At 42.5% G+C, this 404,674-nt stretch overlaps 2 protein-coding genes and 1 long non-coding RNA gene across 24 annotated transcripts; 1 reads left to right on the forward strand and 2 right to left on the reverse strand.

Moving 5' to 3' along the window:
• Positions 1–73,215: 73,215 nt before the first annotated feature.
• Positions 73,216–308,052, forward strand: LNX1 (ligand of numb-protein X 1). Of its 7 annotated transcripts, none has more exons than XM_039542575.1 (13): positions 73,216–73,550; positions 140,723–140,822; positions 226,579–226,978; positions 261,353–261,594; positions 263,194–263,349; positions 271,130–271,288; positions 275,236–275,438; positions 279,238–279,609; positions 284,993–285,127; positions 293,820–293,997; positions 298,068–298,296; positions 306,357–306,515; positions 307,328–308,052. In XM_039542575.1, exons 1-13 carry the CDS (start codon positions 73,470–73,472, stop codon positions 307,461–307,463), a joined length of 2,550 nt encoding a protein of 849 aa, XP_039398509.1. In that variant the 5' UTR covers positions 73,216–73,469; the 3' UTR covers positions 307,464–308,052. The 7 variants fall into 7 exon arrangements, with proteins under 7 accessions (XP_039398509.1, XP_039398510.1, XP_039398516.1 ...); XM_039542577.1 differs by lacking the exon at positions 73,216–73,550 and adding an exon at positions 138,426–138,443 and having other exon boundaries at positions 226,500–226,978; XM_039542576.1 differs by lacking the exon at positions 271,130–271,288.
• On the reverse strand, positions 206,619–213,762 carry LOC120407153. The gene is made up of 3 exons (XR_005599816.1): positions 213,646–213,762; positions 208,459–208,632; positions 206,619–208,358 (listed from the first exon to the last, which is right to left on the reverse strand). It is a non-coding gene; the product is annotated as an uncharacterized LOC120407153 (long non-coding RNA).
• Positions 308,053–309,013: 961 nt separating the features above from the next.
• FIP1L1 (factor interacting with PAPOLA and CPSF1) lies at positions 309,014–390,984 on the reverse strand. Of its 16 annotated transcripts, none has more exons than XM_039542586.1 (19): positions 390,773–390,984; positions 389,950–389,989; positions 384,220–384,277; positions 382,864–382,967; positions 376,064–376,125; positions 374,264–374,371; positions 373,163–373,293; positions 372,790–372,858; positions 368,939–369,048; positions 368,139–368,276; positions 366,228–366,335; positions 347,360–347,453; positions 346,096–346,249; positions 340,383–340,409; positions 339,785–339,839; positions 336,374–336,461; positions 325,229–325,448; positions 311,781–311,918; positions 309,014–309,339 (listed from the first exon to the last, which is right to left on the reverse strand). In XM_039542586.1, exons 1-19 carry the CDS (start codon positions 390,852–390,854, stop codon positions 309,182–309,184), a joined length of 1,944 nt encoding a protein of 647 aa, XP_039398520.1. In that variant the 5' UTR covers positions 390,855–390,984; the 3' UTR covers positions 309,014–309,181. The 16 variants fall into 16 exon arrangements, with proteins under 16 accessions (XP_039398520.1, XP_039398521.1, XP_039398525.1 ...); XM_039542587.1 differs by having other exon boundaries at positions 325,229–325,427; positions 382,864–382,970; positions 390,773–390,983; XM_039542591.1 differs by having other exon boundaries at positions 309,023–309,339; positions 325,229–325,427; positions 336,374–336,420; positions 382,864–382,970; positions 390,773–390,982.
• Between the last annotated feature and the right edge of the window lie 13,690 nt (positions 390,985–404,674).

Genomic DNA, 404,674 nt, shown 5'->3' on the forward strand with positions numbered 1-404,674 from the left:
AGGAACTTGATTTATTTATGTTTTGTACAACTCTGAGTGCACTGTCAGCCCTTAACAAATGATCAAAATTATAGCAATTTCCTCATGTGAGAGGTTTGACGTGTGTGCTAAATATTATTATTGTTCTATGTTAGCTTGAGGCATCATATATCTTTGGCTTTTGATTTGCTATGATCCACACCCTTCCCTTGTGTTTGTAGTAATCTGTTACATATGTAGGTTTGTTTTTGTATGTGTCCTGACCTCAAATAGGAACAGCAAAGATTCTCTTTGGGAATACTGGCGATGAGGTACATATCCTTTCTATCCATGTTGGTTTCTTTCCCCCCTCCCCTCCTCCTTGCTGACATGGTCTTCCCCAGGCTTTGGATGATTTTTTTTTAAATTTTATTTTTCTGTTTTTCAACCTACTCTTTTGTTGGCTTTTTCTTTGTCCATGTGTTTGGGTGTTTCCACATGCTGATGTGTCAAAATAACACAGGTTCTTTCACTAAAGGAATGCATTTAGAGAAAGTGACCTAAAGAAGAGCTCTGTGTAAGCTCAAAAGCTTGTCTCTTTCACCAACAGAAGTTGGTCCAATAAAAGATATTACCTTACCCACCTTGTCTCTCCTCCTCTTTCAATAGTCCAACAGGGAAAACGTGATGCCCTATCAAGGAGAGAACCTGGAACATTATAAAGACTGGGATGAGTGATATGTTAGTTGAGTGAAAACTCATTACATTTTCCCCTAAACCTTGAATATTTTAAAATGTATATCTTTCTCTTTCCCTTTTGCCCTGGTGCCCCCATTTTAATCCCTCTCCTTCATGCCCACATACCTCTACTCTATCTTCCCTCCGCCCCAAAGAAAATAATGACCCTAATTGCAATGGGTCATTAGCCTGATTGGCCTGATGACACAAAAATAAATATTCCCCTCACCCTGTCCCAGCCCTTAGATAAGAGTTCTGCTTGAGCAATGACTGAAGATCAGACTCTAGTAGAAGAAGGGAATAATACAAGCATCCATATGTTGTTTTGGGATAGCCTTACTCTGGCTTTTCACAGCTTAAAAACTGAGCTGCCAAGTTGCAGTCAGAGGCTGCAGGGAAGTTAATATTTACAGGGTCAGAGGGATATCTGATAGCATAGGAAGAGGAACTGATTAGATTATTGTTACTAATCCACTTTGTAGCATGAAAAGAGCAAGATTTTGATTCAAATAAAAATCTGACTATGTTGTCTTCCGTAAAATAGAGAGGAAGGGATAGTCCTGTGATTAGGGCACTAGCCTAGGACTTGGATTCAAGTCCCTGTAGTGCCACATACTTTCTTGTGAACTTGGGCAAGTCATTTAACCCCTTCTGTGCCTCAGTTTTCCTATCTGTAAAATGGGACTATGCTACTTCTCTACCTCACAGGCTTGTTGTGAGGATAAATACATTAAAGACTATGAGACACTTAGCTTCAATGGTGATGGGGGGAGGTTGTATATGTCCCTAAAGTAGATAGAATATAGCATCAAAACTTTTGTATTGGTTTATTTTTGTAGGATGTGGGGTTTTTTAAAACTAAACTGTGCACGGAGAGCTCATTGGCACATTTTAAAGAACACAAATAAAAGAACAAATGAATACAAATAAAACTTACCTACAGATAGATCCCTAGAGATATGTAGTCCAGGCAAAAATGCTGCTTCAGGGTCTTGCTTTCTCTATGTGTGGTAGTTTTTGAGGATAGTAGGAGAAGGCTGTTGGGGGGAGGGGCAGCTGCTATATTCTGCATGAAGTGTTTTTCCTGCTGCTTTCAAAATTCATGTTCTCTGTCAGGCCCTGAATTAGCAGTCCATCCCTGTAAACCAAGCATCTAGACATGTGCTTAAGCATGTGCTCAACATTAAGTTTTTACGGTTAAGTGCTTTGTGGAATAAGAGTGGATTTAAGAAGGCGGTTAAATCTGACTCTTTAAAACTCCAGTCTTGCACACACTGCAATCAAAGGCAAAAATTCCTTTGTCCTCAATGGTGCAGGACTGGGCCCTATATTTTCAAACCCACAGTGTGCATACTGGTGATAATGCATCTTGTGTGCACAGATGTCAACATGTGGAAAATCTAGTGTGTCATCAGCTGGACTTCCATTGGCTTTCTCCACATCCGTCCTTTCAGATGTCTGCTCATTCATTTTCTAACTCTCACCATTTATTTGTCACAAGAAGAACTTATTCATTGGCTGTTCATTTGTTTGATTTATTTTTTCACCAATTTGAAAAACCTGGAAAGTCACCGTTCCTGGGCTTCTCTCTGTCAGGCAAATCCAACTGCCAGCTGTGGTGTTGTGGCCCCCTCAGACTATCCTGGCATAGTAGCAGAGAGTTAGTCAGGAAAAACATGGCTTTACAAGGGTGTAGCATGCCACGTACTGTGTGTTCTCTGTCTGCCCCCAATTTCTGCTGTAAACCCACCTCACAACAGCACTCTTGTGGAAATGTTGCATGTGTCTTTTGCTGGGCTGTACTGCAGCATATCCATGAATAGGAACATACTACTTAGGCTGGTTACACCCATGCAATGTGTATGTGGTCAGTTTTAGGTATAAATAAACACAAGTAGCTCCCCATATGGCATATAAAGCCTGTGCTTCCCTATGTAATCGGGTTGTTAAAAATGTAGATATAGGGGGCCAAATTGTGCAGTTCTTACCTAGACCTTATTCAGGCAATATATTCTCTGGCCTGAGTAAAGATGGGATAATGACTACATAGTTACTTATGGCCAGATGTTCCAGCTGTACACGAATTAATTCCAGTGGATGAGTTCCCCTTACATACAATTGGGAAAGAATGTTGCCCTAAGTATTTCTTTTCTTCTGATAATGAACAGAGAACTATAAAAAGGTGAAGAATTTTTAATGTGTATAATTAGTGAAAGAGAAAATCTTCAACTATATTAGTACGAAAAGGGAAGGATTTTTTTAGATTTTTTTTACGTCCTCTTTTGGATTTTTTGTTTTGTTTTTTTGGTAACAGCAGAGCTCAATATCTAATCTTTTACAGTCTACATAATCGCTATTTCCTGTATTATGAAATGCTGGAAGCAGCTCTGAACTGCAACTGCACTGTAGTGGAAACAAAGCTGCCTTCCGTGAGATAAGATGTAGCAAAACAGCGCCCTCTTTTGTCCATTATATGTTGTTCTGCTGCCTGTCCCAACCATAAGAGTATTTGGGTTAAAAAATTGAACAAAATTGACATTAAGTTGCATCAGATTGAAGTTTATAGTGTTCTGCTTTGACTCAGTTTGATTTAAATGTCTGAAACCCTGATAAATAGTTTTATGAACATGAATATTATGCATACATTTTAAGACAAGGCAACTATTTGTTTGTTAAAGCACTAAAATATTGATTCTGAAACCTATTCTTTAATGATAGCGATAAACTATTAAGGAAAACATATCATCAATTTGGGTTACCAGAAAGACTAATATATATATTAGTCTCTCTCTCTCTAAATAAAATAAAATTGTAAAAATGAAAATCTTACTAATCTTCACTTTCCAAAGGCAAACTGGGCTAAATGTCTTCTGGTGTAACTCCATAGATGTCAAGAAGTTTTACTGAAGATGAATTGAGACCTATATGTTTTCATAGAATCATAGAAATGTAGGGATGGATGGGAACTTAAGAAGTCATCAAGTCTGGTTCCCTGCACTGTGGCACGACCAGGTAACTGTAGACCATCCCTGACAGGTATTTGTCCAAACTGTTTTTGAAAACTTCCAGTGATGGGGATTCAACAACCTCCCTTGGAAGTCTATTCCAGAGTTTAAGTACCCTTATAGTTATAAAGTTTCCCCCCTCCCCCCAATATCTAACTTAAGTCTCCCTTGCTGCATATTAAGCCCCTTACTTCTTGTCCTAACTTCAGTGGACATGAAGAACAATTGATCAGTCCTCTTTAATAACAGCCCTTAACATATTTGAAGATTATCAGATTCTCCCCCCTTCCACCCCTTTTCTCCAGACTAAACATGCCCAGTTTTTTTAGCCTTTCCTCATAGGTCAGTTTTTCTAAATCTTTGATTTTTTTTTATTGCACTTCTCTAGACTCTGTCCTGTTTGTCCACATCTTTCCTAAAGTGTGGTGCCGAGAATTGGACACAGTACTCCAACTGAGGCTCCACAAGTGTTGAGCAGAGTGGGACAATTACCTCTCTTGTCTTACATATGACACCCGTTAGTACACCCCAGGGTGATATTAGCCTTTTTCACTACTGCATCACATTGCTGACTCTCGTACAATTGGTGATCCACCATAACCCCCAGATTGTTTTCAGCAGTACTATCACCTAGCCAGTTAGTCCCTATTTTATAATTATGCCTTTGATTTTTTTCTTTGTAAATGACTACTTTCACTTTCTTGATTGAATTTCATCTTGTTGAATTCAACCAATTCTTTGATTTGTCAATGTCTTTTTTTAATTCTAATCTTGTACTCCATAGTGCTTGCAGAGGATACCAGCTGGGAGGGTTTGCAAATTTTATAAGCATACTCTCTATTCCATTATCTAAGTCATTAATGAAAATATTGAATAACACCAGACTCAAGACTGAATCCTGTGGGACCCGACTAGATACACCCTCCCAGTTTGACAGTGAACCATTGAGTACGGCCTTTCAACCAGTTGTGCACCCACCTTATAGTAATTTCATCATTCTAGACCACATTTCCCTAGTTTGTTTATGAGAACGTTGTGGGTGATTTGTCAAAAGCCTTACTAAAATCAAGATGTATCACATCTACTGCTTCTTCCCCCTCCCCCACCCAGGGCCAGCTTTAGGAAGTGCGGGGCCCAATTCAAACAGTTTCGACGGGGCCCCGGCAGGGATGACTTAAAAAAAAAATGTAAAAAAACACGTGGGGCTTGTACTCACCGGGTGGTGCTCCGAGTCTTTGGCGGCACTTCAGCGGCGGGTCCTTCACTCGCTCCAGGTCTTCAGCGGCACTGAAGGACCCGCCGCCGAAGTGCCACCGAAGACCCGGAGCGAGCGAAGGACCTACCGCCAAAGTTCCACTGGAGCAGGGCCGGCTCCAGGCACCAGCACGCCAAGCACATGCTTGGGGCGGCAAGCCACGGGGGTGCTCTGCCGGTCGCCGCGAGGGCGGCAGGCAGGTTGCCTTTGGCGGCATGCCTGCGGAGGGTCTGCTGGTCCCACGGCTTCGGCAGACCTCCCGCAGGCATGCCGCCAAATTCGCGGGACCGGGGACCTCCCGCAGGCAAGCCGCCGAAGGCAGCTTGGGGCGGCAAAATGCAGCCTGGTAACTTCAGTCCTGTTGTACACAGATGTTGATAAGCAGTGTTATGTTGGCATGTATCACTGTCATATGTCAAAGTACAAGGGTCAATTTATCACTAAAATGTCTTTAAAAAAATCCATGTGGTGCTGTCCTAGCATTCCCTGTAGGGTTTTCTCTGATTTCCTTCTCTTGAGTATGCGGTTACACTTGTGATGGCATTGGCAGATTTCAGCCAGATCTCAGATTGTTAAATCTTATCAATGGTGGGGGTACAGCCCTTGCGAAAGAATTGGATAATTGTGAAGACCATTAACTGGGTATCTAGTACTCAAGATAAATGATGTTGCCTTTGAGGTCTGAGATCGGGATTAATTAAAGAAGGAAAACAGAACTGTCTCACAGTTTGTGTTTGGTTGTTTTTGTTAAGTTTTTCTCAGGCAACAATATTTAGCTTAAATCTTAAGGTAAAATCTCAAACCACACTTATTTAAATACATAACATTTCCAGCAATTTCAAATCCCCCATTAACTAAATAATGAGACCATATGTGTGTGTGTGTGTGTGTGTGTGTGTGTACACGCTTCATTTATCAGCTTCAATGTATAATCATAGCTTCTGGAAGGGTATCTACATTGGCTGTTTAAAAGTTATATGGTAAATTATATTGCCTTTTCTAAAATTCCTGTTATGGAAGCTGGGACAGAACTAAAAGCTCTTCCATTAATAAATGTATTCTTGTACCCAGTGGCCAACTGTACACCTTATAAGGAACCCACCTTCTTATATGTCAGTCAGAGTTAGCAAAACAGACACTCCTAGATCTCTCTAGTCACATTAAAAAGGAAAGCTACTCTAATCTTAAAATGAAAAGGAGTGGAGTTTTAAAACTTCTTAGTAGTCATCCCACTGCTATAGGTTCCCAGATGCTTAATTTGATCTTTACTTATTAAACCTTAAAACTGTCTACTCTTAAATATGGGCCATAGATGTACAGCATAATAAGCAATAAAGGAGAGAAAACAGTCAAGTAGTTAACTGCGTTAGCCCCTATAAGGATGACCAGAGACTTCAATTGAAATGGGACGTTTTCCCTTCCCGTGGTGATAGTCCGCGCTGCTGCAAATTGTCACAGACACCGGGGTAGTTAGGTAAGACACAAGCTTTTTGATTGAAGATTTCTGTCTCCTCCTTTCATCCCCTGCCATCCTCCGTTGGCCATTGTTCGACCACATTTCAATCACCAGCAGTCCCAGCAGGGCATGGCTGCCACATGGCTGCTAATAGTCTCCCAAATGCAGCGTCCCAGGAGAGTGGGGGGTTTCATCCAGGAAGCTCAATTTTACTTCAACAAATTACCGTATTTATCTTGAAACTGACACCTAGCACATTTGGGTCTTCCCTGCTGGACGGCAGGCTACTGTTTTGTACCAGCTTTAACACTCTTGTGTCCTGCTGATAAATAAAGTCAAAATTAATAAAACTAAAACAGATGCCTATTTTTTAAAAAGGACACTTGTTTAGCTGACCTTCCCACAGAAATACAAGAATCTGCCAGACTTAACTGCTGATTCTTAGCTGGCATCTGAATACTTATACTCCTGAGTTCTGAATGTTTCTTTATTCATTGCAATATCCATGAACTGCTATAGATGCAAATGAAAGGTACAAAGTTGTAGTGTCCCTGTAAAACAGCCTTACACACTGCAAAATTTTACTTTCTAACTCACTGGACACCTTTCTGAATAACTAACAGCTATTCACTCTATCTGACAAACCAGATTTTCTAGTCTGGCTTCGAACATGTCAGCATACAGAAAAGTGAGAAAATGATTACATAAGGTGTGACTCCAAATCCACTCAGGACCTGGCTCATGTATTTTCCTCAATGCCTCACCAGTCTCTGTTTTCAGCATTTAAAGTTTCCAAAGCATTGCACGTGTAACAATTATGGTGTTGGGTTCGGATTGTTTGTCTTTCATCTTAAATAATTTAAACTAAAGAAACAGAGGGGACTGTGGTCAAAGCTGTTGGGTTTTGTACTAGTGGTGAGCCAGACTGAAAACAATCCATGAGATGATGGTTGTGAAATCTGAGGAAAGCCAGTCCGAGACTTTGAAGGCTATAATCCATATCATAAAACACATTACATATTAGGCAAACTCAGTTGTCTCTGATGAAAAGCCAGTCAGAATGCTGGTACAATAATGGGCAATGGCACACAGCAAGATTAGTCAGTGAACACTAAGTAACTGGGCCATATGCTTTACAAGGAATGTTGATAGGTCTGTCTTAACTCTGTTTGTCATCACCTCCATCCTTCATTTCACTTACAAAAAACAACCTCTGAAATGTTTCGTATCTTCTTTTGAGCCACTATAGTTTCTTGTTTCATCCTGTTCTTGTCTGCCTGAAACTCCCTGGTCACAATTCTCCAATGCTTTCCTGTTGGTTTCATATAATGTTGAGAAAAGGACCATTTTTAACTTTCTACAGCATTGCACTGTGGTGCACTGTCCTTAATAATCAGTCAGCAAGCAAGTCACCTGCTGCTGACATCTGAAGCTAGAAGCTTAGAAATGATGGTACAATAAAGCATGCAAGCCAATAAACCAACACTTGATTTGTCTTGCCCCTCTGCTTCCTGCTACATCCAACCCCATTTTCATTCCCAGACTGAAAGCAACCTTAATTTCCTCAAGCATTTCCACAACAATGTCACATTAGTTCCAGGTATAAACTAGGTTCTGCGGTAGTTGCCATTCCACAGCTGTCCAACGGAATTGAGGAGCAAAGAGCTTTGTATATTTCAGGGAACTCCTGGATACATGGTTGAAAATATATTTTAAGGTAGCAAAGAATCCTGTGGCACCTTATAGACTAACTGACGTTTTGCAGCATGAGCTTTCGTGGGTGAATACCCACTTCTTCGGATGCAAGTAGTGGAAAATTTTAAGATGACTTGTCTCCTGGGCTGTGTCTGCACTGGCAAAAATGGTACATATTTCACCATCCATGCAGCTCCAGCCATGAAACTGTGTGAAGACAGGACTCTGACAAGCTCAGGTGTTTTTTACAATCCCATCATCTACTGTTTGGCAATGATTATCTTATTGCTGATAAAATCACTTTTCCAAAGAAAAAGTCATGAAGTCGACCATGGGGTGATTATTTTATGTGGCTATGAGGGAAAATAGGGAATTCACAAAATTCTTTAAGCTCTGTAAAAGAATGTTTATACTCTCCACTAACAGCGAGCTATGTTGCCTTCCTTCCCATTGCCAGCCTGGCAGGGTAAGAAGTTGGTTCTGCCCAGTGTTAGCTATCATACTCTCAGAGGTTGATATAGACTGCAGCGGCTCAGATTCTTTGCTGCACTGCACCTATTTTGTGCCTGTTTACCACCACTTTGTGCAGCTCAACCTGGCACATCTGCAGTTTGAAGGATTCCTTTGTTCAGGGGAGTCCTTCAGTGGTGTAGAGCCATCCTAGCAGCTCCTACACTGTTTTCCCCTGTCCCACTCACCCCAGTTTCCAGAGTATAGGTGTGGCCATGGGAAGGGGAGTGTAATTGTGGCATTGCTGCTATTGGAATAACCTTTTAAAGGTTATTGTTAGCAAGTCCTCAGGCTGCTCCACTTAACACTGGAGACTGGATTGGTGCCTAAACAGACCTGGGGTTTAAAGCCATCTTTTCTCCTTTTTGTGCTGTCAGCCATGTGAAGTGCATGGCCCAGGATCTGGCCCAGTATGCTCATCCACTGCTCAGGATTTATTTTCCCACCCGTTCCTTCTAAGATCATGCATTCCAAGGTATTATCTTACTTTGTAGAGTTGTGTAAAGCAATACAGATCTGTGTATGAGCTCTTTAAGAGCTGTGTCGTGCCTTCTTAGCACAAGGCAATGACAGCTCTTATGAAATATTTGAATGTACTAATGGAAAATATAATCCTGCCAGAAGCTGGGAATGGGCAACAGGGGATGGATCATTTGATGATTATCTGTTCTGTTCATTCCCTCTGGGGCACCTGGCATTGGCCACTGTCGGAAGATAGGATACTGGGCTAGATGGACCCTCGGTCTGACCCAGTATGGCCTTTCTTATGTTCTTATGATGCTTTCATCTTTAAAGATGCTCAAGTCTCCGAATCTGTTTCCACTTTTTCCTGTTCTCTTCCTAACCCAAACACATGTACTTGGTTTGACATACAGTATAGTCATTTGTGACCATAGTAACACTGTATAAAAGGCAAATAACTATTGGTCTGGTGGGTTACATGGAAAGTTGATAAAACTGTGGTAATAGTTATGAGAAATAACCTGTGTATAGAGTTAGAATAGTACTAGAGCATTAGGGAAGAACTGTGCCCAGTCTTGAGTGACTGCCCTGACTGTGCCTTAAAGGCATACATTTGCATGATTCACAAGGTGTATTTAAATAATGGATCTGTGAATATTGAAGTTACATTATTTATTTATTTAATTGTGCAACTTAAAATGTGTATTCATAGCTGTGCAATGATTACTTACAAACAGAGCATTAAATCTGTATTTGAAATTGTAATATTATCTTACTAGTCTTGGGGAAAATACTCTGCTATTGGGCCAGAACAGCACAGGGATTATATTAAAAATACTCTTTTTATACTGTTGCAAAACTTCCACATTCATAAAATGCACTCATTTTGTGGAATAAGATTTTTTTTTCCTTCTGTGACATTTCATGACTGTAATATTATAACTTAGATAGTTTTGTAATTGTCAAGAGTCACATGTCAGCACTATATGATGTCTGATATGTAAGAGCAGAGTCACAGCTAGATCAATTGCTTTGACATAACAGTTAGCCTTCTCTGACATGTGCTTCTGGGAGCACTGAAAATATAATCTGCTTTATCACATCAAGGTTCAGAGGCTCTGCACTTCAATGCATCCATTTTCTGGAGTGACTTTGTAAAGTGAGGCTTTGCTAGGCTACTGAAAGCAAGCTGATAAACATGCACGAGCCTGATCTTAGTTCCAGAACATACAGAGAGGGGCAGGTGTAGTCTGAGAGTGGCAATTGGGGTGGGGAGAGAGAGAGAGAAACCTGTCCAAGTGGAAGAAACGGCCTGTGAGGAAAATGGACAATAAAATAGCCGAAGAAACAAAGTCCTTTCCTGGAAAAAGTGGAACTGAGTTTATACACTGGGTGGGTCAGGGCTGCCCAGAGGATTGAGGGGGCCTGGGGCAAAGCAATTTTGGGGGCCCCTTCCATAAAAAAAAGTTGCAATACTATAGAATACTATATTCTTGTGGGGGCCCCTGCGGGGCTCGGGGCCTGGGGCAAATTGCCCCACTTGCGCCCCACCCCCCCGGGCGGCCCTGGAGGGGGGCCTGAAGCATCAGAAGAAAGGAGAAAAGAGACATAGGCCACATCTTATGCTCAGCATAGAGTTTGATTTATTGAAACAAAAAACTGTATATCATGAGGTAAATCTTTAGATTCTGTATGTGCATAAAATTGCATGCTTTGCAGGAGCAGCCATTGAACATATGCTTTTAATAGTCCAGCACATACCTGATTATAAACATTAGCGTTTGCACCAGCATGGAAGTGCAGGCACATACAAGCATGAGCTGAACTTTGTGCACACACAAGTAGAGTCCTCAAAGAGGCTCTTGAAAATTTACTCCTCTATATTTTTATCTTGGCACTAGAGGTGTGGGGGGGAGCATTAAATCTATAAGCACCATTACCATTCTGTTGCAATAGGGATATATTCTTTATGAACACGTATAATAGGTATGATATATGCTTTGTTTTTATTGCAGCTATTTGTTTGCTGGCATTTTAGTAATTCTGTGAAACAAGCCACTTTAAACCTTCAAACTTCAGCAGATAAGCTTCCTGCTGATTGCTGGCTGAGCTCACACTATAGCACTTATTTGGTGTCAGCAATGTACATTTTATACCTCTATTTGTCACAGAGGGAGACAGCAAGCATCAGTAGGGAATGAGTGGGACTGGCTGGGAAATAGGTGGCAGGACTGCTGCAGCTACTAAATCTGGGGATCCTGATGGCTCAGTTTCCATTAACCGAAACCTTTTGCCCCCACAAACTTTGTTGCCGTTGTCCCTGCATGGTGCTGAAACAAGGGATAAGGAGAACAATCTGGCTCTTCACGTGCCAAGATTCAGATACCTTAGCCTGGACCAATAAGGAATTGTACTACTGTTCAGAATGAGCAACAATGCAACTAGTGTTTCTCAGCAACAATGATGCCATCCAGAAACGTTTAAAAATAAGACAAACGTGAAGTGAGACTACATTCCACCATACCACGAAATACTTTGGGTCAGTAAGTTCCAAACTTTTTCAGGAAAATGAATCGAATCATGCCCTCCTTCAGCCTTACCATGCGTTTTTAAAGATCTGCCTATCTTAATTTATACATCTTCTCCCCATGCTCCCTGGCTGCTCCTGTGTCCCTCCCCACTTTGGGAAATGTTGCTGTAGGTGAACTGTCAGTGGAGCTGAGGACTAAAGGAGAGTGCCTGGGTACAGAGAAATAAAGGAGTGTCACATTGCCAAAACTGCACTGAAAGGAGATTCCCAGCAGTGAGTGAACTGGCCTGTAACGGCCTCAACCCCTAGGGCTATATGGATTCTTTTTTCTCTTCCATGTTGACTTAACTTTGAAAGAATCCCATCTTGACCACAGTTGAGCATCCCTGTGGAGTTTTCTCATCATTAGCGTTGTCTTACCAATTAAAGAGCTTTGACAAGCTTAATTCCTTTTGCTGCATTCGTTAAGGGTCGTTTTACCGATTGGGAATGGTTCCTATCCGTACCAGTCCATTGTTTGGCGAACCGATCGTGATGATTTGGGGGTTTTAGGTGTATGTGGAAAGTTGTCTCTTCCTAATCCAGAGCCTCCATGTGACAGTGTATAGATTCTGAGAGTGAGGTGAGAAGCAAATTAGCTCTAATTGCACCTTCACCATTGAAGAACTACAGATTATTACTTTGTAATCATCTTGACTTGCATCAGAAATGACAGCCATGGGCTTGCTTTCTTCACATTGTCGTTAACATTCTGTCAGGGTGTGCTGCGTGGAAACAAGGCTTCCTAAATAGTAGGCAAACTATGACAAGGAGCAACTAATTCCTCTTAATTTCTGTGAGGGAAAGCACTTGGCTTGGCATGCTGATTGGAGGTCACTTTCAACATATATCTAATTCAGTTTGTTTGTATGTGACAAATGTAGCTTTGCTTTAATTTTAGCCTGTTTACTTGACAAAGAAGTGGGCTCTGGATTTTACAGAAGAAAGAAAACTCTCCTTCTCTTGAGAACTGATGTTTGTTCATCTCTGCCCCTTAAATACATTTTTCTGATTACACCCTCAGCTTGTAACATACCACATCTCATCCCCAGTCCAGGCCTCAGCAAACCGTCTCCCACCATCAGCCTTGCACCCCAGTTATTCTCCCTGTCTGACCTCTGCCCTGTATCCTGGTAAGTTTCCAAGTCATGGGTGGAGAGAGGGAGGGATGATACAGAAGTCGTTCTTCCTTCTGATTTTGCCCAAAATCTGCAAAGGCTGCTATGCAGGCCTTACGCAGCAGGAGCAACATATACACAAAGATTTGTGCTTCCTGAAAGAATAACCTAGTTAAGATTTTGAGGCAAGAATAGTAGTATAAATTAAGGCTGCTTTTACACTGTTCCATGTATCAGTTTGTATAGCAGGTGATGTAATATCAATTTTTGGCATATAAACTAGAAATCAAAGGAGAAGATAAAGGATTTGGGAACTGAGAGACAGCAAGTCTGTGTGTACCTGAGACCTTCAATTATGTTGTAATCTAAACCATAGCTTTTGTCAATCACCTTACTGCTTTCAGTGTGTATTGAGCGCTTTATTCCTGCTTGGCTGTAAATCAGCCCTATGCAATAACTAACTGCAAGAAAGTTTTTACCCAAAAGGAAACTGACCACTCTGAAGTGGACTGCAAATAGCAATCAGAGAAGGCTTGATACTAAAACATTAGTAATGGAATTTGACATGTTTGAGCTATCTGGATGCATTGACCTGTTTGTGATGTTGAGAGTCCAGAAGACTGGAAAAGGGCAAATATAGTGCCCATCTATAAAAAGGGAAATAAAAACAACCCAGGAAACTACAGACCAGTTCATTTAACTTCTGTGGCAGGGAAGATAATGGAGCAAGTAATTAAGGAAATAATCTGCAAACACTTGGAAGGTGGTAAGGTGATAGGGAATAGCCAGCATGGAACAAATCATGTCAGACCAATCTGTTAGCTTTCTTTGATAGGATAACGAGTCTTGTGGATAAGGGAGAAGCGGTGGATGTGGTATACCTAGACTTTAGTAAGGCATTTGATACGGTCTCACATGATATTCTTATCAATAAACTAGGCAAATGCAACTTAGATGGGACTACTATAAGGTGGGTGCATAACTGGCTGGATAACCATACTCAGAGAGTAGTTATTAATGGTTCCCAATCCTGCTGGAAAGGTATAACAAGTGGGGTTCCTCAGGGGTCTGTTTTGGGACCGGTTCTGTTCAATATCTTCATCAACGACTTAGATATTGGCATAGAAAGTAAGCTTATTAAGTTTGCAGATGATACCAAACTGGGAGGGATTGCAATTGCTTTGGAGGATAGGGTCATAATTCAAAATGATCTGGACAAATTGGAGAAATGGTCTGAGGTAAACAGGATGAAGTTTATTAAAGACAAATGCAAAGTGCTCCACTTAGGAAGGAACAATCAATTTCACACATACAGAATGGGAAGAGACTGTCTAGGAAGGAGTATGGCAGAAAGGGATCTAGGGGTTATAGTGGACTGTAGTGAGCCGGTGTGACTCCCCGCCACCCCGGAGGGGGAAGAGCCCATCCGGAGGCCGGAGTGGGCGGAGCTAGGGAGCTCTGAGCCCACCCCTCAGAGGGTCAGGCGACAACCCGGAAGTATAAAGGCTCGCCCTCAGAGCTCAGTAAGGCCAGCCGCTGGAGAGACCAGACATCTCCGGCCTGGCCTGCGACTGAGAAAACCCCGCAGCCCAAGACAGCCGCCAGGACTGTCTGGGCCTGCCCTGCGCCCGCTACCCGGAGGAGTTGCTGGACCTGCCCTGCGCTCGCTACCCGGAGGAGCTGCCAGGCCTGCCGACCGCCCACTGCCCCGAAGAACCCATGGTCCTGGACCCCCCAGAGGACAACACCTGGACCCAGGTACGACCAGAGGGGGAGTCTGGAAGTAGCCCGGGGGGAGCCGACCCTAGTCTGGCTGCAGCACTGCCAGAGCCCATGTCGGTGTGTTGCGGCCAGGATCCCCACTGACTAAGCAACGGGTCTTCTGCCGCTGCTAGTGCCCCGGGCTGGGACGCAGTGCAGTGGGAGGGCCTGCATCCCCATTGCCACCCAATTCGTGGGTGGCAGTCTCCTCCTCCCCCAGGCCTGAGGAGGCCTGGCCCTATTGTTACTGCTCAGCCCTACCTGAAGGCCTGAGCCCTGACTCATTGTTGCCCCGCCCTGACCCAGGACCTGGGCTCCTCACTGTTTGTACTGCTACCACTCAGCCCTGCCTGACGGCCTGAGCCCTGACTGTTTGTACTGCTACCACTCAGCCCTGAGCCTGGGCTCACAGTGTTTGTTCCAGTTACCACAAGGGCTGCCGAGGGAGACCCCGTGGACAGACTAATTCCCCCCGAACAACAACTGTGTGTAGTGAGCTGATGTGGCTCCCTGCCGCCTGGAGGGGGTTGATCTCCTGATAAACCTTGTACATGGACCACAAGCTAAATATGAGTCAACAGTGTGATGCTGTTGCAAAAAAAGCAAATGTGATTCTGGGATGCATTAACAGGTGTGTTGTGAGCAAGACACGAGAAGTCATTTTTCCATTCTACTCTGCGCTGGTTAGGCCTCAACTGGAATATTGTGTCCAGTTCTGGGCACTGCATTTCAAGAACGATGTGGAGAAATTAGAGAGGGTCCAGAGAAGAGCAATAAGAATGATTAAAGGTCTAGAGAACATGACCTATGAAGGAAGGCTGAGAGAACTGAGTTTGTTTAGTTTGGAAAAGAGAAGACTGAGAGGGGACATGATAGCAGTTTTCAGGTATCTAAAAGGGTGTCATAAGGAGGAGGGAGAAAACTTGTTCATCTTAGCCTCTAAGGATAGAACAAGAAGCAATGGGCTTAAACTGCACCAAGGGAGGTTTAGGTTGGACATTAGGAAAAAGTTCCTGTCAGAGTGGTTAAACACTGGAATAAACTGCCTAGGGAGGTTGCGGAATCTCCATCTCTGGAGATATTTAAGAGTAGGTTAGATAAATGTCTATCAGGGATGGTCTAGACAGTATTTGGTCCTGCCATGAGGGCAGGGGACTGGACTCGATGACCTCTCGAGGTCCCTTCCAGCCCTACAATCTATGAATCTATGAATCTCTTAGGCCTGGTCCACACTAGGACTTTAATTCAAATTTAGAAGCATTAATTCGAATTAACCGTGCACCCGTCCACACCACGAAGCTATTTAATTCGACATAGAGGGCTCTTTAGTTCGACTTCTGTACTTCTCCCCGACGAGGGGAGTAGCGCTAAATTCGACATGGCCATGTCGAATTAGGCTAGGTGTGGACGGAAATCGACCTTAGTAGCTCCGGGAGCTATCCCACACTGCACCACTCTGTTGACGCTCTGGACAGCAGTCCGAGCTTGGATGTTCTGATCAGGCACACAGGAAAAGCCCCGGGAAAATTTGAATTCCTTTTCCTGTCTGGCCAGTTTGAATCTCATTTCCTGGTTGGACATCGGGGCGAGCTCAGCAGCACCGGCAACGATGCAGAGCTCTCCAGCAGAGGAGTCCATGCAATCTCTGAATAGAAAGAGGGCCCCAGCATAGACTGACCGGGAAGTCTTGGATCTGATCGGTGTGTGGAGAGAGGAGTCTGTGCTTTCGGAGCTGCGCTCCAAAAAACAAAATGCAAAGACTTACGAGAAGGTCTCCAAAGCCATGAGAGACAGAGGATACAGCCGGGATGCAACGCAGTGCCGCGTGAAAATCAAGGACCTGAGACAAGGCTACCAGAAGACCAAAGCGGCAAACGGACAATCCGGAGCCTGCCACCACTGCCCCACCAGTGACCGTGGACTCTGACGATGGGATAGTGTCGACGGCCAGTTCCTCGGCGATGTTCGCGGACGGGGAAGATGAGGAAGGGTTTGTGGAGGACGAGGCAGGTGACAGCGCTTACAACGCTGGTTTCCCCGACAGCCAGGATCTCTTCATCACCCTCACGGAGATCCCCTACCAATCCTCCCCGGCCGTTAACCCGGACCCTGAATCAGGGAAAGGATCAGTCGGTAAGTGCTTTAAACATGTAAACTTTTATTATTAATGGAACAGGAATCTGAACTATGTGAAAAGGAGGTCTATATATATGGGGATAGAACAGAAATCCTCCTGGGAGATCTCCACGAAGCTCTCCTGGAGGTAATCGAAAAGCCTCCGCAGGAGGTTCCTGGGGAGAGCTGCCTTATTGGGTGCTCCATGGTAGCACACTTTTCCGCGCCAGGCTTTCATGAGGTACTCAGGGAGCATTGCCTCCCCGAGCATGGCTGCATAGGCCCCTGGTTTGTGCTGGCTTTCACACAGCATGCGCTCTCTATCTCCTTCAGTGACCGTCCTCAGGGTGATCTCGCTCGGAGACTCCTGCATCTAATTAGGGGAATTACTGTAATGTTACGCCTGGTCCAAAGTATTTTTAAAAAATCTCCAGACAGACGACGTAGCAGAGACTCAGCACGCTGCTGCGTGACAAGCGTAACTGAAAGCCAAAGAATCAAATGGACGCTCATGGAGGGAGGGGGGACTGAGGACGCAAGCTATCCCACAGTTCCTGCAGTCTCCGAAAAGCATTTGCATTCTTGGCTGAGCTCCCAATACCCGTACGGTCAAACACATTGTCCGCGGCAGTTCAGGGCATAGCTCGTCAATGTACCCCCCTCCCCCACCCCCAGAAGGAAAAGGAAAAAAAATCGTCTCTTGACTCTTTTAAATGTCACCCTATGTGTACTGAATGCTGTTGGTAGACGCGATGCTGCGGCACTGTACTATAGCATCCTCCCCCGCCGCCTCATGGGTGGCTGACGGTGCAATATGACTGATATCCATCGTCATCATCAGCCTTGCGGTAGATGGTGTAGTGCAGTAGGACTGCTACCCGTCCTCGTCATCAGCCCATAAGTAGATGCCTGCTAACCATCTTCATCATAGCAACAGGGGGCTGAGCTCCATCAGCCCCCGCCCTTCATGTGTAAAGAAAAGATTCTGTTCTGCCTGGACTATCATAGCAGCAGGATGCTGGTCTCCTCTCCCCCACACTGCTTAATGTCCTGTCTGGACTATCATAGCAGCTGGAGGCTGCCTTCCCCTCATTTCATTTCACTAACAAGTCACTGTTTCTTATTCCTGCATTCTTTATTACTTCAGCATACAAATGGGGGGACACTACAACGGTAGCCCAGGAAGGCTGGGGGAGGAGGGAAGCAACAGGTGGGGTTGTTGCAGGGGCACCCCCTGTGAATGGCATGCAGCTCGTCATTCCTGCGGGATCTGACACGGAGCAGCTGTGCTCTCTAGTTCTCTGATACACTGCAACCCTAGTACAGTTGCCCCATATTCTAGGCAGGACTGATTCTATTTTTAGATACCATAAAGGAGGGATTGACTCGGGGAGTCATTCCCAGTTTTGTCTTTTGCGCCCCCGGCTAATCTCGGCCAGGGGCACCTATGACAGCAGCAGAAGGTATAGTGCAGTAGGACTGGTAACCGTCATCACATTGCCAATTTACAATGGCATGGTAGATGGTACAGTATGGCTGATAACCATCTCTGCTGTCATGCAAAAGCAAATGACTGCTGCTGTGTAGCGCCGCTGAATCGCCTCTGTCCGCGGCATCTATTACACATACGGTGACAGTGACAAAATGAAAAACGGGCTCCATGGTTGCCACGCTATGGCGTCTGCCAGGGTAATCCAGGGAAAACGGGCTCGAAATGATTGTCTGCCGTTGCTTTCCCGGAGGAAGGAATGACTGACGACATTTACCCAGAACCACCCGCGACAATGATTTTTGCCACATCAGGCACTGGGATCTCAACCCAGAATGCCAAGGGTCGGGGGAGACTGTGATGGGGTGGAACAGGGGCAGAGTTTATGCTTTCCGGATTGCCTGCAGCAGGAGTGCGCACGAGATAAGTGCTGTGCATGGTCTTGTTCACAGAGACAGACTTGACTGTGTTCATTGTTCGCAGAAATGTATCTTTGCAAGGAATTCACTCGCTTTTTCCCATCACACAGCTTTGACTGTCTCCCGACCTGCCACAGCATCCCCCTCACAGAGGCTGGCAAAGATTAGGCGGCGAAAGAAAAAGACACGGGACGAGATGTTCGCTGAACTTCTCGGCTACTCCCGAGCCGAGGAGGACCAGCAGAGCCAGTGGAGGGAGACCCTCTCTCTGTACCAGCGCTCACACAGTGAACGGGAGGACAGGTGGCGTGAGGAAGACAAGCAGGCGACTCAAACGCTGCTTGGACTAACGAGGGAGCAAACGGACACGCTTCGGCGCCTTGTGGATGTTCTGCAGGACCGCAGGCAGGAGGACAGAGCCCCCCCGCAGTGTATCTGCAACCGCCCTCCCCCGCCACAAAGTCCCATACCCCCCTCACCCAAAATAACCAGAAGGAGGGGCGCCAGGGGCCATGAAAACTGTCACTGCACCCCAGCAGAGTGCTCAAGTACCCAAAAGCTCTCAGACCCTCAATTTTGAGAAGTCCTTCCCTTCCTGACTCACCCAAGCCCCAATCCAAGTTTCATCCCCTAACTGTCTAGTTAATTATTAAAAATACTTTGCTGTTAATTACTGTTTCCGTCATGTTTTTTTACAGAAGACTGTGTTTGAAGGGGGGGGGAAGGGGGTTGGTAATTGTATAGGGCAGTCACCTTTACCAGGGTACAGACACGGGGGCAGGATCAGCAGCAGGTCACACACACAGTGCAGTCAGTAGGCACCCTGGTCGGTATGGGAGGTAGTTTCCAGGTTCTGTGTGGGTGGGGGGGTATGTGACTTTGTAGCGGGGGAGGGCGGTTACAGATCTTATGCAGCGGTCCTTGTCCTGGACCACAGGGCCACGCAGCAGGGGAATCTGTAACCGTCCTCCCCCGCCGCAAGGTCACATAGCCCCCGCACACAGAGTCCCAAAAAGGAGGGATGGCAGGCTCCGTTGAAACAACCAGTCCGGCACTGCGGACCGCTCTAGGAGCAGGAGCCTGTCATTCCTCGAGTTTAGAGGCAGTCTTTACATCACTGCACACCCTACCCAGCACAGTCTGCGTCCCAGTTTCAACCCTTTAACGCAAAGTCATTAATAAAGAAACCTTTGTTAAGTAACAATGGAACATGTATTTTATTTTTACACGTGTGTTGGAAGTGGGGGAAACGGGGTGAACGGGGTATGTAACTGCAGAGGATAGTCAACAATAACTGGGTAAAGAAACGGGCAGGTTCAGCTTCTCTGTAAAGAAACTGAACAGTCACAGGTCACGCTGCTCGCTGGTACTTGAAGAGCTCCTTGTCGCTGTCCAAGGCGCCTGTATAGGGCTTCATGAGCCAGGGCATTAGCGGGTAGGCTGGGTCCCCGAGGATCACTATAGGCATCTCCACATCCCCAACAGTTATTTTGTGGTCCGGGAAGAAACTACCTTCCTGCAGGCGTCTAAACAGACCAGAGTTCCTGAAAACACATGCGTCATGAACCTTGCCCGGCCACCCGAACGTTGATGTTGGTAAAACGTCCCCTATGGTCCACCTGTGCTTGCAGCACCATTGAAAAGTAGCCCGATTTCTCAGCAGCTGACTGTGGAAGAGGTGGAAGAGGTGGACGATAAGGTGCGAGGAGGTGAAAACGGCCATAACTGCAGCGGGCTCCATGCTCGCAGTGCTGTGGCGTCCGCGCTGTCACTGACCAGAAAAGTGCACGAACAGATTGCCCGCAGGCGCTTTCAGGGAGGGAGGGCGTGATTGACGGTTCAATGATGACAGTTACCCAAAAGCACCCTCGACACATTTTTTCCCCCAGCAGGCATTGGGGGCTCTACCCAGCATTCCAATGGGCAGCGGGGACTGCGGGAACTGTGGGATAGCTTCCTACAGTGCACCGCTTCCAAAGTCGACGCTTGCCCCATTAGTGTGGACTCACAAAGTCGAATTAGTGTCCTTAGTGTGGATACACAAATTCGACTTCGTACGGTCAATTCCACAAATTCGACTTAAGTTGAATTGAACTACTCTTGTAGTGTAGACATACCCTTAGTAATTCTAATTGACAGGCTGCTGCATTATTAACAGTTTGTTCATCTAGAGGAAAGTCTTCAAATATATATTAATTTTGTAATATGGTCCTATGCTGCCATAATAGCTTTGATGTACACACCTTTCTCCCCAAGAAGTCAATTTTATCTTTATAGACATCATGCGCAGAATGAAACAGTACATTGAAAATGTTTTTAATAGGGCTGTCGATTAATCGCAGTTAACTCACACGAGATTTACTCAAAAAAATGAATCGCCATTAAAAATATTAATCTTGATTAATCACAGTTTTAATCACACTGTTAAACAATAGAATACCAATTGAAATGTATTAAATATTTTGGATGTTTTTCTGCATTTTCATTAATATTGATTTCAATTACAAAACAGAATACAAAGTGTATATTATTTTTGATTACACATATTTGCACTGTAAAAATGATAAACAAAACAAATATTTTTTAATTTGCCTCATACTAGTTACTGTAGTGCAATCTTTGTTGTGAAAGTGCAACTTACAAATATAGATTTTTTGTTGTTGTTACATAACTGCACTCAAAAACAATGTCACCAGAAAGTGAGAACAGGCATTTGCATGGCACTCTTGTAGCCGGCATTGCAAGGTATTTACATGCCAGATATGCTAAAAATTCATATGCCCCTTCATGCTTCAGGCATCATTCCAGAGGACATGCTTCCTTGCTGATGACACTTGTTTAAAAAAAAAAGCGTTAATTAAATTTGTGACAGAACTCCTTGGGGGAGAATTGTATGTTCCCTGCTCTGTTTTACATACATTCTGCTGTATATTTCATGTTATAGCAGTCTCAGATGATGACCCAGCACATGTTCATTTTAAGAACACTTTCACTGCAGATTTCACAAAACGCAAAGAAGGTACTGTGATGGGTTGGATCACAGAAACCCCCTTGGGGCTGCCAACTTATGTGCCAAGACTACTTCTGCCCTAGCTTTCCTGCCCTGGTAGCTTGGGACTTCAGTGCCCTGCCTGGTTTGAGCCAGACCCACTAGCCTTCTGCAAACTCAGACCCAGGTCTGAACCACATCCCCTAACAGCTGTAGGCTTAATTGAAAGCAGCTTAAGAAGCATTCCTGTGTTTAACACTCAGATGCCCAACTCACAATGGGATCCAAACCCTCTATAACACTGATAGAGAGAGATGCACAGCTGGTCCCCCCCCCCTCTCCGCCCAGGTATTAACAGATACTCTGGGTTAATTAATAAGTAAAAAACAATTTTATTAAATACAGAAAGTAGGATTTAAGTGGTTTCAAGTAGTGACAGACAGAACAAAGTGAATGACCAAGTAAAATAAAATAAAACATGCAAGTCTAAGCCTAATGCAGTAATAAAACTGAATACAGATAAAATCTCACACTCAGAGATGTTTCAATAAGTTTCTTTCACAGACGGGATGCCTTCCTAGTCTTGGCACAATCCTTTCCCCTAGTACAACCCTTGTTCCAGCTCAGGTGGTAGCTAGGGGATTTCTTTTGACTGCAGCCCCCTTTGTTCTGTTCCATCCCCTTATATGGCATTGACACAAGGCGGGAATGTTTTGTCTCTCTGGGTCCCCCCACCCCTAAATGGAAAAGCCCCAGGTTTAAGATGGATTTCAGTACCAGGTGACATGGTCACATGTCCTGTGAGACCCCAAGCCTTCATTCCTCCCAGCCTGACTCACAGGAAGGCCTGCCTGCAAACAGAGCCATCCACAGTCAATTGTCCTGGTTGATGGGAGCCATCAAGATTCCAAACCACCATTAACAGCCCACACTTTGCATAATTACAATAGGCCCTCAGAGTTATATTTTATATTTCTAGTTTCAGATACAAGAGTGATACATTTATACAAATAGCATAACCACACTCAGTAGATTATAAGCTTTGTAATGATTCCTTACAAGAGACCTTTTGGTGAAGCATATTTTAGTTGCATTAGCATACTTTAGTTGCATTAGCATAACTCATCAGCATACTTTCATAAAATAATATAGAGTGCAACGTCACAGGTACCAATGTGAGATTTCTAAAGATAGCTATAGCACTCGACCCAAGGTTTAAGAACTTGAAGTGCCTTCCAAAATCTGAGAGGGGCAGGATGTGGAGCATGCTTTCAGAAGTCTTAAATGAGCAATACTTCAATGCAGAAACTACAGAACCCAAACTACCAAAAAAGAAAATTAACCTTCAGTTGGTGGCATCTGACTCAGATGATAAAAATGAACATGCATCTGGGTGCATTGCTTTGGATTATTATCAATCTAAACCTGCCATTTGCATGGACGCATGTCCTCTGGAATGGTGGTTGAAGCATGAAGGGACATATGAATCCTTAGTGCATCTGGCACGTAAATATCTTGTGACACCGACTACAATAGTGCCATGCAAATGCCTGTTCTCACTTTTCAGGTGACATTGTAAACAAGAAGCAGGGAGCATTATCTCTGCAAATGTAAACAGACTTGTTTGTCTGAGTGATTGGGTGAACAAGAAGTAAGACTGAGTGGACTTGTAGGCGCTAAAGTTTTACATTGTTTTGTTTTTGAGTGCAGTCATGTAACAAAAAAACCTACATTTGTAAGTTGTAATTTCATAATAAAGAGATTGCACTACAGTACTTGTATTGGGTGAATTGAAAAATACTATTTCTTTTGATTTTTACAGTGCAAATACTTGTAATCAAAAATAAATATGTGAGCACGTACACTTTGTATTCTGTGTTGTAATTGAAATCAATATATTTGAAAACATTCAAATATTTAAATAAATGGTATTTTATTCCTGTTTAACAGTGTGATTAATCACGTGATTAATCCAGATTATTTTTTTAATCGCTTGACAGCCCTAGTTTTTAAGGATCTAAAAGATTTACAACAAAAGTATAGTGACCTACAATAGAGCTGGTAATTCTTACTGCTGGACTAGCTTATCTGCTCATCTTGGCCTTAGACAATGGTTGATCTGAGATGGGACTGGCCACTTCTATACCTCACTTCTCTTGTGGACCCTGCAGTTTCTGAAAAACTTCAGTTTTCATTTTCAAACTGACAGATGTTTCTCACTCTGATTGTGAAACAAGCTTCAGAGTATGAATGGATACAGTGTTATTTCCAACTGACTGTTGACAGGTAGCCTGAAAGAGTAATTCTGAGATGTAGGAACCACCACCATCACCTGAATGGTGTGGTAACATTGCAGCCTAACTAAACATCAACATTATAAGTTGTTTCTCTGTTTATAATTTTAAACATTCATGTTTAGCTACACTGGTATTGTGAACAGCTTGATTCTGTGGGTGGAGCTTGAGCAGTCCACCACTCTTCCCTCCACCTGACCCTTGGTTTTAGGAAAAAGTAAACTTCCACTGTAGATAAATTACTTCCAGAATGCTGATATTAACAATAACATCATGGGTCAGATTTTGAAAGTTAGGTGCAGTTGTGGTCATACATTTGTGTACTTCTAACTTATTAGTTGATCAGTGTATGTAAATCAGGCATTTGCACATGCACTTAGCCATTTAGGTGTCTAATTGGCCACATTTGTTCACAAATACCAAATATGCACATGTAGGTTAATAAATAACAAGTTAGTAATGTGCAAATGTGTATCTACAGTTATGCACAACTCACTTAAAAATTCTGCCCTATATTTCTTTTTCTTCCTAATTACAGTTAAAAGAGCATCAAAGCATAATGTTCCTTATGCAAAATTGTGCTTGATCAGAATACCTTTGAATGCTTTGAGACTGGTTTTCACAAGTGTATTCCAAACTGAGTTCATTTGGAAAGGTCATATCACATGGCAGTACAGTAGTAGCTGAGTGCCTCACAGTCTTTAGTGTATTTATTGTCCCAAGAGGAAGTAGTAATATCCCCATTTTACAGATGAGTAACTGAGGCACAAAAAGACCAAGTGATTTGCCGAAGGTCTCACAGGAAGTCTGCTGTGGAGCAGGGACTTGAACCCACATCTCTCAAGTCCTAGATTAGTGCCCTGATCACTGGACCAGTCTTTCTATTATCATGAAACCTCTCCGAACTCTATGTGAAGGTGTGTGAAACTGAATCTTACCTGTGAGTTTGCAAAGAGATTTGACCATGGGAATACCAGTACCATTCTGTCTATGAATTCTTCCAAGGTTTGGGGCCTGCAGCTCATTGTGAACAGTTGCTGTCCAAATATATATGAAGACATTTTTAAAAAGTCACTCTTTCAAGCCAAACTCAGACGGGATTGTATAGCTATAAGAAAAAGAACCTATGTAGGAATACAACTATCAGTGATCAGAGAGTGATCTCTGTCCTTACTCTAGCCAATTGAACAATAAGATATAAACATTGATTTTGGGCTTCAGCAATAATTAGTACTCCAAATATTTAATCTCAGTGGAAGGTCTATTTGTCTCCTCTGTTAAGCATTATTTTATGCACGGAGATAGAGCCTTGCACAAATCTGCCAGTAGTCCCAGAAGGTGTTCTGTGCTTGGTATGAATGCTGAATTAAGCTCTGAGTTTGTCTAGTAATTTTGTGAAAGATTCTTTGTCCTACAAGATATGTTTTGCTTCTATAACCCACCTGCAGTATAGTGGAGTATTGTATTTTGGCATCGGTTTCTTCGCTCATGAATGCTCTCTTAAATTCTGCCAAGTTTTGCTGGCCATTTTGCATAGTTAGTCTCAAATTTGGAGAAATAGCAGTTCTGAATTCTAGTAGAGCGTGTTTCCTGTCTTCCTGGCTGCAATAAGCACTACTGTTGTCCCAGATGTCTGCAAAAGAGACAACCACATTATTACCTTGCTAGAGTCATTGTGAAGTCTTCTCATTGACTCAGGGAACTCTGGCCCTGTCAACAGAAAACGTTTTTAGTATTTAGTTACAATGTCTCTGTAATAAATTCTCCATCAATTCAACTGGGTCTGTCTATCCTTTTCCTGGAGGGGTTCCTAGCACTAATATTTCTGGTGCACATTTGGTTTTCCAACATTTCTAACTGGGAATCAACCATCTGGGAGTTTCTCATTACCATATTCACTGCTTTCATTCCTTTTGCTACTAGTTTTCTTCAGTGTTAGTGTACTCTGTTATTTGTCTAACCTCTTCACCAGCCCTCCCCCAGAAGTCTCCTTTCTCTTCACTAATTCATAACTTTGACATTACTAGCAAAGAAAAGTATTTTTCTTATTACCAATTTTCCATTAATTTTCAACAACAATTCTCCTTGCTTAGCACTTGCAGGAAGGGCTGTACGCAGGCCTGCCAACAGGCGGGGGGTGGAGGGGGACAAAGGGGGCATTTGCCGAGGGACCTGGGGGCCCCTGGCCACTGCTGCCGGCAACACAGCAGAGCTAAGGCAGGCTTCCAGCTTGCCCTCACTCCACGCCATTCCTGGAAGTGGCCAGAATGGCCCTACAGCCCCAGGGGAGGGGCAGGGGGTCTCTGCACACTGCCCCCACCCTGAGCGCCAACTCTGCAATGGGAGCTGCAGGGGCGGTGCCTGCGGGCAGCAGCAAGCGAAGACCCCCTGGGCCTCCGTCTAGGAGCCGCTGCCAGATGGGTGTGCCGGTTGCTTTTGGGAACTGCCTGAGGTAAGCGCCGACCCCCTGACTCCCTCCTGCAACCCAACCCCTGCCCCAGCCTAGACCCCGCACTCCCTCCTGTACCCAAACTCCCTCCCAGAGCCCGATCCCGCACCCCCTCCCGCACCCAAACTTCCTCCTAGAGTCCGTCCCCTCACCTTCTCCAAACTCCCTCCCAGATCCTGTACCCAGGGGCGGCTCTATGTTTTTTGCTGCCCCAAGCACAGCAGTCAGTTGGCTTTCAGCGGGGCGCCCGCGAGTGGTCAGCTGGTCACGCGGATTCGGCGGCATGCCTGTGGGAGGTCCACCGGTGCCACACCATCGGCGTGCCCACCGCCGAATTGCTGGGACCAGGGGACCTCCCACAGGAGTGCCTCCGAAAGCCCCCTGCCTCCCGCCCTCACAGCGACCAGCAGGCTGCCCCCCGCGGCTTGCCGCCCCAGGCATGCGCTTACTGCGCTGGTGCCTGGAGCCGCCCCTGCCTGTGTCCTCCTCATGCACCCCAACCCCCTGCCCCAGCCTGGTAAAAGTGAGCGAGAGTGGGGGAGAGCAAGCGACAGAGGGAGCGGGGATGGAGTTAGCAGAGGTGGGGGTCTCAGAAGGGGAAGGACAGGGATGTGGCCTCAGGGAAGGGGCGGGGCAGGGGCAGGGCAAGGGCCTCTGGGTTTGCGCAATTAGACAGTTGGCAATTCTATTGGGCGGGCATGTGGGAGCCCTGGCCATGCCGGAAGAGCTCACCCAGCAGCACAGCTGGCAGGTCGCTGAGGCACCAGCCAGAGCAGGGGCAGCACCACCCAAATGTCAGGTGAACCGTGCCCGCATGGGCGCGGCTTGTGTGCGCGTGGGGGCCCATTGACTGTTCTACCCTGGGGCCCAGAATTGCTGTCAGTGGGCCTGCAACAGCTCCAATCAAGAAAGGGGAATTGGAGCTGGCTGAGTAGGCCTGATAGGCAAGTAGGGAACAGCTGCGGCCTCATTAGCCAAGGGCTACATAAAGGCTGGCAGGAAAGAAGGGAGGGGGGGATTAGAGTGAATGGGAGCTTGTCTTTGCTGGCTGCAGGAGCTAGCAGTCCTTGAGGCTGTAATATTGAAGCTGTTTGTAGCTAGAAGGTGATGGTAATGGATACTGTAAATAAAGAGTATAGGTGATTGCACCAGTGCAGAGGTCTCCGGCTGGTCTGTGGGTGCGGCAGGGACAGAATCGAGGAGGGCCTAGCAACACCCCATTACAATCTGAAATAATTTAAAAGCAGTGACTGTAGCCTGCCTAGTTCTTGTTTGTTTAAGCTTTGTTTCAAATTATCCAAAGCTATCTGTGCAGAAGGAAAATGTTAGAGATGTAATTAATTCAGTGCATTTGGGGTTTAATGTCAAGATGTTTGGCACTGATGATAAATGTGGTGACTATTGTTCAGTCCACTCAAAAAGCTAGTGCTAAAAAATTTTTCCTGACACCTCATTCTGACCAAGTTATACATCTCTTCACTTTGGATTCCTCCACTGGCTTCCTCTCAACTTTTATATCATGTTCCTCATGCAGATCTTTGAGGTCACCCACAACGCCACTCCTGTCTACATCTCTTACTACTCTTCATGCCACCCCATGGCTGCTCTAACTTGTCCTGCTACTCACGGCCTCAAGAGGAGCAGTTCTACTATCACTGACATGAAGTGATGTATGTAAACAGATGATAGGATGGGGAGGTGGCATAGGAACTGCTACAGTGGCTCTACACCACTGGCAGGTCCCCAGGCAGCTGCAGCAAAAAAAAATAGGAGCAATGAGAAACTGAGGGAAAAGAAATTTGGGGGACAATAGGGTACTGAATCCTGATAGGGAAAGAGCTGAAGGTACTTAGGCGTTGTTTTGTTCATTTGCATTGCAATGCCTAAGCCCTAGATAGCCTGGTGCAAAGTGGAAATTTCAGCACCAAGATAGGGTCCCAGATCCCCAGCCAGTGCTTGGGGAGAGTTAAGTGCCTAAAGAAGGGATTTTCAGAAGCTAGCCAGCTAAAGGGGGAGTTGCCTAAACTAGCCAGGAGTGAAATGCCAAAGAGATGAATAGGAAGAGGAGAGGGACTTAGGACCCAAGTGGCTGACCAGGTGCACCTGGCTGATGGGACAGATATGGGCACCTCCCTCTGCTCTGCATCCTCCTTTGAGAATCCTCTCCTGGATTTAGACACCTAAGCCAGGTAAGTCACACCGGGTATGTCGACACAGCCCCCGGCAACGAGCCTCCCAGCCCGGTGCTTCTGTGCGAAAAATAGCCGTGTAGATATTGTGGCTCGGGCTCTGAAGCCCGCCTCCACCCCTAGGCTTCAGAGCCCAAGCTGCAGCATCTACACAACTATTTTTAGTGCAGCAGCCTGAGATCTGCAAGTCCAAGTCCATCAACCTTGGCTGGGAGACTCACTGCTGTGGGCTGTGTAGATATACCCTGAGGGTAACCCACGCCCTAGCAGCTGAAGCCATCTCTCTCCTGCTTGATACCTCTCTCATGCTCACCCTCTGTATCTCGGTGCTCCTGGCTGTGTTAGGCAGAATGACAGCAGAGCACCCATACATATCTGTGGCCTGCCTCTGGCCCTACTGACACAGGGGCTGTCAGATGACAGGAGTTAGGTGTGCTCTGAGCATGCGTCAGTATCTGGTTCCACTGCCAAGATAGACATGGCCCCACGTAGTTTGAGAATCCCATTTCGGGGGCTTTGGAAAGTGCTCTAAGCAGCTCGCCAGCTGGGGGCAGTATCAGCACTTGCTGACCAGCAGATACTTAGGTGCCTAGGGGTTGTAGGTGCCTACAGGATTAGGTGGCAGCTGAGTGGTGGCTTTGAAAATGTCAATGCACCCATGGGCTGCATGTGAACACAGCACTAGATGTCCGTTCAGACTTATATACAGCAGTAACAAATAGGTCCAATTCTCTTCTCACACAGGTCTTGTGCTAGTGTAACGTGCCTCATTTCAATAGAGTTACTCCTGATTTACATTGATGCAGAGGTGGAAACCTTTATTTTCATAGATGTTCTGGGTAGACTCAATTGGGCCTTACCTAGCCTATCCCCAAGTCTTTCCAGATTTGTATTTGTAATGTCTGCAGTTCAGCTATCATAGGATTGCAATTGTTGTTTTAGCTACCGAGAGAGAGAGGAAAAATACCTGAAAATTCAAAGATGTGATTTGTCACAAGAAGAAAACAAATACCACATTCGCTCCCACTCATTCCTCATAGTGGTTTTGGGATTCTCTCTCCATACAGAAAAATGATACTCAGATCTATGGTAACAAGAACCATCTGTAGTTAGTTATAACTAGATAGAAGGTTTAGTCTCTCATCAGGACTCAGTTTCTTACACTCCATCCCACACAAGAGGAAGAAAGTTGTACTTCAAATTCTAATTCATGGAGTGATAGGAAATCAGCATTTATATGCCATGTTCCAAATTTGTGGTGTACTGTATAATTGTACAGCTGCAACACCAGGTACCAGGGCTTTAATGGTACGTTCTTAATTTTATTTTCTTAATGAATGAGAGTGGTTGATGGTCTGTGTAACTAAACTAAATGTTTTCCCCAGAAGGTAATATGTTAGGACCTGTAAGAAGGGTCTGGATGAGTTCTGCCCTGACATCTAATGACAAACTGGGGGGAAGACTTCAAGAGCAGACCGTATTTGCATGGACACACTCTGCCTTGGTGCTCAGCAAATGGAGCTGCTTTGCCAAAGTGATCAGTTTTGGCTAGTTTGGGGTTTATTTTCAGCAAACTATGGCTCACTTCCAAATTGTATTTTCCAAAGCATTTTTGTCCAAATTTTCTTCCCAACTACAATTTACAATCTAAAGAACACCTTTTCTCCACACCAGAATCCATCTCCCTCTCTCTAGATCAGGGGTCGGCAACCTTTCAGAAGTGGTGTAGCCAAGCATTCATTCATTCACTTTTATTTAAGGTTTCACATGCCACTAATACATTTTAATGTTTTTAGAAGGTCTTTTTCTATAAGTCTATAATATATAACTAAACTATTGTTGTTGTATGTAAAGTAAATAAGGTTTTTTAAATGTTTAAGAAGCTCCATTTAAAATTAAATTAAAATGCAGAGCCCCCCAGACCAGTGGCCAGGACCAGGGCGGTGTGAGTGCCACTGAAAATCAGCTCACGTACCGCCTTTGGCATGTGTGCCATAAGTTGCCTACATCTGCTCTTGATGAATTATTTAACTTCTCAGCAACACATTTGGAGACATAACTCAAAGACAAGTTGAGAAACAAACAGAAATATATGTTCAGGGCTTATTTTCAAGAAGTTCAACACTAAACAATGGCTTTAGGGTACTTTTTTTTTTTTTAAGTTTGTATTGGTTTAAATATAAATCCAAGAAACCCTGGGATCATCTGGTCTAAATAGGCATAGCTCTATTTTCTTCATGGGGCTATTCTGGTTTAAGCTAGCCCGTGGCCCTTATGTATACTATAGTACACTGTATGTGTATATTTGTGTGTATAGATACATACACTATATTAGAAATAGTGTGTGTGGTAACTAACCTTATCCAATAAATGCATCTTACTCATGAAAGTACATGAAAGTAACTTTTTTGCTTTGTAAAACAAGATAACGCAGGCAAAAAAAAATTAAAATCTAGGTAAAATTTACAAAGCATAGATTTAAACATCAACACTTTCTTGTGGATAATCTTAAAAACAGCCTTGTTTGAAGGGTGTAGCTACTAGCTTGCGATGTACTTAGTGTCTTATGAAATAGACATTCTTCAGTCTTCCCAACTGCATTAATGCACTCAAATATCATTTTTACTTGAAGCTGGTAGTATCTTAATGGACTTTAAGTGGTTCCAGAAGTTCCATTAGAAAAGTATGGAATAAGTGAGTGGACAGTTTGCCAAAGACAGGGAAGCCACAGTTTTGAAGCCAACTAGTGTTTTATGTCAAGCACAGTCATTTTAAAAAAGAGAGTGGTGAATTGAAGTAAAAATGACTTAAAGGCTCGGTACTCTACAGAATGTTGCTCTAAATGAAGATAGTGGTATGATCATCAACGTCTGGATAAAATAAAACTCATTTTGAGAACTAAAATAACATTGCTTATTTAAACAATTTCAGTCTTGATAACCAAATCTAAAACTAAAAATTAGAGACTCCAGGGAGGTTTGGAAGAGGGACAAAAGGTTGACAATTTGACAGGAATTTTTCAGCAGATTATTGTGTAAAACTGGCTGTTGAGAGAACAAGAGGTGACACAACACTTAATTGCAAATGTATTGAATGATGATCCCTCTACTGCCTTCAGTGGAGCTATGTGAGGGCTGAGTCTCCGTGTGTATTTGCAAGAAAAATCTAAATCTAGTTTTTCATTTTGGCAGGTGTTTTTCCCTTAAACTAGTTTCAGACATTACTGAAGATCATAATAATACCAACATGTTTTGGCTCTCATAAAATCTGTTCTCTTGCATGTAATACTTTCTACTATTGGCCACCTTCCTATTCATTAACCTAGTAGTGAATTATATACACTAGAGTTTATTTAGATAATTGAGTAAGCTTCCTGTTTATAGGGTAACAAACCAATTACCAGGCCAAACAAAAGCAGAGGCCAGAGGATGAGGTACTGAGGTTACTGTATAATTATTAATCAGCTAACAGGAAGCACTCTCAAGTAGGTGGTAGTGATTCTCTGAACTGTTTAATAACTACATTTTTGTGTGGGGAGGGATACAACTGGTCTTGAAATGGTTGTTTAGAAACAGCAGTGTTTCTTCTGTTGGCAGGATGAAGCTAAAGCGGAAATGGGCCACGTTTGTTGCGCAAGTCATTAGGGTGAGTTCTGATGACAGCAGTGAATCAGAGTGCAGAGACTTGCATTGTGTATAGTTACAGAAATGAGCATGTATTTGTGAGTCAGTAAACATAAACTTCTTTGTTCTGATTGGCTAAAACCATTTCACTTAAATATAATTTACTGTTGACAATGGGCACAACAACCATTAGTAAGAATGAATTCCAAAGTGTGCATTGAGAGAATAGATTCCCAAAACATAGAAGGAAACCCACAATGTGACTTACTAAGATGTCAGTTATTCTAGATTCCTTACTAAATTAGGTGTTTTATATTCCAACTTTTATGATATTTGTGGCACTATGTAAATATATACATTGAAAATACCACTCTGAAGTCTGCTCTACTGTCATGCTACATTCTGTTTTGAAAATAGAAGAGAAGTAGTTTTTATAAATACTTGTCAAACAAAAGGCTAAAGACATATTTCCTGTTAATTAGAATTAAGTAATTTTTTTGAAATAAACAAGCAGCTTGACATTAAACTTTGATTCCAAAATAAAGCTCAGAGTTTCAGGAAATCCTTTGAAAACTGCTTTCAAAATGGACAGCCTCTGAGATGGCTCTTGGTGGTCCCTCACTAAAGCTAGAGCTGTCTGAGACCCCCTGTGGATCTATGTGTGCATATGGTGCACTGATCTTACCAGATAACAAAGATGATCTAGGAGCTCCTTAGTGAACAAAATTAAACACTGCAGGTCAAATGGAAATCAATTACAAGCTGTGCTGAGGACCATGGAAGTCAACACAGGCTCTCACCCATGAACTGGGATGTAGGCAATCAAATGTTAGGTCAGTTGAGGTCAAGCCTATGGCTTTGTATATCCATTTTTCACTCAGTATAGGGTAGGAAACTATAAACATATGAGACAGTGGGTGCAGCTAATTAATTACTCAGAAATGGGAACAGAGCCAGTGCTGATCATATTGTGCCAGGAACCCCCCTCCCTCTCCCCACCCCCCCCAAAAAAATCTAGAAAGCAAAATACCGCTGCTTAAAATGAAAACAAACTTAGTCATATCTGGAAGAACAAAAATAATACTGTGATGCTGCATTTTACACTGTGTAGTGCATTTTGTGCTTGGCACACTTTTGTACTGAAATATTTGCATCTGTTTTCTATGTGAAGTTGTGCACCGAACTCCGTTAATGCATCTCTGAACATTGTAGTCTACATCAATACATACAGTGCTTTATGTTAAAAAGGAAGCATTTCTTCCATCGTGACAATAACCATGGGTAGGATTGTCAAAAATGCCTAACTGAATTAGAAGCACAAGACCCATTGACTTAATGGCATTTATGGTCCTAAACCACTTAGGTGCTTTTGAAAATCCCATTCCGTATCTTCAAAAGTTGTGATATTTTTATTATCCCTAGAGGGCAGTTTTGAGGGAAGGCAGTATTAATGCAATAAAAGTCATGTTTCATTTTAAAGTATAAACTGTGGTTATGTCTAGTAGTTTTCTATTACACACATATGTTGTGTACCAAAACATCCAGCCTGAAGGATTATATTATTAGTTTAGACTTTGGTTATCCCAGGCTTCACGGCTGTGTGTATAAATCTGTTGCACAAAAGCATATGTATACTCTCTCCTGTTTAGATTGCAATCTCCTAGGGGCATGGAATTTGTATTTTGTGCCTAGTACCACCCTGAGATGCAATTGACTTTTAACAAATAAATAATAAGCAGTAATGCTTTAAACAGAAAGCACATTAGAGGTGATTTTGTATGATCTGATGCCGCTGAACTTTGTTCTGAAGTCTTACAGCAGGTTTTTATCCTTAATGCAACATGGAATTAAAACAATAATACCAGTGCAGCCTCTCTACTTAAGTTTCATTTATAGATATATTCATGTCGTGTTGAAACATACACTTTTTTGGCTAAAATTTTCTATGCTTGGGTTCTTCCTGAAGGTGTGAGACTTCCTTGGAAAGGTCAGCAATAATGTGAAAAGTCTGCTTAAACCAAAAAAAGAGAGGAAATTTAATTTTTAGAGTTAAATTCTCCTCAAAATCACTTCATCTGATTTTCACTTCACCCAGGATGGAAAAAATGCACTTTTCTCATCTTTAAAAAAAAAAATGCTAACCAAACTCTTCAAAACACAGCAAGTGCAAAACATGGCTGTAGTTTGAAAGGGGAAACCGGGAGTAGATTTGTAGATGTCTTCAATGAGGACTACCATCTTTATTTGGTTTGGACAGAAATGAGGCTCTCATTTAATAAGATATACCTGTATCATTTGAGATTGAGCTTGCATAGAAGGCTCAGGTTAAGGAAATGCTCTATCTTAAAGACAGAAGCCAATTGCAGAATCTAGATTTGGATGTACTCCATACATGCTTGGTCTGAAATAACCCAGATCTGTTAATCTTCAGGGCTTGCATCAAAGCCCACTGTTTTTTTCCTAGATTTTGAGAAGGAAGGGATATGCTGAGGGTGCAGATTTGTGCCTCGAGAGCTGTGATTTGTGGATGGAGTAGGTTTTCTTTCTTTTCTGGGCTTGTTTTGTACATTTATTTTTGTTGGAGTGGAGTGGTTGTATTTTTCATATATGGTAATCGTGCCTGGAGTCTTTTATGTCTTGTTTAAATCTATATAAACAATTACCATTTCCCCCTACCCAAAATTAATGAATATGCTGATCTGAAGTTCTGGTTCTGAGCTCTCTTTCTATTGAAAAAGCTTATTTTCTTGAAGGACAAGAATATGTTTTTTTAAATACCACACATTTTATCTTGATTAAATAAAAAACGTGCATCAGCTTGCTGCAGGATTTGGCACCAAATACATTTTTATGATCCATCCACAGACAATAAATTAAAGGTTATTTCTAAGGTCACCTTTTCTATAAGGTTATTGAGGTTTCTGCAAGATCACTGAGAACATTGGCTATTTGTAATGTTTGTACTAAACTTGCACAATCAGCCTGGGGAAAAATTAGAAGCTATGTCAACATATTTGGTATGAACACCTCAAAGAAATCAAATAATAAAACAAGAAATAACTTTTGAGGCCACTAAGCAGTCCCAAAGGCCTTCCAGCTTGTCTGCTGACACCTTGTGTTTGACCTGCTAAATCAAATTTTCTTTAAAGGACAAAAGTTTACAGTTTGCTTTTAATAAAATTTGCTCCTCTTGTCAATCTGCAGGATTCTTGATTCCCACTAGACTTTAACCTTCATGTGTTACAATAATGCAATGGCCAACAGGAAAAGAAGTTCCAGAAATAAATGCAGGGCTGCCCGGGGGTGGGGTGGGGGCAAGTGTGGCAATTTGCCCCGGGCCCCACAGGGGCCCCCACGAGAGTTTTTCAGGGCCCCTGGAGTGGGGTCCTTCACTCGCTCCAGGGGCCCCAAAAAACTCTTGCGGGGCCCGGGCTCCCGGAGCTTCTTCCGCTCCGGGTCTTCGGCGGCAAAGCAGGACCCGCCGCTGAATTACCGCTGAAGCGGGGGCCCCCCACCACTGAAGACCCCAGGCCCTCTGAATCCTCTGGGCGGCCCTGAATAAATGCACCTGATGCATACTTCAAAGAAATGAAATGGGATTTTAAAATAAATGCACAGTTGTGTGGGTAAAAGTGTAAGCAATGTCTGCTCTGTGTGGCACTCTATCCCTCTCTAGTGGTGGCTAGGCCAGCTAGAAATTGATGAGCCTGCTACAGCCTTGGTTAGTAGAGCTCAGGCAGTTGAGGCGTGTACATGAGCTCAAGAGGTCCCAGATTTGATCCCTGCTGCCCATGATCAACCAAGGAAGCATCCGCATTACACAAGGAAAATGGATTTTAAGGATAGAATCTATGTTAAGTTAGTTACGTTTCTATTTGGGGGGGTGGAACGATAAATAACATTATTACCTCTGACACACTGTAATATAAAAAGGGGCCAGATTTTGCTTTTAGAGGCTCTTGCAGGGTTTACACTGAGTTCTGTAGTAGCCCTGTACAAGTACATGCATGTAGACTGGACCCTGGGATATGCCTTGAAAGGGAAGGGGGTGTAAGGAGGTGAATTGAAATCTTTTCTGGAAAGGTGGTGACAGGGTGCAGGGGTGTGGAGGTTTTTGGAGGCCTATGAAGTGTTAAGGAAGAAGAAAGAGACTAACAGCATAGTCAGGGAGTAACAGGAACAGAATTGTGCTGGAAGCCTCCGGGGACGGGCTTGGAGAAGGAGAAAGCCAAGGGTCTGGCTGAGATGGTATGTGAATAGTCTCTGCTACAGAGTCACCTCTTCAGACCCACCTCTGAGATCTCTTTATTTTAGCTGGTCTGTGACCTTGGGTGTCCCAGCTCCCATTAAACCTCATTAAGTCTCACTTTGGTTCAAAGACAGGACTAAGGTCTGTCCAACGCTGTTCTTCTTGTGAAATCTGACGAGTATCCTCATTTGCCCAGCTCATGTCTGTTCGTCAGTCAAATCCTTCCTTATACCAAAATATATGGACCTGACACAGTGGAGCTCTGATACTCTCAGTGGTCCTGGCTGCCATGTATGGCATTAACTCCATGTGTTAAAAACTGTCAGCTTTGTTTGATTATAAATTCAGTTCTAAAACCTCACTTCTTGATTAGATTAAATTTGTTCCAGAATATAAAAATCTTTCACTATATTATAGACTAATCTCTTCCAAAACAGGTTTTTTTTTAAATCAGACTTTTTATATAAACAGACTTAGCCCAGCATCTTAAACCAGCTGCTGTTTACACTCATTATTTTAAAATGTCAGAAGTGATGTTTCTAAAATGTTAAAAATAGAAGAATTGCTTCCCAGGTGGAATTGAGGCCTGTGGGTCAAGTTCCAGCTCAGAACATCATTCTATGGTTGGAATATAAATCCCTGAAACTAGAGCATTTTAAATATATGCTGTATGAAACAGCAATGTCTGAAACCATGACTTACAACCTAGAAAGGGTTAGCACAGCTCTTGTTGTCTTAAACTATGTTTGCCTCCTGGTTATCTCCTCCCAGGGGAGTCCTAGGTCATGAATCCAATTGTAAATGCTGTTGGAATGGGGTCTCATTAACCAGTTACGGTTGTAGTGAAGATGGGGCTTTAGATGACATAGATGTACATTCTCTTCCCCCACCCCCATGACTGTGATAGAAACTTTTGAATGGTAAATTTTGCACACTAGAATTTTTGTTTATTTAATGGAGAGAATCTATAATTATTTACTGGTATATTGTTAAACACTTTTTTTCTTTGTAGGGAGCTATATGGCAAAACCGAAATAACATTTTCTGGTCTTGGTGGTTTTGTCAGACAAGAGACTCGGGCCTCTACAGTACCATATAGTATCCAGTTGTTCAAAATATATATTTGAGGTGACTTCTGGTGGGTCAAAGCTTTTGTGGGGAGGTGTTCAAAGCAGTCCAAGTGTTTTAACCTCATTTTAACCAGGAAAGGGACAACAGGGCCCCTTGAGGTTTTAGTAGCTTATTCATTATATTTGTAGTGTAAATGGGTTATCATAGAATCTCAGGGTTGGAAGGGACCTCAGGAGGTCATCTAGTCCAACCCCCTGCTCAAAGCAGGACCAAACCCAACTAAATCATCCCAGCCAGGGCTTTGTCAAGCCTGACCTTAAAAACCTCTAAGGAAGGAGATTCCACTACCTCCCTAGGTAACCCATTCCAGTTCTTCACCACCCTACTAGTGAAAAAGTTTTTCCTAATGTCCAACTTAAACCTCCCCCTCTGCAACTTGAGACCATTACTCCTTGTTCTGTCATCTTCTACCACTGAGAACAGTCTAGATCCATCCTCTTTGGAACCCCCTTTCAGGTAGTTGAAAGCAGCTATCAAATCCCCCCTCATTCTTCTCTTCTGCAGACTAAACAATCCCAGTTCCCTCAGCCTCTCCTCATAAGTCATGTGCTCCAGCCCCCTAATCATTTTTGTTGCCCTCCGCTGGACTCTCTCCAATTTATCCACATCCTTCTTGTAGTGTGGGGCCCAAAACTGGACACAGTATTCCAAATGAGGCCTCACCAGTGCTGAGTAGAGGGGAATGATCACATCCCTCGATCTGCTGGAAATGCCCCTACTTATACAGCCCAAAATGCCATTAGCCTTCTTGGCAACAAGGGCACACTTTTGACTCATATTCAGCTTTTCGTCCACCGTAACCCCTAGGTCCTTTTCTGCAGAACTGCTGCCCAGCCATTCGGTCCCTAGTCTGTAACAGTGCATGGGATTCTTCCGTCCTAAGTGCAGGACTCTGCACTTATCCTTGTTGTCCTTGTGAGGCCTGGCACCCAACTCTGAATAGGTGGGTGAGGTGATGTGCTAGGTAAAGAGCTTGTGCTCAAACAGTAGCTAGTGTGATAGACTCAGGCCAGTTGGGTACAGCAGAATAGCTGAAGGCAGATATACTGGCCACTGGATTAACAGTTTTCTGTTCCCTGACTGACCAGAGCAGGGGCTGCTCCAGGTTAATGAGAACACCTGACTCTAATTAAGGCCCTGCTGTTACTATAAAAAGGGCTCACTCCAGTCAGGCAGAAGAGCCAGGGAGCCAGAGGAGAGGAAGTGCGGCTGAAGGGCTGGTTACTGAAGACACCCTAAAACATCGTTAAAGGAGCCCTAAGGTAAGGGTGAAGAAGGGAGAAGCAGGAGAGCTGTGGGGAAGTGGCCCAGGGAAATGTAGCAACTCTGGCAGTGAAAGGTTGGCTGCCAACAACTGCTACCATTAGGGTCCCTGGGCTGGAACCCGGAGTAGAGGGCGGTTCCCCCCAACCCACCACTACAGGAACAGCTCCTGGAAGGGGAAGTCAGGTCCCTGTCAGGACAGGAGGCTGAACAGAGACTGTGGGAGTTCTCTCACCAACCTCCTTGAAGCCTTTGATGAAAAGGGCTCAGTAGACTGTAACCCTGGCCCTAGAGAGAGAAGGGCTACGTGGAGGGTCACAGTGAGCCACTTAGGCTAAGCATAAACCGCCTAGAAGCGCAGGACCCACAGGAGCAAGGTCAGAGCTCTGCCACACTAGTCAATCAGTGTTTATCCACATTTAGTTCAGTGCCCACTTGAGTTAGCAAAAACATCTGACTTTAAAGTAGTTAAAGAAGTTGGAGTGTGGGATGATGATATTTTATTTGTAAAGTAGGCACAGTCTGTTAAATTGATTAAGGTCCCTGCAGTGGTGTGGACCCAGCAGTTCCCAGAAAGGTAGAGAAATGTGTTACTCAGAATTGTCTAAGGCTGACCTTCACCAATCTCCTCTTTCACTGTGGCTTGAACACAGATTTTGATGGGGTTTTTTTTTTGGTAAACATAGCTTCAAAATGTAGCTCTTTATACAGAGTACATAAGCAACTAGCTTCCTCTTAAACAGCAAGCTGGGGATTTCCAGGTGACAAAAGCTATTTTTTAGCCAGCCCTATGCCACTCCTCTTCCAACTCATAGTGTAGAGATTGTATTGGTGTGGGGTGTATAGCCAAAGCATGTGGTGTTCAGCAGTCCCCTGCCGGTGAATGTCCCCTTAGAGCCACTGTAGCCAAAGCAGAGTTAAGACCTAGCAATTCAGGGCTGCTCTAAACTATGCCTGGACTCAAACCAGGACCCTATAGCTTCCAGGATTGCAGTTCCCCCATATTTCCTATGCCTAGTTTCCATTGGGTGCAGCAGATTATTGAGCAGCCATATATTTTAACTGGTAGCAGAATGAGGCCCTCTAAAACAACCCCCCAGACAAGTTAGGAGACTTGATTTCAACATGGTTGAAAACATTTTGGCCTTGAAATGTAGATGGAACTAACCTTTGTTTTTAGCCATGCCCCTGAATCATACTAATATTTTATTCTACAGTACATATGATCATTTCTGTCTGCTGATGGTTATGTGTAAGAGTATATTATAGCCTTTTACTGTATAGTGATATAAAGAATATTGCTGGCAGGGTGGATGACTGGGGTTTATTTTAAAACCAATTTCTATTTTAATATTAGATACATTGTTTTTTTATAGTCACTGCATTCTACTTTAGGCTAAGAAGCCTCTGCTACAACCACATTATTTTGGTCAACCGCCAAATCATTTAAGTTCTTGTTTTTCCTATAGCCCTTATCTTGGATCGTTATTCAATATGTGATGCTGAGGCAAAAGTTTTAACAGGACACTGAACCAGCTATCCCTTGGTGGAAATTCCACTGAGCTCTGCCTTCATTTATTTAATTCATTGCAACTACTTATCAGTTAATTGACCATTTATAATCCAATGGAACCGTAACAATGACCTATGCATTAAAATGAAAGTAATGGAGTATCAGCCTGACATGGAGCTAGCCCACCTTGAGAGCACTGACATAACGACTACCCCACTGGATTAGAGAAGATATGGTTTATATTAGTGACCTGAAGAAAGTTCATACCCTCTGGGAAAAGTTTGTTCCATGGAATGGCAGTGTGATTAATGGCTTATTTACAGCACTGACATCCAGGCTGTCAGAACTCTTCATCAGCCTTTGATGTAAAACACACTAAGAGGCCCTAGGTCATTCTTATCAGCTTAGACGAGAGAAATCAGAAATGAAGAATGGTTGAGTATGGTTAACATATTGGCACTAACACTCTCCACTAAGGAAACAATGCGAGAGAGCTACAAGGTCACTTACTTCACTGGCCTGAATGGTGAAACCATACGGCTGAAGTAGGTAATATTTCATTCCACTTTTATGCATGATCTAGCAAAGGAACAGCATAACAAGGCACATGGTCAAGGAACAGATGGATGCTTGCATCAAGTACACTGAGAGGTATGAATCTTAAGGCCAGATGCACCAAGCACTGAAGAAGTGCATGTTCCTCAGTACAATATGAATGCATGTCCTGATGTGAGTTTATTCTAATGTGTGTTTATGGGCATTTCCATAGTATTCAGCACCATGACGCTTATATATGAAAAGACTTCCCCCTCATCATCGGTTCAGTATAGTCTGCTGGCCGAGTTTACTGAGGGATAATAGGATTTTCTGAAAGCCTCCTTAGAGAAAGCTGCCACGTGCGCAAGAACTCACTTATTCCATTGTTCTAGTGGACCATGAGGTTAGTGGGCTAGTGCTGAAATAGCTTCAATCATTCCTTTCAGAGGAGTATGGATGGGAATCTGCTCCTTGGCCTCCAGAACAATTGCCACAGGGATCCATCCTTTCCCCTGTACCACTGCATAGCTAATGAATATGAATCCTCTAGGAGAAATGTTAATACAATGTGGACAGAAATGTCAGAAATGTGCAGATGATATCCCCGGCTCTATATCACCTTCACAAGGGATGTGAACATGGCTAAGATATCAGCAATACGCATGATTTCCCAGCTCTTGAGGATCCTGGTCAAAATAGTATCTGGATGAAGAGCAGCTGGATGAAGCTGAATCCAGAGAAGAATGAGAGTAATGCTACTTATTGGATTTAGACGTAATCATGGTGATCCATGTACTCATGACTTGCAGACTTGATTATTGTAATGGAATGTTCACAGGAATGAAACTATTGACTTTAAAAAGCTCCTCCAGCTGGTTCAAAATACAGTAGCTTGCTTACTTGCAACACAGACTTCCAAGAGCATATTATGCTGAGGTCCCACTCTTTCACGGCTTAATGTAGAATACAGAGTAAAATTCAAAGCTTTGTTCCTCTTCTGAGCCCTCAAAGACATTGACCCAATCAGCTATCTAAAACAATACCTCATCCTATGTGATCATGACTTTCTGGAACAGTTATAGTCTCCTACAACTATGGCAGTGTTAGTGTTAACCTCAAGAGTGAGACTTTGTGTGTTCAAGACCCAAAGATTTCTTAACAATAGGTCCACAACCATGGAACAATGTGGAATAGCTATGAACCTCAGTACTTTCAGAATGAAACCTAAAACTCATCACTTTGACCAGCTTTAACTCAGTAACCCTCCAGAATAACACACAAAACCTAGCAGCATCAACAGAGAGAGAAAAATAAAACAACACCACAATAAAACGTCAAACAAATACCCAATTAAATCAAAGTCCACACAATGAAAAGGGAGAGAAATATACTATGCCCTATATGTACTCACTTTAATAATTTGAAAGGTATTCAGACACTGCAGTAATGCGTGTGGTAGAAGAATGTAGCTGGATGGGTTCTAGACCAGGCACAAGATCCTATCTAGAGTTGGGCAAATAATTTTTAATTAGCAATTTGATTAATTTTACCTCCTTTTTCTGCTTGAAAATTGTTCATGAACCAATTGCAAAATCCTCAAATTTATTCTTTATTTAAAATTTCTTTGCAAAGTTCTTAAATAATCTATTGGCTACAGACCATTTGTAAATTGTTAACATTTGAAATTTTTGCTGTGTTGGTTTGGTTTGTTCAATAAATTGCATGGTATTTCTTTTTCCTGAGTGGATGACTTCTTAAATAACCAGCAGCACATATTTCAAATTGCATATTTGAGTGCAAAATTCTAAATGGAGTGTTGGTTAACTATACAATTTGAATATGCATCGAGAGGGAATTTCAATCTCTTTCTTTAGAGTACTCGCAGGAAGCAAAGACAACAGGTGTGAATACAGTCCAAGAGAACTTTTGACGATTCAATTGAACATTTTGCAGAATAATATGGCAATTTTTGCCCAGCTTCAGTTTTAAAACCTTTTATGTATGTGCATTAAATTAAAGTGAAATACTGTGCATAGAACTAAAAGTGAAAAGACTGAAAAAAGCAAAAGAGCACAACGAAAAATGTTTCCGTGTGTGTGCTTTCCACCCCACTCCTTTCCTAATCTTTCATGAAACCATCTATGTAACAGAGGGTAATGTGGCTAATGAGTCATGATCTGCAATGAAATACTGTATTCAGTGTATATGTGGGTTGGAATTCTCAGCCTTCTAGAGCAAGTTTTTTCATTTTCTTCATTTTAAATCTTTCCCAGACCATCATCCTGTTAAAAGATTGTTGAATTTTTCAGGACTGTTAAGTGTTCTGTGGTTAGGACCCTGTATCCTAAGCAGCATGTGAAGCTGAAATTATGTTGCAGGAACCTCAAAACAAAGTAGGCTGCCCATCAGTCCTCCCCTCCATCCTACCCCACAAGCACTCGTGCAGTATCCCCAGCTAATTGTAATGTACAATGCCCCAATCTTTTAAGTGTTCAATATGCTTCAGATTTTTGTATAGACAATGAGTAATTGCAATGTAAAAAGTGTGAGGGGAAAAGTGGAGTTTTTGGCATCTAGTTTGCGCACACAGAATGCTCACAGTGCGATCTGCTCCCTCACTCCACTCTTGCTGGAGCTACATGGGGCTTATTAGAACTCGAAGGTTGCAAGGATTCTGCCTTCCCCTTCTCAGGTAGAGAGAGAGAGAGAGAGAGGAGAAAGATTACTGTAGGACTGCTAAAGGCCGAGGTGAGGTCATGCTAATTAGCTCCCTGTTCCCACCAAGCCTATCATGGCTGAAACATGTGCTATCTTCAGAACTAGCTGGCCTGGTATTCAGTAGTTTCACATGGCCATATGTGGCTACCATATTCCTTACTGTAATGCAAACCCAGAACTAGGATTTGGCTCATAGAGAACAAAAAGATCATTCACAAGCTCTTTATTGTACCTGTGAATTTTACAGAGAGTCGGCAAAGGGCTAAATGTGGCTTTCTGAGCAGTTTGTGACTGTCACATCTGCTTCTTAGTGCCCCTCCTGATCTTATGGGGGAGACGGGAGAGGAAATGCACTCTATGCCAGCCCTGCACATAGCACAGAGTATGTCCCCTGGTGTGCTGGGCAGCTGTGCTTTCTGGAGCCTTGGGGACAGGTTGGAGCCAAACTTCCACCAATCTGTATTAGAGGAAGAGGGGCAGCTTTGCAGAGGCTGCTTCCCCCCACTCTCTTGCCTTCGTTCTGCTACCAGCAAGGGTGCCTGTAGTGAGGCGGCCTGGCTCCCGACGGCCTCTGAGAGAGAGGAACCAGAACAGCCACCTCAGTGGGCGGAGCCACCTCAGTGGGCGGAGCCACCGACGCCTGTTCCCGCCCCCCGGAAGTCAAGGGGCGGGACAGGAGCCCGGCCTCAACCCTCAGTTAGAGCCCAGCGGCCGGAGAGGACGGACGCTCCTGTTCAGGCTCCTGACTGGCCGAGCCTGCCCAGGCACGGTACCGGACGCGGATGGACCAAGCCTCCACAGACCGAGCCTCCTCGAGCCAGGTACCCGAGGTGGACTGGCCGAGCCTGCCGAGGAGCTGCCCGAGCGTTCCTGTGACCCAAGTCCAGAGGAGCAGCCAGCTCACCGAGGAGCCCATGGTATGGGACCCGCTGCCGAGCCCAGCGACGAGCAGGTACCCGAGGAGGGGAGATGGAATGCAGGAACCCTGTCGGCTGAGGGCACTGACGTGCCCATGTCAGTGTGTTGCGGCCAGGATCCCCACTGACTGCAGCGGATCCACGCCGCTGTTAGGGCCCCGGGCTGGGACACAGAGGAGTGGGTGGGCCTGTGTCCCCCCTGCCACCCCACTCACGGGTGGCAGCCTCCCCCTCCTACCAGCAGGCAGGCAGAGAAGCCTGCACTTACCTGGGCTTCTTGAACTGCTGCCACAGCTCAGTTCCTGTTACAAGGCCCTGAGCCTTGAGCTATTGTTTGTTGCCCTGCCCTGACTGAGGGCCTGGGCCTCCTGAGACTGATGCCGCTGCTCTGCTCCTGCTACAAGGACCTGAGCCTTGAACTATAGTTTATTGCCCCACCCTGGGGCTTACTGACTCTTGTGGCTCAGCTCCTGAGACAAGGACCTGAGCCCCTGGGACTATTGGTTGTTGCTCCACCCTGACCTAGGGCTGGGGATTACTGAACTATTGTTATTACTCAGCTCCTGATGCAAGGACCTGAGCCCTGAACTGTTATTGATACTCAGCTCCTGCTACAAGGACCTGAGCCTTGAACTATTGTGTATTGCCCCGCCCTGATTAAGGGCCTGGGCTTCCTAAGACTATTATTGTTGCTCAGTTCCTGAGCCAAGGACCTGAGCCCCTGGGACTATTGGTTGTTGCTCCACCCTGACCTAGGACTGGGGCTTACTGACCATTGTTGCTCAGCCCTGCTGTGAGGAGCTGAGCTAGAACTGCTGTGTTGCTGCCCCGCCCTGACTGAGGGCTTGGGCTTAAACTAGTGACTTTGTTGCTCAGCCCTGCTGTGAGGAGCTGAGCTAGAACTGCTGTGTTGCTGCCCTGCCCTGACTGAGGGCTTGGGCTTAAACTAGTGACTTTGTGTGCTCAGCCCCTGCCTGAGGGTCTGAGCTAGAACTGCTGTGTTGCTGCCCCGCCCTGACTGAGGGCCTGGGCTAGACTGCTGCTCAGCCCTGTAGTGGGATCTGAGCTCCTGGATTCTGGTGTGCTGCCCCGCCCCGACCTAGGGCTTGGGGCTTACTGACTGGGTAACTGCTCAGCTCCGGCTGCCAGGACCGGAGCCTAGACCTAGTGTCTGCTGTCCCGCCCTGACTGAGGGCTGGGGCTCATAGCAGGAACTGTGTGCCTTCTGTTCTGCCCCTGCTTGAGGGGCAGAACCCCAAAACCCTTCAGAACCCGGAGACTGATAGGGCCGTGTAGTGAGGCGGCCTGGCTTACCTCGGACTATTACACGTGGTGCCTTCTCTGAGGACCTTTTGCCCAGAATGTGGGCACGAACTCTGAACACCCGGTGAAAGGGGGGCGGGAGAGAGATCTCCGCAGAGAGATGGACCTATCCCAGCTCCTGACCCTCATCACTGAGAGCCAGGAACGACAGCAGGCGGCCCAGGCGCGACACCAACAGGAGCACCAGGCCGCCCACCAGCTGCAGCAGCAGCAATCGTAGAGCAGCTGGGGTCCAACAACGGCAGCTGATTGCGGACCTGGTTACCCAACACCAGGACTTCCAGCAGAAATGTGTTCAGCAGCTTGCAGCGGCTCTAGCCCGGCGACCCAACCCCACCCGGGTTGACGAAGATGGGGCCCGAGGATGATCCGGAGGCTTTCACCTTTGAGAGGGTGGCTGGCTGGAACCAGGAACAGTGGGCCACCATCCTGGCCCCATACTTAACGGGACTGCCCAGACGATCTACCGAGGTCTGTCGGTGGAAGCGCCCAGGACTACAACTTAGTGAAGGCCGCTATTCTGGACGCACTAGACGTGAGCCCGAGACCTACCGACAACGCTTTAGGAGCCTGTCCTATCCCGGGGCCCGGCCGAGGATGGTGGCTCAGGAATTACGGAGACCTGCAAAAGTGGCTACAGCCCGAACGCCGGACACGGAAGAGCTGATGGAACAAATTGTATTGGAACAATTTGCCCATGTACCCGCCGAGGGGAAGATCCTGGGCCACCACAGGCGGCGGCGGTGTCCGCGGCCGTTGCCTTAATGGAGGACTTCTGAGACCGTCAACTGGCGGGCTGTCCCGGTCCGGACGGAGCGCCCAACCCGAAAGAGGGGCCGCCCACGGGCAGCCATAAGTGTTCCCTCCGCGCCCACAGCCAGAGAGTACAGCCGAAACCCCGGTGGTGACCAGCGAGCCACCTTGGGGCCCTGCTTCTCCTGCGGAAACTACGGCCATTTGCAGCGGGATTGCCCTGAAATGGAGTGTGCATTTGGCCAAGTCTACTCAGGGAAGGCCGCCCCGGCGTCCGCAAGTGGCCAAGATCACCGTGCCTGTGGTCATTGAGGGACGCCAGGTGGTGGCCCTCCTTGACTCAGGCTGTGGCCAAACGCTGGTCTGCCAGGACTTAGGCCCGCCAGCGGACGGTCACCTCGAGAAGATTCCACTGCAGTGTATCCACGGAAATATACGAGCCTACCCCAGCGCCCAGACCCAACTGACCATTGATGGGATCACCCGGCGGATGAAAGTGGGGCTTGCACCCTGCCGGTGATCCTGGGGACGGACAGGCCCGACTTCACCACTGTATTACGCCGCCACCTCGAGGGTAGCCCGCAGGCCACGCCGGCATTAGAAGGGGAGACCCCCGTCCCTACCAGTTCCATGGGAGGACGTGAAGACCCTCCCCGAGGGGGAAGAGGGGATCCCTCGACACCCACAGACTTTGCGGGACCAACGGGCAAACAGATCTACGAGCAGCTAGCCTCCGTAGATGGGACTATTCTCGACCCCAGCGATTTTGAGCTACGACAAGAGCGCCTTTACCGTAGAGAAAGACCCCGCACCGGGAGATCCGGACACAGCTTGTGTCACCGCGGGCGGTCATGAAGCTGGCCCACGATGTCGCAGCGGCTGGGCACCTCGCACGACAAGACGCTGGCCCGGATCCTGGGGCGTTTCTTCTGGTGTACCAAGAAGTAAAGGACTATTGCAATTCGTGTCCGGACTGCCAGTTGGCCGCCCTGCCGGACCCCTAAGGCACCATTGATACCGATGCCTTTAATGGAAACCCTTTGAACGCGTGGCCGTGGACCTGGTGGGGCCCCTCCCGAAGAGCAGCGGGGTTCCAGTATATTTTGGTGATGATGGACTATGCCACCAGGTTCCCGAGGCCATTCCTCTTCGGAACATCTCAGCCCGCACCATTGCCATGGAACTGGTGAAGGTTCTCCGCCGGTCGGCCTACCCCGGGAGCTCCTCACGGACCAAGGGACCAATTTCACGTCCCGGCTGCTCAAACAAGTTTGCGAAATCCTGGGGGTCAAGCAACTCCGCACCTCTGTCTACCATCCCCAGACTGATGGATTAGTGGAGAGGTTTAACCGGACGCTGAAAGGGATGCTGCGTCGGTTTCCCCAAGAGGACCTTCGCCGGTGGGACCAGCTCCTTCCGCCCCTGCTCCTAGCCATACGAGAAGTCCCCCAGGCGTCGAAGTTCTCCCCTTGAATTATTGTAGGGGCCTCTTGGATCTCATGAGAGAAACCTGGGAACAGGCTCCCTCCCCGGCCCAGGGTCTCTTACAGTATGTGCTTCAACTTCAGGAGCGACTAAAGCAGGCGGGGGATCTGGCACGAGAAAACTTGAAAGCCGCCCAGGACACGCAAGCCCAGACCTATAACCGAGGCGCCCAGACTCGGGACTTCCAACCCGGGGACCGGGTATTACTCCTCCTCCCGTCCAGTGAATCAAAAATCCTGTCAAGTTGGCAAGGGCCATATGAGGTGGTCAGAAAGGTGGGCCCGGTCACGTATGAAATCAATCAGCCGGACCGGAAGAAGAAGATCCAACGCTACCACATCAACCTCCTCAAACCCTGGAAGGAGCGAGAAGGGCTGTTGATTAACCCCTACCCGCCAGAGCCGGAACTGGGGCCCCAGGTTCCCCAACCCGGAGACACCGAGGAACCCCAGCTCGGGGAGACCTTAACCGAGGAACAGCTCCGACAGACCCGGTGCCTCCTCCAAGCTTTTTCCCACACCTACACACCTCCCTGGTATACCATCGGATCCAGACAGAGCCGGGGTGGTGATCCGGGACGACCCTGCCCTACCATAGGAAGCAGGTCGAGAGAAGGAGGTACGAGCAATGTTGGATTTGGGGTGATAGAGCCGGAGTGGCGCAGCCCGGTAGTGTTGGTACCCAAACCCGACGGCTCGCAGCGCTTCTGTATCGACTTCCGACGCGTTAACGCCATCTCCAAATTCGACGCCTATCCCATGCCCCGGATAGATGAGCTGTTGGCCCGCCTGGGGAGTGCCCACTACATCACCACCCTAGACCTAAGTAAGGGATATTGGCAGATCCCTCTGGAGCCCGCCTCCCGCGAGAAAACTGCCTTTGCCACTCCCTCCGGTCTCTACCACTTCACCAGGATGCCCTTCGGCCTCCACGGGGCCCCGGCCACCTTTCAGCGCCTAATGGACCGCCTCCTCCAGCCCTATCAGGACTATGCCGCCGACCTCGACGACGTTGTAATCTACAGTCCACAGTGGGAGCATCACCTGGAGAGAGTCGCCGCTGTCCTGAGGTCCCTGAGGAAGGCCGGCTTAACCGCCAACCCGAAAAAATGTCGCATCGGTTGGCAAGAGACTAAGTACTTGGGGTATGCTATCGGGCATGGGCAGGTAAAACCCCTGATCGGCAAGGTCCAGGCCATCGCAAACTGCCCCCCGCCGACCACGAAGCGCCAGGTGCGGCAGTTTCTAGGCTTGTCAGTATATTATAAGCGGTTCATTCCCCAATTAACGGGGCTCCTAACAAAGGACAGCCCACGGCAGGTGAACTGGACTACTGAGTGCGACAGGGCCTTTCGGACTCTTAAGACGTGCCTCTGCAGCGAGCCGGTCTTGTATAGCCCCGACTTTAACCAGCCGTTTATCTTACAGACCGACGCCTCAGAAGTGGGACTCGGGGCTGTCTTGTCCCAAGACGTAGGGGGTGAGGAGCATCCGGTTCTGTACATTAGCCGGAAGCTGTTTCTGCGGTGGGAAGGTAGCCCTCGCCGTGAAGTGGGCTTGTGAAGCGCTCCGATACTACATCCTGGGAGTCCCCTTCACCTTGGTCACCGACCATTCCGCCCTTCAGTGGTTGGCCCGGATGAAGGACCACAACATGCGGGTGCAGCGCTGGTACCTGGCCCTCCAGCCATTTGCCTTCACGGTCCAACATAGAGCCGGTAAGGACCATGCGACTTCCTCTCGGCTGGGGATGGAATGGGCTGGTCCCGCTGCTCGGGAACCAGCCTTGAGGGGGCCGTAGTGAGGCGGCCTGGCTCCCGACGGCCTCTGAGAGAGAGGAACCAGAACAGCCACCTCAGTGGGCGGAGCCACCTCAGTGGGCGGAGCCACCCGCCTGTTCCCGCCCCGGAAGTCAAGGGGCGGGGCAGGAAGTATAAAGCCCGGCCTCAACCTCAGTTAGAGCCCAGCGGCCGGAGAGGACCTCCTGTTCAGGCTCCTGACTGGCCGAGCCTGCCCAGGGCAAGGTACCCGACGCGGATGGACCAAGCCTCCCGGACGGACAGACCGAGCCTCCTCGAGCCAGGTACCCGAGGTGGACTGGCCGAGCCTGCCCGAGCCCGAGGAGCTGCCCGAGCGTTCCTGTGACCCAAGTCCAGAGGAGCAGCCCGACGTAGACCGCTTTCAGCTCACCGAGGAGCCCATGGTATGGGACCCCGCTGCCGAGCCCAGCGACGAGCAGGTACCCGAGGAGGGGGAGATGGAATGCAGCCCGGGGGTAGCCGAACCCTGTCCGGCTGAGGGCACTGACGTGCCCATGTCAGTGTGTTGCGGCCAGGATCCCCACTGACTGCAGCGGATCCACGCCGCTGTTAGGGCCCCGGGCTGGGACACAGAGGAGTGGGTGGGCCTGTGTCCCCCCTGCCACCCCACTCACGGGTGGCAGCCTCCCCCTCCTACCAGCAGGCAGGCAGAGAAGCCTGCACTTACCTGGGCTTCTTGAACTGCTGCCACAGCTCAGTTCCTGTTACAAGGCCCTGAGCCTTGAGCTATTGTTTGTTGCCCTGCCCTGACTGAGGGCCTGGGCCTCCTGAGACTGATGCCGCTGCTCTGCTCCTGCTACAAGGACCTGAGCCTTGAACTATAGTTTATTGCCCCACCCTGGGGCTTACTGACTCTTGTGGCTCAGCTCCTGAGACAAGGACCTGAGCCCCTGGGACTATTGGTTGTTGCTCCACCCTGACCTAGGGCTGGGGATTACTGAACTATTGTTATTACTCAGCTCCTGATGCAAGGACCTGAGCCCTGAACTGTTATTGATACTCAGCTCCTGCTACAAGGACCTGAGCCTTGAACTATTGTGTATTGCCCCGCCCTGATTAAGGGCCTGGGCTTCCTAAGACTATTATTGTTGCTCAGTTCCTGAGCCAAGGACCTGAGCCCCTGGGACTATTGGTTGTTGCTCCACCCTGACCTAGGGCTGGGGCTTACTGACCATTGTTGCTCAGCCCTGCTGTGAGGAGCTGAGCTAGAACTGCTGTGTTGCTGCCCCGCCCTGACTGAGGGCTTGGGCTTAAACTAGTGACTTTGTGTGCTCAGCCCCTGCCTGAGGGTCTGAGCTAGAACTGCTGTGTTGCTGCCCCGCCCTGACTGAGGGCCTGGGCTTTACAGACGTAGACTGCTGCTCAGCCCTGTAGTGGGATCTGAGCTCCCTGGATTCTGGTGTGCTGCCCCGCCCCGACCCTTCGGCTGCCAGGACCGGAGCCTAGACCTAGTGTCTGCTGTCCCGCCTGACTGAGGGCTGGGGCTCAGCAGGAACTGTGTCTGCCCCTGCTTGAGGGGCAGAACCCCAAAACCCTTCAGAACCCGGAGACTGATAGGGTGAGGCACGGCCCCTACCTCGGACTATTACAGTGCCTTATGCCACCTTTCTCTTCTGCATGGATGTGCAATGATGGGCCATGGTTTCGGTCCAAAAACATATCTCCTGCCAGAAGTCTGGTTTGAGCAAGTCACTTTGTCAGTTTTCCTGGAGCATCCATTTAAATAGCATATCAAATTATATAGTCTATGTAGCATATCCTGTATTTGACATAGTTTATAGCGTCAGAGATTCCAAGGCAAGAAGGAACATTGTGATCATCTTGTCTGACCTCCTTATATAACACATACCATAGAACTCCCCCAAAATAATTCCTAGAGCAGATCTTTTAGAAATACATCCAATCTTGATTTGAAATTTGTTAGTGAGGGAGACTCCAACATGACCCTTGATAAATTGTTCAAGTAGTTAATGAACCTCACTGTTAAAAATATATACCTTATTTCCAGTCTGAATTTGTCCAGCTTCAACTTCCAGCCATTGGATCAGGTTATATCTTTCTCTGCTAGATTGAAGAGCCTATTATCAAATATTTGTTCCTCATGTAGGTACTTATAAACTGTAATCGAGTCACCCCTTAACCGTCTCTTTGTTTAAGCTAAATAGAAAGACTCAAGAAATTCAATCACTACAAGTCAGACTTCTACATATTAACTTACATGATTCCTGCAGTGGAATAAAGTATAGTGTCTGACCATCGTTGCATTGTATGTGGCATTTCAAGTGTCAGACTTCAAGAATAGCATGTAGCAGATATGTTTGCTGTCTCTTCAGCCTGTTTTCTAAAATGGCTAAACAGTCAATCTACTTTCAAAGCAAGCAGACTGACTAACAAATACATCCTGGCTTGAGAGTGAGTATTTTTATAACTAACCCCAAGAATAATTTTTCAGTAATTCATTTATGAAGCATTTTCATTAATGACTATTTAGATCCATTGACAAACTAATTTGTTGCCCTGAAAGGGTCTTTATAAGTTTCTATTCCAGCTGGAAAAGGCACTGTGGTTAATAGTCAAGCTTGACAAATACACTGATTCATCTTTGTTACAAGGTATTGCTGCTTTGTCATTCTCAATTTAACAAATGCCCATGGGCTTTGGATGGGGTGTCTAAGGAAAAGCTAAAATAAAACCTAACTGGATATATGATGCTGTCAGACTGAGAAACAGAACAGCAAGAATTCTCCAGGCATAATATTCTGTATGAGTCATAATGGATTTCTCCTGAAAAGTACAAATACAGAATGGGCATAATCCTGCTGCCATTCAGGTTGACGAAACTCCCATTGACTTCAATGGGAACAACACCAAGCCCAAGTATAGTGAAGTGAATCAACAAAGCTATTGTCCTAGCAGGATCAAGAAATGTGGTGTCTTTTGTGCTTTTTTGTTTGTTTGAAATGTATTGAGTATGATTTCAGATTTGCTTCCCTAGTTCTTAACCACGCTGTACCAAATAAAAAAGCAGTGGTGGCACAGGAATATTTGCCATGCTTAGGACCTGATCCTGATCCAGTCTGAACTGGGATTAGGACCTGACATTAACTTTGATAACATTATCTCATACATTGGATTCCCTAAGCATATACACACAGTGTATTGAGGAAAGTTTGTCCCATGCTTAAGGCACTGAGTGCGGGCTCAGGAGCACACTGACATTCTGTGTGACCTTATTTGTTTTACTGTGGGGCCTAGAGTCTGTAACTGATATTGGGCCCATTGTACTAGGTGCTGTACAAACACACAGGAAGAGTTGACAGTTTTGTGCAAGTCATTTAATCTCTCTATGTCTCTGTTCCCCATTTATAAAACGGACGTGATGATGATGTCTTGTCTGTTTAGTTTACCGGTTCTTTGGAGCAGGGACTGTCTCTTGCTATCTCCTTGTACAGTGCCAAGGGAGCCCCTATCTAGGTGGGGGCGCAATGGACATACTAATAATAGTTGTACTTTAGTGTATAGTACGAAAGGTAGAGAGCTCTGACTACAACCCCCCCGATGCTTTCATCATCATAAACTGCAGTTGATGATGGTGTCCACCTTAATTCTCAATTTTCTGTCATTTAGGGGCTTAAAAAAGTAGATCAAGTCCTTGTTTTGTTTTTAATTGCTTCAAATTAGTTTTACCAGTGAAGGGCTTGATCCTGCAGTCGTTACTCAAGTGAAACCGCCATTGTTGTCAATGGGAAATGTGCCAAGTAAAACTGAAAGAACTATCCCTCAACCTCATGTGTTAGCAAGCACTGAGTCAGCACAGATGCAGTTTGTGCATACTCTAATCAAGCATATTACATACTTACTTCAGTGTGATTGATATCAATCATCTGTTCCTCATTGAGGATTTCCTGTCTATTTACATTTGGGTGTTGGTGTTGATGTGATGGAGCAAGTAAGACCCAAGTCAGATGAGTGAAATGTTCAGGTCCTTCATAATAAGGAAATTCCTGAACACTTATTTGAAAATCTGTCAAACTCTCAAGAATTTACCCGGCAACTTGACTTTTTTTTTTTTCCCTCCTTGCGTGGTGTCGTTGGGAGCTTCTGTATCAGGGTGGCAAGCAACTAAGTTGACCTTAGTCTAGAGGCACTTGACCTTTAGGAAATCTAATGGAAGAATCTGAACAGGCCTTGGAAACTGATTAGTTTTAATTCAGCCCAGACTCTCACATAGTGCCAGGCATTGGATAATGTAGTCACAGAGAAACTAACAGGAGACGTTCCAGTTATGTTATACCTGGGAAAGAGCCTCAGCATGCTTGGACTGGGATCTCTTGGTTGCTGAACTCATCCTGCCTCTTGAAACCCAGTGCATATTGAAAGACCAGTGGATTAAACATGGTTCTAGTTAAGCCTATTCAAGTATTTTAATCCTTTACAGGCTATTGATTTTAATCACCAGAAAAAATAAGCCTTGGTCTTAGAACCACAAAAAGTTAAAAAACATACCTGAAGTAGCCATGTTAAAGGAATATATATAAATCAACATATGTGGTATTATCTGAATACCAAAACACAGAATAGTTAACATAACCTAACTGTAGTGAATATAAAGACCAGATTATGAGCCATTTCTCCTATTGGTGAATGGCCCCTTGCACTTTGAGCTTTGATGTGAGAGAAACTGCTCACCAGATCGGGTTCACAATCTGGTCCTTAAAAGACAGCAACAATGTAATATTCAGTGATTATCTGTTTAAGAGTTTTTAATGGAGGTTTGAGATAGTAAATAAATAAGATTTCTTGGTACAACATTCTGGAAAAATACTTACCTGATGTTCCTACTATAAGGGCTTCCTTAAGGTATTCACCACAAAATAATAATTTACATAGTGCTCAGATTTTTTTTAACTCCATAAACCTTGATCATCAAATGTGATCATTTCACCACAGACCTGCAGCATTCTTTAATTTAAACTTATTTTTTAATTTATAATTTTTATTTTATTAGAAGTGGGGAAGGAAGGGCAGGGGAGGAAGAGAGAGAGAGAACACAAGAACATTGCCAGAAAACAAGGCATTTGGTAGGGGAACAAAGTACTATACTGAGTAAAGATACAGGGATATAACAGATGCTGACTGAGGCCCCTGGTTGCCAGAACATATTACACCTTACAAAACTTGTATCCACATAATAAACTATGTGCACAAACCAGAGTAGTCACCTCTTTAATTAATGGGTCAGATTCTTATTTGCTCTAAGTAGCACTGGACTCCAGAAGTATTCCATTGAAATCAATGGGATTGTGTGTAGCATTAAGGTGCTACTCAGTGTGAGTAAGGGTGTCAGAATTTGGCTCTATTTAATTTACATCTGCAACAAGTTAGGTAAAGCTACAACTACTAGGATTTGTGTCTGCAGATTAATTTCTAGTGAAAATAAATTACATCTAGAAACTGGCCACTTTCGGAAAATTTGCCCCATAATGTGGTATCTCACCAACAATCAGCCCAGTCCTGCAGGCCTGGCTCTGATAAAACTTCCATTGACCTCAGAACTCAGGATTAGGGCCAATAACTCCAGATATCATATAAGTAATGGGAGTTGACTTTATAACTCAGTGCCTATTAATGGATACAAATTGAAGCAGCAAGATAAAGGAGAGTATGAGACTTAAAACAAATATGTAATTCCCTTGGCACTACACTCAAGGCACTCCAAAAGGCTATACTGTTACAATGCGTTCATCCGAATGTAGGGATACAAGTTCCTGTAAAGCTTTCACTTTATGTTGGCTGCAAAGTCCTTTGACCACAGGAAAACAGATAGATTAGCTGCAAGTAAGATACAGCTCAAGATGCAGTTTTGTCAGGAAAACCACTTGGGTGTCCAAGTCAAATTAAAAGGCCCCCATTGTTTTCCTTAGCTCATTTGGTTCTTTAGTCCTGGGGAACCATGCCAGGATCACTGGCATAAAGAATATTTTGTAAAGATTTAGTTGCATACTGGGCAGTCTTGGACCAAGATTTTTAGAGTGATTCACTTTTTGGTGCCTCAATTTCTAGTTGCCCAATCTGAGATAACTTTAAAGGAGCTTGATTTCCAAAGGACTGGGTCTTTGGTGCTTTCTGAAAATCAGGTCTCTTTCAGGCATTTCAAGTGGGAAAACCCAAACCAGTGAAGCACCCAAAATTACTAGTTACTTCTTAAAATGCTGGCCTCCATTCTCTGACCTATCTTAAAATTAGACAGAAGCTCCTCACAGATGATTTTTCCAGAGTTGAGAATGTAGCTATTTAACATAGATTCATATTAAAAAATCAAAATAACCTTGCTCTTTTGGACAGTATTTACATTGGACAGATTTGACTGATGAACTAGTTTGAGTGATGGTAGAAAAATGCTCACCATATGTCCTTTCTCTTTATTCCAGACGAGTGGATAAATGTACGTTTTCTTAAAATGAAAAGACTTTGTAGGAGCTATGGACAGAAAATATATTCTCCTGTGAATAAAGGAATCTGGTCAACTCAGATATTTCCATCCTTAAAAAGCACTACATTTTCCTGATTTTAGTTAATCATAGAAATTTAGGGTTGGCAGGGACCTCGAGACTTCATCTAGTTCAGTCCCCTGTGCTGAGGCAGGACCCTTAGACCATCCCTGGCAGGTGTTTGTCTAACCTGTTCTTAAACACCTCCAGTGATGGGGATTCCACAACCTCCCTTGGAAGTCTATTCCAGTGCTTCACTGTCCTTATAATTAGAAAGTTTTAATGGTGTATCGACTATTTATATTTACTCCACTTTATTTATTTGCCTATACATTCATAAAGAAGCATGCAGCTTTCTTCTTGCTTCATGTGTTGTTTGCTTCTGTGTTTTTTGGGTTTTTTTTGTTTGTTTGCATATGTAGCTGCAAGGTATAGTTCACACTGACAATTTTTAATCAATGCAAAAAGCAAATTTGTGTCATATTGTGGTAGGAGTGTGAACGCTTCGACAGTGGCAGTACCATGCTGGGGATTGACAGGTTTTTTTTTTTTTAAATCCATTCTCTTTTTTTATTTCAAAATCCCACTGGAATGTCATGAGCATTTGGAAATTGCTGCTTTTTGCCTTCAAGGTATGTTGAATCTTTGCTATGGAGGAGAATGAACACAATGCCTTAAAATCTGAACTGCCCATCAACATTTCCAGATGTGCAACCAGGACTCAATGCATCTTTCTCAAAGCTCCTTTTCAACACACAGAACAGCCAGCAACACTGTTCAGAACATATGGAAAAGGCACCAAATGTCTGACCTTCTGCTGGAAGAGACCTTTACTTGGGATCTGCCCAGTATGTATCTTACATAGAAACCAACGCTAAGTATACAAAGCAAAACCACATTTTTGGCTGCACTGAAACAAATTGCAGCCCCTGACACTCCAAAAGAATGAGGAGTACAAGAAAAGGAAGAGAAAATGAAAGCATATAAAGCAGAACAAATCCAACGGGCTTCAATCCAAACTATCCAAAATGTTTTGTTTAAATGAAAATATCAAGAGAGTAATTTGGTTCAGTAGACATGATTTTTTTTTTCAAGAGGTCCTATGGAAAGCATCAATCTGTTCTTTTTGCACATATATCTACTCAAATATTCATTTTAATGAATTGTTGTTTTTGCTTTATATTAAAGAACTCGCAACAGAAAAGAGAAGTGTTTGTTGCTGAGAATAGAAAACCATTATAAGAAGTCAATAATATACAGATCAGCAAGGGCTCAGAATCTGGCCCAATACATTCAGTGTTTTCCTCTAGTATTAATTAATTTTTTAAATTATTAATAATTGGAGATATACCAATCTCCTAGAAGTGGAAGGGACCTTGAAAGGTCATTGAGTCTGGCCCCCTGCCTTCACTAGCAGGACCAAGTACTGATTTTGCCCCAGATCCCTAAGTGGCCCCCTCAAGGATTGAACTCACAACCCTGGGTTTAGCAGGCCAATGCTCAAACCACTGAGCTATCCCTCCCCCCAAATAGCCTCTACATGGCTTAAATTTAGAGGAAGAGTGGCTAAAATTAAAGTAAATAAAAATACTTCTTACTCTCAGACTGCAAAGCACCATGAAATCACATCAAAATGAACAGTAAACACAATAAATGGGTGTCATTGGCCAGCGATCTTCCTCCACATTACATAAGAATATGTCAGTGTAAATAAAGATTGTACATATATTAATTACATTCCTCTCCTCCACATTTCATATATTGAATGTCTAAGATTCTAATCTGTTGTGCACAATGTTGCTCAGTATTTGAGTAGACAGTGCCTATCACCTTTGTGAGTGCTACATGACTACAAGTCATTAATACCTATACAGAATTCTGTTGTTGATGCTGTTGAGTTCGGAAATCTGAGGGAAAGACCATAGCAGTTAGGTGATTAATATCAACTTTGGGGGAAAAAACTTTCTGGGATTTATATGGGAAATATAATTATATCTGATATCATACTCCGGTACCAGTTGCAGATTAAACAGCTGCCCTAGGACACAAGCTATATTGTTTTTTATGAACTGTCAAAAGTCAATATTTTACTTGCCTGTATATTGTCTGTGTAATAATGCATGGAGTTCAGTTTCCCACATCGCTCTGGAGAGTGATTGTTTGGCTGTTTGGCTCTAATCTTTCTTGTCAAAATCACTTGTGCTGATGTATTTGTCCTTCACTCTGGCTGATCAGTAGGACTTTTCAGGATTAGGTTAGAAACTATCATTGTGATGCTTTCTACAGGCAATAAAGAATATTTACATTCTGAAGTTACACTTCTAACAAGGGAGATTTAGGGTTTGTCTGCATGGAAAGTTGCACAGGTATAACCTAAGATGTGAATTTAAATCAATATAGTTAAAGTTGTGCAAACTTCTGTGTGAACACTCTGATTTTAGTTTGAGTGTCTTATTTTGGTTTAACTTAAGGTGATTAGAACAGGTTTAACTAAACTATTATAAACTATTCTGATATTAAAATAAGAGTGTCCACAGAGTTTTGTACTCCAATTTAACAAAACCAGTTTAAAAGCCAATTCAGGTTGTATAGGTGAAACTTTCTTGTGTATTAAATTTTAGCTTGATATTAAATCCTTCCAATATGGAGATTTTGCTGTTGTATCATTTGAAGTTTACCATTTAGTGGACCAACAAATAGTGATCATATAAGTGATTTAAAGATGACTTATCTAAATTGATACCTGGATTTCCATTATAATATTTATCAGCATCTTTCCAAACCACTGTGCATCATCAATACCACTCTCAGATATTTTAGGTAATTATTATTACACACCTTTCCAAAGCCTTTTAATATTAGCTTGTAGATTGGTGTAGGGAAAACTCCGCAGAAGCTTGCCCTGTTTTGTATAGAACTGAACACATGGTTAGTGCTTAATAATAATCGTACAGTGTCTGATACATGGTAAATAATCAATCATAACTGAATTGTGAAGGCAACTGATGAGAGAACACAGCAATAGCCAAGGGGCACATTGTGGAACTAGTGAAGCATGAAGAGACAGTAGAATAGGAGATGTGAAAGCAAAGTGGCACTAAAAATCCAAAGGAATCTGAACTGCTGCAAGCAACAAAGGAGAGTTGGGAGGGATTCAAAGTAACCAAGGAAGAGGGGATAAGGAGAGACCCTGAGTAAATACAGTGTGTTCTGGCAGAGTCCAGTCATAGCCAATGACGTGAGATAGAAGGATCCAGTCCAGGCAGCCTTCTACAGTACCAGAAAAGTTGCATAATACCTTGTGGAAAGCTTTGCCCATGTATGTTTATAGGTGGCTCTCAGGAGGCAAAGTAAATATTTAATGCCAGGTCTTTATATTTCTCATACTGTAAAAGTCTGTCAAACGAATCCTTCAATCACTGGCATGGGTTACCTAGGGAGGTGGTGGAATCTCCTTCCTTAGAGGTTTTTAAGGTCAGACTCGACAAAGCCCTGGCTGGGATAATTTAGTTGGATTGGTCCTGCTTTGAGCAGGGGGTTGGACTAGATGACCTCCTAAGGTCCCTTCCAACCCTGATATTCTATGCTCACCCATCAGAGGTTACTCTCAGAGGCTTTCTCATTGCTCCTTGGAAATAAAGAGGACATGAACAGAAACATGCCACAGCAATCAATGGGAACCACTTCTGTGCATCCAAGAATAAAATACAGCCTCTGGAATCTTTATATATGTGGATAAGAAGACAGGTTGGCATTGCTGCAGAGGAAAAATGCTCTAGGAGAGGGGCAGGGGTTTATGTTGCTCAGCAGTGATGCCCTGAGCAGATTAACAGGCAGCATTTCTGGGATCTGCAGGGAGTTCTAGCCAGTTGTTTTTGTTTAGAGAGATGATGGCTATGACATTGGGCCTGGTTGGAGTCACTGTACTTGGAGTAGTGCCATGTTCCTTGTCAATGTTGCTATATAGTCTGTCTACTAGAAATACTTATTTGTTGGTGCTATAATGGCATGTTGGAAGGAACCCCTGAGATGAAATAAAAACCACACACAGGGAGAAGTGGATACAGCAGATATAGATGTATATAAATCTTTGCCAGGGTCTATTTATTGGAAACCCCTTGTCCTTCCTCTCCCTATAAGATTGTTTATTTCTTACAGTAATAGGAGAACGTAATGTAAGTACATAAGAATTGCTAGTGATCTAGTTTCGAACAGACCAATGGCCCATCTAGCCGGGTATGCACTTTCTGCGAGTAGCAGATGCTTCAGAGGAAGTTTCTCTACAGGCAAACAGCAGAGGGACCCAAGAGTTCAATTAATGGAGAAGTTTGTTGGATTTTCTGTCCCCTCACCCCTTGAAGTCAGGAGAGTGGGAGATCACCCTGCCAAGGAGTTGGATCAAGTCCTGTTCTTTACCAGTGTTCAGGAAAGGGAACAGGACTGGTCAGCAGAGTAATCTTCATCTCCCTAAATCTAGCGAGAGTGAACAGAGCCAGCCAGGATCCTTACCATGTCCCCTTCCCCAGCAACAAAGCAAGGCAAGCAGGGATGGGTGTCTGCTGCTTTTCTCCTCCTCTTAGGGTTCTGAGAGGAGGGAGAGTGGGCCCATCAGCTCAGGCCAGCAAAGGGAGGAAGAACCAGTGATTGCTACTCCTGTAGCTCTCCTTTGCTTGATAAATATTCTACTGTCATTCATATTTTTCAGCATATGTATTCTCACCTACACCAATTTACTTCATAGAAACATCTGTAATCTTGTTTTTTTTAAAAAGTACTAAGCCATTTGCTTCAGTAATATCCCAGAGTCTCTGCTCCAGCCTCCTCATAGTCTCCTTGCCCAGCCAGTCCCAGTCTCCCCAGCTCTGATCTCAGTTTCCCCACCCCCCCAACCGGCTCCCAGGTCCCCTATAGCTCTTCCAGAGTCCCAGTCTCTTCATCCCAATTTGCTCCCTCTACCACTCCATTCCTTCCTTCCCCCCCAGGTCTGAATCTTCTTTCTTCCTCCATGCTGCCTTGGGAGCAGGGGGAGCATTGAGAGCACTAGGGAGACCGTCAACATGCTCTGACAGAGCAGAGAGCACAAGAGGCGACAGGAATCTTCACAAGGGAGGGACAAGTAGCTTAAATTTGATATTCTATACCTTCTTTCACATCATGCACAGGTTTCTCTAGAATAGCTAGGGGAATACACAAGGCACATGTAGTATAGATTGTGTTGGTACCAAAAAGAGGCAGAACCTTGAAAATCCAGGAGAGCCTTTACTCATGCATACACTTGCACACAAGTGCACCCATGCACCATCTGAACAGGAGGGCCTCAACTCCAGATTAAGTTACAAAGATGCACGTTTAAAAAATACAGACTATTGCAAAGTTCCCTCTAACTCCATAACAAATACCAGAGCTTTGCCAAGGCCTGAAGGGGTTCAGGTGGCTGGGTGGGCCAATTAACCACCTAGAATGCACCTGGAGGAGGAACTAGGGAATAATGAGGATTAATTAAAGAGGAAGTGCAGCTGAACAGGAGTGGCCTGTATAAAGCCCAGTAGCTGAGAGGAGAAGGGGGCTGCAGAGAGAGAGCATGAGCAGGCAGGTGGGTGCATGTGCCACAGTCACTGTCAGGTGAGAAGGCAAGGGAGAAAATAGCCTGTGGACACAGCAGTAAGGTTTAGGATTGTGCAGATCTTGACTAATAGTTGGAGGGTCCCTGGGCTGGAACCCTGAGTAGATGGTGGGCCTGGGTTTCCCTAACTAGTCAGTGGAGAAGTAGCACTGTTAAGGGGACAGTGACAGAGAAGACTGCCTGGGACAGTCGGTCTGGAAGCACTTTAGATGCATGTGATTTCCCCAGAAGGGGAAAACCACAGTGACCTGGCCAGAAGGCCAAGCCATGAAGCAGGAGCAAGTTGAATCCCAAGAGAGCGAGCCAGAGAGTGGTGGAGTGCAATCGCAGGAAGAGGCACCAGCCTGGAAGAGATAATCCCCAGAAGGAGGTTCTCCAGCAGTGAGTAGTGCACCCCATGACAGGTCTATGAATAACTCCTAAGACAATTATTCCATTTACATCTCTAAACCGATTTATGCTTTTTATCGCCTATTATTTAAACTCCCTTTTTGTGAAATCGCGTTTTCCTCTTTCTTCTCAGTCTCTTTGTTCTGTCTAATCTTTGTCAATATCTCTAATCTCTGAGATTAATCTCACAGATAACCGAAATCGCGACTCGATAACTCCGCTCGACTGATAAATGGGCACTCTGCTGCCTGGCTCCTGCCTCTGCCTCCCCCCCCCTCGCCTCCCTGCCCCTCCCCTCCGCCGCTCCCCCCCCGGCCCCCCCCCCCCCGCCCCCTCCCCCCCCCCCCCCGTGTCCCCAGCGCCCCCCCCCGCCCCCCCCCGCCCAGCCCCCGGCGCCCCCCTTCGCCCCTCCCCCCCCCCCCCCCCCCCCGCCCCTCCACCCCCCTCCCCCAGCCCGCCCCCCCCCCCCCCCCGGCCCCCCCACCCCCCGCCCTCCGCCCCGCCCGGCCCGCCCGCCCCGCCGCCCCCCCGCCCGCCCGCCCCGCCGCGCCGCCGCCGCCCGCGCGCGCCCGCCCCCCCCCCCCCGCCCGCCCCGCCCCCCCCGCCGCCCCCGCCCCCGCCCCGCCCCCGCCGCGCCCGCCCCGCCCGCCCCGCCCCCCCCCCCCGCCGCCTGCCGCCCGGCCCTGCTTACCCGTCCCTGCCACCTGCCGCCCGGCGCCGCTACGCGGGTCGCCCGCTGCCTGCCTCCTCCCCCCCCCCCGCCGGCCGCCCCGCCGCCCCCCCCCCCGCCCCCGCGGATCAGCCACACGCGGGCAGGGCAGGAGGGCAGAGGGGGGGAGGGAGAAGGGCAGGAGTTCAGGGGGGGGGGTGGATTGGGGTTTATCTCGATCATCGGTTATCTCGATGCTTTTTGGCAAACCCCTAGGCCAGCGACATAACAGGGTTCAACTGTACTGAGATATTGCTTTCAACAAATACATAATTTATTGTTTTCCATTGAGAACTGGTATAAGGTAGCTGATACTTTCAGCACTTGGCAATGAGCGGTGGGGGTGGGGGAGAGGAGGGAAATCAGGCTTGTCATGACCTATCTGCTTGCTTATTTATGGGTGTAATCCTGATTTCTTTACTCTCTGAAATTAATGGCAAAACTCCCATTGACTTCAATGGGGCCAGGATTTCCCCTGACAAATTTAATTGATTAGATATATCTTCTGTATTTCCAGAGTTCTCATCTCCATAGTATTTATTAACTGTGAAGGATTTATTGCTAATTCCAAATAAGAGTTTAACTTATTAAGGAAAATATTTTAAGATTTTCAGAGAAGCAACACATAGTAATAGATAGCTTTGTAGAAGACTTATGGTGGAATTAAAAAAAAAAAAAAAAAGACTGCCTAAAGTTAGTTCCGAAATGTGTAGGTTTCTAAATTCTAATGTAGGTATCTAAATATGAATTTAGGAGTCTAAGATTAGCCATCTAACCTTGAAAATGTTTGTTTGCCCCGAGTTTCAATGCAAATTGATCTCTGGCATACTCCGGGGTGCACAGCTTGCTTCCAGAAAATGTGGCTGTGCATGGTCGGTCTGGTCAGAAGATGTACCATATGTTATGACAACCTGGCACTGCAAATGCACTTAGGAAGAAAGGCCTTATATGTATAGAGGATGTGGCTATATAATGCCATGATTTAATGCCATTTTAAGTAGCTATAAGTACAAGTGTTCTTAAGAGGATAGTGCCCTGATTAGCTATTGAAAAGTGGCAAGAAACTCACAAGTGGTCCACTAAAAATGCTTAGAAAACTGGAACTTTCTACAGTCACTTACAACCTTCCTGTGAGCACCCACTTCACTGGCTGTGTCAGAGTATTCAGGTTAAAGAAACAGAGCATTAACAGCCTAGAGATGGTATTTACAGGGAGGCAGTGTGGTCTAGTGGATAAAGCACTGGAGCATGACTCTGAAGTAGCAGCTTCTCTTCCTAGCCCTGCCACTGGCCTGCTGGGTTATCTCCTTTCTGTGCCTCAGAATCCTCATAGGTAAGGCCCAACTTGAATCGCAGGATTCTTGTCACATACTTGTCGCTGAGTTATGAACAAGACATGGAAAAGTAATAATGGACCTTTTCATTAATTGCAGTAATTTGGAAAAGCCAAAAGACCCATTTGTTTAAGAAAAATTTGCTGGCACAATATGAACACTCAAGTATTATATTGTTACTGCTAATTTTTTTGATAACCAGACATTGTGCTGCAACTCTATTACACTAATCTGTGTGTGGGACCAACAGCCCGGGCCCTGTGGCGCACAGGGACCGACGGCCCGAGCTCAGCTGTGGTCAGTTTGGATAAATGGAGTTCTACTGTACTAATGGCTGGGGTGGGGAGTGTGTGTTGCAAACCCCAAAATGTGTGGGGGGAAAATGTGACTGTGTAAAATAAGCTGATTAAAATAAAAATTGTGGTAGAAACCAAATATTGCGGGATCTGCAATTTCCACAGTATCGCCAGTTAAGTAGGGTCTTGCCCATATGCAATATGGGGATAGTGATACTTACCTCCTTTTGTGAAGCACTTTGAGATCTGCTGCTGGTAAGTGCAAGAGATTGTACTGAGCCACAAAGTTAATTTCAGGGATTGGTGCCAAACATACCCGTAGGTTAGCCATGTTCAGAACCACCAAGCTCTGAGCTCATCTGAATTTTCCCAAAACTCAGGGGTATTTCAGTCTTGCTGTTGGCTGGGGCACATCTCTAATGTAGACACACTGTTCCTTTGCTCGGTGCGGTGTGACAGTAAGGCTGCAATGGATAATGGATAATGCATGGATAATGCAAATTACATGTTAACTTTAAAAAAAATCTGAGTTTTGGGGCTTTGTTGTGTGAGCAAGTAGATGCAGTGGTAGACAGCTGGACTAGCTCCACAAAGAACCTTGAGGGTTGCCCGAGGGGCATTCTGGGAGGCTGAGGGAGAGCCAAGGCTTTCATAATTAGGACTAGTGCTGTAATGTGATTTCATCTTCATCCACTACTACTAATTGTTGGAGTGCACTGGAGGAATCACTGAGCTTTTATAACTAACTTAACACGCATTTTTACCGGAGGAGGCTGCGTCAGTACTGTCCCACTTTCTTCTTGATTTTTGGCTTTCTGTACTGCTGCGGCAGTGAGGCTGCCCTGGCAGCACCAGTCGGAGCTGTTTAAAATATTTTAGAACTGTTAATTTCCTTTGTTGTGCAACAAACATTTAACTTTGATTAAAACAATGTGACCTGTGAGACTTTTTTATTATAAATTCATGATTTTTTAAATATTTTTCTTTCCATGACCAGACCATGACTCATTATGTAGCTTGCTGTGATAAACCACTTGCCCTAGTCATAAGACTTAAACAATTTGAGACTTTGGGTACAAATTTTAAAAGCATCTAAGTGGTGCTCTACTGTTCAAGCTGTTCCACTGGGTAGAAATCAATAGTCACTGGGTCACAGAGACTGAATGAAAAATGACTCTCTAGCCCAGGGATCTGGTCTCTCACTTCAGTGGTGGATGCCCTAAGTTCAAGTCTTTGTTCCAATAACTAACTATTTATACAAAGTGGAAGAGTTTGAACAGGAAAGAATAAGCTAGATGTACCCCATTGCCCAATGGTTAGGGCATGATCCTGAAAAGTGGAAAATGTTGATCCTTACTCCAAATCAGGCAGAGGTGGGGATTTGAACCTGGATCCCCAACATCTTGGGTGAGTACTGACAATTGGGCTAACAGTTATGGGGGTTACTTCCTCTTCCTCCTATGTGAGAGCTTGGGAGCCCAACTCCGGGAGAGGGTTCATGGCTATGGATCCCAAAGGGAGCTAGGCATCTTCCTTCAACCCAGACTTAGCACCTGAGGGTATGTCTACACTGCAGTTAGATGCTCACGGCTGGCCTGTACCAGCTGACTCAGGGTCGCAGGCCTTGGGCTGAGGGTCTGTTTAATTGGAGGTGTATATGTTTGGGCTCCAGCCCGAGCCCAGGCTGTAGGACTCTGCAAGCTGGGAGGGTCCCATAGCTTGGGCTCCAGCCAGAGCCCACATATCTACACTGCAGTTAAACAGCCCCTTAGCCTGAGCCCTGCAAGCCCAACTCAGCTGGCATGGGCCAGCCACAGGTTTTTAATAGGGTATGTCTGCAATGCAAAGTCCCTTTGAGGGTCAGGGGTTTCGGTCACACTCCTCTCCTATTGGCAAGTTTAGGCAGCTCCCTGCTCAGCTTGTCGGCTCTTGTGAATCCCATTCTCGGACATCTAATTCTCCCCAGGCATTGGATAGGGAGCCTTTGTGCCTTACCCAGGGCTGTGGATTCCATCTGACAGCAGGGTGCCTAAAGTTGGTGTTACAATGCTGAGCCCAGTCCCCTTTGTGGATTCAGCCCCCAGGCACTTTTGAAAGTTTTACCCTTTGTCAATATGAAAACTTGGAAGTTTCAAAACATGGCAGAAGTAAGGGTCTCCTTCTGCCAAGTGCTAAATGCCCTCAATCCAGTGACTTGAGAGGGTGAGTTGAGGGTACTCAGCATATTGGAGGATCAGAATTTAAATTAACTATTGCATACATATGGTGCATGGAATATTGTATCACAAGTTGGTTGCAAAATACGGACAGCACAAGGTATAACAAGCCAGACAAACTATTACATGAAATAATAATTGACTCTTCGCCCCTGTTACTATATAAGGAAGTAATGAAATCTTTGGGTATTTCTTCAGATTAATTTTCCTTAACCTATGAAACCGGAAATGATTCAAAGGACCAAGGAAAAATACAAATATTCTTTTTCCTCTTGTATATTTAACCAACAAACACATTAGTAAGCTGTTGCCAAATTTGATTGTATATATTTTTGCCTTCTAAAGAGATAATCTAATATAAGCAATTTTTTCAAACCTGGCAATTCCTTAAAGTGTATTACATCACTGATCAGTATTTGAAGTTGTTGTGTGGTCTTTCACAGACTAAGAATTAGGCTTTGTGTTGTTAGCATGCCTCTGAAGACCTGTATTTCACCCTGGAACTGTTTCCTAGTTGGTTGTCACTGTACAACAGTTTGCGAATCTTTCATACAACACAAAATTGATGCTATTGACAATGTTCATGCAGAAAGGCAGGAGTTGTGCATTCCCAGATTATGTCTGACAGGAGATTGGCCCTGCCCTGTCACCAATATGGAGGAGTACATCTCTTGGATCTAGTTTTTGTATATAATTTCCTATGGCTTTTTAAAAAAAGCAAACTGAAAAAACAGAAATTTCTTCATGTGGCATCATATCGATATCCACATGGCTTATCAAGAGGGTTGAAACCGTTAAATCCATCACACAGACCTTTGCTACTTGAGCTAACAGACTGATACCAACAGTAGGTTGCCTGTTCCGTGGACCAGCACTAGAGTGGTATGTGACACTTGCCCAGTGGGTTTCACAGATATCTGCTAAGAGCAGAGGAATGGTAAGACTGGGGCATGTTCAATTCCATTCCAGACTTGGGAGGGGAGTGCTGCAGTGGGCACAGATTTTTCTTCCCACTCCCCCAAACCACACCGTGACCCCTTCTGCTCCAACCTATCCCAATCCTGTCTTTTCCCCACCTGCAGCTCCTCCTCCTAATCCCATTCTCCTCTCCTAGACAGTCCCAACATCCTTGCCCAGCCAGTCCTAGTCTCCTCTTTTGGTCTCCTCAGCCCAGCCATTCCCATTCCCCCAGGCTCCTTTCCCCCCAGTCTTTGAGGCAGTCCCAGCTTCCCTTCTCTCAGCTCCTTGTCTGATCCGTCTCTTCCCCCTTTTCTTGAGTCACCCCTCAGCGCACATTGCACATCCCCACTGGCTCCTAGTCTCCCACCCCCGGGTTCCTGTACAATCTCAGTGGCCCAACAGGCTCCTTGTCCCAGTCTCTTTGCCCAGCCAATCCCAGTTCTCCCCCTGCACTGAGACTCCTTGTCAGGTCTGTCTCCCACCCCTTTCCCCTACTCCATTGTTTCCTAGTCCCTGTTTCCCCTCATCCCCCAAGCCAGCCTCCAGTCCCACCTCTGGCTCCTTGTCCCAGTCTACTGCCCCCTCCATCCACAGGTCTGCCACTTCTTCTTCTTTGCATTTGAATTAAGCAGCTTACTCCTTCATACTGCCTGAGCCCAGCTGGGAGTGTATTGAGAGCACAGGAGAGACAGTATCCCTGCTCTGGTGACCAGTTGAGAGATGCAGTTGTACCTCAAGTCCCATTCAGCCCTGGGCTGAAGGATGCTGAGTGCAGAAGGAATACTTGGGGAATCTAGCTGCAAAGCTCCAGCAAGTCTCCACCGAGCATGTGCAAACTGTAATTTTTCAAAGGCTTCTAACTTGGGTAGATTTTCACAGGAAAATGCAGAGGCCACCCCCTGCCAAATTTCAAGTCCCTTTGCCAAAATGTTGGGGTGCTAGAGTTTCTCAAAAGTTTGCCAGAATTTTTTAACATGGGCAAAACAGTGTATTGTCCCCTAGGCATTTTCTGGGAAACCGCTCAGCCATTTTGGCTGATATCATCCAAAAAAATTCACCCTGAGGGAGACACTCAGCAGGGAGAATTTCAGTGCAAACAGTTGAAATTTGGCAAATTTACAAGAAACTGAAAACAGGGTCTTATAATTGGAAGTGCTGGGCAACCTTAATACTAAGGCAGGGCTGGTAGGTGATGCTATCATACATATACACAGTGAACTAAAAGAGCATTTATATTTCCTAAAGCAATGCTCAACAAAGCAAAATGGCTTGTAGCTAACTCATATCTGTAGAACTGTATGTGCTGTTTAGTGGGGGTAGCATTTTCACAGGTTTTATTACTATCACAAAGTATTTTTGTTTATAACTTAATGAAAACAGGGATATTGATCAATAAATCACTAAGTGTTAAGATGAACTCTGTTATAGTGTCTTTATGTCTTAAGCTTATGAGAGTAATGGCACTGCATTCACTTTGATAGTGGTTACAGTGAGTAATTTTGTATGTGTATATAGTCATCTGAGTTCTGAGGGTCCAGTAACGTATGACTTCTGCTCTCCCCTGCATAGCCACTAATTTTTTAGGTCCCAAGCTGTTACTTGTGATGCCTCCTAGATTTGAAATCTTTTTTTTTTTTTTTCGGGCCAAAATGAAAATATTCGTTTTCTGGTTTGAAGGCTAGACAGACATTAGTCAATTTTTCAAGCAATATTCCATGAGCCATGGTAACAAATGCTTTACTAAAGTTTAGATATAGCATGTCTACACTCTTCATTTTGTCCAATGATTTTGCAATTCAGTCAACAGAATGTTTCATTTAGTGGCTATTGTGTATCACTTGCATGAAAGAGCAGTTCCTATTGTTTTGTTTCAAATATGGAAGCAAATACCTAACCTGTTGTGTTAATGGCAAAAAGGCGTGGATAGTAAACAACTAAATAGCTCTTTAGGTAGCAGGACATAATATAGATAAAACATTTCCCCCCTTATACCTTAACATACTAAGCATGGGCAGGGGGGAACTGATCTTTCTCATTTGCTGGAAGCACAGTTGCATTAATATTGTGTGTGTTCTCTCAGGCTGTATCAGTCACATTGTGTGACGTGTCAAATAACATAACGTGACATGACTGGCACAGTGTGACTGGATGCTCAGGGAAAGCCTCAGAGCTGAAATGTCTCCTCTAATTCATGTATGGTCATTCTAGCCTGTATTTTGTTTACCCTTGCTGTTCTCTATAACTAGTTTGCTAGATCATGCAAATATTCCAACGCTACTATGACACTTCTTCTTTGGCTGTCCACAATGTAGCACGACTCTCCTGATTCAGAAAGTCCAAAAGGAAAACAGGTTCTGAAGCTGTTTCAATTCATACAGTGTAGATCAACTTGTTTTAATATCTGGTAACCTTAATTACTGAAAAAGAAGGATCAGTTGTTGCCTTCTAAGTATGGCTTAAAAACGTATGTGTGTGCGTGCGTTTGTGTTTTATCCTAATCTGTTCAGGTCCTTCCTGCTGGCTGTGTTTGACTTCAGTGATTTAGGGACAAAGCCTGCCTGGCTGTTCAGGGTTTGTGAAGTGGGGTGTTGCCAACTCTTGCAATTTTATCACAGGTCTTGTGATATTCAGTGTGTTCCTTAAAGCTCCAGCTCCTGGAATCATGTGAAACTCTCGTCCTCTTATTTTATTTTTTTTCCAGTGCAAGTTCTGGCCTTTCATGGTTGTGGGTGTTGGTGTCACTAGGCATAAATCTAGGTAACTCGGGAGGGTGGAAGACCACAAGTGTCAATTAAGCCTTTCTGCACTAGGCCTGAATGAACCAAAGTTATTCCATGTCTAATCAAAGCCCGTCCATGTTTGAACTTTAATCGACCTAACAGGCCAGCAACAGAGAATGGTTATCAGTTGCAACACCTGTACCAAAAGGTAATAATGAGGCCTGCTATAATGAGGCCTGCTTGCTCCTGGCTAAGGGGCAAAATAACAGATCAAAGAAAGTAAGACAAGATAACGGTTCAGAGAAGAGTTACTAATGAGCTAAATTGTTAGATGCCAAGTATGACTTAACTGCTTAATGTAATTGCTATTGCAAAGTGTATCTGCTACATGGGAATGAAAGGTGGGGAGAGAGGGGGAGTGGGGGGGATAGAAGAGGCTTAGTTAAAATTATGTATAAAACGAGAAAAAGCTGCTTGTAGCTGTGTGCTTGATTTGAGACGTGTCTGTCTCCGAGCATCCCGCTTTGAGATCTCAAATAAACTTTGTCTGCTTCTCCACCTTGGTGTGTTTATTGGAGCAAAGCACACCGGGCAACAAACCACTGTTGCTATCCTCGGGCACTCTGTGCCGGCAACATGGGGAAAAAAGCTTGAAAAATCTGACCCCTAAAAAGTCAAAATCAGAAGGCAAATAAAAAGAACTCAGTTTATTATTTAAAATGTCATGATTTTAGAGGTCTGACGCATGGTCTTTGAATGCTGGGGTCTGGCAATACTGGGAAGAGGGGGAGTTGCATGGAGCTCCCCTCCTTCCTCTTGCAGATGGAGTAAGGGACATGCACAATACCAGTGAGCATAGGTACTTCTCCCCTCAGTACTTCCCCACCCCCAGGCCAGTACATGGAACTGAATAGGCATGGTGTGAGGGAAGGAAGCTGCATCCCTTGAATGGAGCACTGAAGTGGACAGATGGAATCTGTGCACTGGGAACTCTATGGCAGGATTCAGTGGAATGGTTTTGCACCACTCCTTACTATGGGCTGTGCCTACAAAGCATACATGAGCCCTTAATATTTTAAAATCTGTTTATTCTTCCATATCGTGCAGTGCCCAAAGATTTATTGCAAAAAGAAACCACAGTCTGTGCTTGAGGGTGCATTCTCCAGGCACTGGAGAATTATTGATCCATGGCCTTTTTGTAAACAGATCCTGTGTGTGACCCAGGAATTGTATGTCTCTTGTGTGTGTTGAAGCTTTGTTTCTGTCTGTCAGAGTTACAATAACACTCTTTTCCTTGTCTGTATCAAAAGACCAATCCAATGAGCCAAAGCACTTTTGCTTCCTTACAGGACAACAAATCTTCTCCATTCCAAATGGAAAAAGACAAATATTATTAAACAGGAACATACATTCAGCTCCTGGAAGAGCTATGGCAAAAAGCCCAAGATTAAAGACATAACAGGCTGCAGGTTTGCTAAACCTGCCAACAGCCCTCCTGAACAGGAAGAAAATACTTAGAGCTGCCAAAGTACTACAAGGTACAGTCCTGGCCCTTTAAAATTTCACCTGCTCTGCAGGGGGAACTTCTGAAAATCAGTGAATTCCTGTGAAAAAGGAACCCCTTTCCCACAGGGCAGATAGCGTTTTAAAGAATCAAGATTGTAGTCTGGTTTAATTATCAGAGCAGGAAATTGGAAGTCTGGAAATCTGAGTTCTCTTCTCAACTCTGCCATTGACTTTCTATTTACTCTTGGTCAACTCACTTACCTTCCCTATCCTTAGTCACATCACCTGTAAAATGGGGGTAAAACCCACATTTGTAAGGTGCATTGAGACCCTCCTATACTAATTCTGAATTTTGTAATAAGCAGAGAGAGTACTTATTTTCAGCACTGAACATGGCCCAGGATTTGGCCTGAGATTTCTATAATTGAAGGAGATCAAAGAAACATTTTTACACTATTTTTTTTAAAAGGTTGTTTATTTTGTGCATTTGGAAACACTCTGATTGAAATGCTGGCTCCACTGAAGTTAATGGGAGCTTTGAATTTTTTAGGTGGCCCAGGATTTCACCCTGTGTGTATAGGCAGCATTACTGTTTTCCCAAATAGTCACTCTGTTAGTAAGTTTTCCTTACTTGTGTGTGTCTTTCACACACAACAGAGGAGAGAGTTTCTTTTTAAAAAAATATGAAGATGTGGTTGTACAACCACAGAACTTGGCAGGGAACTCAGAAGCAGGTATACTACCTGAAACTGCTCAACTCATTTTTTACATATTGATTGATTTTCAGATTAATCTGTATCCCTTGTAAGTCTTTTTCAGAGTTTTTGCTACTTTGCAGAGGTAATTTACTATCTTTTTTTAATATATATCATTGCTGGTTACTGGCATATTTGTACTTGAGAGGTGTGTATAATATCTGTGGACTGAAAGACTTCTATTCTTAATTCATACACTTAATAGTGTTGCCAAACTTCAGATTTTTGAATTGCTGCAGCTAATACATCAGCTAATGCTCTTAAATCTATTCTGACTGTTTGAGTTGGACTCCCAACACTAGCCCCGCAAGAGCTGAATTAGACCAGGTGGGCCCAATCTGCTAATTAGGCTGCAAGCAGGGGAGATTTAGAATGGAGGCAGCTAATTAAGGACTGTCTCACCTGTGCAGGAATAGGTAGTTGGTTGCAGAGAGAGTAACCCTACTGCTGCAGGGAAGTAGGTTGCAGTCACTGCCTGAGCTGGAACCCAATGTAGAGGGTGGGCCTGTGTGCCCCTACCAGCCACTGGGAAGTAGCAAGGGAGTTAGAGGCACCAGCCAGTGGGTCTGGAAAGACTTTGAATTTCTCAGAAGTGGAGGACTTTAGTGTCCTGGCTCAGAGAGGAAGCTGTAGGCCCAGTATGAGCAGGGCAGTAGAGTGAGACAAGATGGGAGAAGCCAACACCAGAGGGAGAGTGCAAGCTGGAAGAACTAATCCCCAGGATGGCCAGCAGGAAGTGCTACTCATGGTGAGTGGACCCTGTGATACTATTGCATTGCATATGTTTGAGGGTAGCTGTAGTGGCACATCAAGATAATACTTTTAATCCCACTGAAGAAATGCAACTAAAGCTACTATTTTGCAGTAAAATTCTTCTTAAAATAGCTATGCTACAGGTATCCTGTCTGAAGGCTTAGGTCTCCATTTGAAGATTCCAACACAACAGTATGTTGGTAGGTTTCTCCAACATAATAGTACATCATTTACTTTGGATACTTAATTTTTTTTTCTTTATACTGTGCTAATGTTAACTTATTACAATGTACCCTGTTATGTGACCTATTGAGATCAACAAAAATTGGTTACTTAATAGAGGTGGTCATCTTACAAAGAGAGCAGAACTGTACTTGGTGGGTCAGGTCCAGGCCTACCATACAGGTCGTTGTGCCACTGTGCTGGCACAACCAAACTATAAACTTCCCCTAATTGGGCAGCTGGGGAAAATTTCCAAGTGGTGTAGCGCTAATGTAGCTGACTCAATGCTGCCCTTGGATTCCTAGTGTGGGTGGCCAGAGTAGTCCCCAGCTTCCCCAGGGATGTGGGTGGGGGGAAGAAACATGGTTTATAGCCAACTTTTATCATGCTCTTTGTGTCCTCTGCTAAGTGGAACTTGACCAGGCCCAAGGATCGGGGCCAATGTGGCTGGGGATTTTGGTGGCGAGGTCTCTTCAGCCAAGAAGCTATGTCACAAGGCAGGTTTCATTAAGTTTCACTTTTATTGCTGCACTCTATTGCCCACAGACTGATCTGAAGGCACCACAGATTCTCCTGTTAAATGTTTGAGACACATCACCATTGCAAAATACCATCTGCATTTTCCATCCCCGGGGGTAGGAGAGAGTGAAAGGAAACCATCATCTGAGTTATTTCACTGTTTTAAGAGCAACTTAAAATGACTTTAGAAGAATCTGTAGCTTTGACAGGATTAGTCCTATCTTTCAAAAAGTGAGGTTTTTAAATTTAATAAACCAGTAATTTAAGATTGGAGTGAAATATTCCAATAGAGGTATTCATAAAGGGGAATACTGAATCAGAGATGGTTTCCACTGATTGCTCTCCACCTTCAGGAGTTACTCAGCACCATCTGCCTGACTTCCTGCTGAAAAAGTAATGAAGCCTTAAACTGTCACACCCACTTTTCTAGGAAGTGAGAAGTAGCAATCATAGAATATCAGGGTTGGAAGGGACCTCAGGAGGTCATCTAGACAAATCCCCAGACAGATTTTTGCCCCAGATCCCTAAATAGCCTCCACAAGGATTGAACTCTCAACCCTGGGTTTAGCAGGTTTACTCAAGTATCAGAGGGGTAGCCGTGTTAGTCTGGTTCTGTAGAAGCAGCAAAGAATCCTGTGGCACCTTATAGACTAACAGACGTTTTGCAGCATGAGCTTTCGTGGGTGAATACCCACTACTTCGGATGCAAGCAGTGGAAATTTCCAGGGGCAGGTATGTATATATAAGCAAGCTAGAGATAACTAGGTTAGATCAATCAGGGAGGATGAGGACCTGTTCCAGCAGCTGAGGTGTGAAAACCAAGGGAGGAGAAACTGGTTCTGTAATTGGCAAGTCATGTCCCTGCCTGCAGGTATATGGGATCTTGGGGAGCAATTACCACATGGGTGGGGTGCAAATTAATTTCTTTATTAAAGGAAAAAGGGAGTGGTGAGAATTTAACAATGAAATACGATGGGATGGGGGTGTATAGGGTGTTTACAATAGACAATGATGGTGCGGGGGGGGGTTCTTATTGAACAGTGTAGGGAGTTCTAACAGTGGGGTACAGTAAGTGGGGTTTAGCACAATGGGATACAGTACAGTTAATAAGCAACTCAACTTTATATAGGAACAGCTCTAGATACAATGTGGAATGTAAAACATACCAAAAGGAAATGCAAAATAAAATAGTAGCTTCTATATAGAATGGTTGCCAATGGCTTGCCAATTACAGAACCAGTTTCTCCTCCCTTGGTTTTCACACCTCAGCTGCTGGAACAGGGCCTCATCCTCCCTGATTGATCTAACCTTGTTATCTCTAGCTTGCTTCTTGCTTGCTTATATATACACCTGCCCCTGGAAATGTCCACTGCTTGCATCCGAAGAAGTGGGTATTCACCCACGAAAGCTCATGCTGCAAAACGTCTGTTAGTCTATAAGGTGCCACAGGATTCTTTGCTGCTTCTACAGGTTTACTCAATGGCCAATGCCTGGGGTAGGCATAAATCTCTCTCCACCTGAGGCATTACTACTCCATTATTATTTTATCTCAAGCTACATTAGACTGCCCGTGAACTCTTGCTCCAGTTGGGACCAAAATCTCCATGTCATCTCAGTAGTCAAAAGATGCTGAGTTTAACCTTTTAATGTTGGCTGTAGGGTGAAATCATTCAAGTGACAGAGAGTAGCCTCCATCCTGATGTGCTCTAGTTAAAGAAATGCTCAGTGTTTGTTTGCTGCTACTTGTGCCAGGCACAAATATGTTGTTCTTTATCACGAAATACACTTTTGTGGCCCTGTAGGAGTCAGCCTCTGTAACACAGCTATGTACACAGTCTGCCCATGAGGTCTTGCAGTAAAACCTTCTTGGTACTATACTTCACACAGACACAAGTTCCTACTCAAGCCTTCAAGGGAACAAAGTGACATGGGAGGACAGAAGGAACTCAGTAATCTAGCAAAAGGAAAAATAAAATGACATCATTCTCTAACATTGGCATGATTAGGCCTTAAGGCCAGTCATTGACTTGAACTGCATATCCATGCAGGGTTATAAGGAGAGAGTAAGGAAACTTACCCTCCTGCTCGTCCCCTCAACCCCCTCACTGGGGGAATACTGGCACTTTGGGTCCAGCTGTGCAGGATTGACAGGATGCTGTGCACCTCCTACTCCCTCCCTGGATCAAGTGGGTTGGGAGTGGGCAGAGCACTGGCTTTGCTCCACCCCTCTCCTCCTTCATGTTGCATTGGCCAGCACAGCTGAGCACGTGTGGGGAGTAGTTTATTTGCTACTGGTATAATCCAGCAACAAATACTATTCTCCTGCCTTGGAGAGAAGTGTGTGTCTTAGGCAAAATGCCTCCCTGGGTTACTCCTGGAATCATGCAGTTTGAGTCTTTCCTTGCCTAACAGCACAATCAAAGAGGGGTAAAGGGTGTGGGGAGAATGCAGAATGTTGCAGAAGAGACAGCACTGCAATTTGACTTGAGTTCTAGGTTCAATTGCCACTGCTTTGGCAAGTCACTTGAACTTTTTTCACCTTAGTTTCCTTATCTGTAAAATAGGAATAATGTCCATCTTTATAAAAGCACTCTGAGGTCTCTGGATGAAAAATGCTATTAAAATAAAATTTTACACTCATTACTAAACATACACCTGCAGTTCTGTTCTATTTATGCAGAATATGCAGTTGCATGCACAATTGCTTGTTTACATTCACTTCCTGCATTTTGTGTGCAATTTATGGTCCCCTTTACATATACTCCCAAAATAGCAAATTTGAAGCTCGAAAGTTCAAATATTTGCCAAAAAGCACTATTTGAATTGTATTGCTTGTAATATTTTACATTTAAATTTAGCACTGTATTGGCTAGTTAAACAAATCACTCAGGGCACTGATACAATACCATGTAACATGTATAGCTAACCAATATCCTGCAAATCTTGATTCTAGAATATTCACAATAAACTGTTCACATGCTAATCATATAGAGTAGTGAATTGCTTGGATAAATAAGCAAACAATTTTAAATGAATAATTTAAAGAATTTCACCCACCTATTGCAAATGTTTTCCTAACAGAAAAGGAGAAAATTGACAACTAATTCTTTATGAATTATTTACTTACCCTATTTTTGGAAATAATGCAAGAGGTAAAAGCTATTTCTTGTATGGGTGAATCTTGCCCTTTTTGCTCCTGGCATACCTCTTCAGCTCACCTGTACTGAATCAGTTTGAGTGATGCAGTATATGGGCCATGGTTTCAGCGGTGCTACATGCAGGGCTCTCCAGTTTCTTCTGTGAAGTTAAGTGACATAATTGCTATCTGCTAGTGAAGATCAAAGCCACTGCAAGACAAGGGAGTGTACATTGGACCTGACAGAAGGTGAAGAAGTGACACTGTAAACAGACATTTTGTCAGTGCTTTGGCGTGTCACTTGCTAGGGAATGTTTTAGAATATGACATTTTGCATTTGTCATCCACACCATCGGAGAATATTTGTCAGGGATGTCCAGTGCTAATAAAGGGAGAAAAACATAAGTGTAGAAGGCATTTCTCAATGGACCTAGCAGAATTGTTCTCATCCGACAAGATGAAAATAAGTGTTTTCCATGTTTAAATCAGATGCATCCTGTAAATGACTGCTCACTCTAGGCTTCTACGTGCACTGCTGTACTATAAGAAATCCTTTACAACTCCTACAACCAGACTTGCTAATCAAAGTCCTGCACTGACTGTTGGTAAAGTATACTTGTAATAGGCACTAGGGCCCTTCAGGACTCCTGTGAGCTTTGAGGGGTTCTGTCACTACCTGCCTTGAAACCTCAGGTGCCTGTAGGCTGTGCAGCTTTGGCTCAGAGCCCTGACACCAGCAGCATGCTCACAGCCCAATAGTCTCACCTGCTTTCTGCCAGCCCAGTTACTTCTTGCAGAGTGACCCCCAACAACCCTTCCATTCCTGAGTCTCCCTTGCAGTGGTCCAGTCCCTCTTACTGGAGACTCACAGAAGTAACAACAAGTTTGCTGCTTCCTAAGAGCCGGTACACACAACAGCTTCTTAGCTCAGCTGGCATGATGCACTCCACTCTACAAACCATCTCAGAGCTGTGTATTAGTGAAACTAAACAAGCTTATTAAAAAAGAACATAGACTTACTGGCAAGTGATTTCAAGCAAGGATGAAAGAGGTATGGAAGGGCTATAAACAAATGAGAAACAACACACTTGCTAGTGTATCAAACTTATTTCTAATAAGAGAGCTTTGCCTGACATAGTTTCTTACTCACACCAAGTTGTCAGCATTCTCCAGCCTGTTGTAGCAGGAGGACCCATCATTTATAGGTACAGAGTGCTGTCTTTATTTTTCTCAAGCGATGGATGCTCCAAAGTCTTCCAGCAGTTTTTTTTTATTCCCAGACTGTGTCTTTGTCTTCAAAATCAGGAAGCCCTCCTGTGGGCTCAGGTTTCTGTGTCTACCAGGGAGCTAACACCCAGCTAGTTTTTTCTGTAATCTGTGATTTACAATACAAATTATATTCTGGAAATCTCTGATGCAAATGAGTAGTCCATTGTCCCAGACTGTCACACCTGGCTCAATCTGCAGTTGAGCCGAAGAGGTGTTTGCCTTCCTCCTTTTTCTGGGGAAAAACACCCTGTTTTGCCTCCTTGGTCTGTAAACAGACCCCCAAACATATCAGAGTATGCATAATCTCACATACTGCATTGTTAAATTCATTTTACAGTGCTATTAATAACCGTGTTCTTAGTTTTCAAATTATATATTTCAAAGACACCTTTTAAATGAACATCATGACAATGGTGCGTGAGGTGTTTTTGAGCTGGTCAGGCCAGCTCATACTGACTTCTTTTTTTACATATGAAGGAGCCCATTGCTATCTGGCATTGGGGTGTTTTGAGGGTCACAACTCCTCACTGTTGCTGGATACTTTATAGCTATTGTTACTAAAAACACATTCCCTCATCTGTGGCTGGCTAGGATGGAGTGCAGCTTTCTATCAGTCCGATGCTGAATTGGCCACTGTGGTCCATATTGCTGAGACCTCCAGGCTAGATTATAGCAACTCATGATACCAAGGAATGAGTCCTCAAGCCATAAATAAGCTTCAACTTGTTTAGAATGCAGCATTTGGCCTCCAGCATCCTGGTGGTTGAGAAGCAGAGATCTATGGTGATGTTATTGCACTGGCTCCCCAAAGAGTATCAGGTCACATTGGTCTCCTTATTAAAGTGCTATAAGGAATTAGGACCGTTCTGGGTGATAGGTTGGGCCTTCTCCATGATCCCATTGGAATAGCTTTGTTCCTCAGGAACCATGAAACAGTTAACCTGGACTCGGGGGCGGGGGGGAGTGACACGTGTGTGGGGGGGCAGGGATAAAGCTTTCTCAACAGCTGTAGTATGGCTGCGGAACCGTGAGTAGTAGACGCATGCTGGCTCAGTGTGTGGGAGGAAGGATAGAAGCTAGACAGGATCTTTTTTATATACAAGATAGCGCTTTCTACTTAGAGTCATAAAATATAAATGGAATCACCACACAAGTTCTGCTTTTAGTATCTGCAGTTCTTAGTTCTTAATTAAATTAAATATTACCACATTTAATAAGATTAATAAAAACTAAAGCTAAGAATTACAAGCTCTGGTCCTTACCTGGCCTAACCCGAGTCCTGATTTGCCTCAGCCCTGGACACCAGTTTTATGGTCCCTCTACCTTGGTGCCACCTTCCTTTTGGCTTCAGTCAGATTTGTCCATCAAACCAATAACACAATGTGCCCTTTTATTCTCCAACAGCCATGAGGAAACTGGGGGTTTTCCACACCCAAAAAGAGAGAATAAAGTTGGGGGAGAGGAGGGAAAAAAAGTAAGTTGATAGTTGCATTTTCCCCCTGGGAGACTGAAATTCTGCATTTCTGTTGCCATGTGGGCTGAGAGAGACTGACAGCTGTACTCCCAGGCACTCCTGCTCATGAGTCCAAAATGTCATCTCCTAGATCATGGGAACTGCTGGTCTCTCTTGAGACTCTGAACTTAGAGGGGACCCAAAAAGTTGGTGAAAAGTTTCCCTAACTTGAGAGTGTTGAGACTTGTATTTCTGTGGCTGCAGTGGCAGGAGGAGGCCAGCTGTTTAGTGCTTATCCTCTTCCCCAGTTCTCCATATTAAGCTCCATTAAAGGGGGTTGAGATGATTAAGATTGGCCAAACACAGTTGGATACAATGGGACATGATTCATGTTTTGTCCTTGAATCCACTGAGCGGTTAGAGGCTGCTGAATAAAGTATAGCAAAGCTCTCCTTTACTGTACTTTCAGTCCATGTTAAAGTGTAAACTACTAGAGGCTAATACACATTCATGTCTTTCTGAATTTGAGGATAATTGGTTACCCTCCAGCCAACACATCCAACCTATTGACTAGAACATCTAATGTGGGAACTTCAATAGGATACTTAAATCAGCAGACATGATATCCATTTTTTTTTTGACACACTAAGTCACACTACACTGAAAATTGAACTCTGTGTGACAACAGACTCGGATAATCATAGCAGGGCTCTGAATGTTCCTCTGACATTTCCCTAGATTATGTTCTATTAATGTTGGCTGGGTTTGACAGGGAACTTTGGCATTAATTTGCTTGGTTTTCCTGTAACATCTATGACTTTTGTTTCAAGCTCAAATTCTTTGTTAGATTTTGTTTTGTTTTTCAAATATGTATTTTTTTTCTTTCATATGGAAAGAGTGCTTAAAAAATCCTTTTATGGTACATTATGACCATTCCAGCTGAAACTACATACTTGTAAATATATATAAAAGTTACCAGTGTTGGTAACTGGTTTTTAATCAGCTTTATTTATTATAGGCAGTGCTATTCATTTGCAAGATTAAAAAAAATATAGTAGCAGAGTGCTGCCAACTTTTTAATAGAACAAAATATTTTATAAACTGACATGTAATAATCAATACATATTTGTTTTCCTACCTACATAAATAGTGGATTTTAAAAATAAAAATCCTAATCTACAAAAGTGTTCATTTATGATAGAAAAACAAACAATGTTAGATGTAGTAATCCTCCAAGAAGCACCCCCTCATCTCTGTTCTGAAGACAATTAAATACAGAAATTATGAAACTAACTTTTCATTCCTTTTTTTTTTAAACTGAGGGTCTGATGCTACCCCTCCTCCCAAAAAAGTCTGCTGGTCTCCTCTCCTCTTGATGACTTTTTATAAGGGACATCTTTGTTAATCTCACTGCCTGCACTGTGTGTAATTGTTTAAATCAACCCATCAGTATAACATATTATTGAAATACATTCAGTATGTTCGGTAGTAGATTTGAGGGCTCTTCTTTGGCCAAGATAAGAATTGACCTGTACTTCTTCCCATCTCTTCAAACTGAACCAAAATGAGGCCTTTTCTGAACTTGATCTAACTTTGGTTAACCAATTACTTTTTCTCAAATCTACAGAAGAATATATCCCACTGCAGATCCAACCAACGGTCTATCAAATCTTGTGTTCTGCCTTTGATTCATTTTGCATGATCAGTGTGACCAGTCATTAACAGACCTGTAGGGCTGTTGATCCAGTAAGTTTTGATACTTAAAGAAGAAACTGGCCCCCAAGAGTGCAAAAGGCACAACAAAATAACTGGTCAGTACCACTCTCAGCAGTGGAACTAATCTTTGGAACAGTCTGTGAGAGTACTAGGAAAAATTCAGCATGGGAGTATCAGTGTGAATCTTCAAATAGCAAGACCTGTGTAGCAGAAGCTGTAATGAAAAATTTCCTCTTGCTGTTCTGCCACATATATTCTGCCTGAATCCCACTTGTCCCTGTGCAAACAATATCCACTCATCCTCAGTGCTTTTTACATCCATGGGAGATCTCTGCGGGATACATTCAACATTGTTGTTGTTTGTGAACTCTTTACAACATGCCTGAAACTCAGTCCAAATTGGAAAGCCTGAGTAGAGTTTCATATGAATGCCCTTATCCCTCAAATCCAGGGTCAGGATTTCTGGTTTCAATAAATAACTGTGTGAAACTTGGAGGTTTAGACAGTGTGTGGTGGTTTTTTCTTTTTTTTTGGTTTTTTTTGGTGTGCGCGCTTTTTTTGGTTTTTTTTTGTTTTGTTTTGGGTTTGTTGAACGCGGATCTTGTATGGTGGGTACCTATGCAAATGAAACAACAGCTTGCTTAAACTTCTTCTGAATTTTGCACAACTGTAATCAGACCTGTACAATCACTCTGTGGGAGATAAGTCATCAGATGATGATGACTGATCTTTATTTTCCAACCTTGTTGCAGTTGAGAGAGCACAGCACAGTTTCTGTGCTTGGCATCAGCACTGCCATCATTACCCCTCGCTAAGCAGAAACTCCAGCAGGAACAGAGACGATAACAATAGCTGTGTTTCAAGGTGCACATTTCCTGCAAATGTACGTAGCTGAGAACATTTAAAACCAGCTGGAATTCTTGGTTTATGTCTGGATCACCTCAGTGGGTCTTGCAAAAGCCTTCTTCATTTTAGAGTGTGATAGCAAGGGAACAGAAAAAGTTGGGGTTCACTCACATCTGCTCCAACTGTCAGCTTTTTTTTTAACTGCAGGAAATGACCATATTGGGTTCAGTACAAAGAGCAGAAGTTTCACTAGCTTTAATCCTTGAATATATGTTCATGAGACTCTTGTCCTTATCCAGCAAAGTCAAACAATACCCAGTGCCAAAGACCATTTAGAGTATACAAACTGAATGGAATTCTAACAACTCTGTTATTGATGGTATTCGTGATCAGAAAGGAGCAATTGCAGTGTACACCATTTAAAAAGACATGTTGGAGGATGCCATCCGGACATATATTAGCTGTTTGAAGAATCTCTCTATTTCATATCCTGAAATACTTTGTTTGCCTCTAAATGAATCAGCGCTGCCATGCTTATGGGCCCCACTCATCCAAATTTTGGGATTAGGGGCAAGAGAACAGAATAAGGGAAAGCCTGGATGAGGCCTAGTATCTGCCTTCTTTCTTTCCTATTGACCACTGCTGCTGATTTAAAAAACAAAAATACTGTTGTGGTAAGTATGGCACAAAAGCATACATGGGTAGAGAAGCTGCTAGCCCTGCAGTGAATAAGCCACACACACTGGCTTCTCACTCAGGGCTTGGCTACACTTGCAGCTGTGCAGCACTGGGAGTTAAAGCTGTCTTCATACAGCTGTGTAGGGAAAGCGCTGGAGTGTGGCCACACTGACAGCTACCAGCGCTGCAGTGTGGCCGCATTTGCAGCGGTGTTGGGAGTGGTGCATTATGGGCAGCTATCCCAGTGTTCAAGTGGCTGCAACATGCTTTTCAAAAGAGGGAGGTGGGGTGGAGTGTGACAGGGAGCGTGGGGGAGAGAGAGTGAGTGGATTTTTGGAGCCGACACTGTCAGCTCCCTGCCATGCAAATTCCGACCACTTCCCTGACCCCTCATTCACTCTTAAATGCAAATAGCCTTCAGACCAGATAAGCAGCTGCTCCGGCGGACTCCCTTCTCCCCCTCCCCCCCGGCCATGCTGTTTCTCTCCTCAAGCAAACACTAGCTGTGGACATTCATCCCCCTGCCTGCATCATTCACAGCAAACAGTAGCTGTGCTTGTTTTTTAGATAAGCAGCTCCGGGAGCCCCAAGTTCACAACAAAACAAAGAGGCATCCTAACAAAACAGAGTTCTTTAGTTAAAAGCATTATGGGAAAATTCAGTTACAGCGTAGTAAGATTAATCACTGTTTACACTGGTACTGCAGCGCTGCAGTCGTTATTCCCCAGGCAGAGGTGGAGTACATGCAGCAGTGTAGCCAGGGAGATACAGCGCTGTATGTGCCTTGCAAGTGTGGACGGTGAGTGAGTTGCAGCGCTGTAAAGCCACCACCAGCGCTGCAACTCTCTCCAGTGTAGCCAAGCCCTTAGTGGCATGTTTACAAGAGTGGCAGCTCCCAGTTGAAAATACAGACCTAGAAGAAAGAAGATTGCAGGCACCATTTAACTGAAACACTATGCAGAGAAACTGATGTTTCTATGCTGCAAAGATCTTTTTCTAATTGCACTCCTGCAGTTTCAGCAAAATGGTGCCCTGTCCCTTGGTACCACACTAACCAAGTTCAGATCTGGACCAAGCCCCTTTCAAGATTTGTGGATGTTTAATTCTAGTGGTTTAGACTGAGTTGTCATAAAGATGTTGGCCAGATGCGTAATTTGGATCAAATCCTGAACTTCTGCAGTTTGGGCCTGTTTAGAGACTAGGTTTTAGTTTGGGACTATTTCCAACTAGCATATTTTCTGCAGCATTGGCCATTCCTGTAAATTGGCCAACAAACTTTCTGAGGAAAGTGTTTAGTGGGTCTGGAACCACTGAACTGAAATATCAAAAGGGGTAAATGTGTATTGCTGCTATTCAGCTTCCACAATGATAGGAGACAGTATAATTACTAGCATAAAGGAAGATTCTTTGCACTACTTTTTATTCAAAGAAAGCTATTTGTCCTGCACTTGAGGCAATACAGCTGTGCCTACTAAATATCTTGGCTGCTCCTCTCCAGTATCTGTTGTGAAAGACTTCATTTCCACAGGGAATGTGGTCAGAAACAAATCTAAAAATGTTAAACTCACTATGTAAAGTTAATGTATTTTCAGCTACAAAATATGCTAGCCCTAAGATTCAGTGGGTGTTCAGTGTTTAAGATGAATTCTTGCTTGTACAAAGCAATCAGAAAATTTGGCTAAAATTAGGGCAGAATCAGGACTTTTTGGGGCATTCTTTCACATATAATAGTCTCCAAACCTCTAAGTTCACTCATCATAGATCCAGTATACAGGGGACTGGACTCGATGACCTCTCGAGGTTCCTGCCAGTCCTAGAGTCTATGAATCTATGCAAACCCTCAAGCCCAGATTTTTCAAACTGAATTTCTGAACCTCTGTTTAATTCAGAGTGGGTGAGAGCCTCTCAGTGAGGAGGCTATTCTATTTTCCTCCAATTTTATGAAAGGTTTAAGTTTCCCTAAATCTTCATAAAATGCAGGTGTCTCTGTAATGGAATTCATAGGATAGAACAAATTGTCTACTTAACATTGTTCCTTATCTGTAGGTCTAGTCTGGCTACAAACATGAAGCAATGAACAAAGCATGAATCTGCAGTAACTGTGTAGTTGGAAGAGAAGAGATAGTAGGGAAGTAAGCAATGCTGTCTGCTGCACATGCGTGGTGCTTGAATAGCTCTTGATCTATGTGAAGATTGGGTCCCAGAAACTAACGAACCAATCACTGTGTGTGATGGAATAAAAGGCATGTGCAGCAGTCTATTTTAGAATGTGTATATAAGCTGATTAATGACTTTGTATTTTGGATGTATGGTATGCCCTAAACCATTCCCTTCATGTGAGTCTGGTGAGCTCTGTGTAGTTTGTATGCCAGTAAAGAAACCTCACTGATGAGTTTGGAGTCAAGCTGAGTTCTTGGGACGTGAGTGGATAAGGTCTTGGAAGCCATCCCAACATAGGTCTCAGAGGATACTCCAACAATATCAATAACAAACTGATATTGAAATATGACTGCACCATCCTGGTATTATAATAATAGTAATCTGTCATGCCAATTGCTTGCCTTACACTGCTTGCCTCAAGAGAGGAACGTACTGTGATGGAGCAACTGTGGGACCATGTTTCCAAGTGGTGGAAGGAAAGGGCTGGAAAACTATGACATGGCAACGGTAACCTTCTGGTCCCTATTCCTTTGACTTTTTTTTTTTTTTTTCCTCCTGGCTTTAACCATGATTTTGGTCTCCTTTCCTCTAAGTAGCAGAAGAGAGAATTTGAGCAAAAGTTACTTAATCAGAACTGAAGAATAAAAATACAGTAACATGTTCATTAGTGACTGTTTCCAATGTACTGTATGGGAAATTAACCTAAATTGCTCTCTGTAAACCTTCCTTGCGGGCACCTATGTGACAGATGTTCACACAGTGACAGACACTAAGACTGAGCTCTTAAGAGAGAGAACCTCTTTCTTAGGCAACAGGAAATAGTTCATACTGCCTCTTCATTCCAAACAAAATGATCTAGTTAAGGTAGGATGTTCCCCTGCAGGATATTACAGCACCGTAGCCTTTAAAAATGTGTGGCTAAAATGTTGTCCTTAGAATACCTTTTCAATTCACGTAGCTTACATAAATATTTGACTTATACTGATGCTACTATTAATCTGTTTAGAAAGCTGCTGTACTATTTACATATAGAGGAAAGCCATAAGCCTACTTGTCCAAATAGTTTAAAGCAAGAGAGATGCTGCTTTTTAGCACCTTGCATAAATATTTGTAAAACCTATAAATCCTAGATAACCTTGTCTCCCTTTAAAGATATTTACTACTTCCTAAAACCTTTCTCCAAAATGTCCTTTGTTTTGTCTCATTAGAAGAGCTTGACCTTCACTGTGAAATGTATTTGCATGTCCTTGATGACTCTGGGCAGTACTGGGATTTATTAATCCTTACAATTTCTGTCCACCTGATGCTATGCAGGCGACCCAGTCTAAGATCTGTTCTCAAAACCCCCTACTGTATGAAACAAAGCCAACACTCGACCAGCAAATCACAGCAACTCAGGACAAATGAATAAATTGTCCTCAATCTACACATAATCTGTGGTCTACCTTACAATAATATATATATACTTTTGTTTTTTTGCTGTGTATTTATATAACATTTAAAAATCTAGTATTTCTACAGTATAGTGGAGACTTATTCTGGCTGAAATATTTAAAGTTGTTGCATTTTATTTAGCTGAGCTATATATGAAACAGGTTAGTTTTTTAGAATGAAATGTCTTGATTTTACTTGTCACATGTTGTCTACAGGGTGACGTATACAATTTCATAACAATCTATAGCAAGTTTCTGTTTTTGCTAGCCAGGTGCCAAAAGGAATTTTGCTAGGTTGTTCTAGTAAACTGCATAGCTCAGTGCACCCAGGGTAAAAGGCAAAATTCCTAAAGAGACTTTAATGATGCCTAGTTCTATTAAGAAAACATTAGTACCAACTCCATAGTTCAAGTTTTGTCAGTGAAAACAAAGTTTAAATCCCATTGTTAGACACACACTAATTCTGAACACCATCAAAAGTACACTGCTTATTCCTAGGGTGGAGATTACTGAGGTCAGATTCTCTGCTAGCATAACTCTGACCTCAGTAGAGTTATACAGGTAGATAAGATTAAGTTTAGGGCAGGTCTGTAATGTATTTGGGGATCCCTCTCACTTACAAATGACTTGGTTTCAACAACTCAAGCTTCCAGCAGAGAGATTGTAGGTCTAAACAAATTTTAACCCATCAGGTAGTTTTTTTTCTTTTTCAACCGTGTGTATATTTAAGTTATTAGCACTGTTCTTTATTAATGTGTCTCTGTCACAGACACTGACAGCAAAAACATTAGCCAGAATGGAAGCTGATGTAGAAAATGAGACAAAACATAGGCTCTTTTTCCAGTCTGGGGCAGCTCTCGAGAAGAGTTCCAGAAAAAGGCGCCTGCCCAACAAAGCTCCAAGTTCCTCAGAATCAGGAGGTGAAATCCTGGCCCCACTGAAGTGGGAGTTTTGCCATTGACTTCAGTGGGTCCAGAATGTCACTTAAGTTCTCGACTCCACAGGGCAGGCACTTTTCCCAGCAACACATTGGTGTACAAGAGGGGAACCTTGTTGCTGTGGAGCTCCTCAAATCCACTGTTCACCCTAGGAGAGGCATAGGAGTGGAGAGCCTAATGCCACACAACAAAAATTATGTGCCCGGTGCATAAAGTTTTTCTAGGAAAACTACTACTAGCCTGACATAGCAGAAAACATTCTTTGCCAAGCACATAGTTTGCTGTGCCAACTTGACTTACACTTTGTGGGCTCCTTGTATTCTTATTTATTAAAAAAGAAAAAGGTAACTCTTGCACACAAGCTTTGCTAATTTAAAGTTAAGGTGGCTAAAATAATTAAGGTGATTGTTATGTGAGGTTCTGACTGGAACAGTCTCCTAACATGAGTTGTGGTGGTAAACAATTTAGTTTGAAGAGAGAACTGGACAAATTTGAGTAGGATTATAGGGATTACAGTGGATGCAAAACCGAGTGAGTAATGATGTGACCCCTGTAACTCTGGTTTTGCCCTATGGCCTCTCTGAGGCCAAACCTGAGCAGCAGTGTGACCCCATGCATCAGGTCACAATGCTATTCACTCAGTTTTGGCCCTGTTGTGATGGAGGGCTGGCAGGGCCAAACCTGAGTGGCCAGTGGGGAGGCCAGCATTGCTGCTCCTCACTGCTGCCAGGAGTATGCACTGTGCCTAATGCATGTGTGGTTGAGTGCTAGAGGTCCTTTCTGGCCTTAAACACGGACTCTGTTGGGTGCTCAGGATTTGGTCCAACAGGTGAATATGGCTGAACCACTTGGTAATAGTGACCATAATGTAATTAAATTAACATACTTGGGGGTGGGGCGCGGGGGAGGAATTAAGAGAATACCAAAGAAACTCACCACCGTAGCATTTCACTTCAAAAAGGGGAACTACACTAAAAAGAGGAGGCTAGTTGAACAGAAATTTAAAAGGAACAGTTAGAGTAAAATAGCTGCAAGCTGCATGGTGTTTTTTAAAAAGTTTCCATAATAGAGGCTTAAATTAACTGTATATCCTAAGTGTGTTTAAACACACACACACACACACACACACATATACACACACACACACACACACACACACACACAAATTGAGGACCAATAAAAGCCCAACTCTGCCTAAACAGAGAAGGGGGGGGTTAGAGGTAAAAAGGCATCCTTTAAAAATTGGAAGTCCAATCCTAGCGAGGAAAATAGAAAGGAACTTGCCAGAGCTTATGCTAAGTGTAAAAGTATAATGAGAAATCAAAAAAGAATTTGAAAAGCATCTAGCAAAAGACACAAACTAGTAACAAAAATTTGTAAGGTACATCAGAAGCAAGAATACTGCCAAACAATCAGTAGGGCCAGTGGACAATCAAGGTGCTAAAGAAGCATTTGAGGAAGATCAAGCTGTTGCAGAAAAACTAAATGAATTATTTGCATTGGTCTTCACTACAGAGGGAGGTTCCCACACCTGAGCCATTCTTTTCAGTCCCACACTGAGATGTCAGTAGACATTTTTGGAATAAATTCATAAATTAAACAGTAATAAGTCACCAGAACCAGATGGTATTCACCCAAGAGATTTGAAGGAACTCAAATATGAAATTGCAGAACTCCGAACTGTGGTATGTGGCTTAAATCAGCCTCTGTACCAGATGACAATTACAGCCAGTAAGCCTAACTTCAGAACAAGGCAAATTGACTGTTCTGGTTCTTTACTATAGTTTTAACCAAGCCTATAGATAAGACCCTACCAAATTCATGGTTCATCTTCATAAATTTCACATCATAACATTTTAAAAAATACTGAATTTCAGTTTCAGATATTTAATCTTTAATTATATGGTTTGTTATAACAAAATATATGTATTTTAAAATGGCAAAATATAAACATTTCTCAAACAGGGGGTCAAATCTATTTTAGGGGGAGTCACGGTATTGTGACCCTTCTTCCGCACTGCCTTCAAGCAGGGTGTCCAGAGAACAGTGGCTGCTGGTCTGGTACCCAGTTCTGAAGGCAGCACCACTGCTGCCAGCAGCACCGAAGTAAGGGTGGCAATACCATGACCCTCCCCCCTACAATAGTCTTGCAACCCCCTTTTGGGGTGGGACCCCCAATTTGAGAAATGCTGCATACTTTTACCCTATAGTATAGAGTTAAAGTACAGAGCAGACCAGATTTCAGTCTGTGACATGTCTTTAACGGCTGTGAATTTGGTAGTGCCCTACATATAGATTACCACTATGTTGTGGAAGAGTCCATGTGGCTTTTGTAGAGTGAAATCATGACTCACCAATATATTAAAATTCTTTGAGGGAGTTGTCAGAGTTTACCCTCACTTGAAACTGGGGGGTTTCAAAGTGGGGGGTTTCAAAGTGAGGACCCGCATGTCTTCCCCACCCCAAAATCCTAGGGTAGGTCTCCCCTTTGCTGCCACCATGTCATAGGTCTCACCCCCACTTGGAACTGTTGGGCTCCAATGTGGGGACCTGACTTGGTTTCCCTCTAAACTAAAATCCTAGTTTAGATCTAGTAAAGCTGCCACCACTCAATCAGGAAATGTGGATTGAGACACAGTCCTTCCCCAAAATCCTAGGGGATTCCAAGAGCCCCAAATCCATGGAGTTCTTACACCCAGGAGAAATAAACCATTCCCCCTGCTTCCTCCCCCCTCCCTTTTCCTAGGAGAGATACCGGGATCTAACTACAGAGGGAAACCTCCCCCTTCTCTTTTCCTGAGAATCCACCCAAGGAAAGACCAAACAAGTCCTTAATAGAAAAGAATTTATTAAAGAATAAAAAGAAAGTAACTTGTCTCTCTAATTCAAGATAGAACAATACAGGGTCTCTGAGGCCAAGCTGGACACTCATAGGGTATAACCTTATCAATCTCTGGAGAGAATCCCCCCTCCCCTTTCTTTCTCAGTGAAAGCAAAGTAACAGCAAACAGGAATAAAGAATTTCCTTTAGCAAACACACAATTGCAAATACAGAAAGCAACTCAAAAGACTAATTCGCCTTTCTAATTAATACTCACTATTAAATAGTAGAAACTACTCCAGGAGAACTTGGAGACATGACTGGTCTCCTTTAGATCCAAAAAGAGAACTGAGACAAAGAAACACAGACAAAAGCTTCCCTCCACAGAGATTTGAAAAAATCTTGTCTCTGATTGGTCCTCTGGTCAGGTGTCCACAGGTACTGCTTGTTAACCCTTTACAGGTAAAAGAGACCTTAACCCTTAACTATCTGTTTGACAGGAGTTTACAAACATGTGGACAAGAGGGATCCAGTGGATATAGTGTACTGGAACTTTTAGAAAGCTTTTGACAAGGTCCAAAGGCTCTTAAGCAAAGTAAGGAGTCCCAGGATAAGAGGAAAGGTCCTCTCATGGATCAGTAACTGATTTAAAAGATAGGAAACAAAGGGTAGGACAAAATAATCAGTTTTCACAGTGGAGAGAGGTAAATAATGTGGTCCTTCAAGGGTCTGTACTGGGACCAGTGTTGTTCAACATATATCTTTTTTCCAGATCATTTAGGAAAACAGTGAGGTGATGAAGTTTGCAGATGATACTAAATTACTCAAGATAGTTAAGTCCAAAGCAGACTGCAAAGAGTTACAAAGGGATCTCATAAAACTGGGTGACTAGGCAAGAAAATGGCAGATGAACTTCAGGATTGATTGACTGATGTATAGTGGGGGAGGGGGGGAAATCCTAACTGTACATAATAAATGATGTTGTCTGAATTAGCTGTTACCACTCAAAGTGATCCTGAAGTCTTTGTGGATAGTTCTTTGAAAACATCTGCTCAATGTGCAATCGCAGTTTAAAAAAAAAAAGCTATCACTGTTAGGAACCATTAGGAAAGAGAGAGAAAATAAGACAGGCAATATAATGCCACTATATAAATGCATATTATGCACATACCTTGAATACTGCATGCGGTTCTGGTTGCCTCATCTGAAAAAAAGATGTATTAGAATTGGAAAAAGTATAGAGAAGGACAACAAACATGATTGGGGCTATGAAATAGTTTCCATATGAGGAAAGATGAGAGAGATTGGAACTGTTCAGCTTGGAAAAGAGATGACTAAAGGGGATATGATAGAGGTCTATAAAATCATGAATGGAATGGAGTAAGTGAATAGGGAAATGTTGTTTACACCTTCACATAACACATGAATCAGGAGTCACCCAATGAAAGCAATAGGCAGCAAGTTTAAACAAACCTAAGGAAGTACTACTTCACAAGCTGCACAGTCAACCTGTGGAACTCATTGCCCAGGGATGTTGTAAAGGCCAGAAGTATAACTGGATTAAAAAAAAGTTTATGGGGTGGATAGCTCATCAACATCTATTAGCCAAGCTGATCAGGAATGCAGTCCTGTGCTCTAGCTGTCCATCAGTCTCTGACTGCCGGAAGCTAGGACTGGATGATGGCGATGGATCACTTGATAAATTGCCCTGTTCTGTTTGCTTCCTCTGAAGCATCTGGCACCAGCTGCGATTGAAAGATGGACCATTGGTTGGACCCAGTGTGGCCATTCTTATGTTCTCAGCACATCTGAAAATCAGGCAGGTGCCTAAGTATGGATTTAGGAGTGTAACTTTTAGGCTACTATGTTTTAAAATCCTGGCTTACAGTATCACCATTACAAAGCCCTAAGCGCTAAAAAAAACTCAAGGTAATTTACATAAATACTGTATTAGCCTTTCAGTTCATACATTCAGCTGACATTACTGACGTGCAAACTTGCCTTATACATTTCAATAACCTTAACCATGTCCCTGTATTTGTGAACTTCTTGAACAAACGGGAGGAGTAGCAGATGGAAATTAGGTTATCTGCATCAGAGGCAGAAGGCTCGTGGAGGGTGAGGCACTTATCAGGAAGGAAGGGTAGGGATAAAGGTGGGGCCTGGATTAAGGGAAATGTCACCAGCACTGAAGAGTAGGAAGTTGGGGATGAGTGAGATTTATGGAAGTGATGGAGAAGGGGGAGGAGCAGGGGAATCTGTGGGTGAGCAAAATATGATAGAGCTCCAGGGAGGGAGATGTAAGAAGATAAGCCACAAAGAGGTTTATACCCAGTGGAAGAGCATGGAGAGGTAGGAGGCTGAGGGGAAGATTGCCATGTTCTTAACTCTGAGGAAAATTTTCTTTTGGAGGAACTAATCCAATCACATTACACCATAAACCTAGCTAGCAGATTTCTATTGTGATCAGATATAAAAATCAGAGAGAGTGATGTTAACTCCAAAGGTGATCTAGACTGGTTCAAAGTAATTTCCAGACTACACAGGTCTACTCTGGAAATCCCAATACCTTCCCCAAAATCTGTGCACCTACCTTTTTTTTTTTTTAGGAGGAATTATTCCTAAGTGCCATGTGTCCAGTGAATTAATCCTTATACAGAGAGGAGAGAAGATGAAAGGTCTGGTTTTCCTTATGAGATATGATCTGACATGAGAGAGAAGAGGAAACAATGAAGCATGAAATTCAGTTCTACATAGCTAGCAAGTCTGTTAAACATGCATGTATTTATATGCTGTAAATAGTCCTGTCCATATAAATACATTAATAATTTCTTTCCAGTCTACTCTTTCATGCACAGAAGCTCTGCTTAACTTTCAGAGCTGTTTAATTACAGTACAAGGATTAAAAAGTGATTTGTTCTGTAGCTGTTGCTCTGTAAAGTAAATGTTCACAAAATATCTATAAATCCTACTGAATATAAAGCAGAACCAGTTGTAGACCTGCTCCAGGAAGCCTGCCAGATCCTTCTCTCTTCTGCGTTTTCTCTGAAGCAGGAAAGCTAAACATGTATTCTAGTTTGTCAAACTTCCCAAAGTGCTGCTATGTATTTTGTTGCATAATAATATCATGTTTAAACCAGTCTCAGCCACTGGTGTGTGAGGAGGGGAAAGGAAAAAAGTTCTGGGTAAGAGTAATGGAGAAATAATACTTTCTATGGGGAACATATACCCAGACTTTTAGTATACATGCCACGATGTTTAAACTTGGGTGCCTACAGTTAGTTAAATAAAAATGGCCTAATTTTCAGAGGGATTGTGAGTATCTACACTACGCTTAGTGGGAGCACTGAAGTTAATGGAAGGTAGAGATACTCATTGCCTCTAAAATTCAGGTGGTTCTTCGAGTGCTTGCTCATATCGATTCCAATTAGGTGTGTGTGCGCTGCGTGCACGTTCATCGAAAGATTTTTACCCTAGCAATACCCGTTGGGTCAGCTGGGCGCCCCCTGGAGTGGCACCGCCATGGCACCGGATATATACCCCTGCCGACCCAACCGCCCCTCTAGTCTGGTCTACACTACGCATTTAAACCGGTTTTAGGAGCGTAAAACCGATTTAATGCCACAACCGTCCACACTAAGAGGCCCTTTATATCGGTATAAAGGGCTCTTTAAACCGGTTTCTGTACTCAGCCCTACTCCTCTCATTAGGGAGAATATCGGTATTACCATATCGGATTGGGGTTAGTGTGGCCGCAGATCGACAGTATTGGCCTCCGGGCGGTATCCCACAGTGCACCACTGACTGCTCTGGACAGCAATCTGAACTCAGATGCAGTGGCCAGGTAGACAGGAAAAGCCCCGCGAACTTTTGCATATCGTGGAGCTCTGATCAGCATGGGTGGTGATGCAGTTAAAAATCAAAATAAAGAAAGAGCTCCCGCATGGACGATGCGGACGTGATCGCTGTAAGGGCAGGCAAATCTGTTCTATCAGTGCTCTGTTACAGAAGGCTAAATTCAAAATCATTTTTTAAATATCTCCAGACAGAGGCCACAGCAGGGACTCAGCGCACTGCTGCGTGACAAGCGTAACGGAAAGCCAAAGAATCAAATGGACGCTCATGGACTGGAGGACTCAAGCTATCCCACAGTTCCTGCAGTCTCTGAAAAGCATTTGCATTCTTGGCTGAGCTCCAAATGCTTCTAGGGTCAAAAACAGTATCCGCGGTGGGTCAGGGCATAGCTCGGCAATTTACGCACCCCCCCCCACCCACCCCCAGAAGTGAAAGGGAAAACAATCCTGTCTTGACTCTTTTACATGTCACCCTATCTTTACTGAATGCTGCAGATAGACGCGATGGTGCAGCACTCAACACCAACATCCTTGCTCCCCCCACGCTATGGCTGGCTGATGGTACAATACGACTGGTATCCGTCTTTGTCATCAGCCTATTGCCACATGGGGCAGTGCAAAAGGACTAGTAACCATGCTGACTAGCATCTGTTAGGTCGATCAAGGGCGCCTGGTCCTAATTTTTCCTGGTAGATGGTACAATATGGCTGATAACCATCGTCGTCATAGCAACAGGGGGCTGAGCTCCATCAGCCCCCACCCTTCATGTGTAAAGAAAAGATTCAAGTGCCCCTGAACTAGCAGAGGGATGCTGGGCTCCTCTCCTACACACTCCTTACTGTCCTGTCTGGACTATCATAGCAGCTAGAGGCTGCCTTCCACTCATTTCTCACTAACAAGTCACTGTGTCTTATTCCTGCATTCTTTATTACTTCATCACACAAGTGGGGTGACAATGCTACGGTAGCCCAGGAAGGCTGAGGGAAGAACGGAATCAACAGGTGGGGTTGTTGCAGGAGCACCCCCTGTGAATAGAATACAGCTCATAATTTCTGCAGGATCTGACACAGAGCAGCTGTGCTCTCTGGTTCTCTGATACAGTGGTTCTCTAGTACACTTGCCCATATTCTAGGCAGGACTGATTCTATTTTTAGATACCAAAAAGGAGGGATTGACTCAGGGAGTCATTCCCAATTTTGGCTTTTGCGCCCCTGGCTAAGAGCAGCCAGGGGCACTTATGACAGCAGCAAATGGAACAGTGCAAAAGGACTGGTAGCCACGATCATCTTATTACCAATTTATGGTATGGTAGATGGTACAATATGGCTGATAGCAGAGATGGTTATCATGCAAAAGCATGCTGCTGTGTAGCGCTGCTGAATCGCCTCTGTGAGCGGCATCTAGTACACATACGGTGACAGTCACAAAAGGCGAAACAGGCTCCATGATTGCCATGCTATGGCATCTTCCAGGGCAATCCAGGGAAAAAAGGCATGAAATGCTTGTCTGCCGTTGCTTTCCCAGCGGAAGGAGTGACTGACGACATTTACCCAGAACCACCCGCGACAATGATTTTTGCCGCATCAGGCACTGGGATCTCAACCCGGAAATTCAAAGGGGCGGGGGAGGCTGCAGGAACTATGGGATAGCTACGGAGTAGCTACCCACAGTGCAATGCTCCAGAAATCTACGCTAGCCTCGGACCGTGGATGCACACCACCGATTTAATGTGTTTAGTGTGGCCGCGCACACTCGATTTTATACAATCTGTTTTGTTAAACCGGTTTATGTAAATTCGGAATAATCCCGTAGTGTAGACGTACCCTCAGTTCCTTCTTACCGTCCGTGTCAGTCGTTGGAACAGTGGAGTGCGGTTTATTGACCTCCACTTCCCTAGCTACTCATAGTTTCTCAAGTTTTTTTTGTGTATAGTTATAGTGTAGTTAATGTAGTTCATAGTTAGTTTATATAGCTAAGAGAGCTTCAGGGATTAGCCCCTTCCCCGCACCCGGTGCTGGGGCCCATGCCCAGTTCACCAGGTTTCAAACTGTGCTCGGCCTGCCGCAAGCCGATGCCGACAGGAGATCCACACGACTCCTGTCTTAAGTGCCTCGGGGAATCTCACCTGACAGATAAGTGTCGCATTTGCAAGGCCTTTAAGCCTCGAACAAAAAAGGAGCAGGACTCTCAGCTAAAACAGCTCCTTATGGAGGCGGCTCTTACCCTCCCCATCTTCGGCACCAAGTGCTGGACAATCGGCGGGCAGAAGCGCCTCCTCGGTACTGGACCGCCCCGGTACGGCCAAGACCTCTCGGCACCGGCCATCGCTGGCACCAAAGTCGACTAGACACCGCTCCCTCTCCCCGAGGTCGAGGAAGCCTAAGACTCCTGCTGCTTCCATGCCACCTGCACCGCAGCCAGAGAGCTCGTCTAAGTCGGATCGCCCGGCACAGACACCTGCCGCGGCACCCACGATGTCTGCACCGTTGATTCCAGTCCCACAAGGGCCATCGAGTCCGGCGCCTGTCAGCTCCCTGGCGCGGGCCGTGGTTGAGCTTACGATTCCATCCACGCCGGAGACATTCTCAATGGCGCGCAATTTGATTGCCATGACAGAGTTGACGCTGCCTCGTCCCCCGGCGCCGCTGGTGCGGGTAATTCAGTCGATCGGCAAGCCTGCCTTGATACGACCATCCTTTGTTGGCACACCAGAGCGGCACCGTTCCCGATCACGGTCCCGCAGACGTTCTCGGTTGCACCAGCGCTCCCGCTCCCGACGCCGCTCGCGGTCCCGGCACAGTTTCCTCTCATCGGTACCGGTCGCACTTGCATCGTCATTCATTGTCCCGTTCGCCGGCCTGCCACTCTCAGCACCGCTCCAGGCACCATGACTCCCGTAGCCGCTCCCGACGCCAAGCCTTGAGATCTCGGTTGACCTCCCGGCACCGCTCCGGTCGCAGGTCCCGATCTCGTTCCCGGTACCAGTATGCCTCCTGGTACCGGTCCCCGATGCCGAGTGGAGCAAGGTCTGCTAGAGACAGAGACTCTGCCCAGGGCTTCTCAGCTCCTCCAGGGCTGTCCAGAGACACATCAGGGTCTTCCCACGCGGACAGCTCTTATGCGCAGGACCATGACTCTGAGGTACCCACCAGAGTCTTCCAAGAGACCCAGGCTCAGGACCAAGGCACCCAGCAGTGGTCTTTCTGGACACCCTGGGCTTACCACCAGGCCCAGGGTGTACCAGTAGTGCCGTCCTGCTCTGTCCCATCAGAGCACAGAGTGCCAGAGGCGATGGTTAGCCGTCCCCCTCCGAGTGCTCCGGAGGACGCCCCAGTTCACCCACCAGGCTCCCAGGTTCCACTGGAGCAGGAGCTTGCCCAAGAGCAAGAGGCCGCACAGGACCCGCTCGTCCCCGGCATCTCCTCTTCTCCAGATGAGGCGGTGGCAGGAACATCCTCCTTGGGCCCTCCTCCAATAGACCTGAGAGCCCATCAGGACCTCCTCAGGAGGGTAGCACTTAACATGAACCTCCAGGTGGAGGAGGTCCCAGAGGTAGAGGACCCGGTAGTGGACATACTGTTGGCGGATGCCCCCACTAGAGTGGCTCTACCGTTTATTAGGACCATCCAGGCCAATGCAGACACTATATGGCAGTCTCCAGCCTCTATCCCTCCTGCGGACAGGGGAGTCGAGCGTAAATATATGGTGCCCTCTAAAGGGTATGAGTACTTATCCATCCTCATCCCTGCTCACTGGTCGTCCAGTCTGTTAATGAGAGGGAACGCCATGGCCAGCAGGCGCCAGCCCCGAAATCAAAGGAGGCTAGGTGGATGGACTTACTCAGCCGCAAAGTTTACTCTGCAGGTGCCCTACAGCTCCGGGTGTCAAATCAACAAGCCCTGTTTAGCCGCTATAATTATAACACCTGGGTGGGTGTGGGTAAGTTTACGGAGCTTCTCCCTCAAGACTCCCACCAAGAGTTCACTGCCCTCTTGGAGGAAGGGAAAAAGGTGGCCAGGACTTCCCTCCAGGCTTCGTTGGACGCCGCCGACACAGCAGCCAGGACTCTGGCCTCGGGTGTTGCCATGAAGCGCAACTCATGGCTTCAGGCCTCAAGCCTCCCACCGGAGCTGCAGTACACCATCCAGGACTTGCCTTTTGATGGTAAAGACCTTTTCTCCGAAAAGACTGACCCCAGGCTGCAAAGCCTGTAAGACAACAGGGTCATAATGCGTTCTCTGGGCATGCATACGCCAGTGACCCAACGCCGGCCTTTCCGTCCCCAGCCTCACCGTCCATTCTCTGCACCTAGACAGACAGGACTTTAGCAGGCGGCACGGCCAAGGTGGTCGCAGGCGACCTTCAGGATCCCAAGCGGGCCAAAATCAAGGTCCCTCGAAACCACCACCGGGACCAAAGGCGAACTTTTGAAGGCGCACCTGAGAGCGGCATACCAGTCACAGGCCAGGATCCCTCTCCTCCCTTCTCCAACTGTCTCTCCTACTTCCTCCCAGCGTGGTCCCAGTTGACTTCGGATGGCTGGGTCCTACGCACGGTAGAGTATGGGTACCACCTCCAATTTATTCCAACCCCGTCCCTCTTCAGGGACCCCTCTCACGAGCAATTCCTCTCGCAAGAGGTGCGGACGCTCCTCGCCATGGGAGCTATAGAGGAGGTGCCAATGGACAAAAGGGGCAAGGGGTTTTACTCCCGTTTTTATTTCCTAATCCCCAAGTCAAAGGGAGGTCTTAGACCTATCCTAGACCTGCGAGGCCTCAACCATTTTATGGTAAAGTTGAAGTTCCGTATGGTATCTCTGGGGACCTTTATCCCGTCCTTGGAGACTGGTATGCCGCTCTCAATATGAAGGACGCATACTTTCACATCACTGTTTTTTCCCCCGCACAGGAGATTCCTTCACTTCGTAGCCAGCCGTCAGCACTTCCAGTTTACGGTCCTGCCGTCTGGCCTTTCTACAGCCCCAAGGTTCTTTACAAAGTGTATGGCCGTAGTCGCCGCCTACCTCCGCTGACGTCGGATACACGTTTTTCCATATCTGGATGATTGGCTCATCCGAGGACCCTCTGAGACACAAGTTACTCAGTGTGTGGGCATTGTCAAGGACCTATTCACCCGCCTAGGCCTGATGATCAATGTGGAAAAATCCACTCTGGTTCCAACGCAGAGGCTGGAATTCATAGGAGCTATCCTGGACTCCAAACTAGCCAGAGCCTGCTTGCCACAGCCACGCTTTCAGGCGATGGCGCCAATCATCCGAGGTCTACAGACTTTCCCAACAACCTCGGCTCTCACGGGTCTCGGTCTCCTGGGTCATATGGCTGCCTGCACCTTTGTAACCAAATATGCCCGGCTCCACCTCTGCCCTCTCCAAGTTTGGCTCAACTCGGTATACCGTCCAGGCAGGGACCCAATAAACACGATAGCCACCATTCCACCGAGCACCCTAGGCTCCCTAGACTGGTGGCTAATTCCCACCCTGGTGTGTGCAGGGCTGCCGTTCCATCTGCCCCAGCCCTCAATGTCCCTGACGATGGATGCGTCCTCTCTCTCAGCTGGGGTGCTCACCTCAGACACATTCGTACTCAAGGCCTCTGGTCACCTCAGGAGATGGCATTACACATAAATGTCTGAGAACTGAGAGCAGTCCGCCTGGCGTGCCAGGCGTTCCAGCGTCACTTACAGGGCCATTGTGTCTCAGTGTTTACAGACAACACAATGGCCATGTACTACATAAACAAACAGGGAGGGACACGATTCTCCCCCCCTTTGTCAGGAGGCCATCCACCTTTGGGACTTTTGCATAGCCCACTCGATAGACCTGGTAGTGTCCTTTCTCCCGGGAGTTCGGAACACTCTCTGGCGGATTGACTTAGCAGGTCCTTCCTCTCTCATAAATGGTCGATCCGCCCAGACGTTATTCGTTCCATTTTCCAGAACTGGGGATTTCCCCATGTAGACCTGTTCGCTTCCCGTGAGAACAGGAAATGCCAGATGTTCTCCTCCTTCCAAGGTCTCTCCCTGGGATCGATCTCGGACGCTTTCCTGATGCTGTGGAAGGGCCAGCTCCTTTATGCCTTCCCACTGTTCCCGCTGGTTCACAGGGTCCTGCTAAAACTCCGCAGGGTCAGAGCGCACCTCCTCATGATCACTCCAGTGTGGCCCAGGCAGCACTGGTTCACCACATTGCTCGACCTGTCAATAGCCAACCCAGTTACCCTGCCACTCCACCCAGACCTCATAACTCAGGACCACGGCAGACTTCACCACCCGGACCTGCAGGCCCTTCACCTCACGGCGTGGCTGCTGCGTGGCTAAACCAGTCAGAGTTGCATTGCTCTGCATCAGTACGACAAGTTCTCCTGCTGAAAACCTTCCACCCGGTCAACGTATCTGGCCAAGTGGAAGCGTTTCTCCTGCTGGTGCAAAACGCGTAATCTTACTCCCACTGAGGTCTCGATCCCCTCTATTTTGGACTACCTCTAGTCTCTCAAGCAGCAGGGCCTAGCAGTATCATCATTGAGGGTACACCTGGCAGCCATCTCTACCTTCCACCCAGGGGAAGGTGGCCGTTCCGTGTTTTCACACCCTATTGTTTCGAGGTTCCTCAAGGGCTTGGAGTGCTTATACCCCCAAGTATGCCGCCTAGCCCCAACCTGGGACCTCAATCTGGTCTTCACCAGACTTATGTCTCCCCCATTTGAGCCGTTAGGTAGAGTAGCGAGCAGGTTGTTATCTTGGAAGACAGCTTTCCTTGTAGCCATTACATCGGCCAGACAAGTCTCCAAGCTTAGGGCTCTTACGGTAGACCCGCCGTACACTGTGTTCCACAAGGTGCAGTTGCGACCACACCTGGCATTCCTCCCTAAGGTGGTTTCAGCCTTTCATGTTAACCAGGACATCTTTCTCCCGGTCTTCTTCCCGAAGCCACACTCAACGTGACGGGAGCAGCAATTGCACTCCCTGGACATCCGTAGAGCGCTCACTTTTTATATTGAGCGGACTAAATCCTTTCAGAAAACGCCCCAACACTTTGTCGCGATAGCAGACTGAATGAAAGGCCTACCTGTTTCCTCTCAGAGGATCTCATCTTGGGTGACGGCGTGCATCCGCACTTGCTATGATTTGGCTCATATTTCTCCAAGCCACATCACCGCGCATTCTACCAGGGCTCAGGCTTCATCTGCTGCCTTCCTGGCTCGTGTACCTATCCAGGAGATATGTTGCGCAGCTACCTGGTCTTCGGTCCACACCTTTGCCTCACATTATGCTCTCGTTCAACAGTCCAGAGATGATGCAGCCTTTGGCTCAGTGGTTTTACATTCTGCAACATCTCACTCCAACCCCACCGCCTAGGTAAGGCTTGGGAATCACCTAATTGGAATCAATATGAGCAAGCATTTGAAGAAGAAAAGACAGTTACTCACCTTTGTAACTGTTGTTCTTCAAGATGTGTTGCTCATATCCATTCCAAACCTGCCCTTCTTCCCCACTGTCGGAGTAACCGGCAAGAAGGAACTGAGGGGCGGTTGGGTCAGCAGGAGTATATATCCAGCGCCACTCCAGGGGGCGCCCAGCCGACCCACCGAGTATTGCTAGGGTAAAAATCTTCCGATGCACGTGGCGCGCACAAACCTAATTGGAATGGATATGAACAACACATCTCAAAGAACAACAGTTACAAAGGTGAGTAACCGTCTTTTTCCTTATGCAGTTACCTCAATTTGGATGCCTAACTTTAGGCAGCCAGGTGTGAAAATGTTCGACTTAGTCTACCAGCAATGGAAGCATTCGCTGTGCCTCTCTTGAATTGCTCCTACTTTCCTTATAAAGTATCCGTACCCAGTTACTGCAGTGATGAGAGTCCATACAAAACCTTAAGTTAGTTGAAAAGTTAAAAATTACTTTGTACAGCAGCCTTCAGTACTTCACTTGTGATCATGGCTACCAGATAGTTTAATGAGATGCTGTCAAGATAAAAAACAATATTTTAAAATACTTTCATCCAAGACCAGAAGGAGACCGTTGCAATCATCCAAAATGATTCCTTTTGAATTGGAGTATATCTGGGGGATGGGAGGAAAGGAATCTAATCTTGATTTTAAAATTGCTAGTGTTGGACACTCCACCTCAACCCTTGTAGTTGTTAGTTCCAGTGGTTAATTACCCTCACCTTATTTCCAGTCTGAATTTGTCTAGCTTCACCTTCCCTGAGTTGGATTGTGATTAACTTTCTCTGATAGATTGAAGAGCCCATTATCAAATATTTGCTCCCCCTGTAGATACTTATAGACTGGGATCAGATCATTTCTTAGCCTTCTCTTTGTTAGACTTAAACTAAGTAGATTGAGCTGTTTATCACTATATAAGTCATGTTTTCTAATCCTTTAATCACTCTCCTGTCTTTCTCTCTAAACTTTCTCTAATTTATTAACATCCTTCTGGAATCATGGGCATCTGAATTGGACACAACATTCCAGCAGTTGTCACACCAGGGCCAAATACAGAGAGTAAAATATAACCAGGGCCGGCTTTAGCAAGTGCGGGGCCCGATTCGAACAGTTTTGATGGGGCCCCGGTAGGGATGACTTAAAAAAAAAAACCACATAAAAAAACATGTGGGGCTTGTACTCACCGGGCGGCGCTCCTAGTTTTCGGCGGCGGGTCCTTCACTCGCTCTGGGTCTTCAGCGGCACTGAAGGACCCGCCCCCAAAGTGCCACCGAAGACCCGGAGCAGCGCCGGGTGAGTAAAAATTAAAAAGGATCCTCTAGCCAGGGAAGGGATACTCGACCACTTGCCCCCCCCCGCCGCCCGGCGGCCCTGCCACTGGGCACAGGCCCCTCTTAGGCGCGGAGCCCAATTTGGGAGAATTGGTGGAATTGGCCTAAAGCCAGCCCTGAATATAACCCCTACTTCTCCTCAAGATTTCCCTCTTTATGCATCTAAGGAACACCGCAGCCTTTTTGGCTATAGTGTCAAACTGAAAGCTCGTGTTCAGCTGATTATCCACCACAAACTCTAAACTTCTTTGTCACTGGTTCCCAGAACACAGCCCCCTTATCCTGTAAATATGGCTTACATTCTTTGTTCCTAGATGTATATATTTACATTTAGCCATATTAAAAGGCATATTGTTTGCTTGCACCCTTCTTTCCAAGCAATCCAGATTGCCCTATATCTGTAGGGTGAGCAGATAGCAAGTGTAAAAAATTGGGACTGAGGTGGGGGATAATAGGTGCCTATATAAGAAAAAGGCCCCCAAATCAGGACTGTCCCTATAAAATCAGGATGTCTGGTCACCCTATGTATCTGTGACTTGTCCTCATCATTATTTATCACTCTCCTAATCTTTGTGTCTTCTGCAATCTTTCTTCTGGGCCACTGATAAAAATGGTAAATAGCACAGGGCCAAGAACAGCTCCTTGTGGGACACCACTAAAATTATACCCACTCAATGATGAATCTCATTCACAATTACATTTTGAGACCTATAGTTTTTAATCTATTTAATGTGGGACATGTTCATTTTGTAGGTCTAGATTTTTTTAATCCAAATGTCTTGTGGTACCAAGTTGAATGCCTTACAGAAGTCTTAAGTATATTACATCAAAACTATTACCTTTACCAAACTTGTAATCTCATTTAAAAAAAAAATCAAGTTAAACAGGGTCTATTTGCTATCAACCCAGGTTGATTGTCCTTAATTATATTACTCTTCTTTAGTTCTTTATTAACTGAGTCCCATATCAGCAGCTCCCTTATGTTGCCTGGGATCAATGTCAGACTGATAGGCCTATAATTACCTGGGTGGTCTCATTTACCTTTTTTTAAGTATTAGCACAACATTTAAAAAGTCTTTCAATTTTAACAATATTAAAAAAATCTACCTTAACTTTCACCCTTGAGGATATGAATTTTGCATTAGATTAACATGGATAGGAAAATGAACCCGCTTTGTCCTGCAATGCTGCAAACCCAAACACACAGCAGCACTGTGCTAGTAAAGGCATTTGAAGGAAGTGAAACTAATCAAACTGAAAACAAAACAATGTATAAATTACAAATGTTTTAACTGAAATATTTTTTTAAAACATGAAATTATCTTAGTCTGCTCAGTAAAACCTGCTTTCCCTATCCTCAGAAAATAAGAAGAGGTTAATAGTTCATTTTACACTTTGGTAATGTATTTGTATGCAAGTTTCAGGTTGGGAGAAACTTTACCACCAACCTATAAACAGGGTTCATTAGGAAGTTTTAGGACTAGATTATGACTGGGACTACATACCCATGTAAATGAATAGGAGGGAGTCAGGACTCATCCTTTTACCCCTCAGGCAAGCTATTTGGACCTTGGGTCCAAGATGTAGAACAGGGGTCTCAAACTCAAATGACCCCAAGGGCCGCATGAGGACTAGTGCATTGGCCCGAGGTCCGCATCACTGACACGCCCCCTTGCTGTCCCTGGCCCCACCCCCAATCCACCCCTTCCATGAGGCCCCGCCCCTGCCCTGTCTCTGTCTCAGGACTAGGGCAGAAGGGCAGGGAAAGGGCAGCCTGCCCTGGCCCTAGTGAAGGGGGGCTCTAGGACCCTGCGGCAGCAGGTGATGCCGGAAGCTGGCATAGCAGAGGAGTGGAGTCAGCGTGAGCTCCCGGGCAGGCTCCCGGGCGGTGAGGGGGCAGCAAGTGGGGGCCGGGAGACACTGGGGGGAGGTGCGTGGGGGGGGCAGGTGGGGCCAGGGGAGAGACCCGGCCCCAAACATTGGGGAGCAGCGCGCGGGGAGCTTAGGCACAGAAAATAACTCGGGGAGGGGGGCGGGGGTGAGGGGAGTTTGGCGGTGACAGGAAGTAACTGGGGGAGCTCCAGGGCCGCCCAGAGGATTCCGGGGGCCCGGGGTCTTCGGCGGCGGGGCCTTCCGTTCGGGACGCGCCGCCAAAGTGCCAAGACCTGCAGCGCGGGGGTCCCGCTGCAGGTCTTTGGGGCACTTAGGCGGCGGGTCCCGGAACGGAAGGGGCCCCCTGCCGCCGAAGACCGGGCTGCGCTGCGGCGGCGGCGGGTCCCTCTTTTCCCCACCCCGGCGGGTCCCGCTTCCCTCCCCCGGCCCGGCCCCGGCGGGTCCCGCTTCCCACCCCGGCCCGGCCCGGCCCCGGCGGCTCCCGCTTTCCCCCTTATCCGAGCGCGTCTCCGGCGAGGCCTGAGCTTCGTCCCGCTCAGAGCCGTGTGGTGTGGGGGCGGGGCTGTGAGCTCCACGCCGAGCGCAGCGCTCAGCCCAGAGCTCCCAGCCCCGCCCCCTCCCCACGCAGCTCGGATCGGGGCGGGGCTCAGGCGCTCGGACGGAGACTCGGCGCTCTATGCGCCGAGGCTCCAGGAGAGGGGCGGAGGCGGGAGCCTCCGCTTTTCTCTTGGGGGGGCCCTTGCGGGGCCCGGGGCAAATTGCCCCCTTTGCCCCCCCCTCTGGGCAGCCCTGGGGAGTTCCGCGGGCCGCAGGGAAGAGCTCCGCGGGCCGCATGTTTGAGACCCCTGATGTAGAAGTTGCACCTTCCCTATAGCATGTGAGCAGAGAGTTGCAAAGAATAGGCTGAGTGTTGCCACCTCTGCCCCAGTGCACTGGCCAGTGGTGGCCAGCGAGCAACATATTATTGCGCGCGCGCGCGCTTGCACTCTCTCTCTCTCTCTCAGCGTGTCAAAGCAAGAAAGAATTGGGGGAACTGTGCCTGAGATGGCTATATCTGAGTCCCAGTGCCTCCCGGTGCTTAGATTGCGCCTTTGGGTATGGCCTTATCTTTTAACTATAGCAGCATGAACCAAACCAGTGTAATTAAGATGAGTAAGAAAGTCCCATTAGCAAAAATGTTACCTTGATGCATCAAATTGTACAAACCCATTTTAATAGCCTGTTGCGGGAGCCAACCTGACCCTGTAGTATCCTAAAACTGAATAGAAAGATGTTGTATTGAACTCAGCATATGATCAAATCAGCTATGTGCTGATCAACCATAGTGTAAGGAATCACAGATACTATCAGCTGGCCATTATTGGATGTGTCAATTAGTTAACTGTATGCTGCTATTGAACTGCAAAAGGACAGTCTGTACTAGGGTCCATAAACCCAAGATGAGAAGTATAGACTAAGATGATATACAACCACAAGGGGATGAGTCCATCAATGATGTGTTAGAAGTAGGTAAAATTTTCAAAGAGATGCAGGTATGATTTTAGCTTCTTGCCATATGTTATCTGTCCAGTGATGAATGTGTAATGAGAGACCTGACAGTCCCAAAAGGGGAGGAGAGAAGATGACAGTAAGAGAGAAATTAGGGATGGGTGAATATTGTGGAACTGAAGGTTTTCCAGATGATGTGAACTGTTTCTGGATTTGCAACACTCATTAGAGTTTGCAACGCCTTTTCCTTGTAATTTTAAACCCACGGGTTTTTTTTTTCATGGATTATTCAATTTAAGAAGTGGCTTTCTAGCTAAAGGGAAGTGTGTGCTGTGTCTTAAGAGTAGAACTAAAGAATATATAGGTGAGCATATTGCATCTATTTTTTTAGATTTTTTTTTCTTTGTTTAAACAGTTTCTCTGAATTGGGGCATGATGCTCCTAATATTTTAATTAGGACTTAATCTCAAACCCATGGTGGTTTGGGTGGGATGATTAGGCAAACAAAGTGGCCTTTTTTCCTATCAAGAGCATCAGTGAGCTTACTTGTGTGGGATGTAGTGCAATTCTGAGCTTCATGAAAGCACAGGAAGGAACCATGTATGGAAACAGATCTTCAAAGATGAGCGAGTATTTTTAAATAAAATAAGAATTTCTGAGCCATTTTCTGGGTATGACTTTCTGGTCAAAAATTATGCAATTATGTCAGAACCCAAGAGAAGAGAAAATGAAATCTAACCTGTGTCAATGGGTTGAGGAGCCTGAAGAAAAAAAATGAGTGTTTAGAATTTTATAATGAAAATATTTTATTTAAGAGTTCCTTTTATGATGGTTAAACCATTATTAAAGCAGGAAGAGAAGACTATTTTACACTCTTTTCCCCCACTGAACTCTCGTATTGTCGCTATGGCCGATCACATTGGGTTTTTTGTTTGGCAAGATGGCTGCCCTCATCTCACCCAGATGCTGAGAAATGCCATTTTAATTTTAAAATGTATTCATGGTGACAAGTGCTGTGAACTTTCATACTGCGTGGCAGAGCACTGGGCAGTCTTCCTTCCACCAGAACAAATAAATCTGCTGGTTTGACAAAATAACTTAAGGCCAACACCACTGGCGTGAAAACAACCATCTGCAACTGATCTGAAGCCAGTTTGTAAGGAAATTGACCCAAAATGGCTGGTTAGCAGCCTTAGAGCAAGAAGGAAAAGGTGGTGAAAATTTGTTAGAAGAGGAGGAAAAAAATAGGACCTTGAGATACAAGGCTTGAAATCCAACTAGTGGTGTTTTTTTGATCCCTTCATAGGGTAGCAAGATCTATTCAGTTTGCTTTCAGTGAAACATGTTTGTTTGAATTTCCACTTCTTAGTATTTTCCAGTTGTTACTTCTGGTAACCAGATTCCTTACTAAGTGCCATTTAGACTCCCTTTGTATTTTCTGCACTAGTTCTACTTCCTCTTCCTTTATTTTCCTAAGCACTTCCAGAAATTAGCCACCAGGTGTCGCACGTACTCATGCAGTGCCAATATCCCACTACTGAAAAGAGAATTCCATAGAATTTGCTCTCTATAGTGTCAGATTGTGTTTGCCATTAAATGATTTTGTAACCCACCTTCTTTACATGCAGCATTTGACTTTGTTTCTCCAGGAGAGGGAAGAGAAGCAGTGGGGAGGAGATGTCTGTGTCTTTGCACATGTGCAGACAGCAGGGTGGAGGTACTCAGACACACAAACCACCAGATATTGTCAGTACTTGTTCTGAGGCAGTGTAGCAAGTTTTCATTGTGGGGGAACCCCAACTGGTAGGTCTTCATATCCTAGTCACCCTCTGAGAGCTGAGCTAATCCGAGAACAAGGCAGTGTAGGAGGATATAAATAAAGGCATTAAACAGCTCTGTGCGCTCACTGGCCGATTGATGCAGGACCAAGCATTGTGTTTGCTGTGAAGGGTGGGTCCCAATCCCTGAACCAACCTGGATACAGGTTACAGATGTCTGTTTCATCAGTAGCTGAGAGGACCACTCAGTTAACTGTGGAGATGCCCAGACAATGTGTTTGCTGACATCTGAAATGTGTGGGTTTTTTTTTTTTTAAGGGATGGGGATGCTGCCATTTCTCAAGCTCTGAAGAGTCCAGGTGTTACCCTTTCCATAGTATGCTCACACTATAAAGACTCAGAAATCATCTCTGAGAGAAGATCAGGGGAGAATGTGTATGTGCTGAAGTATAGAACTTTTTATGCTGAAACCTTATATTTGAATGTCTGTAACAGAAACAAAAGGGCAAGTTTGTATAAGAACACCAGTAAATTTACTATCTGAGAGCTTCTATTTAAAAGAGATTCATCACTTTCCAGGCACAATTTACAATATTTTATACTATTGACAATGTGTTCATTAAACATTTGTTTTTACCAAGAAAGTGTATGTTGCTCCCTCTTTGAAATAGACCTGGGAAGATTAACGTCTATTAGGGTTTTACATACAATAACCCTGATTTTAACTGTGCGCTCCTTCCTGAAGAGTCCTGCAGAGGCAGAACTCTGGCTTGTGCTTCCGCAAAGAGTTAAGCTGAGGTGCTGGAAAAAAGGGGGAGTAATGCATTGCTGTCAAAAAAATATTCTGCATATTCTCCCTCCTGCCCACCCCCACCCCCCACTTACATATGCATTATAGTGAGAGTGGATGTAAGGAGCCTTCATCACTCCTGCATGGGAGCTACACTTCTTCCCAGCCCCTCATAGTTTCTAAGGCAGAATGGCTCCCAGTGTTTCCACAAGGACAGTGTGGTTCTGTACCATCTGAACTATGGGTTGGGCCTAAATGGCACAAAACTATCCATAAAGAGTAGGAGGAAGAGAGGTAGAAAATAATAAGCCATCATAGCTCTAGTGAGGAATAAAAGTTCTCTTACTATCTAGGTTATCTCTTACTCAGCATTTTTCACAAATAGCTTTGGGTGAACCTTTGAAGTGGTCTCAGGTATAAAGCATCCTTCCTAAGCAGTGCTGGTCACTGAGGCCTCTTGTTTTTGAAACTTTCTCCAGGGTCAATGGAAACTACTGAATGCACTGGAGAAACTGAAGCTAAGAGTTAAAATATTTGTGTTACCTCTTGAAATGCACCGTGTGCCATAAATCACCAATAAATGAAAAAAAATTGGCTTCTGCTTGGTCCTCTTCAGGCTACACTGATGACCAGCCCATTAGGATAATCCAGGATGTGTTTCTCAGCCATAGTTATGCATACATATAAACAGCCTAGTAAAAGAATGTTAGGGTCTCAAAGCCAAGCACTCGAAAGTTAGGAAATACCGGAATCAAGGTTGTCCGTGCATCCTTACATTTACCCTTTTGTGCATGTATACTATGACTATTAAAGTCTTGTCCTACATTGCATTGGAACTCTGCATCAGAAATAGAATCCAGCTCTCTTGGTCCCAGTGCATTACCACAGAGAACACTGCAGCTGTTACAACCCTGTCTCGTTTGTTGCCCTCCCTGTGCACTGAATGAAGGGGGTATTCCGTAGAAATAATGTCATCATGTAACAAGACTCTATCAGGAGGCATATGCACAAAGGGACAAAATTAAGATTGGAGTGGGTAACACTAATTCTGGTCTTCCCTGGTTTTGAGTGCTTGACTTTTGGCAACCTTAACATTCTTTTAATGTAGTTTTTGTACATGGCTTCTTAGAAAATGGAAAAAATTAGTGTTTTCCATGTAATCATATTGATCCCTGTGTGAATCATCATTGGTGTTTGAACCCAGCACTCTTAGATCTGCAGCGCACACTCCTATCACTTGAATTAAAGGAGTAGCTGATAATTATTACAACAGACACCCATATGTTCTATCTAAAGCATCTACTGCTGTGGTATCTAAATGCATATCTAGGGGAAATCAGTCGCTAAAAGGCCATACCATAGTTAGACAATGATCTGAAAGGATTTTAAGATGCAAGCAAAGTCTCTCTTTTATAGGGCACTAGGAAATAGCTAATACTACTAGCTCTCTTACAGTATTTTTGAATGTTTCAAACCTACTGAAAATTTATGTTAGAAACTTTGATTTTTGCATGCACATTCTTATTTCAGAGGGGTAGCCGTGTTAGTCTGGATCTGTAAAAGCAGCAAAGAGTCTTGTGGCATCTTATAGACTAACAGACGTTTTGGAGCATGAGCTTTCGTGGGTGAATGCATCCGACGAAGTGGGTATTCACCCACGAAAGCTCATGCTCCAAAACGTCTTTTAGTCTAAGATGCCACAAGACTCTTTGCTGCTTTTACACATTCTTATTGTGTAGTTATCAAATGCAGGTTACTATACTTCACTTTAGTGTCTCTCAGAATGGTTTTACTGTTGCTCAGGGTTACCGTTCCAGGCAAGGAAGAATTTAGATGTTCTGCTTTTACAGCCATAGTTTCTGAAATACAGTCATATGTGGAACTCTGGTAGATGGCTGGCATCTAGCTTCAAGCTGGCTGACTCTAAATAGGGACTCAATGTCTTGAAATTGTTGCCTGTTAGATATGATCTATGGTACGTTAGTGAAACTCAATTAGGGTCAAATCAGTGAGTGTAACAGTAATGACTGGACACAGCAGCTATTGACCCATTAATGTAACAGCGGTGTTTGGCTTCAAAGCCCTGATCCAGTCTTGTGTTTCTGCCAGCAAATAATAAAATTCAGTTTTCTTGTCAGCATTCCTGTGTGTCATACTTATTATGGTGAGACTGGAGTCTCATTACACATATAGTGTCTAGCTCATCCAGTGTGTGTTGTAGTGCAGAGGAGGGATAACTAATTTTTGTTCATGTCTGTCCATTTCAGGTGTCAGTTTCAGTAGTTTCTACACTGTATTTGTACCTTAAATTATTCTTCTTTTGCCTCAAGTATGCCTTTCTTCATTTAAAGAATAATTTCAATTCATCTCCCTCACTCTCTTGAGTCATAGTTTTTGGTTCTTTTCAAACAAGTAATTTATTGTCCTCTCTTACTAGTCACAAAGCCATCAGATTTAGGCTTTGATACTTTATTTTCAGATCAAAAGTTCTCTAACTGGAATCAGGGTTAGGCTATGTGTTTGTAAGGTTTCTTTCATCAGCTGTCATCTTATCTAACTTATCTCCTTTGAGTACTATCACCAGTAGTATTGTCTCCATCCACGGTGAGTGAAAATTAAGTCTGTAGGTTCCTGCAAGAGAAAGGAGGGAAGGTGATGTTTGAAGAGGGGATGGATAAGAAATGTTGTGAGATTTGGAACAGCACATGATTTGATTAAATATTTGAATGTCTGGTTTTATTTGGGTTTTTCCAGCAGGAACATTCTTTTTTTTTTTTTTCTGATAAATATCTCATCTGGATAGAATCTCAGAGTAATTCTCTTCCAACTGATGATATCCTGAATCCCATATTGAAAGGCTGTCTGGTGAACACTGCTTCCTCTAGAGATTCAGCTAAAAAATTTCATTATTCTGAATGGATTATATGAGAATCCACTTCAGAGGCTGCAATCTCTGTTTCCCAGTGCATTGATGGGTGATTTTCTTAGATATTTTTTTTTTCACAAGATGTGTGTCAAGTTCTTCAGGTGTTGTGGATTTCTGTTTTCTGTACTTCTGGGCAAATGGACTTGTTAGGAACCATTTACCTAATGTGGATGCAGGCAGACACCAGCGCATGAAGCAGAGCTTGGGGGCGGCCGGCAGGGGGCGGGTTTGCTCCGGTTGAGCTCGCTCCCTTGCCCTGCGCCGGCAGGCCCACGGGCCGGGGCGACCGGGGACTCCGGTGGCGCTGCGGCATGCAACCCAACGCCGAGCGGAGAGGGGGAGACCCGCGGGCGGGACGGGGCGCGGCGCAGCGCGCTGCTGCTTGGGGCAGCCTACTATCTAGAGCCGCCCCTGTGTGGATGTTACAGTATAATGAAGGATTCTTTTCTATAAATATAGTTTTCCACCAACAAAGTCCATTAGCAGCAGATTTTTCTAAACAAATATTCATTTCCATTTTTAATTTGGCTGATTTCCACATTGCATCTGTTCTCTGCTTTTATGGCTAAAGCACAGCTTTAAGCTCGTGTGATAAAGATCTGTCTGAACTAATTTAATCAAGCCTTCACCTAGGACAAACTGTCGATCCCTCTGTCCTATGTGACCAACTGTCTTTATAAACACATAGAGTTCAAGACACTTAGTGGGTTTTATTTATCGTTTAACTTTATCATTTCCTACTACCCAGAAATCCAGAGACCCTACTAAAGATTCTGGTAGCTTTTTCCCAGATCTGGTCTTATGTGGCTGAAATATGCCATTGCTTTTAGTCCATAGTTCTGAATCTGTTTTAATGCACAGTGGTTTACATAGTATGTAGTTTCATGGTTCTGATCTGATCTTTTATTCACTTCTGCATATTACTGTTACCCGCTGTATTTAGAAAAGTAATTTTAGCTTTTATTTCCAGTCAGATTAACATCCAATCCAATTTACCATCTCTGTCAAGAGGTATTGGTGCCAAAATGTTTTGAGCTGTAATATAAATAGGTTCTGCAAATGTATTTATATAAACCCTTCTTTCTGCACAGATTATAGAAAAGAACCATAGTGGCTTTTCAAAAAAGAAAAGTCTCAGTTTAGTCTGCTGCTTACCTGTTACATTTAAAATGTATTTGGAGTGTGTACTAGATGCATGGTTGAATAGGGCTCACCTAGCGCAAGGCCCAATAAAGAAGCACTAGGGGTCAGATTCTGCATGGTTCTTGCATGAGTGCACAGCTGGAGAAGAAGAAACAAAACTTTTCCCCTCCCATATGCAGCCTGTAAGGGCCAGGCCAGGCAGAGTTCCAGTCCCCATACAGGAATTGCTCATGTCCTATTCCCCTTGGAGTGTGAGAGCCAAAAAGGGGAAGGAGAAGAGATGCAGTAAGGACTACACCCTTCTGACGCACTGGGCAGAAGAACTGGCTGGCCCCGAGAAGCAGAGAGCATGATCCTGTATGGAGATTCCTGTGGGATTTTTGTTGTGTTAAAAGAACCCCAATGTTGTTTAAATTTCCAGGCCTCCACCATTAAGGGCAAGATGGTTTACAGGTGATCTCTGACAATGACGTGAGAGAGAGAATGGCTAGAGAGCTGCTGGTGGAAATTTCCTCTTGCCTCATGTAATATTGCCACAGCTGTGCTTAGTGGAGACATCAGAGCTGGAGCCCTGTTGATACTGTATAAAGAGAGAAGGCTGCTGGCAAGACATTCTCTCTGCTAGGCTCCCATGTCTTCGTAATTCATTTCTTGCCCTGGGCTGTAATAGCCCAAGATTTGCATGTTGCAAAGGCCATCTTTTCTCTTTGACCTGTAAGGAGAAAGGCATGGATGAGACGTGGGACAGGTGGTGGTCTTTCAGGGGAAGGGGTTATTACATTTTTGCTGTTTATGTTGCAGCCAGACTATTGTGATCTGGGGGAAATTGTTGAAACCTATTTTATTGGAAGTCTATTGGAAATTAATAGACTTTCAAGGGCAACTAGGAATTCCTTTCTTTAGTGTAGCAAAAGTCTGAATGAATTTTAAAAAAAATAAATTAAAGTGGACGATGGCTTTTGGTACAGCCCTGTGTAAGGGGATGCATGGAGTTGTACTGCCCCAGGAGGAAGGAATTGTACGTGCAGAGTCACTATTCTTCACCTGCTCTCCAGTTTCTCCCAGGGGAGGAAGAAATCTGCTGCTTCCCCTGACCAATAGCAGATCCCCTCCCCACCCCACCCAACATACATGCTCAGTTGCACTTGCTAGAACATTGGAGGGGCAGAGCTTGTGCTCCAACCATTCCTGGCTCCCCCATCTATTCCTTGCCCACCTGTGGAGAAGGTAAGGGAAGTACTAGACACACAGCCCCTGCTTTGCCATACCCACTGACAAGTTACAGGGAGTCCATGCAAGGCAGGGGACGAGGTGGTGTCACTTCACCTTCTAGCCATGTAAGACTGAGTCACAATCTGTCCCTCACTGTTTTTGAATAAATACAGATGTCCTACGTTTAGAAAGGATATAAAAAATCTGAATGAAAATCAACCTTTATGTCCACTGAACTTTTTCAGATTGCTTCATAGATTTGAGAGGTTTAAGATATTACATTGGATCTATGGGTAAAAATAGAGTGCTTATAACCCTGTTATAGATTTACCCCCTTGGCAACATTAAATATGTCTTAGTAAGGTGAGGTCAGGGTAGTGTTTTCAGCATTTTTCCTTTTAACCTGCATTATGCATGGCTTCTTAGTGACAAAAGACTGTGGTTGGAAGTAGTTCTTTGTTTTCATGTGCATGTATTTTTTTTAAAATAAAAATATAGAAGTAGTAAAATTAAATATCTGCTTTTTTGAAAGCAGAATTTTGTGGAAGTACAAAGCTGTCCATCTCCTTCAAAACTTGAAAAATTAAGAACTTCCACATGTTGACTGTCTCCCTGATTTTGTGTATACTACCCAGGGATGACAGGGTACAGTGTTTCCAGCATCAAGTACAGCAATTTTCAAACTTTTTGAGCTGTCCCCCCACCCCTTTTGAGTCACAACTTTTAACTGTGCATCCCAGACAAAAAGAGGTGAGTCCAGAGGTGGAGGAGGTGCTCCCTTCCCAAGCCCCACTGCTTCCTCCACCCCTCCAAATGTTCCTTTGCGGTGTGCCCTACAATTTGAAAACCTCTGATCTACTGAATGGAAAGGATTGAGATTGTCTATGTACATTCAATATATGAATGATTGCTCGATTAAACTGGAATTCTATTAAAAATATTCTATGTAGATTTTAATTAGGGCTATCAATCAGTTAACTCATGCAATTAACTATAAAAATTGCAATTTAAAAAAAATCGTGATTAATTGCAGTTCTAATCGCACTGTTAAATAGAATACCAATTGAAATGTATTAAATATTTGGATGTTTTTTCTACATTTTCATATATATTGTGTTGTAATTGAAATCAAAGTGCATATTTTTATTACAAATATTTGCACTGCAAATATGATAAAAGAAATAATATTTTTCAACTCACCTCATACAAGTACTGTAGTGCAATCTTTGTTGTGAAAGTGCAACTTATAAACGTAGATTTTTTTTTGTTACATAACTACATTCAAAAACAAAACAATGTAAAATTTTAGAGCTTACTAGTCCACTCAGTCCTACTTCATGTTCAGCCAATCGCTAAGACAAACAGGTTTGTTTACATTTAAGGAGATAATGCTGCCCGCTTATTATTTAAAATGTCACCTGAAAGTGACAACAGACTTTCGCATGGCACTTTTGTAGCCGGCATTACAAGGTATTTACATGCCAGATATGCTAAACATTCACATTTCCCCTTCATGCTTTGGCCACCATTCCAGAAGACATGCTGATGACACTTCTTAACACTCTTTTATTTTATTTTTTAATTAAATGTATAACTGAACTCCTTGGGGGGAGAACTGTATGTCCCCTTCTGTTTTATCCATATTCTGCCATATATTCATGGTATAGCAGTCTCGGATGATGACCCAGCACATGTTGTTCATTTTAAGAACACTTTTTAATTGCAGATTTGACAAAACACAGAACCCCTCCTTAGGAGCTGGCACCTGATGTACCAAGACTATCTCTGCTCCTGCTTTCCCTGCCAGCTCGGGACTCCAGCACCCTGTCTTGCTGAGCCAGACACGCTCATCTGCTCCAGCACAGACCCAGGGTCTGAATTACTTGCCTCAAAGCTGCAGACTTAATAGAAAGCAGCTTACAGAAGTGTTCTCGTCTCTAACACTCAGATGCCCAACTCCTAATGGGATCTTAAATCCGTTTTACCCTGTATAAGCTTTATACTCACAAATTGTTTGCCCTCTATAACATTGATAGAGAGGTTTGCACAGCTGTTTGCCCCCTCCCTCCCCAGGTATTAATACATACTCTGGGATAATTAATAAGTAAAAAGTGATTTTATTAAATACAGAAAGTAGGATTTAAGTGGTTCCAAGTAGTAACAGACAGAACAAAGTAAACTACCGAGTAAAATATATCACACACAAGTCTGTCTAATACAGTAAGAAACTGAATGCAGGTAAGATCCTCACCAGTTCCAGAATGCTTCCTTTTACAGACCAATCTCCTTTTACTCTGGGTCCAACAATCACTCACACCCCTTGCAGCCACTGTCCTTTGTTCCAGTTTCTTTCAGGTATCTTCGGTGGAGAGGCCTTCTCTTTAGCCAGCTGAAGACAAAATGGAGGGGTCTCCCACGGGCTTAAATAGACTTTCTCTCATGGGTGGAGACACCCTCCTCTCTCCTATGCAAAATCCAGCTACAAAATGGAGTTTTGGAGTCACCTGGGCAAGTCACATGTCCATGCATGAGTGAGTTCCTTACCAGCTAAGCCACATTCCTGGTAAAGCCCAGATGTGGACTGGTGTCTCCAAGTTCCTTGTTGGCTTAAGTGTTCCTTGATTGGGCACTTACTGAGAATAGCCTTTTCTCAGGAAGCTAACCAGCTGCTTCACTACAGCCTACTTTGAATCAAACAAATATGCAGCCAATATTCATAGCATTGAATACAAAAATGATGCATGCATACAAATAGGATTAACAGATTAAGTAGATCATAACCTTTACAGAGATGTTACATGGCATATGTAACAAAACACATTCTAGTTATGTTATGTTATATACACATACATAAGCATATTTCCATAAAGCATTATGGGGGGCACCGACCATCACAAGTGTGTTTTTTGTTTTTTTGACTAAATAAATTTTTTCACAAGTGTTTGCTTTTCACAGAAAATTTCAGTTTTTCATCAAAATCCAACTTTTGTTTGTCAACTGAAAACAGAAATATTTTGGCCAAAACACATCCGCTGAAAACCAAACTATTTAGTCTGAAATGCTGCTACAAAGCCTCATGGGAATTGAAGTGTTGGTGCCTCATACTCCCCCTTTTCCTCTGTAGGCCAGGCTCCCAAACCAGATATCCTCTCACCAGATGCACCATGGCTATATGACTGCCATGGTGCATTGCCTCTCCTTATGAAGAGGAGAAGCTGGAGTGCATCATGGGAGGCGTACTCTGACAAGAGGGGGCCCAGCCTATACAGGCGATCGGGAGGCACTCGAACTACAACTACCATGAAGCATGTCAGAATTGAAATATTTTAGTATTTTGGTTTGATTTTTGGTTTTGGCAAAAACTAGACATTTTTAATGAGAGATGGCAGGAGGGACTTTTCTACCAGCTCTATTATGAACCGCTGAGAAGTATTTAATTTAGGACACCTTTATTGTTGTTTAGTGCCAGCCTGGAGTAGATGTCCTACCTGATTCATGGATTTCTTCTTAGACTTTCCAAATCATTAGACAACTACCTTATCCTGTTCATCTCTCCTCAAACTTCTTCTCAAACTTCCTCTGCTCCTGTTAGTTTCTCCCAAATAGTATTTGCAGTATTACCATTTGTAATCTATGTAATCGAACCTAGACCATTTTCAAGTCTCTCAGCCACTACTTTCTGAGCAAACTTTTTTTTAATTCAGTAAGTATGGTTAATGTTTGTTTTTAAAACCGGTTTGCAGTTTAAATTCTGGTAGCCAAGAGCCCTCCTCAGGCAGTGGAAGGTATCCTGAATGGAATGAGGCAAATTAACCTAAAATGGCCAGTTACATTCCTTGGTTTTAAAAGATCAGCTTGAGGGGATCTAATTTGTTCAGGATCATGTGACCTTTATATGCCTGCTTTTTCTAAATTTTGACTAATCTTTGGGGGTTTTTTTCCCCTTTAATTTATGAGTTTGAAGGTTATCTTGAGGTCAAGTCTTCCTTGGCTAGGGAGTGGATTAAGATCAACTCTGATCAAAACCATGCAGCATTCCCCTACCTTTCTTCTCTTTAATTTTATGGTCTTTTTGGAACAGGCTACTAAAATGAGCCAAAAAAAAGAACAAAAAGAAACCCACCCTGTTGAATTGGATCTGTGGTGGTGCTGGTGAGATTTTTGGTTTTGTTGGTTTTTGTTTTAAAGAAGATGGAATGTACTGTGGAGAAATATTTTGATAACTCTAACAAGGCCATACTGGGTGGTAAAACATAAGATAGTTAAGTCCTGATCCAGGATGCAGATGAATAATTTGGGTTATCTATGTGAGTACAGTCAAGTTGAGCAAAGCAAAACCCTTTGCACAATGGAATTTCTTTGTCTGTATGTAACATAACTTTTGAAAACTGCATCTGATAAATACCAAATTTTCAGGGAATGTTCTAGATATCGGTGAGTAGAACTCTATCATGGGCTGTAGCTTACTAGAGGGTTGCATGTTTCATTGCTTATGTAGGTTGGGCTGTACACCAAGCCAGGCCCTCCTACCCCCAGCCAGGCCACTAGTTCCCCCACTCCAGCCAGCTCTCATGGCCAGGCTGTCACCCTCTTCCCTACTCTGGCCAGTCCGCCCAGCAGGGCTGGAGTAATTTGGGTTACCCATACGAGGAAAATTCTATGTGAATTAAGTTTTATGTAAATGCTTCAAGATGACTATATCTCTAACATTTAGAGGGACATCAATTCTATATTTTTAATACCCTTGCTCATGTTACTAATAATTCAGATTGTCTATTAGATTTTTTTTAATTGTTTTAGTTTTAACAATGTTTATGATGTTTATACAGTTTGCTCATCACAAACAGTGAAAGTAGACATGAGTTAAGTTTTTTTCATTTTCTGTTAACTTGATGTAGTCACTTTCACTTAATATCATGGCCTGCTATAGTACTGTAATTGGGTTTCCGAGCGAAAATGAAGAGAAATGGTTAAATTTTAAAAACTGGTTTCATTTAAATTTATAAAAACCAATCATAAAGGCATGCTCTTTCTTTTTTGGAAAGAGTGAGAATCAAAGAGCATGAATATCAGGCAAAAGCTATAAATCTAGAATTACTTTTTTACACCATATGGCCTACAAACATCCATATTTCTAAAGATAAGTGAAACAAATATCTTGACGTTTTAGTCTATGGGCAAATTCATCCCTTGTGTAAATCCATATATGTGAGGGGATGAATTTGAACTAATATGTTCGCTTCCTTTTACCCAGAGCCAGTGGGCCTGATTCTGATCTCACATCTGATTTACACTGCTGTAGTAACTCCACTAGCATCAGTGAGGATATCAATGTCATTTGAATTAACTTAGGGTTACACTGATGTAAGATTACTGTGTGTGAAACCAGAATCTGACTCAGTCTTATTTGTAAACTGATATGCTCTGTCTACACGTAAATTAGCTATGGGATCAAACAAAGAAAAGTATCTGAAAAATTCTTTGCTGATCTGGACTGTGTACTAATGACAAAAACTGGTGATCTGCAAAAAGGGTACTGGCTGCTGAAATAAGCAGTGTGGTAAACATCTCTGGAAACTTTGACAGTTTTACCACCAGCAGTGTTTACAGGTAGGCATTTTGGAGAACTGTTGGTTGCATTACAATGCATTGATCATGATCTCACGTCATTTAACTGATAAGTCTCCAGAGCACTGTACGGATTTTAAACTAAATGAGTCATCAGCCAAACAGACTTCATTTAAAGATTTCTAGTATCCGAATTAATACTGCATATGATAGAGAAGGCTCATTTTTTATTTGGGCATCTTTCCTTTTTTGAGGAAACAGAACTCAGGAAGAATGTTAGCTACAATGTGCAGACTTGTAGGGATCTGTTATTTATTTACAGTTAGACTACTTGTCTGGAAACCTCTTTCAGTTCTGTATTGGATCCCATGCCCAGCTCATTGTAGCAATCTGTACTAATAAAAGCTCATTTCTTCGTGACTTCAGACCCATTCCTCTCCATTAATGCTGTTAATCTTCTGTTCTTATTTGCACTTACCTTTTGAAACTGACAAATCACCTACACCTCATTGTTACACAACTGCATCATGCTGCTGTTACTTACTCATCCATTTTGAATAGCTAAGCACTCCCAAGGTTCACAAGCAGCAGGTCAAAAGTGCACAACATCCATCTCAGGATTTAAAAATGCGTAAGTCAGATTCTGAAGAGCCCGAGAAGGGAAAATCTTCATTTGAACACCCAAAATTCTCCTGCTGGTGGGATATTCAGAACACCATGTATTTAAAGTGGATCATCTTCTTGTGAGTCCACTGTTGTTGCTTAATGGATAATAAATAAGTACTGATGATGTGAATTTTGTTGAATGCAATATGCATGAGGCTTGCTCTTATTGGGGGTAGGAACAACTCAGCGGATTGAGCATTGGCCTGCTCAACCCGGGGTTGTGAGCAGGGGCGGCTCTAGGAAATCCTGCTGCCCCAAGCACGGCGGCATGCCGCAGGGGGCGCGCTGCCGGTTGCCGGTCCCGTGGCTCCGGGGGACCTCTTGCAGACGTGCCTGCGGAGGGTCCCCTGGTCCCGCGGCTCCGGTGGAGCATCCGCAGCCATGCTTGCAGGAGGTCCACACGAACCGCGAGACCAGCCATGCCTGCGGGAGGTCTGCTGGTCTCGCGGCTCCGGTGGACCTCCCGCAGGCATGACTGCGGAAGGTTCGCCGGAGCCGCCTGCCGCCCTCCCGGCAAAAGGCCGCCCCAAGCGCGCGCTTGGTGCGCTGGGGTCTGGAGCTGGCCCTGGTTGTGAGTTCAATCCTTGAGGCAGCCATTTAGGGATCTGGGGCAAAAATCTGTCTGGGGATTGGTACTGCTTTGAGCAGAGGGTTGGACTAGATGACCTCTGGGGGTCCCTTCTAACCCTGATATTCTATGATTAATGATCCCTTCAGGGCCAGTGAAATGCTGCAAAGATCTCAGATACCATAAAAATATGACACTGTTAAGGACAAAAACAGAAAAATCTCTCATTCTCCAATTTTTTCCTCTTTCCTATGGATACATTTTGCATGTAACTCCACTGCTGTGTAAGGGACCAAATTGGTACATGAAGCCATAGATATTCTAAAGGATCAATGATCTCAAGAATCAGGTCACTGTGTTGATTTGGAGGGAGAGGGGGAATTCTGCCATAGCATACTAGCCAGTTAAGAGTCAGCTATACACACCTTTTATTTTTGAAAAAAGGTTAAAAGTTAGTTTTGCGTAGCCAGGCTCTCTAAGTGGGGAGGGGACATAACAATCATTAATTTAGCACAAAATTTATTATTTGGGGTGTTGCCCAGGAGTGATCTGATGAGAGACAGTCTTCTCCTAACAGTCAAATATAATGTAAGCTCAGTGAAATGGGGAATAGTCCCCTCAGGAGAAGTGGTGTAAGTCCTCAATGCCACTCACATGTAAAACTAGATCTATCCTGGAAAAAATACGTCAGGGAATGGTCCTGCATTAGCAGAGGAATGGACTGGATGAGCTAAGAGATCATTTTCATTTCTAATTGTTGTGATCACATAATGAAAGATAATGCATTTTATGTGCTGTACTAATCTTGCCTATGTGATGTACCACACACAGACACAGGAGGTGCAGAATGGAGCTAAATGAGAAAGTATGATATGCAGCCAACAGATTGTATTCCACATGGCTTTCGTATCACACTAAGCATAGCATCAAACACCATTTACGCAAGGGTATACAGTGTTCTGCCCTAGCAGGTATTATGCAATCACCATAATTAAGGAGTGTTCTCACCAGACAGGTATTAATATGATTCACCTTAGATCTGTTAGGCTGCTCATAGGCTCAATTATATGCTGTCATAGAGCAAAGTAGTGTACTTGCTGTGCCTTTTGCAGCTACGCAACAAAGAATGCTTAAGGCATGATGTGGTATGCCACAGCAGTGTGATGACTGTATCCATTAAAAGAATATTTGTCAGTCACATATATGAACACATGAGAAGTATGTGCTAGTATGCAAGTGGATATCAGTCTGACATCTCATTGCATTAACACAATCTCTCTGTCACTGGTCTCAGCATGTTGTTTTTCAGTACAAATGTTGCCCCTGAAAGATGTGAGCATGGATGTGATGACATATACTAACACCCTGAAGCTGGATTTGTGTTATGGAAAGATCTGATCGATACTTCCACTGAAGTCAATGATAGTCTTACCTTTTAACTCTACTGGGAGTGTTTTTAATATTACAAATGTAGATAACTGAGTAGTGGTTTAATGGCAGAACCCCCTCGGCCCAAGGGTGAAATAAGTGAAGCGCCAGTGTAGAGAGGATGGCTGGCCCAGTGGTTTAAGTACTAGCCTCAGACTTGGGAGACCCTGGTTCAGTTTCCTGCTCTGCCATAGACTGCCTACGGGGCCTAGATCAACAAAGGTATTTAGGCTTTGAAATCTCAGTTGTAGGTGCCACTGTGATCCACCAAATTCCCACTTAGTTGCCACTTAACCCCAAAGTAGACACCTAAACTCACTGCCTCTGGGCACATACACAGCACAGGCACACCTGGATACCTATCGCCTGTCTATGCTTGAGTGACTTGGGGGAAGATAGGTGTTCATCTGTAACTCAAAGGTGGGGCTTGAACTGGTAGGCATGCTCCGTGGCCACTTACCAGGTAGGCACCATTCAAAATCTGGCCAGAGAAGAAGGCACCGATGCCCAACTTTTAGCTCAGTGGTTAGAGGACTCACCTGCACTATGGGAGATTTTCTGCCTGAGGGGGAGAAAAGGCACCCACTGGTTCAAATCCTAACCAGCAGGCTACAGAGTTATTCTCACTGGATTTCACTGTTTATCCACAGAGGAACAGCTTCAGAAGGAAAGATTGAGGGAACCCCAATTTCAAACTATTCCATAGCCCAGTGATTAGAGCACTCTCCTAAGAACTATGGGAGATCCCCTCCCGCACCCTCATTCAAATCCTTTCTCCCCCTGGGTCTCCCACATATAGGGCAAGTGGTCTAACCACTGGGCTAACAGCTATCAAGGCACCACTTCCTCCTTCAGCCATTTTGTGTGGAGTGAGGCTGGTACTTAACTCATTCTCACAAGAAACAACTTAAGTACCCAAGCCTTCTGATTCCAGGAGAGGAGTTCCTGGCTGTGGATTGCTGTTTTGTCCCCCTGCAGTCCAGACATAGGTGCCTAACTCCTTGAGAAAGCCAGGGCTTAGGACACCTCTCTCTCTCTCTCTCTCTCATTGAATGTTCCATAGGCTAACTGAGGCAGTTCCCCACCTAGCATGCTGGCTTTTGTGGATTGCATTATTGGGGCTTAGTTCTCCTCGTTCATTGTATAGGGAGTCTAGGCATCTAGCTCAGGCTTTGTGCATCATATGGTTGTTTCTGTGATTGATTTTTAGGTGCCTAAAAGTTAGGTGATGCAATACTGAGCTAAGTCCCTTTATGGATCTGGACCTTGGTCTTTCTGTGCCTCAGTTTCCCATGTGTCCAATAGGATAATAGCACTTTCCTACCTCAGATGGATATTGTGAGGATAAACACATTAAAGATAGTGGGGTGCTCAGATACTACAGTAATGGGAGCAAGACAAGTACCTAAGATATCTAGATACCTTGGACTGTAAAGTACATAGTGGAGATGATGGTGGAACACAACTACTAAATCCTCAAATGAGCTCTGCCCTACATGTAAGTTGGGGACAGTGTACCTACTGTATGAGGCCACATCTCAGTAAACTGGCTAAGAGGATGTTGCTTAATGATGTTGTTTCAAGGCTCTTAAGAGTACTGGATCTATAGGGAATTCACCACAGAGCTCAGCTCACCAGCAGTAAACAATTTTTTTTCATGCTTCAGAGCTCTAAATCATGCAGCTGCCATTCTCCTGTTTGGAGCAATGTCTTATCTTAAGCCTGGTCTACACTAGGCGTTTAAACCGGTTTTAGGAGCGTAAAACCGATTTAATGCCACAACCGTCCACACTAGGAGGCACCTTATATCGATTTTAATGGCTCTTTAAACCGGTTTCTGTACTCCTCCCTAACGAGAGGAGTAACGCTAGTATCGGTATTAACATATCGGATTAGGGTTAGTGTGGACGCTGATCAACGGCATTGGCCTCCGGGAGCTATCCCACAGTGCACCAGTGACCGCTCTGGACCGCAATCTGAACTCGGATGCAGTGGTCAGGTAGACAGGAAAAGCCCCGCGAACTTTTGAATATTTCCTGTTTGCCCAGTGTGGAGCTCCGATCAGCACGGGTGGCGATGCAGTCCGAAATCAAAATAAAAAAAGAGCTCCAGCACGGACCATGCGGATGTGATCGCTGTAAGGGCAGGCAAATCCGTTCTATCAGCGCTCCGTTACAGAAGATGAAATTCAGAATCCTTTTTTAAAAATCTCCAGACAGACGCCATAGCAGGGACTCAGCGCACTGCAGCGTGACAAGCGTAACGGAAAGCCAAAGAATCAAATGGACGCTCATGGACTGGAGGACTGAAGCTATCCCACAGTTCCTGCAGCCTCCGAAAAGTATTTGCATTCTTGGCTGAGCTCCAAATGCTTCTAGGGTCAAACACAGTGTCCGTGGTGGGTCAGGGCATAGCTTGGCAATCTACTCACCCCCCACACACACCCCCAGAAGCGAAAGGGAAAACAATCCTCTGACTCTTTTACATGTCACCCTATCTTTACTGAATGCTGCAGATAGACACGATGCTGCAGCCGTCAACACCAACATCATCACTCCCCCCCTGCCATGGGTGGCTGATGGTACAAAAGGACTGGTAACCGTCCTCGTCATCAGCCTATTGGCACATGGGGCAGTAACCATGCTGACTAGCATCCGTCAGGTCGATCAAGGGCGCCTGGCCCTAATTTTTTCTGGTGGTGGATGGTGCAATATGGCTGGTAACCATCATCGTCATAGCAACAGGGGGCTGAGCTCCATCAGCCCCCACCCTTCATGTGTAAAGAAAAGATTCAGTTGCCCCTGGACTAGCAGAGGGATGCTGGGCTTCTCTCCTACACACTGCTTAATGTCCTGTCTGGACTATCATAGCAGCTGGAGGCTGCCTTCCACTCATTTCTCACTAACAAGTCACCATGTCTTATTCCTGCATTCTTTATTACTTCATCACACAAGTGGGGGGACAATGGTATGGTAGCCCAGGAAGGCTGGGGTAAGAATGGAATGAACAGGTGGTGTTGTTACAGGAGCACCCCCTGTGAATAGCATACAGATCATAATTTCTGCAGGATCTGACACAGAGCAGCTGTGCTCTCTGGTTCTATGATACAGTGGTTATCTAGTACACTTGCCTATATTCTAGGCAGGACTGATTCTATTTTTAGATACCGAAAAGGAGGGATTGACTCAGGGAGTCATTCCCAATTTTGGCTTTTGCACCCCTGGCTAAGAGCAGCCAGGGGCACTTATGACAGCAGCAAATGGTACAAAAGGACTGGTAGCCAGGATCATCTTAGCTCCAATTTATGGAAGGGTTTGGATGGTGCAATATGGCTGGTAACCATCTCTGCTGTCATGCAAAAGCATGCTTCTGTTTAGCGCTGCTGAATCGCCTCTGTGAGCGGCATCTAGTACACATACGGTGAGAGTCACAAAAGGCAAAACAAGCTCCATGATTGCCATGCTATGGCATCTGCCAGGGCAATCCAGGGGAAAAAGGCGCAAAATGCTTGTCTGCCATTGCTTTCCCAGAGGAAGGAGTGACTAACGACATTTACCCAGAACCACCCGCGACAATGATTTTTGCCCCATCAGGCACTGGGATCTCAACCCGGAAGTTCCAAGGGGCGGCGGGGGAGGCTGCGGGAACTATGGGATAGCTAGGGAATAGCTACCCACAGTGCAACGCTCCAGAAGCCGACGCTAGCCTCGGACCGCGGACGCACACCACCGAATTAATGTGCTTAGTGTGGCCGCACGCAATCGATTTTATAAAATCTGTTTTACAAAACCGGTTTATGCAAATTCGGAATAGTCCCGTAGTGTAGACGTACCCTTATTGATAGGCTTGCTGGGCAAAAGCTTGGAGACTCTGTAGTGGTTCAGAGATGGGCTGCATGCAATCCAGTCTCCTTTATCACTGCAGCAGGATAAGAGCACAGGATGCAACATGATGACAGTAGAAAGTGCTAGTGTAGATGCCAGAAAAAGTACTGGTTTGGTACATTGGCATTCATATATTAGTCTGAGCCCTGGTGGGGAGAGCATGAGCAATAAGATATTGAGCACATTAGGATCACGTTCCTCCCAAGCACATATGAGGGAGACAGAACAAACTTAGAATCTGAATGACTGTCAGATACGAATGCACATCATGTAATGTCTTTAGAATGTGTGGAATGAACTAAGTACTGGTCTGTGGTAAAGAGGAAACTGATGTATTGCAGCTGACTTTTGAGTGTAGGCAAAGAGCCCAGTTTTATTACACATTTGTGGTATAGAGCAGTAAACAGAAAATACACAGAATGAATTAATACTAATGGCTATAATAATAGATGATGCATACCTATATCACAAGGCTTTTGTGAGGATTAATGTTTATAAAGTGCTTTAAAAATGAAAAGCATGATAATGCTAAGTATTAACATTAGCATTCTTGGTATTATATAACTAATAGCTCCATGGACTGAGAAACCTGAAGGGCTGATTAGCTGATCTAATGTTGATGCACATGTTGCACAGACAATACTGCATTCAAGTAATGCACCATCAGATAATGTTCCAAACCAAAGCATGAATTAGTATTGTGTCATGTTGGGTTGGAGCATAGAGTCCACTGGGTAATCTATAAGTTCCTACAAGCTTGTGTATTCTGAATAGAATACATGTGTTGTCATGTGACTGTACAGATTGTAACATGTATATTGCTAGTGGCATCGAGAAACTTCAACAGAGATTGGGGCCCATTGTGCTAGGTGTTATGTATACGAATATTAAGAAATCATCTCTGCCTCCAAAAAAATTACCCCCTCTATAGAAAAGACAAAGTATGGGAGGGAGTAAGTATTCTTTTCTCTATTTTACAGATGGGTGATTGAGACAGGAAGATTAAATGACATGCCCAAGGTCACTCAGCAAGTCTGGGATAGGGCTGGGGATTGAACCCAGATCTCTTATGCCCAGTAAAGTGCCTTAGAAGAAGTATGGCCTTCTGTTTGATAGTGTCACAATTGCATTTCTTTACAGTTTGGTCTGGTAATAATTGTTTTTCATTCATGGACTGAATGGGCCAGAAGTGGGACTCTTGATTTAGGATAAAACCCAATTTATGAGAAGCATCTCTAGTTATTGACATAGTAGGTGATGTTTTTCATTAGGTGTTCCTAGTGACCACTGAAGACATCTGAGACTATTGACTTCTCATAAGGTTTAGGTCACAAAAGTGCCATGTGTTTTCTGAAAATCCATGGGGTGTTGCCCTAGGGTCCTGAATTGCTAGATTATCTCTGAAGGGCAAACCAGAAAAATCTTCTGTAAGATTGACATATTGGGATAAGAATGCAGGCATCCTGCTTGTCAATGCCAGATGTTATCCAGTCACCCTGCTAGACAGCTGAAATCCTGAACACTACATATATAGTTTACTTAATCATTTAATTGACAAAGATGTAAATTAAAATTAACCCTGAGCCTACTGAGTTAAAATCCATCTTCCTTCTCCTGCTATGCTCCTGGGGCTCCTGTAAGTTTTGTATCTATTTCTGCATTTGAGGAACCCTATGGAACATGGGTGAAAATTAGTCCTTGGAAATGGAGCAGAGAAAGAAACAGGACAGAGGGATACAGGAGGTAAATACATAAAGAACTGTTCCTTAATAGAAGTGGAGCTATATGGTTTGATCCATATAATTGGTCATTTGTGTGGTGGTGATGATGATCGTGGGCTAGATTCTCAGCTGGTATAAGTTGGTTCTGCTAAAGGAAGGTAAGTATCCCTATCCCTTTTTTATAAATGGGGAAATTCAGGCACAAAGGAAAGCAGTAACTTGGCCAAATAATACAGTAGATCATTGGCAGAGTTGGAAATAACTCTTCTCCGATCTCCTCCTTATTGCCAAGTCAGTATGTTATCCACTGGGCCACATTGCCTACCTGTGCTCCTCTGTGCACACTGCCTCCTAAGCATGACAGGAGGTGGGCTATTACACAACCCGAGAGGGTATTTCATAGTAAGTATCAAATTGGGCCCTGTCGCAGATTAGAATGGAAATAAGGGATAGACCCTTTTCTTTCTTGTTATTCCTAACTAATATATTTACTGATAAATGTTTTCCAGAATAAAAAAGAGGATCTTCAGTATTTACGTTACTTGTTTCTGTGATAATTCTGTGTAGAGAAATATTTAACTATCCAAAAGCTGCATAATCTTAGTTTCTCTGAAGTACAATTAAATCTCCTGCGTCTCTATTAATCAAAAGCATGTTTTAGATATAAAGTTCAGATTCTTAACAGAAATCACCAAAAGTTCTTTGTATTTTGGACAGGATTCATAGATTGCAAGACACACTTGATTCATTTTATCACACCAGATGCGTTCAGGAAAGAATATACTGCATGTAGTTGTTTTGTGATTAGGATGTATAGTAACTTTGCTTCAGACAGTACTCAGTGTCAAATTCCATCTTACATCTCTGCAGTGTCGTCCACAGAAAGGAAAATCAGAAACCTCTGTCTTCTCCTCACCCTATCTCTTCCTCCCCCACCCTGAAAAGAAATGTTACAAACAGGAAACTGGCATAAGTAGTAGAAGTTAATGCACAAAAATAGAATAATACAGAGCCAAATGGATGCATATTCTGCACACTTTTTAAAAAAGACAAATCACTTGTCACTTACTTATTAGCAACTTATTAGATGCTCTTTGGGCAATGATTATTCCCAATCTTGTGTAGTAATGCCAAGAGTACACAGCTGTGGCATTTTAGGAACAACCATTATCAGTGTGCCCTTTATTGTGATGAGACAGCATGTTCAGATCTGTGGCTGGGAGACCAAATGATGATGGAAAAGAAACCGAGGGTAACAAATACTTTTCCCTTTCTGCAGTACATCTGTCAGCCAGCATTTTTTTTCTCTGAAGGATAATAAAATGGTCCCTTAAGTGTTTTGATACGATTTTTATATTTGAGCAACCCAAAGTATGGTAGGTCTTTCCCAGAAACAAATACAGATGTGGCTTTGTCCTGCGGGGCTTACAACATGGAAAACAAATGGAGGGCATAGCTGAGAAATAGGGAAGGCAGGGAGGAGGAGAACAAGAGTAAATATAATGACATGGTTATTCATTAAGGCCTTATCCAGAGCCCATGGGAGACAATAGACAACTTGTCATTTACTGCAGTAGGTTTTGGATCAAGCCAAAGGCAAGTGATGGCTCTGTTTAATCAGTTTTTCTATTTTCTAGCTCATTTCTCATTATCGACACAGTAGAAATGAGCGAGATGAATGTTGAGAGGGAATTAGCTGTTCAGACAAGTTTTTAAGGAGAGCATTCCATGCAAAGGGGTCATAGACATTAAAATTAGGAGGAGAATGCCAGGTTAGCCAAATAACTGCTTCCTTTGTCCTTAGTAATGACTTTATTGACATGTAGAGAAAAATGTTTCCATGCATAAAGGAGAAAACAAACTATAGATAACTAAATTATAGTCTGTCATGTTAAAGTCTTCCAAACATTTTGGGCAATTTCTAGAAGGACATAGTAGCATTAAGCTACTTTTTTTTTTTTTTAAAGGCACTATCATTTTAAGGCACTGAAATACTGCTGAATGTTGGTACTGGGAAATCCCTCCATTTTCATTTATGATAACTATATTACACTTAGGGCTGAAAGAGCATAGAATTCTACCTCCTGACTATTGACTAAGGTCCTGATTTAACTCCCTTAGAAACCAATGCAGTCTTTCCACTGACTTCAGTTCAGTTGGATCAGGCCCAGAGGAAACTACTATAAGGCCTAGTCTACACCTGTTACTTAGGTTGATCGAGCTATGTCACTCAGGGCTCTGAAAAATTTTGCACCCAGAGCACGGTAAGTAGGTCAACCTAACTCCCAGTGTAGATGCAGCTAGGTTGGTCGAAAGAGTCACCTCAAAGGTGGATTACACTACATCAAGAGAGAAACTGAATGTTGATTTTAAGAAGCATCTACACTACAGTGCTACTGCAGCATCTTAGCTGTGCTGCTGTAGAATAGACATAGCCTTAGAAAGGGCTAATCAGAACGTGTATAACATTGGTCAAAGCGCAGTTTTACTAACATTGATCAAAGTTGAAGAGCAACTAACGACACAAAAACTAACACAGTTTTTTTTTATTAAGTACACCAGAAGCAGGAATCCTTCCAAACAATCAGCGGGGCCACTGGATGATTGAGGTGCTAAAGAAGCACTCGAAGTCAAGGCCGTTGTGGAGATCCTAGTCGATTCTTTAAATTAGTCTTCACTGCAGAGGATGAGAGAGATGCCCACACCTGAGCCGTTCTTTTTAGGTGACAGATCTGAGGAGATGTCCCAGATTGAGGTGTCATTAGAGGAGGTACTGGAACAAACTGATAAACAGTAATATCACCAGGACAAGACAGTATGCACTGAAGAGTTCTGAAGGAATTCATATGTAGTTGCAGAACTGCTAAATGTGGCATGTAACCTATCACTTAAATCAGACTCTGTGCCAGATGAATGGAGGATAGATAATGTAACACCAATTTAAAAAAAAAAAAAAAAAAAAGCCCTAGAGATCAATGTGGCAATTACAGGCCAGTAAGCCTAACTTCAGTGTAAAACAACGTGGTTTAAACTATAGTAAAAAACAGAATTCTCAGATGCACAGATAAACACAATATATTGTGGAAAAGTCAACATGGCTTTTGTAAAGGGAAATCATGTCTCTCCGATCTATTAGAATTCTTTGAGGGTGTCAGAAACCCTTTGACAGGGTCCCCCTCCAAAGGCTGTAAAGTGAAGTAAGGAGTCCTGGGATAAGCGGGAAGGTCCTCTGCTGGATCAGTAACTTGTTAAAAGATGGGAAACAAAGGGTAGGGAAAAATAGTCAGTTTTCAGAATGGTGAGAGGCACATAGTAGGGTCCCCCAAGGTTCTTTATGGGGACCCGTGCTATTCAACATATTAATAAATGATCTGGAAAAAAGGGTAAGCAGTGAAGTGTCAAAGTTTGCAGATGGTACAAAATTACTCAAGTTAGTCCAAAGCTGTCAACAAAGAGTTACAACGGGATCTCACAAAAATGGGTGACTGGGCAAGAAAATACCAGATGAAATTCAGTGTTAAGTGTAAAGTAATGTACGTTTGGAAAAATAATCATAACAGTATATACAAAATGATGGGGTCTAAATTAGCTGTTGCCATTCAAGAAAGAGATCTTGGGGGGTCATCGTGAATAGTTCTCTGAAAACATCTGCTCAGTGTGTAAGACCGGTCAAAAAAGCTAACTGTTAGAAACCATTCGGAAAAGGATAGAAAATAAGACACAAAATATCATAATGCTACTATATAAATGCATGCTATGCTCACCCCTTGAATACTCCCTGCAAGCCTCAAACCCCATCTCAAAAAAGGTAGATTAAACTTGGAAAAAGTACCAAGAAGGGCAACAAAAATTATGAGGGGTATGGAACAGCTTCTATATGAGAAGAAATTTAAAAGACTGGACTTTTCAGTTTAGAAAAGAGATGACTAAGAGGGGATATGATGGCAGCATATAAAATAATGAATGGTGTGGAGAAAGTGAATGAGGAAGTGTTATTTATCCTTTCACATACCACAAGACCCAGGGGTCAACTAATTGAAATCAAGAGGCAGCAGATTTAAAATAAAAGGAAGTATTTCTTCACACAATGCACAGTCAACCTGTGGAATTCAATGCCATGGGATGTTGTGAAGGCCAAAAGTATAATTGGATTAAAAAAAAATTGGCTAAATTCATAGAGGATAGGTCCATCAGGGGTTATTAGCCAAGATGGTCAGGGAGGCAACCTCTGTTCTGGATGTCCCTAAGCCTCTGATTGCCAGAAGCTGAGACTGGATGATGGGGGATGGATCACTCAATATTTGCCCTGCTCTGTTCATTACCTCTAAATCATCTGGCATTGGTCACTGTTAGAAGACAGGATATTGGGCCAGATGGACTATTGGTCTGACCCAGTACGCTGTTCTTATGTTCCTATGTCTCCAATCTTAATTTCTAATAAAAGTTCTGCAATATTCTGGGTTTTGGTTTACTCTACTTTTTTATTTAATTTTTTTCTAAACAGTCAAACATTTCTAAAAGAACCTTAATACTGATGTAGAGAGCCCTAGAAACACGACTGGTTAGGAAAAAAGTGTTTCTATTTCAGCCAGGAAAGCAAACTTTTTTTCCACCAATTTTGGTAATACAATGGGCCAAATCCTACTCACCTAGCTCACTCAAGTAGGCCCAATGTAAGTCACCATATTGTGTCAGGGTCTCTTTGATATTATAGTTAGGACTCGGCAACTCTGAGTACTTCCAGAAATTGCCAATACTAATATATTTAAAGCATTTCTTTTTCACATTAGTGTGAGGTTAAGGTGGTATAAAATGACTGGATACATAATACCATTTTAAAAATCTTCCATAAATTAGAGGCCATATAGCCATAAAATGAGAAGAAGGTGGAACCTTTAGAAAAAATTTGAAGCTTCTGTTTGCGCAACTAATTTATCCTTTGTACATGATAAAGAAGTTAATTGAATTTAAATTGGGATCTCTTCCATTCAGGTGGGTTTTATATCCATCATCACAGAATTGTGTACAAACAGAAACCCATCTAATTTATAAATATAGAGATAATGCTTACTTGTGTTTAGACTTGGCTTTTAGTCAAGATTCAGGTCTATAATTAGAAGAGCAGCTGGGTAGTTGAAAACCATCAAAATGCCTTAAAGGCAGGAGGGGAAAAGAAATTATTTTAAAATAATGTACTAATGTAACTATAGAAAATCTTGTAAAAATTCTTTATACGATTAAAAAAAAGTGGCTCTGATAATTTCAGGACAGTGTTTTACTGGATCTGATGTCAGGTAAAACTCAGCCAGTATCTTTAATTTATCACATAAACACTAACTAATCTTTATGTATATTTGTGAAGATCACAACAGGCATGAAACAATATTGTGCTTAATAACCAGATATTTCTGTGTTTGTTTTATTTAAAGATAAAATGAACCTTTTAGTCCCGGTTCGAATAATAATAAAATACAAGTTTGTCATTCCCATGCATATCCCATATCTTGCAAAATACAGACAAAGCATAAATATAAAGGTCCAAGTTCTCTGCTGGCACAATTCTGTTGACTTCAGTGGAATTACACTAGCAGAGAACTTGGCTCTAAGACTTGTTTTGGGGGAAGGTGCTCAGGTTCTGGCCTGTTCGAGCAAGAACTTTCATAGACTGCAGATAGATACTGATAAGTGGGTTAGAAATTAGTGGAAAGAATATTCTTGTGAATGAAAATGTTTTGACCTTTTCTTTGTATGTAAAGGGAATGCTACATATTTATAATCAGTGACACCAGAACTAAGGCCATGAGCCAGGATTCAAGGCTCATTTATACCAGCTTTAAACCAACCTAATTTCAGTCACTTAACAGAGTCCCTTGTTTTAAACCAGTATACAGCTTGATCCTGCATCATTTCAGTCAATGGGAGTTTTCCCGTTGACGTCAGTGGACGTAGGATTGATGAGTTCAAAATCAGACCCATGTGTCTTTAAGAGCTCAATCCTGCATATTATGAAATGCCTCATTGAAGGTGAGGATGTTCATTAACTCTAAGGAGGCACTCAGAGCTTCATCTTGTGAGGTACTAAATACAGTAGATGAAATCCTGGCTCCTTTAAAGTAAATGGGAGCACTGACATTGATTTGAATGTGGCCAGGATTTCACCCAGTGAATCACAAAAGAAACACAATAGATGCATGTGTTGTATTGTCACACTTCAGAGCAACTGTACCTGTATTCCCAGTCCATGGTACCTCCACGGCACCTGCTCTAGGTCCTAGGTCTTCAGCTGTCACCTCTCTTGGGCAGAGACGTGTATGTGTGTGTGTCAGGGATTTTTCAGGCTGCACAGTTCCTTGCCTATAATGTGATACTGCCAGCAAGCCAGATTGCCAAAACAGGCCAGCGTCTGTGCTTTGCTTCCTCTTCGAAGGCTGTGAACAATATAATTACCAATAGATACTATTTACCACACTGCCCTTTCTAAGCAAGCACATTTATTCTTAAGGTGAAAGCCTTCCAGAGAAAACATTTAAAACAATAAAAGTTCCTATATACATGCTAAAAGCTTACCAGAGGTCACCCATCAGACTTACGGAGCCTCCATAGGCCATAGTCCTTCAATCTCTTCTCAGGAAGGATTGGTGTCCTCCTTGGACGGAGGGTTCTGGTCCATTTGCTGAATCAGAAGGAAGGCTGAGTCCATTTAAACTAAGGCTATTTGTCCAAAAGTCCTATCTTTGGCTTTTGGCCTCTGGAGAATCCAGTTTGAGCCAATATATGTGAGCCTCTGCGGGTACCTCTTGGGAGGTGTTACAATCTGAGTGAATTTGCCTAATCACCCCCTACAATTCTTAGTTCCAGGAGAACTATGGTCACCTTTCTTCATAGAATTACATGGCCCACAATGATATGCAAACTTAATATGACAAGATCTTTCAAAGATATTGCAGGAAATTGCCATATCTGTCACAGTACATACTTATGAAAATAAGGAAATCTTACATTCTCTGTTCTCTCTGGCTTGGTGTTAATTTGTTTGCCTGGCCCTTTGAGTACTGTACAAGCACTTTGATTTGTGTTTTTTCATTTGTACAATGAAATGTAATCCAGATAACTCTTATTTCTGGTTAGTGTCAAAGAACTGTAGCAACTCCCCAAATGTGTGCCTAATAAAGATAGGGGAGGATCACAGTGCACAAATCTGGTGCAATTTCTTCTCTAATGTAAATAGAGGACTTGCATTCAGCTTGTCAGGCTCAGCAGCAGCTCCTCCTCCACTACATGGGAATGCATAGGAACGGCAATTTATTTGAAAATTGTATTATTTGAATAATGGGTTTTGTATTACACAGAGTATAGACTCTCTTGATCCCATACTTACAGCTGTAACAAAGTAAAAGCGTGGGTGTGGTTGCCTGATGGCCGGCCAGGAGGATAGAGTACAAGGAGGGAGATGAAATAACATTTACACTTACAGTAACTTCAAAAATGTAACTGAGTTCTGCCTAATCCTCAGAAGTCCAATTTGGGAATCCAAATTGTTAGCATTGCGAACAACTCAACTTTTCTCACCCTGCTTATGCAGTTATCATTTCCTGCCGGACAAATGTAATCACCGAGTCAAGGTGTGTGAAGTAACATTTTTTTATTAGGCCAACTTCTGTTGGTGACAGACAAGCTTTTGAGCTTATACAGCGCTCTTGTAAGAATAATGGGTTCTCTTAACAGTTTTGTGTTAGCACAAAAGCTTGTCTCTGTCACCAACAGAAATTGGTCCAATAGAAGAAATTACCTCACCCACCTTCTCTCTCTTGTATCCTGGGACCAACAAGGCTATAACAACAGTGCAAACAAACTTAACTACAGTCATTCTTATCATGACGGGGAGAGAGGACGAAGGTTCCACCACTCTTACTTATATTTGGTAGTACCTTTCTTGGCAAATAATTGCATGGATTTCAGTGGGATTGCACATAAGGGACTGCATAGCATGAGGAATGAGTGACAGAATCAGGCCCATCGTGTTCAATAGGAGAAATGAATGCAAATCTAAAGGAAAGTGTTCTAGTTGCAACTCTAATGCCATGTGCTGTAACCCCAGTAAACATCCACAAGCTAAGCAAGATCAGGCTTGCATTGGAGAACTTCACAGAGAACACAGGTACTGCATGAGGAGGTGACAGTGATTCCAAAGCTGGTGTTCTTCTCTCTGAGTCAGTACTGAAACTGTACCCTGCACCACTTGAGTGGGACACTGTGCTGCTAGAGCTGCAGTCTGGATGATGAGATATAAAACGCAGGTCTTGAACCCATGCAGTCTTCCAAATACTACTTATAAGAGTATTGGGTGTTAACCCCTGTATCCTATTAATTCCAGCTCAGGTAATTATTACATTCTGCCTACCTAAATTCCTCCTACAATATCAAGTGGCTATGATCATATTCTTCATTTCATTCACTAAACTGCAGTGTAGTGCTGTTATGCATGGCTGAACAGCTGATACAGTCCACCACAGATGTGGCTTTATTTTGGTTGTGGGTGAAGTCGCTATCATATATCCCTTACCTATGTTACAAGAGTGTTGTGCAGCTTAGTTACTTGTAAAGTGCTAAAGATGTGCCATGTATTATTTTACTAGGAATAACTATCCTCTTAAATGTCAGTCTAAATACTTTGCTTGGCTACTTAGATTGATTCACCATAGATTATTATATGAAGAACAGATGATTGACACTGAACCCAAGTAAGGCAGCAGTGGTTATGCTGTTGGGACAGATGGAAACACTTTGAAGACTGCAGCCATGGTGCGGTCTCCTTTGCTTGAAGGTACACACCCTTAGTTGGTCAGTTCAGTCTATTGTTTAGGAGTGCTCCTGGATTCCTGGTGGCAATGATCTCTCGCATAGCAGCATCTGCAATTAATGCTTTCTACCATCTCTGTTCCATGCTGGTAGATGATTCATAGAGTTTAAGGCCAGAAGGGACTATTAGATCATGTAGTCTGACCACCTGTATATGACAGGCTATTAAATTTCACTCAGTTATCCCTGTACTGTACTGAGCCCAATAACTTGTATTGGCTAAAGCATATCTTCCAGAAAGACATCCAGTCTTGATTTGAGAATCCACCACTTTCTCTTAGTAGTTCATTCCTATGGTTAATCACCTGACCTGCATGATTAAAAATGTGTGCCTTATTTCTTATTTGAATTTGTCTGGCCTCAGCTTCCAGCCACTGGTTCCTGTTATGCCTTTCTCCACTAGATTAAAGAGCCCATTCGTACCCAGTGTTATATCCCTGAAAAAGTACTTGTACATTATAACCAAGTCACCTCTCAATTTTCTTTTTGGTATACTCAACAAACTGATCTCTTGAAGTATCTCAGGATAAGGTATTTTCTCCATTCCCTCAGAGTTTTTGTAGCTCTTTTCTGCATACTCTCTAATTTAGAAACGCCCTCTTTAGAATGTGTACCCCAGAACTCTGTGCAATATTCCAGTAACAATCTCACCAATCCCATATACAGGGGTAAAATCACCTCCCGATTGCTGCTACTCCTGTTTATACATCCAAGGATCTCATTAGCCTTTTTTGCCATGACATAGCACTGGGAACTCATCATCATGTTCTATCGCTTGTCCACTGTGACCCCTAAATCCTTTTCAGAGTCACTGCTTTCCAGAATAAGCTCCCTATTCTCTAGTTCAAGCCTGCTTTCCTTGTTCCTAGATGGATATCCTTGCATTTGGTGGTATTTAAATATACTGTATTTTGTTTATTAAGTCTAGTTTACGAAGCTATCCGGATTACTCTGTGTGACTGCCTGGTATGACAGCTACATTCCACTGGCCCAGTGGAGCTCTCTACAATAAGAATAAATCTTGTCTGAGACAGAGCTTTCTCAGGGGCCAGTTTAAGACTGTGGAATGAAATTTCACAGGAATGAAGGACTACCACAAACCTCACCACCTTCTGCTCTGTAAGTGCAAGGCGCGCAATTTTCAACTGCCTCCTCTAATGGGGAAACAGAGCAACATACATATTTTAAAAAAATCAAAACAAAAAACCCCCCAACAAACCATACCAAGCACACACAATTCTCCCTCTGGGAAGAGGATGAGAGGAAAAAATAAACCACATGTGACAGATGTCAGTCCACATCACTAATGCACTACGGGAAGCTGCTTACATACTATGGTGATGAGGGCCGTATAAGAATCTATATAAAATAGAAGGCAGTTCAACTTCTCCAACGCACTGTTACATTTTCCCCATTTTGGGATCACTGGAAATTGTTTATCTGAGACCCTAATGAGGCAATGTCACCAGATGTTCACTATTGTATTTCTTGGAAGTATTGTGTGAGAGGATACAAGGCCCTGTGGTCTACATATACTTTACCTTAAATATCAGTTTTATATTGTAAAAGCATGTACCAGTGTGTTTTGTTTGCCTTTTCAGTGAGATTATGTGCTTCTATTATTATGAAAATATTCTGATCAAGCATAAGTTTATACAACTGAAGTGTACTAGTGTTGTTTGGATAAGAAAATCCCCTTGGAGAGAGTATAGATTGTATTTACTTTAAACTCTCCTAAAGACTATATTTTCTTTTTGTAATTCAGCATGCAATTTGAAAAGAATTTTCTGATTAAAAATCTGGCATGTTCCTTGATGCCTTTTAACTAGGGCATGAATGGTTTCTTTTCTTCACAAGCTGTTAGAAAGAGCATTGGCTGAGTTTAAATGAACCAAACAGTAAACCTTCCATGGAACATCAGCATGGCGTTTACAGTATCAAACAGTCAGAAATCTGGAAGTGATTCAGTAAACCGGGCAGCAACCTTTGATTTTTTTATTTTTTTGAGGGGGAGGGTTAGGTACATTTAATCATGTTAGTAAAGAAAACTGTTTGGACACTCAAATCAGTGCATGTTAATTATTAGGAAAACGTCCTATCTTTATTCACTAAATAAATCCTATCCATCAACTGTGCTGACAGCATCATCCAAAATGAATGTTTAGAAGTGTATTGTTTTAATTATCAGATGGCAGCTTTAAAAGTGCAGTGTAATTCTGAAACTGATCTGTTCCAAGATCAGCAACGTACACAGAATAGTTCCAAAACACACTTTTAAACATTTTAGCTCAAAATCTTCTCTTAATGACTAGTTTCACAAGATATTCTAGCCTGAAGCATATAGTCAAATCAAGACCCTTGTGGGTTTTTCCCATTATCTCCTGCCCCATGCCAGACATATCATCTGCCCACTTGTAATATCAGAATTTGTCCATCTGTACTGAAGTGTGTGTTCTCAGGATAGCAATACTGTCACAGTTTGGGGTCACTCAGGCCAGTAAGGGGTTCAGTCAACATCTGCCTTGTAACCCTGGGTGTCTTCTGGCCAGGGGCGGCTCTAGGTATTTTGCTGCCCCAAGCACAGCAGGCAGGCTGCCTTTGGTGGCTTGCCTGCAGGAGGTCTCCGGTCCCGCAGATTGGGCGGCAAGCCTACGGGAGGTCCGCCAAAGCCGCGGGACCAGCAGACCCTCCGCAGGCATGCCGCTGAAGGCAACCTGCCTGCCGCCCTCACGGCGACCGGCAGAGCGCCCCCCGTGGCTTGCCGCCCTAGGCACGCGCTTGGCGTGCTGGTGCCTGGAGCTGCCCCTGCTCCTGGCCGTGCAGTTTTGGTTCAGAGCTCTGACCCGAAAAGCTTATTAGCAGCCCACAAGTCTCACCATGGTTTTGCCCATCTTGGATGCTCCTTGCAGAGTGACCTTAGTTTTATGATTATGAATCCTGGTTGGGACTGAAAGGATACTATGAGCAGGACACCCACCCCAGAGTGCGTGGGGCAGTGTCTTCTGCCTCATGTTCCTGAGTTCTACAACCAACAGTTCCTTTTCTGTGCCCCTCTCTACTCCCTCACCATACCCCACTCACAGTGGTGGTAACTACTAAGGGAACTGGAAACCCTAATTAAGCCCAAACTCCCACACTGCAAACCCGTCCCCCTGCCGCATCTATCCTCAGTTAATGATTTATTCCCAAGAACCAAAGAGGCAGGATCAGGTACAAAATAAAAACAGTTTATTAAAGGACCAACAACTACTATACCCAATGAGGAAACAGGAAAACCACTTGGATGTTAACAATACAAACAGGCTTTAAGCCAAGAACCCAAAACCATACACCACCGGGAGGGGGTAAGACAAAATAAAGGCGTTAACACATCACCATTCTTCTTGTTGTTTACACAGGATCCTGGACACACTGGAACTAAGGACACCACCAGGACCACAGGACATCAAAGAACAGGAACCACAAACATGAACACCGGGATACTCAGGACAGGATCAGGTAAGCTATCTTCTTCCTTCTCAACTTGCCACGTCGTCTCAGCAAGGTATAGATCTTGGCACTGGGCTGCCTCTATGATGGACAGCAGCTGTCACAAGGCGCTGTAATCTTCTATCACCGTTAGTTGCCAGGCAGGATTCTCTAGGTCATTTCATCCTTTCCTGCCCAAATGTACAAAAGGTACCAATACTTCCTGCCAAAGTGCTGTTGCTAGGCAGATTATAGACAAGGGGGAACAAGAAGAGGGAATACAATATGGAGGGTGAAGTACAACTCAAGGAAACCAACATGGCGAACTGAAATTTCCTTACAGTGGTTGTCCTTGATCAGTGATGACCCAGGGTTTAGAGGTGCATCTGTGTGAATTCACCTCCCACCCAGGGAAGAAGGCACTTTGCTTGCTTTGCCATTTTAGCACTTGCTCTGACTGGCCATCCTGTCAGCCACAGTTCCTTTCCTCCGAGCTGCTCATTGCCTTGCCAGGTGCTCATTCGCCGGCCAACCGTCAGTCACCTTCAGCTGCCACTTGCCTCTCTGCTGTGACCTCTGCACATCAGTCTCTTAGTGATTTTCAGCTCTTTTCAGGCTGGGCAGAAACACTGCCCCACCACAAGTGATTTCAGCTCTCATTTGACCACTTTAACATAACAAAAAGGCTCCTAATGAAGCCTCTTTTAGTTCTATCTTTGAACAGTGGGGAGGAACAGGTTAAACCAGATCGGGGACCCTTAGGGAGAGTCCACACTCCTGGCTGAGGGCTTGGCTACACTTACAAATTTGCAGCGCTGCAGCAGGGTGTGAAAACACACCCTCTGCAGCGCTGCAAATTGCGGCGCTACAAAGCGCCAGTGTAGTCAAAGCCCCAGTGCTGGGAGCCGCGCTCCCAGCGCTGTCCGTTATTCCCCACAGGGAGGTGGAGTACGGACAGCGCTGGGAGAGTTTTCTCCCAGCGCTGGCGCTTTGACTACACTTAGCGGTTCAAAGCGCTGCCGCGGCAGCGCTTTGAAATGCAAGTGTAGCCACAGCCTAAGACACCTGTCCCCACCCTTCTTACTTTCAGAGAGGTCTGTCATTGGATCCCCTGTCTTAACAAATTCCTTTCAGCTGAGGGTGACCCTTCAGTCAGGACAAACTCAGCACAGTTCTGCTCTCCTTTAGTCATACAATGAAGATAACATTTCACTACCCCTGCATTTAATTAATGTTTAAAATTAAATAGACACAAGTTAAGAGGGAAGGTACTGTACATCTGGGATCAGGCTTGAGTTCTGAGGGATTACAGGTATTGGTTGCAAGGGTGAAGGGATACATACATATTGCATGACCGGCATAAACCCGGATTGGAGTGCAAGAGTTTTTAAAGTGTCAGTGGATAAGTGGGCTCGGGTATGCCACCCATGGAATGTATAAGGAGTCCAAGTCAGTATCGGTGTGGCAAATGAGTACATGGGTGGGGTGCGTCCCTTGGTTTGTCTGGGAAGGAAGTGGGTTATTTGTAATCCCAATATCCGCCACAGCTGATCACTTGGAGCTACACAACTCCTGTCTGCTAGATAGTGCCGTAACAAGGACGAGGCGAATGAGGCACTTGCCTCGGGCACGCAAAGTGGAGGGGCGCAGCTCTACCACGATCGGCGGTGCTTCAGAAGCAGCTCTACCACCACCACTTCTTTGGTGATGGGTCCCTGAGTCCCTCTTGGAGGGAAGGATCTGCAGTCAAATTGCCACCGCCACTTCATTCTTCAGCAGCAATTCGGCGGGTCCTTCATTCCGAGAGGGACTCAGGGACTGCTGCCGGAGAGCCTGGAGACAGCCCTTGCCTTGGGCACAAAAATTCCTTGTTACGGCTCTGCTGCTAGATACCTACACAGAGTAGTGTGTTCATGTAAATACAGTTTACTCCTGAAAGTGTCTCCCTCTTCCGAACTAGGTGTCAGGGGAGAGTTCATTCAGACCCTGCTTACATCAGCATGGTCTAATAATACAATATAGAGGGAATTTGGAATTTCACATATAAGGTGAACACATGCATTTTACAATGATATTAATAACCAGCATGTTATTAACTCTCACATAATACCTCTCAAGGCATATTTTGTGCACACAGTATTGCAGTAGTGTGCAGGTATGAATACAGGAATGCCTAGGGCAGTGTTTCTCAAATGCGGCCACTGTGGCCGCATGCAGCCACCAGGGGCTTTTCTTGCGGCCACAGCCTTCTGGGCAGTGATTGGGGATCTGGGGGGAAAACAGCGGCCCCTCTGCTGGGACCACCAAGATGGGTTGGGCCCTGCCCCCATCTGTAGGCACAAATGCGGAAGGAGCAGACAGCTGGTGTGAGTTTCCTGCCTTCCCGGGGGCAGTGGGGCTCTGGCTTCAGCCCTGGGGTGGCAGGCAGCAGGCTCCAGCTGTGTAGCAGGAGGCTCCAGCCACAGGCTCTGGCCCCCCAACTGCAGGGCCTGGCAAACTCCATCCCCTGACCCATCACCCCAGGCCCCCACTGCCTCCCTATCCACCTCCCCACCCAAGGCTTAATTATCCCCCAGCTTGCCAGGGCTGAGAAGCCTGCTGTGAAAAGTGATATTAACAAATGTACAAATATCATTTTTCACAGAAGCAAACTTACTAGCTACCAAGTTCTAAAACAAAAAGGCAACCAAAAAAGCAAAAGAAACAAGAACACAATAACATGCAAAGCACCTTATCTGTGTTTCTGTCCTGTTGAAGTCTTGTAAAGAACAGAGACAACTGAACATTATTTTTATTATTCAGTCTGCAAAAAAGCCCTTACATAAATAAATTACTATGATTTGGATGTGTGTATGTTCATATTTTGTTTTTCCTACAGTTAAGTATTTTAGGAAAAATTGTCATAGTGGCAACCAGCAAGAGCCCACCAACAAATTTGTTGTGAGAACCCCTGGCCTATGGTCACAACTGTACAATATAGTAATCTCATATGGACATGTAAAGATTTGTGTGTGTAACCTACCGCATTAACACTAAAGTGAGTATGTATGAATCACTCTTACCAGGACTTTAGAGGAGCATAAGCCCCTGAGGGTATATTTTCATAGCAGCATGTAGTGTTTTTTATAAATGACTCCCATTGAGTTTAATGAGGACGGAGTGGCACTGAAGGCCTGTGAGGTGCTTAGTAAAGATGCATTTGATTTATGTCCAGAATACAGATGTGGCTTTTTATCTCCTCAGTATAGAACACCTGCACAGGTAACAGCAAAATATATTAAATGTCGAGTATATGACACAATTAATCCATTTACAAAACATGACTATAAATATATGATTAGTATAATTTCAGCATATCCCCATAGAGCTTCATTATTCTCAAAAGCTGACATTCATGGTATTTATCATAATTTGTTTCATAGACTGAAAGTATATTTTCAGAAATATCTTTATTTCTTCCAGATGAGTCACTTTCCTCTCTGTGTGTGCTAGGATCCCACACTTAAGATTCATGGGTAACTGAGTACTGGGGTATTTTGACCTAACCTAATGCTGGAACATCCTGCAATGGTTTATGTGGGGATTTTTTATTTTTTTTTTTGGGGGGGGGGGGGTTGCCTGGGTGTGTTTTTTTTGTTTTTTTTTTTTTAATTTTTCAATATTGTTGTTCTACCTGTGCTCTTTACTCTAGCCATGCCCTGATATTTGCCACCTAGATACTCCACATTTATTATTGCTATAAACCATAATGAAAATGTCCTTCAAGGAAACCAAACAGGGAAGGATAGTCTTAGATTTTGAGGGGTCACGTGCTTGATAAGCCACACAGAGACTTTTAATACTGAGTGGCTGGAGGATTTCCTTAGTTGAGGCCAGGACCATAGGCGTGAACAAGCAGACACAGAATGTATTTCTTTGAAGCTCCATCCACAAACTTCACCCTAAATAAGGCACCTGCACCTTCCCTCTTGGGACACCAGATCTTCCTCCTCTAGTTCTGTAGGCTGGAGCGCTTGTCCTTCCTGCTTTTCCTCACACATAACCTTGAAAAATATCTTTCTGGCCCAACAGTGTCTGTGTTGAATCCTATTGTGTTATCCCTCCATGTGGATGATCTCCTTCTCTTCCTACTGGATCCAGGAATCTTGGGAGATATGGTCTCTGACCCCTGGTCTCTTCCGCCCCCCCCGCCCCCGGCTATAACTGACTGTCTCCAAATTAGAGGACTTTGCTAGCTGGGCCTGTGCCAATACTTCTTTCAGCCTTATCTATAAGAGAAGACAAGTAGTTTATTTCTTTGTATTGGCCCCTAGTACAGGACAAACTACCAATTACTTAAGCATCCAAAAAACTATAAAAACCTGCCTAAACCCTCACTCATTCATAAAGCAGATAGACATTGACATATGAAAGCAACATAGTAGCCTAGACCACTGCAGGGCAGCTATTCTCTCTGAGTCCTTGCTCCAGCCGTTAATACTATGCATGAATCAAACAAATTAAAAGTAGATGGAGCAGGAGATGGGCTGGATCTTGGGGGGGAAAAGTAATTATTTTTTAGGAAAGTTGAGTAGAGCAGCTGCAAGTGCATACTCAGTATATGCTTACTGTTGGCTCTGAGACTAGAGTTGGTTATTCTTCCTTTACTGGGGAATGGAAGCATTCAGCATTTTAAACTTACCATAGGAAGGGCAGAGTATGGAAGTGATATGAAAGGAAGAGTAGATTATGAAAGCTAGAGCAACTGTCTCTCTCCTAAAAGGTATTTGTGTTTGGGGAAAGGTAGTAAGGTCCAGAAACAAATTAGAAAAAAAAAATGACCTGAGCCATATTAAAAGCTGGATGTTCAAGATAGACTCACCTTTTAGCTTCAGAAAGACTTCCACTCCCCATAGAAAAGTAGACAACAGTTGTCCCATGAAACACAAGACAGAGAGATTGCATCAATAGAACAAAACCTTATTGACTAATCATTGATTCACAGGGCAGAAGAAACTTCTGATGAATCTCATTCAAGGTGTCAGGTACACCACAGTACTTATGATCACCATATAGCCAGCACAGTAAATCTATATAAGGAGTATAGAATTTTCATCTCTTATTGCTAGTTTTTCTTTACTTTTTATTGGTTACATACAATGTGAAACAGTTTTAGAGAAATATTTTAGAAAGATTCCAGCCATAAGGAAGGCATCTTCCCTTGTTTGCTAGTTCAGTGCAATGCTACCAGTCTGGTTGCTGCATAAAGTCTTTTTAAGAGCTATTTAAGTCCTCAACTGACTGAAAGTGAAAAAATCTGTTTCATATTTTTCCACACAGTATATTATGTTTATCCTTTAGTATAATAAAAAAAACTTGCTTATAATGTGGATTGATTCAAATAAGGGAATTCTTCAAGTTTCCAGATTCACAAATAGTCCTTCCTGAGTGGTTAACTGTTCCTATGTTTATAGAAAAGAGAGAGAGAGGGAATTACAGAAGAGATTTTGAATATTATCCTAGACATTAATAGCTTTTAATTCTAATAAAGGATTTCTCGAGTCATGCTGTATTCTGCAGTTCTCTTCTAATTGTCTGCATGGGAAATAAGAATTACATTGGATCAGTTGTGTGGAAAGAGGATTTAATCTTTAAGCTCCAATGTGGTTTGTTTGCTTTTGCCTTGTAAATCACTGAAGTTGTATCACTAACCTTGGGACTGGATCCTCGGCTATGCCATTTAACATAAAAGACCCAGAAACTTAGCTGATGTAAACTGGCATGGTGTCATTGGTTTAATTGGAACTGCACTGATGTGTATCAAATACATATAGTGCCCTTTATGTTTAAGGGTATGTATATATGGCAGTGTAAGCTCAGGGTCTCTGGAACTCAAGCCCACAGGGCTGGTGTTTGTAAGCCTGGGCTTGAGCATCCACACTGAATATTGACAGTAGGTTTAGCGTTTCTGAACATGGGTCGCTGTCACCCGCACTTACGCGTCTACACTGCACTATGCAAGCCCAAGTCAAGCCATCTCATCCCAGGCTTCCTAGTTCTTTCCCCAGCTTTAGCTGCTCATAATGCACTGTGAGAGAACTTGACAGTCCATCCTGCTGCAATTTACAGGAGGTTGTCACTGCCTGCCAACACATCCAGCTGAGCTGTCTTTTAGGCCCACCTGCTCCTAGCAACCGGAGTCAGTGGTTTGTTTGAAGAACTTGTCTTGCCCAGGCTTTCGCTCCAATTTCAAGAAATGGGCAGAACATCCATAAGAACATAAGAATGGCTGTGCTGGGTCAGACCAGGGGTCCATCTAGCCAAGTATTCTGTCTTCCAACAATGCCTGATATCAGATACTTCAAAATAATCCATCACCTGTCATCCAGTCCCAGTTTCTGGCAGTCAGAGGTTTAGGAACATGAAGAGCAGGGGGTTGCATCCCTGATCATCTTGGCTAATAGCCAATGATAGATAAATTCATGGAGGATAGGTCCAGTTCTTTTTTTGAACCCAATTATAGTTTTGGCCTTCACAACATCCCCTGGCAATGAGTTCCACGTGTTGACTGTGCATTGTATGAAGAAGTACTTCTTCATGTTTGTTTTTAAATCAGCTGCCTATTAATTCCATTGGCTGACTCCTAGTTGTTGTGTTATAGGAAGTGGTAAATTACACTTCCTTGTTCACTTTCCCCACATCATTCATGATTTTATAAACCTCTGTCATCAACCCTTAGTAGTCTCTTTTCTATGATGTGCAATCCCAGTCTTTTTAATCTCTCCTCAGATGGAAGCTGTTCTATATCTCTAATCATTTTTGCTGCCCTTCTCTGTACTTTTTCCAATTCTAACATCTTTATTGAGATGAGGTGACCAGAACTCTTCACGGTATTCAAGAGGTGGGCATACCATGGATTTTTATAGTAGCGTTATATTTTCTGTTCTGTTTTCCTAATAGTTTCTAATATTCTGTTATCTGTTTTGAATGCTGCTGGAAGTTGAGCTGACACTTTCAGAGAACTGTCCACAAAGATTCCAAGATCTCTTTTTGAGTGGTAACAGATAATTTAGACCCCATCATTTTGTGTGTATAGTTGGGATTATGTTTTCCAATGTGCATTACTTTGCACTTATCAACATTGAATTTCATCTGCCATTTTGTTGCTCAGTGACCCAGTTTTGAGAGATCCCTTTGTAACTCTTTACATTCAGCTTTGGACGTAATGATCTTGAATAATTTTGTACCATCTGCAAACTTTGCCATTTCACTGTTTACCTCACTTTCATTTATCCATATGTTGAACAACAGAAGTCCCAGTACACATCCTTAGGGAACCCCATTATTTACCTCTCCATTGTGAAAACCAACCATTTATTCCTACCCTTTGTTTCCTATCTTTTAACTAGTTACTTATCAATGAGAAGATCTCCTCTCTTATTCCATGACTGCTTATTTTGCTTAAAAGCCTTCAGTGTGGGACGTTGTCAAAAACTTTCTGAAAATTGAAATGCACTATATCCACTGGTTTACCCTTCTCCACATTTGTTGACACTCTCAAAGAATTCTAATAGATTGGTGAGGCATGATTTCCCTTTACAAAAGCTATGTTGACTCTTCCCCAATGTATTGTGATTATTTACGTGTCTGATCATTCTGTACTTTACTGTACTTTCAACCAATTTACCTGGTACTGATGTTAGACTGAGTGGCCTGTAATTGCTGGGATTGCCTCTGGAGTATTTTTAAAATATCAGTGTTACATTAGGTGTCCTCCATTCAGCTTATACAGAGGATGATTTAAGCAATAGATGACATACCATAGTGAGGAGTTCTGCAGTTTCATATCTGAGTTCCTTCAGTATTCATCACTGAATACCATCTGGTCCTGGTGACTTATTACTGTTTAATTTATCAATTTGTTCCTTAACCACCTGTATTGACACCTCCATCTGGAATAGTTCCTCAGATTTGTCACCTAAAAAGAATAACTTAGCTGTGGGAATCTCCCTCACATTCTCTGTAACAAAGACTGATGCAAATAATTTATTTTGCTTCTCTGCAATGTCTTTGTCTTCCTTGAATACTCCTTTAGCACTTTGATTATACAGTGGCTCCACAGATTGTTTGGCAGCATTCCTGCTTCTGATGTACTTACAAAAATTAATAGCAATTTTTTTAGTCTTTTGCTAGATGCTCTTCAAATTGTTTTTGACCTCTCTTATTATACTTTTACACTTGGCTTGCCAAAGTTTATGCTCCTTTTTATTTTCCTCGCTAGGATTTGACTTCCAATTTTTAAAGGATGCCTTTTTGCCTCTAGCCACTTATACTCTGTTTAGCCATGGTGGTGGTTTTTTGGTCCTCCTTGCTTTTGTTATTTGTTGTTTCGGTTATGCATATAGTTTGAGCTTCTAGTGATTTTTTTTTTTTAAGTTTCCATGCAGCTTTCAGGCATTTCACTCTTATGATGGGTCCTTTCAATTTCTATTTAACTAGCTTCCTCACTTTTGTGTAGTTCCCCCTTTTCAAGTTAAATGCTACCGTGGCGAGTTTCTTTGGTATTTTACCCCTACAAGCATGTTACATTAAATTACATTATAGTTGTAAATGATTATTCCCTCTATTCAGCAGTGGTGAGGCCACATCTGAGGTATTTCATCCAGTTTTGGGGCCCCCAGTACAGAAAGGATGTGGACAAATTAGAGGGAGTCCAGTGGAGGGCAACAAAAATGATTAGGGGGCTGGGGCACATGACTTATGAGGAGAGACTGAGGGAACTGGGCTTATTTAGCTTGCAGAAGAGAAGAATTGAGGGGGAATTTGATAGCAGCCTTCAACTACCTGAAGTGGGGGTTCTAAAGAGGATGGAGCTCGGCTGTTCTCACTGGTGGCAGATGACAGAAAAAGGAGCAATGGATTCAAGTTGCAGTGGGGGAGGTCTAGGTTGGATATTAGGAAAAACTATTTCACTAGGAGGGTAGTGAAGTACTTAATTGAGTTACCTAGGGAGGTGGTGGAATCTCCATCCTTAGAGGTTTTTAAGGTCAGGCTTGACAAAGCCCTGGCTGGGATGATTTAGTTGGCGTTGGCCCTGCTTTGATCAGGGGGTTGGACTAGATGACCTGAGGTCTCTTCCAACCCTAATCTTCTATGATTCTATTATTCTAACACAGTATAAAGTTCTCTCTCTGACTAATTTGCCTGTGTGGTTGAGTTTTATTTATAAACTAAGTTAAATATCTGCTTATGGACTTCATCTGCAATTTAATCTTAACTTAAACCTTTATGTGCAGTAAAACACAGGTTATAAGGTGGTTTGCTGACTTTTCTTTTTGTGCTTTTTGAAATTGTGTCCAGCACCAGTCTTCCTCCTCCCTTCCCCCTTCTGCTGTTCTGGCCCCCAGAATTATACCTGCGCAGCTCCTAGAGTCTCTCTGGCTGCAGGTATTCTCACTGGGTATAGAAGAGATTGTTTATACATGGTCCAAGCACCAGAGATTCTTGAATGACCTGCATGGTACAGTGGTGCTTGGTCAGCTGAATTTTCTCTCTCTCTCTCTCTCACCACTACTAAAGGATACACTTATGCCTTTCTATTGAGGTGGGAAAGCCCATATGACTGACTATAGTAGCCACTCTGTTTAACCAAAACCAAAGTGTGCTGACAGTAGCAGGATCTTAGAACCCACAAAAAGGAGGCTGCCAACTTGTAAAAACTCTTCACTAGTAAACGCTAATTTGTAAGTTTATACCAACCAGCTATGTTAACAAAATGATATCCAAAAATAAATGAAGGGCCACACTAGAGGCCAAGTGGAAGTACTCTGCATTGCCCTGTGGGGAGACTGGCTTGATTCCAATTCCCGTTGTCTTGCTCCCTGAACTGACACTGAAGACCAAATTGTTAAAGATATTCAGATGCAGATAGGCATTAGGAGAATGGGGCTGGAGAGAAGGGTTTCAAAAGCCTAAGGTGCCAAGGCAATTTTAGGTACCTAAATATATTTAAAAATGTGGCCTGGAGTCCCCATAGAGAGGGGGAGGGATCATCTTGGTTTCCCTCAACAGCAACCTTTATGACTGACTAAGGAGCTGAACGGGCCGGTCCTAATGGAAGCCCTGTTCAAGCCCTGCCATTGAAAGGATTTGGCTACCTTGCAGGACCCCAAAGTAAGGTTCCTCCTCTCTCTTGCCCTTCATTGGAGAAGAAAAGAAAAACACAAGCTATAAGTAGTTCTTCAAAACAAGGTAAGCAAACCGTGAAGTGGGGCTGTCGGCACTCAGCCAGGTAAGACCTTTGGTCTCGGCACATGACTCCCATTGACATCATTGGGAGCTCTGGAGCAAGGGCGGTATCGAGCCCGTAGACAGGATGAGGCCAAAAAAAAATGCCCGTATGTTCCTATTCTATGATTATTCTACTACATGGCTGGGGAATTTTGTACATCTTAATTTAAATAATTTATGGTCAGAAGCAACACTCCACAGACTTGCGCTTAAATGTCTTACTGTCCAGCTGAGACTTTTTGCTCCTTACTGCAAGAGGAACATGTGCTAGAGGGTCTATGTATAGCGTAAGTACTAAGTATGGCTGCAGAACAAGTCATTTCTGATTTGTGTAATTTTGTAATGAAAGCAAAAAGTGTCTTGTTTAAGATCTGGAGGAGTAACTGGGTTATCCTGGGACATCAAAGATCCATACACGTATGGTCAAAAAGGTGAAGCAGCCTAGCTTCTGTTACAGTCAGTGCAAAGTGCAAACACAGGAACCCCACACTCAACAGAAAATCTCCTAAGCTCTGCCAGGCTATGAACTCGTTCCAAGACAGGGTTTTTTTTGTTGTTGTTGTTTTTTAATGTAACCTCTGTAGAAGGCACTGGAGAACATATAACCCCACATTACAGGGATATGGTTGCTGCAGTATGTGTGTGGATCTGTTGTTTTTTCCTGTTCTTGACTTGTAGACTAACATTATTGTGATCTGTTTTTTCGTCAAAGCTTGACTCCTCCCTCATTCCTTCTCCCACCTACATAGTGAGGCTGGGGGAGACAGGGCTAAAAATGGAGACCACTTTTCATTCCGAGCTCTCAAGCTGTCTTAAAGCAGCAGTCCACATAGTATCTGTTCTCTCTGACATTCCAAAGATCTGCCAACATAGGTGGCAACACAGATCTGACTGGTCTGGTCACTGCTCCACTTGCTGCAACTCTGTGTTGTTCAGTTCAGTGATCCCTCCATCGCTGAGCTGACTAGACTACAGCCTTTAATTGTTAAGGGTTTGGGGTTGGGGAGGTGTTTGAAAACTATCCTTGTATGTTCTTCAAATTCACCAGTTGTTAAGAAGGGTAGCAGAGATCCAGTGGATTGAGCACGAGGATAATAGTCAAATGACCAGGGCTCTACTCTCAACTGTAACATGACTTAAATGTCCACAAGCCTTTCTGTTTCATTTACCCCATCTGGAGATAAGAGGATTAATTCACAGATACATATATGCTAAGCATGTGTTTAAACCAGCATATTATATAATAAATAGTAATACTTAAGTCTCATATAGGGCTTTCCATATTTTTGGTGATATTTTTAAGTTGTATTGATTTCTTTTATACATTTCAATAGCTCACTTTTAAAAATCAGTCCAAATAAGGAACTGGTTTAAAAGCTAACAGGAATCTATTTGTAATCGATGCACGGAGTTGAAATGGGTGATTTTTTTTTCTTTTCTTTTCTTATGCTGAGCTCCTCCAGATCAGCAGATCATTTTGTTTTGTTTTTTTAAATCATTTAAATAAGTAACCAAAATAAGATATTTTAAAATAAAGCCTGTGTAAGAGGATTTTCAGGGAAGATCATTCTTTTTACTTTCAATTAGTCTTATGGGTTTTACAGCAAAAGTGTCACTTCTCATGTAGAGTATAATACATGTTGGCATAAATCACCCAGAGAACTGCTCAATATATATACTAACAAAATAGCACCTTCTTCACTTTAAGTAAAAGTCTATGAAAAATTAGGAGTCTGTGTACAAGAATAGACCATTCTCAGAGTCTGAGCACAGGTTGGGGATCCAGGAACAATAAGCTTCTGATTCTGATCCCTGAAACCTCTCTGGCCTTCAGAAGTAATTTAGCTGTTTTGTTCCACTGTTGATAATCATGTATAGCTGTTTCTAGTTATTCACTAAAATCTACTAATTTTCTCAATTTATCTTCTTTTCCTGAATAAGGAATGTCTTAATGGAATTTTTGTTTCTCTCTGAGCTTTTCCCCCTCTCTGTGATTGATCATGAACAGTTTGTGAATGTTACACACACCATATCTGAAATTCAAGCTGCGTTAGTTGGTTGTGATGGGCCGCGAATATACTCATTATCCCCATTATTGGAGGTTTTTAAGAACAGGGTAGATGAACATCCATCAGGGATGATCTAGGTTTACTTTAACTATGCCAGCAAAAATTCTGAGTGTAGACAAGGCCTAAGAAGTGTAATTCTGACTGCAAAAGTTGTCAGATTCTTGTCTAGTTCATTTAATTGCGTCTGTGCCAGAACTCTGGCAAGGGGTTTTGGTCTTGTTGTGTCAAGCAACAGCTCATCCTATATAAAATACAGTATTTGCTTGTATAAGTTTAAAATCTGCCATCCACAAACACTTGCATAGTTTGTGATTTATTATTCTGATTTATTATTAGAGCTAGATGAATAATTCTGTATATTCAGTTTTCGTTTTTCTCTTTGTGAATTGTCAGTAAACAGACTGAAATTCTCAATATTTATTCATTAATCTTTCTTCAGCAAATAATTCTCGGTCTGCCGATTACAACAAACAGATAAGTAATCTGGAAGGTATGCTGTGTTGATTAGTTACACAAATCATCTAATCAAGGAACAGAAACAATACCATATGACTTAGGTCAGGGGTTCTCAACCCTTTTCTTTCTGAACATCCCAGCCCCGCTATAAAAACTCCACAGCCCACCTGTGCCACAACTAGTTTTCTGCATATAAAAGCCTGGGCCGGCATTAGTGGGTAGCAAGCAGGGCAATTGCGTGGGGCAGCCCACCACAGGCGCCCCCAGAAAGCTAAGTTGCTCAGGCTTTGGCTTCAGCCCCGAGTGGCCAGGCTCAGAGACCCAGGCTTCAGCCCCATGCGGTGGGGCTTCAGCTTTCTGCTCTGGGCCCCAGGGAGTCTAACACTGGCCCTGCTTGGCAGCCCCACTGAAACCTGCTCGTGGTCCCCCAGGGTGCCCCGGGCTGAAAATCACTGCCTTAGTAACTAACCCAGTCACTGAATTGTATATTTGATTGTTAATCTTGCAATTTGCAATGCATCCTGCATTGATTAATGTTAATTGTGAATCATGAATTTGACAATGATGCTTGCAATCAAAATCCATTTTGATAAATTTTCGAGCATCTGAGATAAGTTTGCCATTAACCAATATTTGTAATAGTAACCTTGAACATTTAGATCTTCACAAAAAGCAAAGATAAAATGGGACATGATCATGCCTGATCAAAATTCTCTTCAAATGTCAAAGTATAACTGAAAAAATTAACTCTTGTCTCAGCTCTGAGTATTAGTAATTTCAGATTTCAGTTTAACAATCAAAAAAATGTTATCCCCAAAATTATTGCAAAGGTAAATTTCAAGTCCTCACCCCACCCTGACATTTCATTTAACAGTTCAAGCCCTAAATAAAAAGTGACTAACTTGAATATTTTAAAGCGGATACCTACACACAATTCTGCTCGGTCAGAAAGGTGGTCTCCTCCCTGAAGAAGACCTTTAGAAAGGTTGTGGAAAGCTACAATGGTTAGCTCTGTCGCTAATGGCATCTGTTGCTCATCTAACCACTGAAATACTAATCAGTCCCATTTATTACGTATGCTGGAAGTTCACCAGTCATGTTGTAAATGTCATTGAACTGATACCACTAGTAGTCAATTCAATTAAAACACTTTCTAATGTCCAAGGAACCACCTATGTACAAAGGAAGGGTAAATGTTGCTGTTTTGTTTTGCCAATAATTACAGTCTGGGCTCAGTCATAAGCAGTGACCAGCAATTCTAATTTGCATGTATACCCTGAGGTTTTCTCTTAACAAAGGTGCTATAGCTCAGGGCTGTCAGATCTGCAGTAGCATTAATTGACAGGCTGCTTTGGAGTAAGGAACTTGCATATATCCAAGCTATTATGGAGAATATTTACTTTACTCATTAAACAAGTTCTTTATTTACCAGTTGAGGCTTTAGAATAATCCTTTTGCTTCAATAATAGTTTCGCTCCTGTTTTCACTGGTTGACTATCACACTGTTATTTCATTTGCGTGTTTGTGAAAGATTACTGAATATGAGCAGGAAGTAGCCTCGTTTGGACCATCTGCATAAGCTTCCTGCAGAGGTGAGAACAATGCAGTTTTATTAGTTTAAACTTTTAAATACTCAGATTGCAGATTCCAGTATCAAATTGTGCTTTGCATTTGTGCTTTTGATGGTAGGTCAAGGAGCACAAATAATAAATATTTCCTGAATTTTTAAAAAAATGTTTATTGCTGTTTTTTAATAATGAATAATTAACCATATGACAGCATCTTTGTGTGAGAGGATGAGTGCAGTTAGGCTACGTAGTCAAGCACAATACAGTAGTAACTTACAGTAGATGTCTCATCTTTTTAAAAGATGAGCATTCTGTCCCATCTCTCTTCCTACCTACCCAGCTCCCCATCATGGAGGGAATATAGTCCATAGTGTGCAGTACCAAAAAGGGAGTCCTGTTCATTTACTCAGTCAACACTTAGCAGACATATGTAGGTCAATACACTGTTAGACAGACCTGTTATTGGATACATTATACATAGTAATCAGGAATAGAAAATGGTGCTCAGATGCCAGAAGGATCTTGTGGCCACAATGGTTGAGTCACTGGATAAGGGATCAGATGATTAGGCTTCAAATCCTGTATCTGCTGCAGATTTCCAGTTTGACTTTGGGCAAATCACTTAATCTCTGTGTGTGTCAGTTCCCCATCTTGAAATGTAGGAGGATAAGATTTCCTGTTCCCATCCCTGTGCCTTGCACAATAGGGTGCTACTGTTAATACAAATAATAAATCATGATTATATGCATAACTGTCTAGACTGCAGGTTTTCTGGGACACTTTTTAAGGGGGGGAGGGGAAGGAGCATAAAATTCAGATTTTTCTCATTTAAAAAAAGTCTCATTTCTGGCAGTAGAGATTCTGATCTGCGCAAGGAATATAAGTGTTGTTTATACAATTTAGCAGTTGGATTTTGGTCATGTTGGCACACATGCAAACACCCACTTCTCCATCACTGGAATGTGACTCAGAAGTAGTAAGATAGCGGGAGAATTGAACCAAAACTTGTTTACTGAAACATAAAAAACTGTGTCTAAGAGAGAATTTGGTGGTTTGCATCAGTTGAATTATCCTTGATTCTTTAGCGTAGATCTGTTACTTCTAAGCTAAAATATTACATACTATGGCAGGAGCCGGGGGTTGAGTGGGTGGAAAAATGGCCACACTGGGTCAAACTAGTATCTAGCCCAGTATAATGTCTTCCAACAGTGGCCAGTAGCAGGAGCTTCAGAGGGAAATTACAAAGTGATCCAACCCCTGTCATCCAATCCCAACTTCTGGCAGTCAGAGGCTTAGGAACCCTGATAGCATGGGGTTGTGTCCCTTACCATCTTGGCTAATAGACATTGGTGAAAGTCTCCTCCATGAACGTATCTAATTCTTTCTTTTTTGAACCCAGTTATACTTTTAGCCTACACAACATCCCCTGGCAATGTGTTCTACAGGTTGACTGAGCATTTTGTGAAGAAATTTGTGAAAAGTTTGTTTAAACCTGCTGCCTATTAATTTCATTAGGTGACTGTGGTTCTTTTGTGTTATGTGCGGGGGTAAACAAGACTTCTTTATTCACTTTCTCCACACCATTCATGATTGTATAGACCATAAGAACATAAAGGCCATACTAGATCAGACCAATGGTCCATCTAGCCCAGTATCCGGTCTTCTGACAGTAGCCAATGCCAGGTGCTTCAGAGGGAATGAATAGAACAGGCAATCATCAAGTGATCCATCCCCTGTAGTCCACTCCTGGCAAACAGAGTCTAGGGACACTCGGAGCATGGTGTTGCATCCCTGCCCCTCATGGCTAATAGCCATTGATGGACCAATACTCCACGAACGTACCTAGTTCTTTTTTTGAACCCTGTTATAATGTTGACCTCCACAACATCCCCTGGCAAAGAGTTCCACAGGTTGGTTGTGTTGTGTGAAGAAATACTTCCTTTTGTTTGTTTTAAACCTGTGATATTAATTTCATTGGTTGAGCCCTAGTTCTTATGTGAAGGAGTAAATAATTTTTTTAATTCATTTTCTCCACACCAGTCAAGGTTTTATAGACCTCTATCATATCTCCCCTTAGTCATCTCTTTTCCAAGCTGAAAAGTCAGTCGTCTTTATCTCTCCTCATATGAAAACTGTTCCATATCCCTAATCATTTTTGTTGCCCTTCTCTGTACCTTTCCAATTACAATATATCTTTTTTGAGATGACGCTACCAGATCTGCATAAAGTATTCAAGATGTGGGCATACCGTGGATTTATATAGACATATTATATTCTAATATTTTCTGTCTTCTTATCTCTCTCTTCCCTAATGGTTCCTAACATTTTTGTTAGCTTTCTTGATGCCACTGCACATTGAGTGGATGTTTTCAGAAAACTATCCACAATGACTCCAAGATCCCTTTCTCGAGTGGTAACAGCTAATTTAGACCCCATCATTTTATATGTATAGTTGGGGATTGTTTTCCAATGTACTTTACTTGGCAGATGAAATTCAGTGTTGATAAATGAAATTTTGTTGCCCAGTCACTCAGTTTTGAGATCCCTTTGTAACTCTTCACAGTCTGCTTTGGACTTAATTATCGTGAGTAATTTAGTATCGTCTGCATATTTTGCCACCTCATAAATGATCTGGAAAAAGTGAATATGTTGAACAGCACTGGTCCCAGTACAGACCTTGGGGGACACGACTATTTACCTCTCTCCATTTTGAAAACTGATAATTTATTCCTACCTTTTGGCCTGGTCTACACTGGGGTGGGGGGAGTAGGGAGATCAATCTAAGATACGTAACTCAGCTACAAGAATAGCATAGATGAAGTCGACGTATCTTAGATCGAATTAAAATTACTAATTTCGCGTCCTCATGGCGCTGGATCGACAACCACAGCTCCCCCATTAACTTTGCTTCCACCTCTCGCACTGCTGAAGTTCAGCAGTCGACGGGAGAGCGATCGGGGATTGATTTATCATGTCTACACTACACGCAATAAATCGATCCCTGATAGATCGATCGCTACCCACTGATCCAGCGGGTAGTGTAGACGAACCTTTTGTTTCCTATCTTTGAACTAGTTACTGATCCATGAGAGAACCCTCCCTCTTATCCCATGACTGCTTACTTTGCTTAAGAGCCTTTGGTGAGGGACTTCATCAAAGGCTTTCTGAAAATCTAGGTAACTTATTTCCACTGGATCACCCTTGTCCATGTGCATGTTGACACCCTCAAAGAATTCTAATAGATTGGTGAGGCATGATTTCTCTTTACAAAAGCCATGTTGACTCTTCCCCAACAAATCGTGTTCCTCTGTGTCTGATAATTCTGTTTTTACTTTGGTTTCAGCCAGTTTGTCCAGTGCTGAAGTTAGGCTTACCAGCCTGTAATTGCTGGAATCGCCGCTGGAGCCTTTTTAAAAAATGGTGTCACGTTAGCTGTCCTCCAGTCATTTGGTACAGAAGATTATTTAAATGATACGTTACATACCACAGTTAGTAGTTCTGCGACTTCATATTTGAGTTCCTTCAGAACTCTTTGGTGAATACCATCTGGTCCTGGTGACTTACTGTTTAATTTATCCCAAAACCTCCTCCAATGACACCTCAATTTAGACAGTTCTTCAGATTTGTCACCTAAAAAGAATGACTCAGATGTGGGAATCTCCCTCAGATCCTCTGCAGTGAAGACTGATGCAAAGAATTCATTTAGTTTCTCCACAATTGCCTTATCTTCCCTGAATGTTCCTTTAGCACCTCGATCGTCCAGTGAATTGTGAAATGTTCTCTTTATTTTATGGAGTTATAAAAATGTTGAGTTATATGAAATTTACTCCGAGGAGGAAGAGGCGATATTAATCCAGTGGTATCACTGGTTCTTTAGCAGGCTTCCTGTTTCTCATGTTTTTTTTTTTTTTAATGCTGTTACTTTTTTAGTCTTTGGATAGTTGCTCTTCAAATTCTTTTTTGACCTGCCTAATTATATTTTTACACTTGAATTGCCAGAGTGTGCGCTCCTTTCTATTTTCTTCAGTAGGATTTAACTTCCAATATGACCTCTATCATATCTCCCTTCAGTTGTCTCTTTTCCAAGCTGAACAGTTCCCGTCTTTTTAATCTCTCCTCAAGCTGTTCCATGCATCTAATCATTTTTTTTTGCCCTTCTCTGTACTTTTTCCACTTTAATACATCATCTTTTTTGAGATGGGTGTACCACAACAGCACACAGTATTCCTCACTAGGATTTGACTTCCAGTTTTAAAGGATTTTTTTGTCTCTAACTGCCTCATTTAGCCATGGTAGCACTTTGGGGGGGTCCTATTGCTGTATTTTTTATTTAGATTATACATCTAGCTTGAGGCTCCATTAGGCTGTTTTTTAAATGTTTCCATGCAGCTTGCAGGCATTTCACTCTTGTTGACTATTCCTTTTAATTTCTAATAACTAACTTCATTTTTGAATAGTTCCCATTTTTTAAGTTAAATGCTACTGTGGTGGGTTTCCTTGATATTTTCCCCACTACAAGGATGTTTACATTTAACTACATTATGGTCGTATTCCTGAGAAGTTCAGCTATGTATACCTCTTGAACCATTACTGTGCACCACTTATGACTAAATCAAGAATTACCTCTCCCTGTGTGCTTTCCAGGACTAACTTCTCCAAGAAGCAGTCATTCTGGTGACTCAACATTTTATCTCCGCATCCTGTCCTGAGGTGACATGTATCTAGTCAATATGGGTTGTAATCCCCCATTATTATTGGGTTTTCTGTTTTTGTAGCCCTTTTAATTTCTCTTTAGCTCCTACCTGTGCTTTATCAACTTTTATCTTCTCCTCCTTGCTAGGATTAGTGTAACCTTTTTAATAAATCCTCCCATAAGGGATGTCTCAGTCCAATCTGTGTGCTCCTCCACACTTGTTGGCTTTCACCCAACTCTTAGTTTCAAAACTCCTCTATGACCTTTTTACTTTTACATACCTGCAATCTGGTTCCATTTTGGTTTAGGTGGAACCCATCCTTCCTCCCTTCCCAAAAGATTCCTCTGTTCCTGATAAACCTAAATCCCTTCTCAAAAATCATCATCTTATGCACCAACTGAGACTCTGCAGTTCTGCCTGTCTAACTGACCCTGCGCATGTAACTGGAAGCATTTCAGAGAATGCTACCATGGAGGTCCTGGTCTTTAATCTCTTACCTAGCAGCCTAAATTTGGCCTCCAGCACCCCTCTGCTACCTTTTCTTAGGTCATTGGTACCTACATGTACCACGACCACTGCACATACATCTATCTAGATGTTTCCAGAGGTCCATGCCTGGCAGGCAATTCACCCTGTGTTTCTCCCAGTCATGACAAACTCACTATTTATAATTCTAACAATCAAATCTGCCACTACTGTTATCTGTCTCTTCCTAATAAATAGGCGTCCCCTTCCCCGAAGGGGTAGTCTCAGGATGAGAGGATACCATCACATCATCTGGAAGAAAGGGATTACAACCTTCTGCTCCAGCCTGGTGTTCTCCTTCCCTGAGACTTTCCTCCTCCTCAACAGCACAGAGGCTGTTGCACTGGAGGTGGGACTGCTGTACTCTGTCCCGGAAAGTCTCATCTATGTATCTCTCTCTCTCCCTTAGCTCCTCTAGTTCAGCCACTTTAATCTCAAGAACCTGTACTTGGTCACTGAGGACCATGAGTTGCTTGCACTGAATGAGCACATATATCACCTGCCCAAAAGGCAGGTAATCAGACAAACTGAATCCAGTGCAATAAATGGGATGACTCTCACTGTGCTGCTGGACTTCTGCCTGTGTTATTTTTACTCTTGCTGAGGGGTTTGGTTTTGGGGTTTTTTTGGTTTGGGGGGGAGGATTTTGGGGTGGGGGTGGGGGAGGGGGCTGTTGGCCTAAGTTTAGAGAATGTTTGTTAGCTGCATCTGGCTCTCACATTCCCTCTCTAAGCTTCCTCACAAAACTCTCCTGTTTGCTAGCTCCTCTAGTCACTTGCAAGCTGGCTTTTTAAACCCCTGTTCTCCCACCGATTTTACATACATAAACCTTTTATTTTAATTCGGTTTCATTAAAACCATCGAACGCTTTATATCAGAGAGTATTTTAATACAGTTTATTTAAATTAATAATCGGTTCGGTATTCCTGGTGGCCGCTGCCGACCCACTGTATATATTTATGTATAAGCTTTAATAGCTCTTTAAATCGGTTTCGCTATCGCACAGTGCTGAGTACCCAGCCTACAGGAAAATCCCGATCGAATTTTGAACATCATTCGAGCCGACACGCCAGGGCCACTCATCCAGCCGACAGAGCACACAGATTCATTTCATCACAACAGCACAAAAAGAGCCCTCATCAAAAGCAGCTTGGCACAATTCACCAGCAGAAAACAAGATCCCAGCATGAGAGCAGGGGGAGAGCAATCAAGCATGGGGCCCAGGGGTGTAGGAAAAAATGCCATATAAAAGAAGTTTCCAAAAGAGACAGCGAAAAATCCCCAAAGAAGGCTGCAGGCAGAGCAGCAGGTGCAGAGAGAAGGAGCTCAGAAAAAGAAACAGCAAAAAGAAATGAAAAAAAGTGAAAGAAAAGAAAAAAAAAAGACATGAGCAATGAAATGGAAAGCATGCAAGCTGAAAAGCAGGCATGAAAAAAATATTGATGCAGATATACTGCAGGGGGTGTAGGGGAAAAGCTCTGGGGAAGAGGAGTGTGGAAGACTGATCAGGGAGCTCTGAAGAAGAACCAGAAAGAAGAAGAAGAGCAGAACAGCAGACAGGGGCAGCCAAGAGAGAGGAGCAGAGAGACCTGAGCAAGAGCTGCCCCCCTCACCAGCCCCAGCAGCCAGGAAGCTGAGAGGCCACCCTAGCAGACCCTGCTCCCAGAGACTCCTGCAGGCAGCTCTTTGGCAGAAGCAAGGAAGGGAGCTCTGTGAGTGTTTTTTAGCACTATTGAACCCCCTTTTGCAATATTTTTTTTTTTTTTTATTTGATTGAGATTATGGATGGAGTAGAAATACTCCAGTAAATTAGTTTTAGAAAGTTTGGGGCATGAGAGGGGATCCTCTTGAGAAGACAGGACAAGGCTGGCAAAGGTCCCTGCATCCTTTTTGCCTTGAGCATCCTTGGCCGCAGGGCATCAGTCCAGCAATCATTAGGACACTAAGCATGGTAATGCAGGTTGGTAGCAAGGTATCAGGAGCATATGGCAGAAGCAGCAGCTCCGCATCATCATGGCCACTGCCAGGTGTCATTATCATTGGCATGATATCGTTCTCTTTTATCAGGCAAAATTTCAAAGTGATGGGGTTCAGGATACTGGGTCAGGGGTTTAGGAATTTTTTAAAAATGGGTTCAGCAGCACATGCAGAAGCTTAAAAGAAAAAAGGAGGGTTGGCGATCTTTCCTGGAGGGGGGAATTGCATTTTCTTCCTGGTTTGGTCTTGGGCTTTGGGTCTGGGGGAGGGGGGAAGCGATCTGTTGGGGAGGTGGGAGGGGGAGGAGGGTGCTAGGGGGGAGCAGGGGGGATTAGTGTGCTTGGGGAGGGGGCTGGTGATGGACTCTGGCTGCAGCTGAGCTGCAGTGCCTGAGCAGTGAGACTTGGCACCTGATGCTGTGAGAGATCACTAAGATGTAACAGCATGAATTAAGATGAAAATGTCTGGTGAAGTGTATGTGCTGTGAATGAAGGTGAGTGTATGTATTACTGTCTGTAAAATTGTAATAAATTAGTATGTAAAACCATGAAAAATGTATCTTTCTTGCTGCTCCTCTCTGTGAGTCTCAGCCCTTTTCCTCCCTCGGAAAGAAAAAAGAGGAAAAGAAGGAGGAAAGAATGAGAGAGAATGGAAGTTCGAGATGATGGAGGAAAAGAAGAAGAGCTGAAAAAGGAGAGAAAAAGGGTCAGGAAGGAGGAGATTGACGTGAGGACAGGAGGGATGGAAGAGGTGAGAGGAGGGTGAGTGGAGGGAGGAGGGGAAGGAGTGAGGAGAGGAGGAGAGGAGAAGATGAGGGGGGCGGCAGGAGAGGTGCTGGGGCGGGATGCTGAGGAAGGGCTGCTGGATGAGGTGAGATGGATCTGCGGCAGCGGCATCATCAGCAGCAGGAACGGCAGCAGCCTCACAGACCCCAGCTCCCAGCCCCTGCCTCCCCTCCTCTCCTCCACTCCCTCAGCCCCCTGCCCAGTCGCCCCAGCCCACCCCCCCCCTATACCCACCACCAGCCCCCACTCCCCCCCCCACGTTTTTCCAAATTTTTTGGAATTACTTCTTATTTTTTTTTTGGCCCCCTCCATCCCTCCTTTCCTCCTCCTTCCTCCTCTCCTCCTTAAATCTTTTTTTTTTAATTCTAAAACCTTTTATGCTTTTTTTTTTGACTACTGAAATTTCTTTATAGTAAAAAGGGAGGCTTCATGCTTACAGGGACTGAGTCAATCAAACAAACAGGGCAGTCACACTGTACCCTGGCCATTGGCAAGGCCTGGCCATTTCTGAAGCTCGTTTGATGCTCTTCTGGTGCCCTCTGTCTCTTGCCTGCTGTCTGGTCTGCTCTCTGCGCGCTCAGCTCTTTTGTGTGTGCTCCCTCAGCCCTCCCCCCCTCCTCCCCTTCTCCCGCCCAGAGATTGTACCGAATACAGCAAGCAGCAATAGCAATAAATAACATATTGTGGAGGATTTCTGGAGAGGTCTGGAGTGAGTAACACGAGCCTAGACATGCGTTTGGAGGTTTGGCCAATGCCCACCACCATTCACCACTCAGCACTTGCTCAGCCTGTAACTGAACAGATCCTGCCCACTGTCCTGGCTGCCTGTGTCCATGCCATGGAGCCATGGCATCAAGGGGCTGCCCAGGAACAGGCATCATGGCATCATCCCAGGCACAACTCTTCATTTCAGGGTCCCCAAGTAAGAGTTTCTCCTGCTGCAGTTCTTTTGAGAACCTTCCCTTAATGGCATCATGAACCCTCCCAAAACTCCACCTCATCACCTTGTGAAACCTCCCTCCCATCCCCTCCATCCACCATCCGCCTTACCACCCCCCGTTTGTGTAGTGCTGTGCCCTGGTGCTGCGCTGCTGAGATATGCAGGGTGGGTGGTTCCATCTATGGGTTCCACAGTTAGGGAATCCCATTGCTGCACAGCCATCCCATCCATCCCACTGCGCCCACACGTAGGGAATCCCAACCTTAGCAGCAGCAGCCGTAGCATTGCTTTAGTGCCTTAGCATCCACTTGATTCACAGTTTCCCTTTTGATTCCTTTCCCCCATTGTGATTCCTGGACTGACAAGTCTGGCTGCGGCTGACGCCAGCTACTTCTCGCTTCTCTACTGTCTACTCGCTTGGCTGCTCAGGCTTATCTCATTTCAGGGCAGGGCAGTGCAGCAGCAAAGCAAGAAAGAAGTGTTATGCAGTCACTGGTCTGGCAGAAGCATCACAATCAATCCACACACACACAACACACGGTCCCACCAGTCAGCCCTCCATTCCGTGCCCAAAATCGGCAATCAATCAATAGAATCTGCCCCATTACCATCAGGAGATCTCAAAGCGCCCGGCAGCGGTGTTTGAGATAATTCTGTGTCATCGTCTGTGTCTCATCGCATCATCGCCTATCCGCGTCCGCCTCGCCTCCGCCTCGTACTGTTCAGCTGGTTCTGTCGAGCTGCGAAGTGCGAGGTGTTTAAAACATCACGATTGCGGGGGTTGGAGCTGAGCAGGGTCCATGCTTGCTGTGCTATGCGCCTGCCGTTCACCTGCCAAAAAAGGCAAGCAAAAGTTGTCTGCGCTGTCAGGAGGGAGGAGGAGGGAGCTGTACCCCAGAACCACCAAAATGATTTTTTTTGGCCCATCAGGCACTGGGATCTCAACAAATGCCAAGGGGGGCGGGAGGGCGGGGGAACTATGGATAGGAACGGATAAGCAGCCCACACCCACACTCTCAGAAACGATCGACTCGGACCGTGGATGGACACACACCACCGATTTAATGTGTTGTGTGTGTGCACTACACATTTTTTATAAAATCTGTTTTACAAAACCGGTTTATGCAAATTCGGAATAGTCCCGTAGTGTAGACGTACCCTGAGTTAGCCGTATCCGCTTGTCAAGGGATCCTAAAGGGAATAGGGATCAAAGGATGACAGGCCAGAGCCTTGTTAGGAAGCTCTTAGCCTTGCCTAGCTGGCCACTAGGCTCAGCACATAGCTGCCCAAACAGACCACACTATAAACGTCAATCAAGCAGGCACATGGCAAGCAAGCACACAACAACACACAAACAACAACATCACCCCAATGATCATGCAGTTGCTCTTCCTTCACCTGGAGAACTTGCTTGCAAAACTCCCCCGTTGCTGCTCCTGGTTGCTAGGAGAGATTAACTCACCTTTCATTTAACATAGAAAATAAAAGAACAGCAGCAAGACAAAGAAAACCATATTATGAAACAAAGCAAACATTATTAGGATAGTCATTAACTCCTTGATGTGAACACAACCAATGTCCACTTCAGGCAGTTTTTCATATTTTTTTTTCCCCATAAAGGATATATTTGTTAAAAGCAGGATGTTGGGGTTCTTACATTTTTCTCAATGCCACATGGTAGCCTGTTAAAAACTATCAACTTTTTCAAGTATCAAATGGATGGTCTGACTAACAATGGCCTTGGTTGCCTATTCTCTTGGAATGTCAGAATTATTTTTCCATCAGGCATTTCCAAACTCTAGTGGTAGTATAAGTGTGTGTGTGTATCCCCTAAGTTAAAGGTGTGGTTTCACATTAAAAAAAAAATTTCTTTCACCATATTTTCCATAACATTTTACCACTCTTAAAAAAAATAATTGAAGGTGTAGGGAGATTTGAAATTTGAATTAAAGTGGAATTATTTATCAGTACTGTTTAATATCTTGAAATCAGAGAACACATGTAGCAGCATACTTGAGATGATTAGTATTTCATTATTAGAAATTGTGAAACTTGCTCATCCAAGAGAGGAAAGATGGTGAGTCCAGTGTTTAAAGTGCTAGCCCAGGACTTGAGAGACCAAGGTTTGATCCCTCATGTGAGACTCCAATCAAATCATCTAGACTCTCTGTGGCTCTGCTACTCATAGCACTTCCCTATCGCACACAGGTATCGTGAAGATAAGTACATTCAAGATTGTGAAGCACTCAGTTACTATGGTTATCAGAATCAGAGAGATCTATTATTTTCTGCCATCTTGATCATAGAAATACATAAATACAAATTCTCAGATCTCTCGCATCACTTCTGCGTGTTCTTTCTGTTCCTTAAGTTTCAGGTAGTATTTTGACTTTTATAAGGGCATAGTACAATAGCCACACAGAGGGAAAAGAACAAGTTCTCCTCCTTGGAATTTTAAAGTGGATATAAAATGTAGGTTGAATTCTGAGCCTGCCAACCTCAGGGCCACCCAGAGGATTCCAGGGGCCTGGGGTCTTCGGCGACGGGGGGGCCCTCGCTTTGGCGGTAAGTCAGCGGTGGGGGGGTCCTTCTGCTCCGGGACCCGCCACTGAAGTGCCCCAAAGACCCACGGCGGGGACTCCCACCACCGATTTACCGCCAAAGCGGGACCTGCAGCCGAAGTGCAGCCGGGTCTTCGGTGGTAATTCGGCGACGGGGGGCTCCCGCCGCGGATCTTCGGGGCACTTCGGTGGTGGGTCCCGGAACGGAAGGGCCCCCCGGGCGGCCCTGGCCAACCTTAAAAGTCTAGATTAGCATCATCAGTACAGGTAGAGGCCATGCCTCAACATTGGGACCCCACTATGGACAGACGAAATGAGAGTAGGATGTTCATTACTCATTCTCCAGGACCAGCTGGTGTGGAGCAAACTGCTTTGTGTTGGCAGAGCTTTGTGGAGATAATGTGCTCCTAGGCAAAAATACACAAACCAGTTTCTGGTGACCTTGACTACTGGCCATAACCCCTAGAACTAAAGCCTCCACCCCTCCCACCTTTCCCATTATCAGGCATGATAAAATTGTTTGAGGTGAGAAGGTGCTAAATTGAATGTTGGCCTTTGCAGATGGGCTGCATAGGGGTCCCCGCATATTTTGTAATGAGCCCTGATGTTTGGATCTAAAGTTTTGGTTGAGTTCTATGTAGAGATAGGGGCTGGCTCTGAAGTTAGAGTTAGATATGGGTCCAGACTTCCCCTGACTATTGGGAGTGTTCACAATGGAATTGTGCTTTGGGTCCATCTCTTCTAGTTGCCATATATATCTTTTTTTCTTTGCTACTGTTTCAGGTCCCAGCCCTCTGTTTCAAGCCCCTTTTCTTTAGGAAGGTGATCAGATGGTGGGAGTGGCTGCGAATAACACTAATTTTCAAAGACAGATCCTGCTTTATTCTCTGATCAACTGAATGGCAAATATCTCCTTGAAATCCACTGCCTGTGCTGCAGGAATGTTCTGTTCTATATAGGTTCTTATACTGCACTCATGACTATAGTATCTGACTCATCTGAGTGCCTTCCGGTAGCACATTGCACAATTTGACTGTATTGTGTCGGGTTTCAGAGTGGTAGCTGTGCTAGTCTGTATCAGCAGAAAGAATGAGGAATACTTGTGGCAACTTAGAGACTAACAAACGTATTTGGACGTAAGCTTTTGTGGGCTAAAACCCACTTCATCGGATGCATGCTGTAGAAAATACAGTAAGAAGATGTATATACACAGAGAACATGAAAAAATGGGTGTTGCCATACCAACTATAACAAGACTAATCAATTAAGGTGGGTTATCATCAGCAGGAGGAAAAACAACTTTTGTAGTGATAATCAGGATGGCCCATTTCCAATAGTTGACAAGAAGGTGTGAATAACAGTAGGGGGAAAATTAGCATGGGGAAATAGTTTTACTTTGTGTAATGACCCATCCACTCCCAGTCTTTATTCAAGCCTATTTTAATGGTGTCCAGTTTGCAAATTAATTCCAATTCAGCAGTTTCACATTGGAGTGTGTTTCTGAAGTTTTTTTGTTGGAGTATTCCGACTTTTAGGTCTGTAATTGAGTGACCAGGGAGGTTGAAGTGCTCTCCGACTGGTTTTTGAATGTTATAATTCTTGAAGTCTGATTTGTGTCCATTTACTCTTTTGCGTAGAGACTGTCCAGTTTGGCCAATGTACATGGCAGAGGAGCATTGCTCTATATGCCATATATCACATTGGTAGAAGATGTGCAGGTGAACGAGCCCCTGATGGTGTGGCTGATGTGATCAGTGTCTTAACTCCAGTCTCAGCCAGAGTTGGATAAGAATTTAAAAGCAAATGGTTTGATTTTACTTTAAGAAGTTTGGAGGTTGCCATTCAAGTCAATGACCCATCATTCCAGGAAAGCTCAAGAATAAATTAAATGCAACTGCTATCAAACACTTTCCATTGTATTTCACTTTAAATTAACATCCCCTCCCCGGAGTAAATTTCATACAGCTGTCAGCATTTTCATAACTCCATAAAATAAAGAGAAAACACATTTCACAATATTATGGCATGCACGTCATTCTGGTTTTTTTGCAAGATTAAAGTCAATTAAGGATCTATTTTTGCATCAAAAGCACGTCAGTGGTTGGAGAGTGAGAGAAACAACCCCTTCTAAAGGGAGAAAATGTCTCAATGACACATGTGTTAAGATAGTTTTGGAAATATCTGATATGTTAGATCTAGCAGTAGCAAATTGCACTGACATACAGGAGCCCTTCATTCCTAGACCAGAAATGCAAGATAAGCAGCACAAACAGCCCCGGGATCTCAATTGTCTTGCTTTTGGAAGCATGTCCCATTTTCAACTGGTTTCCTGGACATATTGTTGGTATGTCCTGCAATGTGAGAGCAGACTGCTAGATCTGCTCCACTCCCTGTGATCAGAACTCTGCTGCTCTAGGGAATGGGAAAGGGAGCTTCATGAGCAGCTACTGGTGAAAGGGGAAGAGGAGGAGAGTGGAGGTAAGCTCATAGGAGAGAGGCAGAGAGAGCGTGTGATAGAAGTAAAGGAAGTGGAGGTGCAGGAGCAAGAGGAGAAATGAGACCGCATGAGGGAATAAACTATGTCCTGCAATGAGCTCCACATCTTGGAGGTCACTGCCTGTCATGTTTACGGTGATTACATGCCACTCTGCAGCTGTGGGGTTATTTCAGGAACAACACTGATAGACTCTGGAGGAAGACGCAGCCCTCTGTGCTCAACTGGGGAGACAATCATTATGACATGACAGAAGAGCCTTGAGGATTGGGGCAGTAAAGAGCAAACATGGGAGACTCCTCAGGGCTCATATTGTTGGCAGGCCTTGATAGGATACTAAGGAAACTGTCATTATTCTGGGAAGCTGTAATGACTTTAGCAGTTGACTTCTGAGTAACCTTGAAATTTTATCCAAACAGTACTAACTCTAATTGCAGCTTTGCTGGGAAATCATTAATACGTTGAATGTAGCCTGAAATGAGGCAGTGGGCCTCATTCTGATCTCACACCCGATTATTGTCTTCACTGAAATTACTCCTGATGTACACATCTATAATTAAGATGAATACCTGTCCCACTGGAGATATTAGAAGAAATAGAGCCTTACTGTACTGAATTATTGATAAACTGGGGTTCTACAGGCAGCTCTTGCAGATTTGTAGGATCAGCTCCAATAGTCAGGTAGACCAGTGATGATCGTTTTGTCTTAGCTCTACAACATTTTAGGTCCAAAGGTTACTCTAAAAACAAGAAATCCCCAAAGCAGAATGGTTCAGATGCTGGTCCAGATTGTGCCAACCAGCTCTACAAGGGGCACAAGAGCTGGGGAGGATTCAGAGAGTTGTCCTGGCTGACACCCTGCTCAGCAATCAGGCACATCTGTAATCCCTATCATAGGCAATGACTATGACAAATGTAAGGGAACAGAAATGCATTTTTATAGGAGATAAATGAGCCCACAGCATGCTTCTACCTGGGGGGTTTCCTTCTGTTAAAGTGTCTCCTCCCCTTCCATGGCTGTTAACTCATTCTTGCTGCCTGTTTTCTTGATTTGATTCTTTTTCCCCCAAGGCTAGCAGCAGGACATTCCACAGAGAGAGCCTGTCCTTGTGGAACTTGCTTCTTCTGACAGTCTGCAGAGCAATCAGCAAGGCCTGGTGTGAGGCTCTCCTGTTTACTCTGCCCTTTTAATTATCAGAGTGAGGCATGATCTGTATTTAATTTTCCTGAGTCATCCATTTGGGTGATTCATGTAGTCCTCTTTGTTGAATTTTAAATTGAATGTGAGGCACCCAGATGACATTGCGCATCTCGGTGAAGAAAGAACAAAACAGGAAGCAATTATTTCTGAATCTTTTGATCTTTACCTGCAAAGAGTCAGCATGGTGTAGTGGAGGGAGCACAGGGAACCCCTGAGTTATAATCCTAGCTATTCATTCATTCATTCATTCATGCCCGTCACCCCAACCGGGGTATTTACACAAAGTAAAACAATTTCCCCATGCTTATTTCCCCTCCCCCGCCTCTACAGTTCCTCACATCTCCTTGTCAATTGCTGGAAATGGGCTGTTTTCATTACCACTACAAACGGTTCTTTTTCTCTCCTGCTGATAATAGCTCATCTTAACTGATCACTCTCCTTATAGTGTGTATGGTAACACCCATTGTTTCATGTTCTGTGTGTGTGTGTGTCTTCCTATTGTATTTTCCACTCCATGCATCCGATGGATGAAGTGGTCTGTAGCCCATGAAAGCTTATGCTCAAATAAATTTGTTAGCCTCTAAGGTGCCACAAGTACTCCTGTTCTTTTTGCGGATACAGACTAACACAGCTGCTACTCTGAATCCTAGCTATGTCAGTCATTCACTTTGTGGCCTTAGGCAAATCATTACCCTTTATCTGCGCCTGATTACACAAGGTGCGGGGCAGTGCATAGTCATTTGCATTTCTGCGAATGGGCCAGATTCTCAGTTGCAGTCTGGCTCCTTTAAATGTCTCTGACTGCATAAAGAAACTAGAAAGCCAATGGTAATGGCCCCAGGAAATACACCCAGTGTGAGGTGTATTCTCCAGGCTGAGTAGAGCTACTGGAATAGCTTTATGCGAGCTCTGGCATCCTCCTCAGTCGAGGGGATGGGGAGGGAATCCAACCAAAGCACACTATGCTGCCCTCTAGCTATTCTCAGCAGCAGAATGGCCTTTTGGGGGTGTTGCAGCTGAGCATAATTAAAGCATCCTTGTGGGTGCGCTGATTTTTGCCACAGCCAGGTAGGCCTTAGGGAAGGCAAAGGATACAGGATGCAAAGGTGGATTAAAGCCACCTTTACCCCTACCCTCCTATCCCATGCATCTTGGGAGAATAGAAAATTGGTCCATTGAGTATAAAGTGGATTTAAAATGCAACCAGATCAAAATGGTAGGTTTGTACACCTACTTGGCATGCTGTGTGCAAGTATAAATGGCAACCCAAGGGGCAAAACACTGGAGAATCAGGCCAAATATCTGTTTCTCCATATGTAATAAAGGCCCAATGATAGGCTGGCAGTGTTTGTCTTAAACAACCTACCCTGTTAGCAAGTATTGATCCCTATGCTACCAGCACTCCCAGCTATCTTCGAGACACCACTGACTTCCTGAGGAAACTACAATCCATCAGTGATCTTCCAGAAAACACCATTCTGGCCACTATGGATGTGGAAGCCCTCTACACTAACATTCCACACAAAGATGGACTACAAGCCATCAGGAACAGTATCCCCGATAATATCACGGTTAACCTGGTGGCTGAACTTTGGGATTTTGTCCTCACCCACAACTATTTCACATTTGGGGACAATATATATCTTCAAGTCAGTGGCACTGCTATGGGTACCCGCATGGCCCCGCAGTATGCCAACATCTTTATGGCTGACTTAGAACAACGCTTCCTTAACTCTCGTTCCCTAACGCCACTACTCTACTTGCGCTACATTGATGACATCTTCATCATCTGGACTCATGGAAAAGAAGCCCTCGAGGAATTCCACCGAGATTTTAACAATTTCCATCCCACCATCAACCTCAGCCTAGACCAATCCACACAAGCGGTCCATTTCCTAGACACTACTGTGCTAATAAACGATGGTCACATAAATACCACCCTATACCGGAAACCCACTGACCGCTATACTTACTTACATGCCTCCAGCTTCCATCCTGGACACACCAAACGATCCATTGTCTACAGCCAAGCTCTAAGATACAACCGTATTTGCTCCAATCCCTCAGACAGAGATAAACACCTACAAGATCTCTATCAAGCATTCTTAAACCTACAATACCCACCTGCTGAAGTGAAAAAACAGATTGACAGAGCCAGAAGAGTACCCAGAAGCCACCTACTACAGGACAGGCCTAAAAAAGAAAATAACAGAACACCACTAGCCATCACCTACAGCCCCAACTAAAACCTCTCCAGCGCATCATCAAAGATTTACAACCTATCAATGATCCCTCACTCTCACAGATCTTGGGAGACAGGCCAGTCCTCGCTTATAGACAGCCTCCCAACCTGAAGCAAATACTCACCAGCAACCGCACACCATACAACATAAACACTAACCCAGGAACCTATCCTTGCAACAAAGCTCGATGCCAGCTCTGTCCACATATCCATTCAAGTGACACCATCATAGGACCTAATCACATCAGACACGCCATCAGGGGCTCGTACACCTGCACATCTACCAACGTGATATATGCCATCATGTGCCAGCAATGCCCCTCTGCCATATACATTGGCCAAACCGGACAGTCTCTACGCAAAAGAATAAATGGACACAAATCTGACATCAGGAATCATAACATTCAAAAACCAGTGGGAGAACACTTCAACCTCTCTAACCACTCAGTGACAGACTTGAAGGTGGCAATTTTGCAACAAAAAAACTTCAAAAACAGACTCCAAAGAGAAACTGCTGAACTTGAATTAATATGCAAACTAGATACTATTAACTGTGGCCTAAACAAAGACTGGGAATGGTTGGGTCATTACACCAATTGAATCTATTTCCCTATGTTAAGTTCTCCTCACACCTTCTATGGGCCATCTTAATTATCACTTCAAAAAGGTTTTTTCCTCCTGCTAACGATAGCTCATCTCAATTGATTAGACTCTGCCTGTTGGTATGCATACTTCCACCTTTTCATGTTCTCTGTATGTATAAATATCCCCTGTCTGTGTGTTCCATTCTGTGCATCCGAAGAAGTGAGCTGCAGCTCATGAAAGCTCATGCTAAAATAAATTTGTTAGTCTTTAAGGTGCCACAAATACTCTTGTTGTTTTTTTTTTGCAGATACAGACTAACACGGCTGCTACTCTGAAACCTGTGGAGAAAGGGTTAATGTACAATGTAGACCAGTTTTAACACTTTTAAAAACTAGGCTAGGACTGACCACGAGCAGCTAACATGTTTATAAAGGTGTTAAAATATGTCTGCACTGGACTCTAGCATGTTCTTAAACAGCAGGAAATTAAAACGTGTTTGCTAACACACCTAAAATACACCATTTTCCCTAGTGTAGACAAGGCTGGCCAGGTAGCTAGCAAGCCCAGCTGCATATAAGGGAGGCAGATGTGATCCCCCTAGAGAGATCTAGAAAAGGGCTGAAAGTTATAAGCTAGTAACCCTAGGAGCAGCCAAGCCGGGGAGAAAGTCTGAGCTGAACTTTATGCTTTGTTGTTGTTAATTTCTGCGCTAATAAAACCAAATCCCTGGAAAGGTTTGGATTGTGCTAGAGGGTAGCTTGGGAAAGGTGCCTGCTCACAAATACCTACCTCTCATGGGTATTAGTGAAGATTAATGAGTACTTGCACAGCACTTTGAAGTGGTTGAATTATATTAGAAGTGCTGTTGTCAGCAGTGCGTATAGAAGTCCAACTGCATCTGTGAGGGATCCAGTCAGTTTACATGGCTCTGAATGGAAGTACGTAAACTGTGCAGTTTAAATCAGGCTGAGTGCTGGGAAGAATTGTGGGGAGCCAAGATAGAAAGACTTCTCTACGTCAGACCATCAAGTGTCTTTGGAGCTGCTCTGCAGCCACTTATGCAGCCTCAGGGCTGCAATAGCCTCTAAAGCTTTTTGCTCTCCCTTGATGGATCCACACAGTTCCAGACCCACTGGCCCTGACCCCATTATCATAGCACCTAGTGTCCCTTCCCACCTAATGGTGGCAACTGTAGATGATGAACATTACAGCAGTTTCAGAAACTTTTCACATCATTTCTACAAATGAACATTTCTCAGTGTCAGGGTCTCCTGTGTTGGGAAGATGGATGCAGTACTGTCAATATAATCTTGTTTCCTAGTCTCCATTTAAAGGGGTGAATGAAATCAACCCAGTTCTCTGGATGATAGTGAAATGGAAGATGGAAGGAAAAGAAGGTGGTGTGTCTTTACTGGATGTGGATAAAAGACAGATAGGGGGTTGTGCCGTCATGACCTGGAGAAGGGTCAGTGGCTTCTCTAAGGTGGGTAGCAGATGATTGTTAGCTCAGTGTGCACAGTATGTGAGCTGCAGGTCTCGTTATGAATGGAAATGCAGAGGAGGAATCGTGCAGGAGAGGGTCATGTCCCTTCTGTGGCCTTTCACTTTTCCTCACTCACCCCAAGCCTTCTATTTGCTCTGCCTCCTGCCAACTTAAGCTACGTCTGCATAATGGGCATTACCACAGCATTGCTGTGGTGGCGCCGTAGTGATGCTGCTGTAATCCCATAGCAGAAAGGCAGACTAGGATGATGGAAAGGGTTTTTCTGTCACTGTAGGACTCCAGCTCCTCGAGCAGCAGTAGCTAGGTTGATGGAAGAATTCTTCTGTCAGCCTAGCTGCACTCTACACTGGGAGTTAGGTTGGCATAGCTGTGGTGCTGAGGAGTTTGGATTTTTCACACCTCTGAGCACTGTAGCTATGTCGACAGAAGTTTTAAGTGTCAACCAGGCTTTATTCTCCTCTTCAACCAGCCTTTCTGCTTTGGAAGACCTCTGTCATCTACTGGCTCTCTTGTGAGATTGCCATATGGGCTAACACTTATCACAGGAAATGTACATGAGACAGTGGTAGAAATACCAGTGGCAACTGGCTCCTAGTCTACACAAGAACTCCCACTTTTGCAACCACCAGTAAGTTGCATTGACACCAGAGAGCCATTAAACCATTCTGTGTTGGGAGAACTCAGCCACAGGAGAACAAGTATATGCCATGACCACAACAAAGTCTAGCAAAAAGCTATAATATTCTAAACAATGCATATCAAGACAATGGTTAATATATTGCATACACGTAAGCAGCCTGCCAGTTGAAGAGACGCTGTGATAAATGATGGTGTGGAGGAGCTCCCTTTTATGGACACCTAGCCAGCCAGTAGCGATAAAATCCCTCTTAGTAGCTGTTCTCTAATTGCTCTACCTGTAAAGGGTTAAAAAGTCTCACTGATACACATAGGTAAAAGGAAGTGAGTGGGAACCTGGCCAAAAGAGCCAATGGGAAGGCTAGAACTTTTTAAAATTGAGAAAAGACTCCCCTTTGATCTGTCTGTCTGTCTGTTCTCCTAGGAAGAGATGGTTAGGGCAGCAGCTATGATGTAAGAAGCTTGGGCCAGGTATGAAAAAATCATCAGTATCATACCTAGAAACTACTCATTTAAAACCCCAGATATATAAATAGATCAGGAAATGTTTAGGAAGATGCGATTAGGTTTATCCCTTTTATTTCTTTATGGCTTGTGGATTCCTCTATGCTAACTCCAAGTGCTTTTGTTTTGCTTGTAACCTTTAAACTGGACCTCAAGAAAGCTATTCTTGGTGCTTTATCCTTGTTGTTCTTTTAAAATCTAGCAGTAGCCTGAGTTCCCAGATGTATTTTCTTTTTTTATTAATAAAATTTACCTTTTTAAAGAACAGAATTCGATTTTTGTGTTTTAAGACATGTTTGTGCACGTTGTTTAATTAGCTGGTGGCAACAGCTGATTTCCTTTTTTTTTCTTTTTTCTCCCCCCCCCCACCCCCTTAGCTCTTCCCTGGGGGAGGTGGGGCCGTGAAAAGGGCTTGAGGGTAACCCACAGGAAGGAATTCCCAAGTGCGCCTTTCTGAGCTCTCAAAGGGGTTCTGCACTTGAGTGGTGGCAGCATCTACCCATCCAAGATCAGAGAAAAGCTGTAACCTTGGGAGTGTAATACAAGCCTGGAGTGGCCAGTGTGTTTAATTTTTAGAGTCCTTGCAGGCCCCCACCTTCTGCACTCGAAGTGTGAGAGTGGGGAATTAGCCTTGACAGATGCCTCCTATCCAATTCCAAATGTGCACAACATAGTCTGATGCCAGTATGGACAATTGCCTCTTATGCCATTTTAGTTAATTGTTTTTATTCATGTTGGTAAAGTGAGGTTTCTCTGAGAATTACTGTCCAACATCCAGGTTTCAGAGGGGTAGCCGTGTTAGTCTGTATCAGCAAAAACAACGAGGAGTCCTTGTGGCACCTTAGAGACTAACACATTTATTTGGGCATAAGCTTTCATGGGCTAGAACCCACTTCATCAGATGCATGGAGTGCAAAATACAGGAGCAGGTATAAATACATGAGAAGATGTGAGTTGCCTTACCAAGTGTGAGGTCAGTCTAATGAGACAATTCAATTAACAGCAGGATACCAAGGGAGGAAAAATAACTTTTGAAAAGGTAATGAGTGGTCCATTTCAGACAGTTGACAAGAAGCTGTGAGTAACAGTAGGGGAAAATTAGTATTGGGGAAATTAGGTTTAGGTTTTGTAATGACCCAACCACTTCCCAGCCTTTATTCAGGCCTAATTTGATGGTGTCCAGTTTGCAAATTAATTCCAGTTCTGTAGTCTCACATTGGAGTCTGTTTTTGAATTATTTTTTATTGAAGAATTGCCACTTTTAGGTCTGTTATTGAGTGACCAGGGAGATTGACGTGTTCTCCTACTGGTTTTTGAATGTTATGATTCCTGATATCAGATTTGAGTCTCTACGCAAAAGAATAGATGGACAATCTGGTTTGGCCAATGTACATGGCAGAGGGGTATTGCTGGCACGTGATGCCATATCATATTGGTAGAAGATGTGTAGGTGAACGAGCCCCTGATAGTTGGCTGATGTGGTTAGGTCCTATAATGGAGACCCTTGAATAGATATGTGGATGGAGTTGGCCCCGGGGTTTGTTGCAGGGTTTGGTTCCTGGGTTAGCATTTCTGTTGTGTGGCGTGTAGTTGCTGGTGAGTATTTGCTTCAGGTTGTGGGGCTGTCTGTAAGCGAGGATTGGCTTGTCCCCTAGGGTCTGTGAGAGTAAAGGATTGTCTTTCAGGATAGGTTGTAGATACCTGATGATGCGCTGGAAAGGTTTTAGTTGGGGGCTGAAGGTGACGGCTAGTGGCATTCTGTTACTTTCTTTGTTGGACCTGTCCTCTAGTAGGTGACATCTGGGTACCCTTCTGGCTCTGTCAGTCTGTTTCTTCACTTCACCAGGTAGGTATTGTAGTTTTAAGAACACTTGATAGGTGTAGTTTTAAGAACACCTGTAGGTGTTAGTCTCTGTCTGAGGGATTGGAGCAAATGCGGTTGTATCTTAGAGCTTGGCTGTAGACAATGGATCGTGTGATGCGGTCTGGATGAAAGCTGGAGGCCTGTAGGTAGGTATAGCGGTCAGTAGGTTTCCGGTATAGGGTGGTGGTTATTTGACCATCGCTTATTAGCACTGTAGTGTGTAGGAAGTGGATCTCTTGTGTGGACTGGTCCAGGCTGAGGTTGATGGTGGGGTGGAAATTGTTGACATCTTGGTGGAATTCCTCAAGGGCCTCCTCCCCAGATGATGAAGATGTAATCCAATGTAGCGCAAGTAGAGTAGGGTCTCATTATTCATAATGTAGTGTCATAAATTTTCACCTTGCTTTACAAACTTAGAGTAAGATATGGTCCCTGCTGCTTCATATGCACGGCTTTGGATATTTATTCTGATTCTAGACTCCTCACAGGTGATCTCAGTCTTTTCCATGCACGGACAATTACCTTCTTAAAATGCTTGTCTTGTCTGGATTTATTTCTACTGTGTAGTTCCACTTCCTGTCTGTCTGGACAATGGCCTCCTTATAGGAGACTTCCTAGCATAGCAGAGTACAGTTCTTATTACTGCAGCTGGCTTCCTTTTATATCAAGAAGCATTTGTTACCACTTTCTAAGATGCAGAGGTACAAAATAGATTCAGGCAACCCTGTGGAAGAGCAGTCAGGGCTAAATTATGCATGCTAGGGAGAGGAAGCTTGTAGAATGCAAGTGGGTGGGAGACATGCCTGTCTAAGGCACAGTACCTCATAGGAACTGGGGGAATTGCGATGAGCTGGAAGACTTACTTCACCTTCAGAAAGGTGTAGCCAGCGCTCCTCCCAAAACTGTCTTGATGCCATCTGTCTGGGTGCCAGGACAGCATGATCGTACTGTTTCCACACCCAGACACACACTCCTTCTCTGGGAGGTATTCAAGCAAATTGCCCTGCTTGTCAGACACCATTTTGAGTTATTTTTTGGTAAAGGTGCCTCGAGCATTGGGTGCCTCTGAATTGGAAGCTACTGATAATAAAAGTAATTAGGTCTCGTTTAGCCCCACTGATTGTGAAGAGAACTTTCCCTAAATGTGCCAATACAATGCTTCCTCAAAGTCTGCTGTAGCTAGGCAGAGTGAAATGATGCTGCTTTAGCTCACAACTGAGAAAGTATGCTGGAAATGTATATGGGTTATGTAGCCACCACTAGAAGTGTCTATTTCTTCAATCTTCTTAATGGGGCGTCAACTTCAAAACTAATCATTGACAATTTCATTAGGTAAATCTATGTTGCATTAACTCAGTGGTCATATTTTCACTAACCAAAGGACAGCATTTCAAAGCCATATGAAACATTGTTCAAATGTAGGCACTGCAAATCTGTTTCTAACACAATTTGGCTGACTTTTGTGGACAAAGGCCAAACATGGGTAATGTCACTGAAATGGGTTAGAAACAGGAGTAACACAACTTGTGTCCATTTGACCTGCCAGCATGTGTTAGAACTAGTTTTACTGCAAGCTATGTTTAAACACAGTGTTAAAGCATGTTTCTTTGGGCAGGCTGTTTGAGGTCACTGGGGATGTGTCTATGCTACAACTAGACACCTGTGGCTGGCCTGTGCCAGCTGACTCAGGCTCACGGGGCTCTGGCTAAGGGGCTGATTAATTGCAGTACAGATATTCAGGCTCAGGCTGCAGCCCAAGCTCTAAGACCCTCCTACCGCATAGGATCCTAGAGTCCAGGCTCCAGCACATGCCCAAATGTCTACACCGCAATTAAACAGCCCCTTAGCCAGAGCCCTGTGAGCCTGAGTCAGCTGGCACAGGCCAGCTGTGGGTTTTTAATTGCAGAGGAGACATACTCTGAGTCTGGAGCTTCAGGTTTTGAACTATATTCCATGGTGCCTTCCACCTGCCCTCTAGAAACCCTGCACAACTCCCTGTCTTTAAAGCAGGTGGATGAATTTCTTGCCTCCATTGCTGCTACTTCAAGTGACAACCTACTGGAGATGTCTACTGCTTTATGTTGTAATTAATTTTTTTACTGTAACCCATAAACACTATTGGTCATAGTTGATCCATAGGCCATTTCTCAAAATGAACAGATCAAAAAGATTATTGGTGATTGGATGACTAGCATAGCGAACATCAGTGTAAATATGAGGTAGGATATGAGGCTAAAATAGGGAAAGAACAAATTAAGAATTACTTTGCCAGTTCATAGGTCTTCAAGTCAGCAGTTCCTGATTAAATATGTCCTCGAATACTTAAGGAACTGGCTGAAGAGATCTCTGAGCCATACATGATTCTCTTTGAGCATTCCTGGAGGACAGGGGAGATCCCAGAGGACCCGAAAAGGGCAAACATAGTACCGGTCTATAAAAATGGGAATAAGGACAACCCAGGGAATTATGAACCAGTCAGCTTAACTTTGGTACCCAGAAAGATAATGGAGCAAATAATCAAACAATCACTTTGTAGGTATCTAGAAGAAAATAAGCTGATAAGTTATAGTCAATGTGGATTTATCAAGAACAAATCATGTCAAACCAACAGGGTAACAAAGCTTGTGGATGCGGGAGAGCAGTACATATGCTATATCTTGACTTTAAGGCTTTTGTTACTGTCTCACGTGATCTTATAAACTAACTAGTGAAATATAGCCTAGACAAGGGGTAGCCAATTTTTTTTTTTCAAGGTCCAAATTTCTTGATCAAGGTATAGTCAAAGTCTAGACTCCAGAGGAGAAAATAATAATAAATAAATAAATAAAAAGATTTAGGGGCATTAAAAAGTGTCTGGTGGTCCGGATTTGGCGTATGGTCCACCTATTGACTATCCCTGACCTAGACGAACCTACTACTTTAAGGGAGAGTGCACAACTGGTTGGAAAACCACACTGAGAATAGTTAAGTGGTTCACAGTCAAGCTGGAAAGTGGGTCCCGCAGAGATCTGTCCTGGGTCTAGTTCTAGTCAATATCTTCATAAATGACTTGGATAATGGCATAGAGAGTATACTTACAAAGTTTGTGGACAATACCAACCTGGGAGGCATTGCAAGCAGTGTGGAGGACAAGTCAAAGTGATTTTGACAAAATGGTCTGAAATAAATAGGGTGAAATTCAGTAAGGACAAGTGGGAAGTACTACATTTAGGAAGGAATAATCAACTGCACAAATACCAAATGAGAAATGACTGCCTAGGAAGGAGTTCTGCAGAAAAGGATCTGGGGTTTATAGAGGATCACAAACTAAATGAGTCAACAACAATGTAATACTGTTGTAAAAAAAGTGAACATTCTGGGATGTATTAGCAGGAGCCTTAACTGGAGTAGCGTGTCCAGTTCTGGGCACCACACTCATGTAAAGATGTGATCAAATTGGAGAGAGTTCAGAGGAGAGCAACAAATGATTTAAAGGTCTAGAAATCATGACCTAAGAGGAAATATTGAAAAAACTGGGTTTGTTTAGTCTAGCAAAGAGAAGACTGAGGGAGTACATAAGTCTTCAAGTATGTAAAAGGTTGTTATAAAGAGGAGGGTGATACATTGTTCTTATTCACTGAGGACAGGATAAGAAGTAGTGAGTCTAAATTGCAGCAAGGAAGGTTTAGGTTAGACATTAAGAAAATCTTAACTGAAAGGGTAGCTAAGCGCTGGAACAAATTACCTGGGGTAGGGGGTATTGTGGAATCTCTGTCATTGGGGACGGGGGGTTAGAACAGTTTGACAAAGCTGTCAGGGGTGGGCTAGATAATACTTAGTCCTGCCTCAGTGCAGGGGACTGGACTAGATGACCTGTTGAGGTCCCTTCCAGTCCTACATTTCTATGATTCTATGGCAATTGGAATGATGATACAATTTCATGTCCTCCAGAATTATGACTTCCCCTTTGGGAGTTAACTTAGAAGTCAAATTGTAGCTCCTTCAATGGGTAAATAAATCAGTGCACTGCTTCCTTGTGCAGTATACTATATCCAGTCAGCCTGAAATGATACTACCACCAGGGTATAGGGTGTTAACATAAAAGCCAAACTGGGCAGATTTTTAAAAGCTGACATGATAAACAAGTATGCCAAACCCAAACACCCACCTTAAGTAATTGAAATGTGATTATAAAGGTCTATCTGTGACTACTTTTGACTCTGAGAACTGGGGGGGGGGGGAGGGGTTGAAATGCACCCAGCTTTTGGCACCAATTCAGAGGACCCAAGTTGAAATATTACATGCATGTTTCCCAACTGCTTCTAGCCTGTTATCTAGTCTCAGAAATATATGCTGGGTTTTTTAATTAATACACTTGTCAAATAGCAGAAAGTTAGTATTTTTCTTGCAGAAATTAGAGAGAAATGTTCTCCAGATTATTTCCCCTCTGAAGTAATTTCTTTTTTTTCCCCCACAATTTGGACTGTCCTTAGACATTTTCCTTTGGTCTATTACTATTATCATTAGTTCATATCTTTTCTTCTTTGCTAACATCTGAGTTTTTCTAAGATTATGGCGGCAGTTCCATCAGTACTTTCCTTTGGAACTCGGTGACTTGTTTTCAAAGGGCAAACTATCTTTATCTAGCCAAAATATTTTGCTGAAGATTGGTACTTTTCTGAGATTGATAGTAATATGCATGCAAAAAAGGAGTCTTTTAAACTAATCAAAGGTTTTTGGAGAAAAATAAAACTTAATGTGAGATTTTAATTCCCCATGTTTCCTTTGGTTAGCTAAATTTAAAAGCTTTATTAACTGATTTTTCTTAACATAACAAGTAATTGTCACAATCAATCAGTACTTCTGTACTGCCAATTATTTAATATTTCAAAGTGGCATTGGTTGATTAGAATGCGTGTAAGGGCTTTAGACAGGGTACGGTATGAAAAGAGCCCTAGTAGCACTAAAAATGAGCTCTTCATGGAGACTAATAGAAGCTGTTATCACAGCACTCATCCTCCTCAGTCTCTCTCCAGTGTTTGAAACAGTTGACCATGAGGTGTGGCTGATCTGCTTAATGACATAGCTGCAGTAGACGGTGCAGCAATACAGTGGCTTTGATCATTACTCTCAAACAAGGCCTCAGGTTGTGAAGGGCAACTTGTGCCTCTTCCACAAGAGCTCTCACTTCTGGTGTCCTAGAGGAATCTAATTTGTCCCACTTCCTCTTCAATGTGTAGATGAATCTATTAAAAGCTTGTGAGACAACATGGGCTCCCCAATGAGCAGAATGCCTATAATCTCCAGCCATGTATATAATATTCCACCACCGATGCAATCAGTCCTATCACAGCGATGTCCCAATGCCTACAGGAAGTCAGCACCTGAAAGAACAGCTGGCTGCATGTAAACCTGGACAAGACCAAAGCAATGCTTATAGGGAGAGGGAAATAACTGACTGAAACATTGACCTCCCCTTCTAGTACCGGTATGTACCCAGGTTTTTCAAAGTATGATCTTCAGAGTCCTATTTCACTCTTCACTTATCCTAGATAAACAGGTACCATCTATGCTGAAAAATGTTTCCATGTTCAACTTCCTAGGAAACTTTTCCCCTACCTCACAAATGAAGATCTGGCGTATTCATCATTTTCCCACTGGATTACCACAATTTGCTGTGTCTGTGTCTCAAGGTGGAGGCAAGGCAGAAGACCCTAGGTTGTGCAAAATGCCGCAGCCCTCCTTCTCAACAGGATGTGCTGGCTGGGAGCACATCACTTCTGTGCTCCAGTCCCTTGACTGGATCCCAATCTGCTTCCACTGCCAGTCCAAGACCCTGGTCCTGATTTTCATCATGGTGGTGGGGGGGGGGACCCAGCTGCATCGTGACCATATTCACATCCAGAACCCACCAACACAGCTGTACTTTCTCTGAAACGATGCAGTTTATAAACCCCCAAGCAAAATGTGGGGTTAATAGAGTTGTGGAAATAGACTGGTGGGAATAGAGTTGTGGAAAAAACCTCCAGAAGAGATTAGAGCAGTCTAAAATTTTAGTGCATACTGCAAGACTCTCCAACGCCATAACTGGGATATTAAAAAAAAAAAAAAAAAAGGAAAGAAAAGCTTGTGTATCTACCCCAAACACAATTTCCTATGACCAGTGAAAAGAGAAGAGCAAATGACTCAATGAAATCCATTAGGGACATTGCCATGCAGATGTTAAGGTAGCTGGGAAGTGCTTGGGTACTACAGTGGATCCATACTATAGAAAACCCTAAAACAGGCAGAAAGACAGGATTTTAACTCCATTGGCTAGCATTAGAGCAAAGAAAGCATTTTTTTATGGACACTAACACACTTCCTCAGGGACTGTTTTGCAGGAATGTGCAGATAATCATGAAAAAGGCAGAAATGTTTAGTTTTCAACAAACATCCATTATTTCATTATGAAAGAAGTATAAAGATAATGACCCAAAGAAACTGAAGTAAGTGTAGAGAGTAAAATGAATCTCATACTGCATAAAAATAGATACATGTACCAAAAATCTCAAATGTACCATTTACATAAAACAGGATCCTCCACAAAAAAATAAGAACTAGAATATTTTTTTAAACTAGAAGAGATACTTTTAGACTGATTTAATTGGAACAACATTTATTTTCTGCTGCTACGCGCTTTCCTTTTCCATGACTGTTGTGATTATATCGTATAATTACATTATAATGGCATTTCAGCTTGGTTTCTGAATCTCTGGCCCTACTGGAACTTCCCACCCATGGTGAGAATGACACTCTAAAGTCATAGAACTTGCTTTTGCTGGATACTATCTAGAGATGCTTACTGCCAGTGAATGAGTAATTTTGGCTTTGGAAAGGAGACTTGTGAAATCAGACTGAGGTCAGTTCTCATTCATAACTCCTCTGTATGCTTTTAAGGAAGCCATTTAGAGCTGTCTTTCCCTTGTTTCCCATTTACATCTTTTACTGGGAGAATATCAACTGTGTGATGTCTATCCCCTTCTGCTCTGAATTCTCTTAAATAAGCAGGAACAGGCATTGTCATTCCAGCTGGCCAGCAAATGGAGTGTGAAGAGGTTTTACTTTTCTATTTTAAAATAAAACAGAACTTTAAACCACTCTAAACATAGAGATTATAAGCATTGAAAAAAATCACATAAGCATGCCTGTACATATAGTGCAGCAGATGGTGAAAGAGAAAAATCTCAATCTTTCAGTTTTTCCTATTTTTCTTTGTGTGTTTCATATGGCTCTATCAAGACAACTTAATGGTTATGAATCACCTCTCCTCAACAAAGATCTCCAAGAAGCATGCCTATCTGTAAAAAGAGCTAAATACATCACTCAATAAATCATTAATAAGAAAGCAAAGGGCTCATCTGTAAAACAAAGCACCTCTTTTCATTCAGACTTTCTATAGTTACATCAACGTGTTTGTAGACCAGGAATAAAAATAATGAAGGTAGAATAAGCAGATTTTAGACTTTGTCTTCCACATCTTCTATGTCCTTGGGAGTCAGAAATTCTACAGACTGATGTGCATCTGCTGAAGTAAAGTGAAAAATATCTATAGGCCCAGTTTGCCCAGAGAAGATCTGACTCAGCAGGAGAAAGTACAGTCCAACCGCAGAGGAGGGTAAGAGCTACAACTAGTTGTACTTGAAGGCAGAGAGTTCTAAAGAGCATGTTATTTTAGTAATTCAAATTAGTGCTTTGGCTCTCTCTTGACAAACTGCCAACAGGCCTGCGGTAATAACAGTGGCATAAAGAACTAATTGTTGAGAACGTCCAATAAAGATGAAAGAAAGAAAGAAAAACGAAGATAGAGAACATATGTTCTGGCTTCCTTTTTACGTTCAGACTAAGTTCCTACAGTTTGTCATATTCAGCCTCATTTGCCTCATCAGAGTCAATGAAGAAGCCTGCAGCTATCAAACCCCTGAAACAATGAGAGTGAGCTGCCCTCCTCCCATCCCAACCATGCAGAGGAATGTCAGGGAATGGGATGTTTCACCTCCTTTTCTCCACCTCAGTTTCCTAGCTGGGAAGAAGGCTTATTAGTTAGCAGCTGCTGCTGCAGACTTAGCAGCATGATCACATCAGCCTAAAATATGGTTTGGGGGAAATTTCCCCAAGATGAGTTGCTACTGGAGTTAGCAGAGAGGAGGTTTGTTTAACTTCTCAGGGATGGACTTATGGGAGACTGTGGTTTTTTAAAAATAAAAATAAAGCATTGTTAATTGGCATCCAGGTTCCTCACTAGATTCTGGAGATTTTATGGAGATCAAATTTAGAGCCTCTTAAGAATCCAATCTAAATCCTATTAAAGTTCATAAGAAGACTTCCATTAGCTTTAGTGGGAGTTGGCCCTAAATGAGAAGTGAACAAATTGATATTTATTTCTCAGGCATACAGAAAATGCTATTCCCAAACCACCTATTTTTGTTTTGTTTTCAATAGGCAGAAGGTTACTTTTCAATGCTATCTGGAACCCAACCAGAAAGTTGCAGCCTGTAATGTATTAATAGGTTTCCGTTTGGCAGGACAAACCACTAAGGTTAACAAAGGAACATAACTAATAGGTGTGCGTGACAAGAAATTAAGGTGGGGAAGAGTAGTGTCAGGAAAGATCTGAAGTACTGGCCCAACTAGCCATGTAGCAATTAGTCATTGACTCTAAAGAGGAGCTGTCTACTTAACTTTTCATCTGGAGTAAAGATGCCACAATATCAGCCAATGTTTGGAGGATGTTAAGGCGAAGGAATTGTGACTGGAGACAGTAGCATACATCATCAAATGACAGGGGTGCTGGAACAATTTGTATAGTGGAGATACTGAGAGACATTGAACCAAACTGTAAACCCTGTATCTGATGGAAACCACTTCAAGCTAAGGCATGCAGCAGAACCCCCAGAACTTAGTTCCAGCACCAATGTCAAATGATTATAAATGTAAATCCAATCTGAAATATACATGGCTTCCCAAAACATCTAGTTACTTAACAAGCAAAATCAGGGATTCACTTAGCTTAAATTTGTGGAAAATCAGACACTAACCATAAGAACGCCATTTGGCTTTTATATCCCCCACTTCCTACTTTTAAAAACCTACTCCTCCTACAAGCCAGATGGATTTTTGTTTATAATAGTGCAATTCACTCTACTGCTACCATAGATCATACTTAAGTTTTAATATGTCCAGGAAAAAACCTGTAGTGTCTTAGTTTCTCGTTGTTCTGTCTCAATTCCCCATTGTCAATGTTTTTCAGTTGTTTATAGCTTATGATTTTACAGAATGTCCTAGTCTTCCTTTCTGGCACACGCGGTAGCTTTGCTAAATTGCAATGAAGAGAGGTTTTTCTATGTAAAAGTGGTTAAACCTGTATTTCTATAACTTTTGTTATAAAGCCACTGTGACCCTAGAACCTCTTAATGCCAACTGGCAAGGGGGTCTAGACAGGTGGCAGAGCCTTCCCAAAAGTGGGGTGGGGCAGGGACCCCTATCCCCCAAGGCCCTGCCTCTTTCTGAGGCCCCACCCCCACCTCTCCTCTTCCTCTGGAGGCTCCGGCCAAGCTGGAAACCAGAGTGGGGCTGGGGCACCTGACCCCCCTTGCCTGGGGTAGTGGGTGGGGCTCCTCCTCAGCTGTCTGCGTGGCTCTTACCCCAACTCTCCTCTAGCTGGGGGGCAAGGCCTCAGAGCCGCAGCCCAGCCATGGTAAGAGCTGCAGCGGCAGCTGTGGGGGGCCACAGCAAGGACCTGCCACGGGCCCTGGGTGGGGGGTTCCGGGGGGGGGACATGAGTGCCCCACACCACAGGCAGGTGGAGGGTCCTTGCTGTGGCTCCCCACAGCTACCTGTGTGACCCTTACTATGGCTGGGATGTGGTTCCGAGGCCCCGCCCCGCCCCTCTGCCGAGCAGGTGTGGGGAGCTAGCGCGGACCTTCTACCTCCACCTACCCTGGGCTGGGCAGAGACCCTGGGGGGGCGGGGACATGGGCCGGGGGCTGCTTTAGGGCCCCCTGCACCGCATGAAGGTGGAGGGTCCATGTGGCTCTCACAACTGCCCGGGCTCCCCAGCCAGGCTCCAACACTTGCTGGCCTGGCTGGGGGGTGTGGCCTCCAGGGGAAGGGGGCAGGGTCCACCATGGTGAAAAGTGGACAGGACAGGCCCATCTATTCCAGCGCCACTAGATCCAGAGGGGGTTACCGGTATCTCCTGATTCTGGGATATACATTTTGGTTACCCAAATAATGTCATGTGAGGGCTCAAATGAAAGCCAGTGTCACACTGGTCATCTATACCATTTTGAAATGTATGTACAAATGCTATGTAAGAAGTTATGTGTACATAACTGCAAATATGTTCTTAAAGGCTGTAACAAGGTATTAGTCACCAGCAAATGTGAAAAGCAGGTTTGTCAGATGTGAAATGTCCATCCTTCTATCTGTTCAAATGTAAATTGAATATTGTGTCATTCACAATGTGTCCCCTATGACCAGTCTGAACTGAATGCAAATGGAGGATTATAAGAGAGAACTTCAGAAACAAACTAACAGGAAGAGAGAAATAGTGCGGGGAAGAGAAACACAGTGCAGGGAAAGAACTTATCTTTAGGTCCTATCATAAGTTTGCTTGAGTATAGCTGGGGGGACAAAGAGGACACCCAACCACCCTTCACTGAGGGAGAAAAGGACAGTGCTTTTGCTTCATGAAAAAGGGGTCTCAACCAGGCTTGTTTGAAAATGCTGGAGAGAACTTTAGGTAAGAGAACCTTCTTTAGACAAGAGTTCAGTTGTCAAGTTTAGTTTCTAGAATACATGTTATGATTTTGTTTTACATGTAACCATTTGTTTCCGATATTCTTACTCACTATTACTTAAATCTTTATGCTTTGATAATAATTCTTGTTTTCACTGTAAATATAGCTAAGTGCTGTGGGGTTAAACAAAGTGCTGGTCCTGAGTTGACTCTTACAAGCTTTGGTAACAGGAGACCTGGTAACTCTGTGACGTTCAGTGATTAAGAGGCTGGACGCTGCAGGGAATGCTCCGAGAATGCAGAGGTGGGTGCATGCCTATCACTACCTGCACTCAGAGAGTCAGGCCTGTTGAAGCCTGGAAGTGTGTGCTTGTGCTGCCAGAAGCTGGTGGTTTCAGGGAGCTGATCCACAGCAGGCAGAGACAAAACCCCTTCACACTAAGGGCAGATGGTGGTGAGGTGTCTCTCAACCCTGGGAACTTCTGGGGAGCATCACAACCGCTATAGCAGCTATTCAGTGACATCTATGTGCTGGTTACTCCTTTCAGGCCTCGTGAATGTAGAATCTCTACTTTACGCTGTCATGTGTCACAATTAGAAATATTTGGCACTTTCAACAGGAGAAGTTGCATGTTCATAGAAGCATAGCGTTAGAAGAGACCACGAGTCATCTAGTCTATCCCCTGCCAAGATGCAAAACCATGTCCAAACCATCCAAGACAGATGGCTATCCAGCCTCCTTTTGAAAACCTCCAGTGAAGGAGCTTCCAGAACCTCCCGAGGCAGTCTGTTCCATTGTCCTACTGTTCTTACAGTTAGGACATTTTCCCTGAGATTTAATCTAAATCATTGCAGGAGGCAAAATTGGGAAGGTGGGGGAGAGGGGGAAGCCTCTTCCTCATACTCCCTATGAGGAAGTATGCATACTATGCATACTATGCATACATACTATGCACCGATCTATGCAAATAAGCAGCAGGGCAGGAACGTTCCACTGTGTATAGGAGTGCCCTAGGAAGCAGGCCTTTCTAATGTGTCTGTACATGAGCTATTCTGAGGGAGACATGGACAGCTAGTGTTGACAGCAGCATAACAACTAGTCCTAGTTGGCAGACAGAGGGGATGGCTGTTGCTCAAGCTGAGAGGTACAGCAGCAGGCACAGGACAGTCCAGTGCTGTAGACCACCTGATAGAATCTTGCCCTGGGCAGTGCACGTACCAAGGCTCTCTCCCTCTCTTCTCTGGTAGCATGCACCCTTTGCATGTCAGTCATGTTCTGAGGGGACAACCAAGTTCAAAGCTTTTTTCTTTCAAAATGTCTCCTCCTGTATGTGGAAACCAATAAACACACATGTAGACAAGGAACTACAGAGTGCATGAAACTACTTGAATGGACTATAGTCTCTGTGGGTAGAGAATTAGGTTCAGGTATCAAAACACCTGCTTTGTTTTTGTTTTGTTTTTTTAGGATACCACTGTAGGCATGTAATTACCTGCAGATAGTGTTAATAAATACCAAGCAGCACAGACTGAGACAGGTATTATTTTAGCATTTTAACCATCCCTCTCATCTTCAGCAAAGAAAAGAAATTAGTTTATTTTATTCTGAATCCTGTAATCTGGTTCTAAAAATTGGCATCTGGGTATAAAGATAACTTATGAGCTTTCTTAGCAGGCTGCCACAGACCACCTTAGCACAGAAGAGAAATCCAAAAGGTTGCAGAAGACGGCTCCTTCTACAAGACAGTGTTTTGGAAGAATATGAAAAGCAAGTTTTTTGACTAGTTGACTTGCAAAACTCTCTCTCCATTCCAGGCTATTTTAAAGGTTCAGTCTTCTGCTTGCATTTCTACTTGTCCCCTAAGGGGATGCCCATTCGGTTTCTGCTGGGAAAGATGGATGGTTCTGGCCCTCCATCAGTCACTTAAAGACTGAACAAACAAGCAGAATCAATAGCCTCTTTCATGCATTTTATCTCTTAAGGACCAAGACCACTCTTTGCAACCTCTCCTATTTCTGTTTCGCCATCACCTCCTGTCTTCATAAATATGACAAATGGCACTGCGCTATACAAACTTGTCTGCCGCAGTAGAGACATCTGTAGTACTGAATAGCCTTTGCAGAAATGCCACTTGAGGGAATAGCTCTTCTTTTTATGAGAGGTTTCATTTTCAAGCCCTTGGAGGGGAACCATGCTCCCTTTGACACTATTTCTGTATAGTTCGTCAGGGATTTTGTTGAAGAATGTTGTGTGTGTGTGTGTGTGTGATCTAGTGGGTTGTCAAAATGAATACAGATGGCAGTGGATTAACTATAATAAACACCATAACTTTATTGTCCTTGTTCTATACTTAACTCTAACTAGAGCAGTTTTCTCTTGTCTACCCTCTTATCTGTTGCATGCCACCTGATGATCTAGCAAAGAATTGCAGCATGTTGTAGGAGAACTGCAACTTAAATGAAAAATTAATAGTCTTATATTTATTGCATGGACACCTTAATAGGAAGCTATATGCTTATGTAACCTACACACCTCTTGGGTGTGATGTTCTGTCCCCATTCTGCACCGAGACCATTTAGATATTAATGAATCATCTCTACAGCCTTAGCTAAGTGCCATATGGCTTTTAGCTCATGCAGTAGAGGCTCATGTATTTACCTCCAGAGGTCCCAGGTTTGATCCCACCCACTGATGACCAGGGTCTATCGGTGTTACACTTCCTTACCTTTTTTATCCTTTGATCATTAAGAATTGATTTGCTATATATTGATTGTGCAAAACAATTAGTTCATAAAGTTTGTATATCCTATATGGTCTGCTTTCTTACTTCAGAAATATAAAAGTAATTAGGAAGGATGTGAATTTTACCTTGTGAGACTTACATAGCCTTTTCTGGACCTTTCATTAAAAGAAAAGAGACAACTGAATTTGCTCCACAGCTGGAAAATTTAACGTTGTCCTCCTAGTGTTTCTTTTCCTGGATGTATCTTTTGTTACATTCAGGCTGTTTAGCATTTACACAGCTAACAGAGAGCTTCTCATTAGGACTATGTAGTGTCACTGCTCTTGTATCGCAGACTTAGAGTTCAGTGGGACTTAGCCCCGTTCTGTGAAGGCATACCCACGATTTGCATTGTGGTTGTCCCCTTCAGATCACATGATTACTGCTAATCATATCTCTAATACCTACCATATAATTTACTGTATCTAACCATTCACTGTAAACTCAGTTCAAACCAACAAGACCTGAGCCTCAACAAATCTGCATTTCTCCATGTAGATCAACAAATGTCAATTCCAATTTTGTCACATTTTTGAGCCTGAAAAAAAGTTCAGACAAAAACCTACTGGTTCAATAATTGAGTGCCAATTACAAACTAGGGAACTTCTGCCGTGGACCTTTGGCATAGCTCTATTTCTAATCCTGTCTTCTAAGATTTTGCCAATAACTGTAAAAGCTTGATTTAAAGTGATCTGCTGTGTTCCATAATTATAAGGAGTTTCACTATTCCCCTTTGCCAAGCCATCGGTCTCTCCATATTCAAGTCCTTCCCTACGACTCACTTCTTCCATGATACTTTCAAGATGTTAACAAAGACAAACAAAAGTTTGTATAACACAAGGTTTCTCTGTTTCCTTGTGCAATCCTATCTTTTCTATTTTGTTTCTTAGCTTGTTAACTCTTGGATGCATAGGCTTTTTGTGTCTTGTACAGCACTGAACAGATTGTCTGTGCTTAAATAAATGCTGGGATTTTGGAATTAGACAAATTCAAAATCTAAACTTTTATTTTCCACGTTACTTTTGCTATTGCATTAGATCAGGGGTCTCAAACATGCAGCCCGCGGGCCACATGCAGCCCACGGAGTTATTTCCTGCAGCCTGCCATAGGTGCCGACTCCATCAGTAGCCAAGCTCCCCTCACCACTGGCCCCCCTGAGTGTGCCGCGTCCCTGCTCCTCCATCTACCTCCCAGTGCCTCCCACCACCAAACAGCTGTTTGGCAGCACTTAAGACTTTCCAGGAGGGAGGGGGGGAGGAGCAGGGATGCAGCGCACTCGGGAAGAGGCGGGACCAGGGCAGGGCCTCATGGAAGGGGTGGAGTGGGGGCGGGGCTGGGGGCAGGGTGGGGCTTTTGTATCTTTTGTATAAAAGGGTTTCAGTGATACGGCCCTCGGGCCAAAGTACTAGTTCTCATGTGGCCCTTGTGGTGATTTGAGTTTGAGATCCCTGCATTAGATCATATTGTGCTATGGAATATTGATACATATTATGCAAATCACTACCACAAAGTGTAATAACTTGTGATTATTTTTGTCGGGACCAGATATAATTGAGCAGTTCCACACCTGGACTTCTCATCTGCAGTTTATTGGGTAACATTACTTTTTTTTTTTCTTCTAGTTTTTCAAGAAGTGTTCAGGGTATGGGAGGGAATCCCTTCAAAGATTTCTGAATTCTAGTACACAGGATATAACCTATCCATTTCCACCAATATGTTGGTGGCCTAGAGGGAATAGCCCAACACTGATTATAAATATACCTCCACATTTCTTGTACTAGAAGGTACAAATTAGCTATACTTAAGAATTCCACCAATGTGCTCAAAGTCTATTTTAAGTAGTTAACATACTAATAATATATTTTTCATTAGGCAAAAGTAGTTCTGCTGTGTTTGGTGTGTTTTTGTTTTTTCTCAGAAGTATTTTTCATTTACAGTGTGAACCTCTCCCCTTCAAATCCTTCCCGTTTGCCTTTACTGTATCCTGTTTTAATATTCCCTTTGGAAGGTCTTTTATAGAGTATTTTTATACAGATTCTGAAAACTTCCTTCCTGGTGTTTGGATCCTCTCTTCAGATGTCAAAATCAAAGATAATGGTCCATTGCTAAACTTTTTGGGAGGGGAGGGAATTTGTAGTCTCCACATACTTGACAAGTCAACATATTTTGTGTGGTGTGAGGGACCTAGTGTATTCCAACAGTAGTTCACTGTTAGCTATTACAAGGAGGCGGCATTGAAATTCAAGGCAAGCATTGAAAATTGTCAGTATTTTCTGATCCATGTCCCCAAATGAAAAGCAAACAGAGCTTTTATATTATCAGGAGCATTGTGAATATGACACAATGTCTGAATGTAAATGGCAATTTCCCTTGTAATACATTAATGTAAAGTTATTCTGTCAGCTGTAGGAACACATTTCTATAGTCAGTTAAATGATTGCTACTGCTGAAACCTTTGACAGTTAAAAATAAGGTATGTTCTTTAAATACACAGGAAGAGTTATGCTCTGATCACAAACACATGAGTTAGTTAGCAGGGGACGTGTAGGTGTAAGATTAATGCATCAGCCTTAAACTGGAGACCTCAGTTCATCTCCTGTCTTGGGTTATGTATAAAAACTAGTTTGGGAGTCTTAGTACTAATTTCTTTGTGGCTATTGCAAAATGCAGGATATTTCTTTCTCTGCTCCAGAGAAGCCTAAGACTAAGAGAGCAAAATTGTGTGTTGCAGGCCAGGACTGAGGTTCACTGGCAGAGCTGTGTAAAGAAATTTACATGTCACATATGTGGCTTAAGTCCCTGCCTTTTACCATTTGTAATGTATTTATAAAATGCTCCTATCACATTCTTTAGGTGCACATATGTCACTGATCTAAACCCACACATGAAATTATATCAGAATTAGCACAATGTTAACTGCAGAATTCATCAAGCACAGAAGACCTCAAACAAAGATCTGAATGTTTTTTTGAATTTTTTTAATTGTCATTAAGTCTAATTTACTTAAAGCCTTTTTGATGTGTTAGAGCTTGTTCATGGTGAGCTGCGCTATAATGGGGATTGTGTCCCTAGCCTCTGTTTGCCAGAAGCTGGGAATGGGCGACGGGATGAATCACTTGATGATTATCTGTTCTGTTTATTCCCTCTGGGGCACCTGGCATTGGCCACTGTCAGAAGACACGATACTGGGCTAGGTGGACCCTTGGTCTGACCCAATATGGTTGTTCTTATGTTGCCTGAAGGAGAAGAGCACTGAATTTTGGGCTGATCTTCACAAATTCATTTGTAAATGGATTAAGTTAAATACTGTGCACAGAGGACCATTGATGCCTGCAGACAAAGCATTCACTCTTCTTTACAAATTCCTCCTGCCTCAGACCTGACAAACTCACTGCACCTAATACAGCACTTCTGGTATTACCCATGAAGGGTAGCATGTGAGGTCTCTATGAAAGCTTGTAATTTACCAATGCTCACAATCATTGCAAAATGTGTGTATGGAAAATATTTAAGGAATAATGTAACTATATAGAAAATTATGCCCTTATGGACTTGGAGTAAAAGTGAGCCAGGACTCAGTGATGGCCTATTCAAGAAGTTGAGAGTTGTCACCCCTTCCTGGCTAGCCAATTAAATAATGTATTGCTCAACTGTCCGCCATTTCAACAACCACACAAAAGCCAATGGAAAACCATCAAAGACAAACTGTAAGCACCAGAAACAGTTGGAGGTAAAAAGGAACATTGTAACAGACAGGGGATCACCCTGTCTGCCAATAAACACAAAAGACTGATTCAGTATAGCATAGGGTGGAGAAAGATGCTTGGCATGCATTTTCTGAGGAGACATCTTGCTGAGCCAGGGGTGTTTCCCTCTTTTAGGTTTTGTGTTGGTGTCATTCAACTACCTTTCCACTCATTATAGTTTTCTACAATAGACAAGGTCTGAATTTGTAACGGAGAAGATTTAAACAAACAAAACAAAAATTAGGCCTTTGCTAGACAGCATAAAGAAACAAAAAGAGGCACAAGTCCTCAGGCACAAGCATTACCAAACAGATAGGCCTTGTACTATGCAGTGTAGGTCAGCAAACCAAGGGCTTTTTCTTTTTAACCTTTGGGTTTGCAAGTAGGTCTTTTAGAATAAAGCAGCACTTATTCATCTGAGCTTTTGGGGGTTATCTGAACCAAACTGAGAAGTATTTATAGGTTCACCTAATCCTGTTTTCTAACTTGCAATGGATATTGTTAAAAGGAGAGCCCTTTTTGTATATATATCTTCAGGGCTCTTTTTTTTTTTCTTCAGTTTTTCCCGTATGCGCTGTACTCCTCCTGCATAAATGAACAGCCAGAGCAAACTTTTAATTTGCATAGAAATGGTGAAAAGAACAGGAGTACTTGTGGCACCTTAAAGACTAACAAATTTATTTTAGCAAATTTATTGAATTAAATTTGTTAGTCTTTAAGGTACCACAAGTACTCCTGTTCTTTTTGCGGATACAGACTAACACGGCTGCTACTCTGAAACCTGTCATTATAGAAATGGTGCTCTGCCTAGCTATGTGTTACTTGACCTCACTTAGCAAAACAAAAGTTAATTGAAAGATATGTCCCCCCGTAGGTTTTCTGAGGTAGCTAGGCTAGGAACGTTGACTGCTTCAGTGGCCAAGCATCCTACTTGAAATGGACTTGACAACTGAACAAAATCTGTGTGTATTGGAAACATTTTATCTATTTAGAAGGAAATGATGCTTCTAAGAGGATGGTGTTTAATGAAAGGTCAATAGGTATCTCGGGTTATTGTTCCTCCTTCCTGCCCTTACCTATCTTATAGGTGGGTATGTTTGGTTTTTTCCATGTTTAAACTACAACTGAAGTGGGGAAAAGGGAAGACTCCTCTTCCCAGGAAAAAGACACCACAGTGTGTGTGGTCAAAAGTTCAGCAGTTGCATGGCACACTGCTTTCAAGCATGGTTTGAAATAAGTGACATACTATAAATGAGCTTAAGCTGCAGAATCTTTCAGTGCACTCCCCCTCCCTGCCTTACTACTTACTCAAGCCAAGTTCATATTATTATTACATCTTTGCTTAGAGCCTCAAATCAGCTAGGTTCTGTACAGAGCACATAGCAAAGAGAGTCTCCCAAAGAGCTGACAATCTCAATTGAAATTGATGGAAATGTTGCCTCAGTGAATACTGTAGAACAAGGCCCCGAGTGAGCATTTTTTTCCTTTGAGTTACTACAAGCTGACTTTGTACAACATTCTTAGCCTGCCACTAATAACTTTCCTACCCACACTCTCTGCTTGAGCCTCATACCTATCAACAGACTTGATCCTGCAAACAAATGAATCAGCGCAGACCCTTGCACTTGCATGAAGTCCCTTTGGCTTAATTGGGATGCCATTAGGGTGTAACACTCTACACTGATACATCTCTTTGAACTATTGAGGATTTATTTTGTCTGTTCTGGACCACAAAATCCTAACTTGAATTTGCACCTTTGAAAACTCCTCATTTGTGTATGTGGGCTTAACACACTACAGACCCTGGCCACAGCTGGGGCAAATGCTGCTGGATGCTTTTATGTTTGAAATGGGAGTCGATCAAAGCAATAGTGTTGCTGTATCTAGTATTGTATGCCGGGAGTAGTAGTCTTTGATTTAAGAAAAAACAACAGGAAGCAGAAAATATAAGTGGGTGCATGTCACAGCTGGGTCAGGGGCTGCTGCAAGTGCTTCTGGAGCTACAATACTGTTGTCTTTAATAAGAAACCTTGTTGGATTTCATTCTTTCGGTGTCTCTCTCCACTACTATGCCACAACTAGGGAACTTTTAACGTGCACCAGCAGGGTCTACACGGCCAGGGAGTGAGTGGCAGGCTAGTGCGCTGCAGCTTTACACCCTGGGTTGCTATGCACTAACTCTCCATATAGACAATTCCTAGAGAAAACTGCCTTGTCGTCTTAGAGAGATGGGTAGCACAGTGGTGTCAATGATACCTGTGTAATAGTCATGCACACTGAGATGGCTGCCATCTCTGCTCTAGGGATGGGCTTCAGAAGACTTGGTGCTATGTACAGAAGGGCAGATTACCTGTAGGTAACAGATACTGTCGCAGATGAGTACAAGATGATGTTGTCTCACATAATAGCAATCCATTTCTTCTTCTTGTGTGAAATGTAATTGTCTCTTCAGAGACATTTCAACACTATTTTTTGGCTAGGTGTGGAGCTGAATACTGTGGCTTTATATTAGAAGTTTGTAGACAGTGTTTCTTTGAAGCTGTGTCATTAAGCCTGACTGCATGACGTAAATAGAATTGTTACACTGACATTTACAATTTTATTTGTTGAATTAATGTACAAAGCCACCTGCAAAAACAGAATGTTTCTATGTAAAAGAAGAACGCTGAATGCCGTTATTTAAGCTGTAGTGCAAATAAAATATTCCATCCAGTTTGTGTCAGCATCCCGCATGTCAACAAAAATATCCTCAGTGTTTGTTGTTTGTTCCAAAAACGATATAGGGCTAAATTCTCTGTGGACTTACAACACATGCAATACTACTGAAGTTAATGGGATTGTAGCAGAGGGCAGAAATTTTCGTTTTGCATGACTGCGAGGTTGGAGAATAGCTTGAGCCTCCGTGAGGGCATTAAACTAACAACGCAGGGGGCATTGCTAAGGAGGCATATGTGATACAAACTCAAGTGCACCTGGGCAGAAACAAATTGAATAGATGTGGCAAGGAATGTGAAGAGAAGAATTTTTTCAGTTGCTTAAATACCACTGCTAGGAGCCAGGGTAACAAGGAAGAGGAATTGGAAATTCTTATTTCTAGAAGAAACTGGATACAATTGACATTATGGAAACCTGGTGGGACCGTTCCCATGATTGGAATGTTAAAATTACTGATTATATTCATTGGGCCAGAGAGAGAATGCGAGTTGACTCTACAGCCCTGCAGTGAGAGCACTCACCTGGGAGACCTGGGTTCCTGCCCTTGCTCCAATGAATATTTCAGTATTTTATACAAAGTGCAACAGCTTAAACAGGAGAGATGGAAAGAGAGAAACCCACCCACCCGCAGAATGCCCAATAGCCCAGGGGTTAGGGCACTCAGCTGGGAAGTGGGAGACTCAAGTTCAGCTCCCTCCTGATTCAGTGCAGGGTATTTGAACCTGGGTATCACACATTCTGGGTGAGTGCTCTGACCACTGGGCTACAGGGTGACAGCAGCAGTGTTTTGTATGAGACCCAGTCCGGTAGGTGTGCACTTCAGTGATCTCTGAGAATGCCTGTCAGATTGGGCACCACAGGCAAGAAAGGTAGAGGAACACCTAGTTTGTGAATCCCACCAGGGCTTACCCATGAGTTAGGTGCTGAGCTGCTCAGTGCTGTCAGGACTTAGGTGGCTTTGCACATGCCTGCGCCAAATTTAGACACCTAAGGGACTGAACCAGTGGGTGCCTAGGGAATTTAGGGAGCTGCTGAGGGATGGCTTTGTGAATGCCAGTGACATCTAAATGTTGGATTTAGGTACCTAAAGTGGCAGTTTGGTGCCAAAGTCCCCCTTGTCAATACCTAGCCCAGGGAATGCAGGCCATACCCGTAGAATGGGGACTGTATCCTGGAAAGCACTGATGCTGAAAGGGATTTAGGGGTCTTAGTGATCAAGCAACTGAACATGAGTTCCAGTGCGATTCTGTTGCAAAAGGCTAATTCGTTCCATGAATGTATAAACAAGGAAGTACTAAGCAGGAGTAGGGAAGTGAGTGTAACACTGTATACGGCATTGGTAAGCCCAGTGCAAGAACACTGCATCTCATTCTGGTGTCCATGCTTTAAAAAGCGTGTTGAAAAATTTGAGAAGGTGCAGAAAAGAGCCACATACATGATTTGAGAGTGGAGAAAATGCTTTACAGTGAGAGACTGAGTTCAGTCCATTTAGTTTAAAAGAAGATTGAGAGGCAATTCTATTACAGTGTGTAAGCACCTTTACATGGGGAAAATACCAGGTACTAAGAGCAACAAAGATGTTGTTGTCGGATGCAAGAAGTGGGTATTCACCCACGAAAGCTCATGCTGCAAAACGTCTGTTAGTCTATAAGGTGCCACAGGATTCTTTGTTGCTTTTACAGATCCAGACTAACACGGCTACCCCTCTGATACCAGGTACTAAGAGGCTCTTTAGTCTACCACAACAAGGCATTATGAAAACCAATGATTAGAAGCAGAAACCCAATAAATTCAGATGAGGCACATTTTTTTTTAACTGCGAGGGTGATTAACCATTGGAATAAACTACCAAGGGAAGTGGTGAATTCTCTGTCTTTGGGTGCATTTTTGGAAGATATGTTTTAGTCAAATACCAGTTATTGGGCTCAGTAGAGGCATAACTGAGTAAAATGTAATGGCCTGTGATACATAGGAGGTCAGACTAGATAACTGGATGTTTCCTTCTGGCCTTCAACTATGAATCTATTAAATTGATTCTAAAAATAAAACTGAATGTAAAAGTTAATCTGAGGATAGCTTGTGTATTTGGTGCATGTCTGTATGTGCTAATTTGAACAAATGGTTGTGACAGATCCTTTACTGGCCTCTCACTAGGACTGCTGAGAGGAGAATCCAAGCACCTGTGCTCTAGGTTCCCAGGGTGTTTCAAGCCCCTGGAGCCTGCACCAAGTCCAGCCATTGCCCCAGTCTCAGGGTTCCTAGGTATGCTGTTATGGGGCAGATCTTCTGCCTGGCACACTCCCTCACCCTCAGATGTTGGGACCTGCTGTCCTAGCCCCTCTGGATACAATGCTGATTTTTCAGACTCCCCAGTATTCAATACACCTCTCCCCCAGATCTCAACCCTGAGTGATGCAATTAGCCCCTAGTGTAGACCAGGGCTGCCCAGAGGATTCAGGGGGCCTGGGGTTTTTGGCGGCGGTGGGGGGGCCTGCCTCCGAATTGCTGCCGAAGACCCGGCACTTTGGTGGCGGGTCCCGGTGCAGAAGGACCTCCCTACTGTGGATCTTCGGAGTACTTCAGCAGCGGGTCCCGGAGCAGAAGGACCCCCCGCCGCTGAATTGCCACCGAAGACCCGGAGCAGAAGACGATCCGGGGGCCTGGGCTCTGAGAGAGTTTTCCAGGGCCCCCAGAGTGAGTGAAGGACTCTGCTCCAGGGGCCCTGAAAAACTCTCAGGGGGGGCCCCTGCAGGGCCCAGGGCAAATTGGCCCACTCCCCCTCCCCCCCCAGCAGCCCTGGTGTAGACAGCACTATGTCAACAGAGCTACTGCCTCTTCTGGAGGTGGACTACCTATGCCAATGGAAAAACTCCTCCATCAGCAGAGGTAGCGACTTCAATTAAGCACTACAGTGGCGCAGCTGCAGCATTTTAAATATAGACCTGCCCTAACTCTTTGTTATGAAGTCATCAGCACACTCACACATTGCCCAGTCTAACATCTTTATGCTCTTTTATCCTTAATCATGTAAAGCACAGGAGAGTAATAGATCGTACAAAACAATGCGACAGCGTAAATGCAATGTCCCTTACTAGCTCACCCTTCCATTGGGAGTCCTTGGGGGATCATCTGTGTGCCATCAGGCATGCAGGCAGTCAGAGTCCTCTACCTCCTTTCCTCTCTGTCCCTGCAACAGCCTCCCTCATCTTAATCTGGTGCAAAATGGGCAGGTCCGGCTCCAGGGGTTTTGCTGCCCCAAGCAGCCCCCCCCCCCCAAAAAAAAGCCGTGATCATGATCTGCGGCAATTCAGCGGGAGGTCCTTCACTCCGAGTGGGAGTGAGGGACCCTCCACTGAATACCTAAAAGTGCCGCCCCGCTCCAGAGTGGCCACTCCAAGCACCTGCTTGATAAGCTGGTGCCTAGAGCCGGCCCTGAAAATGGGGATCACCTCCTTCTTTTGTTTTCCTCCTGGTAATTTTCCATTACTTCCAGCCCACCCCCATTCAGACAAGAGGAGGGAGCGTCTTCTCCCAGCTACAGCAAACCCATTGTCCCAAGCTATTTACTTTCAATATGATCAGTCATTGAGTGCTGATGACTCACCATTGTCTCTGGCCTGGCAAAAACACAACACAGCCCTGCTGCTAACTCAGAATGGATCCACATACATGTAGGCTTTCCATGACACAGTAACTTCATGATACAATTTCATAAAATCTACAATTCAGAGGTGGTACAGACAAGACCCACAAATTGTCACAATGTTGTAGTAGACAAGTGTTGTTTATAATTATAAAGACAGAAGGGACCACTGTGATCATCCATTCTGACCTGTAAATGAAGCAAAGAGGCCTGCCAGTGCCTGGGATCGTTTAGATTTTCAGTCAAATGTTCTCCCAACTGAGCTACTGTGGAATCTGCTAAACTATGGGATCTTTACCCAGAGTAAATAATTCTGCCTTTTTACATATAATCAATAGGAAGAAGATGGCTTCTTGGTTAAAGCTTAGGAGTGACCGTCACGAGCTCTATCTAGATCTTACTTCTGCCACAGACTACTTATATAATTGTGAGCAAGTCACTTCACCTCTGTGCCTCAACTTTCCCATCTGTAAGACAGGAACAGTATTTGGAAACTGTAAAGCAAAATTCATTAATGTTGAAGTGCTTTGAGATCTTTGGGAGGTGTTATGTAAGTGCAAAGTATTATTGTGGGGGGGGAAGGTTAATTTGAAAATTGCTGCAGTGCATCAAAGCACTTTCATTTCCATGGATGCAGTCCCTTCATTTTGGTTAGAAATCCACTCTGAACTTTGAGGAGATAGATATAATTGTCATAGGATTGGTTATGTAACAAGCTTTTCAATTTAACTAATGAATGTGCTGAAAGCCGAGATTAATCCTTTAACTTAACTTTTCTCCTGAGAGAGAACATATAGAACATGTTATTTGTAGTATTATCATCTCATAGGAGCCAAAGAGAATTGGTAATTTTATTAGGTGCCCACTCAACATAGGGTGACCATATGTCCCGTTTTGGCTGCGACAGTCCCCTTTTTAAGCCCTGCCCCAGACATCCCAACTTTTTTGGCAAACTGGGTATTTGTCCCATTTGTTCTTGCCAACTGATCATCAGTTGACAGAGCCATCCCATCCATAGGACAACCCAGGGCAACTGCCCCAGGCTCTGCACTTTTGGGGGCCCCACACTTTGGTACATAGGGTCCAGGATGGCCTGGGGGGTTAGCGGAGAGCCTGGTACTGGCCCCATCCTGCCCTGCCCCATCCCACGTTGGGAGGAGGAGGAGGAAGCTGGAAAGAGTTGAGATGGGGGCTTGGGAGAAGGGGTGGAATGGGGGCAGAGCAGGGCAGGAAGAGGTGGGGAGGGGGTTTGGGGAAAGGGATGGGATGGGGTCTGGGGCAGAGTGAGGGGACTGTGGGTTGAGGCAGGGGTTTGGGGTGTCGGAGGGGGTACGGGCTCTGGGGCAGAGCTGGGGATGAGGGGCTTGGAGTGCAGGAGGGGGCTCCACACTGGGGGGGGTGGGCCGAGGGATTTGGAGTGTGGGAGGGGGCTGTGGGTTCAGGCAGGGGATTGGGTAGGGGAGGGCTCTGGGGTGGAGGTGCTGGTTCTGGGATGGGGCCAGGGATGAGGGGTTTGTGGGGGCTCAGGGCTGGGAGCTCAGGGTTGGGGAGTGTGCCACGGGGCTCCATGCACCGCTGTCACCCACAGGCACTGCTCCCATGAGTCGGGAATGCAGAGCTGATGCTTGGTGTTGGGACAATGCGTGGAGCCCCATGGCCTCTTCCCTGCACCTAGGAGCTGGACCTACTGGCCACTTCTGGGGCACAACGCGGTGCCAGCCAGTATAGGTAGGGACTAGCCTGCATTAGCACCACAGCACCGCTGACCAGACTTAACGGTCTAGTCTGCGGTGCTAACTGGAGCTGGCAGGTTCCCTTTTCGACCGGGTGTTCCAGTCAAGAACTGGACACCTGGTCATCTTAACAGATACACAGCAATTTTACAGCCACAGCCCTGTGAGCCCAAGTCAGCTGTCCCCAGCCAGCTCTGGGTGTTCAATTGCTGTGTAGACATATTGTATAGTGCCAATTGTGAGGGCCCTTCATACAGCTTCACAGTATAAGGTGTTTTCAGTCTGACATCACTTGACTAGTGGTTAAAAGAGAGTCCATAGGCCTGTCTCCTAGCAGACTGGTACACAGTGCTCAGTGGTTATGCGACAGTCCATAGTAAACTCCCTTTCCAATGTGGTACAATCCACCAGAAGACTATATTTCCAGGTTTTGTAATTTGATTTTAAATGTTCATTCCCCAAAGGGAGGGATGGGTGGGGGAGACTAGAAACAAAGAGAATTGCTTTAAACCTAAAGCAATTACTAAACTGAATGCTTAGGGGCCATTTCCCCTAACTCTGCCCTTCCAAACTCAATGGGCTAAATTCAGACCTGGCGTGAGTGGAAGCAACTCCATTGAAATAAAGGAATTTTTACCCACTCATGCCCAGATCTGAATCTGGCCCACTGGTTTCCTTAGGGCTGAATATGGTTATAACCAGAGCCAGATTAAGGTAATCTGAAGATCTAGGCACATCATGAGACAGCATTTCACAGTGGCTCTGCCCCAGCAGCCCAGCACTACTTGGAGTGGCTGTCTGGGACAGCAACATGGGGCCCCACTTCTTTCCCACAGGAGCAGCAGCAATAGCAGGGGTCTCTTCCCTTCAGAAGCAGCAGAAGTGCTCTCACCCTGGCATGGCAGGGGTGGCAGCTGGGTCCCCTCCACCCCCAGCTCTCATTTCAGCAGCAGCCAAGGTATGTCTGCACAGGTGGGCGCATAGGCCAGGTCTGCTGCACTCTTTCCCTTCCATCCCTCACAGAATCCTCTGCTGGGGTGATGCAGGCTCCTCACTCAGCAGTGTGTTAACCTATTGAGAGGAATCGGAAAGTTCACCCCCTCTGAGTTATTGTTCCAGCCTGTCTTCAGACCCAGACAGATGTCTCTGCGTGGGTTACACTTGGGTCACATTTTCAATGTTTTTTTTTTTGTTTTTAATGAACGTTTAGAGTCTGATGTAATCACATGTCTCCAGGAACTGGGGCCCTAACTGCAGGCCTTTAGTATCCCTGCCTTAATATGGCCTTCAGGGTGTAAATGAAAGCAAATTTTGGCCCTCAGGAAAATTTATCCTGAGGATTGGACTTGCAGATGGCATCCAACATCGCAGAAGACCAGAGAAGGGGACTGCAGAAGTGATTATTCAAGGGACTCTGCATCTTCTGCATATTGCACAGCTTGGCTCCACGCCATCTCCATATAGCCCAGCATGCAGGGTATTATTGGGATTGGTGTAGCCACTGGCACCAAAGTTACACATATCTACTGGCCACACATCCTCTGTTGGAAGGACTAAAACGGGCTGTAATAGAGACCATCAGCAAGCTGTACAGATGACCACAGACTGGTGTCAATTCTGGCCATAGCCTCCATAGAGTTCCCTGCAGAAAGTTCTGGTATTTGTGAGGAAGAGCAACTTCACCCTTTGGGAAAAACTTCAGTTGAGGCTGCATGGACAGTATGTTTATAAAAAAAGACTAATGTTCTTATCAGAGCTTCACACAGATGGCACCTATAACATTTTGATTATTACAATTTTTAGTAATTTGACTCTACTAATCTACTCATTTGTATTATACTGAGCCCACACCATGTGCCAATGAATACACTAGAACAGGGATCGCCTACCTTTCAGCAATGGTGTGCCGAGTCTTCATGTATACACTCTAATTTAAGGCTTCACGTGCCGGTAATACATTTTAATGTTTTTAGAAGGTCTCTTTCTATAAGTCTATAATATATAACCAAACTACTGTTATATGTAAAGTAAACAAAATGTTTCAGAAGCTTTATTTAAAATTAAATTAAAATGCAGATCTTATCAGTTTAGTCGGATCCTTGACCTTGCTTTTCCTTGTTGACTTTTCCAATATCTGGTGGCACATACTTGGATACTTTAAGCTGCACACAGGCTTCTGAGTGATCAGTTGTTAACCAGCTGGAACCCCAGATCGGCGGTTGAGGTGAGTGGAGCTGGCAGCTGGTAGAGCTGAGCAGGGCCAGAGGCCTGGATCCTGTCTGGCAGGGGGCCTGCGCTGGAACTCCAACCAGAAGCAAGGTGAGTGGGGCTGCGGTGGGGACCCCGGCTGGCAAGGGGCCAGCAGCCAGAACCCCAGAGCAGCAGCGGGCTGAGTGGGTCAGCCCGCCCAGCTCTGGGGTTTCGGGGTGGACTGAGTGTCTCAGCCCGCCCCACTCTGGGGTTTCGGCCGCCGGCTCCTGTCAGCCGGGGTCTCAGCCCGCTGCCAGCCTGGGGTTCCTTCCCCCAGGCCAGCAGCAGGTGCTGAGTGAGACCGGCGGTGGGACCCCGGCTGGCAAGGGGCCAGCAGCAGGAACCCCAGAGCGGTGGCGGGCTGAGCAGCTCAGCCCGCCCCACATGCCATCAAAAATCGGCTCGCGTGCCGTAGGTTGCCGAACCCTGCACTAGAAGCTGAAGTAACTTTACTGAAGAAAATGAATAACTGAATAAGCCCGGTATATGAGAATGTACACTATGCTGTCCTGATGTAAATATTTTCAGCAGTTTGGAAGGATAAAATGCCTTCAATTAGAAAGGCCTCCCATTAAAATCAGATGGGATATACCAGTATTTGTTGTAGTGTTCAATCAATTGAGGCAAACTGTATAATGTGTTATAATTAAAGACAGCAAACTGTAATGAACCATTTTTTTGGTTTTGCATACCACAAGTAAACTTCTAAATCATGAGGTTCAATTTCATTAACTGGTGCATCTCCAGCTTTAGACCTTCCAGTCTTTGTTCTCATTCCAGTGGGGTAGAATGAATCCCAACTGGAAAATATTCCCACTTTTTATTTTATGGTTTTGCTGAAGAAAATCTAAAAACTCCTCAAACCATTCAAAAGAATCATCTGAATGAGTCTGTTAACTGTGCAGCACCAGGCATTAGTTCAAAGAAGCATCTAGTGTACTCAACCTGGGTAGATAAGAGGCAGATTTAACATAGGACCTCACATAAAGAGACACTTCACCATCCCTATGGCCCTGATTCTACAAAGCACTCAATGTGCTTAATTCTTATGGAAATCAAAGCATGTGTTTAAGTCCCATTGCTGAATATGGATGGACTTAAGCACTTGCTCACAGTTAAGCATGTGTAGCTTAAATACTATTTTAAAACTCCATTGTATATAATGATGACATTTCATTAGTAATGATTTAGTTTAGATTTTATATTGATTCACTGCAATTCAGTTTTTAGCATACAGCATTTTGAAGGATAAACAAAACAAATTATAGCATGAATCAAAGGATATAAGCAAAGATCCATTAGCCACATACATCTGCATTAGTGACTGCTGAATTTTTTATTTTGTTTTTAACATGAAATAGGATTGCTACAGGATCGGTGTTATATAATGAGTACATCTTCAGAACTGGCCTTCCTTCCTTTGAAAATAATGTTTGAACTGAATAATGCTTCCTTTCTTAGTGGAAAATTATCATTATGGTAATTGAAGGCACTGTATTTTTAGTGATTCATGTAATCACTAGATTAGTTTTCCTCCAATGAAAATATTCTTTCAGACAAAAAAGATGTTTTTGTTATTGTAAACATTCATGCTCAGTCACTTTATTGCAATGCTGTATTACCTGTATGGCTTTTTATCTCTTAGATGTTTATGGCCTGGTACTTTCTTTTTTTATTCTTATCTATAAAAGGTAAGATTTTTGTAATGTTTAGCTTGCCTGTTCTAAAATAGTCAAACTTGAAATCAAGATTACAGAGTATTGACCTTAATTTTTAAAAGGCTAGTCATTCTAGTACTGATTCTTCAGCTGCTGACTCCTAAGAAATTGACTTTTTTAAAATAAATGTGGGTTTGGATTATTTTCTTTTTGCATGGCTCTAAACTGAGCTATTTAAACCACTCTACTTGCAGGCTATAATTGGTCAGTAGCATCTGACCGAATATGCTACGTTCGGAGTAGATAACTTGTTTTTTAGTTTGAAGTATGAATTTAAAAGTAAAGAGAGATTTTTTTTAACTTACTTACAACTATCCTATTTTAGGGAAGGTGCTGTGATGGACTTACAGAAAGGAATATATAAATTTATTTTAATTGTGTTTTTGCTTTACAAAAACAGTGTTGTAAATAATATTTAGCACTTCCATAGTACTTTTCATCTGTAGCTATTGAAAAAACACTAGAAGGATTAAAAAACAGTGAAACAGGTAAAGATAGATAGATAAACTGAGACAGTTAGGATAAAGGAGACCTGCAAGATGGAGGAATGGGGCAGAGGAGGGAGAGGAATAAGCTGTGGTCTTTTTTGTTGCTGTATATTATATAAAAAAGGCTTGAAAGGTCTCTTTAAAAAAGGCTTCTTTTTCATACTAAAAATATTCTAGGCCTGAAACTCTGTGACTATTGGAAAATTAGTGAAATGGTGACATCTCAAGAGCCAAGAAAGTGAAAGTTGAACAATTGAGGGGGAAAGTGATTTCTCGTTAAACTGGTTTTAAAAGTCTGGTTTTAGTTGTTTTTGCTAACACCTATATAATTCCAATGACTGACTAACATTATGGATAAAGGAATTTTTTTTAAATTCAGCACCTTTGTCTTTTCAATGAAGGTGTTAGATCTTACAATAAACATTCTCTGATTCCTCCCAGAGGTCCTTTAGCAAAAGTAAGGAAAACCAAACCTGATATTTTGACTGCTTTTAAAAATAAAGTCAATCAGAAAAAATTGCTCAGGCCTCATTTATGCACCATAAAAAAGCAAAAAAGGGATAAGTGATATTTAAGTGATTTGCCTGAGGTCTCAGCAAGTCAATGGCAGAACCAGGAATAGAACCTAGGATCCTTGAAGCCAGAGTCTGTGGTTAGAGACCTAGGGCTGTGTTCAAAGTCCATCTTCTTAAGAAACAATGAAGCTTAAATTTCAAAAGTTCTAAAGCAGAAAAGGGTTATTCAGTCTTTTCTAGCTGCCTCTTCCTCCTTCAGGGGAAAACAACCACAAATCTTTGTCTTGAACCAGTCCTTAGGTTTTCATTCAGCTCTTTAAACCTGTACTAAATGTTGATAAGCTGCAAGAGAATAGACATACTAAGGAAAAGCATAAATGCAAATAGAATTTATGTGCATGTTTTAAAAATAAAACCAAAAACTACAAATGATTTTTGTTACCTGAGAAGTCTGAACATGCAGGCTTGTGCAGCCCTTCCTCTGTGCTAAGTAACCAGTAGGGTGTGGTCTGCTGAAACTTTAAATCACTTAGGAGTATGCTGTGAAGCTTGTCTTTTCTACCTTTTGTGATGTCATGCATTTCCTTGTGTGGTACAACCAATAAGAGCTTTCTTCCTACAGAGATCAGACTGAAAGGTAAAACACTGTTGTTCGGCAGACATCTGCCAAAGTTCATTAATTTACACCTGCAGGAATCTAGCAGCGGTATACAATTCTGTATATGAATCAAAGACAAAGTAAGACAGAAAGGTGAGTTTAAACCATTTTGTTCTGACTTTTATTCTTCAGTTGGCCACACATTTGTCTAAAAAACAAATGTGAAAGGAACTGATCATGTGAACAAAACACTGTACTTTATTAGAAGAAAAGACCATTTAAGGGTTGATTAGTATTTCAGCTTTTATAATTATGAAGTGACACTCTAACATGGCCGCAGCAGTGAATTTTTACTACTACATATACGTAGGGTTCAGTCTCTCCATAACCTAATACACTGATCATTTTCATATTCCAGAAGAGAAGACTTGTAACTTTTTTGCAGTGTAACAGTATTTCTTCCTAACTGCTTTTAAAATACTAATCTAGCTGATAAAGATAGTGGCAACTTTCATCCACTAAATCTATATGCTAATTTTGTTTTATTTTATATTTGTATTTTTCTAAGTAAACTTTCATCTGTGGTAAAGTATGTTAAAATCAAAATGATACACCTTCAGATCAGAACGTTGAACTACATTTGAAAAGAGAAACTTTAATTCAATTTGTGTTAATTTGCTTTTGGCACGTATTGTCTTTCCCTAGCTTAATCTTGCAGTGACATTTCAATTTAAAGCAACTAAAGTTTTTAATAATACACCTGCAGACTATGACCTTGATCTTTTAGACAGTTACATTTATGAATAATTTATGCATATGTTAATAGTCCCATTAACCTCTATGGGTCATCTGACCTATGTAAAATTAAGCTTGTGCAAAAGTTCACAGGACTGGACCCTGTATTGGCACATAGATGCTAAGGCCCAAATTTCAGCAAAATGTTTAAGAATGTTCTTAAGTCCATCCCATCCCTGCAAAGCACTTACGCACATGTAGTCAAAGGGACTTTATCAGGTGCTGATGTTAAGCAGGTACTTAAGTGTTTTGTAGGGCTGGGAGGATGGACTGCTGAATTGAGGTCTTGTATACATAGATAGCTCAGAAATATCATAAATAGAATATACAGAACACAGCTGCAGTAATTCACTCTTTCCTTTTATTGGCAAGCAAATTGGTAACAAATTGTTCAGCCAGCAATAAAAAGAGCAAGACTGGCCTTAAAAGTTCTCACTGGGGAGCTACATTAGGTGATTGATTTTTATTTATTTATTTACACTAAACTGCCCTGTGGAATCCTATGTAAAAATTGAGGGCCTGGTTCTGCCCTAGGATCTATTTGTATTTGCTCAGTCAGATTCCTGCAGTACAATACCAATAGCAAGGCAGTTGTTCCAGTGAAATAAAAACAGCTTTATCTGCTATTGTTAGAACAACAAAAGCACTAATCTATAAATGGAATGCTAGGATTCACCATTGGGTTATATAAGGCATTTGAAAAGATGCTTTCTTTGAGGAGTTCTACAGTAAATACTCTAATCCACTTCTTTCCTGAGATGAAATTAGAAAATTCTTCTTAAGGAAGTAATCTGTTAGTAATTTACTATCCTATACTCTTCCACCCAAAAACTAAGAGCGTATATTTTCCAAAAATATAAATTGGAACAAGCTGTCTGTTAGTCTTCTCTTGCCACCTGAAAATATTTCTGCCGCTGCTGTCAATTCCTTTTACTCGCTTGGGACCTGTCTTGTTCTCGGTTCCACTAACATTAGTGCTATTTAGAGGATTGTTCTTTGCCTGTGTGTTTGGGCGTTAACTGCTGCAGTGCTTTATTGTAGCACTGAGTTGGAAAAAGGGAGGTCTCTGACTCAATATAGTGCTTGTTTATCAGAGGAGAAAATTAAAATATCCTATGTGAGAATTCTGAAGTGTCCAGTATCTCCCCTAGAATAACATTTTTGTGCAAAATGCCAATAAAGCGTGCACATAGGAAGAGATGATAGATAAGCTTCATTTCATTGTAGAACATTCAGTTACTGTGTTGCATGTAAAAATATCCAATAACTCAAGCAATTCTTTTTCAAGCAAGAAAGCAAACAATAAGGGGATTCTCAAAGTGAGAGAGCTATCCAAATTGTCTGTTAAAGGGATACTGTCTGGACTGACAACTCCAAAATGTGACCTATTTTAATATGGCCCCAGTCCTGCAGACTGATCTGCCTGGGCAGACCACTGTGCCCAGGCACAGGTTCATTGACTTCAGTAGAACAGACTTTTTTATAGTGTAAATAAAGTCAGTTTTTCTAGTGCAAATGGCTATACACTGAAGACATGCAGAAAATCAATATTTTCCCAAGATTGAAATGCAGAAATAATAGCTTCACTGAAATTTCACCCAAAGAAATCAGGGCATGTGAAGCTGTACATCTTTTTCTATTAAACTTCTGAAAACACACATTTTGATTTTTTGCACGTTTGGCTTAAAAAAACACACCTGAAATCAGAATAAAATGTGACATGAGGCTATCAAATGTGCAAATGGAAACTTTCACCTTAAATAAATCTCAGAGCAGCATCTGCACTTACATGGCTATGATGTGGCCATGGTGGCACATAGAATGGACTTTCATCCTGCATGCTTCCTTCAGCAAAAGTCAGTATGGGAGGACTTACAATTTTGAAGGATTTAAGAAACCTGTCTTCCAACCTTGTTTGTAGTTGACCTTATGCTCTACTTCCTTCGACCTTGGCTCTATAATCCTTCTGTAAAAGCATACCTTCTTTTTCATGTTGGACATGACCTCACTGTTGCAGGTGTCTTGTTCTCAACCTGATGCAAGAATGTAACTTGCCAGGATAATACTGCCAACAACAAATGGGTGTGCACGGGTTTGGCTGAACCAGATTCTGCATCCCCTAAATCCTTATGTCTAAATACACACTGGATGCTGCTTGGCAGGAAACTTCATGAAATGAACCCACTGCAGCTTTCCGGTACCTATGACTGCCTCCTACAGATTTGTCTCTGACAGAGGATGGTTTGTTTGGCCAAAAACACAGTGAAAGGTGGGATCTCATCCCTTCCCTAACCCATTTGCTTCAGTGATGTGAACATCAAAGCCTATGAGGTAGTATTTAAATACTACTATTATAAAATACAGGTAATTGCTGCTTTTTCTTTGGAGTTCACCTTTAAGGCTGATTTTTGAGTGCAGACATTCATAACACCAAAAATGTACTACACAGCTTCAGGACTACAGCAGTATTTTGCAAATAGAATTTAATGCTGGGAAATGTGTACCACATCCCTGTTTCTTGTAGTTCCATTGCAATGAGGTCGTCTAATTGCTCTACAGCTACTTAGCAGGATATCAAGCTATAGTCTCTGAGAGGCCTTACTGAGCAGGATGGGTCTGAGGTTACTGCAAATGGCTAAGCTTCATAGGAGGAAAAATAAAAATAAAAAATCCAAATAAAAGACTTTGATCCATGCAGCCACTTTCACCTGATCTTGTGGCATGTGCCCATATTATGAATTCACACTAATTGGTCTCCTCCCATCAGATTAAGTTGCACCAAATTGGTGTCCACACCCACAAAACCAGTTCCCAGAAGAAGACATTAATTCAGCCACAGTATCCACAATCTTCTTTAGCCATAAATTACCAGCATGTCCTGGCTGACAAGACAGAACTCTATGAAGCCTCTTCATTTTGAGAAGAATGTTCCGAATGCATTAATAGTGGGCTAACAAAGCATGAATGTTAATTAGTACTGTGCTTTAAAGGGTGATTTAATGGAGTTACACTTGCATGAAACAGGTGTAAAGCAGTGGTGAATCAAGTCCAGTGAGTAGTATCTGACTCAGTGGCACTATTCACAGAATACAGTGCTCCTCAACATGAGTAAATGTGGCAGAATCTGGCCCTGAGCAAAGTTTATGTGCACAAGTATTTTCAGGACAGAGCCTTTAGTCAGTAGCCTGCTGAATATAGTGGTTTAGAATGGAAACACTTATGCAAAACTTAACCATAGCAATTGTTTCTACTTCCACTATGATGCTTAGTGCTCTTACAGGCAAAATAGGCAGTGTGCACTGTTACTGTGTTTTACAGATGAGATGCACTGAATAAGAAATGGGGGGTTGTGTATCCAAGGCCCTGTAGGGATTAGAGGCAATGTTAGAACTCAAAGCATGTTGTTTGGGCCACTAGGCCACACTTTTGTCTCACCATTTATTCTCTTATTTTAAATGACATCTTACTTTTGACACAGTAATTAACATTCAGCCTAGCAGTAAGGTTCAGTTTTTAGAAAAATATCTAGAGTTCATTCAGACTTTTTAAGCCATGACTCCTAAGACCATCTGAAGGCCTGCTCCCACCCTCGTATTGACTTTTTTAGGAGGGCCTGATCCCCCCCAGCATATTCAGGCAGTGATAAGCTGCCTAACAATCGGTTCCCTACCGGGTCTTTGGCGGCACTTCGGCAGCGGGTCCTTCAGTGCCGCTGAAGACCCGGAGCGAGTGAAGGACCCACCGCCAATGTGCCGCCGAAGACCTGGAGCGCCACCCAGTGAGTACAAGGCCCGTGTGTTTCTTTACGTGTGTTTTTTATTTTTTTTATTTTTTTTTTTTAGTCATCCCTGCCGGGGCCCTGTCAAAACTGTTCGAATCGGGCCCCACACTTCCTAAAGCTGGCCCTGCACATTGGGGTTGCAAAATTGTATCGGGCTGGATAGGGAAGGACAGTCCCGCAGGCCGGATGTGGCCCATGGATTGGAGTTGTTTGCCTACCCGTCTGCCCCTTTAACAGCCAGGTCTACACTAGCTTCTAAATTTAACAACCGGTTCTTGTGAACCAGTGGGTATCGGCTCCAGCTCACCACTGTATTCAGGGGGCTGCCCACTGGCCTACTTCACCCTCCTGTTTCACCCCATCCTTCCTCCTGACAGACTTAGGATTTGACTCAGTGATCCCTGGGGTATCTCAGTCCCAGAATGCTAATGGACTGTGTAATGGTGATGACTCACCCTGCAGCATCTCCTGCTGGTCGTCCAGGGAATTAGTCAGCCAGCCTCCAGAAGCACCCTCTGCAGGTCGGTGTCTCACTTGCCACTGGCCCTGGTGTCCCTCCTGGACCCCGGTGCCCCTTCTCTTGGGGTTCTGCCCCCTGCAGTATCCTGTAGTCTTGCTCGGTCTCCCCTCCCTGGGGAACCCCCAACCCCCTATCCTCACCTCAGTTTGGCTGCTGCCAGTCACCATCTAGTCCCCCACTCACTGGGGTGAACTGCAGTATAATTGCCACTCATCAGCGAGGAGGGTTTGGACCTGCTGCCTCTGCCTACTCTTGGGCTGCCCTCTGCAACCCCAGTACCTTTTACAGCCTTTACCAAGGCCTGCAGCCTTGCGGTTTTCCAGGCCGGAGCTCCCCAGCTCCTCTGGCCTTTCCCCAGCTCTGCTCCAGTCTAGGTACCCTGCTCAGCTCCCAGCAGCTAGGCCCATCCCTCTCAACGTCTAGAGAGAGACTGACTTAGCACCAGCCTAGCAGCCCCTTTATAGGCCAACTGTGGCCTGATTGAGGCATGGCCCCAGCTGAGGCTACTTCCCCAATCAGCCTAGGTTTTTCTCTCAGCCTCAGCCCTCTCCAAGGCTGCTTTTACCCCTCCAGGCAGAAGCAGGGTGACCACCCTGCTACACACTGCCAGGAGCAGCAGACACATCAGGACTCAGGGGACTGCCCTCACCCTAACCTCTGAAAACTTGTCTCCACCTTGAGTTGGGTTGCATGAGTAAAATCATTCTCTCCTTATTCAATACTAACGCCTTCTAGTGTTACTGCAGTTAGTTGCTTATGCTGGAGAGCCAATCCCTGTATTTGAATTGGGAACAGAATACTATCCTGATCAGCAGAATCAGAGCTGGAGCTCTCAAGTAGTGTTGAGGTACAGATGGTGAAATCTTGGTTCCATTGAATTCATTCGGCGTTCTGCCATTGATGTCAGTGGGGTCAGGATTTCACCCAGAATGTTCTCTGCTCAGGCAAGTCAACAATGAGGGTCAGAGTCTTAGCTGGTGTGAATCAGTGTAGTTCCATTGCGGTCACCAATCTATCTCAGCTGAGGATCAGGCCCTGAAAGTAAACAACATGTGCTTTTTCCCAGATCCAGGATGCAACAGTGTTTCTACAGTTATAACACAATGTGTGGTCTAGTGTGCATGGATTGGGAATCGGGACTCCTGGGTTCTATCCCTGACTGCTAAGAATTCATTGTGGGATGCTGGAATTCAGTTAACCTCTCTGCAGCTCACCTGATCAATCTATGAAATGGGCATTAAAAAACCCAAGGTCACATGGGCTGTTGTGAAAATGGATTAAATACTATGTAAAGCATTTTAAGATCTATAGAGGAAAGGAGTTATGTAAGTGTACAGTACAATTAATGCAGCATACTCACTGCTACAGTATTAATGCAGCTACCAATTACATGTACTGTGTTTTATAGTTAAGCTATTACTATTATCTGATGGACATGTCATGGTACTGTTAAACATCCTATTTGTTGCCAACAAACGTAATAATAGCTGGCGTTTGTGAACGTTTAACCCTAGAGCTAAGTCTCCTTTTCAGAGGACATGGGCACCTCAGAGCCCGTGTACCACTATCTTTCAATGCACTTCAGGGCTCCTAAATGCCTGTGTCATTTTTGAAAATGAGAGTAGAGCCTCTCCAGTCACTTCAAAGGTTATCCCTTGTTGAAATAGCAGTTTCAAGAAAATTATGGGAGCAAATTTAACATCTGAAACTAGAAAAAAACATCAGTTGACAGCATTAAGCTTCCAAGTCACCAATGGAAGACCCAGGATTGAGGGGGTATGGGGAGAATGTGATTGTTCACCTCTCAAACCTAGCTCGCCCTGTGCCCACTCACCCTTCTTCCCTTTCATGGTATCTTCCTCCCGTTTAACACTCTTGCTGGAACCCTTCTTCTCTCTTTCTTTCCTTCCTTCCCCTCCTCATTCTACATCCTGGGAGTAATCATCCTGCAGTCCTGCCGTGTATTTTTGTTTCTAGAAACACCACTCCTTTACGCAGCATGAGGAGCTCCCCACACCTCCAGTTCTACTTTAGTGGCACCTCTGATCAGTGCTCCCCTCTCCTCTGGAGCTGGCAGAGAGAGCGCCAGTCGAAGGACTCACTACTGCAGAACCTGACAGAAGGTGCAGGAGCCAGATGAGGATGTTCAGCAAAGCTGTACGGGGAGAATGGATTGGAATAGTTTCCTTTAAAACCAGGAATGAGTGCCATGGTGCAGCATGCCCTTGGGTGCTGGTTGTATAGGCTCAGTCCAGGAGGTAAATCTAATACCGACAATACGCTCTGCTAACCCGGTCTGAGAGAGGAATGTAAAGAGAGATTAAGACTATTGGTAAATCTGTATTAAGATTAAGACTTTCAAATTTCCATACATTTCCATTTCTTTTTAAACTATTGTAGCTTTCTAGTATATAGCTGTGGTAAGTAGGGTATGGGAACACAGTGTACAGTATGTATACAGGATACACAGCGATTGAGGGAATGTTCCATTGTTAGTGTCCAGGTTTATTAGGGTTAGTGGTTTGTATGGCATGTAAACATACAGTAGACCCTGGCTACCTGGATCCTGCTAACTGAAACTCTATTATCAGAAGGTTAGTTATATGTCCTGGGTGTTGCTGCAGTTTTCACAGCAGTTTGGTTCCAGGAATCTGGAGCACAGTGAGCAGGAAGCCAGCTGGCTTCCCTACGGCCAGTCAAATGAGGACCAAAGCAGAGTGAAGCTGTCCACCCACCAGCTTTCCCTAGGCTTGCCAGCTGAACTTACTAAAACCTTCAATTATCCAAAGGTTTTAACATTTATTAGTTTCTGTAAGAGGGACCACAATCCATGAAAAATATTAATATGGGTAGATATTTCATCCCATTTTAGATATGTGTGATGGATATGTTTATCTATAAACTATATCTATTATAGTGGTATTGGGTCATCTGTAGTATTTTCTCTATATAGAGTGTATAGTTAGTAGCGTGGCATAAAGTTATTATTGGGATGATTAAGTTGGTGGCATTACCCCCAACTCACAAAGCTATGAGTGAGTCAGGCAGGTCATTCTAAACCAGTGCCAACACAAATATACTGCACAAACACAAAATATATTTATGCCACATTTTAGAATAAAGCTACTTAGACCTTTTAAGAGGGTTATTTTGTTTGCCTGTTTCAGCTTTATTAGTTTTTGGTATTCCATAAATTGGATAGTCTGCTTGGCTGAGTTACCCTGTTGCCTAACTAAGGCTACCTGGTTTTTAGAATATAAGAACAGCCAGACGGGATTAGACCAACTGTCCATCTAGCCCAGTATCCTGTCTTCTGAGAGTGGTCAGTGCCAGAAACTTCAGAGGGAATAAACAGAACAGGGCAATTTATTGAGTGATCCATCTCTGGTCGTCCACTCCCAGCTTCTGGCAGTCAGAGATTTAGGAACACCCAGAACATGCAGTTGCATCCCTGAGCATCTTGGCTAATAGCCATTGAGGGACCTATCCTCCATGAAATTAGCTAAATCTTTTTTAACCCAGTTATACTTTTGGCTTTCCAAACCCTTGGCAACAGATTCCACAGGTTGGCTGTGCATTGTATGAAGAATTACTTCCTTATGTTTGTTTTAAACCTGCTTCCTATTAATTTAATTGGGTGACCCCTGGTTCTTGTTATGAGAAGGAGTAAATAACACTTCCTTATTTACTTTCTCCACACCAGTCATGATTTTATAGACCTCTATCATATTGCCCCTTAGGTACCTCTTTTCCAAGCTGCAAAGTCCCAGTCTTAATCTCGCCTCATATGGAAGCTGTTCCATACCCCTACACATTTTTGTTGCTCTTTTCTGAACCTTTTCCAATTCCAATATATTTTTTGAGATGGGATGACCAAAACAGCACGCAATATTCAAGTTGTGGATATGGATTTAGATGGTGGCCTGATGATATTTTCTGTTTTATTATCTATCCCTTAATGGTTCCTAATGTTAGCTTTTTTGACTTCTGCTACACATTGAGCAGATGTTTTCAGAGAACTATCCACAATGATTCCAAGATCTTTCTTGAGTGGTAACAGTTAATTTAGACCTCATCATTTTGTAGTCAGACTTGTATTTTCCAATATCAGCACTGAATTTCATCTGCCATTTTGTTGTCTGGTCACCCAGTTTTGTGCAACCTCTTTTTCCAGATCATTTATGAATATGTTGAACAATACTGGGCCCAATACAGATTCTACGGGGAGCTAGCTCTGAACACTGTGAAAACTGACCATTAATTCCTACCCATTGTTTCCTATCTTTTAATCAGTTACTGATCCATGAAATGACCTTCCCCTTATCCTATGACTGCCTGCTTTGCTTAAGTGCCTTTGGTGATGGACCTTGTCAAAGGCTTTCTGAAAGTCCAAGTACATTATATCCACTGGATTATCCTTATCCATGTTTGTTGACCCCCACCCAAAGAATTCCTATAGTTTGATTTAGGCATGATTTCCCTTTACAAAAGCCATGTTGACTCTTCCCCGATATATTGTGTTCATCTGTGTGTCTGATAATTCTTTTCTTTACTATTGTTTCAGCGAGTTTGCCTGGTACTGAAGTTAGGTTTACTGGACTGTAATTGCCTCTGTAACCTTTTTTAAAGATCAGCATTACATTAGCTATCCTCCAGTCCTCTGATACAGAGGCTGATTTAAGTAATAGGTTACACACTGCAGTTAGGAATTCTGTAGTTTCATTTCTGAGTTCCTTCCGAGCTCTTGGGTGAATACCATCTGGTCCTGGTGAATTATTACTGTTAAATTTATCAATTTGTTCCAAAACCTCCTCTAATGACACGTCAATCTGGGACAGTTCCTCAGATTTGTCACCTAAAAAGAATGGCTCAGGTGTGGGAATCTCTCTCTCATCCTCTGCAGTGAAGGCCGTGGGATGCAGAATAGTTTAGTTAGAACAAGCAGAACGTTTTCTAAGTCAAAGTGGGGTTAAGAACCTGCTGGTAACTCCTTCCAACACCATTCTAGCTATACTTTTCCTGTCCTCGCCCAGCTGCCTCGCCATCTGCCTTTTTCACTTCATTCTCCCACCCAGTCTCTTACTTTTCCCCCTATTTAGCCACTGAAGGCAGCCTGGGAGTATCCTGTGGGCCCATTTCATAGGCACTGACTTTTTCCTTTGCCAAAGGGTGCTCAATTGTCACTCCGCCCCCAGCCCAACCCTCACTCCACCCTTTCCTCTAAGCCCCTGCCTCTTTCCGCCCCCTCCCCCAAGCGTTCCCTATCCACACTCCTCCTCCTCCCTCCCAGTGCCTCCTGCATGCTCAGGAAAGCTGATTATGGCAGCTGGGAGGGAGGGGGAGCAGTTGATCCATGGGGCCACCAGTCTACAGGAGGCTCTGGATGGGAGGGGGGAGCTGGCTACCAGTGGGTGCTAAGCACCTGCTAACTTTTTTCCATGGGTGCCCCAACCCTGGAGCACCCAAGGAGTTGGCACCTATGGCCCATTTCCCTATTTGGGAAGAACAGTAGAGCTTCTCTTTGCAGCTAGATGAAAAGAGCTGAGGAGCAGCTTGACGATCTGCTCCCCAGTGTGCAGGCGAGGGCCAGCCTGTTTCTTTAAAGGAGAATAGGGAACAGGACTTTGGAATATAGAGAGAGGCAGATTTCCTTCCTGATCCCTGGTCAGCTGGAAACCAGTGTAGTGGCTGGGGAACACATTCTGCCCTGATAGGTAACTCCCTGGGAAATATGGGCATTTACCAGTTTCAGGCCCCCATAGATGGGGGAGGGGGAGGAAATAAAATTTGCTTTTAGCATTGATGTCCTGGGTATAAAATGCTGGAATAAAGCACTCTCGGTGGAGTTAAATTAATGAGCTGAGTGTATGTGAGACATCCAGAGGAATAAAACAAATGCAGTTTATTCCAAGCTATTCTATAGCTGCTGAAATACAGAATGGGTTCTTGTTACTACACAGTGTATGCAGGGGTTCTGTAGCCATCTGTATTCTGTCACACCAAAGTAACCATGGGTCTTAATCAGTGGGAGTTGGGTAAGGCCATCAAGTGATACTGTCAAACCAGCAATTCTACCAAATAAAGAAAACCATCATTTGGTCAGATGGCTTTAAATATGGTCATGTTACTAAAGAGGTTACCTGTCTGGGAAAAGTATTTTAGGGGTATCAACCAAACTACAGAGTAATGCAATTTATATTACATAACTATTAATGCCTATTATGCAGTGCAATTTAGTGCATGAATGTTGATGGCATTTATTATGCAATTAGGTGGAGCACATGTTTAGGAAGCATTTCAGGAGCTAATCATGATTGCTCACATGATCTGGCTTGAACCATATGATGGACTTCCTCTGTATAGATAGAGCATGCATTTGTGAAGTAGTTAGCCTCTGTCTGTTGATTTTGCCACAACTCATCCTTGTACTTGTAATCTTAGCTTGTGGTTTACTCATGGTACTGTCTGTCAAACGTTGATTTTATTGAACCATATAAGAAATAGGAACTTTGAATTATTTCTTATACCAGTGGTGGAATATTTTCAAATTATTGACCATTTAAATTGTGCAAGCAACACCACTAAATCTCATCAGAAGTACTACATATTGTCAAGGTAAGTCCATTTATATTTATATTTATCATACTGTGAGTAACAACTATAGTAAAAGATGAACTGCAACTTTTATTTTCTCATATTTCTCTTCGTTCTGTACCTTTCCTCCTTTTCCCTTCCTTCACCCCACATGTCTTGTTCAGGTGCTCCTAATATTCTTAAATAATTTATTTTGGGGCTGAAATTTTCCATCCAGGGTCTCAGAAGTTTAATTTTATATTTGTGAAAATGTCAGTAAAATCAGTTCAGGCATTTTGAGAAGGGTGTGTGCACTCATGAGAAAGAGAATGTTTCCGTATGTTCTGATCAGAAATTTTGTGTACAAAACTCAACAAACCAATTTCTCCAACTTTGTTTATTTTCTACCTTTCAATGAGATCCATAGAATAAGCCATGTTTCAAGGAAATTGATTCAGTGCTATTTAAGTTACTTCCAGGCACAGTATGGATTTTGTCAGGTTTCATAGCTTGATCTAAAGCTTAAAAACTTGCAGGTAGTAACTTGCAGTACTGTGCTATTAGGATTTTTTTGCTCAGTGTAAAGTGGCTTCAGTCACTGGGGGCACTGTGGAGATCCATGTTTATTGATATTCATGTTTGATTCCTGATGTGGAACAAAAAACAAAATTTCAAAATTCTCCAAGAAAAGGAATGGAGCTCTGGCTTTAGAGCAGTCTGCCTGGTTGATTGCCCTTGAGCCACGGACCCTGGAAGCCCTGGGATCCCTACCTCAGAGGCAGTCCACCAGGCAGACAGCCAAGGAGCCTGGCAGGCAAGCTGCCAGAAAACCAGGCAGGTTTCTGATGTATTCCGGCAGTTAGGGTTTCATTGGATTCCTGCCAGAGTCGTGTCAGAACTTTGTTGAAATTGAAAAATCTCTACTAAATGTTTTGATTTTTATGAATGGGCAAAACTTACAACAAAAATTTGTTGGAGTTTTGCTGAGCAGCCCTAGTATGCATACTAGGAATTGCGCTTTAAAGATCTGAATGAGAGAAAAATTTATTGGTCTAAACATCAGGGTTGAAATATTTTGTTGCCCTTGGAGCAATGGTTCAGATCTAGGGAGGGTTGACTCAGCCCTTCAGCCTATAGGTAGATAAATTGAATTCTATGCAATTTACTGTGTGAATTTTCCAATCAAGAGCTTAAAAATGAAAGCACCCCTCTGTTCTTTGTAGATATTAAAGAGTGTGTGGTGCATATTGTAAGAGCAGGGGTCAATGTCTGATGGTTTTCTACCACGGTTGTACAGTACCCCAAATTCCAGTTGGCTGCTTCTATCCATGCCTGAGGTACTGAGGTTGGGTGACTGAATATGCAAAGTATGTCAATATGAAAGGTGTTGTTTAAATGCAAAGGAGCATTACAGGATATGTTACTGTAAAATGCTGAATTAGGATGGCCACTCACAGGAAAATGCTTTGTTTCATAATGAATGTTGCTTAATTAGAGCAATATTAGAATCAAATTAACTAGTGTCAGACAGTTATTCTGGTATTCAGCCAGATGTCCAGTAAGCATGAAATTCTTAGTTGTGGTGTTTTTATACATAAGTTACAAAATAACCGTTAAGAGGTATGTTTTCTTGTGTACTTAATTAATTTGACCCTCTTTGGACTGACAGTGGGGTTTGAATCCTGGAACTACAGTGCAAAATGCATGAGTCACTACAATTTGAGCTAAATGAGTAACTCTGCGTTATCTGGCAGCTGTAATAAACTTGCACTCTCTTATGGGGACCAGCCACTAGTTAGGGACAAAGATCCACATTCCCCTGGTGTTGGTTGTACTTGTTTAGTCAAGGGCAGCTGGGTTCAGGAGTCATGAAACCAACTGAATCTGAATGATGGAGTTTACAAACGCAACTAGCAATTATTACCCCCCTTTGCTCCTTCATTTAATAGAACAAACATTCAAAATACCCAACAGCAGCTACAAAAAATAAAAATAAAGGAAATTTCCATTTCAATGGAATCTAAAAAAAACAGCTCAGTATTAAGACTATCTGCAATGACTAAAGTCAGAAAGCTGATGTTTTCATTCAGCATTTTAGAACCATTCTCAGTTAGGGTGACTCTTTCAACTTTAAATATTAGTGTGGTGTAAAGTTGTATAAAACTTCAAAAACAGAATAAGAAAAAAGAATCTCTTCTTCTGCAAAGCTTTCCAGCGTTAATCTCCTGGATGATACTGTCCTATCTTCATCTGCTGTTTATATCATTTTCCAGAGTATCACCTCAGTGTGTCTGATATGTTTCTGTTTAATTGCATATGATTTTTCTATGTTTATTATTTATCTCAGCAAAGTTCAGGCTCTGTTGTGCTAGGTGCTGTACAGACATACTAAAGGACAATCCATGAGCTGCAACATCTACACGGCTATATTTAGCATGCTAGCTGGAGCCCTGCTAGCGCAAATCTGTGTACCTGTGCTTGATGACTCTCTCCCAGCTGGAATATAGATGTGCCCTCTACAAGTTGAGTCCTGCAAACACTCTCTCATGCAACTAGTCCTGTTAACTAGGTACAGGAATAAGGTTTTATATGATCAGGCCATTGGGGCCCAGGCCTGCTCCCATGTTGAAGACAATAGCAGAATTCTCTGGGGGGAAATACTAGCCCATTGTAGTCAACAGGTATTTCCCTATTGACTTCAGTGGGGCCAGGATTGCACCCTCATTATTTTCAGTGATGGAAGATCTGTAAAGTCCTTGAGCAAGAAATCTTGGGCCTGATTATAATCTCACAAATGAGATCAGAACGAAGCCCGCTGTCTTTTAGCATGATTGTGAAGCATCGTCAGTGCTTCTTAATCATGTATTGTTTATTCATTGCAATTAATGAAAAATCACCCAATATTTGAGTCATTGTTTCAGAGTAATTTAAAATAACATTTTTCATTTAAACTTATTGGTTAATTTTCACACATATTTAAAGAGAAAATCAGTGACACTAGCTTAAAATCATGCCAGTAAAAAAGACATGAAGTGAATTATGGAGGTTATGACAACACAATACTATAAATACAAACTACTGTAAACATCACAGACTAATTCCTCCCTCTCCTGGAGTCTTTTAGGCAAATGTTTTCCATACCTGAAATACCAAAATAGGTGATAAAACAATCACAATGTGGCCTTTAATAAGAGATTATATTATCACATGAGCAGACCCAATGATTTAACAGGCCTGCTTGTGTATATAAAGTGATCACAGGTAAGCCATACAAGTTTAATTTAGTGTTCTGATTTTTTGCACAGTAGCAAGTACTTGCACTTATATATACTTTCGACATTCAGGTATAATAGCCACACACTTATTAATAATTGTAAACCAGATGAAGGAAAAGTGTACTGCATAACTATGGAAAATACATATGATGGGCCCAGTGGAATCTAGGGATGTGTGGGGTGTAAATTAGGACAGATTTTTGTCTCATGTTCTCCGTTTATTTTAACCATTTCCATAGTATCCATACCATTGTCTAATATAGCAAGAGATCAAGTCATTTCAGTCAGCACAATACTGTGTACTGAATCTGCTTACAAAGGGTACGCTAAAGAAATACAGCCAGTAGCACTTCCCCTAAATTTGACACAGGTCATGTAATTTCCATGGTATACCGCTGCCTTCAGTCTCTACCACAGGAGTCTGCCAGTGTATCTTAACACACTGCCACTTTAGAGGACTGTGTCAACTAGACTTCTTTGCAGTGGGTCTTGTTGATCTGTCTTACTGCACCAGGATGTGGCCTTAGGGAAGCAATGTCTCTCTCTCTGTTGTCACTGTGAAAATAATCTCAGTCACTTAGAAATATAATACCATTTCCAGCTGAACCTAATATGAACTGGATAACCCTTTTGCAGGGGAGAGAGAGAGCATGTTCTGGGGATTAGAGTAATAAATTGAGAGTCTGGAGTGCTGAATACTATTCCTTGCTCTAACACTTAACTTGCTGTGTGCCTTTCAAAAAAGAGTGCTGGGAAAGTCACAGTGTAAGGCAGGGAGCCTTAAAAACCCCCATCACAAGAGAATGGGACAAGGGTCCCTGCCCAGAGACAGGTGATGGCTGGATACCTGAGGCCTGACTGGGCACTCCTCGGGTGGACCACAGAGTGGTGGAACATACAGGTGCAGTTATCCTGAAACTGAGAGAGTCAGAATTTCTGAAAATAGAGCCTATTTATTAAGGGGCCTGAATATGAATTTGCGTGCCGAACTCTAGGCATCCAAGTTTGAAAATCTTCCTCTCCACACTCCCTTGACCCTTGGATGTTGCAGTTCTTTAAATCTTTCCTCATAGTCAATCCCTCCAGATCTTAAATTCCTTCAAATATATCTAAACTTTTTGGTAACGCAGTGTTCAGAATTAAGGCCCCTATTCAGCACAGCACTTAAGCATGTGCTTAAGTGCATTGATTTCAGTGGGACTTAAGAGCATGCCCAAGGGTTGTTCTGAATTGGGGCCTATATGCAGTAGGCCATGGGGAAGTCTCACCAGAGTCTTAGACTGTTACCTCTATGCTCTGTGATGTGATACCTCAGAATATGGAACCCAAAAGAGCTTTGACTCTTTTGGAGGGATGATTGAAGGTGGGATAGAGGAGTTTAAAAATAGAAACACAAAATTAAAAGTTACATTTATGTTTTTTCTTAATCAGTCCTGCAGCAGCTAGCTAGTGCAGCATTTATGGTAGGTAAAAGGTACTCTTATGTAGAGAGAGAATATCTGTAAAATCTTCATATAATTGGAGAAGTAAAAAATTGAATTTCATGTTTGTTGGGTTTGGTCAATAAGCAAGACTCCTGATGGTGGTGCTTGGCTGTAAGATATTTATATGTGCATTTCTCTGTAGTATATACTCATGCATCCGACGAAGTGGGTATTCACCCACGAAAGCTCATGCTCCAATAGGTCTGTTAGTCTATAAGGTGCCACAGGACTCTTTGCTGTAGTATATAGTGTTATACTTCCCTTTGGACCAATATATGTTTTGCATTTTTGTAAAAGTAAATGTATAGTTTGTGAAAGGGGCTGGACTGACAGCCCTGAAGACTGAAATTGTCTGGTTTATTCACAGAACAGGTGTAGCATGGGCAGTGGCAGCAGTATGCAACCCTTCCTCAAACCACTCTAGTAATGTGCCTGAGACAACCATGATTTAGAGGCTTCATCTCTAGGGGTTGGAGGGTAATTAATTCTTCATGTTCAATCCCTGTTGCTTCTGGGACTGCAAATAGGGTGTCCAGATTTGGTGATGACACGTTGCCACTAGAAACTGGACTGAGACTGACAGCTATTAAATAAAAATACAAAGGACCTATTCTCATCTCATGCTGGTGTAGATCAGAAGTAATTTTTCTGAAGACAGTGGAAGTACACACATGTAAATCCAGTGAAGGCAGATCATAATTTAATCCCTACAAATATTTTCTGCCCCAAAGATCTATCCTTCAGATCTCTATAAGGAGATAGTCTTACTCACTAGTTGTTTGAATTATAATGTTTTATGTCTATTGTTCTTTTCTTCTATAGCTGAGGCAATGTTTAGAAGAAGGGTCCTAAAAGTTTATTAGTGCAGAAAAGTGCAGCATATGATATGAGCATAGTGCTAATTCAGAACATAACTATTTTCCTTTAAATCTACTTTACAAGTGGCTTCCCATTCTGTGTTGGATTGTGCAGGGTGGGATAACCCTTATTCTTAATGATATTTCTACATGCAGTGTCACGCTGCTCTGCCTTCACATGCTGCTGCTTTATCACTGCCAAGTTTTCCTGTAGGGAAAAAATAATCAGCTGACTTGCCTGCTTTAAACTCAGGTGCCTTAGAGAAGTTAAAGTTCTCAGACTCTGATTTTATGTTGTTGTTTTTTTTAAATATTTTTAAGCCTTTCGTTCTTGCAACCTTCTCCCCTCTCCTCCCTATTCCCCCCCCCCTTGCAGGAATACCTTTTTTGGAGGGGGGATGGTAAAGAACAGCAAGAAAAAAATAAGTTATAGGGTTAACTCATTTTCTTATTTTCCTGCCCTAATTGTGCATTCTTTCTGTAAAAATCACTAAAGCATTTTCTTACAAGGCACAGCACATCCAGATAAATCATAAATGATGTTTTAAAACAGCCACCCCAGAATGTAATTCTTTGTAATTCTTTGGCTTTTTCCTACAGGTTTGCTGTCTTGCAGAACTTGCTGATATTCTTCCAAATAGAGAGCAGTTTTGATTTGCTCTGTTTTGCATCACATCAGATCTTATCATGAGTCAAAAAGATTTGTCAGAAGAAGCTGAGGAGAGCCCTCAACCCTTATGTATCACCTGTGGCCAACCACATTTACCAGAAGAGAACCACCTGTACAGCTACACAGAAGAAGTGGATGATGATCTAATATGCCACATCTGCCTGCAAGCTTTGATCCAGCCACTGGACACTCCTTGTGGTCACACCTACTGCACAGTCTGCCTTACAAACTTCCTAGTGGAAAAAGACTTCTGCCCTGTGGATCGCAAAAATTTGATTCTACAGTCTTGCAGAAAGTCCAACATACTAGTAAATAAACTCCTCGATAAGCTAATGGTTAGCTGCCCTTTCACAGAACACTGCTCAGAGGTTTTGCAACGTTGTGACCTTGAACAGCATTTTCAAACCGGGTAAGTCCCACCCCAACTTGTTTTTTGCTTGCTTGCTTGTTTGTTTGTCTGAGAAGGGACTGAAAGCAACAGTAACCTGAAAGGAGTCCAACACACTCTGCTTATAATGGACAGTTAATTTAAACACAGATTTCTCAAATTCAGCCCTGATATACAGCTCACTGTATTCAAAGGAGTTAAGTTAGGGCTAAATTTGGCCCATTCTTTTTAGTATATTCTTCTTCTCCTCACTACAACAAACAAACTCAAATACACTAAGTTCTTTTGGGCAGTATCCTGGGGCTGATCAAGGAGGATATCTCCATGGTAAGTTGTACAGTAAAAGTTTGTATTTAATAATCCAAAATGATCTTTGAGTTATTAGGAGTAGGGATATCTTAAATATTTTGTAGTTGCTATATGGGGGGTATAAATTGCCTTCTCTTTCTTTAAAAGTTACCTATATATGAAACTGAGAAGAACTTATCAAGTAAAATGTTCAAAAGCACTTCAGGCCCAATTTCAGAAATGACTTAAAACACTTAGAAGCCTAAATCCCATTGAAAGTCAGTGGCACTTAGGCTCCTAAGTCACTTTTGAAAATGATACTTAAGCTCCTAAATTATATAGGTACTTTTGAGCCCTTTACCTGTGACCTTCAGTGATGCTATCCTGCTCTATACCACCCGAGGATCTGGCCAACTTTGTATTGTCAAAAGTGAAAGACATTTTAAAATGTGGGCCCCCAACATGCATGTGCTTGTTCCTTGGTGTTTATGCAACCATAATTTGTGGCTACATATTGGTCACATGTACTTCTGAAATTAGATTTCATTTCTCACTGTGATGGTGTCTTAAAACTCATGATTTAATCACCTCCTTTTTTAAATTTCCTGGTTCTGATTGTTTTTTTGATCAGCTGTGGTGTGTTCTATGTTGTTTTTTAGCTTTCTCTCTCTTTCAAGAGGGATGGGTTAGCAATGTCACATCAAGTTTTAACCTTTGGCCAATACTCTTATCTGAGGCATGAAAAAAGTATTAATAGTTATAGCAGTGAACTAACCATGGTACTCCGGCTGTATAATACTATTGCGCAACTTTGCTGCTCCTCTACAGTAAGTGTATTTGATTCAAGACTCTGTTAGTTGGAAAACTCTAGTTTAGGGGTCGGCAACCTTTCAGAAGTGGTGTGCTGAGTCTTCATTTATTCACTCTAATTTAAGGTTTCGCGTGCCAGTAATACATTTTAACGTTTTTAGAAGGTCTCTTTCTATAAGTCTATAATATATAACTAAACTGTTGTTGTATGTAAAGTAAATAAGGTTTTAAAAATGTTTAAGAAGCTTCATTTAAAATTAAATTAAAATGCAGAGCCCCCTGGACCGGTGGCCAGGACCTGGGCAGTGTGAGTGCCACTGAAAATCAGTTTGTGTGCCGCCTTCGGCACCTGTGCCATAGGTTGCGTACCCCTGCTCTAGTTCCACCAGCCTCTCTCTTCTCCACAAGTCATGCAATTTGTGTATGTATTTTGGATACCTCTCAACTAGATCTCAGTAGAACTGCTGATTGTATAACTATTGTAGGCTTCTCTGCAGAGGAGCCCTGTCAATAAACCTAGCAAAGACCAAACACACACCCAGTAACTTGGTCACTACAGATGCCCGAAAAAGCATCTACTAACATGTCATAGTGGGTCAGAGACCTAAGAGGTAGAGGGTAGATACAGTTTTCATTTTCCATAAGATAATTAAAACATGGTGTTTCCTAGTCATTATTTATTTTTGAATTTTAATGAACAGTTTTTACATAGAGGCAGAATGAGCTCTATTCTATGGAGTAAGTATAGGGCCAGAATTTAGGATCTCATGATTCCTAATATCCACTCTGATACTGTTACACAGTGTGGTGTGGGACAAGTTACTTGATTTTTCTATTTATCTCCATTTCCCCATTTGTAAAATGGGAATAATGATACTACCCAACTTGCAGGAGATGTGTGTTGTGCATGGTGATTTGACATTATAAAATACTAGCAAATATTATTGCAATGATAATTACCAAATGTCAGTGGCACACTCAGGGGGCGGGGGGGACAGATTAGATAGATAGATAGCTCAGTGGTTTGAGCATTGGCCTGCTAAACCCAGGGTTGTGAGTTCAATCCTTGAGGGGGCCACTTAAGGATCTGGGGCAAAAATTGGTCCTGCTGGTGAAGGCAGGGGGCTGGACTCGATGACCTTTCAAGGTCCCTTCCAGTTCTAGGAGATTGGTATATCTCCAATTATTACCTTACCTTTAGCTTCTTCATAGAACATAAGCCTCTGGCCCACCTGACCTGGATCCATCAGAAAAGAGAAGAACTGGCTCAACAGCATGTGCCTACTTCCTTTCTCCTGCCCTGCCTGGCCAAGTAGACAACTTCTACAGGTGCTCCCCGAGGTTCCAGCTTGGCAGATCTGGAGAGAGTGGGCCTGTGGGGAGACAGTATTGGCCAATCTAGTGCTATCTTTCCCTGACCCCTGAAATCTGTGGGCCAACCCAGTACAACTTAATGCTGAACAAGTCATTGAACTGGTTCCCCCTCTGCATGTGGAACCCACTCTCCTCCCTGAGGATGGTTCTATGGGCTGAGTTAGAATAGAGCCAGGGGCTAGATAAAAGGTAGGAAGAAATGCAGAGAGAGCAGGGCCTCTTTGTGGATGACACTTGGGTGATCTGCAGTTTTTGAGGGACAAACCCATTGCACTTTCCATGAGGTCATGAGGCAACCCACAAAAGCACGCCCCTCCCCAAAGTAAGAGTTAAGAGGAAACTTCATGAGTACCAGCTGGCTGAGTTTCCTTGCCCCTACACCAGAATGACCTACCTAGGGGACTTTCAAACCCTGTATTTGTAGATAAAGCATATTAAGTGTTTAGATACAACCATTTGGTAATTATCACTACCACTCTTTGTTGCTTGTGACTACTTTAGCCCAGTGAGGTGCAGAAACCCCACTTGCAGTCTGAATTCCAATCCATAATAGTACAGGAGACAAGAAGGGCTGTGTGTGCTTCAAGCAAGGAATCTGTCTCATCTAGGCACAATGCAGATTGAAATGACAGTGTTCTGTTTAGCACTGGCAAATCAATGGCGGGGGGGGGGGGAGGTGTGTGATTCCGCTAATAAAGTAGTCTGATGCTTGTGGAAGGAACAACTCAAACCCAGACTGAAATCTCCACTAAATGTGACTGTTGTTCTCAGTGAATAAATCAAAGTGGATTCTATTAGAGTCATCTGTGTAGCCAGCTTTTGCCACATTCTTTTATAAATCAGTCTCTGGCCAATTCTTTTTCTCGGGGAGAAAATGAAAGTTCCCTCCTTTTCACAGATGAGATCATTGATAGGACAAGGTGAGTTTCCTGCGCATTTATGCTTGTGCTTAATAAGAGAACTTTAATTGCTTATAACTGGAATCCGCACAAACATGCATTAAAAACATTCTCATTTAAAATTGGTTATTTGTATTATTTAAAAAAGACAGAGAAGATGTGTGCTGGGTTCATATTTAAATTACCTTTGCACAAAAACATTTAGCTGAATATTGAGAATTTAGATTGGTTATTGATTCCAGTTCAATCAGTTAAGCTCCTTTGTGGCATTTTACTTTAAAAAGGTGTGGTCATCCTACATTGCTTGCTTTGGAGCTGCAGGGGGCGGGAGGGAGGTTCATTTGCCATGTTGAGACTACTACACCCTTCTCTGATGCAGTTTAGCTCATAACCCATCTGCTTCTAGCCAGTGATGTAAATGTACCAGCTGCTTCTGAAGAACCACTCTGAATACTGCAGGAGGCAGGTCTCTTTCCTGTGCATCAGCCTGCTCTGCAGCATAAGTCACTATCTCGCCAACCATGCTGTGCTGTCCCTAAACCCTCACATCTACCCATCTGAGAATCCGATCAAGTAATCCTCTTACAGGTCAATGATTTTTCAGCATAGCTTTGTTTAAGGGATTTAAATTTGATTCATAATGTGCTACCAATTGCGTTGAAATGGAAAGGCTCATTTAGAAAGGGTTTGGCTGACAAGCTTGAAGTTCTGTGTCCCATCAGCAGGCAGAGAAAAAGTGGGAAGGAGGAAACCTAGCAGCAGTGCCAGCCCTACGCTGAAAATGAAGGCTCTTCTGTTACTGGTCCTACCTTGGCTAAGTCCTGCAAACTACATAGACAATGTGGGCAATCTGCACTTCCTGTACTCAGAGCTGTGAGTACTCACAGTCATGCTGTTGTTGTGGTCTCTGTGTGTGTCTATGTATTGTCTTTTAAATGGAGACATTCTCGGTATGCAATACCTGTGTGTGTGTGTGTGTAAACTACAAAGCATCTTGCCAAGGGCTTAAAACAATGCCACACACAGCCTGCATCTGATTGGAAGGACTAATAATAGCAATACTTCTCTAGTGCTTTCCACTTTTGAAATATGGAAGCAGCTGAGACAAGCTGAGTGAAGCAGTCTTTCTGTCTCCTTGTCAACTTTGCTTTTCTGGACTGGTGTTTCTGATTGTTGGGTTTTTTTTTTCCCCTTTGTGTCTCCTTTTCTGTTCATAAATAGACTCAAACAGAAGATGAGAGTAGAGCATGGGATCACAGATACAAATCATTTGTAAATCACTGTGTGTGTGTGTGTGTGTGTGTTCTCTGTGTAAATCGGCACATCTTTGGTAAAACACCCCATCGCTGAGAACACTTTCCCATATATAAATCACTTATGAGAGAAAAGAAATCCCCCATGTTTGTGGTTTTTGCCTATAGCAGAATGTTATTTTCTCTATAATATTGCCTATTTTAAATGTAATGATCCACATTTATATCATCTGGTGTGTTAAAAACATAACTGACCTTGCCAAAGCTTACAATAAATAGTCTGTCACTTCATGCGTGGTCAATAAATGATGCTAGTTTAATTAAAGCTTAGACGCAATGGTAATAGGCGCTGTTTAAATGCAGATAAATATAGCAATGCATTATAAGAATATTAGCAAATATGGTCTCAAGTAAAATAAGTTTTATTAATTTCAACATGTTGCTTGAGATGAATGAATGAAGTAACTTATTTTGCTAAAGAATGATAAGGTAATTACCCTTTGAAGAGGAATTGATAAGAACAGTTTTAATTCACAGGGTGTGTTTGTGGTTGTATTGTCTCTGCTCTCATACTAAACTCATAGCGTTTGAGATAACAAAAAGTCCGCTTTTGAAATTCTTGTTTGATGTGCATGACAGCAATTAATAATTCAGTAATTCTTTATGGTGCTACTCAGGATTTCTATCTGCCATACAGTCTTTTTTTAAATATTAAAAAGAATGTGACTTAGACAACCCTAGCCAAAATGCTAAATTAAAATCAGGATTGTGCTAAGAATGTTCATTTAAAAAAAAATAAATCACTTAAGCAAAGCAAGCCTAGAGAAAATCTAGCAGAAACCGGAGCAGATGAACATTTATAATGGAAACAATGGCATCTGGGGCATCCAGTTTCCAGGAAAGCAAACTGATGAGATTAATCAGAGCTTGTGTACACACACACATACACACACGTACACACACACACGTACACACACACACACACACTTTTCTTGGGGAATTCTGGTTCATTGGCTTTACAGGGATAAAGGGCTACTATATACAGTAGTTATTCATCTCCAATTTACATTAACCTTCCAGCCCACAAATATGTTAGTCACCCTATTTAGCTGTTCTTGTAGAGAGACACGGTCTTTGCCCAGTGGCTCTGGAATTGGACGTGCATCTCCAGTTATGAGTAATGGGAGATGTTCATCTATTCCCCTGGGAACTGGACTGAAACACAACCCAGCCACAAAAGAGTAGTTTAAATAACTGAGGATAGGGTATGGATTGTGTGACTGGAGACTACCGGTATTTCTTTAACATACAGGAGCATTGGTCGGTATCTTCTCTCTTTGACACAATTCAAAAGGACATCGGGCAGTTTGTGCTAGTTTTAGAATTGGCTGCTGTAATTTTTCCTCTTTGTTTTTCCGTGTTGGCTACTGATGGATACTGCACAGTCAGTGACATACTCTGTTAACATACAGGTTGGATTCGAGGCCCATTGTAACATCAGTAGTTGAAAGAGAGAAATGCTGTTTTCAGTCCTGTTTAATCAGATTGCATGAATTTTTTAAGCCTGCTGGTTGCTTTTAGGGTTACTTGGACACATTGTCCAGTGTGTGTTTCTGTATTCTTAAAGATTTGTCTGTTTGACAAATTGAGTATCAGTACCCTAGACAGTCTACAGGCTGTGTGGGCAAGTTTTTAACCCCCTGCCCTTTAGTGGGCTAGGCTGGGGGAAGGCAATATTTTTAATCCCTGACACAGACAACAGAAAGAGTTAGTCCATCACTGCATGCAACAGATCAACTTGTGGGTGTCACTGGGAATTAGATTGCAATAAGTGGAAATATTATTTACCACCACCTACACTTTTGGGTGCAGGCCAATGTAAGTATTGAACTTGTTCAGAACTCACTTTATTGGCATGCACCAAAAAGGCATCATCTGAGGGGGCAAGATTGGACAGGAGTGGCTGCCAAGGGAAGAAATTAGTGCACTCTGAGCATGAGTTGCTATTGGTGTGAGGCTAGATGAAGGTCTTGTGAATGTCCACATTAGACAAGAGCTAAGGAATGAAGCAGTCAGGAGACTCCCTCTTCCTCCCTGTCTCCTCTTTTGTATATCACCCTGTACTACCATAATTTACTAAGTACTAAACTGCAAGAAAGCCGCAACAGCAGAATGGATGATCTTTTGGGGGTGGAGATCGTGATACAGCCCTGATTCTCTTCTGGCCTCTAGAGAGAGATGTTCTTGAGCTATGGAGAGGGATTGGCTGTCCTCTTTCAGCAGAGTAGAGGAGGAGCAAAGATGGGGAGAAGGTTATTGTAGAGCACAGAGCAGAGAAGCCTTAGAGCTCTCCTTTCTGGGATAGATGAAGGAGGGGATATTGGCGAGAGGAGTGTCAAAGGGGCTTGGGATCCTTCATCTGGGACCATGTAGGTGGGAAGATAATGGTGCAGGTGTTGGGGAAGGGGAAGGGGGGTCCCTAAAGCCCATGAGACGCATCCTCTCTGGGATTTCCCTGGGGTAGAGTGGGGAATATTGTCATTTTTAGCTCTCTACTTTTTTGCAGTTTGTTCAAATTAGGCAAAAAATAATATTTGGTAGTTACAGGTATTCTCAGTGAGCAAATGTCGATCTCCTGTTAAAGTCACAACCACTGAAACCACTTCCCCAGAGAGGATGTCCCCTCCCCTTAGGACACATAATACATATTGCTCTAATTTTCCAGAATATTTGACAGATGTTCAATATTATTGGGATTTATTATTAGATCAGATTGCTCCATCCTGCAAAGAAGCCCTTGGGATAGTGCCAGAAGGGCAAGCCATGAAGTTTCCCTTGCCAAGTCTCCTTTCCATGTTCAGAGGAGGGAGCTTGTTTATCCCAGCAGTGTGGGTAAGGGGTTCAGACACACAAGCCCACACAACCCCTGACATCCATGCAGGGGGAGCCATAGGAGACCCAGGCCAGCTGCATTGTTTTGCGGATCCACTCCCTCTCCTCTACTTCCTGGCAAAGCAACTCAATGGAAAACTTTTTTGCATTTAGATAAAACATAGTAGCACTGTTTTAAAAATGGGTCCAAGAAGTTCTTCTGAATGAGGATGGATTTCTTATTCATTTGGAAACAAAATATGTGTACATCAGTGTAAATCATGTAATAACATGAAGCCATTTTACAAGAGCATTCCTTAAGTAAAAACCATAAACTACTTGTGGAGCCAATGTAAAGGCATCAAAAAATCTGGCCATGACTAAACCTGCTAGAAATAAAATAAGGGGAAGGACGGTCCAGTTGGTGGGAATTGCTTGACATTTACCTCTGAGGAACTGCTTTCAGCCATGCAAAGAATTTGTTGGTTTTAGCCTAACTTGACCATTTAGTTCGGCTGGTTTGGCAGTCTGTGTGTTCAGTAGAGATCCAAGACTGGAATAACTGTTGTCAGGATTGAGTGCTGTGTGGTAAAGTTTACACAGCATCTGGTTTTACCCAATGCCATTAATTGACCAACTTCAGAGCATCAGTTAATTTGAACCCAAATATTCTTTAAATCTTAAATCTTCAGTTTTATAGCTGAAGTCATGGTTTTTGACCTGTTTCTTGTGTAGTGCTGAAAGTTAATTTGCATTCTTTTCTGCCTTTGCATTAGAAAGTCAAGAATAACCTCACCAAATTAACTGGCTTGGGTTTCCCATTTCATTTTTTTCGGATAACTATTTTCTTAACATTTAAAACAACACTCTGAGCTTTATGGGTTCTCCATTAAAATTAGTCCTCCAAAAGTTTCTCTTTCATCAAATTGAAAAACAAACACAGCTGTCTTCTAGTTTCCTTGGATACATTTCATGTATCGTAAGCACAGTTTGGATCAAGCTACTAAGAGAAGGAGGACTTCCTTGCATAGTGAGAGATGACCGTTAAAAATCATTGCACAACTGATTTTCACGTTTTCAATAAAGATCTTGTATTTGTGCATGCACAACTTGCCAATGCAATGGATAGGCTCTGATCCTACAAAACTTTACACATGTGGGCAACTTTGCACCTCTGAGTAACCCCAACATGAATGAACTTACTCTTGATCCTAAAGGTTTGCAGGCTCGAGGCCTAACTGTTGCACTGGTTAATTTCTGCATTGTACATTTTCAGTGTAAGTCTTTGTAGCATTGGCGTTTTGGGGCTTAGTTCTGCAAGATGCAGAGTACTCTGGCCCCATTCAGCACAGCACTTAACCCCAGATTTAACTTTAAGACCGTGAGTGCCCCCATTGAATTGGGACTACTCACATGCTTAAATATAAGCGCACATGTGCGTTACAGGATGGAGCTCTGCGGGGCAGGAGTAACGCGCCCATAGTGCAGTACATATTGCATTCACTGTGACAGAATTTATAAACTCAAATCCCATTCGTACATGGGTGCTAGTGCATCAAAAAATTGTGAATGCCACTGACATAAATGGCCTGGTTCAGGAAAATTTGTCCCAGAATTAAGATTTTTGTTTTTTTAAAGAACAGAAATATAATGCAGGCACAGGTTCAAAAGAAAATCATTCTTGAACAGAAAACACAAGAACCTTTAAATTGAATTAATAGCCCAAAACAAATTCAAATAACCCTATTTCCAGTGTACTAGAATTGGATGGATCACAAGAAAAACAAAACTGAGGAGCAATAAAGAGGAAATAGCTAATTTTTTGGACTGTGTTTGTTACCCTCAGATGTACTCTACAGCCTTGCAAAAGGGGCTGTGCTGGAAAGTTGGTGACTTTGGTAAAAAAAAGCTCTCCAGTCTGTTTGGTCCTGTAGACTTCCTGTCTCTGATATCTTCTTTGGGCCCCCGCTGATCTGGATATTATCTTCTGGCTCTAAGCCCTCCACTTAGTCTAAGCAGCTACTGCAGGATGGATGAGTAACAGGGGCTGGAAATGTTCAGCCTCCCTTTTTATTTCTCCCCAACCCCTTCACTAGAGCAGTACACCCTCCCATTAGTTATTGTTCCACCAAACTCCTGGGATCTCTTACAGTTTCCAGCAGCTGTTGTTGTCACTTCCCCCAGCTTGAGGGTGATGACCCCTACCTGGTGTCTGGCCCTACTCTCACTCTCCCTTTCATTCACCGCGGTGTGTCTTTCCAGTCCTGGTCTCTGCTTAGTATCTGTTCTGCCTCCTTAACTTGATTTACCCGCTCCTCCCTTGTGACTTACCCTTCCATCTCTACCAACACTACTCTTCAACTGCTTTTCTTTTTTCTTGGACTTGCTCCTTTTCTCCCATCAGCAGCTCTCTCCTGCTGAGGGTGGAGACCAACAAGGGCAGATGCAAAAGTACAAAGAAGAGGCCGGACTGTGCAACCCTCACTCACATTGGTAAGCATTTATTCACACAAGGAGGCCCATTGAAACCACTGGTGCTACTTGCATGGAATAAAATGCTCACTAACCCAAATAAAGGTTGCAAAATCTGGTCCAAAATGTTCCAAATGCTGTAACTTTATTTAATTGGACTTAAAAAGATTAACATATCAGAGCAATGGGTCAGAACTGCATGGGTCAGAACAGCCATGCAATTCTATTATTGCATCCTCCTCTTCCCCATGCAGTGGTACTAATACTATGGAGTATCTAACCTATGCAAGGCCTAAACAGGCTGGCAGACCCATCCATGCTGCATTAGTGGGAAATCACAACAATCATAACATTGTGCTGTGAGAAAACTGCCATTTAGGACACAAGCAGTGCTCTCTTAAATTATACCTGGCTTAGACACCTGAGTTCCAACCACCTTAGAAAGTCCTCAGAAAGACAGACCGTGCATAAGTGGATCCAGCTTCCAACAACATGTCTTGTTGTATAGTTGCCTTATCAAGAGAAAAGATATAACATTTGTGGGGTTGAGCGAGCTGACCCCAAACTCTGTGTTAAGTATCAGAGGGGTAGCCGTGTTAGTCTGGATCTGTAAAAGCAACAAAGAATCCTGTGGCAAGTCTCTTGCATCCGAAGAAGTGGGTATTCACCCACGAAAGCTCATGCTGCAAAACGTCTGTTAGTCTATAAGGTGCCACAGGATTCTTTGTTGCTTTTACAAACTCTGTGTTGCCAACTTTAGTGATATTTGATGTTTTACTTAAAGCCCCAGCTCCTGGACTAAATTGATTATGGGAGAATCTCTCCCCCCCTCCCTTTTTTTTTCTTCTTCTTTTTTAAAAGTAAATTGCTGTTCGTCATGGTTGCAGGACAAAAGTTTGAGAATGTGACCTCAAAGCACCATGAAGGCTCAAAAAGCATAAGGAAAATGGAAAGAACCCCACTTTTTTTTTTTTTTTTTGTAATGATGTTGAAGTCAATCTCATGGTTTGGAGGCACAGGGGCTAACTCACGATTTTTGAACATTTGGGGTCAGCAGTGCTGTGCTACTAACTCGCCAAGACACATTGTTACAGACAATGCTACAGGGTAGGAGGTAGAACAGAAAGGAGTGGCTTCCACCTGACACTACCTTTTATAGGCAACAGCAAGCCAGTCCCAGTGACTGACCAATGGCAGTCGTCCTACCAGGAAGGGAGTGCTCTCCATTGGTGGATGGTGTGATGCCACCCAGTCATTAGGCTGCTCTTCAGGCCCTCCCCTGACAGTCCAACACTGGTTCATATTGCCGGTGCCACTTTCTGCATTCATACCCCTGTGTCCTTTTAAACATTTGACTATACAATGCTTTGAAAATCTAGAGTGCTATATAATGGCTAAATATTGTTAGTAACACAGGTAAAGGCCATTTAAAAAAAAAACAATGTATTGGGCTACATTTATTTCTAGGGTATATTGCTGTTAACTTCGGGAGGTTACACTATGGACAACAACACTTATCCTTTATAGGTTCCTGTAAATCTCTACCAGGGAATTTTGCATAGGAGGCAGGCTGTAGTATCTAGAATAGTTGAGAAGAAAATGATCAAACCACGTTCTATCAACTGGTACCTGTGTGAAACTCCCTTTTACCTCACTGGTAGCTGCAGACTACCATCTGGAGGCAGAATCTGATCTGCAGTGATGCAGTGTATATTTTCTCTGAGAGTTTCAGGGAAGGCTGATGTTAGGTTATGTAAAGTAATATACTCAATTTGCTCTTCATGAGACTCAGACCCAGTGGTTTTACTTTTGTGCCAGTTTTTGAGATGAGCATGTAGTACACTCAGCAGTTTGTAAGACCGGGCCATAAAACAGAACTCCACAAGTAAATATGGTAAAGTCTTTAAATAGTGGCGAACAAATGGAAATCATGTAAGTTGTAACCTATAGTCCTTATGATCATTTTTTTTTAAGAAAAATCTTTGAGATAATTGCTACCAGGCAAACAACTTCAGTTACTAATAAGAGAAACATATGGAAATGTGTTGGCTCATTTAGTAAAGCAGCAAAAGTTAGTGATCTCTGAAACAGGTGATCATTTTAATTTACATTAAACTCTCAGCATGATAGAGAGGGTTGTAAACCCAGGGTTGTAAATTCAATCCTTGAGGAGGGCGTGTAGGGGTCTGGGGATTGGTCCTGCTTTGAGCAGGGGGTTGGACTAGATGACCTCCTGAGGTCCCTTCCAACCCTGACATTCTATGATCTTAAAAAAGGTGTGCTTCTGTTCCCTGAGCTGCTTCCTACCGCAAGCCCTCTTGTGCAGCTTCCCTGAAACCTGTGCTTAATACCACCTCCCTTTGGTTCTCAGGCCTCTGCTTTCCCCCTAGATCCTCCCAGTTTCTTCTTTGCTGAACTCACCCCTCTTGGGTTGAGCTGCTCTCTGTGGGTTTCTCTTCCCAGGAGAGTCCAGCCTCCCCACTGTTGAGTTCCCTCAGTTTCCTTATAAGGCTAGAATGACCAGATGTCCTGATTTTATAGGGACAGTCTCGATATTTGAGGCTTTTTCTTGTATAGAAGCCTATTACCCCCCACCCCGTCCCAATTTTTCACACTTGCTGTTTGGTCACCCTATATAAGGCCCAGATACCTAATGATCCTTACCTAGCTCAGCCTCTCCCCGCCCAGGCCAGGAGGCACTAGGGTTTCTATATAGCAAGTGTAAAAAATCAGGACGGGGTGGAGGGTAATAGGTGCTTATATAAGAAAAAGCCCCCAAAATCGGGACATCTGGTCACCCTAGGAGGCACTCAGTCAGTCACAGGTGCACTAATAGGCTCTTACCCCCCTGGGAGGCCCCCTCCCAGACAACATCAATTAGGGTAAATACTTCTATAGCAACTAGCGCAGGTTTTACTTTTGGCTAAAGTTAAACCACACCAAGCTGAAAAGGTAATGCCATAACTGCAGTTGGCACAAAGCTCTCTTTTCATGAATTAGTTATGCCTCAGTTATGTTGGATTTTTGTGTAAGTTGCCTGAAAAGACTGCATTGCACACCCCTCTTATATAACCTATGCACAAACGAAACCTAGGTTCCGCCCATCAGAGGCTAGTTCCATCATCTCCTGAGCAGGTCACCTGTTGGGGAGGGGACTGGAGAAAGAGTTTGAGCATTGAAATGGGGCAGGAAATGAAGGGGAAAAGGTGCAGGGTGGGTATTGCCAAGCAACCCCTGTTCATTACCCTAGCTTTCCTTGCGCTAATTTGCATTGGTGTGGTACACAGGCAGGCCTAACTTGTGCAGCTTTGCTTTACTACAATTAACCCAGTTTATCACTGACCTTGGCAGCATGACAAGGATGATATTTTAATCTCGAGATCTTTCTCTGATGAACTGGGCAGAATTCTGCTATCCTGCAACACTAGGGATCAACATTCTGTCCCCAATATTTATGTCTCAATATAAGGTAAATCCTACTCAATAAATATTTCCGGTTCCCTACAGGTATGTCCCTCTTACAGTAGTGAAACAGAGTGGGGAGGGATGGACGTGTGTGTGGGGACACCCATGACCTTTTTGTAGAATCTGCCTTCAAGCTTGTAGCGCAGCAGAACAGCTGGTTCTGTTTAGTGACCTTCTCTGTGAGTAGTTCTATCTTTCAGGGTTTAGAATTGATTTTCAGCATCTTGACGTGTGACTGAGTATCCAAACTGTTCCCCTTGAGCTACAGGCTGACTGTATGTGCAAAGACACCAACAGCACCAGATACAGAGGCGGAGACTTTATACCAACATAAGTAGCAACATCAAGATAATAAAGTAGAAAGTATGTTTGGGGTTCATTAGAGATTCACTTTTGTAAATGAGGCATAATTTGGCCCCTTCTGCTGAATCAGCACTGTGGTGGAAATATTCTGTATCACTAGGTTTGCCAGGGTTAAATTTTTTTGTAATAATTTTGATGGATAATATTGCTGTTTATTTTAAAGTATTTTAGATTTTTATCAATTTAAATGTACACAGTTGAGAGAAATTATGGAGCAGCCAATGTCACGACAATATACAAAGTAAATATCCTTAAATCAAATGCTAATAAGGGTCCAAACAGCATTTTTCTTACTTTACCTATCTGTAAATTTCGATTGTTATCGATGGAAATATTTTTTTGACAGTTTGCATATGTATGGTGAAATTGACACTTACTGATAAAAATCTAATCCTTCCAAGCCTAAGTATTCGTAAAGAAGGTGTAATATGGTGATTCGTGTATTTTAATCACAAAAGGATTTGAGTCCTGTAGCTGCATTTTGTTCTAGATGATAGATCAAAGAATATGAAATCAGTTTTTTGAATCACTGAGCCAAATTCATCCCTGCACCTCGGTGGAGTTATATCAAGGATGAATTTGGCTTATCATAGAATTTGCTTTTCATAAAATGAATTTGCTTTTCATAGAAATGTAGGGCTGGAAAGGACCTCAGTAGGTAATCTAGTCTAGCCCTCTGCTCTGCGACTATGCCTAGAATGTACTGTCTGAGTCATTGGCTGTTTTGACAACTGATGCAAAATGTAGAAAAAAACATTCAGGAACATCCTGCTGGAATGGCGTGAGATTAAAAAGTACTACTATACAGAAGGAGCATCATTAAGATACCATAAACTCATCTGTTATAACCGATCATCCTATGACAAAGTGTATGGAACCCACTGTAGCTAAGTTAGATTTAAGGGACTTGTTATCCAAATATTTATCTTTCCTCTATGTTGCATAAAGTTGGGTTTTTGGATTATTTTTGTAATACCTTAAACCTCACTGACAGATTATGTCCTGCCTTCCCCAAGATCGTAGGCAGTCAGGCACTTTACCTATCATCAGGGAGAGTATTGCCTTTAACCACTGTAGCCAGGAGGCATATGTTCTCTTCTTCCTGTGCCAAGCCTGAGCCACTGGGCTTGACATGAGGGAGGTCTGTGGGGTCAAGATGGGAGAGGAGGAAATCAGTCCTTTTTTCTCCCAGGTTCTAGAGAAGCAGTAGTGTTGCTGTATGACTGCCACTGCTGTCAGAGCATGGAAGTAGCATTCCCAGTCAGAGTAGAATCATAGAATATCAGGGTTGGAAAGGACCTCAAGAGGTCATCTAGTCCAACCACCTGCTCAAAGCAGGACAAGCCCCAGACAGATTTTTTCCCCAGATCCCTAAATGGCCCCCTCAAGGATTGAACTCTCAACCCTGGGTTTAGCAGGCCAATGCTCAAACCACTGAGTTATCCTTCACCTCATAAGTAAGTAGTCTTTGTCCATCGGGTGCAATGGGCAGTGGATCCATGCACTATCCTGTTCCAACCCTGCCTTGGTCCACTTTCCAGTATGTCTTATGACTTACTGTATATGAGTAGCTGAAAGGCCATCCTGTTGCATGAGTGTGGCAGGTGGGCCAAGTAATCCACCAGCTGTGCAGTCTCCCTCATACAATCAATAAAATTGCTGCTTGCAAACTAGCTGTAGCGCAAGAGTGGTGATGACTGTCTTGAGTTACCTCTGATATCACAGTGATCTAGGATTCTTGGCATGGCATAGAGACATGTCTTACTGTAGCTGTACAGCACATGAGTGTAATTTGTGAAGTCAAAACAGCTAGGAACTCAAAAACTGGATGGTAACAGACCACAAAACCTAGTGGTGATTCAACCTGGTGATACTCTGAACAAAAAGAGCTCTCTCAACCATGCTTGTAGCTGTTTCCATCGCTTCACATTATTTTAACCGCTTAGTTAATGTCCCAAGGGGAGTGGTGGAGGCTTCCTCACTTGGGACTTTTTAAACTAGGCTATATGAAATGCTACAAACTTTACCCTATTGAACAATCTTATATGGAAGGGAGATGGCCTGGATGATCTAATAGGTCTTTTTCATTGGTAACTTCTGTAATTCACAGGCGGCCCATTGAAGGCAATGAGTACACTGTGCTTCTATTAGGTGGTGGTGAATATTTGGGCTGAAACTTATGAGTAAGAAGTAAGATTCTTCCGCTTAATATTCTTAATAGATGCCAGAGCTCTTAGCGATGAGTTAAATTACATGCAGAAAAGCACACATACTGTGTACAGCACGTGTTGTAATGTAACAGTTCACAGAATTGGTTCTGCAGTAGCGTTCTGTGAAACAGGAATCTCAAGAGGTAGTTGTGATTTGCGTTGGCCAATACCCAAGAAGGGATCACCAGTAATGTTGGTTTAAACTCTTGGCAAGTATCTCACTGGTATACTAATATCCAATTAATAGTTACAACAACAACCATTAAGATTGCACTACTAGAGTCTTCATGAAAAAGAGAGTACAATTATCTTCCCCATGGATGGCATGAGTGCAGTGTTTAATTATCTTGCTATTGGCACTACTGTGGTAATTTTATCATTGGAACCCATTTGGCGAGGGAGGGAGATTGGACGTGCAATCCACTTTACATTTAATTGTTTGCATAAATACCTGGGGAGCGATTGTATTAATATGTGTAGCTGGTTCAAATTAGGAGGGGCCATTCTGGGTGCCCCAGGATTGCCGGTACACAGCAGCTTTCTGGCCAGGCCCTCTTCATGAAGGGCTATAGGAGATAGCTATGCCAGCTCTACATCACCTGCTAACCCTCTGTTCTGCTGGTTTTTCAGCTACTATTGCATTGTCATGAGCCAAAGATCTGTCCCTAGGAATCTATAAGTATTTCCTTTGGTGCTGTGTTTTAATTGTCTGCAGTCCCCCATTTGATGTAGTCTCTATGAACATTATACTTATCTTGGTCATTTCCAGGGGCTTTGAGCGCACATAGTTTCTAAGGGAGATTTTCTGCTTCCAATTTCTCTCCATAGAAGAGATTGAATTCCAGTGCATTCTTATTTTATCCTTCCAAGGCATGAGCTTAATGAGATCAGACAGTAATGGTTGCTGCATTTCACATTTTTGTGCTGTGTCCCCAGTGGTCTAAGCATCTGTAGGTTTGAAGACACTTACAGTCATAGTCTTTGAATGCAGAATAAATCAGATGAGAACAGAGCTAAACAGGACAGAGCATTTAATAAGATATATAGCGCCCATCTAAACATGCATTTAATACATAGAGCTGACAGAGCAAATAAATGTAAAGCCTCATGGATCTGGCTTTTTCAGACTTGAAGCCTGACTAATAGTAATGTGACCTGAATGAAGAAAGGAAGTTTATAAAGGGAGGTTTAGACCAAATGACTTTTTTGTACAGATGATGAACCATAATCCATACTAGACACTCTTGGAAAGCTTCCCCCCGGCTCCTCCCCTCCCCCATCCAATGTTCTGTCTGTCAGCTAACACTGCGTTTCATCCCTTGTGCTCATTTTGCAGCAGTATTATGGAGTGCTTGTCCTAGCAGCTATTAAAAAAATGCTTTTTAAAGATTTGTGATAGTCTCTTTGCTTATTGTTAAAGTCAACTAATGGTTATGCAAATTTTGTTCTGTACTTGATGTCACCTCAGTTATTTCAAATTCTCAATAAATACAAACAATTTAAAAAAATCCTAGCGTGATTCTGGGCCTAGTGGTGCTTTCAGGCACGGATAGCTGGTAGTCAACAGACCAAAGATTTCTGCTTTACTGATAGAGCCTGATTTGTATGCATGCTGTTTAAGGACAACAGGGTTAAATAATATTTAGCAGTTTACTTAGGTCTCTACCTCTTCAAAGTGTTTACAAACATTAATTAAACCTCTCAATCCCACTCTCAGGTAGGTAACTTTACCTAAACCTGGTATAGGTAAGTAGCAGCTTATTCCTTAAAGATGTTTTGAGTTAGAGAGAACATGCACATGTGAAATAAACTGAGAGGAAAAATTTCCCTTTAATATCCTCAGATATGTCTTGTAATCTCCCCACCCCTTGTCCACCCCACAGTCATATCTTGCTTTGATTAGTTTAACCACTGTCTGTTTGGCTTTCACTCCTTATCCTGTCTATCTAAAATGCTTCTGCCAAAATCTTCTTCCTCTTGTCCTTGCTTCAACTAAATTTCTGCTCCTCTTGAAGCTCTCCTTTGCGTCCTGTCCCTGTCTCATACCTCGTCACATTAAATCTCCTTGTCCTCTCTTACAAGACAGTTAATGAAGGGTTTCCAAACTGCCCACAACTGGTGGTAGTATGACTACTGGGTAACAGGGAATGCCCCAAAAGAGTACACTGCACTTTGGCCATATGATGGAGGAGAGAGATACAAGGACCCTGGACAAATAATAAGACTCTTTTTAAAATAAAAGGCCAAATTCTGCTCTCACTGACACTGGTGTAAATCTGGAATAATTCCATTTTACTCAGTGCAGTTACATTGGCTAAAATCAGGAGTGACGAGTGAGGGGAGAATTTGGCCCTTGATAATAGTTATTTGTTTGCTGTGAGAAGCTGAGGATGGGAGAACTTGAAATTTGTGAGTTCAGAAGTGTGGCTCTGATGCTTTTGAGTTTGTGCTTCCCTTAGAAGAGACTGTTTTTTCTGGGGAGGGAAATCTAGTGAAAAAAGTGTGAGAATGGAGCAGGGAGTGGGTAGAGTGAAACTCAAACACAGACTGAAAAATGGAACAGGGAGCGGGAGAAAGGCATATCCGTTGGCTTGATTCTTCTCTCACTTACACTAGTTTTGTACTGGTGTTACTCCATTGATTTTGGTGAGATGACTCTTGATTTACACCAGAGTAAATGAGAGGAGAAACAGGCTTTGTGTATGCGGTTGGTTGTATATGTATGAACACACGCACACACTCTCTTTAAACGGGGAATGCAAGCTTTATTTTAGAGCAGGGTGCCTCTATCTCCCTTTTAGTTTGAACAACGTTAACTTTTAAAAACCGAATCGCCCTTGGAGGTGCAGGAATGAATGAGTTTAAATTACATAAATAAAATGTCACAAACTCCTGTTTCTGCAAATCCTATGTACTCAAAAAAATAGCCATTTGTGAGCTTCCCAGACCTCAAACTCCATGAGCTTTTCCTTTCTCTAGTGAGGATGGCAGGAGTTAAAGCAGTTCCTAAGTAGCTGTGAGTTCTTGCATGTTTCTGTTGATATTTATCTTTCCCTGTTAGAAACCCACACCATATCTTTCTGACTTCAGACAATTCTTTGTTACAACTTAAGAAAAGTCCCTTTTAAATTTGATATTCCTGATAAAGTAGTACAGCTGACTAAGAGTGGCAGAAAATGAGACTTCCCAATGCAGATCTAAGCTTCAGCCAAGAAGTACTCAGCACAATGGTGAAAGAGGTGCTAAAATGCTGTCTCTCCTAGGCTGCTTTTTTTTTTTTAAATGGGATTATCTCCCCACATACACACACTGCAAATTAAGGAAGTTTGACAGTGGTTTAGATCAGGCTACTCCTGCCTGTGCTATTTGCCAGTGACTCTAAGGGACTATAATGGAAGCTGGAGGTTGCTGAGACCCAGGGTTGTGCTGGTCACGAAGGCAAAGCTGGTCCTAAGAGATTTGATGATGAATGGTTATGACTCACCTATGGAATAAAACTTGTTTTTAAAACTCCCTTCATTACACACAAAGTTTGTCATACCCAGACCTTCTTGAGATGCATTTTAAAGAAAAGAATCTCAGTATATAAAACATCAACTTGGAAACCTCTACTGTGGTGTCTGCTAATGACCTCCCGTGACACTTTTTTTTTTCTTTTAATGCTTCCAAAAAAGAACAGCTGTTCCATCCAGGGTCCCTTGTGCCAGTGAAGCTCTTGTTGTTCTCATCCTCCTCTCCTCTGGCACCCTTCACGAAGAACGCTATTTCCAGGTCTTTTAAAATATTCAGATAGGAGAAAAATTGTTTGTTTTAGTTTTTTAGCAGACCTTTCAAACCAATGACACTTCATTAATACTTGGAATGAGCAAACTAGTTCAGATGAGCAATGATCCGGAAGTAGAACCTCAGATTCAAGCACCCTTGAACTTTTGGCAACATTTGGATGTAGATCCAGACAATGTGTCAGGTCCCCAGCTCAGCTAGCTTTCAAATAAAATAAATCAACCAAAGCCTTAAGCTAATTACAAATTCTAAAAGACATGGATTATATTTTCACTGCCCTCTGTTCTTCCTGGTAGAAGTGCTGAAATAGCATGACAATGCTCTCTGTACAGTTAGGGGTCTAGGAGAGTTTTCCCCTCACTATTAGTATTTGTACTACAGTAGTACATAGAAGCCCCACTGAGATCAGTGCAAGACTCTCTATACAAACACATAGTAAGAAACAGTCCCTGCCCCAAATGGCTTTCAGTCATAATAGATAAAACAGGCGGCCTGCGGGGAGAGAGCCACAGGTAGGTAAAATGACTTTCCCAGAGTAACACAGCAGGTTAGTGGCAGAGCCAGCAATATAATCTGGGTCTGCTGAGTCTCATGCAATCTATTCAAACTGCCTCTCCTGGGCCAAATTCTGACTCTGTTCCGTAAGTGCAACCCTGCATATAAGGCATCTGATATTAATCTCTGATCCTTTGACCACTTACGAATGGATTTAACTTCACATACACTAATAGTGCCATTCGTTTCAACGGGGCTACTCGTGTACATACACTTAAGCAGGTATTTAAGTGTTTGAAGGATCAGAACCTTAGAGGCTACTTCTGAAAATTTTGAGACCAAGTGACCTTCCCATAGTCACACAGCAAGCCAGTGGCAGAGTGAGAAACAGAGCCCCTCTTCCCTGAATCCCAGTGCCTTGCTCTGAATGGAAGACGAGATCGCCTGCTCATTGACACTGAATCATAGCTACCATGGTGACTGGATTTACCTTTTTGTACAGGATTATTAAGTAAATTCTTTAGTACAGGATGTTGACCAAGAAAAGTGTCTTCTAATTTAAGATTTTTTTTCCAGATCAGGCAAAACACTTATGTTAGTGATATTTCTCAAGATTAATCAACTGAGAGAAGATTGCAAAGGAAAAAAAGAGAATAACCCCAAATTACCCCCATCAGAATGACCTGCTGAGTCACTGTATTGTGGTGTTCACATGCAATCCATACTCAGGTATACAGGACCCTGGGTAGGCCAGAGTAAGGAGATAAATACTTTCGCTGACTTACCAGTAGAAGTAACTTACATTAGAGTAATCTTTTTTAAAATCAAATTTAAAGAGTTTCTGGTTTGAGATCACTGCTCTCAGGGTCTCTCCTATGTGATGGAGTTGGAACAAGTCTGACATTTAAAAGCACGTATTGGAAAACACATTCTGATTCTTGCACAACGGAGATATCGGTGCAGATATTGCAACTGTGAGACGCACACAAGCAATAGTAGGTTCTGCATTCAAAGAAGCATATCCTACCCTTCATCTGGAACACTAGATCCTTTTGCATCAAAGTCAGTGCACTTCCAGTGCCTAAATTGGGGGAGCAGAATTTGGGGAGATTGTGCCTTGGTGGGATGCCTCTATATGTGAAACCTACTCACCAGTGGCTCCTTGCCTGGCTGTATGCAAGGGCAGGTAGGGAGGACAGAGTGCCCCACCTTTTTGTAGATGTTATGGTCTTACCCTGCCTTGCCCTATTATGGGAACAAGTGGTGGTAGAACCTGGAACAGTAGCTGTGGAAGGGCCTAGGGAAGACTCCACCCCATCTTTCCCCCAAGGATTTCCCCAGTTCCTTGTCAGTGCCCAGGGTCTTGTGAGGGACGACTTGCGCTTGTCTACACAGGGAAGTTATTCTGGAATAAGGTAGTGTGTGAATTTAAAATGCTTATAGCTAGTCTGGAAAAACAGTGCCTTTTTTCTGGTTTAATTTAATTGACTGTGATTAAGCTAAACTAAAGAAAGACACTCTTATTTCCAGAGTAAGTGTGTCCACATGGGGAGCTATTCTGGAATAGCTCTTGTAGAATACCTTATTCCGTAATAGAGAGACAAGGTGGGCGAGGGAGTATCTTTTTATTGGACCAACTTCTGTTGATGAAAGAGACATGTTTCTGAGCTACACAGAACTCTTCTTCAGGTCTGTGTAGCTCAGTAGTGAGTCTCTTTCACCAACAGAAGTTGGTCCAATATAAAATATTACTTCATCTACCTTTTCACTTTACTATCCTGGGACCAACATGGCTACAACAACACTGCAAACAACAATGAAAATTATTCCATAATAACTCTTCTGGTCAATTTCCCCCTGTAGACAAGTCCTTAGTAAATAATACCATGTACTGAACACTGTAAACTGAAGTCGTAACTTTGGTAGAACTATTCGAGTTCCTTTTTGAAAGGTTTACTGTAATGCAAAGATCTAAGTCCACAGCTGTCCTTGTTGCATGATGTTGTAACATCCCCATTAAGCTTGGTTTTTTTTGTTTTTTTTTAAAAAGCAGAAAATAGTTTCCTGTGAGTCCCTTGTTATGTTTACAGCTATTAAGATGTTAGGTATTTCTTCCCTTTTCCTCCTCCTCCCCCATATATCTGCCCTGGTAAACAAAAAGTGATGACTGCTGAGAATCTTCTCTCTGCCTTCCAGGAAGAGAACTCATTCCACTAGCAATTTAATACCTCCTAAACCACAAAAGGTACAGTCAGATGAAACTAGATTAAACCAAGGACCAAAGGTACAGGGCACTGCAAACAACCACAAAGATAGAACCCAATGACCAAGTCATTAATATAAATATTTGAACTCATCTATGAATTTGTTTAGTCTGTTCCCTGTGGTTAAAAACTTTTTATCCACCGGATTTGTTTCAGGGATGGGGGTTTTTTTGGAACTGAAGAAAATTTCGTATTGTAGCTGTAGGAGTATTACATATTGAAAAGCTGGTCAGTTTGGGTGGATTAGCCATCTGCATTGACAGGCTGTTACAGTAATATTTACAGAAAGCAAGCAAGATTTATTTTAAATATCTCTGGATTCAGTCTGTCAGCACATCCAATACCCACCATGTGTTGCAGTCTGCTGGTCGATGTCCCACTGGAGCTCTTAATTGTCGCTGCAGCCAATGGCCTTGGATCACTTTGTGCTTACATGATGTGGCTAGTACCTCCACTGTGTAAATTTTAGCAGGAGGTGAGCCAGGCAGTGAATGTGCTGTTAGAGTTTATTTTCTGAGTTGCTTACTCACTTCTGAAGGAGTAGGGTCATTGCAATTTTAGGGAGGTAGAGTGTAATTGTTCTATTTTCTGAGTCAGTACTGAACCAGCATCATTTCCTACATCACCTTGGTTTTCCTTGAGGGTCTGCCATCACTGCTAACTAGACTCAAACCAGTTTAACTTGTGATGCTAACGAAATCACGGCCTGATGTGGTATGACCGCAGGCTGATAGACTGACTGAGTCACCGAGATGTCAGAACCTGTCAGAAACAATACACACTTTGAAATAATTTCAAAAGTGTCTCACTGCTTTGTTTTAAAAAATAATCCAGATCCATTTTATAGCAGCAACAAGGTAAAGCAGGATGTGAATTGCTAGGTAGTGTGACTGTGAGGGATCAGTGTACACCCAGAGTCTAATTTTGAAGCACTGATACCTAAGTTTGGGTACTTAGTTCTGCCACTGGATATTTTGGAGCTCAGCTGCCCATTTTAGTTGCATGTTTGAGTTTCCAGATTCGGAACAAAGCACCCAAACTTAGGTACTGAAAACTGGACTCCCCATTTGGACATAGTGCTATATTGTGTTAACAAGAATCTTTTAAAATATTTCCCTCTTTCTATTTTTCTTTTCTATACACTGTATTTTAATTGGAGAGAGAGTAAATGGGCTAGTACAATTTGTACTGAGCTGGTATGGTGTCAGTCACTTACCTTGGAATCTTTGTTAACTAAATGGGTGTAATTTAAAAAAAGACTAGTGAAAATTTTTTTTGTTTTGTTTTTTTATTTATAATCATATGTAAAGGGGCCATCATATGTCTAACAGGCCTGAAGTGACTAAAGGAAAGGTGTGTGTGTGTAAAATATATATTCCCCGGAAAATCCTCAGTGTATGGAGGTGTAGAGTGGTTTCCAGGAGTAACTTTGATCAAAGTGTAATCGACATAGTGTTAGAGACTTTTATTTTCTAAAATTGCTGTTTAACATTTCTATAACATTAGCACCAAGAGCTCCAGACCAGAAACTGGCCCCCATTGTGCTAGGTGCTGTACAATAGACAGTTCTAAAGAATCAGTAACTATTTTTTATCCATTACTTAATTTACAGTTTAACTGTAACTTTTATTCTAGGAAGCATGAAAGAAAACATGCATTGCCAATAAGATTAGGAATGTAAAGGGAAACCATCTGGGCAATTTAGGCTCAAAATTTAAATGTGTCACAAACAAATATTATGAATCCTAACTTCAATAGATGTGTTTCCATGACTTTTTAATTTCAATAGTGAAGGAATTTTCTTTGATTAAACTTTACTTAGCATGGTACAGTGTGTTGGGCACTGGACTAGAAATCAGGAGACCTATATTTTATTCCAAGCTCTGTCACTACTTTTCTCTGCAACTCTGGGAAAGTCATTTCATTGTCACATGCCTCAGTTTCCCCATCTATAAAAGAGAGGTACATATACTTACCATTCTTTCTAAAGTGCTTTGTTCTATAGATAAAAAACATAACTTATGAGCTATACCATCTGCTCTGATATTCACTTTTCTCCCATATCTCATGCCCTCCCTTATGGCCTGATTCTATTCACATTAAAGTCAATGGCTGTTTGACAGGATTGTGCTCTCACTTCTTAGGTAAGTAAATACCTTATATTACCAACAATTCTGTTATGAAAAAAAATAGAAATTTAAAAGGAGAATGCATTTTGTAATTTCTACAGAGTAATCTATGTTACTTACCATGTAAGCTTTCAGTGGACTATAATTGATATATCGGTACCTGTGATATTTGTACAAAGACTGAACAAGGAATTCTCAAACCTTTATATTTGGTTTTGTCCTGTGTGCATTTTAACGGATTATCAGAATACCTCACCAAAATGCCACACTATTTCTTCTTTGTTGTTGTTATTTTAGCATATTCCAGGGGATGTTTTTAATCCCATTAAACCATCACCAAAGGAGATTTTGCCTACCCAATAGGCATGAGAATAAAGGAAAGTTGTAATTCTGAAAATCAGCAGCTCACAATATCGCACCTAACCAAATCCTCTTCCAGTGATAATCATAGCAAGAGCCCTGGGCAGTTGTTAGGACCAGATACCAACATGGGGCTTTACTACAGTTAGATGAGCAAGGTCTGCTGCTGGATCTGTTAGGTCCACAGAACCTCCAGTGGAATGAGAAGTTTATTCAGTAATGTGACTTAATCTACTTTTTATTCCAGTGTCAATACTCATTTATGTTGAAAGCAATGAAACTAAAGCTGTGTAGTAAGCCAGGAATGTTCCATTCCCCCCTACAAGGAGCCCCTGCTGGTTCAGGGTTTTGTGCAAGACACTCTGATTCACTTACATTTTAAACTGTTTTTGCTCCTTGTTAAAGGTCAGATCATGAAGTCAACAGGTCAGGAGAATTACTTTTTAAAGTAAGAAAATGTCAAAAATGTATTTTTAACATCCTATGATGATCCTTTCCCCACCCACTCCTGTCCACACACGCACATGTGCAACGCTTACATGGGCACCTGAGTTACATCTTCATTTTTACCACCATTTTATCAGAGGCCATTTTTTGACCTTTGCTGGCAGGAAGCAGATCCTCTTTCAGAATTTTTAGTCTCTACCAAGACATGCCCAGAGTGGAAATCTGAATACTTAGCCTGATCTAAAAGAGGCCTTGGGGGATCTAAGGGTTATTAAGGTCAGAGGCAAGTGTCACTAAATTCAGACTTCTGGGCTGCTATTTACACCTTTTTATTTGCTGGAACACGGTGTTAGGACAGTGTTCATTGTTTGTCATAATATGCTTGGGGCTGCTGTCAAAAATCTACAACTACTTCAGGCAGCAGGTTAGTAAAAATAAGATCCTGATTGGAAGCTCCCTGAAATTGGATGTGATGCTTTTATATTTCAAATCTGGACATTTATATTCTTGTTTTATGTCAACAATAGCTTAAAACCAGACATTTTGATCTCAGCTAAGTTGATGTGTTTGGTCTGTTACTTGGTGGGTATTTTACTTAGCTATAGCCAAGGAAATTTTATGTAAAGTATGTACAGAATTAATGTGATAAGATACAAAATATTAATCTGCCGACACAAAAAAAAAGGTTGAAATAAAACTATTTACAAGTGCGCTTTTTCCATCCTGCCCCACACCACAGACAATAACCTCTCTCTCAAAACTAAACGCCAACACTGGAGAAGCAAAAATATGTTGCCACCCACTAACCTTCTTTAATGCGAGATGTGTGTTTTGTTATCATTTAAAGGCTTTGATTTTTATAATCAAAACACAGATTAAACCCACAACTCATTTAAAAAAAACAAACCCTCTCCCTAATTTATTATTTGGCAGGTTTATGAGTTGTATTAGTACTGCTAGTGCCAATATTGTCTTCTCTGTTATGCAGTTTTCTTACTTTCAAAGTACGCTAGAAGGGGAAGATCATGCTGAGATATTCTTGAGATTTCTGGGTAACTAGTTATTCTTGTTTAAATATAATCAAACGATCAAAACACTGAACAACAAACATGAAAAATACATCAATAAATTAAGATGTGTGGCTGCGTTTTAACATCTAGTACAGGATGAACCCCTCCATGCAGCCTGAAGAACACAGTGTCACTATAGCAGATTATATGAGTTATGAGGCACATAATTGCAGTACTTTGGAAATTTCACTTGGTCTTCACTTGTTGTTTTTGCACCAAACAACTTGATTCGGCCAGTATAAAAAAGTAGAGCCATTGTATAAAAGTTCTGATTTTGATTAGGCTCTTTTGCAAAGAAAACATGGACCCCCTCAGTTAAAATCTGAAACCATCACAATTTTGAACAATCTGCCGTCTCACTAAGTGTGGGGCTCATTTGCTATTGAAAGGATTGTGTTTATCATTTTATTATTATAAGACAAACCTGATAGGCAGTATTGCCTACTTAATACCAGTGCTTGTTCTCTGGAGGCTCCTGGAAGGATTCAGAAACCAGATGTGAAGTTGACAGCTATTAACGGGGAATATTTAAGCATGTGGAACTGTCCAAATGCCAGGTTAACTCCTTGTGGAGATGTACACATAGTTAATCTACAGTACATATCTTCTATATTTAATCATTGACGGAGATGAGAATGTTCTAGCACTCTGGGACCACTGATGTTTAATGAGCAATACAGGCTTTCCATCATCCAATCTTTTGGGGGCAGATTTTGTTTAATTAATGTTTTCAGGTCTTCCTCTTGAAATGACATATTCATCAGAAAAATCCTAGCTTTTATTTCATTTCTAAAATGTCTTGTAGAAAATGGCCCAATCCTGTGAGGTAATAATACAAAGTTCCACCATGACTGGGGTCCGCAGAAGTTGAGGGTTCTCAGCACTTCTCTGGGTCAGGCCCATTAGTATATTTTTAGGATTGGTGGCTTGCTATGAAAGGGGTCACCAGTGCAAAAGTTTGAGAACCACTGAACTAAGCTGTAGCTAGCAATTTAAAACTCCCCTTACAGATTGATGATACCACTGCCATCAAATTTTGTTTCCTTTTAACTCAGACGACAGGCCTAAAGATAGGCATAGAATCATAGAAAGGACAATTTTCATTATCTCTTTTTTGTGGCCTTCACAATGGGCTGGTCTTCGCTACGGGGAGATCGAGGCTGCTACAATCGATTGCAACAAGGGTCGATGTAGCAGGTCTAGTGAAGACCCACTAAATCGATGGCATAGCACTCTCCGGTCAACCCCGGTACTCCAGCTCCCCAAGAAGAGGAAGGGAAGTTGAGCAGAGAGTGTCTCCGGTCGACGCAACGCAGTGAAGACACCGGGGTAAGTCAACCTAAGCTATGTCACATAGCTGCAGTAGCGTAACTTAGGTTGACTTACCCCAGTAATGACGACAAGCCTAATGTTTCTATATCCTGTCGCAACACAAAAGTATTGCTGTCTAGAACACTGAGGGAGAACACAAATCTGCAATTCACCTTGGCCACCAGTCAGTGTTCTAGTCACTTTGTGACTTGCCCATGCTAATCCGGGATCCTACTTTCCTTTCCATCCCTCTTTTTCATCCATAAATCAAGGAGCTGAGTATTAGTCACAACAAGAGAGAAAATTAGTACTGGCATGTAGCTATTTCATGGCTCTCTCTCTCTCTCTCTCTCTGTTTGGAGAGCCAAACACGGCCATATGGAAAGAAAAGAAAGCTTAAACCATACAAATATGATTTCACTTAAGCAGTCGCCTCCATTCATGGCTAGAGAAACATATTTGCTTAGTTTTGTCTTCTGTTTTCTCAGCAGTGTCGTCGTAAGTGAAACAGGGATGTTTGAAAGTGAAGAGATGCCACTGCAGATTTTATTGCAAATTTGAGGTTTTTCTTCTTCTAGGGACAGTGTGTTAATCTGAAGTGAGATTGCTGGACTCTTGCTGATTTATGCCTGCCACAGTTATTTAGGGTACAGATTTGGTGTTCACACTTAAGAGCTTTGGCTGTCTTTTAATGTTTTCTGGTAGAATTTAGAAGATGTCTTTCACCTTAGAACACAGTGCCAGTCTGCCACATCTTAAACCTCGCCATCCATCTGTATGTTAGGAGAAATTGTTCTCTGAAACAAACCGGTTGGCTGGACCCTGTTAACTGTCTGTCTGTAGCAGAATAAACATCAGCGATTTGGGGATGGCCAGAGAACGTGTGGTATAGTTTTAAGTAAAAGAAAGTACTTTGGCACCGATTCAGCAATTGGTTCCATGTTGGTGTGCCTCGTGCAGAGTCTCATTTTCTCCAGTGGAGCTTCATGCAAGTATAAGGGTCTGCCCCTGCAGATCCATTTGCAGGACTGGGGCCTAGGTGTGTAATTAACTGAACCTTGGTCGCATGGTAAAAATACTCCGATTTCTAGTTTAGGGTTAGTCTGGTCTGTCTTGTTGCTAAGTAGTGTGCTCTCTGCTGTGAATCGCTTACATCAACTACCTGACATTGGTTTAAAACTTAAAGTCCCTAACAATATTGTGACTTATGCACTCCTGTGTTCACACCCTACACACTACTGCAATAATGTTGGTATAAAATATGCCTTCTGAGGTATCATTTGAAAACTAATAGCACACTGATTATTAATATCATTGTCAAATGCATGAGTTAATATTATGTATGAAGTTATAAATGTCCCCTGAAGGATGTTACTAGAACATGTTTAAGACCAAACAACCTACCCTAGGTAAAGGTGATAAAGAGGTCTGCCCTAGACACAGGATTGTGGGTTTACCTCAATTTACATATTAGTAGTAAACAAAATAATCAAGCTAAACTGGCCAGTGTTATCCTGAGACTGAACTCGAGAGAGGCAGGAGACTGAATCCTCAGGAAGTGTTCCTCACTTATAAGAAAGATAAAGACATCTCTTTGGAGATATAAGGAACAGAGAGAGAAACTCCTTCGTTTTCCTTCACCTTAGCAATTTGATCTCTGTGATGGAAAGTTGGAAAGAATACTGTGGGTGGGAGAAACCATCTTTAATAAAGATTGTATCTTGATAGATTTTAGTCTTTTAGATGCTTGTTTTCACTTTAATTTGCTTGTAACCGTGTCTATCTTTATCTCTTTTACTTAGTATCACTTAACTATGTCCATTTGTTAACAAACTTGTTTTATTTTTACTATAAACCAATTCAGGGCTGTGTTTGGAGGGGAGGGTGTGTTTATCCCAGTTAAGTTAATGAGCTGTAGTGTACTTACTCTTTAAAAGAGCAGTGACCTTAATATCTTCAGTGAATATACAGTGATAGGTGCTGTGCATTGCAGAGAAATATCTCTGAGAAGCTCAGGGGCTGGAGTACACAGGGCTGGATTTCCAGTTAGGTACAGTAGGTACATGCCTAAGGGCGCTGGCATTCTAGGGGCACCTAAAAGTTAAAAGTGGGTTAAAGGTTAAAAGGTTAATACATACAGCTCCCCTGCGGGCACTGGCACTGGTTGGTGGCTGCCCAGTCTGTTAGGCTGGAGCAGGGCGAGTCAGCCTGCCTGGAGGCACTGTCAGCCGCGGGCGGGGTGGCTACTTGAAGGTATCAGGAATGTCCCAGCCCTTCCCAATCTTGGCCAACCCGCTGCCTCTACCCTGTGCTGAGAAGGGAGAGGGAAGGGCATGGCCAGCGCCGCATTCACTTGCACTGGAAGAGACAGAGCATGGCTGCCATGCCAGGCTGTGGGAAGGACAGAAGACGCCCAGGGACCACTCTCCATGGGGAGAGGTACAGTCTCCCCCTTGCACCTCGCCTGGGGCAGGTGGGCTGAGCACCAGGCTGGGAGCGTTGTGCATGGCGAAGGGTCTCATGCCTTCCCGGGGAGGCTGTGTTTATATTTCTTTTCGTTTAATTTTTTATGGAAAACACGAAGGTCAACTGTAGGTGGGGGGTGGGGCACTGAAAAGGTATAAATCTGGCCCTGAGTCCACTGATTGTTTCCTGCTAGGCCAGGTTGGGGCAGGGAGAGCCTGGTGGAGTTGGCTGATGAGGATGACCGATGGGGGTGGCAGGGATCTGCCGCATAGTCTTCTCTCCAGTAAAATTCACTCTCTAGCTGAGGCAGAGGGGTAACAGTGCCTCACAGCTTTGGGTATCACCAGCAGCATGTTACAAATACCTTCTGTAGTATAATAAATACTTACTTAGCAGTGTCTGCTATTAAATCCTGAATCCTTCTAACATATCCACGATGTAGGAAGATAGTAATCAGAGATGGGCAAATAATTCAGAACAAACATTTTGTTTGTTTGATTGTGGAATGTTCACTGGGCGATTTTGCAACATTTTGAAATTGGTTATTCCAAATTCTCCACATCTGTTTTATTTCCTGAACAAATAACTTGTGTATGGTTTGTTGTCATGAGCAAAGCTGGTTGGGAATTTTTAACTGCAACAATTTTCTGACATAGAATGCCTTTTCTGCGCAACCAAAAATTTCCACAGGAAAACTTTCATTTTGGGGGGGAAATCCATTGGGAATATTGACATGATGGCTCCCCGGCTTCTGCCCGGAACACTCTTCTAAATTTCTGTTTGGCGGAAAACTAAATGAACCGAAGCTTTCTAGGAGAGCAGCCGAGGCTGAGCGCTCTGACTTGCTGCCTCCCTGGCTCTCAGCCTGCCCCCTACTCCAGGGCCAGAGAGACAAGGGTGCACTCAGTACGTGACAGTTTTTTTTTTTGCAGGAAAGGATTTCCATTTTCCAGCCATCTGTACTTGTGATCAGGGGCAGCTCCAGGCACCAGCACGCCAAGCGCGTGCTTGGGGCGGCAAGCCACTGGGGGCGCTCTGCCGGTCGCCATGAGGGCGGCAGGCAGACTGCCTTCGGCGGCTTGCCTGCAGAGGGTCCGCTGGTCCCGCGGCTTTGGCGGACCTCCTGCAGGCGTGCCTGCGGAGGGTCTTCTGGTCCGCCAAAGCCGCGGGACCAGCGGACCCTCTGCAGGCAAGCTGCCAAAGGCAGCCTGCCTTCCGTGCGTGGGGCGGCAAAATGCCTAGAGCCGCCCCTGCTTGTGATGTAGACCTTTCAGGACCCAAAATGGGGGCCCTGGTTCTCCACTCACAGTTCCCCCTAACTAAAAAAGGCAATGTCTGTCTGGGTGGTGGGAAGCAAGGATTTAGAGGACTTCTCTGAGGACCTTTAGGGCATAAGATGGGATAGCTGCACCCAGTTTCCAGAGCACATAAGAAAAGGCCAGTCTGCTAGAAGGGGCTGCAGCAGTGAGGAAAGCTCTCCACTCCCTGAGGGGAGTCCTTACAAACTTAGGTACTTCTTATTTTGCTGGTTTTGTTGTGAGCCTTGTTTTGGAATAAGCAGCCCCCAAGATCTGAGGGCCTTCAGGGGACACATTTACTTTTTGCTGGCTCTTTAAAATACTTAACCAGGCCATTGTTTCTGAGAAGAGTTTTTCTTCTACCCCTTCTCCTTCTGTTTGAGAGAGAGCTCTGAAACTGGCCTCTGCCACAGGTGGTAGGAGCCAAACTCTGAAATGTACATGAGGTGGTTAGATACTAAGGTATGTGGTATTGTTTCTGTTCCCCAGTTGGATGACTTTTATGTCATGAGCCAGCACCAAATGAGTTTCTAATATTACAATCAAATATACACCTCACTGGAGATACATTTTTGGTGCATATTCAAGCTTTAAGACTTGCTTCTCCAGGGTATTTGTGTTAGGACCGCTTGACCACTTGACTGTTCACAGCAAGCAAACACTAACAGGTCACAAATACAATCAAAAGGGAAACTGCTTGTCAATTCAAATAACTAGCCACCAAAAAAGTTGTCCTTTGTCGATCAGCTCTCATGAGTATTTAAAAGATGAGTAAGCTGAGGCAGCTTTCGGCCCAAGAGGGAATTGATATCAGAACCAGCGTCACGACAATGGGGATAAAACATGATTTAGTATTACAGGAACCATTTTTAATTCTCTCTCTCTTAAAAATACCACTGCTGTAATTAACAGTAAGCTGAATTAAAATACGGTACTGAAATGAACACACCAAGTTCTGTAACTTGTCTGCCTCCCATCGACACCTCTCCTACATGCCCAAAAATATCTCCATAAGCCATTTCTATTTCATGGGCCTCTGTTCCATGTATTACAGTTTCCCTGATGCATACTCCACCAGCATCATGTACTGTATGTATTATGCATTACTCTATGCGTGCACCACATATTACGAAAGGCTTTGTGTCCCTAAGGACTTCTGCAGCTATTCCTGTGATTGCATCCTAGAGGGCATTTATATGAAAGTCATCAGTTAACCTTAGCTATGAGGAAGATATAATAGTAACAGTAAGTAGGGCAAGCTCATTAGGCAATGATTAAAAAGCAGAATTCATTACAATGAACATGTTTGTGATGGCTGCAGTAGTGGGGTAGAAATGACGCTGGAGAAAAGTGACAGGTGCTGTTCCCTTGAACCCCCATGGTTTTGTGTTAGTGTGTGACTCATCAAATATGGAATCACAGAACTCTTCTTTCTTCAGGCAGTCCTAGGAGTTTTGAAAGCAACTGTGTATGTGTGGTCCCGGTTCCGTCATATAGGATCAATCACACACAGACAATAGGCTCTGAAAATAAGTATATTTAAAATTGAAAGATGTGTATTTTTATCTACCACAATGCCACATCTTTAGCTACCCTTGATTTATTATTTTTTTAAAAGAATAAATGTGTCTGTTAACTAGTAATGGGCTGACATGGATTTGGTTGCTGCCAAGGTTAGGATTCAGGGTTTGGATTTTTATTTGTGAGAACAGGCTGGATCCGAATTTGGATTGAGCATCTAACCCCAAACAACAGCTATCGTCACCCTCTCCTGGGCCCCCACTCACCACTGCTATATTCCGGGTGGGACTCTCAGACCTCCATCCTCTCCTGGGCTCTTATGATGGCGGCTGGCCACTGCCTACTGTCTCTTGGGCCTTGTCTAGACTGGAGGGGAAAAGGTGTTTTTTACAGTTGTTTGTCCAACGGAGTCACTTAACTCAACTGAGAAGCCTACATAAACACCAGTGTAGACACAGTTTAAAATAGTTTAATTTTTTGATCTAAAGGTGTCAAACTGTGTCTGTGTTACTCTGGAGTGGGTTCAAGCTAGCTGGGTCTGGATCTGATGTTCCACTGTTGAATACACCCATATTCAGGGGTATTGATATTTGAAGTTCTGGCTCATGGATACTGTTAGCCCAGATTTGAAGTAGGTGCTCTCAAGGAAGAGGTTTAAAAGGAAAGAGGGGAGGGAGAGATGTCTTCTGCGGACAGAGCGGTGCTGCTACACTAACAGAGTGACAGCTCCTCTGACAGAGAATATTTGTCATGGTGAGGAGCTCACAAAGGCACTGTGTATGTGGCTTTTTCTTTCACAAACATAAGCTGACACAAACAAGCTTTCAAGCCTCACACTGGTCTCTTTCATTAATTGCACACAAAGGACAGATTATAGATTCCGGTCTTTGATTTGATCAATCACCTGCTATGCCTGCATCTCCCATTTATGCTCAGTAAAACTACAGCTACCAACAGGCTGTATCTATCTAATTGTCTATTGAAGTAGATTTCTCAAGTAAAATAATAATTTAACTAATTATTCAGTGGCATCTATTCAATTTATTTTAATTCTGTGAAACCTCGACAGGACTGGCATTTTCCCGCATTGTTTGGTGTCTATTTCATAGGTCAAGAAACAGATTTAATTGCAATCGTTACCCTTGGTACTGTTAATCATTTGTCAGTGTCAGACACTCTGTCCTAAGCAAGTAATGTTTTAAATGCAACTTTTGCTAACATATCCTTTTCCTTTGCTTTGCCTTAGATGTAAAGGAGCATCCCATTATGGCCTTACCAAGGAACGAAAGAGACGTTCACAAGATGACTCTCCAGACTGTAGTGCCACTTTAACCGTAGCGGCTCTTGGCCCAGAGCTCTCCGCAGCTGCAGCGATTGCCTTAATGACAGATGAGCCAGGCCTAGTTAATCCAGCCTTCAGCCCTGCCTCAGAAGACAACCAGTCAGGGAGCAGTTCTGAGGACCCCAGTAGGAGCAACCGAAACAGAAGTAAGAACTAACTAGGATAGTCTCTGAGGCTAGGGGGCCTCTCTCTGAAATTAACTTTGCCGAATGCTTTAAAAATGTCAGAGAGCAGAGAAACGTGTTTGTTTTCTGTAATAACCCTTTTATGTATTTGTCTTGTTCAGGCGTGCTCCCAATAAACCAATATATTTAGGGTGACAAATGCATTCAGCAATATCTTGAAATGAACCAATGGTTTTATGGGTATAAAATTTTCCCAGGGAAATGGAGGAGTGTTTGCCAACATTCCAAGATGATGAAGCTCAGAGGAGCTGGCATTGCTAAAACGAACCACAGTAATGAACTAGCCACACCAAAAATTCTTTCCCTATTTTTTCCTCCCCTGCCAAGCCCCAGTGAGTGTAGCATATTGGAAAAATGCAGTGTGACCAAAGGTAGCCATCAAGAAGTATAGCCAGTAAGAAGAAGAGTATAGTGCAGGTAGAACTAGTATTTGTGGGGGCATGGGAGCCAAAAGGAGTTTGTCTTGGGAGGACGGATGCAAGGCTACAAAGGAAAAATTTAAACTGAGTTGAATTAGGATTCCAAGACCAATGCTTTGGTCTTGAGAGCATGCAGTGGGCGGGCAGACGGAAAGGTGGGGAGAGAGCACCAGAATCAAAGACCTTCATCATAGAATTGAACCCTGCTGTTTTGGTTCGGCTGGGGGCGGGGAGTTAAATCTGATTTTGGGGAGTTGTGTACCACTAGATGGTGATGCACGGTACGCGTATCGTACTGAAAGATACAGAGTAAGAAGTGCCGTGCATACCTATGGCCCTGTAGAAATCAGAAGAGTCTGTATTTCAGTTATTATACGTTTGTACTGTCTTGCAAGTCCCTTTTGCTCTTTTTTCCCCTCCTCCTTCATATTATTATTTTTTGCTCAATTTAAAAAACCTCTTAAAGTTCTTTAGCCTGCTTTAGAACTGGGACCCCTTTTGGTTTCTCACCTCCCTAATTACTATTCCTGATCAGGAGGATGGGATGCCATATGGCTAGCATTCCTGACACTTCTAATTTTAGCCATTAAAATATAAGGCACTGTTGGGGTGGGGGGTTGGAGGGGCCACCATGATGGCTTTGCAGCAGTGCCGTATGCTGCTTCCATAGCAGACTTAGCAACAGCCTCCAATTTCTCTCCTGCGGGCTAGTGGAACATACCCAGCTCATTTGTTGTGGCACTATCCCTTCACCTTACAGGCATTTTCCCCTCGCCAATCCACGGTATGGCTTTGGCTTTGAATAGTGCTGTTCACAGGCCACTACCCCTGGAAATCAACGCTACATTTATGGCTGGCTAAACAGATGGAGTTAAAGATCCTGGGGGCACCACAGGATAGCAATCCTTCAAATTAAGGTTAATGAATTCTCAGGCCCGAAACTCTATTTGGGGCCAGATACAACGTAAGGGAAGCCATATACAGCAAGGAGGAGAGGGAGAAGCTACAGCAGCCTTGGTGTCACCACCACCACCACCTCTGCCTTCCCTGCGCATAGCTGTGGTTACAGAAATGACGTGGTTCTGTTGGTTGTACAACCCAAAGCTGCTGCATTCTATTTATTTTTCTCTGTCTGTTGCAGGTCGACCCTTCGAACGTTCCACTATAAGAAGCAGATCTTTTAAAAAAATAAATCGAGCTTTGAGTGTCCTTCGAAGGACGAAAAGCGGCAGTGCTGTATCCAACCAGGCTGACCAGGAAAGGGAGTGTGTTGAAAACTGTCTTGCTGCAGAGGAAGGTAACACTTTGTTCAGCCTGTGTATTTTTCTATATACCACTCACATGATGATTTAACACCCAGGTCTTACATAAATAATAACAGAAGCACTGTATTGTGTGACTGCAGTGCCTAGGAGCCCTAGTCATGGATTAGTTTGTGTTTTTAAAATACTTCATTGTTTTATTTTTTTTTAAATGTACCAGCCAAACAAGGAGAGGGAGAACTTAGAGAGATGTGGAATCTGACTGGGGCTTTTCTGGCAACAGAACACGTGCTACAGAGACAAGGGTGGCCTAGTGTTTAAAACCTGGGGTTGGAAGTCAGGACACCTGAATTCTTTTATTGGTTCTGCCCCAATTCATTCTTTGACTTTGGACAAGCCACTTATCCAGTGTGTGTCTCAGTTTCCCCTTCTATAAAATGTGGATAATACCTACTATACATCTCACAGGGGGTTGTTAAGGCTTCATTGATGTTTTTAAGCGTTTGCAAGTCTGTAGGTGGAAGGTATTTTACAAAGGTAAAATATCATCATCAGTGTTCCAGCACTTATGTTTGATATTTGGTGGCAGAAGTATGCTAAGATGGTCAGACAGGTGACAATGCAAGAGCATTGTGCTCTGTCATAAGGAAATAGAGAGAAGTTACTATATGGTCAGTGACAGGGAGGGGTGGAAAATAATACTTAGCACTTGATAGGCTCACAGCACTACATAAACATTAACTAATTGCTCTGCACCATATGCCAACCCCGCAGCCATCAGGATGGAGGGGAAGTGACGATATCTTTGGAGTGATTGCCTAAATCAAGCTCATTATTTCTCTGCTCTAAACTTTAACGATGGGAACATGACATGGAATCTCTTATCCCCAGATCAGACACCCATTTGCATCTTGCTTAGGTCAATGTTTTAGGAAGATAAAGAGTCCAGTTCCCCATTGCACTGCAGTCATTTGCACCTGAATACAGCAAGCGTAAAATGCTGCCAAGTTAAAACAGTAGCATTTTACACCCACTTTGCACAGGAGTAAATGACTACACAAGGCGTATGGCAACAGAGAGCCACGCCAACATCTCTCACCGTTTATCTGCTTGTTCCATGCAGAAAGCTCCATTTGGTTTCTGTATTTTTCAGTACTTATTCCACATACTGAGGGCTTGGCTACACTTACAAATTTGCAGCGCTGCAGCAGGGTGTGAAAACACACCCTCTGCAGCGCTGCAAATTGCGGCGCTACAAAGCGCCAGTGTAGTCAAAGCCCCAGCGCTGGGAGCCGCGCTCCCAGCGCTGTCCGTTATTCCCCACAGGGAGGTGGAGTACGGACAGCGCTGGGAGAGTTTTCTCCCAGCGCTGGCGCTTTGACTACACTTAGCGCTTCAAAGCGCTGCTGCGGCAGCGCTGCCGCAGCAGCGCTTTGAAGTTTAAGTGTAGCCATAGCCTGAGACACATTATATTTATAAAGTGACTTAAAAGTTGGACTTAAATGACAACCAGGTAACTCTAAATGCATAAACCTTTCTTTAAAGATATTATCTTTAACCTATAAAGGTTCTGATCTTTGACCTGATGCCATCACTGATAACTTCACTGAACCAAGTAGTTTCACTGAAATTTAAAGTTAAAAATTGCAAGCAAACTTTAAAAAGCCTAGATTTACAAAACTCTGCATGTGCTATTGCATGTGAAAAGCCATGCATGCATTTGATTATTCAATTTGCAGATATAGTTACCATCATAGTGATCACAGTAATTATGCATTCAAATGGCCAGTCATACTATTTGCATGGACATTACTAGAACTGTATGAACTCAAATTTGAAAAACTTATGCAGCAACTTATACAGTTCGGGGAATCTGTCTTTAAATGCTCTATTACATCTTGGAAACAAGCATGTAAACAAATAATTTCTTAGAATTCAAATACACCCTTAATATAAATCTGTGATTTTGATCCTTGACAGTTCGTTATGGCAGGTGCTTTGTATAGCAGAGACTCAAAGGTTCTTGCTCGTCTCTCTCCTCTTGCTGGAGGAGAAATGGAATACAGTTCTTTCTGAAACAATTGTAATCATCATGACAGGCAGCAGAACACTCCAATTCTGTGGAGTGTGGGGGCTCTTTCAGCTGTTCTCCATAGTCTAGTCTACAGTCTGAATCTTGTTAATTGTGCTGTCACTGGGACAGGCTTGGGAGATGGCTAGAGTCTGATAGCCAAACAGGTCATAGCTCTCTCCAGGCTGCATTTTCAACCTGCTGCAGAGTCATCCTCCTTTGCTGAGTCTCTTATCCCTTTTGGGGAGATTTTACCTCTTGGAAAGTGTGGTGCTGTGTTGGAGGAGATACCTTTCTCTTAGTGGCCCATTGGCTTCCAGGCATTGCCTGTACCCTTCCAGGATCATCCTGACTGGTAAATATTGGGATGAATTGAATCCTGGCAGGATTCAAGATCTGGCTGGTTTTACCAACATTATATTTTGTACCTCATGCTTTCACAGAGGTCAGCAGCAGTTCAGATGGTTTAGCTGCCATTATTATTTTAAATTTTTTTCTGTAGCTGTCAACTTCACTTCAATTTATTTCTAGACATATGTCCTGTGCTACTCAATGTTTAGTCAAAATGGGATTCAAAAGCCAGATATTCTCCTGTGCGGAGCAGTTCTCAGGGCAGAAGATACTGGGGCTATCAGGGAGTTAGTTATGGCTCCTTGAGTTTCGAGATGCCCCAGCCCTGGCCTCAGCCCAAGTTAGAACAGTTTAGGGGCTCCTCTAATTTGACAGCTTACTCTGGTTCCCAAGGGACCATACACCAGTTGTGAATTGATGTAGCAGAGCTGCCTTCTGCCCTGCCCTCTCCTCTTTCCTTCCTGCCTCTGACATGCCTTCTGTCTACCACCACATGCCCCTTGTGCCAACGTGGTTGGGAGGTTTGGCACAGATGCCAGAGCCAGCTCTGCCAGCTTTATATTGTCACATACATCTCCCCTGTTGGTTGGCTTTTCATCCGGTCAGTTGTGGCCAAATTACCCAACTTTTCCAGAGAGAGAGGGAGAGTCTGACTCTCCCTTTGTTTCCACCAGTGTACCTCCATTAACATCAGCAGAGAGACCCCTGATTTATGTCAGTGTGAGTGCAGAAGTAGGCCCAAAGTGTTCATGGTTTTTATGCCCATGCCATCTGAATAGCAGAAATCAGGCTGCAGTAAAAGTTTTTGATGATGCTCTATTACTAATTAAAGGTGAGCCTTTCTGTGAGGAGCTGTCATCCATTTGACAAAAGCCCAACTGAGCTTGAGTTAACGTCTGTTGTGGTTGATCTGCTAGTCTGTCAGAACTCCCTCCCCTTGCCTGGCTGAGGAGTCTCTGACTGTTTTGCGTTTGTCTGTACGGGGCAAGTAAGAACCTCATTTGTGATGCTTGTGCTTCCTGACAGGCAATTTCGCCGCCCCAAGCACGGTGGCATGCCGCAGGGGGAGCTCTGCTGGTTGCCAGTCTCGCGGCTCCGGTGGACCTCCCGCAGGCGTGCCTGTGGAGGGTCCACTGGTCCCGCGGCTCCGGTGGACCTCCCGCAGGCACGCCTGCGGATGCTCCACCGAAGCCGCGGGACCAGTGGACCCTCCGCAGGCACGCCTGTGGGAGGTCCACCGGAGCCGCCTGCCGCCCTCCCGGTGACCGGCAGAGCGCCCCCCGCGGCATGCCGTCCCAAGCACGCGCTTCCTGTAGCTGCACAGCATGAACAGCATTTAGAATAACCTCCTTGCCATAGCCCATGTTGTATTGTATAGTCTTCCTCATATGATGAGTCTGATATCATCGCTGTGGCACTGCTCTGATAATGTGAAACCGGTAGGCTAGCTGTTGTGTGCCTCAAGTGATGATCAAGGCTACGATTTTGTCACAGAGGTCACGGAATCTGTGACTTCCAAAGGCCTCCGTGACTCCAGCCCCACTGTGAGGTACCCCCACCACCTGAGGCAGTGGGCCCCCAAGCTCCCAGCCTCATGGGCAGCAGGGATACCCCCACAGCTCCCCAGCCACCATGGCAGGGACACCCATAGCTCCCCAGCCATGGGGGCAGAGGGACCCCTGCAGTTCCCTGGTGGTGGGGGCAGGGCGACTCTCAGCCACAGTGGCAGGGGTAGGGGGATCCCCGGAGCCCCTAGCTGCTGTGTGGGGGTGGGCAGGGGGACCCTGGAGCTCTGAGCACCATGGGTGATGGGGGCCCTAGAGCTCCTAGCCACCCATAGCTCCCTAGTCCCTTCCCTTTTTATCATGAATATTTTTAGTAAAAGTCAGGGATAGGTCATGGCTTCCGTGAATTTTTCTTTATTGTCCATGACTTTTACTAAAATATCTATGGCAAAATCTTAGCCTTAGTGATGATCTATACTCCTCTTCATCATGCTTTTCGTTAAAGTGGAAAGATCCACAATGAAATAGTCTTGACTCCATTTAGCTTGTCCTCACACAGTACTTTCACTCACCATGGACAAGGAGGCATTGGATAAATATTAAACACTGCTGATTGTCTCTTTAATCTGATTATATTATAGCGTCCTAGAGGCTCTCTTAGGAGTTTAATGATCAATTATAAATGGAGCTGGTAGTGCCACCTAAAGCTAAGCTTGCCTGACACTTTCCATGGTAAGCCCCTGTTTTCAGTTGCTGATAACTTTGTCAAACCCCAACCATTTAGGCTAAAAAATTTTAGACTTGCTCTCTGCCTCAGCCTGAAATGCTAAAAAACAAAAAGCATAAATACTGAGAAGTAAACTGGATTTTTAAAATTCTTTCATTTTTAAGAATTTCAGATATTTTTTTCTGGCAATATGGGCAAGGAAATGTTTGTTTACAATACGGCATCCAAGTTGATAGACCATTCTCATTTAAACACTAACTCGTAGCATATAAGGTTTAAAAATAATTCCTACTTCATCCCTGAAATGCTAAGAGAGTCTGAAAATGCATGGTTTTACATTTTGAGAAGTGAAAGAAGGTGTTGAGGTTTTGAAGTAGCCTCTCCAAGTGTGTTGCATTTAAGATGTAATTTCTTATGACTAGGTCTGTCACTGTGAGTTACCTCAACAGTCGACTTAACTGATCAAATACCATGAGCAAGTCAGTACAACTATGGTGTACTCCACGTCTGTCAATATCCTCCTAGTTTGGCACCTCCCTGTCTATGTTCATTTCTGTCCAACAGAGATGTATATACTCCTCATTCAAACCAGTCTACAGTATTAATTTTAAACCACCTAGGGCTAACACTAACTGTGGGAACTGTAACAGGTACTCATGCCGATGGTTTTCAGTAACAGTCATTAGTTATTTTGGGAAGCTGTAAAATAAATGGAGATTGTGATTGACATTGTGAATGACATTTTCTGCTATTTTAGATGGAATGTGTTCCACACTGCATCATTTTTGTAACTGTTGTATTGTAATTATTTTATTAGTAGTAATGTGGTAGCCCCTAGGGGCCAGGACTCCACTCTGGTAGGCGTTGTACAAACAGAGAGCAAACGCATCCAGGTAGCAGGTGTATCTTGGAGTACAAGTGTGTGGTCTGAGTGTTGGCTCTTTAGAGGTCTTATGAGGCTATCCCAGTGGGGGGGGGGAGGAATTTACAGGGAAACTGCAGTGTTCTGTAAAAAGCATAAGAATAAAAGGAAGGTGAGTGAATAGTGAGCGGTCAGGCAAGAAGCTGTCATCTTGACAATCTCAAGAGGCAAAGTTAGGCCTAAAAAAGATTCAGGACTCATTGGAAACCACTGAAACTCTGACAACTTCAAAGCGGTTTATACGTAAATATTAAATTGGTTACTTTAAACAAATTAACTGAATTTTTTTTTAATGGGCTTTACCTTAAAATAACTTTAAAATAGCTGATTATCTGAATTTTTCTCATTCCCATATGTCTCATGAGGCTTGGCTGCCTCCTCGGGACAGCAATGTTGCAGGTGGCACCCTGCAGTGAGGGACACATCTACCCTTTTCTTCTCAGCTGCAGAGGGCAGTAGAGCTGGTGTGGACATTGCCAGGATGTCTGCCTCTTTGTACACTGAGGAGTTTCTTTATAGGGGATCAATACAAGTGAGTTGCTGGCAAGGCTGTGGGCAGGCTGGAGTACGAGTGGTATAGGGGTTGTGGATCTTGTGCTTATGGAGATCCACCAGTCTCTACCCCTCACCCTGTAAAGAGTTATTGCAGACTCAGGGCTGCAATAATGGCTGCTGAGAAGCTTGTATAGGTACACTCCCTGTACTAAGCCTGGCTACTTGGCTTTGGTGCAAGAGGCAGGAATTGATCCTGAGCAAGATGAGAGTCCTATTCACTAAATGGAGATACTGAAAAGATGAGAAAAAGTTGACTTTAGGGAACTAGACTCCCCCTTTCAGCATCATGCCTGTGAGACTTGTATAAAGAAAGGAAAATAGTTTATACAGAGCAAAGAAAGAACACGAAAAAATCAAGTTTATTCTAGTGGTGGCCCAAACCTAGAATGTGGAGTCTAACCTGCTTTTGGTGATTTTCAAATTAAAATCCACCCACAGCAGATTGGAATTTCTGGTTCTGTTTTTGCCAAAATCTCAGAAAACAGCTGGTGGAGATCTCAGAAAGGATGGATCTTAAGCACTCTGATTCCATGGTGATGCACAAGGCACAAATACCTAGAAAAAGAGTAATCCTGCAGGATTTCCACCATTTGAGATAAATTCCTGTTTTAGCCTGCCTGTGCAAGGCAAGAATTGACTATAAAAGGGAAATGTGATTACTGACCAAATAAAACAAGTGCAATTTTACTGAGATACTATAAGATCTTAAACAATCACATCATCAGTCCTACCAACCCTTCTTTGGGAAGATTGAAATACCACTGGAGAAACAACAGAAGCAATAAGATGTTAAAAAAGGTAAAATCCCAAAGTAGAGATTACTTCACTGGAGAACTAAAGATGGATAGATTGGAGACAGGAATGATCTATCTAAGTGACTGAAAATCATTAGGAAAATCAAATATTAAAGCAGATCGCAAAGGACAATATGCAAGGCTCATATAACTCTAATGTAACACAGAAACCAAACTGGGTCAAACTTGTGTGTGAGAATTATAGATCTGCGTATTTGCTAACAATTGATTATAACATTGATTATATTGCTTAAATTCTGGAAACGAGGGTAAAGGAAGTGATAGCCTGCACTTGCATACCCTTATTTAGGTGAGTAGTCCTTAGTCATGCAAATAAACTCATTGACTTCAGTGAGCTACTCATGTGAATCAAGCCTACTAGCATGAATATAGATTTCAGCATGGGGTGCAAATTGTGTTAATAATTCAGTCTAGTCAAGCTGGGTTAAAACCTAATAGCAGACATTATCCAGCACTCATCACACCTGATGAAGTTAAGGAACAGGATATTTCCTGTTAAGGAGCAGGATATTAGTCTAAGGAAGTTAAGGAATAGGATATTTCACTAGCAGCATTATCAGTAGATGCATAATAAGCATATGAGTTTGCTAAATTTGAGCATTGAATTTATGCTTACATTAAGTAACAAATTTTGGGCACATAAAGTCTCATATAAAAATCCTGTAGCTAAAGTACTAATGAACACTCAGAGTCGTACATCTTTTCAAGCGAACAGAGGTACTGTCTTAAACAGGAATGGCCATTCTCTACTGTCTTATTTAAAACTGTAATGACAATAATATTACATGCTGCTATCAAAGGAGTATAGCTTGAGGAAGTAGTACATAGGATATTTCTGAACACAGATGACCTTTTATTATTATTGACAGATTCAGAGTGCTCCATACCACTCCCGATGAGAAATGTACAAGAGTATGGAGAAAAATCTGCAAGCAGAGTCACCAAAAACAAGACAGAAAGTTTACTTCTTTCTAGATTCTGCCGTTCAACGATATATAAAGACTGGAAGTGTAAATGGGGAAAGAAAGGTATGAAATACTTAATGGTTTTCCTGCTCTGGAAAACCTGCTGAAAGAGGATGGGGGATACCTAATTAATTAAGAATACAATGAAAATTGGAATAAATGGGGGGAACACAGATTAAGGCTCTGACCCTGCAACTAGCTGTGTGTGATGCATGACTTGCATCTGTGCAAAGCCTTGTTGAGGTCAGTGGGGCTCTGTTCAGGCACAGGCATCCATCCATACGCAAGCAGTAGCTGGATCCAGGGCCTAACTCTTTCGAGTGAAATAAATATTAGTAAATTAAAAGGCCATTCCAGTTTTTTTCTTGTATATTAAATAGGTAAAGTATATTTAATCAACCATTTTCATAATTCATATGGACCATGAAATCAAAGTGGATAATAGATTTGTTCTGCTTAAAAGGGGGTCTAATCTGGTTAGCAGCTAGTTTTTAATCTGGTACAGTTTAGACAAACATACAGCTGAAAACCAGGCTCAAAGTAGAAATGGATATTGTGAATATAGACCATCCAGGAGAGCATTAAAGAAACAATCAGCAGAAATAAAGAGATTAATCCAATTATTTCACCTGGATTATGGGCAGAAGCGTCTACTTTTTATAAAGAACATTCTGTATTTTACAGGATGTTCTTTACAGACATCAAACACACACACCTGAGTATAAGAGGAAAACCTGTATAATGGGTGACTGGCAAGAAAAGAGAAAATTCTCAGAGAGATTTCTTTGTAGATTACACTTTTGATTAGAGTAAAAGCAAATTAGATATTAAAATTATTCTTGGCATATCTGCAACTAAGGTGCTGTAAAAGTTGGTAGTGAAGGACAGGAACATGCCACTGCAAGACTCAATAGGTTACAAACTAGTTAAAAGAATTGTCTATACATGAAGCAAAGAGCCAAAACTATATAACAATTGTTCCTGTACTCCACTTTTATGCTAGTACAACTCATCTGAAATCTACAGCAAGACTGGTGTAAAACTGGAATAACATAGTAGTGTATCAGGCCCACAGTGTTTAACTGATCAAGAGATTAATCAGTATAATTCACCAGAAAAGGTTCTGAGAATAAGATGTTGAGACAGAGTATGATTAAAATCAAATGGTACAATTTGATAGAAGCTGTAACAAGTCGCCATGGAATGTGAAATTCAAGCAGTTTTTTGATCTGTTGCATTGATCACACTACAAGGATTCCATTGGCACCTAACTAATATAGAGATGGGGACATGAAAAATGCCTAGTACAGACTGACAAGATGGTTTATAAGTGATTAGGTACAATGAAAAATATTGGGGTTCTGATTCTCATTTACACAATAGCCCTTTTACACCTTTCTATCAGCTATACACCCAATTAGTTGAAATGAGAATCAGGCCCTGAAAGTGTGGATCCTTTATAAAATATATAGGTTTTACTCAGTTTGTAACTTATCCAACCACTTTAAGTCACCACTGAATTTGGCCCCAAAAAAATAGGTGTACATGGCAAAATAACATGACTTCTACCTATCTGGCACATAGTGCGTGTGCAAAACAGAAAGGAGATGGTATTGTAGCAGAAACAACTAAAAGGAGGGTGTAAGAGAAACAGGCACTCAGATACTGCAGTGATGAGGCAGTGTAATTACCTAGATCAGTAATAAACTGTATCTACTGTATGTAAACAACAAAGACCAAGTCTGTGCTGCTGGTAGGTGCTCTTTACAGACATGATGGAGGAGAGTTTCCTGTCCTGAAGAGTTTACAGTCAAAAGAGTGGTAAGGGATGCAACACAATGCTACTATTCTTTTTCAGCTTTTCTCTCTATCTATTTGCTCTTTGACAAACATAGACTAGGAAATACTGTGCTCTCTGATACTGTTCTGCTGTAACTCTAGTTAAGTGTTGGCTTTTTAATGGCAACCTCTGCCCTTTGATTTTAAAAATAGGTAATTACAATTCTTTGAAAAGAAAAGTGGGTTATTCGTGTGAGCTCACTCTTACAATCAAAAGATGCCTTGTGCCAGAAATTCAAAATGCCTTCTCTCATGTGTGGGGCCTTTACCTCTGTAATAGATGGTTTGGGACAGATGAATACATTAAAAAATACTAAGGCATGTGTAAAATAATATTAAACCAAATACTTCCTTAGTGTAACTCCACTGATTTTATTTGGATTTAGACAGGAATGAATTTGAACCAAAAGTTTTAATACTCATAAAAGGGAAGAAAATTACAGTAACATTGTACAGACAAATGTGCGATTTGGGAAAGGAACATACTTCTACAGTAAATTGTAGTTTAAAAGATAATACACCTACGCTCAGATCCTCAAGTACAGCAGAGCTCCATATAATACAGCTAAGGAAACACCATGGTTTTGTGCCACCAGGGGTGGGGAGGGGCGGCGGGAGGGGTTTTTAAGTCAGGTGAAAAATATTCCAGCATCGAGGGGAAATAAGGTCATTGTTCCCTTCAAATAAATTTCCTTTTACTAAAATCAAAGCTAGTTTGTCTCTATATGGTATAGTACTGCTACAGAAAGGTACTAACGCACATGCCAGACTTTAAGAATGTGAGCAATCCCATGATTTCAATGGGGCTATATATATATATATATATATATATATATATATATATATATATATATATACATATACTTAAAGTTCAGCACGTTCTTAAGTTCCTGGATGAATTGGGGTCTGTATTGGGAATAATGCCGTATTACTTTTCTATAGCTGGGAGATAACACCATGTAGTAATAACTAGGACGCCCAGCTGCCTAACTGTATTTGTCTGAAACTAAGGGTCTGTAGTAATGTTTAACCAAGCCATAGACAGCATTGGGGAGATAGCACATCCCCTATTGATTACTCCAGATTTATTGTCCCTTTCCATTAAATTGGCTCCATGCTGAGACACATTTAAGTCTGCATTTCCCAATTAGAATTTAAACTAAACCCTTTCGGTATTGTATATGACTGATTTGTCTGTAATGAGTCATTTTTTTCTCATGTAGCTGGGCCCATGAGTTTGGAAAACCCTTGACGTTTGGATGGAGCCTTGTCTACTTCAGATCCTTAGGGATCTCTGTCTGCTCTCTGTCCAAGTACATGCTGCTTTAATATGGACATTTTGCACACTTAAGTTAGGAGGAGCAAGAGATTCCTATTCCAATGAGTTTGCTTGAGCTCCATACAGTGAAGTAGGAAGGGTCCTATAGAGGAAACGTCACATCTCTTGAGTAGCACAGAAGATCTCCACCTCCCTTTAATTTGGATATTAGGAAACTTTCTAGACGTGAAGATGTGAGGAAATATTTCCTTGGGTTTTTGTGAGCCAAACGTTCCTTTGAACTTTCTGTTCTGGTGCTGAAACCCTGGGCTACTAAATCAATAGTAGGCAATGTTCAGATCGGTCCTGGACAGACAGACAGACACACACACACATACGAAAGTCAGTGCAACTCAGATATGAGTTCTGGGCTAATAGGTCAGACTGCGGCCCCTTCAGGCTCTTGGTTTGTCTGGTAGTTACACACATCCCTCTGAGACACTCCTGGGGCCAGTAAAGAGCTGCCTGAATAGGGAGGGTATTGGAGAGGTAAAGTATCTATTTAGTTTTCCTAGAATATTAGAACAAATCACTGCAATTTTCCTTTAAATACATTTCACCGGCCTGGATCACTCTGAAGGTCCCAGCAGTGTTCTGTAGAATCGTACTTACGAGTGAGGAAGGCGCAGTCCATCAAGGTAGAAGATGCAGAGAAGAACTGATTGCAGAAAACATTAAACCTTGAATTTACTAATTACAACAATCCCTGAAAAACCCAGGGCATCCTCTCTTCCCCTTTAACATAAACTATATCGACTGCTAAAACCTGGTTGGATCTGTTGCAGAGACCTGTTTGTTTTTTTTTAATAAAGCATAATTATTATTTCAGATAAATAACTTATGTGCATTTCAGCCTTCCCCAGGTTATATCACCTGATTCCAGATGGAGAAATTACCAGTATTAAGATCAATCGTACTGATCCCAAAGAAAGTCTTGCCATTAGAGTTGTGGGAGGCAGTGAGACGCCTTTGGTCCACATCATTATACAACATATCTATCGAGATGGGGTGATTGCCAGAGATGGAAGATTACTGCCGGGAGACATGATACTAAAGGTACGGTACTGTGGAAATGCCAGGTGAAGGGTTAACATCTTAACAAAGAACAAGTCAATGTAAATACATACTGCAATAGGGATGTAAGACAGGGAAGTAAGACTTACCTGTTTGTGTATACAGAAGCATAATGCATGACAAGATGTGTCATTAAACTGCAGGCTCTGGTACTTGATATGGTTCCTTCTGTCACATAGGCATGTATCTGAGTGCTGTCCTGAGTAGGCATGCTTTCCTGAATTGGGGTCTCAGTGAATAAGGATGGATGAACTGCATTGCACAAATAAGAACTGACCCTAACTTTTGCTCAAAACGTCAACCAAACCTTTTTCTGGATTACTGATTTGGTTTGCTCATTTTTCTCTTGAGTTTCAGGCCCCTCTGCTTCCTAGCCTGAGGCAGAAGGACCAAAATGCAATGAGAGTACTCCTGTGCCATTTTTGACCCAGCCAGAATCAGGAAGTACAGTTCAGTCTGTTCTAGTGACACTTTTGAGATCCACTTCTAGATGAAAGGGGCCTAATTCTCCATTGCCCTGCTCTTTGTTCACTGATTTACACTAGCACAAAGGGCATATGAAATGCTACCATTCTGGCTTGACAGTATTTTACACCTCCTTTGCACTAATGATTATAGAAGCTGCAGGGGTAGCAGAATGAGGGCCAAGGTGTTCCTATATGCTTCTGATAAGCAGAATGACACTTAACCAAAGCTCCAAACCTTTAAGTTCACCCGTCACTCTCCGGCATCTGGTTTAACCACACCATTAGAAATGCACAGGTGTTTTTCTAAACTGGGAAGGTTTAGGAATGTTTGTATTTTTGAATAAAAGAAATGTTGATTTTTTTTAAAATCTTTAATTCAGTTTAAGGGCATTGCAAAGACTGTTCTAATATTAGGGCTTGTAGATTTGTGTTTTTAAAGGAAGTGTTGTTCATACATTGAGAGCTAAATTCTCAGTTGATGCAACTTTAATAGAGTTCTACCAGAGAGAATTTGGCCCTGAAACTCCTACAGGCCCAGTCCAGTGGGTGGTTAGTGCCTTCAGTTCTCATTGGCTCTGAGAGACTCTCAGCACCTGGCAGGATGAGTCCCTAATTCTGTAGGTGCTGTTTGGTAAACAGCTCAGTCGGTGGCAGCAGCTGAAATCTATAAGAAAGCTTGAATAACTAGGTGACGTTGGCTGTCAGCTGCTACTTCCATACCTGTTTCCATAGAAATGGATGACGGATGGGCAAAAAATGAGGCCAACTACTTTAAAATAATCTGTTTTTTTGTATATTTCAGCTGTGGCTTCTGCTGCAAGTACCATTTCTCACACTGTGCCTGTGAGCTTCTGAGGCCTGCAGGCTACTAAAATCTATAGTATTTCAATTCTTAAAAGAGAAGAGCAATAGTACTAAACAAAGACAGTACCAGTTCCCTTCTTTCATTGCCTTGAGGGTGTGTAGTTGATGGAGTCCCTGTATATTTAAATGACAGGATTCCCTCAGAGCTATAACTTTTGACAGCCAGCTTGGTGCCTCCTTTCATAGTCCCCATTTTATGACCTTTGGTGTACAGTACATCTAGCAAAAACAACGAGGAGTCCTTGCGGCACCTTAGAGACTAACAAATGTATTTGGGCATAAGCTTTCATGGACTAGAACCCACTTCATCAGAGTGAAAAATACAGGAGCAAGTATAAATACATGAAAGGATGGTGGTTGCTTTACCAAGTGTGAGGTCAGTCTAACGAGATAAATCAATTAACAGCGGGGAGGAAAAATAACTTTTGAAGTGGTAAGAGAGTGGCCCATTACAGACAGTTGACAGGAAGGTATGAGTAACAGTAGGGGGAAATTAGTATTGGGGAAATTAAGTTTAGGTTTTGTAATGACCCAACCATTCCCAGTCTTTATTCAGGCCTAATCTGATGGTGTCCAGTTTGCAAATTTAATTCCAGTTCTGCAACTTCACGTTGGAGTCTGATTTTGAAGTTTTTTTGTTGAAGAATTGCCACTTTTAGGTCTGTTGTTGAGTGACCAGAGAGATTGACGTGTTCTACTGGTTTTTGAATGTTATGATTCCTGATGTCAGATTTGTGTCCATTTACTCTTTTGCGCAGAGACTGTCTGGTTTGGCCAATGTACACGGCAGAGGGGCATTGCTGGCACATAATGGTATATGGGACTGAACACTGTGCTGAATTCTCTTATTAAGTTTTCTTTTCTAGTAATCTAACAGGGCCTGATCTTTTGAGATGTAGAGCACCACCTGAATGTTGCTGAGCTTTCTCAACTGCCACTGACATCAGTGATAGCTGAGGACACTCAGCGTCCTGTTGGGGAGGTACCCAGCACCTCATGGCATCATGACATTAGAGATTAAGATTTGATTGCCCACTTGGGGCCTGATCCTTTTCCCATAAAGGAGTTTTGCCATCATCTTCAATGAGAGCAAGATCAGAATCAATTGTAGTCAATAATGCAGGATTGTGCTCTTGGTCTATTTATTCCTTGTCCTAGTTAAATTCTCTTCTACGTAATACTTGTAGGTAACTGGAGGAGAAGCCTATCCAGAGTTACTGAATTTTTAAGGCCAGGTCTACATTAAAAAGTTAGTATGACGCAGCTACATTCCTCTGGGGTGTGAAAAGCCAATAGTTAAGCCAACGTGACCCCTAGACAGTGCTAGATCAATGGAAGAATTCTTCTGTCAACCTAGCTACCGCCTCTTGGGGAGGTGGATTAATTACTACGACAGGAGAACCCCTCCTTTTGCTGTGGTGAGTGTCCACACTGAAGCGCTATGGCAATGAAGCTGTGTTGCTGTAATGGTTTAAATGTAGACCTAGCCCAAGTCTGTTCTTCTTTTGTCCTTGTAGAGTTTCAGCATTGCTGAGAGTTCAAGATAACAGGTTAGCAGAGTCTACATTTAGTGGCCCCAGAAGCAGTTTAGAAAACCAAGCCAAGCTGAGTTATTTTACCCCTGCTGGGGATCTTTTTTGTTGCAGTATGGAAACATTTTTAAATGTTAAATGGCTCTGCTATTGTAATGTAAAGCTACATAGAGGCTGTTGTCTAGTTTGGTTTTTCCTCCAGCAAATTAAAACCCTGCAAATGTTTTTCGTTTAGTAGGTATAAAGTGCAGTAGCCAGTCAGTTTTACAGAACAAAAATTGCAGGATTGATTTAAAGTTCTTTGTCTGAAGCCATTTGAAAGAAACGTGAACTCTTCTGACCCAGGAAATGGAGGGAAACATGAAGGGCCAGTTCCTCAGCTGATGTAAATCAGCAAAGCGTCAAGCTGAGATTCTGGACCACAGTGAATTAAAACTACTCAGGGCTTTCCCCCCCCCCCATTTTAATTAGAAGTTCTTTAGTGAGGTCGGAAATTGGGGATACAGACTGTCTACTGTAACCAAAGTGGTTGTGAGATAATGAACAAGGACACTGCAGAAAAGGAGTGGGAGTGAGAGGAAGGGTAGCTGGGTTTGAAATCAGAAACTAGTGGAATAAAATGAAGATACACAAAAGGAGATTGGGGCCTGAGGAGGGACAATAATAAACTGAAAAAATAACAGTTATGTCTGGAGACAATCAGTGAGAGAGGAAAAAGACAGTAAGTGTCTGTACGCTGCGTCCTGTCCTTGGGGGGGAGGATATTATATAATAAAAACTTGGCCTCTTGTGTGACACCGTTTCAAATCCTGCACGTCAGTGAACATGAAGACATCTGTGTAAATAGATCAGCTGTCTGCAGTGCCAGTTCAGATTAGATGCTTCTTTACATTGCTGATTTATGGTTCTCTCTTCCAGGTGAACGGCATGGACATCATCAATGTTCCTCACAACTATGCCCTGTCAGTTCTGAAGCAGCCTTGTCAGGTGCTCCGGCTCACTGTGCTCAGAGAGCAGAGGTACCGATGCCGTAACAACGGACTTTCTCTTGATGCTCACTACAACAGGGATGACAGTTTTCATGTGGTTCTAAACAAAGGCAGTCCAGATGAGCAGCTGGGAATAAAGCTGGTCCGCAAGGCAGATGAACCTGGGGTATTTATTTTCAACTTGCTGGAAGGAGGTGTGGCTGCCCGTGATGGACAGCTTCGAGAAAATGACCGGGTGTTAGCTATTAATGGCCATGATCTTCGGTACGGCAGTCCGGAAAATGCAGCCCAGCTGATACAGGTTTGTCATGATGACTTGACCCCAGTTTCTGAACTCCTTTAACTAGACTGAAAAAAAAACATAATTCCCCCATCCAATGCTATGCCACAAGATGAGCCATATCAAGTGGCAGGGTAGATGCCACGGGCCAGCTTCTGCTGTCACTTAAACCCATGCAACCCCACTGCCTTCAGGGAGAGTACATGGGTGGAAAATGAGAACAGAATACCTACACCCTGCATCTGGAGAGCCAGGCACTTTGGAGAAGATTTGTATAGATTAGGTCTATTGTTTGTGTACAAATATACAAAGAATTAAAAGGGGCATCTATCCAAGATACTAAGCATCCCTACCAAAATTACAAAACCAAATACACTTAAGTTGCCCACAGAACACTTAACTTCGCTCCCCACTACAAACCTGATTTCTTTCCACATCCTCCACCCCCACACAGCCATTTGGATTAGTCTTTCATTGAGACCTAATCTTTACAATTTTCTCTTTAAAATGGTGCAGTGCTACTAGCAAAACAACCAAGAGTAATTTACTGCTAAGCCTTGCATTTATGAAAAAGTCATTGTGCTTGTCTGGTTTGGTGGGGTGTAGCATACATGTGTATGGAAGAATTTCGCATGTAGTAACGCAAAGACAACAGATCAGGCCAGATTCTCCCTTCTGTCCTTTGCATCAGCCTGCTGACTCCAGTTAAGTAACATGGACTTGAGCGAGAATAGACTTCAGCTCAGTATACTGTGTGAAACAGGCTTATTTTTACAATAGATTCATGGGCTCCAGTGATCAATGTGTATTGAAAGTCTGTAGCGGAGGTGGAACATGTTCATTTACTCAGCTGTGTTTCAATGGGTAAATTCCCTAGTCAGCCTAATCCAGATAGAGTACGTACCGGCTGGAGAGCAAGACTGTACATCATTTTGCATAATATCAGATGCTGGAATCCTGAGTGGTGTTCTTGTTTTCCTTGTGTAGCTTACTAATAGAAAGGGGGATGCTGTCTGGGGAGAGCAACATATGAAATGAAGCCCTCCTGAAAATTGGTATTCTTGGAACATTTCCTTATGCTTAAAAAATAAAGCAACAATGCTTCACATGCAGAAAACACACCCTCAGTTTTGGGAAGAGATGGAAGAAATGAGACCATTCACACAAATGTTTAAAAACACAACTAAAGCTCTTACTAGTTCTACAGAATGAATGTTATTTATATAAATACTTGAAACACACACCAGCCCTGGGGGATTTAAACAACATGCCCATCAAAGACTTTGACTCATGTTTCCAAACAGGCCAGGATTACATTGCACTGATGTGAGCTCCATGAATCACATTTGCCTAGCACAGAATTCCCAGACTGTGTGTCCTTTTTGTCATGTTTTTCATAAATCTCCTTGCTTGTTTCCACATTATTTCAGAAGAGAACGATTATATAGAAGCCACAAATGTTTTGCATTTGCTTTTTACACAGCACAGTACTTCCCCCTCTTCTTTCTCAACAACATTCCACCTGCCAAGACCCAAATGCGGGACACTCTTATTAGACGAGGAACCAAAAAATAATAGTACAGGAAGTTCAAAATATGGGATCAGTTTTAAAGTATAAATAACCTTAATTAACATTTGTAAAGAACTATATGTCTTAAGCGGTGGTGGTGATTATCCTTGTTTTATAGCTTCACTTTGCTGACTCATTGCACTGAATAAAGCTGAGAAAAAATCAGGTTTCTGTAGAGCATGATTAGATTTGGCTCCTAAATGATTTATAACTCAGAGAGGTATGACTCATCAGCCCTAGCAGTTAGATATTAGCACGTATTAAGTACTTGTTAATCAGTAGATTAGGTGTCTGGCTGTTATAAACTCAGTAACAAAACCTGAAATGAAGAAAATGTAAAGGTGGTAATTAGGGATGTGCATAAATCACAAAATTTTGGATTTTGGACTTTTCACATTTGCCCCATCACCAATGGTGAGGATGAGTCCGATATCACACTTTAGGCCTAAATTATAAGCAGGGACCCCAGAATGATGCAGCAAAGTCATTATGCTCCCCAAACCCTCAGATAAAAAACAGTGAAATCTTGTTGATTTTTACATCTGCCATCCAATCACTTCTTTCCATACCAACATCTCACTGGATAGGCTATTCGCTTTAAAGGCAAATCTTTATCCAGTGGCTAAACGTTCCCCTCACCCACACTCCCAGGAGCTGATTCTCCATAGTTTCTGGGGCTTGTGCAGTCATCTACACCTGTGCAAAGGGAGTGCAAATTAAGGGTAAAGAGCTACCAAATCAGAATGGCAACATTCTATACCCACTTTGCACAAGTTCAAACGAGAACAAATTGTGCAAGGGAGTAGAGAATCAGGCCTCATATGTCAGTGCCGGTTCAGGAAACATAGTAACAGCAACACATTGTTTATCTCCTTTCTCTTCCTTTGTGTATTTTTTCACACTAGATATTGCCATATAATACAATTTTTCTGTTATGAAGGAGCGAGTGTCAAGTCAAAGCAAGAAGAGTTTTTTTAAATGAGTACAATAGAGCTCACTGCTTCATTATGGAGAAATCAGCTTTACCCATAGAGGCAGGCGATCTGGTGGATTATTCTCCTACCTTTTTGTCAAGATTTTTGGGCTAGTTCCTCCAGTTCAGTGTGTCTACTCTGCATTGACCCAACATTTGGCACTAAAGCCAGTTTCACTGGCCCGGAGGGGATCTGCCAGTGGCCCAGAACCAAAGCTGAGGTTTGGGCACCACTTACTCACCCTGCTGCTAATGTAGCTGGAGGGAAAGAGGAAAAGATAAAATCCTCTGAGCTGCATGGACCTGCCCATGATGTTTTTGGCCTTTGTCTGTTTAGCCTGTAAAACTTTTTGGGATGAGGATGTCTTACTGTGGGTTGGCAGTGCCCCAATGTAGCCTCATCTCAACTGAGGCACCCAGGTGATGCCATATAACAATAACAATGGTGACTATTGCAGAGCATTGTAAGTAGAGGAGTCCTCCGGCTCCTCTAGCACAGTGCAGGGGAATAGCCTGCACAAAGTAGTTCCAGAATGAGGCTAGGGTAAAGGGGAGTTTTAAGACACTTGTGTGCGCGCGCACATTTTTGGTCTTAGCAGAGGATCTGACCCTTGTAGGCTCTCTAAGCTACAGTTTGTGTGTAGTACTGAAACCAACCTAAATGTAAGATGTATGTATATTTACTTCTTGTCTGGTCATGAATAGCTATGGGGGAATTGGAGCAAAACCACTAGCAAAGGAGAGAGAGACCAATTGAAATAACAATTAATATACTAATCAGCAAACATTTTTATGGGGTTTTACATGGAAGAATGTAGACTTGGAAGCTGATGTGGTTTTGATAACTTAGTAATATTCTCTGAATTTTATGAGAAATGACTCAACTAGACTGACCTAGAGACAAATGGGACATTTGCAACAGATGCTTGTGTTGTACTTTTGTTAGTCATTCTACAAGGAATTAATCAAATTTACAGCCGCCTTGTAAATAATCAATTTTGAGACAAGCCACGTAGGGAGAGATCAGTTTTAAACTGAAGTTGTAAAGTGTTTCTTTTACAGTAGAATTACATGTTAAAGGGTTTTACACCATTGGGTCATTTAGTCTTGTGTTGTTTCATTTGAAGTAGTAACTAGCCCAGTATGAGGAATTCAGACAGGAAAAAACATTTTTTGAAATCACAGCAAAGAACTTTGAACCAGACTCTAGTGAGGAAAAGTTTAACTGTAGAATACAAAACTCAGGGATCAAATTTAGTTCCCGCTGAAGTCACTGAGTGAGTTGACTTTTGGTGAGAGTAGGGTTGAATTCCAGGTTTGGTTTACATCTTCTTTTAAATGCTTTTCCACTCTTCTCTCTCCTTGGAGCCTCCTCCAACCCAGACCAACACCTTAGGATTCTGAAGCTCTGGTGTTTTTTTCCCCTTTAAACTCTTGCAGGGAGGCTCTACATTACAGCAGTAGCCTGAACCCAAATGGACAAGACTCCCTCGGGAGGCCATTAGTGGCTCTCCTTGTCCCCAAGAACCAGTGTTTAATTTGTAATGAAAGAGGTGCTGGGGCTCAAGCAATTTTTTACATTCATAACTGACATGGCAAGCCCAGAAGTGCGGGGGCTATGACCTGCCAGGCCTAGTGGTGCTGGGGCTGAGCCCTGGCAAGTCCTGGCACAAATTAAGCACTGCCAACTTCTCTTCTTTTATCTGCAACTTTTCCAGCCACATCAGCCTGAAGAGCAAGAGATTACAGATTTGAAAATTAACTTTGGATTTTCCCATATAGCAGCACCATATAGCTCTAAACCACTGAAGCTACCAATACATTTCTCTTTCTTGTATTAGTTTGTTTTTATGTTAGGCAAGTACCACATATTGGATTTACTCAACTAAATTCTATTCTCAGTTATGCCAGTACGACACTGTCGACTTCAGTGGAGTCAGTGTAAGTGAGAGCAGAATTTGGGTGTCTACTCCTGGAGGTGGGACTTGCCTCTCAAGTACTGATCCAACTGCACTGAGACTTTGTAGTTTTATAATAATTAAACTAGTATCGCATCTTGCAACTTCAAAGCGATGTACAAATCAGTGAATCCTCACAGCACCTCTGTGGGGGACAGTCTTTATGATCCCCATTTTACAGATGGAATAAGTAGACAGACCAAAAGTTTCATGACTTTCTGAGGTCTGCCTGAGCAAGTAGCAGTGCCAGGATTTGAATTTTGGAGTGCCTGGCTCCCAGTCCTGTGTTTTGTCCATTACACTAGTCTGTTAAGATTTTATTGTTCAAAATAGTAGCATGGCCCCTTCTCTAAGTAAAACTACTTTTATCATGTTAGCAGCTTGCAAAATTCTGCCACTAGCGCCCCTCAATGTGAGCATTTCCATCATTGTGAGATAAGCAGCATTGCTTCCACTGTTTCCATCAAACAGTAGTAGACCTAGTTTTACATGTGATGTACCCATGAGACACTAGTTAGCTGTGCTAATGTACACAGGTGAATAGAATAAATGTCTAAAAACAAGAACGGAGCAGCACTGTCATGCGAGAGGATTGTTAATTCAGGGGAAATTTTGAATGCATGAAAATAGGCTTTTAGAGGATTAACTTTAGTTTTGCAGTCTGTGTTGAACTGAGCTGAACTTGCATTATTATTTCCTCTTGTGGCAAGTTGATAATAAGGGTAGAGGCACCAAAAAGAATTGTCCTTCAATTAACCAAAATCTGCAACCAAAATATCTCAAAAGAAAATGAAAATAACAGCAAACTTAACTGAGACCTGGGATTTGTGAATTTCTAGAGCTGAAAAGATTGGCTTTGTAGCTGCATAACAGCAGGATTTACATCTGTGTCTCGTCATGTAGGCCAGTGAGAAGCGGGTTCACTTTATTGTGTCACGGCAGACCAGACAGCAGACCCCTGACATCTTGCAGGAGGCTGGGTGGAATTACAACGGCAGTCCTCAGCCTTGCCCATCGGAAAGAAACTGTCCTAACAAGGTGAGGCCTGGATCTATCTTACATTTACTGTTCTTTCTATGGGAAACAGAAGGCTTTGTTGTCTCCAGACCCTATCACCAGGAGAAGCACATCTTATTCTGCGGTATAAATGTAAAAACAGAGAGCGTCTTTATTTATACACTAGGAAGTGCTTCTGTCTTGACTCAGTTTGGAAGGATTGGGAGAGAGGAAGCTGAAGGATAATAATGAGACGAAAGTTTTATACACACATACTATACTATACACAAACCTCTCTCCCAGCCTGAGCCAGCAAAATGTAATGTATCCTAACAAAAATAAGAGGCTTATCTGCACTTACTCCATCTGGAGCAAAGCATGAAGGGAAGAAGCTTGCATAGACTGGGTGTGATATTTCCACATGTTGATTACTGTGGCTGTTACTCGATCATTTGCTTTTAGTAAACTGGGTGCAAGCAAACAATATGTATTTTAATACAGAAAATATAAATACATTCTTTGTTCCCAGATGTATATAAGGCATACTTCCAGGATGGGGGACTCTATCATGGGAAGCAGTGACTCTGAAAAAAGATTAAGGGGTCATGAATGATAATCAGCTGAACATGAGCTGCCAATGCAACACTGTGGGCAAAAGATCTAATGTGGTCCCAGGGTGCATAAGAAGGGGAATCTCGAGTAGGAGTGGAGAGATTATTTTACCTCTGTAATTGGTACTGGTGCAACCACTGCTGGAATACTGTGTCCAGTTTTGGTGCCCACAATTCCAGAAGGATGTTGATTGGAGAGGGTTCAGAGAAGAGCCACAAAAATGGATAAACTATTAGAAATTTTGCCTTTATAGTGGTAGACTAAAGAGCTCAATCTATTTAGCTTAACCATGAGAAGGTTAAGGGGTGACTTAATCATGGTCTGTAAGGATGTATGTGGAGAACAAATACTTAATAATGGGCTCTTCAGTCTAGCAGATAAATGTACAACACCATCCAATGGCTGAAAGATGAAGCTACACAAAGTCAAACTGGAAATAAGGTGTAAATGTTTAACAGTGTATGTACTTAACCACTGGAACAATTTACCAAGGGTCGTGGTAGAGTCTCTGTCACAGATAGTTTTTAAATCAAGATTGGATGTTTTTCTAAAAGATCTGCCGTAGAAATGATTTTGGGGAAGTTCTATGGTCTGTGCTATACAGGAGGTCAGACTACATGATCACAATGGTCTCTTCTGGCTTTAGAATCTAGGAATCTATGAAAACAGGGATGATAATACTGCTACTGACCTCCTTTGTAAAGTGCTTTGAGATCTATGGAAGAAAAACCCTATATAAGGACTAGGTATTGTTAGATTAAGGAAAATGACAAAGAACAAGCGTACAGTTTCCACAAAGGTGACAGCAGTGTGTGCGTCATTCAGCATATCCTTCACTTGGAATCCAGGTCACAGAAAGCAGGGTCCTAGCTACATACACTACACAAGGGTGGAATCCCTAAAAGGAGATCAGTGCCACATCACGGCTATCCAGCAAAGAGAGAGTTCTGAATATAGGCAGGACCATGTCACTAGGGGCTTTAAAAAGCAGCAGGGCTCATTTAAAATGAATCCTGACTGATAAGCAGGCAACTGTGACCTTAAAGGACCACATGCCTTAGACTGCACTGCCAGCTGTCAGCTCCCGAACGCAGCTGCCCATGGGGAGAAAGGGATGGGCCCACATTTTAAAAATGTTTATAAACATCCCTTTGTTGTTTTCCTCCTTTTATCAATTATGCTCATTCAGCCCCTTAAGAAATGGTACTTCCTGCAGCATATTCCATCTTACCTGTACCCTCGCATGCCATTCAGACATAACTCCTCCCTCGTGCTGTAAGAACAGACCCACGTCTGCTGTCCAGAACAGCAGAGATGAAACAAGGCTGCTGCCATCCTGTCACAAGACAATCCTAGCTGATACTGCATTTGCAAGTCATTACTTTCCAGTGAAATAATGCTTTCATGATTCTTAGGGCGATCGCTGAGTGGGATAGCAATTAACTCATGTCGCTATCACATGGTTTCCAGTGACTGCCTGGGCGTCTGCTATATCTAATATATTTGTGTTACTGGTCTATGGTTATGGTACAGGGGAATTCAGTACATTAATTCTATTCCATACCCAACTTTGGGCCCCTTTCTTCTCTTCCTGTATAAAGAGGTGCAGGAAAGGAACTCTTGATTAGTTACAAGTTGATTTGGGGAACTGCATTGACTTGAGATTTAGGGAGTTGTGTTTGCATTGCAGCACCCTATGTGGAGCTGGTGAGGCCTTATTTTGTTGCATAGAATATGGAGATAAGGGAATCCCCCAACAGGTGTCTGGAGTATGTCTCTGTACCTCTCTGTCTCCTGTCCCATCAGTGACGGCACAGCTGGCTTAGTGGCTGTGCTGCTTCTGGGCAGTGGCAGCACTTTGTTACCCCTCCAGTGGAGGGCACAGCGAAGACGGAGATTTTCTCAGAAACAAATCTCTCTCTCTCTCGACAAATGTCTTGTTTTACAATTTTTTGGCTGTATAGGAGGGGAACATGCTATCTGGATCACCTGATCCCTGACTCCTCCCCTCTGTGGCCTTTTCACCCCAAGACAGATGAGCTCTGGGGTGGTTAAATCGAGATTGGAGAGAGTAGGCTGCTTAGCTGCCTTTCCCTTTCATACATCCCCTCTCGTCTCATTTAATTTTAGATGTTGGTTTACTAGGTGCCTGTAGTATTTCTGAGATAATGAGGGTGAACGACCATAGGTGTTTTGCTTGAAAAATAGGTTATCCATCCGCACAGTTCAGCTCTTCAGCAACCAGCTCCAAGGGTATTTAGATGTGGGGCTCAGATCTGGCTTTGAGAATCAGGGTCGCACTGAAGGGATGTGGCTGGGATAGAGATGCCTCTGGGGTTACTACAGCATGGCACTCGGGTGACTTAGAGCTTGTCTACATGATGGAGTAATGTGCACTACAAGGGTGTGATTTCTAAAGTGCACTAACATGGTGCACATTAATTGAGCTTTGCAGACCCTGCTGGTGTGCACTAAAAGTTCCCTAGTGTACTTCAAAATAGTACTGAAACAGCATTACATTACAGTGCACTATGAAGCTTTTATCAATGACCTGGAAAAAAACATAAAATCATCACTGGTAAAGTTTTCAGATGACACACAAATTGGGGCAGTGGTAAATAATGAAGAGGATAGGTCACTGATTCAGACCAAATCTTCTAGGTAAGCTGGGTGCAAGCAACCAATATGCATTTTAATATGGCTACGTGTAAATGTATACATCTAGGAACAAAGAATGGAGGCCATGCTTACAGGATGGGGTCTCTATCCTGGGAAGCAGTGACTCTGAAAAAGATTTGGGGATCCTGGTGGATACTCAGCTGAACATGAGCTCCCAGTGCAACACTGTGGCCAAAAGACCTAATGCAATCCTGGGATGCATAGAACAGGTGAATCTCAAGTATAGAGGTTATTTACCTCTGTATTTGGGACTGGTGTGTTTGCTACTGGAATACCGTGTTCCATTCTGGTGCCCACAACTCAAGAAGAATGTCAGTAAATTGGAGGGTGCAGAGAAGAGCCGCAAGAATGATCAAAGGATTAGAAAACATCCCTTATAGTGGTAGACTCAAAGAGCTCAATCTATTTAGTTTAACAAAGAGAAGGTTAAGGGGTGACTTGATTACAATCTGTAAGTATCTACATGGGAAACAATTATTTAGCAATAGGCTCCTCAGTCTAGCAGGGAAAGGTACAACACTGGAAAGGTACAAAGCTGGAAGTTGAAGCTAGACAACTTCAGACTGGGATTAAGGAGTAAATTATTGACAGTGAGTGTAACTGACCAAGGAATAATTTACCAAGAGTCGTGGTGGATTCTCCATCACTGAGAATTTTTAAATCAAGCTTGGATGTTTTTCTAGCAGATCTTCTCTAGGAATTATTTTGGGGAAGGTCTATGGCCTATACTGTCCAGGAGGGCAGACTAGATGATCACAATGTTCCCCTCTGGCCTTGAAATCTGTGAATCTAGGGTGCACTAGCTGGGTCTACATGGACCAATTATTGCGCAATATGTTAGTGCTCTTTAGAAATCACACCCCTGTAGTGCACATCACCCACTATGTAGATGTACCCTCAGTCATACACATGCCCCTGGCACCCTTTAGCTGAGGGTATGCAAACAGACCCATTCTTTCTGAAAGGGTGCATGAGGAGGGAGGTGGTTCTGTTTCCCTTTCCCCACAACACTGATGCTGTGCTGCACTCCTGCTGGTTAGCTAGAATCTAGTTTTTGCTTTTCCAGTGTGGCACCTATGATTCAATAGACTCTGAAGGAGCTTAGACAGCCTGTGGGATTGATTATGTGGAGGCGCTGTAGCGTTTTGCTGTGGTGCACTCTGTCTTTAATTCGCTGTTGTAGTGTTGTTTGCCTTTTGTCAGGCACATGTGAGTATTTGTCTCAGTATTTACCAGATAGTTCTCAGTACATACCCTGTATTTTTTTCACCATACTCTTTCATAATTCACTCTCTTTAAAATTAGGCTTTGTAGGCTATGCAGGCTTAAATACAGTATGTCCTCTTGCTTAGATCTAGTGGACATCTTCTTGGCCATGCTTTCAAGTCAAAGCAATTTCCTTTGGATGTGTGGCTTGGTGAATCTTACACCTGGCTTCATCCGTGGGGATTGTTAAATTAAATGTGGCTAATAGAGAAACTGCTAATTAATATAACCCAGTGTTGTTAATTTGAAGTTTATGGGGGGAATAATTCATCCTTGGGAGAGGTGGACTTTTGTTAACATCACTGGTCCCCTCTTTTAACTCTCTGAGAGAGCCAGTTCTGTCTGGGTTAACTATATAACACGGATATAAATATGTGCTGGATTTTGCCTTCAAGTCTCTAGCGTATTCAGTGCCAAGAATAAACTCCAGACTCCAGTATTATTTGTTATTGTATAATAACTCAGGAATCCCTTTTGGCCAAGTCACTGCCCTCATGACATCCTGCCTCCATCTGGAAAGAGGCTAAAAGAGGCTCTCTTTCAAGCAAATGCCAATGGTAAACAGAAGGACAGCCAGCAGAGCAGTGATGAAGTAGCAACACAATCTGTATTGAATACATCCTCTTTGGTGTGTATTGGGAGTGTATTTTGCATACAGTGTGGTGTATGATTGGTCATGGGCAGGGTTCTTAGTAAGCTATCCTCCCATGTCTGAGGAACAAGGCAATGTAAAGCCCAAGTTGCTGCTGCTGCCTGGACTTGAATAGAAAAGATGTCAGAAACACTCTCCTATACTACAGAGGGATCTGTTAAACAGGGTTTGTAATATAGAAATAGAGCCAGATTCTGCTCCTTTGAAGTCATTGGGAGTTTTGCCATTGACTTCAATGCAGATGCAGTACTAGGCACTAAACTAGCACTTGGTTTTAATTGTAACTATTTCTTCTACTCTGATTGTTTATAACAAGTTGTTGTCCAGTCCTTAAAGACGGAGCCTATTGCCCTTGCTGCTCAGGCAAATAATGTCCTGTAGCTGTGTGAGTGGGTTAGCCTGTAGGTAATATATATTTTCCAAGCAGCTGCAGCTGTGTCCGTTGCCTGTGAGACACGCGTCATGACTTTGAGGTTGTGATAATTTGCTGTAAATATTTATTTTACAGTAAACTTAAAAAAAAAAAAAGGGGGGGGGGTGGGGGAGGACAAGCTGTATGTTTTCCCCGTCACAGCCTCCAAGGTCATTTCAAAGCGATGGAGAAGGGTAGTTGTTTAGAAGAGAATGTATTGAAATGCACTCATTAATAAACATTGCCTTTTAACTGGTTTACTCATGACCAGCAATACCTCCGAGAGTGCAGTCCATGTGTTTATTAAAAAGGCTTTAATTTCCTTTTATCATTATCTTCCCCTCATTTGAGAATTCACAATTCCCATCTATCTATGATAATTTTAAAAAATAAGATGCTGCAAGGAATCTTCAAAGGGAAGCTGATTGTTGGCTTGTGTGTGTGCGCGTGCACACAGAAAAGCGGTTCTTCAATCATTTTTCATTGAAAAGTAACATTTGACAATTTGTTTCTGAACATAACTCTTAAATGCTGATAGTGTCTGCACTGTTTCCTCAGAAATATGGCATAAGCAGCCTACTTTTATCAGTAACATTCTTGATGTCTGAGACAGAATGGGCATAGAACATCTAACAAGCATGCTCTGAATCAGAGTATATAATTTTGAGCTGCTGTTACAAAATCAAAAACTGCCCTTTTGTGAAAAATTTGCACTACTGTCCCCACCCTCCACCCCGAAAAGGGCTATTCTCAGTTAAATCAACCCATTCTCAAGGGGAAAGGGGCAATTTTTTGCATGCAAATGGGTAAACCAAAGCAAAATTAGGTTTATTTTTGAGCAAAGGTGGAGTCACAACAATTTTACACATTCATGTGAAAAATTAATTTTGAAAAAATAAGACAATATGTTGCAGGAATGAAACTACCTGAAATAGAATAATGAACACTTTTTGTGAAAAACTGTGGATGATTTCACACAGCTGTGCTGTAGATCCTTTGGAAGTGTTCAGTTGTTCTCAAACCACAATAGCAAGTCGTCTTACAGAGGTTCTGACTCTCTGTGTTCCATCTCAGGCCAGGGGTTACGTGGTATGCAGCATCCATAACAGTGCTACATTTGCAATTCCTATCCCTACGACATAAGAAGGAACCTGTTTAGATGGAGTTTAGTGACTTTGTTATCTGAAGTGTTACGGAATATTAGCATTTTGATATTTTCTGCTTATTTTCTGCAGTGTCTGGAAGTCCTTTGCTGGATGGCAGCTGATAAATGCAGCTTGTTTGTTTTAATCGCAGAACTCTTGAGATGGAATTATAGTCTCATCATTCTAAATGTGCCTTTAAAAATAAAATGCTGTAAATATATACATACTCAAGCCCACAATCATTCATTGGCAGATTTCCCAATGCAATTGTTCCCTTTTCCCACTTCTTTCCTTGAAGTTTACTCTAGCCATTGCCAGAAGAGCCATACATTTGATTGTTCTTCTCTCTATGCCATTAAGTCAGAACTTGAAATAGGATTTCGTGGTTGAATCTGAGATTTCAGGGATGGGATCCATCTTTTTGCGTATCACAAATGTGATGTCACGCTCATGAATGATGAGCTCTTTAGTACCATGTCATAGAGTAGCTAGCCCTGCAGCACATGTATTATATTTCTATATTGAAACTCAAAAGTAGTGTGCCAGTTCTGCTCTAGAGACTGGAGTGTTCAGAAAGTAATTGTAGGAACATAGCATATGAATTATCGAGGGCAGTTAAAGTTATTCAGTAAGGTTTAAATCTGGATTTTTTGGAGAAAAATCCATGTCCATTGTATAAAATATTTGGTAGGGATTGGGGTGCTTTGAAACGCTCACACATTCAGGTCACATGCTGAGGAGGGAACGCTATCTGACTACTAGAAAGGCTTTCCTTGCCAGTATTACATTTTAGAACCTATGTTACCTTCAGGGGCGGTTCCAGGCACCAGCGTTCCAAGCACGTGCCTGAAGCGGCAAGCCACGGGGGGCGCTCTGCCGGTCGCCGTGAGGGCGGCAGGCAGGTTGCCTTTGGCGGCTTGCCTGTGGAGGGTCCGCTGATCCTGCGGCTTCGGCGGACCTCCCGCAGGCACGCCTGCGGAGGGTCCGCTGGTCCCACGGGACCAGCGGACCCTCCGTGCTTGGGGCGGCAAAATGTCTAGAGCCTCCCCTGGTTACCTTATGATCCTTCAGTATCTGATGATGTGTGTTGATTTGTCTGACCCTTATTCACAAAGTATAAACAAACTGAGCACCCTTGCCTAACAAAGTGGTTAGCTTTTCCTATTGGAAGAAAAAAGATGAATCGCCTCATAGTTTGGATATGGGCATCACACAGAAGCAACCTTTTAAAAATCAGCAATAAATGAATCACTGCAGAAGCCCTTGACACTTATTCTATAAAAGTCCTTTGTTGTTCTCCCTAGTTAAATACACATCCTTCTAGCCAGTTTCTCCCGGAGAGTTTCATAAAGCCATAGAAATTAGAGATGGAAAAAAACTATAATGTCATGTAGTCCATCCCCTATAGGTTTGTTCCTTATAGTACATATATTGTTGTTTCTTTGTTAAAAATGTATGACAAAGTTTTCAAATTTGGATGCCTAAAGTTAAGCACCTGAATCTAAATTGAGGCACCTAAATAAGTGGTCTGATTTTCAGAGGTGCTGAACACCCAGCATTTTTACTAGTGTATAATCTCTGGTTGCTTTCTAAGTGAAAACTCAGGCCACTTTATTTGTGTGTCCAGGCACCCTGATTCTGCTCCCATTAAGGTAAATGACAAAACCACCACTGACTTTAATGGGAGCAGTATTGGATCCCAAATACAGATTTAGTGACCAACTTTACTCATCCAAGTTTGGAGTGCTTTGGTCATAGCTGTGACCCTGTGGAATCCCAAGCAGTAGGATAGTCATATTTACTGTCCACACAAGTGTTGTGAGCTCAGGGGTTGTAAAATGCTTTGAGACCCTCTGAATAGTCATCATACAGCTGCATATTAATTCCAGTTTGATTACTCCAAGTAATGAAGCTATCAGAAGGCTATATGTGAACACTTCATTTATCCTTGTTATTGGGCCTCCACAGAACACCCTTCATGCTGTCACCTGTCATGAGAAGGTGGTGTCTGTCCGGAAAGATAACACAGAGTCACTGGGAATGACTGTGGCAGGTGGAGCATCTCACAGAGAATGGGATTTGCCCATCTACGTGATAAGCATTGAAGCTGGAGGAGTCATCAGCAGAGATGGCAGAATGAAAACAGGTAAAGCTAATGGGGTTTGGAGGCCTGCTTCAATGGAAAGCTCCCTTTTGACAAAACGAAAGATCACAAAGAAGGGGTGCCACACTCTGTATGTTTCTATAGACACTTAGATATCTCTCAGAGGTGAGAGAGAAACTAGCCTGTAAGAGTTTTTAAAAGAAGGCAAACTCCTTAGGTGAGATTGTGCCTCTGAGACCTATGGCTGGAGGGACCCTCCTCCTGTGGAGCCCTGGGTTCTCCTAGCTACCTCTGCAGTGCTGTCCTGCACTCTCCTCTCAGAGCCTATGGTCACTCTCTATGTGGTCTTGTGTGTGCACTGAGGCAGTAGAAGTGCTCAGTGTCGGGGAGAGGGGTAATGTAACGTATGTTGTCCCACCACCCCCAAAGACTTGTTGAAATTGTTTTTTAAAAAAAATTCCAGCCTGAGGATGTATAAAATCGCCTTCTTCCCCAGAGTCTTTTCTGTGGGCGGGGCAAAATCTCTCCCCAGTCAGATGATATGGTGGGACCTTAGCAAAGGGAGCTTTGCAGAGTTTTTCTTTTCAGTATCAGTTCCTATGGGTTTTACCATGAGGAGAGGGTGAATGGGCCTATATTATTTATTACATACAAAAAAATATTGAAAGAACGTTAAGGCTGTAAAGTCAAGCATGCAAAGTTAGGACAAAATTCAGGTGGCTCGTGCCCACTTTCTTTGGCTCCCTTGTTTGCATATGTATTATAATACAGTCTTCAATTACATGGTCACATACTATTTTTCCACAGGACCCCTGCCTCATTCACTGCACAGGATGAACGGTGCTCACTTAATAGGCAGCTTTTCAATATTTTGTTTTATCCTCATTTTTCAATGTGTGGCCCTAAGCCTTATTTACTGCACACTATTCAAACCCTGCTCTGAGGGCAACAAAGAGTCCTGTGGTACCTTATAGACTAACAAATGTATTGGAGCACGAGCTTTCGTGGGAGAATACCCACTTCGTCAGATGCATCTGTTGGTCTATAAGGTGCCACAGGACTCTGTCGCTTTTTACAGATCCAAACTAACATGGCTACCCCTCAAGGGCTTTCCAGTGGTGCTCTTCGCAATAGTATTAATGTCAAAATTGTCCACTAATATTAAGTGCCCAGTTAGAGATGCCTATTACCTGATATTTTCAGGTTATGTAGCATTATATAGCATATCCTATGTTCACATTGATTAGTTGGAGCAGTGAGTGCTCAGCTCTTCTGCAAATCAGACTCCAGGGAATCAAGTTGGGTACCCAGAAAATGAGGAACACACCATTAATGACCACCACTGAAGTTTGGTTTAAGTGACATGCCTGAGATGACACTGGAACTCTGTGTGAGAGTAAGAGAGAGAATCCGGTTCTCCAGGGCAGCATTTAAGTACCCAAAGCATGAACCCAGGACTTTCTGTCCCTGCAATACTCAGCCCTGCCTCATTTACTACACACCGTCCATTTTCTGCAACAAGTGAGGCAGGGATTTACACATAACAGCCTCCTTCACTGTACAACCTTGATTTATTCCCAGAGCACCAGCCATTCTAGGCACTGAATGAGGCCAGGGTGCTGTGGAAAAAAACAGTATGTGATCCTGTAGTTAAAGAATGCATTATAATACATACATGCAAGGGAGCCAAATTAAGGCCGCATGGGTAACCTTAATTCTAGCATTTCCCAACTTTTGAGTGCTTGACTTTGCAACCTTAACTTCATTTGAATAGCATTTTTAATGTAATTTCTTAGATTAAAAAAAAAAAGGCAAACTGGAAAAAAACAGAATTTCCATAATGTAGACCCATATTTACTCCACATGATTCATCAGCAGGGTTAGAACATTGGCTCTTGAGCTAATAGAGTAAGTAATAGCACGTGTAGGTTTTCATCCTCTATGTGGGCCAACCACTAAAGGGAGATGAGACACATTTTGCCAGTGGATCTGACAGCAGAGAAATGTTGAGACTATGGGTTCTCTTCCGGGTTCTGAGGGGAATGTGTGGTAGTGGTTACAGACCCCTTCAGCTTGTCCTTGTCCCAGTCCCAGACTCCATCCTGCTTTGGTCCCTCATTCTAGTACCCTCCCCCTCCTCCAAACAGCTCCAAATCCTGCTCCCCTTAACTCCTCTTCATTTCAATCTGGCTGCTTCCTCTTTTTATTCGTTGCTGCCTGTGTGCCAACAGGAGGAACACTGAGAGCCCTGCTCTGTTCCTGGCAACAAAGTCATGCTCAGCCCCTGAAGCCCTGGGCTAGAGGATGCACCATACGGACAGAATTTTAGGTATTCTTGTTCCAATGCATGGAGCTACTAGAGCTTCTCCACAAAATGGATGTAAGAATTTTATACATATTTTGTGCATTAAAACAACGTCTGTTCCCCTAGTTTCATTCTGAGACGTGGCTGAATCATCTTGGCTTAAATTTTGCAAAAATATTCAGCCTGAGGCAGAAAATTTCAGCCCCAACACTTAAAGTTTGGCAAAGTTATAAACAGCTGTAAACACAATCTTATAATGGAAAATGTTGCGCAACCTTAACTATAGGCATCAGTATGTGTGTCACCTACCATTAAATGCTGATCAGATGCTTAGCGCTCCCCCAGCCAGCCCATCTGTGCTGCCCAGGGCTCGGGTGGTGATTTAAAGTAGCCCTGTTGTGATAATTGAGCTTACACATTTATCGTAATTTACCCTCAACAGTAAAAAGTGAGTGTAAGTTCATAAGATATCGCAACAACCTGTAACAACAAATGTTGATAGGAAAAGGTGCAAAAGCAAATCTGAATTTTTTCCAAACAAAAAGGGCTGCTGATACAACTCAAGGACTGGGATAAGATCATGCTTGGGTTCAAACTTCTCTTGTTTACCAGAAATCAGTGAACCAAAAATTGGTGTGTCAGAAACTAGGCCTAACTGGTAGATAAAATAGCAATGAGATGAGCTATTCTGCCCATCACTGCCTTTTGGAGTCCTTAGAGAAACTTTTTTTTGAGGGGGTATGGGGGGCTACTAGAGTGAGCTTCACCATCATGACTGCAACCCCCACCATCTCCTGGGATGCCAAACCTCCTTCATCCTAATCCTGAGCAGACAGGACCAAAGGAAATCCAACCTCCGCCTAAGATATGAAACTTCCTTCCCTTCCCCGTCCCTCCGTGTCCTCTTCTTTCCCTACCTTATTTTTCTTCTCTTTCCTGTCTCTCTACTTTTTCCTTGTGTCTGATAAGAGTCAGGCTTAGCCAGTCAAGACTGTATATTTTGCAACAGTACTGTAAGCCTGTGACCAGAAAGACAGCAAAAGCAATGGTCTACACAGCCTGATGCTGACATGAGTTTGCCAGGTCTCGAGAGTGGCTGATAAGACCATGTGCCATGCCTGTGTTTTTCTGCAGTGAGGTTGCAAGTGAAATCAATATCAGAGACAGAAGCTGCATTTTCTATCTTCGCTGTTCTTTTCTCTTCCCTCGTGTATGTTTAGGAAATGGGATCAGACTTTTATCCCAGCCCATCTCAACTAAATTCTTCTCTCTTCCCCATCTTTTATCCCATCTAAAAGACTGTCAAACAAGGGGGTTTTCCATCTAAAAACTCCTGCCAGCTAAAGGGATATTGTTAAAATTAAAACCTTACTTAATACTTCACATTAACACTGTTTCCTTCTTTTATCTTTAAAAGGATTTGTAATGGTGTTTGCCATGGTACAAAGCTGTGTATGCCAAACCTTGTTTAATGCCGTGCAGTGAGCAGCCCTTAGACTGCTCTCTCTTACCTCAGGGCCCTTGGCTGCCCTCTGATCCAAGGTGGAGGAGAGGTGTGACCAAAAACACTACCTTTGCCCATTCTGGCTGTGATGATGCATGTTTGAGTTCAGCCCCTCATCTCACTCTCATGGTCTATTTTATGCCTTACATTTATTTCCTATGAAAATATTAACAACCACATTTGACAGGCAACAAGTTCCCAGCCCTGACCTATTCCTGAAATGCATTTTGTTTAAAAGGAAAAATTAATTAAAGCCTTAAAACCATTTTCTCCTTTTTAATGGTTGTGTTTATCGTCCTTCAGGTGACATTTTGCTGAATGTGAATGGAATTGACCTGACTGGTGTCAGCCGTAGCGAGGCAGTAGCCCTATTGAAAAACACCACCTCATCTGTAGTGCTCAAAGCCTTGGAAATGAAAGAATGTGAGGCCCTGGAGGACATGAGCCATGTATCACTTCCTGACACCACTCAGAACACATCTGATAACAGTGAATGGTCACCTTCCTGGGTTATGTGGCTTGAGCTGCCACGGTAAGTCCAAAAATTACATCCTTGTGTTGAAGGGGAATGGGAGGAAAGATTTATGTTTCTTGGATGGCTCTTGCTTTTTGGCCTGATTCATTACACTGACATCTTAATTAAATCCAGGCTCTGTCAAAAACCTTTATTTTAAATACCTCCCTTTAGTAATTGTTTATACATATATGGAAAATAGACACATAGGGCTGCTTTTAAGGGAGGAAAGAGAGATCCTGAACAGTCCTATAGCTGAAAATGAGTTAGAGAAGGAAGGGAAAAGTCTGAGTGGATGTGAGAACTTAGATCTGGGATCTGAGCCCTCTGGACCACCCTGCAAAGTCCAAAACTACCCCTGCAGCACTCAAGCTTCACAGATCCTGTGTTAGTTAAATACAGCTGAACTGTTTGACTTTGCCCAGATGTTAAAAAGTGCACACAGTTGGTGCATTTCTCAGAATCGCCTCCCCTGACTCCACCACCTGCCTGCAAAAAGTTCATTTGTAAGATACAGGAAGCAGCTGTTTTGTAGTTTTAGTAAAAATAAGCCACGTAGTGTGTAGTTTAATTGTCTTATATACACAGGGCATTTTAACCTCTTCAGCACGTATAAATCTGCATCTTGCAATGTTGTTTGAACCTGAGCTTTTAATGAAGACTTGCCCTGCATCAGGGATTACACTGAGTTAATGCTGAAATTCCAATTCTTAAATAGAACAAAACTCTCATTGATTTCTAGGACTGCAGAATTTGATGCAACAGTTTATATATGCTTTACCTATTAACCTGAACTCAGTGGCTGCTCAGAATATCCCTTTTTCTTTTAAAAGGGCAAAATCAGGTGGCTCCACTGCATGGAGAACAAGGGTGAAACCAGTTGGGTTACTCAGGTTTTTTGTACACATGGTTTTGCTTTTTTTGGGTATTTATACTCTAGCTAGATTCTGTTCCTTACTATTCCATGTTAGGCCATTTTGCAGGCCTTTCCTCAGCTTGCAGCAAGGCCTGATGGGAAGGCACAGGTGAAGCTTCTTTGGGTTTTGTTGTGTCTTACTGCATCAGGCCTGTGGTGAGGTGGTTCTGAACTCCAGCTGAGTGCAAAGACAGAATACCCCACTTGGGTGGAGGGTACAAAGTGTGAAAAGCAAAACTGTGCCATCTTTAGGGGTCAGGTACATCTCTTCATTCCCGGGGGGGGCTAGATAGCCTAGGTCAATAGATTTTTTCCTTTACTTTTATGTAGAAACTAGTGTGTTTAAAATCCACCCTCCGTTGCTGATAATTTACCCTTCACCATGGTTCTGATGAACCAGTCAAATGCCAGTATCACCCCTAGAACACACCCTCTGCCTCACTGCATAGCTAACCCTACTGCACCCCAGGGATTGAAAGCTCCCCTCTCTACAACTTCCAGTTCTCCCTCCTAAGCCAACAGAAATCTAAACTTTACTCTTAGTGGTTCAATATAAATACAATGCATTGCCTAGTGCTGAGGAAAATACAGCTTAAGTCGACCTTTAGGAAGCTTTCGCTCAGCTCACCGCACCTGCTGTAAACACTGAAGGAGAACTGTGGTCACTGTATCTTGACTGCAGGACCCAGGACAAAGTTACTGTCAGAAGCAGAGTACCAATCAGCAAAAGCACCCTGTTAAAATCAAGCAGTCAGATATCTTTGGCTTTCTGTGCTGGAAGGGAATTTTACTCTTTTGAACAGCATCTGAGTTTATTAGCCTCCCTGCTCCAGAAAATGCACATGTACAGCCCCCAACCTTTTAACTGAAGGAAAATTACCCACCATGTCAGCAGGTCTGAAAACAGGAAATTCATTGTAATCATATCCCCAGCTGCAACTCAACTCACAGAAAAGGGCCACAGTGTGGCTGAAGTGTAGGGGAATTAGTATGCTGAACTAGTCCGCTGGTCGTCTTAAATTTAAATTAAATATGGGGAATAAAGATTATTAGAATTGACAGTAACAGAGGTGTATTTCACCCTTATTAGTACTGACTTGTTTGGCAGGCCCCAAGCAACAGATTTGGACTTATTCACTTAACAATACATGTTATCAGATACTTCAATCTTATCTAGAGCAAATACTGGTTACCCTTCTGTTCTCATTGACTCTCTGGCATCCACACTACACATCTGGAAGTCCTTCAAGCTCTGTCACCAGGACATGTATCATTAATACATATTAACTCATTTCCCCCCAGTCTGAGAATTTAACCTTTCACTAGGCTTCCAGGATGCTGTTGGCAAGAGCCACTCCCCACTAGATTTCAAGGGTATTTTCAACAGCTTTGCTACACAGCCCAAGCTTGTCTTGGGAAAAGATGATTCAATTTAAATACAATTCTGCTTAGTCAGTGTTAATCTAGATTGCCCCACACTTGCATATTAAGCAATGGGAGGAAGTCTTGGTGTAACAGTGTGTGGAACATTTAGATACTATAATTAAAGTTCAACAGCAGGAGACAATACCCCTAAGAAAAAGGAATGCAAGGAACAAGCAGGCCTGGTCCTGCAGGATAGGAAGCCAGAGAAGGAAGAGCAGGCAGAATAAGGGAGATGAGAAGGGGACACAGAAAGGAGGGGAAATATAGAACATGATATGGAGACATGGGGTAAGAGAGAAGGAAGAATCACTGGCCTCAGCAACAACCTGGAGTATCTGTTTTCAGAATCATAGAATATCAGGGTTGGAGGGAACCTCAGGAGGTGATCTGGTCCAACCCCCTGCTCAAAGCAGGACCAATCCCCAACTAAAATGGCCCCCTCAAGGATTGAACTCACAACCCTGGGTTTAGCAGGCCAATGCTCAAACCACTGAGTTGTCCCTCTCCCTCACCCCTCTTTTGTTTCCCCTTAGTTTCTGTGAGTGTAGCTGTATGATTTAAGATTAGTGTTTCTCTGGGCATACTTCTGCGCTGATACCAATACTGTAAATGAGCAATACATTCCCTTAATATAGCTCACTTCTCTTCCATGGGTCATATGCACATTACAAAGGTTGGTACAGATGAGGAAATAAACACTGAGGATTAGGCAGTTTGCTCAAAGCTCCCATAGCAAGTCAGCCATAGAAGCCAAATCTGACTTATCAGGCCCTGGCTCTAAGCACCAGAAATTACTGCCTTTCTACATTCTTTAAATATATAAGCACTTGCTGAGCTCACAAGAAATGGGCAGAAATTTCATTTCCAATGATATTTTAAAACTGGTCTTCAGTGAGTCATTTTTAGATGACTTGTTAGTGTATAAATTACTGCCTCTGTTAACTCTGTAGTATGATACACTATGTGGTGGTTATAAAACTGTGTGCTTCTAACAATTGTCTGAGCTAGGTCCTAGGGACAACATGTGAGTGGCAGGTATGTTTGCTGGTAGTCAGATCTATTGAAGTAAAGACTAATCATCATCCCTATCCAGCATAGTTATTTCTTACCATTTGTTTTTTCTACTCAGTTGGCTGTTGAGGAATACAGGTCATTTATTTTTGAAGGAAATATATACTCCTGAAGGTGATAAAAAAAAAACACCAGCTAGAGCTAAGTTACGCTTCCCCAGTGCTACAGTAATTTTTCTACCCTTGCTAATTTTGCCCTCCTTCCTTCTCTTTATCCTCACATTCCTCCCAACACTACTTTTAAAAATACATTATAGATCAGTCTACCATAACTTCACAAACATACTGTGAATAGTTGTCTTTACTCAGCTGTGAAGTGAAGCAGAGAGATTGAGTTATCCAAGATGTATCACAGAATCAGTGGCAGAACTGGGTATGAAATATGAAATTCAACTAGCACTCTCCCATTTTAATGGTCTTGCTGTAAGCAGAACTTTCAAGCATATCTCTAAACCCCATTAAGTACACAAGTAAATGCCAGTTTTACGCATTATATTGAAAGTTTGGACTAAGTTGTTCTGTAACTTTGATCCATTATAACAAGGGGAAAACAGATGAAATTTGATGGGATAGGGAAATCAGTTTTGTCTGCTGACATAGGTTGTCATTCTGAAGTATGAATGTGAAACACGTTAAAAAAAATCTTTCAATATTCATTGTTGCAGAGACAAAGATGAAGCAGCCAGGAGCAGGGCATTACACATTTTACTATTTGAATCCAAGACTTAAAGTAAAGAGAACACAGTTATATTGTGTTTTAATCTCTTAATGCATCTGTGAAAGCTTCCTACCAACTGTTGGACTAGTTTTCTGAGTACATAACATTAAGATGGGCAACTGTATTTGTAATAGTGTTATAAACAAGAGTCTGACAGCATTGGTAGCTTCTGAACTGCCCTGATACTTTGTGTCAGTGTGTTTGTATGCAGAGAAAACCCTCCTAAACTTAAAAAAATTACCAATCACTAGCTGCTGAAAAGTGGTAATTTGTAAATTAGTATGGTCCAAAGTAGACATTATCCCCTGTAGTGCAGCAGCTCCAAAGGAACCATTGTGGTCCACAAATTAAAGTTTTTCTTTATATACCAAGAACCCTCAAGCTGCTCCACAGCAATAAGTACAGATGATACAAGTACATCATTTCATTTTCTCTTTGTGGTGCTATTTAACTCAATTTTTATTACTACAAAACTTACAACGACCCCTTTCTTGTTCTCAAACTCTCCATTTGTAACCCCCTCTCTCCCAGCTATGCAGAGTAGGTGGTTTTTTATTCCTTACCTGCTGAAATATCCAGACAACTCCATTACTTATTTCCTTGTTTCTGTGCAGCTTTCAGGCCCTTAGCAGATAGATGGTGTGCACTGCTGTAATACACTCAAACAACAGCTAACTTATTGTCAGTGCTTTACTAAAGCACTGAAACAATGTAAGATTTGTGTGAATACAAATTCACCTACTGGTGTATTTAGGTGCTTAACTTTTGGCCCCCAAGTTTGAACGTTTTTAGGCTGAACTCCTTGTATTTCTGGCTAGCGAACCAAGAAATTAAAGTGGAAATTAAGAAGTTAGTTCAAGAAATAAGAATACAAATGTCTATTTTTCTTTAACTCTGGGCAATTTCTATTGTGCTATTGCAACAGTAAGTGCAAAGTTTTCTTCGCCAATCAGGCCTGCAGATGTCACATTTTCCACCCTTCAGCCATCAATACCCAAAGCTAGGCATTTAACAGCAAGTGTTTCGGGGCCAGTGAACAACCAGAGCAGTTGAGGGCATTCACCTCTTCTGAGCTAGACACACCACTGCTATCTGGCTAGTCTAGAGAGGCTGCAAAATAGCACTAGTTTCCTAGTAGAGCTCAAGTTGCTGTCCATTCTGGCAGTGTCCTCTTCAAGGTTCAAGATTATTATGGGACTCTAGTACTCATGTTGTGCCAACTCTAGGATTCTTCTGGTCCCTGAAAAGCACTTGATGTCTGCTGCTTGTAGTAACACTCATGATATTCTGTGCACTTTCAGGCAGGGACAGTCCCTGGCTCACAAAGCTCACTGTTTAAGAATATCTGATCTTCAGCCAAAGTGTTGACAGAAAGGGGCGTGTGAATCATGCATTACCCCAGTCAGTCGATCACCTCCTGTAGGCTGTGGTAAGACATCTACCCTCTCCCCAGGGGGGGAGCCTGGCCATCATGGTATGCCCAAGGACTCAACAAGGTGTTGAACATAATTGTAGTTGCTAGTAAGATATAGGGGAACCTATGAATAATCACAGAGTACACTATATGCCTAGGAGAGTGGGTTTTTTTTGGGGGGGGGGGGGCACAAGCAGGTTATTTGTCCCTATTTAGTAAGGAACATTCAGAATATAGCACCTCTTGGAGCTGGCTTCTGCTCCCAAATGATCGATTCTACAATAGTGACAGGCCACTACACTTTTATCTGAACCTGGGAGAAATACTGTTGGCTAATAAGCCCTTGTTTGTATTCATTAGAGCCAAATATTGCCCTACTCTCCTCCAAACTTAACTTGATTTTTAAGACTATTTTAGATGACGGGGTTGTTTCTGTTGCTCTACTTTTTAGAACAGGGATATTTCAAAAGTATTTTTCTTGCAAATCTAACCCCTATAGAGTGTGATGCTGGTTGGTGTGAACATTAGAAGACTGAATGCTTACACAAGGCCGTTCAGCTAATAACAAAGTTATTCACAGCCATAGAGGAAAGGTTACAGAGTAAAGATAGCATTCCAGAGCCAGCCTCTTCTCTCAAGTCTAGGTTGTTAAGAGTAATGGACAACAGAAACCCAAATCACTTTGCCATCTGGAACTTGAATTTGTTATTAGTAGGACTCCAACAGTCACAATTAACCATCAATTAGACAGCTTTGCACAAACACAATTGGTTCAGATTAAATGCACACTAGATCAATCACATTGACAGCATGTCATAGCTCTGTTACCTAAATCCAACAGTTAGATTACAACTATAAGGTAAATTCTACAGTCTAATGGTGGTAATTTAACTGAAAGACCTACAGAATGTACTCAGACACATTCTTTCCTTGTAATTATACTTGGCCTAGCTGGTTAAGGACACAGGAACAAACTCTCTTTTTTTTTAAAATGGACAGAAGTATTTACGGTAACATTGCCCTTATTCAAGCGGTCAAGAAACTTCCTCCTTAAGGCAATAAGTAATGTCCAGATACAGCAAGGTTGTTACCCATTCTGCATATCAGGCTGAATTAATATTAATGATGACTAAATCCTGGCAACACTTGGTTGTGACCTTGTTACCAAATCCTGTGAGCTTAGGGTGGTTGTTTTCTTTTCTCTCTCCATTTTCTTTAAAGTGATTCTGCATGCTCAAAACCCCACAGATGGGAAAGTAATAGAGCCCGCCTTCTAGGGAATAACCAAGAGTCACCTGCTTTTTCCATTAGCAGCCAGTGATCTGTTGTGCAAACACTATACCTAACATCGTGGCAGCAGGTGAATATTTGTAGATCCTAGGGGACTAATCTAGTAATACTGTAAAATCCTGCTGTGAAACTTAGCAAACATATTATTTTACAAGAAAAATATGACAAACTTTTAAAAAAGATATACTTTATCTTTAAAGGTACAATTTTGAGACTCTCTCAGCAGAAGGGTCGGCTCTCAGTGAGAATTTTAAAATGTCTTTCAATACAGAGTAAATTCAGCTATAATGGATTGGCTTAGAATATGTGCAGAAAGTTAACTAGTCTGTTATAACACCAAATGTATTTCAGCTTCTTCTAGCAGCCTTATGCTAGATGGTAAAGGCTTATCAGTATCCCAGGCAAAATTTTGTATTACTATATCTCTAATGAAGATGGCAATAGTCTTTTCTAGTTTTCAGCAAATATCTGATTGGTACACACTGACATTTTTTGGAAGGTTAGTTTTATAATAAACACTAAATTTACTAAGAAACAGGCATTTAAACTAATGCAAGATTAAGATTGATTACCACATACCACAAAATACAAGCTTAATTAACCTAACAAACACTTCCCCCTCCACCCCCTTTTTTCCATCAAGCCAGCATCAGTTATGTATAGTTGGGCAATACATTATGTTATCAGGTAATATAACCAATGGATTATAACAAAGCCAAAGCAAAAGACGGTTTTTAAATAATTCTTTCTTATTAAAAAAACACCACTGAATTAATCTTGTACCTGTAACAAGCTACCTTCTCAATAACAGCATAATTACTCCAGAACACTTCACCACTAGGGTTATGAAAGTATAATACAATTCACTGCACAATTCTCACTCTTTGCTCAGTAATAGAAAAGCTATAATCCCTTCTCTGAGGTGATATTTTTCCTTGTGTGATATCTTTGATTTTAGTGGTCTGGGTTTTTTTAAAAGGGTGTCTTAAAAGCATGACACTTGTTACCTGCCTCTGATCAGCTATTCCGTCAGTAATATCGCACTTAATATCTGCAGACAGCATCAGTGTTGTTTTTAAGTTATGATTTAAATTAAGTCCAATCTCCGTTGAAATATTTTCTTCAATGGAACTTTGGTGCTTTTTAGCAGGCACTAAACATGCTACCAGTATCTAGAAAGGCAGATGCATCAACAAATAAACTTAACTTAATCCTGAGACATTAATTAGACTGATTTTGTTTCAGGTATTTGTACAGCTGCAAAGAAATTGCATTACGAAGAAATACAGCAGGAAGTCTTGGCTTCAGCATCGTAGGCGGTTATGAAGAACACAGTGGGAACAAACCATTCTTTATCAAATCCATCGTTGGAGGCACACCAGCATACAATGATGGAAGAATTAGGTAAACTAATGAAACTAATATTTAAATAGTACTCTTCATCCAAGGAACTCAAAAGGACTTTATAATATTCATAGAGTTAAGTCTTAAAATAAGGAGACTGTGGTCCAGAGAGACCAAGTGACTTGCTGAAGGTAAAAAGAGAGCTCAAATTCATACCAGTCCAATGAAAACTTCCATTGAAACCAGTTGAGTACAAAATTGGGCCCTTTTTGACAGAGCTGGGAATAGAATCCTGTGCTTTAACAACTTGCTTTCCTGGCAAAATATTATCAAGTGTATAACTATCAACATCTACATACACTACTTCACAGATGTCTTTTTATTATATGTTATTTACACAGTAACAGTTCTCTTAATTATACATACACTTCTACATTGACAACTAAAAATATAATTTAAATCCAATACTAGGTGTGAGAGATAAAATATAGGTGACCTGTAAATTCTTACAGTGTTTTTACTGTCCAATAACCAGTTAATTTTACCTGGCATACAGAGATCTGAAAGAAGAGCTCTGATTTCATATTTTCCTCCATATATATCTGATTTGTAAAGGAATGCCAGGGAAGAACAAATACATGATAGAGTAAGAACACCAGGATCTTTTCAACAGCTTACCTTCAGAAGCCTCAACTTTTTCACCCCCGCTCTTTTGCCTGTTTAGTAGTTGCCATCCTTCTGGCAAAGTGGTGACACAACGTTATAGAGCTAGCCAAAGCAGCTCAACTGGCAAGAAAGTTGTCTGAGATCTGGATCTCTTCTTAGTTTTAAGTGTTTTAACTAAAATCTTATCTACATTTTTAATTTTCCAGATGTGGTGATATCCTCCTCGCTGTCAATGGCAGGAATACATCAGGAATGATGCATGCCTGTTTGGCAAGGATGCTCAAAGAACTGAAAGGAAAAATTACTCTCACTCTTATGTCCTGGCCTGGCACTTTTTTATAAAACAAGTATTCATGGAAAAATGACAAATCATTTGACACAGAAAACAAGCTATTTACTATGGACATCAGTTTTCCTACAGTTTTTTGGTCAACTGTATATTTGTAAATAATTAAAAAAAAGTTTGTGAAATGTAACTTTGCATGTCAAGATGATCTTGAGAAAACATGACACCTGTCAGAGTAACGTGCACTTTGAAAAAAAGCAAAACTACTGAAATTCTAGATCAGGGTACAATTCTCATGTGGTTAAGTTTGTATTTTTATATTTGATTCATTATAATGAAGTCCATTAAAAAGCAGCAGCAGCAATTCTGTTCACTACCATTTTCAAGCTATAAAAAAGTTATGGATATGTAACTTGGAAAAATACTTGGCAGGCTCTTGAAATGATAAACTTGAAATGTTTTTGTAATGCTTAAATCAGTTGACTGTTTCTACCCAACATGTGAAAAGCACTTTAATCAAATAATGTTCCTTTTCATGGTCAGTATGATGCTGATATTTTCAAGACTTTCAAATATTTTGTCTGGTAGGATGTAATACTGTGAATGAGATTTTATTTCTTATTAAAAATAAATGTAACTATTGTACAGACATGTTCTTTTCTTCAAGAAAACCAGAAAGAACTATTCTTCCTCCCAAACTGCAGATAACCCAGCAAGATTAGGACTTCATCCTTAAACACTATTTTATCCATGAATTTTTTTAAAAAATTAAGTATTGCAAGATATACTACTAATTATCCACTTGGCTAGTGGCAGTGTAAGTTTTGCTAGACTCAAACATTTTCTGGAGGGAATATATCCAAAAGTGAGATGGTAGCTTATTTTCTTTGCTTAAACAATTACAGATGCCTCTATGGAAATTATCAATATTCTGAAATCAGGTGCTCTTTCCCATTAACTTTAAAGAGGGACAGGATCAAGCCATTAATTTTTATTGTGATGTGGACAGGTGTCTCTTGAAAATATGCTAAGACCAACTTCATTTTACATAGGTCAGAGCAGCAGAACTGATAACCAGTTAATAGAAACCAAAAGTAGTTATCTAACCTCCAAGCTACTTAAATCATCCTCCTGCACTCACTCATACATTTGAAAGTTGTGTTAAACCTTTAACACTTTCTATGTAATATAAATAATGGTCATACTCTCCAATCACATGAAAAATAACATGCATATTTTAGTTTTTGCCATACCTTCCAGCAAAAGTTTCTCAAATGCCTCCTGCTCTTCTCCTATGGCACTCAAAAGGATGACCTGTTTATATAATGAACTCAAAGGGCAAAGATAAACTTCAGAGATCCATTAGCACTGTTACAGATGTACTGGTAGATATTAGTATGGGGTAACATGAATGCAAACCAACCTCAACCCAGGAGAAGAATAAACTTCTACAGCTCCTACGGGCTTAGGCAACAAGAGAATGAGTTCAGTATTTTGGGGGTAGGTTTCCTGTACAGTACTGCAACAGCACCACCCTCTAGACCTCAGAAGCCCCTGCTGCACTTTTTCTTATAGTATCTTAAAAATAAGACAAAGTCAATCCATGAATCTTAACTTAACATGAAAAATTCACTCTTTTATTCTCAAAAAACAAATTAACCTTATATTTTGTACTAACAGAACAAGATTAAGAGCAAATTTCTTTAATACCCAGAAAAATAACAAGATTTATAGTAATCTATTTCTGGCACTAATATATGCAAGTAAGCAAATATCACACATGCCTATTCCACTGGAGCAGCTTCAGTGTTTTCTTGTTCAGGGGCAGGTTCACCACTAGCTTCTTTTCCTTCTTTGCTTCTTTTGGATTTTTTGTGTTTGTGCCTCCTGTGGCTGTCCCCTTCTTCACTGTCATGACGACGCCTGCTGTTACTAAGACAAAGAGAGGAAAATGCTCAGACAGATGCATACTCTGCTATTAAACAGGCCCTCAAACATAATGTATGAGAAATCTGCCTCTTGCTTCCTTATAAGAAAACTGACACCAGCAGTTTTAATGTCATGTGCAGTATTGGAAAATGTGGACAAAGAGGACTAGGAAGTGATCATCAGAACATAAATGTGCATCACAATCAAGCTTCATTTTTAATAAATGGTTTATGTGCATCCACTTTTTTTTTTTTTAAACCAGGAATGACAAATCAGAGTCATAGACTAAGGACAGAAGGGACCATTATGATCATCTATCTGACCTCCTGCACAACACAAGCCACAGAATCTCACCCACCCACTCCTGTAATAAACCCCTAACCTACATCTGAGCTATTGAAGTCCTCAAATCATGGTTTAAAGACTTCAAGGTGCAGAGAATCCTTCAGCACGTGACCCAGGCCCCACATTGCAGAGGAAGGCAAAAAGCACCCCAGCCTCTGCTAATCTTCCCTGGAGTAAAATTCCTTCCTGACCCCAAATATGGTGATCAGCTAAACCCTGAGCACGTGGGCAAGACTCACCAGCCAGACACCCAGGAAAGAATTCTCTGTAGTAACTCAGATCCCACCCCACCTAACATCCTATCACAGGCCATTGGCCATATTTACCACTAATAGTCAAAGATCAATTAATTGCCAAAATTAGGCTCTCTCCTCAATAAACTTGAAGCCAGATATGTCTTTTGCCCCCACTGCTCCCCTTGGAAGGCTGTTTCAGAACTTCACTCCTCTGATGGTTAGAAACCGTCTAATTTCAAGTCTAAACTTCCTGATGGCCAGTTTATATCCAGTTGTTTGTGTGTCCACATTGGTACTGAGCTTAAATAATTCCTCTCCCTCCCTGATATTTATCCCTCTGATATATTTATAGAGAGCAATCATATCTCCCCTCAGCCTTTTTTTTGGTTAGGCTAAACAAGCCAAGCTCTTTGAGTCTCCTTTCATAAGGCAGGTTTTCCATTCCTTGGATCATCTTAGTAGCCCTTCTCTGTACCCGTTCCATTTTGAATTCATCCTTCTAAACATGAGAGACCAGAACTGCACACAGTATTGCAGATGAGGTCTCACCAGTGCCTTGCATAATGGTACTAACACCTCCTTATCTCTACCGGAAATACCTCGCCTGAAGCATTTGCTTTTTTCACGGCTATATCACATTGACAGCTCGTAGTCATCCTGTGATCAACCAATACTCTGAGGTCCTCCTCCTCCGTTACTTCCAACTGATGACTCTCCAGCTTATAACAAAAATTCTTGTTGTTAATCCCTAAATGCATGACCTTGCACTTTTCACTATTAAATTTCATCCTATTACTATTACTCCAGTTTACAATGTCATCCAGATCTTCCTGTATGATATCCTGGCTCATTCTTTGTTTGGGCAATACCTCCCAGCTTTGTCTCAGCTGCAAACTTTATTAGCACACTCCCACTTTTTGTGCCAAAGTCAGTAATAAAAAGATTAAATAAGATTGGTCAAAACCGATACCTGAGGAACTCCACTAGTAACCTCCCTCCAGCCTGACAGTTCATCTTTCAGAATGACCCGTTGTAGTCTCCCCTTTAAAAAGTTCCTTATCCACCTTTCAATTTCCATATTGATCCCCATCTTTTCCAATTTAACTAATAATTCCCCATTCCTGGTTTAAAAAAAAATAGTGTGGATGCATATAAACCATGTGGAACCATATCAAATGCCTTACTGAAATCTAGGTAAATTAGATCTACTGTGTTTCCTTTGTCTAAAAAATCTGTTACCTTCTCAAAAAAGGAGATCAGGTTGGTTTGGCATAATCTATCTTTTGTAAAACCATATTGTATTTTGTCCCAATTACCATTGACCCCAATGTCCTTAACTACTTTCTCCTTCAAAATTTTTTTCCAAGACCTTGCATACTACAGATGTCAAACTAACAGGCCTGTAGTTATCCGGAACACTTCCCCTCCCCTTTCTTAAAAACAGAAACTATGTTAGCAATTCTCCAGTTATACAGTACAACCCCTGAGTTTACAGATTCATTAAAAAATCCTCTTTCCTCTACCTTTATCTCCTATTCTAACTACGAGGCTTTTTTCTTACAGTTTAAGGAAGTCCCTACTGTGATTTTTTTAATGTTTTTGTTACCACCCCCACCCCACTCATTCTCCTTATATGAACTAAACCAGTAAGCTCCAGACAAAGGATTTTACACACTGCCCCAGCCTAAGATTGTAGAGACATTACACAGTAACCCTGGACCAACATCTCTTGTCAGCTACAGATCTTTTACATGGCAGATTTGCTGCAGGCAGCACATCGGGATCTTTGCAACCTTTTCATGATACTCCAACTGTCATTTTTCTACAGATCAAGTCTTTTTCATATACTATTAAAGCTCAAACCTTCGAGATGATTTGTGTCTAGTCTCTTCTTTTTCTCTATGTCTCCTTTCTCTGTGTCGTTCCTCTTTCTCTCTGCTTGTTCTGTGACGCTCATAGCCTCTTTCTGCATATTCTCTATACCTATATCGTTCTTCATCACTGATGAAAAGAAAAGAAAAATCTTTCACATGCCAGTGAAATGTTAAAGCAGCCTGGGGGAAAAAAATCACACATTCTAACATTTACACAACAAATGGCAAACCAGACTTAACGTATTAGTCAGGATTCATAAATACCATCTACAATGTATGTTAAAAAGACATTAAAGTTGTTTAACCTAAGGGGTAGACATAAGGATTGTCGTAACTTTCGATTTGAAGTCTTGATATTTTGACATAAGGGTGTACTGGGGTGGGGAAAAAGGAGAAGTTAGCAGCATCTTATTAAATATATGCACAGTTTATTATGCAATAACAAACTTTGTATGAAAATCATCGGTAGTGAAAATTTATTATACTTAATCTTCGTCTGGATGGTATGTTATACAGTTTTGAGCTCATGTTTATAAATGAAGTTTTTGAAAAAACATACGGGCTATTTCTTATCAGCACCTCTGAGGTGTTAAAAAGCATTTGAGCATGTTCAGCGAAATCTTCAGTAAGTCTTCGTGATGACATGCAGTAACAGCCATGAAGGAAGAAACTAGATATATAGGAGGCCTCAATGCACTGTTAAAGAGATACTATAAAATATAGAAGATCCTGTAAAATATTGTTGCTTTGGTAAGGCTTCATAATATCTTAGTTAAAGCAGGTACTGCATCATGTTCCTGTCCTACTAAAACACACACACAAAGTCAATGAAGTGTTCCATGAAACAAGAAGTTGATAGTGATACCTATTTGAGTTTAGCCCAACAGAAAACACAGTAGATTTTAACAAACATTATCTTCTTATGCACCCACTGCCAATAATCCAATCTGCCTTCTCCTTGCTTTGAGATCTGCTTATGAAAAAGCTCTATGTAAGAGCCGGGTATTATTTATTACTTGGTTAAAAAACAGATGCAGTGTCATAGGTGCAATTTGACATCTGTGTTGTTCAATGAAGATAAATTGATTGAATAGCAACATGTCATATGAATTCTTAGTTTCCATAGCTCAGGAAATAAAGGGGAGATCTTTGAAAATTAAGATCCTGAAAGAAAACCACAGACTGATGTGATCAAACTTTTTGAGTCAGAAACTAGCTAAAAGGAATTAGAATTTAGAAGTCATTAAGTTAAAGCAAAAACTGAAGCTCCACATCTTCAGTCTAAGTCAACATTTACTAGCAAAATATTACTGTCTTTTCCTTCATGATACTGGGGACCCTATGTGCAGAAGAATCTATGTGGCTCCACTAATGAGGAAGGATTTGCGGAGGCTGTGCGGGGAATGTGCCTCCTACACATATTAGAACCCAGCTCCACAGAGATTCCCCACATCTCAATGAAGTGAGAATTTGGATGAGAGAAGACTGATTTGCCACAATATGGCTCCAGTAGAATTCTCCCTAATAGGACCACTGCATCTCTGATTACTCCAGGCCTGGGCATGGACTTGTGGTGGGGTAGGAGAAGGGGAAGGAAATCAACACCTGAACGAGTACTGCCAAGTCTCACTACGGGTCTCTATACATTGCTTTACATAATTTTACTGCTGTGGAGCAGTAAAATTAGGGACTGTTATTGGCAGTTAAATCTTGGGTAAAAATTTGAAGTATTTCCTTGGAAGTTACAGAATACTAATTCCCAAAATATTACACAGCACTTTAACAAATAAACAAATGATAAAGAAAGCCAAGGAATGTCATCTGTTTCTCCACAATATGTTAAAATATTTCCTCTATCAAAATATGGGACAATAATAGTTACCATTGGTTAACTCACAGTAATGATTCATTGCTAAGTAATACAATTGGGTTGACTAACAATGCTCTTCTAAATGTTTTCCATTATAAACACTTAACTGTAGTTACAACCAAAGATGAAGGAGTATACAAATTGATATAAAGCATGATCTCATGTTGTGGGAGACACTACTTTAAATCTAAAAGAAATATACATTTATTCAAAAGCATATGCACATTCACACTATGGCTCAAAGTAAAACCTACAATTACAACATACCTATAGAAAAAAAACAAGAAATAGATAGGGAACTGATTAAGGCTTAAATCAGACAGTTCCATGACCAGTTTGAGGAGTATGGGGTAATACTTAATAAGCTACATGAAACACACATGTGTTTATTGTGTTGAATCTACAACACTCTCTCACTCTTCTTAGGTGCCCAACACCAGAATAAGGTGAAGTAGTTTCGCTAGAAAAAGAAACTTTGCTGAATCCCAATTGTAGTATACAACAGAATCTCAACAGTATAACAGATTAGAAATTAATGAGTTTACCGCTGAATTTCCCCTCTACTGTGAGATGCTGTGAAGGGAAAATGTCCATAACCAAACTTCCATTCCACTACATACTTCCTCACATCACAGCCATTCCGCTGAGGGGGAAAAAAAATGTTGACCAATCAAACTCTCCCACATCAAACTTCTTATGAATTTAAGCTGAAAATTCTGCAAATATCAACCAAGTTTCCAAAACATGTCATACTGAGAGAGGGCAGCCCAGGTTAACAATACTATACAAGAGACAGAGCTGACTTAACTCAAAGAGGACATTAGGCTCTTGTGGAGTGGAGCTGCAGTGGGGCACACATCCACGTGGTACAGCACTTCAGACATTTCCCAACCTATGCAGTGTATACAGCATTAGAAATGCTAATTATTTAACATTATTAACTAATTAGCAATTATTTCTTAAGCATTAAGAAAGACTTGGTGGATAGTTCACATTACTTTTCTAGTTCAAGATTCCAATCCTGATCTGGCCTAAAGTGGAAGTGTGTCCTAATCCTGAATAAATTTAGCCCATGTCACAAAAACTAAACAGGACAAGTCAGTCTAGTTATGAGAGGCTCAGCTCTGGAATAAAAAGGTTGTTTCAGGTCAGAATTGAGAAGCACTGATAGAGCTTACATAACATCTGTCTAGCTCTAGATACTGCTTCAGTCCTTCACTTAAATGATCAATTTTAAAGTATATAGCCTTTCTATCAAAAAGAGTAAAATGTTTTAAATGTCTTAATAAAAAAAAATGAAATTGATGATATACTGTAGGTTGAGAAAAAGGAAGTTTAGGTGAGCACACATATGCATAGGTGGGGTTTCATGAATATACTTGTTGAATATAAATTATACTTCTATGTGCTTCAAATATTATAAATTATAAATTGAAATTTCACCCCATGTCTAAAATCACAAAAATGTCAGATTGGCATTAAAATGGGTAAGCCAGGTCTGAAAAGAGAGAGAAATTGAGTACCAAATTTTAAATAACTGGACAACAATTCCCTGAATGAAGACACCCTTGAAAAAGGAATGTTCAGCACAGTTCAAAGAGCTTAATATTTTTGGTACTTTGTAGCAAAACACAAAGCCAGGGAGGAAAAAAATAATAATTTAGTGGATTTCCCCCTACCTGAGATCTAGTTCCCAAGATCAAAAAATTGCTGATTAATGTCTAATGTAAAAAGTTAACTTTGGAATATGGAATATTACCTCTGATGAGTTTAACATAGGTAGTCAAATGCCTGCTATGTTTTCAAGTTTAAAAAATGAAGACCAAAACCTTTCATCACACCTTTTTCATATTCTGTATTTGCCACAGAGAGCTATAGAAAATTATTTTAAAATATTCTAGAGGTTTCAAAGTTGACACTCTTTTTTATCCCTCTTATTTAAACAGTTTGAGATCTTACCACCAAATGACCACGGATTCAGCAAGAGCTATGAAAAATTCTAAACATGAACAAAACCAGCTTTTCTATATGTAAAACAAAAATCACAATTTGAATGGTCCAGTATGTTGGGACCTTCCAGGCTAGGGATAAGACCTGTGTGCTCCACTGGCAAGCTAGGAATTCCCCTGTCACTTTACACCTGGTTTCCATCTGTAGTCATTAGGCACTTCCTATGTGCTTGTAGGACCACATCCCTGAGGGAGAGGATAAGAGGGTTAGCTACTTTGTGCAGTAACTGAGGTTTTTCAAGATGTGACCCTATGGGTGCTCCACTCAGAGGCAGCTCTAGGTATTTTGCCGCCCCAAGCACGGCAGGCAGGCTGCCTTTGGCAGCTTGCCTGCGGGAGGTCCCCAGTCCTGCGAATTTGGCAGCATACCTGCGGGAGGTCCGCTGAAGCCGCGGGACCAGCGGACTCTCCGCAGGCATGCCGCCGAAGGCAACCTGCCTGCCGCCCTTGCGGCAACCGGCAGAGCGCCCCCCGTGGCTTGCCGCCCCAGGCATGCGCTTGGCGTACTGGTGCCTGGAGCCGCCCCTGGCTCCACTTTAGGTGTGCTGGCAACCCCTGCACCCTGTGCCTGGGATTGGATATCTTTGGTAGCAGTGTCCATTGGTCTGTATATGTGCTCCTCCCTGTCACGTGCTGTGAGCAGCGTCTATATAGCATGATGCAAACCAACCACCGTTTCTTCGCCACTGCCGAGTCCGTGTAATGGAGCACTCACAGGGACAAACATCTTGAAGAAACTCAGTTACTGCACAAGGTGAGTAACTCTCTCTTCTCTTTGAGTGGTGTCCCTATGGGTGCTTCACTTTAGCAGTGTTGGAAGGTTGAGGCTTCAGAGTAGTATTGAAGAGTGAAGATAGGACGATGTGTCCTAGTAACATATCGGATGTTGAATCATGGGTGATCACATAATGTTGTATGAATATGTCCGAGGAAGCCCAAGTAGCAGTCCCACAAATGTCCATTATTCAGGGCACGTTATTCAGGAAGGCTACTGAGATGGACAGCAATCAGGAAGAATATGTTTGAGTTCCCGCTGAGGTTTGTAGATTATCTTATTCATAGCAATGGTGAATGCATTGAGACATCCATTTTGAAAATCTTTGCTTTGATATTGCAGATCCTTTTGACATTTCAGCTGTAGAAAGGAATAAGTGCAGTGATTGTCTGAATGGTTTAGGTCGTTTGAGGTAGAAGGGTATGGCTCACTTACTTCCAGTGTGTGTAGCATTGGCTCATGTTTGTTTTTATATAGCTTTGGGAAGAATGATGGAAGGTGGAGCGATTGGTTCAAGTGAAAGGACTTTGGGTAAAAATTTCAGGTTGGGTCGTAATGTGACCGTATTTTTGTAGAAGATTGTATACGGGGTGCACACCATGAGGGCACCTGTTTTACCCACTCTTTGAGCAGATGAGAAAGGCATTTGCATAGGCAGGTGGATATAGGAACAAGAGGCCATGAGTTCAAATGGGGAGTTGGTGAAGCAGCGTAGGACTAAGATAAGGTCCAAGACGGGGTTGGATCTTGAACCTCAGGATATTTTGGAGGCCCTTAGAAATCGTATTATCATAGGATGGGTAAAAATGCAGTGGTCTTCTACTATGCAATGGAAGGTGGTGATGGCAGCCACGTGTACGCAAATAGAGTTCAAAGAGAGTCCAGATTTCTTCAGTTTGAGAATGTAGTCCAGAATGAGTGGCAGAGGAGCATGAAGCGCTGGAGTATGCTTAGTGTCACACTAGGATTGGAATCTTTTCCATTTGTGTAGGTAAGTCTAGCGAGTGGTTGCACCTCTACTATATTAAAGGATTTCTTGTATGTCTATAAAGCAGGTCATCTCAGGAGCTGGAACCATGAAGGAATCAGGCCTTCAGATGAAGAATTTCCAGGTTGGGGTGGATAACTGTGCCTGCATGCTGAGAGGAGGTGTGGCTCCGGGTGAAGGGTTATAGCAGGACAGACCACCATGCACAGGAGATACGGGTACCATATTTGCTGGGGCCAGTTCGGAGCTATCAGAATGACTCTGCCCTATTCTACTTGCGTTCCATGCAATAAGGCAGGTGTCACCAAGGGATTGGTGGCCAAGGCCCGCCCTCATGCATAAATGTGAGCATTTGGCATTGTCGGGTGTGGCGAACAGGTCTCTGCTCGGAAACCCCCATTGGTTGAAAATAGTCTGTAGAGTTGGCGGGTGTATCTCCCACTTGTGATCTTGTGAGAACTTCTTGCTTGATGAGTTTGCTGTGGTGTTCTGGTGGCCAGGTAGGTACATGGCAGAGATATGGATACCGTGTCGGATACACCTTTTCCACAACCTTATGGGCTTCAGTGCATAGGGACTGAGACCTGGATTCCCCTTAACCTATTGATGTAAAAATTCTGGGAGCTGTAGAAAGGCCAAAGGATAGTACCTTGTATTGATAATGGTCCAACCATAGGGCAAATCTGAGAAACTGTCTGTCTAAAGGGTGTATAGAGATGTGGATTATGCATCTTGGAGATCGAGGGCTGAGAGCCAGTCCCCATGTTGCAAAGCTGGGATTATCAATTACTAACGCAACTATCTTGAAGCACTGCATTTTAACTTGTTAACTTGTTGAGGTACTTCAAACTGATGATAGGTCTTCATCCGCTGTTGTTCTTTTTTATTATGAAGTAGTTGGAATAAAAGCCTTTCCCTCTGTGATGGAACAGGACTAGTTCTATGGCTCCCAGTTGCAGAAGATGGCTTATTTCCTCCCATATGGTTGTGAGAAAGGTTCCTGAAGAGAGACGGAAAGGGGGATGGGTGTATGGGAGGGAGAGGAACGGAATGGAGTATCCCTTGTTTATAATTTCCAACACCCACTTGTTGGAGGTGACTGACTGCCATGGGGAGAGAGAGCTCAGTGGTTTGAGCATTAGCCTGCTAAACCCAGGGTTATGAGTTCAATCCTTGAGGAGGCTACTTGGGAATCTGAGGCAAAATCAGTACTTGGTCCTGCTAGTGAAGGCAGGAGGCTGGACTCAATGACCTTTCGGAGTCCCTTCCAGTTCTATGAGATAGGTATATCTCCATATATTTGAGGGGAGGAGTTCAATCCTTGAAGGGGCCATTTAGGGATCTGGGGCAAAAATCTGTCTGGGGATTGGTCCTGCTTTGACCAGGGCGTTGGACTAGATGACCTACTGAGGTCCCTTTCAACCTTGATATTCTATGAACAGCTGCCAAACTGGTGAGATAATGTGGATGGTTACTGCATTTGATTCAGGGGGAGAGCTCTCAGGGCCTCAACCTAACTTTCAAAACTGCTGCTTGGAGGTGGAAGGATGAGGAGTAGTTGACTGAGCTGGTCCCTGCTTATGTTTAGGAGGGGGTCTCTGGCATCTATGTTATGGGCTGTAGTATCGTTAGAGGCCAAAATGTGGAGGACGAGAACCAGCAATAGTTTGATATCTACCTTGTTTTTGTTTTGGTGTTGGTGTATAAATGCTGAGGGAGCATAGCGTTGCCCTCAAATTCTTCAGGAAATGAAAAGAGTTGTCAGTATGCTTGGTGAAAAGTTTGGGACCCCCAAACGGGATATCCTCCACTGTGGTCTGTACTTCTTTGGGAAACCCCCATAGATGTAGCCACGAGGCGTGTCTCATGACTATAGCTGTGGTTATGGATTGGGCTGCAGTGTCGGGAGCATCCAGAGAGGCCAGTAGCACTGTTTGTCCCAACCGCTGTCTTTTAGTTATGACTGCCTGAAATCGCTCCTTCTTGTTGTCCAGGATATGTTGCAAGAAGTTGGTGAACTTAGAGTAATGCAAATGGTTATATTTTATAGAAGCGCCTCGTAAGTAGCAATCCTGAACAGGAGTGTGGTGGATGAGGAGGCCTTGCAGCTGAAGAGGTCTAGCCTCTTCCATTCTTTATTGTAGGGGGTTATCCAAGAATGATGTTGTTTCTCTCGTTCACTGCATTGACTATAAGGGAATTAGGAGTAGGGTGGGAAAATAAAAAAAAAAAATCTCTTTTTTGCAAGGACATCTTTTTTGTCCACCTGTTTCTAGACTGGTGGTATGGATGCAGGGGTCTGCCAGATTACCTTAACTAGGTCTAATATGGCTTCGTTGACAGGAAGCGCGATTCTTGCCGATGTGAAGATCTGTAAAATTTCTAACAACTTATGTTGTTGCTCACAGACTTCCTCTAGTGGGATCTGTAGTGTGTCCGCTACACTTGTCTGTATTGAAAGAGTTCTTGGAAGTGTCTGAAGTCATCTGTAGTAGGAGGTGGTGGCATGATTGCCTCATATGGAGAGAACATATGGCCAGTGGTCTGCCTTCTTCCTCTAATTCCATTTCTTGCTCCTTCAGAAATTCTAGCTCTGGCTCCAGGGGCCTGGATAGCGAGGAAGATGAAGAGCGACTATTTAAGGCCTTCCTGTGAGAGGATGGTTGAGGAAAGGATTGACTATACACAGCCCATGGGTCCCAATATGGCCATTGTGGGGGAATAGGCATGTTAGGTGGCATCCACAGGTGCCCATACCAAGGACCTGGTTCAGTTGTTCACTCCCATTATTGGGGATGTGTATGGGATTTACGATGTACCATGCTGTGGGGTATGATGGAAGGTTGTGCAGCGGAGTAGTCTTTGTCGTCCTCTTCTTCCTCCCCACTGGAAGGGGGTGGGGGGGAGACAGTTCTAGGAGGTGAGGGAGAGTGTGGTAGTGCATGCATTCCTGGGGGAGAGACGTGGATCGTGGTAGTTCAGTCTGAAGGAGAGTCTACTCCAGGGTGTCAGAAACTGCCAAGTCTCTCGGGAACCTAAACTCCTGAGGTACTGGCATAAGCATCATTGGCATCATGTGTTGAGATGTCCTAGAATGAGGCATTAGTGTGAAGCTTGTCGGTTCCAGTGGTACGGCAGACAGGGTGTAGCTTGCTGAATGGCCACCAGGTGGTGCGGAAAGCTTCATCGATGCTGAGGGCCTCCGCGGTGCTGGTGGTTTCGGCCATGCTGAGGCACTCGGAGCCGGATGTTTTGGTATGGAAGGCAGAGCCAACTTGAATGTTTTTGCATTACCCTTGTTGGTTTCACATGATGGAATCCTCTCATGTTGTCCTGCCCTCTTAGGGTCTTTGGGTCTGCCAATAGCGCCGGTACCAGAGGTACTCGCGTGGTCAGAACAGCTACATCTCAGTGAAGAAGACATGGCAGCCACAGATCTCGCTGGGATGGTCTTTTTTGGGGTGGGTCCTTGGAGAGTGAGCCCGGAATGCACATTTTGTCTTCTGGATAGGAGAGAGCAGACTCCCTTCACAGCGTGTGAGGAGTCGGGGTCAGCAGTTGATGATGCCAAGGGGGGTGAGTGCTGCAGAAAAGAGGTCTCAGGACAAGGGTCTGAGGCAGGCCATAATGTGTTCTTCATCATAATTAACTTGAGTTTGAGGTCAGAGTCTTTTCTGGTCTGTGCCTTTAAGTTAAGGCAGCGGGAGCAATTGCTGATATATGTGCTCCTCTCCCAGGCCCAAAATGCACCGGGAGTGCCCATCACTCAAGGGAATGGCCTCACAGCAAGAGAGGCATCTTTTAAAGCCAGGTGATCTGGGCATAGTCCCGTGAGGGGAAAACTTCCCGAATGGGAAGGACTCTGGAATCTCTACTAGGAAATAACAGAGAGGGAGAATAAAAGAGGGAGAAAAACTGCTAACAACTATCTTAAATGGAAACCTAAAACATCTAAAGGAACTACAACGAGCAATGAAGGGCTCTGCTAGAGGCTCTGTCCCAGACCAAGGACAGTTGAGAAGGAACTGACTGATGTTGGGTCGCACAGTGGTATATAGATGTCGCTCACAGTGTGTGACGGGGATGAGCATGTGACGGGGATGAGCCCAACAGGCACTGCTACCGAAGATCTCCAATCCCAGGCACAGGTACACCAGCACTCACAAAGTGAAGCACCCCTAGAGACACCACTCAACAAAGAATCTAATATTTAATCAGTGCTCTTTTTAACAGAGAAATCCAAGTGTGATAGGATCCCGATAAGAAGAGATAGCGAAAGGAAGCTTAAGAGGTTGAAATTATTCTACCTCTTCAAGATGGTCTGCGTGACATTTTCAGTCTAAAGCCACCTTGGCTATAGGTAAAAAAAACCAAAAAATTAAAACAGAGCAATACAATTAGATTAAAAAAAACTGTATGCTTAGCATATTTAGTCAAACTCTGTAAAAGTTAATTCCAGATAAATACAATCCATGTTGTTACAGTAAAAAAAGCAATATCCTAGATTTCTAGAATGGTCTCCTGTACCAGTTTCTTTCTAGCCCCCTATGCAGGACACATGTCTGAGACTCAACCATATCACCTTCCCTCCTCTCCAAGATCCAAGTCCTTTGTAATGGTTACCCTTTTTGTCATTAAAACTATGACAATCCATCATCCCATCAGGCACACAGCACTGGATTACATCAGCAATTCAACAATGAAATGGTTGATTAGGTGTGCCATTGGAAGGGGAGAGATGAGGAGAAGTGGAATAGTTTATTCTCTGTACAATAGCTATTGTTACCTATATCTGCCTATCATCATCATTCCTGTCCATCTCTGGAGTTATTCAATTTCCTCTCACACAACCTAAAATTGTAAATGCTTTTTTATCTTGCTCACACCTTAGTCATCCTAAAGTGTAAAGCTGACTGGATCCTGGTATGTATAACAATTTTCTCTGGCTATATATGTCAAATTGAATCTAGCTCACTGTGCACCCTAAGAGAGGGAGGGCTTATATTTTCTTATTACTCCCTCATTTCTTTATTCTGCTGTACCTCAAAAACAACAACTGACAGGTAAACATGTCTCCCATTCTCCTTTTCAATAATTTAAAGCTGATTTTTTTTGCCCTGCAGAGTTGTGTAATATTGGACCTTAAAACCAGTCACTGGTGCAGGACTGAACAAATACAGCCGGCCTTGGGTAATGGATCAGTGGGTCTCAGAGCAAGAGCAGAGATTCCATGACTTCGGACAAAAGGAACCAACATTTCTCTGCCTGGTAGGTAACTTAAAGTAATAAACTATGGTATCTGAAGCTGCTCACATTCTGATTGTCAGAAATATTCCCAATGAGAAATGGATTAGTGTATAGAGGGCAGTCAAAGGTGTATGACAATACACAGAACTCTGTAATAAAAAATTATAGTGACTCCACTATTTTATCATATAGGTGATACCACTGCATGTGCGCACACACAATATTTGAACATACACACATAATAACATTAGTGTACACCCCATTACACAACCCACATATTTTATGCCCACAATTTTCAAATATGGGTGCCTAAAGGTCAACATCTGAATCCATATTTAGACATTAAATCAGAAATGGGCATAATTTTAGAGGTTCTGAGAACCTACAACTGCTGTTCACTTCAATGACAGTTGAGGATGCTCAGCATACCTGAAAATCCCACTTCTATTTAGGTACCTAATTTAAGGCATCCATATTTGAAAGTTTTATCATAAATTTTGCTAAAACCCTTCATATTGATTTAAATGGTAGAATTCATTCTTTATAAGATACCCTGCTAAGAATGAGTTCTAATACAGGCAGGAAGTCAATCAATTACTTGCACTTTACATTGTTAGTGATAACTAACTTTAAAATTGTACCTCAGCAGAAAGTAAAACGTAGTCTTTGCCCTGAAGAGATTATAATCCAAGAAAGAAGGCATCATTTGAATTTTTATATTCAGAGGGGAGTACTATGGGAAGAAGGTGGCAAGATGGTTGTGGGATCATTTTAAAAACACATTAACTTGCACATTTCCAGTAACATGCACTCTGGTTATCTTACACTGGTAAGAAATGCAACAGAACACAGATTTTTCATTTGCAGGTCCATTTAGCCTCATTTTAGTTTTCCCTGCACAAAACATGATACCTATTTTAAATCTCACAGAAGTATTGTTTCTGGTAGTTTTAAACAGACAGGAAGAAAGACACCAATGGTAAGTATTCTTTCCCTGAAAATTAATGCATATTTGTGATGTGTGAAGTTCTTGTTCCCTTCTTCCTCCTCACAGATGTTTTTATTTTTGAAAAGTGAATGAAACTGTAAATAAGCTTAAAAAACAACATTACCCTATGTGAATTATATGTCCTTTTAAATCTTCTCCCACCTTCTCTGTTACTCCCAAATCTACTTTTTACTAGTTAAGGGTCTCTTGGTTCCTTATAGCATTGTGGCAGCAGCTTTGCTGCAGATGGTGGATAATTTAGTCACATTTAAAAAAAAAAAAAAAGGCTGAGGCCTCCTCTCCCCCCTCCTTTACTGATATCTCTGGCAGCAACACAGAGACTTCACTGGGCCTGGAAGTCATTAAGGTTCATTTCAAGCACCCTTGAATGACCAGCCTTCTTTCTGGCCTTCAATCAAGCTGCCTGAGAAACAGATGTTTAAATTGGACTTAAATTCTTAAACACTGACCCTGTAATTTGTAACACAAAACACAGACACAGTACAGGACCACAACACCACAATGTCAGTGTCTGCACAAAATAAAAACTAAGTTTTCTTGCACCTAATTTAGATCTTTAACAATGAGCTTATGCCTGTAATGATGGATAAAGATGATTTAAAAAAACAACAACATTTCTCTTAACTAAGGTAATACTAATTCCTCATGTTCTGCTCAGATTCAGCAATGTAAAACAATTAAGGTGACAGTCCCAAAATCAATTTAATGGCTAATGTGTATATCCTGTAAACATGAAACTGATCAAAACAATTAACTGAAGAGTCAAGGGACTAATCCCAAAATATTTTGCAACCATTAGAAAAGCATGAAACAGTGCCTAAGCAAAGTAAGTTTATACTAAGTTAAGTCTATAGCCCTCAACTTATTTGTGTCACATCCAATTCAACATTAAATGCTCTGTTCTTGTGCACAAAGACATACCGAAGATAGCAGTAGTGTCTAAGTTTAATCACTTAAAAAATAAAAATTATTAAAGAGTTGAAATGTCAAAGGAGTTATCTGTATGAAAACAAAAAGTTCTTGACCTTTTAGTGAAGCTTGCAGTTCACAAATAAATAGCTTGGACAGAACATTATTCATTCCCAACTACTCACAAAACCCACCAAACAAATCAACCCATTTTTAGCATGCAGTAATACTACTGTTTCAAATTAGTCAACTGTAGGTGGACATTGCTCTTAGAAAAGAAGTAGAAATTCCAATTGTAAAATAATAGAGAACCCACAGATTCCACAGTTGTTTTTGGAATTAATGAGGTCAAAGAGCTGCTTCTCTCCCTCATACACAAAGCTTAAATCACATTCTTAATGCCTGCAGCCCTATAAGTAGTTAGTACATAAAGTATATTTTTACAGTTTTGTTTTACATTTGGAAATTTTAGCTAGTTTCCAACAGAAAACAAAGGAGAAGGAGACTCACATCCTCTCGTCCCTTGAGACCATACAGCTGCACACCAAGGGTTTTAAGTGTTGAAGCACACTACCTAATATGGACACAACACTTAAACACAGTATTATAGTTAACTATTTTATTACTAACCTGTTGAAAACACTTGGAGTTGGGCTGTGATCACGTTCTCTGTCTCTCTCTCTGGTACGTTCTCGTTCCCTATCACGATCACGATCACGATCCCTCTCTCGGTCTCTCTCTCTTTCTCGTTCCCTATCTTTCTCTCTTCGTGCATAATAATCCCACTGTTTGCTGGTGTCCACAAGACTAGGCCACGAAGGAGCAGAACCTGCAAGGTGCGGAAAGGTGACTAAAGAAAAAAATGCTGGTATTAGCAAGAACAAAAGCTGGTAAAATATAGTATGATTCACTCTTGAAATGAGAGAGAGTTTTGTACATGCACAATTTTTCCATCACAAGTCTACATATTACTTGAAACTAGGTACAGTATTTTACTATGATGGCAATCCAAGATCTCAGACACTCTTCTGTTGCATTTTAATTCCGAGGATGTATGGTTACCAGTATACATTGTTTCTTCAGATATATATCATGCAGAATGTCTGAATTCTAGGTCACTACAAATAAAATGGTCACACAAACACTTCCTAAGAAGGATCAGATTTTTTTATGTGATTAGCTTAGTTTTACTTTTGCAAAACAAACGGAAATAAAATAGCTAGAACAAACATAGAACCTTTTAAATGATGTGGCTCTGGAAGTATAATTAAAAAAGGGGGAGGAAAGAGTGTTTCCTACTTTGGTTAGTTTAATTATTTTAAAGAAAACATTATGGAAGTAAAAAGGTACGCAAAATAAAAATAGTTGCAACTAAATGTACAATTTTTGACAGTTACATTCCATAATTTTTCTCAAGAGTTCATATTCTACACTATATATTTTTCAAAGCATTTCCAATTATAGAACATAATAGTAAATGTGGAAGTCTCTTCTGTAAATTAGCCTTGGGGAAGCTATTATAACTAGCTAAAGGAAATAATTATTTTGTTTATCTTATACAAATATACCATTCAAATAAACGTTCACCAGAACCAGTTACTACTAAAACATATTACATTTTGAGAAAATGAAATATGTCCTTCAGTTTAAGACTTTTTGTAAAATACAATATACTTGTTTAGAGGAGAAAAATTTTAACCAGACTTCCTGATAAGATAACATCCTCTTGCACTCAAGAATTTTCTGTAACCAGCAGTGGGATAGAAAGACTCTCCAGTATGCTCTGATGTCAGGAAGACATCAAAATGATTAGAGACCTGGCTTGGTAGCCCTAAGATAATGCTCAATGGGGCAATTGGAGTGCCTCATTCTATCCCACAATGACTGCTTTATTTTACTGAGACACAGCACTCTCTAGTGGACTTAGGGTCTCAAAATTAGGAATTCCCGAGTGCTCTTATCTGCTTTGCGACCAACTCACTCTGTGTGGCTTTAGGTAAATCAGTTTAACTGCAGTGAGTTACCACTTTTCTCCATCTGTAAAATAGAATAATACTTCTCTAACTCATGTGTTGTTATGAGGGCAAGTTAACTGTACAGAGCTTTCAAAAATACATAAGTGCACGAAGAGGCAGCACTAATGGGTTCTGACAAGAGTCATGTTCAGTCTTCTTTGTCTAAGATGCCTATGAATGTGCCTGCAGCAGGGTGCTTGAGCAGAAGTGTAAAATGCTGGTTTGCCAAGGGCTCCATGAACTAATACAAAAGATCCTTTGAGAGGGGGGAGATGGAGGGAGGGAGGAGGAACTTCAGCCTTAAAATACTATTTCCAGTGACATCCCATATAATGCATAACAGCAGCAATACAGTGCTTTACATCTACAAAATGCTGAACAAACATTAGTTGATGTTTGAGTTTAGGAATATAGGGAAAACGAGGAGTTAAAAAAAATCCTAGAACAATGTTTTGTTTATTATGCTGCCGAAACTGAAATTCTTCTATGTAAGGAAAGCAACCAGAAATAGCAAAACAAACAGTTGGACTTTAAAGACTGCTAATTTCCTTAACTTGCCATGATTTCAACAAGGTATGTATGATCTCCAGGGCTTGAATACACTGGATGAGAGAGACTATTCTAATTTTAAAATATGATGATATATTTACTAAATTATATTATTTACACAAATTAAGTTGCAAAACACAAACAGTAATGATTTTTACTTATTATGGAATCTACATCCAGGCTGATTCTGTCTGCTCCCCCCTACGCAATAACTACAGCGATTTCCATATCCTGCCAGACAAATACCCAGAAAATTCATCTGACATAAGCAAAGTATGTCATTTGCATCTCAGTGACCTAACGTGACCGAGTGCTCTGGCTTTATATAGCTCTGATTGCAGCTATTCAGATTTCATCTATAAGAGTTCTCAACATGCAAGAAGTTAAAAAATAGAATTGCTTTCAAACATAATCAAGATTAGTATTTTGGGTCTTCTACTAAGAACAAATTTAAATATTTTGTTTCTTCGTGATGGATTTGTACTAAACTTCATACTGAAACAACGCTACTGATAATTTTGGCAATTGATCTTTGATTATCAGCAGGTAAGTATGCCCAGTGGTCTGTGATGGGAAGTTAGATGGGATGGGATCTGAGTTACTGCAGAGAATTCTTTCCTGGGTGCTGGCAGGTGAGCCTTGCCCACATGTTCAGGGTTTAACTGATCACCATATTTGGGGTCGGGAAGGAATTTTCCTCTGGGGCAGATTGGCAGAGGCCCTGGAGGTTTTTCGCCTTCCTCTGCAGCATGGGACATGGGTCACTTGCTGGAGGATTCTCTGCAGCTTGAGGTCTTCAAACCACAATTTGAGGACTTCAATAACTCAGACATAGGTTAGGGGTTTGTTATAGAAGTGGATGGGTAAGATTCTGTGGCCTGCTTTGTGCAGGAGGTCAGACTAGATGATCATAATGGTCCCTTCTGACCTTAAAGTCTATGAGTCTATTTCTAGATTGGGAGAGAGGAGTAGCAAATAAGGTTGGTGATTGTTATTTCAGGTATGGGAAACTTTCGATTTATTCAATACAGCTGGAGACTAACTCTGCTTTGAGAACAGTTTCATACAAATAAGACTATACTGTGTCATGTACAATAACAAAACATTAGCTGATCTTATTTGTGTTGTAGAAAAAACTGTTTTTAGAACTTTTTTGCAATACTTACACTAAATTTGTAATTCCATTTAAAATGGATAGAGAACATTAGACTGGGAAGAGTATCAGCACTCACAGACCTATGAGTAAACATCACCTCAAAACCCACAGTTAGAGGGAAGACCGGGGCACCAGATTAGAAATTCTGATCATGTCTGCCTCATTTTTCCTAGAAGACCCTATGGACAACTGGAGAACTGATAGCTTTATGACAGAGAAATTAAGTGATTTTAAACTGTTGACAATTTTGTTTTTTGTTAATACTAATACTACTGCAACTTTCAAGAGAAAAAGATGTATTTCTTAAGGATTCAAGCAACTCTGGTCCTTTCAATTAAGAACTAAGAGAGCTCACAATCCACGTCTCAGACTTCTAGCAAAGCCTAAGAAGGCTAGACAACATTCCTGACATTCTAAGATAAAACACCAGCAGGAAAACAAAATCAAAAATAAAAAGCCCTTTATAGCATTCATTTATAAAAGAGAACTAGCAAGCATTTTTTAAACCTTATGAAGCAAAAAAAAACCCAGACAAGTCAATTTTTTGCTCTTTGAAAGTCACCTTTAAACATCTTCCTTTATAATCTCCTTCATAAAATTCAGTCTAAAAAATCTAGTATGTTCAAGCAACATTAATGAAGTTGATTATAGTAGGCCAACTTCTGCCATGCATTCAAAAACAGTCTTAAGGAGTAAAAATAGATATTTAGTTGATAATTTAAGACAGAATCACCCTTCAAATCAGAAAAGTCAAAGCAGCAGGAATCATGGCAAGAGAAGTCTGTTGATTTGCAGAGTATGAAAAAAGTGCTTATTTGAGCGTAGAAAACAGCAAGGCTCCTATTTTGTCAAATGTATACCATATAAAAGAATAGCATTTATATAGCCCTAATATATGCTTAATTGGTTTAAACTACTATGTAATCAAAAAGAAAATAAGTAAATATGATATTGATTATATCAATTAACTATGTTCCATAAAACATTTTACAAACTATATGTTTATAAATGATTGAAAATATGTAGGGATATACTGAAAATAAATTATTTTTCTCAAACGGGTGATATTTTTATATTTAACATACTGCTCATGTTAAAAAATGTCATATTTTCAAAAGTATCTTTACAATATGTTTCTCTCCTTGTGGGTCACTATACATGCCTGGCAACATTAAGGCCTTTTCTCTATCGTGAGTAGCTGAGTGCATTAATATTTTTGCCTAAATTAATGCTGAAGGCATCTGTATTCAGATGAGTTTTTTGTTTTCTCTAGGCTTCTCTTTTTCTTTCTTTCTTTCTCTTTCCTCAACACATGGTTCTGTCTGGTTTCCTTCAATTCTGTCCCTCTGCCCTTTGGGAAAGTAACTAGAGTTCAGCATTACTGACCGTTCCAGTCATCCAATGTTCCTCCAACAGCATCCTCAAAGATTGTCTCTTGAGATTTTTTCTTCTGCCGGATGATACCAGATGAGCACCCTTACTCAGATGAATGAGACAACTAGTCCAGACCTTCGCCCTAAGATTGAGTGATGCATACCACACCAAACTCTGGCTGGATCTGATGGTAGAATCTTTATTGGAAATCTTTTCTGCATTGTGCAGCCTCTCAAGATCACCAGTCCTTCCTTGGCTCTATCCAAAGAACTTTTAACCTGAGCCTTTGGAAATTATTTTGACAAGGCCCACTTGCAAAGTCTTGATTAGAAAGGGGTTGTCTTGTATCAGATTACAGCACCAAATGAGGATTAGCAACTCACTACTCATGCCTTTGGAGACCTTTTTAGGAGAAAGTCGCCCAGAGTCATGATGACAGAGCTTCTTACACAAGCTTACTGAATCTGTGTTTTAGTTCTAGACTCTTTCTGAGATCCTCTATTGCTCCTGAGGTATTAGGGTGCCTTATACCAATATTGGGCACAGATGCCACTTTGAACTACTAAAGCGATTCTTTTATATCTGTTAGACTCTGATATCACTAATCATAGGTGGGTTTTTTGTTTGGTTTTGGTCTTGCTACTGATTGCAGAGACAGGCTAGTATGAGTAGCCAACCCGCCTTTCAATCAGATTTCAAAGAGTGATGTTGAGCAATCACTCTTCTGAGAGCTCTTTTGTGTAGGGTTCCTCAAAATTTATCATCCCTTCTCTAGTGGGCTCACAGACAGTTGAACAGAAAATAGCAAGACATTTGGGCTGAAATCATCAGTATGCAGGTAACACAGCCAGATGCTTTTTTTCAAAAAACAGATGGTCCAGTGTCTACTTTTCCAGAAATTAGAATATGAATAGAAATGAGCAGTCTGAGGCTCAATCCAGACAAAACTGAGAAGATACTTAGTCCTAGCAGGCTAAGGAACTGATGGGTTTGGCAAAGCTGGCACTTGGCTCCTGTTATTAAAGGGGCTCAACCACCTGTTTCAAAGCAGGCCCACAATTTTGGGAATCCAAAAATACTCCTATTACTCTTGTTTTCTGAGGCAGCATCTATAGACAAAAGTGATATTTCTCCCATCTGAGTCTGCTAAGATGTTTACAACCACTTCTCCACAGCTGTGTACTGTGGCAGTCAATTCTGAGTTGTGATCCACATATCAGATTATTTCAATACCCTTTTGGGAAGCTAGGGCCAACGCAGAATATAACAGCATCCTACTTTATGTCACCCACAGGGAACATTTTGTTCTCTAAAAATTGTAAACTTCCAAATTGCATCTGAGTACAAATGCAAGATATAGTCTATAAAGCTCCGCATGGTTTTGGTCCACATTAATCACTCCTTATACACTGCTGCAACAATTGAGATAAGGTGGGAACCTCTTGCAGGTAGGTAACAGGAGGTCTATGTGGCAGAAACTCACTCTCCACATTTGCCGGACAAAGTCCAAGTCTACTGACCTTCAAAGAATGACTGAAAAACATCTATTACCAAGGAAGTTTGTTATGAAATATGTACTGTATCCAAGACAAATCTATTCACTAAAAAAGCAGCTTATTTTTTCAATACTGTAGATATCCCCCGTGAAAATTCATGGCACATTTTATACATTTAGTAAATAAAAATTTTATGTACACTAAAAACCAGGAATTAAATCTAGAAGAATTAAAATGTACATGAGGAAACTGACTTAATAAATTATAAATGAATTCTTAAACTTGAGTGCCTTTAGTAAATGGGATCAAGAACTAAGCCCCTCATTTTCTCTCAAGTTACAGCAATTCTGACAGACAGAAATACAGAGAAGCCATCCAATCAAAACTTGTATTGTATTTTGATAATGGTAAAATATTTTGCTTTTTAGGAATGAAGTTGTTAGGCTGGAAAAACCATGTACTGGATTTGTATGTTTTAAGGAGACAATACATTCCTACTCTCTGAAATAAAAAGTGATGCTCAAAAGTTAGGGTTTCAGACTTGCTACTGGCATCTGAGCCAGCTATGTGCTGGGGAAGAGGAGAGGAAGCACCACATGTTCCTTTCTAATTAACTTTTCCAACTGACTTAATGAGCAACAGCCATAGGTTTCAGGAGGGAGCCATTTCCAGCTTGTTTTCGCTGGAGAGAGATTCACCACAATGGATCATGTTAGAGAGAATAAGAGAAGAGAATGGGAAAAAAATCCAGATACAGTAACTCCTCACTTAACGTAGTTACGTTCCTGAAAAAATGGGACTTTAAGCGAAATGATGTTAAGCGAATCCAATTTCCCCATAAGAATTAATGTAAATGAGGGGGTTAGGTTCCCGGGAAATTTTTTTCACCAGACAAAAGACTACACACACACACACACACACACACACTATAAGTTTGAAACAATTTAATACTGGTACACAGTGATGATGATTGTGAAGCTTGATTGAGGTAGAAGAGTTAGAGGGTGGGATATTTCCCTTACCGCTAAATGATGAACTAGCAATTGGCTGAGCCCTCAAGGGTTAACTCTCTCACTCTGCAAGGCAGCAGGAATGGAGGGAGATATGTGCATTTCCCTTAAGTACACTGCCTTGTTAATTAGATAAGGTAATTAGGTAATAATTGGAGATATACCAATCTCCTAGAACTGGAAGGAACCTTGAAAGGTCATTGAGTCCAGCCCCCTGCCTTCACTAGCAGGACCAATTTTTGCCCCAGATCCCTAAGTGGCCTCCTCAAGGATTGAACTCACAACCCTGGGTTTAGCAGGCCAATGCTCAAACCACTGAGCTATCCCTCCCCCCCAAGATCAGCTTGCTGAGAGGGCAGCTGCTGCAAGCTCCCTCCCTCCTGAACCCTGCTCTATGGAAGATGGGGTAAGTGGGGTGCAGGAGCAGGAGGAAGGTGGACACCCTGATATTAGCCCCCCTTTTCCTTCCCTCCTCCCCATCCCCGGCACAGCAAGCAGGAGTCTCAGGGAGCAGCTCCAAGGCAGAGGGCAGGAGCAGCACATGGCAGTGGGGGGAGGGACACAGCTGAATTGCAGGCAGCTGCTGCACAGGGAACTTAGGGGAGTGGGGAGCTGATAGGGGGGCTGCCGGTCCACCTTGGTTCCAAGCCTGTACCAGCTAGCTGCAAGGGGCTCTCTTCCTGCAAACAGTAGACAAAGCAGGCAGCTGCCAAACGATGTTAGAAGGGCACATTACACAACTTTAAATGAGCATGTTCCCTAATTGATCAGCAACATAACAACGTTAACCAGGACGACTAAGTGAGAAGTTACTGTACTATGTTATTTAACATAGAAAAGACAGTTAAAAAAAATAAATACTTGCATACATGCATTAATCAGATCACATCTGTCTTCTACTACAGGAGTCAATTTGACCAACATCTGTGATCAGTTACCTGAAAAATAAAATTCTGGTATGCCCATTCACAACTAAATGTCCCTTCAATTTTCCATTTTTTTTCCTCACTTGCTGCTTGGCCCTCACATCCACATATATGCACTGCTGCTGATTTTACTTTGCCCAGGAGACAGGAAAATATTCATTGCAAGGATGACATTAATATCAACCCTAAAGGCCAATCACAGCCTTCTAAAGTAGAAAATGCTGAGCTGGTTCTGCCACTATCTAGCAGCAATAAAGGTGGCTGGAAATAGCTTAGCCCTTGTAACCAAAACATTCCCCAATGTGAAATAGACTTCAACTGAGAGTACACCTGCAGCCAAGAGCAAAAGAGCAAACTATAGTGGGTGGATGGGTTTTTTTTCTTTATAAGCAGTGTAGTTAGTAACATCTATAATTAATTTTCAGCACTTTCCATGGTAAGACCCTTTTCCATTTGCTTATAACTTTGCAAAACTTTAATATTTGGGTGCAAATTTTCCAGGCTGGGTGTCTGCCTTAGTCTGAATTTTTTGGGGTAAATTTCCAGAAGCATGGTTCATCTATTTCTGAGAACAAAGTTAAAGACAAATAGATTGTTTTGCCCATATTCAAAAATTCCTCCTACTGTTTCACTAAGACACTCCAGGCTCTAGGAAGCATTAAGAAGATGCTTTGGAGAAAGGACTTAAAGTTAAGGTAGGGAGATTGCCCTGAGGTCAGGGATATGTCTTTTGCCATTCCTATGAAAATCCACCCTAATTTGACCAAGTTATGAGCCTTTAAAAATGGTCAGTAGAGATTTGTTAGGAGTTTGGCAGGTAAATTTTTTGAAGACGCTGTCTGTACTAAGCATACTCTGTCCCAGGGCTGCAGGGTCTGAGCAGCACTTTCTCTGAAATTGCTGCTTCCAGCACCCAGGGGGCCCTACGGCACAGCAATTGAGAGCAGGGAGAATGGGGGAGAAAAAGAAGAGACAGTCATGGAAAAGACAGAATGGGAATGTGGGGACTGGAATGAGAAGTAGAGAACAGAGATGGTGACCAGCAAAATGTGCACCTTATCTCACTCTAGTGGCTGGCCCACAGAGCACGACAACCTACTACTGCTATCATTTACTCTTAGCTCAAGTGGCAGATGCTGTGCATCTCAAGTTTCTAATCCTGAAGATAAATTATTTGGATATTGGTATGATTACACAGGATGGAACTGTTGGTTTTTCAGTTTGCTTTTTTAAAAAGCTAGGACATTTTAAAAAACTACAAAAATACATTGAAAAATGTTTGCAAACTCAAGCACTTAGAAGTTAGGAATGACAGAGTTAAGGTCATTCATGTAACATTAATAATATATGGAGATATACCTATCTCATAGAACTGGAAGGGACCCTGAAAGGTCATCGAGTCCAGCCCCCTGCCTTCATCAAGTACTGATTTTGCCCCAGATCCCTAAGTGACCCCCTCAAGGATTGAACTCACAATGCTGGGTTTAGCAGACCAATGCTCAAACCACTGAGCTATCCCTCCCAAAGGATTGAGCCCTGCCCTGAAGAATTTGCAGTCATAGAATATCAGGGTTGGAAGGGACCTAAGGAGATCATCAAGTCCAACCCCCTGCTCAAAGCAGGGCCAATCCCCAGACAGATTTTTGCCCCAAATGGCCCCCTCAAGGATTGAACTCACAACCCTGGGTTTAGCAGGCCACTGCTCAAACCATTGAGCTATCCCCAAGATTTACATTAATCATAAAATTAATTACATTAAATGTCTTTTAAATTTAAATTAAATACAGTTTTGTTTTTTAAATAAACCTACTTAAATTTACATTTCAAATTGACAACCTATGTTGAGGAGGCCTAACCTTATAATAACAACTTCAATAAGCTATTAAATGATTTACATTAAATACAAAAAAATAATATTAAGCTGTACATGTTTGTTGCCAAGTTTTAAAGAAAGGCAAACCACTAACTGGTGGACGTCACTGCTAAGCACCTAGAACCAGAGTCTGCCGAAGTACTAGACAAGCTTTTGACAACAGTTGCCTCCCTTTTGCAGGTGCAGGAAAAAAACCTGTCATTTCAGTTTACTCAACTAACAGTTACATTACTCTTCAAAGTTATTAAACTAATTGGGAGTTTAAAAAGGAGAGCTTGTTTTCCTCTTCCAATCTATGAATAAAAACTAAGTGTGAGAGGTTGAGATCTACTAGTTCTAAAGCCTTGATGGACATAGTGATGCAGAAACAATCAGCTTAATTAACTAACTACAGACAATACTTCCTTTCTTTAAAAAATCAGTTAGCTTTAAAAGCAAAATGTGTTTTGATATATTTAATCATTTTTTCTTATGTTTCCAGCACTTACAGTAGTTTTATTTAATAAAAAAGAAGGTGCTGTTGTGCATTTTTAATTGAATTTGAATTACCATCCAAACAGAACTTGACACAAATCACAAGTAAAAAATTAATCCTTATCTAGTAAATAAGAAATGCATTATTCACAATTTTCTAACATGTAAAAATCAAGAATCTGAATAAATGTAAATTAAGTTATATAAACTGCTTAAGTAAATGTGTAGAGATATAGTGTATCCTCCTGGTTAGCAAAAAAAGAGTATCAAACTTGGCATAAAGACTGTACTGAGTTTTTAAGTCAACATGTTTTAATGAGTACCAACAAATGAGAATCAATTTTTCTTTAGGAAAAGAACGTAAGTACAAATGCAAAACACAATTAAAACACTACTACTCAACTACTTGCCTTCCATTGCCATCTGCAACAAGTTTACAGCACGTGCAGGAAAAATACCTTAACAGAACAAGTTTGCATCTTTCCAACCACTGTTACAGATTTTGTTGGGTACAGTTTTGAAGGTACATGAAGAGAAAATGATGTCTGTCCATCTGCTAGTGATACACACTGAATTCTATTGGTGTTTGCATGGTTTTTAAAAAAACAAAAAACAAACATTCGCATTGAAGCAGAATGGAAGAATGCCCCCATCATAGAAATTTCAATTTAGAGGACAGAAAAATAAATGAATAGATAAGCAGGTATTTACCAGTAGCTGCTAATATGAGGTGCTAGGTATTCAGTCATGATAATACTCATTTTGATCTTTTGCACCATCTTATTTTGGCTAGTGGATAGATTCTTGTTTACATTTAAACTGAAACAACATAGCTATAGCTATTTTAAAACAATTTTTAACAAAGCTTAAGTAAAATCCTCAAAACTGATAACCATACTCACACGGAAATGCACGAGCAGAGCGGCTGTCATAGCCAGAGGAATGTCCACTGTTGAAAGGTAAATATACAAGTCAGGTTCCTGCCCACACCTGCATGGATCCATATATTATAGTACCTGATTTTATTATTCACAATTCTTAGAAGTATGTAACTAAAAGAGTATACACCTCTACCCAGTTATAACGCCACCCAATATAACACGAATTCGGATATAACGCGGTAAAGCAGTGCTCGGGGGGGACTGTGCGTTCCGGCGGATCAAATCAAGTTCGCTATAATGCGGTTTCACCTATAACACGGTACGATTTTTTGGCTCCCGAGGACAGCGTTATATCGAGGTAGAGGTATATTTTAAAGGGGACTATATTTAAATAATATGCCCTCCATCATAAGCTTCGTACTATAAAAAACAATTTAATTATCAACTGCACTGAACAAACACAGATGTCTAATATATAAATATTTTAATACTGATGTAGCAAGGATTCATATTCTCCCTTAACATTCCTAATTTTTTTAAACATTTGTTCCCAAAAAGGTCTGAATATGTTTTATATTATATATAAACTATTCTGTCTTGTCCTCACTGGATTTTCTATTTCAGTATGTTGCATATTTTCCAAAAAACAGTTACAAATATTGGCAGAGAAATTATACTCCATGCCCAACTGCTTGGCAACAAGCAAATTTGTGAATGAAAGCTTCCTGATATCCTTCCTGTTAAATAAGTAGGTATGGAAGTGAATCCAATTTTTTCAAACACATATGCATATAAAAACAGGTGGGCTTCAAATGGATTGTTCTATAAATATTCTTCTAAATCAACTTCATATTTTCTAGAGCTACTTCTTTCAATGGTAGCCAACTTAAATAGGTAAAATATAGAGGTTGAAAAGGATGATGTGAACATAGGGCTTAAATTCAATTTTCTATAACCTTTGATAAGTTTTATCGCTTCCTAGATAGCTTGAATTAATCAACTATACCTTATTTAACACATTTACTTAAGTGCTACTTTTGTTCTTGAAGACAGCCTCACAGTATAAAAAAGCTTTTAGATCAGTATGGTTTTAAAAATAGAGTAATGAAAGCCTTATGCAATGTCTCAACATTTTAGGGTATTAGTCAGAGCTGGAAATGCAAGGTTTTAATATAAACTAGATAAAGAATTTTACAAAGATGTACTATACTGAGGAACCTATATAATTTATTCTCATAATAAATAAAAATAGGCATAAAAATACAATGACCCAAAGAAACAAAGTCAAGCTAGCATATACTTCAGACCTTTTCAGCAGTTCTCTGTATTGCTATGTCTTCTTTACTTGCAAAATCTTAAGAAAAGTACTTCATATATATTTTATTTCCTTCAGCAAATTTTAACATCCCGGTTGGTGGGAATGTAAATCTTTGGGTTGTGCATGACCTATGTTAAAAATAATTCTTTCAGCTGTTTCACTGAGAAGCTTTATCACCTCCATACCGTGGAGCAGGGACTTAAAATCTGGCAAAGGGGCTGCTCTGATGTCAAAAATGGGCCTTTTACTGTCTCTGTGAAATTCCATCCAAATTTGGCCAAATTATAAGCCACTGAAAATCTCATTTTTCACATGCTCACTAGAAGTTTCTTAGAGGCTGACAGTGGATAATAGCCTACTGATATTACCAGTTACCCCACAAATTCAAATGGCAGAGGTCTGTCCTATGAATCTAAAGGTTCTGATAGTGCTGCTGACCTATATGAAGATTAATATGGTTCTATATGATAGAATTTCTGCAGGGTTTTTTTTTAATTAAAAAAAAATAATTTAGGATACTACATACAAAAACAACTATATTATAAGAATGTTAAGGTTGCAAAGGCAAGCACTCAAAAGGTAGGAAATGCCAGAGTTGAGATTGTCTGTGCACTTTAATTTGGCTCTGTTGAGCATATGCATTATGAAATCAATAGGAGTTAGGTGCCTATGCACTTTTGAGAATCCCACTAGGTTCATTCCTGCATTTTGCCTAGATAGATTTAAAAATCTGGCCCATAGTTTTTAATCACATGATTGAATATTATTTTTTCCACAGGACCCTTACTTATTCAGCATACAAGATGTTCAGGACCATCTTAACACTACAAGCACTTCAGCTGCAAAGCTGCAGCTAGGTGACTGTAGCACCATAGTGCAGATACTTCCTACAGCAATGGAAGGGTTTTTTCCATCAGTATAGGTAATCCAACTCCCTGAGTGGTAGTAGTTAGGTCAACAGAAGAATTCTTCCAATAACCTAGCTGCATCTACATTGGGAGTTAGGTAGGCTTAACTATACAGTACAGGGCGGGTTGAATTTTTCATACCCCTGTGCACCTGGCTATGTTGACCTATCTTTTAAGTGTAGACCACGTCTGAATTAGTGTGTTGTGATTTAGGATATTGCAGGCAGGACCTGATTTGCTGCAAAGCAGGAAGGTATGTAGTAAATAAGGTTGGGAACTACAGGAAGAGAAAGGATGGTCTTGTGGTTTAGATATTTGAAATGCCTCCCTGGAGAAATGGATTCTATCCCTTCCTCTCCCAGAAAATTCTGATGTGATGCTGGGAAAGTAATTTAAACCAACTTTTCACAAGTGGCCACTGTACGCATTTCATTATCTTGGGACCCAGCTTGAGACATTTTGGGCCTGATTTGCCGAAGTGATAAATACTCACAACTGCAACTGGAGTCGATGGGGCCTGAGCTTTGAATAACAAGCGCTAAAAAATGTTAAGTGTTTAAAAAAAATCAGGCCCTAGACATCTCAAGTTAGATTTCCAGTACTTGTGGACATGACAATTTGGCCTTAATATCTCTCTCTCTCTCTCAGATCCTCATCTACAACATGGGAATAATTTTATATTTTACCTTATGGGGATGTTGAGAAGCATTCTGATACTATGGCGATCAGTGTCAACAGTTGCAAAGACAACCTGATTTCCAACATTTTCTAGACTTTGTGTGCTTGACTTTGCAACCTTAACTTTTTGTGTGTGTAATATATATGCTGTTCAAGAGAAACACGGGAAGATTAAATTAGGTAATCCATTGAATAATCTGAGACTCTCTGAATAATCAGCACCCTAACTAATGGGAGAGCTGCTCTGTTCTTAAATCTTGCATCAATATAATGGGCTAGATCTACAGGATGACAGATAGCAAAATACTTTATGCACAAACAATGTTAGCTGGATTAAAGCCTTCTGAAATTTTAGACGACAAGAACTCCAGGGAAAAACCAAGATAGAAAATGATGACAAAAGCAGAATTTTTTTCTATATAAGGAACATAAAAGTTATTATACTTACTGTAAGAATTTTTTTTTTTTTTTAAAAAGCCCCATGTTGAAAGGGATGAAAATTCATAAATGATTTCAAACAAAATTTACCTTTCTATTGTTGGTATAAGAGAAGGTGGCGGACCTCCAGGTGGGGGAGGAAAACCTGAAATATTTAATTGGAAAACAAAAAATTGGGTTAGGTATACAATGGCATACTAATTTCAGAGAAGCAGAGCTGAAGCAAAGAATTACCGTCTACACAATACATAACTACTTAACGAAAAGCAGCGTCAGTCCTAAAGATGTACATATTTTCAGTGTCTTAATTTCATCTGCCATCAGTATTAAAACATTTACTTTAAGTATTTTCTATTGTGCTGTAACTCTTGAGAGGTTATCAAGAATGCTTTGCTCCAGCAACAAGTCTCTGAATAATTTTAATGAGCCTCTTCTCGGGGCGGGGGGGAATTAATGGGGAGTGTTGTCCTCAGGGAAGTGGCACGTTGGTCCCATAATCAGGAACATTAAAACTGTTCCATCTCTACCTTGCATAAAATCAACCAGGCCTATGTCTACACATATAGTTTTATGTTTATGAACTTTTATCTTGATATGAACAAGCAGATGTAGGCAACTCCTTGTTGCACATTCAAATTAAAGTTTCACATTTCTTAGCAATGCTTCAGAAAATATGTAAATAAATTACCTGGTGGTGGCACAGTTATTGGTATACCTAAGAAATAAAAATATATGATGCATACTAAGTCAATTTTAGCAATAATTTGTGTTCATTATCAGCAGAGCTAATTAAAGTTATGTTATCAAAACAAAGAACAAAAGTATCTATTTTCCCTGTCCTTAGAGTAAGAATCATGGCTGTCTCAGTGTTATCAGCTTGTCATTTTATCTCGAGTCTCATGATATTTGGGGTTTTATTTAAAACTTCAGCTCCTGAGAATTGTTTTCAATTAACACAACAACTCCAGTAAGTTTCAAGATTTCAAAGTTGCAAATAATACTTTGAAAATGTGACCCAAGCACACCCAAAACATTCAAAAACTAGAAAGCAAACAAACACCCAAAGCTGTTTTGTTGTTGTTGCTGTGTTGTCGTTTTGTTAGTTTGGTTTTTAACGTGTCAAAAAAAAGGAACTTTTGGGAGCAATGCTGAATTACATAATTTAAACCCCCTTCAAACTCTAAACTAGTCTCAGGTACAATTGGGTTTAATAGAATATGTATCACAATACTTCACCAAGTACACGTACCTACTTTAGGCTCTGATCCAAAGCCCACCGAAGTCAATGAAAAGACTGACCAATCCTGCATCTTAGTGCCAAATCCTGCAAACACTTATGAACATTCATAACTTTATGCACAAGAGTAATCCCACTGAGTTTGAAAAGACAAGTTTTTGCAGGATCAGAGGCTAAAGTACTAAGACCAAAATTTTCAAACTTGGGAGCCTAAAGTTCAACACCTGAATGAGAGCACACATCCCACTAATTCATTTCAATGCAAATATTTTCACTGATTTAAATTGGAATTATGGATGCTCACCACATCTCAAAGTAAAGATACTTTCCTTAGATGTCTAAATATAGATTTAAGTGTCTTACTTTTAGGCATCCAAATTTGAAAACTTCTGCCCGAGGATCTGTGCAGATTGTATTAATGATCTTTTTCAGTTCTATACACAGGTAAAATAATATGTTTAAAGCAGTATTTCCTGTCTAAAATTATAACTACAAATAATATAACATTTTCTGTTTGAATGGTGACAAATTTGTTAATATTTACAGAGAGTTCCTTGAATTATCAAATCATATCACCTTGAAACATTCAGCTCCAATATGAAAGCATCTGCTAATAATTTATTTTTCACAAGACTCCATTGACATCTTCTAGAACATCATAAAGGACATTTTTAAAATATAAAAATCTAACAAAATCAGGGGTAATTTGAAGCAAGCATATTTCATTTTGACATATTTCAGTAACTGCACCAAGAAATTATTCAAATAACCAAATATATTTGAGTACACCACTACCTCGATATAACACTGTCCTCGGGAGCCAAAAAATCTTACCGTGTTATAGGTGAAACTGCATATCAAACTTGCTTTGATCAGCCGGAGTGCACGCACCCCCCGCCCCCGGAACACTGCTTTACCGCGTTATATCAGAATTTGTGTTATATCGGGTCGCATTATATCGGGGTAGAGTTGTATTTATTTTGATATAAAATCACCAGCAAGTTTGTCCCTTCCTTCTCCTTTGTGTGGGCAAAACTCAATATAAAAACCTCACACAGCATTAACATTGAAGATGTAAAAGCACAAAAGCCATGAAAATCAAAAGCTAAAAACCAAAAGTAATATTAATGGGCCCCAATGTACTCTAAAAGGGCATGCACATTAATGGCACAAATGAGAATCCGAAATAGGTCACACGGGCAATGTGGCAGACTTAACAGCAACATAAGGGTCATTATGGACAACAGTGCTTCCACTAGGAAAGGCAGCATCTGTGGAGCCCGACAAGACTCAATTCTTTCCCTCATGTTATTCAGAAAGAGTGGTTGGAAAGGTGCTTTCACCAGCTTTGTGAGGACTACTTTAATATGCACACTGAACAAAGCTCAGACCCAATCACAGGGTCCATTCTTAGACTTTCTCATGACTTACGCTAATACTATACATCTATAGGTAAGATACCTTCACCTTGCAAAGGTCAGTGTTAAGGTTTTGCTTTGGGAGAGATGGACAGAAACTAGATGTATATATTTGAGTGGTTCTATTCTAAGAATTGAAAGTGAATATATAGTGGAGCAGTGGAATCTGAGCATATTATGGCATAAAATGGAAGTATAACCGTGTCAGCCACATTCTGCTGGCACTACAGCCTGTACTGTCTTACCAAATTTCCCAATGACTTATGCATGATAGCAGGGTGTTTAATATACAAGCTGAGATAAGTCTTATCCAGTACTCTACATCAACTAGTGATGTGCTTGCTTTTTAATACCTGAATTGACGTGTAATGCATTTCAACAATCTTAGAACTAAGGCAATTAAATTGTTTATGTTGTAAAATATAATTTCTTGGTTTTGAACTACAAACTTAAAAGCTAATTTTCCACCTGAAATGGGAAGCAGGAAATGGCAAGATCCAAAAACCCAGTGGCTTTGGAGATAGAGGTAACAGAACTTCTGAACTCAAGCAACTCCCTGACATCTGGACTAAAGGGATAACAGGACCCTGGTAATTCCAGGAATCCATTAATTCCAGAGATAAAAGCTGTCAAGATCTACTAGTTTCATTAGTAGATCTTCTAAACTGTGCTGTCTGTTCTACCTTCTGGCTGTGGCATTTTCTACATCCACCCTTATTAATAATCTAGGAAATCTGATAGAAAAAAAGCTAGCTAGCATTAATGTGATGGTTGAAAGATCAAGCACCAAAAGAGTCAGAAAATACTTCACATGAAGGGCAAGTGGGCAATATTAACTTAGTTAAGTTGAACACATGGAGTATTTTCTATTCCTCTTTTCTTGGAGAATTGTTAAAATGTTGCACATTATCAACATACACCATTAAATATACCAAAAATGGAAGATCTTAGAGATGTTACCCCAGCAATACTTTTAGAATTCCAACTTAAATGATTGATATTTCAAACTTAACACTGAATGAATGTTGGCTTTTTGCGTGTAATTTTCCATTACTGTACTAAAACAGTCTAATTTGTCAAGTTTCAGGATAAAATAAGAAGTTTTTCTCCACTATAGGTAATACTACAACATTTTATTTAACTATGAAAATCATCAGTGAACACCTTCTACAAAATGAGTCCTGTTGCAACAATCTGTACATCTCAAGAAAATATACATAAATATAAAGCACTATACTTGAGCCCAGGTAAAACTAAGACTTTCATTTTAAGATATGTACTCTACAGAGACGTGTACAAAGACCAAAATTAGACCTAGCAGTGTTAACTTTTATATCTAGAGACCAATATTACTAATGGTAAATGTCTCAATACTGAAATTGATTTCCAAACTTGGAAAAGTTAACAGAAAGTAAGTTAGGCTCACTAACAGATCTTTATATTAAATCATCACATTTCAGATTCTTCTACCTCAAGCCTTTAACACTAGGAAAGGATTATTTCTTATGTCCCTTTAAATAATGGACTGGAATCTATTTGGTGTTAGCATAGCAGTTCTTCTTTATTTCAAGATAGCAGACACCAAGTGAAAAGATGTAGACCAGGAGTTCTCAAACTGTGGGTCGGGATTCCAAAGCATGTCGCAACCCTGTTTTAAACTGGAGCCCGAGCCCCACCGCCTAGGGCCATAGCCTGAGGGCTTCAGCAGCCCTGGGCGTCAGGGCTTGAATTATAGGCCCCATGCTCGGGGTTGAATGAGAATATAACAATGTGAAAATATTTTTGTAACATCATAAATGTATAAATGGCATCTTTTTAAAATGGAATATTAAAAAGAAAAAGGTAATAAGCTTTAAAACTATCACAACTGCACCTAAATATAATTCCTGCCAGATTTCAATTATCCTAGCAAATTAAAAAAAACATACCTTTTACCACAGCCAATTAGACTGACTTTTCTAGGAGTATTTCATAGTTTTCCAGGTTCAGCTTTCTGAACAATATTATTACTTTTTCCTCAAAAGGCATTTGCATCACAAGAGAGTAAGTGAATACAGTACAAGAGACAGAACTTCAAAGCAGGATCCTTTTTCAAAGGGGCTTCTGGAGGATGTTTTATATTTGGAGTACTTAAATTTTCTGGCAAGTAGTCCCAGTTAATATTAGGTAACAACAGTGGATTTTTTTTCCACTGAACCTAGGAGGGATGGCAGATTCTATTTTAGTAAAAGCTTTGAAGATAAAGAGCTGGCAGCAGCACAATTAAAGCACAGGACTGGAGGAGCCAAAGCCACAGCTCTTAATAGTTATTTTCAAATTACTCGAAGCACGGAAGGATGTTGAAGGAGACTTTTTGAACAAGTGCATGTCATAAACCTGTCTGTAAAACATAAGACTAAAGCCAAACCTGCTTGACAGATCTGCAACACGTGTGTATATTTCATTAAATGCCTATTCTCGACATGTGAAAGGTTTTATAAAAACATTACAGTACACCTACATAACATCATCATCTCACTTAGGAGGAAAAAAAGGGAGATCAGCATAACTTTTATAGTATGTAACTCTGATCCTTTCCACCATTAAAAAGAAGATAATTATTTTCAAACTCCTTCCAATGAGTTGTAAACATTAATTTAATGTAAAGGTCACTTTAAAGTTGAAAGTTTGATTAGCTCTGTTTTTAACAATAACACAACTTTTATAAAGGCTCCAGAGCAGCAGCATTCTCTCATCCTATTCGTATTTCTACATTTTATTTGTACGTATAATTTCACACTCTCTCTCTCTCTCTCACACACATATATACACGGCAGGGGAAGGATTTTATTTTTAACTTTTTCTCCTCTATCTCCCCTAGATTGCACCATTTCCTAGATGCAGGCCATTGAGAAGGATTCTGTTTTCCAGGGATCAGGAGCTCACAATCCTAAAGGTCGCCATCAGCAGCTGCACTGGCATCCTCTTCCAAGAGAAGGATCCAGACCATGGAAAAGCCAAAAAAACACTGCAGAAAGGGAAGGGTGCTGCTTCTACCACAGTAATCCCCATTCAGTTCATGTGCAGAGAAGATTAAAAGGGAGGATTCTAGAACAGCACCAGATAGCAGGGGAAACAATTAAGCAAAGGAGTGGCTGAGTGGGATCTCTGCAAGGCCACAGAAGGGAAAGAAAACTGTTCAGCAGTGGAGATGGTAAAGAACAATGGGGAGGCTAAGAAAAAAAATGAGAGTGCTTCTCTGGATCCACATTGAATCAGTCTCTCTCCCCATGAGTATACCTTTCACATCTTAATGAGCTCCCACTCAGCTGCTCCTCTGCTCAAGAACTTCCTTACCTGGCCGCACTGCACTTTTAGTATTATCCCCTCTAGTCCTTTTGCCACCCATAGCTCCTCTTTAAAACATACCTCTGCAATATTAACAATAGCAAAATATTCATAACAAAAGCGTTTGACTTAAAAGGGCACGTTCAAGCATGGAAGACTCAAAATTTGATAATCTCCCTGTTTTAGCTATTTCTGTAGTATCCAGGTCTGTATTTTATAAGTACTGAGGATGTAAAAACAGGTTTCAGTCTTAGCCTTCCCAGTTTAATTCTCAATGGTAAGGGAGGGAGCAGGAACATTCTGAAAAATCTCTTTTAGGATATCAAATATAAGTAATTTAGGATCTAACGCATTAAAAAAAAATCATTTCAAACATCACATTCCTGTTTCAATCATTTTATAAAACTTACTGTATTTACCTGGTGGGGGAATCAGAGGAGGAGCAGTACTGACAGTTGGAGGGGGTGGGAGGAAAGGAGGTGGTGGAAGGTGGGTAGGTGGAGCTCCCGGAGGGAAAAATGGAGGTGGCTTGGTAAAACTGTCTACATCAGCACTGGATCTTTCTGAAAGAACCTATAAGATATGAAACCTACAGTTACAACTGTTATGTAGAGATGGATTGGAAAATATAATTTTCTTCTCTTTCTAGTTCTTTCCATGGAAGGAACACACATGATACAAAATACCTTCTTAAATAAGATATGTAAGGAATATATATATATATTTTTAAAAAATGCTTTTTTATGAACCAAACTAAATATTAAAAACAAAACAAGAACATTTTGAATTCCTAGATTTAAAAAACAACATGAAGCCGGAGTTAGGGTTGAGGCTACATATTAGTAATTTAAGAGTAAAAAATATTACAAGAAAATTGTAATTATTATATTATGGTAATTGAGACTTAGGATTTCTTTTAAATTTAACCTGAACATGTGAAAGCATAAGAATACAGCTAGAGCACCCAAAAACTTTCATTCTGCCATATAGTGATGCCATGAGGGAAAAATTAGACTAAAACCCCTGATTACCTTCAAAAATCAATTTAATTTAATCAGGGACCACAAACACTAAAATTTCTTACTACATAGTGTGAGCTGGTGGAACAGTGACAAAGAAATTCATTAAAATGTCTCCCTTCATTACAAGCCATTTATGCCTTAAATCAGATTTTTATTTCTTAAATTGCATATTAAGAAAACTCTCCTCACTTCTTTTTAACATCAATGTCATTTGGGGGGCAGGCATGCATGGCAGATGACTATTTCCAATATAACATCCACCCTGGCCATACAATTGACATTTATATTTATAATATATGTGTGTGTTTACAGACACACATGCACACACACACCACTACCCCCATACAGGCCCAATTAAGTCAATGTAGCTGCCTGGGGTGTAAGTCAGCAAAGAAGTTGGACCACTGCTGCTTTTTACTAAAAAGTACATTAAAATGTTTTCTTCCGAACAACATCAATTTGGATTTCACAGCGAAAAGAGTTTCTTGGAGTTAAATACAACACATTGATTTTAAATTATATTTGTTCATTTTCCTTGGTTGTTCATATCATCATCATTCATCCATGCAGTTTAGAATTATTTATTCAGACGATATGGTGAAAGGAAAAAAAGCCCCTTGTTGGTCAGTGACACAACATGTGAAAATCTGCAATACGAAACCTGTATGTTGCTATTTTCATTGGCACGCCGCCTTCCTTCCACTCTGCTGATAGTAATGGTCTGTCCAATCACATCTATTGTACCAGACAATCTCCTGCAACACAGGACAAAACAGAATTACCAAAAAGTACTAAAGGACTTTTACAAAGCTTAGAACAAGCAAATTAAACAGCCAAGGCAAATAATAAATGAATCAGTTAAAGTCCATAAGCTCCTTCCTCTGTACAAAAGCTATTAACAAGTCACGTAAAGTTTCTGCAGAATGCTAGATTCTAAAAACATGTTTCATTTATTGAATCTTATAACATCAGCTTTCTTGTTTCTTTAGAATTAAGGAAAGGAACAGTACAGCCTTCTCAAGAATAAAGGGTGAATGTTTCCACATTCCACTCCCACTTCCCTACAGTAAACAGCCATATGTTTCTGCCTATGTTAAAAGAAAAAGATCGGCAATATTGGAATTAAAGAGTACTGGTAACATGTAACAAGAAAAGAGTATTCTCAGAGAAATTCTATAAAAATTAACAAATGCAATTTAAAAAAGTGTTACAGGAAACTATCAAAACACAGGAATTTAGACTTGAGGCTGCAGAAACTATACCTGTAATGGTCCATGGAAGATGGAGAGAATAACAAGGTAAATAATGAGGCACTGATAAAAACGGTTAGCATACTGTGCATACTGTAGATATTGCAGCACATATTACATGAAATCACCCATTATCCTTGGGCTTCTGCAACATCTAGACATAGCAGCATACCATTTAGTGGGTAACGTCAAATGGAACAGGGTACTAGAAGCCAAGAGACCTGGATTCTGTTCTTGAGTTGATAGGTCTGCCTGAAACTCAGAAGCCACTTAGACGAAGCCACTTATCCTTTGGTACCTCAGTTTCCCAAAATGTAGAAATGAAATAGAATCATAGAATATCAGGGTTGGAAGGGACCGCAGGAGGTCATCTAGTCCAACCCCCTGCTCAAAGCAGGACCAATTCCCAACTAAATCATCCCAGCCAGGGCTTTGTCAAGCCTGACCTGAAAAACCTCTAAGGAAGGAGATTCCACCACCTCCCTAGGTAACCCATTCCAGTGCTTCACCACCCTACTAGTGAAAAAGTTTTCCCTAATATCTGACCTAAACCTACCCCACTGCAACTTGAGACCATTACTCCTTGTTCTGTCATCAAGTACCACTGAGAACAGTCTAGATCCATCCTCTTTGGAACCCCCTTTCAGGTAGTTGAAAGCAGCTATCAAATCTCTCCTCTTTTTTCTCTTCTGCAGACTAAACAATCCCAGTTCCCTCAGCCTCTCCTCATAAATCATGTGCTTCAGCACCCTAATATTTTTTGTTGCCCTTTGCTGGACTCTTTCCAATTTTTCCACATCCTTCTTGTAGTGTGGGGCCTAAAACTGGACACAGTACGCCAGATGAGGCCTCACCAATGTCGAATAGAAGGGAATGATCACGTCCCTCAATCTGCTGGCAATGCCCCTACTTATACAGCCCAAAATGCCGTTAGCCTTCTTGGCAACAAGGGCACACTGTTGACTCGTATCCAGCTTCTCATCCACCGTAACCCCTAGGTCCTTTTCTGCAGAACTGCTTCCTAGCCATTCAGTCCCTAATTTGTAACAGTGAATGGGATTCTTCTGTCCTAAGTACAGGACTCTGCACTTATCCTTGTTGAACCTCATCAGGTTTCTTTTGGCCCAATCCTCTAATTGGTCTAGGTCCCTCTGTATCCTATCCCTACCCTCCAGAGTATCTATCACTACTCCCAGTTATGCAAGGAGCTGCCTAATTGCTCTAAAAACAAAATACAGGTCTGTCTCATCTTATGCTGGGGTTACGTTCCGCAGTCAGCGCATAAAGCAAAAATTGCGTATAGTCAAAATTACACTGAGTGTAATGGTGGGCAGAATCGCCCGCACTACAGAAACAGTATTTAAATTGTTATTTTTCTCCTTTTTTTGTTTTTTTCTTGTGTTTGCCGACTGCCTAAAGCTGAAATCGCACATGTTAAATGCGCCTAAGATGCGACAGACCTGTAGAGGCAAACACTTAACTCCTTCCTGGGTTTGCCTTTACTAATAAAGAAATTAATAAAGTTCAACTCAAGCCTCTTGGGCATCGACTCCCAGTGCGTCTCAACCTTTTTTCACCCAGGATCCAAAATCCATCCATAGTTTATTGCCCAAATGACAAATATTTATGATTCTAAGGATTGATTCAGAGTATAAACCCAGAACTAGTTTTGAGTGCAGGCAGGTGGGGGAACTGGTGTAAGTACTTCTCCCTTTCCTGCCTCCACAACAATCAGGTCCAACAGCACTGTTAAGGAGCTGTGGAACCAGTTACAGTTTCTTGAAGTGGTGCTGCCCCCAGAGCTGAAATGAAGGCAGAGGTGTGGAGTGGAATGGCAGTTTCAATAGAAAGAGTAGTAGAAGGGAGCAGAGTTTCTTCTAACATTAACTTCATTTGTTCCTTCTGGGCCTAGTGTCCAAGGGATTTTGCTGTTTCCACCCACTTCAACCTGAGAGGTGCAACCTAGGCCTGGTCTACACTATGCGTTTAAACCGATTTTAGCAGCGTTAAACCAATTTAACGCTGCACCCATCCACACAACGAGGCCTTTTATATCAATATAAAGGGCTCTTTAAACCGGTTTCTGAACTCCTCCCCGATGAGAGGAGTAGCGCTGAAATCGGTATTACCATATCGGATTAGGGTTAGTGTGACCGCAAATCGACGGTATTGGCCTCCGGGTGGTATTCCACAGTGCACCATTGTGACTGCTCTGGACAGCAATCTGAACTTGGATGCACTGGCCAGGTAGACAGGAAAAGCCCCGCGAACTTTTGAATTTCATTTCCTGTTTGCCCAGCGTGGAGCTCTGATCAGTACAGGTGGCGATGCAGTCCCAAATCCAAAAAGAGCTCCAGCATGGACCGTACGGGAGATACTGGATCTGATCGCTGTATGGGGAGGCAAATCTGTTCTATCACAGCTCCGTTACAGAAGACGAAATGACAAAGCATTTGAAAAAATCTCCAGAGGCCACAGCAGGGACTCAGCACAGTGCTGCGTGACAAGCGTAACAGAAAGCCAAAGAATCAAATGGACGCTCATGGAGGGAGGGAGGGGGTACTGAGGACTCCAGCTATCCCACAGTCCCCGCAGTCTCTGAAAAGCATTTGCATTCTTGGCTGGGCTCCAAGTGCCTGAAGGGTCAAAAACATTTTCCCGGGTGTTTCAGGGTGTATGTCGTCAATTTACACCCTTCACCCCACCCCGAAAGAAAAAGGAAAAAAATCGTTTCTTGCCTTTTTTCAATGTCACCCTATGTCTACCGCATGCTGCTGGTAGACGGGGTGCTGGAGAGCTAAACAGCAGCATCCTCTCTCCTCTCCCCGGTGGCAGACGGTACAGTACAGAAGGACTGGTATCCGTTCTCATCATCAGCCCGTGAGTGCTCCTGGCTGGCCTCGGTGAGGTCGGCCGGGGGCGCCTGGGTAAAAATAGGAATGACTCCTGGTCATTCCCAGCAGATGGTACAGAACGGCTGGTAACCGTCCTCATCATAGCAACTGGGGGCTGAGCTCCATCAGCCCCCCCCCAGTCATGTATAAAGAAAAGATTCTGTACTGCCTGGACTATCATAGCAGCGGAAGGCTGGTCTCCTCTCCCGCCCTACCCTTTAATGTCCTGCCTGGACTATCATAGCAGCTGGAGGCTTCCTCCTCCTCATTTTATCTCACTAAAAAGTCAGTGTTTCTTATTCCTGCATTCTTTATTATTTCATCACACAAATGGGGGGGACACTGCGACGGTAGCCCAGGAGAGTTGGGGGAGCAGGGAAGCAACGGGTGGGGTTGTTGCAGGGGCACCCCCTAGAATGGCATGCAGCTCATCATTTCTGCGGGATCTCTGGGGCTCTGACACGGAGCGGCTGTGCTCTCTGGTTCTCTAGTACACTTGCCCCATACTCTAGGCAGCACTGACTCTATTTTTAGACAAAACATAGGAAGGGAATGACCCAGGGGGTCATTCCCATTTTTGCCTATGTGCCCCCGGCCGACCTCAGCGAGGCCAGCCAGGAGCACCCATGATAGCAGCAGATGGTACAGAACGACTGATAACCGTCATCTCTTCGCCAATTTACAATGGCATGGTAGACAGTACAATATGACTGGTAACCGTCTCTGCTATCTTGCAAAGGCAAATGAATGCTGCTGTGTAGCAGTGCAGTACCGCATCTGTCAGCAGCATCCAGTACACATACGGTGACAGTGACAAAAGGCAAAACGGGCTCCATGATTGCCATGCTATGGTGTCTGCCAGGGCAATCCAGGGAAAAAGGGCGCGAAATGATTGTCTGCAGTTACTTTCCCGGAGGAAGGATTGAGTGACAACATTTACCCAGAATCACCCGCGACACTGTTTTTGCATTGGGATCTCAACCCAGAATTCCAATGGGCAGGGGAGACTGCGGGAACTATGGGACAGCTACGGGATAGCTACCCACAGTGCAACGCTCCGGAAATCGACACTAGCCTCGGTACATGGACGCACACCGCCGAATTAATGTGCTTAGTGTGGCCGCGTGCACTCGACTTTATACAATCTGTTTTACAAAACGGGTTATGTAAAATCGGAATAATCCCGTAGTGTAGACGTACCCCTAGTGGTCACCTCTTCAGGAATAAGGCTACATTTTAGTCATGGGTATTTTTAGTAAAAGTCACGGACAGTTCACGAGCAGTAAACAAAAATTCACAGCCCATGACCTGTCCATCACTTCTACTATATGCCCCTAACTAAAACTTGGTGGGGGCAGCTGGAGGGGGATGGGGACGGACAGCCCTGGGGCACCATGGGTACTCGGTGGGGGCGGGGGGAGGGTGGTCGCAGCCCAGGGAGCGCCACGGGGGCTGGAGGAGGAGGTTGGCAGGGTTGGGGCAGGTTCCCTACCTGGCAACTGTGAAGTGGCAACCTCCAGGTGCTAGCTCCGCTCCGCCCAAGCCCTGGTTCTGCAGCTCCTATTGGCTGGGAACCACGACCAATGGGAGCTGCGTGGGTGGTGCTTGCAGGCGGAGGCAGCATGTGGAGCTAGGAGCTGGGTTCCTGTCATCCTTCCGGGGAGCCCCCCCCCAGGTAAGCACTGCCCCGCACCCTAATCCCCAGGCCTAACCCCCCCCCAACTCCTGATGCTGGAGGGGGGGGGGCGGAGAAGGGGAAGACTGTCCCAGCAGCAGGCGTTGCGACTGGCCCACGGGCTGGCCGAGCTGCTCAGACGGCTCCCAAGCCAGCGGGAAAGTCACGGAAAGGCACATAATCCGTGACCTCTATGACAAACACGGAGCCTTACTCATTAACCACCAGAGGGTCTTGACCCAAGTTCTACTCTACATCCACTCAGAGATCCTTGAGATTTTCTGCATTTTTTGTCACTTTATATTACTGAAGATCTCTCACCACCACAACCATCATCCTTCTTGTCATAGAGGAATGGATCACAATCACATAGAGATTTGAGATAGAGATGAGACAATAAATTTTGGAATTCCACTGATTGACAAATTTTCCAAGAACCTTAAATATCAACACAAAGGTAATGTACAGTAGCTTCATTTGAAAAACCATTAGTTTAAGAATTTTTTTTAACACAACATAATAGAAAAGAGAGACATGGTTGTTAAAGAATCTGTGGTATTTGTGTTAGAGCAGAAGGTATTAATCTTGGTACCTTAAGCAAATTCTAGCTCCAATAACTGCACCCTGGCTACCTAATTCCTCCTGAAATTTCACTTGGCTAGTCCAGTCCCTTCCAGTTCTAAGCTGTCATATACTATTGCTCTGTGCCAGTAAACAGTTTCCATATGTCACCACTTCAAGCACAGTTTAAAGGTCCTACATATATCTCCTAACTACTTAATTCTTTGAGAGATTCAGTGTTTATAATGCTCTTTGAGATCCTCATATGAAACTCACCATGTAAGTGCAAATTATTAATAAAACATGCAAGTTATGCCAGCAAAGAGACTTGACTTCACTGTCTCATGAAGTTAACTAATCTACTTTCCGCATCACACTAATACTCCTCTACCTCTCTACTCTTTCCTCAGATGTGTTTCACTGCGCACTTTCAAATCTGAGACGTTTTAAAATATTCTCATAAGATATACTGCTCTGATAATGTAGGAGAGGTAATGGCCCTTCACAAAACCTGGACTACTCATTTTCACTGAGCTTCAAATAATTCCCAAAGGTCTCCATTTTGGAGAGGACTTCTAAAACTAAAGGATACTAGTTCTGAGATAGGAAAAAGACAAGGTCTTCTAAAAGTACATTTAAAAGAGGCAAACACAGACTAAACAGATAATAGCAATTCCAGTCCCTTAGAGATGTTGACATATTTTTCATTTTAGAAGCAGGGGTCCAAAGAGTCTGAGTTCCCATTTTTCTTCTCACCCCCACTGTGGCTAGTGTCCTAGTCGCGCTCTCTCCCTTTATGAAGTGATACAGCTGTGAAACAGTTTGAGAATTTTAACATTTTGTCTTTCAATATGTTGCTCTTATTTAACTCCAACCTAATTTTTTTGCACGTATTTTGTGAATTGGAAACAGGAGGTAGACAAGGCTGGCTCTTTTCTCTGGTTTATTCTCTTTGGTATTAGAATCTTTAATGACAGCAATAAGGAAAGAAAGTGTCACAAGGTATTAAATCATGGAGACTGAATGCAAGTCTATACTATATACAGACAATTCTCTATTACTAGTTTAAAGACCCAGCTAATAGTAAGCCAGACAAGTAACAGAACACTGCAGTACTTAGAATAATATCAGGATGTAAAGCCAATTGGGTTCAAATGGAAATTCTTCTACCTTTTACATTCTGCCATCCTTCTGTGTTTAAGAACTAGCAATTTATATGGGTCACAAAAAGCATGAATTATTTAAGAGTGGCTTTAAAGCATATTGAGAGGAAAAAAAGAATAATTCAAAAATCAACACTATTAGACAGAGGACTTTTGGAGACAGAGTCATAGATTCTAAGACCTGAAGGGAGCATTGTGATAATTGACTCTGCCCTTCTGTATAACAGGCCACAGGACTTCCTTTAATTAATTCCTGTTTGAACTATAGCATCTCTTTTAGAAAAACAACCAGTCTTGATTTTAAAATTGCCAGTGCTGGAGAATCCACCACAAACCTAGTAAGTTGTTCCAACAACTAACTGCCTTCATTGTTAGAAATGTGCGTCTTATTTCAAGCATGAATTTGTCAAGCTTCAACTTCCAGCCACTTTGTCTGCTAGATACCTTTGTCTGCCAGATTGAAGAGCCCTCTACCATTAAATTTCCGCTCCCCACATAACTACTTACAGATTGTCTCTTATAAAAGTCTCTTTAGGTCTACTCAGATTCACAATTCACAACTACTTTGTCCCCAAACTACTACTACTAACCAGCCGGAAAATTAACTTTTGGAACTAAAAGTTGTTATTTTTTTTTAGTTTTATATGGCAGAAAAAGCAAAGATTGAAACTGAAGAAACTATATGCTTCCATGAGGAAAGCAGACATCCATCTACCATAAAGCTAAGCTTTATCAGTCTTACACAAATTCATTAAATCAAATTGATGAGAACATATCACCATAGGTGAAAAATCAAGCACTACTTACATACAGTAAACTGCAAGATTACGTCATAAATCTGCCAGACTATATAATAAAACATCAACAGAATATGAATGTTTTTAGTGACCTTAGTCAATACAGATACAGGAGATTAAAACATTCTGGAAATAAGTGGGTTAAAGGTAAGGTGAAAAGAAAAGCATGGAGGACCTACTATTCAGGTCTGAAAATGCAGGCAACACAGAAACTACAAGTCATACACAGAAGTTATTCGCTGATTTTCTACACCAAAAATCCAAATAATATATCACACCAATGTTTCTAAAAGGAGGTGAAGGCAAAATACAACTGGTGAATGCTATGTGAATAAAAAGCATAGTGTATATCCTAGTGCTTAGACTAAAATAGAGGTCTATTTGTGTTGTGTGTACATGCACATATAAGAAAGAAAGGAGGCGGAGGGGAGAGGGAGAGTAATATCTACCAGTATTTACAATTAAAATACATAATCTGATTAAAGGTCTTGGATTACCAACCCTTAAATCCAAAGAATGAAAAATTGGATAATCAGCTAAAAAAAAAATCAGAGTTAAATAGGTTTTGATTATTTAAAGCATGCTCCTAGATTTTACAATTAAGTCACCTACTTAACCCTAACTACAAGCAAATTTGGGAGGCAGAGTTTGGAAGCAGACTGACCCAGTTAGAAGGCAGTCTGGGTCCAGAGACTATGCTGAAACTCATGCAATTAAAATCTTTACATGTTATACAAGACCCCCTAGTGAAAGCACAAGACAGGTCCATGAGATAACAGCTGACGCTGAATATCTGGCAAGGCAAGCGCTGGCAATTATCAACACATTTTAGGAACGTCAATGCATAGGGTGGTTCTGGGATAGCATTCTGACAAAAATAAATGAACCACAGAGTGGATATCCAGATCACCTACTTTACACATACAACCACTGTCCAAAACAACATAGTGTAGATTTCCAGATACTGGAAGAGGGATATGAAGGCTCATGGACCTTGTTTTCCTTATCTCAGATTGTTCACTTTCTTCTCCCCTTCTCCATTCAGTAAACTTTGTCTGTTTTGCGTAGGAGGGAGGTACACATGTAACTACAGTAATGCCTCACTTAATGTTGTAGCTATGTTCCTGAAAAATGTGACTAAGTGAAATGATGTTAAGCAAATCCAATTTCCCCATAAGAATTAATGTAAATAGGAGGGGTTAAGTTCCAGGGAAATTTTTTCACCAGACAAAAAAACTATATATTATATAGATATACACACAGTATACGTTTTAAACAAACAATTTAATACTGTTCACAGCTATGATGATTGTGAAGCTTGGTTGAGGTGGTGAAGTTAGAGGGAAGGATATTTCCCAGGGAATGCCTTGCTGCTAAATGATGAACTAGCACGGGGTCACTCCAGCCAGTGACCTGGGGAAGTTTGAACCCACCTACATTCCCATGGCTGCTCCAGGGTCCCCCCCGATCTGGGGGAATAATTACCCCAGGTCATTCCAGTTTCCTGCCCCCCCTGTAGGTCGGGGGGACTCGAGGGCACTCGCAGTTTGCAGGGGGGAAGCCTTATGCCGCCCGTGCCCTTTCCTCACCCCAGTACCCCTGGGGTGCATGCTGGGCTGGGGCCTTCTCCCCACGTTCCAGTCTGGGGGGCTGTGATTCAGGCTCTCTTGGTTCAGAGCCCCCCTTTTGACCCTGGCCCCCCTCTAGACAGGCTCCTCGGGGCGGGGCAAGGGTCTTACAGCCATCTTCCCCCTGTCCCAGGCCTTCCTCCCCCTCTGGCAGAAGTCACAGGAGCGGCAGTGCTGCCGGACATGGGCAAAGACCCCAGGCCAGTAATAGTTCTGTAGCAGCCTCTGCTGGGTACGCCAGGCTCCCTGGTGCCCTGAGGGGGGAATGTCATGGGGCTGGCACAGCAGCTAGTGGCGATACTCCTGGTGTACCACCAGCTGCCTCCTGATCCCCCCGACTCCATCTTCCCTGGGGGAGTCCGTTCTCGGTACAGGAACCCCTTCTCCCACAGGAACCTTTTCCGGCCACCTCATCCCATGGTCTGTCCCCCCCCGAGATTGGCCAGGTCCCCTATCCTCCGCAGGGAGGGGTCTTCCCGCACCGCGGCCTGGTACTCAGCCGCGGGGGCAGGGACAGGGATCTGTTCTCTCTCCCCGGCTGGGTCTGAGGCCACAGCCTCTCTAAGCCCTGTCCCTGGGCGTTCCCTCCCCACCGGGTCAGGGTCCGGTGCCTCGGGCATAGTACCTTCCCCGGTGTCAGGGTGCAGAGTCCTGCGTCGACTCTGACTACAGTTCACGGCCAGGGCACCCCGGGTGTTACTTGGCCAGTCCTCGAGATCCCCCCCCATTAACACCTCCGTGGGCAAATGTGGGTGCACCCCCACGTCCTTGGGGCCCTCCTTGTCCCCCCACTTCAGGTGCACCCTCGCTACAGGCACCTTGAATGGGGTCCCGATCACACCCCTCAGGGTCAGGTAGGTGTTGGGCACCATCCGATCTGGGTCCACCACCTTGGGCCGGGCCAGCGTCACCTCTGCGCCCGTGTCCCAGTACCCAGTGACCTCCCTCCCATCTACCTCCAGGGGAACAAGGCACTCGCTCCGGAGGGGCAGCCCCGTGCCCACACTGTAAACCCAAAACTCAGGGCGGGGAGCATCCAGCCCCTCGGAGGGGTCGACCCGGGGCCCCACTCCCTCCTTCGCAGGTGGTACGCGGCCAGCCCCCCTTTCCTGCGAACGCTGCCCCTCATCCGGCTGGGTCTCTACCAAGTTGACCCGGTGTGGGGTTGGTCTGCTCAGTTTGTCCCGGAGCTTGGGGCACTGGGCCCGTATGTGGCCTTGTTGGCCACAGTGATAGCAGCCCATGTCTCGTGGGTCCCCTCGAGTGGGACGGCTGGACCTGACGCCGGATGTTTCCCTTTGGTGGGGGCTCTCCCTCGGCCCCTTCTGGGAGGTCCCATGGTGACTCTCTCTCTGCGTCGAGGCAGACCTGCTCCTTCGAGACGCCTCCCTATTATCCCTTGCCCGACTGTCCACGTATTGGTCGGCCAGCTGACCTGCATGCTGCGGGTTCTCCGGCTTCTGGTCCATCAACCACAGCCTCAGGTCCGACGGGCACTGCTCCTACAGGTGCTCCAGTATGAATAGGTCAAGCAGGTCCTCTTTAGTTTGGGCCCCAGCCGTCCACTTGCGGGCATATCCCTGCGCCCGGTTGACCAGTTGGAGGTATGTGACCTCCCGGGTCTTATGTTGACTCCGGAACCTCTTCCGGTACATCTCCGGGGTCAGCCCAAACTCGCGGAGCAGGGCCTCTTTGAACAGGTTGTAGTCCCCCGCCTCCGCCCCTCTCATTCGCTGTACACCTCCATGGCGGTGGAGTCCAGTAAGGGGGTGAGAAACTGGATCCTGTCTGCAGGGTCAACCCGGTGCAGCGCACAGGCATTCTCAAAGGCCGTCAGGAAGGTGTCTATGTCCTCCCCCTCCTTACGCCGGGCCAGGAAGCTTTTATCAAAGCTCTTTGTAGGCTTGGGTCCCCCCTCGCTCACCGTAGCCGGGGCCTTACTGTTGTTCAGCTGGGCCAGTTCCAGCTCATGTTTACGTTGTTTCTCCTTCTCCCGTTCCTCGTATTCATGCTGCTTCTGCTTCTCCTCCAGCTCACGCTGGCTTTGTCTCTCCTCACGTTCCCTCTGTCTCTCCTCATGTTCCCTCTGTTCCTTACGATCCTCCAGCTCTCTCAGTTGTATCTCTCTCTCTCTCCAAGTCCAGCCGCCTGCGCTCCACGGAAGCTGAGCGTCGCCAGGATGATCCCCGGCTGGGGGGTGAGCTTCGCCGGGCCGATCCCCTGCTGGCCGGGGGGGGTCACGGTGCCCTCGGTAGCTAGGTTCCTCCCCCCCCCCAGGCCTAGGGGTGGGAGGTCTCGGGAAGCCCTCAGCGGCCGGCTGACCACTCCCAGCGGGGACAGACACTGGTGCCTGCGCTGCATCTGCCCGGCTGCTTCCCTCAGAGACAGGGATCGGTTCATTCACATGATCTGCGTCCTCCAGCTGGGCAATCAGCTGGGCCTTGGTGAGCTTCCCACTGTGCAGCCCTCTCCGCTGGCACAGCCCCACCAGGTCACACTTGCGCTGCGTGGCATACATCTTCCTGCTGGCCACTTGCAGGCTGGGGTGCTCGCCGCTCCCCACGGGTTCCAGGGGGACCCCTAGTGTGCCAGTCCTTGAGGTCACCACCTCTCTGCCAGGGTCAAGCTGTAGACTCCTCCGCCCCTGTGACCGCTCGCTGCGATCCCCAGGGGGACCCTGTTACTGCAAAGTCCTGCTCTCTGGTCACACTCTCCCAGGGGTTAATCGCCCCTTCGTTTTACTGCGCCCCAGTCACTTACTGCAGGAAGCGCCGTCCACGGGGTGCAGTAGATCCCACTGCTACCACCAGTTGTCACGGAGTATAGGGGAGTCAGGCTCTGCACCCCCGGGGGCTCCCTGCCGATTCACCCGACTCTCAGCCAGCCAGTAAAGCAGAAGGTTTATTTAGACGACAGGAATACAGTCCAACACAGGTCTTGCAGGCACAGATAACCGGATCCCCCCCTGTTAGGTCCATCTTGGGGCCCCATAACCCCCATTGGGGATCAGAGCCCTCTCTCTCTGCTTCCCCTCTTTTCCCCAGCCAACTCCAGTCTCCAACACCTTTAGCCAGCACCTTTGCAGGGAGGGGCCCGGCCATCAGTTGCTAGGAGACAGAGTGTCAGGCATTTGCTGCATGGACTTTTGCTGCTAGATACTTAGGATCTGTACCCAGCCCCCAGTAAGACCAGTCCCACTTCGTCACAAGCCTCTCACACAAGGCAGCACAAAGAGGTGGAAGGGGAGACAGCATAGCAGACAGAGACAGACACACACCTTGGGGGGGGGGGGGGGAGATGCACACTGCCCCTTTAAGTAAGCTGACCCTCTCTTAAGAGCATTGTCTTTTTAAGTGGATCAGGAAGTTGAGACAGCAGCTGCTGCCCCAAGCTCTCTATGTTTCTCTCCGTCCGTGTCCCCTCCCTGCTCTATATGGAGAAGGGGTGAGCAGGGTGCAGAAGCAGCACAAGGGGGACACCCTGATATTAGCCTCCCCCCCTTCTCTTCCCCTTCTGCACAGCAAGCAGGAGTTTCTGGGAGCAGCTCCAAGCCACAGGGCAGGAGCATCACATGGCAGTTGGAGGAGGGACAGCTGAACTGCCCGCAACTGGTAGCCTGCAATTGATAGCCTGCTGGGCGGCTGCAGCACGAGGAACTTAAGGGACTGGTGGAGCTGCTAGGGGGGCTGCCAGTCAACCCTGGTTACAAGCCCCCCACCAGCTAGCTGCAACGGGCTGCTCTTCCTGCAAGCAGTGGACAAAGTAGGCAGCTGCCAAATGACGACATTAGAAGGGAGCATTGCACAACTTTAAACAAGCATGTTCCCTAATTGATCAGCAACATAACAAAACAACATTAACCGGGACGACTTTAAGTGAGGAATTACTGTAATATATTGGAAGCTGCAAGAAGTGTTACTTGACAGAATTCTTTAATACAAATTGAACAGTTCAAAATCCTTCCTTTTAAAAACATACTTTGTATTTTGTTGTCTACTTCCTGAAAAACAAACAGTAAAAAGTTCTGTCCTAAGTTACTTACCTTATAGTAACTGGGATTCTTTGAGATATGTTATCTACATGGATTCTACTCCCGGTGAGCATATTCCCCATGCACGCAAGAGTGGATTATTTTTGGCCAGCAATGTCTGTTGGGCCATGCTTGTGCTCTAGGTGCCCTCTGTTACAAGCCTGGATGAATATATTTTTTCCAAAGAGGGAGCTACTCTGTCTAGTGTCCTAGGGTACGCCCAAATCTCATCCACAATCTGAACAGGAGAGCTCAGCAGTATTGTGGTGATATCTGTAGTCAGTACCAAAGCAGATGCACCTCTAACCACAGATGAGTCCAGCAAGGGTGACTCCAGTTATGGGGTCATCATGAGATCATTTGGTACTGACACCCTGGGCTAGAAACATCTGCACCATGGAGGTCAACATCAGAGTCATGGGCACCGAGGTTATCAGTACCAAGTGTACCGTGCTGACATTGGTACCAAGTCAATAGTACTGGGGGGAGTATGAACCTTGGTTTCAGATGGTACCACAGATTCTTAGTGACCAGCCAACATACTTGGTTCTATCATACTTGGATCTAGCCTGTGAACTCTTTTCTACTGAAGGGCAAGAGCCAATACAGAGGCATGATGGGCTTTTTGCCTCATTTTAATAAGCACCAGAGAGGATGACCTATGCCTATGCTCGTCCTTGCAGTGATGCTCCTTCCTATCTCTTTCTGATGACTGGGCAGAGGAGGTCTTGACTGCTCTTCAATATTCAGTAGTCAAAGAGTTCAAGCTCTTCATCTGAAAAGTGAGCCCAGGAGCTCACAGAAGAGCCACTGCTCACAGGAGCACTAGCTGAAAGTTCAGGCTTCAAGGGTTCTTTTTCTCAGACTTTAAAGAGGATCTTCATTTGAGCCCTCCAGCAGAAAGAGCTGTGGCAGGCCTCGCTTGCTTTCTGTGTCCTCTTGGAACAGGAGCATCAGATTAAGCCTGTCAGAGACATGCCCCTTGCCAAGGCACAAGAGGCACCTAGAGTGCGCTCATCACTGAGCAAGAGAGAAACCTCACAAGAGGGACAAATTTTAAAACCTGGAGACTTTAATTCAGTATAGTGTCTTGAGTTCCAGTACTGGGGATATGTCCTAATCTACTAGGAAAAAGTTTGGTTTTGTTTTTTTGCCAATGGGCATAAATAAAACTAAACTAACTAGCCTAATGAGGCCAAGATGTAAGTGTACGCTAAAAGGGTTCCATCTTGCTGCCATGGGCAGTAGGAAGGAATTGAAGGACAATTTTGCTTGCTCCACTCTTTATGCTCCAAAGGCCCGTAGGGTGCAGGCACTGCTCCAAAGGACCCTGCGTATCAGAAAGAATGTAGTCTTGCAGACATGAGGCACATGCACACCAGAAGTATTATCTACATGGACAGTCACCGTCAGCCCCCAACTAAAACTTCTCCAGTGTATCATCAAGGATCTCCAACCTATCCTGAAAGATGATCTCTCACTCTCACAGATCTTGGGAAACAGGCCAGTCCTCGCTTACAGACAGTCCCCCAACCTGAAGCAAATACTCACCAGCAACCACACATCACATAACAAAAACACTAACCCAAGAACCTATCCTTGCAACAAAACCTGTTGCCAACTCTGTCCACATATCTATTCAGGGACACCATCATAGGACCTAATCACATCAGCCACACTATCAGAGGCTCGTTCACCTGCACATCTACCAATGTGATATCTGCCATCATGTGCCAGCAATGCCCCTCTGCCATGTACACTGGCCAAACCGGACAGTCTCTACGCAAAAGAGTAAATGGACACAAATCAGACGTTATAACATTCAAAAACCAGTCGGAGAACACTTCAACCTCCCTGGTCACTCAATTACAGACCTCAAAGTTGCAATACTCCAACAAAAAAACTTCAAAAACAGACTCAAGCGAGAAATTGCAGAATTGGAATTAATTTGCAAACTGGACACCATTAAATTAGGTTTGAATAAAGACTGGGAGTGGATGGGTCATTACACAAAGTAAAAACTATTTTCCCATGTTAATTTTTCCCCTACTGTTACTCACACCTTCTTGTCAACTGCTGGAAATGGGCCATCCTGATTATCACTACAAAAGTTGTTTTTTTCCCTCTCCGGCTGATAATAGCCCACCTTATTTGATTATTCTCGTTATAGTTGGTATGGCAACACCCATTTTTTCATGTTCTCCGTGTACATCTATATCTATGTATTTTCCACTGCATGCACCCAATGAAGTGGGTTTTAGCCCACGAAAGCTTATGCTCAAATAAATTTGTCAGTCCCTAAGGTGCCACAAGTACTCCTCATTCTTTTTGCTGATACAGACTAACACGGCTACCACTCTGAAACTTGAAAAAGAATGATGTTCCAGCAATAAATAGTGAATGGTTCCATTCTGAGCAGAGAATGGTTTTTTATAAACCATTCAAATTACACTTCCCTATTCTCCAAGGAAATCTAGTTCAAAGTGTGACTCTTTTATATGGCACACTGAATTTGTTTAGGTTTTAAGAAAAAATACAAATTCAACTCTGTTAAGAAATTCCAAGTTGCTATAAACTGCTTCATACCTTCACCAAAAATGAGACTATGAACAATGGAATGTGTTTTAACAGAAACTCAACTTTTTCCAAATGTATAAACTAATAAAATCTGAAAGATACCAATTATTGACTAGGCTACTCAATACCAACTGTACATTTATATTTTGCTCTTCATCTTCATAGTGCTTTAGAAACCATTAACAAAATAATGCTTTTCTTTGTTTCTTATCCTACCTCCATAAGTACATTTTGTTACCCTGTATCTCCTGACAAGGACCAGGGATTTGTTGAGACAGTTTTACTTGCTATTAATTGTTGGGCACAAGCAAGCAAACAAATGTAACAAAGTAATCCAGGTTCAATTCTGTACAACATTTATTGAACAGACATACTTCAAATCTAGTTGATATTTCACCCTTTAATCTTGCAATGCTAATTCAGGGAATTTGAGGTATTTACCTATTTAATTTTGAACAAGCACAGATCAATGTTCTATAGCAGTTACAGTGCTTTTTCTCTGAACCATGCAGAACTGAGAACATGACTGTCAAGGTGACAAGTCATTTTTCCCCTAATGGAAATATCCATTAGAAACATAAAATAATAAAATTAACAGAGCAGACAAGCGATAAACATAAGAATGCTAACAAAAAAGTAATGGAGAGTTAGTTACACTATATATTACTAAAAATGTGCTATATCATTTACAATCTAGATGCAAGAAATGTTGCACTTCACTGTTCAAGTTCATACCTAGACTGTTTGAAACATATCATTTTTATAAATGTTCCACTATGACCTGTGAGAACAGAATAGTCTACAAAGACCTAAAGCTTCTGTGAGCTGGCTGTTAAGCTAGTCTGAAATATACTTCATGAATGTTCAATCTGTACACAATCTAGTTATTTATATGTTCAAAGAGGTTCCCTTCATTGCTTTATATTTGCTGTAAGTAGTGCAGGTGTTATTTTTTTATTAATATGATGTGTAAAACATCAGTTTCCCTATTCAATTTTATATTGGTGCCTGACCCAATGAAGAGAGCTGTAAAGGGGTATGACAGGGTGCTGAGTGAGAAGCACTTAATCAGCCCCTGCCACTCCAGCCCCAATCAAGGGGAATGGATTGGGGCTGGTTGGATAGCCCTGTGTCTGCCTGGTAACGGCCAGCACCTGCCAGCCTCATTAGCCAGGGCTATAAAGGCTTGGAGGAAGAGACAGGCCAGGCACAGAGGGAGTTGGGAGCCTTGGTCTGCTGCTGGCCAGGCCTGCACTTGGCAAAGTTAGCTGCAAAACCTATACATAGGTGGAAAGTGGTGGTGGGAAAACAACTGTAAAAAAAGAACACTGGTGTTGCATCAAGCTGATGCGTTCCTGACTGAAGAGGGCAAAAGGGTCCAAAACCAGAGGCCCCAGGGTGCACCTTGTTACAAGGGGCTGCTACAGAACTGAGCAAGAAAGGTAAAACAATAACAGATATAATTTAGCTTTAGGTACACATCTTCAAAGCAGCTAAGAGCACAATGGCTGGGCTATCAACTGAGGGAGCAGTTACCTAACTGGCTCCATCCAGGCTAGAACTTTTCACTTTCTATCACTGAGATCAAAAGACTATGACCAGTTAAAGTGCTGCTGGCAGGAATTGAAGACATTTTTGGGGTGAGCTGGTCTTGGGTGCTGTCAGTGGGGGGAAAAATAAGCTGATAGGGGGATGCATTCAGAGACAAAAGGAAAAGACTACAAGCAGTGTAGGCTGGTTTTCCCAACTCAGAGATGGGGAGATACGCCAGACCCACCTGAGCTGTGGATAGAGAGATTAAGCTTAGGCAAGGGAATATGTATGTAAGGCCTCTTACTTTATATCTACTGATCTAAGTATTGTGTACCCTTTGGGCAAAATAAATCATGTTTTGTTTTGAAGAAGCTGATTCCATCTTACTGCAAGTGTATGCTGTCATAGGCTCCGAAAGAGAAACCCTTGCGGGGCCATACCTGAGTAGGACCTGCCGCATTAGTTATGGTTGATACCCAAGGGATCCTGGTGTGACAGTGGGCAAACTATGGAATTCTACCTCAGAAATGGTAAAGGCCAAAGGCCTGAGCTCTCACAGAGACTCCAAAGAACGGACAGAGGTACAGCTAGCCCAGTGACAGAACAAGACTCACCCTGTAATTATCTGTCTCTGTTAAACTGCTAAAATATCTAACTAAATACTGTGTTATTTAGACATCTATTAGATGACTTCCATAATGTTCTAGTTCTTTCAGAAGTACATATTGTTAGATTATTCAATAATCTTTAACCTTCTATATGATATTTATACTGCAGTTTCTAAATAAGCTATAAATAGATGAGATATCACTAAAGATATTCAATCAAATGGAAGTCTTCCATTATACAGGAGTATTCATATGATGTACATTCATTATTTTTTTTTTTTTCAAATGAAACCTATTACCACCTGGCTAAAATTGCTTCTTAGCTTTTTAGTAGCCAATGATAGTTCTGTTTGTATCATTTGAACAACAATTTCCATGCTCCTGGCTGACCACTATTATTGATTTACATACTAGAGGGAAAGCTATTTGGGTATTAGGGTTTTCAAGCTGATAAGCCATTGGATGGAAGTAATTAATAGGCTCTAAATTCAAACACTAGAGAAAAAAATATTTTTAAAATGAAATGTTTTTCAATTTTTGCTTCTCACACAAGTATTATGTGGTCAGACCACCATCTGTTTTCAGACTCCCAAATAACGGGAAATATGTGCTGCAATATCTAGGCACAAGAGTACATCCAGGAAACCACATGGCAGCCCTGACTAGGTAGATTTCCAAAAATCTGTCTAAGGGGGACAATGTCCCACCAATGACACAAAAAAAAATAAAAATAAAAAATGGGGAGACGGAGGGGGAAGGGAGGGATTAAAATGTTAAATAAGGTTTGTGCCCTAATTTTTTTGTTTTTCTTACCTTAATTCAGGTGATTCGGCCCTCCCATATCGCTCCTGCCACTTCCCGATGCCTGAACTGGCTTTTCTGGAAGCAGTGCTTGTCTGTGACTGAGAAGAGGTGCTGTTTCTGGTGAGATAAATTTTCTAGGTCTTTCTTTTCTTGTGTCTCTACCTTTTCTGTTCTTTGAGCGCCTCTTCTCTTCCCTACTCCCATTTCCACTGTCATTCTTCCACTCCCTCCACCCAGCATATCATCTACTGTTAAAACTAGCAGGAGTTCTTATGTAAGACAAGAAGCTTTACTAGCAAATTTACAAACAACACTACTGCTGGAGCCTCATACTACACTGGGAATTTTTAACAAGTGACATCAGACTGGGATTGCAGTGCAATCCTACCACCTGAAATAATCAGTACCTAGTTAAAATTCTCTTATTTTAAGGGATAATAACAGCTAAAATAGTTTTTCCAAGTTTTTTCATTAACCCACTAATTTACAATACAAAAACTCAGAGTAGCCTTTCCTCATATACAAACAGGGTGCAGGGAGTGTGGTGGTGTGGTGATGAGCTTTGTACTGCTGTTACTGCATTCTACCAAAAATGTTTTAAGTAGAAGTGCATTGCAAATGATCCAAAACTAAGTTGTTTATAATAATTTATAAATATTTTTCTTTCAAAGTCTCATCTGACCACTTATAAGAAACATTGTTTTTGGCATGGCAACTTATAACTCAGTGTATCCTAAAATAGCAGACATCAAATACTAAAAAAAGTTAGCTTTGCTATTATAAGGACATGCAATTACAATGATCTAAACAAAGTTTATATATAAATACAGACACACCATATACATACCTATTCTAAACATGTACTGATGGGGAAGGCTGGATAGAAATATAAATGCTGGCATGCTGATTTGTGCTCTGTTGCCATGCAGAGGAACCAGGTTTGATTTCCAATCTTTACTCCCAAAGATATCAAAAGTTGGGGAGTAAACCTGGCTCTTTAAGAAAAGGAGTGCTCCTCAATTGCTCAAGAATAACCCCTCTAATTAATCAACAATGTTTACTGACTTTAGTACCACTGGAAAATCAGAATATGGTAGCTGCAAGCTGCGACTCAAAGATGAGGGATGTGAGGGGAAATGAAAGTAGGCAGGGGAACACTAGGAAAGGGAAGAGACATGGCATGAAATTTTAATTCCATCTGCAGCATGTCACAGGGATTTTCCTTACAAAGTAACAAATTCAATCTCAATACACACACATACAGTGCTTAAACTAAAACTGCACACTCATAATATACATCCATAGAATATGCAATCCATATCTATACTACCAACATTTTCCATGTATTTTAAACTGAATGGATATGTATTTAAAAAGTCTAATTTCATAGCCGTTCATTAACACTATCTAAAGTATTTAAAATACCAATGCAATAACGGGCTGTGTTACACAAGGTATCATATCATGGAACAATGGTACTCTGCACAGTTCTAAAGCAATCACACCTGGAATACTGTGTTCAGTCTGGGAATCTCGTTATCAATAGAGACAAACTACAGGTAATTCATATAAGAGAAATAAAAATTATCAGGGGGCTGGAAGAATATATAAATGAGGAAAGTTTAAAAGTTATACTGTTTTTTGGATAAATAAAGGTTGGTGGAGGGACTTGAAAATAACCTACCAACATCTCAACAGTGTAAGCCCCAAGCACAGCGAAGAACTATTTAGTTTAGTACAATGGAGTATAACTCAGAGCAACAGGAGGGGAACATTTTGGCTGAAAATCAAGCAAGGATTTCTTTACAGAGAGATGTATTTGCCTGTTAAACAGCCTTTCAAAAATGTGATAGAAGCCCCCTTCTTTGGGATATTTAAAATTACTCCTGACATAGTACTAAAAAATGAATAGCAAAAAACCTTGAATTGGGGAAGAGTGGGACTGGATGATTCAATATATTTCCACTGCCATCATCTGTAACGTCTACGATACTATGATAAAATGCCTTCAGGTTTTTTGAGTTGCCAGCAGAATTGCTCTTCAGGACCATTTGATAACTAGAACAAAGTAGAGTCATGAACTCCAAAGACAGCCAAGTTCATAATCACAAACACAGTAAAGCTTAGAGTTGAAGGGAGAAGGACACAAGTAGTACATATTCAAGCCAGGGAAGTGTGGAACAATACTACAGTAATGAAGTTATTTCCTCCACTTTTAAGAAAAGTATGCTAAGTGTCAACCAAGTGCAAGAAAGCAAGAGATACCTTGCAGGGAGGGGACTAGATACCAGGAGCCCTGAGTTGTTTTTATTCTAGCTTTCCAACTCTACATTTTATTTCGAAAAAATGTGTGTTAGTGCTTATACTGCAGTGTAAACAAGAGACATTTTGGTGGCTACTCTACTCTTTGGGAGCCAAATTAACTATGTAGAAAATACTATATGAGATACCAACATTGGGATTTTCATTGTTGTCCTGTTTGGTCCTATCACTTTTTCCTGGTCTGTCATCCTACCATTTCTTTTAGGAACATCACAGGAGTTGCATTGCATGCATAAACAGAAATGATTCACTCAGAACTGGTTACAAACTGAAACTGAGTAAGATCATGCTTTCTTGCATATTTTTAACTAGTAAAAAAAAATTATTTCTACAACAAATCAAAACCTTTAAAAAAAAAACTTTACAACAAGCTATGAAATTATGACTGTCCAACTGACCTGTTTGTCGGGATTCCTGATTTGAACAGTGGGGGAGGAGATGTAAACTCAGCTTTGGTCAACTGCACTGCCACCTCCTTCTCCATATTTCCAGTTCTGCCCTGCTGTACCTTCAAAATAATATTTTCCTCATTAGCTCAGCCTCAGAAGTTTAACAGTACCATCACTCGATACAACAATACACACTGGAAAGACAGACCGCATGATTCACAACTTCAGTAATATTAAACTATTATTCTTGCACAGTTAATAAAATCCCACATTTTACAAGGAAGTGTTACTTGCAAGAAATTGTTTTTGACATTAAAAAAGGAAACTAAAGAGCTTCACATTTATCAATGAACATCAAAATTTGTAACTTTTTTAAGGCATATGACCAAGGACAATAAAATCTGGGTTAAATTAATCTTCCTGCAGACTCTTATTTTGTAAAATAACATTTAGATTTAAAATATCTAAGTTATTTTCAAAGATGCTCATCATCAAGAAAACCAATAGAATGTAGTCTTCACATCAAAAACAAACGGCAAAACACGGTGAAAACATTCTCCATGTAATGAGACAGTAACTACAGCCTAATTAATTACTTCACTGTTTCAGAGTAGCAGCCGTGTTAGTCTGTATCCGCAAAAAGAACAGGAGTACTTGTGGCACCTTAGAGACTAACAAATTTATTTTGAAAGTCATACCAAGAATATTCAATTTATGTACTTTAACCATGTAGCTACTGGCATTTACATTTTAGTAAGAAATATTAGAAACATAGAAACGTTTGTAAAGTAATGCAGGATTTTGTAGGATTTCTATCTTAAGTACTTCTGATGCAAATACCTATAATACCTATTTTTCCCCACCAATTTTTCAGCTGACAGTGGCACAGTATATAAGCAAAATATCCTAAAGATTTTGTTAGGGAAATATGTGAGCACTATGAAAGAAACAGAAGAAGCAGCGATTCAGTAGTGGAATGGACATGCTAACTGGTGCTGACGACACACTCATACCACCTCTTCAGAGACTCTCTTTGGAAAAGCAGTAGCAAAAGTGGAATTAGGAGCCAGAAAAAAACCTAAGACACACAACTTTCCAGTCCTTAACATCTGTAAAACAATTTCCATTTATTAACAACATTTACTGGATGATTGTTTAGATCCCAACATCTCAAAATATTATGTGGGAACGTAGCTAAATCATGGTATACTTCCATATAGGCTCTGATCTTGTAACTTTTCACATGGCAATGGACTGCAGAGCCTTTGCACAGCCCCAATGCCTTAAACAGAGCTCCATACAGGCACAGCAGTCCAACCGTAGAAGGTAAGTTGTCTAACGCAAGGACTATATCTTCCTTTACACATTTATGTACAACACCTCAGAGACTTTCAGCGCTTAAGTAATTAGTAATGATAATAGACAATCTTGAATTCTTTAATCTCACAGGATATCGACTTAAAGAGAAATCATGGTTGAGCTATTTACACGTATAGTAAAGTAATTTTGTATTCAACATTTTGTTGCCATGGTCACACTGGATTTTAAACAAATACTTTAACATTAGAAAATTTCTAATCAAACATGCAAAAGAGTGGCATAATTGTTCAAGTTTTCAGCCAGAATATGTATGTTGCTGTAGCTCATCGACCTAACTTTTAACCAGAAATAAAAAAGCTAGAAAAACTGAATAACTAATTATTACAGACTTTTCGGGTGAAGGATAAAATCCCTAAAGATTTCTATTGGCCCATCGATTCTGAAAAATGTGAAAATACTGCAAGATTTAATTTTGTTAATTACTTCAGGGCTAGTCTAAACCTACAATACGAAGGCAAATAATATGGCTCTTATAGTTTCAATGGAGAATGAAAAATGTTAACAAAATGATAAAATAAGCCTGTTCTTTATTACTCTTCTCAGCTTTCTCTATTTTCTCATCCCAACCAAATGTATGCCCTTTTATGTTTTAGGCCAGGGGTCGGCAACCTTTCAGAAGAGGTGTGCCGAGTCTTCATTTAGTCACTCTAATTTATGGTTTCACATGCCAGTAATACATTTTAACGTTTTTAGAAGGTCTCTTTCTATAAGTCTATAATATGTAACTAAACTATTATTGTATGTAAAGTAAATAAGGTTTTTAAAATGTTTAAGAAGCTTAATTTAAAATTAAATTAAAATGCAGAGCCCCCCAGACCGGTGGCCAGGACCCAGGCAGTGTGAGTGCCACTGAAAAATCAGCTCATGTGCTGCCTTCGGCACGCGTGCCATAGGTTGCCTACCCGTTTTAGACCCTTCAAATGATCAGCCATGGAATGCTATTTCAATAACTAAAACCATACAGTTACAAAATTGTTTTTGTCACATTCTAATTGTAATCGTAGCTCAAATACGAAGTCTGGAGCGGTTATGAACAAATTGTATTCAAATAAAAGCTGTTGTTGTTAAGTAATTCATTCATGGTTCCATTATGGGGAAATTAACAAGATTGATATTAAATGGTAGATTCTGTACTAACCCAGACAGAAGTTATATTCTTCAAAGAAAAAGTGTCTTTGTCCTCAGACTTCTATAGGAAATATGTACATATCCTTCTCTTTCCCAGAAAAGGCACGTAATTGAAAGACACACATGGCAAACAATCTACTGTGTTTAGACAATGAAAATACTTACCTAAACAGTGATAGATCAGGCTGTCTTCCTGTTAGAGCTTCAAACCTCAATCCCCAGACTCAAGGGAGGCAGCCTCTGAGTCAGACCACTTAAATTTCCCCCTACCAGGGCAAGCAGCAGGTCCAGAAGAGAGTCTGACCTTGTAATGGTTAGCTGCAATGGGAGACCACACTCCTTGCATTTCCTGAACTCTGACATGATGAACATGGAGGTAAGAAAAGCTACAGAAGCTACTGTAAAGAATATCCTCATTGAGACAGAGAAGAAAACTAGTGGACACTACAGCAATGTAGGAGTGAGAAATGGCGCCCCAAAACAAAAACAAAAAAAACCTACCCTGGCTACAATTGCTGTTTCTGTTACTGTAGCATGGAATAGAGAAACAGCAATGATCTGTTCTGAACTGGTTTTAATGAAATTCAAGAATGAAATACTTACCACACATTATAACTCAACAACCAAAATATTGTTGAATCTTTAGTATTTCAACTGAATCTACAGACTTATTTATATTAAAAGTAGTTTTAATATAAATTGAAGTATTAAAGAGTGACTTTAAAAAAAGAGAAAATTGATGAAGTCAATGTTTCACGCCAGTCTACTGAAGATAAAAACAGGTAGCTAGGTTGTTTTTCTGTTAAAATACTGGTATTTTCTTATCGCAGTTTGTCCTCATTTAGACAAATATCAGATGGAAAATAAAGCAGAGTACATCTAACTCACATCAGACAACAGAAGAACTTAAAAGAAAAGACATCTTCAGATCTTAGACTCATCAAGGATGAAGGGTACAAAACAAAGTAAAATAACTACAAGGCTGTGGAGTAAAATATCATGCCATAATCTCCAAAGCCTCTCCAGAACCTCTGCAGGAATTCTTTAACCTGCATAAACAAATGCACTATAACTAAAAAAATAAAACCACCACATAAAGCAAGTATAGTTTCACTTAGCAGTTGTTAGTGCACTAGGCCATTAACTCACATGCTTGCAGCAGTGATGACAAAACAAACAATTTGAATTTAATTCAGCAAGTTTGTGAGATGCACTGAAAGTCACTGATGTAAGATGAGAGCTTAGAAAAATAGCTATGTCCACTTCAATCTTGCCTCTATCACTTGGGAGCGGTATGGGAAGCAATACTCAACAAAAATGAGAGCAACCAAGGAAAGTTTACTAAAATTCACCTTAAAAAGATTGTATCTGCCATCTTGAATCTCTGCACCTGGTGTTACTTCCATAGAATTGTCTTCGGCCTAAGTTAAATAACACATTGCCCATTAAGATACCACACAACTTTGAACTGATGGGCTACATCATGACTAACACATGGTCACAGCCTAGCGGTGCCACTATCCGCACAAATAGTCAATGAAACAAGAGAAAGATTCTGGGTGGCGGGAAAGGAAAGATAAGGTATGAACTTATTAACAATGATATTGTACCAGACAGAAGAGGTTTCTAACACACAAACAGTGACACAGCACCATAACAGTTTTATGGGGGGGAGGGGAAAAGTGTTTACATATTATGGAATACCACAAAAATGTTATTAATTACCATAATTTTATTTGTAGTTGAGGTAACTGGTAAAATTTCAAGTCCCATTCGTATCCTCTTTTGTTTTTCACAGTAAGCTTTCCAGGTATCTTCATTAAACCCATAATTGAAATAATCTGAAAGATCGGCACCTTCAAACAGAAAAGCACAAATTCTAAGAATTAAGCATTATAACTCATCTTTCCTTTTCTATTTCTGCTTTGTTTATAGCAACAGAAAGAAGCAGAAATCAGGGAAAAGTCCCAATGTTAAGAATTATAAATTTCTTACACCAAATAATATGTAACCTTCTATAGTTCAATATATTTGATGTCTATTCTGGTGATGCTATACATTCCAATTTTGCAGAGATCAGGCTTCAAATAATAATCAAAAAGTACTATGCCTCTTACATCTTTGTAAAGACATCATTTCCATCTTTAAAGCAATTTACAAAATACTCCAATGAGCAGTTCAGAGGGATGAAAAGAATACAAATACTGGCCAAATCTGGCTCTACCATATGTATGGGGAGAAGGGTAAACAGAAAACAATGAACACATGCACAGACCCTAAGAGTCAGCTTTCTCCTCAAAGTCTGTGGGTGCCCCCTGCATGAATAAAATATATCGGAGAGTGGCTAGAGCCAAGGGGTAACCAACCATTCTATGTAGCTTTTTCTGCTAGTAACATTACTTTCTGCTTTATCTCTGGTAGCACATGCAGGCATGGAGCCAATGGCAACAACCCCAGAGAACTTTGGATTTTCCAGTCATGGATCTCTCAGGATGTCCATGAATTTAGCTGGGCATATGCTATGCCCCCTTCTCCCAACCTGTTGACAGGTATTTGCAATGGATACCCTGGAACTCCATGTAGGTTAATACATTCTCATCAAAGTAACTCCCTTTACAGGTTTTTCAAGTAGGACTGGTTGATTTAGCTCATTAATTGTACAATTAAATATTAGTACAATTGTGTATATTACTTCCATTTGTAGGACGTTACCAATAAATTAATCTTCTATGGGTAAAAACTATCAAAAGTAATCTATTAAATATCGCTGTATTTCAACCAATGTGTACATTATTATGCAGTAAGAATGTCATGCAGAAATATTACCTGGTTTTCGCCAAGGTTTATCCTCAAAAGAATCTAAATCTACTTCCAGCAGTGGAACACCATTAATACTTCCTGGTGCATCAAGATCTACTCCTTTGACTTTTGCACCTATAAAGAAAAGTAACAAAAATCATAAAATCCCTTTTACAGAGGTAAGTTAATAAATGCAACACTTTTCATGTGACTTTCCTAAAATTAACATTTTATTTTTGACAAATTATTCGGCACTAGAGTGCTAGGCATTTTACAGACAAGTAAGAAGAAAGCATCCTTACCCCAAAGAGCTTGTAATCTAAATGAAATCATTTTCTTTACTATCTTAAACACATTTTATCCTTCCAACTTACCTATAGTGAATAAATAGCAACTACATGGTCTGCAATTAATTTTTGTAGACTTTAACTACTGTACATGCTCATAAAACAGTAGTTTTATACATGTGTTTGTTTTATCAGAAATTTCAATTAATATAATTGCTGTATTGAGGACTGGTTTTAGAGGCATCACAGTTATTTCTAGTTTCCAATAAACTTAAGTGTATGACATGAAAAAAGTCCCTGTGAAACACAAATCCTCCTCTCAGGCAACCCTTGCCCCAAAACCAAAAGGTCAGGGTACAGACCACCTGAACAGTCACATGCTGAAACCCTTCTACTGCAATCTGAGCTGTGCTCTATGCATGCACTCACAGAGCAGTCTCCAATTATGTCTTCTCTGTGCCCTGCCCTTGCCTTGAAGTGGCACCACACCTTTTCCACTGCACTTGGGACATCACGTGGCCCTTTTACATTCAAGAAGATATCATCCAAAGCTTTACATATAGTAGTATTTTTATAACAAAATGCAAGCATTGTTTATTGGATCTTAAATTATATATATCTCTACCATGTAATTTGACTCACTAATTTGTGCAGATCCATCATAATTATTTTGTAGATATACATGGTACTTTACAGTTAAATTTTTTTTCTTCTCCAACCAGTATACCATCTAAATTAGACATATAGCAAGGGAAGACAATGGTCCAAGTCATGACACCTGTTATGCATCTTGTTAACTCATATTATCTAAGTAGTTGTAGCTCATTCATCACCGCTGGAATGCAAACAGAATTTTTACGAGAGAGCTGAGAGATGCAATAGTAGAAATCAGCAACAGAGGCGAACCAAGTGTTACTCTTTAAGTGCCTTATGGTGTAGATGGTAAATACAAAGGCAAAGTTTCTCCAGAGACTTCTGCTGTACAATTGATAATATACTATTCATATTATTTTTAATTATTTGTACTACCTTAAATGTTAGGATTAAATTATACATAATGCAACTATACCATTTTTAAGACCCTAATTCTGAACATATCAGCTGATCTAATATTCTACAGCATTGGTCCCAAAACTTTTCAGGGTCGTGCCCCCTCTTACCCCTATTCACTCCACTTCCCCCCCAGGGGCCCAGGCTGAGGGTGGGGCCAGGGCTGTGGGCAGGGCTGGAGCAGAGCTAGTAATGGAGAGAGTCTGGGTGGTGCTCCCTCCCTGCCCCCCATGGGAGCTGGCCTGGGTCCTGCCCCTCCAAACGTTCCTCCGTTTTCCCCAAGGGGGGAGCAAACCTCAGTTTGGGGGCCTCTGCACTAAAAGCTAATGGATTAAAATGTTTAAGATTTTATATTTGTCTAATTCACTAACACTGTATAGAAACTTTATGCAAAAATTGTTACTAAAAACAGAGTATGTGCTACTACTACAGATTAATACAATTGTTACATTTTCTATTAATATAAATGTGTAAACATTTTTTTTTTTACCAGATGATCCATAAACTCGACCTCCTGTCTTGATGTTGAGATTCACAGGAGCTGTTCCATATCTTCAAGAAATTAACAAAACTGAATTAGATAGAGAAAACTGATAAAAATGGTTAGCTATATCCAGAAACAAGAAGAGGACCTAGACTTGATTGTCATTCTGAATCTCAAGCTCTCCAAACTAACAACACAGAAGTAGAGAGATCAGTCTAGGAGCAAGAGAACGCATTGCTCCAACACTCAATAGCACTTTTCTCCAATGAATAAATGGCACTGAAGTCTCAATCACACTTTGGATGCTGAAAGCATAGTGACCATGACAGAGCCTCAAGAATGGATAGGACCAAAAAAAAGAAAAAGGGCTCACTTAGGAATACAGAGGATGCCAGGGGACTAGGACTGGAGAATACTGTTAAGATTCTCTGTTGTTTCAGTATTATCATTTAATCTGTACTGAAGCAGGAAGAATAAGCATTTATCAAAACTGACTGAAAGGTTACTGTAGTTTCAATAAGTTCATACCCTTGTGTCTTTTGCTGAAAATGCTATTTTGTACCATCTCAAATACTCCTCAGTAAATTAAACAAATATCTCATACTTTTACACTAACAATATGTTACAAAAACAAAGAACAAAAATTAGGCCAATAGAACTTTCTTCACAGATACCAACAGATTTTGAGCTTCCAGTGCATATATAAATATGCATTAACTATAAACAAGACACTACATTGCTCTAGTAATAGAGTGCTGTCAAGGCCCAGTACTGGTGGTGTAACTCAGGATACCAAAGGAACACATTCTACCCCAGGATGTGTGCAAGTGGCTCATCCCCAAAGGTAGTATTTGCTCCTAAAGATAGTGAGGGCACTTTTATTAGAATCATAGACTTCAAGGTCAGAAGGGATCATTATGATCATCTAGTCTGACCTCCTGCACAATGCAGGCTACCGAATCTCACCCACCCACTCCTGTATCAAACCTGTGTCTGAGCCATTGAAGTCCTCAAATCATGGTTTAAAGACTTCAAGGTGCAGAGAATCTTCCAGATAATCTTGGTAAGTAAAAGGAAGGGTACAATTTCCTGTTTAACTACCCTGCAACATCCTTCTCATTTCAGTTCTCTTCTTAAATAAAAGTAATTTCCATTGCAATAATGCAAAGACTGACAAATAGCACTTTTCTTCTGGTATGACATGCTACATCAGTATATGACTTTGCTGAGAAAATGTTATAGTTCTCGTATCAATGGCCAAAACTAAATATTATACATGGAGACAATTTAAGCTTGTAAAATAACTTTCTGTACTAAAGTTTAAATAAACTAAAACTGAATTAATTTTAAAATCTTTTTCCCATGCATAAAAGCAGGAGTGGGTGACAAATTCATTGTATAACCTTGTTCTGGAAGGGCTTTTTAGAAAAAATGGTCATTTTATTTAAAATTCCTTGTACTCATTTTAATAAGCTTTAGTATAATATGCTAATAAACCTATGTACTCGGGGTAAGAGGGGGACTCTGCCCATTAAAAATGTAATCCTAACCTTCCTATCTATCCCCCTCACCCAACTCCCAGGTTCTTCTTATCCAAAGGTGACCAGCTCCAGAACATGCAGTATGCTGTTGAAATGACAATCACAAATATTGATGACAGAGTTTGTGTTTTTTAATATTGCCCAGTTTCGCAAATTTTGTTATTTTAAGATATGAAATACTTAAAGCTCTGGAATATTGAACACTTTGCAAAACTGAAGAATATACAACATAATTCTAAAGTTAAGACTGTGTACATAAGACTGTTAAGATAGTGTACATAACCCAGTAAATTATGCCTTGAAAATGTACTACTGCAGCACATTCAGCATTAAACCTTACTAGTTCTATTCATGTAAATAGTCAACTGGACTACACATGTGAGAAAGGCAAGCAGAATTTGGCTCAGTATTATCATAGGCATTAGATTAACAGAATTTTATTCTACACATGAACAGCAACCCTAAAGCAGACTTTCCATTCTTTAATGGTGCTTTTCCTTCAGAATCCATGTAAATACATAATTCACTTGGAAAATTGTATTCCATAATTTTAAGTGAACTTAGTGCTCTTTAAAGTTGTTGGGGTAGCAGAAAATGAAAATGAAGTCCTCTATTCACAGGAAAAAAAAAATACAGGACAGTGATAATGCAAATTTTTCTACACAGCCCAACCATGTGCCTGAGCCCTAACTTTGAGGGACCATCTCTAAGGACTGCCAGTTCAGTCCTGAAGTCCACTAAATCCTCTATGAACAGCACAAAAATGCCAGCTATGATGGTGTTTTAATATGCACCTTGTCCACAAGAAACTGGACTGAGAACATATTTAATGTTCTCTTTTTGCATAATACTTTCCAGTTTGCAAAGGAAAAGTCAATATATCATAAATATTAACCTAAAATTCTAATTTGGTTATATTGCCACTTAATTAAAACTTGAAGTCTCAGCCCCCATATGTTTCTGCAATGCAACTTTTTCCAGGGTGGATAAAAATCAATGATTAAAAAAAAAAATCTGATTTTTTTTGATCAAATGCTTTTTGAGGGAAAAAAAACTATCTAAAGATGGTTTTAATTAAGATACATTATAGCTCCAAGATATCTAATCTCTATTCCATGATGATAAATTCTAATTCTATAGTAGGAGACAATATATTCATGTAATGCTTAAGAAAAGTTTTGTAAATGAGTTCCAATAGTTCATGGATTAGGGACCCAATCTTATGGGGTTCCAGGGGCTTCTGTATAGATTATTTAGGTTAATCTTTCTGTCTACCCAATGAGACTCAGTGCTCAGTCTAGAACAGGGGTGGGCAAACTTTTTGGCCCAAGGGCCACATCTGGCTATGGAAATTGTATGGTGGGCCACAAAATTGGGGGCTGGGGTGCGGGAGGGAGTGAGGGCTTTGGTTGGGGGTACGGGTTCTCGGGTGGGGCTGGGGATGAGGGGTTTGGAGTGCAGGAGGGTGCTCTGGACTGGGACTGAGGGGTTCGGAGGGCAGGAGGGGGATCAGAGCTGGGGCAAGGAGTTGGGGCACAAGAGGAGGTCAGGGGTGTAAGCTCCAGACAGCCAGGCGGCTGCATGCTGCCCCATCTGCAGGCGCTGCCCCTGCAGCTCCCATTGGCCACAGTTGCTGGCCAATGGGAGTTGCGGGGGCAATGTGTGGAGCCCCCTGGCTGCCGTTACGCATAGCATGGAGGGGGGACATGCCACTGCTTCCAGGAGCCGCGCAGAGCCCTGGCATGCGTGGAGCAAGGCAAGACCTGGACCCTGCTCCACAGCTGGAGCTCGAGGGCCAGATTAAAAATGTCTGAAGGGCCAGATGCGACCCCCAGGCTGTAGTTTGTCCACCCCTGGTCTAGAAGATACCATCAGAGATACTTAGTTTTGCAGTTCTCAAACTGTGGATTTGTGTCTCCAGAGATAACATGCTTGTTAATAGCAAAAATGGTTTAAAATAAAATAAATAAATAAAGGTGAGAAATAAGAGACCTCAACCCTATTGTCCCTCTGCAAATTTGTGTACACAGAGTCAATCCCTTACCTCTCTCTAAAAGTGCAAAGTTTCAAAAAGTTCAATGAATAGAAGATTGTTGGGGGTGGAATAGATCTGGACAAGGAGAAGAAGTCTGGAGATAAATGTGAGAAGGGAGGGACAGGCAGTAGAAACAAAAGCAAAACTGTTTGAGCAGCACATTCCAGAAGTCTTGAGGTCTTTCTGAGTGTAGCCTTCATTGATTTGAGATCTACCATACCATTCTCTCACTAGGGAAAACCTATAATGCTAGCAGGCCATAAAAGAGACCCTGTTTGGGAATATTTTAATTAAGTTCCTCTACCTGTGGGTAAGACAGGCATGAGTGCAAAATGCAAACACTGCAACAAAGAAATGCAAGGCCTGGCTGCCCGAATGAAAAAATCACCATGAGAAGTGTTCCTTCTCAGGAGGAAGCTGCGTTGAAGATGATGAAAGGAACATGTCTGAATATGCAGAGTCTTCAGGTTGGTAAACTTTTTTATGTCATACTTCTTTCTTAAGGACTGCCTGTCTTCCTTCTGGATTATTCTTGAATTCTCATGTTTGAGCAAAAAATATAATTAGTACCATAGAGTAATATCATTTTAGACGCAGTTGTGATAAAAAATAAATAGCTGAAATAGGCAGATCTTCCTTTTACAATTTCACCTTTAAAGTAGTACTGAATGTCAGAGAACGCAATGAGTAATACTAAATGAGCAGTATGGTAATAATAATTAAATAACTGCATTGACTTATTTTGTTTAGGAGAATCCATCCTCAACACAGAGGCTATCCACCTTCAAGATCACCATCATTTTCTATAGTTCAGAGTTATCTGCCAATGATAGTGTTTCAGTCACATCATGTATGTCACAAAGCCACTGTATATAACCTGTAGCAAAAAGGAAAAAAAATCCCCATCATCCGGAAACAATCATAGATAAGTTTGTGATAAGAACAAGCAGATTACAAAAAGAGGTAACTGATGAAAAAAATTGCCGTTTGTTTATGCAACAAACTCTCCTTTCCATATGATTGAGAACCCACACTTCATTAACATGGTTCAGGCATTAAGACCAGGATACAGTCCACCCAACAGAGCAGATGTCGCAGGCAAATTGCTGGATAAAGTGTATGAAAAAGAAATTGAGCAGTGTGCAAAATGTGTAATGGGTAAAACTGTTAACCTGAGTCTTGATGGGTGGAGCAATGTCCACAATGATCCTGTTGTACGTGCTTGTGTGACAACAGAAGAAGAGAATGTTTTCCTTACAGAAACAATTGATACGTCAGGAAATGCACACACAGCAGAATACTTACAAGAAGTAGCAGTAAAAGCTATAACAAACTATGAAAAACAATTCAAATGTCTAGTATGCTGCTTGGTCACAGACAATACTGCAAATGTATCTAAGATGAGAGGAAATTATTTAGAAGAGAGTCTCAAGCTAATAACATATGGTTGCAGTTCTCATTTGATGCACCTCCTAGCCAAAAATTCACTGTTTCAGAAATAAAGGCTAATGTTGTTGAAATTGCAAAATACTTCCGTAACAACCACTTTGCAGCAGCTGCTCTGAAAAAAGTGGGAGGAACCAAGCTAACTCTCCCACAAGACGTGATGAAACTCAGCAGTGGACTGTTTTGAGGACCATATCAAGAACTGGCCTAATCTGATAACAGTTTGTGAACAAAAACATGAAAAAAATAGATTGCACTGTCACAGCCAAAGTTCTCAACATTGGGCTTAAGAGAAGTATTGAACACATGCTGAGTACCCTGAAGCCTATTTCTGTAGCCTTGAACAAAATGCAGGGAAATAGCTGTTTTATTGCTGACGCTGTTGAAATTTGGAAGGAACTGAGTGAGATCTTAAAAAGAGAAATATGTAATGACAGAGTTAAATTACAAGCATTAAAAAAATGAATGGGACAAGCACTACCACCAGCTCATTTTCTTGCAAATATTCTCAATACTCAGTATCAGGGCCAAACCTTAACTGCTGAAGAAGAGGAGTTGGCTATGACAAGGACATCCAGCAATCATCCCTCCATAATGGCAAGTATAATAAACTTCAGAGCTAAGGGTGAACCATTCAAGAAATATATGTTTGCTGATGATGTTTTAAAGAAAGTCACACCAGTGAACTGGTGGAAGTCACTTAAGCACTTGGATTCAGAGACTGCTGAAGTGATAATCTCACTTTTAACAGCAGTAGCTTCTTCTGCCAGTGTAGAAAGAATATTTTCTTCCTTTGGACTAATTCATTCCAAATTGAGAAATCGTTTGGGACCTGAAAAAGCAGGAAAGCTTGTTTTTCTTTTCCAGATTATGAACAAACAGGAAAATGAAGGTAAAGGTGACTGAGTTAGCTGCAGAAGCCAATATTTTAAGTTTCTCATGTTGACCTGGCTGATATAGTTGACTTAATTTTTTTTTTAAATATTTCATTTAACTATTTTAGGTTAAAACAATTTTAATAAAAACAAACCTGATTTTAAAAAACGTGAATATTTAACTAAATTCAAAAATTCATATGCTTATTTTGTTAAAATATTATATGTCTGCTGCTGAAGAAAAAAATCCAAAATACATAACGTTGTTTTAGTTAAATAAAACAATGTAAATGTCTGTCTGGTGATATTCTCCTAATACAGCATGGCAAGAAAATCCTCCAAATATTAATGATTAACCTGTTGAATTGGAAATAGTTCACCTCCCAATGACTTCATAAATATCTGCTTCAATTACCTTTGGTAAATGAAATAACCAATCATTCATTTTCTGATATAGCTGTAAAACTAATCTGAGAAGTTTTCAAAATAAATCACTTTAAAAATGTATAGTGTGTACCTTCTAAAAATGAAACCTATATCTATCGCTGAGTTGTGAAGAATATGTATTAAGGTTATAACAACCAACAAGAATTCACTTTTATGTAGAAATCCATGATTAAATTGAGTCTTCCTGACTAGTGATTTAAATCGATTTGATTTAAATCAAATCCACCCTGGGTTTTTCAGAAAGTGAAAATGTAACCCACCTGCTGGTTCTTCCTTGCAGAAATTTTATTTTACAGTTTTCTGTTTTCAGATCAACTTGATAATTAAATTTTAATTGGTTAACCAGATGAAAAGGCTACATAGAAGCACACAGAACAAATTAGTTGTCATCTATTTCAAGCATTATACTTGCTGCAAGCTCCGAGTCAAACACTTAATATTCAGGTACTGAAAATAACTTACCCATACTGTGGAGCTCCTGTTTTAATATCTCCTATGGTGACGTGAACATCATCCTCATCATCATCATCGCTGTCGCTGTCACTGTCATCCTCAGCCTCTGTCACCTTCTTCAACAAAAACAGACAAAAGGTACAATCAGATATTTACCTAAAATATCACAGACTTAAGTGTCCATTCCAGCAAACTTTGGTAGAAAAACAAATTAACCTTAACACATTAATTTATATTTTTTGGCTTACAGCTGGCATTTACTGCTTAGCACAACAGGGTCCTACCAGGAAAACCCAATTTATCCATTGAGTCTATGTTAACGTTGATGATATCTGGATGCAAAGGGGTGATAAGACTTACGTATCTTGAATGTCAATATGCTATTTGTGAAATGTAACATTTTGCAAAATAAAGAAAAACTGGCTTTGGCTACTCAAGACCACGGTTTATCTACCTAGTCCATAACAGTTCAGCTCTACTGTCATCTGCTCAACACGGAAAGAACATAAAAATATAAGAGACCAAGTTCTCTGCATCTTTAAATACACATTCACAGCAAATCAAATACTAATATATACAAATGCTAGTAAAAACAATGTTCAGGTACATAAAATTCAGCAAACATCACAAATTTTCATTAAATAATTTACATAAACAATTTCTTTTCTCTATAGCTCAGTGAATACTACTCATCAAGTAACTTAGTCAATGTATACCAGTAACAGTCCTTGAATAAGTTATTTGATTTTTTTTTCTATTACTCAAGAATTTATAACATTAAGGCATGCTTTTTAGACTGCTGTTGACCCTATATGTATACCCTTCCTATTCCCCCTTTTCCCTTGATAACCCTAATTTTATTAAAATGTCTTAATATACAGTTCTTCCATGTAGCATATAAGTTAACTGCCTGGAGATGCAAAAGGGGAAAGGGGCAAACGGTATTAAAAATGAGTATTAACATGCATACACATTTAAAACATTGTACTAATTAGTTGTCTCCGTGTATCCAAAATATTAAAACTACTGTTCATTTACAAAACCAGAATTACCGCCCCCCCCCAAAAGTTTGTAGCACTAATAGTAATCATTGTTAGACCCATTTTAAAGGTAATTCTTAGTGAGGGGTTAACCTATGAGACATGCACAAGGTCACACAATAAATACTGTTTTGAGTGTTAAGAAATTTCTGGCAAGCACTGCATATAAAAAATGAACTGAAAATTAGTCAAAGTGACAGAACTTACGAACTAATGTGTAAAATCAGTTACTTTGGTGAAGTTCTTTAGTCACTGAAATTATCATTGCCCCATGTGAAAGCAAAGCATACTAACGAATATGTCTGTAATATATATTTAAAATTACCGTTTTCACTACACCATTTTCAGCAGCTTCCTCTTCATTTGCAGAAGGTGGTGGAGCACTTAAAAACAGAAAATGCAAGCTAGTTACTATGTGTACCTACAGGTTCCAGTGAAAAAGCACTTTGAAGTATAGCCAATGTCCCAGCAGTCTTTTATATGATTGCTAAGCAAAAATACTCTAAGAGATAACTTAATGTCAACTTTCCACTATAAGGTGACACAAATTATGCAAACTAGATATTTTCGGAGTACTGTATTTTCAATTTGTCACCATGTTTGGAACCTGCACCCATTGAAGTCAAAGTATATGAGTATACTTTGGGTATATTGGGAGCAGGATTCGGTCCTTAGCATGCAAAAATGAGGACTCATATTTTACAATGACTAGGTTGTTTAGACACGTCTTCCATTAAAATGATGAAAGACATGTGCCTAAACATCCAAGAATGCTTCAAAAAAAAATCTCTATCAAGGTTTCTTTCTCTCTTTTTGTCTGGCACAATAGTATAAGATATTTTAGATACAACATTTGATTAGCCTTTAAATTTGTTGTAATATGATTTGTAATGTCCACCAGTTTTGAAAATACTGTTTGTTTTTTAAGTCATTGTTGCACTCTGAAATTTATAAAAACAAGTTAACTCAATAGCCAGTGTTTTGTTGCTTCTGAGACAGCAAAAACTGACTACTAAACTTAACTTCTAACACTGTGTTGATATCCTTGTTTACTTTGCTTAACAAACAAAACAACATACAAGAGCCATAATGAAAAATGCTCCTTAACTGAAAAGGAGAATATTGGTACTTAAAATTATTTCCTCAAGCCCCTAGATGGGATCTGTAGTCCCAGCTTCTTTCTGGATGAGCAATCAGACAAAAAACCAAATTCAGTACTAACTTAAATTGGCAACACTCCCAATGCTTCAATCAGAGTTGCACTGGCTTGTTACCAGGGCTGGTTCTGGGATTCAAACCTAGGTGTTTCACATCACTGTTTACTAGGATGACACACTGGCTATTGTCAAGTTAAAAAACAATCATTTAATTTCATGTTTTTGAATCATGCTGGAATTACAAGAATGGAGACTAAAGCATTAGTAGTAGTACAACCTTCCCCACTCTGTCCCAACCTGAAATAGGCCAATTTAGGGGTTAGGAGGTAGTTTGGTATCCATTCAATATACTGCCAATAGTGATGCCAATTATTGTTAATCAGGACCATTTGTTCTGTGGTCAGGTGTGGTACTATTGACTAAAACGGCAGGAACCAACTCATTTAACAGCTGATCATTTTACCTGCCACATAGACAATATTCTAAAAAGAAAACAGATTTTCCAGTGCAACTTTAATTATGAGATCACTACAAAGCCTTAAAAATTAACCAATACATCAGAGAACTAGTCCAGCACATGTTATTACTATGGCAAATACAATTTAAAGTTTATTTGCCACAGAGGCTGGTTCAATAAACCTGAAAATATTTTTCGTTACACATGCTCAAGTACAGTGACACTCGGAGAATGCACATATACCTCTACCTCGATATAACGCTGTCCTCGGGAGCCAAAAAAAATCTTACCGTGTTATAGGTAAAACCGCGTTATATCAAACTTGCTTTGATCCGCTGGAGTGCGCAGCCCCTCCCCCCCGGAGCACTGCTTTACTGCGTTATATCAGAATTCGTGTTATATTGGGTCGCATTATATCGGGGTAGAGGTTTACATTATTAACTTTCTCATGACTCCGTGTTTTTTCAGTATTTCTTTTCATCACCAGTTGTACTCAAACGTGACAAAGCACTTTTACAGCACACCTAACTAAGCAAATTAGCATGATATCAATTTTGACAAAAGTTGTAGAAATGGAGCTGGTGGCAGCAAGATTAGGAAATCAAACAACTACACTGAAGGCTAGATTCCCAAGGGGGACTTAAGCCCCCTGCCACCTAGTGGAATTCACAAGCCCGAGTTGGCTCCTCACACAATGCATAGGGAGAGTTAGGTGCCACAAAAAAGGGATTCACAGAAGCCAGCATGCTTGGTGGAGAGCTGTCTAAGCTAACCAGTACAAAATGATGAGAGGGTGAGGCCTTAAATACTACCCTTCAAAGGTGATTAGGCAGCAGCTGAGCAGCAGTTTAGTGAATGTCAGTGGCACGTAAACGTTGGACTTTGGTCCCTAAACCCTTTTGTGAATCTAGCCCCAAGGGTCTGAAAAACCTAGAAAAGAAGAAAGGCTCATGGGCATAGCAATGAAACACTATGGGGGGATGGATAGCTCAGTGGTTTGAGCATTGGCCTGCTAAACCCAGGGTTGTGAGTTCAATCCTGGAAGGGGCCATTTAGGGAACGGGGTTAAAAGAAAAAAAACTGTCTGGGGATTTGTCCTGCTTTGAGCAGGGGGTTGGACTAGATGATCTCCTGAGATCCCTTCCAACCCTGATATTCTATGAATCTGGAAATTATCTACAAAAGATACTAGAAAATCAGAAGACAACAGAATAATGTAATTTCCACCATCAATATCAGAAGACTCACCAATATGAAAGTAGTATTACAAAATATAATGAAATAATCCCTTTTGTTTCAATCTAAGAAATATGTTTAAATTTTCACTGACTCCTGTCCACAAATATGACCCCGTGGATAGCAAAACTGGATTCAAATGTTTACAAGAAGTAGATACAGTGGAACATGATCATAATTGATCATATATAATGATTCTACTTCCATATGAAGGGAGTTTGCAAGTCCAAAATTGCTTGAGTGCATTTTAGTGGACTTTCACTCTTCTTATAATGAAGCTTCGCTCCATTAGAACTGAATCCACTGTTGAATACAAAAGTCATTATATAATAAACAGATGTAAAGCATTGAATTTCAAAGGGATCATCTCTACCCCACCATTGCCCTCTGGGGGGAGGGGTAAAAAAAATCGTTTTGATGCAGAGAATCAAAGGGGAAAAAAAAAAGGGCCAGTCTTGCAATAGTTGTTTCCAGCAAGGAATAAAGAACTTGCTACAGCTACTCCACATTGTGGCCTTGATGACACTGAAAATTGTTAGCAATTCTTCCACTATTGGTTAAACATCAGTGCAACCTTGGCATCAGTGTTAGCAAAGGTAGAATATATTGGTGTAGGCCTTTTTAACACTGTCATCTAACTCTGTTCCTAGCTAGTTACTATGGGTGACTATAAGCAGGCTTGGAAGGATTAGATTTTTTTAATTGGTACATGTGGATTTCTCTATACCCCCCGCCTCCTCCCCCGCCCCAAACATAAATACATTTCCATAGATGATAACCAAAACGTACAGATAGGCAGAGTATAGAGTCAACATCCAGTGATTTAGACTTGTTACAAATTCCCTATGAATGAATAGTAAAAACAGGTGTAATTTGTTGATTTATGGGTATTTATTTGTATATTTTGACATGTGATGCTGAAAAGTTGTGTTTTAATGGTTTATAAAGCTTTAACTTTTTGAATCTCAACATCTACTTTCATTCAATAATTGTCTGACCCCCATAATTTCCTGCAACTGTGCACATTTTTTAGCATTTTTTCAATTTTTATCAATTTAAACAATATTATCTGCTGAAATTATAAAAGAAAATTATTGTCACGCCTATCTATAGGTTATAGTGAAAAAAAAACCACACTAAAACAGCATGTCTAGATTACACTGTAAAAATGCCAGACCTCGAATGTACTTTAGTGCTTCCATCAGCATCAGCAGAACTGCACTGCGCTAGACTAATGATGGGTAAACTGCTAAAAGGCCCAGATTCGTAAAGGTATTTGGACATTGCTGAGCTCAGTGTCACAACACCTAACTGATTTAGGAGCCTAAATCTTCTTCCCCAAAAAGGGATTTAGGCACTTTGGAGTCTAAAACCAGACGGTTGGGATCACTGCAACGCTGAGCACAGCAACACCTAAATACCTGGGCCAAAGTCTTCAGTGTAGTTGCAGCCTAGAAATGAAGATGCAGCCTTCCCAAGTTATATCTTGGCAGGATCTGTCTCCAAACCCTGCAGTTGCAGAGGACACTGGGCACAACTGCACGTGTAGGGACCTCTGGATGATCTCTGTCACCAAGTTAACCCAATGCTTGGCTGAGATATGTTCTTGGATGAAGAAAAGCTGGTTGACGTTAAGCCGCTGTAAGACTTAGGTTATACTGGAAGGTAAAATAAAATGCCAAGAAGAGTTTGTAGGCACTGTGCAATTTAGGAGGCTTTCCTGGATTCCTTGCTGAAGCTAAACTCTCACATAGCAGCACCTTGCAAGTCATATGTTCTACCATCTCTCCCTGGCCAGAAGTCACGTCCTATCCTTGTGAATAATGACCTGGCTTTGGTAATTCATGCTTTTGTCATCTCCTGCCTGAACTACAACACTACAATCTACGTGGGCCTGACAGCTGCTGAGGAAATTAGAATCCAGCAGCATATCTCCTCACTAACACAAGATACTATGAGCATATCACACCTGCCCTCTGCTCACTACAGAAAATCATATCAAGTAGAAGATTTCAGTCCTTACCATCAACGCACTAAGTAGCCTGGTCAAGGGATACCTAGAAAACACTTACTGCTCAGGAATTTCAGTCATTCTTTACAATGCCACTTCTCAGGCACAATTTAAAAAGGTTTAACTGAAATCTTAAGATGTACATTCCCCAACAAGACAATCCCCAGGAACATTCAGTATATATTTCAGCCCTAGAATCTGACTTTAGGAACACACTAATCAAGTCAAATGAATAAAAAACAAGAACTAGCAAAAGTGAATGGTTCCATGTTGATATTTTTAATGTCATATTTATTGTTGAATGCCTTTATTTGCTCAATATCTATTGTGTCACCTGCCCTCAAAAGAGAGCAGTAACCCCCTGGAAAACAGAGCGAAATGTTCTTATTTCACTCTAAAAGCAGCAAAGAGTCTTGTGGCACCTTATAGACTAACAGATGTTTTGGAGCATGAGCTTTCGTGGGTGAATACCCACTTCGTCGGATGCATGTTGTGGAAATTTCCAGGGGCAGGTATATATAAGCAAGCAGGAAGCAGGTTGGAGATAACGAGGTTAGTTCAATCAGGGAGGATGAGGCCCTCTTCTAGCAGCTGAGGTGTGAAAACCAAGAGAGGAGCCTCTGGAAATTTCCACGACATGCATCCGACGAAGTGGGTATTCACCCATGAAAGCTCATGCTCCAAAACGTCTGTTAGTCTATAAGGTGCCACAAGACTCTTTGCTGCTTTTACAGATCCAGACTAACACAGCTACCCCCTGATACTTATTTCACTGTAGCTTCTATGCTGAAATGTTATACGTTGCACGTTCATAGCAAGTACTAAATTACATCATATATCCCTATACTACCCACAATAATCCATTTAAGTGTGTGGGGGGAAGGGTGTCCCACATTGTACAGTAGTAGGCTCCCAATGTAACAAAAGCTATGTTAAAGAAATCTGTTAGTCCTTTCTACAGTGATACTGATAACTGAACAGCCCAAATTCTAGGTTAAACCATTGAAAGAGTTAATCAGACTGGCAGATTACATCTGATATGAAGGAGATATTCAAAGGCACCAATTTAGGTGCCCAACTTCCAATGACTTACCAGTGGCTATCACTTTGCAAGGAACAGGTGTGAAATGATTTGTTCTGAATACACTTTTTACACAACTACATTAGCAAATTCACAACTATCAAGACACCCACCTAGGTTTTTGTTCCTCTGGTCTCTCTGGTTCATTTTCATCTGTCAAAAGCAAAAAACATTATTTAAGAATTATGTATTAGAAACCATGGAGTCAAAAACAGCAGAGTATCTTGCAAGTTCTAATTCTGTACCACTAAATAAAATGGTGGACCCTCCAATCCTGAGTTGGATCTGTGTGGTCAGACATGTGAGCCAACACAGCACCCCACTTAAGCCAACAGAGCTCCACAAACAGACCCTTTGCAGTATCAGGATTTTAGTTTTCAGATTGTATTCATGTGGTTAGGGTAAATGGGTATGTCTACACTGCAGCTGGAAGCAAGCCTCCCAGTCAGGGAAAACAGACTCAAGCTTGCAAGGTTCAAAGTAGCATGCTAAAAACAGCAGTGTTGATGTTGTGGCTTGGGCTGGAGCTCAGGCTCTCAAACCAACATAACCCCTTAGGTCCGACAGCCTGAGCTCTGAGTCCATGCCACAATGTCCACACTGTTATTTTTAGCATGCTAGCTGAAGCCAGTGCCGCAGGGCAGGGGATCACTGGAGGAATCACACTGCTTATTAGGAGACCCGGGTTGCGCCATACCCGGCGCGGCCGCATTAGCAGGTGGTTCCCGCACCAGCAGCCCCCGGAGCGGCTCCTGCAGGAGATGGGCGAGCGGGGTCGGAGGCAGCGGGCCCGGCCCGGCCCAGGGAGCCGGCCTAGGTGATGGGGAGAGTGGGTGCTGCGCACGCTGGGGCCTAGCGCTCCCCTTGCGGCCTCTCCCCGTCCCGCGGCGCCAGGGAGGGAGGCCGGGCCAGGCCGGGGCCTAGGAAGGTGCGTACCGCCATAGAGCCACTCCTCCTCCTCATCGCCGCCGGTCCCGCTCAGGTCCGCCGCCAGCCGCTCCACCTCGCCGGTCGACATGGCCGCCTCCCCCGGGACGCGCCGGCCCCTGCCGAGCGCGGACACAGGCACCCGCCGCGCCGGCTCCCCGCGCAGCCCCGCGGACGCTTCCAGCGGCAGCCGAGGAGGCCGGTGTGTGCAGCGCCCGCCCCTCCCCCGCCGAGGAGCCGCCGCTCGCTGGCTCAGCGCTTCCCCTCCCCCCGCCGAGTGACTCACACTCACTCACAGGAAAGGGCCGGGCCCCGGAGCACTAGGGCGCCGGGCCGGCCCCCAGCGAGGGCAGGACAACGGGGGCTGGGGCGGGGGAACGGGGCCTGCCTCCTCCCGCGACAGGGCATCGTGCGGGAAGGAGTAAGGTGGCCTGGCAGAGTGGGGAGAGAACCCCCTGTAAGGGGCTGGGCTGCCTTAGGCCCACAACCATCGCAGCGGGCCCTTCGCCTGCTAACTGGTGCCACAGAAACGGGGGCTTCTCTGTGCAGCCAGGGGAGGGGGAAATACACACTTGCCAGCCACGAGGGTTACCGAAATCCTCGGTGAGACCCAGCCCCAAAATATAAAGATTAAACCAACTCCATGGGGAAGTCGGGGGGGAGGGGATGTCTCTAGGGAAGTGACCCCTTCCCCAGCTGGAGGATGCTGCTCATTGCAGCTTGGTGAATCCAGCCCTTAACAGGTCCACATTAATGGAGGCCTTTCCCAGGCTACTGGCAGAGGGAGAAGGGCTTAGCCTCCCTTATCGTTAGGATGTGTGGGGGCTGCTATTTTGTTCCTTGCTACCCACTCACGTAGCATTATCCTGCATCCCTCCACACTGCAGCCAGGATCCTGCCCTCCTCCCCTCACTGGTCTTCCCCTTGCTCCTGCAGTCTCTGTATTTCAGCTGTTCTCCCATATTTCCCCTCCCTTTCCCTTCATCCGCCCAGCATCCTCATCTCCTTTTCTCACACCCCCTCACCATTCCCTTTAGGAATCACTATTTCTCCCTAAGTTGCCATGCCCTCCTCCTGTCCATTTAGCATGGGGACTGAGACCATTTTCCTTAAAGGCAGCCTTGCTTCTGTCCCCTTTCAAAAACAATAGGCAATGGCTGCCATCTTTGTTACAGGAAGCGTCCGTTACACCTGCAGCAAATGGTGGCCGTCTTTAATGTGGTTTCAGCCTCTGCCAACTAATGAAAAGTTTAATGATAAAATGCAAGAAGAGGGAGGTGTGGAAACAAATTTGGCCCACCCTGGGTCCACTTCAGCCTAGGTATGTGGGTTTTTCTCATCCCACTGCAAACTGAAAGAGAAGCTCTCATGCCATCATCCACCCTCTGAAAATCAAAACAGAAGCCTATGCAAATATTAAAAGCTCCACTTTGTGGCAGGGAGCTCATTCTTTGAATCATCTGCATGGACAACCTTATTTTACAGCTTTGTACGTGGCATAGATGTAGTCTTGAATGAAGAAATTTCCTTTTGAAATGTTAAATGTTTGAAAATAGTGTGATGAGCATGAATGGAACATTACTTTTGTTAATTATTTAACCATGCAGTGAAGTCAGGTCATTTTCATTGCTACAAGTAAATTCTAATTTACTGTGCAATCATAAATGGAGTGAGAAAGGTGGTTCGATTTGGAAAGTTTTCAGACCTGGGTTTCCTATACAAGTTTTATATACACTTTAAGGAACTTGTATCTTTTTATTAAGGGTCAGTACAGTATTTCTCTTCTCCCCTCCCCCCCATTTGTTTACTTTGTATATTTGGCAGTACTTTGACCTTGGTCATACCAGGCACTCCATGTAGATACAATGGTCCACCTGAGAAGAGTGCTTGCAGGATTGGGCCCTTAGTCTATGCCAGTTACACTGTTTCCCCTGTAGAGTCAGTCATTTTTACTTGTTTGTTTGGACTTTCACACATTAGAAAATAAGAAATTGAATTAAAAAAATCTGATACTAAACCGACACAAATTGACATGACTCAAAGGCCAGGTGCAGAACATGAAACTACTTTTACATCATTTTTTAGAACTTACAAGATTTCCAGTTTACAGTAAGTCTTCAAATCAATACTGATTATTTTAATTTCCGGAATGCTTAAGTATTTGCACAAGTAATAATTAAAATAGACTACAACTAACCACCAATATAAATTTCCTCATTAATGGAGTCATTCTGGACTTACACTGATTAATCTGATTTTGTGCACTGGCTAGTAGTTTCTCTTTCAAACTGGCTTACAAAGAGAAATAATTGCACTGTGTGGTGTATTTTTTTAAAAAGAAAAAAAACCCTCATGATTTCTTGACAGAACTTTTGATGCTTTGACTCTGCATAACTGAGAAAACAATGGAAGTTAAAACATTGAAAAATAAAAACAACACTGGAAAAGCAGAAGGCAACAAAAACAAAAATTTTCAGCGTTTGTGATATGTCAAAGAAAAACCTAGATTTTTAGCCTTCAAGATAATTCAGTTTGACAAGGAATTAATCCTGCATGGGTATAGGCCCAGCAGCCTGGTGATCAATCAATCCTTTTTGGCATTAATTGTTCACATCAAATAGTTTTCCAGACTAATTGTATCTTTCATATTGTTCTGCACTGTAAAGTTTTACACCACAGCTAGTAGGTTGAAATAATAGATCAGAGCTGAAATAAACAAAAATACAAATCAGAGCTGAGAATGGAAAAAAAGATGCATCAGAGTGGGAATAGTAGGGAGACACATCATAGCTGGAATTAAAAGAACATTCTCCTGCCATTCATCACCACAGAAGATCAGGAGTGTTTATCGTCAAGTCTGAGAATTGAATGTCATTAGGTGAAATATGGTAATTTGTAGCTTTTTTTCCAAATAAAGTAATAGATATTTTTGAGATTTTTTTTTTAAGTTGCCTGTGGACAGAGTTATTTTTGATGGTTTCTGTAGGACTGATTTTCAACCACTTTACAAATTCTAAATATTTATTTCTTGTAATTAAGCAACGTGGAATAATTTTTGAACTACTTGCCTTTCAATAATTTATTGTGCAATATTAAGTTGGATGGTGTGAAAGAATAATCATCTGTTTTGAGATATAAGAGCAAGGTATTGTGGTTATGGCTGCCATCAAACAGTGTAATTGATCTATAGGCAACCACAGCCCCTTTAAAACTTATGGTCACGCTAGCCACCTTCCATTTAGACTAAACAGAAGTAATTAAGCTCCTTTATGGAATAAGATTGCTGGAGACAATGGAAACCATCCCCCAAGGCATTAGGGCACATGCAAAGCTGATAAACAACTAAGCCATGCAGGCTGAGGATCTTCCTTGGGGACTGATTGGAAACACAGGGACTGGAGCATTGAGTGGCTGCAAATGGTGTGTCCCTGTGAAAGCCATCAGAAAAGCTGAGAAGCAGTCATGAACACAGTCCTGAGAGGGAGCAGAGTCTGATTCCCTTCAGGCACAGGAAAGGCTGGCTTAGAAATTGTGAGAAAATTTGTTAGTCTCTAAGGTGCCACAAGTACTCCTGTTCTTTTTGCGGATACAGACTAACACAGCTGCTACTCTGATGCCTGTAGTTTGTTCCTACTGTGTTCTGGGAAACAGGACAGTCTGTACGTTCTTTGTAAATAGGATTTCACCAAAGAAATACCTGACACATATCATTAATTTTTCCTCCTAACAAAAACATGACAAGACATCAAATATTGGCTAACTACTTTAACCAAGGAGCAACACTGTTAGTGGTGGGATAGCATTTCCAAGGAGAGAAATTGTGAGCTGGCATTCTTGTTGAGCCATAATGGAGGTGCTCACAGAATACAAAGATGCCCAAAATAGAATTAAAACAAGGTTTACAACACGAATCGGAGATTTCTCAAAATAATTTAAAACAGGAGCTGAAGACCTTGGAAAAGAAATTAAAGAAACATTTAGAGGTTTCCCAGAAAGGACTGAGAGACCTGAGGTTGGAGATACAAATCTCTGTCTGGACAGATTTGGAAACCCAACTACAAAACTCCCAACCTGGAATGGCAGGATGGATTGATGAGGTAACCAGCAACTTGATTATCATGGACACGCCTTTCCAGGAAATAGAAATGAACAGGAAAACTTTGTCCAATTTAGAACTTCCTAACAGAGATGAGCTGCTGCAAAGACTTAAGGAGTTTAAATTAGCTTCATAAGTAAATCAAAATGTCACTGTAATCCATTCGGTTGAGGAATTGGGCCAGCCAAAGCACTTGGATAAAACAGGACATTTTCAAGACTTTTCTACCCCCCTTTATAACAGAGGCTCAGAAGGGAGAGATCTGATTGTTGCAACTCAAGTAATACAAAAGCCAACTTTCTTTGAAGGATTAATTTCTTGGGAGGCTTTTTTGGCTCAATTTAACATACCCCAGATGAACAGAGAAGGGGGTTTCTATCAGCCAACTTGAATGGAGCAGCTCTGATGGTTCTTCAGAACTTACCCCAAGAAAAGAGTCTAAATCAATCATCCAGATTTGGTACTAGGCGTTGATATGCAGTTTGGAGTCGTCCATCAATAAAAGCTGCATAGGGTGCAGCTGAGAGCAAGGAGATGGAAAGAAGCGAACCCACCTGAACTTGTAGAAGCCCTGAGGAGATTTGTGTTCCTGACATAACTAGATATCAGTGAGAACTTCCAGGATATATTAGCAATGGACCAATTTATAGATGATCAACTGGACTTGCAGATCAAGATCAGTGAAAGGAGGTCAAGAATACTCTGAGAGGCTGTGGAATTTGCCACAGAACTTGAATCTTTCCTTGCAGCAGCACACCAGAAAATGTAGCAGATGCTAGTGAGGAAAATGCAAGCTGATCTCCATGAGCCTTCAATCAGTTCTTGGACCTCACTCATAGTTCTGGCTAAAGAAGATGGCAGCACCAGATTCTGTGTGGACTATAGAAAACTAAATGAAGTAACTTCAAAGGATTCTTATCAATTATCATGATTAGATGATACTCTGGATGCTGTAGCATGTTCAGTCTGGTTTTCCACTCGGGATCCTATAAGTATTGGCAAGTGGAAAGCTATCCACAGGATAGGGTCAAAAAATGCTTTCACAGCAGGACAAGAGGAGGCAGGCTTCAAATCCAAAGTCAGAGCTAATTTACAACTTATTTTGCCCTCTGAGACTCACCAACTAATCAAGATTTAATAAATGACTTTTATCATGGGCCTAGTCTTGCTCCCACTGAATACTGGGAGGAAGGGTTGGCCCCATTCCTGAATTAATCAGTTGAGGGATTATCTACATATGATGTTACTGCACAGCAAGCCAGGATGTAAATCTACATCACATTAGCTTGCGGTGCAGTAACATCCAATGCGGAAACTGGTACAGTACACTAAAAATTCCATCATTAGTCATTTGACATACTTTCAACTCACTATATCAGTGTCCATATGGGACATTACTATTCAACAAGCTAGTGCTCTGTAGATTTGCACCCTGGCATGCAGCTGTGTTCCTTGTAGGCAAGTCCTGAGTCTGAGAGTCTTGGATTGTTTAATTCAAGGTCAAGGGGTTGAGAGAAGCATAGCAGAAAAAGCAATTAACAGGAGGGTGTTAGAATATGCAAGCTAAAATATGTCACCTATTATTTACACGTTGTCTCTTCAGCATCTGAGGGCACGACTACACTGGCAAAGTTGCAGTCCTGGCAGTTACAGAGCGCAGAAGGGAAACTGCTTTTGTGTGCATAGGCACCAATTTTCCCCGGTGCTGGTGGGTGCTCATGCCCCCCCGCCCCGACTCCACCCTTTCCCCAAATCCCTGGCCCTGCCTCTTCCCTGAGCGCTCCATGTTTCCCCTCCTCCCCCATCCCTCTCAGCCACGTGAAACAGCTGTTTCACAGTGCAAGCACTGGGAGCTAGGAGGAAAAAGCGGGCACGTGGCATGCTCGGGGAGGAGGTGAAGCAGAGGTGGAGGTGAGCTGGGCGGGGAGCTGCTCCCACCAATTTTCCCCTGGAGTCAGCGCCTATGGTTGTGTGTTCACACTGACAGCTGTCTGCACAATAACGTGTTCACACTTACGGCACTTGCAGTGGTATTCGGAGTGGTGCATTCTGGGCAGCTATCCTAGAGTACTTCTTTCTCTTTCGCCACTAAGATTTGTTGAAGGTGGATCATCACGGGGCATCCTGGGTCCTGTCCGAATGCCCCGTGATGTATTGCTTCACATCCCAGCAATCCCTGTGTTTCCGTCCGCATTTGGTGCAATCTTTCAACGGTTTGTGTACTGTGCACCCTGCCTCTTTCGGGCAGCAGGAATGGATCCCGAACTGCCGACCGGTATGCTGCTCGCTCTGACCAACATGTCACAAGTGGCAGCAGAGTTATTCCTTAACCTACAAAGGCAAGAGGAGTGCGACATTGATCTCACCACACGTAGTAGCTACGACATGAGATTGCTTGTGGTATTCACCGAGGTGCTGACCACAGTGGAATGCCGCTTTTGGACTCGTGAAACAAGCTCTGAGTGGTGGAATCACATTGTGATACACATCTGGGATGACAAGCAGTGGCTGCAGAACTTTCACATGAGGAAAGCCACACTCATGGGACTGTGTGATGAGCTCTCCCCAGCCCTGCAGCACAAGGACGCGAGAATGAGAGCTGCCCTGTCGCAGGAGAAGCGCGTGGCAATTGCACTGTGGAAGCTGGCTACTCCAGACTACTACCGACTGGTCGTAAACCAGTTCGGAATGGGAAAGTCGACCATTGGAGTCGTGTTGATGGAAGTGTGCAGGGCCATTAATCGCATCTTGATCCGAAAGACTGAGACTCTGGGCAGTGTGCATGACATTGTGGATGGCTTTGCACAAATGGGTTTCCCTAACTGCAGAGGGGCAATAGATGGCACGCACATTCCAGTTCTGGCACCAGACCACCTAGCTGCCGAGTACATTAATCGCAAGGAGTATTTCTCAATGGTTCTCCAGGCACTTCTGGATCACTGTGGGGGTTTCCACAGACATTAACACAGGCTGGTCTGGAAAGGTGCATAACGCATGCATCTTTTGGAACACTGGCCTATTCAAGAAGTTGCAAACAGGGACTTTCTTCCCAGACCAGATCACCGTAGGGGAAGTCAAAATGCTCATTGTGATTCTGGGAGACCCCGCCTACCCCTTAATGCTGTGGTTTATGAAGCCATACACGGAGCAACTTGACAGCAGCAAGGAGCGGTTCAACAACAGGCTGAGCACGTGCAGAATGGCTGTTGAGTGTGCATTTGGCCATTTAAAAGCCCACTGGCGATGTCTGTATGGGAAGCTGGACCTTGCCGATGACAATATTGTACGCTTATAGTCGCGTGCGGTATGCTCTGTAATATTTGTGAAGGGAAGGGTGAAAGCTTCACTCAGGGCTGGACCGCAGAGGTTCAGCGGCTGGAGGCTGTGTTTGAACAGCCCAAGACCAGGGTTATTAGAGGGGCACAGCGTGGGGCCATAAGGATCAGGAATGCCTTCAGGCAGCAATTTGAAGCTGAAAGCCACTATATTTGTTGCTATGCTCGGGACTGCAGTGTTGTAATGCTAGGAGGTGATTGGTGCACGTGATGCAAGAAAGGGGGCTTAACATAATTGTATGTTGCTTTGCAGTGCTCTTTTTGCTTTCACTTAGTAGAATAAAGATTGCTTTCAAACCAACACAATTCTTTTATTAAAAGACAACTGGAGGAGAGAGTTAAATAAAAAAATCATCAGCAGGGAGGGGGGAAGGGAAGGTCTCTAGAGGAGGAAGGGTCCCAAGATGGCTACAGATTTGTGTATGCCCAGGGATCATGCCCAACCTTCTCCTTCGGAGTACAATGCAGAGGGTGCTGTACTTCAGCAGGGCCAAACTGCAGGGGGATGGGGGTTCAGTGTAGTAGGAGTCCACAGTGCTGGACTGTGAGGAGGGAGGAGTGGAATGCTGCGGGTAGAGAGTGGAGCCAGGAGGTTGTTAACACTGTGTTAGCGGTGTGTGGGGGGTGCATGGGAAAAAGATTTGTGACAGTGGCTGCAGGGGAGGGCGGGCGCGGAGCTGCTCGGTTTGAAGAGCTAGTATTGCCTAGAGCATGTCCACTTAGCACTCCATAACATTTAAGAGCCGCTCCGTGGCTTCTTTCTGGCTTCTCCTTTCGGTCCCTCTTCTCGCTGTCCTGACACTCCTTCAATTCCCGTTTCTCAGCAGCGGAGTGCATCATAACCTCATGGAGAAAGTCCTTCTTAGTTCTTCGTGGCCGCTTTCTAATTCTATGCAGCCGTTCTGCCGCCGATAATAAAGAGGGAGGCTGGGCTCCCAAGATCATCTGTGTGAAATTTAAATGCAACATTTTACAGAAGCAGTATTGTTTGCAACACAGATAATACTGATTCAGTGCTTTAAAACACAGCCAGTATTCACACAGCTGTCACTAACTGGCTGATCCCAGGCAAACACACATGGGCCACAAGACCTCAAAATGATGAGTAGCCACAGGGGCAGGGTAAATCACTCTTTTCGGACCCTGCTGCTCTTGGGGAGAGCCAGCACTGTAGGGGACAGGGTCTGATAATCTTTCCTCTCCCCACACTTTCCACAGGAGGCGATCATTATGGAAGGTATCTCGCTGCTGAGGGTGAGCAGGGAATCAAGGGAAGGTCTTCTCCAAGCCTGCGGCTTCCACCCTGGCTCCTATGTGGCTCGACTGTGTGCAGCAATGGTTCCCGGTGATGGCAAAGTGGCATGGGAAAGTTACCATTAATGGGACCAGAAACAAAGCAGCTCTGCCAAGGAACCTGTGGCAGCGGATTGCCCAGTACAGTAACTCCTCACTTAACGTTGTCCCGGTTAACATTGTTTCGTTGTTACGTTGCTGATCTATTAGGGAACAAACTTGTTTAAAGTTGTGCAATACTCCCTTATAATGGCGTTTGGTAGCTGCCTGCTTTGTCCACTGCTCTGGGCCGCTCAGAGGATTCAGGGAGCCTGGGGTCTTCGGCGGTGGGGGGCCCCCGCTTCGCCGGTAATTCGGCAGCGGGGAGTCCTTCTGCTATGGGACCCGCTGCCGAACTTCCCTGAAGACCCGCGGCGGGGGCTCCCCGCCACCGAATTACCGCTGAAGACCTGGCACTTCGGCGGCAGGTCCCGCTTCGGCGCTAATTCGGCGGCGGGGGGTCCTTCTGCCCCAGGGCGGAAGGGCCCCCCGCCGCCAAAGACCCAAAGCAGAAGCAGCTCCGGGGGCCCGGGCCCCGCAAGAGTTTTCTGGGGCCTCAGGAGCGAGTGAAGGACCCCGCTCCAGGGGCCCCAAAAACTCTTGTGGGGGCCCCTGCGGGGCCCATGGGCAAATTGCCCCACTTGTCCCCCTCCCCCTAGGCAGCCCTGCCACTGCTTGCAGGATTCTCTGGAAGAGCAGCCCCTCCTTGTGGGGATTAGAACCAGGGGGGGTCTGGCAGCCCCCCCATCCACTCCCCTAAATTCTCAGTAAGGTATGTGGCTTGGCAGCTGCCCTGCAGCAGTTCAGGTGGCCCTCCCCCCATTGCCCTGCTGCTTCTGCCCTGCCCTCTGCTTGGAGCTGCTCCCGGGAGCTCCCTGCATGCTGGGGGGTGGGAGGAGAGGGGTGCTGATATCAGGATGTCCCCCTACTCTTGACCCCCCCTTCATACCCCCTCAAAGCGGAGGAGGGAGACAGGGTTCAGGGACAGAAAGGAGGGAGCTTGCTGGAAGCTGTTGCTTCCTGTCTGATCTGCTTAAAAGGACAACGTACTTGTTGGGGTCAGCATACTTGGGCAATGCACCTCTCTCTCTCTCACTCATGCACCCCCCCCCCCCAGCACTTTGGAAAGTCAGCACCTGTGCAGCCGTTCATGTGCTGTCAGGAGGAGGGAGTAGTGCGCTTCAGCTAGATAGCGTGGGCTCATCATCATGTTTAGTTTTTGCAGGGAAGTGTTTGCAACTACTGCCCTGCATCTATTGTTTCCTTCCTTCTGCCTTGTAGAGTCTGAGGCTACATTAACAACAGTTTATTAACTCTTGAGGGCTCACCCAAGTGCTAGTTCATCATTTAGCAACAAGGCATTCCCTGGGAAATATTCCTCCCTCTTACTCCACTATCTCAACCAAGTGTCACAATCATTCATTGCTGTGTACAATATTAAACTGTTTGTTTAATTCTTATGGGGAAATTGGATTCACTTAACATCGTTTTGCATAAAGTCGCATTTTTCAGGAACATAACTACAACGTTACTTGAGGAGTTACTGTATAGCCATGACACTTTCCTGGAGATCTCTGAGGGAGATTCCCATGAAGTGAGGGAGTCTATCAATAGCCTGTTCCACCACTCAGACTAGGCATAAGGTGGGAAACAAGCCTGCTTTCTGCAACCCTCCTGCCCTCAACAACTTGCTTCAGCAATTCACAAAATCAGATCCACTTACCAGGGGCCTCCTCTCCTGTTTGTGCTGCGCCAAGATCCAACTGCTGTGACTGGCTAGGCTCCTCCAGGGTAGAAAAGAGCTCCTGACTGCATGCATCTCTGGCCTCTTGAGTTATCCTCTGCCTCTGGGTCCTCCCTCCCCCTCTTTGTCCAAGATTTCCTCCTTCTGGCTCGGTCCACTCTTGACTGGCACGCGAGCCAACAAAGTATCCACAGGGGCCTTTGCAGTGGTGGTGGAGTTGCCACCACGTATCACATCCAGCTCTTTGTAGAACCGTCAGCTTGTGGGCGCAGCACCAGAGCGGCGGTTTGCCTCCCGCACCTTGTGGTAGGTGTTCCGCAGCTCCTTCACTTTTACCCTACACTGCAATGTGGCCCGGTCATGGTCCCTTTCTATCATACCTTGTGAAATCTGTCCATAGGTATCATAATTCCTATGGCTGGAGTACAGCTGGGACTGCACAGCCTCCTCTCCGCAAATGCTGATGAGGTCCAGCATCTCGGCATTGCTCCAAGCAGGGTATCGCCTGATGCATGGAGCAGGCATAGCCACCTAGAAAGATGCACTGAGACCACTGCATGCATCACTGAGCAAACAGGAAGGGGACTGTCAGATCTGCAAAGGAATGTATGGGGTGGGGATGACGGTTGGTCACCTCAGGGCAGGGCAGTAGAATTGAAACTGACGACCAGAGAGATGAGAACAGGCATTGTGAGACACCTCCTGGAGGCCAATCACCATGGTGTCTACACTGGCCCTGCAGCACTGTAGCCACAGCGCATGCCTCTCATTGGGGTGGTTTTTTTAGAGCACTACAACTGCACAGTTTCTGTGCACTAAGAGGCTTGGCAATGTGTACACCTCGGGAGTTATAGCGCAGAAAGCTGCTTTACTGCGCAGAAACTTGCCAGAGTAGACAAGGCCTAAGTTTACCAATTTAGCCTACCTTAAAGTCATTGTGACTCCCTTAGACCTACTTACATTCCAATAGGAATACTCGCATGTGTTCTGTTTGCAGTCTTGGGACCTTAATGGTAAATGTCAGGAACCAAGGCCTGCAGCAGAGCTAGTTTCCTGGTAGCCTTATCAGTACAGGCGGCCTGCAGCAGACTGCCTGATTGGATGGAAGGGCCAGCAGCAATAGTAGCTCAATGGCTACTCAATGCTCATGCCTACCACTGTGATTGCTTCTGCATTACCTTGTCCCTGTTGTTCCTGCCTTGTACCCAGCCTTGCCTCTGTCCTGCCCCCACCCTTAGACCCCTGTGACACTAAGCACCCCTGTATTCACACCTTACACACTATTGTAATAATCTTTGTACAAAATAGGCCTTGTGAGGTATCATTTGAAAACTAATAACTCACTGATCATTACTAATCTTCCATCATGTATGTACATGGTGGGAATTAAGAGTAATGGATATATGCTGGAATGATAACTAAGATATGTTCAAACCAGGTATATCAGGGGAATTGTTAAACAAATCTATCCTAAACAAAGGAATGTGTGTTTACCTCAATTTACCTATAAGCAGTAAAGAGACCCATCAGGTTAATGAGGGGTGGAGGCAAACCTCCCAGCTAACAAGGAGAGAAGACAGCATAGCATCTACACCCCGCAGGGGAGAGAAGGTTGGTTTGGGTTTCACTTTTCAAAGAATCCATTTCAAAGTTTTAGTGGTCTATAAAGACACAGGGGTTGAACCTCAGCTGCTTTCATTTTACCAGCAACAGGGCACCTGCATGCTTTTTAAAGTCTGGGCCCCAGACATAGTTGGAATGGATGACTCAAACTCTCTCACTCAGTCTCCTCTAATCACTGGCCTATTAAAACAAAAACTCTACTGCTCACATTTCAGAGTTCCCTGCTAGAGCCCTGCTAACTCATCTAACTGCAGGACAATCAGCTATCAAACCTAAACTTCAAAACCCAACACACACAGCAACCAAATGTGTTCCACCAGAGCTGCAAGTATTATGAGCATGTAGCGGGCAATGTATGTAATCCTATTCTCCGCACAGAATCATAGATTAGGGTTGGAAGAGACCTCAGGAGGTCATCTAGTCCAACTAAATCATCCCAGCCAGGGCTTTGTCAAGCCGGGCCTTAAGAACCTTGAAGGATGGAGATTCCACCACCTCCCTAGATAACTCATTTCAGTGATTCACCACCCTCCTAATGAAATAGTTTTTCCTAATATCCAACCTAGACCTTCCCTACTGCAACTTGAGACCATTGCCCTTGTTCTGTCATCTGCCACCACTGAGAACAGCCTACCTCCATCCTCTTTGGAACCTCCCTTCAGGTAGTTGAAGGCTGCTATCAAATCCCCCCTCAATTCTTCTCTTCTGCAGACTAAATAAGCTCAGTTCCCACAGCCTCTCCTCGTAAGTCATGTGCTCCAGCCCCCTAATCACTTTTGTTGCCCTCCACTGGACTCCCTCCAATTTGTCCACATTCTTTCTGTAGTGGGACCCAAAAACTGGATGCAATACTCCAGATGTGGCCTCACCAGTGCTAAATAGAGGGGAATAATCACTTCCCTTGATCTCCCGGCAATGCTCCTACTAATGCAGCTCAATATGCCATTAGCCTTCTTGGCAACAAGGGCACACTGTGCCCATGACCCATGAAAGAAGGGGAAGAACAGGGGGACTCAGCTGCTTAGACAAGAATTAACTAGCTTGACCATCTAGCTGAAGCCCCTGCACACCATTATATCTTATTCTGCCTTTTATCACAAGTCTTACACTGTTTAGGGTATGCCGGCACTGGAGCTGGAAGGTGTAATTTCCAGTTTGAGTAGACCAGGGGTCGGCAACCTTTCAGAAGTGGTGTGCTGAGTTTTCATTTATTCACTCTAATTTAAGGTTTCGCGTGCCGGTAATACATTTTAACATTTTTAGAAGGTCTCTTACTATAAGTCTATAATATATAACTAAACTATTGTTGTATGGAAAGTAAATAAGGTTTTTAAGAAGCTTCATTTAAAATTAAATTAAAATGCAGAACCCCTCAGACCCGTGGCCAGGACCTGGGCAGTGTGAGTGCCACTGAAAATCAGCTCGCGGGCTGCCTTTGGCACACATGCCATAGGTTGCCTACCCCTGGAGTAGACATACCTGTGCTAGCTCTTATTAAGCTAGTGCACTAAAAACAGAAGTGTAGTGTGGGTTGCTAGCCAAATGGCAGCACTGCTGAGGCTACACTTCTGTTTAGCATATTAACTCAATGACAGCTAGTGCCAGTCCGTCTATCGGAGCTGCAAATTGCACCTTCCAGCTCCAGTGTAAACATACCCCCAAGCTGTTGACTGTGGCTAGGCTACAGGGTTATGTTGGCAGGGTTAAGGTAGTCCAAGTGACAAAGCCGCAGTTCTTGGGAGTCCTGTGATTACACGTGCATGTCATGATTTTTAAAAACT

Source organism: Mauremys reevesii, linkage group 5 (genome assembly GCF_016161935.1).
Source record: "Mauremys reevesii isolate NIE-2019 linkage group 5, ASM1616193v1, whole genome shotgun sequence".
Lineage (NCBI taxonomy): Eukaryota > Metazoa > Chordata > Testudines > Geoemydidae > Mauremys > Mauremys reevesii.

What these genes read in the sequence shown, in the direction of transcription:
- LNX1 (XM_039542575.1), top strand. Translation starts at nt 73,470, where the DNA reads ATGGGAGAAGCCAACACCAGAGGGAGAGTGCAAGCTGGAAGAACTAAT. An exon ending in TAGGAGCAACCGAAACAGAA is followed by an intron (nt 261,595 to 263,193) that starts GTAAGAACTAAC and finishes TGTCTGTTGCAG; the next exon opens with GTCGACCCTTCGAACGTTCC. An exon ending in AAAGAAACTGTCCTAACAAG is followed by an intron (nt 285,128 to 293,819) that starts GTGAGGCCTGGA and finishes GGGCCTCCACAG; the next exon opens with AACACCCTTCATGCTGTCAC.
- FIP1L1 (XM_039542585.1), bottom strand. Translation starts at nt 390,854, where the DNA reads ATGTCGACCGGCGAGGTGGAGCGGCTGGCGGCGGACCTGAGCGGGACC. An exon ending in CCAGAGGAACAAAAACCTAG is followed by an intron (nt 384,278 to 389,949) that starts GTGGGTGTCTTG and finishes TCTGTTTTTAAG; the next exon opens with TGCTCCACCACCTTCTGCAA. An exon ending in TAAACCTTGGCGAAAACCAG is followed by an intron (nt 373,294 to 374,263) that starts GTAATATTTCTG and finishes TTCTGTTTGAAG; the next exon opens with GTGCCGATCTTTCAGATTAT.